Source organism: Bubalus kerabau, chromosome 18 (assembly GCF_029407905.1).
Source record: "Bubalus kerabau isolate K-KA32 ecotype Philippines breed swamp buffalo chromosome 18, PCC_UOA_SB_1v2, whole genome shotgun sequence".
Classification (NCBI taxonomy): Eukaryota; Metazoa; Chordata; class Mammalia; order Artiodactyla; family Bovidae; genus Bubalus; species Bubalus kerabau.
Genome location: NC_073641.1, coordinates 22,323,432 through 22,900,147, shown reverse-complemented (window position 1 = coordinate 22,900,147; position 576,716 = coordinate 22,323,432). Strand labels below are relative to the sequence as shown.

The 576,716-nt window shown below is 40.1% G+C and overlaps 3 protein-coding genes, 2 long non-coding RNA genes and 1 other non-coding gene across 13 annotated transcripts; 2 read left to right on the top strand and 4 right to left on the bottom strand.

Moving 5' to 3' along the window:
* Positions 1-107,983: 107,983 nt before the first annotated feature.
* Positions 107,984-108,087, bottom strand: LOC129633489 (U6 spliceosomal RNA). The gene has a single exon (XR_008705073.1). It is a non-coding gene; the product is annotated as a U6 spliceosomal RNA (small nuclear RNA).
* Positions 108,088-148,004: 39,917 nt separating this feature from the next.
* On the bottom strand, positions 148,005-154,029 carry PLK2 (polo like kinase 2). The gene is made up of 14 exons (XM_055554837.1): positions 153,616-154,029; positions 152,886-152,993; positions 152,626-152,742; positions 152,299-152,428; positions 151,981-152,068; positions 151,434-151,529; positions 151,127-151,325; positions 150,881-151,028; positions 150,440-150,537; positions 150,005-150,134; positions 149,537-149,777; positions 149,295-149,424; positions 148,930-149,040; positions 148,005-148,795 (listed from the first exon to the last, which is right to left on the bottom strand). Exons 1-14 carry the CDS (start codon positions 153,883-153,885, stop codon positions 148,604-148,606), a joined length of 2,058 nt encoding a protein of 685 aa, XP_055410812.1. The 5' UTR covers positions 153,886-154,029; the 3' UTR covers positions 148,005-148,603.
* A 39,820-nt stretch (positions 154,030-193,849) lies between these two features.
* GAPT (GRB2 binding adaptor protein, transmembrane) lies at positions 193,850-195,257 on the top strand. Its single transcript, XM_055554607.1, has one exon. The coding sequence runs from the start codon at positions 193,850-193,852 to the stop codon at positions 194,330-194,332; it is 483 nt and encodes a 160-aa protein (XP_055410582.1). The 3' UTR covers positions 194,333-195,257.
* Positions 195,258-263,646: 68,389 nt separating this feature from the next.
* On the top strand, positions 263,647-560,020 carry RAB3C (RAB3C, member RAS oncogene family). 8 transcript variants are annotated; one of them, XM_055555153.1, is made up of 5 exons: positions 263,647-263,668; positions 291,653-291,880; positions 411,198-411,316; positions 527,307-527,431; positions 559,138-560,020. In XM_055555153.1, the coding sequence occupies exons 2-5, from the start codon at positions 291,653-291,655 to the stop codon at positions 559,323-559,325; spliced, it is 660 nt and encodes a 219-aa protein (XP_055411128.1). In that variant the 5' UTR covers positions 263,647-263,668; the 3' UTR covers positions 559,326-560,020. The 8 variants fall into 8 exon arrangements, with proteins under 8 accessions (XP_055411128.1, XP_055411125.1, XP_055411129.1 ...); XM_055555150.1 differs by lacking the exon at positions 263,647-263,668 and adding an exon at positions 265,398-265,657; XM_055555154.1 differs by lacking the exons at positions 263,647-263,668; positions 559,138-560,020 and adding exons at positions 266,195-266,501; positions 533,833-534,131.
* On the bottom strand, positions 457,727-468,069 carry LOC129633269 (uncharacterized). The gene is made up of 5 exons (XR_008704989.1): positions 467,503-468,069; positions 462,933-463,082; positions 461,966-462,011; positions 458,263-458,459; positions 457,727-458,169 (listed from the first exon to the last, which is right to left on the bottom strand). It is a non-coding gene; the product is annotated as an uncharacterized LOC129633269 (long non-coding RNA).
* LOC129633268 (uncharacterized) lies at positions 559,118-576,232 on the bottom strand. Its single transcript, XR_008704988.1, has 2 exons — positions 575,975-576,232; positions 559,118-559,360 (listed from the first exon to the last, which is right to left on the bottom strand). It is a non-coding gene; the product is annotated as an uncharacterized LOC129633268 (long non-coding RNA).
* Between the last annotated feature and the right edge of the window lie 484 nt (positions 576,233-576,716).

Here is a 576,716-nt window from a genome sequence, read left to right as displayed (position 1 = left end):
TTGGAATGTAGATTAATAACCAAATTAAGGTGCACCTTGGGTTCCATCCCTGGGTTGAGACGATCCCCTTGAGAAGCGAATGGCTATTCACTCCAATATTCTTGCCTGGAGAGTTCCACAGGCAGAGGAGCAGGAGCTTGGTGGGCTACAGACCATGGGGCCTCAAGGAGTCAGACAAAACTGAAAGACTTTCACTTTCATAGTTTCACCTTTCAAGGTGCACCCCATGGGAAGGAAAACTATAAAGAGTATTTCATGAATTTGATCAATGACAATAACATAAGTTTATTTGAGAATATTCTTTTGCAATAATTACTAAAGCAGTCTTGTTGAGATTTTGACTTTGACCCAACACTTTGCGTATGTGAAATGGGCTTCCCTGTTGGCTCAGTGATAAAGAATCTGGTTCAATCCCTGGGTTGGAAAGATCCCCTGGAGAGGGAAATGGCAACTCACTCCAGTGTTCTTGCCTGGGAAATCCCATTGACAGAGGAGCCTGGCAGGCTATAGCCCACAGGGTCACAAAAGATTTGGACACAACTCAGCGACTAAACAACAACATACATGTGTTTAAGGATATTTACTGCAATATTTTGTGTAATAGCAAAAATTAAAAAAATATTCTTAATGCCTGTTAAAAGATGCCTGGTGAAACAAATCACTACATAGCTAAAAAAACAGGATACTATACAGTCATTTTTAAAAAGGGGAAGCTTAATATATATATACAAAAGTGGGTTTATATTCCTGATAAATATTGTTTTTAAAAGCAAATGGCAAAACAGTGTTTAAAGTATACTATGTTTTGCCTTTAAAAAAATGTTTATACTTGTATGTGTGTAGCTCATCCATGGAGATTCCTGTTCTAACAGCAATTCCTTGCCAGGTGAACTGCACAGTGGCTGGACTGGGGGTTGGGTACTTACTTTCTCTCCAAAATATCTGCACCTTTTGAATATTATAAGATGCACTTGCATTACCTGTTCAAAGACATAAATAAAAAATTATAAAAAGCCTTGACGGGAGAGTTAAGGATTTGTGCTTTTAAGGAGAGAGTTGGTGGAGGAAAGGACCAAAGGAAATGCCATTTTGAAAATTAACTGTCAAAGTAATCTTGTGTAAACAACATAAGATTCAGGAAAGATTGTCTTGCTTTGCCAAGTGCAGTTACTGATAAAATGTGCTGAGCATGAGTGTCCTTAAGAAACACTAGTTGGTGATAAACACATTTAATTGAAGGTGCAGGAAGAGAAAAAACAAACGTGGCCAGCTGAACAGACTCTCTCCATTGTCCATATTGCATCACATATTCTGGGCAGAACTGTCCACAAGGAAATCCCTCTAATGAAGCAAACACCACTCTGGGAACACGAGCAGGAAACGGGAGTGATAAATCAGAAAGGCAAAAGGAACATAATAGATGCTAGAAACAGCTAGAGGAAAGCAGGAGGATATCAAAGCGCTCAAAGAAGAACCAGAAAAACAAGACTGCTTAGATGACATCAGCGCAAAATAAATAAAACTCGGGACATACAAACAAAAGAAGCTCAAAGATGATTTGACAGCTCATCAATACTATGAATAGGGTAGTAATCTATCCATATTTATGGTTGGAAGATCAGCTATTATGGCACACATTGTCTTCAAGGGCAGATGCTTCCTTCCATACAAATTTTGGATTTTGATTTCTTAGCTGGGAAGTATTTGCTGAGCATCTGCTTTGCAAGGTACTGTGGGTGATTCGAAGATGCAGAAGATAAAGACATGCCATCTGAAGCTTGCAATCTACTTTCAAATGGAAAACTGTCAGGTGAAATCCTAAATTCAAAATTATTTTTTTAATTTTTGAGCTATTTTCTCTTAAACTTCTTTTGGAGTCTTCACTTACAAATAAGGGTTTCTACTGAAAGGTGCTTTCAGTTTCTTTCATCTATTCATGTGAGACATAACCAGGAAATCATTAACAATGTAAGTTTTCATAAAGATTCAGTCTACTCTCTTAAGGTGCCTTAGAGTTTATAGTCAATAATTTTGGGGGGATCTGGGATTTTGAAAAAGTTAGGTTGAGAAAGTTTCTATTCCAAGATATCAAAAACCAAGTATCTGTTGAATCAAAATATCTTTCCTTAACCCTAATCAAAATTCTTCCTACTGCAATTCTCTCTTACTTCTTTGGCTTCTATGTAACTTACCTCATTCTTTCATCCATGATATTCTTAACACAAATGAAATCAAACTCTTGATCTAAACAAAAGGAGCATCAATTCCCCAAACATCTGCCAACCATATGCATAACCTGAATAGATTTGCAAGACAAAACACAGGACACTGAAGTAAGTCTGAATCAGACTTACTCTGAATGCCAGAGAAAAAAACAATTAATATTTCTTAGTGCAAGTTGGTACCTAATATTGCGTTGGACATAAATAAACAACTTATTGTTTCTCTAAAATTCAGATGTAACTGTGTACTTCCATATTTTTTATTTGCTAAATCTGACAACCTTAAACTTGAGAACAACCTTAAAAAAAAGTTGACCATAAAATGAAATGGAAACCTGTGTGTACCTAATGGTTAGCACATTTGTGATTTAGAAATTTCAAATAACAAGTTGCTATTTAGCAGTTTACCATGTCAAAGATAAAGGTTACCATTTCTGGACTGTATGGGGCCTTTTCATTTATTTAACTATCTAGAGGCAATAGACAGAGTACCCTCTGGATGGAAAATCACTGTAAGTCACTGACTATTATGAGACTTTCAAAACAATTTACTGCTTGATTTTCCTTTATGTGCTTTCAGGATGGTGGGTGCTTTCCTAGTCATCTAATGCATTGATATCAGGGAGTGTTGCTCCACATATGACTGATGGCTTAACTTAGAAGGAAACTCTTATCAGATACTTAGTGACTCACTTTGACACCTCCCCAGGAAGTAGTTCCAAAATATCGGAATGTGCACTCTTCCAGACTAACGTAAGGCTTTTTTTCCAGAGCTATGTGAAATGATCAGTGGAAAAAATATTCTGTGTGGAAATGTGATAGGTGAAATATGAATATACTCTAACAAATAGGCAGAGAAGATAAAATATGGAAAGTAATAAAATCCATTAAAGACACATGTAAAAGGAAAACAAGTCTGAAAGAAGACAAATACTAACAGTGAGAAAATAATCATAACAAATTTTAAGGGATTTAAGCATGATTCGAAACTAGAAGTAAGGAGGTCTCAAAATACAGAAAAACAAACATGTTGACTACTTTGTGCAATGGTTAGAACAGGTATATAGACTGTCAGAGCTGATCAAAATAACAAGACACCTGTATGTTATCTACAAGAAACCCACTTTATATATAAAGATGCACATAGGTATACATATGTATACCTATGACTGGTTCATGTTGATGTTTGGCAGAAACCAACAAAATTCTGTAAAGTAATTATCCTTCAATTAAAAAATTAATAAAATTTTTTAAAAGATACACATAAGTTAAAAATAAATGGATGGAAATAGATATACGATGCTAACAATAATCAAAAGAAAGCAAGAGTAAGTATATTAATTTCAGAACTCACTTCAGAGCAAAGAAAGTTATCAGGGGTAAAGAGGGGCATTACATAATAGTAAAGGGTTCAATTCTCCAAGAAAACTGAACAATTTTTATTGTATGTAACAAAAAACAGAGCATCAAAACATGTGAGGCAAAAACTGATAGAACTATAAGGAGAAGTAGATTAATCCACTATTGTAGTTGGCGATTTCAACACCCCTCTATCAAAAATGTACAGATACAGCAGGCAGAAAATTATAAGGACATCATTGAACTGAATAATACTGACACTAACTAGGTGCTACTGACATCGATTAATTATTTCATGCAAGAGCAGAATATACATTCTTCTCAAGTTCACATGAATATTCACCCAAGATAGAATACATTTTGTGTCATAAAATACATTTTAACAAATTTAAAAGAATAGAAACCATACAATGTCTGTTCTCAGACCATAGTGGAATTAAACTAGATCAATAACAGCTGGAAAATTCACAAATATTTGGAGATTAAACAACACCCTTTAAAATAATAGGTCAAAGAAGAATTCTCAAGAGAAATTTTTAAATATTTTTAACTAAATGAAAATAAGGTATTATTTATTAAGATTTGTGAAATGCCGTGAAATATACAGAGGGACATTGATAATATTAAATGCATATGATAGAATAACATGTATGCATATGTTAGAAATGAAAAAAAAAGCTGTTTCTTTGAAAATATCCATGATTTTTATCAGCAATTTTGACAAGCTTATAGCCAAACTAAGAAAAAAAAAAGAAAGCAAACACAAATTACTAATATCAGAAATCAAAGAGGTTACTCAGCCATAAAAAAGGAACAAATTTGACTCAGTTGTAGTGAGGTGGATGAACCGAGAGCCTTCTTACTATAGAATGAAGTAAGTCAGAAAGAGACAGCAATATCATATATTAAATTAATATATATGGAATCCAGAGGAGGGACTGGCAAACCACAAGGAGGGAAAGTCTTAATGACTCAGATAACCACAATGGTGTGACCACTCACCTAGAGCCTGACATCCTGGAGTCCGAACTCAGGTGGGTCTTAGGGAGCATTACTAAAAACAAGGCTAGTGGAGGTGATGGAATTCCTGCTGAGCTATTTAAAATCCTAAGAGATGATGCTGCAAAAGTGCTGCCCTCCATATGTCAGCAAATTTAGAAAACTCAGCAGTGGCCACAGAACTGGAAAAGGTCAGTTTTCATTCCAATCCCAAAGAAGGGCAGTGCCAAAGAGTGTACGAATTACTGTAGAATTGCACTCATTTCATATGCTAGGTAGGTTACGCTCAAAATCCTTCAAGCTAGGCTTCAGCAGTACTTGAACTGAGAATTTCCAGGTGTACAAGTTAGACTTAGAAAAGGCAGAGGAACCAGAGATCAAATTGCTAACATTCATTGGATCATAGAGAAAGCAAAGGAATTCCAAAAAAAAATCTGCTTCATTGACTACGTGAAAGCCTTTGACTGTGTAGATCACAACAAACTGTGGAAAATTCTTAAAAGAGATAAGAATGCCAGACTACCTTATCTGCTTCCTGAGAAACCTGTATGCAGGTCAAGAAGCAAAAGTTAGAACCTTATCTATGGAACAATGGACTGGTTCAAAATTGGGAAAAGAGTATGACAAGGCTGTATATTGTCACTCTGTTTATTTCACTTCTATGCAGAGTATGTCATGCAAAATGTCAGGCTGGATGAATCACAAGATGGAATCAAGTTTGCTGGTAGAAATAGCAACAACTTCAGATATGCAGCTGATACCACTAATAGTAGAAACTGAAGAGAAACTAATGAGCCTCTTGATGAGAGTAAAAGAGGAGAATGAAAAAGCTGGATTAAAACTCAACATTCAAAAAACTATGATCATGGCATCCAGTCCCATCACTTCATGGCAAACAGATGGGGGAAAAGTGGAAGCAGTGACAAGATTTTCTTGGGCTCCAAAATCACTGCAGACCAAGACTGCAGCCATGAAATTAAAAGATGCTTGCTCCTTGGGAGGAAAGCTATGACAAACCTAGACAAGTGTATTAAAAAGCAAAGACATCACTTTGCTGACAAAGGTCTGTATCGTCAAAGTTATGGTTTTTCCAGTAGTCATGTATGGATGTAAGAGTTGGACTGCAAAGAAGGCTAAGCAATTAAGAATTGATGCCTTCAAATTGTGGTCCTGGAGAAGACTCTTGAGAGTCCATTGGACTGCACGGAATTAAACCAATCAATCCTAAAGGAAATCAACCCCAAATATTCATTGAAAGGACTGATACTGAAGCTAGAGTTCCAATAATTCGACCACCTGATGCAAAGAGCCAACTCACTGGAAAAGACCCTGATGCTGGGAAAGAGTGAAGGCAAAAGAAGAGGGCAGCAGAAGATGAGTTGGTAATATGGTATTACCAACTCGACGGACATGAATTTGAGCAAACTCCAGGAGATAGTGGAGGACAAGGAAGCCTGGCATGCTGCAGTCCATGGGGTGGCAAAGAGTCAGACACAACTTAGCGACTGAGCACCAACATGGAATCTAGAAACATGGTACTGATGAAACTATCTGCAGAGAAGGAATGGAGATGCCAATGTAGAGAATAGGCCTGTGGACACATCAGGGGAAGGAGAGGGTGGGATGAATTGAGAAAGTAACATCAACATATGTATCACTACCATGTGAAAATAGATATCTAGCTAGTCACGAAACTGCTATATAACACAGGGAGTCCAGCCTGGCTCTGATGACCATGATGGGTGGGATTTGGGTGGGGAATAGAGGGAGACTTATATATAGTTATGACTGATTTGCATTGTTGTATGGCAAAAACCAATACAATGTTATAAGGTGATTGTTCATCAATTAAAAAAAAAAAAGAGAGAACATCACTACAAATCCCATAGACATTAAGAAGATAAAAAGGAATTTTGTGAACAATTCTGTGCAGACTTAATAATCTAGATTAAGTTGACCAATTTCTTAAAATCGGCCAGTCAAAACACATGCAAGAAGAAATAGACATTTGATAGGCTGGTATCTATTAAAGAAATTGAATTGACAATTAATAACCTTCAAAAAAACACAAAGTACCAGGCCCATATTGATTCACTGGTGAATTCTATCAACATTTAAGGAAGAAATTATACCAGTTCTTTACTACGTCTTCCAGAATATAGAAGTAAAGGAAATAATATATCCTAATTCATTCTATGAGGCCAATTACCAGAGTATCAAGACCAGATAATGACATCACAAGAAAACAGACCAACATGTTTCATGAACACAGACGCAAAGGTTTTCAGTAATATATACTAGCAAATCAAACCCAACAATGTAGAAGAAGAATTATACATTTAACAGAAGGAAACTGAAAACTGTATGTTTGACTTACATTTTATCTTAGAGATTTATGTGTATTAGGTAAACAATCAACCAGAATATGTGTAAGTACAATTAACTGAATCTTTATGTTTGCTCGAATTAGCCTGTTTCAGTGCCCCAAGTCAGTGACTTATTTACAATCATAAAAAAAAAGGACCTGACTTTCTGTTTATTTTCCGATATAAACATTTCTAGACAGTGCATTTTTTCAGTATATTTATTACTCATAAGTACAACTCCAATGCTAAAAAATATCCTTATATCTAGAAGTTACAGTTATCATATTTATTGATGGAGAAAATGCAAATTGACAAAAATATTTTGCAGATCAGTAACTCTTATAAATAAAAGTTCTTAAAATTCAAATCAAATTTATATTCATCCAAAGTTTTTTTCTCCACTTTGTCTTCTTCAGCTCTTTCTTAAAATCTAGTCACTATGTTGTGTTCACAAATATTATCTAATTTATCTAATTTTCACAGTAATTCTATGTAGTTGACATCTTTGTTATTCCAAATATAATAAAAGTAGAAATTTAGAGAGACTAAGAGACTAAGTAATTTGCCCAAGTTCATGATGCATGCTGCTCTATTCTAAGCCCATATATTTAACAGTGTGCTCACAATATTTATGGATTTATTTTTAAATAATCTATGAGCCCTACCAAGTAGGGCACACGGTTTGAAAACAATTGTTTTAAGTCTGTGCTATCCAATATGGTAATCAACTGCCATGTGTGGCTATTTAAAATTACATAAAATTTAAAGTTTATTTCATTTGCATACTTCAAGTGCTCAGTAGTCCTAGGTATTCCTAGGTGGCTGCTGCTGCTGCTGCTGCTAAGTCGCTTCAGTCGTGTCCAACTCTGTGCGACCCCATAGACGGAAGCCCACCAGGCCCCGCCGTCCCTGGGATTCTCCAGGCAAGAACACTGGAGTGGGTTGCCATTTCCTCCTCCAATGCATGAAAGTGAAAAGTGAAAGTGAAGTTGCTCAGTCCTGTCCGACTCTTAGCGACCCCATGGACTGCAGCCTACCAGGCTCCTCCGTCCATGGGATTTTACATGGTTATCCAAACATGCACTTGGCTAACCCCTCTCTTCCCTGATGTCCCTTCCTGGGGAACACTATCTTTCCAGGCAAGAATTCCTAGGTGGCTAGTGGCTCCTATATTGCCCAGGGAAAATAGAGAACATTTACATCATTACAGAAGAGTCTATTGGACATTGTGGCTCTAAGTGATGGAGAACACCCATGTGTCTGGGTGACACGGTAAGTATGATTCCTCACCTGGAATTTCTTACTAACAAAGGATCTTGAAAATGATGGCTTTCCAATAGTTGATGACAGAATCAAAGGATTATTTGAGTTTATAAAACTTAGAGATACTTAATGATGATCAAGACAAGGTTTAAAGGATAATGATTGACTATGTTTTATAAGATTTATTCATATTTAGAAGCATTTAATTTTTAGAAGATGTAGACACTATTCCTAGAATTTTCCCTTTGCTTCACAACTTGGAGCCACTATCAACCACTGATCCAATAGTAGCCAGGAAAGAGCTGATACAAATATTTCAACAAAGGGAACCTAGACCAAAAGAATAACATTTTACCTGTCTCTGCTTCTTTTTCCTAGTATAGCTTCAAGAACAAGGGTTCATTTTCAAATATGTCCTAAATCACTGATTATAAAGGCAGATCAAGGAATAGATACAGGCTGTGATTTTTTTTTTAAAGTCTGTTTTGGCCAAGGACAGTAAGAAGTAGATTGGAGTGGATGAGGACATTTGCACACCATCGAATAACATACAAAATGAGCAATATTAACATGGAAGCTTTTCTTAACCCAGGACTCTGTTTAGAAATAGAAAACAGTTCCCCTTAAAACCTTTATCTGATGAAACTGAAAAGTTTCACGTATGGAAAAGGTCACATATGACAAAATTGCAGGCAACCTCTAGGAGTGGAGAGTGAACCCCAGAAAGATGACAGTCGGCAAGAAAACAAAACCTAAGGCCTGTTGAATTTTGCCAACAGTCAGGTGAGATGGACAAAGATCCTGAGCTCCAGAGGAAACAAAGCCCAGGACATCTTAATTGCACAGGACCTCCTTAAGCTGTGGCAAGACTCCTGACCCATGGGAACAATGATATAGTACCTGTATGTTGATTTAAGCTTCTAAGAAAAAAGAAAGTAGTATTTGCTCATCAAAACTAAAGTGAAAACAGTACAGAAAAAGAAAGGTGAAAAATTCCTCACCCCTAATCTTATTATTTTATGTGCCCACTCCTAAGTTTGTGTGTGGGTCTTAGACAAAGGTACATACATTCTCCTTTATTAAGGTGTGCAGTCCATGGGACAGGGATTGAGAAAGGGAGTGAAGCTGGGGAAGAGGGCTTTCTCACAGAAGGACATTATGTACTTGGGAGACGTAGCTAAGTGCTACTGATTTCTCATCTCTCAGGATCATTTTCTAAAAAGCCTTATAAAGTACATCTCAGGACGTCCATCCATCAGTACCTAGAATAGGAGATGGGTGAGGCTGAGAGGACCTGGATTCTTACAGCAGACATGTCTGATGAGGAATCCATCCTTACACTGTCTTCAGATTTTCAAACATGAATATTGCTCTTATTGGAAAGCTGAATTGATACTATGCATATTGTCTGGACTTTTCACTTATTATTTATGTTAATCTTTTTCTGCATACAGATCTATATCATTCTACAGGCTACAGAGTAAAGAGAGAAATTTTAGATTGGAGGATAATAAGTTTTAGAGGTTATGTTGTATTTTTTTCCTTTTTTCTTAGCTTTTTTGACAAGTAATGACATATTTTATTATCTCTATTAGGATATCATTTTACTTAAACCTAGGGAAACTTGGTATCATGTCACTGAACTTTTAATATTTATTCAACACTTTGCACTTAATTATTCAAAATATGACAAGCTGTGTTAATATATGTTTCTGATTTACCAGTATTTCTTCTGGTGTATTCCTGGGGAAAGGAAATTTAGATCTTTCAAATCAAAGAAGGATGGCTATGATCATCCTGGTGAAGTTAAGATAACCCTAAAGCTCTATTACAAAATTAATACCTAATAGTCTATCAATCTTGTCTTCTCAACTCTGTGTCAATGTTTCTCTCATTAGCCTTATTCTGCTCTGCTCTGACTAATGGCTAGAAAGGAGGGGGAAAAGTAAGGGAAGGAGCTGAAGGAAAGTTAGTTCCTTGACCATTATTAGATTAATCTAGTTGTACAAGAGCTAGATTTCCCTGTGAGTTTAGCTATTCATCTGAATGAGATAACTCAACTAGAGGATCAGTCTAAATTGCTTTATTAACACTCTGAATTTGACAGCTCCTTAGCAAAAACTCACCTGCCAATGTAAGTGACACAGAAGATGCAGGTTCAATCCCTGGATGGGGAAGACCCCCTCGAGAAGGAAATGGCATATCACTGCAGTATTCTTGCTTGGGAAATCCCATGAACAGAGGAGACCATGGGTTACAGTCCATGGAGTCACAGAGTTGAATGAGACTGAGCGCGCTCATGCACGCGCAGCAAAAATTTCCCTGCGCAACCTGCTCTGAACAAAGCGGACTCCAAGTCAAACTGAACCTGCTTCAAACCTTAGGAAGAGTGACAAAACAGCCCTATAGTCACTTCACACTGTTGTCTTAACAAAGAAAAGTTGTAAATAAAGCAAAGGGAAAAGAGGTTTTCCAGACAGATAACAAGATTGCCAAGAAATCACATGCTCTTCTGGCTTCTCCCTAGGGACACTGATCCTACCAGGAAGAAGTAAATTGGGAAGAAATACAGCATTCATTCTGTGAACATTTCTAAGCAGAAAAACAAATCATGAATTGCAGTATCATTTCCCCTTCTATCCTCACCAACGAGTAGAAAGAACTTCTCAACAAAAATATTAAAATTCATCTCTCAGGCGAACAGTGTGACCTTCATGAAATTTTTTCAGCACACCAGTCATTTCTCCCAGAATTATTGCCACTGCCTGTCAAGTGTTACAATTTTGAGGCAAGAGAGTTTAAGGGAAAGTTAAGAGAAAGATGTAAGACAAAAAAGATGGGTTAGGCAGTAAAAAGAGCAGAACGTCCTTGACTAGAAATCAATCTACTTCAGAAAATATTTAGGGGTGAGGGAGAGGTTATCTATACTATGTCTTCTTTGTTCTTACGTATAAGTTCATTCCATTTCACAGATAAACTTCTAGGAACAAAATATGTCTCATGATTTTATGGAGCATGTTCATATCTGGGTGTTAGATTTGCTGTGGCTGATCCCTTAAGATTATAGTTCTAACTGAAACGGTCTATATTCAGTATCATGGATGTCAGCTACATGCTGTATGTAAAAGGTAAAAACCAAATGTTTACACCTTTATTTGAGTTATAAAAAGAAATCAATTAAATCAGAGTAGTTCAATTTAGAACTGAATTGTGATAAAATTGTCAAAAAAAGCAACTATTTTATTATTCAGGTATATTTTAAAATGTATTTGATATCTTTAGCCTAGAAATGATAAAGGGTGTCTCAGAATTCGGGTTGTAAGATGTTCAGATCAAGAGCAGGAAAAAAATAAAAACAAGATGTACCTATGTTTCTGAGTCTGAAGTCCTATCTCAGAAATGAAATGAACAAAAATACTCTCTAATAAAAGAAGTGTGAAAATAGAAATTTCTTAAATTATAGAAGAAAATACTCCATTTGTCTCATTATTTGGGTTTCTTTAAGTTTCTTCTGTGTTCTACCAGTGAATATATACATATACTATATATATATGTATATGATATATAGATGTATGTATATATTTATGTGCATGTGTGTGAATATGCTATATGAAAAAAAATGTGGGAATTAAAGTTAGAAAATCTTGGCTTAAGTTCTAGCTAAGCTCTTACAAAAATTTTTTAACGATATTTCAGGTTCATATCCTCTCTAAGCCTCAGTTTCCTTAGCTGTAGAGTGGTAAAAATAGTCTTTTAGACTTTATCTTAGAGGGCTATTATAAGGATTAAGTACATAACACCCATACTAGTGGTGAAAAATTTGGTCTCTGAAGTCAGATTTAGGGACCTGATTTCAGCTTCTTTACTTACTACTGTGTAACTTGGGCAAGATATTTAACTTATCTCTGCCTCAATTTCCTCATCAAGATAAAAATAATGGCCATTTATAAATCACTGGGGGATTTAACTTTTTTAATATCCATATGGGCTTCCCTGGTGGCTCAACAGTAAAGAATCTGCCTGCAATGCAGGAGACACGGTTCAGTTCCTGGATCAGAAGATCCCCTGGAGAAGGAAATGGCAATCCATTCCAATATTCTTGCCTGGGAAATCCCATGGACAGAGGAGCCTGGTGGGTTGCAATCCTTGGGGTCACAAAAGAGTCAGACACGACTTAGTAACTAAACAACACCAGTATCAACAGTATCTATGCATATTTAGGATGATGCCTTGTACATAGTAAGAATTCAATCACCAACTCAATGGACATGAGTATGAGCAAGTTCTGGGAGTTAGTGATGGACAGAGAAGCCTGGCGTGCTGCAGTCCATGAGGTCGCAAGAAGTCAGACACAATTGAACAATTGAAATCACCATTATTATGTAAGAGCAAATAGTGATATGCCCAATAGGAAGTATGTACACATTGATTTGTTAATAACCCCATTTGGGTTTTTATTTAATGAATATACTTTCCTTTTTCTTTGTCAGGAATCAATGATATATTTGGGGAAGCGTTAGTGTTATTTGCTCAGTTGGTCTGACTCTTTTGGGACCCCATGGACTGTAGACCACCAGGCTCCTCTGTCCATGGGATTCTCCAGGCAAGAATACTGGAGTGGGTTGCCATTTCCTTCTCCAGGGGATCTTCCCAACCCAGGGATCAAACCCGGTTTTCCCACATTGCAGGGTGGATTCCGCATATTATTTTTCCATCTGTGATTCTTACTCCTGGCTCTCTCTGCCATCTATTCTCAATAGAATGCAAATCAAGACAACAGTTTGAAATCAATTTGAGTTCAGCAAACTAGAAAACCACATTACCCAAATCAATGAAGATTAATGAAATAATCTTTCTTTACTTCTCCTTCTGTAGAAAATATACAGTTTTTATTGATTTCTCATTTTCTTAACTTATATGTAGACTTAGCTTGTGGATTTTCTTCATTAAATTATGTTACAAATGTCATTGAAGACAGAGGAAGCCTTAAAAAAGGGAAAGAAAGAAGGTTGTGAAGCTTTAAAAATCCACTTGCCCCACATTCAAATTCAGCACAACAAATATCTCAGGACCTACCACGCTCCTTCTGCTGAGGTTGGCAATTTAAATTATCTCCTTTAAATTACAGAACACCCTGCATATTTAGTAGGGAAATCAAGTGACTTGTCCAGCATCACCCACCTACCTGGTAACTGGCAAAGTTTAGTATCTTCATTTGCCATAGTCAATTCCTATCTTTCCTCTACTTCATAACAGACACAAAAATACCTGCCCTTTGAAGCCTTGGGATAATTTTGAGAATACTATTACTATTATTTGATCATATTAATAAATATAAAAATTATGTTATAGACCACAAGGTACCATAAACAAAATGATAATATAATAGAGAACTACAAAGACCTATAAAGCATTTTTCTTTTTTGAAAACTTGTTATAATAATTATAGGAAATAAACCAGATAGTAACTGAACTTTGGGAATAATTTTTAAAATGGATATTGTTGTTAGATGAATATATTCTTAGCTACAGATTATTTGAATACAAATGATTTTAGAAAGAATTTTATTCTCTAAAATCAGATAGTATATTTTCTTTGTGTCATATTCAACAGAATCTTTCAGATGATATGTTTTCCATGCCTCTCAATAAAAACGTTTGTTTTTCTAATTTTACTATAACTATACTGGAATAGACTATAAGGAGAGGGGAAAATAATTCATGGTAATAGCTCTCTACAAAACGCGAGCCCATTTATCTCCCGAGTCATAATGAGCTGGTTTGAGAAAGGCCTTTGAACTTGCTTCTGGCAAGTGGAAACATTAACAGGCTGGTTTCAAGAAGAGCTTTTGAATTTCTGGCAAGTGGAAACATCAGTCCCAACAAGTCATCAGAAAAGCTCAGGTCAAAAGTGCAGCTGCAGAGAAGTATTTCCATCCATGTTTCAGAAAGATCAACCTATCGGCATGAGCTATCACGTTTGTGCATATTTTAGCCAATTTTCAAGAAGGCTTCATATCCAAGAATGGATAAAGATGACTCCAGTATTGCTCAAGGCAATATTTTTCAAACTGCAGCTGGCAACCCATTTGTGGTCATGAAAGCAATTTATGGGTCTTAACCAGCATTTTAAAATAATGACACCAAATAAATATAAAATGTCAGCGAGCATCTAGTATTAAAGACAAATATTATTTGTAAAACTTCTGTTCCAGGTGTGTGCTTTTGCTTGATCCCAATGGAGAAGGTATTTCTTTTTGTGAGCAGTAGTTGAAAAGGCAGAGAAGCGTTGGTCTGGGGTTGTGAGTTCTAACTAGATTCCAATAAAGATGAAAAGAGAAAGAGCCTTGAGTCTGAAGCTGGAGCCAGAGAAACTTTGCAGAATTTCAGTACATCTAGCCCCTTGTTCTCCAAATCAGGATAACATATTAGGGGAAAATGGTGAGATGGATCAGTTTTTCTATGTCACTTGCCTTAAGCAGAAGAATTCTAGTAGCTTTAAGATCGTTTCTTCTGTTCCTGACGTTAGGACCAAAGTAATGTTTTTTTCCCTCTAACAAGCCAATGGGGGCTTGAAAATTGCAGTGAGACAAGGCATGCATCAACCTGCCACTTTAGCTTTCACCTTCAGAACCTACTGCAAGAGATTTAGTATTCTGATAGACCAGAGAGGCTTGCATTGTCTTGCAGCTTATATTTTAAGCTTCTAGGAAAATTCCATGAAAGTTATCAACACTTGCCTTAGCTCTAAGTACTTCTCATGAAATGAGAATTACTTGACATTAATGATCGTTAATCATGTCAAACACTTGAACTTCTTAAGGTGGAGGAAAGCTTGAAATATGGGCTTAAAGAAACCCATTTAAGATAACTTCACATTAGTTTACTTTTAAACTTCTCTAAAGGAAATGAATATTGGCTGGCTGATGACAGCTAACACTCAGTTTTTATAAAGACTATAAAATATGCATGGGTTAATTTGTATACAGCTGGCACATAGCAATTTTTGTTTTTTTAATTTTAATTTTATTGGAGTTTGATTTATACAGTTCAGTTCAGTTCAGTTGCTCAGAGGTGTCCGACTCTTTGAGACCCCATGAATCGCAGCATGCCAGGCCCCCCTGTCCATCATCAACTCCCGGAGTTCACCCAGACTCACGTCCATTGAGTCGGTGATGCCATCCAGCCGTCTCATCCTCTGTCATCCCCTTCTCCTCCTGCCCCCAATCCCTCCCAGCATCAGAGTCTTTTCCAATGAGTCAACTCTTTGCATGAGGTGGCCAAAGTACTGGAGTTTCAGCTTTAGCATCATTCCTTCCAAAGAGATCCCAGGGCTGATCTCCTTCAGAATGGACTGGTTGGATCTCCTTGCAGTCCAAGGGACTCTCGAGAGTCTTCTCCAACACCACAGTCCAAAGCATAAATTCTTCGGGGCTCAGCCTTCTTCACAGTCCAATTCTGACATCCATACATGACCACTTGAAAAACCATAGCCTTGACTAGACGAACCTTTGTTGGCAAAGTAATGTTTCTGCTTTTGAATATGCTATCTAGGTTGGTCTTTTAATTTCATGGCTGCAGTCACCATCTGCGGTGATTTTGGAGCCCAAAAAAATAAAGTCTGACCCTGTTTCCACTGTTTCTCCATCTATTTCCCATGAAGTGATGGGACCAGATGCCATGATCTTCGTTTTCTGAATGTTGAGCTTTAAGCCAACTTTTTCACTCTCCACTTTCACTTTCATCAAGAGGCTTTTGAGTTCCTCTTCACTTTCTGCCATAAGGGTGGTGTCATCTGCATATCTGAGGTTATTGATATTTCTCCTGGCAATCTTGATTCCAGCTTGTGCTTCTTCCAGTCCAGCGTTTCTTATGATATACTCTGCATATAAGTTAAATAAGCAGGGTGACAATATACAGCCTTGACGAACTCCTTTTCCTATTTGGAACCAGTCTGTTGTTCCATGTCCAGTTCTAACTGTTGCTTCCTGACCTGCATACAAATTTCTCAAGAGGCAGATCAGGTGGTCTGGTATTCCCATCTCTTTCAGAATTTTCCACAGTTTATTGTGATCCACACAGTCAAAGACTTTGGCATAGTCAACAAAGCAGAAATAGATGTTTTTCTGGAACTCTCTTGCTTTTTCCATGATCCAGTGGATGTTGGCAATTTGATCTCTGGTTCCTCTGCCTTTTCTAAAACCAGCTTGAACATTAGGAAGTTCATGGTTCACATATTGCTGAAGCCTGGCTTGGAGAATTTTGAGCATTACTTTACTAGCATGTGAGATGAGTGCAATTGCGCGGTAGTTTGAGCATTCTTTGGCATTGCCTTTCTTTGGGATTGGCATGAAAACTGACCTTTTCCAGTCCTGTGGCCACTGCTGAGTTTTCCAAATTTGCTGGCCTATTGAGTGCAGCACTTTCACAGCATCATCTTTCAGGATTTGGAATAGCTCAACTGGAATTCCATCACCTCCACTAGCTTTGTTCGTAGTGATGCTTTCTAAGGCCCACTTGACTTCACATTCCAGGATGTCTGGCTCCAGGTCAGTGATCACACCATCGTCATTATCTGGGTCGTGAAGATCTTTTTTGTACAGTTCTTCTGTGTATTCTTGCCGCCTCTTCTTAATATCTTCTGAATTCTGTTAGGTCCGTACCATTTCTGTCCTTTATCGAGCTCATCTTTGTATGAAATGTTCCCTTGGTATCTTTAATTTTCTTGAAGAGATCCCTAGTCTTTCCCATTCTGTTGTTTTCCTCTATTTCTTTGCATTGATTGCTGAAGAAGGCTTTCTTATCTCTTCTTGCTATTCTTTGGAACTCTGCATTCAGATGTGTATATCTTTCCTTTTCTCCTTTGCTTTTCACTTCTTTTCACAGCTATTTGTAAGGCCTCCCCAGACAGCCATTCTGCTTTTTTGCATTTCTTTTCCATGGGGATGGTCTTGATCCCTGTCTCCTGTACAATGTCATGAACCTCTGTCCATAGTTCATCAGGCACTCTATCTATCAGATCTAGGCCCTTAAATCTATTTCTCACTTCCACTGTATAATCATAAGGGATTTGATTTAGGTCATACCTGAATGGTCTAGTGGTTTTCCCTACTTTCTTCAATTTAAGTCTGAATTTGGTGACAAGGAGTTCATGGTCTGAGCCACAGTCAGCTCCTGGTCTTATTTTTGCTGATTGTATAGAACTTCTCCATCTTTGGCTACAAAGAATATAATCAATCTGATTCCAGTGTTGACCATCTGGTGATGTCCATGTATAGAGTCTTCTCTTGTATTGTTGGAAGAGGGTGTTTGTTATGACCAGTGCATTTTCTTGGCAAAACTCTATTAGTCTGCCCTGCTTCATTCCGTATTCCAAGGCCAAATTTGCCTGTTACTCCAGGTGTTTCTTGACTTCCTACTTTTGCATTCCAGTCCCCTATAATGAAAAGGACATCTTTTTTGGGTGTTAGTTCTAAAAGGTCTTGTAGGTCTTCATAGAACCATTCAACTTCAGCTTCTTCAGCATTACTGGTTGGGGCATAAACTTGGATTACTGTGATATTGAATGGTTTGCCTTGGAAACGAACAGAGATCATTCTGTCATTTTTGAGATTGTGTTAGGGGTGTACAGTATTGTGTTAGGGGTGTACAGCAAAATGATTCAATTATACATATTCATATAATTGCTATTTTTTAGATTCATTTCTCATTTAAGTTATCCCAGAATATTGAATGGGGCTTCCCTCATAGTTCAGGTAGTAAAGAAACCACCTGCAATGCAGGAGACCCCGGTTCAATTCCTGGTTGGGAATATCCCCTGGAGAAGGGATAGGCTACCCACTCCAGTATTCTTGCCTAGAGAATCCCCAAGGACAGAGGAGCCTGGCGGGCTACACTCCATAGTGTCGCAAAGAGTCGGACACAAATGAGCGACTAAGCGCACAGCACAGAATATTGATCATAGTTCCCAGTAGTTATACAGTAGATCCTTGTTGGTTATCTAGCTTATATATAGTAATATATGTATGTGAATCCCAAGCTCCTGATTTATCTCTCCCCACACTGTTAACCCTTTGATAACCGTGAGTTTATTTTCAGTATCTGTAAGTCTGTTTCTGTTTTGCAAATATGCTCATGTGTTTAATCTTTTTTTAATCAGATCCCACATATTAATCAGATCCGCATATGATATTTGTGAGAGCATATGGCATTTACTTTTCTCTGGCTGACTTACTATGATAATCTTTAGGTCCATCCACGTTGCTACAGTGGTATCATTTCATTCTTTTTAATGGCTAATACCCACTATATGCATGTACATTTTCTTTATCCATTCCTCTATTGATGGACATTTAGTTTGCTTCCATGTCTTGGCTATTGTAAGCAGTGACAAGTGGCAATTTAAATTTTTGTCTAAATATGATTGAAATACTTCAAAAGATATAATTATTCTAGAGCAGTACTGTCCAACACAACTTTCTGTGATAATGGAAAAGTTTTGTACTTGTGTTGTCCAAATGGTAGCCACTAGCCACACACAGCTTTTTTGGGTATTTTAAAAGTGGCCAATGTAACAAAGAAAATGAATTTTTTATTTTATTTCATTTTGATTAATTTAAATAGAAATTTAAAAAGCTACATACGACTAGTCACTAAGACACTGGCCGGCACAGTTCTGAAATCTTTAATCTCTGTAATTCAAACCAAATGAAGCACCCACTTTTCTATTAATGACCTAAAATTAAATCACATAAGAGTCATTTTTTTGTCCTATCTTGTTATGTACTCTTTTCAAGTTTTCTCTCTTATTCTCATCTTTTCAAGTTGTCTCTCTTATTCTCATCTCTTAATAATGTTTTACACAGAGTAGGAGGTTCTCAATAAATGTTAGCTGTTGATGCTATTATAACTAATATACTACCTACCTAATGACCTTAAGTTAATTCTTAAAAACTTAAGATTATTAGAATATTTTGAGGATCTGTTGTGATGGATTCAAATACATAGGCATTATTTTGAGCAATGCTTTTCAGACTGCAGATTGAAATCCATTAGTGGCTCATGGAAGTAATTTAGTGATATACAAGCATTGTTACATGAATTCTATTTTTGTCAGTAAGAATTATAATCAAAACCTGTTTAACTAAATATATCTAAAGTAATTTACGGTAGGTACCAAATAGATACGTTGTTTTTAATTTACTTGGGCAACTCCCTTTACCTCTCTGGCCCAAGCGCATTTATTTATTAAATGGGGACTGGACTAGACCTACCGGTATCACAGGCAAAAGGCCTAGAGGATTCTGAGGGCAACTGAAAGAATGAAGCAGGCTGAGTGTAAGACGAAAAGGTACAGAGGAAGCTGTCAAACTGGACACTTTATGTCCCACCCAGAAAAAATAAATGAACTCAGCTCCAGCCAATGCAATTCATCCTGATGCAAATTCAGACCCTGTGTTCCTAAATGCTTTAAATTTCCAATATAAACCAACAATTTAGATTTTATGAGTGTTGAAACCAAATTCATTAGAAAATAATGTGAGTCAAGTGAATTTTAAGATATGTAAATCACATTTCAATAAAACTCTTAAAATAAAGCGTGAGCCTGAGGGTCATCAGTTTGCAATTTCTGGACTATTTTGATTTTTAAGGTTCTTTTTAGTGCTGTTACTCTAGCCTTTCTTTCTCCTACATCTGTCTAGAAGTTTTTAGCATTTGGATCTGGGGAAGAAGTATGCTTTCAGAAGTGACTTCTCTGAGGAAAAACACTATAATCGAATAACAAGTCCATGCTTTCAGGCCTAGGCTAAAAGACTTTAGGTAAACTAATTGACAAATAAGAAGTGTACGTCCAGCAAAGGAAAAAGACTGAAGTAAGAAGCCAATAACATTTTTAAAATACAAGAGTGAGGCAAGAAAAAAAAATCCAGATGACGTGCCATAGAGAAGAGGCAACGCCGGAAGTCCTCTGCTGACTCTACAGTCCCTCAGTGTTTCTGAAGGATATTTGCGTATTTCAGAAATCTTCTTTTGAAAATACCAAATGCATGTTAATTTACATTTATCTGGAAATAGATTGTATTCCACATATGCTAAGTCATGAAGAGTGGGTAATTACAGTTGTAATAATCAACTTCTAAGAAGGTGAGGCTACAAACCAGCTAAAATGGGGTTTTTAACACAATCCTAAGACACTTGTTACTTTAGACTTACTTCAAGTGCCCCAAACATATGTGCAACAATTACATCTGGAAATCCAAGCCAGAAACGGGAACACAGAATCAAAGTTGTTGGAAGCTGAAAGACACTACATGTCATCTATATCCATTCTAGATGTACATTTGTCAATCCTTTTCACACCAGTTCGAGCCCAATGAATTTAGTGAAAAGTATGCAATTCACAAAACAAAGGAAAATGAAGTCATCTTTTGAAGAAAATAATCAGAATATTAACTAGAGTTGTGGAGAATTCATCATAACCAACACCTGTATGACTTATCTTTATTGACTGTTCTTCTGATTGAAACTTAAGTTCAATTCTGTTTTTCTTTTCAATGTCATCCCAGCTATGCTTCATCTTTATAAGCATAGATGAACTGTTTGATCTTTGGAAAATTCTAGAAATAAAGTTGTCATTATTTCCCAGTCTGTAAAAAGTTAAAAGAGTATAAAAGAAACAATATCTTGTTTAAAGACAGAAAGCCGTTAGTGTCAGAATCAAAAAATCTTAGAGCTAAATATGCCAAGATTAAAGCTTATGGAAACAGAGCAAAAAAGATGGCTCAAATTTTCTATTTAGCTCAATTTTCAGTTATTAATTCAATTCTGTATTTAATTTTCAACTAGATGCCCTGCAAACTTGTAGGTATTGCTGAAAAACAATAGGGACAAAAACATGACTTTTACCTTCTCGAGTATTATCTTTTTATCTCACTAAGAAGTTTGAATTTATACACAGGCAGGGAAATACACCAAAGTAGGGTGAGGATGGACAATGGGAGCTTTAGAAGGCCAGACAACACACCTGGGCTAGGTCTGGAAAAAGGTAGAGAGCTCATCTTGCAAACCTCAGGAGGTCTAATTCCTTAGAAGGACAGGAAACGCAGGGGCAACAGATGGAGCTTTGCATAAAGCTATGGGCCCAGAACTGGAACTTAGGTTCTGGATCTCTGCCCTGTAATCCATATAACTCCTATGCTTGAACCTGTATGATTAACTAAATCATATTTTAGTTAATGTTTCTCCATGTCCTAGCTAATCTTTGAGACCTATAAAGTACAATATCATACCCATCTTATTCACAGGATTTAGTGATTCACAACAGAAACGTTTACCACATCTTTTTCAAAGAAAGGAAAAGGTTTAAAAAGTGTAAACTCCTCTCCTTATAAACAGCTATTGTGTGCTCTCTATTAGCCAGACATTCTGTGCTGGGTACTAAAGACAGAGCTAGGTGCTCAGCCAAGACCCTGTCCCTACCCTCAGAAAGCTGGTCATCAGAGGGAAGAAATGCCTTGTGTCATCAAATTGTATGATATCATGAATTCAAAGATAGAAAAATAATTTAAATATCACTGAAAAAGAAAGCATGACTTTTAACTGAACAGTATAGCCGTGCCTTAAAGAAGGTATTCTCGCCTTATAAATTACTGTTACCAGCTTAGTTTGTTCTTGAATTTTCTTCCTTGTAATCTGAGGCTTGCAGCCATTCCCCTGCCTTTGGCTATGGTTTCCAGCATGGGAGAAAGGCAAACTCTTCTCCATACCTCACTTCAACGAACTCGTAACACAGCCTCATCAACTTGTGAAAGTGAAAGTGAAGTCGCTCAGTTGTGTCCGACTCTTTGTGACCCCGTGGACTGTAGCCCACCAGGCTCCTCCGTCCATGGGATTCTCCAGGGAAAAATATTTGGGTGGGTTGCCATTTCCTTCTCCACGGGAACTTCCCAAGCCAGGAATCGAAACTGGGTCTCCCACATTGCAAGCAGATGCTTTAACCGCTGAGCTACCAGAGAAGCTCCATTTCTTACATCCCTTAAAGTAATGCTTGATCCCCTCTAAAAGGCAAATTCTGATTCAAGAAGTCTAGGGTGGGGCCCGAGAGTCTGCGTTCCTCACGAGCATTCAGGGCTGATGCGCTGCTGTCTATGGACTACATGCTGCAGGAGCAAGGCCATAGAAGCCATCAGTGGTTGCTTTGCAAGAATAGAGAACACTGTGATTATTCCTCATATAATGAATAAAGGCTTCACTAAAACCAAATTATACTCCGCTGGTCTGCATAAACAACTTTTATTTCAATTATGATCATGGTCCTCCGTTCAAGAGCAATGACGGGACATCACTGATTTTAAGACATATCAGTGATGTTAAAATGTACCTATTAGAACTGAAATACAGTATTAATAAATCAATCATTGAATTGTCATAAATGACAAGTATGTGCTGGGGGCAAGTTATCAGATAATCACAGCACAGGCTAAGAAGACCACATCAGACCTGCACAGGGTACTATGAATGCTCACAAATGGGACACCTAACCCAGTCTTATGGGTGGGAACTTGGTAATAGTGGGAGGAGAAAATGGCTTTGTTGCTGGGAAAAAAAAACACAATAAGCATTATTCACCACTGACCCCAAGACTTAAGTGGTTAGCTTTGGGGTCATATATGAACCTAACCCTGAGGAATGTTTTTAACCCTCCTGTCTGTCTTTACTGGTTGGCCTAAGTGAAAATTCAGAAGCACGTTTTTCAACAGGTATCCTTATTTTTCCATGAAAGCAGTGCTGACATAATTTAGAATGCTACAAACAGGTCTAGACATAACAATCACCATGGTCCAGGAAACTAGGACATAACTGCTTTAAAATTATATAAAGGTTTAACAATTTCCCCAGGATAAAGTTTGGCATGACAAAATATGCCAACAGTGATCAGTTACTGATGTTCTACTTAGGTGCTAATCAAGAGTTGCTCTGTGGCCTCCAGAAATATCTTGCAGTCGCCAATCCAACTTTTTCAAAGAAGCTGAATTTGTATTTTCTATTTGAGAGCTATCTGTAAGTGACAGATTTCAAAACTTAAGAAACTGAAGTAGAATTGAATGAAGAATGCATCATTGGCTTTGAACCTATGAAGTTAAGAAACATTCATACAAATAAAGGCAACCTACTTTTGAAACAAATTTTCCTTTTTAGGTCTGTAAGTATACAAATATGTGTGTACGTATTTATATATATGTATGTCTATCACCTTTAGTAACTATGTTTTTAAGACTATCCTAACATCTTACACATCACTTTCAGTTATCTTAAACAGTTTGTAGTGAAAATCATCAATCACAATTTAATAAAAGTTATTCTAATTCACCTTACCTTTCCAACAAAAGATAGTTTGCATAATAATTTCCATCTCTTAAAATATTGATACGTTAAAATTATAGCATATGCATTGGCAAAGAAGTTTGTAAAGTGAACCACAAGAGACCAAAATAGAAAAAAAGATTAGTGGCCATTTTTTAAAGTAAGAAGAATGTCCAAATTAGAACTTTATGTGTGCTTTAAAAAGAAAAGAGGAAGGCCTAAAATGTGATTCTTATGGATTTTCTATGGGTTCTCATTAATAGCAAATGCTATGACTGTATATATCTTTTTAATAAAAGGCAGGGGTAATTAGTGGTCTAGTTACTACTGTCAGTTTCTGGTAAGAGGTGTGGCTACCTGCTTTAATTCTCCAGGTAAAAATTACTCATTTCCTCTGACATTTTCAAACGTTCTTCTAAACTTCAGGTAACATACTCTGTTGCTGCAGTAACATCTCCAAAAGCGTCAAAAGACAATGATTCAAGGGAATTCAACACCATCTTCGATTTGCAATGACCTGGAGCTATTGTTCTCCAAGTCTGCCAAGGCTCCACTTTTGAAAGCATCTATGTGAGGTTGCCAACCAGCAGCCCTTTAAAATGCATTAAATAATCATTCATCTTCCTTAATGGCCCAGCTCTAGATCTTTGCTGCCTACTGAGATCAGAAAGTACTGTAGCTGTATAAATTGTGAATTATGTTGGAGGCCACTGTTCTTCAGCTATGCCCTATCTTTTGTCAACAAGTTCAATGAAGTGGTAAGTAGAAAAGAAGCCTAGAAAATAGTGAATAAAAGAAAAGAAAAGCCAAACTGGCTTTTTATTTGACAGAATTTCTCTTCTTTGTGGTGTTAAACCTCACAAAAATGTTAAAATAGAACTTTGAAAGTACTCTCAGTTTGCATTATCCTTTGAATGTACTCCTGAATTCCTACCAGAAAGACATAGTTTGGGAGCTGTTTTGTCATTTTCAGCAAAAAGCCATATAAAGACTGCACGTTAGCCTGAGGGTTTTTTCCCTCCTATTTTACTAAATTTTCTTCCTATTCTTTTATATATCAGTAACTGAATTTGAGGTGATAATAGTTCTGACTTCAAAGTGTAATGATTTTCAGAATCAAAATGATACCTCCATGAGGATGAGAGCAATGGAATTCTCAGGATTAAGTTTGAAAATAATTGAAATAGGAATAAGTGCATTTTCCCCCATTGGTTTTCAGGATTCTTTCTTGGAATATAATTATGCTTTGACTGGGTAAACTTTGTCCCTGAACAATAATTGAAATCAACCCTTTGGGCTCTCCCTGTGTGAAGCTAACTGAGATTTCATGGTAACAGCTTCATAGTTCATTCAGGTGTCAAGCATTATGCTTGGTTAGGGATACAAAGATCAAATGTACTCTTCCTCCAAGAGCTCACAGTCTACTGGGCAAACAAATAGGTAATCAATGTCAATGTGGTATGATGGCAATAATTGACAGGATGCCAAAGCAGCAATATAAATAAATAAACCGACACTGGGTTTTGGTCTGAATGGTTCATAGTAACTGGAGAGGCAGGGGAGAAAAGCAGCAGGCTAAAACATGAACTTGGAGAGGGAAGCAAGTTCAAGATCATGAATCATTTTGGGTGCCATGTTAGGGATATATCAAAGAAACTGAACTTTGGCTTCTTTAGGACAAGTTTTAACAGTCCTGACACAAATTATCTGATAAAACATGTAACTTGTCTGGATTCGACATTCTTGAAGCCTACAAAAACATATACATATGAGATTACTCCTGTATTCCTTTTTACGCACTTGTGTGCTTGCCCTTAGTTGCTCAGTCGTGCCCGACTCTTTGGTACCCCATGGCCTGTAGCCCACCAGGCTCCTCTGTCCATGGGGATTCTCCAGGAAGAATACTGGAGTGGGTTGCCATGCCCTCCTTCAAGGGCTCTTCCCAACCCAGGGACTGAACCCAGGTCTCCTGCATTGCAGGAAGATTCTTGACTGTCTGAGCCACCAGGTAAGCCCATGAATGCTGAAGTGAGTAGCCTATCCTTTCTCCAGGGGATCTTCCCATCTCAGGAGTAAAACTGGGGTCTCCTGCATTGTAGGAGGATTCTTTACCAGCTGAGCTACCAAGGAAGCTCCCTTCTTATGCATACTAAGAACATAAAACCCCAAACTTCATGGTCCAGATGAATCAAATATCTTTCCACCTCTACCCAAAATAAAAATTACTCACTCCAGTGGTCAGACAGATGTAATGTCAGGAAAAGACACAAGCGGATGCACAGGAAAGCGATATGGTGGTAATTGAGGACAGATTAAACCCCAAATTAAAACCTTCAAATTGTGAAATAGTTCAAAGATAGATTCTCTGGAGATGCAGCATGGTATCTATAGATAACAATGCTGGACAATATATTTGAAAAGTGCAAAGAGAGTACATCTTAAAAGTTCTCATTACAAGAAAAAAAAATTGTGCAATTTTATGTGATGATAGATGTTAATTACTTACTGTGGTAATAACTTCACGGTGTATACAAATATCAAATAATTATTTTATAACCTGAAACTAATATAATATTAAATGTCAAGTATATTTCAATAAGATAAATAATTATAAGTTAATTAATTAAATAAAAAATCCCAGGAGGCTGGGGAGATCTCTAGGTTGAAGGATGATGAGGAGAAACAGGAAATAAGAAATGGACAAAAGGAAATTCCTTGAGATTCAGGATAAACTGGAAGAAAAGGAAGGAGCAATGATTTTTTTAAAAAAAAAAAAAAAGGCCAAGCTTTTGGTGATGAATAATTATAAACTCCGTGGGATAGATAGAAGAAACTTGCAGAGAAAATTGAAATCCCATGGCAACAGTGTTTGGGTTATAGTTTAAGTACCTTGGACAGTTTTTCCCCCTCCTCCTCTTTACATTTTCCTCTTTTGCTTTGACATAAACGAACATCATATTTCAATGACTTCCTTGCTTGGTCTTTCTCTAATTCCATGAGATTTTTTTTTTTTTTTGATGTTTAATTACAAGCACTATAAACTTCATCTTTAGGCCATGTTCCTGTTTAAAGTAGAAATTTTGGTAGAAACTTCTGTTTCTACCTTATTCTACCTTCTATCCTCACTACCACCTTGGGCCCATGTGGTCTTTCCCAAGACTAGTATATAGGACAATATAATACAATGGTTAATAGCATGGTTTCTGAAAGCAAACTATTCATACATTCATGTGATTCCCAAGGCTGCTGCTGCACTCTGTATTTTCTTGGGGAAAATATTTAACTGCCCCGTGGTATTTTCCAATATATATTTTTAAAAGATGGTAACCCCGGCCTTAAGAGACTGACCCAAATGCCCAGGGGCCTATGACTGAGGAAGAGATGGCTGGAGCTGAAATGTAGACATTGCAACTAAAAGGGCAGGTCAAGAGCATACATCACAGCAACATTGGCCCTGATATTCCTGGGCTACTATGCCAGCCCTAGATTACCTATCTTCATATTGCTTAATGTGGGAGAGGAAAAAAATCTGTCTTATTTAAGCTACCTTACTTAAATTTTTTTGTTACATGCAGCTAAACTTGACCCTTAACTGATAAAATAGTGTATCCAAGTCAAGTGAAGTCACTCAGTTGTGTCCGACTCTTTGTGACCCCATGGACTGTAGCCTACCAGGCTCCTCTGTCCATGGGATTTTCCAGGCAAGAATACTGGAATGGGTTGCCATTTCCTTCTCCAGGAGATCTTCCCAAACCAGCGATCGAACCTGGGTCTCCTGCATTGTACGCAGACACTTTTACCATCTGAGCCACCAGGGAAGTTCACCAAAGTCAAAGTCCATCTCAAATTCAAATCTTTTAAAAGGTCCTCTCTCCAACTCTCTTTTCAGTTGAGTCAGCACCTCTCTCTCCTTCCTTTGAATTCTTACATTATTCATTTTATGCTTACCTCTAATTTGCAATTTAAACATTGTTTATCCCTTGTTACATTCATCATGGATTTCTCTGACAGGATTATAAACTATATGAGGGACCATATTCCATTTGCCTATGGGGTCCACAGTATATTGTGCTAGAGATAGTTGTGGACTGCCTGATATAAAGCATGTACTTTTTTTTAGATTATGTAGTTTATTTTTTAATACCTATTTTATATTGAAGTATATCTGATTAACAAAGATGTGTTAGTTACAGGCATACAGCAAAGTGATTCAGTTATACCATACAAGCATCCATTCTTTTTCAAATTTGAAGTATATATTTTTAAAAAATAAGATGTTATTTTCTCTAAATAAAAGTTTTCATGATCTGAAAGATATAGGCAAACTGAATTATGTAATTAATGTAAGGCACAGACATCTAAGAGTTTTAGGCTGAGTTAGTAGGCTATTTTTGCTGTTTTGTATTTTTTAAAAGACCACATACATAGGCATTTCATCATTTGCTTGCTAAGAATAAATAATGACTGAATTTATGTTTTGTTTCCCAAAGCACAGCATGGCATATTGTTTTACCCCATAGTAGCATGAAATAAGTTTGACATAAAATGAAGATTCCTTTTGGTACAGGTAGATTGAATGGATCCTTCCTATTTGATAGGTGGACTCCTATGTCCTTCAGCCATAAGAATTTTTATTAAAGTTAGTTTTGAAAACATATTTGGGGAATTTGCCTGGGTATTTTTTTCTTGCCTTTTATTTTTATGAAGTCAACAAAGCTCCCACAAGAGCTCTGTTGGCATGGAATCTGGCACTTCATCCAATAAGATAATAGATTTCTCAATTATTGCAGACAGCCTGATGCCATTCATGATGCCATGACAATGTACCCCTTTGTAAACAAGGATGAATTATTTTCCTCTAAGTAGCAGTGGAAGATAGAATACTAAAGTTGTAAGAGATATCAAGAAATCACTGATTCATTCACCAGTACTCCGCCAAATGATGCTTTAAAGCCCTTGGACCTTAAATAATCTCTAACTTACCATCCAGCACTGTCTGAACCTTGGCATCTCTAATTTCTAATTCCAAACATTTACTTATGGAAGGGCCATTGCAGCTCTTCATGTATGATGCATTTTCCATCCTATTATCTCCCCAGTACCTTCATGTATATGGATTGTGATAGGGTAGGTTAAGCTATAATTAATAGAATCACAAATGTACATTGACTCAAACACAATGAAAGCTTGTTTCTTATTTACTTAATAGTTCAAATCAGGTGCTCCTTACCATGAGGTAATTCCATGCCATGTGGGGACTCATATACCCAGGCTCCTTTTGTATTGTGGCTCCATCATCTTCACCATGTGTCTCCCAAAGTTTTCCTAGGGGAGGGAACAAGGAAGGAAAGTAGCGGAGGGAAGTCAGAGTTTATTATTCAAATCATTCAAAATAAGGAAATATAGGGAAGAGAGGGCATATGGGAGATTTTAATAGACCATGCCTGGCAATGACCACCTGACTTGTTCTTAAGCATATGGCCACTTTTATGAGTAAGGGGGAGAAGGCAATGGCAGCCCACTCCAGTACAATTGCCTGGAAAATCCCATGGATGGAGGAGCCTGGTAGGCTGCAGTCCATGAGGTCGCTAAGAGTCGGACACGACTGAACGACTTCACTTTCACTTTTCACTTTCATGCATTGGAGAAGGAAATGGCAACCCACTCCAGTGTTCTTGCCTGGAGAATCCCAGGGACAGGGAAGCCTGGTGGGCTACCGTCTATGGGGTTGCACAGAGTCAGACACGACTGAAGCAACTTAGCAGCAGCAGCCCCATGAGTGAGGGAACCTGAGATACAGAGTTAGGTATCTCCAGGATAAAACCAAAATGGATTTTGGTGAAAACTAACAGTTTCTGTTATATGGATTCTGCTTTCCCATGGCACCAAAATATCAATTTGTTTATTCAGTGTGTTTATGGGTTCCCTTCCCACTATTGCTTACAATCTAGTTGGGAAGAGGCATACGAATTATATAGTCACACAAATGCTTGGAGTAAAAGGACCAAGTGTATGAGAGTACACCACAGGATACCCTACCTAGAGTGAGGGATCAGATGAAGTATCTCTGAGGAAGGGATGCTTCAGCTGTCATCTGAAGAATGAATACACTTTGAGTATCATATCCTGTCGTCTGTCCTGAAACAGTTTTTTCTTCCTTTCTTTTATAGAAATATAGAAATATCAAAGAAAGACATGATTAATTATCAAAGAAGGGATGATTAATTAGATGAAATGGCACATATTTCTATCCCCCATTACATGGATCTCCATTCTATGGCTTTATAACAGGTAACCGGTGTGTATACATATCTGGTACCCTGCCTCATGTTTCAACCAGTGGCCATGACCAATGATCCAGCAGGGAGTTCAAGCTCTTTTGAGTTTAAGAGTTGGGGGTCAGATTACCTCAACTGATGACCATTACTAGTGAAATTCAGAAGAACGTAAGGAAGCATTGGAAGATCTTATAAGCAGTTTAGCCAAGCTTTAGAGAAAATGGGAAAATCATGTAGAACACAACAGAATCCCTAGTCTGCCTTTCGCATGATTCTTCCTTCCTTAGATTTCTGTCTCTGTTTCTACTCAAGCTGCCCGCTGCCAGCTGTCTCCCCTTTTCTCTACTCCATGCTTCTTTCTTATCTGAGGCTTTTTCTCCCACTTGGTTTCTGATTGCCACTTTCTTTATGCCTCTTGGCTTTTGGGTTATTTCCGTATCCATGACTTCTGATCCTTCTGTTCCCACAGTCTTCTTGGATGTTGTATATTCATTGTCCTCAGAGGAGGAAAGTATAAGAAACATTAGACATTGTTCCCTAGCCAGCTCATAGGTGCCATCCTAGGCTCAGGAACAGGCCTCAAATAGAATCAGTTGTGTGTGGCCAGATGCAAAGTGGGTCTTGGCTCCTGACACAAGCATGAGGCCTCATTTTTATTCACGGCCACAATGGACCAGATTTATTCTCCTGCCTAAAATAAGTTTTGTTTTGTTTTTTTTAATAAGCACAACATATGAAATAATAATGTCCAGACATTAGATTATCAGCTGGTAAAAGACAGTGAATCCTTATGGAGGGGGAACAAATCAGAGGAGCCCTACAATTGACCCAGTTTATCATCTGGAGAGAGTTACCAGGGCACAGCTGAGTCAGGAGATCCCAGGCAGAGCTCAGTGGACTTTCCTTGTTGGGGACATGGAGCTGGGAGTCTGGTAAATCCAGACTGAAGAGCTGATCATTTCAGGTTTGATGTTTCTTTACAGAGGGATGTTTATTTATGAGATAATTATCATAAGGAATCCAAGTGACATTGCAAACCAAACAAAATCAAAAGTAGTTTTTTAAAATAGCTTCATTCCACATCTTTTCTCCTCTCTGCTTACCCTCACCCCCCTTTCGCACAAGCCTCAGTTCCGTTAAGTCTTTACCTGCATTTTATAGCTATTCCCATGTCTCTCTTCTCCAGCAGTGCCCTTTCTCTAAAATAAGTATTTCCCAATTAAAATTCCACTTTCTGCCTATCTTAATGGACTGATATGTCCATCGTTCTCCATCCCATTTTCCTATCTTTCAGTTCAGTTCAGTTCAGTCGCTCAGTCGTGTCTGACTCTTTGCGACCCCATGAATCACAGTACGCCAGGCCTCCCTGTCCATCACCAACTCCCAGAGTCCACTCAAACTCATGTCCATCAAGTCGGTGATGCCATCCAGCCATCTCATCCTCTGTCATCCCCTTCTCCTCCTGCCCCCAATCCCTCCCAGCATCCGAGTCTTTTCTAATGAGTCAACTCTTCGCATGAGGTGGCCAAAGTATTGGAGTTACAGCTTTAGCATCAGTCCTTCCAAAGAACACCCAGGACTGATCTCCTTTAGAATGGACTGGTTGGATCTCCTTGCAGTCTAAGGGACTAAGCACATATAATTATGAAAAATATTATTTAATTATGCATATTTTAAAATTGCCCATTAATTTAGGAATCCTTTCTGGCCTGTTGAATTCTGTTCCTCTGGGGCCTAACATAATGTGAATGCAAAAAAAAAAAAAAATCATGGGTGGAGGGAAGAAGAGAAAGAGTTCCCTATGGCATAGCAAGTAACTGGCATTTTAAACCCCCTGGGCGTGTTTGAGCTTTAAAATGCCAAGTTAACTTTAAAAAATCTGGACTTGCTAAGATTTTCAAGGAACATAAAGGCTTGTCCCAATGGGCTCTTGTTCTCAGAACCATAAAGAGAAGTGCCAGTTACAAACGATGGCCAATTTCTAAAAGAAGTTATTTCTTCCTGATAGTTCTCATTTTTCCAGTATTAAAATCTCCTCTGACTAAGGAAATTTGTCTCCTAAGAACATGAAAATTGGTTGTATTTGTCTTACTGCTCCAACAGTTGAAATAAAGAGAATGACTGATTCAGTTGGCAGAGATCCCTGAAACACTGCAGATCTTAGGGACTGTACCAAAGTTGGAGCAAGGAGCAGGACAGGAAGGAAGAAAAGGCTGGCAATTTCAAGTTTCAGGAGTAAGAATTAAAGTGTGCATGCTAAATCGTTTGTCATGTCCAACTCTTTGCAACCCTACGAACCACAGCCTGCCAGACTCCTCTGTCCATGGGATTCTCCAGGTAAGAATACTAGAGTGGGTTGCCATGCCCTCCTCCCGGTGATCTTCACAAGACAGGGATCAAACCTGCTTCTCCTACGTTTCCGGTGTTGGCAGATGGGTTTTTTGCCACTCGCACCACCAGAGAAGCCCAAGAATTAAAGGTTAAAACCCTAAGTTTCTTCAGTCCCTTCAGGTGGGAAGCAGACTGGGAGCTATAAAGCTTACAAGGCCTTTGATAAAACTCAGAGTGTTTTTAATTTCCCTGCCTCTGTGTCCAGTTTGTTATCCATAGAATTTTTGACACAAGTTTTAACAGTGGAAAGAATATGTTTGCTTATCTTGATGACGCAAGGAAGGGGCACCTGGGGGCGTCTGTCCCACTGTGCATAAGTGCTGGTGTGGAGAAAGGGGCAGAGATAGAAATTCCAAGTGCTCACATGTTAGAAGCAACTGGCAAGAGAAAAGAAACATCAGAGAGATACATTCTTAAGAGAGGACTTGGACTGAGCTCCAGGAAGACCTGAGAGGGACTTCTTGATTTGTTTTTTAGTGGTTCTCACCCCCTCTTCCAACCCAACACAGGGTCTGGGAGAAGGGTGCAGCCAGTGTGACCTCCAGCCCCTAGGTTGCTTGTATAAGTGCAGATGCCTGGCACTATACAAGACTAAATATCCTATAATCTCTAAGGGACATGCCTAGGAATCTGAATTTTGAATATATGAACCAGTGATCCTGATGCTCACTAGAAAACAAAAGGAATTGACCAATTATCCAGAAAACTACATGCCTGGCACCGTTAGCATCTGTGTTATTGATAGCAGTGACAATTTCAGGGAGGAAATAGGAGCTTAGAAACTAATTTTACATGGTGTGAATCCCCCTAGCCTATTGGGTCATTGCAGTGGACAAGTGAGAGGATTTTTTTTTTTCCAGGTTCATCCAGAAATTATTCTAGAACAGAAATCCTACCCTGGATAAATCTCAAGAGACTCTAGAAACTGAGGTGAAGAAGGGGCTTCCCATTTGGCCCTCTCAAATACGGGAAGAATGAACAAGAAGCCAGTTCTCTGAAAGTAAAACTTGATCACTGCACCAAGACCTCTGATGCTACTTAATGCTGTGTGTGCTTGTTTGCAGCTGGTTTCATACCTGGCCCCTGAGCCCTTGCACAGGCTCCAAGAATAATCACTTTCTGCCAGCTGTAGTTCGTGGGGCCTAGGACAGCTTGTTGTGCTTTTGCTCTTTCTTCTCTAATTGAAAGACTGGAGAGACTACAAATGAGATTCATTTCCTTTATAATTTACCTAACACATTCCAATTCCAAGTGCCACTCTCCAGTGGTGGCAGGAACCAGCTTGTCAGTTCTGAGATTTCTCTGTGAGCGTCTCTTTGTTTTTAACTAGCAGAGTGGAGACCTGGGAGCAGAGGAAGAATCTAGCAACTGCTAAGAGACCAGCCAATCTGTTGCTACACATGTCACCTTTATAGTCTTTTTAATCTTCCACAGGTTCTTAAAGAAGCTTTTCAAGTTATAATCATTGTGCTATGCTTGCATGCCTACATTTTAAACAAATTTTGTAAAAGACCTTTCTTCTGGCAAGGTATGATATATTATTTACAGATTTTCTAAAACATGCACCAACTTTTGAGGGTAGTGATAGGAAGTTATGTCTTATTTCAGAGAGACAGAGAGAGACTGACCCTATCAAACACTGACAAGGATATGGAGCAAGTTATTATTATTTTTTTTAAGTTGCATCTCAGTTGTATCTTTAGCTTCAGAGAAAAACAATGAAACCCTTGTTGTATGTTGCCATCTCATTTAGCAAAAGGATTTAAACCAAAGCAAACAAAACTAAAGTAAGATCTCTCTGTACTTTTTACCTTAAGAACTAAAGAATTGGGTATATTATCCACTTAAGCCTGGTGTAAATGCCAAGGGTTGTAGACTATGCTTTCTGGAAGAAACTTACGTGACTATAGACATTTTTCTTATCTTCAGATTACTCAAGACTAAAGTGATCACTGAGAACCAAAAAGCTTAAATTGCTTCCCCAGGATGTCATCATCATTTAGTGGCCAAGCTAGGACCAGAGCCCAGATTCTCTGAAGATTTATCTATTGTACTCTGTTTGCTCAAAATTAAACTATACATACAAAGCCCTCCCCCTGAGAGGTGGCACAGTACCAAACAAGGAGGGAGCATTTGGGAGCCTGCTGTACCTGAGCACAGATCCCGACTCTGTTTGTAAGATCTTGGGAAAGTTATTTAAACTGTCTGAGCCCCAGTCTCCGAAGTTGAAAATGAGGATAACATTTGTGTCCATAGTGGTTTGTTCAACAAATATTTGAGCAGCTCCTTGGCGCTCATCACTCTTTTAAGGCACTGGGAATACAGCAATGAACAAAATGAGAACTCCTGCCATCATGGGGTTTGTATCCCAGTGAACACACTGCTGCTGCTGCTGCTAAGTCACTTCAGTTGTGCCCGACTCTGTGTGACTCCATAGACGGCAGCCTACCAGGCTCCTCTGTCCCTGGGATTCTCCAGGCAAGAACACTGGAGTGGGTTGCCATTTCCTTCTCCAATGCATGAAAGTGAAAAGTGAAAGTGAAATCACCCAGTCATGTCCGACTCTTCGCGACACCATGGACTGCAGCCTACCAGGCTCCTCCGTCCGTGGGATTTTCCAGGCAGTGAGCACACAGGGATAATAAATAAATAAATGGTAAATATATAGTATGTTGGGTACTACAGAGAAAAATGGAGAATGGGAGTAGTATTACCAGCTCGAAGAGATGGGGCAGATGGGTTTGTATTTAAGTAAGGTAACCTAGGAAGGCATTTGGAGAAGGAAATGGCAACCCACTCCAGTGTTCTTGCCTGGAGAATCTCAGGACGGGGGAGCCTGGTGGGCTGCCGTCTATGGGGTCGCACAGAGTCAGACACGACTGAAGTGACTTAGCAGCAGTAGCAGCAGGAAGGCATTACTGATAAAAGGATAGTTGAACAGATATGTGAAGAAAGTGAGGGGTAAGAACATTTCAGAAAAATAGCAAGCCAAACCCCCTTGAAGGAAAACATACTCAGTGTGTTGGAATAACAGCTCAGGGGTGATGTGGCTGGAGAGAAGTAAACCAGACTCAAAGCAGGAGAGTGAGATTGGGCCCAGGGAGGGGACCCAGGGGGATATCCTCTAAGATTTGTAACCACTGAAAACACGTTAGCTTCTTCTTAAATGAGAAGCTATGGCAATGCTTTGGGCAGAGGAGGGCCATATTTTAAAAGGATGACTCTGGCTGTCATGTTGGAATAAAGTATAAAGGCAGTAAGAGTGGAAGTTAGAAAGCCAGTTAAGATGATTTTGCAATAACCTAGGAGAGATGATCATTAAAACAAGCCAGATATATGATTTGAAGAAATACTCAACGAGTTTTGCTGAGAGATTGGATTATAGACTCTCCCTGGTAGCTCAGACAGTAAAGAATCTGCCTGCGATATGGGAGATCCAGGTTTGATCCCTGGGTCAGGAAGATCCCCTGGAGAAGGGAATGGCAACCTGTTCCATATTCTTGCCTGGAGAATTTCATGGACAGAGGATCCTGGCAGGCTATCTAGTCCATGGGGTCCACCAGCCGAGCAACTAGCACATTCCCTTTCACTGAAAGAAAGAAAAAAAATCAAACATGAATTCAAATTCTTTGTTCACATTACTAGAAGGATAAAAAAAAAAAAAAAAAAACCTTGGGAGGCTGGGTGTAAAGAGAAGATGGACTTAAGACATGTTAATTTTGAGATGGCAATTGGCCACATGGAGGTAGAGTTCAGGATAGAGGCTCTACACTGGAAAGTCATCAGGCTATAGATGATATTGAAGGCCATGAGACTGACTGAACGCCTTCTGGGAGGGAGTATAACTAGGCTGAATCAGTGCCAGTAGGAAGGGAGTAAGTCAGCTGTGTCCAGTGTTGGTGAGAGCTCAAATAAGACGAGACCTAGCAAATAATCATTGAGTTTAGCTAAATGGAGGCAATGGTGGACTGATGGATGCAAAGGACTACATGGCGTGTGCTCAAAGGATAAGGATAAACATTAGGGGAAAACTAACAAATTAATAGCAAAATGAGAAAAATGGACATAAAAAAGCTCACAGAAAAAGAAGTGTATGTAGTGAACAAAATACAAAGCAGAGAAAATATGTTCAACTTCACTCACAGTAAGAGAAGTACAAAATAAAACCATATTCAGATACCATTTATCAGTTTAGTGAAATTCTAAAAATTTAAAACCAAAAGCTCTGCTGCAAAGCTATGGAGAAACAGACATATATATATATATATATATATATATGAAAGTCTCTCAGCCCTGTCCAAGTCTTTGTGACCTCATGGACTATAGCCTGCCAGACTTCTCTGTTCACAGAATTCTCCAGACAAGAATGGAATGAGTAGCCATTCCTATATATATATATGGACATAAATATATATGTCCAAATTTATATATATAAAAGTATATATATATATTTATAGTGTGTGTGTTTATTTACTTATTTATTTATTCTCACCTTTTTAACCTCGAAATCTCAATCTATAAATCTATCTCAAGCATAGGAATATGCTTGAGGACTCTACCTCAAACATAATCTGACAAAAGGAGGAAATGATAGATGCATAAGATGTTTTCATTGCAGCAATACTTGAAAAAGCCAAGACTGGAAAGAATCTAAGTGCTCATGAACAATGGCTGGAATGCTGTGTGTGTGTCTTCAGTCACTCAGTCATGTCTGACTCTTTGTGGCCCCATGAACTGCCACCAGGCTGGAGAGCTATGCAGGTATAAAAAGGAGTGAGAAAGATCTCTGTCTACTAAGGGAGATCTCCAGGATGCAGTGTTCAGTTAATAAGCAACATGTGAAAGAGTGTTATACTGTAGTCTGTCATGTAATACTACTTGTGGAAGAGGTAAGATAATGCTTATAATTTAAAAAGAGTAACAACAGAAAACAAAAATAAAACTATAAAATAGTTACCTATAGCTAGAGGAAGGAAATACCATACAAGAGACAGGATCCTAGTTAGACTTACATGAATGTGCCCTGTACAATTTCAAATTTATGCATAATTTTGATTTTGAACCATTTAAATGTTTTACATAACTATAAACTAAAAATTCAAAAGAAGTTAAATGAAATGAAATTTAAATGAAATATTAATATAATATAATAAATAAAAAGAATCATAAGAAAAGAAATTTAGATTAAAACAATTTTACCAAATAATGCAGGGGGTGAGGGGGGAAGAGCCCAAATTCATATTAAGATCTCACACAGACAATTCTTTCAAGTGACTTTTAAATGTAATGTTCAGAGAACATCATTAGTGTATCTCTAGTAAAATACATTTTAAGAGCAAAATGGATAAGGATAAGAGGCTTATGGAAACATCCTCATGGGAGAGACTGACTGAGGTTCCCCCTCAGAACTGGGTCTTGTTCTGATGGGCAGGGCTATGCTCAGTAAATCTTTAACCCAATTTTCTATTGCTGGGAGGGGCTGTGTTCCCTCTCTGTTGCTTGACCTGAGGCCAAACTATGGTGAAGGTTATGGTATGAAGGTTACGAAGATAATGGTGACCTCCTTCAAAAGGTCCCTTGCACTGCCACACTCACTGCCACCAACCCTGCAGCATGCCACCACCAAGGAATGCCCCTGCTGGAGACTCCTGGACACTCATGGGCAAGTCTGGGCCAGTCTCTTGTGGGGTCACTGCTCCTTTCTCCTGGGTCCTGGTGCACACGAGGTTTTGTTTGTGCCCTCTAAGAATCTGTTCCCCCAGTCCTATGTAAATTCTGATGGCTTTATGTGGGGTTAATGGTGACCTCCTCTAAGAGGGCTTATGCCATACCCAGCTCTGGTGCACCCAGAGCCCCTGTCCCTACAGCAGGCCACTGCTGACACACACCTCTGCAGGAGACACTCAAACACTCAAAAGCAGGTCTGGCTCAGTCTCTGTGGGTTCTCCTGGTGCACACAAGAGTTGGTTTGAGCCTTCCAAGCATCACTGGCAAGTATGGGGTTTGATTCTAAACATGATTTCACCCCCCGTACTGTCTACTGGGGCTTCTCCTTTGCCCTTGGAAGTGGGATAATTTTTTTGGTGGGATCCAACATTCTCCTGTTGATGGTTGTTCAGAAGCAAGTAGTAATTTTGGAGCTCTCAGAGGAGAAGATGAGCGCATGTCCTTCTACTCCACCATCTTGGATCTCTCTGCGCATAAGAACAAGACCCAGTTTTCTCCTAGTCAGTCTCTCCCATCAGGAAGCTTATATAAGCCTGTTATCCTTATCTATCAGAGGGCAGACATAATGAAAACCACAATCACAGAAAACTAATCAAACTGATCACATGGACCAGAGCCTTGTCTAATTCAATGAAACTATGAGCCATGCCATGTAGGGCCACCCAAGATGGATGGGTCATGGTGGAGAGTTCTGAGAAAACGTGGTCCATTGGAGAAGGGAATGGCAAACCACTTCAGTATTTTTGCCTTGAGAACCCCATGAACAGTATGAAAAGGCAAAAAGATGGGACACTGAAAGATGAACTCTCCAGGTCAGCAGGTGGCCAATATGCTACTGGAGAAGAGTGGAGAAATAACTCCACAAAGAATGAAGAGATGGAGCCTAAGTGAAAACAACACCCAGTTGTGAATGTGACTAGTGATGGAAGTAAAGTATGATGCTGTAAAGACCAATATTGCATAGGAACCTGGAATGTTAGGGCCATGCATCAAGGGAAATTGGAAGTGGTCAAACAGGAGATGGCAAGAGTGAACATCAACATTTTAGGAATCAGTGAACTAAAATGGACTGGAATGGGTGAATTTAACGCAGATGACCATTATATCTACTACTGTGGGCAAGAATCCCTTAGAACAAATGGAGTAGCCCTCAGAGTCAACAGAGGAGTCCAAAATGCACTACTCAGATGCAATCTCAAAAATGACAGAATGATCTCTGTTTATTTCCAAGGCAAACCATTCACTATCAGAGTAATCCAAGCCTATGCCCCAACCAGTAATGCTGAAGAAGCTGAAGTTGAATGGTTCTATGAAGACAGACAAGACCTTCTAGAACTAAGACCCAAAAAAGATGTCCTTTTCATTATAGGGGACTGGAAAGCAAAAGCAGGAAGTCAAGAGATACCTGAAGTAACAGGCAAATTTGGCCTTGGAGTACAAAATGAAACAGGGCAAAGGCTAACAGAGTTTTGCCAAGCGAACACACTGGTCATAGCAAACACCCTCTTCCAACAACACAAGAGAAGACTCTACACATGGACATCACCAAATGGTCAACACCGAAATCAGATTGATTATATTCTTTGCAGCCAAAGATGGAGAAGCTCTATACAGTCAGCAAAAACAACAGTGGGACATGACTGGGGCTCAGATCATGAACTCCTTATTGTCACATTCAGACTTAAATTGAAGAAAGTAGGGAAAACCACTAGACCATTCAGGTATAACCTAAATCAAATCCCTTATGATTATACAGTAGAAGTGATAAACAGATTCAAGAGATCATATCAGATAGAGAGAGTGCCTCAAGAACTATGGATGAGGGTTCATGACATTGTACAGGAGAAAGTGATCAAGACCATCCCCAAGAAAAAGAAATGAAAAAAGGCAAAGTGGTTGTCTGAGGAGGCCTTACAAATAGCTGAGAAAAGAAAAGAAGCTAATTGTAAAGGAGAAAATGAAAGATATACCCATTTGAATGCAGAGTTCCAAAGAAAAGCAAGGAGATAAGAAAACCTTCCTCAGTGATCAATGCAAAGAAATAGAGGAAAACAATAGAATGGGAAAGACTAGAGATCTCTTCAAGAAAATTAGAGATACCAAGGGAACATTTCATGCAAAGATGGGCACAATAAAGGACAGAAATGGTGTGGACCTAATAGAAGCAGAAGATATTAAGAAGAGGTGACAAGAATACACAGGAGAATTATTCCAAAAAGATCTTCATGACACAGATAATGATGACAATGTGATCACTCACCTAGAGCCAGATATCCTGGAATGCGAAGTTAAGTGAGCCTTAGGAACCATCACTATGAAAAAGCTAGTGGAGGCGATGGAATTCCAGTTGAGCTATTTCAAATCCTAAAAGATGATGCTGTGGAAATGCTGCACTCAATATGCCAGCAAATTTGGAAAACACAGCAGAGGGCACAGGACTGGAAGGTCAGTTTTCATGTCAACCCCAAAGAAAGGCAATCCAAAGAATGTTCAAACTACCGCACAATTACATTCATCTCACATGCTAGCAAAGTAATGCTCAAAATTCTCCAAGCTGGACTTCAACAGTACATGAACCGTAACTTCCAGATATTTGAATTGGATTTAGAAAAGGCAGAGGATCCAAAGATCAAATTGCCAACATCCATTGGATCATCAAAAAAGCAAGAGAATTCCAGAAAAACATCTATTTCTGCTTTATTGACTATGCTAAAGCCTTTGACTCTGTGGATCACAACAAACTGTGGAAAATTCTTCAAGAGATGGAAATACCAGACAACCTAATCTGCCTCCTGAGAAATCTGTATGCAGGTCAAGAAGCAACAGTTAGAACTGAACATGGAACAACACACTGGTTCCAAATAGGGAAAGGAGTATGTCAAGGCTGTATATTGTCACCCTGCTTATTTAACTTTTATACAGAGTACATCATGAGAAATGCTGGGCTATATGAAGCACAAGCTGGAATCAAGATTGCCGGGAGAAATGTCAATAACCTCAGTTACTCAGATGACACCACCCTTCTGGCAGAAAGTGAAGAAGAACTAAAGAGCCTCTTGATGAAAGTGAAAGAGGAGAGTGAAAAAGTTGGCTTAAATCTCAACATTCAGAACACTAAAATTGTGGCATCTGGTCCCATCACTTCATGGCAAATAGATGGAGAAACAGTGGAAACAGTGAGAGACTATTTCTTTGGGCTCCAAAATCACTGCAGATGGTGTCCGTTGCCATGAAATTAAAAGATGCTTGCTCCTTGGAAGATAAACTATGACCAACCTAGACAGCATATCAAAAAGCAGAGACATTACTTTTCCAACAAAGGTCCACCAATCCAAGCTATAGTTTTTCCAGTAGTCATGTATGGATGTGAGAACTGGACCATAAGGAAACCTGAGGGCCAAAGAATTGATGCTTTTGAACTGTGGTGTTAGAGAAGACTCTTGAGAGTCCCTTGGACTGCAAGAAGATCCAATCAGTCAATCCTAAAGAAAATCAGTCCTCAATATTCACTGGAAGGACTGATGCTGAAGCTGAAGAATTAACTCATTGGAAAAGACCCTGATGCTGAGAAAGATTGAAGGAGGGAGGAGAAGGTGATGACAGAGGATGAGATGATTGGTTGGCAATACCGACTCGATGGAGATGAGTTTGAGTAAACTCTGGGAGTTGGTGATGGACAGGGAAACCTGGCGTAGTGCAGTGCATGGGGTTGCAAAGAGTCAGACATGACTGAGCAACTGAACTGAACTGAACAGCAAAATGAGTGACAGATAAAACTTAAATTGCATTCATTTGTATTAATGTTGGTTTACTATTTTCTATTAATTATTTATATTTTTATTTTGAAAGTATTTATATTCTGTCTTTGAAATAAAAATTATATATTGTGAGATAAAATAAATAGGTCAATATTACTACTAGGAATCAACATTTTTCAATTTAAGAGAAATGGGATACAAATAAAAAGTCAAAGAAGCCAATTAAAAGTCTGTAATCTTACATTTGAATTTGTAAAAACAGTATGGACTCATGATATAATTTTTTCCTCCTTAAACACCAACAACAAAAACACATTTCCTAGCTTTGTTCACTATAGAAGCCTAGAAGTTATTACACACTAGTAGTAATTAGTACCCCTAGTCACCAAAGGGGTACTAATTACTACTAGTGTCTCATAACTTCTAGGCACCAAATCAGAGAAGGCGATGGCACCCCACTCCAGTACTCTTGCCTGGAAAATCCCATGGACGGAAAAGCCTGGTAGGCTGCAGTCCATGGGGTTGCTAAGAGTCTGGCATGACTGAGCGACTTCACTTTTACTTTTCACTTTCATGCATTGGCGAAGGAAATGGCAACCCACTCGTGTTCTTGCCTGGAGAATCCCAGGGACAGAGGAGCCTGGTGGGCTGCCGTCTATGGGGTCACACAGAGTCGGACACGACTGCAGCGACTTAGCAGCAGCAGCAGCAGTCACCAAATTGTGGTTCTCAAGGTACCATTTTCCATGAAAGAACCAAGCTCATTATAGAAAAGGCTCATTTCAAATCCGAGGCAGGAAATACATGAAGTGAGCCAAAAACATCTTCAGATCAGATCAGATCAGATCAGTCGCTCAGTCATGTCCGACTCTTTGCAACCCCATGAATCGCAGCACGCCAGGCCTCCCTGTCCGTCACCGACTCCCGGAGTTCACCCAGACTCACGTCCATCGAGTCAGTGATGCCATCCAGCCATCTCATCCTCTGTCGTCCCCTTCTCCTCCTGCCCCCAATCCCTCCCAGCATCAGAGTCTTTTCCAATGAGTCAACTCTTCGCATGAGGTGGCCAAAGTACTCGAGTTTCAGCTTTAGCATCATTCCTTCCAAAGAACACCCAGGACTGACCTACTTTGGAATGGACTGGTTGGATCTCCTTGCAGTCCAAGGGACTCTCAAGAGTCTTCTCCAACACCACAGTCCAAAAGCATCAATTCTTTGGCCCTCAGCCTTTCTTCACAGTCCAACTCTCACATCCATACGTGACCACAGGAAAAACCACAGCCTTGACTAGAGGGACCTTTGTTGGCAAAGTAACGCTTCTGCTTTTGAATATGCTATCTAGGTTGGTCATAACTTTCCTTCCAAGGAGTAAGCGTCTTTTAATTTCATGGCTGCAGTCACCATCTGCAGTGATTTTGGAGCCCAGAAAGATAAAGTCTGACACTGTTTCCACTGTTTCCCCATTTATTTCCCATGAAGTGATGGGACCAGATGCCATGATCTTCGTTTTCTGAATGTTGAACTTTAAGCCAACTTTTTCACTCTCCACTTTCACTTTCATCAAGAGGCTTTTGAGTTCCTCTTCACTTTCTGCCATAAGGGTGGTGTCATCTGCATATCTGAGGTTATTGATATTTCTCCCGGCAATCTTGATTCCAGCTTGTGCTTCTTCCAGTCCAGCATTTCTCATGATGTACTCTGCATATAAGTTATATAAACAGGGTGACAATATACAGCCTTGACGTACTCCTTTTCCTATTTGGAACCAGTCTGTTGTTCCATGTCCAGTTCTAACTGTTGCTTCCTGACCTGCATACAGATTTCTCAAGAGGCAGATCAGGTGGTCTGGTATTCTCATCTCTTTCAGAATTTTCCACAGTTTATTGTGATTCACACAGTCAAAGACTTTGGCATAGTCAATAAAGCAGAAATAGATGTTTTTCTGGAACTCTCTTGCTTTTTCCATGATCCAGCGGAAGTTGGCAATTTGATCTCTGGTTCCTCTGCCTTTTCTAAAACCAGCTTGAACATCAGGAAGTTCAGAGTTAACATATTGCTGAAGCCTGGCTTGGAGAATTTTGAGCATTACTTTACTAGCGTGTGAGATGAGTGCAATTGTGCGGTAGTTTGAGCATTCTTTGGCATTGCCTTTCTTTGGGATTGGAATGAAAACTGACCTTTTCCAGTCCTGTGGCCACTGCCGAGTTTTCCAAATTTGCTGGCATATTGAGTGCAGCACTTTCACAGCATCATCTTTCAGGATTTGAAATAGCTCAACTGGAATTCCATCACCTCCACTAGCTTTGTTCGTAGTGATGCTTTCTAAGGCCCACTTGACTTCACATTCCAGGATGTCTGGCTCCAGGTCAGTGATCACACCATCGTCATTATCTGGGTCGTGAAGATCTTTTTTGTACAGTTCTTCTGTGTATTCTTGCCATCTCTTCTTAATATCTTCTGCTTCTGTTAGGTCCATACCATTTCTGTCCTTTATCGAGCTCATCTTTGCATGAAATGTTCCTTTGGTATCTCTGATTTTCTTGAAGAGATCCCTAGTCTATCCCATTCTGTTGTTTTCCTCTATTTCTTTGCATTGATCGCTGAAGAAGGCTTTCTTATCTCTTCTTGCTATTCTTTGGAACTCTGCATTCAGATGCTTATATCTTTCCTTTCCTCCTTTGCTTTTCACTTCTCTTCTTTTCACAGCTATTTGTAAGGCCTCCCCAGACAGCCATTTTGCTTTTTTGCATTTCTTTTCCATGGGAATGGTCTTGATCCCTGTCTCCTGTACAATGTCACGAACTTTAAAAAAAAAAAAAAAAAACTCGAAAAAAGTAATGGATTATTATCAAAAGAACATAGGAGCCACGTTGAAAGGGCTCTCACTGTGGACGAAAGAGGGACAATATTAAAATCAAAAAGAATAGCAGCTGCAATAGATGGAAAACCATGTAATATATAAACATCTTTAGATTTATAATATAGTTAAGAAAGAGAATACAAACTGGAGAGAAACTGGAAACAATAAAAATACACAGTCCCTTGAAGAGAAACCCTGTCATTGCTGGAGGGGGAGTGTGGAGTAAAAAGAAGTTTGTTTTCTTGTTTTGTTTGTTTCCATACAGGAGATGTTACAGTATGCTTTATGTGTGCTGACAGTGATCCAGTGGAGAAGGGGAAGTCGATGATGCAGGACAGAGGAAGAGCAATGAATTATTGGAACAATTCCCAAGAGTAGGTGAGAGGTAATGGGCCTAGTACACAAAGAGAAGAGCTGGCCTAACTCAGAGCATGGCAGTGCATCCAGGGGAACAGGAGTGAAAGACGAGTGTGTGGACCACAGGCAAGTATTTGGTAGATGGATTGGAAAAGATGTGGATGGTCTCTTCTGAGTTCTTCATTTTTTCTCAGATAAATACAAATGAGAAGGAAGATAGGGAAGAGGTATTGGGAGTTTGATTAAAAAGCACAGATTTGCGGTATTAATAGTTGTGCAGAGAGAGTAGGCAGAGGGCAAGGACTGAAGAAATGCACAGAATTGCCAGGCAGCATCAAAATCCCATTGGGAATGATTGCTTGTGAGTCTGGAAACAACTCAAGCAAAAGAGCTGTGTGCTTTTTCTGACACCATGAAGCCACTGCACAGGCAGGTGATGCACCAAGGAAGCGATGAGCTGTGCTTAGCCAACGTTTTGTGAGGGTTAATTGAGATTTAATGTGTAAAATAATGCATGCATCAGGTAATTTCACACTTAATAATTTATTTTTCCTTCAATTTCATTCTCTAGGAAATACAAAAGGGTAAGGAAAAAGGAAATATTTGACATAACAAAAACATAAAATATTTAGGAATGCATTTAGAAAAGGATGTGCATAAAAAACCGAATAATTTTGTTGAGGGATACAAAAGAAGACACAAATACTGTGATATCAATACTTTCCAAGTTAATTCATGAATTTAAAGCTAAACCAATAGAAATTCAACCAGGGCATTTTAGAACTCTAGAAAATTCTACAGTTAATTTGGGAAAATACATATGTAAGGATGTGATAAAAAAAAAATAGCTAGCTTTGTTGAGACTTTTCATGAGGACTTACTGTATATTGGTGAGGATAATGGCCTCTAAACAGGCCAGGTAAATTCTGGATCCCAAATCGCTCACTACTGAGCCTATGGCTTCAACTGCCTCATCTATAAACAGGTGTTTTATTTGTACCATCTATTAGAGTTGCAAAGACCTTAGAATAATGCTTGGCTCATAGTAACAATGATAGGTAACATTAGCTGGGTGTTTATTATGCATGAGGCATTGTTCTAATTACTTTCTATTTATTTATTTTTCTTCATAGCAACCCTTCAAGGAGTACATGCACCAAGAGGTTAAAGGAATCTGCCTAAGTCCACAAGGCTAATCAGTATGCATAAAGACTGAATACTTAGCCATGACACTGGGCTGTATCAAATAATAACATGTGAAAGAAAAACCAAAAAAAAGAAGAAACTCATCTTAATATTGTAAGATAACAGATGTTGAAATGATACAGCATCACTACCAAAGTTGATCTGTATGACCATATAGAAAATCCAGAAATGTCCTTAATCATACATAGTAGTTATATAATATACATCAGATGAAGCCAATTTTTATAGAACATTTATCTAAATTCATTCAGCAAAATAACACTACATGAATGCATTTCTTTTCTAAATCAGCACTGATCTAGATATTCTAGGTTAAAGAGGCTGAATTTGATTAGCCCAAGCATTGGCCTATCTTTTTGAATCTTTAATATATAGACTTAACAAAATCAGTCTTCTAGGGCTGCCTTAATAAAGTACCACAAACTGGGTAGCTTTGGTAACTGAAATTTATTGTCTCATGGCTTAGAGGACAGATGTTCAAGCTCAAGGTGTCACCAGGGTAGTCCCTTTCTGAGAGCTGGGAGGGAAGGACTGCTCTTGGCCCCTCTCCTTGGCTTGTAGACAGAAGTCTTCTCTCTGTCTCTTCCCTTCACCTTCCCTCTATGCACACCTGTGTTCAGATTTCCCCTCTTCTGAAAACACCAGTCAGATTGGACTAAGGTCCTTCCTAATGACCTTGTTTTAAAGTAATAGCCTCTATAAAAATCTTATCACCATATAAGACTACATTCTTAGGTACTGAGGGTTAGAACTCCAACACATCTATTTTTTTTTTTTTAGAGTAACATAATTCAGCACATAACACTTAATATTTGAGTATAAATCACAATAGTAGCCACAGACCCTTAAAAAACATCATCCTGTTGGCCTCACTGATGTTTTTCTTAAGCAGGTCCATGTCAACTAACCCTGTGCTTCTAATCTTTTTCGAGGATTAGTTAAGGTGTATTTAAAGCCTCAGCACAAAACATTCTTCTGGAGGATGTCAAAGATTCCCTCACTCATTTTGCATGAAGACAAAACACATTTCTTGGGCCTGGTCCAATATTTCTGGCAGTCATATAGAAACAACCTTGGTATTTCAAAAATTCCGTAGCATGAAACAAGTCCAGCAGTCAAGCATACAACACACTCCTTGACAACAACATGGAAATCACCGTGGGGAAACGAGCACTTTACACGCAAGGCAGAAGGAAATGGGTTAGAGGAACAAAGACTGGGTGTGGGCAAGAATGAGTGGAAATCTGAAGGGGAGGTGAAATCTCCATCCCATAATCACAAGATGCCTGGTCACAGGGCAGGAGGCTCTTTTGTCACACCCCCAACCCTAAACAACACCACTCCTCAACCTACACTTAGTGGATTACCAACTGGGGCTTGCAAAGCCTTCCCTTGACGTTCACAGATACTCATCTCTTTATCACCCCATTTATAGAAATGGGGGCTCATCTGCTCCCTCTACTGTTTTATTTTGTTTATCAGCAAGCACTCACATGACTCGCATTGTTATCTCCCAAATATATCTTGAAATCATCCATTTCTCTGCATCTTCGCTGTTGTCATGTTTAGCTAAACCACTATAAACTCTTGCCTAGGCACTCTATGTCCTCCTGCGTCTGGCTTCACTCTAGCCCCAGGCTAATTTATTACCCAGGAAGCAGCCTCTCAATTGTTTGCAATGCTCCACTGAGCTTTTAGATAAAAGCCATTGTACTTCTCAGCCCTGTACCACCTGGTCCTGCCTTCCTTCATTTCCTTCCACTCTCTCTTGCTTACAATATCCAGCCTCTCTGCCCTCCTTTTAGTTTCTCTGAATATTCCAGCTACTTTCTGTCTTCAGGGTCAAAATACATTATTTTCCCTCTTTTTGAAATAGCTGATATTCAACCAGCATACTCTCATACACTTGCATTGGTCATGAAAGCAGGGAAATACCTTGCTACCCCCTTAGGAAGTGATAGTACCCTATGTCCCTACCCACTCCCACATTCATCCATCCAGCCCCTTTCCTGGAATGCCCTAGATCTCCACACTCCTAAAGACGTAATGCCTGACTCTATGCGAGGCCTGTAAACCCTACATTGGTCAGGATTCAACCAGAGAAACAAAGCCAGCAGGAGACGTATAATAAGGGATTTATAGCGAGGATCTGTGTTATGCACTTGTGGGGTCTGGCAAGATAAACCACAAATCTGTAGGGCAGGAAGGGCAAACTAGAAGGGTCGGAAGGAACTGAAGCTGCAGTCCATAGCAGAACTTTTCTTTCGAGAAGCTTCAGTTCTGCTCTTAAGGCCTTTTGGCTGATTGAATCAAACTCACTAAGATTGTATAGGATATCTCCTTTACTCAAAATCAACTGATCATGAATGTTAATTACCTCTGCAAAACACCTTCACAGCAACACCTAAATTAGTGTTTGCATAACTGGGGACTATTTTTTAGTCAGACTAGCTACACTGACTATCACAGACGTTGTTTCAGCACTGTGGTCACTGGTTGTCTACCCTACTAGTAAGCAGTTCAATATTTTTATTATTATTCAGGTATGCTGCTGCTGCTGCTAAGTCGCTTCAGTCATGTCCGACTCTGTGCAACCCCATAGACGGCAGCCCACCAGGCTCCCCCGTCCCTGGGATTCCCCAGGCAAGAACACTGGAGTGGGTTGCCATTTCCTTCTCCAATGCATGAAAGTGAAAAGTCAAAGTGAAGTCACTCAGTCGTATCAGACTCTTCCCGACCCCATGGGCTGCAGCCCACCAGGCTCCTCCACCCATGGAATTCTCCAGGCAAGAGAACTGGAGTGGGGTGCCATTCCTTCTCCGATCATCCAGGTATACTGACACATAAAACTGACATCTGACCATCAGAGATACCATTCCAGCACTGTGGTTGCCGGTGATCTATTCTGCTAGTAGTTCAGTATTTTTAGTAGCATCCCTTCCTGAACTCTCTGTTCCTCTTCTCCCTTGTGCTATAGACGGTGGGCTGGCTCCTCGTCTCCTTTCCCCCCTTCAGGACCCCTCTGAAATATCACCTCCCCACAGAGAGCTCTCCTCACCACCCTCTCGGAGCAGGTGCCCCCTCAGAGGGACCTGCCCTCCATTCTTTCTCCACACCCTATTCTTTCTCTTCACTGCACTTACCACAAGTTATTAATTTATGAGTTTTATTTGTTTGTTGACTGATTTTGTCTATCATGCCCATAAAACTGTGGGTCCGATGAGTCCTGAGGCTTTCATTTGTACAGCACTGCATACTGAGTTAACTGCCATGACAGACACATAACAGGAGCTCAATTCATATTTGTCAAATGAGTAAACGTCATCAGAGGTTACTATCATGCAGCTGAAATGAAAAGATCCAACTTGCTATACACTTCAGTTCAGTTCAATTGCTCAGTCATGTCTGACTCTTTGTGACCCCATGGACTGCAGCACACCAGGCCTCCCTGTCCATCACCAACTCCTGGAGTCCACCCAAACTCATGTCCATTGAGTCAGTGATGCCATCCAACCATCTCATCTCATCATCTGATGAGATGTCCCCTTCTCCTCCTGCCCTCAATCTTTGCCAGTATCAGAGTCTTTTCAAATGAGTCAGCCCATTGCATCAGGTGGCCAAAGTATTGGAGTTTCAGCTTCAACATCAGTCCTTCCAATGAATACTCAGGACTGATCTTGTTTAGGATGGACTGGTTGGATCTCCTTACAGTCCAAGGGACTTTCAAAAGTCTTCTCCAACACCACAGTGCAAAAGCATCAATTCTTCGGCACTCAGCTTTCTTTATAGTCCAACTCTCATGTCCATACATGAAGACTGGAAAAACCATAGCCTTGACTAGACGGACCTTTGTTGGCAATGTCTTTGCTTTTCAATATGCTGTCTAGGTTGGTCATAACTTTCCTTCCAAGGAGTAAGCATCTTTTAACTTCTTAGCTACACTTACACACACCTTATTTACTTTGTCCTGAAGCCCCCTTCCATGTGTAGAGCCCAAGTTAATCAGGAGTCATCGTTCTGGCACAAGCAGAGATTCCATGTGAACAAATTGATGGAGAACTGCTTTTAGAGAAACCCTAGACCTGAAATGATCTTTCCTATGATCTACAAGGTGAATTCCTTCCACCTTTAAATCTTATTTTTATTCAGATATACAACCCCCAGTCTTATCCTTGATGTCTGACCCAGATCATCTCCCACTGGAATAAGAGGCATGTGTTGGAATCGCTGATATGATATGAAATACTTGTCAGGAAGTGTAGACACAACTCATGAATGAATGCTGGGGAGGTGGCTCTCTTTATAAGCAGGCTCTGAAATAGGATGTGATCAAATCAAAGGCACAAATACAGAGCCTCACTAATTAATATGTGTTTGCCAAGATCACCCTTCACCACCACTTCTAATGTAGGAAGCACTCGGGGATATCCAAACTGCTCAAAAAGCCATTAATGCCCTCACAGACCACCATTTCTAATCTTTTTCTTCTTTTCTAATTCAATAGCACATTTAAGAGGTGTCTGCTTTTAACTTCCTTGTTCTGTGTCTTAGATATTTGGGCAGCAATCTCGCCTATATCCCTGGATTTCCCCATAGGTTGAATACAGATTTTATGTCATTTCTTGATGAAGTGGATATTTTTCTCCTACTCACTTGCTAACAAATACATATGTTCTTGAGTCACCAGTGCAAACGCCTTCAAGAGATTTGTGCATTTGATAGTCTTTGCACTATTCTCACTTCCTAGGATAAAATAAGAAGGTGATTAGATATTGTCTGAAAAGAGACTTATATATGGGGCAAAACCAGATAAATTAAGAATGTGCTAAAACTATTTATATCAGTGGAAGAATTGTATGGCTCTGTTAAAGACAAAATGATGTCTAGATCAAGGAATGGAGAATGCAGTTCAGAGTGACATACTATTCTACAGATGACCTGAAATAAGCCTTAATGGAAACAAGCCTTTTGCTTAATGTAAAAACATCCATGCAAAATTCCTTCATATTCCTAATTGTGGCCAGTCACCCTTACTGATCTGTTTACACCGCTATTAGAATGTAAAATGTTAGAATATGACATGACCAAGGTCAATTAGAGAAGTATTACATCTATTCTGCGCCCAAGACAAAATGGTGGTTGCTGCTGCCACTAAGTCAACTTCAGTTGTGCCCGACTCTGTGTGACCCCATAGACGGCAGCCCACCAGACTCCCCCGTCCCTGGGATTCTCCAGGCAAGAGCACTGGAGTGGGTTGCCATTTCCTTCTCCAATGCATGAAAGTGAAAAGTGAAAGTGAAGTCGCTCAGTCATGTCCGACTCCTAGCGACCCCATGGACTGCAGCCTACCAGGCTCCTCCGTCCATGGGATTTTCCAGGCAAGAGTACTGGAGTGGGGTGCCATTGCCTTCTCCGAAATGGTGGTTGGTGAAGTTTTAATATGGGGCCTCGACTTCAGTTCAAATATGGACTATTCCCTCAGTATAAGATAATTTTGTCTTCCCCTCAGGAACTAAATCTTCCTTGCTTTTTCCCTTCAAGATATAACTGAAATCCTGTCTAGTCCCTCCCATAATCAAGTTTCCATTCTTTGAATTCCTACAGCACAATTGTCTCGCATTATGTCAACTTGTCCTTTGTTTTTCATTATAGACTGTTTTTCTCATTCCAAAACTAAATTATGAATTCCTGAAGGGCACAGTACTGTTTTCTGTATCTTGACTTCCTTATACTCCACCACACATGCATTTTGTCAACACCCAGTGAACCAATAGGGAGGTTGTGGCAGAGACTACTAGCTTGTTCGTTCAAATTTGCTTTCTCTTCTTTCTAGACAAATAGCTAGATTTCATATCCTAGCCTCCTCAGCAGGGAAATCAAGCCCCATAACAGGCTGTGCAACACTCGGACTGGCTCCTTTTACACCTCTTATGTTGCCCTTTCCATGCTTCTTTCTCCTTTTCCTGGCAAGAAGGAGTCTTTGTGTGCATGCTAAGTCACCTCAATTGTGTCTGACTCTTTGCAATGCTATGGACTGTAGCCTGCCAGGCTCCTCTGTCCATGGGATTGTCCAGGCAAGAATAACTAGAGTGGGTTGCCATTTCCTCCTCCAGGGAATCTTCCTGACACAGAGATTGAACCTGCATCTTCTGCACTGGCAGATGGGTTTTTGTTTTTTTTTTAACCATTAGCACTACCTGGGAAGCCCAAGAAGGAGTTCTTAGGGATGACAAAACCACAAGATGGAAGGAGCTTAGGTCCTGAAATCATGTTGTTGAGAAAGCTGCCCACAGACCAGGAACATCTGCCTTGGACTATTACGAAAGCATAAGACAAACGTCAGTTGTTTTTGAGCTGTCACGTATCGGTGGTTCTACTTGTTACAGCAGCTAGCAGTCATTCTATGACATCCAGTAATTCTAGTAGAAAGAGCTTGAGCTGGGTTTAATACTTAGCTCTGCCACAATAACCAAAAAATGTGATCTAAGGCAAGTTACTTAATTTCTCTGAGGCTCAACTTCCTCGTCTGTAAAATGGAGATAATTATAGCAACTGCCTCCATCATTTTTTTGTAAGAATAAGTGCATGACTGCAACCAGGCACTCAGTGACTACCAGTTCAGTACTACTCACGTGTGTGTTTAGAATTAGTTCTTGACAAGCAGAAGTTATATTCCGAGAGAGCCCAGAAAAATGGCATTGAAAAAATTCATTTTTACGCCCTAACTACAACAGTTGTAGTAGAAATTTTTTGAATATGGGAAATAAGCTTATGAGAGGAGGTAGCGGTCAACAGGAGGTGTTTAAAGAGCAGAGACAAGCTAAAGAAGATTTTAAAAAAGAATATTTCATAATATTCTTTGAACTTTTAGAACTTCTGCCCTGGCAAGGATTTAAGATTTTAGATTAGAGTATGTAAGGACTTTGTATTAGGCTGGTGTGTGTGTAAACAGATAATTAGTGATAGACAATTGTGCTGCTATGTAGGCCAAAGGTACTTCCCTTTCCAGGCTGGGCTATTCAGTACTTAAGGGTTGGTTTGATCTTCCAGGGGGTATTGATGATTAAATGACAAGTTGTTCACCTAGTCACTGGTGGCAAATAGAGCAAGGCTGGGTAAAGTTACAATATTTGTTTGATTTAGTGAAGTTAAATTTAGGTGGAAGAATGAAATAATCATTATCTTTCCTACTGAGTCCCATATACTCCTAAGAGTTCTCAACACACAGCAGGTCTCATGCAGTACAATAAGCAAGACTGAATAAAACAAAACTTAATTAGGCTGAATAAAGCTTTGACATCTGCTTTTAGAAAATCATAGATTTCTTGCATTAACACATTTATCCCTATTTAGTTGACATTCTGTCTTCATGTTTAAAGTTTGAACATATAATTTATTATTATCTCTTAAATCTATTCATTTTCAGGAGATTTTACATTTTTCAAAGATGGAGGTAGAGGAGTGGAAGTCTGCCATAATTTGTCCTAAGAAGAAGGTTGAGTACCTAAATAAAATTTAAAATGATTTGAAGTCATGCCATCCTCTGCTATAATCTTCTATCAAGAAGGTCACAGAGATTTGGCTTTATTTAATTTTTTATGTAAGGAAAAAGTATCATAACAGATTTATATAAGGACCAACTTTCTGAATCCATCACCCAAATCTGGAAGCCAGGCAATAATAGATTTTTTAAATGTATATAATATAGATGGATATTTATTGCAAAATTGTTTGTAGTTACAAAAGGAAATAAAACAAAACAAAAAACATCTAATGTCTATGAATAGGGAAGTGGTTGAATAAATTATACACACATATTTGTAAAAACAAACAAAACTAAAATCCAAAAAAATACAAAGCAAACTCCCTATATTTGTGAATATACATTCTAATGTCTTATGTATTATTTTATGTAGTAGTTTAATCAGTAAGTGTGTCCAACTCTTGCAACCCGACACCATGGACTGTGGCCCACCAGGCTCCTCTATCCATGATTTCCCAGGCAAGAATACTGGAGTTGGTTGCCATTTCCTTCTCCAGGGAATCTTCCCAACCCAGGGATCAAACCCAGGTCTCCTGCACTGCTGGAAGTCTCCTAAATTACAGGCAGATTTTTTACCAACTGAGCCACCTAGAGAAAGTTATAGAAAATAAATGCAAATCCTTTTATGTTGTGGGAAATAAAGCCCACCAGCCCAAACCCAAGGAATAGACTTGGGGACAAACCAGGTGTAGCAAGAAGTGAGGCCTTAATGACTGATGGTCTTGCAAGAGCTGGTGTCTGGTGGGCAGGCACACTCAGCGTCATTACAATGGGTTTTTTATCCTCTCCGCAGGCAAGTTCCTCCCCAGTTCCTCACTGGCTGAGTACTACAGGGTTAATAATCTTTCCAGAATGTCACCTGGATTTATTAACCTTGCCATGCACTTCTTCCCGGTCTTATGTTTTGAATTCACCAATAGAATGAGCCCATGAAAAAGTCCTAGGCATTCCACTCTCCCTTTGTTTAGATTTTCCAGGCAAGTATCCTAAGGGCTATTTCTTCAGCAGGCTGTCACTCTGGGCTAGCTGTCCTTGAAAATGGACCGCATTAAATTTTTATTTCTTATAATGTGATTACTCAAGGATGTAGATAATAAGAGTTTGTGACTGTGTGCTAGCTTTGTGTGTGGAGCTCAATATTGTTGAACAGGTACAATAGAAAGGTATTAATGTTGCCGTTTTAAATAATGGATAACTCTTTAAAAGGATTTAAATATGAAAGGCATTCTTGAAATGTGGAAGGATATGTGAGTATCCAGAGAAACAGGTATTTTTACACTTTATAGAATTTTCTAAGCTTTGGTATTCTATCTTGTGTCTCAAGTCCCAGAAGCTACAAAAACTTCATGTAATTGACATTCTGTCAAAAACAAGCAATACTAGGGATAGTCATAAAAGCAACAGATAGCTCCATTTCAAAAGTAATATGAAACAGAGTGGATTACAACGTTGGATTTTTTTTTTTTAATGGCTTAAAACAAGCTTATCTTAAATAAAGAGACTAAATAAATCTTTTAATTATTATTAAGAAAAAGTATTCCACATTCCATTAAATAAAAAGAAAGGAAGAAAGGGAGTGAGGAGAGACAGAAAGAAAGGCAGAATAAAAATGAAACAAAGAGCAGAAGGAAGGAAGAAAGACAGGGAGATAGAAAAAAAGAAAAAGGTAAAATCAACAAATATAGATAACTCAATTTCCATTTCTACTGCTGGTGATTGTGGGAGGTTTTAAGGCATGAGGATGAAAAGCAAAAGAGAAGCAGACGTGGTGATAGCTGCTGACTGTTCCAGAGCATCATCAAAGGCAGAGTGTATGTAGGAAAAGGATGTTAGTCTGAAAGGAATTTGAGGACTTGCCTATTTCCCATTTCTTCATCAAAGCATGATAAATTTCATTGGTACTAGAGCTCTAGAATTGCAGTGGCCCTGCAGTTGGGTTGGTCCTACTCCCACCTCCATTACAGATGTGGCCACAGCCCAGGGGCACTGTGCATGTGTTTGCAGTATACTGTCAGCTACAGTGGAAAATTACACCCAGCCATAGACTGGCCCAGGCACCATGTGAGTTCATGAGCTGACTATGGGTGTCTCACTCATGGCATTCCTCATCACTCCTAATGGCTGAGCAGCCACCAATTGGAACAAGGTGCATAAAACAGGATCCCTCCCCAACACTGAAGTGAGGAATGGAATATAACCTGGGTCAAGAAGCAAAGTTTAAAGTGTGTCAGAAATGGAAACAAGAGGAGGGATAACAAGTGAATCACAAAGGGAAGGGATAGTTGTCCTGACTAATCAAAACAGTCTGAGAAGTAGAAAAAAATACAAAGTATGAATGGTTTACATTGAGGGAATGACTTTAAGGAAGCCAGACATTTCAGAAGGAAAGATGAATGATTAAAATCAGAAAGGATTATGAGTTTATCCCTGCACTTGAGAAGTGCATTTTAAGTCAGGGAGAAGACTATCCATCCAAACGTAAGACGTCAAGAATTTCTATTAACTTCTCATGTCTCAGTACAGGAGGGATGGCTGTGTTAGGCTAAAGGCTTCTCAGGAAAACAAGCTGGCAAAATATCATGTCCCATGGAGTTTTTAAATTTCCTCTCCAAATCTCATGCATTTGTTTGGGGCCAATTCCAAGCTTTTGTTTTCAAACAATGCTCTATTCTAAAGTTCTTCTGAGGAGAATACTGCCTCCAGGATGAGCTGAAATGACACCAAGTGGGACCCCAGAAGCCTTCCCTGGAGTCTTGCAGAGTGAGACAACTCTGATCCATCAATTTTCTGGGCTTCTTTCTGACAACACAGCCTGTGTGGGGAAGCCAGAGGCCGAGTAACTCAGCCAGCCCAGTCTATAGGAAGGCTGGTTTCCATCGGAGTGGCAGCTAGACTGTGTGACCCTTTCGTCTTCTCCAGTTCACTGAAGTGAAGCCTTCTGAGAAAGCCTAGAAGAGAGCTGCCATTTTGACTCAGGCAATTTTTTTAATGTTTTCTCATCATGTGAGGATCTTTCACCTGTCCCCTTCAGCTTTCTGTTTGGATTGCTCATTCATACAGATGATAAAATACAGTTCTTTAACTTGTCTAGTTAGGACCCAATGAAAATAGGGACGCAATTTTAAGGAAAAGATGGCATAAAAATAATGACCACATTGTCCTATATTAACTAAGAGTATATATCTAAATTCTAATGTATTTGAGTACAAAAATTATCCCCAGGAGACACTCTGAAGCAAGAGAGAAATGTAGGCAAACAAAGAGGAAGCAGAGATGCAAGGGGAAAAAAAATCAATAGGTATGATTCTCACATCCCTTGCTATCGGTATATTTTCCATTTTGTCTTCTGCTAACTGAAGTTCTTATTAATTTTTCTTAAGAAAACTTTTTTGTATGAATGTTCTTAACTGTCCTGCAAGGGAAGGCAAAGAAATATGAAGAGCTACTGTTGTAGCCACGCCTCCCAGGAAACAAACTCACTCAGAAGGAAAATGCAGATAGCAGAGTGCAGTTTATTACAGCGGCGGGCCCGACGCAGAATCTTCTCTTAGCCAAGGACCCCGGCCAGTTTTTGCCCCACTCCAGTACTCTTGCCTGGAAAATCCCATGGGCAGAGGAGCCTGGAAGGCTGCAGTCCGTGGGGTCGCAAGGAGTCGGACACGACTGAGCGACTTCCCTTTCACTTTTCACTTTCATGCATTGGAGAAGGAAATGGCAACCCACTCCAGTGTTCTTGCCTGGAGAATCCCAGGGATGGCGGAGCCTGGTGGGCTGCCGTCTATGGGGTCGCACAGTTGAACACGACTTAACAGTAGTATATACCCTAAGTGTAAGTGCCCAAACCCACCTCCTCAAATTCCCTGAAACTAGTCTGAACAAAAGAAAAAGAAAGATACAATTAAAGTTAACCCGTGATTCATATGCCTTAAGCCTAGGTAATTAACAGTGGAGAATTATCAATAGGCTTGTGGTCATACCCCAATAAGCATAATAGAATGTATGATTCTGTTGGATTACACAGATAATTAGTGTATTCTTTTAGGCAATGGAGAGCCCTGGGGCTCTTCCTTCCGGGGGCCTGGTTTTGCAGTTGGTATGTCGTTTCCATAGATACTGGGCATATAGCTCAAAGTCCACAGCCCGGCCCAAGATGGAGTCCTGCTTCAAGATAGAGCCTGTTCTGTTTCCTCCCTCACTACTTTCAATTAAATTTCTTTAAATCAAAATATTAAATGCATGACATATAAAAATATTTAAAACATCTAACAATGATTATAATGATTATAAATGATATATGATAAATGATTATAATGATTATAAAAATCTTTAGCACAATTAGAAGAAAGAAGAAAATTCACTTCATTGCTTTCCCTTGCAAATCCAGCTGATCTGTCCAAGATCTCTTACTCAGATCTGAAAATGACACAGTCTCCAAATTTGCAAATTAATATTCTTTCTACTGAGCTTTCCTGATGGCTCAGAGGTTAAGAATCCACCTGCAATACAGAAGACACAGGAGACATGGGTTTGATCCCTGAGTTAGGAAAATCCCACAGAGGAGGAAATGGCAACCCACTCCAGTATTCTTGCCCAGAAAATTGCATGGACAGAGGAGCGCAGTCCACAGAGTCACAAAGAGTCTGACACGACTGAGCATGAGCACAATTCTTTCTACTTAGCAGTGTGGTCTCAGGAACAGTTTATTGAACTTTTTCTTAATTCAGTTTCCTGAGCTATGATATGGGCAGCATAATGATATCTAACTCACAAGGATGTTATAAATAAATAGATAAACAAATAGATAAATTTATATACTTAAATTGTTTAAAAAAGCAACTGCCACATAGAATTCTGTAGACATTAGCTATTATTACTTACCACCTTGCCTGAGGCTGAAACTCCAATACTTTGGCCACCTCATGTGAAGAGTTGACTCATTGGAAAAGACCCTGATGCTGGGAGGGATTGGGGGCAGGAGGAGAAGGGGACAACAGAGGATGAGATGGCTGGATGGCATCACCGACTTGATGCACATGAGTCTGGGTGAACTCCGGTGTTGGTGATGGACAGGGAGGCCTGGTGTGCTGCGATTCATGGGGTCGCAAAGAGTTAGACATGACTAAGCAACTGAACTGAACTGAACTGACTGACCTTGCCTTTCAATTAATTTTCTTTTTAAAACACCCTTCAAGTTATTGTCTTTGAGTGTTTAGTTGCTAGGTAGTGGTGAATCTTGGATGAAATGGAAAATCTTTTCTTGTTCCTTTTCTTTCATATCCCCCCAAAATGACTTTGCAGAACATCTTCCCTCTTCAAGCCCATATTACTTCATGGATAATCAATACAATTGGTGATGATGAAGTAGACAAAATATATGGAAGAAGGAATATGATTTCTATGTCCCAAATCAGACACCTAGGCCAGGGTGTGCCATTCACTGCCATTGTAATTATCATGACAAACTGATCAGGAATAAATTGAGCTGACAAATTGAACTAGGGAAAAATACACACCCATTAGTCATGCATCACTTCAAATGCCAGCTCCCCAGTGAAGTCTCCAGTCCCACCCATCAGAATCTATTGCTCCCTGATCGATCATCCAGTACCACTTTGCTTGTACTTCACTTTTGTCATCAACCATATCGAGACCATGCATCATTCTTCCACTGCACTAGACTGCAAGCTCCTTGAAAGTGGAATCTATGTATAATTCATCTTTCTGTCCAAAATCTTTTTTCACTACCTCACAATAGTGATAGGTGCGCAGTTAATGTCTATGGAGTCAAATTCACAGACCTCACTTAGAGGTTGCTTATAAGCTTTCTTAAAATATTATATTAAGCATGGGTCATGCATCTAAAATTCTAAGTTCACAATGATTGTGTGAAATGCTATCACTATTTTCATTTATGGGTGAGAAAAACTGAGGCTCAGAGAGGTTAAGGGATTTCCTCAAGGTTACTCTGAGTAGTACAAACAGAATGTAAACCCTGGTTCTATTGGACACTGCTCTTTGGTAAGAAGAAATTAAGAATCAAACACTTATTTTTATTAGTGGATCTCACTAATTCCTTCTGAAACAGGGTCTGACTTTAGGAATGCACTCTCTTTAGGGCAATTATTCTGTAATATTTTACCACAAGGTAACCCTGAGTGTCTTACATGAATAACACTGAGATGGGTAAAACTGCCAGTACCATCACCCTCTGGCCAGTAATGAAAACCCCAGCATATCAGCCCTTTGAAAAGTTCTTGTGGACAGACATGATTCCAGGGATTGGTCTGGCTTTGTTTTGTTGCTGTCAATTACTTGCTCCTTCATCTGTTGATACACCTTATGTAGGCTATCACAACAATGCCCATACCAGTAAAACTTGTCTGCACACACTCATGCATGCTCATGGGGCTGGCTTCCAGCTACTTCATCTCAGAACTGCAAAATGAACCAACTCTTTTCCAGCTGGAAAACCAACCAGCATAATGCATTAGTATTCAACACAAGCCTGTTAAATTCCACTGTGACCTTTCAAAGTCTATAATTTGAAAAGCATACTGAGTTTTTTAAATATGTTGCTTCCTCTCTTTTTTCTAATCATACCATTTTTTAGTGATTCTTTCTTTTAAATCTTTTAACCATTTTATAAGCTTCTGTTTGATTATCCTTTGCAAATTCTCTGCAATATCTAACTTACGTCACTTTCTCATACTGAAAAGAGTGATGATCATTTTAATCATGCATGTGTTGGGAGCCAATAGATTAACTACATGTTAGTGCACAAATCAAAGCACAGAGTATAGTGTTGGAGTAAGTGTTTTAATTATGATTTTGTCTAATAATGTGATGGTACCAGCTAACACAGCCAGCTACAACTTTCTTTTCTTCTCTAAATGCTCTGGCTACCCACAAAAAAACAAAGGCATCTTGAAACATACAGGATGTTAAAAAGAGGCTTTTTAAAACTAATAAAGCCTAAAACATTTCCTACTTTGGGTTTAGAATCAGTGTGAAATTAAGATAATCATGCCAAGAGAGCACCAGAAGCTACCCTGGGGGAAAATGTAAGATGATATCCATTCAAAGCAATGGAGGAAGTAGAAGCCATTCAATATAAAACCCAGCACACTCCCATTTAAACAAAAGGCAGGTTCTGGGTGGACAAGTGCAGAGCAGCAGGATGAGTGTCTTAGCATCCAGACACTCCCCCAGCTCACCCCACCCCAAAGCAGCCTGCCCCAGGCTTCCAGTATTACTCCTCGCTGCAGAAAAGTAGGCCCTGCATTCTCACTCCTCTTTCTCAGTGAGCTCCTTCAGCTCCATCTCCTCACCAACACTTCTATCCCACGCTGTGAGCTTCTCTCTGTTAGGGGCAGGGCATGTTCATTTGCAGCACCACAGTGATGTGGCCTGTCCAGTGACTACCAGAGAAGCCAGTAGATGCCTCCCTGGGGACCAGCCTTCCCAAAAAGGCTATTTCGTAGACCTTCCAACCCCAGTGGAGTGAGAGCTTCACGTGGATGAGACCTTCCAAGGGAAAAGCATCAAAGGCATTTCCTTTTCCTCCTCCTCCTGTTCTCATCAGCGTATGTCATGTCTAGGTTTAATTTGGGGAAAGGAACAAAGCAAGGAAGGGAGGAAACAGAAAAAAACATGAACAGAGTGACCGAGACTACAAAAGCACCTGCCTGCAGGCAGTGGTCTGCCAACTCAGAAAACACATCTGGTGCTGGTCTTTCATCTGCAGTAAATCTCTAAAAATAAACTAAAAAGGTCTTCTTTCCTGAAGTTTCTATAGACTTCGATATCAAGATTCACTAGATCCTGGAAGTGAAGTGTGAGAGCTGTGAATAGCACAGCCCAAAACAGCAGGCAGGGCCAAAGCAAATCAAGTCAGGTCTTGGATTCCAATTACCATTTTCCCCTCAGGTTTTAACTGGCACATCACTCCTCAGGGGTCGTTATCTTCATCTGTAAAAGCAGAAGTGGCAAATGCATTCCACAGGCGTGGGGATATGGTGCGGTTCGTTGTAGCATCAACAAGAATCCCGTGAAGAATGCATGTATCTGGATGGACATCCAGTCAGTGACAGACAGCTCTGGTGAGTGCTGTGTGCAAATGGTGCACACAGCACTTTTCCAACTGCTAAGACTTTCAGCCTCTAAAGTGTTTTTAAAGAATGATAAGCGAGACTGCTCGAAGCTGGGACGTGTGTGTGTGCATGTTTTTATGACTCCACACAATTCTGGGCGTTTCATAAGCTTTTGTTCATATGGTGAACTTAAATTACACCATTAAGGACCCGCATCAAACTGACCCTCCACCTCTTCCATCGTTCAGGGGGCTGTTTTTGCTCTGTCTCTGACCAGCCCATCACTCTATGTTGAGCCCTCTCTCTGTCTAGTGAACTCTAGCCTCACAGGAGGAGGGCCTTTATTTCAGTTCTATTTAATCTTCCATTTTTATTTCATTTTTAGATACAAAGATTTTGCTGTGTTCATTCCTATTCAGACACACCCACTCTTCAGCTTGACCTGTGTACCCAACCTCCCTGAGATGCCATCTAGCTTCTGAATCTACAGGCAGCCTCAAGGTTGCTCTTGTTGAGACACGCGACAGGCTAAGACACTACAACTGTCATGGGACATCTTTATCCTATGGTGTCTGTTCTTGGCACATTTGGACCTGATATATTTGAGTACATTCTTAATATACAGGAGCATATATGTTCCAGATGATAGATGTCATGCAATCACTCAGAGACAGTTGATTTTTAAATAGGTGGCCACATTTTTTTGGCAATGCTGAGTTGCCGCCTCTTAAAACATCCAGTAAATAGTAGCGGAGCATGAACAAGGCAGAGTATTCTGCAGTAATAGGCTCTGCAGCATGAAGAAGACTCATTAGAAATAGAAATGTGGGGGAGTGCCTCCTTGTCCTCGCTGTCCCTCACTGTCCTTCCCAGCAGGTGCTACCTCCTACTCAGCTGCAAACAAGAAGCTCCCACTAGTTCTCCAGCAGCAACTCTGTTGTCATAATCACCAAGCGAGGTTTGAAGCCAAGCAGCCCAAATGCCATTCTAAGTTTGTAAAATACGCAAAGATACATCGATACAGCAGGTGGAGGGTAAGCCTGCAGAACGCAACACACAGGCTCTGCAAACAGGGAGGATGCTCTCGGCATAACTCTTAAAAAAGGATTTGCAGAGTCTCTTAAAGATAATGAGAAGCAAATTGATATCATCATTTGGGAGAAGAAAGGGTGATGATCCTGAGCAGATCTAGCCATCCTCTTCATCAGGTCATGAGGCCCCACCACATGCTTCACACTATCCCTAGATCCATGTGTCATTACTGTTTGTAGTTCATATGTTATCCATTGTTGCTGTTGTTAATATACCATTTTAAAACTGATTTGACTACCTTACAAAGTCATAACCATATAGTCCAGCTTCTTAAAAGTAAAATGTGTAATCACCTGAAATTATTCCATGTTCTAAAAAGCAGGATAAAAACAACCAAAGTATAAGTGAAGGCTTATTTTGTTATCTTGTCTATTTTGTCACTATGAAAATTCTAGCCATTTGGTTGTTTCACTGGCTTTTATTTCCTATGCAAAGCTAACCAGACAAATACACGACCATAGTTTCCTGCTTTATGGGCATATTTTGTGAACATTTTAAGATTTTTTTTGAAATCAGGTATTCACTGCATAATTAAATGAAAAGCCACTTGCCAGCCCCTAGAAGCATAATTTATGCTTTGTGATAACTACCTGAACATGTGCAAACTTAATTATGTAAAAAGGTACCTGCCCGTGTAAAATCACCTCTATTGAGATATTTGTAGTAATACTTAACAATTGTAGTACTACCTGTGAATAAATTTCAATCAAAATTATTCACCAATTGCCATTTGAAATACCTTAAAAATTATTCCAGCAGAGAAATGAGAAGTTATTAAGTGCAGAAGGTTGTCATCTGTCAGGCCATTTGGAAGAAGGCAGTGGAACCACCGATCAGTCACATCAGAGCACAAGATCTCCAAAGCTTGGCAAAGTTGACATGACATGACCCACTCAAATTCTAGTTAGGATTATTGCCAGGGGAATGATCAATGCCAAATGGCTTCTAGCTAACATTAGAGAGAAACTGTCAAATTCCAAATTAAGTCAGTGAAACAGCTCCAACCCACCAAGTAGCCAATGAGTTTAACAAAATAGAAAAAGCCGGTAAAAACACATGTATATTTAAGCACTCACAGTAAAGTCCTAATGCTGCTAAGAATTTCATTATCATAGGGTATAATAGGTGTAGAGTAAGTTTTATAGGTGTTTTAAAATCAGTGATACATCTTAAAGTCCTGTGAAAAGAAAAAGGAGAAAGGAATGGGAGAATTCACTCATAACACCATGGTTGATGTTGGTGAAAATGACAAGATTATAATCTCACTTTTCTTTTGGTGTTAAAGATGAACTAGTGATATGTTCTTTGAACCATGAGAGAGAATCTATTTCTTCAGCCCCATCTTTCAAAATTCAGCTTTCTCCGTTAAGCTAACTGAAATCAAATGCTAGCAGAGACCTTTCTTATACCTCCAGAGATCTCCCATGATCTGGGAGGTCAGCCAACTTCCTACAGGTTCTACTTCTTTCTGGCTTTCATTCTTTCTTGGACCAAACAACTAGGACAATTCATAGGCATAGATTTCATTTAAAAAAACACTCTGTACCTTTGTTGAGGAGAAGATGCAGTTCTCTGTCATACCCTTCATTTAAAATACATGTCTGGAGTCCAGTCCCTTGCTCCCAGGCCCTCTGCCCATATGTAAGATGACCTATAGTTTCAATTTGCCTGGGGCCATCTCACTGCGTGTTTGTTGTCAAAGTATTCCTTCTCCTTGACCATTTTCCCAGACAAAAGTTTCCTAATACCATAATTATGTGCATGCTGCGTGCTAAGTCACTTCAGTTGTATCCGACTCTTTGTGGTCCTGTGAACTGTAGCCCGCCAGGCTCCTCTGTCCATGGGATTCTCCAGGCAAGAATACTGGAGTGGGTTGCCATGCCCTCCTCCAGGGGATCTTCCTGACCCAAGGATCGAACCCGCATATCTTAGGTCTCCTGCATTGGCAAGCGAGTTCTTTACCACCTGCACCACCTGGGAAGCCCCCATAATAAATTATATGATCACTCTATTCATATATAATATGCTAAATATAAAGAATTAAAAATTAATTTCAAGAAGGTACACTTCAATTCACTCTAATTCCTTATATGCAGAGTTGACCAACTGCCCAGAGAAAAATCTTAGATACAAATCTTGCACATCAACACTACTTTCAAAGTAAAGAACATGAAACAGTTTAATAGCTCCAAAGCCTGGTCAAACTGTGGAGGATGGAGTATATGTTGTTGGATATTACATGGAATTTAGTTGAGTAGATAAGGTAGATTATCATCGGCCACTATCCAGGTGTTCTTTCCTCCTAACACGTAAAGGTCATGACTTCAGCCTGACTGGGTGAGTATAAAACCAAGAATGCACAGCCCACAAGAAGATTGAAGGTGGTATGATCCAGACTCACTCATTCCTTTAGATGACGCATGCATTGTTAAAAAAGGGCAGCAATAGAGTGCAAATCTGTCATATTTCTGCCTAAGGGTACTGAACAGTAATGTAAGGCCCAAATACCTTCACCATGCATTCTTGGAAAAGACGGCATGCCTTCTTCTACTGGGAAATATTAAAATGAAATGCTCTCCTATTAACAGCCATATCAGCAAGATATCTTGTACAGTGATTTATTTTGAAATAGAAACTCCTATCTAGAATGGCTATACTGAGTGGAGTATAGAAAAACTAATCTAGGTTTCTCTATTGGAAAGAGAGAGAAAAAGTCCTCACATCATTCCAGGAATCTCATTCACCTTAGTGATACCATCACTGGACTGGGCTATCACTTTTCTTAACACAAAATTAAATTTCAAAACTATATTTCTATCTTTTGCTACTAAGGTAATTTCATTTGCATGCACTTGCTCTTTTCTATTGCTAGAGCTTTATTATAATATTAACTAGACTGGATGATTTTTCTAGAATTTCTCTTCTACTTTTACCCCATCACCAGCTATGATAACTAGAACTTGAAAGTTTTATGCCAACAGCGAATTTTAGACAAGCCAATTTCATTTGGGTAGCTGATGTTTAATAAAGAAGGAAAATAGATTCAGCACTCTCTTGCCTTCCCCCTAGAGAAAAATCTTGAGTTGCAAATGGGGCCAAATCTCCCCACCTCCTCCCTCCTCTTTTATCAGAGCATAATCTTTCAGACTGGCTTTTACATTCCGGCCAGATCAAGACATGGCTCTTTGTAAGTAAGAATGGAAGAAGCAGAAAGGACAAGATGGGTAATTCTGCTTTAACACATCTCAGAATCTTGGGCCTCTCCCTTCCCCACACAACCTCAAGTAACCCCACCCTCCACATCCACCCTGGCTTGGCACTGTTAATGCCTGTGGGATTTTCCATTCCCTAAGTGACGAAGCAGAACTATTAGATATTCACTAATGCCCTTGTAGCCTGAAGGGGCTTAAGAATCCAAGAAGGGACAGTATAAAGAGTTCTTTTGCCTGTGTACTGAGAGGCTATTTCATAGAAGCATAGACATTAAATGCTCTTAAAGGGCTTTTAAAACCAGGATTCTAGCTAGGAAGTTTGCTGTAAACTTTCCTTTCTCCTCTTTCATCTTAAATAAGCATGCAAGATGGAAAGCCCTCCATAATCGCTCAAGAGCATTTCAATTTGGAGAGGCATTGACTCTCAAATTTTCTATATAGTGAGTTTTCTTTCTGTTGGGTATATAACTATGCAAGATAGTTTTTATAATGTTCTAATTTATAAATCTGGAAGAATTTTTTTAAGATAGCTGCAGATTTGAAGATTAGAACCAGCATATGCAGAACTAAACATATTCCTTACGTCTGATTTGTACAATAGGCCAAGTCCATCCTGAATATGTTCCCTGCCCATAATAACAAAGAACTTAGTCAGTTTGAGCTGTGATAGAACAGTGATAGGTTTTATCCTGTATTGCTTCTACATAGGAGAACAGAGTCCATTTTCCCAGGTGAGATGAAACAAGAACAGAGAAATACAAAAAAAGACAACAAATCATAAATGTTGGCAAGGATGTGGGGAAAAGGGAAGCCTAGTTCACTGTTGATAAGAAGGTAAATTAGTGTAGCCACTATGGAAAATAGTATGGAGGTCTCAAAAAACTAAAAATAGAACTACCATATGATCCAGCAACTCCACTCTTAGGTATAAGTCTAAAAGAAGATAAAAACACAAATTTGAAAAAATGCACCCCAATGTTCATATATTCATAGCAGCATTATTTACAATAGGCAAAATGTGTGAATATATATATACATATATATATATATATGTATATATATATAATAGTAGTATTGAATAGAATACTACTACTCAGTTATAATGAAATTTTGGCATTTGCAACAACATGGATGGACCTGGAGAGTATTAGGCTTAGTGAAGTAAGTCAAACAGAGAAAAACAAATATTATATGTTTTCACTTATATGTGGAATCTGAAAAATAAAACGAATGTATATTAACAAACCAGAAACAGACACACAGAGAACAAACTAGTAGTTTCCAGGGGGAAGAGGGTTGGGGGATAGGCAAGATAAAGAAAAGAGATTGAGGTATGAACTGCTAGGTATGAAATCAATTAGATACAAGGATGTAATATACAGCTCAGGGAATACAGACAGTATTTTATAACAACTTTAAATAAAGTAACCTATAAAAATATTGAATCAATATGTTGTACACCTGAAACTAATATAACATTGTAAATCAACTATACTTCAGTTAAAAGAAACATATTATCCACCAACTGCACTCCTAGGTATAAACCCCAAAGAACTGAAAACAGGTGTTCAGACAAAACTTGTACACAAATGTTCATAGCAGTACTGTTCACAATAGCCAAAAGAACAACTCAAAAGATTAAAAAAGAAGAAGAAGAAAAGAAAGAGATACAATGGCAAAGGAATTCCTCCTTTGAGGGGAGTTATTCCAGATGTACCACATTCCTTGGCCTAGACCAGTGGAAGGTGTTAGGAATGCTTCCTAGAGTATATACACAAACTGAACTAAATTCCTTTAACAATGAGCTTCACCTATCAAAAAAGCAAAATGCCATATTTTGAACCCTTAGAAAAATTCAGATCCTATCCAAATTGAATGTGTAATTAGCAGGTGTAGTCCTCCTAGAATCTAACATTTTTCTTCTCGGAAAAAAATATTGGTACTTCCCTGGTGGTACAGTGGGTAAGAATACGCCTGCCAATGCAGGGGACATGTTTGATCCCTGGTCCAGAAAGACAGATCCCTGGTCCACATGACACGAAACAGCTAAGTCTGTGTACCACAACTACTGAGCCTGTGCTCTAGAGCCCATAAGCCACAACTACCGAGCCTGTGTGCTGCAACGACTGAAGCCTGTGTGCCTTAGGACCTGCGCTACACGACAAGAGAAGCCACCGCAATGAGAAGCCTGAGCACCCCATCTAGTAGTCCCCCCTCTCCACAACTAAAAGCCTGCATGCAGCAACAAAGACCCAGCATAGCCAAAAATAAAATTAAATATATATATATATATATATATATATATATATCAGACTCAGTCATCAAACTGAGTTTTTTTTAAGTATTATATAAATAATATATAAAATCAAGCTGATCTAGATTTTTTTCTTAAAATTTTTTTTGCAAACTTGGGTTTACTGAATTGTCATAACCTAAACAGACCTTATAAATGATTCTTATAATTAAGAATCACTTTAAAAAATGTTAGCATTATAGTTTTGAAATGGCTAAAAACACACTTTTTGGTTAAATAGATCCTTCCTTTTCCCTTAAACATTAGCTCAGCTTATTTGATGTAGCAAATATTCTGAACTGGAGTTTATCAACATCAGCTTTAGTGAGTTGTTTTATTGGACCTGTACATTGTAGAATATTCAGCAGCATCCCTCACTTCTACCCATGAGACGCCAATAGCACAAGGCCCTCCTGCCCACCCAGTTGTGAAAATCAAAAATCACCAGTCAGAAAGGCCATCATTAAAAAGTCTGTGTGTGTTTTAGTTGCTCAGTTGTGTCTGACTCTTTACAACCCCATGGACTGTAGTCTGACAGGCTCCTCTGTCCATGGAATTCTCCAGGCAAGAATACTAGAGTGGGTTGCCATTCCCTTCTCCAAGGCATCTTCCCAAATCAGGGATTGAACCTGGGTCTCCTGTATTGCAGGCATATCCTTTACCTTCTGAGCCACCAGGGAAGCCCCAAATACTGGACAGAGTACTGTTGGTGGGGATAAAAATTGGTGCAGCCACTATGGAAAACAGTATGGAGGTTTGTTAAAAACCTAAATGTAGAGTTACCTTATGATCCTGCAATCTGACTCCAGGGCATATATATGGAGAAAACTAGAATTCAAAGATACATGTACCCTTATGTTCATTGAAGCACTATTTATAACCAAGACATAAAAGCAACCTAACTGTTTGACAGATGAATAGATAAAGAAGATGTGGTATATAAATATACAATGGAATATTACTCAGCCATAAAAATGAATGAAATAAGGCCACTTGCAGCAACATGGATGGACATAGAGGTTATCATACTAAGTGAAGTACGTCAGACAGAACAAGACAAATACCATACGATACCACTTACATATGGAATCTAACATATGATACATATGAACTTATATACAAAACAGAAATAGACTCACAGACATAGAAAACAAACTTATGGTTACCAAAGGGGAAAGGGATGCATTCAGAGTTTGAGTTTAACAAACACACACTACGATATATAAAATAGATAATCAACAAAAACATACTGTATAGCACAGGGAACTATACTCAATATCTTATAATAACCTATAATGGAAAAGAATCTGAAAATAGAATTTATATAATGTATATATATATATATATATACACACACACATATATATTATCACTAAATCAGTCTATATGTCTGAAACTAGCACAGCATCATAAATTAACTATACTTCAATACTCATGCTAGCAAGGTAATGCTCAAAATCCTTCAAACTAGACTTCAACAGTATGAAAGGAGAACTTTCAGATGTACAAGCTGGATTTAGAAAAGGCAGAGGAACCAGAGATCAAATTGCCAACATCTGTTGGATCATATAAAAAGTAATTCCCAAAAAAACATCTGCTTCATTGGTTACGCTAAAGCTTTTGACTGTGTGGATCACAACAAACTGTGGAAAATTCTTAAACAGATGGGAATAACAGACCACCTTACCTGCCTCTTGAGAAACCTGCATACACGTAAGGTAGCATGTAAGGTGGTCTGGATGCTGGGAAAGACTGAGGGCAGGAGGAGGAGGGGGTGACAGAGGATGAGATGGCTGGATGACATCATCAACTCAATGGACATGAGTTTGAGCAAGCTCCAGGAGATAGTGAAGGACAAGGAAGCCTGGCATACTGCAGTTCATGGGGTCGCATAGAGTCAGACACAACTTAGCAACTGAACAACCACAAGAGCAAAAAGTAAACAAAATAAAATCTTTTCAGACACAGTAAGTATGGTAATAATGGGCTGCAAGGGATATAATGAGAGCACAGAAGATGGACAAGGACAGACAAAATTTGGGGAATAGGATGTGCTTGGCCATAGACAAAGGGCCAACAGAGGGTGAGATGGTTGAATGGCATCACCAACTCGATGGACATGAGTTTGAGCAAGCTCCAGGAGACGGTGAAGGACAGGAAAGCCTGGCGTGCTGCAGTCCATGGGATTGCAAAGAGTCAGACATGACTGAGCGACTGAATAACAACAACAAGGGCATAGGGACAAGATATAGCATATTGTGGCTGATATCTAGAGGTTTGGGCCAGGAGTGATAAGAATTAGGGATGAAAGAGAGGGAGGCAACCAGATTATGCAAGGCCAACTTGTTTTATTTGCTCCTCGAGAACTGAATTTTCCTCACAGCCATTCCTTAGTCATGCCATTTAAAAAGCATCACATAAAATATTACTTTTAAATATTGACAACTGAATGCCAGCAGCATTTTTGCAGAAGATTAATTAAGTCATATTTATGGACAAAGTTTATTCCTTTAGGCCAAACCTGCATAACTGAATTATTTTCCCTAGTATTGGTAACGCATCGCTTTCTTTGAAATCTACTTGGAATACATCCATATCCTCACCTCATCATAAACCCTTGTCACAAATGTTTTTTTCTGAACAGGATTGGCATCTTTGTTGATTTCTAGCTTTGTTTGGTCTTATATTGAAATGCTTGGTCTTATATTGAAATGCCGGCTTTGTCTGAGCAGTGCTTGAGAGAAGCAGTTTATCCATCTGCATTCTATTTCAGGCAGAGCCATTGACTCAGGGAGTAAGACACTTGACCTACTTGTGACTCCCTTAAGCTCAGCAAGAGAGCAAAAGTTAGGTCTCTGATTCTATCATCAGCTCTGACACTTTCTGGCAAAAGGAAATTTAAATTTAAATAGAATGAGGCTTTAACATCATCATTTTGTTATCTTTTCTTGGGAGATTTAGTCCTGTGACAGTAATGGTAAAGAAAGTTAAGTTTTAAAATGTGCAATAAAGGAACAGAGTCTATGCGACTCCAACAATCTTCCTTTCACTTCACAAAATAATCAATCCTTGCTAGAACTGTGGTGTCTACTCTTGTTCTCCTCCTTTATTGAAGAATATGGGGAAACATCAGTTCCCACAAATACTTATTACAACCCCTCTGAGCTAAGCACTTGAATATGAAAACGACCTAATGGATAGAAAGTTGACTAAAAGTTAATATAGTGGAGGATACAGATAAAGACACAGATCATTCGAGTCCAGGTGATAAATGTGTGATTGGGTAAAACACAGAAAGAAATAGCTGGCCCATGAGATGTACACACTGCTATGTTTAAAATGGATAATCCACAAGCACCTACTTTGTAGCACAGGGAATGCTGCTCAATGTCATGTGGCAGCCTGGGTGGGAGGGAAGTTTGGGGGAGAATGGATACATGTATATGTATGGCTGAGTCCCTTTGCTATCCACCTGAAATTATCACATTGTTATTCAGCTATTCTCCAATATAAAATTAAAAGGTGTTTTTTTTTTTTTTAAATAAAGAAATAGCTGATCCAGTGGGAGAGGTCTGCAGTTAAGATTCTTTAGGGAAGAGACCCAAAGCATCCTAGAGGAAATATCCTGGGAGCTACCTCTGCAAAGGTGACAGGCAGTTAATTCGGTGAAGAAGAAGGGAAATTGCTCAGATGGAGAGAAAGCATGAGCAAAGAGACAGCAAGGAAGGTCTCAGGGCCTGTACAGAGGATGCAAGTCTGGGAATATACCCGGAAGATCCCTGGAAAGGATTGGAGGCTTTACCCGATAAGCACTAGGGAACTGCTGAAGGGTTTTAGGCTAGAACCTGATAAAGACAAATTGGTATTTTTGAGAAACTCCTATAATATCTGGGTAGAAAATGGGTTTAAAGTAATACAACTAGAGAGAGGTAAGGCAGCTAGTTATTGTTTGTTGCAGTTGTTCAGACAAGGAGTGACTTGGGTCAGTTCTTCAAAAGTGGCAGTGGGGATGGAGCAGAAACCTATAAGAAATGTGACTTGGTGTCTAGATGAACTTAAGATTTTAGAGACTGTTTTTAAAAGGAAATGAGGAAAGTAAAATTCTTAAAGATAAATTGAAGTGCTTATATTCATTAGACCTGAAAACAACAATCCACAACACTTGGTAAGCACTCAAGAAATTAACCAGGAGTTAAAATAAGGCAGTGGGGCTCCATTGTTGGAGGGGGGTTGGGTAGGGGGAAAAGATCAGGAAGTATAAAATTAAGATTTTTTTTTTTAGAAGAAGTAAAAAATATATTCAAAGTAAGTTCATACCATGTAAATACTCTATAAATATATGACATATAATATGAATATTATGTTACTAGAGTTAATTGTCAAAGAACTAACATGGAGCATGTGTGCAAAGCTTGCTTCTTTTAAAACTGTGTCTGTTAGGGAACTGTGCATAGAAAAGTACTTAGTGCATAATCATTGATAGAAGACCAAATGGAGGATAGAAAACAGGAAAGAGAAAAGCAGATCGGGGAGGTAAAAATATGCCCACAAGAAAACAGCCTGAATAATAATAGAAATGCTTGAAAAAAGATTTAAACAACGATTTCTCAATAGTGAGAATTATTAGACACCAAAAAATGGAAGTAACTTTAATAAAGTGGTCAAGAGCTAGGATACTGGAGTTCTGCTGCCTTGGTTCAGATCCTAACTCCCCAGGTTAACAGCTGCATGAACTTGAGCCATTTCCTTAACTACTCTGAGCCTCAGTATCCCCACATGTAAGCTAGTTATTAGGCTTGGTGGGGATTAAATATGTTTGCACATACAGAGTCCTTAGACTAGTACCTGATACAAGGTAAGCATCATTTCATATTGGCTCTTTATTACTATTATTGGAATTGAAATTCGTTGAAGATGGTGGTTGGAGAAGGCGATGGCACTCCACTCCAGTACTCTTGCCTGGAAAATCCCATGGGCAGAGGAGCCTGGTAGGCTGCAGTCCATGGGGCTGCAGACATGACTAAGCAACTTCACTTTCACTTTTCACTTACATGCATTGAAGAAGGAAACAGCAACCCACTCCAGTGTTCTTGCCTGGAGAATCCCAGGGACGGGGGAGCCTGGTGGGCTGCCGTCTATGGGGTCGCACCGAGTTGGACATGACTGAAGCAACTTAGCAGCAGCAGTAGCAGCAGAAGATGGTGGTACTTCTTGTTTATTGTTTGTTGGGGTCAATGGAGGGGGTGGGAACAGGTTCCAGTTTTTCTTTGGGACCAAGTCAGTGATTTTGAGGATCTTCTCATTCTAAGGAATTGATTTATAAGCAGTCATCTGACAGTCTTGCCTGTCACCACCAGTCAAAATTTGCATGCATTTTGAAATGACAGTCTATTTACCAGGAATATCCTGTGCTCACAGCCCAGGCCCATGAAGCAAGAAAGACTGCCTCTTCCTCCATAGGAAATCTACTTCCTTCCCAGTCATTTTGCAACTACAGCTACGGTACAGAGAAGGGTTGGGATCCATGATCTGTCGGTGCCCAGTTTTCTGAGAAGACAATGTGGTATTTCTCTAAACAATTAATCTAAATGCAATCATGGTAGATTTGTTAAATTGGATTTAGCCCAATTTAGCTCAGTATTAAGAAAAGATGATCATTTTTGGCAGCTGCAGACAAAGTACAAAATATTTAGGACATACAAGACTAATTTCAGTTCCATTGCATGGAATCTGCAAATTATCATTTGCCTTTGAAATGAGCTACTGGCTGAGCCCTAGAAATGACTGCCAGACACATGCAAAATGACCCAATTCAAAGGGATTATTTCTGCACCAAAAGATCTAAGGCATAAGTGTTTGCTTTAGTGACTATAATTGTCTTCAACAAAACAAAGACAGGGAAGAAATGCAGCCATTTTGCAGGGAAATTACGTTGTTTCATGGGCCTTTTAAAATATAGGAAAAAAACAGGAAAAATCACATTTCTAAACTGCAATTTGCCTTAGCTGGTGCATGCTTCAGTTAATGCAACTAGAGGAACTCCTTTGAAAACAGGTTTTAACGAAAAATCAACTGCTTATTTTGGCACCAGATGTCACCAAAGGTGCTGATTGAAGAAACTATTTTACCAATTGACTGCACTCTGCTCTTTTCCAAAGTACTGACCAATTGTGATGCTTTCAGCTTCTAAAAGCCAAAAGAGCTTCCTGTGCATGTGTGTGCTCACTCAGTTATATTCAACTCTATGTGCCCCCATGGACTGAAGCCCTGCTGCTGCTGCTAAGTCGCGTCAGTCGTCTCCGACCTGTGCGACCCCATAGACGGCAGCCCACCAGGCTCCCCCGTCCCTGGGATTCTCCAGGCAAGAACACTGGAGTGGGTTGCCATTTCCTTCTCCAATGCATAAAAGTGAAAAATGAAAGTGAAGTCGCTCAGTCGTGTCCGACTCTCAGCAACCCCATGGACTACAGCCCACCAGGCTCCTCCGTCCATGGGATTTTCCAGGCAAGAGTACTGGAGTGGGGTGCCATCGCCTTCTCCAGACTGAAGCCCTAGTTAACTATAAAATGTGATTTCCTTTTGCCTTGCACTAAAGCTTAAGGGTATGTGTGCACATGTGGTTTGATTTGTATTTGGTTTAAAATAACATCATGGAGGATACCCTCTTTTAATATAACTATCTTCTTTTTGATAAGGAGACTATTGCAGGGCAGAAAAAGAGAAACTCAGAAGTCTATGTGCTTGTCTATAAGCATTTGTGTGTGTGTATTGTTTGCTCCTAATAATATGTTAGGCACTCCCACAGACTATCACAACAAAGGCATTTTATACTGTTCAAATATCTCCCAGTGCTTATATTAGAATGCAGATTTTTTTTCAGCAAGCAACCACAAATTCCCCTTTACTAGCACTTATCTCTCTCCTTCAACTATTTGTCCACTTCACCTCTCTTTCACCAGTAGTCCTAGCTCCTTCTTCCTATTTGCACACATTTTTTCCACTATTCCTTAAACAGGTATGGTTGGAAAAGCATTTGCAAATTTTATATTATAAAGCCTTTCAAAGTTCTAGCAATCAAAATGCCCAATACTTCTCAGTGTTCTCAGAACTAATCCTGGTGCTCGAGGTGTTTACAGACTGGGGGTGGGGGGTGGTGGGGGGAGTGGAACATATGTTGAACCACAAAATCTGAGGGCTGAAAGAACCTGAGAAGCTCTCTGATCAGCATTGTTCCTCCGAGGAGGTATTCTCTCTGTGACATAGTGATAAACTATCCCGAGGCAGCCCAGGCTTCTGGGCTTCCTAGGATAGTGAATTCACTGCCATTGACAGATCCAGTTAGTACACTTTTCTCTCAAATAAAGAGATAAAATTTGATTTCTTATGCCTTTTCCTATTGGCCCTAATTATGCTAAATTGATTCTTCTTCCACATGTGAGCTTTTTCAGATATTGAAAATTTTCTATTATCAGAGATACATCTTGGGCTATTTCTTCTCACTTTGTATACTTTCCTTGAACAGTTTCATTTATCCTGTGACTTTATAGTTCTCAGTATCATGATGACTCCTATGTTTTTTTCCCAGCTTAGTTTTCTCTCTTGAGCCTCAGATCTGAGTTTCCATTTATTTCCTCTGTGTTGCACAAGTTTCCTTAAACTCAACTGCTTTCATGATCTCCCTTGGGTCCCAAACCCGTCTCCTTCTCCCAGGACCCCTGTGTGAGTGAATGTTACCTTCACGTACCTCAAACCTCACAGCCATCTTTGGTTCTCCATTCCCTCTCTTTCCCATGATAAAAACAGAAAGAGCCACTAAGGATTTTTAAATGTTCAAGAGACACAACAAAATAGATTTTTTAAAGAAAAAAAAAATCCATAGTAACATATCAAACAGATTAGAGATGTATGGATTTAATGTAAGGAGATCAGAAAGGAAGCAGGTTTTCAGGCAGTAACATACAGGTAAATGGATAAGTATGTAGACAAGAAATTTGGAAATTAAAACAGCAAGAGACAGAAGACATTACAAAGAAAGAAGCAATATGACAATCCATACATGGATAGAAAGTAATGGTTTCAACTAACTCTGATTGGAGTTCATAGTAGAGTGAAGAATCACCTACTTGAAATCATTAGCCATCTAAAATCTCTTTTCCTCTGTAAGGAACAGTCATTCACAATCAATAACTTTAAAATTCTCTTTCCAAACTCTGCTTCTAATTCTCCTAGGTATGGAAGATGTGAGAAACAGGAGTTATATTTTTGCCCAGTTTTGAGATCCACACCAGGTTATTTCCTGCAGTGAGTGACTGGGGAGAATCCCAGGCTAGTTTATGAGATATAAGCTTCAATGACACTAATACTTTACTTGAAAGATAATTCCATATGCAAATAATTTCCTTGGGTATGAAATTCTATCACAAATTTGAGCAGTAGCTTTCAAGAGACTGAACAAACAGGTGGAGTAATAGCGATGATGCCTAACATTAATATATGCACTTTAGGAGTTTTCACAGTGTTATATGAATGAGAAAACTAAGGGCTGAGAATATTTTGCAAGTTCAGAATAGTAGAGCTCAGTCTGGCTGTCAGCTGGTGCTGACAAGACAGGTACCCACTGGATATTTTAATTGTTGGTTGAGCCTGCGTGAGAAATAGGACCGTGAAATGTAGCTGAGACAAATTGGTGAAGACATTTTTTCCCTCTTTGATGAGCTGGGGTGTGGGTTATTCTAGTATTACAGGTCTCATTCCCTGAATCTTGAAAGTACAATGTAGAATAAAAATGATGCAACAATAGAGAACTCACAGAGGTCAAACCTATTGGACATTTCAGGATGCTACATCTGTATACTTTCAAGATAAATTATTTTAGCAACTAACTCTAACATAAAACCAAGGAAGGATCCAGAATTCAATCATCTGATTTTTATTGAGAATGTCCTATAAACCTATCATGAAGCTAAAGGCTCTGTGACATTTGAGTAGTGCTCCAAAAAACTTGCATGGGAATTATTTTCTTTGATCATCATGAAAATTCTACACATTAGTTAAAGCAAGTAATATTAGAAATCATACATGAATAAATTGAAGTTTGAAGAGCTCTATAACCTACCCAAGATTCCAGAATCAGTAAGGGGTTCTGGTTAATAAGGACTCCAGCTAGAATTCTGTGCTTTTCCCTGAAGAACATACTATCTCCCAAGGCAAGCCAAGATTAACCCTCAACGGAATAAATTCATATGTTAGCCTAGTTTTTAAGACTGAGACACAGGAGGAAGTAAGAAAGACAGAGGAAGACAGACACCATATAATGTTACATATGTGGAATCTAAAACATGCCACAAATGAACTTATTTACAAAATAGAAACTGACTCACAGACAAACGAAAAAACCTACGGGTACCAAAGGGAAAAGGGGGTGGGGTGGGAGATAAATTAGCAGTTTGGGATTAATAGAGACATACTACTACATATAAAACAGATAACCAATGAAGGACCTACTCTCATAGCACAGGGAACTATATTCAATATCTCATAATAACCTATAATGAAAAAAAATGAAAAATAATGTACATGCATTTATATGTATATATGTATAGAACTGAATCACTTTGCTGGACACCTAAGACTGACATAACATTGTAAATCAACTATCCTTCACAATAAAAATAAAAAAACAGAGGCACAAAAAAATAGAAGAAAAAGTTTAAAAAAATCAAGGTCAAATATTGTTGGCTAAGGGATCATTTTAATGTAGTGGTTCTAGCTCTGGTTTGGCTCCAAAGCCTACGTTATTTATTCTACAGCACTCTGATCACACCTAGAGTCATAACCTCCAGCCTTAGTTTATCTTATTCCCGTAACTCAACATTCAACCATATTTTAGTGTGCACATTCTCCCTGACAGACTCTGAGATCGTCACGGAAGCGGTGGCTAGGTGACTTGTCTAAGGGCACACAGCTGAACACGGCAGCACAGGGATTTGAAGCAAAGCTGACAGAATACAAAACCTGTACTCTTGGCTTCCTTGGTGGCTCAGATGGTAAGAATCTGCCTGCAATGCAAGAGACCTGAGTTTGATCCCTGGGACAGGAAGATCTCCTGGAGAAGGGAATGCCTACCCACTCCAGTATCCCTGCCTGGAGAATTCCCTGGACAGAGGAGCCTGGAGTGCTGCAGCCCACGGGGTTGCAAAGAATCAGACATGACTGAACAACTAACACTACTGTCTTTTATATGATAATCAATAACCAAGCAAGTGTGCATGTGATTTTTATATATACATAACAGAAGATGAAGGGCTATGACTTTTTTATTACTGATTCTTGTTTAAAAAAATAAATTAATCCCTACTGGCTTGAATAGTACAAACTGACTAAATATATTCAGCCAGCTTTAATTCTCAATTGATAAATGAACTCATATACAAATATATGATATCTCTTCTGCCTTTACCTTGTAAAGATTATACCCGCTGTTTGCCTGTGAAAACTTATTTTTAAAATACATTGAAAAGGTTATAGTGACTATCCATCTTAAGAAGTAATTGAAATTGAGCCAGTTTAGAAAGAGGAAAACCAAATAGAACAAAACACTAGAACAGGATAAAATAAATAAAAGCTAAGAAATTAAAAGTATATTTGTTCAGCTGTCTGTTTTAAACCTTGGGTAGGCACTTAACCAAATGTGGGTTTATTTTTCTCACTTTATAGAAGAGGTCTAGAAGTAGATGGTCAAAAGTTTTTACAGAGTTATGAAATTTCATCAGGCATTTCTTATCTTTCTTTTCTGTCATCCTCAGTGTGCAGATTTCGTCTTCATGTTCACAAGATAATTGCTGCATTCCTAGGCATCACATACACATTCCAGGCAAAGGGTAAAAGGCAAAAGTTAAGATGCCAAATTAACCTGTCCCTTTTAAAACACCCAAAAAATTCTTAGAAATTTTCTACTTCAGAACTATGTACCAAGAGTGTGCATGCGTGCATGCTCAGTCATGTCCAACCCTATGTGACTCCATGGACTGTAGCCTGCCAGTCTCCTCTTACCATGGAATTTTTCCAGGCAAGAATACTGGAGTGGATTGCCATTTCCTCCTCCAGGGGATCTTCCTGACTGAGGGATCGAACCCATGTCTCCTGCTTCTGTCTCTTTACCACTGAGCCACCTGGGGAGCCTGTGTACCCACAGCACCTCCCCTGATTGCAATACAAAGGAATTTAGGAAATTCAGTTGTGGTTTTGGTGAACAAAATTGGGAGCTATCATTTTGGAAGATAGAATGCATATGAAAGAGGCAAGCCTCATTAACTACCATGGAAAGACGTTAACAAAATTGTCATTATTCGCAGACAATGTTTGTGAAATAAAAAACTAAAATAACCTGTAGAGAAACCACTAGGACTAAAAATGCTATATGTATACAGTATATAGGGCTTCCCTGGTGGCTCAGATGGTAAAGCGTCTGCCTGCAGTGCAGGAGACCCAGGTTCCATCCCTGGGTTGGGAAGATCCCCTGGAAAAGGAAATGGCAACCCACTCCAGTACTCTTGCCTGGAAAATTCCATAGACTGAGGAGCCTGGTAGGCTATAGTCCATGGGGTCACAAAGAGTCAGACACAACTGAGTGACTTCACTTTCACTTATACAGTATATAATTTTTAATTCTTATATACCAATAATAAGTAGAAAATATATTTTAAAATATTTACAGTAATAACAAAAGTTATTTTATGCCAAGGAATAAATAAATCTAATAAAATATATAAGAGTTTATGAAAAAATATATCAAACTTTATTTAAAAACATAAACAGATACCTATATAAATTAAAAGCTGTATTGTGTTCATAAATGTAAAGATATTATCGACATAGTAATTCAAGTTTGTATTCATTCAAATCCAAGTTTGTCTGTAAAGTCAAGACACCAAGATAGTTTTGCAGAGCAGTGTTTTACAACACTGTCTTCTGCCAAAGCTAATAATAAAAGTCACAGTGAGTTGTATGATTCTTTTATTTTACAAATGTTACTAATTTTAATGGAGTCAATCATTATTCTTTTCATCTATGGTTTGTGATTTCTATATTTTTAGATATTTTCTTTCTTATCCTGAGATTATGGGGCTTCCCTGGTGGCTAGGTTGGTAAAAAATCCACCTGCAGTGCAGGAGACCCAGGTTCAATCCCTGGGTCAGGAAGATCCCCTGGAGAAGGAAATGGCAACACACTCCAGTATTCTTGCCTGGGAAATCCCAGGGACAGAGGAGCCTGGCAGGCTACAGCCCATGGGGTTACAAGAGTCAGACACAACTTAGTAACTAAAACACCACCATCTCTAGGTTATAAAGATAGTGCCCATGTGTCTTTTTTGAAGAAATTTCCTTTTTCCTTTTTCAATAGGTTATAAGATGGAATTCTACAGAGCACATTGATGGAAGACATCTGCTAAATGCTCTTCCAGACCTGATGAGTGGAAAGAAATACCTGTGTCAACAATCATGTGGGCCATCTGCTTAGCTGAGGCAGCCAGCATCAACCTCCACTAGAAGGACAGAACATCATGTTATGCTTTTGTCATTAGACACAGACAATTGTCGTAAGGAAACTTGGGTTCACACAGCCACGCTTTGGAAGCACCTCTGTTCTCCTCCAGCCCTCTCTTGCCTCTATTTTTGCCATGAGTATTCCTGAACTGGGACTGTGCTATATCAGTTTTCATTTTAATTTTTAACAAATATTTCCTTTCTCCTTAGACTCTACAAACAATGCCTTTTTAAATCCCTTAATGCTTCTCTCAGCTTCAATTTTAGTCTTCTTCTTAATTTTTTTTTTTTTTCTGAACAGCTGAAAGCCCCCTGCAGTGGAAGCATGGAGTCTTAACCATTGGACCATCAGGGAAATCCCTGAAACTATGTATTATAATTAATTATATTTATTTGCTTATTTGAGCCCTTAACTCTTCCATTCCTGACTGTTCCCAGTGCCTACTCACTCACATAGCTTCCTCCATCCTGGTCTTTCCAGGTCTCTCAGGCTCCACCTCTCTTGTCAAAATACACCAGACCTGTCCTTTATCCCTTGGTCTGATCACTTAACTAAGCTAGCCAGGTAAACCAATCTTCGGTGATGAATTGTGTGGGTAAAATAGACTTCTGTCTTACTCCTCCTTCTTGCCATGTTTGCATTTTAAGAGGAATTTTCATCAGTCCTGTCCACCAAAAAAAAAAAAAAAAGCACAATCATAAAGATGAGTGTTATGTTTTACTTGGCGGATAAAACTCAGGACTTAAACCTGAGATGCAGCATCTCAGATAACTCTAAAGGACCACTCCAAAGAGGCAAGGGGCACAGCCAGGATATACAGGAGTTTTTGTAACAAAGACCAAGATGGACGGAATATCAAAAGTTTACTGTTAATTAAAGAAAACCAGATATCTCAAGTTAAGGAATTTAGCACGTTTCTATGTATAGGAAGGTGCAAGAGTCTGGGCTCATTAAAATCACTCCTTTGATGTACACCTCAGCTATCTGGGGCCAGCATCCTGTGCTGCTCATCCTGGGTCCCCTCAAGGTGCACCATAGGGGTGTGACTGTGTGACTTGATGGCTGCAGCATCCTTCTTTTAACTGATATGGCAGACAGCATTTTTAGTTCAGTCCTAATGCAAAAAGCTAGCCTTCCTGTGGATTAGGAGGATAAACTGGCCCATTCAAAGGAGTTGTAGACAGTGCTGGGTGAATCTAAAGAGTGATTGTGCTTATTTCTGTGACTACTAGGCAAATGAGGGGACCAGTTGCTCAAACAGACTCATTTATGCCCCTGAAGTCTCTTCCATTAGACTCTATCTACTTTAAACACAGGTTGTTGGGGACACAAGGCACTGCCCTAACTGCAGGAAAAGTACAATGGTAGGAAAATAGAAACCAGGAGGGAAGATAGAACACGGGCGTATGCCCCAAGGACTTCCACAGAGGTCTGGGGAAGAAGTTTGAGATAAATGATCAGCATGGCTTTATGCTATGGATAACTATGGATATAAAAGATATCACCCAGCTGCACATGTGGCGTGAGAAGACAAGAGGTCTTGGGCTGAAATCCTGGGAAGTACAGATATGTGAGGATCAGGCCAGGGAAGAGTAGCCTGCAGAGGATGCATTCAGAGAGGTGGGAAGAGAACTGGGAATAATGCCACCACCATCCGCTACCATCTACTGGTATTTCTATGTGCTAGAACGTATGTTAATCTTTTCACATGTATTTTAATCCTAATCATCAAAACAACCTCATGTGGTAGAGATTATTATTATTATTATCTCGAAAGTATAGACAAGATTTAGAAAAGAGTAAGGAATGTGCCTCAGTCACAGCACTGGGAACAATCCTGTTGGAATTCTGTAGCAGATTAAACCATGGACCCCACTCCTGCATGATGCCCTGTGTCTACACCTTTCATCATGTGACTTTGGGGCCCCTCCTACTGGAGTCAGGGTGGACCCCCTACTCCTCACCCTTGGACTCAGCCATTTGTGTTTTATAATCAAAGGACAATGGGCAGAGATGAGAGTGTACCTGTTCCAACCTAGAACCTCGGAGGTGGGCCATGGTTCCACTTGCTCTTTGGGTTTCTGGCATCACTCCCAGCCTGCAGGTTTCCTTAGCTTGCTTCTAAGAATGATTATACAAGGAGCTTATCTGAGTTTATCTGAAGCTGGCTGGACCAGTAGCTTGAGGTACCCTCACCTAGCAAACCTAGTCTAGATCAGCAGACCCCCAGCTGATGCATAGACATAGGACCGAATCATCTGAGAGCCTCAGAGCCATCCCAGCTAATATGAGAAACAAACGCTTATTGTTGCAATTCATCAAGACTGTGTGGTTGTGTGTTACCCAGCATTATTTAAGAAAAGCTAACTGATGGAGAAATGAACCCTGGTAGATGATTCCAGAATTCTGTGTTCTTCTCTGACCTGAAAGATATCAGGAATATCAAACAAGTGGAGTTTGGGGGTTTTGTGGGTTTTTGTTTTTGTCTATGTGTATTTGGCCATACCACATGGGTTTGGGGACCACATTTCCCTGATCAGAGAACAAACCCAGGTTCCTGAAGTGAAAGTGCCAAGTCCTAAGCCCTGGACTGCCAGGGAATTCTCTGGAGGAGTTGAGTTTTAAGAAAGAAAGAGTACCCATGATGGCTAAATGCTGCAAGATTAAATAAGATAATTATGAAATGCATCATCTCAGAATATTTTCTCAGCAAGTAGGTTTGAATTGCAGTGTGGTACCTCAACAAACCACAAGTTGAGGTACCACAGAAGTTTAAAACAAGGACAGGGAGTGTGACAGACAAGCAGATGTCTCTAGAAAGAAAACTCCATTTATGGCTGTAAGCACAGGGTGCCTTTGGATGGCTGTAGATTCAGCTTTCACGCAGGAACACCTGGTAAAGAAGCCTGAGGGGAGGCAGCTAAGTAGCACCAGATGTGGAAATCAAGCCTGAGTTAATTTGCTCTACATGAATACTGCTGTCTAGAAAATCCACCTTTGGTAATGAGTAATCTATGACCAGTCAGCAGTTGAGAGCAAAGTACAAACTTCATCAGGCCATTTAGGTCTTACTATCATATTGTGTTCATATTAGACCATCATGCTCTTAAACATAATAATATAATGAAAGTTTTTAATTTATTATATATTTTAAAAACCTTTTGAATAAGATACTCACTAATATATTGCCAAAATAGGTATTTTCCTATTTGATCCAACAAGAATATATACCTGTTTGATCTTAGCCAAAGGCATTAGGCAAGATCATAGTGAAAAAGTTAAAAAAAAAAAAAAAAAAACAATAAAAACAGAGGAGTGGAAGATGTGTCAGGACACTTGGGCTTGAATGTTGGCCAGGTCACTACAAAGCACAGTCAACTGACCTTACTCTCTATAAGATATTAGATAAGACTATAGATATTTCATCTCTAAAACAGAAGAGACAACCATAGTTGTTGCTTCTGACTTGCATTACTGATGCAACAGGCTTTCAACTCTCAAATTAAATAAAGCTGGTAAATACAGCACTGAATTCTTTGGATCAAGTAAACTTCTTAGAAACTTTACTGGAAGAATGTAGGAATTCTTTAAAGACCATAATATGAGGAAATTTATAACCCCAAACAAGATTATAATATAAGGAAGCTTCTAACCAAAAAAAGACCAAAGAAAAAATCTTTAAAGTGGAAAAACTGTCATTGGCATTGGAACTAAGGAGCCATGACAACCCCTAACCACAAAATTTGAGGAATTTGGGTTTGATATAGTGGATTTGGAAAATCAAAGACTGACTCACAAATCTTCTTCCAAGAGAATGGAGCAACATTACAGAGAACAAGTAAAAGAAACCTGGGGATGGAAGCCCTGGCAGAATATTGCAGAAAGTCATACTTTGGAGGGCTTGGTGGAATCCTGGAGCCCACTGGACAATCATGCATCGCTTCTGTAGGGACCTCTGACAACCAGGGATTAGGAACACTCCGTGTCTCCAGGAACAGAGCTTTGAGAGAAAATGACAACTATACCCAACAGATGCTGTGGGGCTATTACAGATTTTCATAATCCAGCTTCTCAGTGGAGTCAGGAGTTGACTCCAACAGGGGACAGCACTTTCTGAAATGAAGAGGGATCCTCTAACCTGAAGAGGGGAAAGCTAGAGGTGTTACTGGACTGTGGAGAGATGGGGACCATTTCACCCAGAGCTGGTTGCATGTGAAGAGCAATCAAAAGTAGTCGTGCTGGAGAATAGCAAGGCCAGTGCTTTCCCAAGACGGAACTTCTTGTCAGTGAGCCAATTCTCCTGGACTTGGGAGGAACACTTTCAAAACTAGAGGCATCCCTAGTATAAATCAGAATGCTGCTTCTCAACTTTCACTTTTCACTCTCATGCACTGGAGAAGGAAATGGCAACCCACTCCAGTGTTCTTGCCTGGAGAATCCCAGGGACGGGGGAGCCTGGTGGGCTGCCATCTATGGGGTCACACAGAGTCGGACACGACTGAAGCGACTTAGCAGCAGCAGCAGCTTCTCAACTAGAAGCCTACTGCTCCATGAAGGAGACCCAGAAGGACATAGCCACACTTTGTATCTAGAGTGCAGGTTAGGCCAAGAGAAAGACAGAGCCAGGAGGCTGGCCCACAGTACAGTGGTACCAAAGAAGAAAGAAAACCACGCAGAGAAAAACTGCCCTCCTGCAACTAACTCTGTGCCCCGTGCCCACTCAGCTCCTCTGTGACGATAGACAACCAAGTTTGGAGATGTAATATAAAGAATTTTTTTCTTAATTTTCATTCAGAAATCCAGATTTTTTTTTTTAAAGACCTTAATCAGACCCGCACCCCCCCCCCCAAAAAAAAGGAAGAAAACTCCAAAAGAATTAGCACAGATAATTTTGGCCCATCTACCCAGACCAGACAAGTTTGTCCTCATTCAAGAATGGGAAACCAAAAAAATGAAAAATATCATTATCAAGTCTCTGAAGAGATTCTGCCAATATTAAAGGAGATAATATGGCATGAAAGGACCAGATAAAGAAGAAACTTCTGAAGATTTACTTCAGGAATAAGAATTAAATTTTTAGCTAGAAAATGCTTTGCCCCCTTCTAAAAGTTAAGAAAATATGGTACAATGTAAAGAAAATAATAAAACAAGGGCTTGAGATAAAATGATAGCTGGCCAAGCTAATGATAAGTTTTAAAGAGTAAAGTCATTGCAGATTAAAATAATATCAATAAAAAATACAATCTATGTTATATAAAATTGAATTTCTGATAAATATTGTTTTGAAAATAATCACTTAGGTTTCAGAGGGAAAAGGATAAAGATATAGAAACATCAAAGAGAAGATGATAAAAATATAGAACAAAGTAAGAACACAATATAAAAATTATTTTTCGTTTTAAAAATTAGGATAAATAACATGGAAATAACATCCACAACTATAGCAGAATCCCATCTCCCAATAGGAAGAAAGAAATTTTGGGTTGAAAAGACTCTTTATATCAGAAAAATTTAATAATAAACAACTGACATCTAAACACAGCCTAAAAAATTAATGACTTGATCCAACTAGAGAAAAAAGATTTGCCCAAACATCCAAATACTAAAAAAGGAAAACTAAGTATGAGCAAGGGGGAAAAAATCAGACATTTCAAATAGAACATGAAATATAAAACAATAACACAGATTCCCCAAATAATACCAATAGATGAATATTTAGCTTTGAGAAGAAAATATTAAGATCTGAAAGTCTTATATCCATTAAAGTTGCAATTCATATATGTAAACAACATTGAGACTTTTTAAACTTGCAAAGACTCCAAAGAATACTGCCAAAATTCAGCCTAAAAATGGATGAAATTAAGAATTCAGACAGGACATAGTTGATGAAAAACTAGTGGTGAGCACAGAAACCATGTAATTTACCTTAAAAAATATGTAGCTATGAAGCGAGTGTACACACGTATTTCTTTTGTAAACAAGGTGAATACTGTGAAATGTATAACAGTGTAACAATAATGAATTGGAACAAACATTCCAGAGTTTATAACAGCCAAAACTAGGAAGTGGGTATGTAAGGAAGAGATCAAGTTTCAATAAAGAACATTTCATTTCTGGTGTTGATGATCTGAGTCATTCTGATGAGTAGATTATATGGAAATTTTATTGTTCTTTGTAACTTTATTATCCTCACCAAAGAAAGAAAATAAAAGTATAAAGAAAAATAAGATTTCGATTTCAAGTTGCATGAAATTTTATTCTTGAAAAGTCTTCCAGAAGAAGTTTCTTCCAGATAAAGAATGAAATTTCATGTAACTTGAAACCAGTTTCTTGAGAGCCATGAATGAAGCATAATGTATGATTACTGTAAAAAGAGGAGCTTTGTTATCATTACCTTTCCTTTGTGAGACAAAAAAATTAAATGCTTATAAAGTTTTCTAATTTTTCTTCATGCAACTTGCTGAAAAGAGATTAATGTTAATTTAGCCAGCTAAAGGGGGGAAAAGAAAGCAGGAGTAATAAGATATAAAGTGTGTGCATGCCTTTAATAGAAATTTATCTTTAATCCTGCTCAAAAGTATCTTTCAGAATACCAGATAAAGCCCTCCCATTTGTACTGGCTTGTTATGAAACTGAGAAAAGGTGGCTATAAAATAAGAGGAATAACTCTTTGCAGTTTCAAGCTTTTATCTTTCAACTACAACATGTCAGGTAGCAGGCATAGTAGCGGAACACACAGCAATTCAAGAGATCACACAAACTCCAAATCATGTGATACTCCTCCATCCTTACCCCCAAACATATGCCTGAGACTGAGATTTAATCATTAGCGTTATAAAATATGTCCTGCAGTATCTTAAATGTTCCATAGGGCAGCCAGTCCTATTGCTCTGCTGCTGCTGTTGCTGCTAAGTCGCTTCAGTCGTGTCCGACTCTGTGCGACCCCATAGACGGCAGCCCACCAGGCTCCCCAGTCCCTGGGATTCTCCAGACAAGAACACTGGAATGGGTTGACATTTCCTTCTCCAGTGCATGAAAGTGAAAAGTGAAAGTGAAGTCCCTCAGTCGTGTCCGACTCCTAGCGACCCCATGGACTGCAGCCTACCAGGCTCCTCTGTCCATGGGATTTTCCAGGCAAGAGTACTGGAGTGGGCTGCCATGGCCTTCTCTGCCTATTGCTCTAGATATCGCTTCTATTAGAAGCGAACTTTTGCTAACAAGCAACCCTAACCAGAGATCAGAAGCAAAAAAACACCTATTCTGAGTAACAGGGGGAAGAACCAGAGAACAATAAACTCAGTACTTGAGGCTACCTACTGCTACTGCTAAGTCACTTCAGTCGTGTCTGACTCTGTGCGACCCCATAGACGGCAGCCCACCAGGCTCCCCTGTCCCTGGGATTCTCCAGGCAAGAACACTGGAGTGGGTTGCCATTTCCTTCTCCAATGCATGAAAGTGAAAAGTGAAAGTGAAGTCCCTCAGTCGTGTGTGACCAAGGCTACCTACAGGTGATGCTAAAAAAAAGAGAAGTGAATTGGGAGAGGAAATGGAGGAAAATGGTGACTTAGAGGATCACTTTCAAAATAATAATAGACTTGCATTAATAAAAAGAAAATGAAGCCAAGAAGTTGACTTGCCCAGGTTGACACAGTAAATGATGAATAGGATCTGAGTCCAAGTCTGATTCCTGGTACTTAGCCCTATAACCTACTACTTTCTGGATTTGCTAAAGATTGAAATTAAAAAAAAAAAAAAATCCAGGAAAGAGACAAATAATTTCTATATTTTGCTCATGTTTCTCAGGAAAAGAGAAATCCTTAAAATATGGATGTAAGGTTAATTTTTGACTGAGGTCCTTCAACGTGGAAATCATTTGTTTTAGACCCACTCTGAAATTTTAGAACCAGATGTTTGGCATGTTTAGTGTTTAACTATATTCACTCATCAAAACTATGCATACATCGTTAAGGGGCAGATTCTGTACTCACATAATAATATTAAAGCAGCAAGCCAGACCAAGTCATTCTTGACCCAAATTGTAGGAAATTTTAAAATTTTGTTTTAAGCAGCTTTATTCCGTTCAGTCACTCAGTTGTTTCCAACTCTTTGTGACCCCATGGACTGCAGCACACCAGGCTTCCCTGTCCATCACACAATCTCCCAGAGCTTACTCAAACTCATATCCATTGAGTTGGTGATGCCATGCAACCATCTCATCCTCTGTCATCCCTTTCTCCTCCTGCCTTCAATCTTTCCCAGCATCCAGGGTCTTTTCCAAGTCTTTTCCACCTGAGTCAGTTCTTCCCATCAGGTGGACAAAGTATTGGAGTTTCAGCTTCAGCATCAGTCCTTCCAATAAATATTCAGGACTGATTTATTAATAAAGCAACTTTACTATCTACTATATGAATCAAATTAACTATATTACCATGAACTCGCTACCTCATCTTATAATGCACAGACTGCTGAACCCTGATCTGCCTCCTAGGACTGACATGGCATCATTAGTTTCTTGTATCTGACTGAGTCTTGAGTCATATCCATTTTACTTCCATATATGTACATCCATATTCACATCCACATTCCTGTCTCCTGTAGGTTAGAGTAATAGCTTTCTAATTATTCTTCTTGTAATCACTCTTACATTATCTCATTCATATCAATGTCAAAGAAAGGTAACAGTTTTATAAAGAAAAATCTGATCATGTAACTTTCATGCTTTATGTGTATTAAAGCTCCTGGGTGGGGTGGGGGTGGGGTGGGGGGAACTGTTTGTTAACCACTCCTCACTGCCTGGCTCGGAGAAGGCAATGGCACCCCATTCCAGTACTCTTGCCAGGAAAATCCCATGGACAGAGGAGCCTAGAAGGCTGCAGTCCATGGGGTCGTTAAGGTCGGACATGACTGAGTGACTTCACTTTCACTTTTCACTTTCATGCATTGGAGAAGGAAATGGTAACCCACTCCGGTGTTCTTGCCTAGAGAATCCCAGGGATGGAGGAGCCTAGTGGGCTGCCGTCTATGGGGTCGCATAGAGTTGGACACGACTGAAGTGACTTAGCAGTAGCTTAGCAGCCTGGCTAACACTTAACTTTCAAATCTCAGATTTTCTCTAGGAAGACTTTCCTATACTCTAGCAGTGAATTTCTGCCACATATTTCCAGCTGCCTTCCACATTGACAGCTTTTATTTTTAATACATTGATTATTACCTGTTCAATGCTGGTCTTGCTTACTTTAGTAAGCTCCAAGAAGGCAAGAGTCTCTTTGGTCCTGTGTATTGCTCTGTTTTCCTCCTTTAAGAAAGTGTTTCCTACACAATATTTATTGTTTGATTGATTCACTTATAGGTATATCATCAATTTGTACAAGTCTGAGAATAGGCAGATGAATGTCTGTTAACTGGTATTTTCATTGAAAGACCAAAGGGGTCTTTGAGCTTTATTTTTAAGAGTCCTGGTCAGCATTGATTGTAGGCTAATGGGCACCAGGTGTCATAAAAATCAAGGCGTAAACAAATTTATACTCAAGAGCTGTTGAAATCCCAAGTTGCTACAGTTTTTTTCAAGGGGCTTTCAGCAACCTCAGGAAACTCTTACCTGTGCCAACCATTAGATTAAAAAAACTATTTCCAGAGTGCTAAGACTCTGCATGCTCTAACTGCTGCCAGGAATTGATCTTCCAACAGAACTATTTGTTCTGAAGAGAAGTATGGATTCTCTGACAGAAACTTAGACCAGATTCTGGAAAAACAAACAGTCATGAAGGTCATGGTCCCTACTTTCTCCATTCGGGTTGCTGAAATGCCAGTGTTTCAACAACAAGGTTTGTGAATTTGTAAATTTATCTGGCAAAAGCCATGCCACAATTTCCTTGAAAAACATGCCATTATACGGAAATTAGTGCTGAATATTCATTGGAAGGACTGATGCTGAAGCTGAAACTCCAACACTTTGGCCACCTGATGAGAAGAACTGCCTCATTTGAAAAGACCGTGATTCTGGGAAAGATTGAAGGCGGGAGGAAAAGGGGACAACAGAGGATGAGATGGTTGGATGGCATCACTTACTCAATGGACATGAATTTGAGTAAACTCCGGAAGTTGGTGATGGACAGGAAGGCCTGGCGTGCTGCAGTCCATGGGGTCACAAAGAGTTGGGTACAACTGAGCGACTGAACTGAACTGATACTATGAATAAGAAAAACCTGTCAGAATTCTCACATCCTTCTTAGGGAGGAATGAGACCTCCTTGGAAGAAGCACAGAATGGAATTATCTGTGTCCTGTGTTAGTCATTCAGTCATGTCCAACTCTTTTCAACCCATGGACTATATAGCCCACCAGGCTCCTCTGTCCATGGAATTCTCCAGGCAAGAATACTTGAGTGGATAGCCATTCCCTTCTCCAGAGGATCTTCCCGACCCAGGATCTTCCCAATCCAGGGAAACCAGGATCTCCTGAGTTGCAGGCAAATTCTTTACCATCTAAACCAGCAAGCCTATCCAGCCCTAGTTATCCATGGGATAGAGAAACTTTGATTCAGAAGATGTAGGACTATGGAAAGTCTGCCCATCCTTTTGGTGGTGGCTTCCTACTCTTCTAACCCTTTGGTACACTGCCTTAGTCCTTGCTCAGTGACCAGTTCATGAATCAAATTGATGAGCATGACCTAATCTTGCTGCAAACTCAGAGGTGGCTTCCTCCCTCCAGTTGCAAGTGGAATGTAGATTCTGGCCAGTGATCCCTAAGTTCTAACAAATTACTTATTGAACAAGTTTTATTTGCCAAGAGCTTGACAGGATCCCCAAGAAAACCTTAAGTCTCATAAGTTCATTGTGTCTCAGAAACAGTCCCAAGTGGTAGGATCCAGATGACAGAGGGCTTTAGAGAGAGAGCCAGGATTGACACCCAGGCCTCAGGACTCTGCCACATTACGGCTACCCTGGATGGTAGGGTAGCTTACCCTGGGTGTGGACCTCTGCTGTCAGCCTCTCATAGGTCCCTGGAGCAGGCAGCATTCTTAGGAAAGCCTTGGAGGACTGACAAGATTTATCACAAAGGTGGTGACCAGGGGGTAGAAGAGAGGACTCCTATATATCCCTCACTGAAGAAGGGAATGGACTTTCTCCCACTCGTGGTTGTAGAGCTTCCATAAGCCTTTCATGATTACTTGAATCCCAAGGACCAGAAACCACTTCCTTTCTCGGGCCGTCCTGAACTTCTCTGACTCTGACTGCAGGCTCCTCTTGTGGCATGGGCTCAAGGAGCCCCTTACCCATTTACCAGGTCACTGAGAACAGACTGCAGGTCGCAGATGGGTGTAATGTTTTCCCCAGTACATCTGAAGCCCTGACTTAGAAGAAACATGAAAAAGAAAAGCAGTGGCTTTCTTTCCCATAACCAGGATTCCTTCTCAAGAACTTCTCAAATTCTGAGAGTTGTGAATATAGGGCTTAATAATGCAGATACAGAGGCTATTTCATTCAAGTTCCTAGGAACTTCTTGGCAGGTAAAATGCCTTGTTTATCTGTGTGTTTCTTGCCATGCAACATGGTTATTATTGAGAAGTTTCAAACTGCATCAATAAACTCTTGTGTCAGCAAGTTCAAAGTTTTAGAATTTATGACATATAAAATGTATGAACAGATATATGGGGGAGAGGACGGGAAATGGGTTACGATTTGGGTTTGGTGCATTCCTCCTTTTTTCCCATCATTTTTCTCTCAAATGAATAAGACATGATGTGTAATGTGTGGGCTGCACTGGCACCTAAAGCATCCTTGCAAAGTCCTTCCCCGTCGCTTCCTCTTGGCTCACATGTAGTGGTCCTAGAACCAGCACCATTGTGTGTTTGGCAGAGTAAACCCCCCAGAATTACACTGCTGGTGGGGGAAGAGGCAGATATACGGATTCAACATGGAGGTGAAGAGGCAGGAGAGAACAGAAGCAACTGATAGAGATGTAGAAACTGTAGGAAAAGGGGAAAATCTGCAGAATATAAAGGTAGAATCTTCTGTTGTCAACTACATGTTAGAGAATTAGTAAAATCTATTTTATTAAGCTGTTTGTTTGACTTTATAGCAGAGTTGCCATAGAAAATAAACTCTTTATATGTGCTGAGTAATTAAAAGCACTTCTTGGTTCTTTACTTTTGTGCCAACCAGAGGGGTCGAAGTGACCCAGAGTTGCCCTGAATGAAAAGGAATAATAAGTTGGAAGTAAACATTCCAACTCTTATTAGACCACTAACCTGAATCCAATCCAAGATCAACAGACTCCCCCTAACTCGTGTCTAAGTTTTATTTCAAAATACTATTGCTTTACTAGTCCCTGTATTCAAGTCTTAGAGCAAATCTTAAGAAACTTAGTGATTTTATGTTCCTTTGTTATTAATTAAGTGGCAATTAGAAATATATGCAAACCTTGCTAACCACTCCTAAAGCTTAATTTTCCTCCAAAGAAAATGCATCATATAATAGAAAAATTAGTTTTATAAATCTTCTTTCCACAATCTAGAATCTTTTCCTTTCAACTCCCAATACTACTTATCTAACCCTATTAGGCTCCTTTTGAGATCTGTTTGTTCAGGATGAGAGAACATCATAGACCTAAGTCCACTAAACAGCATAACTGGGGAGAGTGGCATGTCTTTGGAAGACTCCCAGGTCTCCAAACAATGGGTTCAATGGATTTTTGTATGGTTTTGTACAACTCTGCATGAACAGAACCCAGGTTGTATACAGTATCAACACAATTTTTCTCTGCAAACATAAAAAATATACTTTGTACTGGAGGGTTGCCTTGGCTCTCTAAAATTGTGTCTTTTACAATGAGCATTGGCCGTCAATATAGAAGAAAAAATATTCTATGAGAACTGTAAAAACATCCCCACTATTCTACGAATAATTCCTTGGAGGAAGCCTTTGACAGGTAGTCCCCAAGCTGGGCATTCTTCTGGGCATGTGTCTACATTTGGTTGTTCTGGAGGGTACCATTATGAGGAAGTTTATCTCACTTCTTCAGCCACTGGGATGGCAGCTGGGTCAGTGACCCAGGCAGACACCTGAAGACTTCAGGACTGGTAGAAAAACTCTTCTCATGTATCTTTCAGGTACTAAGAAGAAATAAAGCTCGTCATAATTTTTGTGACTCTGGAGAATGACACTGATCAGTCTATATTGGTATCTAAATGTAACATTTAGAAATCACAAAGCTTTATAAGTCGTGAGTAGAGCTCACTGTAAAACTGTACCTGAGTAAGAAGACATGCCAGGACATGAATCCTTGTGAAATGATTCAAATATCTTAGTGCTCATATCTCAAGTGGAAAGGATGTGTGTACCATGGATACAACTCTACTTTATAAATATATGGATGTAGAGTGTTTAAAAAACATGTTTTGTGAAAAGAAAAATACACCAAACTGAAGCTTTTAAGTCCATAAGCCTGGGAAATATTTCTCACTTTCTACTTGCCCCAGACTCCACGTCTCAAAAAAAGTCTGTATCAACTTGTGCTTTAATGGCATCAATATGTTTCTTATTTAACACATGTTCATCTTTAAAATTTTTTATTGGTCTGATATAAACCACTAATTGAACTTGATGTTCAACTTGAAAAATTTAAGATAATGTGAATCTGACAAAGAGAGGGCTCTGCTACTCAAAAAACCTGAGGGCTGGGTTACAAATGTCAAATCCATAAAACTAGGCAGTGTGTGAGTTTTTGTGGCATGTATTCTTTTGTGCGTCTTTCATCTAAGGATGTCTCAAAGACAACACTATTCACATGAAAGTACCTGCAATTATTGTTGGATTGCAAATATGTGGCTGCCTGGGTTTGGCATGAGAAAGTGCAAATACAGTATGATTCATCACATTAGAAAATGTCACATTTTACTTTCCTTTGTTTCGTTTCTAATTACTTGAACAGGTTTGAATAATTCATTTGCTGGGGAAAATAAGGTTTCACATGTCCTGTCATTTTGACTGAGAGAACAAACTATCTGCCAACTAGAAATACCAAAGCCCCACCCAAAGGTAATCATCACTTTGTAGCTTGACACAATGTTTTACTGGAAAGATGATTATCTCCTTCAGGGAATGGCCTTTTAGAAATGTGAATTCCATATGGTTTCATGAACAGACGTCCAACCGTTTCAGTAGCACAGAATTTGGAGGATGTCAGGTAGGACTGTTAAACCCAGGGCATATTGAAGAGGGGAAAAAACGGGCATTTCTATCTAGCTTGGCAAGTCTAATTGTTGGTGAAAACTTGTGATCAAATTATAATGGGGGAAAACTGTCATGGAGATAGTTCCTCCAGTCCATACAAAACACAAACTTGGGAAAACAGCTTTTGAAAGCTTTTAGGAATGACAAGTTTTCTGGGGGCTGGTTTCTTTGAAGCAAGAGAGGGGAAGCTGTCTTAGGATCCTCATGGACTGACTTTGGCAAGGATAGGAGCCCTCACTTGCCAGGGAGCTTCATCTTTGCCTGCCTGAACAGGCAATCGCTGACTTGAGTGAGGAAATAAGAGAATGCCTACAGCCGGGAAAGAACCAGCTCTTCCGTCTTTTTCCCTTCTTCCTCTATTTCCCTCCCCGCTCCTTTCTCTTCTTTCTCTGCTGCCAAGAAAAGCCATGTGCAAGAGGCAAGAATAAAATAACTCAGCAACTGAGGTGAGATTGGCAGTTGCGAGTGTGAAAATATCAGGAAAAAAAAACTATATGATGCTACTGTCCTGGAATCTTGCAATTTCCCCTTCTACAGAAAGATTCAAGATAAAACATCTTTGCTTTAACCCCTGAATAAAGAAGATAATTGCTATACTATGCAAAGTACCCAAACCCACCAACGGACCCTCTCCTGAATGGATCCCAAGAGGAGAATTTTTGTGTGAGGTTAGAACAGAGGTTTGCACCTGTTAACCCTTCTCTTTGAGCTTAGCCTAGGCGATGGAAACCTAAATCTCAATTTCAGAAGTTTCAGTCTTCACTTTGCCTCTGCTCTTTTGACATACTCTTGTGTTATTTTTGTTATGGTTTCTTAAGACTTCCTAAGCGTTGACAGTGGACCTAGCACTCCCCAGAGTTCCTCCCCAGAGTTCCTCTGCCTTTCGCCAGCTGATGTGTTCATGCATCATTGGAACACAGTTTGAAAACCTGGTCTCTGCTCTACCATACCAAAGTGGTATGACTTGGGTATATTCTTTTGCCTCTTTGGGATCAGCCACTTATACAGCATAAAAGAGTTTCTTAGATATTCAGCTCCAACTCTGTGATTCCATGACAAGTAAGTGATTTTGAAAATCCATTTGAAAATCAAATAATTCTGCTGGACTTCATTGGAGGAAGGTCTCATCAGAGGCAAATTTGTGAAGCTAAGAGAGACAAAAAACGATTATGTGAATGGCTTAACCTCCATATGTACTAAGCAATGGAAGCAGGAATTGATGCCAGATCTGTTTCATTATCTAGATTTTGTGTTTTCATCTAACCAATATTCTTGGAGTCAAAGGAACCTCAAAGGAACTTCCTAATGAAGAATCTATGGAAAGCAAATGGCCTACTCAATCTAACTGAAGAGTACAACCATGCTTTGCAGCTGAGCTTTGCGAGAATATGGTGGAAACTGGGACTCCTATGTTTGCTACGTAAACTGAATCATTGGAAAAATGTCTTCGTCAAGCTACGTCTAAGAATTCACTTTGCCGACCACCAATCCCTGTTGTTGTTATTTTTTCCCCCAAATCTCATCTGAACTACAAGGCTAGGGAAGAGTTTATTACCTTATTTCCTGTTGCCCTTTCCAATCAGCAAAAATCTTGGAACATTAGGCGTAGCCTACTTTCTCCAACATTGTTTCAGGTTGATTCCTAATGGTTGCCTTTCCATTTGCAAGTGTACCCCATGTCACCCCAGGTGTAAACACCTAAAAACTCTTATGCTAATAATATTTTTAACATTAGAGTCATTTTAAATGCTTTAGAGAATTTCACTATATAGGAGAGTCTCTACTGAAAAATGTTTCCCAAGAAGGTTATGGTTTTCCTGGTTCATCAATTTTGCCAATTTAGATTTTCATATGTTATGTCTAGTTTAAAGGGAATCACAAATATTTTGAGAAAGTGTCTACACATACTCTAGATCTTATTGTAACGATGACTTTGAGATACATAGTTTTTTATATTAAATCAGAAATGTTTCTTCAGTAAATAATGTATGCGAAAGATTTCCTTAGTCTTGCCTTTCTCTCCTCTTAGGAAGAAAGGTAGGATGATTGGCAGTGTAACTATAGACACTTTGCAAGACTAAAAGGGATTACTCAGTGTGGTATCAGCACATGACGGGGAGCTCAGGATTGGAAAGTGGGGCTGTGGCTGGAAAATGGAAGGTTGGTAAATGGGGAGGGTTGGAAGGATGTTTCTGGTAGGGAATCAGGTGAATACCAGGGTGCATCTGGGATGATGGTTATATACAAGGCTGGAAACATGCTTTTCCCATCCAAAAACATAACCACCATCTTTCCTATTAGTGTATTTCCATTAAAGAAAGGATGTCCTTTCTATCAATGAAAGGATGTTCTTCCAACCACCCAGGCTTGCAACCTCTGAGTCATCTTGAATTAGTGATGCATAGAATTCTAGAGTTGGCTAAAATCTTCAAGGATACCTAATCTAATTCATTTACTTTTCAGACAAGGACATGCAGTTGAAAGACCCTTGTCTTCTGCAAGTTCACACTATAAGCAAGAACCAGACCTAACATCCTAAATCCCCATCCAGTGTCCCTTCCATGGCTCCACCTGCTTATTCCCTTTCCTTCAACTTTTATTCAGCCAGATGTCAAATTCCACTAATTCTTTTGAAATGTCCTTATATTTACTCTTTTCCTTGACCACAAACCTAGTCTAGCCTCTACTTAGAATGACTTCCTAAAACACTCCATGCCCCTCTCTGCTCAAGTCTATTGTGCTCACCATGCTGCTGCTGCTGCCGCTAAGTCGCTTCAGTCGTGTCCGACTCTGTGCGACCCCATAGACAGCAGCCCACTAGGCTCCTCTGTCTCTGGGATTCTCCAGGCAAGAATACTGGAGTGGGTTGCCATTTCCTTCTCCAATGCATGAAAGCGAAAAATGAAAGGGAAGTCGCTCAGTAGTGTCCGACTCTTAGCGACCCCATGGACTGCAGCCTACCAGGCTCCTCTGTCCATGGGATTTTCCAGGCAAGAGTACTGGAGTGGGATGCCATAGTTATCCTAATTGTCCTCAGACGGTCGTTTTATCATGTTTCTCAAGAAACCCCTTGCTAAAGTCTGACAATATGGGAGAATAAAAAATGATTAGGTTTTGGAACCAGCTAAATTTGAGTTCAAATCTCTGAGTTACCCCTAGACTCATAAGTTACTTTGCCTCCCTCAAATTCATTTTTCTCATCAGCAAAATGTGAATTGCACTTATAAGTAAAAACACTCAAAACAGTGTTTATGGTGAGAATGGAATGAACTCATGTATATTTAATTGCCCAGCAAATAAAACATGTACCAGAAATGTAAATTCTCTTTCTAAAATTCACACCATTTGCAATGTCTCCCACCTACCAATCTTCCAATTGTGCCAATTGGTAGGTAGATTCTTCCAAGAATCTTCCAATCTCCGCTGTCCCACAAGACAAGTTCTTCACCCCAGCAGCTTGGTCTGGCTCCTGAACACATTGCACTGTCTCAGCTTCTGGAGGTAATCCCACTCCCTGGAGATGTTTGTCCCCTTGCTTGTTTGTACAAACCTTTCTGATCTACCCCAGTCTATGTCACCTCAGTTCATACTTCCACCTCCAAGAGGGAAAAGAGGTATTCCAACAGAGCATGTGAGTCTGAAGTCTATCTCTGAACTCCCAAGCAGACATCTCTCCTGAGGGATCACAAGTTCTCCTGGATGGCACTTGTCACCCCTCATGTTTGCTGCCTTGCTCCAACAGTCACATCCCCAACCGATTCACTCCCCCTGTGTGGCACGGTGTGGCCCTGGGACTGCCCACCTGACATTATTCTATTTCCAGCATGGTTCTCAGCACGACTTCCCTGTTCTGCCCTCGTTCACCATGCTACCTGATGACACAAAATAACCCTTGGAAACTCTGGAGTCCGTGAATGACTTAAGGATCTAACTTACTTGCACTCCTCAGATCTTCATATCAGGTCTGAGTCCATCAGTGTATCTAAAGGGAAAGAGGGCTCCATGGGACACAACCCTGAGTAACGTGTGAACAGCATCTCACCACCCTCTTTCTGAGACTTTTAGTGAGTGTTGTCACATCTCTTTATTAGTCTCGCTTTCCCAGTTTGTCACAAGCACGCCTCCCTCCCTCTCAGGGTTGTAGATGCTGGGCCTGAACTGGAAGTCACTTCCAGGGGTCCTGGGAAGTGTCTCATACAAATAAATACCATACGTTCTGAGCTGATGGAAGACACTTTTCGTCTCCTGCAGGCTAAGTTCTCAGCTGGGTTAGGGCACTCTCAGGAAGGTAGGAAGTGCCCTTTGCCTGCCCTCTCCACCTCTTCCTGATCAGGTGAGTGACTTCACGATGTTTCCAATAATAGGTCTCAAAGCAAAGAACTCTCATTCTCATGATCAAGTGAGTTAATCCACATAAAGTGCTTTATACCATGTGTTGATGTGTAGGCTGCATCATGAACAAGAGTCTTGCTGAGGCAGAAAGTGGAGGCTAAAATCCAGCCCACACTCCATTTTCTAGGCCTTGGCTGCCCAAAGGTAGGCAGCACCCTTTTTAACCTGTACAAAGGGACCATTGCTTATTAAACCCTGAGCCCACCAGATTGAGGGAAGAAGGAGGGGAGGCCGAGGGGAGGGATTGTTTCTGAGTTATGTGAAGACTCTGTATGGACCAGTGCAGGCCATGTGAGGGCATGCCACAACTTTGATAAATCCTGGCTCTTACAGCTTTTATGACTGAGCGCCAGTAGTGACTACCTTAAAGAGAGACTGTCTCAGAACCAATTACTGAGATACCAAGGATTAGGGCTTTAAGTTGACGGCCACAACCAGCACACAACCGAAGAAAATGCATTGTAATCTAACCAAACATCCTCTCACTGAGCTTCTGTTTATTGTCCGTAAACTAGCCAGAAATAATTTCTGGATATAGTTGGCCTTTTTCTTTGAAAATAGGAATATTCCTTTAAGAGAGAAGCCACCACATATTTTCATTTCGAAGTATGATGCCTCTGACCTATTCTTCTGGATTAGAGATTGGCTCATGTTATCCCGTAGACTTCTTGTTCAAATAACAATCAGGCATAGAACACATTTATTTTAGGCAAATGTGAGAGATAGAGCAGTGTTTTATTCAGAAAGGAGCAAGAAAAAGAAGTAGTTTTCTTCCCATTGTAAATACTGTACAATGAAATTCTCAGACATGACATCATCAGTTTCTGGTTTCACAATGAGGAATCTTAGTCCATAGAGCTGATCAGGGGAGAATGAGAAGCAGACGCAAGCAATTTCAGAGAATGTGACTTTTTAGCATTTCTAAACTCTGTTAGAAAGTATCCACTTGAAATAAACTCTCCAGGAATAATAGAATTTTTCATGAAAACAAAAGGGTGAATAAAGTGGTAGGTTTAAGAAAAGCAAGTTTTCAAAGAGTTACCTAATTTAGAATATGTGATTATAATAAAAACATGGAAAACTATATTCTCATGCAAGACTTTGTTTTGGCTTCAAGGAGGATTAAAGTCATCAAACTGGTTTAAATAAAATGTCTAAAGCCTATTGTTTATCACCCTTTCTAGATAAATGGTACCACTTTCAAAGTAGCTGAAGAAAAAAAATACAAATATTGAGTTTCAAAAAGTGGTATATTCAGGGTAATATAGGCATTCAGAGTTAAGGGCTTGAAGACACGTTGTTAAGAGACTGCAAAGCTGCTATTCAAGGACAGATGATGGAGAAACACCAAGGAACGGAGATTTTCCGTTACGGTTTACTGTTCACAGCACTTACATGACTTAAGAAAAAATATGGATTTCCCACCACCACTCTAAGTGCATGTCATTTATGAAGAAAACATATCAAAGTAGACACACGCTTTTTAGAAAAATGTTAATGTCAAGAGTATAACATCTTCCATGTTCAACCTAAAATATTGCTAAATGTTGATGCTTCTTGCATGGGGTTTAACTATTGGCCATTTTTATAGGAGTATCACAGAAAGCTCATAATTACATCACATTCAGGAAAAGACAGTTATTTATCTTATGAAAAACACAGAGGAGAAAGCATCTATATCAATAATACATAGGTAATTAAAATATTCATGAGTAAAATATACACAACCAAATAAGTTATATAGAAATAAAGAGAAATAGTTCAGTTCAGTTGCTCAGTTGTGTCCAACTCCTTGCGACCCCATGAACTGCAGCACACCAGGCCTCCCTGTCCATCACCAACTCCCAGAGTCCACCCAAACTCATGTCCATTGTGTTGGTGATGCCATCCAACCATCTCATCCTCCGTTGTCCCCTTCTCCTCCTGCCCTCAATCTTTCCCAGCATCAGGGTCTTTTCAAATGAGTCAGCTCGCTGCATCATGTGGCCAAAGTATTGGAGTTTCAGCTTCAACATCAGTCCTTCCAATGAACACCCAGGACTGATCTCCTTTAGGATGGACTGGTTGGATCTCCTTGCAGTCCAAGGGACTCTCAAGAGTCTTCTCCAACACCACAGTTCAAAAGCATCAATTCTTTGGTGCTCAGCTCTAACCCATACATGACTACTGGAAAAACCATAGCCTTGACTAGATGGACCTTTGTTGGCAATGTCTTTGCTTTTTAATATGCTGTCTAGGTTGGTCATAACTTTCCTTTCAAGGAGCAAGTATTTTTTAATTTCATGGCTGCAATCACCATCCACAGTGATTTTGGAGCCCAGAAAAATGAAGTCTGACACTGTTTCCACTGTTTCCCCATCTATTTGCCATGAAGTGATGGGACCGGATGCCATGATCTTTGTTTTCTGAATGTTGAGCTTTAAGCCAACTTTTTCACTCTCCTCTTTCACTTTCATCAAGAGGCTCTTTAGTTCTTAGCATAGCCAAATTAACATATGAAGTAGACCCTCAATCTCATCCATTCAAAAGATGTTAAGATCTAAAGACTATTTTTTTTCCTGTGAAATGATTTCAAACTTTTTTTTAACTTGGTGTATGTGAAAGTGTAGAAAATAGCATAAACACATAAACCTACATATACGCTGCTAATGGGATTAAATGTCAGTACTATCAAACTCCAAGAGATGGTGAAGGACAGAGAAGCATGGCATTCTCCCCATGGGGTTGCAAAGAGTTGTACATGACTGAGTGACTGAACAACAACAGCTATCCTGTAGGAGGGCTACTTGGCAGTAAATAAAAACTGTCAATATTTGATCCAGAAGGTTTATTCCTAGTAATTTGTTCTAAGAAAGTATTCCCATATAACAAAGGAAAAAGTTTCATATAAGGTTGTTCATATTTGTTATAATGGCCAAATATTAAAAGCAACTGAAACATCTATCTGTAGTGAGCTTTAAAACATAGTTTGATTACTCAGCTGTAAAAAAATAATGAAATGCCATTTGCAGTTATGTGGATAGAGTATCATACCATGCAAAGTATGTCAGAAAGAGAAAGACAAATACCGTATGATATTGTATATATGTGGAACCTAAAATATGCCACAAATGAACAAAACAGAAATAGACTCACAGACAGAGTGCACAGACTGTGGTTACCAAGGAGTCAGGGAGGGTTGAATTGGGAGTAAAGGATTAATAGATGCAAACTATTATATATAGAATGGATAACTAGCAAGGTCCTACTATATAGCTAGCACAGGGAACTATATTCAATGTCTTATAATAAACTATAATGAAAAAGAAAAGAAAAAAGACTGGTAATATGATGCAATACTATACTGCCACTAAAAAATCATGTTTTAAAGACTATTTGACACAGCAGAACAGAGAATTGTTCACTTTATAATGTGAAAAACCAGCAAGATACAAAACTCAGTATACATCAAGATTTCAAATAGGTGAATGTGTATGTAATATATGTTTCTGTCTTTATGTATATCTAGGAGATAACACTACTACATGTTAACACTCCTCGTAGTAGAATTAAACTTATTTTATTTTTTTCTAAATGGAGAAAATGTGTAACCGGCCTGTACGTCAATTGAAATATTACAAAATATCCCTCGCTCTGCAGTGAATGAATTAGCAAACATGTCAATTTGTTTGACCTGTTAAAATATATTCAACAGTTGAGCTGAGGAAACATAGTAACAGTAACTCTACCCTGCTTGAATGGGTTTGAAGCACATCTGTGACCTAATAAACAAATAAGGTGTGGTGGGAACCAAAGTGGAAAATCAGGATCCCGGGCACCACCTCACGGCATGCTCTCTGTAATGGGACACGCTAAGCCAATCTCAGCCAGAAAGCATTAAAAACTAGGAGAGACTAACCCTGACTAAGAAGAATGTGAATGTCTCACCACAGAGTCAGAAGCAGAAAATGAGGAGTCCTGTTCTCTGACTCCACGTGGAAAAGAGAGCCATTTCTTTTTGCTCCTTTGAACACAAGACATCCTGTACATCTGTCACAAGTGCATTTGGCTTCAAGCCACAGAAACTCCAAGTAAGCAATGGATTAAACAATTTAAGGGATTTTCCTTCTCCTTGTGTCCAACTGCCCATGATGGAGTAGCTCCATAATGTTATCAGGTACCGGGCTGCTTCTACTCTCCGATTCAGTCATTTTAGTCGGTGGGCCTTACCCTCATGCTTGTTACACTGTGGTGGCAAGATGGTGCTGTCCAAGCAGAAAGGGTACAGAGGAATAAGAGAAAAGCAAAAATTCATGCTAAGGAAGCTGTCACCTTAAAAATCTTTCTTGCCCAGAAACTTCCACTCATGTCTCATTGGCCAGGATGATGCTCATGACCACTTCTTGCAGCATGGGAGGCTGGAAATAAACTTTTTTTTACCTGAGCACATTATTTCCCCTTGCTGAATAATAAGAAGAAGTGTGGGAAATGGACAGGTGGCAATCACTGTCTTCCACACTCTGGTACCCAACAGTCTGTGGCATCCACTACCAAAAGCTGACAGTTTGTATGGGCCAAGAGGTGGCCTCAGGTCTATGTAACCAATTCCCCACAAGCTTTCTTGATGGAGGCTGCTACATCTATTACCTTTACAACTTCATAGTACAAGAGCATAAAATCTCCAGCTGCAAACTTGGAAAGCAAGGGAGAAAAGAATAAGTCAAAAGAATATTTCTATCCTCAATCACAGTCACTGTTAGTTCTACCCATGATCCCCTCCCTTCTTTCTTGCTCATAAGTGAATCTCCGTTTGGCTTGTCAGCAATGTGCCAAGTTGCATGTTAGGGGCTGGTAAATTATAGCCTCCCATCAAATCAGTTCTGCTGCCAGTTTTATAAATAAAGTTTTATTGGAACACAAACAAACCCATTCATTTACACATTGTCTATGGGCCAGTTTTATACTGTGGAAGCCACACAACTGAGAAGCTGCTACAGAGACCATCTGGATTGCAAAATTTAATTACCTACTATGTGGCCCTTTAAAGGAAAAGGTTGGCAGACCCCTGTCCTAGATAATTACCCATGATTGGACTGACCCAGCTAAGACATGGTTCTTCATTCTCCCACCCTCCCAGACACCTGCGCTGACCATAGAACCATATAACTGGATAACTGCCGGGACGCTTCTGGGTAAGTTTTTAATTTCCTTGAATAAAAGGATAGTCATAGCCAATCCATCCTCCTCCCTCCTTCTTCCTGCCTTGAATTGGGATACAAAAGTTGAAACTGCAGCAAACAACTTGGGAACATTAGGAGAAAAGCCAAAAAAATCCTAAGGCTCTTAAAACTGACACCTTTAATCCATGATATCCATGCTAAGAACAACCTACCTCCAGACTTCTTATGTGAGCGTAATAGTGTGTGTGTGTGTATGTGTGTGTGTGCTCAGTTATGTTCAACTCTTTGCGACCCCGTGGACTATAGCCCACCAGGCTCCTCTCCATGGAATTTTCCAGGCAAGAATACTGGAGTGGGTTGCGAGGGGATCTTCCTGATCCAGGGGTCAAACCCACATCTCCTATGTCTCCTGCACTGGCAGGCAGATTCTTTACCACTGAGCCACCTGGGAAGCCTGAGCATAATATTATGTGAGCTTGTTTATTTAAGCACTGTTATTGGACTTCCTGGTTTTCATTACAGCTGAATACTGTATATAGCTTAACAATATAGCTTATGTCCAAGAGGGCCTTTCTGATAACTCCCAACTATGCCCTTAGAAGAGAACATAGCTCAGCACATATTATACAATACTGTGTGGTTATTTAAAGGGCTGCCCACATTTTTATTTTTAACCATGAATTTCAGGTTATTATAGAATAAAGTACAGTGTAGTAGTTTAAGAACAAAGGATTGGGGCTCTGCTTGAGTTGAACACTCTGGCTGTAATGCTTACTATTATATGACTTCAGATAAGTTATTTGATTTATCTAGAAATGCCCTTATGTGAAAAATTGAAAAAAAAATACTTCTATCTCATACAGCTTTTGTGAGGATTAAATTAAATTATGAATATATGGCACTTGGTCTGCTCATGCTCAATAAATGATTAAAATAATTGAAATATGATTTATAAACTAATTTTAATAGTTATCCCTATTCTTTAGCCCCTAAAGAAAACAAAGTATTTAAGAAATTACAGGAAGGGAATTCCTTGGTGCAGTGGTTAGAATTCTATGCTCCCACTACAGTGGGCATGGGTTCGAACCCTAGTCAGGAAATAAGATCCTTCATCCATGCAACCAAAAAGAAATAAAGAAAAAGGAATTACAGGAATCCCTTCAATATTAAACACAGAATAAAAATAATCAGTTTTAACTTTCTATGAAAGAAAAGGTATTTTTTAAAAACCTTTGCATTTGGAAAACTTATCTCTTGAAATTCTACCTCCTCTAAACTTTACTCACCTGGAAAACTGATTGTGCTTCTCTCAACTTGAAGATATATCTTTATCTCCTCACATTTCCATTTATCTATTTCTGCCTCTTTATCTGCACCTTCAGATATGTTACTCAGTAATAAATCATTAAGTCAACAATATTCATTGAGCATCTGTTATGTTCAGCAAAATTAGAAACATTTTCATTCTTCTGTGAGATAGAAGCCAGCATTCCACAGGTAATTCTTCTGTCAATACAAATCTGCAATCTGACAGCTGACACTCTGAGAGTCTGAAAATTCTAAGGCTAGATATTTTTGTAATATATGATTTTGTGGAATTTTTGAATGGCAATACATTGTATATTCCTTACTACATATAATCCATCAAAGGTCTGGGACATCACCTTATAATTACCATATTACTGCAATTAGATATAGTAATACTTACTCAGAGAAGAATGAATAAATACTAAAAACAGACTCTTACAATTTATGTCAACTTCTACTGCCAAATAATTTAGGCCAAGTGAGGTTTTGTCACAAAACAAGTTATTTAGATCTTTTTATTTTTTCAGGTTTTTTCAATTTCAAAATTGGAGAAAAAGACTTGTACCACGCATTTCAATAAGATATAATACAGTCTTGACAGATGAGCAATTCAAGAATGACTTTTCTCTCAATAACATTTTTTGGGGTATATAATTCAGTAATGTTTAATATATTGACAAATTCATAAATTTCTGAATCTATAACATTTCCCTTATCTGCGCACATTTCTTCATACTATTTTTTATAAATTTTATTGGAATATAGTTGTTTTACAATGTTATGTTAGTTTCTACTGTACAGCAAAGTGAATCAGCCATAGGTATACATATATCCCCTCTCTTTTGCATCTCCTTCCCATTTAGGTCACCACAGAGCACTGAGTGGAGTTCCCTATGATAAACAGTATGTTTTCATTAGTTATCTGTTTTATGCACAGTATCAATAGTGTATGTATGTCAATCCCAATCTAATTCGTCCTTCCACTCCCTTTCCCCCTTGGTATTCATACATTTGTTCACGTCTGTGTCTCTGTTTCTGCTTTGCAAATAATATTATCTATACCATTTTTCTAGATTCCACATACAAGCAATTTACATATTTGTTTTTCTCACTCTGACTTACTTCACTCTGTATGACAGTCTCTAAATCTTTCCATGTCTGCAAATGGCACAATTTCATTCCTTTTATGGCTGAGTAATATTCCATTGTATATATGTATCATATCTTCTTTATCCATTCCTCTATTGATGGATATTTAAGTTTTTTCCATGTCCTGACTATTGTAAATAGTGCTGCAATGAACATTAGTATGCATGTGTCTTTTTGAATTATGGCTTTCTCTGGGTATATATCCAGTACTGGGATTTCTGGGTCATACGGTAGCTTTGTCTTTAGTTTTTTAAAGAACCTCCATACTGTTTTCCATAGTGGCTATATCAATTTACATGCCCAACAGTGTAAGAGGGTTCCCTTTTCTCCACATTTTCTCCAGAATTTGTTGTTTGTGAATTTTTTTGATGATGGTCATTCTGACCAGTGTGAGATGATGCCTCATTTTAGTTTTGATTTGTATTTTTCTAATAATTAGTGATGTTGAGTGTATTTTCATGTGTTTGTTGGCTATCTGTGTGTCTTCTTTGGAGAAATGTCTATTTAGGTCTTCCACTCATTTTTTTTATTGAGTTGTTTGTTTTATTGGTATTGAGCTACATAAGCTGCTGGTATATTTTGAAGATTAATCCTTTGTCAGTTGCTATATTTGCAAATATTTTCTCCCATTCTTTTGAGGGATGTCTTTTCATCTTGTTGATGGTTTCCTTTGCTATACAAAAGCTTTTAAGTTTAATTAGGCCTCATTCATTTATTTTTTGCTTTTATTTTCATTTCTCTAGGAGGTAGGTCAAAAAGGTCTTGCTGTGATTAATGTCAAAGAGTGTTCTGCCTATGTTTTCCTCTAAGAGTTTTATAAAGTATGGAATGCTTCATGAATCTGCGTGTCATCCTTCACAGGGGCCATGCTAATCTTCTTTGTATGATTCCAACTTTAGTATATGCCCTGCTGAAGTGAGCACTCAATAAGGTTTTGATTATATGAACTAAGCCAGTGGCTCAATGGTAAAGAATCCACCTGCCAATGCTGGAGTCATGGGAGACACAGGTTCAATCCTTGGGTTGGGAAGATCCTCTGGAAGAGGATATGACAACCCACTCCAGTATTCTTGCCTTGAAAATTTCATGGACTGAGGAGCCTGGGAGACTACAGTTCAAGGGATCACAGAGAGTTGGACATAACTTAGCGACTGAGCACACCCACACAAGCCCAGGACAAACATGTTCTCAGACTCCTTTTTGTAAACTATATAGAAGAATCTCAGATAGAAAGATCCTCAAAACGCTATTCAATATCCTGCTCCCTGACCCTAAATTGCAGCTTTGGATAGTCCCAACTCCCACAGTTTAGAAGGAAATCTTGTGCTCTTCTAGGAGGAGAGTGTATAAACGAACATGACAAAGATGATAGTCCTATATTTTGGAAGAAGTCAAAGAAATATTTTTTCTTTCTTCTTTTTGATTTTGAAAACTGTGGCCTGTGTGAGCCAGAACAGGAGGTCCTGTCCCTTCATCACTTTCACCTTTTCTCTTTGGAAATATGAGATGCTTGTCCAATGCCCAGAAAACCTGAAAAGAACCAGTTTCAAACATTTCTTCCCCCTCACCTAGTTTGATTTTCAATTTAGCTTTAAACTTGGAAACAAATCTATCTTTGGAAGCCATGGACTAAGCAGAAGAGCTCTGAAGAACTCTTAAGCTCAACAGCATAGAACTATGAGCAGAATGTTACTGTTAATATCAATTATTACAGCTTGCAAGGTAAACAAGTTTAATAATGAATTCCTCCAGGCTAGAGTCAAAGCCAAAATAACAGACATTTTGGAAAATTTTCAAGCTCACATAGTGGCCCTAATCTACAAAATTTATTAAAAAGTCTGTCATGTAATTTAGAACCCACTACTAGTAACCTATTTTGCACAAATATTTTCCCAGGTGGTGAGTGTATACCGATGCCTCTATTCATTGCCTTGACCTTGACTCTTGACCTTGAATCTTAATTCACTTCCTTTGGGGGCAAGGGCAAATTCTCATTCTAATGGTGACAGCTCAAAGATACAGCTTATATTTGTGGCACCTTTGTGCAAATTTCAAAAGGCTGCTAACTCTGGGAGGACAAATGAGAGCAGAGCTGAGGGCTCTGATATATCACTGTTGCCAATGGCTCTGCAAGCAGTGTGCAAGCACAATATGCTATGTGGGGCCAGTGTGGCTTTTGTTAGAGAGACAGAAAATTTGCTGAGGCTGAACCCTTCATCGTTGAATCAAGCTTTTAAAATCATTCATCACAATTTTTGTGTTTCCTGAGTTTTAGGGCCCTGAAGCAAAGCATTTGTTCTCCTGCTTAAGTTACTAGTCCTAGAATCACTCCAGGCTCCCCACTCTGCTTCCTCCCACTGTCATCACTGATTTGGGCCTCCTAATTGGAAGTGGTCAAACAAGAGATGGCAAGAGTGAATGTCGACATTCTAAGAATCAGCGAACTAAAATGGACTGGAATGGGTGAATTTAACTCAGATGACCATTATATCTACTACTGCGGGCAGGAATCCCTCAGAAGAAATGGAGTAGCCATCATGGTCAACAAAAGAGTCCGAAATGCAGTGCTTGGATGCAATCTCAACAAATGACAGAATGATCTCTGTTCATTTCCAAGGCAAACCATTCAATATCACAGTAATCCAAGTCTATGCCCCAACCAGTAATGCTGAAGAAGCTGAAGTTGAACAGTTCTATGAAGACCTGCAAGACCTTTTAGAACTAAGACCCAAAAAAGATGTCCTTTTCACTATAGGGGACTGGAATGCAAAAATAGGAAGTCAAGAAACACCTGAAGTAACAGGCAAATTTGGCCTTGGGATACGGAATGAAGCAGGGCAAAGACTAATAGAGTTTTGCCAAGAAAAAGCACTGGTCATAACAAACACCCTCTTCCAACAACACAAGAGAAGACTCTATACATGGACATCTCCAGATGGTCAACACCGAAATCAGATTGATTATATTCTTTGCAGCCAAAGATGGAGAAGCTCTATACAGTCAGCAAAAATAAGACCAGGAGCTAACTATGGCTCAGATCATCAACTCCTTATTGTTGTCCTAAATTCAGACTTAAATTGAAGAAAGTAGGGAAAACCACTAGACCATTCAGGTATGACCTAAATCAAATCCCTTATGATTATACAGTGGAAGTGAGAAATAGATTTAAGGGCCTAGATCTGATAGATAGAGTGCCTGATGAACTATGGAATGAGGTTCGTGACACTGTACAGGAGACAGGGATCAAGACCATCTCCAGGGAAAAGAAATGCAAAAAAGCAAAATGGCTGTCTGGGGAGGCCTTACAAATAGCTGTGAAGAGAAGCAAAATGCAAAGGAGAAAAGGAAAGATATAAACATTTGAATGCAGAGTTCCAAAGAATAGCAAGAAGAGATAAGAAAGCCTTCTTCAGCGATCAATGCAAAGAAATAGAGGAAAACAACAGAATGGTAAAGACTAGAGATCTCTTCAAGAAAATTAGAGATACCACGGGAACATTTCATGCAAAGATGGGCTCGATAAAGGACAGAAATGGTATGGACCTAACAGAAGCAGAAGATATTAAGAAGAGATGGCAAGAATACACAGAAGAATTGTACAAAAAAGATCTTCATGACCCAGATAATCACGATGGTGTGATCACTGACCTGGAGCCAGACATCCTGGAATGTGAAGGCAAGTGGGCCTTAGAAAACATCACTATGAACAAATCTAGTGGAGGTGATGGAATTCCAGTTGAGCTATTTCAAATCCTGAAAGATGATGCTGTGAAAGTGCTGCACTCAACATGCCAGCAAATTTGGAAAACTCAGCAGTGGTCACAGGACTGGAAAAGGTCAGTTTTCATTCCAATCCCAAAGAAAGGCAATGCCAAAGAATGCTCAAACTACCGCACAATTGCACTCATCTTACATGCTAGTAAAGTAATGCTCAAAATTCTCCAAGCCAGGCTTCAGCAATACGTGAACCATGAACTTCCTGATGTTCAAGCTGGTTTTAGAAAAGGCAGAGGAACCAGAGATCAAATTGCCAACTTCCGCAGGATCATGGAAAAAGCAAGAGAGTTCCAGAAAAACATCTATTTTTGCTTTATTGACTATGCCAAAGTCTTTGTGTGAATCACAATAAACTGTGGAAAATTCTGAAAGAGATGAGAATACCAGACCACCTGACCTGCCTCTTGAGAAATCTGTATGCAGGTCAGGAAGCAACAGTTAGAACTGGACATGGAACAACAGACTGGTTCCAAATAGGAAAAGGAGTTCGTCAAGGCTGTATATTGTCACCCTGTTTATATAACTTATATGCAGAGTACATCATGAGAAATGCTGGACTGGAAGAAGCACAAGCTGGAATCAAGATTGCCGGGAGAAATATCAATAACCTCAGATATGCAGATGACACCACCTTTATGGCAGAAAGTGAAGAGGAACTCAAAAGCCTCTTGATGAAAGTGAAACTGGAGAGTGAAAAAGTTGGCTTAAAGCTCAACATTCAGAAAACGAAGATCATGGCATCTGGTCCCATCACTTCATGGGAAATAGATGGGGAAACAGTGGAAACAGTGTCAGACTTTATCTTTCTGGGCTCCAAAATCACTGCAGATGGTGACTGCAGCCATGAAATTAAAAGACGCTTACTCCTTGGAAGGAAAGTTATGACCAACCTAGATAGCATATTCAAAAGCAGAGGCGTTACTTTGCCAACAAAGGTCCCTCTAGTCAAGGCTGTGGTTTTTCCTGTGGTCATGTATGGATGTGAGAGTTGGACTGTGAAGAAGGCTGAGGGCCAAAGAATTGATGCTTTTGAACTGTGGTGTTGGAGAAGACTCTTGAGAGTCCCTTGGACTGCAAGGAGATCCAACCAGTCCATTCCAAAGTAGGTCAGTCCTGGGTGTTCTTTGGAAGGAATGATGCTGAAGCTGAAACTCCAGTACTTTGGCCACCTCATGCAAAGAGTTGACTCATTGGAAAAGACTCTGATGCTGAGAGGAATTGGGGGCAGGAGGAGAAGGGGATGACAGAGGATGAGATGGCTGGATGGCATCACTGACTCGATGGACGTGAGTCTGGGTGAACTCCGGGAGTTGGTGATGGACAGGGAGCCCTGGCGTGCTGCGATTCATGGGGTCGCAAAGAGTCGGACAAGACTGAGTGACTGAGCGACTGAACTGACTGAACTGATGCTTGTCAGCTTTTTTGCATGTCAAGATCCACCCTCCACCCTTCTCTGGCCTGTCCTGGGCTCCTAAGGTCTGACATTCACTGATTGTGACACTCAGATCCCTTTGTCCTCTGGTTGGGTTTGACCAGTGTTGATGAGAAGTTCAGTTCAGTTCAGTTCAGTTGCTCAATCATGTCTGACTCTTTGCGACCACATGGACTACAGCACGCCAAGCCTCCCTGTTGATGAGAAGGCTGCAGGCAAAAGAGAGATAAAGCTATTGATTCTCAAGTTCAAGCCCCACCCCCACTCCACTCCCCAGGCTTGGTAGGCTTCTGGCACTGCCTTAGGATCTCACAGTTTGAACTCTGAGGCCGCCCCACCTCCAGCCACACCTCCAGCTCTTGGGTTCCACAAACCCTGCTCCCTCATGGTGTTCCACTGTTGCCAGTTCTGAGAGCTTTGCCATCTGTTGCTTCTTCCCCTAAAGTAGCCCACACCCTGCAAAGGTTAGAGTCCACTCACAACAATCCCTGCAGTTGGCCCTGTAAGTGCATGCTCTCTGCCACTTCTGTCACCAGGAACTGTCACATTAGCCTCACTCTTTTCTTCACTGCTGCTGCTCATCCTTTCTCTTCTAATGTCCCTGTCCTGGTCTCCCTCTTTGACCCTCTTCATATTGCCAGCAGAGAGATCTGATCAAGTCACTCTTCTCAAACCAGACAGAACCCAGCCCTGCATACAAACCACTACACTGCACCTCTACCTCCCTCCCAACCCTTATCTCTGAGCAGCAGCCACACCCAACAGCTTATAGAACCAACACTCACTGCTCCCCTCACCTCCGCTTCTGCACTTCAGCTGCTCCTTCTACCTCAAACCTCTTTATCTCAGTCACGCTCCCTACTGAATGCCTACTAAATATTTGGTAACAAAATCAACTATTATTTTTTCCATAGCTTTGCTGAATTCTCAGCTTCTCCCTTTTTCTTACTTTCTTGCCCATCCCACCTTACTGCCCATATCTTGAGAGACTGTGATAACTCTATCCAAACACCTATAAGATTTTATTATATTTATTTGTTCACTTGTCATTTTTTCTCCTTTTAGCCCCTTGAAAAGTCAGGTCCCAAAATTCAGCCAATGAAGGCAAAATGGAGGCATTTAGTACATTGAAAGAAAAGAAGAAAAATAAGAGGAGAAGGAAGAAAGGCAGACTATGGAAAGGAATTGTCCTGTTCAGGTTGCAAAGTATCATATAAGGTTTTCATGTGTTGCATGAAGGCAGAGTGAGTTGCATTTCTTACCTCTGAGTTTGGGGATGACCACTAGATCTGTGCAAAGATTTTGATAGTACTAAAGGATGAGTGCAAATATTCTTTTCTTATCATGAAATTTTAAAATGAAATATTCTAAAAGTGAAATAATGCTAGAGTTTAAAAAAAAACAAATTCAGAAGGAAATAAAGGACTGTTTATTTAATTTGAAAAAATAAATAGGACATGTTCCAAATAAAAATCAGGGTATCTGCATTTAACTGCTTTTTGGTGGCCAGCTTTTATTATTGCCGTATCAAAATGAATTCAAGATGCATCGGGTAGGTATTGGCATTATTGAAAATATGCCATAGAATTTAGTTGAAAAAAATGAAAGTTTGAATTTAAAGATCACATTTTAAAAGGAAAACCCTGTTTACTCAACTGTTATTTCCTATGTGTATATTCTAGATGGTAGTTGGAGCTTAGAGCCTAGTAAAAAAAAAAGACTTCAACCAAATGTTACTTAATATTTGTATGTCTGTTATTTACTATATGCCAAGCACTCCTCTAAGAAATTTACAAAGTTTATTTTATTTAATCCTCTTAACAAATCCATACAAAAAATTTACTATAACTCCTATATTTTCTTATATTATACAACTGAGGTATAGGAGTTAAGAAAGGTTTCTGTGAGTCACACAGGAAGGAAGTAGCAGAACCAGGATTTAAAGCCAGGCAGTCTGGTCAAAGAATTTGTGCTTGTAAATACCTTGCTATGTTTACCATCTATGCAGGAAATGATCATTTACAAAGAAAAAAATGTATTTTGGTGTTCATTACAAGCCTAAGTCAAAAGTATAGAATAAATTCATTCTTTTTCAAGATTCAAGACCTAATTAAAACTATATCATCATCATATGTCCTCTCTGAGCTCTTTTTGAGCCATCTGTTGAAGCAACATTTTCTGATTGTCTGGTATATACTAAACACTGTACTGAATGGTAGGCTTCCCTGGTGGTTCAGATGGTAAAAAAAAAAAAAAATCTGCCTGCAATGTGGGAGACTTGGGTTCAATCCCTGGGTTGGGAAGATCCACTGAGGAGGGCATGGCAACCCACTCCAGTATTCTTGCCTGGAGAATCCCATGGACAGAGGAGCTTGGCGGGCTACAGTCCATGGGGTCGCAAGAAGTCGGACATCACTGAGTGACCGAGTACAGCATACTGGATAATGGAAACACAGAGAAAAGACAGTCATTACCTTAAAAATATACAGGGAGGTGGGGAATTTGGGGGTGAGGGAATAATGCTATACAACAGTCAACTGTTAACATGCCAATGCATATCTGCTTCTTCTTAGGCTTTAAATTTCTTTTTCACTAGGACCCTAACTTGCTCTCAGTGGCTTTGCTGACAATATGGAGGAAATAAGAGAGTGGGAACAGACTGTTGCTGTAAAACATAATCAGTTCTGTCCTGGCATGTATACTACCAGTTAAAAAGGCAGAGAAGTGGGACATGAGCCCAGTGGGATGGGTCAGGAAGAGCTATGAAAAGCAAGTAAGGATTAAAATGGTCTTAAAAGAATAAGTAAAATCACTTAAGGGGGAAGTGGGAAACCAAAATTGTTTTTGGATTTGGTCTAAACATACACCATCTGATCTGTTAGCCTACCTGGTAGATTCAGACATCATATTAATACTAAATGAAGATATAACCATGATTTTCATGTATTATTCTTTGAGATGACCACTTTTGAGAGACTACTTCACCAGAGGTGATGTACAGTAGTGGTTGAAAGTTTTTATTTTAGATTCATATAAATGAGGGTTTGAGTCTCTCTCTCTCATTTTTTTTTTTTTGGCTGTATGACTAAAAATAAAGTTAATTTTGCTTTTTTGAGATTCTTATCTGTTCAAAATTAAATACAACAGTTGTATGTGCTTTATAAGTGTTTCATGCCATAATGCAAGCAAAATATTTACTGCATCTATAGGGTACTTGATAAATATGCTCATTTGGATATTTATCAAAGGTCAAAGTTTTCAAAGATCCTTAGTTACCACACGAATCTGTTTCATTAATGAAAGAATTAGAGTCTTAAGACCATACTGCTAAATATTATAAAAACCCCATTCCCCCATTGGGTTTTTTAAATATTTAATATGTTCTAATCATAAATATATTTTTACCTTTCTGTTTGAACTTGACTATCTCCTCTTTGAGGCTTTTGCTTTTCTTTTGTGATAATGGAGCTTAGGTCCTAACTATCAAGAAATAGTCCCCCCCATATCAGAATGTGATCTTGGCCAGTTTCTACAAACAAAGTAAAGCTCAATTTCTGCCCTGATGCCTGTGGACCTTAAAGCTTACCTATACTAAATGAATTAATATTCATATAAATAAATATAACTCAAATCCAAAAAAAATTAGACTTGGTAAAATTCAAAGCATAACAAAGAAATTGTTGTTTTGAAGCACTTTAATATTTGGCCATGCTGTCAATATATTAATGAAGAATGTAATATCTTTATCAGGATCCTTTCTTCCATGATGATAATGAAGATGATGTTCATTCACTCACTCTGTACAAATTCTCATGATAATTTGTTAAGCTTGTTCTGAGGGTAGCAGCATTGAAGGCTGGCAAAGAAAATTTAGAATGTGTGTAAAACTCCAGCAGCTGAATAGAGGTTTATATGTTATCTCTATATTAATACATGCCTTATTAATTCAAGTTTCACTTTGCAGGTGAAATGTATTTTAGCATATTAAATTAACAAGAGATATGAAAAAAATTTTTTTCATATGTTTTTGTCTCCATCTCACACTTAGATCCTAGTTCTAACTCCAGATTATCAATTCTGATCTAAAAGACCTAAGAAAGGAAGATTTTTGCATTATTTTGGTCAGTCAACAAGCTAATACTCAGTTCAATAGCTGTATTTTCAAAAATCGAAGTTAAATTGCTTTACCTACCTATCTTGCTTTCTAATGAGCCTTGCAATGACTTTCAATATAGCATGTTTTGCAACAGTGTATTTTCATTCATTTCAAGCACAATCTTTCAATTTGTATTAGTACATGAAAATAAATTTATGATTTATTTGATATTCTTAATTTATAAAAGTTAAACATTTTGATTTATAAGAATTACGATTAAAATAAATTTTTATTATAATGATAACTTGTGGGATTCACTCTCACAGCTATAGTACCTTTTAAAGTTGATAAAGACTTCTCTTCTTTAGTTGCCAATCATGGAAAGGGACAAAGTTGTAAAAATGTCCACTAATTTTGAAGAAGAGAGAGCTAAATCATACATTGAAATAAGTTAAAAATTATGAGAAGAAAATTTTGTTAATCTCCCTTGATTCCCCCTAGTATTCTGTCTTGATGAAATAACTAACAGAGGACCATAACTTACCATTTGAATCATAATGAAACTGCTCTTATTTCTTAAGATATTCTATCATTTTCTCTTTTTAAAGTAATAGTTAATTTTTATTACAAATTCAAGGTAAACATCTTTGGACAGTTTTAAATGAAAACAGAGGATAGATTGTTTGGACTGACTTCTAAATTAATGTCTCTAATAAAATGTCCCACAAATTAAGTGATTTCCTTCTGAGATGATGTAAGCTGTCATTTTGGGTGACAGTCACATGAATTCTATTTTCCATATGAGAATGGGGTGCTAGACTCATAGTGTCCAGGCTGGGTCATCTAGAGAGGGAAATACTGTATTCAGAGTGATCAGGAAGCTGCCTCAAAGGATGTCAGTTAAAGATGACAATAATGTGTAAAGGAACTGCTAGAGAATGGTGCCCAAAGTATTGAAGTTGTCACTGTGGGATTTCACAGGCTGATGATGTTGTTTTGCTATGTCATCCACTGTTACCACATTCTCTTTCAGTATGCCATAGTGACTTTTACTATAATTAATTAATAAGGATATCTAGTATTAGGTTAAAATTTTCCTTCCTAGTCCTGTAGAAACACTTATTGTCAGAAAACTCAAGCTGTAAAGCATACCTTAAAAGTAGCACCCACTGAACACAGCAAGTTATTTCTCTACTTCCTAATGTACGAGTGTGTCGATTGACAAGCTGATTTCTGGGTTATGAAGTGTGAGCAGAAACGACATGTACCATTTAGAGGTTAAAAAGTGTAAGATACAGGTACACCCTTTCTGTCTCTTTCATCATTTGTCAAGAACAAAGACTAGGGTAAATCCACAAAGTGAAAGAAGTCTGGGTTCCTGAATTGAACTTCTACCCAATAGGAAAAACAGAATTAGAAATTTTATCTTAAGCATCAGGGAAAACCATTGGAGGGTCTTATACAGGGAAATTCTGTAATCTCTTTGGTAGAGGGTGGATTGTAAGAAGAGGTGGCAGCCAGTCTCCAAAAAGACCCCTAATGTTCCCCACCTCATGGAATTCACACCTTTGTCTATTCCCTTCCCACATGGTTCCAGGATCGATCACTATGGCCAGTGGAGGTAAGCAGAAGTGATGGCCTGCCATGTCCAAGATTTGGTACTAAAGACACTGTGGTTTCTATCTTGGTGTCTCTGTCTGTCTCTAAGATTACTCATTCTGGAGGAAGCCAGGTGCTATGTTACATGTAGCTCTGTGGAGAGACTCACATCGTGAGGAGCAACCACATGAGTGAACTTGAAAGTTAGCTTCCTCTAGCCCCACCCAGAGAAGTTTTCAAATGAATGAACTGCTGGTGAACAGCATGAGTGACCCTCAACCAAAATTACCTACCTAAACCTCTCCTGGATTCCTGACCCACATGGACTGTGTGATTGATATAATAAATGTTTGTCATCTTAAACTGCTTAGTTTCAGAGAATTTTGGTACACAACAATAAAATAACTACTATAAGAGACCCATCACTTCATGGCAAATAGATGAGGAAACAGTGGAAACAGTGGCTGACTTTATTTTGGGGGGCTCCAAAATCACTGCAGATGGTGATTGCAACCATGAAATTAAAAGACGCTTACTCCTTGGAAGGAAAGTTATGACCAATGTAGACAGCATATTAAAAGCAGAGACATTACTTTGTCAACAAAGGTCCATCTAGTCAAGGCTATGGTTTTTCCAGTGGTCATGTATGGATGTGAGAGTTGGACTATAAAGAAAGCTAAGTGCCAAAGAATTGGTGCTTTTGAACTGTGGTGTTGGAAAAGACTCTTGAGAGTCCCTTGGACTGCAAGGAGATCCAACCAGTCCATCCTAAAGGAGATCAGTCCTGAGTGTTCATTGGAAGGACTGATGTTGAAGCTGAAACTCCATTACTTTGGCCACCTGATGCAAAGAACTGACTCATTTGAAACGACCCTGATGCTGGGAAAGATTGAGGTAGGAGGAGAAGGGGACGACAGAGGATGAGATGGTTGGATGGCATCACTGACTCAATGGACATGGGTTTGGCAATGGACATGGGTTTGGGTGAACTCTGGGAGTTGGTGATGGACAGGGAGGCCTGGCATGCTGTGGTTCATGGGGTCACAGAGAGTCTGGCACAACTGAGTGACTGAACTGATAAGAGATAAGAATATAAACAGGATGAGTAGACATGAGCCTATTGCAGTGATACAGGAAAGAGATGGCTGTAATATTAACAGATATGGGGATAAATAAGAAGATTGTGTATTTTGAGGGAGATAGTGGGGAGGACCTGACCAGATACAGTGGAAGACCCTAGAAAATAATCCTCTCAGTACAAGATATTGATATGATCTGAGTGTTGAGAAAGTAGACTGAGGATTCCCCGAAGTTATAGTAGTAAATTTTGTGATACCATGACTGCACTTGAGTGCTTCCCTCAAAATCCACATGTTTTGGCATGCTATTTGGAGATGGGGCCTTTGGGAGGCAATTAGGTCATAAGGATGGAGTCTTCATGATGGGATCAGTGCTCTCATGAGAAGAGACACAAGTCAGTCAGTCAGTCAGTTCAGTCACTCAGTCATGTCCGACTCTTTGTGAGCCCATGAATCGCAGCACGCCAGGCCTCCCTGTCCATCACCAACTCCTGGGGTTCACTCAGACTCACGTCCATCGAGTCAGTGATGCCATCCAGCCATCTCATCCTCTGTCGTCCCCTTCTCCTCCTGCCCTCAAACCCTCCCAGCATCAGAGTCTTTCTCAGTAGACAAGGGTTTGTTGTTTTGTTTTATACCAGTGTAGCCTTGTCTGCTCCAGAAAGCAAGGATTCATTAATATAGCTCCCGGAAGGATGACAGGCAACTTATAGCTTGGTGATGAGAAGGATCACATAGAAATAAGAATGAAGGAGTTGAGTAAATTGCATTGAGAATGAATTGAGTAAGAAAATGCTGGAAATATTACCTAAATAGATATACAAGTATACTTTTAAACAAACCCATGAAATTCACTTAACAAATATTAATTTAGCTCCTACAATGTATCAACCACTCTACCAGGTACAGGAATCCAGTGGTGGACAAAAAATAAATAAATGTAACAAAAAAGCATTCAGTGTACCATCCTTACAAAGAAGTGGAAGAGTCAGGCAATTACATGAACAATCATATAAACAGAAGTAAAACAGATATAAAATTACAACTTTGCCTAATGATGTATTAGTTATCTCCAAACTTTTTGGCAATGGGGACCTATTTTGTGATGATCTATTTTTCTACGGACCAAGGGTGGAGTGTCATTTTGGGGATGATTCAAGTACCTTACATTTATTGTGGACTTTACTTCTAACACTACTACTTATCTAATAGGATCAATAGGAGGATTGATAGTACCTAATAGTATCTAATAGGATCAGTAGTACCTAATAGGAGGTACCGGTCTGAAGCCAGGATTTTGGGGACCCCTGCTCTAGATGATATAATGGACAGATATAAGATATCATGAGTCTAAAACAGGAAGATTAGATTTGATAAGGGAGGTTAGGAAAGGTTTACCTGGAGAAGTGTTGATTAAGGTAAGATCTGAAAAAGAGGAACAGTTAACTAGATGGAAGATGGTAGAAGTTGAGGGCATATCAAGGAAAATGGAATGGCTTGTGCAAAGGCCCAGTGGCGGAAAGAAAGGTGAAAAAATATGAAACACTGACCTGAAGCCAGAAGGCTTGTACCCAGCAGAGAAGGGCAAGAGGGAATAAGGGATGGCAAAGCAGCTCAGAGCTATGCCCTGCAGAGCCTTACGATTCATCTTAGGAAGCTTTGTTCGCAAGTTTGCAATGGGAAACAATTAAAGAATTTTAAGTCTAGAGAGGGAAGAGGAAGGTAACATGATTAGCTTGCCTTTGGAGGGAGTGTAAGTCTGACCACAAAGTAAAGAAGCGGTTGGAAAGTGGGGGGCAGAATGGAGCAGAGCAGATCAATGATTGAGAGATGATTATAATATGCTATGGTACGCATGGAAAGACGTGGACAGATCTTTTTGGTAAAATATTGACAATTTGGTGAGTGAGAGAGGGAGGTGTCTATAATAATTGTGAGCTTTCAGACCCACACAACTGTTTGGATAGGTGAAAGTAAGGGTTAATCACTGAGAAACGGAATACTGAAATAAGTTTAGGAATTAAGCCCAAAGATTGAAAGTTCGATTTTGGGAATGCTGAGTTTAATCTAGTTTGAGGCTTCCAAGATGACTTTAAGCAGTGGAGCTCAGAAGAGAGATCAGAGCTAGAAATCACTACTGTGAGTTATCTGCAAAGATGTCAGAATTGAAGCAGGAGGGGAGAAAAGGAAACTTGGGACTGTGCCTTAAAGAATTCCAGCATTTAAAGAGAGACAATTCCAGTAAGGAAGACTGAAAGAAAGTAGCCAGGGAGATAGTGGAGAACCAGACTTGTGCTGGGTTTAGGAAGCCAAGGAGAAAGACCATTTCCAGGATAGAGTTGTCGTTGAGTCAACCACAAGTGAGAGATCAAATAAAAAGAGAATATGAAGAATAGAGGGCTTCCCCGGTGGCTCAGTGATAAAGAATCTGCCTGCCAATGCAGGAGACACAAAAGATGTGGGTTCAATCCCTGGTCAGGAAGATCCCCTGAAGAAGGAAATGGCAACCCACTCCAGTATTCTTGCATGGAAAATTCCATGGACAAAGGAGCCTGGTGGGCTACAGTCCATGGGATCACAAAGAGTCAGACATGATTGAGCATACATGCACACACATACACCAACAGCAAGAACACAGCTGAACACTGCAATGATCACCTCAGTCCTCACAATGAACCCCTGCATTTCCCTCATCTTACAGAGGTGGCTCAGACGGTAAAGCGTCTGCCTACAATGTAGGAGACCTGGGTTCGATCCCTGGGTTGGGAAGATCCTCTGGAGAAGGAAATGGCAACCCACTCCAGTACTCTTGCCTGGAAAATCCCATGGACGGAGGAGCCTGGTAGGCTACAGTCTATAGGGTTGCAAAGAGTCGGACACGACTGAGCAACTTCACAGAGACAGAAACTGAGGTTATGAAAGGAATACTCCTGCTTCAGGATGAACAGAAAGGATTTTTCACCACTATGAGCTAGTATCCATATTCCTCCCACACCAGATCATGCTGCCCACACACAATTTTAAGGCTGCATGAGAGAATATGATGTCCCTTCAATCACCATATTTACCTGGCTGTGGAAACCTTAAATTCTTTTATATGAGGGATTCATGTGCATTCTAAATTAGATTAAAGAATACATTTGAGTGAAAATGTAAACTATTGATTTTTTTTCCCCCTAGGAGCAGATTATAAAAGGTAGATAAAACCTCACCAGACATCTGAGAGGGATGGGACATGAAATAAGGGAAGAAAAGAGTATCCAAAGGACCTAAGGGTACCAAAGGTGTCTTCCTAATTTTGGCCACAAACTGAACACAGTTGAAGGCAGAGTCATTGGGTCGTTGATGGAATATTCCTTCCACCTGGCACAACTAACAAGTTATTACTAATAATGTATCCCCTGACACAGTCCCTGAAGTAATTTTTCTCCATTTCAGAAGCAGCAACTTTAATCAGGAAATAATAAGGACCCTTATATAAGCTGCCTTTGAAAGAGTGTAAGTTATCCAGATAGAATGGCCCAGTGTATAATCCACTGATGAATTCTTAACTACATTGATTTTTGCCAAGGTCATGATAAAAAATAAAATTAAAAGATCAGAATAAGTTCATAATCACAAAATGTCAGTTCTAGCTAGTGTCTTTCTCAGAATTTCCCAAAAAGAAACTCTATAAATAGTCATCCTCTACCCAGCAGAATTTGATTTGGAAATTAACAGCTGCCTCAGTGAAAAATTTTAGCCCCACAGGAAAAGAAAAAAGTTTATTAGGGAAGCAGCTGCTAATTGCACTGTATTTCTCAGATGTGTGACTGCTTCTGAACCGCAATACATTGTTTGTTCCTACATACAGCACAGTTATTCCAAAAGTAGAACATTGCATCCTTAAAGTGACTTCAATATAAGTCATCAGTAAAACTATAAGACCAGATACCTGATTCAATGACATGTCTTCACGACTCTCAGCTTATTCTATGAGTTAGTCTGAACTCAGTTCTTTACTTTCATGCAGCTTTGCCTGCATATAGAATGAGATATGGAGGCTGAAGGAGACCAGAGCACATCCTAAGCCATGACAGGTGTCTGGGAAGGCAACAGTTGGAAAGCCATTGCAAAGATGCTATCCAACCTCTGTAGAGAATTCAACACTTGTTTCAAATCTTCTGGTTTTATTGAAACATTGTAAGTACTTTTAGAAGATATTAAATAGATCACTCAGTTTTTCTTTACTTGAATGATCCTTCCTTCTCTCTCTGTTCCTTAGATTCCGGAGTTTGATCCATTGTAGATCTCCATGAATATCAAACAATAAAGGACTAAAAAATGGAAATAGGATATGTTAATACATTCCCTTATTTAATAAATATGTAGTGGGAATCTGTTATGTGACAGAAGTTGTTTTAAATTTCCAGAAGTCCATATCTAGTAAGAGATGTAATCCACATTCATAAATGGCTACAATATAAGGCCATATGTAAGAAGTTCCTCCAAAATATAGCTATAAAGAAGTTCAATACTAGTGTGAAGTGGCTGGGATGATGATCAAAGTGTTTAAGAGAAGTATAATGCCTGTTGCTATCATCAACTTAGAACACCTTCTATTCTCGTCAGTCTTTCTTCTGCATCTTAGGGGCTAGAAGACTGAGAGCTGCATTTCCACTCTTCACTTGCTAGTTATAGTTTGGGTAAGATTTTGCCCATGATAGGCACTTACAAAAAAATGTGGATGTAAAAGTAAAATATAAATGCCATATTATAGTTCCTTTGACAATAGCAAGTCAATGTATGAACTATAGCATAGTTGAGGGGGTTTTTTTTAGTAGCTTTTGGCATTTTCCTAAGAATTACCTATGTTCATGATCCAAGCAGCTGTGAATCTTAATGGTAATTTCCTGTGATTGTTTGAACTTCTCAATTCTATGAACATTACCAGCAAAGAACTAACAGTAGCCTTCCTGACTTTTGTTTCCTGTAGTTCTTCAAGCACTTGCATCCTTACATTAAATCCTTGCCTATATACACTTCCTACATATGGCACTCTAGCTGAACCTATAGCAGTCAGTAGGGTTTGGTACTGGTGGTAGGTGACAGGTCATTAGGAGACAGGATTGTCCAGGGATCACGATGAGCACAAGTACATCATCTTCTCATCATTAGCATCAGCTTCATCATTACCAGTATTCATAGATGCTTCCTATGTGCCAGGTACTGTTCGAGGCACATATTTACTCACTGAATCCTTAAAATGACTAGCATGCGTGCTATTATTGTAAAACTGAGAAAATGAGTACCAAGAGGGGGTTAACAAAAAAAGTGCATAAGGTCATCACGTTTGGATAATGAAAGGCACGCATTAAAAATAATTGAAAATACAACCAGAGAGATTGAGCCAAAGATCAGTGAGTGGTCTCAAATATTATAAAATACTAGTTTTATTTAAATATTTTATTTAAAAATATTGACAAACTTACAGGAAGTTGCCAAAAAGCAACAGAGAGATCCTATACACCCTTCTCCCAATTTCCCCCAAATGATTACATATTTCATAATTATAGCACAATATCAAAATCAGGACATTGACATTGTTACTGTTAACTAGGCGGCATCTTATTCAGATTTAGCGTATGCATGTGTGTTACATACAATGTGATCGAATAAATTACTGTTTTTAAGCTCAAAAACTTGACTTCACAATTTTAATACATTGTAATTTTTTTTCAAGACAGACAGGCTTTGCTTGATATGCACTCAGAATGAGAGAACAGTAGACTCAGACTGCCTTAACAGAAACACTGTGCCCAGCCCGCCGGTGGTAAGAGTTCCACTAGTGTACATGGCTTAGACCCACCTCGCTGTGTTCACCCACACCCAAAGAGACAAGAGGACAGGAGGACTTCCAGAGAAAGGAAAATGGATGTGGAAGGGTTGATCAAGGGTCTGAAATCCCTGCCATAAAAAGAAAGGTTGTGAGAACTGGCACTGTTTATCCATGAGAAGAGATGATCTAAGAGCATGTAATGTCAAGTTGCCCATGCAGCCTTGTGTCTCATTTTTTCACATAACAGTTAAGCTTAGCACCCATTGATGCAGGAACATCCATACTTTCCCACTTGGAAAGCCTTATTCTCAGAAAGATTTTTATGAGTCTTAGTCATTCTTTCTTGAATGTATATGTGTATACACACACACACACACACACACACACACATACCTTTACCAAATGCTCCACAAAATTTAGCCTGTGCTATGTTGTACTTAATCACTCAGTCATGTTTGACACTTCGCAACGCCAAACTGGACTGTAGCCCACCAGGCTTCTCTATCCGTGGGATTCTCCAGGCAAGAGTACTGAAGTGGGTAGCCATACCCTTCTCCAGGGGATCTTTTCAACCCAGGGATGGAACCCGGGTCTCCTGCATTGCAGGCAGATTCTCTGTTATCTGAGCCAGCAGGGAAGCCCTAATTTAGCCTAGTGATTCACAAGGTGTGATCCAGGGTCAGCAGCCTCAGTGCTTTTGCCAGCTTATTAGAAATGTAACATCTTGAGCCCCAACTCAGACACTGAATCAGAAATTCTGGGGGTGAAATCCATATTGAAACTAGCCATCAAGTAAACATGTGCACGAAGATTCCAGATCTATGAAGTAGCCTTAACTACCTGGTATGTTGTTGTACTGAATTTGGATATTCTCATTTTCCAACTACTGTTCTGTGAGGGAAGGTTCTGTCTTTTCCTGTGTCTCTCCAATTGTGCGCAGAACAGAGCTAAGCACTTAACTGATGGATATAGAAGGCTTATTCTATTGTGTTTGGAAAATTGTGTCTGTTCCAACATATATCTGGCATTGGTTTCTATCCTTGAATTATAACTTTCTCTGACTTGCTAAGATTTGATGTAGTTCACTGTTAAAGCCAAGATGATTAAAACTATAATATTCATCAGCAATTGTCAGTGTTACTAGTGCATTTTTGGCACCAAATTGATAGCATAAACTTTCCCTTAAAGCAGTCCTAACATATAGATTTGGCATCTGTACATACATTTGGCTGATTAACAGTGATAAGACCACAGCTAAGAGAAAACTAATGCGCCCTTACCGTGAAAGCTCCGTTAGCTGGCTTCCAGGTCAAACCCCTGGTCAGAGAGTGTGGATTTTGTCCTTTTATCCTGGATTATGCTGTACTAGTGGCAAAGAACCTGCATACCAATGTGGGAGACACAGAAACACAGGTTCGATCCCTGGGTTAGGAAAGTCCTCTGGAGAAGGAAATGGCTACCCACTCCATTATTCATGCCTGGGAAATCCCATGGACAGAGGAGCCTGGTGGGCTACAGTCTATGGGGTCACAAAGAGTTGCGCACACACACACACAAGACATCCTGTTCTCTGAGAACACTGGAGCTAACTGTTCTACCATTTCCACAGAAGCATCACATAATCAAGAAGTAAATATTTCTAAGTGACAGAAGACATGGCTTCTGTTCTTTAACACTTATTTTTAGGAACATCAGAGGGCTTCTGAGGTTAGCTCCAAGGTAAGTCTGCTGCCTCTTATCTCTCTCCTGAATCCACTTGCTACATGCAGTGAGGGGCAGGAATCCAGACAGGAAGATTTTTTTGAGTCTGATTTCAGGTTTCCACTTTGCCCACAAAGATTGTATACTCAAAGCTATGTTTTTCCAGTAGTCATGTACGGATGTAAGAGCTGGACTACAAAGAAGGCTGAATGCTGAAGAATGGATGCTTTCTAATTGTGGTGCTAGAGAAGACTCTCCAGAGGCCCTTGGGCAGCAAGGAGATCAAACCAGTCAATCCTAAAAGAAATCAACTTTGAATATGCATTGGAAGGACTGATGCTGAAGCTGAAGTTTTGGCCACCTGATACAAAAAGCTGACTCATTGGAAAAGACCCTGATGCTGGGAAAGATTGAAGGCAAGAGAAAGGGGCAACAGACGAAGAGATGGTTGGATGGCATCATCAACTCAATGGACATGAGTTTGAACAAACTCCAGGAGTTAGTGAAGGACAAGAAGGCCTGGCGTGCTGCAGTTCATGGGGTCACAAACAGTCAGACACAACTTAGCGACTGAATAACAGCAGTTAGCTTTCCTAAAGGAGTTCCTGGACTTCTTCACTGGCTGAAGGGACAAGGGCTATGGTTCTCAAGCTTTTGTATATCTGAGAATCCCCTCGGAACATGTTTAAAATGTACCTGGGTCCCTCTGGTGAAATTCTGATTTATTGGTCTGAAGTTTTTAGCAAGTGCTCATAGAGACTCCAATTTATGATGTCTGTAGATTACACTTAAAGTATGAGAACAGCCCTACTTAGAGTATTTAGCATAAACTGATACCCCAGGGAGGGGCACAAAGCAGAGCTCTGATCACCACCTCTTTGCAGTCAGTTATTAGAAATGCAGTAGCCAGAGAGCATATGCTGCATCATCACATATGTGAATACTTATCACTCAAATATTATTTGTTCATTCAACAAACATTAACATGTATACTGATAACATGTCTAAGTCCTATGCTAAGCACTGGGGATACTTGGGGAACAAGACAGTCAGTTTGAAAAAAGCCTAAGGCGGATTCTACAATACGAAAGAAAAGCATTCAGATAACACAATTACGAAAAAATGCCTTGAGCCAAAACATATTTATTAAGCATCTCTTATATAGATACTAAAATCCCTAGAACCACAGCCTGTAGATCTTCCACTTATCAGTTTTGTAATGTTGGAAATTACTCTCTCTGTCCCTCAGTTTATTCAGCTGGAAAAGCAGTTCAGTTGCATCTTTTGATCATTGTGAGAATTACATCAATTAATACACATTAAGTACTCAGAGTAAAACTTGACACTTGATAGCCCTTAATAAATGTTATTACTATTGTCACTGTTATTACCTAAAGAACTACCATCTCACCCATGTGAGGCTCTGCAGGAATATGATCAGAAATCAGAATCTCATTACTTCCTAAAATGGCCCTTCAGATTTCTGAAGAGCTCTACTTACTGAAAAGCTCTGCTGTATGCTGAGCCAAAGTATGCTTTCCTAGAATTTCCATCTACTGGACACTCTTCTTTCTATTATCATACTGTATAAAAAGATTGCTTCTCTTCTACATGAAATTCCTTCATATATGCAGATTACTACCATTTCTTCTCTCAGACTTCTCTTTCTGCTTGGTCAGCAGTTCCTCCAATGACATAATAAGAGCAGTAACACCAGTCTCATATTTTATGAAACTCTGTTACATATCTTATGTGAGCATCTCAGCATACAGAATAAATATTACCATCATCACCATTTTATAGGTCAATACATTCAGGCTTGCAGAAGCAATTGATTCATGTGTGATCACAGCTAGTAGGTGGTGAAACTGGGAATTAAAGGATGCCTCTTAAAAAGAAGATGTCCAAGCCTCTCTTCTACACCACATCTATTTTTAATGCCATACTTTAAGTATAATACTTCAATTGCACACTAGATTCTCCCGTGTCTTCAAGTGCATCTTTTTATTACCATAACTTGAGGTTATTACCAGTCAGAATTCAGCCAAGAGAAACCTCTCTACAACTTGTAAACCTAGGGAACGAAAATAGAAGGAATGGGTTTCACATGTGATAGACGAATTGTGAGGCCAAAGAGAGGATACGAAGGCATGCAAGGGATTAGCCAAAGCAGGAAGAATCACCACCCCCAGAAATGGCATCCAGAGCCAGGTCTGCACGATAGAAGCTGGTAATTAAGACCAACTATGATTTGCGAGAATGAGAGCCACAGGACACTGGGGAAAGGGAAAAAGAAATACTCTTGCTCATCTCTTGTCATCCTCCAGCTGTCAGCCAAGGCCCAGCATCAGCTGAAAGTAACCAGAAACTAGAGTCCAGGGGAGCTTGGGAAATACAGACCCTATTTACAGAGCACAGGTGGGGAAGAGTGAGGTCTGAGAACAACCTGGCTATTAGAGGCATACATCATATTTCTAACTCATTTTGAGCTTACTGTCAGGTTAAAACCAGGTCATTTTCCACATAAGCTCTTAGTAAACTAGTTCTTTTTTCTTTGTATTTGGCAATTGGTTTTTTAAGTAAGGTCTTTACTTTTGCTTCATATCATCTTTTGACTTTTGGTCAGCTTTTTAGATGCTCTAAATCTTTCATCTCTAGCCTTGTATAATCTATAAATCAATAAATACGGTTTATTAGCTATATGAAATTATTATTAAATACTCTGAATGTGGGATAAGGCTTGAGATCAACAACTAAGAAGGACCAGGGTAGGGTAGGTGAGGTACCCACCTTGGGCACAAAATTGGGGTGGGGGAATGCAAAAAAACTCAGTAATAAATATAGTATTATAATGCATAATTTTTTTAAATCAAAATTAATGCAAAATTCCAGGGTAAATACCAAATATCAAAATCATAAAGACAGAATCCACAGTGAATAACATTTACCAATTTCTCAGCCACATTTAAATTCTCTGTTTTATACTCTAACCTATCCTTTTCATCTATTACTGAGGGATAAAATAAAGCACCCTGTTAAATATCTATCAAATGCTTTGATACATTATGTTCTCAAATCTGGAACACTAATTTAATGATAGTGTAGAGAAAGAGAAAAATTCAAGATCAGAGCTGAAGCTCATATAAATTGATGGAACATCACTCTCTAAAGTCATCTTACAGTAAATGTATTCCCAATTTGACATCACTTCGTACCAAATTCTCAAAATGTGGCCACTCCAATGCTACCTGACAAGAGAGAAAATGGATGTGGTAAGAGGCTATGGTCTAACTGATCGCAGTTAAACTAATTTGCAACCTCTACAAAATGTGTGTTCTTGTGAATGTGCTGTGCAGCTTCCCAGGAAGTAAATGGAGACTTTGTCAGCAAAATTATGTTACTTTTGTAGTAAATCCAATTCTGAATTTAGACAAAACAGCTAGTAAAATGTCACTCATGGAAAATAAATCACAGCAGCCCCTTCCGTTTTGCATTATTACACAGATCTGATTTCTTGCTAGATCAAATCACGTCTTCTGAGCAAAATCTCTTCTCTATAGGTGTGTAGATTGGAGCATACAATTTTGAAGAGGCCCTCTAATTTAAAAAACATACTCCATTTTGTAAAATAAAAACTGGCTATTTGATAAATAGTCCAGAATGAAAGTGATAGTCAATTTCCCCAGTATAGATTTTATAAAAGAAGTCTGAATATAAAGTAATTTTTATTTATAAAATGTCTCATTTACAAAAACTGATGTCTTAGGAAGAAGAGCAGTCAGGTTTGGGGGGATTTTTGTTTTTTTACTAAAAAAGACAAATATCAAGAAACCAGCCAGAAAAGAAAAGTCACTTAGCAGTACATCTCCAATAGGAAGCCTAACTTTTGGTACTTGCTTAAGAGGCATTTGTCTATAAATAAGCCCAAGAGTCTTGATAAGCTTGAGAATTTTAGAGAAATGATTCAGAAATGCTAATATGAATGCTAAAACCTCAAATCCATAAATGTCTTCTGTTAATAGTTTAAAATTAATTGCCTTCTGAAAATAGCATCATTGCTTTTCAAAAAAGTTGTACACAGAGAATGGCAAATCCCCACAATGAACATCATAGTGCGTTCAGAGATATGAGCGAGTGGTGAGAAAATCTGAACAACATGATTGACGCGTAAGGATGAGATATTTTGGGCTTTTAATCTTAGAGATGTTAAATACCCACTTTAGAACAAGAAGAGCAGCCTGACTCAGCTAATCTAAGTACACTTTTTTTTTTCCTTCTTAATCGAAGAATAATTGCTTTACAATATTGTGTTGGTTTCTGCCATACATCAACATGAATCAGCCATAGGTACACATAAGTCCCCTCCCTGTTGAACTTCCCTCCCACCTCCCACCCCATCCCAGCCCTCTAGGTTGTCACAGAACACCAGTTTGAGCTCCCTGAGTCATACAGTAAATTCCCATTGGCTATCTGTTTTACATATGATAATGTATATGTTTCCATACTACTCTCTCCATTTGTCCCACCCTCTCCTAAGGACACTTTTTAATCACTCTGTTAAAACCACCCACAAACAAGAGACAGCTCTTCCTCATTCACATCCTAAGTAAAGTAAGTAAGTAAGTAAAGTCACTTAGTCGTGTCCAACTCTTTGCGACCCCATGGACTGTAGCCTACCATGCTCCTCCATCCATGGGATTTTCCAGGCAAGAGTACTGGAGTGGGGTGCCATTTCCTTCTCCAGAGGATCTTCCCAACTCAGGGATCGAACCTGGGTCTCCCGCATTGTAGGCAGACGCTTTACCGTCTGAGCCACCAGGAAAGTCTCATTCACATCCTAATAACTTCTCAAATCCCTTTAAATTTGTAAAACTGACAATCAGCTCTAATAAAATACAATCAGCATAATACCCTATGGCTTGATATTCAAATGCTGAATTTGACTATTTAAGTGATGTGGATTTCTGAAGCTCAATGCTTAAAAGACAATTTAAATATTAAGACTTGATAATTTAGATGCATGGATTGCACCTCCAGTGATAATCCAGGGTCACTCATTTGCACTTGCTCTTTGTGACCCCATGGACTGTAACCCACCAGACTCCTCTACTGATGGAATTCTCCAGGCAAGAACACTGGAGTGGATTGCCATTTCCTTCTCCAGGGATCTTCCAGACCCAGGGATCGACCCCAGGTTTCCAGCATTGCAGGTAGATTCTTTACCATCTGAGCCACTGAGTAGGAAATGGCTACCTACTCCAATATTCTTGCCTGGAGAATTCCGTGGACAGGAGATCCTGGTGGGCCATAGTCCATGGAGTCGCAAAAGTTTGACATGATTGAGCAACTAACACACACACAAATAGTACATTGCACCTAATACCCGCAGAAAAAAATAAAATAATGTAAAACCTATGTCATATTATCAAGAGTGTGCTGTTATTTTGACAATGATCTAATATTTTGGTAGCTTTTAAATAATATTTCTTTAGTTGCTACTTGAATGCTATCTATTTTGGATACATTGCACAGTTTTTGATTTGGCAATATTATTCCCATTAGTCAATCTTCTTAACTATTTTCAGGACCATCTTTAAATCTTATTAGATTCAGTATAAGTAATATTAGATTTCATCCTTTCTCCTCAAAACTGTAACTTTCAACAAGTAAATATCAGGAATTGTTTTACAGCTAATGACTTGATATCTTAAAATCCTCAAACCACCACTGTAACAAAAGATGGAAAAAATATACAATATACTGAGTTTTGACATTAGTAAATACCATGTGAGGGCTTGAGTGGATTCAGATGAAGGGAAGAATAGATGTTGTACAAATTTATTTGTAGCAACCTGATTCTATGTGGTATTTTTTATGCAAAAGAGGTCAACAAAACCCCTAACAACCCCCTCAGTTCAGCTTTCACATCGTGATCATAAACCAGTTCTTGACTGTAAGATTTTCAATCATTTATGGATAGAACAAAATTTATATTAGCATATTCATCATTATACTTTGAAATAAGTTTTGGCATTCACCACTCATGAATAAAAGAATGTTATGGAATGAAATCCTCTGAGGCAATTAGCATAACATAAGAGTTTAGTTCTTCAACCAAAACCTTCCACTACTAAGGGCCTTTTTGGAAATTGAACTTAATGCTTCAAAGTACCTATGTGAAAAGAAGATGAAATTTAATTTTTGAAGCTTGTTTTCTTTAATTTTATAGGTTTCCCCTAGAGATGACACATCAGATACAATTCACAAAATATAAAATAGCTTTCTGTTTTACTTATACTAGTAAAAATGTCTAGATTCTCATTCTGATTGCAACATGGACCAGGAATCTAACCTAACTTCAGTGTATGGTAATTTCCCATTTCTTGTGATGTTAATTTAATGGAAATGCTTTATTTTAGGAATAAAACAGGGTCCTCAATGCTGTACTTACCATTTATCATTATTATTTATAGGACATTTTGCTTTTCAGAGTATTTTGATGAGGTTCATTAGTTATATCTCATTATATCTCTTAGAATGTATGATTAACTCTCATTTGACACATAAAGAAAATCACAAATAGAGACATTAAAGCTACAGTTTACACTAAACCAAAAATATTCATTTCATTCCATTAGTGCAGTTAATCCAGTCATGGAGGAAAAAATAGGAGCTCAATCAAGATATCTGGCACTATCTGGACAATAAAGAAAATCAAACAAAAATAAATACACACATCTGTGGAGATGTCCTAAATGAAATTGTTACCCAGCATGCAAATCTGTTACATAACTAGCTTCTACTCGCTCTACAAATTAACTTAGGGAGATGAGATGAGAAGATGAGTTTTTTCCTCCTGAAGATATAAATAATTCCCATTCTATGCATACCAAAATCTCCTATAAAGTTTTTTCTGTGCTTATTTAAGATCAGTTTATCTTACTTTTTCATAGTAAGAATTAGATTTTCTGAAACTTTGAATATTTTGGGAAAAAAGTGGTATCTGATATTTATTGAGCCTTGACTCTGTTCTGGCCACTTATGTAGATTATTTTAACAGTCCTCGGAAGGTTCGTATTCCTAGAACATAGATTTTATGCCTAATTTACAGTGGATAAGATAAGAGTCAGCCAGAGAAGTCAAGGAAATTACCCAAAATCACAAAACTATTTTTAATAGAGCTGGAACTTGGACTCAGGTACGACCTTAGAACTTGCATGCTTTGCCATTTCATCAGTGGAGAGAAAAGAAATCCAGGGGCTCAACATAGCATCTATCACTATGATTTGTCCTCACTCTTAACTCCATAGACCCATAATTTGGTCCCAGGTAAAGGAGGCATGGTGAGTATAAGCTGAAATCATTGTTTTCACTAAAATCTCACAAAACAGGAATATTTTGATACTCACAGGACAGAGTTCCACACGAAATGGGGGAAGGGTGGGCTTTTCTACCCCTTCTGCACACAATATGCCATGTGCTTCATGCCTTCAGCCATTGACATTCCTAGAACCTGTGTTCTCATTTTGGCACCTGGAAGGTTTTAGCAGAAGAGCAGGATGTTCCTTACAATGGTACCTAGTAGCACTTGTGATTGGTGTTGACTGGGTGGGCTTTGTGGAAGCCTATGCATCTCTTACAGGGGCTAGACGATCAGAAGGAACAAACACGGCCTGTAAGTAGAGCAGGACCCAAAGAATGCCAATGAGATAGCACCTGCACACACCCTAAATAAAAAGTTAGAAAAGTGTTTTACTCAAAGTCAAAGGTTCTGCAATAACAGGGGGAGTGAGACCCCAGAAAACCTACATCATAACTGCTCATCTCATGCCGTTTTCCACCTGCCCGTCCCTCCGAGTCTCTCAAGGCTGGGACAGCCTAAGAAAACACAAACTGTGAATTTAATCCCTTGACAATGTCCTTTGTACACTAACTCTCCAACAAATAGTGTTTTAAACGTGTCTCATCCACTTTTGATGTCTTTGATTCTCACGTTTTCATTATACACGGGCTCACTGTTCATTATCAGTAGTATGTCACACTGTGATTAGCAAGACCTGAGTTTATCTCCTTAATACAGCATATAATTGTCTCTGACCAAAAAAGTAAGTTGACATTGTAATTACATTCAAAGTTAATACATAGGTTTAGGACATAATCCAAGGAAAACAGGTCAACACACAGTAGCCATGTATGTGTCAGAACAGGGCTAGACAGGGCTGTTACCCAAGCCTAATCACTGGTTTTTGTTTGCTTGCTTTATTTCATGCTTCTGACATTTATAAGGATCAATAGATAAGTAATCTTTTTTTGTTGCTTTTCATGGCTGTGACCATTCCCAGCGATTTCTAATAGAAAGAGGAAAATGCAGGTATGGGGGACTTTCCTGGTGGTAATGTGGTTTATAATCCACCTTGCAATGCAGGGGACACAGGCTTAATCCCCAGTTGGAGCAACTAAGCCCGTGTGCTACAACTAATGGGTCCACGTGCCACAACGAAAAATCCCGCATGACGGAACTGAGACCTGACACAGCCAAGTAAATAAATACATATTTAAAAAAGAAATAAAATACAAGTATGGTCTAAAAGATTTTATATTCAAGGCCAAAATGGTGGACAGACTGTGGCAGGATATTCTGAAGAGAATGATTATAGAATACACGCACACATGCATATGAGGGTCTGGTTACCACCATCCCTGATAATCTTCAAAGCATGGAAGGGCTACCCAAATCTGCAGATGCTCAAGTGTCCTATAAAATGGCAATCTATGGTTGGTTGAATCCACAGACGTGAAACCTGCAGATACAAAAGGCCGGCTGTATACCTCTCTTAGAAGAGAGACAGGCAGCTCAATGCTAGCAGCATTAGAGTGGCATGCTTGGTAGACAGTTGAAACAAAAAGAGCAAAATAATTTTTAAAAAAAGAGAGAGAGAGCCTTCTAAGTTTCCAGGAAAGGTTAGGTTAAAACCTAAAGATCAGAAGTCCCCTAACTGGTGTAGCTTCTCTGGAGGCTCAGCGGTAAAGAATCTGCCTGAGATGCAGGAGACTAGGGTTCAATCACTGGGTCAAGAAGATCCCCTGGAGAAGGAAATGGCCACCACTCAAGTATTCTTGCCTAGAAAGTCCCATAGATGGAGGAACCTGGCAGGCTACAGTCCATAATGTCACCAAATAGTCACACACGACTGAGTGACTAAACAACAACAGATGTGGCAGTCAGGATCTGGGATTCACTTTAGTTACACACTGGCTATTCAAGGGCTTCCCTGGGATTTGGCACATGAGATGAAGAATGACCCAGCCACTAATAGAAGAAGCATGAAACTTGGGCCCCTCATAACTGCACATGGAAGTCCTCACGGTATCCTCCCTAGATCCCTTCATAGAAGAGCTTCTGCCTATCATGGCTTAGCTCATGGTACCCATGATGCATGCTTGCATGCTGAGTTGCTTCAGTTTCTTTGCGACCCTATGGACTGTGACCTGCCTGGCTCCTGTATCCATGGAATTCTCTAGGCAAGAATACTGCAGTCAGTATAGAAACTGACTCCAGGGTATCCTGGAGCCCTCCTCCAGGGTATCTTCCCAATCCAGGGACTGAACACACATCTCTTACGTGTCATGCATTGACTGGTGGTTCTTTACCACTAGCACCATCTGGGAAGCCTGATACCCATAATAACCATTAGTAATAATACCTCATCTTGGTAGAGAGCACCCTGCATCCTACTTTAGTACATTTTATCCCTGCTATTCCTTGTGATTCTCACAATAGTTCTGATGTACAGTCAGTTTGGATTAACGTTAGTTTGGATTTGCAGCTGAGAACAGACTCAGGGAAGGACTTGCTCCAGGTCCAACAGCTTGTGAGTGGCAATGCCAGTGTTCCTGATGACAAGCCACTTCCCCTGTCTCAGCCAAGTGCTGCCTCTCCAGCTCTGGTCAAGCTTCCGAAAAAAAGTGAGCTCCAAAGCTGCTGGGAAGAATCATCTTTAAGTTTTGCTTCTCCCAGTGGATTCAGGAGCAGTATGGTCTCTCTACAGTGTTGGATGAAGTGAACAAAGAGATGAACTTTATTTGCACTCTCTGTCTTCAGGTTCTATTTACCACTGACTCTGCAACAACGAACAAATTAACTTCTCTGATGATTGATTTCTCTGTCTTTAAAATGGCAAAAGTAATATTTGTCACCCACTGACATTTCTAGAATTAAGGAACCAATGGTTCTAAAATACAGTGAAAGAGATTATTTCAAAACGATGCTCTAGAAATAGAAATAAGAATTTTGATTCAATACATTTAAATGTGATTTTTAAACAGAAATTATTGTTTTACCAAAGAGTCTTGCCACATTGAACTCATCAAAATTTGTATTATTATTATTATTACAATTTGTTTCTTATTCACATTAATTGCCTAGGCAGTAAATGGACTTTCGAGTTTTACAGATTTTGCCATTTTATGGTCCACTGCTGAAGACCAACATTTCATTATCTTATAGCCTCCACCTGAGACTTCATTTCACTCAGTTTGTTTTTTAGCTGTCCATGAGCAATAACATGCTTTTAAAGCGCTGGCTCAGAAAAAAGTATAAGATGATGAATCAGGTTTTACTTCAACACTAAAAGTACCATTTTGCACCATAACCTAGCAATGACACAAGAGTGTTGCTGGCCCTGGTGGCCTGTCGAGCACAGTGACAGCTTTCATTAGTCAGGCCGGCATGCCTCCCACTCAGGGAAACTAAAGGATGTGTAATATCTCTGAGAAGAGCTGGGGTATAGCAACCAGACACATGAAATCTTCCTAATGAATGATGCTAACAGCCCAGAGTCACTGGGGATAAAACCATTAAGCCAGAGAGACATCTATGGCTTGCAAATTGGATATGGTGTGTTTATTCTTGAGAAGCCATTTTTAGACGAGAAGTACAAACGTTTACACTGGATCAGGTTGTCTGAGGCGCCTGAACTAACCAAAAGCTTTCCATAAAGGTGCTATCGGTTGTCAAAGTTGACCTTGAAATAATATAGAATCATTTTTCTGAGAGATTCCATCACAAATCAGTATTTTCATGAATGATATCCTACAATATTGACTATTTCATAAGAACTAATTTTTTCTCTAAATTGGGTTAGTGTCACTTAGCATTTCTATCTTTCTCTTGTTTTCAGGAAGACAATGAATTAATACACTGCAAAAAGCCTTCTAAAAAAATAAATACTTGTCTTTAAACTCCAGGAATTGGTGATGGACAGGGAGGCCTGGCGTGTTGTGGTTCACGGGGTCACAACCCCACAAACTGAACTGAGAGACATGTCTTTTAAACATCTAGGTGCTTCACTTAGTCCTATTAAACAGGATCTACCACTAAGAAAACAAAGGAAATCAAATAAAAAAACCAAGTTGGTTTATTTCTCAAAAGGTTTTGTTTTCTTAAACACAGGGAATCCTAGCTCAAAGTAAACTGCCTGTAATGCAGGAGAGACCTGGGTTCGATCCCTGGGTCAGGAAGATCCCCTGGAGGAGGGAATGGCAGCCCACTCCAATATTCTTGCCTGGAGAATTCCAAGGACAGAGGAGCCTGGCGGGCTGCAGTGTATGGGGTCACAAAGAGTTGAAAACAACTGAGCAACTAACACTTTCACTAGCTCAAAGTGCTCAAAAATGTTCATTTTCCTCATGACATCTGCATTCAATTTTGGACACTTTGGTTAGCCTTGTGCATTTCATGTTGTTTTGCTTTAATCTCTAAAGTGACCCGTGCTTTTCCATTAACCTGTCAGGAGACTAGCCATTCACTCATCTCACACCCACTCAAAACAAGCACACAATGTCTGGAAAACAATCCGCACTAACTTCAACAGTGTCCATAGATTGGAATATGAGCAATCATTGAAATCCTGTCTACTTTATTGACCTAAAATTCCTCAAATTGAGAAGAAACTTGTGCCTATAGATGCTTATTACGCTTTAATGTCTGACTGGTACTGTGGCAAGGGCACTAGCTAAATAACATTAATCCATCTAACGCTTTTTCTGTAAACCTTCATAGAGCTTCACTGGAAAAAAGTCATCTAAATACATAGAGAAATTAACACCATGTCTGTGTAACTGAAATAAATGATACTTTGAAAAAATGTTACTTTGGCCGTTTTGGTGTTGAACTATTACAGTTAAAGAACAAGGACTCAAGTCAACTTTCTTTACAGGAATTTGAAATATTGTGATGTGACCTGTAATATCTGTATTTTTCAAAACACAGATTTTTATATTTTTCACTAAAATATTGATATAACCCAAAGATTTTTCTAAATGCTTCTTTTGACTGTTAATTCTTAAAATCTTTACATAATGAAATAAAAGTTTCATTTTTGTTGTTGCTATGACTCTCAAGCTTAATTCCTATTTTTGTTCTTCTATTAAAGTAAAAGGATAGCTTCAAGAAACTGTATTATGTCAGTCTTATACCATGAATGCTAAGAGAAAAGCTAATTAGAATCTGGGAAACCATGATGAAAAATTAAAATTGCTATGCAGTCCATTCAGTGTAGCATTTATGTCACTAAAGCAAACCAGCTGCTATATGCCTGATATAAAGTGTATTCTTAGTTTTAATTCTTAGCCCATAAAATGTACCAATATAAGTGCAATTCTAAATGCATCACTAAATTGACAATGTTACTAAGTTCAAGGTGAAATTGTTTTGATGTATTTAGGGACTCGGAAGAACATTATTTTACAACTTCCTTTCCTAGATAAATAATTACGACATCTTAATATGTTTAGTTGGTATCAACAGTTCAGCTAATATTGACCAAAGAAGCTGAGGTGTCTGTATTTAAACTCTTATTTCCATAAGAGCTTCACCACACTTCACAGAATAAGTATTTTAAAATTGATGAGATCTATTACTCTCAAAGTACATTTCAAATTCATTCATTTTTCCAGACAAATTATTTTTCCAGTCATATCCACCTGAATTGAAGGAAATCACTTTTATTTGGAACAAGGACTCCATATTTCTATTGCAGTTGTTCTACTTTAAAGCCAGGGTGAAATCACATCACTGTTTAATACCACCGTATGCCTCCTAGTTGAAATGACAAGCAATTGATTATGAGTCTGTAAAAGATAAGTCATTAGAGAAACCATATCTTTTCCAAATATGTTTCGTTCCTTCTCATTTACCAGATGGTACCTGTGTCATTGACTGTCATTAATATTTTTTACCTTCATTGTCATAGTGGTCTTAATAAGCAGGTAAAGTTAAAAAGAAAAAGCATGTGATATGTAGCAGGATTTATATAAATTTGTGCAGCCTGGATTCAGTTTTTCTGCTGCTCTACTTAATGAGGCATAAAAATAAGGTTACAGACACCAACAATATCAAAAAACCCTAACCTATCTTCCATAGGAAAAGGAATGGGAATTAAAGGTGCAGTAACATGAGAATAGCAGGTTTCAAATCATATAGTGGACATGGAAGGACCTTCTTCATTTGGATTGGAACTATAAAATTATGTTTCTGGAGCAGCGTGAGATTTATTCAGTTAGGTTTCCTGATAAAGCAGAACTGAGTTTCTATATCCCTTCTGAACATATATCTCCTTTCCTTATTACTTATTACTTATTTCCTTATTATACTATTAAAATAAGTCAATTAAATCTTGCCCTCTATAATGATCTCACAATTAAGTTTAATTAATAAATCTTACTCTAATACATTCAGTATGATAAGTCCAAATGCTTTGTTCGGTAGCTTCTTCACAGGAGGTGGCATAAGGAGGAAGATGCTTTACATCTTTTACAACCGTTGCTATTCAGTGTAAAGAATTACCAGCATGTTCTCTTCCAAAACCAAAATGTCTTTTGCAAATCATAGTGAACATGGACTAAAAATTTATTGTAAAGAAATAGAAATGGGCAAAAGTCAACTGTAGGGCTCTCCTTATTATCTAGGAACGGGAAGTCTACATTGCAAAATTGACATCGTTACCCAGCCATCTGCTTGATACGTAGGCCATGAGTTCCTCCCTCCAGAGGAAAAATTTTCTTATTAAGTAAGACTGTGTCTAAGACATCTGTGATACAGAGGTGATGCTAAATTCTCCATTCACCTAAATACTGTCCTACCGCCTTTAAGATCTGGGCTTCCATCCCAATCTGACAGGTTCAAGATCTTTAAAAAGTAAATTTCAGTTACCAAACATAATTACTGCATACATTGGCAAACAAAGAACATTGCTTTTATTCTTAAAAGTTAATTCAAAAAAAAAAAAAAGAGAGAGAGTGTGTACCGGGGAAAAAAGTCTGGGGAAACCTTCATACTCTATTCTTCTCTGGAGATTCACAATGCAAGATACAGCACATTCAAGTTCTTGAGACGTTTTGATCTAAAGAAATGTTTACATTTATTTAATCCCTATTTCCCAAAATAATTTCCCAGGGAATACATTTTTCAGGGAATCTTCATGATATTGAAAGAATATAGTATTCCTTAGAACACAGTAGAGGAATATATATATATATATATATATATTTTTTTTTTTTTTGGAAGATAGTTGAGAAGGGACTATAAGAAGAAAAAGCAACAAAGGAGGGCTTAACAGTATGGGAAATGGTTTATGTGACTGGACTTCAGTCTTGTTGGCTATCAGAAATTAAATTGCTCTCACTTTGAGGGCATCCTTGATTCTTAGGAGCATGATGAATGAAGCAATTAATCATTGAAAAGCTCTAATAATATTTAGTTAGGCATAAGACATCCTCTTTACTGAAGTGTATGTCACATATGTGCATACCCTTATTTGTGCGTGTGCTCAGTCCCATCTGGCTCTTTGTGACCCCAGGGATTGCAGCTAGAGGGTACAGGCTCCTCTGTTCATGAGATTTTCCAGGCAAGAATACGAGTGGGTTGCCATGCTCTCCTCCAGGGAAATCTTCCCAACCCAGCAATCAAACCCATGTCTCCTGCATCTCCTGCATTGGTAGGTCAATTCTTTACCACTGAGCCACCCTGGGAAGCCCTGCTCTTATTTACTCTTCAGTAAATGATGTCAATATAAAACAAAAGGAATATGCATAAAGACAATATTGAACGAGGAGAAAATTTCCTTTGCTTTCTTATTTTTTTTGAATGAAAAGAAATGGATTTTGTTGTAGATCAAAAATGGTCAAATATCAACAATAAAATATTTCTCAAGCTAATAGATTCCAATATAATTTTTATTATTACTGTGTTTTATAGCAGAGGAAAATAAGAATCAAGCAGTGTCATGTTGCTTACACTCATCAAGTCATTGACCAGTTTTGTCAAGCTTGGTATAGCTGATTAAAATTCCAAACTTTTCCTATTACATCATATATGTTTATAATTTGTTCAATTTTGGTTTTGTTTTATCACAAATGTTTCTTATTTGAGAAACTGGCTTTTTGTCACAAGTTTTGTATCATAAACAAAAAATATAACTTACAGTTAACCTCAAAGAAAACATGTAATTTCTTACACACGAGGACTTGGAAAACATATTAGCTTTCATACTTACATTCAACTCAGTTTAGTTTCACTGCCATTTATGAATGCATGTGTAGTCCATTTGCAAAAATATTCTTTAATTCAGTTTAAAATTTTTTACGGCGTGTTCAACATGATCCCAACTTTAAAGGTCATTTTGCTGCCATTGATTCCGAAATGGTACCAAAGAAAGGCAGTGCTGATTTTATCTCCTGTAGGTCCACTGCCTGGTTTCTTGCAGTACTAACTAATTTGCTACAGGCCTAAAAAAAGAGAATTTGTTCTAACTTGCATGGTTGGGTTAAAATATCTAATCAGTCAGTATTTCAGAGCCGATATATTGCACTAAATTTATTATTTTCACCTTAACTTGGTAGTGAAGTTATTGTACCTCAATCATTAAAATCAATTTTGCTTTATATATAATTGTATTATAAAGCTAATTCCAGGGGCAAGATCTATTATATTCAATTGAATTCCAAACATTGATGAACCATGGTATTAAATTCCAACACTGCATATGGGAGTTTAACTTTTTAGTTTGAATTCACTAATATAATTAAATTGTGGCAATTCAAACAAAGAGATACTTTCCATTACTAAAGTTAATAAGGCATAAAGAAGTGCTAGAAGAAATCACAAATCTAAGCATATATAGGTTGGAATCTCTTGCAAGTCAAGGAAAAACAAAATGGAATCTGTGGGTTTCTGTTTGTAAAAGAGTTTTTTCCAAGACTTAAAAATATATACTGACTATCATGCACGGAATTGCTGTAAGATACCAACTGATTTATCTATATACCTTATGAAAATCTATCTTACTCAGTTTTAGTCACATTTGTTTTCATTAGAATAACATCTCTGTAGTGGAAAAAAAAGTTTGATGCTTCAAATTACAGAGGTCTAAAGCAAGAATGCAATGGCACCCTACTCCAGTACTCTTGACTGGAAACTCCCATGGACAGAGGAGCCTGGTAGGCTGCAGTCCACGGCGTCGAGAAGAGTCGGACACGACTGAGCGACTTCACTTTCACTTTTCACTTTCATGCATTGGAGAAGAAAATGGCAACCCACTCCAGTGTTCTTGCCTGGAGAATCCCAGGAATGGGGGAGCCTGGTGGGCTGCCGTCTATGGGGTCGCACAGAGTTGAACACGACTGAAGCGACTTAGCAGCAGCAGCAGCAGCAAAGCAAGAATGACTCCAGTTTTAAGGTTCCTCACTCCATCTTGTTCCTCCTCTAATCTTCCCCTGCCTAGTGAACTAGAGCTTAGAACTAGTGAACTAGAAGTGAACATCCTTCTGCCTAGTGAACTGGAGCTCTTAAGCACTCTTGTTACTTTGGGATTTAGGAGGAAGAGAGGATAGAGGGGGTACAAAACTAATGGAAGAGAAAAGTTAGGAAAGAAGGAAGGTATCTGCCTGTTAAAAAAGCTCAGATTCATCCCTGCCCTTTCCTTGCTTCATTTTAAAACAGAAGAATGACTCCTACAGCTATATTCCCCAGGATTCTTTTTCCTGACATCCAATATACTTGGTCACTGGTAGATTGCAAGGCAAAAGGAGGAAAGAATCCAGAATATTTTCAGTTCAGTTCAGTCACTCAGTCATGTCCGACTCTTTGCGACCCCATGAATTGCAGCACACCAGGCCACCCTGTCCATCACCATCTCCTGGAGTTCACTCAAACTCATATCCATTGAGTCAGTGATGCCATCCAGCCATCTCATCCTCTGTCATCCCCTTCTCCTCCTGCCCGCAATCCCTCCCAGCATCAGAGTCTTTTCCAATGAGTCAACTCTTCGCATGAGGTGGCCAAAGTACTGGAATTTCAGCTTTAGCATCATTCCTTCCAAAGAACACCCACGACTGATATCCTTTAGAATGGACTGGTTGGATCTCCTCGCAGTCCAAGGGACTGTCAAGAGTCTTCTCCAGAATATTTTACCCCCTTTCTAAACCAGATGTGTACAGGGATTATTTCAAGCCGTATCTACATTAGCTTTCAAATTCCTGGTAGACTCTGATCGCCATAATTCTACCATAATTCTGCCAGGGACCACCCCCCCCACACACACACACCTGCCCAGTTCTGAAGCATTCTGGATCTCTCCAGCTAAAGGAGCAGCAATGGCTTCCTGCTGCTGCTACACTCTTGTTTCCCTCACTACCTCCCATTTCATTTCTGAGCTCTTCCATCATCTGTACAACCAGTAGCCTCCAATAAATCCCTTCTCTCTGAAAGTCAAAAATGAATTTTGTATCCATAACTGGACCATGACTGTTACAGAAAGGAAGGTTGGGAGGGACAGAATGAGTCAGTTGTTTTCTTTTCTAGGTAACTATGGTTACTGTCATGATGGATATAGAAGGAGGCAGGGGGAACAGAGAAAGAAAAGGAGCAAATATTTATTGAGCACTGTTGGTGAGTAAATGTTCTATTATCATTTAACCTTTGCATGTGAAGAAACTGAAACATAGAGAGGTTAGGTGTTTACGAAGATCATATTGCTAAGACAAGGTTGAACAAGAATTTGAACTTAGAACCCATTCCACACTTTCTCCAAACGTACTCAGTAAGTGTACTTACTGGAGTACACTTCCTCCCTAGAAAGCATTAAGGTTATATTCAATAACAGTTCTTGATATGGGGGAGGAGTGTTTTTTTTTTTTGACTACATTTTTTATTACTTTTATAAGGTACAAGTGTCAAATAACTCAAAATCTGAGTTACTGCCATGGTCATACCACACTTACCTGAAGTTTGCTATTACTTGGCACAAAAACTAAAGTTTTACATCTTTCACATTCTTCCTCAAGCTCCACATTCAATAAAGTGCCAAATCGTATTGAAATCAACTTTCTAAGTCCCTCCCAAATCTACTGTCATTTATTCATTCAATATTGGATTGCCAGATGCCACAGTAGGGGGATACAAAAATGAACTAGATGAGTCAAAGGAGATACTGTCTGACTCTTTATATGCTCCTTTCCATAAAGTTCTTTCTCACCTGGATCAGAACAGTAATATCTTTATTGTTTGGGTCATATTTCTCTTCTTTCCCACCCATCTTGCTTATGCCCCTAGAATGAATTTTATTAAACTGAAATACTAGGTCACTTGGGCTTCCCAAGTGGTGCCAGTGGTAAATAACCCACCTGCCAACACAGAGACATGAGAGATGGGTTCGATCCCTGGGTCAGGAAGACCTCCTGGAGGAGAGCATGGCAACTCACTCCAGTATTCTTGGCTAGAGAATCCCATGGACAGAGGAGCCTGGCAGGCTACAGTCCATAAGGTTTCACAGAGTTGGACATGACTGAAGCGACTTAGACACATGCATATACTAGGTCACTTGCTTCCTTAAAGTCTTAGAGGAATTACATGTAGCTTTTGATGCAGCCTTGTGACGGCACATGGGGTACATCAGGTCTGTTTCTTCCAGCCTTTACCTATGATACTTACCCATTTCTCATATGAACTCTTTCACCCTTGGGCATCTATACATGTTATCCCCACTGCTTGTAATACCCTTCCCCATCTCATACCTTTATACAACCCTCATTCATCTTTCAAAACCCAATAAAAAAGAATTTCCTTCTCTGAAATCTATTCTCCGAGTCCACCCTATGCCTACGGCTGATGCCCCATGATTCCTGTTCTTGGTTCCCACGACACCAGTGCATACTTTCATCATCATATCACAGCACTTATCAGACTGCCAGGTAAACGCACTGTCTCCTCCACTCTGCTGTGACTTCCTCAAGGGCAGGGAGAGGCTTGGGCTCACTTGGCATCTCCAGTGCCAGGCTGAGGATTTGGCAGACAGCAGATCCTCAGTAGCACAGTGGTAAAGCCTCCACCTGCCAGTGCAGCAGATGAGAGAGATGAGGGTTCAATCCCTGGTCAGGAAGATCCCCCTGGAGTAGGAAATGGCAACCCACTCCAGTATTCTGGCCTGAAAAAGTCCAAGGACAGAGCCTGGCAGGTTACATTTGATGGGGTTGCAAAGAGTCAGACATGACTGAGTGACGGAACATGCACAGATCCTCAGTACATACAAGAATGGAGACGTACACAATTTTGAAATGGTAATGTGCAATCTAACTGTATAAAATTCAAAATGAAAGCACGCTTTTTACTGTTTGAAATTCCTATTTTTATATCTCTGCTCACAGATAATAATAGATTCTACTTTTCCACACCCAGTTATTAGTGTAATTATCCAGTTTTATTCAGCTATTACTATTTTCTTCAGCTATTACCATTTAACAAAGTCTGAAGTTGTACACCTGGTCAGAGAACTCCAGTCAGCAGGAGTTAATCTAGTAACTGTGAAATATCCATAAACAGTTCTCTAGATTTGACATTTATTAATGAAGTATGTAAGGTGCAGTTTGTAATAATTTCAGAAAAATTTTGGTAGTTTTTCTGTTTAGTGCATCATCTCTGCACTATTCTGTAGAGGAGCCCTGTGCAAATAGAGCTTAATACATCGGAGAGTGCTGCTTTTCTCAGGACAATATCTTCTTTATAGTAGGATTACAATTGAACAAAAAAGTATTTGCACTTTATACAGGTCACTGTAAGTTCAAAGTAAACAGGATGAGCAGCTTCTTACACCTGTCAGAGATCCCATTGGAAAAGAAAAGCATCTCAGATTTACCTCTTGGATAATTTGATAGTTTAAAGATGGGCTTAAAACCATAGCTCAGTACTCATACCATCCCTCAACCTCCATGCACCAGAAGGAAAATAAAATTACTTATTTAAAAAGTACTTCTCACTTCTGGTGGCAATAGAAGTGTTTATGATGGTTTGAACTGAGCTATACATTTAGGTCGGAGAAGGCAACGGCACCCCACTCCAGTACTCTTGCCTGGAAAATCCCATGGACAGAGGAGCCTGGTAGGCTGCAGTCCATGGGGTCGTGAAGAGTGGGACATGACTGAGCGACTTCACTTTCACTTTTCACTGTCATGCACTGGAGGAGGAAATGGCAACCCACTCCAGTGTTCTTGCCTGGAGAATCCCAGGGACAGTGGAGCCTGGTGGGCTGCTGTCTATGGGGTCGCACAGAGTCGGACACGACTGAAGTGACTTAGCAGCAGCAGCAGCAGCATACATTTAGGTGGTGCAAGTATTAAAGAGTTTTGCCCATATTAAGATAAACTTCTGGCACTTCCTGGTGGCCCAGTGGTTAAGATTACGCCTTGCGATGCAGGGGACACAGATTTGACCCCTGGTTGGGCAACTAAAGATCCCACGTGCCACAGAGGAACTAAACGTGTGTGCCGCAACTACTGAGCCCGTGGCACAACTAGAGAGCCCGTGCGCCACAGTGAAAGATCCCTCATGACACGAGGATCCTGCACGCTGCAACTAAGACCACACACAGCCAAATAAATAAATACATTTTTTTGAAAAAAAGATAAAACTTCCTTAAACTATTGACCCTTAATAACACAGGTCTATTTATACAAGATTACGCTAGCCTTCAACCCCAAGCTAAACAAGTTTTGGGGAAATACTTCAGAGAGAAATTGCTTTTGCATAATAGGAGGCCTTTATTTTGGTTGTGATAAGAGTGATATTTTTGTTATACTCTTCTCAAGCCAGATCTACTCAGAGAGTATAGGACTTCATTTCAGGTATTAAATAAAGACTGACTTCCTAGAAACTATTACTGCGATAATTCAAGTTCTTTCTAGCCTGCTTCTACACTCAATGTCATGCCAAAGGGTGCCAAGAATCCATGATCAAAGAATGCAGCGATGCGGTGGTGGTGCCACAGCAAAGACAGGAGACCACTGTTCTGCTTTTTCATCCTCTTTATTGCCAACAGTTTAAAACGGTCAACATAAAAAAAAAAATCGATAATAAATACTGCTCTTTGGGCTGTAATAAATAAAAAGTTTATTAACAAGGAATGCACTTTTCCAGCCACAAGTGTCTTCAAAAATTAACAAAACAAAAAAAATATATATATATGGCCATAGTTCACAGTTAAGCAGCCAAAAGCTGCTCCAATTATAGCCTTTAAACAACATGGGAGCGTCCTCCCTTTCCCTCCCCTTCAGGAAGTATATTCACAGCTCCAAGTCCTCTGTCCGAAGCACTCTCCACAGAGAGAAGTTAAGAGTCAATGCACCTTTCTGCAAAATTGTCTGAAAAGCCTTTAGAAACAGGTACGTCAAGGAAAACTGCATTCGGGTTCATTCTCAGCTCGTCCAAAGTTCAGGACTGTGTACCTCAGACTGGTCTGGTTCCACCAGGTCCAGTGGGCCACAGAGAAATTGTTTTCGTACCACCACCTGTCCATCTTCTTCAACGTGCTGTAGACCATTCTACTGACTTCCGTGTAGATCTCACAGTGGAAAAGAGGAGTCCCATAGGGTCCGTTCAAGAAATCTTAGTTACACCTCTGTAAGAGCATGTTCAGAGCGTATTCCATTCGATTTTTTAATTCTAACGAACAGCCAGACATCAGCAGAGTTGTCAGTCTAAAAGTTGTAGATATCCTGTCCTCATTGATGTAGGTGAGAAGGTATTCTTCATTTTGGCTACAGATGATTATTTTTGTATGATCATGGTAGAAATTCACCTTTAAAAAGTAGACATAGATATTGAGCATCTCTAAATAGTCAAGATATGAAGAGTTTTCTCAATAATTGAACTAGCTATGTAAAAATCATTTCTTAGGACCTAAACATGCACTTTCTTAAAGGGTTCATTTACCTGAAAGGTGCCATCATTGAAGAGCATCATTAAGGCCTTATCAGATTTTAGCCATTGAAGGAGGTAGAGCCGAGGTCTTCGAACATCAGTAACACTAGGCAGGTCTCCACCCTGAGAGAGATTGGGAGAGTTAGTGCCTAGGAAGACTTCACAGTGTGTGCACTCAGTTCTTCTAGCAAACACCTCTCAACCGTAAGCAAGGGCCAGAATGGCCTGGAGGTTCCTGGCCCACCACCCAGAGATCCTGAGTCATAGACAGGACGGAACATGAGATGCTGCACTTCTAAAAGCGTTGAGGCTCCACAGATGCTACTGCTCCGTGGACCACACTTCAAACATCACTTCTTGAAAGCCAGGGGACTTACATCCATGAGGTTCTCCTCCATGTAATGAGAGAAGTATTTCAGCACCGTCACTTGACTAATGAATTGTTCAGGGGCATCTGTGGCTTGGAAAACAGAGCACTGGCCAAGCTCCGCGTAATAGTGAACTGTTCTAAAGAACAGGGAGAAAAGAAACAGAAACAGGAAAAGTCAGTCACTGTTTTCTGATTTCCTTAGGGCAAAACTGAAGAACTGACAGGGCTTCCTTAACTGGACACACTTACTTTTTGTCTGGAAGGAGGCTCATGTGAGCACCGTTGTTGAAAAGGACTCCTACGGTGTGGTCTGAGAGCTGGTACCCAAAGCCATATTTGTTAGAGTAGTCGACCCACTTGGTGACCCACTGAAAGGAAGTGCTCAGCTGCTCTTTGGGGATGCAGTCAGCTTCTGGCATGTTTTCGAGACATCCTCGAAGGACTCTTGCCACCGTGTCTGCGACACTTCCCATGGTACTGTCCTCAAGGCCTAAAAAGTCAGAGAAAGTTATAAAATCATTACCAACAAAACCTCAGGCTGTGGTAAGTGCTGGTCTCCCTCCACTAATTCTAAGGATGGAAGACTCAGAATTGCTCCAATCCTCTCAGTTGCTTCTTCTATGTTAAATCAGGCCAAAAACCAAGCTGACTTCAGTTGCTTAGTGTTGAACACTGGCGTTTAGAGTGTCACTATTTAAAATGTGATTGACAACTTACATTCACTGCTACTGCTGCAGCTGCCAAGAGTTCCTCTGACTATCATCCGAATAGCATCTCCAATCTGCTGCTTGTTTTCCACTGCGGGTGTTCCAGATCTGGCAACTGTAGTGGTAGGTGGCTGGAGTTCCTAGAAGAGAGAGGAGCCAGATGATAGTCAAACATTTAAAATTCATCTAAAGTTGAGAATTCTAGTTTAAGATGAGATTATAGCAATTACTAGGAAAGCTTATCACAAAGCAATGGACACAAGCCCAGTAAAAGATATTTCTGATAACTCAACTGCATGCATTGTTAAACTAAGAGATAAAATCTTTCCTTTTAAAGGCTTGGGGAAAAAAAACTTAAGTAAATATATCATGATCCAAGTGATAATTAACAAAGAATGGAAATGATATAAAGTGTTTATAACTACTTTATTCTTCTCTAGCATACCTCATCTGTCCTGTGTTTGCTGGGTTGCTGAGTTATCGAAGTCTTTTTCAAATCATGCCTAAGCTTGTAAATTTCTTCATCTTCTTTAGATACTTTATCTGTAAATCAAGAAAAAGGATTATGAGCATTATTCTATCCAAACAAGATAGAAACAGAGTAAGTCATATTTCCTCCTTTTGCGTTAATAACCAACTTAAGAGCATTCAAGGCAAAACCAACAGTTTTATCTTTGCCATCAGCTCCAATTATCCAAGAAGCACACTTTAATGCATCTGAAACAAAACTATCAACTACAGTTTGCAATTTAGATTTATTATGCTACCAAAAGTTCAACAGTTTACTAACATACGGGCCAAATTATGTTAATATGAAAGCCTCTTTCAACTAACTTATCAATTTCATATATATTATATTGGATACAGAAAAAGTCTTATAACTTACTGTGTGTGTCAATATATCTTGCTTTGTCTTTTTTGCCACCAAAAAGAGCAGCAGCTGCCTTCTTAAAGAAATTCTTAGCTGGGCTTGACAAGTGGAAATCTGGAACTGTGTGACAACAGCTAGAAGAGAGTCTATCTGGAGTGAAGCCCTGTGAAGCATAAGAAAAGTCTTTCAGTAACCTGCTAGGAAATTAGGATCAAGAGCATGTAATAAAAAGATGCAAAAAAAAAAAAAAAATCCACCAACCTGCAAAAAGAAATCATGTCGAATGATGTCATCCAAACTGGGACGATCTTCTGGATTTTTGGACAACATGCTAGCTATTAAGTGCTTAGCAGGAGCCAGCAATGAAGAGGGCATTGTATACCTTGCTTCTCTTATACATCTGTAAGTTTCTTTCAGATTTGTAGTTTCAAATGGAGGTCTTCCTAGTAACATTGTATACCTGTATACAAAGAAACACTTCTTTAGGAATCATCATAAAGCAATTCTTTTCCAGTGCTAAAATCTACATTTAAATTTGATTTTTTATTATTTTGGTGCATTTACTTACATTACACAGCCTAAGGCCCAAATGTCTGATTCACAGCCATGTCCTTGTTTGTTGAGGACTTCAGGAGAAAGATAATTTGGGGTACCACATATCGTCCTGGGAAAACAAAATACGAAGATTTCACTAGGAACTCTCCTCTTGTTTAAACTTAGTTCTCTGGGTAAGCTATGCTGAATTTCTATTTGGGAACATTTGACTTTTGGCATATGAACAATTGACATTTCACCAAGTGACTTGGTAATTTTTTTAAGTGCATGTACAATTGTTTTCAGCCACATGACAAAGTGCTTTAAGCCAACTGAGACCAGGTACAACAGGACATTTTTATACATTTCAGGCAAATAAAAGATTTGTTTCATAATCAACTTATGGCCGAAGATACTCTGCCTAGGCCATAGTGGCACTGAGTAAGTGTTTCCTTCAATTAACATTGTAGCAGTTTACAGATTTTAATATCAACTAACCTCTGAAACATTAATTGGAAGATAAAAAGGGCATGTTTGGTCTCCACAAAACCCTAGTTAAGATGTATCCTTCTGAATCTTACCTTCTCCTGTGTTCCAAGGGTTCCAGCCTGGCTGCCAAACCAAAGTCCCCAACTTTTAGTTCCATGGCTTCATTAATAAAAAAGTTCCCTGGATGACAAAATAAAAAAGTCTGAATCCTCTTGAAAAAATATTCTAACCAAGTACACACACATCCATCCACTCGAGAGGCAGGCAGCCAGCTGCTTAACAGGCGAGCCATCATTCAGAAGCAACACTGCATTGGCTAGATCCCAACTAAGAACATTAACTATGTAAGAAAAGGGAAAGAGAGCGTGCACCTCTGACACAAAAGTCAGGGTTTGGAGTGAAAGGCTCACCTAGTTTGAGATCTCTATGCAAGATTTCTTGTTCGTGAAGGTACTTTAGTCCAGACACGATCTGCCTGAGGTAATATCGGACTTCTGGCTCTGTCAACACCTTCCTTGCTTTCAAGATATGAGCCATGGACTGGGAGGAGGAGAAGGAAAAAAGAGAATCTGTCAAACAAAGTTGCCAGCATCAGTAGTTTCCTTATGCAGGATGAGCAATGAAAGGTAATGCTGCCATATTACAATTATGTCCAAATCAAATTCCCAGATAAAGTGCAATTTGAATGCCAGGTCAGAGTGCGGGAAGTACATGCACTCAGATGAGCAAAGACTTACCCTTCTACTGCAATATTCCAAAAGAATGTAAATGTTTTCTTTGTCCTCGAAGTAGTGGTAAAACTGCACGACGTGCTTGTGATGAAGAATTCTGTGAAGCTCTATTTCCTTGTCAATCTAAAAGGAAAAGCAAGATCAGTCTTATTAGCCTCCTTCACCTCTGCAAAGCCAGCTGCTTACACATGCAGAAGACATGTTCCTAACAGGGAAGGGCCATCTCTGCACACAAAGAAAATATTTTACTCAACAGTCATACACACCTTTTCCCTTTGATGAGGTTTGGCTACTCTGCTGTGAGGAATAATTTTTGCAGCGTAGACTTTGTTGTTAGTCAAATCTGTCATCTCGTAGCATTTTGCAAAGCCACCCTGAAAGGAAACAAAGCCGAGAGGGAATTGAGTATGGCAGGAACATGGACGGCAGATTTTTTTTAATAAATAAACAAGAAAGATAAGCAAAAATATGAGGAAGGGTGGACAGAGGGACGCGGTCTACTTTTTTAAAAGCTCCTTCACGAAGGGAAAGCACTCCTAACAACAGTTAAGTGAAAACGGTGCCCCTTCTCCTTTTACAAAGAGGAGCTTTACGGAGCGGGGCTGAGGGTAGGGGAGATGAGAAATAGGGTCTGAAGAGACGTGTCAAGAAAATTCTCTGGGGTGGGGGTGGGGAGGCATCTGGAGGGCTAGGTCTGGTGTAGAAAACCCTTGCTTCTGGCCTCAAGATCAATGTCTTTGGGCTCGTTGGGGAGGCAGACAGAGCCGCGGTCAAGGATGGAGAACGCGAACCCCACGCTGTCAGCGCACAAAAGCCAAAGGAGGGCAGGTGAGCACCCCCACGCCGCGCCGGGATCCGACTACCGAGATCTCGAGAAACGGCGGGGGAGCGGGGACTCCGGGTCCGGCCCGGCCCGGGGGTAGGGGGTGGAGAGTGGGGGAAACGCCCGGGCAGACCTCCCTCCCGCCTGGCAGCTGGGCGCCCGCCGCTCATCACCTTTCCCAGCACTTTGCCGCGGCAGTAGCGCTTCCCCGTCGTGGGGTCGACGATAATCCGCGAGATCTCGGCCCCCGAGTGCGAGTGGTGGTGATGATGGTGCGGGGCCGCCGGCTGCACCTGCGCCGGGGGCTGCGGCGGCTGCGGCTCCTCGGGGGGCGGCTGCGGCCGCTTCTTCTTCGAGTCCCCGCCGCAAGCCTTGCCCAGCGCCTGCTCGCACATCTTGGTGCTGGCGGCCGGCTGGTAGGTGATAGTCCGTAAGAGCTCCATGGTCGCCTCGTCGCCTAACACTACCGGCCACCACCTCCGAGGCGCGGACACACGACCGAGCCGGCCTCTGCCCTCGAGCTCCGCCCCGCCGAAAACCTCCCGCGCCCGACGCCTCGGTCCACTTGTGCGAGTGGGAACGCCGGGCGAAGTCTTATATATGGGCTGGGAGGGGGGCGGAGAATCGAAAAGGAACGCGACGTCATGGGCGACGCCCCGCCCACCGGCCTCCAGAGCGCGCGGGGCCAGGCGAGAGGTCGCTAAGGGCCGCTGGTTTCCGCTCGCGATCCGGGTGCGAAAGCGGGCGGTCTGGCCGCGGGGGAGGGCTCCCCGCGATGAGGAGGCGGACACAGGCGTCTGGCCGTCCTCGTGACCAGCACCCAGTTCTTGGAATGTTCCGAACTTCTAGGTTTGAAGTAGAAACCCGGGGGCCGACGAGTCGGCCCCGCCCCGTGGCCCGCGGTGCTGCGGTCATCGCAGGTTCCTTCTCCCGCAAAGCCCTTGCGGACCGCCCCGCAATCTGACGCCTCCGGTGTCATGGGGTGACTGTGGCCAGAGTCCACTGCACAGGCACGTGAGGCTTCCCCCGGGCCACCTGGGAGACCGGGCTGCCGCGGACCCCGCGCTTTTACCCTACCAGTTCCTGTCTAGAGGGTCCCTCCGAGGAGGCCGTGCCCCTGAAAGGCAGGGATTCCCGCAGCAGGGTCTTCCGAGCTCCCCGCTGCTTCTGAACGAGGCCGACTTCGGCTCAGGCCGGTCGGCTGACCATGGCCAAGTCCCACTTAGTGCTCATCACCCTAGATCAAGCCTTTATCTGAAGTCAGGCTCTTAACCTTGGAGAGGGAAGCAGTTGCCTGGGAAAGGTTTAGCCTTCAGGATGTCCGAAGACTGGGAGCAAAGGCGCCATCTCGTGGAATGTGCCAGAAGCGCAGTTAGCGGTTGGAGTGGGCCGCGGTATGGGCTTGCTTTGACAATCAGTGGTGTAATCCGGCTCCTGGTGCTGATTATGGTTTTACAATCGAAATCATCTATCTCTTCTTCCGAAGGGGTTATGCAGACTGCCTCATTAAGCCACGAGGCTGCTCTGGTGCTGAGAGAGGCAGTCTTAGGCCTTCCAAATGGAAGGAATTGGAGCATGAGGGAGGAACATAGCGTAGTGAGTTAAAACATGGCTTAGTTTCCTGTTCGCAGATTTTACAGTTCAGATTTGCTAACCTAGGAACACCATTCTTTCTTGCTCTAATGACGATAGTGTTTTTATGTGCAGGACACCATATTTAGTGTTTTCAAATGCCTTATTTAATTCTGCATCCGTTTTAAGTAGAAAATACTGTTATTCCCATTTTACAGATGACGAATCTGGGGTTTAAAGAATTTAAGTAACTTCTTATATAGTCTCTCTGTATAAATATTTAGTAGATCATCCAAGTTATGTTAATGAGCAGTAGGCAAATTTTTAAATCTAAAATAAGATATATTTCACAATATTTCAATAGTAATTTCCAGTTCTATATAGAACATCAGGTTAATAACCCCCTGCAAAGTATTTAGAAAAGGGTTGGCTCAAGTCCAGATACCATCAAGGAGTGTTCTTGCCTGGGAAATCCAGTGGATAGAGGAGCCTGCTGGGCTCTACAGTTCATGGGGTCGCAAAAGAGTTAGCAACAGGACTTAGCAACCAAAGCGACAACAACAATGCCTGTTATCAGTGACTTAGGTATGCATGGTTTCAAAGACTCTGTCTCAAGTACTTCCCACGTAATGTAGAAACGAGTGCCATTGGCATTACAAAGTAGAAAGAAAAAGTCTTCTATGACTCTTCCTTTTTGATTCTGTAAACAGGGCAAGCCCAGGCATGTTTCTTATAAAGTAAAAGTGAACTTTACCCCCAAATTGTCAGGGCTGGAATAAGGGGTGGACCTAGAGGTAGGCATGAAGACTTATGTAATCTTCCTCTTTAAAGTTAAATCTAGGGGTGACCTTTGCCCCCCAGATTTAGGCAGAGTTGTTTACTATCCTGTAGTAGGCTTGCTGGTTTAGAAATTACTACCTAAATTTCCAGAGCTAATTTTACACCACGTCTATTTTATCTGCTGATAATGAACTTTTAAATCTAATTTGTTTATGACTTTCTATGATAAAAGGACTGTGAAGAATAGTCATGATATTTTTATTATTATTTCCATTCTTTGATTATCATATATTATTGTATATCTCTTTACCAAATTTACTTAAGCATTTGATGTACTGTTGAACATGCCATAGGAAGTTCAGGTCTATCCTCCAAAACATTAGAGCACTTAATAAAATACTAACATGTATATGTGTTATTGAGTCTTCTGTGCAATTATGAAAAATCGGATTTTTTTTTTGGTTTCTAGTGCCATCATGTGGACAGAACTAAAATTGTTATTAGTAGAGCAGAAAAGGAAATAAATATACTTTCAAATGGAGATAAATCTTTAATTAAAAGATATTTTCCTGTAGTTCTCTCGATTTAATGTAAAGCAGTATCCTAATATTATTTTTAGTGAAACTTGACACACTGATTGCAAATTTTATATGAAACTGTAAGTGATCAAAAAGAGCAAAGTAACTTTACAGAAAAATTAGGAGAAGGAAGGTCTTTCCTCTGCCAGTCATCAAGACTGTAAGTTATTAATTTGCTCTATTAAGTTAGAGCAATGAAGAAAGTTTGGTCCTCTCACAGGGATAGACTAACCAGTGAAATAGTTTAAAGAGCCTAGAAATAAAGGCACATGTATATAGAATTGTATATGAGCCTAGAAATAGATGCACAAGTATATAGAATTGTGGTATATGAGCCTAGACATAGATGCGTGTGTATGGAGAGTTGTGGTCTATGGCAGAGGAAGCATGATAGGTTAGTGAGAAAAGGAGACTATCCAATAAATGGAAGTAGAAAATTGACTTTTCCATATTAAAAAAAAAAAATGAAGTCTGTATCTTACACTGTATTAGTTCCCTAGGGCTGCCTTGACAGAATACCACAGTCTGAATGCTCAATTTACAGAAATTACTTTCTCTTTCTGGAGGCTAGAAGTCCAGGATCAAGGTATTCCTCCTGGGGCCTCTCTCTTTGACTTGCAGTTGGCTGCCTTATCTTCTTGTCTTCATGTGATCATTCCTTTTTGAGCGAGCATCCCTGGTGTCCCCTTGTAAGTCCAAATTTCCTGTACAAGGACAGCAGTTAGACTGGATTGTACTGTGCTGTGCTTAGTCGCTCCGTCATGTCTAACTCTTTGTGACCCCATGGACTGTAGCCCGCCAGGCTCCTCTGTCCATGGGAATTCTCCAGGCAAGAATACTGGAGTTGATTTGCCATGCCCTCCTCCAGGGGATCTTCCCAATTCAGGGATGGAACCCAGGTCTCCCTTGCAGGCAGATTCTTTACCTTCTGAGCCATCAGGGAAGTCCAAGAATACTGGAATGGGTAGCCTATCCTTTCTCCAGGGGAATTTAAGGCCCACCCAAATGGCATCATTTAACCTTAATCACCTCTTTAAGGCCCTATCTCTAAATACAGTCACATTCTGAGGTACTGGGGGGCTAGGGATTTGATACATGAATTTTGAGGGGAAACCATTTTTAGCCCATAACATACACAATGTACAAAAAAAGTCTACTTCAGATGGAATAAAGACTTAAAGATTAAGAACAAAGCAAAATATCAGTAGGAAACAATAGGCAACCAATGTTCAGAACATAGGGTGGGGAAAGTTTTTTTATTGAGATAGAGTTGTAGAGTTGACATGTAATACCCTGGTGGCTCAGTGGTAAAAAATTCACCTGCTAATGCAGGAGACATGGGTTCAGTCCCTGGGTCGGGAAGATCCCCTGGAGAAGGGAATGGCACCCACTCCAGTATTCTTGCCTGGAGAATTCCATAGGCAGAGGACCCTGGCGGGCTACAGTCCATGAGGTCTCAAAAGAGTCAGACATGACTTAGCTATTAAATAACAAACTATTAGTTTTATGTGTATACTGTTATGATTTTATATCTATATATAGGTATATGTAGATATTAATAGAGGCTTCCCAGTTGGCTCAGTGGTAAAGAATCCACCTGCAAATGAAGGAGAGAAGAGTTTGATCCCTGGGTCAGGAAGCTCCCCTGGGGAGGAAATGACAACCAACTCCAGTATTCTTGCCTGGAAAATTCCATGGGCAGAGGAACCGGGTGGGCTACGGTTCATGGAGTCACAAAAGAGTTGGACACAACTGAGTGACTGAGCACACACACACACACACACATAGATATATATGGTGAAACAGCTAACACAATTTGTATCACCACACATAGTTACAATATTTTTTCCTTGTGTTGTTACTGAGTCTGAGATAAGGAGGCTCTGATCACCACAGGCATGCTCAATCATTCAGGAGCTCTGCTCAATGCAGGACTACAGGCCAACAAATCCAAGAGACGAGGTGTTCAGGCAAAGAATACAACTTTATTTGGAAACCTGGCTAACTGAGAAGATGGCAGACTAATGTCTCGAAATAGCCATCTTGTTGAGGTCTGGATGCCAGGTTCTGTTATAGAACCAGAGAGAGAAGCTGCGAGGAACTTAAGTCAAAAGGCAAAGAGAGAGAGGAAATGAAAAAGTTAAAAGGGCCGTCAGTCTTGGAAAACATCTCCAGAAATGGCCAGCATCAGGGAAAAGAAAGAAGTGTTAGTTACTCAGTCATGTCCAATTCTTTGTGACCCCATGGGCTATGGACCCCAGGGACTGTACCCCTCTAGGCTCCTTTGTCCATGGAATTCTCCAGGTAAGAATACTGGAGTGCATAGCTATTCCCTTCTCCAGGGGATCTTCCTGACCTAGGGGTCACACCCAAGTCTTCTGCACTGTGGGCAAATTCTTTATCCTCTGAGTCACCAAGGAAGCATCAGGGAAGGGATGTGTTAATCTCTTCTTTCTTGCAGCCATTCACAGGTGGGCAGGGTCAGATTATCTCTCTGTGAGCTGAACAGAGGCTCTTTAACAGTCAGGCATAGGAGCAGGGTCCTCTGAGGTAGGCCATTATGTATGATTATAATAACAACATCAATGAAAAACAAGTCAAAGAAACATTTCCAACACGGAGTCAGAGTTGGTTCTTCTCTGCAACTGTATGATAGTAAATTTTAAGACCTACTCTCTCAACAGGGCTTCCCTGATGGCTCAGCAGTAAAAAATTCACCTCCAGTGCAGGAGACGCAAGAGATGCTGGTTCAATCCCTGGGTCAGGAAGATCCCCTGGAGGAGGAAATGACAATCCACTCCTATATTCTTGCTGGGAAAATCTCATGGACCAGAGGAGGTCACAAAGAATCTGAATATATGATACCATATAGTTAACTCAGGTCTTCCCTGGTGGCTCAGTGGTCAAGAATCTGTCAGCCAGTTCAGGAGACATGGGTTCAATCCTTGGGTAGGGAAGATCCCCTGGAGAAGGAAATGGCAACCCACTCTAGTATTCTTGCCTGGGAAATCCCATGGGCAGAGGAGTCTGGTGGACTAGAGTCCATGAAGTTGCAAAGAGACAAGACACAACTTAGCAACTACACAGCAACAACAGAGTTAACTAGAGTCACCATGCTTTACATCCCCAGGACTTATTTATTTTATAATAGGGAGTTTGTGCCTTTTGACCTCCTTTACCCATTTTGCCTACCTTCCCTGCCTTCTGTTAACCAATGATCTATTCTCTTTGAGCTCTGAATATGAGTTCAATTTTATCTTTAAATTTCACATATAAATGAGAATATTCATTGTCTTTCTTTTATTCATTTAACATAAATAGCTCAAGGTCCATCCATCTTATTGTAAATGGCAGGACTTCCTTCTGTTGTATGGCTAAATCATATTCCAGTATGTGTGTGTATATCTAATGTATTCTTTATCCATTCATCCATTAATGGATAGTTTTGTTTCTATACCTTGATGGCCTTTAAAAATGCTGCAGTGAACTTGGGAATATTGTTATTTCTTCAAGATTATGATTTCATTTCCTTTGATTATATACCCAGAAATGGGCCTGCTGGGTCATATGGTAATCCTATTTTTAATTTTTTGAGGCGTCTCCATTTTGTTTTCCATAGTGGTTGTACTGATTTATATTCCCACCAATATTGTATAAAGGTTCCCTTTTCTCCACATCCACCCCAACACTTGCTCTTTCTTATCTCCTTAATGATAACCATTCTAAAGAGGTATGAGATGATATCTCATTGTAGTTTGGATTTGGCTTTCCTTGATGATTAATGATGTTGAGCATCTTTTCATTTACTTACTGGCCTTTTGTAGGTCTTCTTTGGAAATATCCATTCAAGTCTTCTGCCCATTTTTTTAAATTGAAATATACTTGATTTACAATGTTGTATTAGTTTTTAGTATAAAGCAAAGTGATCGGATATATATATATGTGTATATACATTCTTTTTCATATTATTTTCCACTGTGCTTTACTAGAGGATGCTGAATATAGTTCCCTGTGCTATATGGTAGAACCTTGTTGTTTATCTATTTTGTATATAGTAGTTTGTATCTCCTCACCCCAAACTCCTGATTTATTCCCTGCCCTCCCACCCATTTCCGCTTTATTGTTGCTTTCCAGTCTCTTAAGTCATGTCCAACTCTCTGTTACCCCATAGACTGCAGCATGTCAGGCTTCCCTGTAAATTTGTTTTCTATGTCTGTATGTTTCTGTTTTGTATATAAGTTTCTTTGTATCATATGTTAGATTCCACATATATGTGATATCATATGATATTTGTCTTTGACTTATTTTACTTCATGATAATCCCTAGGTCCATCTGTGTTGCTACAGATGGCATTATTTCACTCTTTTTTGTTGCTGAGTAGGATTCCATCATGGACGTGTGCCACATCCTTTTTATTTATCATCTCTCTATGGACTTTTAGGTTGCTCCCATGTCTTAGCTATTGTCAGTAATACCACTGTGAACACTGGGTTGCATGTATCTGTTCAAATTAGATTTCTCCAGATATATGCCCAGGAATGGGATTGCTGGATCATATATCTTCTACCCATTTTTAATCATATTACTTAGCTCTTTACAGTTGAGGTAAAGAGGTAAGTAACTCCTTATTAGATACCTGATTTGAAAATATTTTCTCTCATTATGTAGGTTTTCTTTTCATTTTGTGGATGATTTCCTTTGTTGTGCAAACACTTTCTTTGATGTAGTTCCCCTTGTCTGATTCTCGCTTGTATTGCCTTTTGCTTTCAAATCCAAGATATCGTAGCCAAGACTAATGTAAAGGACTTTATCCCATGTTTTCTTCTAGTTTTGTGGTTTCAAATAGTTAATCTATTTTGAGTTGACTTTTGTGTGTGGCATAAAGATAATGGTCCAGTTTCATTCTTTTGATGTGACTATCTAGATTTCCCAGCACCATTTATTGAAGAGACTATCCTTTATATATGTCCAAAAATATATTATGGGAAAAGAACAGTCTGTTCAATAAAGGCAAAGATTTTTCAATGTGCAAATCCCATTAACCATAAAACAAGAAATGGATAAATTTGGCTAAATTAAAATTAAGAAATTTGATTCATCAAAAGACACCTTAAAGTAAAAAGACAAGCTATAAGTTGGTAGAAAGATTTGTATACATATAACTAAAAGAAATAGAAAGGACTCCTACATATTGGCAAGAAAAATGACCCAATATACATAAAAATAAGTAAATGATATAAAGTATTTAATAGCAAAGGAGCTACTTATAGCCAATAAATAAGGTGAGTTTCTCAAAGTCAGTAATAATTAGGGAAAGATAAATCAAGACCATTTAAGCTCATTCAACAGGAAAAGGTTAGGAAGCCTAAACATATCAAGTGTTGGAAAAAAAGTATATCAGCAATTTGTATGTACAATTTTGCTAAGAGTGTGAGTTGATCATTCTTACACCCTACAACCCATCAAGAGAAATACTTGCACATACGTACCAGGAGACACATATACAAGCAATGTCATGGCAGTGCTTTCAGTGATTGAAAAAAGAAAAAAACCCACATAAACCAAATGCCCATAAGATAGAAGAAGGGGTAAATAAATAGTGGTGGTTGTTGTTCAGTCACTCAGTCGTGTTCAACTCTTTGCGATCCCATGAATTGCAGCACGCCAGACTTCCCTGTCCTTCACTATCTCCCAGGGTTTGCTCAAACTCATGTCCATTGAGTCAGTGATGCCGCCCAACCATCTCATCCTCTGTTGCCTCCTTCTCCTCTTGCCTCAGTCTTTCCCAGCATCAGGGTCTTTTCCAGTGAGTTGGCTCTTCCCATCAGGTTACCAGAGTATTGGAGTTTCAGCTTCAGCACCAGTCCTTCCAATGAAAAGGATTGAGAAAAGAAAAAAAAAAACCCATATAAACCAAATGCCCATAAGATAGGAGAAGAGATAAATAAATGGTGGTATGTATACATAATGGGATATTATATGAAAATCAATGAATTAACATATCTACATCAGTATGAATAAATCTTAATGTTTACTTTTTTAAATGCAAATTAAAGATTATTCTTTTATAAAATGCAAGAACTAAATCTATTTTGTTTATGGATACATTTTTATTAATTTAAAGCACTATTTAAAAAAACATGGAAATGATAAACGGTACATTTAGGACAATAGTTATTTTACCTTGTGTGAGTGAGGCCAGGGATATAAAAGAAGGAAAGAACATGCAAATCTTTACTGTCAGTGATCAGCTCCTGGATTGGATTATGGGAACACTCAAACGAGACGTGTGCCTGGAGACACCAAGGATATGTCATGAGCCAAGGACTATGGTTAGTCCAGCTGTGAGTACCTTAAATCCAGGTTTTAAAAAAAGAAGTACACAGTTCTGACCAGTATATTGACCAGTATAATGAGGGAAGTGAAACAATAAGAAGAACATTTTTATATATGTGTGCATTGCTAGGAGACTGCAGGGGCTAGGCTAGCCATGTTACATCACTGAAATAGTCTGAGCACCGAGGAAGGTGAAAAGAGCCAGACCTCATTTTACGTTCATCACAATAGATCTACTTGGTTGGATATTTAAATTTAAGTTCTAACTCTTTGAAAATGAACTTAACATTAAAGGTTAATTTTAGGATTTAAATTAAATATGAGTATGTTAAATATCTTTTAAGTTTGACAGACTAGCATTTTGTAAGTGAATGAAACTATGGCAAATCCTGCCAGTAATCTTTGATGAAGATTTATATTATACATTTATCACAATAGTTGACCGAACTTTTATTCATTCTTCTGTCTGTTTACCTGTCTACCTAACCATCTGTTTCCTGGACTTGATAATAACAGTGTTTAAGAGCAACTCTCCTTTCCAACTTCATTCACTGTTGCACAAACTGAAATTACTGATTTCTACAGTGGATTTAGATCTCCCTCTACTGGTGCAAAAAGATAATGCCAATCAATGCTGTGCTGCTGCTGCTGCTGCTGCTAAGTCGCTTCAGTCGTGTCCAACTCTGTGCGATCCCAGAGACGGCAGCCCACCAGGCTCCCCCGTCCCTGGGATTCTCCAGGCAAGAACACTGGAGTGGGTTGCCATTTCCTTCTCCAAGGCATGAAAGTGAAAAGTGAAAGTGAAGTTGCTCAGTCGTGTCTGACTCTTAGCGACCCCATGGACTGCAGCCTACCAGGCTCCTCTGTCCATGGGATTTTCCAGGCAAGAGTACTGTCCTTAGTCATACTCACCATTCCATTGCCTTATGTAGCATCAGCATAAAAAGTAAGCTCACTTTTGAATCTGTCTTAAAGGACACAGCTATTTTCTAAAGTCAAATTATCTAAATTTTTATAAATAAAAAAATACGAGCATATAGTACAAAAACAAGGTAAAGATTTTTATTAATACTTTTCCTCACTCTTATAAATAAAAACCTTTGTCTCATTGACATCTAAAAAAATTTTTTTTTCAAGAACATCTTTCTCTCTTTGTGAATCCTTACAGGTTACTTATCCTCTACACATGTACCTTCAAATTTCTTGTTCATTTAGGAGCCTTTTCTTTTTTTCTTCTTCCAGTTTTGCTGAGAAATAATCAACATATAGCACTGTTTAGGTTTGGAGCTTCCAGAGTGACTCAGATGATAAAGAATCTGCATGTAATCAAACCCGGGTTTGATCCCTGGGTTGGGAAGATCCCCTGGAGAAGCACATGGCAATCCACTCCAGTATTCTTGCCTGGAGAATCCCACAGGGAGAGGAGCCTGGTGGGCTGCAGTCCACAGCATCACAGAGTCGGACACAACTGAAGTGACTTAGCACACAGCACACACTTAAAAGTTAATATATACCCCATAATAATTTGATGTACATATAACATGAAATGATTATTGTAGTAAGTTTAATGAACTTTTATCATCTCATATAGATACAAAATTAAAGAAATAGAAAAAAAAGATTTTTTCCTTATGTTAAGAACTCAGGATTTACTTGTTTGTTTTTTTCTCAAACTGTGAACTTTTATTTTGTATTGCTGCTGCTCCTGCTGCTGCTGCTAAGTTGCTTCAGTCGTGTCTGAGTCTGTGCAACCCCGTAGACGTCAGCCCACCAGGCTCTGCCGTCCCTGGGATTCTCCAGGCAAGAACACTGGAGTAGGCTGCCATTTCCTTCTCCAATGCATGAAAGTGAAAAGTCAAAGTGAAGTCCTCAGTCGTGTCTGACTCCTCATGACCCCATGGGCCTCAGTCTACCAGGCTCCTCCATCCATGGGATTTTCCAGGCAAGAGTACTGGAGTGGGGTGCCATTGCCTTCTCCGATTTTGTATTGGGCTATAGCCAATTAACAATCCTGTGGTAGTTTCAGATGAACAGCTAAGCGACTCAGCCATACATATACATGTATCCATTCTCCCCAAACCCCCCTCCCATCCAGGCTGAGCAGAGTTCCATGTGCTATATGATAGGTAAGTCCTTGTTGGTTATCCGTTTTGAATATAGCAATGTGTACATGGCCTCCTCAAAGTCCCTAACTTACTCTTCTTAACAACTTTGTATATAACATATAACTAGTACAACTCATTCCTAGCACTTATTTATCTTGTAACTGGAAGTTTGTACTTTTGATTGTCTTCATCCAGTTCCCCTTCCCCCCATTCCCTACCTCTGATAACCACAAATTTGAACTCTTTTTTTCCTATGAGTTTTTTGTTTATTTTTGAAGTATAATTGACCGTCAGTACTATGACAGTATTGAGGTAACTCCTGAACGGTATAGTGACAGAGGGACCCATTTTACTAGACAAATTGTTAAGGAAGTTTGTAAAATTTGGCCGATTATGCAACATTTCCATTGTGCCTATCATCCCCCAGTCTTCTGGGTTAGTGGAAAGGACAAATGGGACAATTGAAACTCAGTTGATTAAAGTTACAGACGCTTATTCCTTACCGTGGCCTAAGGCCATTCCATTGGTTTTCTTCAACCTCAGATCCACTCCTTTGGCAAACATCATTTGTCTCTGAGATTATTACAGGGAGACCAGTGAGAATGGATGAAAGACTATGATCATATTACTTAAGGGATATATATTATTGTAAGGGTTTAATCAAATTGTTGAGGAATTATTCTAAATATTTTCTGAAGCTTATCACAGTTATCTATCCTCAAAGTCTCATGACTTACAACCAGGAGATTATGTATATTGGAAACTGCTGCTGCTGCTAAGTCGCTTCAGTCGTGTCCGACTCTGTGCGACCCCAGAGACGGCAGCCCACCAGGCTCCCCTGTCCCTGGAATTCTCCAGGCAAGAACACTGGAGTGGGTTGCCATTTCCTTTTCCAATGCATGAAAGTGAAAAGTGAAAGTGAAGTCGCTCAGTCGTGTCCGACTCCTAGCAACCCCATGGACTGCAGCCTACCAGGCTCCTCCGTCCATGGGATTTTCCAGGCAAGAGTACTGGAGTAGGGTGCCATTGCCTTCTCCAGTATATTGGAAAAGACATCATTTAAAGGACTCCCTCCAACCTAAATGGAAGGGCCCTTGTCAGATTCTTTTGACTAGTTCATGCACAGCAAAATTGAAGGGAATTGACTCTTGGATTCCTGAAAGTGAAACTGTTAGTTGCTCAATTGTGTCTGACTCTCTATGACCTCATGGATTGTAGCCTGCCAGGCTCCTCTGTCATGGAATTCTCCAGGCAAGAACACTGGAGAGGGTTGGCATTCCCTTCTCTAGGAGATCTTCCTAACTGAGGGAACAAACCCAGATCTCCTGCATTGCAGGCAGATTCTTTACCATCTGAGCCAAGAGCTCCTGTACCAGCCTGGTCTACAGACAGAACTGCTGACCTCAAACTCACCTTAAAGCAAGGCTCTGATAATACGGGAACAGCAACAGCAGGATGAGAAGATGGCTTCGGAAGTAAACAACTGTCCCAGGATGCTGGACCTGACCCGTGTGGCTGTTCATAACATTTTCTTCATTTCTTGAGCTCTTACACAGGAATCAAATGTTTTTCTATCATGAGCACAATCTTATGTAAATTTCAGAAATCAGTCAAATTGTTGGGTTTGTAGTCAGTTACCTGCATCTAATACTTCTCATTTACCCTGGAAGGTTTCTCTTCTCCAAGGCTCCAATTGAATGGCTCTTAGAAAGTTTATTTTAGAAGAAAGGAATTATAGTTCTGTCTGGGCTACTACTGATATCACTAGATGGAACCCACTCACTTGGGCAATCAAACATACTTATTGTGACCCTGGGCATAAATATGAATTTTTCCCTTAAGGTTACTCAAATTTAATCAGAGCAACAAGCAAAATTACAGTTTAAAACCATTATAACCTCTAGACTATTAGGAGGGACGCTTCCTCAGTTATGGGATGCATTTATCTGTCTAACACCAGTCTGTGGTTGTCTAAGCCTAAAAGGCTCCTCCACCATGCTGGGATCAATTAAATCATACCAAAGATAACTAGCCTAATAGCACTGGAAAATGCCAATGGCACCCCACTCCAGTACTCTTGCCTGGAAAATCCCATGGATGGAGGAGCCTGGTAGGCTGCAGTCCATGGGTTTGCGAAGAGTCGGACACGACTGAGTGACTTCACTTTCACTTTTCACTTTCATGCACTGGAGAAGGAAATGGCAACCCACTCCAGTGTTCTTGCCTGGAGAATCCCAGGGATGGGGGAGCCTGGTGGGCTGCCATCTATGGGGTCACACAGAGTCGGACATGACTGAAGCGACTTAGCAGCAGCCTTGTGAAAACTACCAATATACCATTTCTCTTAAAGACAGTGTTTGATATGAAACAGATTTGGTCAGATGTCCAGAAATACACTGGCTGCCACCTAACAGGAATCAATGGCTTTGTGGGTCCAGTCTATGGCCCTGGCTTCCACCAGGATGGCTAGGAAGGTGTACTTTAGGATTCCCTTGGGCTCAAGGCCAGTTACATACAAACTTAGATGTGCTTCCAGCAAATTTACCATCAATATGAGCCCGATGGACCAGGACATCTGTATTTCACTGGTATTGTCACTTAGCAGCTGTTTTTTCACCTTTGGTAGGATTGGAAAATGTTATTTCTCACATTGAAGACTTAATAAAATTCACTCAAAGGGCATTAAGTGATAGCAACCAGGCTATTGGCCTACTAAATTATGAGGTCTCTATGAGAAGAGCTATCTTACAAAGTTGTTTGGCCCTTGATAGTCTTACATCATCTAAATGGGCATCTGTGCTATAATTCAAACCGAATGTTGTGTTTACACACCAGTTGAATCATCCAATGCAAAATATTTAATGACTCACATGAAAAATCAGATTCCTTCCTTAGATAACCCACTTCCTAGCCTTTGTGAAGTTTTAGAAAGATGGTTTGGTTCTGAAAGCTCATGGCCTAAATCTCTGTTTGTAATTTTAATCAGAATATTAGCAGTATTACTTGTAATCTGTTTATTTTATAAGATTGTTGTCTTTTGTAGTGCATGATGTATAACCAGGCCTCCAACCAAAATACTGATAGCTAAACATCTTTAAGAAATAGGGCACATTTATTACATAGAATAATTATCATAGTGTGATTCTAAGTATGGGAAGAGGCAAGAAGAGAAGCATTTCCCGGATCCTATTAGGTTAGAGCATAGAGGATCCAGAGAATTTTTTATTATTTATCAATGGGCCTAATCCAGAAATTAACACCTGGAGTGATTTGTTAATGACCTTCCCCTGATCTGGGATCTGGGATGTGACTTCCAGTACCGTGAGACAAAAAAAAGGGTCATGAAATGTCTCCAAAATATGGTCAGATTTATAACCATGGAGAGGGACTGTGAAATGAAAACATCTCCTGCCATATCAATAAACAAGAAATGTCACAGCCATCAGCGATTTCTGGCCTCCAAATGTGAATGAGAGCTCCCCAAACTGCAATCCACCAAATGCCTCCACCCCCACAGAGATTGCAGAGGTGCTTGGGTGGAGGGAATTCAAGAAGCAGCCATCTGGCACTCCTTCAGGTGAACAAGGAAACAGGATTTGGCCCCAGATAGCTGAGATGCATATGAAAGGAATGAATTCAGTGAGCCCAAAGGCTTACATTTCCCATACATAGAATGCCAACTTCCTTATATCTGATCTTCGATGTTCAGACTGCCTGCTCCCTTTGTTGCAAACTTGTGTATAGCCTGACTCCGCCTCCCATCTCCTTAGAGCAGTTTTCTTAGAGGTACTGAAATGCTGTCTCCTGGGCTTGGAGTCCTAAACATTCCCACCATATAAGATAACTCTACTTTCAGATCATGACTATATTTTTTAGTCAACAGAGCTATTATTACATGAACTCTTTCCTAAAACTCATTTGTCTGTCTGCAAATGCCCCATCTGCTTATTCTCGTTTCCCAATTCCTCTCTCACAATTGCCCTTCTTCCAGTTTACAACAGGAGAGCACACCTCTCATCTGTGCATCCATCCTTCCATGCCTCCATTCATCTATCCAGAATTGTACTCTTGTGCATTTCCTCCAGCTGTAAATGTTATTGAACCAGGTTCATTTGCTCGACACACTGAGATTTGTTGCAAATAATGGGTTTATTCATGAGGCAGCTAAATGAAAAGACAGGAGAACGAATCTCAGATTTGCCTCCCCAAAGGTAAGCAGATTGGGATATTTACAGGATAGAGAGGCAGAGTGGTCTTAGGTGTGGGGAAAGGAGATTGGATGTAGGGGAAAGGTGAGGTAATCAGTGTTCTGTGCAGACGTATCTGAGTTACATGCTACTGCATGGGATGCATGAACAGAAAATGGTGGCAATAGCATGATCTGAGGGTGGAGTTTTGGCCCTCTGACATTGAACGGTCATCTGTGGGACACTCATGCTGGCCCACTTGGAAGGTCAGTGGTCCCAACCAGCTTAACCACCTCAGACTTGAACTAGACAAAAGATTACTCCAAGTTCCTAACAAACAAGCAAGCATTACCATAGTGACCCATGTATCAGAAGTGTTACTTATGGAGGGCAGATAAAGGAGTCTTGGGATATATTGTCTAGGCTACCTGAAGTTTGGAGAGTATACAATTTGCAGGAACAATCAAAGGGAGCTTAGTCAGTGAAGACAGGTGACAGGGTTATTGTTTATTAAGCAAGTTATAGTTTAAGGGATCTAACTGATGACTGACATCAGTTTCATAAACACCTCTGGAGCCCTGAGAATAAAGAGAATATTTGAGACTGCAGGGCTTCTGCAAGAAGCGTCCTTCAAGTGGCAAACCTGTGGCAAGGCTCATGCCTCATCACTTCTTTTCGTTTCTTTTTCCTTTTTTACTTCTTTCTTTCCCTTGCCAAAGATCTAGAATTTAGAAGCAGGATCGTTGACACAGAGATAGGTTTTAACACATTTATTTGAATTAGAACACGAAGTCAGTTTTCTGATGGATCGGTTTGGCAGTGAAGGCTGTGTTTGCCAATTTAATTATATAGTGGGAGTTTTCCATAAACTGAAGATGCAACTTGTAGTTTTGTCAAAAGTGCATTAAAGGCACACATACAATATTCAATGTGTCACATATTCCTTCTGACCCTTAATCTTATGAAAACCTTTACATATCAACTTTAAGATGTGTGAGGTGGTACATAATTTCTACCGTTATTTTATTCGGGAAGCTGAAACTCCAGTACTTTGGCCACCTCATGAGAAGAGTTGACTCATTGGAAAACACTCTGATGCTGGGAGAGATTGGGGGCAGGAGGAGAAGGGGATGACAGAGGATGAGATGGCTGGATGGCATCACTGCCTCGATAGATGTGAGTTTGAGTGAACTCTGGGAGTTGGTGATGGACTGGGAGGCCTGGCGTTCTGCGATTCATGGGGTTGCAAAGAGTCAGACACGACTGAGCGACTGAACTGAACTGAACTGAACTGAACAGGGACCAAAGTTTCTGCAGTCCTGTGAGTTAGAAGACCTGAGGAGACAGAAAAGGACCAGAAAAAGTCAGGGGCAAGGAACAGAACCAGAAGAGAAGGCAGAAGAGACTGCAGTCCAGGAGGTAAGTATGATGGCAAAAAAGAGGGGTAATGAGAAGTGCTAAACACTGCAGAAGAGTCAAGGAGAATAATCAGTTCAGCTGATATAGAATAATCAGCTTTAGCATCATTCCGTCCAAAGAAATCCCAGGGCTGATCTCCTTCAGAATGGACTGGTTGGATCTCCTTGCAGTCCAAGGGACTCTCAAGAGTCTTCTCCAACACCACAGTTCCAAAGCATCAATTCTTCAGTACTCAGCTTTCTTCACAGTCCCACTCTCACATCCATACATGACCACTGGAAAAACCATAGCCTTGACTAGATGGACCTTTGTTGGCAAAATAATGTCTCTGCTTTTGAATATACTACCTAGGTTGGTCATAACTTTCCTTCCAAGGAGTAAGCATCTTTTAATTTCATGGCTGCAATCACCATCTGCAGTGATTTTGGAGCCCAGAAAAATAAAATCTGACACTGTTTCCACTGTTTCCCCATCTATTTCCCATGAAGTGATGGGACCAGATGCCATGATCTTTGTTTTCTGAATGTTGAGCTTTAAGCCAACTTTTTCACTCTCCACTTTCACTTTCATCAAGAGGCTTTTTAGTTCCTCTTCACTTTCTGCCACGAGGGTGGTGTCATCTGCATATCTGAGGTTATTGATATTTCTCCCGGCAATCTTGATTCCAGCTTGTGCTTCTTCCAGCCCAGCGTTTCTCATGATGTACTCTGCATAGAAGTTAAATAAGCAGGGTGACAATATACAGCCTTGACGTACTCCTTTTCCTATTTGGAGCCAGTCTGTTGTTACATGTCCAGTTCGAACTGTTGCTTCCTGACCCGCATATAGGTTTCTCAAGAGGCAGATCAGGTGGTCTGGTATTCCCATCTCTTTCAGAATTTTCCACAGTTTATTGTGATCCACACAGTCAAAGGCTTTGGGATAGTCAATAAAGCAGAAATAGATGTTTTCCTGGAACTCTCTTGTTTTTTTTGATGATCCAGAGGATGTTGCCAATTTGATCTCTGGTTTCTCTGCCTTTTCTAAAACCAGCTTGAACATCTGGAAGTTCACAGTTCACGTATTGCTGTAGCCTGGCTTGGAGAATTTTGAGCATTACTTTACTAGCGTGTGAGATGAATGCAATTGTGTGGTAGTTTGAGCATTCTTTGGCATTGCCTTTCTTTGGGACTGGAATGAAAACTGACCTTTTCCAGTGCTGTGGCCACTGCTGAGTTGTCCAAATTTGCTGGCATATTGAGTGCAGCACTTTCACAGCATCATCTTTCAGGATTTGAAATAGCTCAACTGGAATTCCATCACCTCCGCTAGCTTTGTTCGTAGTGATGCTTTCTAAAGCCCACTTGACTTCACATTCCAGGATGTCTGGCTCTAGGTGAGTGATCACACCATTGTGATTATCTTGGTCGTGAAGATCTTTTTTGTACAGTTCTTCTGTGTATTCTTGCCACCTCTTCTTAATATCTTCTGCTTCTGTTAGGTCCATACCATTTCTGTCCTTTGTCGAATAATAACTAGAGAATAATAACTAGATACAAATCTTTGTGAATGCGGTTTCTGTAGGTAGGGTAGAGGTAATAGTCTGCTTAGATCATTCAAAAAGTTGGGCAGTGATAGCGAGGAAAATGGAATACTATTTTTAATACTATTTGCCAGGTGATTGGGGCTAAAATGTCTTTTGTTAATTGAAAGAGTAACTCACGATGTTGGACAGTGAGGGCAGAGCAGGGGGATAGGGAGAGGATCTTGTCCTCAGGAGAAGGAAGGCGGCTCTTCATCTAAAACTGGCAGGAGTGAGCAGAGAGCTGTGGAGACACCTGGAGAGGAGGGAAGTAGCCAGAGCCTCCAGCTCCAGGAGATGGTCTCAGTAGAGTTGATAGAGAGTGAGATCCTGGGCTGAGTAGCCATCGGAGTCAAGAGCAGAGAAATCCAATGACTGCTTAAAAGTTATGCTAAAAAATCTGTGAGAGAGAAGTAGGAGAGAGAACACTTTAGGACTGTGGCGCATTGTAATTTTCTTATTAGTTTTAAAGTGTAGTTTTATCAATACAGTCCCTTTAAGGCTTCTATAGTTTTCAAATTTCCTACAATGAACAAAGAATAAAGGAAAAATTTTTTTTCAATATTAGGGATTAAAAAATAAAATCGAACAAGCTGCAGGTAAACAATGTTATCAGCGTCTATCAAGCTAAAAGGCTACTGCACAGCAAAGGCAATCATCAACAAAATGAAAAGGCGACATACGGAATGGGAGATAATATTCACCAAGCATTTTCCTGATGATGCATTGGTGTTCAAGATACACAGGGAGCTTATACAACTCAATAACTAATAATAATAACCAAATTAAAAATGCACAAGAAACTTGAATAGACATTTTTCCAAAGACATACAAATAGCCAAGAGGTACATGAAAATGTGCCAAATATCACTAAAACTCGGGGAAATGCAAGTCAAAGCCACAGTGAGATACCACCTTACACCTGTTGGGTGTCTATTATGAAAAAGAAAAGAGATACCAAAAGCCGGCAAGATATGGGGAAAAAAAAGGAAATCTTTGTATACTGTTGGTGGAAATAGAAACTGGTACAGTCACTGTGGAAAATAGTACGAAGGTTTTAAAAATAGAACTACCACGTGATCGAGCAATTCCACTTCTGGGTATATATCCAAAGGAAATGAAATCATAATCTCAAAGAGATGTCTGTATTCCCATGTTCACTACAGCATTATTCATGATCGCCCATGTACGGGAAAAAGCCAAGTGTCTGTCAATGATGAAGGCAGAAAATGTGATGTATGTAGGCAATAGAATACTATGCAAATGCCTTAAAATAAAAAAAGAAAATCCTGCTATTCCTGACAACATGGATGAACCTGGAGGGCATTATGCTAATTAAAATGTCAGACAGACAAAGAAAAATATTATGTGACATCACTTATATATGAAATCTAACAAACACATCAAACTCACAGAAACAGAGTTCAGTAGTGATTGCCTGAGAATGAGGGTGGTGGGGGAAATGAGAAGAGATTGATCGAAGAGTTTGACTTTCATACATAAGATGAAGAAGGGCTGAAGGTCTAATGCATAGTGTGGTGACCATAGTTGGCGATACAGTACTGTATAATTGAAATTTTCTAAGAGTATAAACCTTGTGTTCTCACCAAGAAAAAAAGGTAAATATGTGAGTGATAAATTTGTTAACTCAGTTGAAGAATCCTTTCACACTGTCTACATATAGCAAAGCATCACACTATGTGCTTTAAATGTATTATAAGATGTCAGTTGCACCTCAACAAAGCTAAAAACAAAATTTAAACAATGTCTTCAGCAAACTCCCTTCATCTGGTAATACTGTAACACAAAGGAGGAGTCATTGCATTTATGTGGAGTAGTGCAGTGTTACTGAGTTTGTTTTGTCCCTCTGAGGAGGCTTATAAAGATGTCTTCTGAGATAGTAGATGAGCACTTTGGAATAGTCTACACACAGCTGAACCGACCAGCCAAAACAGTCAGCCACTCTACCTGCTCAAATTTTGCTGGCTCTAAGTATGATGGTTTCTAATGATCAGTTTGCCTAGAAGTCATGTTTATAACAAAGATAGTGATAGCGTTGCATGTATTCAGGAATTGGATGTAAGGGGGAAAAAAAATGTTTCTTGCCAAACCCAGATTTTTGGCCAGTAGAGGGCAGTCATCTCTAGGTTTTTGGTTCTATAGCATTTGTTTCTGGAGCACATGGGTCTTAACCTCTAATATTTTTTCCTAATGGTGATACGGGTATCAAAGGTAGATAAAGCTAGAAACTGTGCTGTGCGTAGTTGCTCAGTCATGTCCGACTCTTTGCAACCCCGTGGACTGTAGCCTGCCAGGCTCCTCTGTCCATGGGATTCTCCAGGCAAAAATACTGGAGTGGGTTGCCATGCCCTTCTCCAGGGGATCTTCCCCACCCAGGGATTGAACCTAGTTCTCCCATATTGCAGGCGAGACATTAGGTAAGGACAGATTATAATCAGTAATCTACTACTTCGGTAAGGAAAGGAGTTCAGAATGAACTGAACTCAATTTTGATTTGAACAGAGATAACTGGGTGTTTTGGAGAAGGAAATGGCAACCCATTCCAGTATTCTTGCCTGGAGAATCCCATGGAAGAGGAGCCTGGCAGGCTACAGTCCCTGGGGTCGCAAGAGTCGGACACGACTTAGCGACTAAACCACCACCAACAACAACTGGGTGTTTTAAAGGGAGAAGAAGAATGGAAGTGTTGTAAGCAGAGGCTTAGCCAAGTCAGAAAGGTGAAAGCTTACACACAGCAGGAAGGGATGGAGGGCAGGTCCACAGGAAACCCTTATCAAAATTAGGCACCTACCCTCCCACAGAGACTGGGAGATGGACTCTACCTTCAAGTGTTGGCTGGAACAAAGAATACTTTTGGCAGCAATGATGTTCTCAAGCAGGTACTTTAAGGGGCTTTGAGGATCATCCTAGGGGTTCAGTCTTGAGTTACTAGAAGCTATGTTGGTGTCTGTTCAGGTCTTCGTGGGCCTTCTTGAGAAAGAACTTGAGAGGAGCCTGGCTAGGGTTTGGTCAAAGAGACACTCTTCGTCACAGTGTTAATACTAGTTTTATTTACAAAAATATAATTCCACTGCCTCTTTCTACCAGTCGGACTATGTTGGTACTTCTCAACTTATTGAATATAATTCTGCTTTGGAGCGCCTTAAGATTTCAAAAGAATTTGGGAGACAACTTGAGAAATAGTTCTCTCTGTGCTGAGAGAACTCTCAAGAACTCTTTTTTCCTTTAAAGAATCTTCAAGAAAAGGAAGGGTCACTTGTGTTTCTCCCACCCAGTAGCCATTCCCCTTCTAGACAAAACTCCCAACTATGCAGCCAGAGAAGTGATTAGCCTCATTTATCAGCTCGGGTGGGGTGGGATGGAGGGGTGGGCAGGCAAGCCTGGCCTAACCCAGCAGAGCATCATATACCTTCAGTCAAAGAGTTCTTCTAAGAACTGGCTTGAAACCTGGCTTAGACAAGTGGTCAATTCTGGGATTTCTGGGCCTATTGAGAAGTCAGGCACTCTTGCCACTAAGCTACCAGCTGTAAATATGGCAAGTTTGGGGTTTCAGGAGATTCCATCTGGCAGGGACCTTAAGAGGGAAAGGGGTGGGGGCGGGTGGCAACCAAGAGAAGGAAGGGCCAGAGCTGATGACATTTCTTGAGCTGCTGGATCCAGCCACTTCATATTGTTTTAACTTTGTTTGTTTTGATTTATTTTGAAGTATTTCAAATATCCAAGAAGGTATGAACATTATTATAATGAGCATCCATGTACTCATCAGGCAGTTTGAGAAATAAAAGATTACCCGTGAAATGGAACTCAAGGATTTTCGGTTATATATACATAGTATAAGTCAGTTTGAGTTGAGGCTATGTTTCTTACAGTAGGAGAGTTCCAACACATATCCAATAAAGTATGTCCCAAGAGGGTCTAAGAACATAGTATATAAACAAATACAAAAATACAAATAAATGCACAGTGCATCAGTCACAGTTTTAGTTGCAAGTAATGAATCCTATTGAAGCTGATCTTTAACCTTTTTGAAAAATGAAGAGTTTATTTTTTGTAAAATAACCTCAGATATGCAGATGACACCACCCTTATGGCAGAAAGTGAAGAGGAACTCAAAAGCCTCTTGATGAAAGTGAAAGTGCAGAGTGAAAAAGTTGGCTTAAAGCTCAACATTCAGAAAACGAAGATCATGGCATCTGGTCCCATCACTTCATGGCAAATAGATGGGGAAACAGTGTCAGACTTTATTTTTCTGGGCTCCAAAATCACTGCAGATGGTGACTGCAGCCATGAAATTAGAAGACGCTTACTCCTTGGAAGAAAAGTTAGGACCAACCTAGATAGCATATTGAAAAGCAGAGACTACTTTGCCAACAAAAGTCCGTCTAGTCAAGGCTATGGTTTTTCCAGTGGTCATGTATGAATGTGAGAGTTGGACTGTGAAAAAAGCTGAACACTGAAGAATTGATGCTTTTGAACTGTGGTGTTGGAGAAGACTCTTGAGAGTCCCTTGGACTGCAAGGAGATCCAATCAGTCCATTCTGAAGATCAGCCCTGGGATTTCTTTGGAAGGAATGATGCTAAAGCTGAAACTCCAGTACTTTGGCCACCTCATGTGAAGAGTTGACTCATTGGAAAACACTCTGATGCTGGGAGGAATTGGGGGCAGGAGGAGAAGGGGATGACAGAGGATGAGATGGCTGGATGGCATCACTGACTCGATGGACGTGAGTCTGAGTGAACTCCGGGAGTTGGTGATGGACAGGGAGGCCTGGCGTGCTGTGATTCATGGGGTCACAAAGAGTCGGACACGACTGAGTGACTGAACTGAACTGAAGGTTCACATCAAAATTGAGGGACAAGTATAGAGATTTCCCATACACTCCCTGCCCCAACACATGCAGGGCCTCCCCAGTGATCAACACCCCCTACCAGAGCTGTACATTTGTTACAATTGACCTACACTGACACACTGTAATCCCCCAAAGCCCACAGTTTATATTATGGTTCAGTCTTGGTGTTGTGCAGTGTATGAGCTGGATAAATGTCTAATGTCATTTATCCATCATTAGGGTATCATAAAGAGTGTTCTCACTGCCCTAAACATCCCCTGGTTCTGCCTATACATGTCCTCCCCCTTCCCCCATCACAAGCCACCACCCGGTCTTTTTACTGTCTCCATAGTTTTACCTTTTCTAGAATGTCATTTGGCTGGAATCATACAGTATGTAGTCTTTTCAGATTGGCCTCTTTCACTAAGTGAGAATTTTGAGCATTGCTTTACTAGCGTGTGAGATGAGTGCAATTGTGTGGTAGTTTGAGCATTCTTTGGCATTCCCTTTCTTTGGGATTGGAATGAAAACTGACCTTTTCCAGTCCTGTGGCCACTGCTGAGTTGTCCAAATTTGCTGACATATTGAGTGCAGCACTTTCACAGCATCATCTTTTAGGATTTGAAATAGCTCAACTGGAATTCCATCACCTCCTCTAGCTTTGTTCATAGTGATGCTTCCTAAGGCCCACTTGACTTCACATTCCAGGATGTCTGGCTCTAGGTGAGTGATCACACCATCGTGATTATCTGGGTCATGAAGATCTGTTTTTGTATAGCTCTTCTTTGTACTCTTGCCACCTCTTCTTAATATCTTCTGCTTCTGTTAGGTGCATACCATTTCTGTCCTTTATTGAGCCCATCTTTGCATGAAATGTTCCCTTGGTATCTCTGATTTTTTTGAAGAGATTTCTAGACTTTCCCATTCCATTGTTTTCCTCTATTTCTTTACATTGATTGCTGAGGAAGGCTTTCTTATCTCTCCTTGCTATTCTTTGGAACTCTGCATTCAAATGCAAGGAGATCCAACCAGTGCATACTAAAGGAGATCAGTCCTGGGTGTTCATTTAAAGGACTGATGTTGAAGCTGAAACTCTAATACTTTGGCCACCTGATGCGAAGAGCTGACACATTTGAAAAGACCCTGATGCTGGGGAAGATTGAGGGTGGGAGGAGAAGGGGACAACAGAAGATGATGTGGTTGGATGACATCACCGACTCAATGGACATGAGTTTGGGTAAACTCTGGAAGTTGGTGAAGGACAGGGAGGCCTGGTGTGCTGCGGTTCCTGGGGTCGAAAAGAGTCGGACACGACTGAGTGACTGAACTGAACTGAACTGAGTGAGAAGCACTAGTTTTCCATCATGTCTTTTCATGGATTGATAGCACATTTCTTCTTAGCACCAAATAGTATTCCACTGTCTAGATATTTGTTTATCTATTCAGCTACTAAAAGACATCTTGGTTACTTCCAAGTTTTTCTTTTACAGATGCTTGTGTATTCTTTAAACTTTTTTTTACTGAATGAAAGATTCTATAAACTCTATGCTGCTACTGCTAAGTCGCTTCAGTCATGTCTGACTCTGTGCCACCCCATAGACGGCAGCCCACCAGGATCCCCGTCCCTGAGATTCTCCAGGCAAGAACACTGGAGTGGGTTGTCATTTCCTTCTCCAATGCATGAAAGTGAAAAGTGAAAGTGAAGTTGCTCAGTCGTGTCCGACTCCTAACGATCCCATGGACTGCAGCCCACCAGGCTCCTCCGTCCATGGGATTTTCAAGGCAAGAGTACTGGAGTGGGGTGCCATTTCCTTCTCCATAAACTTTATAGAGCTTCACAATTTTCAAAAGTTCCATACACACGATTTCATATAATCCCATGATAACCTTTCCCACCTGCCCTTGTATTGCCCCTTCTTCCCACTTCCCTCTGGTAACCACTAGTTTGTTCTTTATGTCTCTAAGTCTGTGTCTTTTTTTACTTGTTTGATTTTATTAATCAATTTCCTATATTTTTTTAGATTCCAGATATGTGATATCATACATATTTATCTTTGTCTGGCTTACATAGCATAACGCCCTCCAAGTCCATCTAAGCTTGTGTGCTCAGTCATTTCAGTCATTTCTGACTCTCTGCAACCCCATGGACGGTAGCCCACCAGGCTCCTCTGTCCATGGGATTCTCCAGGCAAGAATATTGGAGAGGGTTGCCATCCCCTTCTCCAAGGGATCTTCCCAACCCAGGAAGTGAACCCAAGTGTCTTGTTTCCTGCACTGGCAGGTGGGTTCTTTACCTCTAGCACCACCTGGGAAGCCCTTGCTGCAAATGGTAAAATTTTGGTTCTTTTTATGGCTGAGTAATATTCCACTGTATATATGTACCACCTCTTCTTTATCTGTTCATCTGTTAATGGACACTAGGCTGTTTCCATGTCTCGGCAAGGGTAAATAATGCTGCTATGAACTTTGGAGTGCATGTATCTTTTTGAATTAGTGTTTTTGGTTTTTTGGATATATAGTTTTTTGAGAAATCTCCATACTGTTTTTCATGGTGGCAATACAAATTTACATTCCTATAGCCAAATAAAGCTGCTGTAAACATCCTTGTGTCGGTTTCTGTGTGAGCATAAGTTTTTAACTCCTTTGGGTGAATGCTAAGGAGTGTGATTGTATGGTAAGAGTATGTTCAGTTTTGTAAGAAACAGCCATGATTTGTACCCTTTGAGATCCAACCAGTCCATTCTGAAGGAGATCAGCCCTAGGATTTCTTTGGAAGGAATTATGCTAAAGCTGAAACTCCAGTACTTTGGCCACCTCATGTGAAGAGTTGACTCACTAGAAAAGAATCTGATGCTAGGAGGGATTGGGGGCAGGAGGAAAAGGGGACGATGGAGGATGAGATAGCTGGATGGCATCACCGACTCGATGGACGTGAGTTTGAGTGAACTCCGGGAGTTGGTGATGGACAGGGAGGCCTGGTGTGCTGCCGTTCATGGGGTTGCAAAGAGTCGGACACAACTGAGTGACTGAACTGAACTGAACTGAACTGAAACCTAAGGACAGAAGGTCTTTAAGCCTGGCCCTGATACTTGCCTGCACTTGGCTTATCTTGACAATATGCTGCCAGGATACTTGAAATCCCTTTTTACCCCCACAGAAATGCTTTTCTCTGACCTACCCCTAAAGGCCATACTCAACAGCAGAATATACAAAGCACCCTTTGTCTCCAACCTTGTCTCCACTAGACATCCATATCTAGTACTTACTAGAGTCCTACCACCTGACTGATGATAAACTACATTTTCATGGTACTTTCTGGACCTGTCCAGAGACACTCCACCAGAAGGGGCTTTGTACAAACTCAGGGAGGCCAAGATGGCCAGTGATCTTGTGGCTCAACACAGCTTCTCTGCTGTGGAGAGCCTCATCTAACAGTGGAGATCTTGCCATGTCTACATGAGCTGAGTCTGTGCTTGCTCTGCAGTTTTCCAAGCTATTTAGGGACATATACATAAGTAGTGAAACTATAAAGAAAAGCAAGGAATGATTAACAGAAAAAACCTGGATTGCTGTTACTCTGGAGATGAGAGAAGACAATGTCATGGGATGAGCAAAATGGGGGCTTCCAAGACAGTGGTGATTTTTCAGTTTCTTCACCAGAGTATTGATACACTGATGTGACATTGTGCTAAGGGAACAGCTAATGCGGGGCCTAAAGACAAGAACAAACTGAATACAGTGGAAGGTTCAAGAGACAGCAAATGTGTGTAGTTTAGTGAAGGAGGGAAGAGGCAAGGGCCAGCTTATGAAAATCCTTATCAGTAAGAGCTGGGGTTTAGTTCCAAGAGGTTGGAGCTAATTGTGAGGTGATTTCTATCACTCTCCATGATAGTAATGAGCGTCACCAGTCTCAAGCCCCATTTTGAGTCTGTCACTCCCCTTCTGTGAATTGTACAGAAGAAAGATTCTAAACCATGAGCTTCCTGATCTTAAACGTCAGTCTGTTGTTTTTAATACCTCCTTTATCACTTACTAAGCTCCTTTATCACTTACATGAGATTTCCTGGTGGCTCAGCTGGTAAAGAATCCACCTGCAAAGCAGGAGACCTGGGCTCGATCCCTGGGTTGGGAAGATCCCCTGGAGAAGGGAAAGGCAACCCACTCCAGTATTCTGGTCTGGAGAATTCCATGGACTGTATAGTCGGTGGGGTTGCAAAGAGTCGGACACGACTGAGTGACTTTCACTTTCACTTACTAAAACCCCTCAGACTTCATTAAAACCCAGACAAGAGCTTTGCCCCAGCCAAACCTTCCAAACCCCCTGCAATCAGGGTCACCATCTTTAACTCAAGCCAAATTGTTACCAAGTCCAAGTTCACTCTGCTCACCTTCTCGATAGGCCAATAAATCCAAGGGACAAAGTGCTGAGGTAAGAAAAGCCAGCTCACGGAGAAGATGGCAGGCTAGCGCCTCAATATAGCCATATTGTCGGGGCCTGGATGCAGATTCTTTTATGGATCAGAGATGGGGGAGGAGAGGAAACAAAGTAAAGAGGTCATTTGTATGTGTTAGTCACTCAGTCATGTCTGACTTTTTGTGACCCCATGGACTGCAACCCTCCAGGCTCCTCTGTCCATGGGATTTTCCAGGCAAGAATACTGGAATGGGTTGCCATTTCCTTCTCCAGGGGATCGAACACCAGGTCTCCTGCATTGTAGGCAGATTCTTTACCATATGAGCCATTTAATTCTTGCAAGTGTCTCCTAGATTGGCAAACCTCAGGCAGGGGGCTGTGTTAGTTTCACTTCCCTACAGCCCATCACGGGTGGTCAGGGTCAGGCTATCTCCCTGTGGGCCACACAAAGGCACCCTAGCCCAAAAGTCCAGGTGGAGGGGGCCAGGCAGGGCTCTCTGAGGCAGGCCATTATGTTTGCCTATAATACCAAAAGCAGCAAAATAAGAATTAAAGTCACAGAAGCAGATCCAGTATGGATTCAAAATTTACCCTTATGGTCATGAAATGTTCTGGAATAGATAAAGATTCAACTGTACACCGTCTGAAATAAAGCTTAATCTGGGATATCACAGGCATTTGTTTACAGGAAGAGAAGGAGTTCAGTTTAGTTCAGTCACTCAGTCATGTCCGACTCTGCGACCTCATGGACTGCAGCACGCCAGGCTTCCCTGAGAAGGAGGGCACTTCATAAATCCCATAGAGGTTAGAAATACTTGCCCTGGATCCAGGTCACATGGTATGAGTCTGAATTCAAGCTCTGGAAATACATGGCCTTGGATAAAGGCCTCAGCTTCTTCATCTTCAAACTAGCAAATAATGCCCATCCCTATTCTTGTAGAAATTAAAGAAGAAAATCCACATAAAGGGATGGGAGAGTGGTCTAATACATGTTCATATGTGCAATCAATTTGTATGTATTATTAGTGCCATGTTAGCCAGCTTGAAAATTCAAAGAGGTTTTTAATCACAAATTTTTTGTGGTAAACTTGGAGCACTTTGCAGATTTGTTTTTACAACACTGCATTCCAAGTTTTTTCTTTATAGTGAAGAAAACTAGAGCTCAGTGGTTCTCAAGGTCATGCAGCACAGAGCCATAGAATCTTAGTTCAAAAGAAGCCCGACTGTTCAGTTGGCTTGCTGGGCCTTTAAATATCTGAGGACCTTTTGAAAACTACTAATCCTCAAGTTATACACTTGGAAATTTTGCTCTAATTTTTGTGCCCTGGAATGCAAGCATCAGTATTTTTAAAAGCTCCTTAATGAGGTGCCAATGAATACTAGAGTTAACAACCATTAACCCATTTAATTCCATTTTATAGATAAGATGAGGTTCTCTGTGATTGACTGGTTCAAGCTAGTTAATGTTAGCATAGACTCTGAGGACAAGAAAGGGGAAGGGCTTCAAATTCTGATAAACCAATAAAAAGAACATATCACGGTGAGATATGTTCCTTAAGAATTAACATGCATGACTTTAGCCTGGTCTACTAAGGAGAAGCCACTGGTCTACAAGAAAACATAAAAAATGGGTTTCAGAGACTCCAATTCACTGGGGCATAACACCAGCTTATCTGAGACCACTGATGATTTATACCTCACACACCAAACGACCTCCTGTTCTGGGTGAATGTTCACCAGTATCTACCTGAAGATAAATTGGCTTCCAGAGTTGTTTCCCACAAGGGGAGAAAAGAGGCCCTCATTATCAGGACCCTTTCAGACGGGTTCCTGCTCCATCCTCGGTTAGTGTCACACACTCTGAGTACCATCTCAGTTTGGGGGGAAAAGTGACTCTAAAGCAGCTACTCTTCTCTCCCGACTCCCCAGTTTTGTGGTCAGAATCAGGGTATAACTCAGATCGCTTGGTCTTCAAGCAAAGGGCTGAGAATATGCTTTCCCCTGATGAGTGAGTCTCCCCTGGTACCCCACTCCCATGCCAGGTTTGAAAAGGTAATAGTGATTAACCCTATTCATGGGAGAAATGTGTCTGCTATCCAGGAGTTCTCACACCCAGCCTAACTACAGTGTAAAGTTTTAAAATCTGTCCAGTTATTTTTAAGTAATGATGTGTTATGCTATGCCTTACAACATTTGCTGAAGAAGTTGGCAGAATCAGCCAGTGACTGATTTGGCATCTATTATTAATCCTAGTTTATAGTACTCTTCTCCTCAAATGAACAACAGCAACAGAAATCTGTTGAAATAGTTAATCCATTATCTGACTTGTGAAATTATATACACATTCTAAGATGGTGTATCTACCATTGGACTGCTAAATGATACAGCTTTCAATTTTGTTCATGAAGTAAAATGTTTTCAATTTTTTTCAGCTTTCCCAATGCCTATTTATTTTCATCTGAAGGAATTAAATAGGGCAAACAGTGGGGCAAGGAGAAGTGTTGTTCAAGTGAAGTTGAAGCAAACTTCAGGTCTTGTTATCTGATATGTGTTAGCAATTAGGAAAGACTTATGATGAAAAAAGGGACTTGGAGTAAAAGGAAGTATATACCAATCATGAGAACCACTTTGAAATACTCTCTTCTGAATGTGATGACCATTTTTATACCATTCATTTGTAATTAGTAGAATTTGAAGGAATCTTAGGGATTACTGAATCCATTGATGTCTTGTGGATGAAGAAAGCAAGATGGAGAACTGCATTACTTGCCCAAGATCCCAGAATTATTCCTTTTAGGTAAAATTGCTTTATACTTGTGATTTTATTTTTTAATCTTTTTTTTATTTTAAATTAATTAATTTATTTTAATTGGAGGCTAATTACTTTACAATATTGTAGTGTATACCTATGATTTTAGACTGAATATAATTTCTCAGTAACACATCCCTTAAGTACGTCAAGGTGTGCCAATGAAAGACCATATACATAATCCCAGAAAGTAGAAATTCCCTGCTTTGACTAGGTGGAAGCTCAAGGTTCATTAATAACTTCTATCCTTCTTACCACCAGTTTTTACCAACCCCCAGGCTCAGGAAGCTCCAGCTAAACTTATAATTATTCCAGCTCAAAGTCTGCCTATAATTTAGCAAAGTTTCTCCCTCAAATTAGTAGACCAGTTTACCAAAGAAGATGAATGAATAAAAATCTGAACAAATAAAAATCGTATCTAGTTATCTCAATTTTTCATGACTTTTCAGTTTAGTTCAGTTCAGTTCAGTCGCTCAGTTGTGTCTGACTCTTTGCAACCCCATGAATCGCAGCACGCCAGGCCTCCCTGTCCATCACCAACTCCCGGAGTTCACTCAGACTCATGTCCATCGAGTCAGTGATGCCATCCAGCCATCTCATCCTCTGACGTCCCCTTCTCCTCCTGCCCCCAATCTCTCCAAGCATCAGAGTCTTTTCCAATGAGTCAACTCTTCGCATGAGATGGTCAAAGTACTGGAGTTTCAGCTTTAGCATCAGTCCTTCCAGTGAACACCCAGGACTGATCTCCTTTAGAATGGACTGATTGGATCTCCTTGCAGTCCAAGGGATTCTCAAGAGTCTTCTCCAATACCACAGTTCAAAAGCATCAATTCTTTGGCGCTCAGCTTTCTTCACAGTCCAACTCTAACATCCATACATGACCACAGGAAAAACCATAGCCTTGACTAGACAGACCTTTGTTGGCAAAGTAATGCCTGACTTACTATTCATCTCTAATTTCCTTTTTGTAATTAAGACACAATAACACAGTGTGCATGAATCTGAAATGGATAGCTTGATAAATGGTTACATATAGGTATGTCTTTGTGGCCACCACAAAGATTAAGATAGAGCACATTTTCTAGCATCTGAGAGGACTCCCTTATGTGCCTCCCAGTCTATAGTAATCATCACTCTTTCAACTTTACCATTAAATGTTTGTGGAAAGCTTTCCATGATTTTGGGAGTGGAATCACACAACATGCCTGCATCCTTTGTGCATAGCTTCTTTAATTCTATATTGTTTGTGAGATTCATCCATGTTTTTGTTCTTACTGTTGTGTAGTACTCCATTGTGTGGATTTAGTGTGCTCCATTTACCCACTGTACTGTTGATGGACATTTGGAATATTTCTAGAGATTTGGGGTATTATGGAGAAAGCAGTCATCATCAGAAACGGCCTTCATTTCTGTCGAGTATTTATGTAGGAGTACAATTCCTAGGTCTTTTTACTTTTTCTTTCAGTGTCTTCTTTTTCAGCCTTTGACCGTCAAAGGAATCATAACAATATATGTCTCTTTAGTCCTGACAAGCAGATGTCATAGCTAAAAATGATCCACCAGTAGAGTTAACATCTTTCATAGTTTGCTACTTTTTGCATCCCTGATGGATTTTGTTGTCTCATTTTGTTATCTCTTTCTGTCATATATCTTCTGACACTATAAGGAGGAAAAAATGGATACTCTTGAAGGGGACATCTAGGGACTTTCCTTTTCCTATTCCTCATGAAAATAATGTGGCATAGAAGAAAATTACTGGGTCAGATTCAAGAGACTTTTTATATCTGGGCTAGATTTCTACTTTCTTGGCTGAAGGGTTTGGAGTAAATCATATCACTTCTCTTACCCTCAGAGGGTTCAATTTTATCAATGGTTCCCAAACGTGGCCACAAAGCAAAACCATCTAAGGACATCTCAGTGTTGCTTTTTGTTCTGAAAGTGGTACAAGATCAAGTAGTATAAAAGACTGTGAAATTAAAAGTAAAAATTCTTCCCCCACAGTCTGTGCAATTCCTTATTCCTCTAACTCAGAAATTCCTTTATATTATTCTTAACTTTTAGAATGAAGATCCCTGGGCCCTATCCCAGAATAATGAGCCAGAATCCCTAGGGTCCTAGGAATGTGTAATTTTTTTAAAGCTTCATAAGTAATCTTGATAGACTTTCAGGTTTGGGAATGAATTCCTCAACTAAATGATATCTCGGATCCATTTCAGAAAGTCCATTCCCACCCCCTCAAAATTCTGTATTCAATAATTTAGGTTTGCCTGCTGCTAACAGGATCGACACTCAGTTCAGTTCAGCTCAGTCGCTCAGTCGTGTCCGACTCTTTGCGACCTTAAAAGAATCACAGCATGCCAGGCTTCCTTGTCCTTCACCATCGCCCAGAGATTGTTCAAACTCATGTCCATTGAGTTGGTGATGCCATCCAACCATCTTATCATGTGTTGTCCCCTCCTCCTCCCGCCTTCAATCTTTCCCAGCATCAGGGACTTTTCCAATGAGTTGGTTCTTTGCATCAGGTGGCCAAAGTATTGGAGTTTCAGCCTCAACATCAGTCCTTCCAATGAACACCCAGGACTGATCTCCTTTTGGATAGACTGGTTGGATCTCCTTGCAGTCCAAGGGACTCTCAAGAGTCTTCTCCAACACCACAGTTCAAAAGCATCAATTCTTCGGTGCTCAGCCTTCTTCACAGTCCAACTCTCACATCCATAGATGACCACGGGAAAAACCATAGCCTTGACTAGACGGACCTTTGTGACCCTAAGCATAGCTAAAGCAACAGTGGTTCTATTTTGACTTCCTCTTATTCATGACTTCTCTCCTTACCTTCAACTGCTCGATTTCCTCATTTTAAAGTTTTCTTAACTCCTTGGTCCCCACAGTGAAACTTTATGAGTTGACTCATTCCATTAAAGTTCTAGTTGCTTTGTGGCTAATCCCATAAACCAATCAGTATTAATGAATTTGCTAGCTAATAAGTGTATTATTACCATTCCCATGCAACATAATGCCTTATGCTAAAATGTATGTTTCCATAATGCCTTTAACCAGTAGCATGGAGTTCAAGGGCTCCTTACAGAGAATGTCCAAGAAAATGTTTTTTAGCCAAGCGTGTCTTCAAATAAAATCCACGTACACAAACATTTGTCCATGTCTATTGTCACTGATACTACTCAGTTTAAGCACCTGAAAAAGCACATGGTTAAAATAAGTAGATATTAACTACACAAAAGAAATGGCTAGGAATTTAAATCACAGTTTATTGGTTGTTAATCACCAAGTAATAGAAGAAAATATATTTGGATAAACTATTTAGTCCAAGTTACACTAGAGAACAAATTACTTACCAGGCCCTCTGCCACCCAAACCACATGATAGAAAGAAAAGCAGGAAAAGAAAACCTAACCATAACCACTGTGATTAAAAAGGGAACTGTTGTCTACAGACATACCACCCTGAATGCACCCAACCACATCTACAAAGGGAACTAAGAAGAGAATAAAATACATCCTGCTAGGCAAAAGATAGGAAAGTAGGAAAACAGAACTCAAAACATAATATCTGATTCATACAAATGATTCTACAATAATTCTATTTTGACAAAATATGTATATAGCATCTTTTCTTATAGATTCAAAGAATGGTTGTATCTATTACTTAAAAATCCTCTCTGGAGAAAAAGCCAGGCAGTATCCCTTCATTTTATTTATCTTTCAAAAAACTAAAGTGATAAATGGTAAAGCAACTTTCCATAAGTTCAAAAGATGAAATCTAGATGGATATCCAGTTTTCCTGAGTTCTAGAGTAGACTGTGTAATTTTACATAAATATTATCTTTGTTACGTTGCTTGCAGATTGTGTGCGTGTGTGTGTGTGTTTCTGTTTGTATTATTACGTGGCAGGGTAGCTAAAGGTAAAATACAGGCCTAAAGACTGAACTGACATTTAAAGCTTCACAACTTTATACCTCCTGCACTCTGGGATCATTGCCTAGAACACTGCTGTTCCGCCTTTGATTATGTCCTTCATGTCCTGTGAGGCCTTGCTCATGTCTTCCTTTCCCTGGCAGTTTTGAGCTGGATGTCTCTTTTTCTTGTCCCCACTGCCTGTGTGTAGCAGTGTCTCTCTTAGCTCCTATTGTCTTGATCTGAAGAGATCTGCAGATATGCCTTTTCACTAGGCTTTAGGTGCTGCAAGGGAGTGTGTTCCTTATTGCACCCACATTGCTCAGCATAATGCCTGGCACAATGTCAATGTCCAGTCAATACTGATCGTCTTGCTCTTCAAATGTCCAATTGGTATTTCAGTAACTAAATCTTCTTTTAAACCACTTTACTTAAAAGGCAAAATTTCCATTACTTTATCATCATGTCTGTCTAATTCAGCATTTCCCATATTGATATTCCAAAGAGTTGTCCTCTGAGAGGTGCTGTTAAATAAGTGTTATGTGATGAAAACTTGTGGTTCGGCCTAGCGAGACAGCTCGAATCCTGGCATTAGCACACAGGTGCTGGAGGGAGACTGCCAGCCCGCACAGAGGGAGTGATTAGCTCTCCACTCTTCCTTCATTCCCTCCTCTGTAAGAGAGGACAAATAGAGTCCTCTCCCATCAAGTTGTTTTCAGGATTTACTGTGGAGCATAAGAAGGTTTAGAATACCTAAGTGCTCAGAGAATGTTGGCTACTATAATTAAAGAAAGTTAAGCAGTTTTTCTCTCATATTTGGTTGGTTTTGTTTGCTCACAGCCTTCAGGATGCTGAGGTGCCTGTGAGTCTCCAGGTGAGCAGTCTTTCTCAAATTTACTTGGTGAAACACTTCTAGAAGATCCCAGAAGCAATGCACTTCGGAATATACTTTAGGAAATCCTGTCTTATCAGTTTAAAAGAATATTAGCATATTCTGAACTGAAATTGCGAGATGGTTTGACAAGTGCTGATGTAACCTGGGGCACTGGGAGATAGTATTGGGAGCAAGGACTGTGCTAGTATACAAGCAGATTAATCAACAAGACCTGTGCGTTACCATATTTTAAAATATTTCTTTGTAAAAACTTTAAAATGCAAGTAAAAAAAACAATCAGAATGCTGATTCTCAAGTGAGGACTGCCTGAAGATTACATACAGTGTAAAACTTTTAAAAAGTTATAAATATTAAAAGGTAAAATGCACAATTTTAATGGGTTGAATAGTGATTCCCACCGGAGAAGGCAATGGCAACCCACTCCAGTACTCTTGCCTGGAGAATCCCATGGACTGAGGAGTCTGGTAGGCTGTAGTCCATGGGGTTGCACAGAGTTGGACACAACTGAGCGACTTCACTTTCACTTTTCACTTTCATGCATTGGAGAAGGAAATGGCAACCCACTCCAGTATTCTTGCCTGGAGAATCCCAGGGACAGGGGAGCCTGTTGGGCTGCTGTCTATGGGGTCACACAGAGTTGGACATGACTGATGCCACTTAGCAGCAGCAGTGTTCCCACCGCGCCCGCGACCCCATCCCCCCCACAAAAGCCATCTAAATCCTAATTCCTGGAGGCTGTGAACAGGACCTTATTTAGAAGTAGGATCTTTCCAGGTTAAGTAAATGAAAGGTCCGAGAAAAGATCATCCTGGATTATCTGGGTGGTCCTGCATCTATATGATAACAGCGACCTTATAAAAGGTACACAGAAGGAAAAGACAAGTGGAGAAGCCATGAGACAACAGAGCAGAGGTGGGGGTGTTGTGTCTACAAAGCAAGGAACACCAGGGAGCACCCAAAGCCAGGAGAGAGGCTGGATGGATTCTCCCCTGGAGCGTCCAGAAGAACGGCCCTGCCCACCCCTTGAATTTGGACTCCTGGCCTCCACAATGGGAGAGAATACATTTCTGATGTTTAAAAAAGAATAATAAGTAAAAATAAAGTGAAGACTGTAAATATTGTCCAAATAAAAAACCACCTAGGCTTCATGCATCAGTTTCTGATACAGTTGGAGAATTACTACTAGGTAAAGATGAAGGGCTGGACTTCCTTATTCAAAAACTCATACAATTTTTCTCAGTTCTTATGTATATGATAAGAACTTCCTCTTGAGCCAGGAAACTTTGCAAGTATGAAATCATCTGAAAGGCGGGGTAAAGAAGGAAGTAACTGACCTACTTGAGGAGTGAAAAGAGGAACAAGTTCTAAACCAAAGCGGGTTTGAAACATAACCAAAAGGACAAAAGAAAGCTTGGCATACAAATCTCAAGGTAAGTAAGAACCTGCTTTAAGGTATTTGGGTAATGAAAACTATAAAATAATAGTTCATTTTAAATAATCATGGCTTTTTATCTTATCAAACACAGTGTGTGTAGCATTAGGTGCCCATATGTTGAAAACCCAGTTTACAGCCTGTGAGGTCAATGCTTCCTTACTAGTGGAGAGGCTCACAAGCACAAGGGTGTGCTTTGCTGTTGCCTTGTTTTCAAACAGAAGGGCACTATCTGACTAAAATTTCAGAAGTTTGTCAACAATTTGTGATTTTAAGACAAATGGATAATGGTTGGGTATACCTATTGGAATTGTCTTCCTAAACTGAAAGTCTTCTTTCAAATTGGGCAGAGTGAAACTTACAAGTTACCTGTGAAGGACTCTTATTTAACATATGGCTCCCATTCTAGTCCACTCCAGTACTCTTGCCTGGAGAATACCATGGACGGAGAAGCCTGGTAGGCTATAGTCCACGGGGTCGCAGAGTCAGACACGACTGAGCGACTTCACCTTCACCCTCCCATTCTAATAGGTCTTTGTTTCTGTCTTACAGGGCTTTTCCTATTATTTTGAAGAAAGGGAACAGATACATTTACTTTCCTGTAAGATATCTCCTTGTCTTTATCTCAGTAAACACTTCTTTGATAAACAGTTTTAATTTTGGGAACGTACTCAAATGTCTACTCTACACAGAATGACATAGATGGTTAAAAGTAAATTCTCCTCTTGGAAATCCAGAGAGCGATATATTATCTTATCCTCAAAGGGCATTAGGTAAGCCTTCCTGCTTCTGTTGCAATCATAGCACTTTTTAAAAAGCTGATTAGTTTCAATCAATATTTGAAATTTAGTTCAAATATGCTGGCAAACATTTACTTAAATGGGTTATTAATTGCCAAATTAATAACCCATTAATTTGCCAAAACACAAAGCACTGTGTCTGGCCTTAGAAAGGAGGGAACCTACAAAAGTTCCAAAGAGATTAAAAGATGTTGCAGTCTGACGTGTTTGTCCCTATAGTTTTATCAAAGAAATATTATAAATCAGCTGCATCTCATATTTAATTTAGTGTTTTATGTGAAATGCCAGATTGAAAATTTGCACATTTGATGTATTCTAACCTTGAACAAATTTAGAAGTGTTCACTGCTGTACGTGAGTACTCACTGAGAGCAGGGCACAACCTCAGGGCTTCTTTCTTTCTTGTCTATCACTACTGTTTTTATCCTAATGCAGGTTGTCGTATTCATTAGCAAGTATTTAACAAACCAGCTATTCTGTGTCTAGTACTGCTGCTGGTGATATAAAGATAAATAAGATACAATTCCAAACCCCAAGAACCTCAGAGCTAATCATCTATAAAAATTTAGTAATGGATGATGTGCTTGACAGACATGTATAGAAGCCTGGGTGGGAGTAATATTTAGGGGAAAATTTTACTTGAATCCAGATTTAATCACTTCTTAGTCGTTAAAGAAGTTACATAACTTTTTAATCCTCTGGTTTCTCATGTATAAAATAAGGATAGCAGTAGTATCTACTTCCCATGACAGCTGTGCATGGTAGGGTTAAATGAGATAATCCATGTAACAGTGTTTAAAAGCTGACCCCAAGTAACTAAATACTACTAATGGACATTCAGTAGATGATGATCATCATCTCATAAGCACTGTGAAATTGAATGACTATAGTTATCAATGCTGTAGTATCTATTTGAAAGGTGCTAAAAGAGTAGATCATTAAGGTTCTCATCATAAGAAAAAAAAATGTTTAACTGAGCTGATGGATGTTAACTAAATTTAGTGTGGTAAATAGTTCACAGTGCATGCAAATATCATATCATCATGTTGTATACCTTAAACTGATACAGTGTGGTATATCAATTATATATCTCAAAAAAAACTGGAAGAAAACAACAATGATGAAAACAATGTTGGAATTAAGTATTTCTGTGTCTAGTCTAAAAACATACAGCAGTAATGTTTTATTGATAAAATCACAGTAGAACATTCAGAGTAGTTGAATACTTCCAGTTTCTCTCCCCTCTGCCATTTTAAAGCATCAACAGGTAAAGCTATAAAATTATCTTAATTAAATGAAAGTTATTTATTGGAAGTTATGATTAGACTAGTGATAGGAAGACTCTCAAATTCCATTTTAAATATTTTGGTTATAGGTATTTCATTTTTACATCAAAGGACTCTTTTCTTAAGTACACACTGTACCCTTTACATGACATGTCTTGCATTTTAAACTATCAGCTTAAACAGATGCTTAGATTTGGAGTCCTATGTTTATTTAATCATTTATTCAATAAATATTGACTGAGTGTCTTTTCTGTGCTAGGTGTTAAACATATTCTCTAGGGATATACAGAGGAAAAGACCTGATCTCTCTCCACCATATAATCAGATAGGAAGACACAATTTCGTGTAATTTAAGTTGTCATGCTATAATAGAGAAAGTGAAAGTCGCTCAGTCGCATCTGACTCTTTGCGACCCCATGGACTATATAGTCCATGAAATTCTCCAGGCCAGAATACTGGAGTGGGTAACCTTTCCCTTCTCCAGGGGATCTTCCCAACCCAGGGATTGAACCCAGGTCTTCCACATTGCAGGCGGATTCTTTACCAGCTGAGCCACAAGGGAAGCCCCTATAATAGAGAACTGACTCTTTAATATGGAATACAAAGAAAGGTGTGGTTAAGAAACAGACATGGTCTCTGACCACTAGGAAGAGGGGCAGGCAAGGCTTCACAGAGGAGGTGATGGGGATAGAAAGGATTGTCCATCTGAACTCTTGTCCCTTTCCTCCTGTTGTGTTCAAAGCATTATCTTTCTCTTGAAGACGATTAGCCTTATTGTCAAAAACCATGTTGAAATCTAAGTGATAAAACCACTCACACTTCAGCAGACATGTTATTTTAACTAACTCTCCCACCTGCTCTCACCAGTGAGGACTGCATTCTATGTTAAAGTAAAAACTAACTGAATACAATAGCTAGTACTGCCTTCTATATTAAAGCAAAAACCCAGTGCTGCAACTAGTACTAGATTCTCTCTTGAAAGAAGAGTTTACTAAATGCCAGTGCTTAATGTAGTGGTAGAAATTGGCATTTTTTTTTATTATGCTATGTATTAAATATGCAATTAAAATGTTTTTAATTTATAGCAGGCACCTGGATGGCAGATCGTTCAACCTTCCCTTTCTTGAGTCTTCTACTCTGTTATTATTTTCCACTCATTTGTGCTTAATTTTGTGATTCATTGATAGCAAAGGAAGCGGAGTTGGATAAAAATCCCTTCTGACACAGTACAATTATACCATAACAATTGTGTAATCATCAGATGCAACGAGAGCCAGCTTCCAAAATCAAGGTTACTCAATCTCTCCTCTGACACCAAGATTTTGCCATATAATGTCCTTTCATATCTGAAATACCAAAACAAGCTTCAGAAATTACTTTCAAACCATACTTTATGAGAAATTACAGTGGCTTGTACCTGTGAATTCATTAAGGGCTTCACCATAGTAACAAACGACATTGTTCGTGCAGAGATGCTGAAAATCTGTGGAAATACTTCAGTGGCCGTGTCTATAGGAATTTCCCTTCTTTTACTGTTGGTGATCTGTGGAATCGGGTGTGTTTGGCATTGGAAACACAAGAATACCATGCAATTTACCTTACCAAAGTTTTTGCAAAGGAGGAGAAGCAGGAGAAAAGAAGATTGTACTAAAACATTCTTCTTGAGTCCCCAGTTTATCAGCCCAAGGCATAAAATCTCAGTTCAAACTCAAGACCGCCATTCTGCTGGGAAGGACACTAACATCCATGACAACTATGAAAATGTGAAAGTGTGTCCTCCCAAAGCTAAAGGAGAAACGGACAAGAAACTGTATGAAAATACTTGGCAGACCAATGCTGAGGAGCATATCTACGGAAATGAGACACAGTGTGACTATTATAATAACTTCGAGAAGCCTAGTACTTCTGAAGCCCCTCAAGAGGAAGACATATATATTCTTCCAGATTCATATTAATTTTGCAAATGTGTGTTTAGTTATTGGAGGGTAAATATTTGCTGAGGCTTTATTGTACTGATACCATCAAGTTCTTCTGTTGAAACTTGATGATCTCCTTTATTGCCACCCTTCTGAATCCTGTGTATATCACTGTGGACTAATTCTAGATATCCTCGCCATCCTTCTTGCCCTGGATTAATTCTGAATTGTGTTTCATTGATTCTTCCTTCTGAGCATTACTTGCTATCTTTTTCTTCTTTTTCTATCTGGACCACTTTTCTGGCTCGGGATTGTCACCGTCTGCTCACTAGTCTTTCTGGCTTGAGTTCCTACATACTCAGTGATGCCGCATAACTGCAGAATCCTTGAGACGCTGCCAGATTCGTCTTCAGAAAACATTCCCAGTAGCCACATCACTCCTCTGCATAAAACCTCTTACTGTCTCCTCTTTGCAAAAGACATACTACTCAGAATTCTAACTCCAGAATTTTACACAGTTCAAATTTACTTTTCCAATGATTTATGTTAATCTCTCACTTCTCTGTGTTCATCAAAACCTGCCAAACCCACCTCTCCTCCTCAGCTTTCCTTGTCTGCCCCCTCTTAAGCCTGCCTCAGACCATAACTTCTTCCATCTGAGTGTTTGAATCATTCCAAACCCACGTATACCCTTTTTCTTTTCCTGGTGTCCTCTAGATTTTGCTGTCTGTTCAGTTCTTTGGGCATTTAAACATATGAGTGTTTGCAATGGCATTTTATTATTTAGTGTCATGTGAAAATGTCCTAAATCCCATACTAAATAGTAAGGAACTGCCTCATATTCATATTTTAGCCCCAATGTCTATAGACTGCCATATGAGGCACTCAGTATTGTTCAGTTGACAAGAATTTAATTGTACTCTTCGCTAAGTACTTTTGAAAACAATCTAATAAATCCATCCATCCAAGGAATATTTATTGAGTACCTTCTATTTACTTCTTAGCGTGCTGTACACATGGACGGGGTAAAACAGTGAAAAGAAAGACATGGGTCCTGAGCACACACTGCCTAGTGTGAAAGAAAAGACAATCAACAACTACTATGCTCTTTATTAAGCTATGATACTTCTTAAACCCACCGTTGTATATGCTGCTCTAAATTGCTCAGGCTGGAACTCTGCAAACTACCTTTTTTCTTTGCCAGGTGTACCCACTTTAGGATCTCTCAACAGGGGAAGGCTGGCAGGCAATAAACAGGAAGCAAAGGGGGCCTGCCCCTTCTTGTTCTCCCTGTTGTCCTGAGATGTACTCTTTTCATTTAATTTACTCCAGCATCACTGGTGGTTCACAGTTTCCAGTTTCTTCCAGCACTCCTTAGAAGCAACTTCTTTGCACCTTGTCAGAGACGCCAGCACCACCAAGCAGCACCCTTCCCTTAGTATCTGAGAACCAGCTCTTCCAGCCCGCCTCCAAGCTCCCAAGGGACCAGCAGGAACCAAACGGCACCTACAGCTCCTGGTCCCAGTCCCCCTCCAAGTTTCTGATGATCCCCAGTCTTAGGTGTGGTGGCTATTTCCTGCATTCACTATCTCTCTGGTACCTCAATGGCCTCTTTCTGTCTTTTCAGTCTATCGATACTTTTTTTTGTTTGTTTTTTAATTAATGCTGTACATTCAGTTCTCCATTTTAAAACAAACTGGTATGGTTTCTGTTTCCCAAAGTGGACCCTGTTACAACTAAAAGTGATACGTAGGTATTCTGAAGGAAAAAAAGCATTCTGTGTTTGAGAACAATGGCATTTGGTAGGGAAAAGGATTAGAATTTTAATCAGATTACCAAAGGAGGCCTGTCTAAAGGGACACTTAAGCTGAGACCTGAGGGTGAAAGGGGCTCTCCATGTAGATGTGGTGTGACAGGGATGGGACCAGCACGTGGAAAGAGTCTGAGGCATGACAGAAGCTATGGCACTCGGGGAATTTAAGGATAGCCATGGTGGCTGGAGCTTAGGGAGGACTGAAGTGACATCTGGTAGGTCAGCAAAGGAGGAAACAGCAGACAATGCAAATTCTCGTTGGTCTTGCTAAGTGGCTCCGGCTCTAATATGGTGGCAAATGGAATCTAACAGTTTTAAGCAAACGAGTGACATAACATTACATTTTTTAAAGAGCTGCGGGGTTAAGAAATAATTGGGAAAGCTCAGGATGGAAGTGGAAGATTATCATTCACTAACTACTCACTGATGAAAATCTGTAAAGGTTTTCATGGCAAAAAATCATGGGAAGGTTTGAAATGGCTCCTAGGCACTTTCCAGAGGAGAACGGGATTTATGTTGATCTTGAGGATTTCTGTTGGTCCTGGAGCAGATGGTCATTTTGAAGTCTCAAACAGGAAGTTCTTGCTAGAATAACCTATATCCATGCCTACCTAGTACTCCATCATAGTAGCTGAAAATAACCTGACAGAAACACCACCAGAGAGTATCTCTGTCCTGGTAGGATCCTGGGCATCAGGCTGGAATGAGCAAGGGAGTTGATCCAGAAGAGCTAGATGGTATTACGTAAGGGGACGAGTCTCACCATCAAAGTGACCAGCCACAGAAGGGTACCGGAGAAGCTGCTCTAAGAGTTTGGTCTGAACAGTAAACAGGAGGTAATAAAGCAAGGTTTTTCAACGAACTAAGCAAGGGCCTGTTTTCTGTGGCGATCAATAGTGGGTTGAAGTATATCACTGCTATATTATTACCATTATGATGAAGTGTAAGTCAGACCAAAGTGAAATATTGCAAGTTGCAGGCTGAGCACAAGGTCCAAGAGCCAAGTGCTCATGGTTGGCAGAGGTTGGCCGTGAGGTCCTACAGAGATGGCCTACCAGTCCCAGAGTGTGAACTTGCCACATTTCACAGCAAAGCCGCAGTCCTTACATCTGATGCTCCTGTGTATTCTTCCCCCACCCCCACATCCCCAACATCCTTCCTCTCTGCCTCTTGTGGTACCTGTGGTTACTTTTGCTAATAATATAACTCAGGTGCAAACTGCTGCTGTCAATTTGACTTAGGCTAACTTTGTTTTCTGTCTCTCAAGGACGATTTTCACTTTTTAGATTTTAAGAAGGCAGAGAAATATTGTAAGAGAGAATGCAGATAGGAAAAAGAAATTTGAAAGGGGGGGGTGGGGAAGAAGGAAGAGGAGGAGGAGAAGTGAGGCAGGAGGGAATGAGAGGAGGAGAGAGAGAAGCAAGAATAGGAAATAGGAGAGGGGACAGAGAATGGAGAGTATGGTGAAAAGAGAAGTTGAATGATGATTTCCTTGACTTCTTCTGTCATCCTCCCCAGAGTACCCCCCACCCCCACCCCCCCACACACAAGAATTCCTAGTAAGGTAAGTAGATATGAAAAAAAGGAAGAAGTTGTCTGCCTTTACTGCCCTTCTAACCTTGTTGAATGTCGGTAACAATTGGCTACTAGGAAACACCCTGGTGGGCTTCCCTGGTGGCTCAATGGTAAAGAATTTGCCTGCCAATGCAGGGGACCCAGGTTTGATCCCTGGGTCAGGAAGGTCGCCTGGAGAAGAAAATGGTAACCCACGCCAGTATTCTTGTTGGGGAAATCTCATGGACAGAGGAGCCTGGCAGGCTACCGTCCATGGGGTTGAAAAAGAGTCAGACATGACTGAGTGAACAACATACATGCACATGCTGGTAATTAATTGCACACACCCTTGGTGTGGAAGTGTGCTTATGTGATCACTAGCCTTCTTGCCAGCCCTCCAAACTTAGGGGAGGACTGAATTTAGGGACATTACTTTCTCAGCTCTGAATGCTCTTCCTTAAGCTATTCACACTGTGAACTCCCCACTTCATTTAACTCTGATCAAAAGATGCCTACTCAGAGCTGACCCCCAGTCTGAAATGGCCCCCCTACCATGGATCTCAGACCCTTTACCTTCAGATGCCTTACAGCACTTATCGCTGCCTGACGAGTGTTTATGTGTATGCGTATACTCCGTTCCCTTTACCTAGAATGTAAGCTTCGTGAAGGCAGAAACATTTTCTGTCTTACTCTCTGCTTGGTCCTCAGTACTTGCTTATAGCATGTACTCAATTATGCTTGCTAACCAAATCATTAGGATATACTAAGCCAGATTTTAATATAAATTCAGTGCCATGAGACTTCTTTGCCATTTCAGTACAGGTGAGCTTGGTCCCTGTGATGGCAGGTATCTGGGCCAGGTGGTGCCATCCAGATAGAAGGGGTGGAGCAGAGGGGCCCTTGAGCCAGTGGGGAGACTGGACTTTGGGCTCTACGGAGGAAAGGGAAAAGAAGGGACCACCATCTGACCGTCTTTCCACATTTTTGACTGCTATTCTCAGCCCCAGTAACCAGCTGGAGTTTTACAATTCGAGGAGTGGTCAGTCAGTCACTGCCTTTTAGGGCTTCCATTGTGTTATCCCTTGCAGCATGTTCCCTGTCTCCCCTTCCTAGTTCTTTTGCAAGTCCTTTCCTGTTTTATGCCCTTGCAGGAGAGTGGTTCTCCATGAGGCTTTCCTTGCCTCCCCATTCCTTCTCACACTCCTTCCCCAGATGACCTAGACATTTATGCCTGAACTCTCCTGCCCCAGTGTCCTTTGGAAGCATTTGATTCACATAGCTCACCATCTCATGCTTATTTCTGTGCAGTATCCTTCAGATATCTGAAATTTAACATGGGCCAAGCTGATGGCGAGGTGTCAAGCTTTGGGTGTCAGAAGTAGAAATGGAATTAATGATGGGATAAGAGAAGGCTCAGAGATACAGGGATGGTATCCATTGCACAGGTTGCTTGCTAATAATTTCAAAAGTTGGCAGTTCAGAACATCCCAGGGTCAAAAACATCAGCCTCAAAATATCATGGTGTCAGTATACCGTGTATTGAGCAGCTGCCTCTTGAACATCAGTGCCTGGCTCAAAGTTTGTCCCTGTGATCCCCATCACTAAACTCAGGTGGTGTCACATTTAGAAAACAGTATGTCTTTCCTGCTCTTCCCCTGACTGCTGAGTGAGGAGCTCTGAAATGTAACACTGTGTTATAGTAGCAAAACGGGGTCCAGGGCTTGCAAGGCATCAGGCACTTAGTAGAATCGTCTGATGGCTATAAGTGTATGGCTCAGTGCTAAGTTGCTTCAGTCGTGTCCAATTCTTTGGGATCCCATGGACGGTAGCCCACCAGGTTCCTCTGTCCATGGGATTCTTCAGGAAAGAATACTGGAGTGGATTGCCATGCCCTCATCCAGGGGATCTTCCCAACCCCGGGATCAAACCCACGTCCCTTTTAAGTCTCCTGCATTGGCAGCCAGGCTCTTTAGCACTAGTGCCACCTTGGGAAAGAGCTGCTTACTTCATTTACTTTAGCATTTTTGGTTATTATTTTTAAGTGTTTTTAGGATTAACTACATTGAGCTGGACCTAAAAAGCAGTGGTCAAGGGACTAAATCATGAAAAAAAAACCCCACAGACCAGGGATTTTAGGATTTTTCCACTTTGAATGAATATCCCTGTGAAGGATAGGAAAAATGCAAATATATCTTGAATAAGAGCACCTTCTGGTAGATTCTTACAGTTGGATAGACAGGAAGTTGCAGAACACCAAAGTCATGACATTCATAACAAAAGACTTTAATGACCTTGTAAGATAAAGTGATTTCAGTCATGTAACAAGTATTTGTGAAGTGCCTGTGGTGTAGCAAACACTGAAAGAGTGCTGGGAATTCAGCAGTGGGGTTGGTGGATGGAGGGTATAGAGACAGACCCTGCCTCTGCATTTGGTGAGCTCACACAGTTTTAAGGAGTTCCGATATTTCTGCAGGCTATTAGAATGTATTGAGATATGGTATGATAGGGAAGCATGCAGTGTAATGGAAGACTCACCAGGCTTAGGGTTAAGAAAGGTTTCCTGTGGAAAGTGACTCCTAAACCGAGACCTGGAGGACAATTACGAGATAACCAGGCAAGGAAGCTGAGGGAATGATGTTCTAAAAACAGAATATAGCATGTGTACAGGAGGTGTTCAAGAAGTAAAAGAACATAAATACCCCTGAAGTTAGATGAGAAGGGCAGGAGCAAGGTGATACCTACAAGCAAAGGTCAGCTGATGCCGGGCTTTGTAAGACAAGCTGAGGAATTTGGACTTTATCCTAACAAAACGGATATCAGAATAGGGTCTTAGGTCATGATATCAGAATAGGGTCTTAGAAGGCAGAAATGACATTGATTTTTCCCCCAAAACCATAGGGTATTCCAAATATATAATATCCCAGCTGCAGCAGAATATGGGAAGCGAGATTCTGAGGTTCAGGATATAGGACTTGATTCTAACAAGCATGTGTCCATGCGTTTTTATAAAATAAGCAGTGCGCTCCAGTGTTTTATTAAGGCTCCCATAGCTTTTAATTTAAATTCAGCTCCTGTAGCTTTGCAGTTTGAGATTCTCCCAACTGAAATGGGAATTAAGCAAATGAGAGAGGCTCAAACAAAAGGAAGCACAGAAGATGGTAAATTGCCAGATGCAATCAAGGCTGATGAAGGTGTGACTGCAGCTATTGACCTATGCTGTTGCCATGGAAACAAAAGCTCTGTGGACCTGGAGTGCTTTTCCTTTTTTAAGGAAAAAAGGAATAGTGGCTTTAGTGAACAGTTAAGAGTGAAAATTATGGAAGTTGGATCACCTAGTGCCACGTGTATTCTAATTTTTTGTTGATAACAGAGACAACAGCTAGCGGGGTCTGAGGTGAGCTCCCCAGAAGCCCAGAAGCTATCAAAGGCATAAGGTTGAGGCTTGATGAAAGGCAGAGTTTAGCCGTTGCCTTAGGCCCTCTTCCCCAGCTCCACTCCATACTAGACTGACCTATTAATTGTGATATTGAGAATTTAGGAGGAAGAATATAATTAACTAGGCTTTATCTATTAATGTGATATTTTAAAACAGTAGATTAGACGATTGGAGACTCATCAAATAAATACATAGAAATGTACATTTTATTTTCCTTCTTAGGTGTTTCTGAGAAGACTGTAGTCCAGATTCTATTCCTAGTAATGGAGTGGCTTCTAAGCACCAAACACCATGATAAGGCTGTATGTGAATTCTTTCTTAGTTCAAAACAATTCTATTGCATTAGTACTATTGTTATCCCCATTTTACTGATAAGATTGAGACTTTGAGAAGTTAAATCTGACCAGAGATCTTAGTGTCAAAAAAAAAAAAAAAAAAAAAAGGAGGCAGAATTTGAACCCAGTCATTCTGATGAGAGATTTGCTCAGGTTATTTTGTCACAGTATTATTAGTTAATGAAATCTTCTATCTTAACATTATGGAATTTCAGACCTAGAAAATAGCTTGGAAATTATCTAGACTGACTTCCTCAACTTGCAGATGAAAACAACAAGTCCCATAAAGTTTACTTGACTTCCCTAGAGTAACACAGTGATTCATAATTAGCCAGGATCGGAACTCAAGACTTTTCAACATATCTTGCTGCCTTTCTTATTGACTGAAAATAGAAAGGCTTCGCTTGTTTCGTTTCTTAATCCAAGTCTTCTTCATAGCATCCTTTTGAGTCTCATTTCCTGAGGCCTTTCTTTTCTCTATTCTGTTTTAGTGGGGCCTTCTCTGCATCTAGAAATGATGTTGATTTTTCTAAATGTTAAGCAAACATAGTCCTAAGAGAGCAGAGTATACAGATTTCTTAATGCATGTGGCTCTTGTGTGGCCACAGCTAAGTAATGAAGGCCATCAATCAGGAGAGGAGCGGTGCACGACACGTCCTCTTCTGGTCATTGTTTCTTAAAATGTACTCTTCCGTCATCTTGTCTCATCGGGCAGAATTTGTCTAGGCTATATACAGTTTTAACTCAATTATCTGATAAGAGAGACACATGACCAACAGAAGAGGTGCATTCAGGGTGAGTGGAAGGGGGAGGAAGTGGGGAGACATCTGTGACGACTGCATTTCAAGGAGAGGCTAAAGAGCACATTTGAAGGAGCAGCTAATGACAAAGTAAATATCCTATCTGGGCTGGCATGGCAAGGGCCTAGAAGCTATTTTCAGTCTGTTTGTTTCAGAAGATCAAGGAGAATATTGTGAAATTCCTGAGCAAGGAAAAACTTGATGTTACATTTAAGGGAGAATCTCCTCCATTTAAAAGCAAAAGATAAAAAAGCAAGAGCAAAGCAATAATTACTCCTGAGTTTGTGAGATCAGCTAGATAAATCTTAAAGCAAAAGTTTGAGAGAGGACTAGAAAAGCACATGGGAGGTGGGACATTTATAAAAAGGAAGAATGAAAAGATGCACAAAAAAGGAACCCTTGAGAGACTTATCTAATGTCCTTGATGGTAATCAAAAGAGAAAGTTCTGTCTAAAGTTGAAAACTAGACATCTACAAGGGCTAGATAGAGACATACAGTCAGGAATTAGGCCACTGAAAGGCAGTGCCAGCTGAGTCTCATATGTGAACCAAGTGAAAGGGCTGCCTGCGTGTCTTAATTTTTCAGATCCTCTGCAGAACAAACAATAATCAAATAAATGTGTCCCTTAATTCTAAGTCAAGATGTAGTTCTTTGCTTCTACTATTTCTACTGCATCACACAGATCTGTAGAAATTATTTAATTTTACTGTTTTGTAAAAGTCCTTTCTAATGAAGTATTTTGTAGTCCAAGGATATAGTAGTAAAGGAAAGCAGAGAGGAAGTGGGACCCTTGTCATTTAAGAATGATTTTCATTTCCTCTTTTAATTAACTGTGTTGCTTAATATAGCAGTACCTTCTCATCCACATGTGTTGAAAAAGCTGTGAGACTCAATTTAACATGCATCTCCTCGATTGCAGTTAGGAAAAAAAAAAAAAGCTGTAGTAAAGAGTGTATATTTTTAACATGTGGAGGACATGTTAAACATTTTGCCCTTTTTCCAAAGCCCAGGTTAAATTCCAGGTCACATACAAAGTCTTCTTTACTTCCAGCAGTCCAAAATTATCTACCTTGTGCTGACTTTCTTCTTCTATCCATCCATCCATCCATCCATCCATCCAATAAATAGTTATTGAGGGTCATCAGCTGTTAGTCATTGTAATAGGCACTCAACGGTGAATAAAAACATACAGTGCCAACAGCCTAGATGAAATACCAAAAAAAAAAAAAAATCCTTTACAAATAAAAGCATAATTCTAATTACATAACTTATATAAATGCTATGAAGGAAAGAAACATGGTGATATTAAAGCTTGTAATAGAAGAATTTGATTTATTTAAGCAGTCAGACCAGGCTCCTTACACTGGAATACTAAAGATTCACCTAGATAGAAAACGGGAATTAATGACCGCCTTTCTACAGAAGAGGCCCGTTATTGTAGAACATTATCATTGCATTGGCTTGTTTGTGTAAAAGAAAGGGCAAAATCTCCAGTTTCTCTGAAGGGCTTGTTGTTAAACTGCTATTAAAACTAATTAGGAAGAAACACAAAAATATTGGTTGAGAAAATTTCATACAGATTAGCTTTCTACATGGGTCTGGCATGAACTAAAGTATTTCTAGGCAGTGTAATATAGTGGAAAAATAAACACTAACAAATATACTAAACCTATATTAGTACCACAGTTCTAATAAATATTAGCTATGTGGCTTTGCAAAAGTTATTTATCCACTCTGAGTCAAGAAAACATCCACAGCTAACAAGTGGTACTAATAAGAATCCTGTGATACTGTGAAAACTCAGTCATATGTGAAATGCCTCAGATATTAAGATTACTCAATGCCTGAGATGCATAAAAAACATTAATCTGCTGTATAACTTGTCTCAGTTATATTACCTACATATTGTTGTTGGACTTTTCACCATTAAGGAGTACCTTTGATGATTTTCTTCTTCAGAGACTTTGTACTTTGACATATTTTGATCAATAAAATAAACTTCATTTTTTATATAGTCATTCATTTTGAAAATTTCAACAATCATGCACTTGTAACTACCACTCAGAATTTCTGATCAGCGTGATTGCAATTGAATTTATATATTTAAAAAAAAACTTCTTGTGCCATTTCCACTTTTTAAATTAAAAATAGTTACCCGTATGTGAACATTGAGACAGCTCTTTCCAATTTCTTTCCAGGAAAATAAAATATGGGGCAAGATTGATGAACCAAAGGCAAGGTTGAAGGAGGCTGGGCTGGAGATGTGTGAGATCTGTGCTCCTCCCGCCAACTCTAAGGGTCCTAGCTGAACTCTGATGCAGTAGAACAATATTAGCTAAATTCCTAATTTCAGTATGTGTCAATTAAAAATTGTACTGATTCTACTGTGAAGTCATTGACTCACATGCTTTGGTATGATTTCATTATCACAGTGAGCTCTAATCTTTGGAAAGTTGTCACAATTATTTTGATGAGTTCAAAATGTATTAAGAGTTGCTGAGTCCGTTACATGGCTTAAGAGTAAACAACAAATATTTTCAATTCTCTAACTAGTCTGAACTCTTGAGCAGTTCGGAAATCATTTTGAGCTTCCAGCAGCTATCCCACAGCTTCAGGTGTGTGATTAGAGTTAGCACCAATGACATCTATCCTGTGTATTAGCAGCTCAACTTGCTTACAACCTGTGTATTCTAGAGGTTGCTAAGGTTCTGTGTTTTTCTTCAACACTAGCTGATTGTTGTAGTCAGTGACATGGTTATCCAGTTTTTGAAGGGCTAGTTAGGAAATACTTTCATTCAGCTGAGACATAAATGATCGTCCTTACTGGCAAAGCTCTGTTAGGATCTAAACAATAACTGTAGGGCACCCTTTTAGAGAAGATTCTTGAAACCTAGACGTCCCCTTTTGTAGCCAGCAATCCAGAAACAAAAAGTTTACATTTTTGACTTCGAACTAACATTGGGACGTTTGGTTGCAGTTCAAACGTGACTTCTTCCAGAGTCCCGTGTGGGTGACTGTAAAGTTCAAGAGGGAGGAAAATTGGAAGGACTTGGCCTAGGGGATTCCCAGTGCTTTGTGGAATCTGCCTTGGGGAAAACAGTGTCAGTAACTGGGCTCAGAAGGACGAGCCTTCCTGTAGTTTCTTGCTGCTCCGTGTTGATACAGGCACTTTCTGCAGAGACAGAGCAGCAGGTCTCATGTCTGCTGCCCAGTGCGTTCACAGAGCTTCCGCAGATCTTCATAAGCTCTTGACTGTCATGCCAGACTCTTCTTTCTACCTTATAAGCAGTACGGAGTTAGAGAAGGCTGGTTTCCAAGAGCCAAGGACACTGATCTGATGTAAGGTCCTCTGGCCTGCTTTCTTTATTTCTGTAATCTAGTACTTTTTCCTCCTGTGCTTGTTTAAATCTACAGGCTCCACCCATCCTGGGAACAAATAGGTCTGGTTTGCAATAAGCACCTTGCAGTGGTTCAGGTCAGCTGGCTCTTCATCTTAGTCTATGTGGACTCTGACCTGGCAGTGGGGGGCTCGCCTGGAGGTGCGGGAGCTGGCAGCATGCAGAGCCTCTGCAGAACTCCTCCTGTGTTTTCACAACTGCCTTGGCGATGCCATTTCTCCCACCATGACACTCTCCATCGAAGATTTCACATGTGGAAAGCCAGCAATCAGGCAGCACTGAGTTGTTTGTTTAGGTGGGTGGGTTGGGGGAGGCCAATGTTCATTACTGTTGTTTTTTGTTTTTTTTTTACACTAAGAAACATCAAAGAAAGCTGTGGAAAAGAACCAGCCCACTGAGAAAAGGATTAGCAGAGAGGGCTGTAGCATTAGAGCTACCTGGAGCACAGACTCTTGGGGTTTCTCTCCACTCTTAAAGCACAAACACTGATTTTTTTTTTCCCAAAGCCAACTCTGTCAGGAAAGGGCAGAAGCTGTTATGAGCAGCTTTTCTAGGTAAGCAAAAAGGATGCCTATCCTTCTCTTCCATTACTGGCTCATCTGTGGGACCAATTTGTAAGCAAGCGGTGGCCTGCACCTGTGGCCTTGAAGAAGCACATGTTCTCTACCCATCTTTCATCTGCCCTGTTCCACTTCCTCATCTGTTCCACAGCCTGGCCAGTGGCTCCCATAAAGCTTTATATAGCCCCTTGCTGGCACTTGGGGCCAAAGAGGGCATCTCCCCACTGGTCTGGCCTTTCTCATAAGCTAGGGCTCTCGTCCTCCAAGCCTTTCAGGATGAACTGAAGAACTGGGCAATTTAAACACATAGACTCCACCTGTCGCTCTCATCCATCTTCCAAAGGGGAGCTTCACGTCACCAGGGGGAAGAACCAAGACCTCCGCTTGCTTCCAAGGTGCTAGGGAAGGTTTCAAGGTCATTGATTTCATTCTCTCCAGTTTTACAGGCCAAGTTTCATGAGACTACTGATTTTTCTATTCTGTGGTTGATATCATGCCTGATACTTCTGTTTTATTCCTGATCCTTTCTACTATGCATTTTCCTTTTATCAGGTGTACAAAGTTAAATACTGTGTATTTATCACTGAAATGTACATGAACTTAAGAGCAAAATAAGCCTTCAGTGTTTTTCCACAAATGTTTAAGCTTCTCTGTAAACTTGAAAAAACAGCAAAATGGTGCAAAAAAATAAAAGTTGTTCAATTCAGTCTACATTTCTGTTCAAAGGTCATCAGCTTTCTGTACACCTACTGCCTCTCCCCAGCTGCCACACTTGATAAGCTTCCCTCCTTGGAGCACTGTGGAGTGCCTTGAGAAATTCTCCTGATGGATGCAGAAATATTACCTAGAGAGACAGTGTCGATAAAAGTTATATCTGCCCTCATTTGGGCCATGCCATGATGATATGAGTTTCCCTCTTTTCAATTACCATGATTGTTTATATGTCCTAGAATTATTTCCACCACACTGACTTGCTGGCTGAGTGTGTGCACTTGTCTAAGTCAGCATGATATAAGCGGTTGTTGCCCAGGTGGAGGTTATTTAAGCGTGTCCAAAGTCCCACTTACACATCCCTTCTGCCTGCCACAGAGTTTGAATCTCACACCAATACACAGTGCTTCTTTATTCTTTCATCTCTAAAATCCTTTGTGTAGATGTACAAAAATCTACAAAATCCTTACATGATGTGTTATTAAACCATTACCCACTTAGTGCTACCCACTTAATACTTCATGAATGAATGTTTCAGATAAGTGACAGGGATTTAGAGAAGAGCCACTGCACATCTGAGCAACTGATTAACTGCTTTCTTCTAAGACAAGTGATCATTTAGTGCAGAGGCTCTGGAATTCTGGGCTAGTTCAGGGGGAAGGTATAATGCAGTTTCAGATGACTTTTGGTAAAAAGATGCTATGAAGAAATAAGCCCTATGCTTCTATATTCCCGCCTTCTGATACCCAATCGTTCCTTTTAATTCTTGACCTTTATCACCATGACTGCTTAATTAAAAGCATCTTTACATCCCTGCAGGTATTAGCCCATGTAATACCTCAGCATAATGTTAAGCTGAGGATACCGATATGTGAAAGGCAAGACTCTACCCTTGAATAGTTTATAGTTTGCTTAACCTTATAACCATCCCACTGCCCTGAGCCATGAACTAATATTGCCTCTCTTTAATTTGCATTATTAGGCTGCAAACCTTTGGAATTCATGTCATTCTAGATAAACCATTCATTGCTTTAATTTTTAAAAATGTATTCATTTGCCAGGACCATTCTAGACCGTAGCTGCTGCTGCTGCTAAGTCACTTCAGTCACGTCTGACTCTGTGCGACCCCATAGACGGCAGCCCACCAGGCTCCCCCATCCCTGGGATTCTCCAGGCAAGAACACTGGAGTGGGTTCCCATTTCCTTCTCCAATGCATGAAAGTGAAACATGAAAGTGAAGTCACTCAGTCGTGTCCAACTCTTAGTGACCCCATGGACGTAGCCCACCAGGTTCCTCCATCCATGATCCCATGCCAGGCAACAGTACAGAGCGGGGTGCCATTTCCTTCTCCGTCTAGACTGTAGAGATGATGTCAAATAACTCACAGACTACTGTGAAAGCCACATAAATAAACCAACAGTTTTAGTACAATGTAATAAATTCTGTCTTTAGTAGAAGTTCAGGTTCATAGCTATGTGAGCAGAGATGAGGAAGTCTAATTCTGTTTGATAGGGTAAAGTGTGTCTTCAGAAAGAAATGGTGAACTGAGATGGGGGTGGGAGGTGGGCGGAGTGCAAGATTCAATTACCTTGGAAGTTCCAGGAAATATTAGATACAAAGTACATTTGACTTGATACAAGAGATAATCTGAGCATGGTCACTATGAGGACCCAGTAGGGCATCATGAGAAAACCAGAAGCATCATGATAACTTCTGGGCAAGTAGAGGTCAGAGGGAGTTTTAATGTTTGGAAAACACTAAAAATAGAGAAACTAATGGAGAGGTGGGAAGCTTGTAAAACATAAGTACACAATTTTTCTATTTTGTAGGAAATGTGTATGTGATTATATATAGGTATTTCAAATAGAGGGAATTTAATAAAGGAATTGGTTTCAAGGGTGTTACAGGACCTTGAGAACAAAAAGGAGTAAGTAATTCTATTCAAAAGATCAGTAACTGCAGGAATCCTTCCCTCCCCTACAGCAGCAAAATGGAACAGATTAGAGCTTACAGTTTCCACACCCCTGAGGCTGCTACTTAGGGATCAAGCTGTGAGAGCCAGGAGCCCAGGAAGGGAGGCTCATCAGCCATCACGGCAGAAAGTACCACCAGCAGGCAGAACTAAGAGCTTCTCCCTTCATCCCACCTTCCAACCTAAGAGCCAACTGACAAGGGAGCTCGGGAATTTAAGAAATATGGTGTGAGGGTCCCCATCTCCGGTGGTATAGAGGAGACAATGGAACAATGATTATGGAGTCGAGAGAGAACAGACACTGTCTAGCACTGCATGTCCTGACATAGAATCTGTTAAGAATCTTCCTCCGTGGCCCCTACCCTGAGTATTCCATTAACAAAGAACATGGGGGACACTCGTGTGCTTGTTATCATTTTCTTCAGCATTAGCTACATACATGGTCATGTCTACTCCTGGGAAATAGGGAATTATTGCAAGTATATGGGCTTCCCTGGTGGCTCAGAAGTTAAAGCGTCTGCCTGGAATGCGGGAGACCCGGGTTCGATCCCTGGGTCGGGAAGATCCCCTGGAGAGGGAAATGGCAACCCACTCCAGTACTCTTGCCTGGAGAATCCATGGAGGGAGGAGCCTGGTAAGCTACAGTCCATGGGGTCGCGAAGAGTCTGACACGACTGAGCGACTTCACTTCACTTCACTTCTAACTATATACTGGTAATAAATGAGAGAAAGTTGGAACTGTTAGGTAGGCAGAATAGGAAAAAGGAGTCCAGAATGGCAGTGGCTAAAATTTAAGGAAGGGAAAAGCCCACAAAAATAGAACAAAGGAAGGTCCGAGGACTGGAGTGAGGACCTCAGGTAGAACAAACTTCTAGCACTTCTAGCCAGAAGTGCTTTCTGGCGAGCCTAATTTACCTAGGGCAGGCCCAGGAGGAGGAGGAGAAAAGAAACATATAAGAAGAGGAGCCAAAGGGCTGGGGGTCTCTCTCTCTCTTCTCTTCGCATCTTTTGGGTCGGCATCCCCTCATGCCTCAAGGATGTATTTTCCTTTACTTTCTAAATAAAACCGAGCTGTAACATGGAGCTGTAATACTGGTCCATCTGAGAGCTGTAACACTGGTCCGTCGCTTCAAATTTTTGTTGTGACAAGACAGAACGGAGGAAATTACACGCTCCCCCAACAGAACAAGTAGGAGAGATACAGGTTTAGGAGAAAGCCTTTAAAAACAAGCTGAGTAGTAATTATCTAGAAAAATAATATTCTCCTATTCCCAACCTATTCTTTACCAACACAATCTTTTTTTAAAATCCCCTTATTTTATACATTTATGCTTCCTTTTTATTTTTTTAGGTCACCATGTCTGCTTCACTCCCACTAGTAAAAGATTTAAGAAGAAAATGAATTGTATTTTTCCAACCCAACAGTTTCTAATAATGAAATATGACAAAGCTAACTCTATTAAACAGCTATTCAGGTTGTCCAGATATGCTCTACTGCACATACTGGGGTAGGACAATAAGATATATCTCTTTCAAATGGAGATTAAATAGCTAAAGATAAGAGAACAATAACAACTGAAAAACTCAGTCGGAGAACAAAAATAGATACATAGCCAATGAGAGTAGATTGGATTTTCAATTTAATTTATGAAAGTGTTCTGTTTTTCATAAAAATAATTGCATTTGTTGATGTTTAAAAGATTAATATAGAAATGTAAAAGTTGAAGAAAAAACAATAAAAATACTTTATGCTTTTACTTTTCTATTTCCTCTGTGTAACATTTGATTTTTAAAGGCAGTACACACTAGTGGCCCACAAATATTCAATATTCTTAAGGATATTGCCTGGGCAGAGGAACCTGGTGGGCTACAGTCCATGGGATCACGAAGAGCTGGACACAACTGAGTGACTGAGCACAGTACATATCTTAAATGGTCCTGTACGTCACTTGGTTGAAAATTTAGACTGACAAATCAGAAGATGTCAAAACTTAAAGTAAAATTCTTATCAATTAATTTGTAAAGTGACAAAAGCAGCCTGTAACTACAACTTCGGGGGCAATTTGCATGTCATTGCTCTTAATGGACATATTTTTGGAGCAGTAAATATTACACCATAAAGCTCCTCTCTGACATGATTTCCACATAAAAGAATAAGGTCCCTAAGACCCTCTTCCTAGTTGTTTCCTCCTGGAATGCTGTTCCCCTAGATACCCATCTAGACAACTTTTTCACTTTATTCAAGACCAGTTGCCTCATTCACTTTATAATAGAAGTTAACACTTTCCTAACAGCAGAAGTTGTATGATATCAATTATCCAGAAAGGGCAATTTCAATAGACAATATTTTAAATGTAATGGGTCACAAAATTCAAAAGATATAAGAGGATGTAGTGAAGTTTTTCTTCTAACCCCATCTCATGCTCTCCACTTTCATCTCTTGACACCAGAAAAAGCAATGAGATCTAGGAATATAGTCTATACATAAATAGTGCATCTTGCCACAGGATGAAGCTCACAGATTCGTTCTCTGTTAATACAAATATGGAGAGTTGACATTCTTGCAGGACTCCTGTTGCTGAGATATTTTAATGGGCTATCTCACGTGAATAATTAAAGAAACTCTAAAGTACCAAGACATTACATTGTGATGTGAAGTGAGCATTGTTCTTTGGAGAGCAGCAACCAACTCCTCAATGTCTGAGAATACCTCATGGAAAAGAACATCCATTTGTATGTCTATTTTGTTTAAGGGCTGTGTTAGTAAAGATTTGTTGTCTGCAAACTGACCCAGGAAGGCAGGTAGTGTAGTTCAAAGCCCAAGAGCCAGGGACCTGATGGTATAGATTCCGGTCTAGATCTAAAGACTTGAGAACTGGAGTGCTGAGGATAGAGCCATGTTCAATTGAAGTCATGAGGAAGAGAAGACTGGAATCCAACCTCCTTCTGCCCTTTGTTCCATTCAGACCCTCCGAGGATTCAGCCATACCCACCCAAGCTGGGGAGGGCCATCTGCTTTATTCAGCCTACCAATTCAAATGCTAATACATTTGGAAATGTCTTATAGACATACAGAATAATGTTTAACCAGCCATATGGGCATCCTATGTTTCAGTCAAGTTGACACATAAAATTAACCATCACAATGGCAAATTTATTACATTTATTAAACATTTAATAAATTTTTGAAAATAATTTTCATAAATATTTAAATGTAAATAACAAATGAACAAGACCCAGTTATCCCCCTAAGTCAGTCTCTCTCATCAGGAAGCTTTCATAACACTCTTATCCTTCTCTGTCAGAGGGCAAACAGACTGAAAGCCACAATCACAGAAAACTAACCAATCTAATCACATGGACCACAGCCTTGTCTAACTCAATGAAACTATGAGCCATGCCTTGTAGGTCCACCCAAGACGGATGGATCATGGTGGAGAGTTCTGACAAAATGTGGCCCACTGGAGAAGGGAATGGCAAACCACTTCAGTATTCCTGCCTTGAGAACCCCATGAACAGTATGAAAAGGCAAAAAGATAGGACACTGAAAGATGAACTCCCCAGGGTGGTAGGTGCCCAATATGTTACTGGAGATCAGTGGAGAAATAACTCAGAAAGAATGAAGAGATGGAGCCAAAGAAAAACCAACACACAGCTGTGGATGTGACTGGTGATGGAAGCAAGGTCCTATGCTGTAAAGAGCAATATTGTATAGGAACCTGGAATGTTAGGTCCATGAATCAAGGAAAATTGGAAGTGATCAAATGGGAGATGGCAACAGTGAATGTCAACATTTTAGGAATCAGTGAACTAAAATGGACAGGATTGGGTGAATTTAACTCAGATGACCATTATATCTACTACTGTGGGCAAGAATCCTTTGGAAGAAATGGAGTAGCCCTCACAGTCAACAAAAGAATCCTAAATGCAGTACTTGGGTGGAATCTCAAAAATGACAGAATGATCTCTGTTCATTTCCAAGGCAAACCATTCAATATCACAGTAATCTAAGTCTATACCCCAACCAGTAATGCTGAAGAAGCTGAAGGTGAATGATTCTATGAAGAACCCCAGGACCTTTTAGAATTAATGCCCCAAAAAGATGTCCTTTTCATTATCAGGGATTGGACTGCAAAAATAGGAATTCAAGAAACACCTGGAGTAACAGGCAAATTTGGCCTTGGAGTACAGAATGAAGCAGGGCAAAGGCTAATAGAGTTCTGCCAAGAGAAGGCACTGGTCATAGCAAACACCCTCTGCCAACAATACAAGAGAAGACGCTACACATGGACATAACCAGATGGTCAACACCAAAATCAGATTGATTATATTCTTTGAAGCCAAAGATAGAGAAGCTCTATACAGTCAGCAAAAACAAGATCAGGAGCTGACTGTGGCTCAAATCAAATCTTCTTAAGGCCAAATTCAGACTTAATTTGAAGAAAGCAGGGAAAACCACTAGACCATTCAGGTATGACCTAAATCAAATCCCTTACGATTTTACAGTGGAAGTAAGAAATAGATTTAAGGGACTAGATCTGATAGACAGAGTGCCTGATGAACTATGAATGGAGGTACGTGACATTGTGTAGGAGACAGGGAGCAAGAGCATCCCCAAGAAAAAGAAATGCAAAAATGCAAAATGGCTGTCTGAGGAGGCCTTACAAATAGCTGTGAAAAGAAGAGAAGCCAAAAGCAAAGGAGAAAAGGAAAGCTATGCCCATTTGAATGCAGAGTTCCAAAGAATAGCAAGGGGAGATGAGAAAGCCTTACTCAATAATCAGTGCAAAGAAATAGAAGAAAACAATAGAATGGGAAAGACTAGAAATATCTTAAAAAAAAATTAGAGATACCAAGGGAACATTTCACGCAAAGCCCTTTATTGATGGGCTCAATAAGGATAGAAATTGTATGGAACTAACAGAAGCAGAAGATATTAAGAGGTGGCAAGAATACACAGAAGAACTATACAAAAAAGATCTTCATGACCCAGATAATCACGATGATGTGCTCATTCACCTAGATCGAGACATCCTGGAATAGAAAGTCAAGTGGGCCTTAGGAAGCATCACTATGAACAAAGCTAGTGGAGGTGATGGACTTCCAGTTGAGCTATTTCAAACCCTAAAAGATAATGCTGTGACAGTGCCGCACTCAGTATGCCAGCAAATTTGGAAAACTCAGCAGTGGCCACAGGACTGGAAAAGGTCAGTTTTCATTCCAATCCCTAAGAAAGGCAATGCCAAAGAATACTCAAACTACCAAACTACCACACAATTGCATTCATCTCACACGCTAGCAAAGTAATACTCATAATTCTCCAAGCCAGGCTTCAGCAATACGTGAACCATAAACTTCCAGATGTTCAGGCTGGTTTTAGAAAAGGCAGAGGAACCAGAGATCAAATTGCCAACATCTGCTGGATCATGGAAAAAGCAAGAGCATTCCAGAAAAACATCTATTTCTGCTTTATTGACTATGCCAAGGCTTTGACTGTGTGGATCACAATAAACTGTGGAAAATTCTTCAAGAGATGGGAATACCAGACCACCTGACCTGCCACTTGAGAAATCTGTATGCAGGTCAGGAAGCAACAGTTAGAACTGGACATGGAACAACAGACTTGTTCCAAATAGGAAAAGGAGTACATCAAGGCTGTATATTGTCACCCTGCTTATTTAACTTATATACAGAGTACATCATGAGAAACGCTGGGCTCGATGAAGCACAAGCTGGAATCAAGATTGCCGGGAGAAATATCAATAACCTCAGATATGCAGATGACACCACCCTTATGGCAGAAAGTGAAGAAGAACCAGAGAGCCTCTTGATGAAAGTGAAAGAGGAGAGTGAAAAAGTTGGCTTAAAGCTCAACATTCAGAAAACAAAGATTATGGCATCCAGTCCCATCACTTCACGGCAAATAGATGGGAAAACAGTGGAAACAGTGTCAGACTTTATCTTTCTGGGCTCCAAAATCACTGCAGATGGTGACTGCAGCCATGACATTAGAAGATGCTTACTCCTTGGGAGGAAAACTTATGACCAACCTAGACAGCATATTAAAAAGCAGAGACATTACTTTGCCAACAAAGGTCTGTCTGGTCAATGCTATGGTTTTCCCAGTAGTCATGTATGGATGTAATCGCTAGAGCATAAAGAAGGCTGAATGCCAAAGAATTGATGCTTTTGAACTGTGGTGTTGGAGAAGACTCTTGAGAGTCCCTTGGACTGCAAGGAGATCCAACCAGTCCATCCTAAAGGAAATCAGTCCTGAATATTCATTGGAAGGACTGATACTGAAGCTGAAACTCCAATACTTTGGCCACCTGATGCGAAGAGCTGACTCATTTGAAAAGACCCTGATGCTGGGTAAGATAGAAGGCGGGAGGAGAAGGGGATGACACAGGATAAGATGGTTGGATGGTGTCACCAACTCAATGGACATGAGTTTGAGTAATCTCCGGGAGTTGGTGATGGACAGGGAAGCCTGGCATGCTGCAGTCCATGGGGTTGCAATGATTCGGACATGACTGAGGGACTGAACTGAACACATGAATAAATAAAGCATCCTTTCCATTTAAATGGGTATTATCAAATTACTTTGACCATTTTTAATACTTGAAACCCCTAAGAAGACAAAACTTACTTACATACAAACTCAGCAAATTTATTATTCTAACTCTTAAAACTATTCTACAGATTGAATAACATGAATGTAATTCATTCCTTTGTTTCATACTAACAGATGCAATAGAAAAATAATACCTTTTCAGACCAGCCAAGGATTTTTGTTATCAACGGATGGTACAAGGAATTTCTGTTTTTCCCAAAATGAGTTTTCTTTTCAGGAATTCATTTTATTTGTTATTTCAATGGCTCTAAATCCTCACTTCTTGTGTGGATATTATTACTGTCATTATTTTGTCTCCTGTTGTCTTACCCCAGACATAATATCCTTCTTGAATAATCACTTAGCCAGCATTTCATAACCCACTGTCTTGTCATTATGATATACTGACCTAGTTTGTTAGCAATATTACAAGCTGATATATTCCTTGGTAGAATTTTATTATTATCAGTAGTGCTATATAGAAGCTTCCTTCACCTTCTAGGCAACAAGGGATTGAGGGGGATGACTGTCGCTGTGCTCCAGATCTGGGCTCTGGGGCCACCTAACTGGACAGACCAGCATCTCTCCATGCTCCTCCAGCTGCGGAGATGGACCAGCCCATCTGGGCCAAGCCGTGGGAGAGGGTCTTCAGTGCCTGGATAGCCTGTGGCTTGGCGGTCTGGTCTATTCCTGTGCTGCCCTTAGGAGCATTCATTTCTCCCTCAGTCCCCCAGTTACGCACAGAGTATCTTTTTAAGGGCTTCCCTGGTGGCTCAGAAAGTAAAGAATCTCCCTGCAATGCGGGTTCCATCCCTGGGTCGGGAAGATCCCCTGGAGAAGGGAATGGCAACCCACTCCAGTGTTCTTGCCTGGAGAATTTCATGGAACAGAGGAGCTGGGCAGACTACAGTCTGTGGGGTTACAAAGAGTCAGACATGACTGAGCAACTAATACACACAGTTAGCTCTCCTCATGAAGAACACTGGCTTATTATTTATTTTCCCGCAACAATGGTGCACTCCTTCTCTACTTATGTCTCTGGTTATTGATGCTGAACACTTGTTGAACTCCCTTTTCACTTGATTTTTTAGCTTTGATCATCTGTTAATGTTTATTCCTTCCTAGTTTTGATGTAGACTCCTTTTCCCCCCTAGACTTTCTCCATGCTTCTCTCTTTAGTCTTTCCATTATATAAGGATGGGAGCAAATATTTGTCTTTTCTTTATAAACAGACATATAGCAGATATATAAAAATATAAGAAACTGAGCATTTTATATATTGCTACCTTTTCTGTATCTGTTAAAATTATCAAACCCAAGTTTGTGTGCCCGACTCACAGTGAGGCCAAACAAACCAAAACACTGGAGTTTGGAACAAGGGCCAAGCAAGGAGTAGGGTGGCTCATGTTTAAAAGACCTGAGCTCACCTGTGGATTTCAGGGAAGCATTTTTTAAAAGGCAACATAAGAAAGAGAGTCACAAGATACATGATCATCTCATTCATAATTTTCTACCGGTTGATTGTGAAGCACATTGGAAGATGGTATCACAGGTGTTAACATCATCAATGCTCAGCCTTCGGTCAGTCTGGGACCATGTGCTCATGGTTTTCATGAAGTTAGATTCTCCCATCTGGTGGGATTTTAATTTCTACAAAACAACTCAGCAATGTGCATCAGACACTGTTGCTCATGTTCTTTAGGGAGGAACTAGAGATTCTGTGACTGCTATATGACTCTCTTGGATCCAGTGTTTAAATTGTTATCAGTTTTCCTGGCCCAATTGTTATTTTTTTATAACTGCATTCTCACATTCTTCTAATCATTAGCTTTTGAGCTAGCTGTTTGTGACTCAGGGGAATCCTGGGAGCCTCAGCTTTTCTATAAACATGAGGAAGGTGGAGGACATGTGGGTGTCTGTCCTGGGAAAGCCCCATAAGTTCCTACTCAGTTAAAAAAAATCATTATAAATTTAAATACATTTACCTTGCTTTTGCTCTGTATTTTTAAAATAATGTTTACACAAACTGTTCTCTTTGGAATGGCATGAGGAACTCACTGAATTTCACAGCAAACCTTATTCAAATTAACACAAAAATAGTAATATTATTGTTGTTCAGTCATTCAGTGGTGTCTGGCTCTTTGCGACCCCATGGACTGCAGCACGCCAGGCTTCCTTGTCCTTCACCATCGCCCAGAGACTGTTCAAACTCATGTCCATTGAGTTGGTGATGCCATCCAACCATCTTATCCTCTGTTGTCCCCTCCTCCTCCTGCCTTCAATCTTTCCCAGCATCAGGGTCTTTTCCAACGAGTTGGTTCTTCATATCAGGTGGCCAAAGTATTGGAGTGTCAACTTGAGCATCAGTCCTTCCAATGAATATTCAGGACTGATTTCCTTTCGGATGGAATGGTTGGATCTCCTTGCAGGCCAAGAGACTCTCAAGAGTCTTCTCCAACTCCACAGTTCAAAAGCATCAATTCTTTGGCCCTCAGCCTTCTTTATGGTCCAACTCTCATATCCATACATGACTACTGGAAAAACCATAGCTTTGACCATTTGAACCTTTGTCAGCAAAGTTATGTCTCCCCTTTTTTAATATGCTGTCTATGTTTGTCATAGCTTTTCTCCCAAGGAGCAAGCATCTTTTAATTTCATGGCTGCAGTCACAATCTTCAGTGATTTTGGAGCCCAAGAAAATAAAGTCTGTCACTATTTCCCTTGTTTCCCCATCTATTTGCTATGAAGTGATCACATGCCATGATCTTCTTTTTTTGTATGCTGAGTTTTGAGTCAAATTTTTCACTCTCCTCTTTCACCTTCATCAAGAGGCACTTCAGTTCCTCTTTGCTTTCTTCCGGAAGGGTGGTGTCATCTGCATGTCTGAGGTTATTGATATCCCCCCCAGAAATCTTGATTCCAGCTTGTGCTTCGTCCAACTTGGCATTTCACACAATGTATTCTGCATATAAGTTAAATAAGCAGGGTGACAATATACAGCCTTGACACACTCCTTTCCCAATTTGGAGCCAGTCTATTGTTCCATGTCCAGTTCTAACTGTTGCTTCTTGACCTGCATACAGGTTTTGCAGAAGGCAGGTAAGGTGGTCTGTTATTTCTATCTCTTTAAGAATTTTCTACAGTTTGTTGTGATCCACAGTCAAAGGCTTTAGCATAGTCAATGAAGCAGAAGTAGATGTTCTTCTGGAATTCTCTTGCTTTTTCAATGATCCAATGGATGTTGGCAATTATCCAATAATATTATTATTATACTATTATTATTTTTGTGGTGGTGGTTATGGTTTAAAGTTCAAATTATAAGCACTTAGATGTTTTTGTGCATATTCTTTATCCTTTTGCCATTGCCCCTTTTTTCCATTGCCCCTTTTTGATAAGAATTAGACACATTCTGATATTTCTCTTCCTTAACACATGTGATCTATTATTTACTGTAATACTCCTCATCTTTTAGTTGAGAATAGTATTAAAATAATATACCTGTGTTCTTGGACTGCACAAGATGTTTGCTGATGAGCTTTTGATCCATTTTCTTTACTGACAGATAAAATATAAGTGTATATGTGTGTGTGTATGTATACATTCATATATTTACATATATGTATTTCTTTTTATATTGAAATACAGTTGACATACAATACTATGTTTTAGGTATACTACCTAGTGATTTGACATTTGTATATATTATGAAATGAACACCATGATTAATTTATTGACTAACTTTCCCCATACAAAGTTCTTTCTATGTTATTGAATATATATATTTCTTTTTAAAGCATAAGTTTACACTGATTTTTCTAACTGAAATATATCAAGTTTCATCAACAACTAAGACTTTCTTCTACATGAACAGAGAGGACATTGTCATGTTCCCACTTGATAGGTATTTCATTTGAAATACATTAAATGAAATGTATTTCATTTCATTACTAGAGATGAAAATGCTTAACTAATGATGATACTGAGTAGTTTACAATATCTGCAAATGACGGTCTAACCTTAATCCTGCCAGCAATTCAGTTTTTGAATCTGATGACTGCATTTACAGAATGAGTTTTACCAGAGTCTTAATTCCAACATCAGGTACTCCATGTGGGAACCATCCAGGCAGTTATGCAGGGCCTCATGCTTAGAATGGCCCCACACTTGGTTTAATGCTGTGCTGTTGCTTAAGATTCTCAATCATTGGGAACTATCTTGTGGTACAGTGGTTAGGGCTCCATGTTTTTACTCCTGATGGCACAGGTTCGATCGCCTTCCCAGGGAACTAAGATCCCCACGAGGCACTTGACAAAAAAAATAATAAAATACTTAAAGATCTCAACCATTTTTGAACAAGAGTGTTTGCATTTTCATTTTGCTCTGTGTGTGCATGTGTGCTCAGTCACTTAGTTGTATACAAGACAGCAAAGTGGCTTCTTTGGCTGTTTGGCAGTCGGATGGGGGATAGGAGGGGGACCAGGCCATGTGTCTCTCATAGAGTAGTCTATTTCGAATCTGGATCAGTTCAGTTCAGTTCAATAGCTCAGTCGTGTCTGACTCTTTGTGACCCCATGGACTGCAGCTAGCCAGGCTTCCCTGTCCAACACCAACTCCCAGAGTTTACTCAAACTCATGTCCATCGAGTCAGTGATGCCATCCACCATCTCATCCTCTGTCGTCCCCTTCTCCTCCTGCCTTCAATCTTTCTCAGCATCAGGGTCTTTTCTAATGAGTCATTTCTTTGCATGAGGTGGCCAAAGTATTGGAGCTTCAGATTCAGCATCAGTCCTTCCAATGAATATTCAGGATTGATTTCCTTTAGGATGGACTGGTTGGATCTTCTTGCTGTCCAAGGGACTCTCAAGAGTCTTCTCCAATACAACAGTTCAAAAGCATCAGTTCTTCAGTGCTCAGCTTTCTTTGAAGTTCAACTCTCACATCCATACATGACTACTGGAAAAAACCATAGTTTTGACTAAACAGACCTTTGTTGGCAAAGTAATGTCTCTGCTTTTTAATATGCTGTCTAGGTTAGTCATAACTTTTCTTCCAAGGAGCAAGCATCTTTTAATTTCATGGCTGCAGTCACCATCTGCAGTGATTTTGGAGCCCCCCAAAATAAGGTCTGTCACTGTTTCCATTGTTTCCCCATCTATCTGCTATAAAGTGTTGGGACTGGATGCCATGATCTTAGTTTTCTGAATGTTGAGTTTTAAGCCAACTTTTTCACTCTCCTCTTTCACTTTTATCAAGAGGCTCTTTTGTTCTTCTTCGTTTTCTGCCATAAGGGTGGTGTCATCTGCATGTCTGAGGTTATTGATATTTCTCCTGGCAGTCTTGATCCCAGCTTGTACTTCATCCAGCCCAGCATTTCGCATGATGTACTCTGCATATAAGTTAAATAAGCAGGGTGACAATATACAGCCGTGACGTACTCCTTTCCTGATTTGGAACCGGTTTGTTGGTCCATGTCCAGTTCTAACTGTTGCTTCTTGAGCTGCATACAGATTTCTCAAGAGACAAGTCAGGTGGTCTGGTATTCCCATCTCTTTCAGCATTTTCCACAGTTTATTGTGATCCACCCAGTCAAAGACTTTGGCGTAGTCAATAAAGCGGAAATAGATGTTTTTCTGGAATGCTCTTGCTTTTTCCATGATCCAGCGGATGTTGGCAATTTGATCTCTGGTTCCTCTGCCTTTTCTAGAACCAGCCTGAACATCTGGAAGTTTACAGTTCACATATTGCTGAAGCATGGCTTGGAGAATTATGAGCATTACTTTGCTAGCGTGTGAGATGAGTGCAATTGTGCGGTCGTTTGAGCATTCTTTGGCATTGCCTTTCTTTGGGATTGGGATGAAAACTGACCTTTTCCAGTGCTGTGGCCACTGCTGAGTTTTCCAAATTTGCTGGCATCTTGAGTGCAGCACTTTCACAGCATCATCTTTTAGGGTTTGAAATAGCTCAACTGGAAGTCCATCACCTCCACTAGTTTTGTTTGTAGTGATGCTTCTTAAGGCCCACTTGACTTCACATTCCAGGATGTCTGGCTCTAGGTCAGTGATCACACCATCGTGGTTATCTGGGTCATGAATATCTTTTTGTACAGTTCTTCTGTGTATTCTTGCCACCTCTTCTTAATATCTCCTGCTTCTGTTAGGTCAATGCCAATTCTGTCCTTTATTGTGCCTATCTTTGCATGAAATGTACCCTTGGTATCTCTAATTTTCTTGAAGAGGTCTCTAGCCTGTCCCCTTCTATTGTTTTCCTCTATTTTTTTGCACTGAGCACTGAGAAAGGCTTTCTTATCTCTCCTTACTATTCTTTGGAACCCTACATTCAAATGGGTCTATCTTTCCGTTTCTCCTTTGCCTTTCATTTCTGTTCTTTTCTCAGCTATTTGTAAGGCCTCCTCAGACAGCTGTTTTGCCTTTTTCAATTTCTTTTTCTTGGGGGTGGTTTTGATCACTGCCTCCTGTACAATGTCATGAACCTCCATCCAAAGTTCTTCAGGCACTCTGTCTATCAGATCTAATCCCTTGAATCTATTTGTATACATGACAGCTTTTCTGGGTTCTAAGAGAAAGAGCAGAAACATGCAAAGCCTCTTGAGACCTAGATTGGAACTGGCATACCATCCTTCCCATTGCTTTATATTGACAGAAGACATCATGATTCAGATTGAAGAGGTGGAGAAATAAACTCCACTTCTTGATGAGAAGGGCACAGTCACATTTCAAAAGCACTCAGATACAGGAAAGTGTGGAGAATGTGGCCACTGTTACAACCTGCCACCCACAGCCCAGCATTGCTCAATGCTGTACCACTATAAAGGTTCTGAGTTCCCTTGAGTGCCTGCCTCTAGTGCTCTTGACCAGAATGCCTACCACCTCCCTCGCTTCAAGGGATCTATCAACTTCACAGGGCCCTTCTCCAGTCCTCAATCATAGTACTTCTGTTAATTAATTTTCTCTTTGAGTGTGTGTAGAAAAGAGTCATACTGTCTGACTCTTTGCAACCCCATGGACAGTAGCCCACTAGACTTCTCTGTCCATGGGATTTTCCAGGCAAGAATACTGGAGAGGGTTGCCATTTCCTGCTCCAACGGCTCTTCCCGACTCATGGAATTGCATCCCCAATCCTGATCATACTCTATGAGCTATTAGATTAGAATTTAAGGTCTTTATTCCTTTGCCTTTTTATTCATCTGAAGGAAGGGACAGATTTTTAACATGTGCCCTTCCAATGAATAGCAAATTATATTAAATCCAAGAGACTCACCATTTCCCCCATGAGACTCAACTCCTAGGCAGAAGGTCTTATCTCAGACAGAGGAAAATCAGCCTAAATATTTGGCCACGAAAAGTCCCCAGGAGACTTAAAACTACAAATTTCTGGGAAGCTCTGCAAACTGAATCCAAACCTTTATAGAAAGCAATAGAGAAATTTGCATTTTTATAAATCTCTAGACTTTTTAACCAGTTGCCAGTGAGTATGGAAGCAAGAGGATTCATTACATTAGGCTGCTGAAATGCACAATGTGAGAGGCTTCTGTTACTTGCTTCCTGCTGGGTATTAATCTGATATGGTTTCTGCCTGTTTCCAGTTCATCAGCAGGGTACCCACCAGGAGGGAACTAATGGCTACTACTTACAACTGCTATGGATGTGAGATCTCTTAGCTCTTATCATGTTGGCTAACACTTTCAAGAAAACATTGGCAGGATAAGTCCTTTCTTTTTTCTTTTTTTAAAATGTAATTTATTGAAGTATAGTTGATTTACAGTGTTGTGTTAATTTCTGCTACACAAAAATGTGGTTCGGTTATATGTATATGCATACATTCTTTTTCAGTCCTTTCTAATTTCTAAATTTTACCTCTCTCCCCACTTGTCTATTTCCTGTGGTAACTATGTATGTTCATTTTGTTATAACTTACTCCCCTTTCTCTTTCCTGAGTGTGATCTTAATAACAGCTGTTATTTTCTTCTGCTCAGCCTTGCCCCTTTGCAGAAAAGAGAGAAAAGAAAACAGGAGCAAAGCAGAAGCAAAAGTACCATCTAAACCTATAGACACCTGAGGGGAGTTATGGGGCTATCTTAGCATTTGCTCTGCATAATCATCACACAAGAGGTGGATTCTTTCCCCCCGCACACTTTTCTTAAGGTATACAATGTAGAGCTTGTGAGTTCTTCAAGGAATCAGGACCTTAGACAGATGACCAGAAAGGAAGTATTGACTCCTTGCTGTTGTTCTGTTGTTCAGTCATCTCCGACTCTTTGTGACCCCACAGACTGCAGCACGCCAGGCTTCCCTGTCCTTCACCATCTCCTGGAGCTTGCTCAAACTCATGTTCATTGAGTCAGTGATGCCATCCTACCATCTCATCCTCTGTCATCCCCTTCCCCTTCTGCCTTCAATTTTTCCAAGCATCAGGGTCTTTTCTCATGAGTCAGCTCTTTGCATCAGGTGGCCACAGTATTGGAGCTTCAGCTTCAGCATCAGTCCTTCCAATGAATATTCAGGATTTATTTCCTTTAGGATTGACTGGTTTGATCTCCTTGAAGTCCAAGGGACTCACGAGTCTTCTCCAACACCACAGTTCAAAGACATCAATTCTTTGGCACTTAGCCTTCTTTATGGTCCAACTCTCATATCCATACATGACTACTGGAAAAACCATTGTTTTGACTAGATGGACCTTTATCAGCAAAGTAATGTCTCTGCTTTTTAATATACTGTCTAGGTTTGTCATAGCTTTTCTCCCAAAGAGCAAGCATCTTTTAATTTCATGGCTGCAGTCACCATCTTCAGTGATTTTGGAGCCCAAGAAAATAAAGTCTGTCATTGTTTTGATTTTTTCCCCATCTACTTGCCATGAAGTGATGGGACCAGTTGCCATGATAATTTTTTCAATGTTAAGTGTTCCTTCATCAAGAGGTTCTTTAGTTCCTCTTCATCATCATTCCCTGGTTCCTCTTCACTTTCTGCCATAACGGTGGTGTCATCTGCATGTCTGGGGTTATTGATATTTCTCCCAGCAATCTTAATTCCAGCCTGTGCTTCATCCAGCCTGGCATTTCTCCTGATGTACTCTGCATATAAGTTAAATAAGCAGGGTGACAACATATAGCCTTGACATACTCCTTTTCCAATTTTGAATCAGTTCATTGTTCCATGCCTGGTTTCTAACTGTTGCTTCTTGACCTGCATACAGGTTTCACAGGAAGCAGGTTAGATGGTCTGGTATTCCCTTCTCTTAAAGAATTTTCCACAGTTTCTTGTGATCCACACAGGCAAAGATTTTAGTGTAGTCAATGAAGCAGAAGTACACATTTCTCTGGAATTCTCTCTTTCTATGATCCAATGTATGTTGACAATTTGATCTCTTGTTCCTGTGCCTTTTCTAAATCCAGCTTGAACATCTAAGAGTTCTTTGTTCACATACTAGTGAAGCCTCGCTTGTAGAATTTCGGCCCTAAAGTACACAAATAAAACTATAAGATCAAAATTAGTCATTCATAACTAAATGTCTATTACATACTTAGCTGTTACCATTAATAATCTCAAAAACTCATTATATTTGAAAATAATGCATAGGTTAGCTCTTTCTTGCTTTGCAAGAATTCCTCAGTATACATGATAATTGCTGAGAATTATAGCCAATAGTTAATGAGCTGCATTATCCATAGCCAAATAATTTCAAAAACAAAGTTTAAAAGTTTATTACAATTTTTTAAGGAAAAAAATTGTTTAGGAACATAGGAACCAACTTAGAGAGCTCTAAGTAGCCAAAACTGAAATAATTTGAGCAATAAATAGTATTCAGTTATAACCTAAAGTACAAAATAAACATCTGTGAATTCATACTGACATAAGTAATTGAATTAAGAAATTAAAATATATTTAATTTGGAGTGTGGGTAATTTTTAAATGTTTAGAATAGTATAGGGACAGTATCAAACTTAAGGATGTCAAAAGTTCTCTGAGATCTTAACATTAAAAAAAATAAGATCATGGTACCTGGTCACATCACTGCATGGCAAATAGATAGGGAAACAATAGAAACAGTGAAAGACTTTGTTTTCTTCAGCTCCAAAATCACTGTGGATAGTGACTGCAGCCATAAAATTAAAAGACACTTGCTTCTTGGAAGAAAAGCTATGGCAGTCCTAGACAGTGTATTAAAAAAGCAGAGACATCACTTTCGAACAAAGGTCCATCTAGTCAAAACTATGTTTTTTCCAGTAGTCATGTATGGATGTGAGTGTTGGACTATAAAGAAGGCTGATGAGCACTGAAGAATTGATGCTTTTGAACTGTGGTGATGAAGAAGACTCTTGAGAGTCCCTTGGACTGCAAGGAGATCAAACCAGTTAATCCTCAAGGAAATCAACCCTGAATATTCATTGGAAGGACTGATGCTGAAGCTGAAGCTCAAATACTTTGGCACCTGATTGGAAGAGACCCTGATGCTTGGAAAAATTGAAGGCAGGAGGAGAAGGGGATGACAGAGGATGAGATGGTTGGGTGGCATCACCAACTAATGGACATGGGTTTGAGCAAGCTCCAGGAGATGGTGAAAGACAGGGAAGCCTGGCGCACTGCAGTCCATGGGGTTGCAAAGAGTTGAACACAACTTAGTGACTTAACAACAACAAGGGACACCATCAAACTTAAGGATACCAAAGTCCTTTGAGGTCTTAAGACATCCCCACTAATCTGCCATTAGGTTTATGGCAGATTATCCATTCTGTAATAATAGTTTGGAAATTCAGATAATAGTGGACCTAGAAGCTGTTACCACAACGTGCTGTGCCATAGTGCTGGCGGTGGTTTACACGCTAGGTCATATCTGACTCGTGTGACCCCATGGACTGGAGCCTGCCAGGCTTCTCTGTCCATGAGATTCTCCACACAAGAATACTGGAGTGGGTTGCTATTTCCTTCTCCAGAGGATCTTTGTGACCCAGGAATCGAACACCAGTCTCCTGCAGTGCAGGCAGATTCTTTACTGACTGAGCTGCAAGGGAAGCCTGCTGTATTATAGTGGTAAATTTCAAATGTTTTGCTAAAGCAAAATCTTTTGCAGCACCCCAATATTAAAAATATGTAAATAAAGACAGGCAGATAAATAAATAGCAAGATTCCTCAGCCCCTTACCCACCCAGCAGCCCTAGGCAATTCTGCAGAATTCTGATTATCTATGGAACACACTTTGTAATTTTTTTATACATTGGAAAAAGCTAAGTCTTTGAAGGCAGACCATAGAGTTAGAGAAAATAATTGGAGTATAACTGTCTTATATAGGGCATGTATCCAGAATATATAAAGGACTCTTACAACTAAATAATAAGATACAAATCCCACTAATAAAAATGACAAAAGTGAGAAGAAACACTTTACTAGAAAAAATACATGAATGGCTAATAAGCATATGAAAAGTTTCTTAGTATTATTAATCACTTGGGAAATACAAAGTAAAGCAACAAATTATCACTACATGCCTACTAGAATGGATACAATATTAAGACTCAGCTAGGGTTGGGGGCTTCCCTGGTGGCTCAGTGGTAAAGAATCTGCCTGCAATGCTGGAGATGCATGTTCAATCCCTGGGTGGGGTAGATCCTCTGGAGGAGGGCATGGGAACCCACTGCAGTATTCTTGCTTGGAGAATCCCATGGACAGAGGCGCCTGTCAAACTACAGTCCATGTGGTCACAAAGAGTCAGATATGACTGAAGTGACATACCACACACACAGCAAGGATTGGGAGGCTGCAGAGTAACCAAAACTCTCATACATTGCAAGGATGCAAAATGGTACAGCTGCTGTTGAAAATACTTTGATTTCCTATAAAGAAAAACATCTATTTATTATAAGACTCAGCACCCCCTTCCTAGATATTTACATAAGATAACATAAAACTGTTGTTGTTCAGTTGCTAAGGCTTGTGTGATTCTTTCCATCCCCATGGACTGAGCACACCAGGCTTCCCTGTCTTTCACTATCTCCCAGAATTTACTCAAACTCATGAATGTTCACTGAGTTGATGATCCCATCCAACCATCTCTTCCTCTGTTGTCCCCTTCTCCCCATGCCCTCAATTGTACACAGCATCAGGGTCTTTTCCAGTGAGTTGGCTCTTCGCATCAGCTGGCCAAAGTATTGGAGCTTCAGTTTCAGCATCAGTCCTTCCAATGAATATTCAGGGTTGATTTCCTTTAGGATTGATTGCTTTGATCTCCTTTCAGTCCAAGGGACTCTCAAGTATCTTCTCCAGTATCACAATTCAAGAGTATCAATTCTTCGGCACTCAGCCTTATTTATGGTCCAGCTCTCACATAAAACATATGTCTGTACAAAGACCTATAGGTGAGTGTCTCGGTCCAGTTCAGTCACTCAGTTGTGTCTGACTCTTTGCAAGCCAATGGACAGCAGCACGCCAGGCCTCCCTGTCCATTACCAACTCCCGGAGTTCACTCAAACTCATGTCCATTGAGTCGTTGATGCCATCCAACCATCTCATCTTCTGTTGTCCCCTTCTCCTCCTGCCTTCAATTTTTCCCAGCATCAGGGTCTTTTCAAATGAGTCAGTTCTTCACATCAGATGGCCAAATTATTGAAGTTTCAGCTTCAGCATCAGTCCTTCCAGTGAATATTCAGAACTAATCTCCTTTAGGATGGACTGGTTGGATCTCCTTGCAGTCCAAGGGACTTTCAAGAGTCTTCTCCAACACCACAGTTCAAAAGCATCAATTCTTCAGTGCTCAGCTTTCTTTGAAGTTCAACTCTCACATCCATACACGACTACTGGAAAAAACCATAGCCTTTACTAGATGAACCTTTGTTGGCAAAGTAATGTCTCTGCTTTTTAATATGCTATCTAGGTTGGTCATAACTTTTCTTCCAAGGACTAAGCATTTTTTAATTTCAAGGCTGCAGTCACCATCTGTAGTGATTTTGGAGCCCCTTTATTTTGAAAATAAAGTCTGTCACTGTTTCTCCATCTATTTGCCATGAAGTGATGGGACCAGATGCCATGATCTTAGTTTTCTGAATGTTGTGTTTTAAGTCAACTTTTTCACTGCCCTCTTTCACTTTCATCAAGAGGCTCTTTAGTTCTTCTTCGTTTTCTGCCATAAGGGTGGTGTCATCTGCATGTCTGAGGTTATTGATATTTCTCCTGGCAGTCTTGATCCCAGCTTGTACTTCATCCAGCACAGCATTTCTCATGATGTACTCTGCATATAAGCTAAATAAGCAGGGTGACAATATACAGCCTTGACATACTGCTTTCCATATTTGGAACCAGTCTGCGTTCCATGTCCAGTTCTAATATTGCTTCCTGACCTGCATACAAATTTCTCAGGAGGCAGGTCAGGTGGTCTGGTATTCCCATCTCTTTAGGAATTTTCCACAGTTTGTGGTGATCCACACAGTTAAAGGCTTTGGCATAGTCAATAAAGCAGAAATAGATGTTTTTCTGAAAATCTTTTGCTTTTTTGATAATCCAACAAATGTTGGTCATTTGATCTCTGGTTCCTCTGCCTTTTCTAAATCCAACTTGAGCATCTGGAAGGTCGCAGTTCATGTACTGTTGAAGCCTGGGTTGGAGAATTTTGAGCATTAATACAGTAGTATAAAATTCGTATTTAAAAATTCTGTCACTAGTTTTATATTGCCACATTTCCATGGCTATCACAAAGTGAGCTGACATGTTAAGTGATAATGGATTTTTACCTACCACAACTCAGAATGTTTTCTCTTACACTTAAGATACCAAAAGCTTTAGGATAGTGTAAAACCCTCAGGAGGCAGTTTTCTAAAAGAAATTTTCAAAATTCTTACATAGTAGAAATGCTCCATTATAATCTCAAAATGGAATTGTTAAATCATATACTAAGCACTTAGTATATGATTCTGCTTTCTATGTCCTCTGCTAGAACCAGAAATGTTTTCACAGTTCCTTTGAGACAGATTCTTATAATTCTCCACACTACTTTTAAGTGAGAAGTGGCATAATGTCATTATGAAAGTTGTCTGTTTTTCTTAACTTGCCCACAATACATCTTACTAATGCTTTATTGACTATGCCAAAACCTTTGACTGTGTGGACCACAGTAAACTGTGGAAAATTCTGAAAGAGATGAGAATACCAGACCAGCTGACCTGCCTCTTGAGAAACCTATATGCAGGTCAGGAAGCAACAGTTAGAAATGGACATGGAACAACACACTGGTTCCAAATAAGAAAGGAGTACGTCAAGGCTGTATATTGTCACCCTGCTTATTTAACTTATATACAGAGTACATCATGAGAAACGCTGGGCTGGGTGAAGCACAAGCTGGAATCAAGATTGTGGGGAGAAATATCAATAACCTCAGATATGCAGATGACACCACCCTTATGGCAGAAAGTGAAGAGGAACTAAAAAGCCTCTTGATGAAAATGAAAGAGGAGAGTGAAAAAGTTGGCTTAAAGCTCAACATTCAGAAAACGAAGATCATGGCATCTGGTCCCATCACTTCATGGCAGATAGATGGGGAAACAGTGGAAACAGTGTCAGACTTTATTTTTGGGGGCTCCAAAATCACTGCAGATGGTGATTGCAGCCATGAAATTAAAAGACGCTTACTCCTTGGAAGGAAAGTTATGACCAACCTAGACAGCATATTCAAAAGCAGAGATATTACTTTGCCAAAAAAGGTCCGTCTAGTCAAGGCTATGCTTTTTCCAGTGGTCATGTATGGATGTGAGAGTTGGACTGTGAAGAAAGCTGAGCACCAAAGAATTGATGCTTTTGAACTGTGGTGTTGGAGAAGACTCTTGAGAGTCCATTGGACTGCAAGGAGATGCAACCAGTCCATCCTAAAGGAGATCAGTCCTGGGTGTTCATTAGAAGGACTGATGCTAAAGCTGAAACTCCAATACTTTGGCCACCTCATGTGAAGAGCTGACTCATTTGAAAAGACACTGATGCTGGGAGGGATTGGGGGCAGGAGGAAAAGGGGACGACAGAGGATGAGATGGCTGGATGGCATCACCGACTCGACGGACATGAGTTTGAGTGAACTCCAGGCATTGGTGATGGACAGGGAGGCCTGGCGTGCTGCGATTCATGGGGTCACAAAGAGTTGGACACGACTGAGCGACTGAACTGAACTGAATTTTACAACCCAGTGTTTGGCACATCTTCCTTCTTCTATGTGTTCTCCCTGATAACTTCATCCTATTAACACTTCTTATTTTATACTTAGAAGTTACCCAGAGTAGCTTTAAAGGTTGAAAACAGAAAGTGTGCTATTTTATCACTATAGTCAAATATCTTAGGCAAAACAAAATTTATATTCAGCATAGCTCACCTCTTCGCTCTTCTCTCCCTGACTTGGTGCCTTTTCCCATATCTTTTCCTCCTCTAACTCCTAGACCCCCGTGTGTCAACTTCTTCTATTCAAATTAATGTTTGCTTGTAACCCAAGAGAGAGAATTTGCATTTGAGAGGAACTGACATAACAAATTGTGGAATTTGAGCCTCTCTAGCAGGGTCGGGCACGACTGAGCGACTTCATTTTCACTTTTCACCTTCATACATTGGAGAAGGAAATGGCAACCCACTGGAGAATCCCAGGGACGGGGGAGCCTGATGGGCTGCCATCTATGGGGTCGCACAGAGTCGGACATGACTGAAGTGACTTAGCAGGAGCAGCAGCAGCAGCAAGTTAGGGCGGAGAGGGCGGAGAAAGCGATGGCACCCCACTCCAGTACTCTTGCCTGGAAAATCCCATGGATGGAGGAGCCTGGTAGGCTGCAGTCCATGGGGTCGCAAAGAGTCAGACACGACCGAGTGACTTCACTTTCACTTTTCACTTTCATGCATTGGAGAAGGAAACGGCAATCCACTCCAGTGTTCTTGCCTGGAGAATCCCAGGGATGGAGGAGCCTGGTGGGCTGCCGTCTCTGGGGTCGCACAGAGTTGGACACGACTGAAGTGACTTAGCAGCAGCAGCAGCAAGTTTGGGAGCTAACTGGGCATGAAGGGATAGAAAACACAAAAGATTTTTGGTTTTCTTCCCCCAATCAATGTGTAGATTATTAACTACATGGGTGCATTAGGCTGAGCTTAAACCTTGCCAGAATAGGCAATTCATTCAAAAGAATGAATTGAAGTTACCATTATAATGAAAATGTGGTTAGAATGCCCCATGTAAATATCTAATGTCAAATCCCACAATTGAATATATATATATATATAGTAAAAAAAAAAAAATCCTTCAAAAAAGTTGCAAGATGGGACCATGCTGTTATTCTGATTAGTTTCTTGTACATTTGTTTCACTTCTCAAAAGAAATTAAAACTCAGTAATTTACTCCCTACACCTGCCTCTGGTTACTCTCCCTTCTGCACTGAATACAGGGTTCCACTAGAACGAAATAACATATGCCTTCTCCCAGGTGCCTGTTCTAATTCACATTGCTTTTACTCATCTTTTAAGTTCATATCATCCACTAAAAAAAAAATCACACCAACCAACCCCTTTTGGTATAATGAGAGAAAATGGGTTTAATGGTTAAAAACTACATGCCCTTTCTTCCAGGTGTTAGCTCTCAGCCCCTGCCGCACCAGCATCTGTGTGTATTTCTTTGCACAGTGCACAAACTACAACCATCCACTGACCCCTAAGTTCCCCCCTTTTTTCCTCCTCTCTTTCCACTCCTCATTATTATCAAATGTACTTTTCAATCTTTACATTCTATTTTGTGACCATAATTACATGTGCTCAGTATATAGATTGACTATTAATATAAAACATTTACATTCAGTTCAGTTCAGTTCAGTTGCTCAGTCGTGTCCGACTCTTTGCGACCCCAGGAATCGCAGCACGCCAGACCTCCCTGTCCACCACCAACTCCTGGAGTTCACTCAAACTCATATATTAATCACTATAGACAAAAGTATGGTTACATTCCCTGTTTTGGGGCATAGTTCTTTGTTTTTCTAAAATTGCCATTTTCCTTTTTTATATTCTCTCTCTTGCCCTCCTCCTCATTTGGAACCCTCCATCCCTTACTTTAAGCTAGACTATTGGATCTTGGCACCTGCCATGTACAAGTGTTTTTCTAATTGTTTTCTTGGGTTGGAGCCATTATTTTCCTGTAAGCCATGTCTTTTTAAAAAATTTACTGTCTTGTTTCGCCAGGCTGGAACAGAGCCTCAAGTAACTACCTACCAGAGGGACAAAGTTTCACATTTTTTTCATATGTAAGTTATTTTCTCTTTGCCCTCAAACTTTTCACTGGTTAATTTGGCTTAGAACAGAATTTTAGCTTGAGCACTGTTCCTCTGAGAGTTTTAAGTCGTGGCTCCATCGTCTTCTAGCATGCAGTTTGGCAGATGAGACGTCTATTCTCAGTTTTCCTGTGTTTTGTCTGTTTTTCTTTTCCCGCCTTGTTCCATCAGCATACTTCTACTGCCAATAAAAATGTTTAGCATACTCCTTTTCTTTGTTGCTCCAGTTTCACAGGGATTGTTTAGATATTACTTTTTGAAATCAACTTCTATATTATTCTAATAACCTTTTTTTGGTATGAAATCTTGTGTCTCCTTTCAGCCTGGGTTACTTCCCTTTTAAAATGAATTTTAAAATGACTTCACCTCCATTTTCTCTGCTCTTTCTTCCTGAAACTACACTTGTCAGATATTAACTTGCTTGATTGTAGGCCTTCTTTTATCCTTACTGTCATATTTTAGACCCCTGTGTTTTAGATAGTATAATAGGTTATGGAACAAGACCGCAAGGATTTAAATCTCTCCTCTTTATTATCTGTGTGGCCCATAGGTTAAGACCTTTCTTGCTTACATTTCCTCATTTTTAGAATGGGCTAATAGCAGTCAGTGTTTACAATAGGGTTGTTCTGAAGACTAAATAAGTAATTCATTTAGCACAGTGTTTATCAGAATAAGCACTTAAAAAATACCAGCTATTGTTTTTTGGAGATAGTATACCATCACAGTGAAGTTCCCTGACTCTACAGCTAGACTAACTAGGTTTTAATCCTAGCTCATTAGCTAAGTGACCTTGACCAAGCTGCTTAATGTTTCTATACCTCAGCTGAAAAAGAGCATCATATTCTTACATACATAATGGGCTTGTTGTGTTCATTAAATTGCTTATACCAGTTACTGGCTATTTGGAAAATATTACTTATATGGAATAATTCTTTGGCTTAGTGTTTAAAACCTGATAACGATTTTTGTACTTTGTTAATTATATTTTAAATTTCCAAAACCTCTTTCATGTTTTCTCATCGTTTCTTTTTCATGGGATACTGTTCATGGTTTTAGGTATAATAATATCTTCTCAAATTTCTCTGAAGCTATTAATTTGACATTCTTTTTCCAGAACAATCAATTTCTGAGTGATTATCAAAATGTGTTTATTTTCTTTTGTTTTCCTTTAGAGGTCTTTCCTAAAAGTCTTGGTGAGAATTGTCAGTGGGTCGTTTTGTATTTTAGAACATGATCATATAAAGGCTATCCTCGGTCTCTGTGAACCAGAGTGGTACATTTTAGTGTACACTGTGACTTCAGAAGGAGTAGGCAAGAAGCTAGGCTTTATGTTGAATGGCCCCCAAAATCAGGTATTCTGTTTTCAGACCTTTCATTAACACCCTGTGTTCATTCCCTCCATCAGGCCTTGACTCTGCAACTTCGCCCAGCTTCCACTGGGCAGGCTGTTTGTGTCTTTGGTGGCAGCACAGAAGGCATGAGTTCCAGGTTCCAGTTTCCTCCCACTCAACCTATATGGTCAACATCATCTTTGTCTTATTGCTTTCCAGAGACTTATTGAAATCTCTTTTCAACTTATAGTCCCTCTCCCATTCTATCTGCTGTTATGCATGAATACAGTTTTAAATTCCCTTTAAACTGATTTAATGGGGACTTAGGAAAGGAGATAAATACAGATATCCAGTCAATGGGGTCGCACAGAGTCGGACACGACTGAAGTGGCTTAGCAGCAGCAGCAGCAGCTGGAGAAGTATTTTAAAAGGATCCTGTGGTTTACCTTAGCTCATTTTGACACACGTTTAAAGATTAATCTCACATTGTTCTCAAGTACAAAGTATGATGCATAAAAGAGGAATATTAAACTATAAAGGCATTTGTCCTGAGTTTGTAAATACTAAGGATTACAGAACACTGCCCCCCACTGCCTGTTAATAGCTGTAGTATATACCTTCTGGGTCTCAGGAAGCTCTTCCTTAGTGACTTCACACCTTGTTCAGTCTCCTTTGGATTACTGTAGTATTCCCAAGAATGCATAATTTGGTGGATTTTGGTAATATGAACATTTTTATTGTCAACCAACGTTCCTTCTCTTCCCTCCCCAAAGCCCTATGTAAACTCTTGCTGTGGGTTACAAAGAATTTTCTGGGAGCATTTCAGACAGTCTGGTACAGAGCTAGCCCTCAGACATTCACTTGATATCTTAAATTTTATTTTCTTATTGAAAAAAAGTATTTTGGAGGTTTTCTGTGCGTGATACATGGGAGATGGTGTTGGAGGATGTTTCCTTTCATTGTGTTGTTTGTTCTATAGGATTCTTGTTAGTCCAGGCCCACTAAGCTCTTATCAGCTTTTCTCGCCTGAGCACCTATCAGCAGAATGCATTTACAGTCCCACTTACTGTTTTGAATGGGAAAAGGAGTCAGAGAGTGTCACACAGCAGAAAGCTTGGATGTACTTTGCTGCTCCCACCAAAGGCTGTGTTCATTGCTGCCTGTTTTCTTAGGGGCTCTCTCAGCATGGGGGAGTGGGTTGGGGAGAGGTAAGAAGAATGTATAATCAAATGTACTAAAAAGCTTTTTCATATACCTACTCAACATTTTCAGTTGGACATGAGAGTATAGTAGAATTATATTTCTTGGTACAATGTACACTGACTTATTTTTATCAGGGAGCTGCCTATGGTACTAACTCAATGACATACAAATAAAATCAAGAATGACCCATCTCTCTCTTTTTCTATTATAGACTCCACTCATCTTTTCGTCACTCTAAAATTCCCTGTCACTAAAAGAGAGCAGCCTCAGCACTGTTGTATTTTACATTCTGGGCATAAAACACTTTAGATGACATAATAATTGTTCCTTTTTTTCCCCTGATGAGTCCAACAGCCACTAGAGGCCCTCCAAGTCTAGAACTCAACAATGAACTGGAATGCTAAACAGCTATCAGCAGCTCTGTCAGCCCACAGGTAACTGTGGGGGTGATAAATCATTCTAAAAGCACTTATCTGCCCATCCTGTCCACAGGGGCACATTAAATGCCTACAATCTATTACACAGCCTAGGTGGGTTTCTTTTCCAGGAGTACTGTCTAAAACCAACAATCATTTCTGGGTTTTGCTTTTTATTACTTTCCAGAAATATTTTTCTCAATATTCTTCTGCTTCAAAACAAATTCTCAAAGCTTGTATTTATGAGATAGTCCAGGACAGAATTCAATATTTTGTCTTATTCTCCACATGGGTTCCAATAATAGAGGGGGACAGAATTTCATATGCTTTATCCTTCCACGGTGGGGAGTCAACCAACCAGATGAGTATGCCAGTACTGTGTAACTGAGCCAGAGAAATACCTTTAACCCAGATCATCCAAGCCAGGAATAAGAAGGGATAAAGACCTCCCTACTATCTACCACTTCAACACTGAGTATTTATAATGACAATTCACTCTTCACTAAAATCCTTCCCATCTCCAGAATGGCCCAGAGCAGACAGATCTCTCAGCAGGTAGTCAACTTCCCTTTTAACCCTTCTGCATCATGACACCATATTATCCTTCTTGAATCAGCATTTTATCACATCACTACTCTGCATCTTCCCCCACCAGTACTTAGATGACTCCTACATTGCCGTTTAAATAAGTCCAATCTTTACCATCTTATTCAAGATTTCCTATTATTTTCCCTTCCAGTATATTTTCCACTTCTTTTCTTTTCATTATCTTTTTATACAAAAGCACATCTTTGCAAATGCTCTTGAAATTCTCTAACAGAAGGCAATTCTGCAATGAACACTCAAGTCAGTTATAAGAAGTTCAGTACTAACCAATTCCCATGTGTGAAAATAAGCCTGAGCCAAAAAGGGACATTGGGGTGGTTCCATTCTTAACCTACTTCCCTAATGAGGCTCTAAAAACCCCAGACATGGAAAATTAACTTGCCTTCTAGGAAATGGGTTGCCATATTTAGGTAAGGTTATTCATCCTTTGAGGATACCCTAGAGTTCCCACAAGTCTGGAAACATTTAATCTGGTCTATCATAGTGGAACTGAAGCATATAGCATGCAAATTTTAATGTTGAAAAATTCCATTATCAGCAACTTATTTTAGCATTCCTAAAAGAGCATATAATTTTAAGTATCTTAAGAAAGGAAAACATGGTAGACAACATCCCTTTGCCATTAATTAGAGATACTGAGCCTGTGACTAAACATATTACTCATGCTGTGTTTCAGATTTGCCCAACTAGCTAAGTCACTTAAAAGAATAATGAATTCAGAGTTCAGGGAAAAAGGTTTTAGATTTTTTTTCATCATTTCAGTCTGGTTCATAAAAATATCATAATATTAAAATTCTGATCTCAACCAAATGATCTTTTTATTTCATCTTAGTGAAATAATATGAAGTGCCTGGTTTAGCTTCTTTTCTTAAATCTTCTTCTGGAATGATGCTTTCTAAGTTCAAAGGGTAGCAGTTGTTTTCAGGATTTTGACCTTTATTTGCATAGAGTCAATCTAGATATTTTGGCTTCCTAAGTCTTAAAGAAAGGATCTTTCACATTAACTTAGATAAATGTGTGTGTAATTGATTCCTTGTACCTTGGCACCATAGAACATTGACCACTTACTTGCCTTCTAAGAATCCTCATTTTTATTCTAAAAGTCAAGGATTAAAATGAGCTATTCTCTACCACATTCAGACATAGTGATCATAACAGGATATAGTAGTTTGTATTTTCACAACCCTTGAAGCTGCAAATTGAAGGGAGCAGAATATGCCATCCCAAAATGTGCCCCTTTGGCATACGGATTGTTTTGAGAAACTGCACACACAGGAGAAGCTCTGAAAGCAGAGTAGAGATTATCCTTTTTCTCAGGGAAATCTTTAATTATAATGAAAATTTATATCAGAAAGGAGGTCTGTACCAGGGAGAGAGCTATTAACAGAGATAACTTTTTAACCTAAGAGATTTATCCATATGCCAGGGCAACCTTTGTTTATCAAATATTTTCTCCTTTCTGCTTCCCTGTAAATTGCTCTCCTCCAGTTCTCCTACATTTTCCTTTTGTCTTTACCTGAAGATGGTATCTATGGTGGCTTGGGACATATCAGGGGGTTACTCATTTTTCCTGGGTATCTCATGAGTATGTGAGGTATACATGTTATTAAACTTCTGTTTGTTGTTCTCTTGTTAATCTTTTATTGCAGGGAGTTTCAGCCAAGAACTCAGAAGGGTAGAAGGAAATTTCTTTTTCCTCCTCTCCAACATTTAATAACCACCGAAAGAAACCCAATAAACAAAATTTATAATGATTAACACTAGCTGCTGCTTTTATGAAGTGGTTGATGTTGTTGCTGGGAAACTAAATGGAAAGAAACTAGAGAAAACCAAAGCTTTTACATTTACAGATTTAGCATATGTGGAGGTAAGATTTGTTTCAAGGATTTGATTCTTTTTAGCTTGATTTAATTTGGCTGGTTGTGAGACAAGGTATCTGGATACTCACTTTTAATAATCATATCAACATTTAGTGGCACTTTGGTGATGATTTATACTTGAAGCTTATTATCTGAGAAATTATTTCTAGATCTAGCCTTAGAAAAAGCACATTCACACACACACACACACACACACTCACACACACACACTCACACAGAGTTCAGTTCAGTTCAGTCACTCAGTCGTGACTGACTCTTTGCGACCCCGTGAACCACAGCACACCAGGCCTCCATGTTCATCACCAACTGCCGGAGTCTACCCAAACCCATGTCCATTGAGTCGGTGATGCCATCCAACCATCTCATCCTTTGTCGTCCCCCTCTCCTCCTGCCCCAATCCTTTCCAGCATCAGGGTCTTTTCAAATGAGTCAGCTCTTCGCATCAGGTGGCCCAAGTATTGGAGTTTCAGCTTCAATGTCAGTCCTTCCAGTGAACACCTAGGACTGATCTCCTTTAGGATGGACAGGTTGGATCTCCTTGTAGTCCAAGAGACTCCCAAGAGTCTTCTCCTACACCACAGTTCAAAAGCATCAATTTTTTGACACTCAGCCTTCTTTATAATCCAACTCTCACATCCATACATGACTACTGAAAAAACCATAGCTTTGACTAAATGGACCTTTGTTAACAAAGCAATGTCTCGGCTTTTTAATATGCTGTCTAGGTTGGTTATAACTTTCCTTCCAAGGAGTAAGCGTCTTTGAATTTCATGGCTGCAATAACCATCTGCAGTGATTTTGGAGCCCCCCAAAATAAAGGCAGCCACTTTTTCCACTGTTTCCCCATCTATTTGCCATGAAGTAATGGGATCGGATGCCATCTTAGTTTTCTGAATGTTAAGCTTTAAGCCAACTTTTTCACTCTCCTCTTTCACTTTCATCAAGAGGCTTTTTAGTTCCTCTTCACTTTCTGCCATAAGGGTGGTGTCATCTGCATATCTGAGGTTATTGATATTTCTCCCAGCAATCTTGATTCCAGCTTGTGCTTCCTCCAGCCCAGCATTTCTCATGATGTACTCTGCATATAAGTTAAATAAGCAGGATGACAATATACAGCCTTGACGTACTCTCTTTCCTATTTAGAACCAGTCTGTTGTTCCATGTCCAGTTCTAACTATTGCTTCCTGACCTGCATACAGGTTTCTCAAAGATCTAAAATATGTTCAGTTCAGTTCAGTTCAGTCGCTCAGTCGTGTCCGACTCTTTGCGACCCCATGAATCGCAGCACGCCAGGCCTCCCTGTCCATCACCAACTCCCGGAGTTCATTCAAACTCATGTGCATTGAGTCAGTGATGCCATCCAGCCATCTCATCCTCTGTCGTCCCCTTCTCCTCCTGCCCCCAATCCCTCCCAGCATCAGAGTCTTTTCCAATGAGTCAACTCTTCTCATGAGGTGGCCAAAGTACTGGAGTTTCAGCTTTAGCATCATTCCTTCCAAAGAAATCCCAGGGCTGATCTCCTTCAGAATGGACTGGTTGGATCTCCTTGCAGTCCAAGGGACTCTCAAGAGTCTTCTCCAACACCACAGCTCAAAAGCATCAATTCTTCGCTGCTCAGCTTTCTTCACAGTCCAACTCTCACATCCATACATGACCACTGGAAAAACCATAGCCTTGACTAGACAGACCTTTGTTGGCAAAGTAATGTCTCTGCTTTTGAATATGCTATCTAGGTTGGTCATAACTTTCCTTCCAAGGAGTAAGCATCTTTTAATTTCATGGCTGCAATCACCATCTGCAGTAAAATATGTAACATTTGCCAGAAAGCAGGACTCTTAACTCAGTAAAATGTGAGCTTCAAACACTGGGTACTCAACATGAAAAGACCTCAGTACTAAATCTGATATACATTTATAAATCAAATGAACCCCTGAGGTAGACAAATAATTTATGTAAAAATTTTGGTTTCGCCTACAAAAACCAAATTTTGATTTTGCCTATTTCACTATTTCTTTAGTCTTGATAACTCAAATGCTTTATTATTTAGTGAAGTTCATCGTGAATTTATCACCTGATTAGCTAAAATTCACAGGTGTCATAGATTATATTTAATTGCAAGCTGCTTTGTGTCAGAAGCTTTCTACCTGCCCAACACATACACCTTTCCCCAGCTCCTCCTCTAGAGCACGGAGGCTAAATTAAAATCACCTGGAAATTGTTCACTTAAAAGTGGTTAAAATTATAATTTTCTGTTTCATATATTTCAGTAAAATAGTACTTCAGTCTTTAAGATCACCTGGGGTACATTAAAACAAATGATAGAGAAGATAAACAAAACCCCAGCCCCACCCCAGATGTTGGGCTTTAATTGTTTCTGTTTGTAAGGCACCAGTATTTACTAAGTCCCACACAGATGGTTCTGATTTGCCTCCAAGATTACCAGTCTCTGATCCAGATGATTCCTTTCTCTGCCAGCCCCTATCCCTGGGGGTTGTCCTGCACACTGATGTGCTATCAGTGCCTGAAATACTGCTTCACTACTCCACTCCTCTGTTCCAGTTCCTCACTTGCTCCCCAATACTGAGACATTTCCAACTCTTTAAACTATAAGTTCTCTAAATGGGAAAGATTCCATTGTGCAAAGCAGTCAATGCTCAGTATTAATTTTAATGCTGGGGAATTATTTTAAAGATTAAAAGACTGACACAGAACATGATACATGAGTCTGGTACTTAGCTTATAAAATATGTAGTTACTCATTGAGATTAAAAATATTTTGCTTGGTGGACCATGTCTAGAGAACTGATACTCCAGCATCGGGGCTTCATTTTTGTGGGTTAGGGAAGTGGCTCATTTTTAAATGCATATCTGTAAGAAGGAGGTCTGATGTGGGATTGCCTTTCCTTTCTAATTGGACTTCTAACTCAAAGGAAAATTTGGTGGGGAATTGGTAAAGACACCCTGAGAACACCAGGCATCTTCAGAGTTTCCAAGAATGAGAAGGCTATTGTAAGGGATGGAGTGAGAATGCTGGAAAGCAACTCTCTACTTAGCCATTTTCCTGCAATAGTTCTGCTGTAAGGGGTGTGTGGGGGGGTATGTGTGTGTGCACATGCACGCCCATGTGCACTTGTGAAATATGCACAATAAAGTGGGAAAATATCATTTTAATCATAACTGGCTTCAGAGATTAAATAGGGTCACTAAAATAGCGGCAAGCCTTTACTTCAAATTTCAAAAAGCAAGTAGCGAGGGAAAACTTGTTCAATTAAATATTAAAAAGTACTCTAAAGTTACAAAAGCTAAACCATCATGAGATATTGTAACATCAGAATACACAGAAAGATAAAAGAATGAAGAAAAATTCAGTAAACAGACACATCTATGTATATATGTACACATATACAGTACTAAGTACACAGTAGAGATGGTATAAATTTATGAAACCATCAAAGAATAAAATTGTTGTTGTTTAGTCACTAAGTTGTGTCCAACTCTTTTGCGACCCCATGGACTGTAGCCCACCAGGCTCCTCTGTCCCTGGGATTTCCCAGGCAAGAATTCTGAAGTGGGTTGCCATTTCCTTTTCTAGGGAAACTCCCCGACCCGAGGATGGAACCCACATCTCCTGCATTGGCAGGCAGATTATTTGCCACTGAGCTACCTGGGAAGCCCAAAACAATAAATAATGTACATTAAGTACAATAATGTGATGTACTCATTGGCACAGAAAGAAAGTTATACAAAACAAGGTAGATTGATAATTCTTGAAAAACTCAATCAAAAAATGAGTTTCTCTCAAGGTAGTACTTTGTGGGTATTTTTTAATTTTCTCCTTTTATTTATCTGAATTTTTAAAAATCTAAGTTATATAACTGTGTAAAAATGGTTTATCATTTTAAGAAGGCTAAAACCAAAAAGGTTTTCTTTTTATATCAGAAGCTTATAACTCAGTGATAATTTATTCTGATACCATTTTATAATTACAGCAGGGTTTGCAGGAGCTTTGATTGCTTATAAAAATAGCAGCCCAAGGAATATAGAGCAACATCAGAAAAAAACCAGTTTCCTAAAATCTCAGTGGAAGATTATGTAAATAAAGTAAATATTAAATTTATAGAATAATATGAACAAAGAAATTATCTTCCAGCTGAGTGAATAGAGTAGGTGAAAGTTACAAACCTTTTATTGAGGCATGGGAACTATAAACTAGGTTGGGAGGACTGGTTTTATCAATATTTCAAGTCTAAAGAAGTAAGAATAAAGGGAAAATAAAATCATTTTTTTGTCTGTAGGTCTCTCTTTGCCCTTTTCCAGAGACAATCCAGGAAAGAGTGAAAATGTGCATAGAATGACACGGAGGGTGGCGGTAAGATATCGACAGGAGTGACACGACCTGGAAGCCCACACAGGGACTGAGGCAGCAATATTTCCCAGCAAGCCTCTGCTGCTATTGCTAAGGGAACTGTGTAAATCAGATAAATGCCAAACTCGTAATTTACCCAGACACAGCTTTTACACCAGCTAGGTCAATCCAATTATCTCAGAGCAGGGACAATGGGAAGAGTGTATGAGGACATATTAGGCACTTTCCACTGGTAAAAGAGATGAAGAGATACAGGAACTCTACACTACCAACCACAGGGTGCCTTTGTAACTTACAGCTCAACACAGCTTCAAGCTCCCGTCCTGCAGGCCCAAACTCATCTTCCCAGGACCCTGGGACCACTCTCCTCTTGGAGCAAAAGTAACCTTTCCAGTAAGTTTTGTACCTGTTACATCTTTACTCAAGGACCCTTTCGTGACTTGAAATGGCTCCAGGCAACACTTATTAAGAGTTCGCAATATGCCAGGCACTGTTCTTCATCATTTGTAATTATTACTTTATCTAATGCTCATAACCTAAGTTGGTACTGCTATCATTTCCACTTCACATATAAGGAAACACAGGCACAGAAATATTAGGTAACTTGATCAAGATCACAGTTAACCAATAGCAGAGGAGGGATACAAAAAAACCTTCTCTTAAAAAAATCTTTTTATTGTGGTATAATGATTTGCAATTTTAAAATTTTATGCTCCATTTATAATTATTACAACATATTGGCTATATTCCGCATGTTTTACAATGTCCTTATTGTAGCTTATTTTATACCTCATAATTTTTTCCTCTTAATTCCCTACCCTCATATCGCCACTCCCCACTTTCCTTTGCCAACTGGTAGCCACCAGTGTGTTCTCTATATCTCTTAGTTTGCTTCTTTTTTGTTTTATTCACTAGTTTGTTGTATTTTTTAGATTCCACATATAAGTGATATCATATAATATTTGTCTTTCTCTGTTTGACTCATTTCACTTTCACATAGCATAATGCCCTCCAAGTTCATCCATGTTGCTGTAAATGGCAGAATTTTATTTTTTATTGCCAAGTAATATTCCATTGTGTACATATGTGTGTGTGTATGTACATATATGTGTGTGTGTGTGTGTGTGTGTGTGTGTATATCTTCTTTATCCATTCATCTGTTGATGGACACTTAGGTTGCTTCCATATCTTGGCAAGTATAAACAATGCTGGTGTGAACATTAAGGTACATGTATATTTTCAAGTTAGTTTTTCTTTTTTTTTTTCAGATATATACCCAGAAGTGGAATTGCTGGATCATATGGTAGCTCTATTTTTGGTTTTCTGAGAAACCGCCATACTGTTTTCCATGGTGGCTCCAGCAATTTACACTCCTACCAACAGTGTATTCCATTTCTCCACATTCTTGTCAATATTTTTGTGGAGAAAACCTTCTCTTTTAACCACCACAATGTATTGTGAGAGAAATCATTATCTTAGCATGAGTTTATTGCTACTCACAAGGCTCTAGCACAAAATAGAATCAAATAAGTATCTTAAAATCTGACCAAATAGAACAGTCGTTTGCCTCCCTTAGGGTAGAGATAGAGATGAATAGGAAGAGAAAGCAAAAAAGAATTGAGCAAGAATCAAGAGAGAAATCTTGAGCAATCAAAAGCAAGTCTCACAGTGGATAAACAAACTGTGATACATCCATACTGTAGAATATTGTTGTTGTTCAGTCGCTAAGTCATGTCTGACTCTTTGCCACCCCATAGCCTATAGCACGCCAGGCTCCCCGTCCTTCACTATCTCCTGGAGTTTGCTCACATCTATTGAGTTGGTGATGCTATTCAACCATCTCATCCTCTGTCACCCCCTTCTCCTCTTGCCCTCAATCTTTGCTAGCGTCAGGGTCTTTTACAAGGAGTCAGCTCTTTGCATCAGGTGGCCAAAGTATTGGAGCTTCACTTTCAGCAAGAATATTGCTGTAGTATATTCAGTTCAGTTCAGTTCAGTCTCTCAGTCATGTCCAACTCTTTGCGACCCCCATGGACTCGGCATACCAACTCCCGAAACTTGCTCAAACTCATATGCATCAAATCAGTGACGCCATCTAACCACCTCACCCTCTGATGTCCCCTTCTCCTCCCACCTTCAATCTTTCCCAGCATCAGAGTCTTTTCCAAGGAGTCAGTTCTTTACATCAGGTGGCCAAAGTATCGGACCTTCAGCTTCAGCATCCAATGAATATTGGATTCAGTCCTTCCAATGAATATTCAGGACTGATTTCTTGTAGGATGGACTGGTTTGATCTACTTGCAATCCAAGGGACTCTCAAGAGTCTTCTCCACCACCACAGCTCAAAAGCATCAATTCTTCAGCACTCAGATTTCTTTATAGTTGAACTCTCACATTCATACATGACTACTGGAAAACCCATAGCATTGACTGGACAGATCTTTGTTGGCAAAGTAATGTCTCTGCTTTTTAATATGCTGTCTATGGTCATAACTTTTCTTCCAAGAAGGAAGCTAGTATATTACTCAGCAAGAAAAAGGGAGCAACATGGGTGACTTTCAAGAGCATTATGCCAAGTGATAGAACCAGACACAAAAGAGTCTGAAATCTTCAGTTTATATGACATTCTGCATGATTTGGCATGGGAAGCAGATCACACTGGTTTCCTAGATTTGAAATGGGGGAGGGCTGACTATAAAAGTATATGGACAAGATGTTTGAGTAGTGAGCCGCTGCATGCATTTATCAGGACTCTCATAAGCATACCCTTAAAAAGGTGAATTTTGCTGTATCTAAACTATACTTTAATTTTTAAAAGAATATAGGACTCAGAACAACTTCAAAATCTGTCTTAAAAAAATCCTAGCTGGTTAATTTTGTATTTTTTAATGACACATCTTCACTGAGCAGCTGCTGTGCACATACAGTTAATAGGGTTAAGAGAGAATCAAACAATAATACACAGTCCTGGCTGCAGGAAGTTCAAAGCCTGTCACATTTGATCATGTGAATTGATTCTCTCCAAAGAAATCTGAGGGACCATAAATACAGCACAAAGTGTGCGATTTTTCCCTTCAAAGGTACCAAAAAACCCCCAAAGATTTTAATGAGTATGAAATATAAATATTGTAATAGTGCTGATGTACTTAGTACAAAGTGGAATATTTCAGATATACCCCAGAGGTGCCCTTACTGAACAAATTGTTCATGCATCTATTCATTTTACAAATATTTATTTAGGTATTGAGATGTAGTGGCTAGTTTTGTTTGTCAACTTGGCTAGGTTATAGTCCCTAGTAGTTCAATCAAACACTGATCTCAGTGTTGCTGTGAAGATATTTTGTAGATATGTATATTAAAGATATAATTAGTTGACTTTAAGTAAGGGAGATTATCTTAGATAATCCGAATGAGCTGGGTTTGATTCAAACAGCTGACAGACCTTATGAGCAGAGCCGAGAAATTCCTGAAGAAGCGATTCTGCCTGTGGACAGCGGCTTCAACTCATTATAAAGAGTTCCAGCAAGTTCTACACATTTCAGATGTGTCTAGCCAGCTTCCACAATCACATAGGTCAATTCCTTGCAAACAAACAAACAAACAAAGAAACTCTTGATTTATCTCTCCTATTGATTCTGTGATTCTGGTTGAATCTTAACATGCTCAAGGAGAGAGGAATTGAAGAGATAGACACAAATATGGTCCTAACCAGCTATGTGGTTTAGTGGAGATGACATGGGAGTAATCTGGTGATTACAATGAAAATTTTTGATGATAGAAGTACAGGAAATATATTGGGTGATACCTAGCCTAGACTTCAGAGTGGAATGGGTAAGGAATGATTTGTAGATGATGAAAAGTTTAACTTGAGGGTTAAAAACTTGACTAGGAATTTAGGGTATGTGTGTGTTTTTTATAGGGAGGATGGTGATAAAGCATTCTAAGCAGAAGACCTAGCCTGTGCTAAAGACTAGAGGCAAGATGGAGCATGGCACAATGGAAGAATGAAAGAGACTCTGCAAACCTGATGTCCAGAGTGTGGAGGTGAGAGAGGAAAGTTGAGGGAATAAGCAGCAGCTAGACCATGCAAACCTGTGAGTCATGTTAAGTTTCTGGGCACAGGAAAGACATTAGAGAGTTTTAACCAATGTTGGATTTCAGGAAGATTTTTCAGGATATGATGAGAATAGATTGGGGGAAAATGGAGGTCAGAGACTAGAATCAAAAATTCAAATGTCTGATGAAGATGACCTAATGGGGACAGAGGCAGTGGAAATGGAGAGAAGGATTTAATTGGAGTGAAGTTTAGATAGTAGAAAGGACAATACTTGCTGACTGATTCAATTTGAAGAATGATGAGGATTGAAAAGTTAGTATTAAGCCAAGATTTCTGACCTGAGCAGCTAAGTGGACAGTGGAACCACTTGCAAAGACAGGGAACACTGAGGAAGGTGCTGATGCGGAGCAGGGAAGGACCCTTTTGGACCTGCTGTGACTGGGATACTTTTGAACATTCAGGTGGAGAGACATAGTAGGCAGTCTAAAGGGCAGGAGAAAACTGGGCTCGAAATATGGATCTAGGAGCATCATTAAATTGATGCAGATTGAAGCCATAGGTGTGACTAAGCTTACCTAGGAAGGTAGTAGATACAAGGCAGGAGAGAGACCAAGTTATAACCCAGAGTAACACTAACATATCCAATGGGGAAAGAGGAGAGTCTTCAAAATAGCAGACACCCATTTTTATATCACGTTAAAATATGAAGTATCACGACATTTCATGGTTTTTCTTATCACAGTTCATATGTGGTTGTGAAAAGCAGTTGGGATCCAAAGATATCAAGACATATTTCAGTTGTAGATGTGCTTTCTGCCTATACTAATGTGGTCTGGCTAGCACATGGCTTGTTGTTTGAAAAGCTTTTTCACAGGCACACATCCTATTATTTAATCCTGAAAAAAATTCCTCTGAGGTACCTATTAACATTATTCCTATTTTATTGACAAGGACATATAGGCTCAGTTCAATAATTTGTTCAGGCTGACTCAAGTCCATACTAGTGCCTCTGACCATCAAGCCCATCAGTATACCACTTTACAGTGGACATAACGTTAAAAAACAGCCCTGCATCTCTTATACTACAGATAGGGAAATAAAGGCTTACGGGAGCCAAGAGGCTAATTAATGTTTCTTTCTCTGGGGAAGGGAGTAATGAACTTGCATTCAGATATTTTAATACCATAAAACCAGTTTTCAATGCCTGTTGATTCATAAAATGATAATAACTTAGAAAATCTTTATGGCCCATAAACTAGTGAAATGTTTGTTTCTTCATACTGGTTTGTCTGAGTATGGAATTGGGCCTCTGATTATCCACAATGAACCTCATGATTTTTCTAGGAACTTGCTATAGTTTTGCTAGAAGTTACATAGTTCTTTCTGAAAACAAAGAAATAAATGTGAACCCTAGTGATTACTTCTCTGTTTTAGTTTCAGGTTCTCCTGGTGCCATAAAGTAAAATTGAAATATGGGCATATTATTTTGCAACCTTTAAGTTTCTACAAATACTAAATTTTGTCTTCAGGATTATAGCCATCGTTACAAGGGAATTAATGAGAAATAACAGTATATGTCAGTGGTCAACACAACAATACTGAAACATGCAATTTCTTCTGTATAAATTTATAAACCATTATTGGAAGAATCCACCTGTAAATATTTCCTTAATCTACTCTCAGCCGTGGAAATATATAACATAATTAAAAACAGCATATCTTCCACCTAAATGAATGTCTTGAGAATTAAGGAGTTAATATGAAAGTGATTTGTAAATGGCAGATACTCTGTGAAAAATGGGGGTATTCTTATTATTTTATTAATGATAGTAATGAGAATCTATTTCAGTTGGGTAGGGTCATAAGCAATATTTTATTTTTCAACCAGATGAATTCAAACATTTAGAAGATTTCAGCATCAACAAAACAATATGCAGATTTAGGATTGGATATAGAAGGCTGATGTTAGTAGGGAAAAAGCCTCAGAGTCTTGGTGAATGTTCATGGAATGTTCATGTACCTTTTTAATGGTACATTTATTTCTACAAGGTTTTAACTGCTTGGTTCCCATAGTAACTCAAGTGCTAGAGTGATGACTCAGGGAATGACCTTGTACTTCCTGGGATAGCTATTAAGCCCAGATAAATCATTGCTGCTTTTGCAAAACTGTCTTCCAGTCTAGGGTCTTCCATTTGCTTGACATGTACTTTAGGTAATTCACTTTACCTTTGGTTTTGTTTCCTCATCTATGAAGTAAGAATCATAATCCTAATGCTTATATCACATTTGGTACAAAGATATAAGACATTATTACTTTGCTAATTTATTTTTTCTTCTAAAGTTTTATGATGTCATAACTCTTACTTTAAAAGGACTGGAACTGCTGCCATAGAATTTAAAAAGGAAAGGTATTTTATTTGGACTTAAGAAATGTAATGTGAAAAAGGAACACACACATTCTGCATATAATCTTATGAACCTAAAGAATCTCAGAAAATATTAATTTTGTAAAAAATAAATGCATGCTTTCCTCCTTTAAAATTTATATCCAACATTATGCTTATATTATCATTATCTTTTCATTGATAATTTTCTTAACTCAAAATTTGTTCTGTGGAAGTTAGGATGAAGATTCTTGGGCAGGAAAATTCTGCAAGACTTGATTCTGAATATGCACCAAAAGGGACGATTGACAATTTGTATGCTAGTATAGGAGTGATTTTTTTTTTTTTAACTAAAGAAGCTCAAATTCTGTAGTTACAGAGCCAAACACCAAAGCTACCTCTTTGATGTTATAGGAAATTACTCAAGAACTTCAAAAATTATCCTGCAGACCATTTCTCCTTATAAAGGGATGGGGCTCTCTGTTCACTCATATTAAATACCTGTGACATAGTGGATAAGCATGAAGCTGTAGGGTCATACCTCTTCAATGGGAATGCTTACATTTTTACTCCAAAAAGCAAACTTCTTAAACTTCCCATGCTTCAGTTAATTTTCTCATCTATAAACAAGGATCATCATACTTATCGTGTAGGTTTTATGTGAGGAAAAAATGATAAAATAGCATATATAAAAAGCTTAGTAAATTCTCATGGAAGCCAGCTGTGAAATTTACTATTGGACATTTGCCTCAAAAGAATGGCTTCAGTTCAGATCAGTTCAGTCACTCAGTTGTGTCCGACTCTTTGTGAACCCATGGACTGCAGCACGCCAGGCCTCCCTGTCCATCATCAACTCCCAGAGTTTACTCAAACTCATGTCCATTGAGTTGGTGATGCCATCCAACCATCTCATCCTCTGTCATCCCCTTCTCCTCCCACCTGCAATCTTTCCCAGCATAAGGGTCTTTTCCAAGGATTCAGCTCTTCATATCAGGTGTCCAGAGTATTGGAGTTCCAGCTTCATCAGTCCTTCCAATGAATATTCAGGACTGATTTCCTTTAGGATGGACTGGTTGGATCTCCTTGCAGTCCAAGGGACTCTCAAGAGTCTTCTCTAACAGTTCAAAAGCATCACAGTTCAAAAGCATCAATTCTTCAGTGCTCAGCTTTCTTCACAGTCCAACTGTCACATCCATACATGATCACTGGAAAAACCATAGCCTTGACTAGACGGACCTTTGTTGACAAAGTAATGTCTCTGCTTTTTAATATGCTGTCTAGGTTGGTCTTAACGTTTCTTCCAAGGAGCAAGCATCTTTTAATTTCATGGCTGCAGTCACCATCCACAGTGATTTTGGAGCTCCCAAAAATAAAGTTTGTCACTGTTTCCACTGTTTCCCCATCTATTTGCCATGAAGTGATGGGACTGGATGCTATGATCTTAATTTTCTGAATGTTGAGTTTTAAATCAACTTTTTCACTCTCCTCTTTTGCTTTTATCAAGAGGCTCTTTAGTTCTTCTTCACTTTCTGCCATAAGGGTGGTGTCATCTGCATATCTGAGGTTATTGATATTTCTCCTGGCAATCTTGATTCCAGCTTGTGCTTCATCCAGTTCAGCATTTCTCCTGATGTACTCTGCATATAAGTTAAATAAGCAGGGTGACAATATACAGCCTTGATGTACTCCTTTCCATATTTGGAACCAGTCTTTTGTTCCATGTCCAGTTATGACTGTTGCTTCCTCACCTGCATACAGATTTCTCAAGACACAGGTCAGGTGGTCTGGTATTTTCGTCTCTTTAAGAATTTCCCACAGTTTGTTGTGGAATGACTTAGAGTTGCCTTTTGTCTGATTTGTGCTTGTGATCCATAAGAATAAAACAACAAATAGGCCAGTGATGTAAGCCACAATCATTCATATGCACATAAAACTCCTAGGAGACAAAACTTTTTCTTGTGTATTCAGAGAACTGCTGTTACAGGAAACCACTTGAGTTGCAGGAGGTAAACTTTAAATCATTTCTTGGATTCCAAGCTAATGAAAGAGCTGAGATGCTGCTACTCTCCTGGCTTCCAGTCTTAGACTCAAGAGTACTTCCAACTTTATAGTGTATTCCATCCACTTCATTTCCTGAATAAGAAAATCAATTTCTCAAAACCTTGTATCATCTTTAACCTTGTTCTATTACCCACCAACCTCTTTCTCTATAGGCAAAAGCGAGGAACCCAATCACGTAATCATGGAGTGAATTGAACTACAGTTTGATTCACTAGGGCTCAGTTCAAATAGTGTTAAGGTGGCTGGGTGTGAATGTTCCAACCCAGTATCTCCTCTGAGGAATGAAAGTAATTTCTCCCTCAAGTAGCTTTTGAGAGCTAAAAACAACAAATCAACATCCACAAAAATACTTCCTATAAATCCACCTGTAATGAAATATCTAAAGGAAAAATTCCCTCGTTGGAAGTTCTTACAGTCAGTTATATCACGAGGCCCAACTGCAGACTTGGAGACAACCAATTACTGTGGCAGGCTTTCCAGGTGGTGCTAGTGGTAAAGAACCTGCCTGCGCATGCAGAAGACATAAGAGACACAGGTTCGAGCCCTGGGCTTGGGAGATCCTCTGGCAGAAGGTGTGGCAACCCACTCCAGTATTCTTGCCTGGAGAATCCCATGGACAGAGGAGCCTGGGCAGGCTACAGTCCATACGGTCACAAAGAGCTGGATGCGACTAAAGTGACTTAGTATGCACGCAGGCATGCAGTCACTGTGGTATGCTAAAAGCAACTTAACGGAGGAGCTGAAGAATTCTCAGTCTCTTAACTGGCTATTCTTCACAGAGTGAGAGCTTTTCTACTAAGACATAATGTTCCATTAGTGAAAAGATGAAAAAGCAAGATCAGAAATTACATTTTTCAGCACTAACATAACCTTTGCTAGGATTTATAGGCATAGCACGGGGCATAAAAGAAGCTGCTTCTTACCGGCTTTTCATTTCCCACTAGCATGGGACCAACTCACCTCAGTTTGCTAGGACTTTTGAGGATTTAGCACTGAAAATCCTATATCCCAACAAAGCCCTCATCCTGGACAAACCAAAATGGTTGGTCACCATATATCCCAAAACAAATTAGTCCTACACTTAGCCACATCTACAGGGCAATTTTCCAGGCTCCAAAAAAGGCCTTCAACAACAACAACAAAAACCATCTTCATCAGCTTAAAATGCAGCATTTGAGAAAAACAGAATCATAGGGCTTCCCTGGTGGCTCAACAGTAAAGAATCTGCCTGCCAATGCAGGAGATACAGGTTTGTGGGTTTGGTCCCTGGGTATGGAAGACCCCTGGAGAAGGAAAATGCAACCCACTCCTGTATTGCTTGGAAAAGCCCATGGACAGAGGAGCCTGGTGGGCTACAGTCCATGGGGTCTCAAGGAGTCAGACATGACTTAGCAACTAAAGAACAATAACAAAGTACAATATATTTGTAAAATACTTACTATCCTCCCTAGGCCTTATTGGTAATACACAGTCACTCATACATTGTATAGAAACAAGGAGATAGTCCCAGAAATCTTGCCATTTACTGTGAGGAGAGATCATAGGATAATCCATCTCAGTACACCTCAAAAAGCGCTATGATGTCTCTGAACACTTTAAGAGCATAGAACATATATACCTGGAGCCTGGAAAAATCAAGGGGAGCTTCCTAGATAGTGAGAGCTGAGATCTTTTCTTTTAATTGAAAAACATTTTTAATACAATTTTAAGGTTTACTTTCCATTTATATTTATTACAAAATATTGGCTATATTCCCCCTTATACCCACTAGTTTGTGCCTATTCACAGGTGTGAGGTGATATCTCATTGTAGTTTTGATTTGTATTTCCCTGATGATTAGCAGTGTGGAGCCTCTTTTCATATGCCTGTTGACCATCTGCTTTTCCTCTTTGGAAAAACATATATGCAGCTCTTCTGCTCATTTTTTAATTGGGTTGATTTTTTTTGATGCTGGGTTGTATGAGTTGTTTATATATATTTCATATTAATCCCTTATTGGTCATATCGTTTGCAAATATTTTCTCCCATTTGGTAGGTTGTCTTTTTGCTTTCTGGATGGTTTTCTTTGCTGTGCAAAAGCTTTTAAGTTTAATTAGGTCCCATTTGTTCATTTTTGCTTTTATTTCCTTTACTTTAGGAGAGGGATACCCCAAAATATTGCTGTGATTTATGTCAAAGAGCATTCTGCCTATATTTTCCTCTAGTTTTATAGTATCTGGTCTTTGACCCATTTAGGTCTGTAATCTATTTTGAATTTATTTTTGTATGTGGTGTTAGAGAATATTCTAATCTCATTCTTTTACATGTAGCTGTCCAGTTTTCCCATCAGCAATTGTTGAAGAGACTGTCTTTTCTCCATTATATACCCTTGCCTCCTTTATCATAGATTAATTGACCATAAGTATGTGGGTTTATTTCTGGACTTTCTATTCTCTTCCATTGATCTATTATGTCTATTTTTGTGCCATAAGCTGAGCCCTTAAACACATGTTTAACTTAGTGCTACTGCTGCTGCTGCTGCTAAGTTGCTTCAGTCGTGTCCAACTCTGTGCGACCCCATAGATGGCAGCCCACCAGGCTCCCCCGTCCCTGGGATTCTCCAGGCAAGAACACTGGAGTGGGTTGCCATTTCCTTCTCCAATGCATGAAAGTGAAAAGTGAAAGTGAAGTCGCTCAGTCGTGTCTGACCCTTCACGACCCCATGGACTGCAGCCTACCAGGCTCCTCTGCCCATGGGATTTGCCAGGCAAAAGTACTGGAGTGGGGTAACTTAGTGCTAGAAATCACTAAACAAAGCTTTATGTTGAGAAAGGACAGACAGGTTTTCCTGAATACCATGCAACTGAAAACAGCTGACATTGCTGGGAAAGGAGCAGCTCCCAACTGCGAAGAGGGGGGATGAGGATGGAAAAGATCTGGGAAGGCCCCAGAGGGGCAGAGTGTGTTCCTCCAGAGCCAACTGCTTCCCTTTATCACGTTTGCTTTCATTTCATGTAGGAAAAGCCTAGTCCCTGAACAATTTCCCCTCTCCAGCACGCAAGGTTCCCCTCTAAAGACCCCAAATGTCCTTGCCATATGTATCTATTAAACCTTGTTCATCTTTTCAGGTTCCTCTGAACATGTCCCTTTGCATCAAGGCTTTCTCAGTCTTTGCTGATTCCCTCCAAGCTTCATCCTCCTAGGCCTCTAATCCTTTACTGCATGTGCTGTACACGTATGAGCTTCATTATACTTGACTTCCAGTATTTTACATTTTTTTATTGTTCACATTTGTCAGTCATATCCTCTGCAGTGTCAAAAACACTTAGGGTGCATACTGGGCAATCCATAAATATTTGTTGACTTGAGTAAAAAATCATTAACAGAATTGTTCATATTCAGTTCAGTGAAGTTCAGTCACTCAGTCACGTCCGACTCTTTGCAACCCCATGAACCGCATCATGCCAGGGCTTCCTATCCATCACCAACTCTGGGAGTTTACCCAAACTCATGTCCATTGAGTCGGTGATGCCATCCAACCTTCTCATCCTCTGTCATTCCTTTCTCCTTCTGACCTCAATCTTCCCCAGCATCAGGGTATTTTCCAGTGAGTCAGCTGGCCCAAGTATTGGAGTTTCAGCTTCAACATCAGTCCTTCCAATGAACACCCAGGACTGATCTCCTTTAGGATGGACTGGTTGGATCTCCTTGCAGTCCAAGGGGCTCTCAAGAGTCTTCTCCAATACCACAGTTCAAAAGCATCAATTCTTCAGCACTCAGCTTTCTTTATAGTCCAACTCTCACATCCATACATGATCACTGGAAAAACCATAACCTTTACTAGACGGACCTTTGTTGACAAAGTAATGTCTCTCCTTTTTAATATGCTATCTAGGTTGGTCATAACTTTCCTTCCAAGGAGTAAGCATCTTTTAATTTCATGGCTGCAATCACCATCTGCAGTGATTTTGGAGCACCAAAAAATAAAGTCTGCCACTGTTTCCACTGTTTCCCCATCTATTTGCCGTGAAGTGATGGGACAGGATGCCATGATCTTAGTATTCTGAATGTTAAGCTTTAAGCCAACTTTTTCACTCTCCTCTTTCACTTTCATCAAGAGGCTTTTGAGTTCCTCTTCACTTTCTGCCATAAGGGTGGTGTCATCTGCATATCTGAGCTTATTGATATTTCTCCCGACAATCTTGATTCCAGCTTGTGCTTCTTCCAGCCCCGCGTTTCTCATGATGTACTCTGCATATAAGTTAAATAAGCAGGGTGATGATATACAGCCTTGACGTACTCCTTTTCCTATTTGGAACCAGTCTTTGGTTCCATGTCCAGTTCTAACTGTTGCTTCCTGACCTGCATACAGGTTTCTCAAGAGGCAGGTCAGGTGGTCTGGTATTCCCATCTCCTTCAGAATTTTCCACAGTTTATTGTGATTCACACAAAGGCTTTGGCATAGTCAGTAAAGCAGAAATAGATGTTTTTCTGATATAATGACTGCAAAGAGAACTTTGAGAGATCTGAGTTTAAATTTTGTTTTGCCTCTGTGACCTACAGAAGTTATTATTTGACTCTCAATTTGCTCATCTTTAAAATGGGACACTATGGCGGATACCCCTAGTTTACCCTCCTTTTCCACTCCACTCTACCATTCTTGACCCTGTTCTGTGTCTTAGGAGGCTGAATACAGGGACTGCATCCACAGACTCCATGGCTCATGATTCTGGCTGGGTTTACCCAGTGGGGAGCTGGCAGGAAACACAGGCTGGCAGGTTGGTTGCTTCCTTCCAAAGCAGCTCCATCTTCCACAGCAGTCTCTCCTCTCTTCCTGGACATCGGCTATCCAGCTGTAACTCCTCCTTGGTTCTCTGTTGCTTCTCATTGCAGGATATACTACTCTCTCTTGTTAGTTTCCACTATTACTGCCCATGGCTCTGTAAATAGCCCCTTTATTAAATTTTCTACCAATTACCCAGTTTGACTGTGCAATCTTTTCCTGTTTATACAGACAACAATCATATTTGCCCTTTGCTAATGTAAACATTAAGTTAAACTATGTCAAGTGTCTAGCACAGTTCCTAGTATAAAGTAAGTCTTAGTAAATATGACAGTCTGACTCTCCTTTTCTGTCCTATACTCTTTGGCCTTTTTAAAGACAAGGTACTAGTTTGGCTGGTATGGAATCTTTGCTTAATCTGATTTTTAATAGTTTGATAACCTTCTCCTCAAAGAAGTCTTTGTTGCTATAAAGAAAAAAACTACTGTTTACATGAGGGTCATTAGCAAGAAAATGCATCTTTCAATGAGTCATGGCAATCTAAAGAACAATGTACTTCAACTGTGAGTGCCTCAACCAGAGTTAAATATGTGCTTTCAAGAACACATACATCCTCAGACTATGAAAGAGCACAAAGATCAGATAGAAGAAAAAGATTTTATTTGGCACAGATAATACTTTCATGGACAAAATCTTGCTTACAAAAATTTGTTTTAGAGGTGATCAATAATATTTCTAGCTCAAGTTTCCTATAGATTCTGTGGCCAGAAGAGTAACTGAGAATTAAATAAACTTGAATTAAATGACAGAATAGCTGTTAGGAAATGATCAAGTCTTCCTTTCCTCCATAAGATGATGACAGAAGGATAAAAGGTCTCCTTTCCTTGTAGTAAGGTGACTGGACCTGTGAGTTCTTCTATCCAGGAATCCTTGCCTTCCTTACCTCCTGGGGGTTGTTAACAGTCAGAGATGTAATCAGTTGTTGTAGGTATACTGGGAGGAATTTCTGAACACATCTTTGTTATTAAAGGCTTGAAAGTAAGTGTTAGTTGCTAGCCATGCCCAACTCTTTGTTACCCCATGGACTGTAGCCCAACAGGCTCCTCTGTCCATGGAATTCTCCAGGCAAGAATACTGGAGTGGTTGCATTTTCTTCTTCAGGAGAATCTTCCCGACCCAGGGATCAAATCTGGGTCTCCTGAACTGCAGACAGATTCTTTACTATCTGAGCCACCAGGGAAGACCAGAGGTTTGGTTCCATGTAAATAATCAAGCAGGGGCTTCCCAGGTGGTGCAGTTGAAAACAATCTGCCTGCTAATCCAGGAGACACGAGAGATGCGGGTTCAATCCCTGGGTCAGGAAGATCCCCTGGAGGAGGGCACAGCAACCCACTCTAGTATTCTTGCCTGGGAAATCTGTGGACAGAGGAGCCTGGTTGGCTACAGTTCATGTAGTCCCAAAGACTCAGACACGACTTAGTGACAAAGCACACTCACACACAAAGAGAAAATTAATCAGCAGAAGCACTGTGATTGAGGATTAAAGAAAGGCCCTGTGAAACTGATTGATCCCTGAAGCCATGCCTACCATGGTAGGCATTCTGGTCAAGAGCAGTGGAGGCTGGTGCTCACCGGAACTCAGAGCCATTGTAGTGGTAGAGCACTGATGCCATGCTGGGCTGTGGGTGGCAGGTTGTAGCGGTGGCCACGTTCTCCACACCTTCCTGTATCTGAGTCCTTTTGAAATGTGACTGTGCAGCCCTTCTCATCAAGAAGTGAAGTTTATTTCTCCACCTCTTCAATCTGAGCTGAATTGTGATGTCTTCTGGTCAATATAAAGCAATATAAAGCAGTGGGAGGGATGGTATGCCGGTTTCAATCTAGGTCTTAAGAGGCTCTGTGTGTTTCTGCTCTTTCTCTTAGAACCTGGAAAATCTGTCATGTATGCAGGTTCGAAACAGCCTACTCTATGAGAGACACATGGCCTGGTCCCCTTCCCATCCCCCATCTGAGAGCCAAACAACCCAAGAAGCCGCTTTGCTGACTCATAGCTCACCACAGATGTTATGTGTGAACCCAAGAAAAACAAAGACTACTCAACAAAGCCCAGTCCCAACTGTCAACCCACAGAACTAGGAACTCATCATGCTTAAATCACTAACTTTTTAGGTTGTTTATTACACAGCAGAGCTAACTGGTTCACTACGCACCTTTGACCTTAGGGTTTTGATCAGGATCTCTATGGCCTAGCTTGGCATGGGAGAATGGTGCTACCTGCCTACAAAAGGGCCATGTTGACCTTAAAAAAATTCAGCATCAGTGACCAATGAAGATGTCTAGCACCTACTATTTTGATATCCTTTCTGTCCTTCAGGGTTCTTGTATAATCAAAGGAGGGAGAAAGGGGAAACCCTTGCCTCTATTTCTGTCAGATCAATTGATATTGAATTTTATAACCATCTTAATATGTGGGGACTCAGGTCAAACTTAATTTTAATTAGAAAAATAATAAAACTTGGTTCTGTAGCTTAGGTCATATTTTTAAAATAAGAAAATTTTAAATATTTAATAGTCCCTTATTTGAAACCAAAATCTGTGGCTCAGATGGTAAAAGTGTTTGCCTACAATGTGGGAGACCCGGGTTCAATCCCTGGGATGGGAAGATCCCCTGGAGAAGTAAGAGGCAGCCCACTCCAGTATTCTTGCCTGGAGAATCCCATGGACAGAGGAGCCTGGTGGGCTACAGTCCATGGGGTCTGAAAGAGTCTGACAGGACTGAGCAACTTCATTTTCACTTTCACTTTCACTTTCATGCTTCAGCTCTCCATAGATTTTATATCCTGTTTCTCAATCAGTATAGGAGAGAGAACTATTGATCACATAACTTTATGGAGGAGGTTTTTGAATTCTGATTTAATGTGTGGTAAATTTAAATAACATATGATTTTTGAGCAAAAATTTGGTCAAGTTGGGCTTCCCTGGTGGCTCAGAGGGTAAAGCATCTGACTGCAATGTGGGAGACCCAGGTTCGATCCATGGGTCAGGGAGATCCCCTGGAAAAGACAATGGCAACCCACTCCAGTACTCTTGCCTGGAGAATCCCATGGATTGAGGAGCCTGGTAGGCTACCATCCATGGAGTCACAAAGAGTCGGACACGACTGAGTGACTTCACTTTCTTTCTTTCTTTTGGTCAAGTTATGAGATAGCAAATCAGCGTTCAAGTCCATAGTAGTGACTGTTGAAATGTGTATTTGCAAAGAACTCTGGTCTTAATGGGGCTTTCCTGGTAGCTCAGCTGGTAAAGAATCCACCTGCAATGCAGGAGATCCCAGTTTAATTCCTGGGTTGGGAAGATCCCCTGGAGAATGGATAGGCTACCCACTCCAGTATTTTTGGGCTTTCCTGGTGGCTCAGATGGTAAAGAATGCGCTCCCAACGTGGGAGACGTGGGTTTGAGTCCTGGGTAGCTTCCCTGGTGGCTCAGGCAGTAAAGAGTCTGCTTGCAATGTGGGAGACCCAGGTTCAATTTCTGGGGTTTGGAAGATCCCCTGGAGAAGGAAATGGCAACCCACTCCAGTATTCTTGCCTGGAAAATTCCATGGACAGAGAAGCCTGGTGGGCTACAGTCTGTGGGGTTACAAAGGGTCGGACATGACTGAGTAACTAACACTTTTCCTGGCTCTGTTATTAATTAGTGTAATGCTACATGAGTCATTACTCATATTTGAGCCTTTATCTGCAAACTCAAAAAAAAAAAAAAAAAAAAAGACCTAAATAAGCTTTAAGTTCCTTTGAACTTCTACTAGTCTTTGTCTCTCCTTCTATGTTTACAATTGGATACCTTCTTATTCAGAGGCCTAATTTACTTCTCCATAGAATATCCTTGAACTGATTACTCTTTCCTATAAATCTTTAAAGCAGTTACTAATGATAAGAGTGGGGCAGACAGCTATTCAGGTCCTGCTTTGTGTTATCTCTGCCCCTGAGGTCTTGTTATCTGTTACCTGTTTATTTGATCTTCTGAACTAGTTTGAAGCCCCCTTGAGGATGAGGATGGTGTCTTATACTTTTTTGACCCTCCATTTTAAATTATAGTATGTCAACCTAAAAATAACCCTATAAAATTATTGCTACACATAAAATTGATTATACTAATAAACTGTGACATACTTTCAAAATATCCTTTTTATCCAATATTAGTTAACACCCCTTTAAGGGCATCGGATGACATATGGTACTTCAGGCAGGTCATTTCACATTTTTGAGATCTAATTTATAATGCATTAGATGGGAAGATTCAGTTAGATCATCTGTAAGAGCCCTTCTTTGTGTACTGGTCTGTCATTTTTTTAAGGGCTATGGAAGTTCAGGACATAGATATTTGTCATGAGGCTCATTCTTCTTAGCTAGACTTGGTTCTGAGATATATGCTTAGCTTAGAGCCTTGGATGGGCACTCAGCTATTGGAGGAATGCAGGCTGTCTGTCACAGGTGCTCTGGCTGGGTGCCCACAGCATGCTCTTCCATCGCCACCCCCAACCTCCCCCCCACACACCAAAACACACACAGCATACTCCACACGTTGCAAATCTACTAAGAGATGCTGCTTAGCTTAGGGCCACCCTCTGTTCTCAGAGTTAGTATGTTAGATTGACTCTTTTTTGACCAGTTAAGAGCCTAGAGGTAGCAAACTTCATATCTAAACTCCAGATAGTTAAGTTGGGTCTTGGTTATAAAACTGTTTTCAAATTTTGTAATGACTTTACAAGATAATTGTTTTAAAAAGATAATGATATCTATCTCTTTGGAAGTAAGCCATGGGCTATGATAACTGTAGGTCACATAGTCTTTTCACAAGATTACCAATTTGAAACTTGTAGCTAAATAAGAACCTTGTGTAAAATGTGGGGATTGTTGTTTAGAATTCTTCTGTTTTTCTCATAATTTGCATAATTATGATCTGTTTATTCTAAAATTATCTTCTGTGAGTTGGAAATAGAACATGTACACTTCACCAATGATCTGAAATTTATAAGAAGCTCCTTCATAATATTTCTAGTGCACCAAATAAATCAGTATCTGAAAATGTTGGTGAAGTGAAGCGACGTGAAGTGAAGCCGCTCAGTCGTGTCTGACTCTTTGCGACCCCATGGACTGTGGCCTACCAGGCTCCTCTGTCCCTGGGATTCTCCAGGCAGGAATACTGGAGTGGGTTGCCATTTCCTTCTCCAGGAGATCTTCCCAACCCACGGATCGAACCTGGGTCTCCCATATTGCAGGCAGACGCTTTACCATCTGAGCCACCAGGGAAGTCCTGAAAATGTTGGTAGTTTTCAAATTTAAAACTGTTATATGAAAAAATATAAGTAACCCAGTAATTCCATGACAGGACTATATGTAGTATCTGTTTTTCCAAGCAAGGTCAATAACAGCAACAAAGTCCAGTAAAACTTCTCTGTAATACATTTTAAACATATCATCTTGAAGCAATATTACCTTTTGTGAGTTAGACTATGGGCAAGAATCTGGGCTTTAGAAACAGATAATTCTAAGCTTAAAATCCTAGCCTAACATCTTGCTAGATAGGTGTCCCTAACCAAATACTTAAACTTTCTATTCTTTTTCTTCTTTGTAAAATAAGGTAATAATGCTACCTTGCAATATTATTGAGGATTAGATAGAATAATATAGACAGAGTGCCTTCCACAGAGGAGTATTGAAGAAAATGATCTATCATGAATAATATCACATTTATGCTATAGAAAGAAAGCATCAATTTTTTTTTTTTCATTTAGTTGGAGTGAATTTATTTTTTACAAAGCACTTGACTTGTTTTGATTAGGTGTGGGTGGAGACATGGTGAGCAATAATGAGTTAAAATGATTTTTCCTTTTAATTAAAAAGAAATCAATAACATCTCGGGGATACTCAATTTCTTCCAAAGGGAACATGAGACAATCAATAACAATTCTTGATACAGACGCTACACAAAGTTGAAATCAAAGCCTGATTTAACACAGATAGTCAGACAAAGGTAACAGGGCTCAGTCCAGAATGCCTCCTGCTTGTTTGGAAATGATCCCCAAACACCTAGGATTAGACATCCAGCAACATCCATGCACTGTGGATTTGAGTAAGGCTTGCATGGGGGCGTAAGTGAATCCCCGGGGTTACGCTTATCTCTTATATCAAACCTCAGTCATTTTATTTTTCAGCGTAAGTCCTTACAGAGAGATGGTAACAGTGCTAGAAACAAAGTATTTAATGCTATTTTTCACTTAACCAACATCATCATTAATAATTAATAATTAATTACCCTGGTTCTTGGCTCTGTTTTGGCCAAATAAATTATACCTACTTAACTCACTGAGAGCTTTCCAGGTGGCTCAGTGGTAAAGAGTCCATTTGCCAGTGCAGGAGACGTAGGTTTGCTCCCTGGGTTACGAAGATTCCCCTGGAGGGGGAAATGGTAACCCACTCCAGTTTTCTTGCCTGGAAAACCCCATGGATAGAGGAACCTGGTGGGTTACAGTCCATGGGGTCACAATGAGTCGGATATGACTTAGCAACTGAGTACACACATATTTAACTCTACTTGACAGAACCTTACTGGAGCTGATGTAGACAGGGACTGATAACAAACAAAGTGAATAATAGATAAACCAAATAAATTAAAAAAAATGAATACTTGTAAATAACAAATAAACATAGGATTGCTAAAAGCCAATCAATAATGAATCATGATGTTGGACAATGAAAAGAAAACTAAATCCAAAGACAAAAACCGAAGAGTTCTCATCTCAGCTATCTCTCTCATCTCTGAGATTCTGGGTAAGTCATGCTTTCTGGACCTTAGGACCTTTGAGCCTGCTCTACTTTCTAATGGGGGACATGCTTAATCTACATACTTTGTGACATTCACTGGTGGCCCCTTTGCCTTCACTTAGCTCTCTTTAAAAATTTATTTATTTTAATTGGAGGCTAATTACTTTACAATATTGTAGTGGTTTTTGCCATACATTGCTGTGAATCAGCCAGGGGTGTACATGTGTCCCCCATCCTGAACCCATCTCCCACCTCCCACCTCCCACACTTAACTCTGTTTTGCCTTTACTTAACTCTACTTTGCCTTTTAAGTCTGTTAAACCCCAGATTCATATGGAACTGTAGAAGGCTTCCCTCTTTCCTTATTTCCTCAACAAGAGTCAGACTTTTCTAACTTTTGGGTAATTCCTTGATTCTAAGGCTTTTTGATGGCTGTTAAATTAGAGAGATCCCTGGGAGTGGATGAATTTTAAAATTATTAGACATTTACATTTCAGTAAAATTGCAAAGAGAAAAAGCAGCAAGATTTATCTTATAGTCTTTCCAGGTGGTACTAGTGGTAAAGAACCACCTGCCAAAAGAGATGCAGTTGGATCCCTGGATTGGGAAGATCCCCTGGAGGAGGGCATGGCAACCCACTCCAGTATTCTTGGCTGGAGAATCCCATGGACAGAGGAGCCTGGTGGGCAAACAGTCCATAGGGTCCCAAAGAGTCAAACACAACTGAAGCAATTTAGTACAGCATGCATGCCCTGTAATAGAGATTACCAGCTGTCTGTCAGTCCTTATTCTTTCCCAGCGGTCTTCCCTTGTGGCTCACCTGGTAAAGAACTGCCTGCAATGCAGGAGACCCCAGTTTGATTCCTGGGTTGGGAAGATCCCCTGGAAAAGGGATAAGCTACCCATTCCGGTTCTTCCCCAGTAGCCATTTTATAAAACTCCTGATTTTCAGCTGGGCACAGTTCACCCAGAAGAGGGATTACATTTCCCAGTCTCCCTTGCAAGTATGTATGATCACAAGATGAACTTCTAGGCATTGTAATATAAGAGCAGTGGTGTATTTAAAGGGATACTGGGATGCATCATTTTCATCATCATTTCTTCCTTCTTGCCAGCTAGACTGTGAATGGAAGAGCTGGAGCTCCAGCGGTCATCTTGGGAATAAAACTCATAGATGGTGACCGATAAAGTGCTTTTTCGACTTTAGGGAGATAACTGAGGTCCTGTCCATTTTTGTTTCTTTAGTTTATCACTGGCTAGCTTTTTCTCACTCTCTTAACCCACTTAAATAACCAACCAAGGCAGGAGAAACAAAACAGAACTAAGATCCCCTTAACCTTTCACAACTCTCTTTTTTTTTTGCAATTCAATTTTCAGGGGTTCTTGGTTTACTCAAACAATAATAAACCCATAAGGTTTCAACATTTGTAATATTTTAACATGTTCTGTAGTATCAGACCCTGAATTCTGAGAGTTTCAGAAGGTGATCATGATAGTACAAAAGATACAGGAAATTCTTTTGAAGAAAGACAAGCTCTAAGTGGCTCTGCAAATTCTTATCATTAAATGTCAATAACTATTTGCAGAAGGCTTATGTCTAATAAGCAACTGAGAAATATATTGATATTGGTTTTTACCTTTTAATTTTATTTGTTATTAGTTAATTTAAATGAAATTGCTCTAACCTTCACATAACCTCAACTGTGAGGGGAGCTGTGCTTCAACTGTGTTTTCTGAGTAGTTATAAAAACTATTTACCTAGGTGATACCTTACATTTTCATTGATTGCAAGAATTGAAAACAGGTCTTAGATTTCTTTCTTTTTTTTTTTTTTTTTAAAGGCAAAACAAAAAGCACAATCTAAAATTAATAAAACATTTAAAACATGGTAGTTTCCCAGTACATTGTTATTGCAATATTGAGTCAGTCTATGAAGTTTTGAGATTTATACTTTTGAAAAATTCTTACATATAAAAGATTTTAAGGCAGTATTTCTCAAATAATGGCAAAGGAGCACTGCATCAGAATCTCTAGGGTGTTTGTTGAAAATGCTAATTTTCAGACTCCTCGGTCACATCTAGTGAATCAGAATCTCTCCGCATGCCTTGAGAATACGAATTTTAGCACCTTCAAGAGATTTTCAAGCACATTTGAGAACCTCTGTTCTACTGCTTTGTCTAGTGCAATGAAGTTTCAAGCTGTTTTTGCTGTTGTTACTTCCATATTTCTGTCAGTATCAAGTTCATTCCTTTTCCATTCTGCCTCCAGTAAGTATTTTGACCACAAAGTGAAAGGCAAGAATCACTACTGCACTGATTAACATTCACTCTCGGGGAAAAGGGAGTTTTTAGATGGGTGCAGAGAATATGGATAGTCACACATATTTGTCAGTTGAGGGGAAGGTAAGTGTAATACAAGTACATTTCCCAAGATTTCAAAACCATTTTTGAACCAGCCAGGGAGGAGTATGATTGTAATGTAAGGAATGACTCTCTGTTGAAAGGACAGGATAGCTTAATAGAGGTCTCCTATCTTGTTCTGTGACGGTGTTTCTGGGCTCTGGTGATGAATGTGTTCATTTTATGTGACTTGCTTTGGGTAAATAACCCAGTCCCGTATCAGCTCTCCAGCCTTGGGCCGGCAGCAGTTGTGTGTGCGCACTAATGACGGCGGAAGGTGCCCGGGGGAGGGCCTGGGGAGGGGCTGCCCAGTGCGATCGTTCCCCTGGCACTTCCTAAGACTCCCAGTTCTTTCTCTGCAGCCGGTACTTGAAGACTCCGAGCTTTCCCCTCGGAGGAAAAAAACCCGTCTATCTAAATCAGCTGTACTCTACTCTCTTCCCTCGTTTCTCCCTCCGCCGGGCACCACCCCCACCCCTTCCATTGTGTAGTGCGTCTAGCTCGGCTTCCTGCGTGAGACCTTAACCTCACTTGGAGCAGGAGGGATTACTGAGAATTTCGGAACCTTGAGTTGCAATGGAGCTGTACGGAAAGGTAAGCAGAAGGGAGCTCCTCCACCTGCTCCGCGTGAAATCTCGCTTTCATGGACTTTGTGTGTGTGTGTGTGTGTGTGTGTGTGTGTGTGTGTGTGTGTGTGTGTGTATACTCGCGCGCGTGGGCGCCTTCTCAGTGCAACTGTGTGAGTAAACCTCTTTCTTTATGTGTGTACCATTCATTGTCGTTCTCCCCCGCGTTTGCTGAATGAGATTGTAAAACCACCCTACTCTGCCTATGGAGATGTACAAACTTTCCCGATTGGGAATGGGGAGGTGTAGGGCGGAGAGTTCCAGAACACAGTGCAGGTTTCGTTTAGATTGTAAATTAGCACAGGGTAGTGCGTTTCCTAACCAGGAAAATCACAATTTAGCTTCGGAAGCCGATAGGTAGCAAAGAAAAATCTCCAGCTGAGATGAATGAACTGAGGTCACTTTCGCCTGCACCTTGCGAGGAAATAGCCCGGAAGGCTGAGAGCACTAACAACCAGGAGCTAGTCCAAAAAAGAAGGGAGGCTCCGCGGCCGAGTCCGACTGGAGAAGCAGCCGGTTTTAATGCTGGCTTGCCGGGAAATGTAGTTTACTGCTCACCGGTTTGCGGGGAAGCTCAGCTAGGCTAGACTACAACTCCCAGGAGCACGCGGGGCTCCGGGCCAGTACGCGTGTGCGGCGCCAGGAAGGGACAGCTCCGGTGCTGATGCTGGAGCCGGTTAGCGAACCCCGAGTGCAGGGTGGAGCGTGAAGCGCGCGGGCTGTGCACGCTTGACCGGGCGCCCGAGCCAGCACTGTGTTAGCCAGGGAGAAAGGACACTTTGCGAACAATGAGACACGAAGCTCCCATGCAGGTGGGTCTGTATAGAAAGTGTGGCCTCGGGAGGAATTGAGAGAGACGCTTTCTCCCTCGCTCCAAGTACAAACTGCGCCCGATCTAAGGGAAGGTCTTAGGCAGCCATCCGCCGGGACGCGGTTCAGACTTGGTCCTGGGGACAGAACCCCGCTCTGCGGGGCTGTGATTGGGGCTGTTTTGAGGAGGGATAGGAGTATACATTATCTTCCCGGGCTCCACAAGGAGGATAAGAGTGTCTAGAACGTCAACCCGGGCAAACAAAAGTCAGAGGAACATGCCATCTCGTATTGGTATTGATTGTTCCTCCTGTCTTGCCTGGTTCGTGATCACGGTGCAGACACACCAGGTCTGGTGTTGCGAGCTGTCTACTGGAGTCGCTATAGAGCAAATTCCGCTTAATTAAGAGCTCTCTAAGAAAGGAGAAACCAATGTTAGAGTCCCCAAAGTCCCTTTCTTCAATTAGGGTTCTAGTAATAATCAGCAAACACTTCAGGGCTTCACTCTTCCCAGAAGTATGCAAGCCCTTTATCTGTGTCCACACTGGTTTACTCCTGCGTTTCAGAGACTCTCCTCCAAGCTTTCCTGACTACTGTGCCCATTTGTTTTCCGTTCCGATTCCTGTTTAAGTCACGTTCTTATGTTTGCTTCCTTTGACTCCCTGCAAAGGTGCCTCTGCCTAAGCATCTTGCTTAAGTTCTGTTTTTAAGTAAAGATGAGTGATGCTTTCTCGTTTGTATGTACAATCAGTTATTACTAAACATCAGCCTGTGTTCATTATCAAGGAGAGTGATCCCATTGCGTAACAGAAAGGCACTTTATGAATGAATTGAGAGGAAATGGAACACACCGTTTGGAACGTGTTGTCTCTCTTGAGAACCCACCCCTGCTGCCAAATCCAGCAACATAAATGTTTGACTTTAATTTGAATGTAAAGGTTTTTCCAACTGTTTTTTCCTCAAAAAATCAAGGGCTTTAAACGTATGCGTCAATTTACTTTTCATTTATGGTGTGGGTTATGTATGGCTTCTCAGGTGGCTCTAGTGGTAAAGAACGAGTCTGCCAATGCAGGAGATGTAAGAGACGAGGGTTTGATCCCTGAGTCGAGAAGATCCCCTGGAGGAGGGTATGGCAACCCACTCTAATATTCATTCATGGGTTATGTATATTAAGAGATGTGTTGACTGTTCAGTGAAAAAAATTTAACTGTTTGTTGAAGCATTATATTAATGAAAGCTCTCAAATTGCCTTATGAGTTACTGAAAACTTGGTTTGTTCCAGAGAACAGTTGCCCTGCTGTGTATCTTCTAATACCTGTCTTTGTGACTTAGTTCTTCATTATAGACCTGATGTGAAAAGAATCTGGACAGACAATAAAGGTACAGGCTGTTGTAATCAAGATGTATTGGCTTATGATAATTTCCCATTACTGGAGTTACTGCCAGGAGCCAACTGGCTACATTAATCATATTTGATTACAAGTAAACATTGACAGTAGACTTTAAAAGTAGATTGTTAGTATTTAACATTAACCCCATATATGCACTGAAGTCTTTATGTTAAAATAAATTACTAACAAATTGATCACAGTGCATCTTGATTTTTATTTTCTTACAGGTATTGCTTAGACTGTTCAGAAGGGTCATCAAAATATTACAGAACTACATGAAATTAGTGCCCTAAGAAATATTTTAAATCAATTCATATCAACTTTGTAGTAGGCACTGCAATTCTAAAGTTTAGTCAGAACTTTAATGAATAATTAGTATAAAAACAGGTAACAAAATTAATTTGCTTCTGCAGTTATTTTCATATTTGGGATGTATTTTATTCATTGAACTTGGTTTTTTTAATTTAAAAATTTTAATGCCCAAATGCTGTCTTGAATAACATGTACATTTAAAAAAATAAAAAACTTTTTTCTGTAGTATATTTAAAGCACATTTATTGATTCAGTTTACCAAGTAAATTGTTGTGGTGGCCAACTCTCAATTACTGTCAGGTTTTCAAAAATATATGATAAGAAGAATAAAAACTATAAACATGCTTTATATATAGGGCAGATATTGTCTTAGCACTTGTACTTGTGAATCATAATCACATTCCAGATGACTTTGATATATGAAAATATAATCAGATGAATAATTGACATTTTTTCCCTTTAAAGACCAAACCATATCATTAAAATGCTAATTTACTTTTTATATATTCTTAAATCAAAGAACCCTTTAAAATTGTTCAAAATATTTTAAAAAAGTATTTATTGTGCCTTTGTACATAGCTTGGTGCTCTGTTCAGTATAGTTGTCTTTGATATATGCAAATTTTCTGAAGAACATTTCTTTTTGAGTTGATGCAAAATGCAGGATAATAGCAGTAATAGTCTTTGCTGTCTGTATTTCCAACTAAATAACCAGGAATAGCATTTGGTAAGTGTTCCAAATGATGGATTACAGTTTTAATGCAGGAGATGGTCATTTTGTGCTTTTTCCTTTAGTGCCTCCATAAATCCTGAGGACCAAATGAAATGGGGAATAGCAGCGCTCATGACTTAAGGGCAACACTTTCATGAACAAATTATCATTTGATTCAGGAGCCTGATTGAACAGATTCCAGTTTATCTAGTGCTTTGTCTGTGCCAAGCACTGTGCTTTGCAGTCAGATCTATGTGTGTGCATGTGTGTGTGTGTGTGTGTGTGTGAGTGAGTGAGAAATATAAAACAGTCCTAGAGGTCACCATTACCTTAATTACAGGCAGATAACTAGAGCTTTATATGATTAAACAACTTGACCAACACGGTAAATTCAAAATTCTGCTAGATCTCTAGGAAGCCTATGTTGTTTCCGCTATTATTTTGGGTTCCTTAAGAAGACACAAAAAGGTGATATAAAGAATGAGTGCCATGTTGATTTTCATTTGGATCAGAAAAAGGAAAATTGTCTCTTCTGTTTATAAAATTATCTTATATAAACTAAATCAAATATTTGAGAAGGGTCACTGTTTTAAAAATGGCTAGCTCTTGGTCTTCCTGGTTTGAATTTCTTGTAGCTTTACTTACACTCTCCAAGGACCAAAGTGGAGTTCATTGTCTGTGCTTAAATGCTTCATCTTCAGTTTTGTCATCCACAAGCTTTCTTCACATAAGTACCAAAGTACAGAGAGCCCTCTAACTACTTAGGAAACTTCAAAGAAAAACAACTACTCAAAGCATGGAGCGGTATGCCAAAAAAGGTTGTTTGCCTAAAAATGAGGAGGATTGAAGAAAGAGTATGCTGAAAGTGTAGAAAGTGTAGGCTGAAAATGAAGTTGAGGTGGAAAGCACAATAGATGTTAAATACAGCCATGCCATGTAACAACAACAACAAAAAACTTACAAAGAAACAAGACCTAAGTAACATTGTTCATTTGTCTGTGAGAAGTCCACGGGCAATCTTGCATTTTATTACTGTTGAATTTCTACCATCCAACTTCAATTATGATCCCTTTATCTTTACATAACAAATGGAAGTTTAGTCCTCATCCCTTACAGAGACGGAGAAAAGCCCTAGTTAACATTGGAGAAACAAGAACTTCTTTCTTGCTCAATTTGAGCAAATTCCTGAAGTATCCACCTTTCTTCTGTAAGGGAAAGTGGAGGGTAGAGAGGGAAATTGCCATAAAAGCAAATTTCTATGGTGTAAGAATGATTTTCCATTTTCAGTTTAAAGAGTTGTGGAATCATTACATGGCATAACCGCAATTTCCCCCTGCCATTTTAAGCTTATATTGGAACTGCAAATTCCTTTCTTGACCATCATATTCCATATGCTAAAAATTGAGTTTTCCTGGGAATTTATGAGGAGTTGCACCGCCTAAAAAAGATGTTGTATTGGTTAAAGGTCATCCAACAGTTTTCTACATTTATCATTCACTAATAAGCTCCAGAGCTTCTAGGGGAGCCCTCTTAATAGATCATAGATTTTTACCATGTATACTATGACCTGTGAAGATGAAATATTTTAGATTTATTTGGAATTATGTAAATTTTTAACATTTTTCATTTGTTTATTTATAGTTTTTGAGATACTTCTATACATTGAGATGCATGAATATTAAGTGAATAATTTGATGATTCTTAATAAGTAGATATACCTATGTAATACATACCTATAAAGATATAGAACATTTCCATTCAACCCAACAAGTTCCTTTATTTTACTTTCTTTTTCCGGTTAATCTACCGATATAGTAAGATCATCATAAATTAGTCCTGTTTATTCTAGAACTCTAGATAGTTCTGTAAAACATACAAAATGAACATATTGCAGAATATATAGAGTGTACTCTTAAGTCTAGCTTATTTTGCTCATTATAATGTGTATGGAATTCATTCATGTTGTTGCATGTGTCAATAATTCATTTTGTTTTATTGACACATTATACTGGTGTATCAATCTGCCTTACTTTTAAAATCTATTCTTCTGTTGATAGATTTTGAGGTAATTTCATTAGGGGCTACTATAATAAAGGTTATAAATGTTATCATATTGGTCTTTTTATAGTAATATGTTTTTATTTCTCTTGGGTAGACACCTAAAAGTAGAATTGCTGAGGTGAAGGATAAGTCTTTGTTTAACTTTGTAGGAAACAGTCAAGTCTCTAGCTAGAATGGTAGTACCATTTCATATGCTCACCAACAGTGTGTGAACATTCTAGTGGGTTCACATCCTCAACAGTGTCTGGTGTCAGTGGCCTTTTAAATCAAGGCCACTTTAATTGGTGGTTATGGTGTCTCATTGTGATTTGTATTTCTGATGACTGTGATTTTTAGCATATTTATATGTTTACTGACCATTTGCCTATCTTCCTTTATGTAGTGTCTGCTTAGCCTTTTATCCATTATTGGGGTTGTCTTTTTATTATTTAGTTGTAGGAGATCTTTATATAGTTTTTTTTTAATCTGTTTGTTTATATATTTATTTATATAGCTTTGAAACTAGTTCCTCAAATGTATTAAAATATTCTCTGCCAGTCTGTGCCTTAAATACTCATATCTTATGAGTGTCTTTTGATGAGAATTTTTATTTTAATGAAGTTTAGGTTATTAATTTTAGGTGGTGTCTATATCTGGATTCTGTACTTTCTTTGATTTATTTCTCTAAACTGTGTCCTGAGACCTTACTACATTTATTTGTTATTTCTAGTGCTCAGTCACTCAGTTATGTCCGACTCTTTGCGGCCCCATGGACTATAGCCCGCCAGGCTCCTCTATCCATGAAATTTTCTGGGCAAGAGTACTGGGGTGGTTGCCACTTCCTACTCCTGGGAATCTTCTCAACTCAGGGATCTAACCCAAGTCTCTTGCATCTCCTGCACTGACAGGCAGATTCTTTAGCACCATCAATTGAAATCCTTAAATTCCTTAAGAATTTCTCCATAAGTGATTGTATGATTTGCAAATAGAGGCAGTTCTTTCTTTCCAAAGACCTTTTTTTTTCCCCCCTCACTATTTCTTATTCAACAGGATAGGATAGCTAGTGCAGTGTTGAGATGTGATGAGCAGGAATTCTTATCTTATTCCCAGGCTTGGGGAGAAGCCATCTTTCACCATTAAGTATGAAGTTAGCTGTAATTGTTTTGTTGGTGGTGGTGGTATAGATATCTTATCATACAGAAGTTTCTTTTGAGTCCTAGCTTGCTGAGAGTATTTGTTTTCAATACAAGTGGGTGCTGAATTTTATCAAATCCTTCTTCTACATCTATTGCCATGATCACATGGTTTATCTCCTTTATTCTGTTGGATTATACTGATTGATTTTTAGTTAATCTGATGTTATTTAGATAAAGCCGGTTAGTTATCATATATTCTCTGGATGCAATTTGTTATTTGTTGTAGATTTTTGCCTTTAAATTCAAAATGGATATTAATATATGATTTTCTTTTAATGCCTTTATGAGGTTATAATATAGAAGTTATGCAGACCTTATAAAACAAGTGAGAAGTGTTTGGGAATTTGCTGTTTCAATGATTTTGTTCTGTAAGATTGATATATTTTATTCCTTAAAGTGTTTGGTAGAGTTTATCACTGAAGCTATTGGAGCCTGGAGTTTTCTTTGTGGACCTTTTTTTTTTTTTAAACAAACGACACTTTTTTGATATACAAATATCTCTATCATCCAACTACCTACACTCTCATCTCCCTATCTCCCTTTAGCAGAATAGCCTTCTCCATACCCCATGCTGAGATGTCTGTGGCCTAATCTCTGGAACATACCAGTAAATTATGTTACATAACGCAAGAGCCTTTGCAAATATAAGTCATGCTATGTATTTTAAAATAAGATTGACCTGATTCTCAGGTGGGTCCAATCTAATTACCTGAGCCAATAAAAGCAGAGAATTTTCTCTTGCTGGAGTCAGAGAGATGTGGCAGAAGGGGAAGTCACAAGTTTGAAGCATGAGGATTGTTGGCTTAAAGATAAAGAAGGCTATATATCAAGGAAATAGGGACCTCAGTCCTGTAACCACAAGCAACTGAATTCTGCCAACAACTTGTAAAAACTTGGAAGTGGAATCTTCCCCCAGAACAGTCAGGTAGGAACCAGCCCAGCTGACACATTGATTTTCATCTTGTAAGGCCTTAGCGGTATGAGCAGAGGACCTAGCTAAATTACCCTGTGTCCAGATTTCTGACTTGTTAAGTAGTGATTGAGCATTGTCTTAAACATTCAGTATCACTGCAGGAGAAAAGTATTTATGTCTATATAACATTTTCTATTTCATCTTGGGTTGGTTTTGGTTAATTGTGTTTTTCACCTAATTTTTCAAATTTACTGACATAAAATTGTTCAAAATATTTTACTATCTTTCAATTTCTCTAGATCTGTAATGATATCCCCTCTTTGATAATATAAATTCTCTTTCTCCCTACCTCCCTTTTACCAGTCTTACTAGATATTTATCAATATTATTAATGTCTTCAAATGACCAACTTTTCCCTGTGTTAACTTTTTTGTTATTTATTTTTTATTTTATTGACTTGGGATTTAAAAAAACAACTATGTTCTTTATACTAACTTTAATAGAACCATTTTGTTTATTAGGCTTCTTAAAGTAGAAATTTAGATCACTGAGTTTAAATGTTTCTTTTTAAGAATAAGCCTGGTATTTACAATGATAAATCTCTAACAACAACTTTAGTAGTTGACTCGCACAGATTTCTGAGTGTAGTATTTGCATCATATTTTATTTTAAACTATTTGCTTCTTGTGATGTTCTTCTTAATCAATGGGTTTAGAGATATATTGTTTAATTTTCCAAATACCTGCATCTTTTCCAGATAGTTTACCAACATTGATGTCTAATTAAATCCTCCTGCTACCAGAGAACATATTCTTTAAGATTTCAGTCTTTGGAAAAAAATTTAGGCTTGTTTTTAGGCTAGTGTGTGGTCTAACTTCATGAGCATTCCATGTGCTCTGTGAATGCTCCATGCAACAGTTGTGAAGTGTAGTGGTACTGTGTTGTGTTGGAATATCATGGTATTGTATGGTGTTGCTGAGATCATCTCTAACCTTACTATTTTTTGTCTAGTTATTCTATCAATTACTGAAAAAAAGATTTTAAAATCTCCAATTATAGTAGTCAGTCTTACAGGTTTTTTTAGTCCTTTCAGTGTAGCTTTATATATTTTGAACTTCTTTTATTAAGTGCACTGCTGCTGCCCCTAAGTCGCTTCAGTCATGTCCGACTCTGTGCAACCCCATAGACGGCAGCCCACCAGGCTCCCCCGTCCCTGGGATTCTCCAGGCAAGAACGCTGGAGTGGGTTGCCATTTCCTTCTCCAATGCATGAAAGTGAAAAGTGAAAGTGAAAAGTGAAAGTGAAGTCGCTCAGTCGTGTCCGACTCTTAGCGACCCCATGGACTGCAGCCCACCCAGGCTCCTCCATCCATGGGATTTTCCAGGCAAGAGTACTGGAGTGGGGTGCCACACACACATATGTAATTGTTGTGTCTTTCTGAAAAAATTTCCTGTTTTGTTATGAAATCTCCCTTTATATTTTTAGCAATGCTCCTTGTCTTAAAGTGTACATTAATACACTCTTTCTTCATAGTATCTCATGCATACACTCATACACACACATATTTATGCCTGTGTGTGTGTGTGTATAATATGTATATAGTCCTATTTTTACTTTCAACTTATATGTGACTTTATATTTAAAGTGTGAATCTTATGGTCTGAGTATAACTGGGCCTTGCAGTTTATCCAGTCTAGAAAGTATCCTTTAGCTGGGATTTTTACCCATTCTCATATGTTGCATTTATCAATATGATTGATAACCAGCATTTAAAACCAGCATTTTGCTCTTTGTTTTGGGGTCAGCTTAGGGGTTTGAATTAGCTTCTGAGATATGTAAATTTATACTTTTAACCAAATTTGAAAGATATTTAGCTATATGTCTTCAAATGTTTTTCCATCTCATTATCTCCTTTTTTCTTCTGAGACTCCAATTACATGTATGTTAGACTTCAGATATTGTTCTACAGATCACTAGGCTTTGCTTTATGTTTTTCTTTTTTTCTTTCTCTTTGTCAGTTGTATGATTTCTGTTAATTTATCTTCAAGTCATTGACTCTTTGCTACCATCTGCAGCCTTTTGTTAAACCCATTGAGGAAATGTTTATTTCAGTTACTGTGTTTTTCCTTTCGGGCTCCATGTTGACTTCTTTTACATTAGAAATATGTTATATTGCCAAGTGAAGATAGATAACACTCTCTAGGGAAGAGAGATTTGAGTATTGGAAGAGCCTGTAGTAGGGTTAATTTACAGTATTGTATAGAACCAAGAAAGCACAGTGAGCCTGTTATAGAAAAAGTGATAAATATAAATAATATTAGTGCTTTGATTATTCCTTATAGATTTCTGGGGGAAATATTTATGTTCACATTTTAATTTTTATCATTTAATATTTCTATGATTGTTTTTGTGATACTGTGTTTTTCTTTGTGTTTTTCAAATAGGAGTGTGGGCTTCAAGACACTTTCAAAAATTTGAACAAGGTGCAAAATTATAAAAATAAAGCATTTCAATAATTGCCTCCCTTTGTCAACTAATATATTCCTTAACGGCTTTAACTCTGAAGAAACATCAATACCAACATGTTTCAGATTGGTCTGAAGCATTATGTCAGTCTTACGGGGGTCATGAACTATTCTTCTGTCCACTAAACGGTGAAACCATAAGAGTCAATGTCCTAGGTCTTCAGTTGCCTTGTTATTGTTCAGTTGTTAAGTTGTGTCCAACTCTTTGTGACCCCACGGACTATGGCATGCCAGGCTCCTCTGTCCTCCACTTTCTCCCAGAGTTTGCTCAAATTCACGTCCATTGAGTTGGTGATGCTATCTAACCATCTCATCCTCTGCTGCCCCCTTCTCCTTTTGCCTTCAATCTTTCCCAGCATCAGGGTCTTTTCCAAAGTGTTGCCTCTCTGCATCAGGTGACCAAAGTATTGGAGCTTCAGCTTCAGCGTCAGTCCTTCCAGTGAATGTTCAGGGTTGATTTCCTTTAGAACTGACTGGTTTGATCTCCTTGCAGCCCAAGGGACTCTCAAGAGTCTTCTCTAGCACCACAGTTTGAAAGCATCAGTTCTCTGGTGCTCAGCCTTCTTTATGGTCCAACTCTCACATCCATAGTGATGTCTCTGATTTTTAACATGCTGTCTAGGTTTGTCATAGCTTTCCTTCCAAGGAACAAGTGTCTTTTAACTTCATGGCTGCAGTCACTGTTTGCAGTGATTTTAAAGCCCAAGAAAATGAAACCTGTCACTGTTTCCACTTTTTCCCCTTCTATTTGCCATGAAGTGATGGAACCAGATGTCATGATCTTAGTTTTTCGAATGTTGAGTTTCAAGCCAGCTTTTTCACTCTCCTCTTTTACCTTCATCAGGAGGCTCTGTAGTTCCTCTTCACTTTCTGCCATTAGAATGGTATTATCTGTGTATCTAAGGTTGTTATTTTTCTGGCTTTCCTAGTTGCCTGCTGCTGCTTCTGTAAGTTGCTTCAGTCGTGTCCGACTCGGAGTTGTAAAAGGACAGGGTCAGTAGTTCCCTGATGAACTCTTCAGTAAGCTGATTGGATTGAGTGCAGCATTAGGAATTTCGCTCTGGCAAACCTAAAAGAGCCTCATTTTGTGCCCACTTGGCCTCCTGAGAAAAGCCTGAAAGCATGGTCACTTTGCCCCTACACTCTCAGCTGTTCATGGTCTGGGAACCCAAATCAGAAGGTAACTTGAAGAGGTGATCCTCCTCATAGTCTGCCTGCTTTTAGTTTAATTACTTGTTATTTGTTGGGAGCGATTCAGATGCACGTCTGAGTCTCATCAACTAGAAACTCGTGGTAGCCAACAGGATGAATGCCTCCTGCTAAAATAGCCACAGCTTGAGGACCATTAAAGAGCTTGAGGAAAGACCATGGTAAGTACCAATTAGCAAAATATGACCCCACGTGACCCTTATCTATGATGTTTGCAGTTAAAGGCAGTTTTCCTTTGAATGTTTGATTCACAGAACACCTGTCGGTGGTAGGGCTGATGAAAGGCAACAATGGAACCGCAGCACACCTGTGTGTGTGAGCCTTCTTTAGTGAGTGCGCTTGGGCAGGCTGGGCCTTTGTAGTCAATAATAGTATCAGTGGCTTTAGAATGAAAAGCCCAGATGATTGTAAGTATAAAGGTGGCTCTGTCCGTTATTCCCATTGCACAGTCTGGAAACACAACCTTGTAGACTGCTAACCCAGTTTCCTCGAGAATGGTCCAGATAGCCCCATTGTCTCATAAATGTGTGGGTCATGGGGTTTGTCCCCCTATCCATGACTGGAAGGGAAATGTCCAGATTTTGAAGGAAGCTATAGCAAATCCCTGGAGGCATTTTTCAAGGGCTTAAGTATTTAAAACTAATATGAAACATCTGTAAAATGTTTAAAAAACATTAAATGAAGTGAAATGTTTAATGATGAAATTTGCGGTGGGAGGGGGGAAGCACATGTTAATATTAAAAGTTAGTTTTTATTTTCCCCATTGGAGATTTGTAGAGTATTTTACTAGGTGTTTTTATGAGAGTTTTCTTTTTACCATATAGTACATATGTGGTAAAAAGAAATGTCTACTGCTAACATTTGTCTACTCTTTTACATATGTCTGTTGTTTAGCCTTTTTCTTCTTCTCAGGAAGAGGTATTCTTTATTTTGTGGTTTCAGTTTAGACACTGGCCTCCTCTAGCTGTTGGATCTCTTTTTATGGAATGGAGGGAAGTAAAATCTAATTGTGGGTTATTTTTAAAAATGACTGATGAGGGAAGTCCAGGCCATGTTCCACAGAGCCTTATGTGCGCTGAGAACAGGATTGCTGCCTCTTCCTAGGTGGTGCCTTCTCTGAGTCTGACAGAGAGCTTTTGGTGAGTTGTATCACTGATCCTCAGAAGATTCTGACTCCTACCAGGGCAGAGTTAATTTTAACAACGTTTCTCAGAATTCAGCTTTTCTGGGCAGGCTGGGCATTCTAGGGTATAGACTTGCTGTGCCAAGTCAACATTCTGGCGAGATCTGCTGTCCCCATCAGTGAAAGAGATGACTGGTGAAGACGGCAGCTGATAGAGAGCTCTAGGGTCCCCATGGATCCAGGACTCAGTGTCAGATTGCTCAGTCTCCTCGTACATACATCCTGAGGTCTTGACAGTGGGCACCTGCCCTGGCTTCCCTGCCAACACTTGTTAATCCAATAAATTCTAAACCTGACTGATCCAGAGAATCACATGGGGAGCTTTAACAATTTAGATCCTGGCCCCACCTTGAATATTCTAATTTTGCAGAATTCAGGAGGAGTTTCCCAGGTTTGTAAATCTTGGATGTAGTGAAGATTCAGTTTTGTATTCCTAAGTAAAAACATATCCAGCTCTAGAGAGCAGGTATGTGTGTGTGTGTGTGTGTGTGTTAGTTACTCTGTTGTGTCTGACTCTTTGCAGCCCCACGGACTGTAGCTCAGCAGGCTTCTCTATTAATGGGATTCTCCAGGCAAGAATACTGGAGTGGGTTGCCATTTCTTAACTCTAGGGCATCTTCCCAGCCTTTTACCTGCTGCATTGGCAGGTGGGTTCTTTACCACCTGAGCTATCAAGGAAGCCCGAGAGCAGGTATATGAGAACACAATGTCTGGTATTTCTTGCTACCAAGAAATAATGAGAAGGCATATATATTTTATCCATATCTATGAGAAAGTTTTAAAGGATTTTTTACATTTTGTTGCTAAGAGAAAGGCTCTTTCGTTTTTATAAATTGACATCTACATTTAGGAAGTGTGAATGTCAAGAATGTTTGATGACTTTTTTATATTTTAGACTTAATTTTGTTTTAAAAGAGCTGTATATGGAGAAGATGTTGCTAGGCTTTGCAGGGTCCTGGATTTTCAACCAGTCCTCCTGACTGCACCACCTAGAAACATCTAGTGTGATCTACCATCCCAGCTTGCAGATTTTAACACTGAAAGTTCTGCTGTGTACCATGAAACACCTCAGTTTTGGGCAAACAAGAAAGTTGGTGACTCTAGCCACACCCTAGGAACAAGACACTTGGTGTCTTTAATCCTAAGGCCATTCCAGACTTGCCTGGGCTCTGGTGGATTTCCATAGCAGGCCTAAGATTCCCCTTTCTCCAGTCATGCACTTCCAGATCCCAAACTTTTGTTGACCTTTCTGTGCTACTTCTCTTTGTCTATCTGGAATTTTACTTTTGTGGATACCCTTTGCATTATTTTAGAAAGGTGTTAGCAAATGATGGAAATAACCATCCTGTATGCAAGATATTGTTTATTTATTGTGGGCTTTAAAATTTTTGTTTCTGTTGAGATAGAATTGAAATATATTGATAACATTGTATAGCTTTAAGGTTACACCAATTTGACTTGATATGCTTGTGTGTTACAGTACAGTCCCCACGGTCCTGTTAGCTGATACCTCTACATAGCGTATAATTATCATTTCTTGTGCATGGAGGGAACAGTAAGTTCTAGTCTCATAGAGACTTTGAAGTCTATCATGCAGTATTGTTGTCTATAATGTTATTGTGGACTTTGGTTTATCAAATTGCACATCAGAGATTAGGTGAAACTGTACCTAAAACCTATTCCAAGGCCCCAGAAGAAGAGAACTTCCCCCTAACTACTAGGAGTTAGTTCCTAGAGCCCCCTTTCTTTTTAAAATCTATTAAACTATAGTTGATTGACAATATTATGTTAATTTCTGTTGAACAGCAAAGTGATTTAATTTTATATATATATATATATATATATATAATGCACACGTTCTTTTCCATATTCTTTTCCATTTTGGCTTTATCATAAGATATTGAGTATAGTTCCTGGTGCTATACATAGGACCTTGTTCTCTATTTCTGTAAGTCTGTTTCATAGATAAATTTGTGTCATATTTTAGATTCTACATGTAAGTAATATCATATGGTATTTATCTTTCTGATTTACCTCATTTAGATCGATAATCTCTAGGTCCATCCATGTTGCTGCAAATGGCATTTCATCCCTTTTTATAGCTGAGTAATATTCCATTGTGTATATGTACCACATCTTCTTTATTCATCTGTTGATGGACACTTAAGTTGTTTCCATGTCTTGGTTATTTTGAATAGTGCTGCTATGAGCATAGGGGTACAGGTATCTTTTTGAATTATAGCTTTGTCTGTATATATGCTTGGGAGTGGGATTACTGGATCATATGGCAACTCTAGTTTTAGTTTCTTGAGAAACCTCCATACTGCATCAGTTTACATTCCCACCAATGGTGTTCCCTTTTTTCCCACACCCTCTCCTCATTGTAAGTTTTGATTTTCATTTCTCTACTAATTAGTGATGTTGGGCATCTTTTTATGTGCTTGTTGGCCACCTATATGCTGGAGCTCCCTTTCCGATGTTTTTTTTTTCTTTCTTTCTTTTTTTTTTTTTTACCATTTGCTACTTGGATTCTGGGCTTCCCTGGTGGCTCAGATGGTAAAGAATCTGCCTGCAGTGCAGGAGACCCAGATTTGATCCGTGGGTCAGGAAGAGCCCCTGAAGAAGGGAATAGCTACCCACTCCAGTATTTTTGCCTGGAGAATTCTATGGACAGAGGAGCCCAGAGGGCTGCATAGTCCATGGGGTCAAAAAGAGTTGGACATGACTGGACAACTATCATTTTCACTTTATTTGGATCCTGCCCGCTTATTAGCCCACTTTCAATTTCCACAAAAGTATGCACACCCAAGGGTTTTGTGAATTTAGTTAAAAAGAAAAACTCTCCAAAATTATTGGGTGGCAGGCAGTGTCATAGGACAGGTCACATGACCACTGGCCACACTGCCCTCCCCACAGTCTCTCCAGACTACAGGACACTTCTATCTGCACACAGGTACGCAGAGTGTCAGCTTCTATCACGGAAAGTGTTTTGATGACTGCTCTTTGTTCCATGCCATAATATTAAAATGAGAGAGTAAAAAAAAAGAATGTTACAAGAAACAGAAAAAAAATAATAATAAAATAAAATAAAATGAGAGAGTAAACATAAGGTGTTTATTTTGCTAATTATTAAGCTGTACAGAGTTGGGGTGTTGGGTATCAAAGTCCCTTGCACTCTAAAGTTAGGAAATGAGAGGGATTATATCCTATAAAATCAACCATTTCCATTTCAGAGAGCAGCAAGAGTAAGAATTGGGAGAAGGTGAGTGGCTTCTATATCATTTCAATATAACAAGAGGAGTAAGAAAGATGATTATGGATGTTCTATTCAAGGACTTTACACATGCCAACACTTTTACTTTGATGATTTCACTATCATTCCTATTTTCTAGATGAGGAAATTGTAGCTTATGATTGTTAAAACAAAAACCTTGCCCAAGTTTGTACAAGTAGCAGACCTAGGATTCCTTCTCAGGCAATCTGACCCAAGAGCATGTGCTCTTTACCTATATCCACATCACACCAAGAATGTGGAATGCTCTTTTTCACATATGTGTCTGCTGCACATAATTTCAGAGCTGGTAGTAAAGAAGTACAATAGTGTTTCTCTTTTTGTGCTTTGATTATAAAGCTTGGGTTACCAGCAGCTAGGTGCTCCCCAGCTCCCTGCTGCTGCTGCTCCTAAGTCACTTCAGTTGTGTCCGACTCTGTATGACCCCGTAAACGGCAGCCCACCAGGCTCCCCCGTCCCTGGGATTCTCCAGGCAAGAACACTGGAGTGGGTTGCCATTTCCTTCTCCAGTGCATGAAAGTGAAAATTGAAAGTGAAGTCACTCAGTCATGTTCGACTCTAGCGACCCCGTGGACTGCAGCCCACCAGGCTCCTCCGTCCATGGGATTCTCTAGGCTCCCTAGGGCTGCACTAATGCCCTCTGGCTTCAGCATCCATGAGGATGTGCAGGAGTTACTGGGCTGGGCTCTGCTTCATTGCACCTGTCAGCACTGAATCACTGGAGTGGAGCTCTCCCAGCCACCATGGTTCCCTTCACAGGAGATCATGCTCACAGTCTTCTCTCTGTGATCTGAGCATCCCCTTCTCCCTCTGCTTCACAGCCCTCTGCAGGCTCTCCCCCACCAGGAACCCTCTGTAACACACCAGGAATCAGGAGTGAACTACAGCTTGGGCTGAGAACACTGGTTCTCTGTGTTTGATACTAATAGGAACCATTTTTACAGGTTTTGATACAACTTCATTTCCTTTTTCTTGACACTGTGGTAACAAACATCTATAGATTTCAAAGGAGGTATGAAAAGTGTTACAATACATTTAAAAATACATCAAGTTTAGCTCTTGCCTCTCTTCAACAGAGGAATGGATTTTTTTCCCTAGAAGTGGGAAAAAGAAGGACCCATACCTCTTTCAATATTCTCTGTGATTGAAACTTGTTGGTTTGATGAAGAGAAGAGTGAAATAGCTGAGCCTGCATGTCTGTAATTCTTTTTTTTTTTTTTTAATTTTGGAGTATAGTTGATTTACAATGTTATGTTAATTTCAGGTATACAGCATAGTGATTCAGTTATATGTATATTCATTCTTTTTCAGATTCTTTTTCCATTTAGGTTTTGCAGAATATTTAGTAGAGTTCTCTGTGTTATACAGTACATTATAACCCATTTGCTCCAGGTCATGAAGGTTCAGTCAGTACACGGAGAAATCAGGATATCCTGTTGAAAAACAGGGACCCCCTTCTACTTCAGCTCTTTTCGGATACCCTTAATTTTGTCTTTAAAATGGGGATAATGGCTTCAAGTTTCCTGCTCAGTATAGAGGGAGCTTGGAAGTGGTCACTCCTATCCTCATATAAGAGAAAAGCTGAACAAACTGAAAATTAACAACTCTTCTTAGATACATCGGAGAATTGAGGTCACAGGGGAAAATGCTGCCACCAGACTGGGGAGAATCACAGTTTACTGGAATAGAAGCCTCCATGGGGATCAGTACTACGGGAGGAAAACCTAAATGTAATTGATGAAGAAAATGTAGCCTGTAGTTGATGAATTACTAGAGGTGCCATGTGGACAAGTCTAAGAAATAAAAACTCCAGGGGGCCTCACAAAGTTTTGAATTTTACCTTCAAGAGCTCTGCTAAACTCTCATAGTTAAGTTTGGGGAAAAAAATTCCCTTATGCTTCTATCAGGGGCTGAGGAAAGGTGGCCTTTCTGAAATACACTCAGGACATTCAGTTCCTCTAACACGGGGGTACTAACAGGTAGATATTGATATCTGGGGGCAGTGAAAGGATGAGATGTGATAATATGTGTAAAGCACATAGTACAGTGTCTGTAAGAGCTGGTACAGTTATTTTACCATTTTCCTGTGCATCCGCTATGTGTTATCCACATGTACTAAAGAACCTATGCATGGAATAGAGATCCAGATACAGTCTGCAAGAATGTCTGTGAAACTGAGCTTGAGGAATATCCTTAAAACTTAGAGCAACTTGCATCTTGGAAGTGTAACTATAATTTGGTGTACCATTATTTACATTCCCCAGGAGTCCCATGAAAGAGTAATTCATTCCCTTCCAACACAAAGAAAAGAGACAATTTCCCAATGCTACTTTACTTCCTAGGTCCTTTACTTCAGAAACCAGGGTTAGAAAAACCACTATTTACCCTCTAGTGTCCTGGCAACTTCCAGTTCCCTGGACAGCATCTTTTCAGAGCAGTGGTGATGGGTCTGCAGTGACACGGATAGTGTTTATTGCTTCTCAACTGGCTCTCGCCAGAGCAAACAGTAGCAGACACACAGAGAAATTGTTGGCTGGAGACTGCAAAGAACATCACAGTTACAATCCATTCTAAAGAGACAAACACAGAGGCAGGCAAACCAAGCACATAGGAGCCCTTCGCCAGGAGAAACCACCAGGGGCCAGGTGACAGGTGTTTGAAAATCCTGTGTTTTAATATTTTCCCTCTTGGCTTTTTAAAATTTAGTCTTACCTTTGGAAATCTCAGAAATAATTCCTTTTATTACCCTTTTCTTTTCCCTCAGGTAACAACTGAGATTTGAAACTAATTTATGTATTTCCATGCTTCTCATATATAAGGCCCATCCTTACTTTTACTCTTCCAGTTTCAAAGAATTGCATTTCATTTTCTGGATAATTTACCCTCATTCTTCTTCCCATTGACCTTCAGGCTGTTACCAGTAGTAGTTGATGGAACATAGTACATTTAAAATGACTTCTTTCTGTTTTTCTCATCAGATGCACAAAATGGCTTAGTGTAGTTTAGTTTCTTAAGCACCCAAGGGAATTCCTGCGGGTAATTTGGCTTTCTTATTTATTTGGAAGAGCTAACGTTCAACAATTCTGAAGTAGACTGTGGTTGCCTGTGTTCGTCAAAGGTAATCTGCTTGGTCCCTGGTCAGTAGGACTTCTGGGGAAACTATAATTGAAATTAAAAATGACACATCAATTAAATCTATGGTCTGTTCACTTGCTATTGAACCAAGGGGCACCCAGAGGGCCAGCACAGTGACTTTGCAAGGCGCTAACTCCCAGAGGTTAAAAATTTGCTTCAAACTTGCCAAGGTCCTTAAGGACATATTGTAGAGGTCTCATTCATAAATTTATATATTCAGCAGGGTAAAAAAAATTCATTGTTATTTGTCTACCACCTTATTAGCATTTTGATTAGCATCTTAAGGGAGTATATATAAAATGCATACTGATTGAACTTAGGAATGACATAGATCTGGAAGGGATAACTAATATTTTTGATGAAAGGACATAAAGTTATCAGAACAGAACAGAATTGGAAATCGAAACAAGCAAAAGGAAGTGTAATAGAACACATATAAAGGTTGACACTTTCATTAAAAAGTACATTACCAAGGCATAGGATCAGGATAGGGGAGACCCATGTTTTTAACAGTGAATGTGAAAAAAGGTGCTGAACATTTGAGAATTACTTTATGGTTAAGTCAAGTGTGATAGGACATAAGAATATTATTATACTCTGCACTGACCCGATAAATGTCTGGAATATTGTGACCAGTTGTAGGAGCCATGCGTGGGATTTTGACATTTGCAGAGATGTCAGCTTTAACCTAGATATGTGGGCTGTTTTGAGCACGTCCCATGTGGAACAGAGGGGCTAAAGAAGCTGAGATTATCCAGTCAGGAGGAGAGGGTGCTTATGGAGCTGTGATTCTGACATCTGAAGTTTTTTCAGAGGGTAAATGAGTCAACTCTCTTTGATTCGTAAGGCAGAACACATGAACAGAAGCCAAAAGGAAGTAGATTTTAACTCAAATTTATGGAAGAAAATTTTAACAATTGTAGTTGCTCATCAATGAAGTAGGCTGTTTCACAGCCCAGCGAACTTTCTGTCACTTGATGGGGAGGGCTAGGCTAGAATATCAGCATCATGCCAGCAAGAGGGAGACTGTGATAACTGGAAGAAGGACAACCCTCAAGAGTCTTTCCCACTCTCTGATTCTTTTAGTTAATATAAGATTAATACAATTAAAAGGCTTTTCTCACATCTATCTTTTATAAAATCCAGTTCGCTCTCTGGGACTTCCTTCATGCCCACTCATGTTTTCTTATTTTCCCATGAACATCTCAGAAACGTTCACATGAGCATATTTAAAAGTGTAGGCGAGCTTACATAGTGACTGTCTGTCCCTTTGACACTCATATGCTGTCAGATTGCTTCATTTTTTATTGGGATATAGTCGATTTACAATGTTACGTTGCTTTCAGGTGTACAGCACGATGAGTCAGTTATACATATATCCACTCTCTTAGGCTTTTTTCCCCATACAGGTCATTACAGAGTATTGAGTTGAGATCCCTGTGCTATACAGTAGGTCTTTATTAGTTACCTGCTTTGTACTAGTGTGTATATGTCAATCCCAATCATCCAATTTATCCCTCTCCCCCTTTCCTTCCTGGTAACTGTACGATTGTTTTCTACATTTGTGACTGTTTCTGTTTTGTAAATAAAAATTGCTTCATTTCTATCCTCAGCAAGATTAGGGCAGTCTACTCCCTTCTATACCCCAGGATTTGTTTCACTATTCTAAAGTTTAATGAAACACGTATGCATTAGGAATGCACATCTTTGCGACTCACTGTGAATCTTATGGGGCTTCCCTGGTGACGCAGATGATAAAGAATCTCCTGCAATGCAGGAGACCAGGGTTTGATCCCTGGAGAAGGGAAGATTCCCTGGGAAAGGGAATGGCAACCCCCTCCAGTATTCTTGCCTGGAGAATTCTATGGCCAGAGTAGCCTGGTGAGCTACAGTTCATGGGGTCTCAAAGAGTTGGATGAATCCTATTGGGGATATAAATCAGGAAATAGTTTAAAGAAACCACATACCGTCTTCAAGGTTAGCAGGTTGACAGACTCTTCTGATTAATCCTTTGGAGGATCTAGATCCACGTATCCACCAGCCTCATCCTCGCTCATCCTCTGTACTCCTGCCACCTTATCTGCTGCCACTGCAACTGGTATAATCAGCCTTTAAAATTGAACATCTTCTATTTCTTATGCTGGAGAAAATTCCAGTATGGTTTTCTCTGTGTAAATCTCTACAGTTACATTTAAAAAGTGTATATCATGATGATGCCTATATTTCTGTAGGTTTTGGAGTTGGTCTAATTTTGGACTAGGACTTGGGATTGATCAGCTTTCTTTATCACATTTTCTTTTTTTTTTAAATTAATTTAAAGTCTTATTGAAATAGAGTTGATTTACAATGTTGTGTTAGTTTCAAGCATACAGCAAAGTGATTCAGTTACATGCACACATTCTAAGTTGCTAAGTTGTGTCCGATTCTTTGTGACCCTGTAGACTGCAGCACACCAGACTTTTCTTTAACTATCTCCTGGAGTTTGTTCAAACTCATGTCCATTGAGTCTGCGATGCCATCCAACCATTTCATCCTCTGTTGTCCCTTTCTCCTCTTGCCCTCACTCTTTCCCAGCCTTGGGATCTTTTCCAGTGAATTGGCTCTTTTCATCATGTGGCCAAAGTATTGGAGCTTCAGCTTCAACATCAGACCTTCCAATGAATATTCAGTGTTGATTTTCTTTAGAATTGACTGGTTTGATTTTCTTGCTGTCCAAGGGACTTTCAAGAGTCTTCTCTAGCACTGCAGTTCATAAACATCAATTCTTCTTTCAAGGCAGCCTAGAAATCCACAGAAATCAGTTAGAATCCCACCTCAGGGTATTGGTAGGTAGGTAATCAGGCTGAGAAAATGAGCAGGTCTAGGATACTCATAGAGTTGTTTTCCGACTATGGCTTAACTGAACATGCTTAATTCAGAACCTAGTCTCTGGGCTAGTTCACATAAAAGATGGTAAAAAGATCTTCTTAACAAAGACCAGTTGCAGGCCTGGTGAAGCTTAGCACCTCCATAAGGGGGGAGTCTTAATTGGTGAAAGGCTTATGTCTGGAGGAATAGGAGTGTCAAGCAAAACAGTTACCTGGCTTTCTGGGGTGTCAAAATTTGTCAGAGCAAGACATCATTGTTCAAACCAATAGTCAAGAATTATAATCCTATTTTTGTTCTTGGCAGACTGCTTGTGTTGGGGGAAGTTTACCTTAGCATGTAGATTCCTGGGTCAGAAAGGAAAATGATGATACATGCCTGTTTTACTGGCCCAGTTTTTCCCACTGGTAAACAATCATTACAGTCGTATTTACTGAAGACATCTGTGTGGTTCCCTGGACGTAAAATAGAAAAATGCTTAAGCTTATATTTATTAAGAAAGTGTGAAATGCAATCAGAATGTTTACTGTCCTTAAATTTAATAATATATACAGATTTTCTTTTTGCCTTTATTCTTGCTCATATGGTTGTGTTCTCCTACTGGCAGTATTTCTAAAAAGGAAATACATTATTGCACCATCTCTCCTTTTCTCTTTCCCTCAGTTGTTTTACATATCTCTGATTTCAGCAGCCAATGTGGTCTTAGATGAGACTGAGCACTATATATTGTTTCTAGTGTTCAACTGTCTTCTGGGGCTTTTCTCTTTCAGTTCAGTTCAGTCGCTCAGTCATGTCCAACTCTGCGACCCCGTGGACTGCAGGACACCAGGCTTCCCTGTCTACAACAACTCCCGGAGATTACTCAAACTCATGTCCATTGAGTCGGTGATGCAATCCAACCATCTCATCCCCTGTCATCCCGTTCTCCTCCTGCCCTCAATCTTTCCCAGCATCAGGGTCTTTTCAAATGAGTCAGTTCTTCACATCAGGTGGCCAAAGTATTGGAGTTTCAACTTCAGCATCAGTCCTTCCAATGAATATTCAGGACTGATTTCCTTTAGGATGGACTGGTTGGATCTCCTTGCAGTCCAAGGGGCCCTCAAAAGTCTTCTGTAACACTACAGTTCAAAAGGATCATTTCTCAGTGCTCAGCTTTCTTTATAGTCCAACTCTCACATCCATATATGACTACTGGAAAAACCATAGCTTTGACTAGATGAACCTTTGTTGGCAAAGTAATGTCTCTGCTTTTTAATATGCTGTCTAGATTGGTCATAACTTTTCTTCCAAGGAGCAAGCGTCTTTTAATTTCATGGCTGTAGTCACCATCTGCAGTGATTTTGGAACCCCCCAAAATAAAGCCCGTCACTGTTTCCATTGCTTCCCCATCTATTTGCGGTGAAGTGATGGGACCAGATGCCATGATCTTCGTTTTCTGAATGTTGAGTTTTAAGTCAACTTTTTCACTCTCCTCTTTCACTTTCATCAGGAGGCTCTTTAGTTCTCCTTAGCTTTCTGCCATAGGGGTGGTGTCATCTGCATGTCTGAGGTTATTGATATTTCTCCTGGCAATCATGATTCCAGCCTGTGCTTCCTCTAGCCCAGTGTTTCTCATGATGTACTTTGCATGTAAGTTAAATAAGCAGGGTGACAATATACAGCCTTGACGTACTCCTTTACCTATTTGGAACCAGTCTGTTGTTCCATGTCCAGTTCTAACTGTTGCTTCCTGACCTGCATACAAATTTCTCAAAAGGCAGGTCAGGTTGTCTGGTATTTCCATCTCTTTCAGAATTTTCCACAGTTTATTGTGATCCACACAGTCAAAGGCTTTGGCATAGTCAATAAAGCCAAAGTATATGTTTTTCTTGAACTCTCATGCTTTTTTGATGATCCAGTGGATGTTGGCAATTTGATTTCTGGTTCCTCTGCCTTTTCTAAATCCAGCTTGTACATCTGGAAGTTCACGATTCATGTACTGTTGAAGCCTGGCTTGGAGAATTTTGAGCATTATTGTGCTAGGGTGTGAGATGAGTGCAGTTGTGCGCTAGTTTGAGCATTCTTTGGCATTGCCTTTCTTTGGGATTGGAATGAAAACTGACCTTTTCCAGTCCTGTGGCCACTGCTGAGTTTTCCAAATTTGCTGGCATATTGAGTGCAGCACTTTCACAGCATCATCTTTTAGAATTTGAAATAGCTCAACTGGAATTCCATCACCTCCCCTAGCTTTGTTCATAGTGAGGCTTCCTAAGGCTCATTTGACTTCGAATTACAGGATGTCTGGTTCTAAATAGTGATCACACCAACATGGTTATCTGGGTCATGAAGATCTTTTTTGTATAGTTCTTCTGTGTACTTTTGCCACCTCTTTGCCATCCCCCTAATAGAGAGATGGGATTTCCCTGGTAGCTCAGTTGGTAGAGAATCTGCCTGCAATGCAGGAGAACCAGGTTCAATCCCCAGGTTAGGAAGATCTGCTGGAGAAGGAAATGGCAACCCATTCCAGTATTCTTGCCTGGAAAATTCTATGGACCCAGGAGCCTGGTGGGCTGCAGTCCATGGTGTCACAAGAGTTGGACACGACTTAGCAACTAAACCACCACCAATAGAAGGATATACTTATTAATCAGATTTTATAAGGAATGAAAAAAGACTGTCTAGCTACAGACTTTTGGAGAAGGCAATGGCACCCCACTCCAGTACTCTTGCCTGGAAAATCCCATGGATGGAGGAGCCTGGAAGGCTGTAGTCCATGGGGTCACTGAGGGTCGGACACGACTGAGTGACTTCACTTTCACTCTTCACTTTCATGCATTGGAGAAGGAAATGGCAACCCACTCCGGTGTTCTTGCCTGGAGAATCCCAGGGACTGGGAAGCCTGGTGGGCTGCCGTCTGTGGGGTTGCACAGAGTCAGACACAACTGAAGCAACTTAGCAGCAGTAGCAGCAGCAGCCAAAGACTTTAGACAGACAATAGAACTTTCTGCAGTTATGAGAGTGCCCTGGACCTGCACTATCCAGTGTTTTAGCCACTGACCTCAAGTAGCTCTTGTACATTTGAAAAGTGGCTAATGTGAATGAGGAACTGAATTTTTAATTTTATTTAGTTTAAATATAAACAGGCATATGTGACTAGTAGTTACTGTATTAACGAGCACAGCAAACAAAGAATTCATAGCATCAGCAAAGATAATCGGGTAAATGCACTGATCAGTGGGATTCACCCTTCTAACTGCCTCATTTCTATATGGAGCCAGATGTCACTTAGTGTAATGCAGCAGAATTTTTGATAGATGTTAAAATTGTCATCAAAAAAAGGTGAGGGAAAATCCACCCAGAGGATTTTTAATTATTATAGAGATTATTCTTTATTCTATGCTGGTTTCTTTATACATCTGTCATACAGATTTACCATCGGTTATTTTCACAAGTGTTTCAGGTTGGATGGAACTTTTTTTTTCCATTTCATGGAAGAGAGGAAACTGAGGTACACTGATTTAAAATAAAAAAAAAAAAAACTCAATATTCCAGAGCCAGTAAGTGGTGGAAGCAAGGTTTGAACCAGGTAGTGTTCTCCATGAATGCATCTGCAACAAATCTTTCCCACATTGTCTTTAGAGCATATGTGCATATTTCCTTAGTTCTCTTTGGGAACTGGGCTGGGAGGTGTTAAGAACATGAGCCCTGGCACCACACTGGTTGATTTGAATCCTGCCTCTACTACTTACAAAGTGTGTGAAATTGAGCAAATTACTTAGTATCTCTGAGCCTCAACTGTCTCCTCTTAATACGTAAATAAATGTACCCACTTACAGGGTTGTGATGAGGGTTAACAGTTCCTGGCACATTGTTCGAACCATATGTATTTGTCATTATCATTATTTTTTATTTGAAAGAGATTGATCATGTATGTAAAGATGTTGACTTAAAGTGATATCGATAGATGAAATAGAGATAGGCTTTGGCTATGCTTCCCTAGAAAATAAGAGAGACCCTAATAATTCAGATAACTCAGGAAAAAGCGCCCTGCTGTTCAGCCACTTTGGTGTTGCTGTCACTGGAATTACAAAGTTCCAGAATCTGCATGCCCTCATAGCTTCGCTTTTCATGTTACATCTCCTTTGGTGTCTTTGATTTGTTCTGAATGCTGAGCAGTGACAAACACTAACACAGCTGGAAAGAGCCGTAAGATTTGCTTTTCTGTCTTTCAGCAGGGAATTATTGCCATGGATACCAGCATCAGAGGAAGGCCGGGGAGCTCTCTCAACTTGTCTCCTAAGTGGTCTGACATCTGTTTCTGGCAAGGCCAATAATGAACGTGCTGCTAGCTTCATAGCAAATGGAAGACTCATCCACACCTCTTTTGTTTTTTTCCCCACAGATGGCCTCTGCCCAAGATGCCAGGTATGGCCAGAAAGACTCCTCTGATCAGAACTTTGACTACATGTTCAAACTGCTCATCATTGGCAATAGCAGCGTGGGGAAGACATCTTTTCTCTTCCGTTACGCAGATGACTCCTTTACATCTGCGTTCGTCAGCACAGTTGGGATCGATTTCAAAGTCAAAACTGTATTCAAAAATGAAAAGAGAATTAAGCTTCAGATTTGGGTAAGTGACTTTGAACCAACAGCATCCTTCAGCCTAGGACGTGGACCATGTATGTGTGTGAGGCAAATGCTTTCTGCCTTGTTCTGATCCCACGGGGGTCCGTCAGCCTCCCTTGCCAGGTTCTTTGCCATAGCACATTCTAGGTCAGAGGCCAAGAGAGTGATGCCTCTCTAAGGTGTGGAGACTGAATTAGACCTTGTTGTCACTTGATGCTTCTTAAGACTCTTTAGAAGAAAGAAAATCCAAATGTCTGTCTGTGTGGTAAGGAGCACTCAGTAGAAAGTCTGGTGCTGTCTTGTACGGTCTGTGTGACCTGGAGCACGTCTCTGAGACCTTCTCCGCCACTTTTCTAATCCACAAAATAGGCAAACTGAAACTAGCCTTTTCAGCTCACAGGAAGCGGCCTGCCCTGGTCATTTTAAAGCATAATATAGAGAAAGCTTAGGTTTAGTCCCTTCATAATGCTCCAGCTAAATTTTGTAAAGTGTCTATTTAATCTCCTCAGACCTTGTGTTTTCAGCGCCAAGAGTTATGTTTACCACACAGTCCAACATGGCAAGACACATGAAATAAAGTATTTATTTTAAATAGGGTTTTTCCCTAAGGAGAAGGTTCTTCAATAAGTTTTGAGACCGTGTGCCTGGCTTTCTGCCTCTCCTCACCCCCTGTAGAAGATCAGAGATTCCTTAACTAAATTGTTGTGATAACTGAGGAGAATAGCAAGCGAGAAACAGAAGAAAAAGTACATATGGGTAGCAGGTTTGGAATAAATAAGAGATTAAGTAACAAAAAAATTGACTATACCAATAGAGTTATGTAGTATTTTTTGTACATCATGTAATGTATGGGCACCATGGTAGAATGCTTTTACTGTGAGTTTTGGTCCCCTTTCTCTGTTCTTTTGTACATCTGCCACTCAGATGGATTTGAACTATAGATGGATGTTTCCCAAGAGTTTAGCTTTCTGTCTTCTTCTGAGACAATTCCAACACCTACTAACATTTGTTGCTGCTGCCAGGGTTGATTTGTAGGACTGATGATAAGCTCGCCTCCTCAAATATGGAAAGCTGAAAGGAAGACAAATCTTGGAGTAAAGCATTTAAATTTTTTTTAAAAGGAAAGATCCCTTAAGATATCCATATATAATAAATATAGCAGATGTCCTTTCATATCTTAAAGCTCTTAGGAATAAAATTCAAAGGTGCAGGTATACATACAGGTAGATATCCTCTTAGGCAGCTTATAGTAGATTGTTAGTTTTTTACTTATTCTTATTATGGAGTTTTCAAAGTCTAATTAGAACTCAGAAAAGAACTTGGAAAAATAGACCCAGTTCCATTTGCTCTACTGGTTCCCAAAGATATTTTTGTAGGTGGATCCCTCTTTAGAAGCATGCAGCCCTGGTTGTGGAGACGGAAAGAACTGTGTTTACTGCTTCACATTCTCTTCCTTTTGAGCTTTAAGCTACCGATTATTATGTGGAGATAACTTTCAGATCCAGGCCTAAGAAAGGTCTCTTTGTTTTCATGGACTTTGGTGAATTGAAAATTAATTTGGTAACTACACATCTCTTACCTTTGTGACCGTGTTCTTTCTGCTAATACGGAAGAACTGTCATTTCTCTGGCTGCAGCTCCTGCCATTAATTTTAGGAATGTTTAAAGGCAGTTGTTGTGATTGTTTAGGTAAAACACCAACATGGTGTATAAGTGCAATCCTATAATTTCTAGCAGTTTCTCAATTTAGGTTCTTGAAAGAATTGCTCTGTAGAGATGTAAAGTCATGTGTCCTTAATATAAAACAGATATCCTTCAAATAATATATTTTTGAGAATTATAATCTCATACTTACAAAAATATTTCAAAACCCTCAGTGATAGTACCAGGCCAGAGCTCACTCCTGTACACTGAAGTTCAGTTGCATCTGTTCAGGTCTTCTGCATGGAAGTTGCTCTTTTCTGAGCCTTGCAAAGCCCAGTTTGGCTCTCTGAACTGCTTCTACTCTGATAACCTCCTCGTGCTTCTCAGTTTCCATTAACTTCACTAAAAAGCCCCTGACATAAAAATATGTTCAAATTTGTCTCTACTCATCCATAATCCAGGCTTCCTCAGTGGCTCAGCGCTAAAGAATCTGCCTGCACAGGAAACGCGGGTTTGATTGCTGGATCAGGAAGATCCCCTGGAGAAGGGCATGGCAACCCACTCCAGTGTTCTTGCCTGGAGAATCCCCATGGACAAAGAGGCCTGGTGGGCTACAGTTCATGGGGTTACAAAGAGTCAGACACGATTGAAGCAACTTCTGTGTACACATGCATCCATAATCCACCATTTCCCCCAAACTTCTAATTCTCTTCATAGCCCAGTCCAGCCTGGGACCTCATTCTCCATTCTGTGGACACCCACACTCCCTTCAGGGATAAACCACCCAGGAACCCTTCACCTAGCTCTCTCCTGTCACAGTGGTAGTCTGATGGCCACTATTTTCTTTGTGATCAAAACAATCTTATTTCTTCCTCTTAGGGACACTGGGAACTCTTAACGTGCCCATGATTCTGGGGGTGTGAAAATAGATTTGACACTACCTTATTCCAACTGGTCTACTAGATTGTGAACCACTCAAAAGCAAAGATTTTGGCTCATTGAACCTATAGTATAGTTGGGAAAAGAAATGAATACTCATAGAGTAATTGTATGTCTATAAGCAAATATCAAGCTGTGTAAATATTATATGTGGCTAGCATTTATTGAACATATACCTATGCCTTATATCTAATTCCCACAACAACCAAACTCTCTACTATTACTCCTATTTTATACAAGAAACCTAAAGGTTTTTGTTATTGTTCACTTGCTAAGTCATGTCTGACAAATTGAATAGCTTGTCCAAGATCATAGATGTCAAGGGGTTGATTCCAGGCTAGGTCTATCAAATTCTAATGCTTTGGTTTGTTCCTCTTCACCATGTTGCCCTAATTAAGACACGTTCTCAAAACAGGTGATAGAATCTTAGACAATGTATCCTGGGATGCTGAAGAACATGTTTTTGAAAGAGTTTGACCATCTCAATGACTTTAGTCATGCAGAGGGAGAAAGGATAAAGAGTAACAGGCTAGCTTGCTTAAATCTAAACATTCCAATAGTAATTCTAGGGGTTCTTGCTTTGTTATAACTATCAGTTCAATTCAGTTCAGTCGCTCAGTCATGTCCGACTCTTTGCAACCCCATGAATCACAGCACACCAGGCCTCCCTGTCCATAACCAACTCCTGGAATTCACTCAGACTCATATAACTATAATGGGAAATAATTAGTTGTATACAGTTTTTTTTTATTTATTTGTGACTGTATCTGGCATTGATGGTTTGCTATTTTATATGCTAGTAGTCAAACGTGATCTGTTTTCCCCAGCTAATAGTATTTTTATGCACTTGTATTAATATGTAACAAATTCATTAGTGAGTTAGTTAGTTCAGTGGCTCAGTCGTGTCTGACTCTTTGTGACCCCATGAATCGCAGCACGCCAGGCCTCCCTGTCCATCACCAACTCCCAGAGTTCACTCAAACTCACGTCCATCGAGTCGGTGATGCCATCCAGCCATCTCATCCTCTGTCGTCCCCTTCTCTTCCTGCCCCCAATTCCTCCCAACATCAGGGTCTTTTCCAATGAGTCAACTCTTCGTATGAAGTGGCCAAAGTATTGGAGTTTCAGCCTCAGCATCAGTCCTTCCAATGAACAGCCAGGACTGGTCTCCTTTAGAATGGACTGGTTGGATCTCCTTGCAGTTCAAGGGACTCGCAAGATTCATTAAGGTGTCCACAACTATCTTAGCCTGTACTGTGTATAATCTGTTTCTACTTGCAACATTTCTGGAACCAAATGTGGGAGTTTTCCAAACCAAGGAATTCTTCATTTCTATGCAGATACTAATGAGATGTCCTGTAATTTAATACAATGTTGACACTAATTACCCAGAGTTAGCACAGATCCCCAGAGAAGGCAATGGCACCCCACTCTAGTACTCTTGCCTGGAAAACCCCATGGATGGAGGAGCCTGGTAGGCTATAGTCCATGGGGTCACTAAGAGTCGGACACGACTGAGCAACCTCACTTTCACTTTTCACTTGCATGCGTTGGAGAAGGAAATGGCACCCCCCTCCAGTGTTCTTGCCTGGAGAATCGCAGGGACGAAGGAGCCTGGTGGGCTGCGTCTATGGGGTCGCACAGAGTCGGACACGACTGAAGCGACTTAGCAGCAGCAGCAGCAGCACAGAGATCCCACAAGTAAAGGAATCAGTTCCACAAATCTATCCCTTCTCCTCCCATCCCCCACTTCAGACACCCGTCACAAATCTGGGCCCCTGTGCTTTTGACCTACAGGCTATAAATTGACAGGTCCACAACCCCACCCCTCAGGGCTGATAAGTTGCTAGAACAGCTCACAGAATTCAGGAAAAGTTTACTTACTGTTACCAATTTATTATAAAGGACACAACTCAGGAACAACCAGATAGAAGAGAAGCATAGCGCAAATTTTTGTGGGGGAGGGTGGGTGCAGCATCCTGCAGTCTCTGGTGTGTCGCCCTCCCAGTGCCTTAATACATTCACCGACACCAAAGCTCTCTAAACCTCATCCTTTTGGATTTTTATGGAGCTCCCTTTACATAGGCATGACAGATGCAATCCTTGGTCATTGGTGATTAATTCAGTCTTCAGCCTGTCTCCCCTCCCAGAGGTCAGGGTTGGGGCTGAAAGTTTCAACTTTTTGATCACATAGTTTGTTCTTCTGACAGTCAACCCCTATTCTTTTTATTTTTTATTTTATATTGGAATATAGTTAATTTACAATGTTGTAATAAGCCCCCATTTTGAAGCTATGTAGGTGTAAACCAGGAGTCACCTCATTAGCATGAACTCTTGGGTGGCTGGAAGGGGCTTATTATGAATAATAAAAGATGCTCCTTTCATTCCCATCACTTAGAAAATTCTAAGGATTATGGAAGCTCTGTGTCAGGAACCAGGAAGAAGACCAAATATGTGTTTCTTGTTCTATTACACTATCATAGCCTATTATATATTTCAAAGGAAGAGAACCAAAATTGTTTCATAGCGATAAAAATCATCATGGATTAGTCCAGTTCATTATTATCTCTACCAAGAAAAGCTATAGATATTCATGTAATTCTGATCACTCTAAACTGTCCACAAATAGAACTGTTCCCAGGTTAGGAAATGAAGATATATGGAGAGGTGAAGTGATTTGACTTTACCTTACAGTTAGTGCCAGAGCAGAGTCTAAAATCCAGGTCTTTTTCTAGCTAAGCCAATCTGGTTGCTATTTCACACACCAAGTAAGTGCTGTGTTATGACGATTGTGATACATCTTATACCTGGTTTCCAGGGTTGCCATTAGGCAAAGGAATGTCAAACTTGAGGCTAGAGTATCTCCACAATGTCAGCAGGAGAGAATCTGGATGGTAAGACTGCCCAGTTTTTTATTTGTTGCTGTTCAGTCACTAAATTGTGTCCAACTCTTTGTGACCCCATGGACTGCAGCATGCCAGGCTTTCCTGTCCTCCATTATCTCCCGGAGTTTGCTCAGACTCATGTCCATAGAGTCAGCAATGTATTCCAACCATTTCATCCCCTGTCACCCCCTTTTCCTCCTCCCTTCAATCTTTCCCAGCATCAGGGTCTTTTCCAATGTGTTGGCTCTTCGCATCAGGTGGCAAAGTATTGGAGCTTCAGCTTCAACATCAGTCACTCCAATGAATATTCAGGGTTGATTTCCTTTAGGATTGAGTGGTTTGATCTCCTTGCTGTTCAAGGGACCCTCAAGAGTCTTCTCCAGCACCACAGTTCAAAAGCATCAATTCTTTGACGCTCAGCCCTCTTTATGGTCCATCTCTCACATCCATCCATATGTGACTACTGGAAAAACCTTTGTTGGCAAAGTGAAGTCTCTGCTTTTTAATATGTTGTCTAGGTTAAACATAGCTTTTCTCCAAAGAAGCAAGAGTCTTTTAATTTCATGAGTAGGTTTTTTTGTATGTGCAGTGGGGTGGGGTGAGGTGGGGTGGGGGGATTCTGAAACCACAGACTAGATTATTGGATTTGTAATGATCCACATTTAAAGAACACATTTTAACAGCTACTAGAAACATTGACATTTCTTTCTGGATGTATTACACCTCCTGTTTGTGGAAGTTGATTACTGCCTTGGAATAAACTTGTTTACAGACATACCATGGTTCATTTGTACTAGATTACATTCCTTTAGTATCTTTATGAATCCCTCTGTCCTTCACTATGTTAACATTTCTTGTTGCATTTTAATTTATTATCATTTCTGTGATTCTCAAGTCAAACTTTTTCAAAATTTTTGAGACTTCAAGTATTAGAGCTGGTTCTTTTATTTTGTGTGTTTATTTAATTCTATGAAGAATATATTGGAGAACAATTGTGTATCGGTTTTTTTCTTTAAATACAGTAAAATATTTCACAGCTGGAGTCTATAATATTTTGCTTTTAAGTTTTAAGTAGTTTAGCTTCAGGAAAAGCTTTGTAGAGTGGATTTCCTCCCAGTGAGAAGATTGAAAAATAATACAACACCCATTATTAAGAATATCTTAGTATTGTATTTATTTTCAGTGTCTGTATTATTAGTGTATGAACTTCGAAGTCTATAGCAATCTACAAAATAAAGAATACTGGTAATTCTTGAAACTAGACTATGTAGATAACTGGGTTTAAATTTGTGGCTCCCCTGAATAAAAGGCAAGTTCCTTTACTGAAAGAAAGCACTTCTCCTTAAGTTAGGTCTGCATTGTTCAAGTCCAGAAATCAAGGTTGATTCCAACTAGTCAAAGACTTGACTTGAAAAATTGGAGGATGTAGGTTTAAAGTGGGCAGGGGGCAGGTAGACAAAGGGGATAGCTGTTTCCTTATTAATTAGAACTGGCGTTTTATCATTTGCATTCTCTTTTTCCTACCCTCAACCTCACCACTCCTTATCCTTTCTGTCCCTCTTTCCCCGTTCCCCGTCTTCTTCCCTCCTTCATTTCTGAGCTCTGGCCAGCCTGAGTTAGTAAGAAAGTCATCCTCATGGTGATCGGAGGCCTGCCTCATGCAGATGTACATGTTATGCACTGGAAAAGGGCACCAACCAGGGTTCAAGTGCGACTGCGCTCCAGCCAGAGTGCCACATGCTGAGCTGAGCTCAGCTCCAGGAAGGGGTGCCTTTTCCTTTTCATGAAAATGGAATCTGCTCATCAAGCATGCGCTGCTGATCTATATGCAATGAAAGGGAATTCTGATTTCCATCCAGCAACCATATATGTAGGCGGTGTCTCTATCAAAATCTAATGCAGGAGATGGATGAGTAAACTGAGAAGATATAAACCCTGCTTCCCCAGCTCAGTCCTGGAGGAAGATGGTATATTAAAAGACAGGTTTTATTGTTATTTAGATGTGTTGAGGCCCACAGATCAGGAAACAACTGCCATTGAAATAGTAGTTTGTTATGCTCCAAGATTTTAAGAGAAGGACACATGGGCTTGCGGAGGAAGGCCCTTGGGAGCGAGGAGGAGTCCCTGAGTGGGTCAGGAGGCAGAAGGGAATGGGAGGACAGCCTGTATTGTGGTTTCTGTATAAAGCATGTAAGCAGGCTGAGGACTGGTTAGTTTGAATTCCTACAGCAGGCTCTGGGGCTTAGTGGCTTTCCTAAGTCATCAGATGCCTGTTTGGCTCTGGAGTGATTAGGCCAGGGGGATAGTAGCCCAGTGTGAGAACCCAGGACTGGGGTGTTTGCCCTGTGAGCTCTGTATTGATGGTTTGCATTGAAAAGTGAGTTCCAGTGAGTTGTTTACTGTCTCTCAGAGTTAACTAACTGAGCAGGGCAGTCCCTCCAGGATTCACAAGCCCCAGCTGTCAAAGCATCTGAATACAGAAAGAAAAGTGAATGTGAAAGTTGCTCAGTCTTGTCTGACTCTTTGCGGCCCCATGGGCTATACAGTCCATGGAATTCTCTAGGCCAGAATACTGGAATGGGTAGCCTTTACCTTCTCCAGGGGATCGTCCTAACCCAGGGATTGGACCCAGGGTTCAATTTTGCAGGTGGATTCTTTACCAGCTGAGCCACAAGGGAAGTAAAAGACATGCTTAATACAGCAGACAGGTTCCTAGAGCCCCAGGGGTGGCTTTATGTCATTAATTCCACTCTGACAAATGCTTGTGGTTTCAACCATTCTCACTACAGACTCAGTGCATTTTTGGTTCTCAAAATTTAGAGACTTCAAGAGTTGGGGTCAGGAAAAGATCTTTAAGATTTTCCCGAAAATTTGATGATACAACTGATAAGAGCATCACTTTAATGAACCCAGTGTGGACCCACAAAGTAAGCACTTTGTGTGCATTTTAGAAAGTATTTTTTGCCAAACCCCATGAAGGAATGTGGTTATTCCTGTTAGCCGTGTTTAATAGATGAAGAAAATAGAGGGGAAAAAGTGGAAACAATGACAGATTTTATTTTCTTGGGCTCCAAAATCATTGCAGACAGTGACTACAGCCATGAAATTAAAAGATGCTTGCTCCTTGGAAGAAGAGCTATGACAAATCTAGACAACATATTAAAAAGCAGAGACATTACTTTGCTGATAAAGGTCTGTATAGTCAAAGCTATGGTTTTTACAGTAATTGTGTATGGATGTGAGAGTTGGACCATAATGAAGGCTGAGTGCCAAAGAATTGATGGTTTAGAAGACTCTTGAGAGTCCCTTGAACAGCAAGGAGATACAACCAGTCAATCCTAAAGGAAATCAACCCTGAATATAAACTGATGCTGAAGCCAAAGCTATAATATTTTGGCCACCTGATGCGATAGGCAGACTCATTGGAAAAGATCCTGATGCTGGGAAAGATTGAGGGCAGGAGAAGAAGAAGATGATAGAGGTTGAGATGGTTGGATGGCATCACTGACTCAATGGACATGAATTTGTGGAAACTCTGGGAGTTGGTGAAGGACAGGGAAGCCTAGCGTGCTGCAGTCCATGGGGTTGCAAAGAGTTGGACACAACTTAGCCACCGAACTGAACTGATCCTAGAGAATGTTCCAAATGGATCTGAGAATGTATATTCTGCTGCTTTTGGATTGAATGCTCTATAAATATCAATTAAGTCCATCTGACTTAATATTTATAGAGCTTTAGATCAACCTGATCTAATGCTCTATAAACAACAGATAGGTCCATCTAATTCCTTAATGATTTTCTGTCTTGATGGCTTGTCCATTGATGTAAGTGGAATGTTAGAATCCCCCACAATTATTTTGTTACTGTCGATTTTTCCTTTTATGACTGTTAGTATTTGCCATATGTATTGAGCTGCTCTTATGCTGGGTGCATATATATTTACAATTGTTGTATCTTCCTTGATTGATCCCTTGATCATTATGGAGTGTTCTTCTTGTCTCTTTTAACAACCTTTATTTTAAAGCCTATTTTGTCTGATATGAGTGTCACTTCTTCAGCTTTCTTTTGATTTCCATTTGCATGGAATACCTTTTCATCCTCACACTTTCAATCTGTATGCATCCCTAGATCTGAAGTGGGTCTCTTGTAAACAGTATGTATTAATGTATGGATCTTATTTTTGTGTTCATTTTAGCCAGTCTGTGTCTTTTAGTTGAGGCATTTAATCCATTTACATTTAAGGTAATTAATGATATGTATATTCTTATTGCTGTTTTGGATTTGTTTTGTAGGTCTTTTTTCTTCCCTTCCTCTTTTGTTCTCTTCTCTTGTGATTAGATGACTAGATTGCTTTGCTTTTTTGTGTCTTTTATAGACTTACAGTTTGTGGTAACCATGAGGATTTGATATAGCAGACTGTATCTGTATAAGATTGTTTTAAATTACTGATCTTTTAATTTCCAAAGCATTTACTACAGTCTGCATTTGTACTCTTGTCTTCTTATGATCATTGGTTTTGGTATCATATTTCTGTGTTGATGATTTCCTACCTTTACTGTATATTTGCCTTTATTGGCCAGCCTTCCCATTTGTAATTTTTTTGTTTTCTACTTGTGTCTTTTTCTTTTCTGCCTAGAGAAGTTCCTTTAGCATTTTTTGTAAAGCTGTTTTGGTAGTGCTGAAATCTCTTAGCTTTTGTTTGTCTGTAAAGCTTTTGATTTCTCCATCAAGTCTGAATGAGAGCCTTGTTAGGTAGAGTATTCTTCATTGTAGGTCTTCCCCTTTCATCACTTTATATATATCATGCCACTTCCTTCTGACCTGTAGAGTTTTTGCTGAAAAATTAACTGATAACCTTATGGGGACTTGTTGTTTTTTCCCTTGTGGCTTTTAATATTTTCTCTTTGTTTTTATCTTTTCACAGTTTGATTAATATGTGTCTCAGCATGTTCCTCCCTGGGTTTATCCTATATGGGGAATATCCTGGACTTGAGTGAACGTTTCCTTTCCCATGTGAGGGAAGTTTTTGCACCATTCTCTCTTCAAATATTTTATCAAGCCCATTATTTTCTTCTTTTGTGACCCCTATTCAGAATGTTTGCATGTTTAATGTTGTCCCAGAGGTCTCTTAAACTGTCCTTTTTTCTTTACATTATTTTTCCTTTATTCTGTACTGTGCCATTGAGTTTTACCATTCTGCTTCATTTACTCTGTTGATTCCTTCTAGTATACTTTTCATTTCAGTCATTGTTCATCTGTTTATTCTTTATATCATCTAGCGCTTCTTTAATATAATTTTGTTTATTTACTTATTTTTGGCTGTGCTGGATCTTTATTCTTGTGTGGGCCTTTCCCTAGTTGTGGAGACCAGGGCTACTCTTCATTGTAGTACATAGGCTTCTTATTGCGGTGGCTTCTCTTGTTGTGGAGCATGGACTCTAAGGCGTGTGGACTTCCGTAACTGCCCTCACTTGGGCTTAGTAGTTGCAGCTCCCAGCTCTAGAGCACAGGCTCAATAGTTGTGGCACATGGGCTTAGTAGCTCTGCGGCATGTGAGACCAGAGATCGAACTTGTGTTCTGCACTGTCAGGTGGATTCTTTACCACTGAGCCACTAGGGAAACCCCTCATCTAGCTCTTTGTTAAATATTTCTTGTATCTTCTTGGTCTCTGTCTCCCCTCTTTTTCCAGGATATGGATCATCTTTACTATCATTATACTAAATATTTTACTGGGTATATTGCTTGTCTCCACTTCACTTAGTTGTTGTTTTGGATTTTTATCTTGTTCCTTCATCTGGAACACATTTCTCTGTTGTCTCATTTTGTCTAACTTTCTGCACTTGTGGTCTCCTTCCACAGACTGCAGAATCGTAGCTCCTCTTGCTTCTTGTGTCTGACTCTTGACCCTGATGGGTGAAGTTGATCCTGAGGCTTGTGCAGGCTTCATGGTAGGAGGTACTGGTGCCTGCCCCCTGGTGTGTGGAGCTGGGTCTTGTCTCTCTGGTGGGCAGAGCTGTTGCAGGAAAGGGGACCCCTTCCAGGGCCCAAAACTGGGCTCTTGTCTAACACTTGGAAAAGAATTGTCTGAGGAGACACATGCTGACAAACCAAGAGATTTTATTGGGAAAGGGCACCCGGATGGAGAGCAGTAGGGTAAGGGAACCCATGGTGATGGGATTAGTTTCCAGGTGGTCTTTGGCCAATCATTCTAATTCAGAGTCTTTCCTGGTGGCGCACACATCACTCAGCCAAGGTGGAGGCTAGCGAGAGGGATTCTGGGAAGTGGACAGACACGCAGTGTCTCCTTTCGACCTTTCCTGAACTCTTCCTGTCGGTAGAGGCTTATTAGTTCCGTATTCCTTATCAGGATCTCCTGTTATAAAACAACTCATGTGGATGGTTACTATGGTGCCTGGCCAGGGTGGACGGTGTCAATCAGTGTGCTTCCCCTAACAGAGACATGTCAAGAAGTGTGTTTAGTTGTGACTGGGGGCTCAGGAAGGTTTTAGGCAGCTTGTCTGCTTATTAGTAGGGCTTTGTTCCTTCCTTGCTGGTTATTTGCCCTGAAGGGTCCTGGCACTAGTGCTTACAGGCTGTGGGTAGTGCCAGGCATTTGTGTCAAAATGGCAGCCTCCAGTATGCCAATGAGTACTTCCGGGCACCTCCGCCACCAGTGTTCCTGTCCCCATAGTGAGTCACACCTGCACCTGTCTCACCAGCAAGCCCTCCAAGACCTACAGGTCAGTCTGGCCCAGGATCCTATGATATCACTGCTCTTTTTCTGGGTTCCAGTGCACACGATACTTTGTGTGTACCCTCTAGATGTGAAGTTTCTGTTTCACCCAGTCCTGTGGGGTTCATGCGATCAATCCTGATTGGCCTTCACAGCCAGGTTCTCTGGGGGCTATTCCTTCTGATGCCATGCACCTCCCCCCCCCCGCCTCACCAGGCTGAAGAGCCACGTGTGGGGCTCAGAACTCTCACTTCTGTGGGAGAAACTGTGTGATTAACTGTTTTCCAGTTTGTAGGTCACCCATCTAGTGGGTATGGGATTTGATTTTATTGTGCTCCTTTTTTCATCCTGTTGTGGCTGCTTCTTTGCTTTTGGGTGGAGAATATTTCTTCTGATAGGTTTCAGTCTTTTTTGTTGACACAGTTCAGCAAGCAGTTAGTCCTGATCTTGGTGGTTTTGTTAGAGGAGGTGAGCTCAAGTCCTTCTACTTCACCATCTTCTCTCCAACTCCCTCTAATCTTACATATATTAATCTCTAGCATGTACCTTTTCCACAATAAGTAATTGCTCTATATCTTTCTATACTCCCTTCTTACCTGTTCCAAGAAATTATTTATAGTTAGAGAAAGGAATCAGTTATTTATTTGAAACTTACTGTCTTCCAGCATGAGCAGGTTGTGCTTTATCTGTTTTGTGCTTAAAACACATAGATCTGCATAGTAGGAGGGACTGGAACACATTCCATTCACTTCTCGCACATTTCTGGAATGCCTATTTCCACTGCTGGGGAGTGTGCATAAAAAATAGGGTGTTTGGAAGGAAGCATCTGAGTTTATGGAACAAATACCTGCAGGAAAAGAATTATGACTACGGTCTTTGCATTTGATGCTCGCCTAGCCTAGTCACCCTGACCATTGATTTCAGGATGGTGTTCAACCCTCTAATCTGTGGCTAAGGAACCAACATTTTTTCCCTGGGTGAATTCCTTAAGAGAACTGCAGAAGCCAGTGACAGCTGCCAAGGCCATTCCTGGTGCTGTCATTTGTATGCTCTTTTCCCCCTGTCACGTTTCTTCTAACTTAGCATCTGCTTTTCCTGGGATATTGAGAAAGGCAAGATTTAGTTTCACCCCTGAGAAGAAGCTGATACTGTGAGTGAAATGTCAAGATGCATGAAAACATTCACTCTTTCAGACAGCCAGAAGCAGTGACTCCCCCATCCTGCTGTGTATAAACGTCTCTTCTCAGTATTGACAAAATACAAAGGATGGTACAGACTTTGTTCCTGGACTAGCAGAGCTTACCACCCATGCAGGAAAACAGGAAAACAAATATGGAAGAAAAGATCACCCCATGGATCACTAAGTGTGTGCCACCAAGGGGCAGGGAGTTTGTGATTCAAATACGGACCCTGCTCTCACTAGCTACGTGACCTCAAGCACTAACTTCCCTGTGCCAACATTTACTTGTTTGTGAAATGAGAGAAAATAACCCCTACGTCTTAGTTGCTAATATTTGCTATAATAAATACTTATACCCAGCTCAATACTAGGTGCAAAACTGACAATAAATGTTAGTTTTCTTTTGTAAATAGTGTACCAACCTTCAGACTTTTGTATCCAGTCTAGTAATTTAATCAAACCAAATATTTGTTGGATGCCTACTGTGTGCCAAGCACTGTACTAGTTGGTGGGGGTACAGTAGTGAAGGATGCACAGAGTTGGCCATTAGGAGGCAACCGTCTAATGAGATGATAGATGTAAGAAGACAGATTTCACCTCCTGTGATAAATTCTCAGGAGGCAGGGGCACAGGGCTGCCAGGAAAGATGCCTAACTTGGTCTTGAGGACTCTGGGAAGGTTTCCCGAGAACATCTATATATCTAAGCTAAGAACTGACAAATGAAAAGCAATTGTTCATTCATTAATTCACTAGATTGACATTTATGGAGTTTTTACTATGTGCCAGACACAGTGAAGGAATTTGAGGTTGAAAGTAAAATAAAAAAAATTATAGGTTATGATAGTCCTATGGAGGAATAATCAGAACAATCTGATAAATGCAAAACAGTATCAGAAGAAGGATGGAATATTTGCTGTTCTTAGCTTTGGTTCACAGATAGGTAAACTGAAGCATGAGAGTGGATAACTTGACCAAGGTCAAATAGCTAACGAGTGGTTAGCAGATCTGAGTGTGTTGCTTACAATCTCTTTGTAAAGATTTAATAACATATTTATGAAGTTCTTAGCATAGTGCCAACACATAGCATGTCATTTTTCTTTCTCTGTCTCCTGCATTTTACCGATGTTGACCTTACCTACCTACCTAATGCCACACTTTCTAGAACTGTGCGGGGGGCCATAAATCACCATTTCTAATGTAGGCAGATATTTATATGAAGAGCTTTATTTTGGTATCTTGACATGGTAATGAAATATACAGGCACACTGACAAGATGAAATGTCTTCTGGACACCTGGGTTCCTCTCTGTAGCCACTGGTAAATGTTTATCTGCCCAAGTGTAGTCAGCTGTGTTGTTGAGATGTTTCTTGGTGTTTTGAAGCCATCTGTGCATTTAGACTGAGCCATCAACTGTACAGGAAAGGCAAGCCCACAAGCCTATTTATTAAATGCTCATAAAATTGATGTCCTGCCCTGTAACAAAACAATTATAAATCATTAGATCCATGGAGAGCTGTTATTAAAATACTGGGATATAATTTCCTTAGGAAATTATACCGGTAATACCGGCAGCCTCTGATCTAAGATGTGGACTGTGTCTGTGTCACCAAGTCACTCATTTTTCCTGTTGATTTGTTTGAAGTGATACTGAACTGACCAGTTGTTCTGATATTATATAAACACAGCTTAAATCTGAGTACAAATGAAGCATTTAATTGCTTTGCATTTTTTCTCAAGTAAGATTTAAGAGAAAACTGCAGCATTTCTCCAGCTAGATAGTTCTTATTTTCAGCGTTATGATTTTTTTTTCCTCCTGCTTTTGCTCTAAAAACATGAATTTACTAGTCCTGAGCATAGCCACTATGACAACTCAACCAGCAAGATAAAAGAAATAGCAAGTGTGAGCATCAGTTGACAGAAAAATGACTTTACTCAACCCATTGATGGATACAGAGAAGTAAAAGGCAAGGTTTCCATGTTCAAGAAGTTTCCAGTCTTTGAAAACAACTAAATCAATCCTAGAACATCTGTAAAGTATCAGGTGCAAAACCATGGAGTATAAACTAAAAGTAGAAGGGAGACATAAAATTTTTTTAAATTGAAGGAGTGAAAGTATCAACAGGGTTTGAGAGAGAAATGCACTGGATAATTTAGGAGATTTAAGATTTTTACTAAAGTATGTACAGAGTTTGGGGACGCAAGAAGGGGGAGGTGCAGACTCAGAGTTCTTGCCACCCTTGGAGTGAAGGGAATGAGGACCAGGAGAGAGCTGTAGCTGTAGCTCTGGGAGTGGGTGGAGGAGGGGCTGTGTTCTTCTAAAAGACCAAGGCTTCTGCCTGTCAATGACTCTGCAGAGAAGGGGCCAAGGGAAGAAATGTCCAGATGTCTCAGTCCTATTGACCCCTGACCTTTTACCTGTGCTGCTTATTGGCTTAGCCTACCATCAAGGGAACTCTGTTTTAGCGATTCATAAAAATTAGCTCCCTGGACCACAGAGCAGGATGGAATTGGGTAAAGAGGGGATCTGGAAAGGTGAAGGCATATATTCTGCACAATGAAGAAGGTAGTGTCTTATATTTCTATATAAAACCTTTCAGTTATCAAATAAAAAGGCAGACAGCCCAAATAAACATTTTAGAGAACTTGAATCATAGATATTATATGGCATATGCTTCTTATATTCATACCCATGAGAATTTGAATAATATGGAACATTTCACAACTTTTGTTTTGCCTTGACTGACCACATGGTCCTCCCTAACTGTATCAATGGGCAGTTTCTAAATAATTCTATCAAACACTCAAGATACTGCTAATGAGTTAGCACTATAAGTACATATATGGCCATTAAGGTCTGCTTCTTTAAAAGATAAATTAATTTTCACTCAAATATGAGTGAATGTCTGCATAGAAAGTAAAAATACCAGTGAAACTTTTATCTAATCTCTGAAAAGATGAGGGGAAAATATGGCAGTTCTCTGTCAGTTGCCCATTTGTATTTATTTATTATTCTGACCTAAATGAAGAGGTAAACTAATGCAAACTCCATTGTTCAAAAGTGAGTTTATGAAGGAATAACAGAGGAATTACACTTTGGGACATGTAAACTCTAGCACATCACAGGCTGCTTTGAGGCACTGGGTGGGTTTCTTTATGGGTAGGGAAGGTCAAGCTGGAGGGGTTCAGTTAGAGCCTGTTGAAATAAAAAACAAATGAAGGTCAACTTTGAAAATTCCCTTAGCAGTCAAAATCAATCCAGCCATACAGTCAAAACTCAATTCAGCTTATTTTGTGAGACCAACCCATATCTTGTTCATGTGTCTGGAAACTATGAACAAAACTTTCCAGGGTTGATATGCGGCAGCCCTTAACCAATTCATTATCATTTAAGAAAATTTCAATATTATCATTTACCAGAAATCAGCCTCTCAGCCCTTAAGGTTTGTTTTCCTGAGGACACATGCATAAAATTTTTCATTTTATGCCTTTTGGTTTCATTTTAGATTGAAAATTTTCATTTTTCACAATTATTAATATTATTTAGGTCTCGGAAGGCCAAATGTCTGGACATCAGTGATGGGGGGTTTGTGTGGTATAACCCCACTAGGCTGGATGGTGTGGAGTGAACAGCCAGATAACCAGGTAGTCGCCCTGTTTTAGTCAAACAAGCCCCAGGATGGCTTTGTCTTAAATGACCAGATGATTATGAATGATCACTCTGTACTGTATGAAATGCTAGACTCTGGAGGTGAGGGAGCCAAGAGTTTTTAAGCTTCCTGTCTTCTGATGACTTACCGGATAATGGTACAGAAACAAGTGTGGAAGTAAAGGAAGAACAACTAAATGAGAAAAGCAAAGGCTCTTTATGCTGAACTTGATGTAGCTGAGGAGCCAGCCACTATTAACTTGTATTCTGGCAGAGACTGAAAGGCTGAAAGAGGAGTGGAAAAGCCTTCTAGGAGAGAAAAAGGAAGGCATCAGGTGATCTCCTGAGTGAAAGTTCTTGGCAGGGGAAGTTGTAGGTGGGATAACTAGGGGAACAGCTTCTTTCTGATTGGCTAGGCATGCATAGTTAGCTGTTTCTGATTGACCCTAAGTTGGAAGTGGGGACAAAATTTAGAAGAAGCTTTCAGTTATTAATAAGTCCTGACTCTTTTGAATCCGTTGTTTATAAAACTTTTTATTTATTAATAGCTTCTTGGATCATCACTAGAGATAGCAATCTAGTTTCCTGCAAGTCTAATAGCAGGCTGGCATCCTGGATTGTTTATTGGAGATAAGTGGGCTGGTTTCCTGGCAGGTTGCTACAGGTTGTGGGTCAAAGTTTTATTTTTATATATGGTCTGCCCATTGTCCATTTCTATACTCAGTCTCACGAGTAGCCAATCATAAGGCCAGATTTAATAAGAGGAGCAAGAGAGCATGAGGAGAAATAATGAGCTTTGGTGTCTGATGATTTGATTCTAGGCAAATTATTTACTTTCCTATGTCTTGGTTTCATTTTCTATAAAATAAGGATAAAAATATTTGCGTTATAGGGTGGTTTTGAAGAATAATGTATTATGTATAATATGTCTTATATAGTGTTCTCTTAATTTGAGGGCCCATTTGTATCTTTGAAAATTATTGAAGACCCCAAAGAACTTGTGTATATGTGGGTTTTATCTATTGATAATTTACTGTACCAGAAGTGAAAACTGGAAAAATTTACTAGTTTATTTAAAATAACAATAATAAACACATTGCATGCAAAAATAAATTATATACTTTTGATGAAAAGGACTACATTTTGAAAAACAAAAAAATAGTGAGAAGAGTAATATTGTTTTGTATTTCTGCAAATCTGTTTAATGTCTGACTTCATAGAGGACAGCTGGATTCTGATATCTGCTTCCTCATTCAGTCTTTTGCTATGTCACATGTCATGTAACCTGTTACCTCTGGAAATCTCCATTGAACACTCATGAAAGAATGAGAATGAAAAGGACATATAATAGTTTAGTATTATTTTAAAGTAATTTTTAACTCAGAGATCTTCTGAAGGGACTTGGGGGCCCCCAGGCCATAATTTGAGTACAGCTGCTTTAGTTCTCAAATAAATTATTAATATCATTCAAAAACTATGGCATTGTTGACACATATTTTAAAGGGTACACCTTTATAGAGAGGTACTGGGCTTCCCAGGTGGTGCTAGTGATAAAGAACCCACCTGCAATGCAGGAGACATAAAAGATGAGGGTTTGAACCCTGGGTCAGGAAGATCCCCTGGAGGAGGGCGTGACAACCCACTCCAGTATTCTTGTCTGGAGAATCACCATGGACAGAGGAGCCTGGTGGGCTATAGTCCATAGGGTCGCAAAGAAATTGGACACAACTGATGCAGCTTAGCACATGGCACACAGCACATGGCACTGCCTTCTACTCCCATTTGCTGTTAGATAAAATAAAGAGATCTTCTTTTGCAGAAGACAAGTTTAAAGCTTAAAGCAAAGAGTGCAAGCCTTTGCAGACAAAGGCTGAACTAGAAGGAAGTTATTTTTCAGTAATATCTGAATGAGAGAAGGAGTAAATGAAAGCACAAACCGACGTCTTTCACACCTAGCTATTTATGGCAATATCAAGAGCAAAATACTGGAAAGTAAGTCCCGCTCAAATCAAACTCACTGGAGCAAGAACTTCGCCCCCATTCTGGGAAGGGAGGCAGGTGACAAGTGTGGCAAATTCTCTCCCAACTCCTACTTAATTTACTAACTGTACTACTAAATAGAGAGGCCTTTTTTCTCAGAGGCATAATTCTCAGAGGGAGCATTGCTGGTGAAAGAAGCCTCCTGGATTTTGGAATCCTAATCTTTTCAAAGTTATCAGAGGCTAAATATTAATTTACACTAAATTATGCATAACTGATAGACTCATATCTGAAATATCCTAAGGATATTAACTTATTAACCAAAGAAACTTACAGCAGTGGGTGTCACGTAGGGCCACCTTCCCTGGCCTCCTCAACTTGTACCACTTGTGTGAAAGGCTGACCCAAACTCTTAAGGTACATCATTGCCCTTATATGGTAGTTGAGGAAGGTAATGTGCAGATATAAATCATTTCATTTTATTTTAGCTAGTAGATCCATCCTCCTCTTTTAAGAAATGACTTCTTTTTCCCTTCAGATTTTGCAAAGCAATTAACCTCTGGGTCAAAATTAGCTCAGATTTCATCTCTACTCTTTAATTCTCCACAAATTTATAGTCAGTTGGAAACAAGAAAGTGAAAATTGAAAGTGTTTTTCTATTTTGCTCTATGGCATGCTTCTGTGAATGCTGTAGCAAAGTCTGTAGGTCTGGTTCTGAGAGTAAAATTCTAAATTAAGTTTTGTAGTAACATATTAATAGATGTCAAGGGCTGAAACTGGATGGAAGAACCGAGGTCTCTTACTCAGGGACTGGTGAAAATCAAGACCTTCTTATACATTTTTGCCTAGCATTGTTGATAGTACCTACTCAGTTCAGTTCAGTCGCTCAGTCGTGTCCAACTCTTTGCGACCCCATGAATTGCAGCACGCCAGGCCTCCCTGTCCATCACCAACTCCTGGAGTTCACCCAAACTCATGTCCATTGAGTCAGTGATGCCATCCAGCCATCTCATCCTCTGTCATCCCCTTCTCCTCCTGCCCCCAATCCCTCCCAGCATCAGAGTCTTTTCCAATGAGTCAACTCTTCGCATGAGGTGGCCAAAGTACTGGAGTTTCAGCTTTAGTATCATTCCTTCCAAAGAACACCTAGGACTGATCTCCTTTAGAATGGACTGGTTGTATCTCCTTGCAGTCCAAGGGACTCTCAAGAGTCTTCTCCAACACCACAGTTCAAAAGCATCAATTCTTTGGCACTCAGCTTTCTTCACAGTCCAACTCTCACATCCATACATGACCACTGGAAAAACCATAGCTTTGACTAGACGGACCTTTGTTGGCAAAGTAATGTCTCTGCTTTGACAACATAAAGGCATCTATAGTTGAGAGGCTCTCAAATTTGCAGATGGGTTAATCTCAGAATATTATAGAAAAACACATATGAAAGTAAACAGAGAAGGCTGTATAAAGCAGGGGCCTGGTGTTTTTGAGCACCATTATTACCCAGAGGAGTGTCTAGTCAATGATTTTAGCCCAGGAACCACAGTCTCTCCAGAGACATAGTCCTCAAAGGCTTGCCCTTGTCAGAATTCTTTGCAGAATTTGTTGAAAATGTAGGTTCTGAGCCCACTGAATCAGAATCACTCTGAGAGACAGCCAGGGAATCTGGATTTCTAACAAGCTTCTCAGATGAGTCTGATGCAATAAAGTTTGATAACTGCTTCTCTAAGGAACAGATTCCACTCAAGTGGACTAACTCCTGTCACATTGTGTCTGCTCGTGCAGAATGGGAGGTAGGTCTATGTTAGTCTGCTGAGATCAAGGATAGATCCAGGGAGGGGTAAACTTAGATACTCAGGTCTGATCTTCTGATTTCTGGAGCAGAACAGCCTTAGGTTGACTCAGATGTGGCTTTCTGCTGGAGGCCTATACTTTGGAGTGGCTAGAAACAGGGGATGTTGGTGCCTGGAAGAATATCATCACAGCTTCAGGGTCTCCAATATACTCTACCTGACAATGAGTTTACCTGCTTATTCATCCTCTTTTCTTTCCCTGTCTGCCTGTCATCCTTTCTACAGTTCAGGATTAAATATAGTCCCACTCCCCACTGGTTGTTAACTTTGCTCCTCATTCCTTTCTTTCCCTGCTATTTGATGCATCCTTAGAGACCGAGGGTTAAACATACTCTTTCTCTATTCTCCATTAGCTCATTTTTTGGGGTTTGTTTTATTCTGTGTTTCAGAATATACTGTGAATTAAAATGGAAAGGTTCCCATTGAGATCCCATTCTCTTATCTCAAAGAGAGGTTTGTTTCCTCAAACTCTATCATTCGCCACAGTGATTGTTAAATATTTTTAGGATATAGAGTCATTTTTTAAAGGCTGGAATGTGCAGAATCCTAGAGACTGGAGGAAACTGACCTGTTTTAAGCAAGTGGGACACCCAGAGTCCATCTCTTCAACTTCCTAACCCCTACTGAGATGAAGGCAGGGAGAATGAAACCTGAAAAACCACTACTCCATGTATCTTTTAGAATGGGGGTCTGGGGAAGACAAAGATACATCTCTCACTGACTCTGTCAATGAGGTATGCCCCCTGGGATGTGGCAGCTCTTACGAAACGAGTCCAGGGGCTCTGTAAACTAGGTGATGGGAAGGAAAGTGGAAGGGAGAGCACTGGCATAGGCCATCTCACCCCAGGGGGTTCTTCCAGGATCCTGATCTTTTCATCTGTATATTTGAATGATGAAGACTCAGGAGTGCAAGGGAAAGTATTTGGTAGATACTTTTTCCAAATGTGGAACAAATCAAGATAAGAGCAAGAGATAAAACTTTCTGTTAAAAGTCATATTAGTAACTGATACTTACCCGAACAATCTGTCATTTAGTTTGTTTTACTTTCTTTCCCTAAATTATGAGCTTCTCTGAGCATAATAGACCATGAATTATTCAACTCAGGAGTCTCAGCGCCCATGATGGCTGGCACACGGGAGACATCAGCACACATGTTGAGTACATGAATGAGTGTGGTTATGTCTTATCAGAGTCCTGATCATGCTCATTTACTCTATGGATATTTGATTGTCAAGTCTATTTGGTTGTACTCCTAATTTTATCCACCTATTTCCAGTTCTCATAATCTCATAATGTCTTCCCTCCATTGTTTCAGTATTACACAGAGAAAGCAGATCTGCTGCAAGAGCCTCTGCTTCTCAGGAGCCAGGGAAGCAGTCTGGTTAGGGGAACAGGCCCTGATGGCAAACTGGTAAATCCTGAGTCATGGCTTCCTAGCCTCTCTCGGGCCCAGTTACTGCATCTGTAAAATGGGCACAGTTAGGATATCTATCTCATAATATGTTTATCAATAATAAGAAATGTGTACTATATCACTTAACATAGCACCTTATAGATAGTAACTCAGTAAAGGTTAGTTCTTATCACTCTTCATTATTTGGACCCAGTAAAAAGGTCAACATCCAGTCTCAGAAAGGTGTGCATTGTTATTCTGAGACTTTCCCCTGTTGATATAAGATAAAGAAGTGAGACTGCCCCACTGTTACCTCTGAGGAGTGTGTCTCTCTGACCCCTTGAGGAGCACTGCGCATTCTCTAATATGCCAGGGCACCCACAAATTGCATGAACCCCAGGTCTTACAAAACTTGGGTTTACCCCTTTTTAGACTTCCTTCCCATGGCAGTGGGTAGAAACTCGAGCTTCGTAACAATATATTAGAGGTTGTTGATCGTCACTGCAGATGGAAAAGTTATTTAAGACCAAGACTTGTAGCTAAACTGAAGTATCAGGGATAAAGATAGGAAAGAACAGCATTTATACAAAAGAGCAACACTTTTTGGTAAAAGTACATTGATGAATTCAGTTCTATTTGGGTACCCACAGTAAGGGGGACAGTTTATATGAGCGCTCCGAGAGGTGACAAGGAAATTTGTTGTCTCTACGTTTATGAGTTGAAGGGAGGAGCCATCTGAGCCATCTCTCCTGGAGACATAACCCTGGAATACTGGTATGTGTGTGAAGGTGATCAATTTTCTCTAGTTTTCCTAAGGACAGAGGAGGAAGTGTGGTATGAAAATGACCAGATGACCAGCTTATGGTCAAATGCATAAGAAAGAACATCTTGTTTTGTCAAACATGGGATCAGTTATATGGGGTGCTTGCAATCCATCCTTAACAGAAGCTTTCCAAATGAATACATCTTAATCTAGGTGCAACAGTTCAAGGAAAGCCTTTTAAAGGTTGCTCCTGCCTCCAAGAAAATACTTTTTTAAAAAAAGCTATATCATCTAGCATGCAAAACAGATCTCTGTGTTTGATGGGGATGGTTTCTAGAGAATTGGCTATTTTCTTAGTCAGGCACTGAATTGTCATCCTAGGAATCAAAATCAGACTAATTGCATCTGAACCTGTCATCCTCCGTATCTTGACTGGTACTCTCAGGACCAGGGTTTGCACATCCTCAGATTCTCCCTGACTTCCTACCCGAGCCCCTGAGGCTGCACGCTAGAACATACTGTATCTCTTCTTTCCTTACACAGAAAGGAAAATGAAATAACTCTTCTGTTACAGTTTAGAAGATGCATGGCCACAACAGCTCAGCTACCAGGGGACTCGGGAGCATGCATGTCACTAGATGGTGGACAGCTCATGGGGTTTGGTAATGGAAATAGCAGGAAATCATAGGAGAGGACATGTGTTACATTTGTGTTAACATGTTATTTAATTCTGATTATCTAATTTATAGTTCATTTGGGGAATGGATTAAAAGAAGACATTGAGAGTATCTGAGTATATGGAAAAGAAAATGTAAAAAAGAAAAAGTGGAGAATATAGCATTATATTAATTATCTGTTAGACTTCTTGCTCCTGTAACTCTCAAACCTGCAGACTCAGGACCTGAAATAATTACTTATTATTTTGGCTCTACCCCTACTTTGAGAGCAGTCCTCCTTGGATGAAGGGAATATATAAAATCCAAACATACTCATTTACCTGCTCAGTTTCAAATAGATCATCTACCTGGTCTTCCTGGCATCCTGATTTCCTAGGGACTGAAATTTTCTGGATTCTTTTATCCTCCATTTCAGTTCTCTTATAGATGGTTCCTACCTAGATCTCCTTCCTTAATACCATAATCCTTTTAGAAACTGCTCTCCTGCCTGTATATAGTTTGATTTCTGCACAGGTGAACTTTTAACCATCACTTTGCTCTTGCACTCCTGTCCCTTTCTTTTCTTTTGCCTCACTTTATTGATCTCTCTGCACTCATGTTCTTCAGTTTTATGATTTGACTCCCCATGTTCCTGTCCGCAGTTTGGACTCCACGTTCAGAAAATGCTTCCTTCAGCCTATTTTCAATTAAGATTGTTTTGTCAGTCACTTCTAACTGAGGCAAGATCAAATAAAGAGGGAAAAAATGTGCCAGACCAGGATGCAAAATTATTCACTCACAAGTGGTGAGTCTAATCTTCAGTGTCCTCTCCTTTGCAAGTCCCAGGGGAACGTTGTTGCCATTAGAATTTAAAAAAAAGGCATATGAGAATTTCAGCCTTGGCCAGAAGATACTGAAGGACAGGGAAGTCTGGTGTGCTGCAGTCCATGGGGTCACAAAGAGTTGAATATGACTTAGTGACCAAACAACATTTTCAATATATCAACATATTGTACATGCTTTTCTTAATGTTATGCCTTTGTGTAACTTTTGTTAATTAATACACAACCTTAAAATGTTTGAAAAATTAATAAGGGGCATATGGAAATCAGAAATCTGATTAAGAAAAAAATTTTGGGTTAGGGTTAGGTTACATCAGGTTACTTTTCTTTGTCAAATTTACAATTATTGGGAAGTACCCGTGGAAGAGACTTGGACAGGTGGATAAAGCGTTATTATTTAATTTTTCTTATTCCAAATAATTTTTTTTTCATTTTTACTTCCTAGCTTGAATGGATTTAAAATTTTTGTTTCTAGTTCCCCACTATATTTTAAAAGTAATTTATGTTTTATTGAACGATAATTGCTTTACAGAATTTTGCTGTTCTCTGTCAAACCTCAACATGAATCAATGTTTTCTTGTATATAGAAGTATCATAGTTGGAAAACCAAAACATTTAATGATCTTTTAAAAGTCTTTCTTATTTTTATGACTCAACAAGGAAAGCAAAACCAATTTAAAATACCCAAGCTACATTCTGTAATTCTGTATCTGCTTTTCTGTCTCTTCATTTGTACTTCTCTCTTCCTCTTTCTTTTTTCTCTTGCTGTCACTCTCTCTCTAAATCACTAGACAATTAATTATCTTTTTATATTATGGTGCTAGAATTAGAAAAAAATCTAGGCTGTCTCTCCCTGATGCCTCCAAATTCTTTTTGGAACTTTCCTATAAAAGGATTTAACAGAAGAAAAATAGATTTACAGTAACTTTAAATTTTGGATATACTATTAATATATTTCTTTAGAAGATAAAAATTTCAAAAAGAAAAGGAAGGAAGACAGAAAAAGTAGTTGGAGTCACCCACACAAGGCTTAGTCATAATTAATTTTAACACTGAAATTACATTTTTGAAAATTAGTCTTGATTAGTATTTTAAAGCCAAAGATGAAGAAGCTCTATACAGTCAGCAAAAACAAGACCGGGATCAGACTGTGGCTCAGATCATGAACTCCTTATTGCCAAATTCAGACTTAAATTGAAGAAAATGGGGGAAACCACTAGACCATTCAGGTTTGACCTAAATCAAATCCCTTATGATTATCCAGTGGAAGTGAGAAATACATTTAAGGGACTAGATCTGATAGACAGAGTGCCTGATGAACTATGGACAGAGGTTCGTGACATTGTATAGGAGACAGGGATCAAGACCATACCCAAGAAAAAGAAATGCAAAAAAGCAAAATGGCTGTCTGAGAAGGCCTTACAAATAGCTGTGAAAAGAAGAGAAGTGAAAAGCAAAGGAGAAAAGGAAAGATATTCCCATTTGAATGCAGAGTTCCAAAGAATAGCAAGGAGAGATAAGAAAGCCTTCCTCAGTGATCAATGCAAAGAAATAGAGGAAAAGAATAGAATGGGAAAGACTAGCAATCTCTTCAAAAAAAATTAGAGATACCAAGGGAACATTTCATGCAAAGATGGGCTCAATAAAGGACAGAAGTGGTATGGATCTAACAGAAACAGAAGATATTAAGAAGAGGTGGCAAGAATACACAGAAGACCTGTACAAAAAAGATCTTCACGACCCAGATAATCACGATGATGTGATCATTCACCTAGAGCCAGACATCCTGGAATGTGAAGTCAAGTGGGCCTTAGGAACCATCACTACGAACAAAGCTAGTGGAGGTGATAGACTTCCAGTTGAACTATTTCAAACCCTAGAAGATGATGCTATGAAAGTGCTGCACTAAATATGTCAGCAAATTTGGAAAACTCAGCGGTGGCCACAGGACTGGAAAAGGTCAGTTTTCATTCCAATCCCAAAGAAAGGCAATGCCAAAGAATGCTCAAACTACCACACAATTGCACTCATCTCACACGCTACTAAAGTAATGCTCAAAATTCTCCAAGCCAGGCTTCAGTAATACGTGAACCGTGAACTTCCAGATGTACAAGCTGGTTTTAGAAAAGGCAGAGGAACCAGAGATCAAATTGCCAACATCCTCTGGATCATGGAAAAAGCAAGAGCATTCCAGAAAAACACCTATTTCTGCTTTATTGATTATGCCAAAGCCTTTGACTGTTTGGATCACAATAAACTGTGGAAAATTCTGAAAGAGGTGGGAATACCAGACCACCTGACATGCCTCTTGACCTATATGCAGGTCAGGAAGCAACAGTTAGAACAGTACATGGAACAACAGACTGGTTCCAAATAGAAAAAGGAGATGGTCACTAGGTCTTGACAATTTTAACTTTTAACTTCTGAAACGATGAATGTCTAATTGTTACTACTCAAAGGTAGCTATTATTAGTTTGGTGTATAACTCCATTTTTTTTGTATATGTATAGTCCATATTTCACTTTTCACTTTCATCCATTGGAGAAGGAAATGGCAACCCTCTCCAGTGTTCTTGCCTGGAGAATCCCGGGGATGGGGGAGCCTGGTGGGCTGCTGTCTATGGGGTCGCACAGAGTCGGACACAACTGAAGCGACTTAGCAGCATAGTCCATATTTAAAAAGCAAAATACATGCTATGTCACCAACTGTGTTTTCACTTCTATGTTGTGACCCTTTTCTAAAATTTTTAAATATACTTTGAAAGCCTGATTTTAAGTAGTAACATAAGAAAATTTTATTTTTCCAATCCTTTATTTCTAGTGTTATTTTTTCCTTGATTTTTCTTTTTAGCCATTGTAAATGATGGGAATTTGCATTGATACCTCTTTACTGAGTTTACCTCTTGACGTGGTCAGTAAATCATAGGAAATTGAATTTTTCATTTTTAAATCTGTATTGCCAAATTGATGTAACAGAAATTCTCTGATTCTACACTCTGGATAACAGGACACAAGATGCCCATTTTATAGAACCCACTAATAAATAGCATGGTTATTGTTTTGATTGAAAATTTTACATTTATTATGTTTTCACTTTCATCTCTTGGAGTGTCGTTTTCAAATGCTTCCTTGCCATTTGTATTTTTCTTATATTAAGTTACTAACTTTTCAGCTATTTATCTTTATTCTTATGACACTTTTTGGTCTGAACGTGGACTTGTTTTTCTTGCAAATAAGTTTTTTTTTTTTTCCTTTCCATAATTGTTTGCCTTTAGTTTTGTGGATGGCATGTTTGAGGCATACCTTTTTTTTTCCCTCTCATTTTTATGGAGCCACATCTATTAATTAGTTCCCTTAACATGAGTGTTTCAAAAGACAAGCCATACTAATGTCAAAATCATTATGAAATCTTAAATATATCCTTCTGGTGAAATTAAAATCCATTTTACAACTCAACAAGATGTGTTAAAGTCTTTAAGTATAATAGAAACTTCAACAAAGCCTAAGAACTTATAGAGTGATAATGTCAGAATAGACACAATGTTCAGAATTGAATATAGCAGGAAGCAGGTGAGTATGTCACCTGGGGCATGAGATTTGCACGCACCTTTAAAAGGAAGAATAAGGGAACACTCTTAGAAGCTCTCCATGCAGTTGACATCATCATTCTAAACTGATCCTTCCTTATTCAGAGGATGTGAATAGCAGATGCTGTTAGACCCGTGCCCCCGCGCCCACCACCGTCTCCTTGGCCTGACTGATTTTCAGCTGTAGCGGGCAGATCTGTGTGTGCTTGGTGCTTCACTTCAAGCCTGTAGTGCTTGCCTTTTTGCTTTCTGCCCCAGGGCTTCCTCTTACAGCACAACTCACTAGGTCCAAACTTGCATGCAAAGCCAGGAGTGCAAGGTTGTAATCACCCTCCAACCCCACAACAGCCCTCAGTTGATAGAGACCAGAGCTAGGGAAATGACTGTTCCAGCCTGTTGTTTTTTAGATTGACAATTCTAAAAAGCTTTCTGTATGTTTTTTGAAGTTTGAAACAGTATTGACAGCCCCATACTTATCCCAATGATCCTGATAATAATAATATTCTTACATCATCTTTTTCTCCTTTCCTGTCTCATTCTCCCTATTCACTCCTGTTTCCTAGTATCACCTCCAAATAAACCACCAGCTCCACGTTCTCTCAGGCTCTGCCTTTGGAAGAACTCAAGCTTCAACAATGTCTTATTAACACATACATGTTAATTGCACTTGGATGAAAGAGAATTCTCAAAGATCCTTTCAGTCCTCAAGGATCTACTTGATCTACTTTGTAATTGTAAAGACATTTCTCTTCCTTCCCCCACCAATGTTTGCCATCAGGGATTCCTATCTCTGTGTCCCCAGGTTAGGTCAAACAATCAGTGATCTTTAAAGGTATTAGAGAAGTTATTGCATAAATGTAATCTACTGTACGTATCAGTTCAGTCTCTCAGTTGTGTCTGACTCTTTGCAACCCCATGAATCACAGCACGCGAGGCCTCCCTGTCCATCACAACTCCCAGAGTTTACCCAAATTCGTGTCCATCGAGTCAGTGATGCCATCCAGCCATCTCATCCTCTGTTGTCCCCTTCTCCTCCTGCCCCCAATCCCTCCCAGCAGCAGAGTCTTTTCCAATGAGTCAACTCTTCTCATGAGGTGGCCAAAGTATTGGAGTTTCAGCTTTAGCATCAGTCCTTCCAAAGAAATCCCAGGGCTGATCTCCTTGCAGTCCAAGGGACTCTCAAGAGTCTTCTCCAACACCACAGTTCAAAAGCATCAGTTCTTCGGTGCTCAGCTTTATTCACAGTCCAACTCTCACATCCATACATGACCACTGGAAAAACCATAGCCTTGACTAGACGGACCTTTGTTGGCAAAGTAATGTCTCTGCTTTTGAATATGCTATCTAGGTTGGTCATAACTTTCCTTCCAAGGAGTAAGCATCTTTGAATTTCATGGCTGCAGTCACCATCTGCAGTGATTTTGTAGCCTCAAAAAATAAAGTCTGACACTGTTTCCACTGTTTCCCCATCTATCTGCCATGAAGTGATGGGACCAGATGCCATGATCTTAGTTTTCTGAATGTTGAGCTTTAAGCCAACTTTTTCACTCTTCTCTTTCACTTTCATCAAGAGGCTTTTGAGTTCCTCTTCACTTTCTGCCATGAGGGTGGTGTCATCTGCATATCTGAGGTTATTGATATTTTTCCTGGCAATCTTGATTCCAGCTTGTGCTTCATCCAGCCCAGCGTTTCTCATGATGTACTCTGCATATAAGTTAAATAAGCAGGGTAACAATATACAGCCTTGACGTACTCCTTTTCCTATTTGGAACCAGTCTGTTGTTCCATGTCCAGTTCTAACTGTTGCTTCCTGACCTGCATATAGGTTTCTCAAGAAGCAGGTCAGGTGGTCTGGTATTCCCATCTCTTTCAGAATTTTCCACAGTTTATTGTAATCCAAACAGTCAAAGGCTTTGGCATAGTCAATAAAGCAGAAATAGATGTTTTTCTGGAACTCTCTTGCTTTTTCCATGATCCAGCGGATGTTGGCAATTTGATCTCTGGTTCCTCTGCCTTTTCTAAAACCAGCTTGTACATCTGGAAGTCCACAGTTCACATATTGCTGAAGCCTGGCTTGGAGAATTTTGAACATTACTTTAGTAGCGTGTGAGATGAGTGCAATTGTGTGGTAGTTTGAGCATTCTTTGGCATTGCCTTTCTTTGGGATTGGAATGAAAACTGACCTTTTCCAGTCCTGTGGCCACTGCTGAGTTTTCCAAATTTGCTGGCATATTGAGTGCAGCACTTTCACAGCATCATCTTTTAGGGTTTGAAATAGCTCAACTGGAATTCCATCACCTCCACTAGCTTTGTTCATAGTGATGCTTCCTAAGGCCCACTTGACTTCACATTCCAGGATGTCTGGCTCTAGGTGAGTGATCACACCATCGTGATTATCTGGGTCGTGAAGATCTTTTTTGTACAGGTCTTCTGTGTATTCTTGCCACCTCTTCTTAATATCATCTTCTGCTTCTGTTATGTCCATACAAAAGAAGAGAAGTGAAAAGCAAAGGAGAAAAGGAAAGATATAAGCATCTGAATGCAGAGTTCCAAAGAATAGCAAGGAGAGATAAGAAAACCTTCCTCAGTGATCAATGCAAAGAAATAGAGGAAAACAACAGAGTGGGAAAGACTAGAGATCTCTTCAAGAAAATTAGAGATACCAAGGGAACATTTCATGCAAAGATGGGCTCAATAAAGGACAGAAATGGTATGGACCTAACTGTATGTATAGGTGGAGTGTTAAAATCCCCTCCTGTTTTGCATTCTTTTTGCAAGACACCTTCTATTTCTAGTGTCTTTGTGAAGTGTGGTTGATTTCTAAGCTAAGAATGTGTCCAGAGGAGGGAAAGGAGAGAAGCTTCTGATTTCTTTCCTGGATTCAAACTCTTTCCTGTCTCTTGGAAAGAATGGAGCTTCTAGTTGTTGACAGTGAATTTGTCTGCCTGCCCAGGAGCTATTTTGTACCAATGTACATCTCTGCCAGGAAGATGAATATCAGGAGTCAATGTGCAGACATCAGAACTTCCAAAGTAGGATAATCATCACCCCTCTCCTCTCCAATGCTATGCATTTAAAATTACCTCTAGGGAGAGTGAAGAAGGGAGGATTCAGGCTGACTATGAAATTACTCGACCACATTATTTATATTTGGATAAACATTTATCCCACAAATGCCAGGAAGGTTGGCAATCAACACTGTGGAAAGAGCTCCATTAAAATTTATGAGCCAACCTACCATGAGGAAGTAATTATAAATAATAATTACTGTGATGCTCAGTGCTGTTATTATTTGGAGCTACCCTGCTTCAGGTGGGATAGAAGATGCAGCTGAAATATATGACTCTAAAAATACCCTCATTAGCGTGGTCTAAGAATTCCTGAAATGGAAGAACAGAATAAAATAGCAGATGGTTTTCAGGGATGGTTTTGTCAGAGTGGTGGTTTAAACGCTAAGTCCTGTCTGACTCTTGCGACCCCATGGACTGTAGCCCGCCAGGCTCCTCTGTCTATGGGATTTCCCAGGCAAGAATACTGGAGTGGGTTGTCATGCCCTCCTCCAGGGGATCTTCCCAACCCAGGGATCGAACCCCTGTCTCCTGCATTGCAGGCAGATTCTTTACTGACTAAGCTATGAGAGAAGCCCATTGTCAGAGCCGCTGTGCTCTTCTGTAGAATGCTAGCTGCACTTACCATTATTAAATGAGAACAGCAATTCTTCAGCTATAAAACTAGGAATCAGGTGTGATTATTGTAATTTACTAACTTTCCAAGTGTGTAACAGGGAAGCTTCCAACAAATAAGTTTAGTTGAGTTACATTGTTCATATTCTTCATTAAGGTTTTAAGACTAAGGAAATAAATCTTTTCATCAAATTTTTCCTTGGATTGTGGTTGATCCCATCGGATCAAGCATCCTAGAGTCATGTGAGTGAATAAATTGCTTTTGCTGTTTTTGATCTCCCCTGAAGGTGGCTGTTGATACCTGTAATCAACTTCATATAAGGGAATGAAGCCTGCTTTGTCAGATTTTTATCAGAGCAAGGTTAATTGGGTGAGCAGGACATGAGTTGACCCTCGAGCTAATAGAGGCAGTGGATGCTGCTGGAACAGCTGTGCTCAGTGGTCAATGGGACAGAGAACTGGAGTGCTGCTTTCGTACTGTCATATCTCTCAAACCTTCCCATGTCCTCACTCTCTTATCTGAGATTATAGATGAATGAGCCCTGCCAATCATAGTGCAAGCAAGCCCAAGGGAAGAAAATGTCATTAAGACAGACAGAAACCCATCTGGATATTAAAAAAGAAGAGATTGTGGGACTGTGTCCTAATTGATCTCCACCTTAATGTCAGCATCTGTTATTCTTAGACCCCCCAGGTAGACTAAAAACACCAATAACCTTATCATATTTTATCTCAACAATTATAAAACTAGTCCCATACATTTACCTTCTATACAATCTGTCTTTAAAATGTGTTGTTCATACTTCCAGATGTTAATTTTTACATCATCATTTGGAATTTAGGATATAGTCTCCTATTTAAAAATGTTACAGAAATGGTTAGTTTCCTGGTAGAGGTACAACATGTATATAATTCCTAAGGTAGCAAAAAAATAGTTGCAATAAAGTGGCCTTTAGAACTGTGTCAAAGGAAGAACTTTAGACTTGGGTCTGAGAAGATTAGAAGCCTATTTAGCTTTTGAGGAAATTATATTGCCATAGAAACCAGGGCTCTGGCAGAAATAAGCCTGTGACTTTTCTTTTTAACAATGCTTGATACTAATAGAAAGTGGGTTGCAAAAACTACGTGTTTCCCAAGGAAGGCATCCCTGTCCACTGCCAACATCAGATGAGACCGTGGAGGAGCAAGGACAGAGGGTCCCAGGGTGTGGAGTCAGGACCCAAAGGGAACAGTGAGGAAGATGTTACTTCCAGAGACTTGGCAGGAGACACACCTACTTATTACAAACACTGTCTTCAAATTGGTGTAGATTGGATTGGCCAAATAGTTTGTTCAGGCTTTTCAGTAAGATGTTACAAAAAAATCCAAATGAACTTTTTGTCCAACCCAATATTTTTAATCTACATTTCCTTGACTAGAGTTAGCCAAGTGGCCACATGTAACTGCAAAAGGCTAAGGGATAGAGACTAGCTGTGCATTTAGAAGGAAACCACACAGATTTTAGTGAACTGTTAATAGACTGACCACAACCGTGCTTCACCCTCTCCGCTCATTTTCTTCCTGAACTCACTGCCCTTGCTGCCATCTCCCCTCCCCAGCCAGCCCTCTTGAAAGCCCCCTCTTCCTGAGTTGCAGTCACTCTTCATGTCCATTCAGCTTGGCTTCTATCCTAAGGGTGGAAATTGTATCCTAAGTATCAAATACAAAGGCCTATTTCTAGGCCTTATGCTGTCAATACTCAGCCACTCTTTCCCTGGATCTTCCTTGGAGTCTATGGTATCAGCCCCTCTTGGCTCTCCTTTCATTTCTGTGACCACTTACTCTAGTTTTCTTTATTTGTTGTTCCTTTTTGCTCTTCCCATAAATGTTGACACTTCCTAGATTTTTTTATTTTTTTCAACTCCACTTATTCCTAGATTTTTTCTTTAATTTTTTTCAGCTCTGCTCAGTCACCCTAGATGATCCATTTAACCTGTTTACAGGGCTTCTCTGGTAGTTCAAATGGTAAAGAGTCTGCCTACAATGCAGGAGACCCAGATTCAATCCCTGGGTCAGGAAGATCCCCTGGAGAAGGAAATGGCAACTCACTCCAGTATTCTTGCCTGGGAAATCCCATGGACAGAGGAGCCTGGCAGGCTGCAGTCCATAGGGTTGCAAAGATTCGGACACGACTGACTAATACTTTCACTTTCACATATCTCCAAATATCTGCTCTTGACCTCTATACCATGCATGAGACTCACTAGACAATTCCACTTCTCAAACAGTCAAGCATGATAATCTAAAACAGAACTCCGGTTCCTTAAAAACTGCTTCTCCCTGCTTTTTGGGGTCCTCAGATGTCATAATGATGACTAATGTGGAGTGACTATCTTAAACCTATCATACCAGCTCTGGGTGAGGCATCTGACACTTATATGTCACTGTTCCTATTAGGGGAGGCACACTGATTGAAACCGCCCACCCTGGCCAGGCACCATAGTAACCATTTGCATGAGTTGTTTTATGACAGGAAATCCTGGTAAGGAGTACGGAACTAATAAGCCACCACCAACCAGAAGAGTCTGGGAAAGGTCGAAAGGAGACACCGCGTGTCCGTCCACTTCCCAGAATCCCTCTCCCTAGCATGCATCTTGGCTGAGCGATGCGTGTGCCACCAGGAAAGACTCTGAATTAGAATGATTGGCCAAAGACCACCCAGAAACTAATCCCATCACCATAAAACCCAAGACTGCAAGCCACATGGCAGAGCAGTTCTTCTGGGTTCCCTTACCCTACTGCTCTCCACCCAGGTGCCCTTTCCCAATAAAATCTCTTGCTTTGTCAGACAATTCATTCCCGAGTATTAGACAAGAGCCCAGTTTTGGGCCCTGGAAGGGGTCCCACTTCCTGCAACATTCCCATAAGGGACAACTGAAGCTCAGCGAAGTCAAGTAATTCCCTTGTCATCCAACAAGGTAGTGGCAAAGCTAGGATTTGAATCTAATTTATAGATCTCACACTGTTATCTATTAGACTACTACCTGACTCAATTTCTCATAAAATGATTAATAAGATCTTTTTATCTATATATTACTTCATAAAGGTCAATAATTTGTGGGAAAGAAAAAGTGTGCTTTGTCAGTTTAAACACTTTTGATAGAGATGAAAATTGATGCTAATTGTCTCAATTTTGTAATCTGAATCCAGTTAGCTCTATAACTTGGTAACATTGTGGTCAACTTCACTTGGATTCCAATTTTTATAAATAATTAAACATAATAACAATTCTTGAAGATATGTAGAAAGAGAAAAAAGGAGTTATTCTTTACTTGGGTTCCAAAAAATAGCTGTAAATGTCACCGGTAGCAGAATAGCTGGACATGCCTAAAAATAATCTGGCTAACTGTTATTGATCCATTGTGTCACTTACCCAAAATTCACTGAAAAGGATTATTTCCATACTGAACTAATATTGAGGGTCTTAAAGGACAATGCTCTTAGAGCTGTTGCAACTTTAATTATCTGCTAATATACTTGACCACCTCTCCCATATTTGAGAAATCTAAGGTTACAGCATGACAGGTAGCAGATTCTCAGTGGAATGCAATTGGTAATTAGCTATTCAGACCAATTATTGGCAAATGTGCCACATTTTCATTTTGGAAGTTTAAGCAAATTGCCCTCTGTTGAAAACATACATTAAGATGTCTGATTTGGCATCCAGGTTGATACATGATTGAAAGTAATCATTTTCTACCTTTCAAGCCATCATTAGTGACCTTCTAAATTCCCTATCGTAAATTGCCTGTTTCTGTAACTGTGCCTTTGTGTGGCCACGTCCAATTAATTGCAATACCACTCCTGAAAAGGGTTCCTGCCTCAATCGCCATAAAATAGTTCATTAGCTTCTCAGGGATTTTACTTCAATACTATATTTAGTTTGCACTCCCTGGGATGTTGCAAACAGAAGAGTGAGTTCCCTGGGGGAAAAGCAGCAGGGGTTAGAAGAACAATCAAGAAGTAAATATCTGGCTTTAAAAATGGCCTGCGTTGTAAAGAACAAAGCAATACAAAGATGCTAGTAAATCAACAGCACTGCTTTTCTAATGGGCTTTTTTTTACATGAATTATCTTGGGCAAGTCAGATTTCAGCTTTCTCTGATCGGAAAAATATATGGAGAGGCTCAGGGAGAAATATCTGTTTTTATTGTTGTTGTAATGCTCAAAATTTTATTGAGGCCTGGTATTGTACCCTTGGAGGTACAATGTGGTTGGTGACTAGACTTAATAACTGCATTAAATGGGCAAGTAGACTGAGTGTGAGAAGTGCAGTAAACAGAAGTCACGATTGTGAGAGCAGCAGCTAACGTGGAGAGACAATCAGTGGGCCAGGTGTCCAGACAGATGGGATGCCCAGCCTTGGACCTGCCAAGTGCAACCTTGGGTGAATTACGTCAATTCTCTGGGCCTTTGTCTCATCTTTCATTGAACTAGGACCTGAAGCTAAGATTTCTCAGGTCCATTTGGCTCTAGTATTCTGTGGGCTTCCCAGGTGGTATTAGTGGTAAAGAACCCTCCTGCCAATGCAGGAGATGCAGGAGAGACAGGTTCAATCCCTGGATTAGGGATATTCCTTGGAGGAGGAAATGACAACCCACTCCAGTATCCTTGCCTCTAGAATTCCATGGACAGAGGAGCCTGGTGGGGTACAGTCCATGGAGTCACAGTCAGACACAACTAAGTGCATGCACACACACACATACACACACACACACACACATTTGATGGTTTAGTAATGGCACAAGCCAAACAGTTCACTGAGTTTGGAATCAACATTAGGTTGCCATCCAAGGCACCCCATTGAGCATATGGCATGGTTTAATGATAACAGAAGTAGCTCATGGAAGCATGTGTTAGGCTAGCCCAGGCACAGGGTACTCCCAGGAACCCTATGAGTAGGCATATTTTTGCCCCATTTTGTAAAGGGGAAGCTAAGGTACAGAGGAGTTATATATTATGGGCACAGGGATGGACAGCTCCCAGCTGAGAAGTGACAGAGCCAGGATATGAACCTAGGAAGCCTGTACTTTTAATTACCACTTTTCCCACAAATAAACCATTGGTGAGGTACATGCCAGAAATTCTGCAACATAAATAACATAAACGATCTTCTTTCCTGTCTGAGTTTTGGAAAGATGGAGGAAAAAAGACAAAATAGTTAACAGACGGAAGAAATTTAAAACTCACCTTTATTAATTATAAGGCAGATATTGGAGAAAGTGGCTTAGATTTGACAGCCTCAGAGTTAGACATTCACAGAAGGTAATGGTCCACCTTGACCTCTCCCTGAGGAACAAGCAGAGAGTGATCAGCCTTCCGTAGGAAGGTTTTTCACTCGTTTGCTTTTGTTTTCCCCAGACCCACTAATTGGATGAGTCACCCTGAGCAGAGTTGAGTGAAGGAAAGAGAGAGGCCAAGGGTGTTCCATTCACTGACCTTCCCGCAGGTGAAAGGAAAAATGAGAAAGGGAGAAGAAATGTTTCTGTCCTAACCATTTCTCCTGGTTCTTCGTTTATAATTTAGCTTCTCGTTTTCATGCTATTTCTGGTGTTAAAATTGTTTAAGGGGTTTGATCAGAATGGAAAGGGATTGTCATAACCAGCACTCTCTGGGCTGCCATCGTCGCAGGCTTCTGTTCTCTGTGTCTTGTCACATTTGCAGATGGGCCTGGGCAAGATGGGAAAGGCTGCTCAGGAGGGCCCAGTGATGAAAGCCTGATCCTTAAACATGGCATTTACAGAGCACAAATGAACGGCTGATTTGGCTCTTTGTTAGTTAACAATCAAACTGAGTGGTTCGAGAATCAATTAATAGTAATAAGAAAGTGATTTGTGATCAAAAGCCGTTGTCATTTTGGGAACATTATTTCCAAGACAGTGTTAAAGGCAGGAGAGGCATTAGGGAAGGGAAAAGACACATGACGTGGAGGAAGCCTCTCGCATCTGGCTGCAAGGCTGTCAACAGACACATAGAACCACTTGGGCCTGAGTGAGATGTAGCAGGTCTCCCTCCGCAAAGTTCATTAACCTGCAGCATGTCAGCAAGTGCCACAGGCTGACTATAATGCCGTGGAATACAAATTGAGAGATCACTGGGTTCTAATTTTCTGTTTTATCTCTCCTAAATGAATATGCAGAGCGTATAATCTCATGACCAATCATGTCTCACATCTAATAGAGAAAATATGCTTCAGATTTACAGATGCATGAAATACAGCTAACTGGAAATAAGGAGGAAGAAACATAGCACCATTTCTCTTTGAGTAGGATAACTGAGTCCTTTAAAGGCAACAGAAAAGTAAAGACACACCATTCTTCCATTCACCCACCCACCCATCTATCTAGTCTATAAACATGTAACGAGCACCCACTCACTCTTTGAAGGTGCTGTGTACAGAGGAAGACATAGATCTGTCTTCTTCAAGCAGACAAGAGTGAAAATACAGGTCAGGGTTATTAGTGTGATTTGTGACAAGTATTAAACAGCAGGTGTGGTGGGAGCAGAGAAAATGAGAACCTCAGGAATGTTTTCTGGAATAAGAATTGGCCATCTCTCTGAGCCTTGAAATCAGGGAGGAGTTAATCTGTGAGTACAGGGGTTGGGGAGGAGGACATTTGGGGCAGAGGGAACAGAATGAAGCCAAATTGGGCCTGGGGCCTCAGGTAGCAAATGCTGTGGACACCCCTGGTCAGGCGGGGCCTGAGGTGAGGATCTCAGTCTTCTCTGCTCCAGGAGAGGAGGGTGATTCCAGAAAGGAACTTTGTGTATCTTCACTTTGCCTGTTGTGATGTGGGCGGGTCAGTAGCTAGTGTCTGCAGCCTAAGGGGCATTCTACCAGCACAGAATCTCATGAAGGACCCTTTATTATTGGCTTTATGAGAAAGATGAGGCCTGATGATTTTTCTCTTGGTGGTAGGCTTGATTCTTTGGGGCTGTTTGCTTTGAGTTATGGGTAGCCTCTGGGGGTACCACTCATGCTCATCCCAGGGCGGGGTTGGGACCTCCTCTGTTCTAGCACCTTCTCTCATTGTAGCTATCATGTTATGTTGTCACTGACACTTAGAAATGGCTTCTGCCTCCATTTCTTACGGTCAGCGGGCAATTTGTTAGATACCTTTTCACCCTTAACACCTGGCTGAGCCTGACACATGTTAGCTCTCCCTAAAGGCTCTTTAAAAGAATGAACCTATGACTATATGTGTTAGCTCTTCTGATGAGTTTTAAGGAAAGCTGTTAGATATGAGGTTTCCTTGGGAAAACCCTGTCAATAGGGCAAGCTTCACAGCAATCACCCAGATAGCAAAGCAGAGGCGATGGTCTCTTCAGGGTGACTGGCAGATTTCCAGGTCTGCCACGAGCTGAAAGGGAGAGGCAAGAGTGGACCTTTCGCTGGTGGACACCAGCCTGGCGCACTGGGTGGGGAGCTCTGTAAGTGGAGCACAGGGCACGCCGTGAAAAGAGAAGGCAGCACAATCAGTTTTGCCAGCTTCTCAGTTTTGCCTCCAGCCTGCAGAGGTTGTCCCCCCAGCACTCGTGGGGACAGGGAAGGTCAGCTCCATGCATCACCAGCCTGATTTTAGTGGGTTCATTAAATGGTGAGCCCAGTGATCACTCATGGGTGACATATTCAATTAGGAGTCACACAAATAATTTTCCTCAAGCTGCCCCTTGGCACCCTCTGCTGTATCATTTCAAAGTGTCAGGGAGTCAGCTTCGGAAAAGGATGATCACACTCTGTATTGCTCACCTCCTATTGCAGGCTGTGATTATTGTCTGTCTAGATCCACCCAGAAGTATCGAGATATAAAGGAGGAGCATGCTATACTTGATTCAGTGTTCCTCTTTAGAAGCTGGAATGAATGAATGCTAAGTCGCTTCAGTTGTGTTCAACTCTTTGTGACCCCATGGACTGTAGCCCTCCAGGCTCCTCTGTCCATGGAATTCTCCAAGCAAGAATACTGGAGTGGGTTGCCATTTCCTGACCCAGGAATTGAACCTACGTCTCTTACGTCTTATGCATTGGCAAGTGAGCTTTTTACCACTGGTGCCACCTTAGATGCTGGATCTCAAGTCAAATTCAGATCTTCTATTTGGAAGAGCTATTGGATAAGGCACTGAAGTCAGTTAAAAGGGAAGTCAGGACTCGGATGAGAAAAACCTCTAAAACCAGCTTTTTAGCCAATATGATACTTCAGTTATTTTCTGATCAACAGAATAATAACTTGCTTATCCAAAACTTTGAGTTATTGCTTTAGCTGACAATTTATGACTCACAGGAGTATCTGAGAGTGGATGGTAGTATGTTGAGTCCAGGAGAAGCAAATACCATAGGATTTTTTTAATGGCACAGTGAAATTAAAGATCATTCTAACCCTGAAGTTTAATGATGCTCACAGCCTCACAGGTCCCTGAGTTGACTAAAAAGGTCACATTCCTTTGATATTGAGTGCATTTCAGCATGTTGACACTACCTCGTGCTCTCTTTATGGTCACTGTATGAGGCTGAATAAATGTTATCTAAGTTTTGCAGATGAAAAACAACTGGAGAGTCAAAATTAATAGGTGCCACAGTAAGGGAGAACACCACAAACCTTCAATTATGAAAGTCAGAGTTTTCATTTAAGTTTGGATATAAAATAGTTCTCTGGATATGAGCTGATCACCTCTTCCCAGGGCCTCACAGCTTTCTCTTTGGAAAATGAGAAGCCAAAACTGAAAAGTCAACAAAGTCCTTCAAATAAATAAGGATTAAAGGTTCATGGAGAATTCTGCATCATAAAGTTAATTAGCAGAAGACCCCCAAGTTCAGTCCATAATTGCTTTCTAATTTGCTTTTCCTCAGCACATCGCCTTTCTAGTAGCAATGATTTGATACACTTATTCAAAAAGCACTCATTGGATGTATCCTCTTTGCTCCTCCTGTGGGTCCAGAGTTGAATGAGGCTTTCCCCTGAACATCTCCCCTTAGAGAGATCAGTTTACAGTGTAATTGTGTAGGTTTGGGGTTTACAAAATGGGCTTTTCAATGTAAAATGGGAATCTCTATAGGTTTTTTTTGGGAGAGGGGCACTTTCCTGGTGGCTCAAATGGTGAAAGATCCACCTGCAATGTGGGAGACTTGAGCTCAATCCCTGGTTGGGAAGATCCGTTAGAGAAGGGAGCAGCTACTCACTCCAGTATTCTTGCCTGGAGAATTCCATGGACAGAAGAGCCTGGCAGGCTACAGTTGTGGGGTTGCAAGGAGTTGGACACGACTGAGTGACCTTCACTTTGACATCCACCATCATCTTTTTTATAGGTTTTTTTTTAATGTAAAAGAAACATAAAAATTCATGCTTCAAAATGTAAGAAAAACAGAAAACAAAACAAAAACCTTTCTTATTTCTTGGAAAGATATTATCATCAGTTCCGTTCAGTCGCTCAGTCGTGTCCGACTCTTTGCGACCCCATGAATCACAGCATGCCAGGCCTCCCTGTCCATCACCAACTCCCGGAGTTCACTCAGACTCACGTCCATCGAGTCAGTAATGCCATCCAGCCATCTCATCCTCTGTCGTCCCCTTCTCCTCCTGCTCCCAATCCCTCCCAGCATCAGAGTCTTTTCCAATGAGTCAACTCTTCTCATGAGGTGGCCAAAGTACTGGAGTTTCAGCTTCAGCATCATTCCCTCCAAAGAAATCCCAGGGCTGATCTCCTTTAGAATGGACTGGTTGGATCTCCTTGAAGTCCAAGGGACTCTCAAGACTCTTCTCCAACACCACAGTTCAAAAGCATCAATTCTTCGGCGCTCAGCCTTCTTCACAGTCCAACTCTCACATCCATACATGACCACAGGAAAAACCATAGCTTTGACTAGACAGACCTTTGTTGGCAAAGTAATGTCTCTGCTTTTGAATATGCTATCTAGGTTGGTCATAACTTTCCTTCTAAGGAGTAAACGTCTTTGAATTTCATGGCTGCAGTCACCATCTGCAGTGATTTTGGAGCCCCCCAAAAAAAGTCTGACACTGTTTCCACTGTTTCCCCATCTATTTCCCATGAAGTGATGGGACCAGATGCCATGATCTTTGTTTTCTGAATGTGTAGCTTTAAGCCAAGCTTTTCACTCTCCTCTTTCACTTTCATCAAGAGGCTTTTGAGTTCCTCTTCACTTTCTGCCATAAGGGTGGTGTCATCTGCATATCTGAGGTTATTGATATTTCTCCCGGCAATCTTGATTCCAGCTTGTGTTTCTTCCAGTCCAGTGTTTCTCATGATGTACTCTGCATAGAAGTTAAATAAGCAGGGTGACAATATACAGCCTTGACGTACTCCTTTTCCTATTTGGAACCAGTCTGTTGTTCCATGTCCAGTTCTAACTGTTGCTTCCTGACCTGCATACAGATTTCTCAAGAGGCAGGTCAGGTGGTCTGGTATTCCCATCTCTTTCAGAATTTTCCACAGTTTATTGGGATCCACACAGTCAAAGGCTTTGGCATAGTCAATAAAGCAGAAATAAATGTTTTTCTGGAACTCTTTTGCTTTTTCCATGATCCAGCGGATGTTGGCAATTTGATCTCTGGTTCCTCTGCCTTTTCTAAAACCAGCTTGAACATCTGGATCATAAGAGACAGAAATTTATTTATTGTAATTGAAGTATAGTTAATTACAGTGTCATGTTAGCTTCAGGTATATAGCAGAAGTTGTATATATATGTGTGTGTGTGTATGTAAATAATATATGTGTGTATATGTATATATTAATATATGTGTGTATATATGTGTGTATGTGTATATATAAAAAATTTTTTTTCAGATTCTTTTCCTATATAGATTATTATAAAATACTGAGTATAGCTCACTGTTGCTATGCAGTAGGCCCTTGTTGCTTATCTATTTTATATATTGTAGTGTGTATACGTTACTCCTCCTAATTTATCCCTCCCTCCTTCCCCTTTGGTAACCAGTGAAACTTATCTTTTTAAGTTATTGCCCCAAAGCCTTTGTAGAATGCTCTGCTGCTGCAGCTGCTGCTAAGTCACTTCAGTTGTGTCTGACTCTGTGTGACCCCATAGACGGCAGCCCACCAGGCTCATCTGTCCCTGGAATTCTCCAGGCAAGAGTACTGGAGTGGGTTGCCATTCCCTTCTCCAGGGGATCTCCCATACCCTGGAATCAAACCTGGGTCTTCCATACTGCAGTCAGATTCTTTACCATCTGAGCCACCAGGGAAACCCAGCTCTGATTGATGGTATCCAGTCCATATTGGTTATTAACTAATTTTCAAGTCATACTTGCAATTGAAGTATCTTTCCAAGCCCTGTTTTCCAAATTCACTGCCTCTAACTTGCTTTTTGTTGTCACTGGCCTCCAGTTTCAGATTTCATCCTCTCTTTGGGAGTGTCTTTGGATTTGATGATTGGTACCGTCCTTGAATTCCCCATCTTCCCTTCCATCCTGACTTCACAGCCACAGTCCAGACCCACCTTATTCATGCCATTCCCCTCCTGAGTGTCCTAAGCACCAAGTGGGGAGTCTGACATCCCAAGGCACTCAGAGTCTTTATAATCTCCTGGGCTTTCTGGACCTGTCACTATCACTCTCCACCATGCCTGATATAGGCTACTGGCCTCTGCTTCCTGAATGTCTCTCCCTTAGCCTCCCTTCAGTGAAGAGGTATTTCCAAACCCTCCTCATCAAAATCTGCCTGGCCAGTATTTCTTTTTTCAGGGAACTCTGAACTCCATTAGCCAAAATAATGAACATCTCTGCTGAAATGTTTTAATGGTCTGCCCATCCCAGACAGTGCATTTCCCTGACAGCTGGAGACAGCTGAAGATAAAACCTTAGCCCCAAAAGCAGCGCACTCTGGTTCTTTCAGACACTACAGTGGCATCAAACTACGCTCTTCCTCCCCTGTCTCTGACAGCCCCTGATTTCTTTCCTGCATTCCTGATTCCCTGACTTTCTGTTCATAACTGACAATTTATATGCAAATAATTTTCAGTATCTGACCATTATAAACTGAAAAAATTGCATAATCTCCTTCGTGGAACCCTAATTACATGCATTTAAAACATTCAACTCATGTAGCCAGCAACATTTTAAATGAACAAATATAAAGTACTGGCTTTGCACCAGTTCACATTTTCTTAAATGTGATATAAGGATTTCTAACTTTGATCTGTTTCAAATTTAAGATGCAAGATCCATCTTGTGCTAGTGATTTAAAAAGGATGATTCTTGCTAAATTCTTAGTAATATCAGCTAACAGAACAGAGATCAGAGTCTGGGAAGAATAGAGAGGAAGCAAAACAGAAACATGGTGGGAGAACAAGAGTGAGTGAATGGGGAGAAAAGACCGGTACAGCTAGACAGCAGAAGAGCAGTCAGTAAAAGTTAAGAGAAGCAGATTGTAAGCTCTGGGTTTTGAATGAAGAATGGAGAGATAATGAAGGATGGATTTAGCAAGTAATATAGTATAGCAAGTCTAGTTAGGAGAAACCCTGGGGGTTTCTGATACACGTGATAATTGGCATATGTGTGCTGAACATGATCTGCATTCACATAACTGCATGCAAGCTCAATCATGTCCAACTCTTTGCAACCCTATGGACTGTAGCCTACCAGGCTCCTCTGTCCATGACATTTTCCAGGCAAGTGTAGTGGAATGGGTTGCCATTTCATTCTCCAGGGGATCTTCCAAACCCAGGGATCGAATCCACATCTCTTGCATCTCCTGCATTGGCAGGCAAATGAGCCACCTGGGAAGCCCTATTATCAGCTTTCATAATTAAGATTGTAAATTGTAACTAGGGATGCTACTCCTGGAAAAAGAAATATGGTCACATTTGTTCAGCCTCCATGTATTATCATCTCTGAGTTTCGTGTAGCTGTGTTTCTGCAGGCAGGGCTTCCCTAGTGGCTCAGATGTTAAAGAATCTGCCTGCAATGCAGGAGACCCAGCTTCAATCCCTGGGTTGAGAAGATACCTTAAAGAAGGGAATGGCTACCCACTCCAGTATTCTTGCCTGGAGAATTCCATGGACTGAGGAGCCTGGTCGGCTACAGTCTATGGGGGTTGCAAAGAGTCAGATATGACTGGGTAACTAACGCTTTCACTTTCACTTTCTCTAGGTGGTTTTCAGGACAGGTGTTTAAGACCACGATTCCCTTATGAATTACTGAGAATGGCTGGGAACTCCCTGAGACCCATTTTGAATATCACTTCCACAGCATTCTTTTATCTTCTGATCTGGGAAAGACTAATATTGAAGACAGAGAAAAAGGGAAAACTCAGAACTGAAATAGAGAACAGCTTTGACTGTTTAGATTAAGCAGGATTACCCATAATCCGGAGGGATCACTTTTTCTGAGCCTAAATTAAATTGGGCATTTGGTTCCACAGGAACTAGGTAATGTCTTTGCTTTGTAGCTTGCATCAAAATTCAGTCTGTAATATGTCACTGACATGGGGATGTTAAACTTAGGCAAATCAGACCATATTTAAAACCAGATTATTTCCTGTCACCGAGTAATCTTTAGGATCAGCCATAGAAGGAAATGGCAACCCACTCCAGTACTCTTGCCTGGAAAATCCCATGGATGGAAGAGCCTAATAGGCTACAGTCTGTGGGGTCGAAAATTGGACACGACTGAGCGACTTCACCTTATAGTAGCAGCAACCTCAACACTCTGATATAGACTATGTCACATCATAGAGTTTTGAATTTCAAATGTTGGCCTTTACTAGCTCTGATCTTGTACCATTGATCACTTTCTTAATTATGACTAACACTGACTGTGTTTTTCTAGATTCCTATTTATTTTGCATGTTTTCTGTCACCATTAAATTAATCAATAGATGAGTAATTCTTAGATCAACAGATCAGTAATTCTTTAGATCAGTTATCTTCAAAGTGACAGGTGGTGGGAGATGGTAGAGGTGGTATTCACACCAGGAGGTGTACAAGATTATACATTAGCAGTAAGTATTAGAAAATGTATTTTTGCCTTTAAAATTTAATTAATGTTTGTGTTTCCATATATTTAATATTACATTGGTATAATAGTACATGTTATATACTATGTTATACATGTTACTATATGTGTTTGTATGTGTGTAAAACAACAAAACTATAGAATTTTTATTTTAATCCCAGGGTATTTTTTAAATTATTCATGCATTCTATAAACAATTTTTAGCATTTATTTTGTGCTCTGCACTACCCTCAGCACTGAGGATACAACTGTAAACAAAGTGAACACAAATCCTCCATTCAACGTTTACCGTCTACTTGGAATAGTAATTCTCAGGGTGATGAATATAAGCTTACAATAGAGGAACTTGGCTTAGTCTAGGGGTGGATGTTATCAAGAAAGCCTTCAGATTTATTCTTTTATAGTTTTCCTTGGAAATCAAAATATATTTTATAATATTCTCTAATGAATTGCCCCATAAAGCAGTTTCCACAATCACTTTATATTCCCTAAAACAAGGGAAAGTGATTTTTTTTCTCATAAAACTTAATTTTTTATATAGTTATATATATATATTTTCTACATTGTTTACTATACAGGTGGAATCTCTATTATTGAGCTGTTGAGTTGGAAGCAGTTTCATATCTAAGGTTAAGCATGGCCCAGAAGTACATATTCCATTGGGAAATAACAGGAGAGATGCAGCCAATGACTTGCATTCCCAAACCTCTGGTACTGGCCTGTGCGCACGGGTGTGTGCATGCACACACACACACACACATACACACACACACATACACAGAGCTATAAAAGGAATAGTGAGGGTTTTTTCCTTGATAAAGAAGAAAAACAAAGAGAAAATGTAAGACAAATTTGTTAAAATTTATTAAAACTTTTGAAATATTAACATCTGAGTCAGATAAAAAACTAAAATTTTAAATGAAAGCAACTTTTAATAAAACACAGGTCCTTCAAAAATCAGGTAACCTTTAGTTTAAAACTAATAAAATTAAAGTAAATAAAATTAACTAATAAAATTAACTCTAATAAAATTAGAGTTATTAAGCATTACCTTGTGCCTAAAATATGGTTACTTATATTTCTTTGTATCAGTCATAAACAGATAAATTGAGTCATAATTATCTTAAATGAGTTATTTCATTTGTATGGCAAGCCAGAGGATGAGTTGAGAATGAAATATAATAAATGATAAATAAATCTTCACCATTTTCTGAACACTAGTTCACATACATTCCCTCTTATGTACACGTAAATTATATTCTCTTTTTAAAAAATTGGAATAATAGTTTCTGTTTATTTTTCTTTTTCAGTACTTTCTTTACTGTTTCCTGTGTTTATTATTCCATAAAGCTTAATTTTGCTTTAAATAGCTATATTATTTTATAATTATTATAAATGTTTATTATAAACAGTTGAATCAATACAAATAGTCAAAAAACAATATAAATAGTCATATCCCTTGCCTATGAGAACATAATTATTACTATTTTATAGCATATTCTTCTAAACCTCTCCCTGTACACTTTTAAATTTGTAGAGATAGGTAAACAATCTTCTGTAAACAGCATCATATTATACATTACTCTTTAGTCTGCCATCATACTTAATATTTCATGGGCATAAACCAATTCATATATAAAAGATTTTAATTGTTTGTCATGCTTTGCTATTTTCCCCAATATCTCCTTTATCATTTAGTTTTCCATAAATAATTAATATGTTTAGAAAGTACTAAACTTCTGTGTCTCCTTTTGGTAATTTTACTTTTGCTTTTTACATTTAAATCTTTGATCCATATAAAAACTATTCTGGGAAAGGATATAGGGATTCAGGTTTATTTTTTTTTTTTCAAAGATACTAGCTTGTCCAAGTCCATTGAGTGAATAACCATTTCTCCCCAATTGTTTTGGAATGCCATCTTTGCTTTTCCATTATCTTATTTGATGAGGTTTCTACACAAAGCTTCTGTTGTTCTGTTTAATCCTGTGCCAGTACATTGGTTTTAATTACTCTGGCTTTATAATACATTTTAATATCTGAAAGCATACTTTCTTGCCCTGTACTCTTGTTAGAAATTTTCCTTTATTATTATTCCAGATACACTTTGGAAAAATTCTGATAACTTATAAAATAGTATTGGCTCTTATTTTGGTCATATTAAATTATGGATGGATTTTGGGAGAATTGATAGTTTCATGTTATTGCATTCTTACACCAAAGAAAGTGTTGATTCTTCATTTATCCAGTTTTCACATTGCACTCTTCAGTACTGTTACATGATATTCCCTATATAATATCTTCCTACTTCTCTTCAAATTTATTCCAAGATATTTCAAGATTTTTATTGTTAGAGTGAGTTGGAACTTTACTTTTTATTTTTTTAATTTCTGTTTCTTTAGAAAAGGTTTTGATTTTTTTGGTTTAGTTAAGGATCCTTTATTGTTTCAAAACAACTTTTCATTGAAGTACAGTTGATTTACAGTGTTATGTTAAAGTGTACAGCAAAGTGATTCAGTTAGATACATGTATGTGACACTGTAGTAAAGAATCTGCCTGCCAGTGCAGGAGACACAAGAGACACGGGTTTGATTCCAGTTGAGAAGATCCCTTGGAGTAGGAAATGGCATCCCACTCCAGTGTTCTTGCCTGGAAAATTCCATGGGCAGAGGAGCCTGGCAGGCTACAGTCCATCAGGCTGCAAAGAGTCAGATACGACTGAGCAACGAAGCACACGTGTATATATGCATACATATTCTTTTTCAGATTTCTTTACATTATACATTATACAAGTTATTGAATATAGTTCCCTGTTCCATATAGTAGGTCCTTGTTGTTTATTTGTTTTATATATTATAGTGTGTATCTCTTAATCCCAGACTCCTAATTTATCCCTCCTCCTCTTTTTCCCCTTTGATGATCATAAGGGGGGTTTTATGTCAGTCTATTTCTGTTTTGTAAATATCATGCGTATCACTTTTTAGATTCCACATTTAAGTGGTATTATATGATATTTGTCTTTTTCTGGTTTATTTCACTTAGTATCATAATCTCTTCTAAGGTTCTTTTTTTTGCTACTGTTACTTGAAATTGATATGGGCGAGCTTTTATGTAAATGTGGAAGAAAAATTGCAATCATTAGATGTTTTTAACATATTTTAAAAATAAGTGTACTTAAGTACCAAATGTATGAAAAAACCAGTTTCTCTAAAAAGTAAGTTAAGTTTTAAATATACATAAAATTATGAAACACCAGAATGAAAGAGTAATAGTATATGCATTTACAGTTTTACTGGTATATGGAGGAATATTGAATTTGGGGAAAATTTCTTGTTAACAAATCAATACCTCCCATGAAGCATAATCTTCAGCAGCCTGAAGGAATGAAGGGAAAATGAAGGGCAATGATTTGGGGAGTTGGCATGGGACCAGACTGTGAAAGATGGTCAGTTCAGCATCTGAAGGTAGAAACAACAGGTCCTGCTGACTGAATAAAGAGAGAATGAGAGTGAGAAAGAAAAACTGTTAAGACTTTGCTTGGGGAGGCTGGCAGGTGACCATGTCATGGGATGAAATAAATAAATAATACAGGAGATAACTGAGTTTTTTTTCATATAAATTTATTTATTTTAATTGGAGGTTAATTACTTTACAATATTGTATTGGTTTTGCCATACATCAACATGAATCTGCCACGGGTATACACTTGTTCCCCATCCTGAACCCCTCTCCCACCTCCCTCCCTGTACCATCCTTCTGGGTCATCCCAGTGCACCAGCCCCAAGCATCCTGTATCATGCATCGAACCTGGACTGTTGATTAGTTTCATATATGATATTATACATGTTTGATAACGGAGTTTTGCACAGGTCATGTTAACGAGGTGGTTGGTGATGATGTGGTTATAAGATGTTTCCTTGGTGAGGACGGTTGACACCCTTGACAGAGATGGGAACTGGTGACAGAGATTTGGACATCATTCACCTTTAAGTGGTAGTTGAAGTCACAGAAAGACAAACTTTATCCTAATTGAAAGAAAAATTATGATAGAGTTTTGTGCATATTAATTCCCATAGTCTTCAATTTACTTAATTTACGTAATCTTTTTAGGGTGCCCATTATTCATGCTATGCTAGCAACCTGAAGAACAGACGAAGCATTTTAGATGAAATGACTTGGGAATGAAACCCAAAGTATAAAAATTCATATTTTCTGACTTGCTATGTGTTCTGCATTTGCTTTTCTCTTTTTTTGCCCTGATTTTCCACTTGCTCTTTTTGTTAGATGAGCTGGCTTACTCAAAGTGTTTGATTTTAAAGCTTGGAGCAATTTAAGGTTTCCAAAGCATTCTTGGATCCATTGCTGGGCCATAATATATCATGTAGGTAATAAAGGATTGCTTGGAGAGTGCAATTTACCCGAAGGAAATAGTTTTTAACAACAGGTAATAAAAGGACTTTTCATGGTCAAAGATTTATGGATTCTTTCCAGGGAACACAGCAAGTTGGAATCTATTTTAAACTGAGAAATAAGTTTCCCAAAGAGTTTAATTTTATGTGATGAGATTCAAATCCAACTTTTCAAATCAGTTTTATGACAGTTATATATGTCTGATTATGCTGTTCTTAGTTATAATTTAACTGTTTTCAGTCATAGGAACAGTTTCTACTACAGAGAGTACTTATTTAATTAATTAGTATTCCAAATTTCAGGGTTCCCTGGTGGCTCAGACAGTAAAGAGTTTTCCTGCAATGCTGGAGACCTGGGTTTGATCCCTGGGTCAGGAAGATCCCCTGGAGAAGGAAATGGCAACCCACTCCAGTATTCTTGCCTGGAAAATCCCATGGACAGAGGAGCCTGGCAGGCCACAGTCCATGTGGTCGCAAAGAGGCAGACACGACTGAGCAACTTTCACATACATTCCAAATTTGAAATGAAATCTTCAACCTTAGATGAGAGAATGTTTTAGGAAATTCTCATTGTAATAAAAAACCATTAAAAGGCAAATGCATAAAAGAAACAACAGTGGAATCCCTTCCTGTCATGTTACTTCTATCTCTTCTAGTGTCGTTCAAAGTTGCATTTGGAAAAAATCTTTGAATTAAGTGTCTTTCCAAGAATGAGTAAGTTATTTTCATAGTAATGATTGAGATGCATTTGTTCTCTTGTACTTTCATTCCACAAATACTCCTTGAGTGTCTACTATGTCCCACTTGCTATCCCTGGGGATAGGGATACAAACACAAAGACCTCAGAGAATTGATGTTCTTGTGGGTGAGATAAATAATAATAAGTAATCAAGTATGTATTTATAGCAATATACATATATAATTTCAGGTAGTGATAAGCAAATTATGTATATATATATATGTATGTATATACAGTATATATAATATATAATAATATATATATTTGTGTTTGTATCCCTACCCCCAGGGATAGCATGTGGGACATAGTAGACACATACTATAAATTGGAGAAGGAAATGGCAACCCACTCCAGTACTCTTGCCTGGCAAATCCCATGGACGGAGGGGCCTGGTAGGCTGCAGTCCATGGGGTCGCTAGGAGTCGGACACGACTGAGCGACTTCACTTTCACTTTTCACTTTCATGCATTGGATAAGGAAATGGCAACCCACTCCAGTGTTCTTGCCTGGAGAATCCCAGGGACGGGGGAGCCTTGGTGGGCTGCCGTCTCTGGGGTCGCACAGAGTCGAACACGACTGAAGCGACTTAGCAGCAGCAGCAGCGTACTATAAATATATTTATAATTTCTTAAAAGGTAGATGTTATATGTGTATTAAAGTTAGTTTGTGAAAAGACTCATGGGAAAAAACTTTTTAAGCAAAGGGAGAGGCCACTAGAATGAAAGTTAGTTAACCCTATTCCAGAGTGATAGTTCTAGAACTAACTAGTGACAGAGCAGGTCACTGGGGTATCACTGAACACTTAAAAGTAGAGGGAAAAAAATATACAAGCAACTCCTACAGCTCAATTCCAGAAAAATAAATGACCCAATCAAAAAATGGGCCAAAGAATTAAACGACATTTCTCCAAAGAAGACATACAGATGGCTAACAAACACATGAAAAGATGCTCAACATCACTCATTATCAGAGAAATGCAAATCAAAACCACAGTGAGGTACCATTCACGCCAGTCAGAATGGCTGCAATCCAAAAGTCTACAAGCAATAAATGCTGGAGAGGATGTGGAGAAAAGGGAACCCTCTTACACTGTTGGTGGGAATGCAAACTAGTACAGCCACTATGGAGAACAGTGTGGAGATTCCTTAAAAAACTGGAAATAGACCTGCCTTATGATCCAGCAATCCCACTGCTGGGCATACACACTGAGGAAACCAGAATTGAAAGAGACACATGTACCCCAATGTTCATCGCAGCACTGTTTATGATAGCCAGGACATGGAAGCAACCTAGATGTCCATCAGCAGATGAATGGATAAGAAAGCTGTGGTACATATATACAATGGAGTATTACTCAGCCATTAAAAAGAATACATTTGAATCAGTTCTAATGAGGTGGATGAAACTGGAGCCTATTATACAAAGTAAGCCAGAAAGAAAAACACCAATACAGTATACTAACACATATATATCGAATTTAGAAAGATGGTAACAATAACCCTGTATACGAGACAGCAAAAGAGACACTGATGTATAGAACAGTCTTTTGGACTCTGTGGGAGAGGGAGAGGGTGGGATGATTTGGGAGAATGGCATTGAACTATGTATAATATCATATATGAAATGAGTCGCCAGTCCAGGTTCGATGCACGATACTGGATGCTTGGGGCTGGTGCACTGGGACGACCCAGAGGGATGGTATGGGGAGGGAGGAGGGAGGAGGGTTCAGGATGGGGAACACATGTATACCTGTGGCAGATTCATTTTGATATATGGCAAAACCAATACAATATTGTAAAGTTAAATAAAATAAAATTTAAAAAAAATAGAGGGAAAGAACAAGAAAGTTTGGGAAGAATAAGATCTGCTTTGTGTGTGTCCATTATGTTGCAGGTATAGTAATGGGCAATATACCTGTGTTGGTTTATTTAATCCTCCCAACAAAACTCTGTGAAATAGTACAATCTCCATCTTAATGAAGGACAAACTAAAACCAGAGAGGCCAAGTGACTTCCCCAAGGCCTACCAAGTAAGTAGTAAATAAATGTGAATTTGAGATTTAAACTCCATTTGCTTCTGTGTTCACCACAGTGAGCACTGGAGGAAAGGAGGATTGTAGTTTAGGAATGAGAACGTTATTTTAAAGATAAATAGATTATTTAGCAGCCTACTAAAAATTCTTCCATGGTTAATGCCTATATTAAACTCTCCCATATTGGTGGCATCACTTATTTCTTGCTGCCTAACAAACCATGGCTAAAGCTTAGTGACTTAAAACCACAGCAATGTATATAGCCTACTGTTCTCTGGGGCAACAGTTTGACTCAGCTGGGTGGCTGTTCTGCGGGTTGAGTCTCAATCAGCATCTGTGGTCAGCAGCAGAGTGGCTCTGCTTCTGAGAACTGACTGGCTATTTGCTGGTCAGTGGGGCAATGGGGCTGTTGGGTCACTCGTATCTCCTCATCCTGTAGGCTAGCTTGGGTTTGTTTACATGTTATCTTGCCATTTCACGAGAGGGAGGAAGCATGCAAGACCTCTTGACTCTAGACTCAGAACTGGCTTATGATTTCTTCAGTCATATCTGTTGGCCAAAGCAAGTCAGAACAGCCCAGGGGGCTTCCCTGGTGGTCCGGTGGTTAAGACTTCATCTTCTAATGCAGGGGGTGTGGGTCTGATCCCTGGTTGGGGGGCTAAGATCCCACACGCCTGGTGACCAAAATACCAAAAATGTGAAACAGAAGGAATATTGTAACAAAATTCAATAAAGACTTTAAAAATGGTCCACATCAAAAACTTGTTTAAAAGATGCTTTCTCTTAAAAATTAAAGAACAGCCCAAATTCAATGGAGAGGGAAAGTAGCTGGCATATTTTGACGGGAGAAGCTGCAAAGTTACATCATTAAGAGAGCATTCAGACAGGTAGGTTTAAAGAATTGTGGCTACTTTGCAATCTACCACATTAGACAAAAATGTGAGTTAATCCCATTGGAGAATAATTCTCAATATTGTTTTTTGAAGTCCACATACATGTATGTATTTATATGAATGTATTCATATACATAGGTATGTAAGTTATGTTTCTCAATAATGTACTTTTTATTTCAAATGAGTAAGTATACTGAATTGAAATTATGAATCTTCTTTTGAAAGGGATGCTGTCTGCATGTATTTTCTTTGGTTCCTTTTATGAATTTATGCCTGTCCCATGGTAGACTTTCAACAAATATTGGGTAAATAATCTTCAGGCTTTATGTAAACTTTTTCTTCCTTTAGTCTCAGAGAGAAGGAAGCAATCATCTATTCTTACATCACTCAGGTTTACCAGGGAGGGAGGTGACAGGACTTTTTTCCTAGGTAGCTGCTAGTTTATGCCTTCAGAGTCTATGGTGAGCTGGAACATTTAGTTGTACCATGGGTGCCCATGGTGGAGAACAGTTAGTCTACTATTTAAGATGGCAGAATCAAGCCTCATTTACCCAGCTGGCTTTTTTATAGGAAAACACACACACACACACACACACACAAAAGACTTTTAAAACTTGCCTATAATAGACTTTCAAACAAATAATAGAGTTAATACTTTCTCAAGGAGCTGAAAATTGGTTCTAATTCACTGGCCACTGATTTCATGATGATTATCTCTTTCCTTAAATTTGTAATGTTTCCCAAGGCCTTGGGATACAAAAAATAAAAATGAAACAAAAGTATAACATTCTGTTCCTATCTCTGCCAAGTAGACAAGTGTGAAACATATTATAAGGTTGCCTTAAACCCATAAGATTTTAGTAGTCCATTATGGAAATTCTAATTGTTATGCCTTGCCTACTTTGCCTGGGATTTGAGAAGTAAGAGATGATCTAGTCCCTGAGCCTGACTCTTACTAAGGGTACACTTATCCCTCCTCCCACTCACTTCCCACCCCACCCCATCCTATACAGAAACAACAATAAAATAAAGATGTAAATGAGTCTGCAAAGATACTTGCCTGTGTTTTCCTGGAGTTGGATCTGTGAATTCAAACCTCATTATATCACACCAATCAGATATAGGAAGGAGACTATGTTAGCCAGAATAGCTATGCTATTATAGACCAACCCTAATAGCATAATGATGATGTAATATAATTTTTTTTCTTGTGTTTTTTTTTTATTTCTTACATCTTGATCTGAAACAGGTTGGGTAGCTCTAATCTGTGGCTGTCCGTGAAGCACAAAGCCTAGGCTTCTTCCATCTTTTAAGTCTGCCATCTTGGGAATTTTTTTGTTTAACTTTAAGGAAAGAAGTGTTGGAGAAGACTCGTGAGAGTCCCTTGGACTTCAAGGAGATCAAACCAGTCAATCCTAAAGGAAATCAATCCTAAATATTCATTGGAAGGACTGATGCTGAAGCTGACAATCCAATACTTTGGCCACCTGATGTGAAGAACCAACTCATTGAAAAAGACCCTGATGCTGGGAAAGATTGAAGGCAGGAGAAGAAAGGGGAAACAGAGCAAGAGATGGTTGGATGACATCATCGACACAATGGACATGAATTTGAGCAAACTTGGGGAGGTGGTGAAGGACAGGAAGCTTGATGTGCTGTAGTCCATGGGGTTGCAGAGATTTGGACACAACTGAGTGACTGAACAACAAGGAAAGAAGAGAAGGCATATACCTTTTTTTTTTTTGAAAATAGAAAATATTTAATTTTTATTACTTTACACTTAAAACATAGAGTATGCTATAAAAATGTGGGAAAAAAATATAAAATTACAGAAGATACAAACCCAAAGACAGGACAAGGAAAGTATATTTCAGGTCGGGGAGCAGGTTGACGGTGTAGATTGCGAGCTGACAGTGATGGTGGTTACAGAGCTGGCTGGAAGGCCATACACTCTTACCTGTCATGTATAGGGCTCACTTCCCTCACATTCCACTGATAGGATGGAATCGTCTAGAATGGATGCTTGGAGTTGGGGAGTGTAGTGGAATACCAACAGCCTCTGATGCAGAGAGGTACTCAGAGAAACTTGATTACCGTGCACTAGCAACATTACACAGAGTCGGACACGACTGAAGTGACGCAGCAGCAGCAGCAGCAGCAGCAACATTAAGGAGAAGGCAATGGCACCCCACTCCAGTACTCTTGCCTGGAAAATCCCATGGACGGAGGAGCCTGGTGGGCTGCAGTCCATGGGGTCGCTAGGAGTCGGACACGACTGAGCGACTTCACTTTCACTTTTCACTTTCATGCATTGGAGAAGGAAATGGCAACCCACTCCAGTGTTCTTGCCTGGAGAATCCCAGGGACGGGGAGCCTGGTGGGCTGCTGTCTCTGGGGTCACACAGAGTCGGACACGACTGAAGCGACTTAGCAGAAGCAGCAGCAACATTAAAATATGATAATGCTCATGCCCCCCTAAAATTCATCTTTTATTTCAAGGTCCCATTAAAGTCTTAATTGTGAGTATTTTATTTCTCTCTTGAAATAAGAAATAGGATATTTGTTATCATATGAAAGAATAGAAGCTAAAACATACTTTAAAAGATAGTCATGTCTCGTGGGTTTTTCATTAGAATTTTGCTACCTGCAGCAAATATCATTATATTCAGAGAAATAAGCAAATTAAATGACTGTAAATGAATGCATGTGAATATCATTTGGAGTCCTATGTCCACCTTTTTTTTTCCTTGTCATGTTATTTCTAATACACATGCCCATGTTGATTAAGCATGTAAACTTTCCGTCCAGAGCAAAAACAGTTTGCAACAACTCCAAGAAATTGTTAATTTGTTTGAGCCAAATACGGCTGCTTAAAACTATCTTTGTGTATTTTTTTATTTTTAATATTTACCATTGTTTGCTTGTCTAAGCCACTGCAATAATTCAAGTTTTAGAGAACCATCTGAGCAAATAGGGCTGCAACTGGAGAAGCCCTAGATGAGACAGATTTAAGTTTTATTAAAGAAGTTTCATTTGGATATATTTAGTATACTTTTTTTATTGAGGTATAGTTGATTTATGATATTGTCAGTTTATGGGAGAGTAATTCAGTTATACTTACACACATATACATACATTTTGTTGTTGTTCAGTCATGTCTGACTCTTTGCAACCCCATGGACTGCAGCATGCCAGGCTTCCCTGTCCTTCACCATCTCCCGGAGTTTGCTCCAACTCATGTCCATCGAGTCCGTGATGCCATCCAACCATCTCATCCTCTGTCATCCTCTCCTCCTGCCTTCAATCTTTCCCAGAATCAGGGTCTTTTCCAATGAGTTGGCTCTTTGCATCAGGTGACCAAAATATTAGAGCTTCAGCTTCAGCATCAGTCTTCCAATGAATATTCAAGGTTGATTTCCTTTAGGATTGACTGGTTTGATCTCCTTGCTGTCCAAGGGGCTCTCAAGTCTTCTCCAACACCATAGTTCAAAAGCATCAATTCTTTGGCACTCAGCCTTCTTTATGGTCCAACTCTCACATCCATACATGACTACTGAAAAAACCATAGCCTTGACTATATGAACTTTTGTCAGCAAAGTAATATCTCTGCTTTTTAATGTGCTGTCTAGGTTTGTCATATCTTTTCTTCCAAGGAACAAGCATCTTTTAATTTCATGGCTGCAGTCACCATCTGCAGTGATTTTGGAGCCCAAGAAAATAAAGTCTCTCACTGTTTCCATTGTTTCCCCATCTGTTTGCCATGAAGTGATGGGACCGGATGCCATGATCTTAGTTTTTTGAATGTTGAGTTTAAACTGGCTTTTTCATTCCTCTTTCACCTTCATCAAGAGGCTCTTTAATTCCTCTTTACTTTCTACCATAAGGGTGGTGTCATCTGCCTGTCTGAGGTTATTGATATTTCTCCCAGCAATGTTGATTCCAGCTTGTGCTTCAACCTGGCATCTCGCATGATATACTCTGCCTATAAATTAAATAAGCAGGTTGACAATATACAGCCTTGACGTACTCATTTCCCAATTTCGAACCAGTCTGTTGCTCTAGGTCTGGTTCTAACTGTTTGGCCAAGAGAAGAAAAGTCTTAAAATTTCAAGTATCTTAATATGTTTACAAGAAGGAGTTATATTCCAAAAACCCCATCTGAGCAGTGAAAAAATAATAGATATTTTCCAACTGTAAATGTACCCAGTGAAACCTCTTAGGCTATGGTTCCTATAAAAAGATTTGTGAAAAGTGATGATTCAGAAGATTTTAAAAACTTATTTCCCTCGGAGGAGGTTAAACTTAATGTCAAGTGTTGAGTGAGGTTTGACTGTCCCATATATGTATATATACTATGTCTCATAGTAAGCTCTCAACAAATGTTGAGTGAATATATATATATAATTTTTTTCTTTTTCAGATTATTTTCTATTATAGGTTATTGCAAGATATTATGTTATACGGTAGGTCTTTGTTGTTTCTCTGTTTAATATAAAGTAGTGTATAGAGACCGGAGAAGGCAATGGCACCCCACTCCAGTACTCTTGCCTGGAAAATCCCATGGACAGAGGAGCCTGGTGGGCTGCAGTCCATGGGGTCGCTAAGACTCAGGCACGACTGAGAGACTTCGCTTTCACTTTTCACTTTCATGCATTGGAGAAGGAAATGGCAACCCACTTCAGTGTTCTTGCCTGGAGAATCCCAGGGACGGGGAAGCCTGGTGGGCTGCTGTCTCTGGGGTCACACAGAGTCGGACACGACTGAAGCGACTTAGCAGCAGCAGCAGCAGCAGTGTATAGAGACAGATCTAAGTTTAATCAAGCATGTGAGAGCTGTCTTTCAGTTGGTGACCTGATTGTACCCAGTGGGTGGCAAAGTTTGAACAGCCGGGGCGGTGACAAAGAGAAGTCTTTTAGAAGGTTAAAGGAAGGTTAGTTAAATCCATTAACTCTACTCTTTTAAGCTGCTAATTGCCAAAACTATGGGCCTTGTGTCATACCTCTTGTGACCTCAGCTTCCTCTGAATGGATAGTCATACCATAATAGCATGGATTCACCACAGAGGAAGAGATGGACAAAAGAGTAAAAGAAGAAAATGGGATAACAGTGGTAAAAGCAACAAGAAACCACAATATCAGTCCTTTTCTAGTGTGAGCAGGAAGAGATTTGGTGGGAAAGAGCCATCAAGGAGGAAATACTGAATCTCTGCCACTCTTCCTCGCCCAGGTCCAAAGCCCCTATTTGATGAAATTGCATCGGGTGAGGAAATCTTTGTTAGGAGCAGGGAAGGCCTCTAATGTTTAGTCTTGTACATTGGCACTTTATAAGAAGGCCTCTGGAGTCCTTGGGTCCTGCACTCTCATTCTCTTTTTCTGGGTGGGGAGGGAAAAGGACATTTTGCCCTTTTCTTGGAAGTCATTTGAGTCTGGATGAGGCAGAATAAAACCTAGGGCAGGGAAGCCAGTGCAGTCTGCTGCCAATTTGCCCAAGGCCAAAGGAGACAGGGAAGGAGCAAGAAATTTAGGAGAGTGTCTTTATTCAGTAATAAAGTCAATGATTGCAGAGTTCTCTTGTGCTGATTCTGCTCACAGAATGTGTTGAACTTGAATTAGACCTGTGGCAGCTTCAGAATTATCCTTTTCTTCCTTTGGTTGGGGGAGTGAAGGAAAAATATACAGTCATATATATATATATATATATATATATATATATATAGTTTATATCCATACTGATTATAGAGCACCAAGCCAGACACCTTGATTGTAATTCTCATAACAAACCCCTCAGAAAGGTATGAATAAGACCATTTCTCAGCTGAGAAAGCAGAAGTTAAGTAATTGGTCCAGTTGTCATATACCTCATTAAAAAAAGTTGGGATTCAAATCCAATAAACTAGATGAATCTCAAAAACATTGTGCAGAGGGGACAAAGCCAAATACAAAAGGAAACATACTGTATAGATCCATTTGTATGAAATCCCAGAACAGATGAATACTAAGCTACAGTGATAGAAATCAGATGAGGGTTTGCCTGGGTGAGAGGTGAGAGTGCCAGGCTTCAAAGTGGTGTTAGGTAATTTTCTTGGGATGATGAAGAACCTCTGTTTCTTCCTTCTGTCCTCCCTTTTGAAGATGCTCTATTTCTTGACCATGGCCATAGTTAAACAATAATATGTTTGTCAAAACTTGTTGAACTAGGGACTTCTCTGGTGGTCCAGTGGTTCAGGGGGTGTGGGTTTGATCCCTGGTCTGGAAATTAAACATGGCCAAAAAAAAAAAAATTAATGAACTCTACTCAAAAAGGGTGTATTTTACTGTATGTAAATTCTAACCTAATAAAATTGACTTTATTTTTTTTTTAATTTTATTTAATTTTTAAACCTCAAACACTGTATTAGTTTTGCCAAACATCAAAACGAATCTGCCACAGGTATACATGTGCTCCCCATCCTGAACCCTCCTCCCTCCTCCCTCCCCACACCATCCCTCTAGGTCGTCCCAGTGCACCAGCCCCAAGCATCCAGTATGTGCATCGAACCTGGGCTGGCAACTCATTTCATACATGATATTACACATGTTTCAATGCCATTCTCCCAAATCTTCCCACCCTCTCCCTCTCCCACAGAGTCCATAAGACTGTTCTATACATCAGTGTCTCTTTTGCTGTCTCGTACACAGGGTTATTGTTACCATCTTTCTAAATTCCATATATATACGTTAGTATACTGTATTGGTGTTTTTCTTTCTGGCTTACTTCACTCTGTATAATAGGCTCCAGTTTCATCCGCCTCATTAGAACTGACTCAAATGTGTTCTTTTTAATGGCTGGGAGGGGAGAATGAGCCTATCAGTGTAGCACACTCTTTCCTCAAGGAGGCACTGCCACAAAGAAAGAATTTTATGTGTCTGCAGAAGGTGGCTCAACTGGTAAGGAATCCTCCTGCAATGCGGGAGACCTGGGTTCGATGCCTGGGTTGGAAAGATCCCCTGGAGAAGGGAAAGGCTACCCATTCCAGTATTCTGGCCTAGAGAATTCCATGGGCTGAATAGTCCATGGAGTTGCAAAGACACGACTAAGCGACTTTCACTTTTCACAGAAGGGAGGATGGGAAAGAGAATATAAGAGTATAATCACTGGCTCTTAAAGAAACAGCTGTTTATGTTTCTTTATTACTTCAAATAGCACTTCTGCATTTTTCTAGTTAACAACTAGAGTGTTTCACTGTATTTAATGATACTTACCAAAAGTATGTCTGAAGCATGCATTCTTTTACTTAATTATTTTTCTTCAAGTTAAAATGAAACACATTTGGGGGAATTAAGATATTTAGATGATTGCTTTCATTTATCCTTATATCTGCAGACATTTTTTATGTAAAATGAGGCATTGTTGACTAATGCCTAGCTTGACTTCAATAGGAAATATGGGTTACAAAATTAATATTGGTTCCAATCAAAAGAATAATATTAGTAGGCTTACCCTTGGCACAGATACTCTGTCTTATAAACACATTTCACAAAACTAAGAAGTTTGAATAAAATCCCATTCTTATTTTTTGGAAAATTAATTTTGGGTTTCCCTGGTGGCTCAGACAGAAGAATCTGCCTGCAATATGGGAGACCTGAGTTTAGTCCTTGAGTTGGGAAGATCCCCTGGAGAAGAAAATGGCAACCTACTCCAGTATTCTTGCCTGGAGAATTCCATGGACAGAGGAACCTGGCAGGCTACAGTCCATGGGGTCTCAAAGAGTTGGACATGACTCAGCAACTAACACTTAATTTTTCAAAGAAATTAGTCACCTTTCTCCTAAGAACTTAAGTTTAAAATATTAAAATGTAACTCAATTTACCTAGGTGAAATAGAAAGGGAAGGATTAACCCAGATATAATTATAAACTAAAAGTAAATGTTGCTTGGGCAAAAGATCTGAACAGATATTTCATCAAGAATATGTTTAAATAGCTAATAGGAATATGAAAAATACTTAGTATCATTAATTATTAAGGCAGTTCAAACTGAAACCACAATGCCGTACCATGACATATTAGAATTATTATTAGAAAGCTAAAGTAAAAAATAATAAATAAACATAATGCAAAGAAGCTGACAATGCCAGGTGCTGGCAAGGTTGCTGAGCAACTGAACCTTTCATGTCATGATGGTGGGATGTGAATGGTACAACTCTTCTGGAAAACAGTTTGGCAGTCTTTTATAAAACTAAACATATGGCCCAGTAATAGAATTCCTGAGCATTTATCTCAAAGAAGCAAAAACTTATATTCACACAGGAAACTATACATACATGTTCAAAACAGCGTTATTCTAACAGGTAATGGCTAAACAAATTGTGGTTCATTCTTACCAAGGACGCTGCTGCTGCTGCTGTTAAGTCGCTTCAGTCATGTCCAACTCTGTGCGACCCCAGAGAAGGCAGCCCACCAGGCTCCCCCGTCCCTGGGATTCTCCAGGCAAGAACACTGGAGTGGGTTGCCATTTCCTTCTCCAATGCATGAAAGTGAAAATTGAAAGTGACGTCGCTCAGTCGTGTCCGACCCTTAGCGACCCCATGGCCTGCAGCCCACCAGACTCCTCCATCCACGGGATTTTCCAGGCAAGGGTACTGGAGTGGGGTGCCATTGCCTTCTCCAACCAAGGACACTACTCAGCAATAAAAAGGAATGAAGTATTGATACACACACTAATGTGGATGAATCTCCAAGGATTTATGCTAAGTGAAAAAGTCAATCCCCAAAGGTCATATACTGTGTGATTCCATTTATTCAACTTTCTTGAAATGACAAAATTATAGAAATGGAGTACAGATTAATGGTTGCTTCTTGTCTGGAGAATTCCATGGACAGAGGACCCTGGCGGGCTGAAGTCCATATGTTGTAAAGAGTTGGACACAACAGAGCGACCAATAACACTAGAGGCAGGGACATGGGAAGGTGTGGGAAGTGGACGTGACTAAAAAAGGGCAATAGGAGGCATCCTTGTGGTGCTGGAAATGTTCTGGGCTTGACTGTACCAATGTCAGCATCTTGGTTGTGATGCTGTCCTATGGTTTTTGTAAGATGTTATCATTGAGGAATACTGAGTAAAGAGTATAGCGGATCTATTTATATTGTTTCTTACAGGTGCGTGCGAATCTATAATTATTTCCAAGTAAAATTTTAATTTTTTAAAAGTGCATTAAATCTCGTACCTTCTTCAAAATCATTCATTAGCTTCCCATTACACTGAAAACCCCCAAATGCCTCAAAATTCCCCTCATATGATTTGTAGGATCTGGCCCCTGGCAGCCCCTCACAGGTCATTTCTTACCATTATTCCTCTCACCGACCTTGTACCCCACACTTTGTCCTTCCATTTCTCAAATACTCCATGACCGTTCCAACTTCAGGCCCTTTGCACTCCAGTCCTGGAACACTCTTCTCCTGGATGTTAGTATGACTTCCTCCCTCCCTCAGTACAGTTGCTCATAAGTCATGTGCTTAATCTCACTTGCTCACTTAATGCCATTTGGTCAGATATCATCTCCTGCAAGAGGACTTCTCTGACCACTCTGTCTAAAAGGGCACACAATCCATTCCCATATCATCTCTATTCTCTGATGCTGCTTAATTTCTCTTTCCAGTATTTATTCTTACCTGATACTAAAGTGTCATTTTTTTCACTTTTTTTTGGTGTAACATATACATAACATAAACTTTACCATTACAATTATTATTTTTACTTATTTACCACAATAAATAATAATTAAGTTCCATTAGAGTAGAGCCCACATCTTGTCTATAGCCACACCACCCTGAACATGCCTGATCTCGTCTGATCTCAGAAGCTAAGCAGGGTCAGGCCTGGTTAGTACTTGGATGGGAGCCCACATCTTTTCTTCTTCTGGGAAGAGACATGAAATCCCCTGGACCTAGAATAATTATTTGTTAAGTAAATAGTTATTAAATTAGTGACTGAGTGTACACAACCAAATTGGGAAAGCATCCATATCTCTATGAGAGTATTTACGGGTAAAACTTCACACAAAATTATAATATATTGTTTAGTCCTGCTAGGCTGGTAATGGGTATTAATGTTATGAGGGTAAGGACTACATCATGAGTGAGAAGAGATAAATAATACCCGAGAGCACTCCTATTCTACAGAAGATATTGGCATATGATCAAAGAAAAAGGTTTTTCAGTTGCACTCATCTTTCTACTTATTACTTTTACTGTGTCCTCTTGAGGGATTAGCTACTATGGGCCTCTTTGTTAGACCACACCAAAGCTTGGGCCTTGCTAGGAAACAAGATCCTCTTTATGATTGCTGAAGTATAATACCAGTGATGTCATGTTGAAGTAGTATAATAATTGGTCAATTAAATGCTCTTCAATCTATGAGCACTCATTTCATTGTCGGCATTTGATTAATTCCTTAATGGGCCATCATTGTGGAAAAATCATCTTCTGTATGCAAGTCCTGAACTGCCTCTCCTTGAGGTTATTCAAACTCTTTATTATTCATTTTGTATCTTCCTGGTATCGTCAAAGTGCCTTGCATCATATAGACTTTCCAGAAATGTATTTTAGAATAGAGAAATGAATAAACAAAGAGCATTTGATTCTATTTCAAGTGTTTAGAAATAGGAACGTTCCATAAGCCTGTTTCCTCTGAAACTCCATTAAGTCATGGCGTGCTGTGCTTGTGCTTTAGCTGCTAAGTCATGTCTGACTGTTCACAACCCCATAGACTGTAGCCTGCAGGCTCCTCTGTCCATGGAATTTTCTAGGTAAGAATACTGGAAGTGAAGTGAAGTCGCTCAGTCGTGTCCGACTCTTTGCGACCCCATGGACTGTAGCCTACAAGGCTCCTCTGTCCATGCAATTTTCCAGGCAAGAGTACAGGAGTGGGTTGCCATTTCCTTCTCCAGAATACTGGAGTGGCTGCCATTTCCTTCTCCAGGTGATCTTCCCAATCCAGGTATCAAACTTGCATCTCCTGTGTCTTCTACATTGCCAGGTGAATTCTTGACCACTGAGCCACCTGAGAAGCCATGGAATGCTTCTCTCCTGGAAATTCTTAAGTGAAGGAGTTAATGAGAAATCCACATGTCCACTGAGGGCCATGGAGGCCAATGCCCCTCACTAAATTCTTCAGTGACACAAAAAACCCTTTTTATTGCCTGCACTACAAACTCCTTTGGGTTTGCTGCAGTAGATTTTTATGAAGAGATGATGGCTGTACTCTATTTCAGTGCTTCTGGCAGGTTCCAACACACAGGTGTGAGAGAGTAAATCACTAACTAGGCAGCTATGTTTATTCGGGTAGGGACTGCATAGGGCAACATTAACTGTCCCTCAGGAAATCAGCACAGCCCAATATAATTGACTGCATTTTATTATGTTTGGAATGTTCCTGTTTCCCCCAGCCAGCTCTGCTGTAGCTGACTATAATTAAACCAAAAATATTCAAAGCATTTCCTGCTTGTAAATGGTAGTTGACAGAGAAGGCAAATAAGCTATTCTTCTGTCTGAGTAGATAACCTGAAGTGTGAACATCTCTATTTCTGCTAAGTGTTTAGGTTAGAGATATGCTGAAAACCACTAAGAAAACAAAGACAATTTTTCTCAAACTTGAGCATGAATAAGAATTATATGAAGAGTTTGTTAAAAGCACGAGGTTTCTGGGCCAATTATACTGCAATAAAGCTGGGGGGGGGGGGGCAGATTCTTAGGCCCTATGCCCAGAGATTCTGATGCCAGAAATTGCAATGCTAACAAGCTCCCGGGTGATACAGTCTGTACACCACACACTTTGGAGCACCCCATCAGGCCAGCCAGAGTTGGCTGTGCAACTAGAACTAGAGGTGAGAGCTGTTGGTAATCCGCTGGGCTGCAAGTTAGGTGCAAATCAGCTGGAGGCCTCAGACAAGGTAGGAGCAGAAAAGCCTGCACCTTCCCCAGGAAGAAACTGCAACATCTCTGAAGACAAATGATGAATAGGAAGCTAATTACGTAGGAACTGACTCACAGGATAATGGAGGTGATTCATGGAAAATGCTGCTGCAAAACTGAACAGAGACATGAAAACAAGTGGTGACGTGTGGGTGACCAAAGCCAAAGATTTCTTCTGATGCTTCTGAAACTTTGGGCATTTAGTCCTAAGGAGACAACCTATTGCCATAGAATTGGAAAACAAAATAGTATGATGCCTTTAGATACACTATATGGTGTGTCAATGCATTGTGGTAATAGCTGTGTCAGTTCAGTTCAGTTCAGTCGCTCAGTCGTGTCCGACTTTCTGCGACCCCATGGACTGTAGCACGACAGGCCTCCCTATCCATCACCAACTCCCAGAGTTTACACAAACTCATGTCCATTGAGTCGGTGATGCCATCCAACCATCTCATCCTCTGTCATCCCCTTCTCCTCCTGCCTTCAGTCTTTCCCAGCATCAGGACATTTTCAAATGAGTCAACTCTTCGCATAAGGTAGCCAAAGTATTGGAGTTTCCTTCCAATGAATATTCAGGACTGATTTCCTTTAGGATGGACTGGTTGGATCTCCTTGTAGTCCATGGGACTCTCAAGAGTCTTCTCCAACACCACAGTTCAAAAGCATCAATTCTTCAGTGCTTAGCTTTGTGTATAGTCTAATTCTCACATCCATGCATGACTACTGGAAAAACCATAATCTTGACTAGACGGACCTTTGTTGGTGAAGTAATGTCCCTGCTTTTTAATATGCTGTCTTGGTTGGTCATAACTTTCCTTCCAAGGAGTACGTGTCTTTTAATTTCACAACTGAAGTCACCATCTGCAGTGATTTTGGAGCCCCCAAAATAAAGTCTGCCACTGTTTCCACTGTTTCCCTATCTATTTGCCATGAAGTGATGGGACCGGATGCCATGATCTTAGTTTTCTGAATGTTGAGCTTTAAGCCAACTATTTCACTCTCCTCTTTCACTTTCATCAAGAGGCTCTTTAGTTCTTCGCTTTCTGCCATAAAGATGGTGTCATCTGCACATCTGAGGTTATTGATATTTCTCCTAGAAATCTTGATTCCAGCTTGTGCTTCATCCAGCCTGGCATTTCACATGATGTACTCTACATTTAAGTTAAATAAACATGGTGACATATACAGCTTTGACATACTCCTTTCCCTATTTGGAACCAGTCTGTTGTTCCATGTCCAGTTCTAACCTTTGCTTCCTGAACTCCATACAGATTTCTCAAGAGGCAGGTCAGGTAGTCTGGTATTCCCATCTCTTGAACAATTTCCCACAGTTTATTGTGATCCACACAGTCAAAGGCTTTGGCATAGTCAATAAGGCAGAAATAGATGTTTTCCTGGAACTCTCTTGTTTTTTCAATGATCCAGCGGATGTTGGCAATTTGATCTCTGGTTCCTCTGCCTTTTCTAAAACCAGCTTGTACATCTGGAAGTTCACGGTTCACATATTGCTAAAGCCTGGCTTGGAGAATTTTGAGCATTACTTTACTAGCATGTGGAGAAGGCAATGGCACCCCACTCCAGTCCTCTTGCCTGGAAACTCCCATGGACGGAGGAGCCTGGTAGGCTGCAGTCCATGGGGTCGTGAAGAGTCGGACACGACTGAGCGACTTCACTTTCACTTTTTCACTTTCCTGCATTGGAGAAGGAAATGGCAACCCACTCCAGTGTTCTTGCCTGGAGAATCCCAGGGACGGGGGAGCCTGGTGGGCTGCCATCTATGGGTCACACAGAGTCGGACACGACTGAAGTGACTTAGCTTACTAGCATGTGAGATGAGTGTAATTGTGCGGTAGTTTGAGCATTCTTTGGCATTGCCTTTCTTTGGGATTGGAATGAAAACTGACCTTTTCCAGTCCTGTGGCCACTGCTGAGTTTTCCAAATTTGCTGGCATATTGAATGCAGCACTTTCAGAGCATCATCTTTTAGGATTTGAAATAGCTCAACTGGAATTCCATCACCTCCACTCGCTTTGTTTGTAGTGATGCTTCCTAAGGCCCACTTGACGTCACATTCCAGGATGTCTGGCTCTAGGTGAGTGATCACACCATTGTGATTATTTGGGTCTTGAAGATCTTTTTTGTACAGTTCTTCTTTGTATTCTTGCCACCTCTTAATATCTTCTGCTTCCCTTAGGTCCATACTGTTTCTATCCTTTATTGAGCCCATCTTTGTATGAAATGTTCCCTTGGTATCTCTGATTTTCTTGAAGAGATCTCTAGTCTTTCTCATTCTATTATTGTCCTCTATTTCTTTGCACAGTTCACTGAGGAGGGTTATCTTCTCTCTCCCTGCTGTTCTTTGGAACTCTTCATTCAAATGAGTATATCTTTCCTTTTCTTCTTTGCTTTCACTTCTCTTCTTTTCACAGTTATTTGTGAGGCCTCCTCAGATAGCCATTTTGCTTTTTTGCCTTTCTTTTCCATGGGGATGGTCTTGATCCCTGTCTCCTGTACAATGTCGTAAACCTCTGTCCATAGTTCATCAGGCACTCTGTCTATCAAATCTAGTCCCCTAAATCTATTTCTCACTTCCACTGTATAATCATAAGGTACCTGAGTGGTCTAGTGGTTTTCCCTACTTTTTTTCATTTTAAGTCTGAATTTAGCAATAAGGAGTTCATGATCTGAGCCACAGTCAGTTCTCAGTCTTGTTTTTGCTGTCTGTATAGAGCTTCTCCATCTTTGGCTGCAAAGAATATAATCAATCTGATTTTGGTGTTGACCATCTGGTGATGTCCATGTGTAGAGTCTTCTCTTATATTGTTGGAAGAGGGTGTTTGCTATGACCAGTGCATTCTCTTGGCAAAACTCTGTTAGCCTTTACCCTGCTTCCTTTTGTACTCCAAGTCCAAATTTGCCTGTTACTCCAGGTGTTTCTTGACTTCTTACTTTTGCATTCCGTTCCCCTATAATGAAAAGGACATCTTTTTTTTGGTGTTATTTCTAGAAGGTCTTGTAGGTCTTCACAGAACCGCTCAACTTCAGCTTCTTCAGCATTACTGGTCTGGGCATAGACTTGGATTACTGTGATATTGAATGGTTTGCCTTGGAAATGAACAGAGATCATGCTGTCGTTTTTGAGATTGCATCCAAGTACTGCATTTAGGACTCTCTTGTTGACTATAATGGCTACTCCAGTTCTTCTAAGGGATTCTTGCCCACAATAGTAGATATAGTGGTCATCTGAGTTAAATTCAGCCATCCCAGTCCATTTTAGTTTACTGATTCCTAAAATGTCGACATTCACTCTTGCCATCTCCCATTTGACCACTTCCAATTTGCCTTGATTCATGGTTCCTATGCAATATTGCTCTTTATATTCCAGGTTCCTATGCAATATTGCTCTTTACAGAATAGGACCTTTCTTCCATCACCAGTCACACCCACAACTGTGTGTTGATTTTGCTTTGGCTCCGACTCTCCATTCTTTCTGGAATTTTTTTCTCCACTGATCTCCAGTAGCATATTGGGCACCTACCGCCCTGGGGAGTTCATCTTTCAGTGTCCTATCTTTTTGCTTTTTCATACTGTTCATGGGGTTCTTAAGGCAAGAATATTGAAGTTTGCCTTTCCCTTCTCCAATGGACCACATTTTGTCAGAACTCTCCACCATGACCCATCCGTCTTGGGTGGCCCTACATAGCATGGCTCATAGTTTCATTGAGTTAGGCTGTGGTCCATGCAATTAGATTGGTTAGTTTTCTGTGACTGTGGTTTTCAGTCTGTCTGCCCTCTGATATATAAAGATAAGATGCTTATGGAAGGCTCCTTATGGGAGAGACTGGTTGAGGGGGAAACTGGGTCGTGTACTAATGGGTGAGGCCATGCTCAGTAAATCTTTAATCCAATTTTCTGTTAATGGGTGGAGCTGTGTTCCCTCCCGGCTATTTACCTGGGGCAGGAGAAGGCAATGGAACCCCACTCCATTGCTCTTGCCTGGAGAATCCCATGGACAGAGGAGCCTGGTGCGCTGTGGTCCATAGTGTCTCTGCGAGTCGGACACGACTGAGCAACTTTACTTTCACGCATTGGAGAAGGAAATGGCAACCCACTCCAGTGTTCTTGCCTGGAGAATCCCAGGGATGGGGGAGCCTGGTGGGCTGCGGTCTATGGGGTCACACAGAGTCGGACACGACTGACGTGACTTAGCAAATTATGGTGGAGGTAGTGAAGATAATGGTGACCTCCTTCAAAAGATTCCATGCATGCACTGCTACACTTAGTGCCCCCAACCCTGCAGCAGGCCACCACTGACCCAGGCCTCTGCTGGAGACTCCTGGACACTCACAGGCAAGTCTGGGTCAATCTCTTTTAAGATGGAAAGATCTGGGACCCTGATGGAATCCTGGAGCTTCCTTATCAGCACTGGGCTATCTATCCCTGATTTTTACCCTGTAAGGAGAGGATTTCGTTAAGCAGCTGCTTTGGCGTATCTATTATATAGAGACAACACTCCTAACAGATGAAATGAGAATCATTTTTTGAGAATTTACTACATGCATAAGCCAGATACTTTCTAAGAATTTTGTATGTATTATATAATTTAATCTTCATGGCAGCCCCATGAGGTATATTGATGCATTTTACCAAAAGTTTCAAAGGAGAATCAGTAGCATTAAGGAAAAAAATGCATGCTTAATAACACCAGTGAAATCTACTTGGGTAAATGTGAGTCTTATTTATTTTAACCTGGCTTAACTCCTATGATAGTCTCCTGATACCTGCTTTATTGTGATATTCTCCTATGTATATTTGTGACATGTGATAATCACAAATATGATATATTTGTGATTTGTGATAATCAATCTCTACCTCCCACTGGGCTCAAACCAGGTGAAACTTCTCTTAAGTGAAACAGTTTTGACTCTTGTACCATGGACATGGACTATAGAGTCTTTTGCTTGAGTAGAAATGGCCCCACTGTAGATACTGCCAGTATATAATATAAATTATCCATGCACATCCTGAAATTAATATTATATCCCAGTGGCACAGACATTTTATTAATTTTTTATTGCTGTTGCCTACCTTAAAATCCAGTCATGCTAAGTTGTGTTTCTTTCTTTCCTCTTTAGAGAAAAGTGATTAGAAAACTAAGTGGAACAAATTGATCTGAACCTCAGAGATAAAGGGAAAAATTAGCTTGTAAAGAAATGGTTCACACTGTCTAGAATTTATTTTGTAGCTTGGATATAGGGGTGGGAGGTTAGGAGCCTGGGAGACAAATTGAGAATCTAGTTTTAAATTAACTTTTGATATCAATCTGGAATTCTACTTAACCTAAAAATGACTGAAATTTCTTTGGCACTTGAGTATTCCACAAAATCAGTATTTAACTCAGTTGTTGGTTCTAATGAATCCCACAACCTTGTCCCCTATATGGAGAGGATGACACAAATTTAAAAATCATATCTTCTAAATCCACATGAAGTACCAAGTTATGACACACAAGCAGTGTCAAATCATCAGTTCAGTTCAGTTCAGTTGCTCAGTTGTGTCCAACTCTTTGTGACCCCACGGACTGCAGCACAGCAGGCTTCCCTGTCCACCACCAACTCCTGGAGCTTACTCAAACTCATGTCCATTGAGTCGGTGATGCCATCCAATCATCTCATCCTCTGTCGTCCCCTTCTACTCCGCCTTCAATGTTTCCAAGCATCAGGGTCTTTTCAAATGAGTCAGTTCTTTGCATCAGGTGGCCAAAGTGTTGGAGTTTCAGCTTCAGCATCAATCCTTCCAATAAAGACCTCAGGGTATCTAGTTTAATATACCCTTTCATAAATGAAAACACTGTACTGAGAAACAGGAATCATTGCTGCTAGTATCTAAATCAGAACTAGAATTAGAGGCTCCTAATTCTTAGTTTAAGGTTCTTTCTAGTCTCCCATGGCCTCCTGTGAAAGATTCCCCTAATAGTTTTTCACATTCTAAGTCCCAGTAGATGTGTGTATATTTTTAGCTATAGGCTCAAACAACTGATGACTTTCAAATGTGTCCTTTGTGTTGAAATCAAATCTCCATCCCCAGCATGGTGACATATGGTATCAATTCCCCTTGACAGAATTAGAGAAAATCCCACTCCTGGGGCACAACATTGTGTTCTAAGAGCCTGCTCCCCAGATCACAGCACACCACACCTAGAGGCTGCTAGAACGTGGGTGTCGGTAAAATCTGCATAGGGGGGTAGGCTCAGCTCATATCTAGTCTGCTTCCTAATAAGTTCCCTCAGCCCCAAATTTGTGGCACAAGTAATAGTGATGGTAATAAATTCAGGTTCCTGGCCAGCTCTGCCCTCGCTGGAGGCAGGAGGACCTCTGTGTTAGGTGCGCTGGCTCAGGAATCAGAATGTCTGGGTCACATGCCAGCTCATTTGATAATTGGTCCTTAAATTGATCTTGAGCAAGTCACTTGTCCTTGCTGTGCTTTGGTTTGCTCATTTACAAAATAGACCTAACAAAATTAACCCCACAGTGTTAAAAAGATCAAATGAATGAATTATGTAAGTGTGATCCCTGTTTGATCCTGCCCTAGAAGATGTCGTGATACTAAATAGTGGTCATATGGGCAAGACCAAGGTCAAGTCAACCAGAACCTCATCCTTCAGGTCTCATAAATATCAACTCTTCATATTTTTCCACTTAACCAATGCTTTTTCCATGTGACGATTTGGAGATTTCTGAAGAGTATTATCTCTTTTGGCCTTCGCCCTGTTCTGTTTTGAGAATTTGGAGAAGTGGTGACGTGCAGCCATTTATACCATCTGCATGAATGTTCCTCATTAATGCACACAACTAATCATTTTTTACCTCTCTCAGTATTCTCCATACTGGTTTGTTTATTTGTTTATTTATTTTGAGGAGGATAATGGGAGAATTATAAAATCTTTTGAGACTCTGATGGCAGTTACTATCTTCTCCTCTCCCAGCAGCTTTACTGCCACAGACATATCCAAACAACATACAATTTCAGAGGCCAGGACACCCCCTGGTACCTATTCATGACCCTTTGGGAAGGCCTGTGATAATGCCCCCTATTCTAAGCCTATATACAATCTTTAAAATAAAAATGTTCCCAAAGGATGGATTAAAAACATTTTCTAAAGCCTTGGCTCAGATATAATTTAAGGGAAAAAAATTGCTAAACAACAGAAGTGATTTGTTCTCAGCATCTATGGAAAAGACACATTTCTATTCCACTGTCTTTCCCTTTTTGGTGATTTTGGATTTCCTGGGCTGTGCTGAATGTGATAATGTTCTAAGTTAGCCAAATAACTCTTAAAGATCTGCCAAATTTCAAAGCAGAGTTATATAATTATTCATTTCCAACATCAGAAAAGTTAAGGAGCCCATAAAAATATGCCTAAAAATCTGGAAATGTTATCAAAGACACATTATGTATTTGTCACCTTAAAAATCTATATACTGTAGAAATGCAATTGTTTGTTTAAATTCTATGCCTGATGTGTAACTATGTGAAAGTAAGTTAAGCGGAAGCCTTATGCCTGCTTTGTGTGACAGCTGGGGCATTTTAATTTTGTTGGTTTCATGTACAATCTAGCCAACATCATGGTCAAAATCAGGTCTTGTCTCGTTTCCATTACTGACTCAGTCCAGCTTTGCCCTCAGTGATTCGCAGTGAATTCTGGCTGGCGTATCTACACAATCAATATGGAATGACATCTAACAAACTCATGCTTATACTTTGGCCACCATACATTTGCAGGAGGACTTCTGAACAGAGGAGAGCTCGACTCTTGTTTCTGTTTCAGCAAGTCGCAACCAAGTGTTTCCTCTACCAAGTGATTGAATCCCTTATCTCTCAGGTCTTTTTCAGTGCTCCTCCTCCTCTTCCTCCTGATTGATCGACAGTGGGCTGCTGCTGACTGACTGACTGCTGTTTCCTTTCCTGAAGATAATAATAATAATTACCAAAAGCCTGACACTGACTCATGCCAGGCACTATTCTTAATGCTTAAAAATTTAACTCTTACAACAGCCTTATATTTTAGGTACTCTTATCATCCCCCATTGATAGAGGAATATACTATGTATCAGGGAAGTTTAACTTGGTCAAGGTCACAGTTAACAAGTGGCAGCATGAACCAGCATGCCTGATGCCCTTGTGCACGTGTGTGCTTAGTCACTCAGTCATGTCTGACTCTTTGCAACCCCATGGACTGTAGCCTGCTAGGTTCCCCTGTCCATGGGGATTCTCCAGGAAAGAATACTTGAGTGGGTTGCCTTGCCCTCCTCCAGGGGATCTTCCCAACACAGAGATCAAACCCAGGTCTCCCACATTGCAGGCAGACTCATTACCATTTGAGCCACCAGGGAAGCCCCTGAATACTGGAGTAGGTAGCCTATCTCTTCTCTAGAGGACCTTCTCAACCCAATATTTGAACCAGAGTCTCCTGCACTGCAGGCAGATTCTTTACTAGGGAAGCCCATGTGATGACCTTACTGTTGGAATAAAGCAATAGAGTGTTTCTAGTTGGACTTTATAGAGTAACTTGGTTATTTCCCAGCATATTTTCCTGGGCTTTTGACATTTAACCAAAATTTGCATACTTTGGTTCTACACCCCTAAAACAGTTGACATAACTTATTCTCTTCTCAAGCACATTCACTTTTCATGAACCTCTTTACCTTTCTTCATATCAGCACTTTGACTGTGAACATGAGATCACTAACTGGATACAGTTTCAAAATAAAACGTGATTTACCCTGAAGAATTTTGTTTGTAGTCTGTGTGACTCAAAATTAATTGAGGTTTCACTTTTCATCTGCTACTATGTGTGCTGATATCCACAATCTTTGTAAGATTATTTCCGTAAGAAATAGACTGCTGCTGCTGCTTCATAGTTCAGTTATGTCCAACTCTCAGTGGCCCCATGGACTGTAGCCCACCAGGCTCCTCTGTTCATGGAATTTTCCAGACAAGAATACTGGAGCGGGTTGCTGTTTCCTACTCCAGGGGATCTTTCCAACACAGGGACTGAACCTGCGTCTTGTGTTTCCTTCATTGGCATGTGGATTCCTTACCACTAGTGCCGCCTGGAAAGTGGGCTTCTTAGTGAAATACAGCTATTTTTAGAAATACTGAGAACATACTATTTTCACCTTGAGAAAGGCTGAGAAATTAAGTGAAATTATAATACATTAAGGCATGACATGATACAAATAAAGGTTGTAGAAATAATGTTTATGTTAACTAGGAATTGTTTACATACTCACCAGCGGCTCATTACTCATCTTTTCAGCTTGGTATATGATTAGTGGTACCATAATACCAGAACTTCACCGTGAAGATACTTTTAATATGTGTTGCTATAGAGCTTTCAGATGAGGCTGCAAATTAAAATGAAATGTATTAAAAGGACAATGTGCCGTTGTTTTCAGGATAATGGGACAGAGTGAAAACAGCATTTGGATGAGGAGTCAGGAGTCCTGTGTTCTCTAAGTTGTACCTTTAATTTGCCAAGTTACTTCTTGAGTCACAGTTTCCTCACCTGTCAAACAGGATATTGGAATGGATGGTTCTCAAAGGTCATGTCCATCTCCAATGTTGCATGGTCTTGAGACTGAAAACGTGTAAGGAATCAAACTCTGGGAAACATGATCCTGTTGTATATCATTCTTTTTTCTTCTTGCAGAACTTATGTTTTATCCTGTAGCTTTCTTATTAGTTGATGTATGCTCTGAGAATATACAACTCACTTAGTTTCTGGTAAAGCCCTATTTTCTCTTATCTCTCACTGGACACATTTACATGATAGTAAAAGATCTAACTATATCTATAATGATTGTTTTATGTTGGACTCCACTCCCATTCAGTTATTCAGTTCTAAACTTTTTTATTCTAAATAATATCACTAAGAATTTTTCAAGAATGTATAATGTGTTAGTGTGTATGTGATAAGTTGCTTCAGTCATGTCTGACTCTGTGTGACTCCATGGACTGGACTCTATGGACTGCCAGGCTTTTCTCTTCATGGGATTCTCCAGGCAGGAATACTGGAGTGGGTTGCCACACCTTCCCCCGTGTCTCCTGCATTGGCAGGCAGGTTCTAACACTAATACCACTTGGGAAGCCCCATTATGTGTTAGTACTTAATTTTGGTTAAACATATTAGGTTCTTGGAGTTGGGTTACTTGAGGTGAGGAGAAGTTTGGAGTCAGCAAGATTACTTTTAAGAGTATTTTCTTGAATAAACAAACCTAGACAGCCTATTAAAAAGCAGAGACATTACTCTGCCAACAGAGGTCCATATAGTCAAAGCTATGGTTTTTCCAATGGTCATATGTGGATGTGAGAGTTGAACCATTAAGAAGGCTGAACGCCAAAGAATTGATGCTTTTGAACTGTGGCGTTGGAGAAGATGCTTGACGGTCCCTTGGACAGCAAGGAGATCGATCCAGTAAATCCTAAAGAAAATCAACCCTGAATATTCATTGGAAGGACTGGTGATGAAATTGAAGCTCCGGCCACCTGATGCAAAGAGCCGACTCATTGAAAAAGACTCTCATACTGGGAAAAATTGAGGGCAAGAGGAGAAGGGGATGACAGAGGATGAAATGGTTGGATGTCATCACTGACTCAATGGACATGAGTTTGAGCAAGCTCCAGGAGTTGGTGAAGGACAGGGAAGCCTGGCGTGCTGCAGTCCATGGGGTCACAGAGTCAGACATAACTGAGCCACTACAACAAAGTGCTTTACACTGAGAAAACTATTTAGTGAATAGACTGGACTTGATAGAACCTACAGTCCCCTTAACACATGTTCTGAGCCTTTCCCTGTCCTGTGGAATATTTTGTATGGAATTATTTATGGAATATTCCATAAATTCTCTCATTAGTATTAGGTATTAGAGTAGTATCATTTTCTTTTTTTTTTATTTAACACAACATATCACTATTTCAAACTGTAACTAGTATTAAATATTAATGAGACAGCTCATGCTGTCTTTTTTTTTTAATTGTGTTTTTTCTTTTAATTTAATTTTATTTTTAAACTTTACAATATTGTATTAGTTTTGCCAAACATTGAAATGAATCCACCACAGGTATACCCGTGCTCCCCATCCTGAACCCTCCTCCCTCCTCCCTCCCCATACCCTCCCTCTGGGTCGTCCCAGTGCGCCAGCCCCAAGCATCCAGTATCGTGCATCGAACCTGGACTGGTGACTCGTTTCATACATGATATTATACATGTTTCAATGCCATTCTCCCAAATCTCCCCACCCTCTCCCAGTAGTATCACTTTCAAGTATTGGAAAGTCCAACCTGATCTTGAACAAAACATTCATCCAGGTTAGAGTTTCTCCATCCGTCAAGGCTTGTCCAGTTTGGAAGTTAGTACCGGGGAAGTGCATTTGGTTCCTTTCTTCTCAACAAACTGGTTATGTGTGTATTATCTCCCATTAATACATATGTATTAATCCCCTAAAATAGTTCTATTTTCATTTTATATAGATTAAAACTAAAAAAAAAAAGAAAAAAGTACGTTTCAGAGGGATTTGCCCAGGGATGTTTTATTTTAAAGCAGATTCTTCTCACTGTACTATGTTGACTCTTATACATACATGGTTGGAGTGTGTGGTGGGAAGAAGACTTTGGATTGAAATTTCTTATATTTCCAAACCAAGATGATCAATGATTTTTAATTATGTTCAGATACTTTTTGTTTATTTGTTTTGGTGATATCCAAGGCATACTACAAGCTGATTGTGTCTATAACTCAGAGAAATTCACTGTTAATGCAACAAGTGGTCATAACTCCTTCCATAAAACCTAGATACTCTCTCCAGCACTGGCAAATACACATAATAATTGATTATATACTTAATAAATATATAATCAAAGAAATATATACTGTATATAGAAATTATTTTCTAGACAAAAATGACATAGGTCAATGAATTATTAACGTGTATTTAGTGGATTAAAGAACTGGTGCACTGGGACGACCCAGAGGGATGGAATGGGGAGGGAGGAGGGAGGAGGGTTCAGGATGGGGAACACATGTATACCTGTGGCGGATTCATTTTGATATTTGGCAAAACTAATACAGTTATGTAAAGTTTAAAAATAAAATAAAATTAAAAAAAAAATAAAGAATAAAAAAAAAAAAGAACAGGTCAGTGACAGTACAAATTGCAGAATAGGCAATAAATTAGTAATTTTAAAAAGATGCAAAGTGTTGGTATTTTTCCAGAATAAAGTCTCACTCATAATAAATATTTGAAAGAATCTAGACAGAGAATTTTGAAACAGTATCTTAGGATCAGAATTGAGTTTATTCCATGGATGTGATGTATTATCAGAGAGAACAATGAGTACATTTATTCTGTGTGAATCACTCCTGTGAATATTAAGTTTAGACCTCAGGACATCATTTTTCTCATTCTCCAGGAAGCAACGTTAGAACTTGGTCTGTTGCTTTGTCTCTTTAAAACATATGTTTTAAAACACATAAAACATATGTGTTTTTCAGTAAATATGGTGAGTCCTAGATTTTTGATTGACTGTTCTATAAGGAATCTATCTGCTGGTTAGAGAGTCGTTCTTTTTCTTATACAAGAGAAAGCAGTGGGAAATGGTGCCTAATGCCAAGAAATCATGTTTTCTCCTTAATCTATGTGAAAAGTATATGGATGGCAGTCAAAAAGATCTACCAGACTATAAATGGAGATGGTACAGGAGCTTGTATCGTCAATGTAATGCAATATTTAATACTGTAATTCAGTGTCCCATAGTGTGACGTTCAACACACATGTTATGATGCTTTATACTGAATAATGTATTGTATTTTAAATGCATAGAAATCTTTTCTATAGGTTACAATGTGTTAGAAAATGTGAAAGTATGTTAAAAACCTAAGACACCAAAGGAGGTAAAGATATGAAGTATTGGTTTGACCCAAAAATTCATTCTGGTTTTCCGTAAGATGTTAAAGTTGTTATGACTTTTTTTGTTTGTCTTTGGAAATTTGATCTCTCTTTTAAAGTTAGGGTAAGTATTGAGATGACATATCTGAATAAAAAAATAAACCTTTCCCAACCTGAACTCTAACTCTCTTGGATCACATGGTAAACAACCAAGGCACCGTGACTTTCTGAACTTCCCTTTATTTTGCAGGGGCTCAGAAGATTTCTCTGAGTGCATTCCTCAGGCCTAATGGTGAATCTAACACCTTTGGGATGATATTGAGGTTTTCAAGTTGAGTTCCCAGCCCTCAGGCCTCCCGGGTGGTTCAGTGGTAAAGAATCCACCTGACAAACAGGAGATGTGGGTTTGATCCCTGGGTTGGGAAGATACACTGGAGAAGGAAACAGCAGCCTACTCCAGTATTCTTGCTTGGTAAATCCCATGGACAGAAGAGCCTGGTGGGCTACAGGCCATGGACTCGCAAAGAGTCAGACACAACTTAGTGACTAAACAACAACAACAACCCCAGACTCTAACAACCATTTCTTGTGCGTGTCTATCATTTGGAGTAGCTTTCTCATGTCCACCCAACCAAGGTTTCCTTCAACCCAAAGCTATCTTAAACTCGGTATGTTTTTTCAGACTTCTCCATGAAAATGACTTTGTGTACATCTTATACCCCATTCTTGAAGAGTCTAACTAGACTAGTATAACTAAACATATCCCATTCATTTAGGCTCTTTGAGACTAAAGTTTAGATGACATTGAATATCTCTTAAAAAGAGAAACATTTTTTTCCTCAAAATCTAACTTTCTTCAACTTTGTCAATACCACCTTGGCTATACCCTTACTTAACTACCATCTCTGTAATCACAATTTTCATTAAACGCTTTTAAGCTTCCTTTTGTCAGATACATTATAAACTTTCCATATCCCGCAATTTAAGTTTTCTGTTTCTTTCTCCCATCTGCTGTTTAAATTTTCTTTTCTGCAGAAAGCCTTGCAAGTGCTGCGTCTCCACACATGGCAGGCATTCAAGCTCAGCAAATAGGAGTCACAGTTACCCTGAAATGGAAAGGAAATGTGCTTTCCAGCACCCATCAGCATCTTCTCCCAGAGGCCATTTGTCTTATCTGCCTATTTTTTCTCAGCCTTTAAACAAATGACTACCAAAAGAAAATATCAAAACCCAAATCAGTAGCACTTACCACCAGTGTTACACAGATCACTGGATTTGCTCATATAAAGTTTAGGATTCCTGTTAAAAAAATGCCTCATGGTGATCTGAGATGAAGGTATCTTCTAAGCTCTCAGTCATCCTTATTCAGCCTTCTAGTTTCCTACTTTGGTGGCCCCTCTGCTGGCATTCACTTTCTCCTCCCAGTGGTTTTTCTTGGACTAGATTCCTTTCATTCAGCTTAAACATTGCTGTTTTACCAGTTCCCATTTGGCCCAAGGGATTGGCCCTACATCCACACCTTTTCCTGGCATAGCTTGGCTCTTTGCTCTGCCAGGCACCTTGGTCCCATCAGTCATTTGCCTTTAGGGTCATTTCAAAGAAAAATTCCCTGTGTTCCCCAAGCCCTAGAAGACCCAGGTTGCTCTTCCTTAGGTATTTTCTGAAGCCTCTCTCATTCCAGCTATGTCAGGGACCAAGGAAATTCCATAGCACTCTGACAACCTTCTCTTTGACTTCTAAAGAACCCTATATTCTCTCTCAGCCCTTGCTTATATAGACTGTTGGGAAGGATGGACTAATCTTGTCAGTCCCTTTTTAGATCCTGCATTGACTGATTATTTTCCTCAGCTTTAGGCCCTCAGTTGAAATTCCAGAACAGGAAGTTTTTTCCTTTATATTCTGGTTTGGGTTTTGGTGGCCTCCCTAGTGGCTTTCTCCTCCCTACTCCAGTACTCTTGCCTGGAAAATCCCATGGACGGAGGAGCCTGGTGGGCTGCAGTCCATGGGGTCGCTAAGAGTTGGACACAACTGAGCAACTTTCCTTTCACTTTTCACTTTCATGCATTGGAGAAGGAAATGGCAACCCACTCCAGTGTTCTTGCCTGGAGAATCCCAGGGACGGGGGAGCCTGGTGGGCTTCCGTCTATGGGGTCGCACAGAGTCGGACACGACTGAAGCAACTTAGCAGCAGCAGCAGCTAGTGGCATAGATGATAAAAAATTTGCCTGCAATGCAGGTGACTCAGGTTCAATCCCTGGGTTGGGAAGATCCCCTGGAGAAGAAAATGGCAACCCATTCCAGTATTCTTGCCTGGAGAAGTCCATGGACAGAGGAGCCTGGAGGGCTATAGTCCATGGGGTTGCAAAGAGTCGGGCGTGCCTGTGTGATTAAAACTTAACACTGGTTTGTTTTGTTTTTCTTTGCCATACAGTTTTTTAAAAAGTATCCACTTAATATTATCAATGATTTTTAAGGCTTTTTGTTTTTATATTTCCTTAGAGTGACTTTTACCATTCTCTATTAGTGTTACTAAATCAGGTCCGGCTGCTTTCCATTTAAAAATCAACATTCAAGAGAGGCAACATTGTTAGAAAAGAAAATACCATTTAATCAAAATGTTGGCCATCTGAGGAGATGGTAGACTCTGTCCTCCAAAAACCACCTCCAAAAGTTTGCCAATAAAGTTTTTAAAGGGAAAAAGGAAAGTAATCTCAGTTAATCATTGAGATGGAGGTTGGGGGAAGAGTCATCTCCAGCCCCTGCTGTGTGTGGGCTTGTGTGCAGGCTTGTTGACTTCTTGCGATTTTTCTTTAGATGCTATCTTGTTCACACTGTTTTGTTTGAAAGATTACTGAAGAGGAAGCAAGGAAAGAGAGCTGGTCATCTGTTAATCACATATTCATTTTTACTTATTTGATTTATGGGATAAACCAACAGATTATGCAGATGTCATGTGATCAAAAGATTTGAAAGGTGTGCTGGGACGGATATGAGTAGAGCATAGGGTGCTTGGTTTAGGTTAGTGACAAGACAAAAGGGGCCTCCTTCAGGGAGCTCCTTCCTGCCAAAAGCTACTTACAAATCCCTTGTTGTCTGGATATCATTCCATTTTGATGAAGGTTCATCTTCTGTAACTTCTTTTTGCTGACATAGGGCACTATATTCTACGAGTGAAAGGTGTCAACATGGATCTGTAGCCATCTCTTTGTTGATAGTTATAGTTGTCTATTTACGTATACAGGCAGAGTAAGCTGCAATTATTTTGATGTCCACAAAGATATTGCATATTATAAGCAGTAGTGTTAATCCCCTTCTCTTAAGGCCAGTTCTTGGAGTCGTGTTAGCCATAGAACTGCTCAAGATGGAGCAGTTCATGTCATGGCTGCAGTCTGGTCATTATGCAGATAGTCTTTTCCACTGGCGGCAGTTATGGTATCAGTAAAATGACTCAGAATGTGCGTCAGACACTAAGTTTATGACTCTATTGTCCTAATCATTAATTGCTTGCTTCAGCTCTTTTGTGACTCAGGAAGGCCTGGGAGACTTTAGCTTTTCCATAAACAAGAGGCAGGAGGCGTGGAAGAGCCTTTGTACTGGGTGAGGAGGAGGTGCAGGGTTTTGCTCGGTTGCAGTAGTTTACCAGGAGTGCCATAACAAATGTCCACAAACTGAGTGGTTTGAACAGCAGAAACGTATCGTCTCACAGTTCTGGAGCCCAGAAGTCCAAAATCCAGGTGTCAGCAGGGTTCTGCCCTCTCTGAAGGTGCTAGGGAAGAATCTCTTCCATGCCTCTGTCCTAGCTTCTGGGAGTTCATTGGATTATGGCAGCACACCTCCAGTCTTCTCATGGCATTCTCCCTGTGTGCCTTCTATTTCCAAAATTCTCTTGTAAGGATACCAGTCATACTGGACTAGGGGCCAATCCTACTCTAGTATGACCTCATCCTAGCTTAACTGATTATATGTGTGAAGACTTTATTTCCAAATCAGGTCACATTGTGAGGTACTGGGGGTTAGAACTTCAGCATATGAATTTGAAGGGGGCCATAATTCTACCCATAATATGCTCTAATACTTATTAAAGCTATCCTGACTGTCCTGTAGAGCTTTCAGATGGCCGGCAAACCAGACTGATAGTTTTGTTTGTCTGTTGTTTGTTTTGTTTTTGTTTTCCCCATCTTTGGTCTACCTTGAATTTATTTTGGTATAAAGAGTAAGATAGGGGTAAAGATATGCCTTGGTATTTTACTGAAGAGTTAGTGCATATTAAAGTGTTTTATCCATTATATTATCCTCTTCATAACCTGGCAAAGTGTTTGAATCATAACCAGATTCTCAATAAATGTCTTTTAGATTAAATCAAATCATCAACCAGACAACTGAATTGTTAATTTCCTGACTAGATGATAGCATATCTAACTGTTTGATTTCAGATTGTGAATAACTCCTAGAGAAATGACAATGTCTATAGACAAGGCTTTGGAGAAGGCAATGGCACCCCACTCCAGTACTCTTGCCTGGAAAATCCCATGGACAGAGGAGCCTGGTGGGCTGCAGTCCATGGGGTCGCTAAGAGTCAGACACGACTGAGCGACTTCACTTTCACTTTTCACTTTCATGCACTGGAGAAGGAAATGGCAACCCACTCCAGTGTTCTTGCCTGGAGAATCCCAGGGATGGGGGAGCCTGGTGGGCTTCCGTCTATGGGGTCACACAGAGTCGGACACGACTGAACTGACTTAGCAGCAGCAGCAGCAGCATAGACATGGCTTATAGCGCTGATCCAAAGGATATTGGGTTAAAGGAAGCACTAACATTTTCTACTAATTTAAGGAAATAAACAGTGTTTCTGTGACGTATCTTTTCAGTAGACTAGAGGACAGGGTGATGAGCTAGAACTGCAGACTGATCTATAAAACAGATGTCCTCTGCTTTTACTGGTTTACATGAAGGTGGCAGGTAGATGATTCGAGGTGTGTGTATGTGTGTGTGTGTATTCAGTGTACGTATGTAGGGGTGTGGACAGTAAGGAAATAGGCTAAGAAGCAGCCGTGTAAGCTCTTGAAAATACTTATAAACATTTTAGAGCAATGATAAAAATGATCATTAATCCATTCTAAATTTTAAAGCTTAGATAATCCTAATCAGTTCAGTCGCTCAGTCGTGTCCTACTCTTTGCAACCCCATGGACTGTTGCACGCCAGGCCTCCCTGTCCATCACCAACTCCCAGAGTTTACTCAAACCCATGTCCATCGAGTCAGTGATGCCATCCAACCATCTCATCCTCTGTCGTCCCCTTCTCCTCCTGCCCCCAATCCCTCCCAGCATCAGGGTCTTTTCCAGTGAGTCAGTTCTTCACATCAGGTGGCCAGAGTATTGGAGCTTCAGCTTCGGCGTCAGTTCTTCCAGTGAATATTCAGGACTGATTTCCTTTAAGATTGGTTGGATCTCCTTGCAATTCAAGGGACTCTCAAGAGTCTTCTCCAACACCACAGTTCAAAAACATCAATTCTTTGGTGCTCCTCTTTCTTTATAGTCCAACTCTCACATCCATACATGACTATTGGAAAAACCATAGCTTTTACTAGACAGACCTTTGTCAGCTAATCCTAATATATGGTGCTCAATTCATAAGTATTTTTCATATTAGACATGATAGTTATAGAAAGTATTGAAAACTAAGTTTCGATAGCTAGTAATGAAACTTACATGGGTCATATTTGATATTTGATAACAGAAGACATACTTGGAATGTTATACTGCAAATAGCCTAAATTCATACAGTGTAGTGTGTATTCATGTTCAAAGTGATTGTGCATGTGTGTGTGCTAAGTTGCCTCAGTTGTGTCCAACTCTTTGCAACCCTATGGACTGTAGCCCACCAGGCTCCTCTGTCCATGGGATTCTCCAGGTAGGAATACTGAGTAGGTTGCCATGCCCTCCTCCAGGGGATGTTCCCAACCTAGGAACCCACATCTCTTAGGTCTCTTCCATTGGCAAGTGGTTTCTTTACCATTAGCGTCACCTGGGACAGTTACTAATTTGTAATTTGAAGAAGTATATGGAGTCAACCAGATTATTGATTAGCTTCTTTAAGTAAAGATGCTTCCTGGTATAAGGAGATAAGTCATGGACTGTTAGGAAATAATTAGGGGGGAAAGAAATTATTGTCAATACATCATCTCTCAGTAAAACAATATTTTTTTGCTTTTTTGTATTTTAAGTCTTCCCTGCATGTCTCAGAAAAGAACATTAATGTATTAACTTTTAGAAAAAAAAATACTTATTATATGACTAGCAAAAAATTTTCCCTAACTTTGCCTAAGAGATTTATTTTAAACTGAGTAAAAATCTAAATGCAGCACTTTTCTATTTTAACAATAATGAAACTGAAGTCATTCCAATTCCAATGGGATCATGATTTTTCAAAAAAAGCTTAGAACAATATGAATAATGCTAAGCCTCTTTATCATTGACTTAAAGGGATTATTCTGATAAAAACAAAAATCTTTTGCCATCTGTGCTAGATGTGGGTATACATAGAAAAACCCCCATATAACCAGAGAGAGGCTATTTTGTATTTAAAGAAGACTTTTTTGTCGGCTTAGGGAAAGTTATCATTTTATATTCTGGCTAATATGTGCTTCCTGACTCCATGATGGTTATGTGTGGTGTCTGTCATACTCTTCCACCCCCGTCCGCAGTCATCCAAGCCAGAACAAGGAGACATGTTGGCTGCTGTGTGTAAGGAGGGATGGTGTGGGATGAACGAAGGAGGAAACAGAGTGCAGGATAGGTGGTACAACCGAGGGAGGCACCCTACCAACAGTAGGGGTGCTGTGAGTGTGGTGGTGGGCTGTGGCTTGCTTTCTGTATGGCTGTCATCCGTTCATTGGTTGCTGTGAGTCTCATCTCAACAGTTTGAAATAGATACTCCATGTAGCCCCCTTTATCTCTCAGATGCTAGATGTCTCTTACTCTTAACAGGATCCGCCATGAAAGGAGAATCTTTGTCTTGATTGAGTACACAATACTTGGAGCATTGACATCTCAATATTTAGGGCAGACCTCTCTGTTACACACTCAGTCTGTGTTCTCATGGAGACCATGCTAGTTATCCTGTCAAGACCTTCCACCTAGCAGTGTTTCCACCTGGAACGACACGTGCTATTCCTGATAGTCTCATAGCCTTCTTTCCTCTGACCAAGGGCAGCTTTTCCAGTTAAAATTTTCACTGTCTTCTTAAAAAGAATGGCTTCAGGGATCTTAACTGTATTTGAAAGCTTTTAAATTCAAATTAAGCTCTGTACTGCTGTTCCTTGGCTTAAAAACCAGAATGAGAACCAGCAAATCCAAATGTGAATTAGTCAGCAAACTCACACAGCCTTTTCTTTGCTCAGTGAAATAAGCAGAAGTAATGTTTTCTTCTGAGGCCATGGAAAGCAAACACATCCTTTAGGAAACGGAGTGTTTGATTTCCAGTAAGAAATGTGTGCTGAGCTCAGGCTTTTAGAGGTTGAGTTTGTCAGTATATTTTGTGCCATTTTTGCTTATTTTTTTGAAATTTAACATTCCTTCATCTGAATATTTTAAATGCCTGATGGCCATAATCTTATATACTGAAATAAACAGGGGAATTAACTTTCTTTACAAGGCATAGGGAAATGGGGCACTAATTTATAGCAAATAAAAGAATCAAAAAGCAAAGGAGTTCTATAGTTTATGAATGAGAGGTTCAGAAACTGCCCATTTAGAGAAAATTAAGCACCTCAAAACAAACTAGCAATTTAGCTGCATGTTAAGTGGACCACTGAAACTTCCCTCAATGTCATAGAACCTAAAAAAATCGGTAATTTTTCCAGGCTGTCTAACCAAAGAGAAAAACTTATAATGCCCAGAAACCAGATCAGTAATGATTCAGAAGGATCACACTTTTTAAATGAAGCATTATTGAAGTGAATTGTGAAAAGAAATTGACCTGGATGCTTGTATATTGTACACCACCCCCGCCCCCCAACACACACACACATAGTGCCAAGCCACTAATTAGGAAATAAAATCAGAATTATTCCCTGTATTAGTTTCCTATTGCTGCTCTAACAAATTTCCACAGTGTTATGCTTCTCCTTGCCTGGAGAGATGGTTTATCTAACTTGCTCGCCTCTGATTTCCTTGACCTCTGTATCACCTTCACCTTTCATTCTAGGTCATTAGGTCAGTTGATTACTCTTAGGATCCACATCCTGGGCATCTCTTTTGAATTCTTGAAGTCTGACCTTCCTCTCTGACTAAAACCATTTATTCACCCAGTTTTCTCACACAGGAGTTCCACTGTATATATAATAAAGAAGCTGGGGTTTTAGGATAATTTGTTAAACAGTAGAGAATACAGAGAAGTATAGGAAAGGAGACTTCTGGTTAAACAGAAAAGTTTGAACACAATTATTTCTCTCTGCTCTCTAAATCCCCAATAAATTGACAGAGATAAAGAGAGCAGGAGATTATGTCTGATTTGTGTTGTTGTATGGCAGAAGCCAACACAACATTGTAAAACTTGAAAAAAAAAAAAGCAGGAAAGGAGAGCATAAATATTGCTCACCATTTTGGAATAAGATAAGCCATTAGAAAGGGGAATTGACTTACCAAGTGGTAAGAGCTGAATTTCAGGTGCAAGGAAAAGATAGAGCCATCCTGCTTATTTCTACTTAAGTAATTATTCCTAACCCCTTATTCACTAGGATTTTTATCTGAACATGGTATATGCAGGGGAAACTGAACCAATTTTTTGTATAATTGAACAGAAAAAAAATGATGGTGCCCAGATCCTCCAAAGTTATTTATCTAGTCTATGTAAATTACATATGTAATTGTGTGAAAGTGAAAGTCGCTCAGTTGTGTCTGACTCTTTGTGACCCCATGAACTATACAGTCCATGGAATTCTCCAGGCCAGAATACTGGAGTGGGTAGCCATTCCCTTCTCCAGGGGCTCTTCCCAGCCCAGGGACTGAACCCAGGTCTCTCACATTTCAGGTAGATTCTTTACCAGCTGAGCCACCAGGGAAGCCCATGTAATTGTGTGGTGGTTTAGATGCTAGGTCGTGTCCGACTCTTGCAACCCCTTGGACTGTAGCCTTCCAGGTTCCTCTGTCCATAGGATTCTCCAGGGGGAACTGGAGTGGGTTGCCATTTCCATCTCCAGAGGATCTTCCCAACCCAGGGATTGTTCTGCATCTCTCTGATTCTTGTTCGCTTCTGCTCTCTTTCACACACACACGTGTAAGCATGCACACAAATACAAGTTTAATTCTTAGGACCAGCTCTCTTATCATATATGGAGGAGAGGAAAGATTCTTATCAGTGCTTTTAATTTTGAAATAAATTTATGCATAATGGGGTCAACTCTTGACCCATCCAGTTATCCAGTCCAATGACTCCTAAAACAGTCAATTGTAGAAGAGTAGAAGCTTTAACTTATTTAGCACTATCTCCCCCAACAACACTACTGATTTTAACTTATGCCCAATAACTCTAAAAATAGGGTTAAAAAATTAGTTTTAAATATCCAAGTTATTTCAACCAGGGACCTACAGCTCTACAACTCCTTTCCTTTGCTAACAACTTCAACCACCCAACTCCCTGATGACTAATAATGCCAATATAGTCATCTTTGTTTTCTTTCATAGTTTATTGAGAACAGGATCATTCTGTCAGCCTTCATGAGTTGAAGCCCCTCTAGAAATGATTGCAGTTTTTTATCCACCCACTAGATACCAAAATAACCTGCTGTCTTTGCAAAATGTGTAGTCACTCCCCAAATCATATCTTATGCCAAGTTTTAGGAGAGAGGGAACCATGCCAGAATTCATTTTAAAATCAAATTCTATTTTCTGTTTTTAGTGCTGGTGCATGGTAGACAGCTGGAGGGTAGTTTCATTTAAGTTGGTTTCTTCCTTGACACGCTTTCTTTTCAGATATGAATTAGCTGCTGCTGCTGCTGCTGCTGCTAAGTCGCTTCAGTCATGTCCAAGCCTGTGCGTCCCCTTAGACAGCAGCCCACCAGGCTCCCCCGTCCCTGGGATTCTCCAGGCAAGAACACTGCAGTGGGTTGCCATTTCCTTTTCCAATGAATGAAAGTGAAAAGTGAAAGTGAAGTCACTCAGTCATGTCTGACTCTTCACAACCCCATGGACTGCAGCCTACCAGGCTCCTCCATCCATGGGATTTTCCAGGCAAGAATACTGGAGTGGGTATGAATTAGCTAGAACCATACTAAAATGAACTTAACTAATTCTATACTAAAACAACACCAATAGTAATTGCAAATAAATAAAACTCAGTAAACATTTCAGTAATAATAGGCTTGGGGCAGCAGTTAACATTTTTTCCTGCCTTTAGGAAACACTAATTGTATGAATGTTAGAGAGCTCTACCTAATAAATTGTGGTTTATATAAATGTGCCATAAATTAAGATATGGAGCAAAAAATAAGAAATCCCAATCTAGCTAGAAACAATAAGGCACATATTACATTTAGTATAATTAGTTGTGTCCGACTCTTTGTGACCCCATGGACTGTAGCCTATCAGGCTCCTCTGTCTATGGGATTTTCCAGGCAAGAGTGCTGGAGTGGATTGCCATTTCCTTCTCCAGGGGATCTTCCCAACCCAGGAATCTAACCTGGGTCTCCCGCATTGCAGGCAGAAGCTATACTCTCTGAGCCACTTTTGTGACCCCTTAGTATAATGAGCCAGAGAAGGCAATGGCACCCCACTCCAGCACTCTTGCCTGGAAAATCCCATGGACAGAGGAGCCTGGTGGGCTGCAGTCCATGGGGTCGCTAAGAGTCGGACATGACTGAGCGACTTCACTTTCGCTTTTCATTTTCATGCATTGGAGAAGGCAATGGCACCCCACTCCAGTGTTCTTGCCTGGAAAATCCCATGGACGGAGGAGCCTGGTGGGCTGCTGTCTATGGGGTCGCACAGAGTTGGACACGACTGAAGCAACTTAGCAGCAGCAGCAGCAGCAGCAGTATAATAAGCCTAATCCAAATATTAGTGCAACTGATTCTTCATATAAGATAAATTCAAAATATACTTAAGAAAGAACATTGGCTGGGGATTTAGATATACTGGTATCCTTTCTAATCACTACTATACTGTTTTGCATCCTTCAGTTTATGAAGTCTTAGGCTTTTACTATTGAAAACATTTCTGATCTAAGTCCCTGAATAGAATTGCTAGGGTTCTGTTTGGATGATAATCTGTGTTTATTTCACCTTTCCTCACTGATTAACCATCTCTGACACTTCGATTGAATACGATATTCCCAACACATCAACTGATTTAATTAATTCTTGCAAATGTTTTGTAAAGGCCAGAATGCTTGTTTCTATAGAAATGCCTCAAGTCCTTTTTCTTGGTGCCAAGAGCTATAGATTTTTTAATAACCTGTTTGTTATCTCGTAGAAACTAGAATTTCTAGCCATGACTTGCCAAGCATTCTCATACTTTCTGCAGGGTTCTCATAAGAAAGGAAGTTCATAAAAAATGTTATCAATTTTGTTGACTTTTCCTCATTTACTTTTCCCTCTTTTTAACATAAGATGCCCCTCATAGCTCTGAGGGGCTTCCCTGGTAGCTCAGATGGTAAAGAATCTGCCTACAATGCAGGAGACCTGGGCTTGATTCCTGGGTTGGGAAGATCCCCTGCAGAAGGAAATGGCAACCCACTCTAGCATTCTTGCCTGGAGAATCACATAGACAGAGGATCCTGGCAGACTACGGTCCATGGGGTCTCAAGGAGCGGACACGACTCAGTGACTAACACACACACATCTGAGACTGGCTGGCTGAAGGGTTTTTACCCAAATGCATATTCTTTATGGCAGCCATGTGTTCCATGAAACAACACTATTTCTATTGCTTTTCTCTTTAAGGTACATGGAAGGATTTCCAAGACCCAGAATAAGTCAAGAGCAACCTTAAATTGCAGGCTTCAGTATTTGGCAATGGGTTTACCTCTCTCAGGTCTATAGGAATGGTCTTATTTGATTATATTCAGGATGGACTCTATTCCGTTTTTAAAGGCAACCTTTTATGCCACTAAATTACAAAGCCCTTAACTAACATACTGCTCTTTACACAAGGTTGTAGCTCTGCAACTATCATAAGAACATGTCGATGCTAGTCTTCTCAAGCCACAGCTTCAATAAAGAAATCAAGAAACCTTTAGGTACTCTAACATTTTGCAGTCTGTTTAAATTTCTTTGGATGTTTTATTGATATTTCTGTGGCCTTTGATTCTGTACATACGAATTTGTTATAGCTTAAGCTCTCTAAACAAAACGTGCATCTTTGCTTATTAAGGATGATAATACTATTCAGAAAATCAGTAGAAATGGTCTCTTGATAGATCCAGTAATGATTTCAGTGAAGTCAAACATGAATTTGATTTGGCTTTACCTCTTTTGTAATTTTTACATTAATAATTTGTTAGTACACCTTGTGGAGTTGGACATATACCCTCTACAACAGGGAATAGAGACAGCTGACCTTTGGTGACCTTTTTCTGTGTGCCAGGCATTCTGCTAAGTACTGTATGTAGTTTATTCTCATTTAATCCCCACAGAAGCTCTATGACACTGATGCTATTTTTATTCTCACTTTTTACAAATGAGGAAACAGAAGCCCAGAAAAATTGAAGTAATGTATCCAAGGTAACATGGCTTCTATGCGATTAGAATGGAATTCAAGTTTAGCAGGTCTGACTCCAAAACATGAATCCCCAGCCATTATTATATGCTACCTCTCATATGAAGATAATATTATTTTCTTAACACACATTTGCTGTGAACAACTTACCCTGCTCTCTAGTGCCAATATAACGTTTCATAACAGACATCTAAAACTAAACATAATTTTGGCAGTCAGTTCCTATAATTTAACCAGCTTTGGGTTGAGATCCAGTAGCAATTTAAATCTTTCAATTATATAGATATCTATTTTATAATCCATTAATTTAGAGAGCACTCCATGAAGTAGGGCTTTTTAGAGATGTTTTGTTAAAGGAAAAAAATGGCCCAGATGAATTTCTGGTTTTGTGGTTATATCTGTTCTACAATTTGTATTGTGTGAGCAGTTAAAATCAATATAGCCAAGTAGCCTCATGATAAAGACAGGCTTTGATCACCCATTTATCTGTGTGATGCAGCAGATGCAAAATTATTTCTTAAGAAAAATCATATTCTTCCCTTGGCATACCCTAAATGGAATAGAAATGGCCTGTATTAAAACTGTTGCTCTTAGCAGCCTCTTCAGCTTCAGGATGCATTTCTTCTATTTCTTTCACATGACTATTAAAGTATATTGCTTAGTGTTTAAATGATATTGTAGACTAGCTGCACTCCAGATTCTTATCTAATTCTCTGTCACTCAGTATAAATCGAAAGCTCAGTTGTATAGAGCAACATTTAGGGAGGATATTGTAAAGATTATATAGTCTACCTGTTCCTCTATAACGCTTTGCAGTCTATTCCTTGAGTTATGCATACTAGAGAAAAGGATGTTTGTGCATTCATCCAAACTGCCTCTTCCTCTTTGAATGACTTTCCTAAATTTACATATTTTTCAAGAAGAGGAAGATAGATTACTCGGAAGCAACAGAGAAAACACTATAGCTCTATGTATGACCCACTCCTCTGCATGAAAATATATACTTCTAGTTAAGTAATTTTATACTCATTTGGGTTAGTCTCAACTTTTTTTTTTTTAAAGAATTATTTCTTAAAGACTGAAACAATAGCAACTGAATACACTCCTGTTTCAGTTCTCTGTTGTATGTGTGTGTTAGTTGCTTACTTGTGTCCCTTTCTTTGTAGCTCACCAGGCTCCTCTGTCCATGGGATTCTCCAGGCAACAATAGTGGAGTGGATTGCTATTCCCTTCTCCAGGGGATCTTCCCAACCCAGGGATTGAACCTGGGTCTCCCACATTCTCAGGCAGATTCTTTACTGTCTGAGCCACCAGGGAAGCCTTCAGTTCTCTGTTGCTATGTAGCAAAGAAGACCACAACTAACTAGTTAAAATATCTTATTATTTCTCATGATTTCGTGGGTCAGACATCCAGGCGGTACACAGGGTGGTTGGCTTATTTCTCCATATGATGTCTGTCGAACTGGACTGTCCAAAATGACTTCTGTGCTCACATCCCTGATTCCTCAGCTAAGTGGGTAAGGACTCCTGGGGTTGGCAGAAGTGATTCCCCTGGGGCCCCTAGTTTGGAGATGCAGTTTTCTCTGCTGGCTGGTTCCTTAGGTTTTCTCCATGAAGCCTTTGGGTCTTTTCTTCTCTCTGAGTTCTTTCCATGTGGTCTCTCTGACAGGGCAGCCCTGCATCATACATAGCAGCTTAGGGCTACCCAACGCATCAACATTGAAGCCGCTAGACCTGCTTACTGCTTAGGCTCAGAAATGGCACAAGCCTATCTTGCTGCATTTCTCATTAAAGCAAGTCATAGGACCAGGCATGTGTAATGGACTATATAGAAAGGCATGAATACCAGTGTTACTGACGAGGCTTTCCAGGTGGTACTAGTGGTAAAGAACCCACCTGCCAATGCAGGAAACATAAGATCCCTTCCCTGGGTTGGAAAGATCCCTGGAGGAGGTCATGGCAACCCACCCCAGTATTCTTGCCTGGAGAATCCCATGGACAGAGGAGCCTTTCGGGCTACAGTCCATACAGTCTCAAAGAGTCGGCCATGACTGAGGCGAGTTAACATGCATACACGCAATATTACTGACTACTACAATTCCTAGGTTATAAAACAGTGATGGGAGGGGATGGATAAGATTTGTAATAACTAATGAACTCAGTTACATTTCAGAATTGTAGCAACTGATCATGAGATAAGAGGCCATTATTAAAGATAATTTGCAGAAGTAGATATCCATGTGAAACAAGTTGTTCTTAACCCATTTTTGTATCTAGCTTATTAATAATAGACCTATATTTAATTCATGAAGAACTCACAAATTATGGTTCATATAATTTTCACTAAAAAAACTTAACCTAAAATCTTTTGAAAGCTGCCTGGATATTCTCGTGGAAAGTCTATAAGTTAGTTGTTGTTGTCATTCAGTTGCGCAGTCATGTCTGACTCTTTGTGACTCCATGGATTGCAGCATGCCAGGCCTCTCTGTCCCTCACAATCTCCCAAAGTTTGCCCAAGTTCATGTCCATTGCATCAGTGATGCCATCCAGCCATCTCATCCTCTGATGCCTTCTTCTCCTCCTGCCCTCAGTCTTTCCCAGCATTAAGGACTTTTCCAATGAGTCAGCCTACTCACATCAGATGACCAAAATACTGGAGTTTCAGCTCCAGCATCAGTCCTTCCAAAGAGTATTCAGGGTTGATTTCCCTTAAGATTGACTGGTTTGATCTCTTTGCTGTCCAGGACTCTCAGGAGTCTTCTCCAGCACCATAGTTCAAAGGCATCAATTCTTTGGTGCTCCACCTTCTTTACGGTCCAGCTTTCACAACTGTGCTCTGGGAAAATCATAGCCTTGACTGTACCGACCTTTGTCAGCAGAGTAATGTCTCTGCTTTCCACCATATTGTTTAGGTTTGTCATAGATTTCCTGCCAAGAAGCAAACGTCTTTTAAGGAGACAAAATGCTTTGTGCTGTGGCGTGCTTAACTTGTATGGTAAGTTTTGATGAATGTCATTTTGTGTGCAATTTTAAAACCAAAGTCTCTGATTAAAAGTCATGCTATCTTGTAGGATTAAGGTAGAGCCTGAAAACCACTCTGGCAGATAATAAAGTTTATTATTAGTATTATTATTTTAAAGAATATTAGAGAAAAGAGAGAACTCATAGTGTATGAAGTAGTTATGAACCTAATGAAAAACTTTTCATGGCATCAAAGAAGTATGCGCTTGGAAAAATCCAGTGTATGGTCCAGATAGAGACAATGAAAACAGAGGAATCGTTAGAGGTAAAGTACTTTTACATGCAATTCCCACTTTTGAATATTAGTTGTCTGGCATAATTTACTTCATACAAGTGGCCACAATTATTTGACAGTCATAGAGGCCCACTTAACTTGGTCATTTCTACATAACTTTGGAAGAAATAGTGTGAGTCTACTCAACAAGCAAAAGTAAACCTACACAACTCACTTTATTGATGAAAGTGAAAAAGTGAAATTGTTAGTCGCTCAGTCATGTCCAACTCTTTGCGACCCCATGGACTGTAGCCTGCCAGGCTCCTCTATACATGGAATTTTCCAGGCAAGAATACTGGAGTGAGTAGCCATTGCCTTCTCCAAGGGATATTCCCCAACCCAGGGATCAAACCTGGATCTCCTGCATTGCAAGTAGAGTATCATCTGAGCCGCCAGGGAAGCCCACTTGGTTGATAAAGATGAAAAACTAGCTGTGGAAACATAGATAAAAGAGCAAGGTGGTGAATTCCCTGTTGCTGGGATTGTAAGGGTAGACAGTGTCAGAGACTTATCAAGAAGCAGCAGCATTCACACTGAACTTTGGAGCATGGACAAAATTCTAGAGGAATGCTGTTATTGACTGCAAAGTCACATCCAGGATGTGGCAGCTCTCAACCTACTAAACTATTTTGTTCTTCCTCCTCCATATTCCATAAAGACCCTATGTATTTTCAGGAATAGGAAAAACATTAAAAAGTTATGGTCTCGAGCATCTGCATTTCCCTCCTGCACTATGTTGATCCCCATTGGTGGAGTTAACATAAGGGAGTCATGATGGAAGGCTAGCATGGAGTGATTGATCCAGCACTTAGGAAATCAGCTGTGTCCCAGGCAGGAAAATACCTCAGATGTCTAAAGCATATCTGTGATGCTTGGCCATTCTATTTTTAAGAGATTATCAAGTTTTAATATTTTATAAGTTCTCTTGAGATACACATCTAGTAATTCTTGAACTTGTACAATCAACTGATTTCTCACATACAAATGGTATATATGTTGAGAATCTGTTATGTACTAAACACTGGATTTTTAGATTTGAAAAACCCAGTCCTTGCTCTGGGCAACTTGTGGTGGTGGTTAATATAAGCATGAGACTAAGTGAAGTCTTTTCATAAATGGCATGTATATGTCTGTTCCATAAGTCAAATTATAGTGTATTTTTCTATTTTCTGAGTAAATTTAGTATATTTTTGATTCATATATCTTTCAATACATGGCTATTCTTCTTTAGTATTTTATATATATGTCATATATATGAACATATATTTTAAATACAATTTAAAAATTATGAAAATAGAATCAGAGCTGAAGGAGCAAAAATTAATTTATATTTTCTAATATTATTTTTATATTTGTTTTGATTCTTTTCCTAAACTATCTTTATACTAGAATTACAGGTCATCAAACTTGTACTAATCCCCTTTATCGTGTCTGTGGAAAGAAAGAAAGTGGGCAACACTTGGATATTATGGCCTGAATGGACAGAGAAGCACAAATATCACAATCTCTGTAGTGAGACAGCTCTTGTGGTTCCTGGACTGATCCGTCTATGTGACGAAGCAGCTCCTGTATAGAATATTCATATACTCCTTATGTAAGCTTTCTTGTGAAGGATTCTGGTTGGAAGGAATTCTGGAAGGAATGAAGGAGAGAGGAGAAGGAAAGAAAATAGAAGGAGTGGTTAAGAAACAGTTTACATAGGTTCTTATTGATCATCTAAAGAGTTTAGATTGTATTTCAAGTTTAACGGGAAGGCAGTGAAGGGCTTTACATTTTAGAAGATTGTCTGCTGTGGGTGAATGTTTAAATGTGATAGGTTCTACTGGTTTTTTTTTTAATAAATGGACTAAGGTTTCTTCCTCCAAACAGAGAAGAGTTTTAACAACCAGAGAGTATTAGGGGCATATAGACAGGGCATCTGCTTGGTGAGTATTGGTAAAGCACAGGAAATAAAAAGCCAAGGGGAAAAAAAAATGAAGAAGAAAGAAAGAGATGTTTGTCTGTGTTTTCTGTCTCCAGAAGCTCAGTATTAATGTAGATGTCAGAGGGAAACTAGCCAAAACACTTTCATAGGCTTTCAATACACTGATTAAAAGGTCTAGCTGGAAAGGGAAAATATGGATAATTACCACACATAATGGACTGAGAAGCTTTGACTGGCATTCTGGAGGAGCTGTCTTGGTACAAAATGTCTTCTCAGGCAACAGATTCTAATGTGCAGGGATTATGACTTATGCTTCATTCATTGTGCATTGTGCCTGGAACACAGACACTCAGCAAACTAATCATGTTTGATCTCAAAATGTATATACATATGTATAGTATATATATATATTCCATAATATAGTTTTAGACTAGATTTTATCTGTTTTCTGCTCACCTATCATGTCACTGAAAAAGTACATCAGATAAATTCCATTTATACCATGATTTGATTAGTGTGTGAAACTGGTCTTCTTGTTCTTTAATCATAAATGAATCATTCTACCCTTCTTTTCACAAAATGTGATTGTGTTCTGAAGATTGATGGATCCAGGCACATTTTGGACTGGGGGAATCACAGTCTAGACTTCAGCTAAAGCAATAAAGTGATGCTTTTTGCTTTTTCTTCAAGGTCAGAACACTCAAGGACGAGTAGACCTGCTACACAATAATCATTTATTTAGACTCGTGTATTATAGCTGACATGAAAATAGTTCCCAATTGTTGGATGCTTTGAAACTCAAAGTATGTGTAGTACAGAAAGAAGTGAGAGAGTAATATTGTGTATATAATTTAGATATAGCCCCAAACATAGACATTTGCCTTTTTATTGCAGTGTTTTATAAACTCAAAGTTTAGTGAGTAGAATATTCATATTCAACGTGTGTTTAAATATTTTCGGTAATACATTTGTCACAAAAAATGAATTATGTACCACTTACCAGAAATAAAAATATATATTTTCTCATAAGAAAATAATATGCAGAGATAAAGACTAGTCTGATCTCATCCTTGGAAATGAATAGCACACACATTCCATCTCCTCTCCTCTTGCTCCTCTTTCTTCTCCCTTCGTCTGTCTTCCTCCTTCCTTCTTTCTCCTTTTCTTTCTAAAGTAAAATTGTAAAAGATAAAATAGCTTTTGTAGAAAAATTTAAAATACAGAGGAATAAACAGAAAATAGATAACTGCTAATACTTACACATTTTTAATTAATCTTTTTTGATATCTAGACTTATATGTCTTATTAAACAAAACTAAAATTCTACTATAGAATTTTGTAACCTGCTAAGAATAGATTTGACTTTGACCTGGATAGTAAGTATGGTTAGAACTTTTTGGCAGAAAAATCCAGGACAGCTCTGTGTTGGGTTAGCTAATACTCAGCATATATGGTAATTAAAGGTGACTTCCACGAGGAGGAAAATTGCAAAGAACTTTTAATAAAAGAAGAAAGGGATAATTCAGAAAGTGCATGTGCCAGCCAAATCTGAATTATGCTGATGAATAACATCAAATTTATTTTTTATAATCCTACTTCTTGAGGGTAGAAGAAGGTTTTATTTGGAATGATTGTGTCTTAGTATCCTGTTGAAGCAGTTTTCTCCAGGCATTAAGCCAGGAATTGAACAAATTTCTTTATTTCTTTCAAGCTACTAGTTTAATCTCAAAGTGGGGTCCACAGAGCATCTGCATCAGAATTTCCTGGAGGGTCATTCATAGTACAGATGTCCATACACACGCCTGTCCTCCCGAATCAGTCTTTAGTGATAGGGCCCAGGAATTGCTACTTCAACAAGTTTTGTCATATACCAAAGTTTGAGAATCACTGTACTGAAATTAATAAAACTCTTAAAAAAAAAATCAATGTCCTAAGCAGCTTTTTAGGGGCCCTACATTTCATTCTCCTATGAAACAAAAGTGTGTAAAGTGAAAGACAATCAGTCGTGTCCAACTGTTTGCGACTCCATGGACTATATAATCCATGGAATTCTCCAGGCCAGAACACTGGAGTGGGTAGCCTTTCCCTTATTCAGGGGATCTTCTCAACCCAGGGATTGAACCCAGGTCTCCTGCGTTGCAGACAGATTCTTTACCAGCTGGGCCACAAGCGAAGAAATAAGTTCCTTTAAAAGGATTTAACCTTAGGAGTCTTTAGGATTGAGAGACCTTAGAAAGTATGTGTTCAGTAATTCAATCATATTCCTTTACAAATGAGGAAACTAAAAGTTGAAGTGACCTTCCTGAAGGCTCAGAGCTGGTTTGTGGGAGAGCCGAGCCTGTTACCCAGAAAGAACCTCTGACTCCAGCTCTGAAGCTCTTTCCTTATGCAGATTGGAGTGTACTTTACTGTAGCTCCTGGGCCACTACTTCCTCATGGCAAATGCCATTTTAATCCTTGCTTATTTACTTTTCTAATGACAAATTCTGAAACCCAATTTCTTTATAAAGACACATTTTGGTGTTTAAAGAGAAACATGCCTGGCTTTAATGTAATTATGAAAACTGCAGAGCCATGAAATCCCCTTTGTTAACTGCATACTGCATGTAATCTGTGGTCCATAATTCTTAAGTTTGCCTGCTGGTGTACTCAGATAAGAGGAAGCAGAGAGACTCTAAATTAAAGAATTCTGATAAAATAAACTGTATAGATATCTCTATTTCCAGAACAGGAAAAAAATGTTCCTTGTTTAGTGAGGTGAAAAGTAATCGAAATAGCTGAAAATAAGCTCAAGCACAGAATTCTTGAAAGCACTGAGAACCTTATAAGATATACAGAAACAATGCTATATAGATATTGTATGGTATCACTTATATGTGGAGTCTAGAAAAGCCAAATTCATAGAAACATGGAATTAAATGCTAGCTACCAGGGACTTGGAGGTGGGAGAATTGGAAAGATGTTGTCTAAGGGTATAAACTGGCAGCTGGTGGATAAATAGGTCCCAGAGATCTAAGTCACAGTATCACGATGCTAGACAACAGTATTTGTGGTAAACATTAAACTTGCCAAGAGACTAGATGAAAAACCAAAAACTAAAAACAAAAATGCCACACAAATGGTCTATGCTGAATGTTTTTGGTGCTGAAATTCTCTTCCATTTCAAAACTGCAAACACGGGGAAGTATGATGAACGATAAAATGACTTTTATTTTGTCAGAATTATTTTGGTTGCCAGCTTTTCAGAAGTCAAAAGGGGAGCTAGCTGTTTATCTTTTTCATTGCTATACCTTCAGTCACTCTCCAACTGGATATTTAGCTCCAGTTGGGGTTAGGAGAGGTGGTCCCCTTGCTCAACAATGGGACAACTGATTTGTTGGACAGTGTTGTGCTCACCATTAATCAACACCATAAGAAACCTATGTTACCAAATCAGAGAGGATTTCAAGCAAGTAGCTAACTGCATTTCCCTTTGCTTCATTTCATGGATGGTAGGTTCAAAGTGAGTGACAATACACTGTTATATTCAGAACCAAGTTCATCAAAGCAAATGAGAACTTAATTTATTGTTTCTGACCATCACTATAATCCTTTGCTTTTCCCCTCAGCCTTCAATAATGATTTTCTAAACGTCTGGTTATTTATGACATCATATTATATGTTAGATATTTCTTAAGGAAATCTCTGCTCTTAAAGTACTTTTAAATGAACAACAGATTAATGAAATAATTGTACATCACATAGAGTATTTTTAAGTTCTCATTTTGAAAGTAAGCAAAGCAACCTTGGCCTTTAGGAATAAAATAGCTTCTCACAAGTGAATTTTATTTCAGCAGATAGAGATAAGGGGCTAGTATTCCTAGTGACTCAGTGGTAAAGAATCAGCCTGTCAGTACAGGAGATGCAGGTTCCATCCCAGGTTTGGGAAGATCCCGTGGAGAAGGAAGTGGCAACCCACTCCAGTATCCTTGCCTGGAAAATCCCATGGACAGAGGAACCTGGTGGGCTACAGTCCATGGGGTTGCATAGGAGTCAGACAGGACTTAGCGACTAAACAACAACAAAAAGATACAGATAAGTGATTGGTCCAAATGTGAACGAGTCTTCTGTCTAATGGCCAGAAGTCTTGCAATATCACTGTTAGAGGGAATTACTGGTAATCTACAAGGAAATTGCCTTCTTTTATAAATTCTTAAAGTTTTTGATGATGTGCTTGATCTTGTGGCATTTGGATATTTTATTTATTAGGAAAGGAGGCAAGAGGCACTCAAATTCAAAACCAAGATAAAACCAATGTGTGTTTCAATGAATATTATATAGTTAAAGAGAAACCTTCTTTTGGAGGGAGTGTAAGTCTCCTGGAACTGGGTTTATGGTGTAGAACTACATGATGATACCCAAGCTTGCTCTTAAAAGGACTCTGCATAAAATGACTTGTTCTTATGCATTTCTGTTCCCCTCTCTCCACTTGCTCTGATTCCCTCTATCTATCCTCCCTCTCTTCCTCTCTGAAAAGAGGCCCTCTGGTTCCTAACCTAATTGAACTTGTTTCTGGAAGTGGAGCAAATTAAATTTTACATGTTAATGTGCTTATGCCTGAAGTATCCATCTTCATATGATTGGGAGATTAGGGCTGCATTTGATTTTATGTTGACCAGCCCGACTCCTCTTATTTTCACGTTGCCCCATGGCTTTGTAGTTCATTTAATCATTGGAGAGACTGGATATTACATTGTTGGTGCCTCCAATGTAAAACTGTGATTTTAGAACTCATGATGTTTCTCTGATGATTTAGGGGATAGTTGAGGTCAATTTAAAAAAAAATACATGTGAAAGTAATCTAGTGCCAGTAGCCACTGAGTGATCTAGTAATAAGTATAAAGGAAATACCAAAACTGGAAACTTTTTTTTTTTTGCCTAAGGAGTAGCTTATTATGGCCACATTGGATGGTAAGCTTTACTCTGTCACTAATTAAGAGGAGAAATCAGTCAGTGTCAGCTACAAGTTGTGCGACAATGATCTTGGAAAGAGAGTTTGGATACCTTCCAGATAAACATAGTTTTCACCTTGAGGATGCTTTTACCATCCTAAATTTATATCTTTATTTACAGATAAATGGCCATTCTTTCATACTCACTGAAATTTGTATGATAGGAAAAGCAGAAAATCAGTAAACAAAAAGATTTATTAGGTGAAAAAATAGGTTTTTAATATAATGAGGACGTAACTATTTATTGGGTTTTAGAACTTCTCTGCTAAGGAGTTTCCACCTACAGCTAAAATAAGATACATCCAAAATCTGAGCTCCTTGTCTTTCCACAGATGTTTAGTAACATCTTTACTTATTTGTTGCTATCAAAATCATGAACCTTCCAATACCCAGTTTCCACAACTTGGACACCATCTGTCATTCTCCTTTTAGAATCTCGTTCTGTAGTCTAACGCCTTATAGAGTGCATGACTCTCTTCTGCAGGATCCTTAACTTTGCTCACCCAGCCTATGCTCAAACATGTCCTGTGATGAAATGCTTACCAATTCATGAGGCAACCCCTTTCTTTTTTAGTAGTAACTTTCTCTATTTTGACCAAAATCTGTACATCTCCAATCATTTGGAACATTGAGTCAAAGAGTATTCATATTTTTTAAAAAACCAGCTTGGATAAAGGTCCAAGCAGCATTTCAGTCATTATTTGTTTGCTTTTCTTTCTATGGCAGTTTCCAATTTTTATTGGCTTGTCTCTATTTGCTTTTTAAATTGCCTTGGACACTTTATATTGAAGTAGGTATTTCGACAGAAAGAAATTTTAAAGCTCAGAGATTTTTGCCTGTCCACCTCAAACAAATTGGAAGACTATATCAGTTATTTATTTCGTTTCCACTTGAGAAAAAAAAAAGATCATATTTTAGCAAAGAATGACAATGTGTTAGACATCTTTACTTCCTGGTCACTCACCACTTTATTTAAATAAGAAGGACCAACAGTGGTTTGTAGTCAGATCTTTGAAAAACATTGACATCCAAAATTAGATCTATCATACCAATAATCACATATATATAATATTTTATACATACAGTATATGGCATATGCATTATTTATATATTCTACAATGACTTAAAAAACTGAAACTGTAAGGATGAAAAATATTGATATATAAAACATTTCACGTAAGAAAGAAAAATTTTTAAATGAAAGAGTATTTGGAAGTTACAATAACCACCATGTATTGTTCACTTCCTAGTCTGATCTCCTATGCTAAACAAATTGCCTGAGATAGCTCATTTAATCTTCATAACAGACTTGAGAGGTAATCTATCATGATCCCATTTTACAGTTGAGGAAACTGACAAGAGATGAGAGATGAGCTGAGCTGATTTTTCTAAAGTCACACAGCGAGTATGTGATGGAGCCACAGTGTGAGCCCTGGTCACCTAACCCCAGAGTCACAGGATTCAGTATTAGTCAAACCACCAGCATCAGAATGACCAAGTGTGCCCTGGGAGTAGTGCCCCTGCCCAGATTCCACCATCAAATTGACCAAAGGAGAACCGGAGTGTGGCACTGTGTCAAATGACCAAATGCCAGTTTTTAAATAAATAGGCCAATGAGAAGGAATAGGTCTTCTAAAATTTCCCTGAAGGTGAGAGGTAACTCTCCATCGTATTTGTCCCTCAAGCCAACACTCAGCATCAGAATTTGTTGCTGGTTCCAAAAGGGGAGATACTCAGCCCCATGCGGTCAAGTTCCTTAGCAGTAGCTTAGAGTTGTCTCTGGGTACCAAGCATCATTCATTTGTCTTTTTATGAAGGATGATGGACCTGCGCAAATTCAGCCTTACACCCTTGCCCATCCGCCTGCCTCTCATCTTTGTGAAATAACGCGCCAGGTTGAGCATGTAATCGAGCAGAATGAAGACACACAGAGATCAGACCTTGACCTTATTAGCACAGCATGATCCTCAGGCCTGGCATCCTCCAGCTGGGTGGTACCCAGCTGGAGAAGTTTCTGTCTTTCCTGTAGGAGAAGGATCAGTGGATGCCAGTGCATCTGCTCTCTGACTCTGCTATCAAGTTATTCAAGCAGTAGAGTCTGTTGACATGGTAAGAAAAATATACTTGTCAGGCACACAAGTTGTAAAAGAACTTTCTGCATCAAAAGTAGAAATTTGAATTATAGTTGGAATACGAATGCTTTTTCAGGCTTCTCATGCCAGCAGCCATGTTGTTAGTAAAATTTGAATCTGGGGAAAATGCTGTTATGGGCTGCCAGATTGTTTGGCAAATGATTTAGGTCTATTTGATCTATTTGTAACACAGTGATTTTGGTAACTTTTTACTAAGAAAAAACTAAATGTTGCTTTATGCATGGGTTTTATTTCTTGTCAATAATGATTTTCTTCATCCTAGCTTATTTTGCTTCTTAAATGTAAAGTGCTAACATTTGACTGTTTTCTGTACTATGCAGTATAAATCTGCCTATCTGTGTCCTCATTCATACAGTTCAGTACAGGTCCTATTTTATTTGCTCTGAAAATAATGTGGTTGATTTATTTGTACGGACTCCTAGAAATGTGCTTTTTCTGACTTAGTAGAAGATTTCACCCCTAAATAGCACTCAGGTTGAATAAACTCTATAGATCTTATTCTAGGTTTAGATTGTATCATGTTTTAATATAAATTTGGCCTCTCTTTTAGATTTTTCTTTTAGCTCTGTGGTCAGGTTTTATCCCTTTCAAAAGCAGCATCCTTAATAACAGCGTTAAAGGGGCTTGGAGTGTCCCCAGAGCTCTCTCCTCTCCTGACTGGCCCCTCTAACTCCCCAGTGGACACTGTACAACTCACAGCCCAGCCCTTAAGACAGGATATCTGCCTTTCCAGCTTTCCCAATCCCTATAGTCAGTGTCCAGGCCCCATTTCCCACCCCCCACCATTAAGTCCAGTTCTGTCTTGAATGAAGATTTATAAAAGAATAACCACTTCCCATGCTCTATCACAAAGACTTTTAAACACTCAAAGTTCGTAGGAAGTCACACATCAGACTCCTGAGGCTTAATAAAGCTCCTTCAGTTGCTCCCCATGGGCACATCTCTCTTTAACCCTGTAATCGTCTTTGTAGCTGGCCTCTGACCTCTGCCTCCGATTTTATTTCCTACAATTATGAAGCCAAGCCCCAGACTCAGCTGTATGTGGGTGTCTGTTCAGAACTGAACAGAAAGGAGAAAATTGCTTAAATAGCAATGAAGCTACTTTTTGATGGTTTCATCATAACCAAAAATGTAGGCAAAAAGCCAGGGTTTGTTATCTACTTAGCTATGTAACCTGCAAGGCTTATTTGCAGTTTCCATTCATCTTAGGAGACCCTTATAAAATCTGATAGCTTTATGCCTTATAAAATTTGATACTATATAATCTCACACAGGAAGGTGAGGTCACAAGGCCACACATGAAAATGCCCCATCCCAGGCAATGAGCTTAATATTTTCTAGACTTAACAACTATCAAAATAATACTCAACCACTCAAGATTGCCTTGATGTTTAGATGTTTCATTTGGATATAATATCATTTCATTATGTATTTTAAATTATTTAAGATGAAGGTTATATATAAAGAAAAAATATATTAGACCCACTTCAGAAGGAGAAATACTACTTTTGATAGTAGAACTGCTTCTGGTCAAGTCAAGAAGCCTTTCCGAAGTATGCGTCTCCCTGGCCTTCCAGTGCACCTTCCAGAGCCAGTCACTTTATCCTCTGGTTGCCCAGGCCTGTTGCACAGCCAGGTGCCTGCTGTGAGCTTTCTCTCTCTGGACTCAGAGCACGTAGTAAGATGCTCCAGCAACTCCCATTTCTCTAGCATCTGGTTTCTGCATTTTCATTTCCCCGTGTCTCCTATGTATTTTTTGAGACTTATTTGTTGGACGTAGTACTTATCGTTCAATGAGTTTTATTAACCACAGTGAGCAGTAGTTTGAAATGTGGGAGTCCCTCTTCTAACCTTGAACCACCATTGTTATTCATTAGGCCTTTGGTCTCAAAGCAGGTCAAAACATTCATAGAAAGTACAACTGTGCAGATCTTAAAGAGATCCGTAAGCATAATCAAGTAATTGTCATGATAATTTAATTGTGTATTTCACCTTTGAATTCCATTCCTTTTTTATGTAAAGAAGTGTAGAAAGAGAAAATTAGGGTATGTACATTCTGAGTGATTCTGAAGGACAACTACCTTTATTTTCTCTCTGCTCTGGGAGATGGGAAAAATAAGGAACAATGTTCTACTGAGGAATCCAGTTGCATTTAAACAAACACTTTCTAATGGAATTTAACATGCCTCAACTCTTTACTATCCTTAACAGGTTCAATAATAATGATGTTACCTATAGCATTATACAGCTTACAGAGAATGTTTGTCATTTGCAGCTTGCAACTCAACTCAATATTAGTTACTGATTTCATTTTAGAAATTGGGAAGCTGATTCTCAGAGAGATTAGGTGATCTTTCTTTCTTTAAAAAAAAAAACTTTTTTATTTTGTATTGGAATATACCGAATTAACAGCACTGTGACAGTTTTAGGTGAACAGCAAAGGAACTCAGCCATACATGTACAAGTGTGCATTTGCCCCCAAACTCCCCTCCCATCCAGGCTGTCATATAACACTGAGCAGAGGTCCATGTGCTGTAGCAGATCCTTGTTGGTTATCCATTTTAAATATAGCAGTATATACAAACTCCCTAACTATCCCTTTCCTCCATCCTTCCCCATCTCAGCAATTTATGGCAACTATAAGTTCATTCTCTAAGTCTGTTTCTATTTTGTGAGTAAATTCATTTGTATCATTTCTTTTTAGATTCCACATATAAGGGATGTTTTACAGTATATCCCCTTCTCTGTCTGACTTACTTTACTCAGTATGATATTCTCTTGTGACATCCATGATTAAGTGATATTTCTCAAGTCTCTCAGCAGGTGAGTCTCAGAGCCAGGGTAGGAACCCAGGTGTTCTAACACCAAAACCTTATTCTTTCCTCTACATATTGCTGCTTCTTGAAAAAGAGAAAAGAAAAAAGTTCCCACTTATTGAGTACCCATTATGTGCAAGAAACCTTACATGTGTTTATTCAATCCTTACAACAACCATGAAAAGGTATATAGGTAGATAATATTATCCACATTTTTGCTCAAAAATGAAAATTCAGAGAGGTTTATTTACTTAGTCCACCTGTTACTGAGTCATAGGTTACATTTTCTTTCTTCCATGCTCTAGAAGAAATAGATCTGTTCTCAGTCTCCCAAACCAGATACTATAGTTTAAAGGGGCGTAGGGAATCATATTCTCCATTTGCAGTGCCTGGTAAATTTTCAGATGCCAAACAAAAGCCTTGTGAAATACATAACAACAGACATTGTTTCAATCACTTCAGGGAGATTGAGGTAGGTACAAATAAAGAATAAACAGCAATGCCACTCTCTTCCCTCCATGTCACTTCTGTGGTCTTTCCATGATCCCCGCTGTGGTTGAGTCTGCTAACCACCTTTCCTCTGCCCTTCAAAACCTACCCATCCCTGAGGACCTGCCTTACTTTTTCCTGGAGTCATTTCCAGCACATTTCGGTCTATCCCTTCTTTGATTCCTCTAGCACATATTGTACACATCATACGATAAACACTGCTAATATGGCCAGGGCTCAGATCACTTTATGTGCTTTATTTTGCCAGTTTGTGGGAAATGTAATTTTTTTGATTTAGAGATTATATCACATGTGTGCATATTTTATATTTTTCTCAGTACCCAGCACAGTGTTAGGAATATAGATTTACACTGTTGGAATAGTTTTTAGTAAGAAGTTAACCCAGACAGAATATTGATTTGTTAAGACAACCTGACTTTTTCCTTGTATAAATCTTGACCACCAAATGTAAATTTCACCTAGGCACTAAATTGCCTAGGCTAAGTTAAGAGGAAGTTTTAGTCTTTGGTTAAGACAGTCTAGAAGAATAAGAAGAACAGCTATTTGATAAGACTTTTTAAAAAAGATATACTTGAATTCTACCGAAGATAAACACAAGATCAAGAGGACAAGCATGTGGAGGCACGAACACACAAGAAGACACAGAAGTCAGAAAACCATAGGAAGAAGTTGAGAAACTTGGTCAAATTCTGATACAAAGGGAACAAAAGGAAGAATAAATACATATGATAGTGTAAAGACAAAATTGGAAAGGGATGATGGGGTCAAATGAAAAAGAGCCTAAGGAATTTGGGCTTCATCCTTAGGGTTAAAGGAAGACGTAGGATGGTTTAGTACAGAGAATAAACAGAAGTACTTAGGGTGGTAGGTGGGGAGTGAGCTCAAACATGAGTTCCTTAGGGAATGGGCAACATCAGGAAGGAGAGAAGGGCAGATGAGCATGTAAGAGAGGCAGCTGCTACCAGCTTCAGGCTCAGTGGCCATACAGCAATTTGTTACCAGCTTTTTGCATTTTTCAAAAGAAATTGGAAGTCTAGGCTTTTGTGTAAAAACCTCCACATTTTTAAATGTTGGCTTGAAAGTTTTTAATGACTGTGTTAATCAAATGAAACACTTCAGTGAGTCAGATGCCAGCCTATGATCTTGACCTGCAATGAGTGACACATCCCTTCCTCAGCACAGGTAGCAAAAGAAAGCTGATTAGAGAAAAAAATGAGCTGAATGGCTAATGCGAAGATATAAGAGAACAGAGGCCTCAGGAGGCACAGAAACACTCCTCCTCCCGAGGCAGACTCATGCAGCAGCCGTATTTTATACCCAGTTCTGCTTTCATTTTAAAACTAACAAGTTTTACAGCGTATGACTCAGCTGACCTTTAGAACTGTTTCAGACCTTTCTTCAAACTCCTAAGAACTGACAGCAACCATGTCAGAAACTATGAACTTGTTTTATTGATCCAGACATGGTTTCAAATATGAATTAAATTGAAAAAGTTCTAGAAGACTTTTGGGTCAATAAGTTCATTATTTAAGTGTTCACCGATCTACCACAGGGCATACCCTGGGATATTCCTGGCCAGCCCAGGCTGTGGGGTCACCCTATTTATTTGATGTCTAATAGTTTATCTAATTGTAAGTCCAAAGTAAAGGGGGTGGGGGAAGAATGGGAGAAAAGCAGTTTGAATAGATAGTGACTGGATTTTTTATCTAAAATTTTGAAATACAAGAATTCTCACAATAGGGGATCACAGTGAACCTGAAGCAACATAGATAAAAGAATTGTAAGTGTAGCCACATCATGGAAAATTCCAAAGATGAAGGAAACTCTTACAGCTTCAGAGAAGAGAGTTTACCTAAAATAGAACAATGATTAGAGTGATAGCATATTTTTAAATGTCAACTGAAGTCAATAAACCTTAGCATAATGCCATAAAGAACAAATAAAGTATAACTAGAATTTATACCCAGTAATATGTATTTTTTGAACATTATTCATGAATAATTTCAATAAATACATATTCAGACATGCAGGAAGAGAATATTTACTACCAAAAGACCTTTACTGAGATTTCTGGAGTGCATTTCAGAAATATGAAAGGATAGTTTCAGTAAGAAAAAAATTGTGAGCAGGGAAACTGGAAAATAAGGATAAATATAAGTAAATAATGTCTATGTAAAACATAATAAAGTCTAATATAGGGAGTAAAAAGTCAAGATATAATTAGAACATGGACCACTGTACATATTATTATGTACAATGGGAAAGAATGAATGGCATTATTCTAAATACTTGAATTTGGGGAAATAAATATGTAATTAATTTTTTTGAACATATATTTTGAAATTTGAGAAAATCACTTCATATAACAGGTATAACCTCCAAACTAATAAAGAGAAGAATAAAATTAGGAAAAAAATGAAAAGCATTCAACCAAAGAAAAAGCAGGAAATGAACAGAAATATAGGAAAATCAACACAAATATCATAAAATAAGATAGGAAACATCTATGCAAATATTTTGGGCTTCCCTCATAGCTCAGTCAGTAAAGAATCTGTCTGTGATGCGGGAGACTGGGTCCAAATTCTGGGTTGGGAAGATATCCTGGAGAAGGAAATGGCAACCCACTCCAGTATTCTTGCCTGGAGAATCCCAGGGACAGAGGAGCCTGGCAGACTACAGTCCATGGGGTCACAGGAGTCAGACATGACATAGCAACTAAGCCACCACCACCATGCAAAGATGTTGGTAACTAGAGTAAATATTAATAGACAGATTTCACCAGTAAAACGATACTGATGCACTAGACCAAAAATCCTGTTAGAGGGGAAAATGTATTTAAAGACATTCTGTGACTTGAGAGCTGAAACAAGACTTAGAAATTTACTTTCTCATTTACAAATGAGGACATCAGAGCCCAGAGAGGCAAGTGAGATGACCAGGTTCACACAAGTGCCAAATATTCAGCCAAAAGCTGACTCCCAATAGGATACTCTGCTAAACTATAGTTGTTGGTTTTTTTTTTTCCTCCAACAAAAATGTATTTAGTATTTATAGACCAAATTCTGAGGAGAATATCTGTGAGTTTGATGTTGTGATTAAAAGATTTAAAATGCTAGTGACATAATAAATTTAAGAGAATTGCACTGACTTTTTTGAGCAAGATAAATTTGAGCTATCTCTGTGTTACAATGATGGAAATGTCATTCTGGGGAGCAAGAGTGTGGTCAAGGTTTCCAGGGGAGGTAGAGCTATTTATAGATTACCTTTGAAACTGTGAAGATAGTATGGTACAGGATGATGAGAGAGAATGAAGATCATAAGCCTGTGTAAAACCTTCAAGAGGTGGACAGAAAAAGGAGCTTGCAAAGATAAACTTAAGAAGAAAATTCACAGACTAAAGAAAAAGGAGAAAAACATGCCCTGAAAGAGTGGATGTGGACTAGACACAGCACAATTGCTTGAAGAATGAATGGAGTTTGAAAATATGAAGCTGACAAAGATTGAAAGCACATACATGGAACAAGTGTTAAAAATCCAAGTGATAATATCAAACATAGACCTAGAGTGAAAAAATATAATGTAAATTCTTCAGTCTCCAGCCTGATATTCAGAAAGAGGACTAGATTTGTGTGAGAAGAGCTGGACTTTCATGTAACCTGTTATTTTCTACTGCTTTGACTTGGAACCAGTGCCTAACCTCTTTTGGCCAGGGAGGGCGGGGGGAGTTGAAAGAATTTTATGGTAAACACATGTTCATCACTTACATTGTACAATTAACCTAGATTCTACCATTTTACTTTATCACATGTTGATCCATCCCTCTATCCATTCATTTATCCATCTTATTTTCATTAATGTATTTCATAGTTAGTTGCAGACATAATTATACTTCATTCCTAAACACTTCAACATAAGACTGAGTTTTATTCAAAAAACTAGCTCTCCCTTAAAGTTCAGATGTTATTGATAGTAAAATTATGAACTATAATGACCTCCTACATGTTTTATAACTTTACATAATTATCTGATCAAGATTCTTGAACAAACATTTACAATTTGGTGGGCAATAAAACAATTTGAAAGCAGCATTTTTGTATGATTGATAGGAAAACCATAGAACCTGTGCCTAACCTCTTTATTTCTCAGTTCCGTCATCTATAAAATAGTCTCCTCTGAGAAAACAATTAATTGGAATGATATTTGGGAATGTGCTTTGAAATGTGTAAAACATTTCTTAAGTCCATATGCTTCATGTTGTTATATTTCATTGCTACGTAGTTTGGTGAAGAGTCTAAACCTGCTGGTGTTAAATACCATGCACTGGTATTATTTTTATAGAAACCCTGTTTTCAGTGATACTCTGTCCAATGTCCTGTGCTTATCCCTAAACCACAATTTGAACAGATCCCATTTCTAGTCTTTCTCCTTTTATTTAAAAAAGAAAAAAAAAAAGCTCAGGCAGGGCACAGATAAGATTTTTAGGGCACTGGAACTACTCCGTGTGTTTCTATAATGGTGGGTAAATGTCATCATAAAATGGTCCAAACCATGGAATGTACACCATGGAGAGCGAACCCCCGTGTAAACTAGGGACTGTGAGTGGTGATGATGTGTCGATGAGGGTGTAACATCATCAGCTATAACACATGCGCTGCTCTGGTGAGGATGGGGGTGTGGATAATTGGAGAGCAGGCTATGCACTTGTGGGGCAGAGGGTATATGGGAAATCTTTGTGCTTTTTGTTCAATTTTGCTGTGACCCTAAATCTATTCTGAAAAATACATAGTCTATTTTAAAACCTCAGCATTTTTGATCCTAGTTTAAAATCCTCTTGTCATATCCAATTTAACACTCATATTCTTCCCTCAAATCTGGCTATATTCCCAGAGATTGGTAGTGTAATAGGAAGAGAGATTTGAGTCACCCTTTCACCTCTTCTGTTCTTCCTTTTTTCCTAGTTCTTACTCTTGAGGGACCAGCGAAGGGCTGGGAAACGTAAGGCAGATGACTGCCGGAACTAGTTGTGAGTTACAGTGCCCTCTCGGCTTCTCCAGCTAAGCCCATGTAACCTTCCGTGTGGCACGTATCTGAACGCTGGCTCCCTCACGCGGGAGGTTCAGGGAGCCTTGCACGGCTCTCCCACTGCTCAGTGCCATGACAAGAAAGGTTGGTTCAGGTTCTTTCCCTTTTAACATTCATTCAGCCCCTCCTGCCTCTGGTAGTAATCCTCCTCGCCTCCCGCACCTCATCCAGGAGACAGCCTTCTCAGAGGTGGGTTCATGGCAAGATGTCTCAAGAGCAGCTGCCTGCCCTGGTGTTTACCGATCCATGGGGAACTCACGTAACCTGCGGCAAGTCAGACTTCTCTACTGCCTCCCCTCCACCACCCTGCCTCTCTCTTCCGTTCTCAAATACCTAAGGTCAGCAGTTCCATTTTCTGAGCAGACATCCATCCATCCATCCATCCATCCATCCAACTGGCACATGTGCGGGTGAAACCTCCATCCCTTTGTAAGGAATATGGTTGGAGGCTTTTTTTTAATTTTAAATTAATTTTAGTTTGTTAATTTATTTTTTAATTGGGGGAAAATTGCTTTACAATGTTGTGTTAGTTTCTGCCATACAACTCAAATCAGTCATATATATATACACACACACACACACACATATATGTATGTGTATATATACACACACACACACACCTTTAGTTCCCAATTTTAGGCCAACACTAAGAATCCCACTCAAAAGCCTATTATCTTTTAAAACATAGACCACTTGATCTGATGGGAAGCATTTGAATTGCATTCTGTGAAGAAAAACAATCACTAATTTTGATGAAGAGCTCTGAGCTGCCTGCATTTAAATGTTTATGTCCTAGGTTTTGACAAAGTTGAACATAATCAAAATCCTACTGGGAAGAAGACTGTCAGAAAGATTAATTAGAAAGAAAGCAAAAATGGTGCCTTTCTCTGCCTTTGTGTTACTCATCCTTAGATAACAAGCTCTTAAAATGAATGAAGATGTCTTTACATGGTTTTGATTATAAATTTTATAAAGGTCTTGAAAAGAGTTCATCTGAGCATTGAAATAGCATTTTCTGAAAAGTGTCTCCAACTTTTCATGAGCAGAAACACACAATTGGCAGATGTGTTTTGGTCTCACTGACAATAGAGTCTAATGCCCCCTATAAAAGAGCTATATACAACTGTTCCTCTCTTCCAGAAAAGATGGATTGCCATGGCAACACTGCCAAGAAATAATAGGTCAAGTTTTATCCTTGTGCCTCAGGCTTGTTTTATTAGGTTTTACTTGGAAGTGGATGCCATTGTAAAATGAAGGATTGGGTGTTTCAAAGTTAAACATCATGCCAAGAAAATCTGATCGATAAAATTGGCTGGTGTGAAGAGGATGGATAAAGGACAATAGGTAGGAAGAACCTCTACATTGATCAAAGAATTATTTAGAGGCCAGCTTATTAGAACCCTCTTCTAAAATGTGGGCTTGATTTACAGATGCTTGTATAACTAAGTGTGTGAAAATGAATTCATAGTGACTGTAAAAGATCAGTAGGGAAAAATGGTTTGTAAATTTCATCTTTATGGAAGATTACCTGTGGTAAGGAAAAAGTTCTTATTCCAAAAATAAATGTGCAGCAAGAGAGCATAAAATATTTAAGCTCTCTGTTTTGCTTACTATTTTCATCAGAGTGTGTTCCGTGCTGCTTTATGCCTGCCTATTTATGGAAATGAAAAAAATAAATACAAGTGGGAGGGAAGTAATAGCACATAAAAGAAATACATGATAATCAACATTTTGTTATTTCTGTTGTTTCGGAAGGTAGTGTCTCAGTATATGTTATGACTTTAGGTTTTTCTGTAACAGCACTTCAGTCATATGGGGATAAAATTCCAGCATGAAGCAGTATATAATATGTATCACTTCAAGGAATGGTGCTCTGTCCTTCTAATAACAATATATGAATGTATTCCTATATAGTAGGATCTACTTTTTTAAAGCAATAAGACATATCAACTCAGCTTTTTGGAGTAGAATTAGTTTTCATAAGTGGAATATAGTTATGCATTTTGGCATAACATCTCCATGAGACTATTTTAGGGTTCTCCAATAGACCATTGTTAACCTTCTGTATTTTCTCTCCTGTAAAGTAGTAAAGGGGTATGTGGATAGCTGTGAAATTTATATTGCCTTTGCCCTGATCATGCAGATTGCAAACTGGCGTCAGTGACTGCATTAGTTTCCTAGGGCTGCCATAATGAAGTACTACAAACCGGGTGGCTTAAAACAACAGGAATTTATTGCCTCACAGTTCTGGAGGCTAGAAGTCCTAAATTAAGGTGTCACAAGGCTATGCTCTCTCTCAGGCTCCAGAGGGAGAATTCATTTCATGCCTCTCTCCTAGCTTCTCGTGCTTCCCAGCAATCTTTGATGTTTCTTGGCTTGTTGTTACATCACTCCAGTCTCTGCTACTGGCTTCAAATGCCCTTCTGTGTCTCTGTTTTCTTTTCACCAGCCACAGGATTAGAATCCATCATAATCCACGATGAACTCCTCAGAACTAGATTACATCTGCCAAGATCCTACTTCTAAATAAGATCCCATTCACAGGTTCTAGGGGTAGGAATTCACATATCTTCTCGGAGGAACACAATACAACCCACAACTGTGACTCTGAATTGGAGATGGTCTCAATTACAATTTTAAATTGCTATGCTGTCTGGTACTTTAGAAATGATATATATTCTAATATTTTATAGACATGTAAGGAATAGGATATCCTGATTAATGAAGTGCTTTTAAAGTGTAGAATTGTTAAATATATAAAAATATGTCTAGAATAGATAAATTTAATAAGCATTATCATAGTTTGTAACTGGTAATAGGTATTCACTTATTGTTTATTTAATCAATCAATCAACCAATCATCATTAATATTAAATTATATTGAGAATAATTTAATCTTCCTTTGATAATTCAAAATAATTCCTGCAAGTAAAAAGGTAGCAAGGTCCAAGGTAAAGGATCACTACTTGCTTGAATGCTAAATGACTGAATGTTTATTCTGTTTCACATATTTGTATCTATTCGGAAGTTCACTAGATAAAATGTGTTTTATGTCTTATGTTTCAATGTTCTCATCCTACTGTACATTGCTACTGATTTCCTCTTTGGATTATTACATATTATTTCCTTTGGTTAACACCAGTGTGTTCTCATTTGATTTCTCCACCTATAAAATGACCTACTTTACTATGTATCAGGATTATCTGTCCTTCAATCCATTTTTCTTTGTCTAGACACTCAATAAAAAGTATTTTGATGGTAGTGATATTATTTGAGTTATGTTTCTTTACTAATGGTTACTTCCATTTTATGTTTAATTCAATACAGAGAGAAATAACCACCAAAACAAGAAAGTGAGTTACAATATAACCCAGATCTTACAAATGAAAGCTATTTCCTCAGTCTAAAACTGCACATTATCTCTGTGTGACTTCAAAAGTGATTGAGAATACACTACGTGCAGTTAAAAAAAGAAAATGTTTCACCAGAGAAAGAAAACATAAGGCAAGAACAGACAAAAATGCCAAAATTCAGAACTGAAGCATGCTCCTAGCTACTACTGATCAAACTGCTAATGTTTTCCATTTTAGAGCTCTTTTCTTGACAGGTATTCAAGTATTTGCTAATCAAACTTGTCATTAAAGCCAACAATTCCTAAGAGCATGATTGAGAAATCAAAATATTTAAGCCAGCTAGAATGATTTTATTTTTCCTTAAAAGAGAGAAAAATGAAAGCTAATTCTCTTGGAAGAAAGTTTTGATTTTTCAATCATATTTTTATCCCTCATTTTTTTGTGCAAAAGATTTCCAGTTGTGATTTTTCAATCAGCAGAAGCCTACAGTTGTAGAAAACCAGCAGGTGCCTCCAGTTATTAGAATCAAGTGGGAAGAGGAACAAGGCAAAACCAGGGTTTAGAGCCCTTTTGCTGAGCAGATTGAGAAGAGGTACCGTTTTAGTTCCCTTTCAAGATTCTCACATTTAATTACATCAGTGGCACTTGACATTATAAATGTTATTTTCTTTCCAGTATAACCTTCTATCATTATTAGTAAATGTCAGATGTAATGAGGTGTTTTTTTTTTCTGACTCCTTTTTCTTCCTAATATAGTGGGAGAGAAAGTGCTAATGAGTTTGGAATCCTAAAATTGTTTTCAATGCTCAAAACCAATGCAGAGCCAATTTAGTGTCTGTTTATTAGCTTAGTTTTACTCTTTATTTTCTTTGTATCTGGAAAGGAAATTTCCTCTTTGTATTTCTTACTACATGTCCTTTACTTGGTGCAATTTCTTATTCTCCTTGAGAGCTTTTAGGTGACAACTACCTCAAATTCAATTGTGTTTCTGGGTTCAAGTCAGAATCCTGTGGAAGATCCTGTCCCTTGCTGTGACTTACCTGCTGTCTGAAAGCTCCTGTTTTTTTTTTCTTGAAAGCTGTTTTTGTCCCCCTCTATTTTTAAATTTTGATACATAATGGCTGTCTGACCTGGTGGTTTCCTGTAACATCTCAATCATAATATAACACAACCTTGATTTCTGCTCCCTTGAAGATGAAACACACTCAAAGTGGGAAGTTGATGTGTTTTGTAACACTAGACCTGGTTTCTTTATAAAATTAGCATCTTATGAAAAGGGAAGCCATCACGGAAGGAGGTCAAGTAGAAAGAGATAATGTCATAGTTTTTCAACACAGCATCATTCAGTGCCTGTGTTGAAGACACGCTTGACAGGAAGGGTCTGGGTCACCTTTTAGCAGTGGCTCAGGCATATTGGCTGTTTTCTCCTATGAGAAATTAGGGGAAAGCTGTCTATTGTCTAGAAAAAGCAGCAGAAAGGGGTCCCCAACCGATGATAAGGCTACTCAGTCAATTTTACCAAGAGATAACGAAAGCTATTTAAAGTTACTTCACAGTAGGGAAAAAAAAAGTAATTTTATAGATAATGTATTCTGAAAAATTATGAACCCAAGACAAAAGTGCCCAAGTTTTAAAATAGGATGACTAGTTGTAAGGGGTTGTGTCTCCCAGAGAGCTAAAATATATTACACAATCTCTGATTATACTTTGCTTTTTAAACACCATTTCATTTCATTGTCTAACTTTCCTCTTTATTTAACAATTGGATATACTGTTAATGGAATTAGAGCCAATGAATATCCAAGAATATCCAAATAAGCTCAAGACTGGATACTTTCTGTCTGATAAATTTGTATATTTGTCCCAATTACATGGAGTTTTTGATATCCAAGGTTATCGCTAACATCTACACATTTATATTTATAAAATGCTAAGCAAAGTACAGAAAAATAATCAAATATTATCTGATTCACATCATTTCAATTTTATTTTTAAGAGTTGTTTTCTATATTCAAGAAATGGTCAGATTTTCATGTGGTGAAATCTAGACTTTCTGTTTTCTGCCAATTCTGAAATGTTTGTTCTGAAAGACCTTCCTTGTTTGTTTTGCTTCATTTTTGCTACTTTGAGTACCGTAATCTTTTTCATCTTACCTTTGGAAACGTAGTTCAATAACATTAGCTAATAAATACCTCTAATCAGCCCAGTCTTATCCCTGCTCCACAAGTCGAGTATACTTGTTTCTGACTTCATGCACAGTCATACCCTTTGCTAATTTTCAAGCTTTATTTCACACCCCCACATTCTCCTGAAATCATTTGCTGATTTCCTCAGCCTCTTTAGTCACCCTTCTCTGAATTTTCAGAGGCTAAATAGAATAAATCACACAAATTAGGAGAAAATTGTGAGCAGTCTTGAATTTCCTGCTGTTAGTTTGAGGTGTCGTGTATGCTGTTAGTTTGAGGTGCATCTGAGTGGGAGGGGGCCATGGGCAAGGAACGGCATGTCCAGTGAGAATCTGTTTGAGACCCAGGAGATATACATTTCATTTCGATGTGAAAGGAACCTCTTCTTGTATCATCTAACATGTTAGCTTTCCCTTCAGGGCTTGGAACTGGGATTCATTTTGTTTACAAAGGAGGCATCTCTGGGAGAAGGGAGGAAAGAGGACCCAGACTGAAGTTAGAAAGAAGGTAACATTTCTGTCCAAAATGCTAAGCACCGAGAATACTAGGACAGAGAAATCAGAGCCCAATCTCCTGGGAAAGTGGCGAAGAGGGAAACCAAGGACCTCTGGGTTATAAGTGATATCCCAAATCCTAAGAAGACAAAGGGCAAGACAGTTTTTCTTCAGCTACACTGTGCAGTGTCCATGACATATACAGGTCATTTCAGGGATGCCTCTAATTCTCAGTTTTCCCTGCTGCATGTGGCTCTTTTGCAGGTTCTGAACACCTGCATTTGTAAGCTGCCATGTGCCATCCTGTGTTAGATTTAACCTTCCCAAACTTCAGGAATAACAGCCAGTTCCTGCTGTTTATTGGCCACTTTTGTGTGTCAGGCTCTATGAAGCACTTCCAATACATTATATCATGTCACCCTAACAAGCATGCTAGACTTTAGGGGGTTCAAGTTAATAGAGGTTCAGTGGTTTGTGCATGTCCCCCTGGTTCTCTAATGGGAGACTGGGCACTCCTCATATGTCCAACTCAAACACTCATACAAAGCAGGTATTTTTATTCTCATTGTTTTACCGTTGAATAAACTGAAACTACACTGCAAGTTTTTAAATGCAAACACTTTTTCATAAATTTCTTTTTTCCCTCCACAGAGGCTTGCACTTAGCAGATAGACAGTAAATTCATAATGATGGAGTTAATGTACTCCCCTGGTTTTAAATTATACAAAAAGCCACAGATTTTGATATGTATGAACTATCTTCTTGTTTTCTATAGTTAGGTGCTGCTTAATGGGAATGAACAAATGTAGAAGGTACTCTGAGCTAGCCCTTTACCCCCAAAAAAGATTTTCTCATAATATTGCAGAGCTGCCCTATGAAAATGATTAGGAAAATCAAGACTGAAAAACATATACAGCTAGACATTGCAAGTACAATGTAAACTCTCTGTTATGACAATTTGGGGAATAATTAATCACTCCTCAAAAGATGTATTGCTTCAGCTTTTGAGAGATTGTTGTTTTTATTTTGTAGGACACAGCAGGCCAGGAAAGATACAGGACTATCACCACAGCCTATTATCGCGGGGCCATGGGCTTTATTTTAATGTATGACATCACAAATGAAGAATCCTTCAATGCAGTACAGGACTGGTAAGTAACAGCAAAAGTTCCCATTACTAATAATGATGATTTTCTTTTTTCATTCAACTCTTTCTCTCTCCTCAAACCAGTGACCACACCACAATATAATATGTATATTTTTTATGTACTATGATCTCAGTTGTGTTTCAGAAAGCCGATAAGGGCTAGCTATGCTCAGACTCATTATGGGAGTATTGATAAAAAGTCATTTTGGTGATTTTGCTCTGTTTTGTTCACTCCAGCACTTTGCATCCTGTTGTCTTTAGTTCCATGGGGACAAGTACATTGCTTTCAATTTTTCGAAGCACAGATAATGAAAAATTTGAAAGTATACTGGTCTAAACTAGGGATCTGGAAACCATGAGCCATGGGCCAAATCTGGCCTATGCAGCACAACGGGCTCACCACTTGTTTTATAAGTAAAGTTTTGTTAGCAGGGCTCCCTGGTGGTGCAGTGGCTAGGACTCTACACTCTCAATGCAGGGGCCCCAGGTTCTGTCCCTGGTCAGGGAACTAGAGCCCATGTGCTGCAGCTCAGGGTTTGCATGCCACGACTAAAGACTCCATGATGAAGATGGAAGATCTTGTGCCACAAGTAGGACCCAGTGCAGTCAAATAAACAAATAAATATTAAATTTTTTTTTTTATTAAAACACAACCAGGCTCAGTTACTTATTGTCTATGGCCGCTTTCATGTACAACAACAGAGTTAGGTAGCTGCCACAGAGACCGTATAGCCCACAAGCCTAAAACATTTTCTCTCTGGCTGTTTACAGTAGAAGTTTGCTGACTCCTTATCTGGATTTGTTAGTTAGTTTTACGTTTTTCTTCGAACTGAAAATTTTCAAAGGACTAGGATGAAGAAAAAGATAAAACCGAAACCTTTCTTTACTCCCAGTTACATCAAACCATGGGACAACACCTGTGATAAATGTGATTTTCAGGGCGGTCGGGGGGAGGGCTCAACAGACTCCACATTTTAACATACATAGTCACATCCTGTCTTATTGAAGGAAAAACTACCAATATACAGGTAAAATAAATGACATTTTTTTCTATTTTAATGACAGTATTATCCAAAATGATTTATTTTTTTTTGATTTATTTTTTTTTAATTTAAATTTTATTTTATTTTTAAACTTTACATAAGTGTATTAGTTTGTGTATCAGCCCAGTGAAGGTCATGCTCAGCCACTCGGTCATGTCCCACTCTTTGCAACCTCATGATCTGTAGCCCGCCAGGTTCCTCTGTCTATGGAATTTTCCCAGCAAGAATACTGGAGCGGGTTGCCATTTCCGCCTCCAGGGGATCTTCCCAACCCAGGGATCGAACCCATGTCTCCTGTATCTCTACATTGGCAGGTGTATTCTTTACGACTGAGCCCTTGGGAAGCCCTCAGTGAAGGTCAGATGCTATTAAAAATTTAATTTGCTTTAAATTGCTTTTTAAAATTCATATTGCTTATCTGAGAAAGCACCTACATCCTTCTTATTTCCACACATATACACTTAAAATACAAAAAATAATACTAATACCACTAACAATGGTAATTCAAAAGACAAGCTTAGGACCTCTATGAAAAAGTACTTATCTTCACTAAAGGGCATAGAAGAAGGCTTAAGTATCCCCCTCTTTTTAGTAGACTGAATATTATAAAAAATGCCAGTTGTTCACAAATAAATTCATGAACACAAGGCAATCCCAATCAAATCCCAGGAGGTTTGGTACAAAATGGAATGAAACAGAGAGTCCAGGTATAGACACAAAGCCAATTGGGATTTACTCTATGATAAAAGTAGCATTTCAAATTAGTAACAGAATGGGTGGTTCAGTTAATACTGTGGAGCTACCCAGTGCCACCCATAGCTCTGGCACACATACTGCTGTACAAAATGGTCATTCTAACTTTGACTGTTTCCTCTCAGGACATGATAAGTCCCAGGAGTGTTCATGAATTAGATTTCAGATATCAGGGTTCTTAAATCGATTTGTACCCGTACTTGTGGCCCATTTTTCCAATGACTGCTGAGAAGAGATGGATCTATTGAGTTCTGTGAAACCACATGATAACAGTGTAGGAGCCATCCCAGCAGTACTCCCAACTCTTGCATTAGAAACACTGTGGAAAAGTACATCTTCCCCATGCCCCCCTCCATGCCTTGCCTCTGCAGCCCTGCCCAGCTCCCTCCCCTGTCAATTCTTCTACTTCTCCAGTTCTCTAACTATTTGGCTCTGTTGACCCACTCTTTCCTTTGAAGCTCTGTTTCCTGTCCTCTTAGAAGCACATTTCCCAGATTAATCTTATCTCTCTCTGACTGCTCCTCTTTCTACTTCCTAGCTTTCACTTCCTGCCTCACCCAGCCAAGGATAAGCATCCTCTCCTGGCTTTTTTCCTGGGCTTATTCTGTTTCCTTGGGCATCTTATCCATTCACACACATCATCATCACTTATATCAGATGATTCCCAACTTTAAATATCAGGCCCCAGTCTGTCTTCTGAAGTGCAGTGTTCCCATTTCCTGCTATCTCCTTCTAGCATCTCAGAATCACTTGTCTTCACCTGAAACTGCTCACCTTCCTGGCTTCAGTTTTTGCTGTTCATTGAGGTGACAATGCTTTGCCACCCAGATTCCACCTCGAATCCAACTCTAACTTCTGTCCATCCCAATCTGGGGCCTGATCTTGCATATTAACCTTTTCCCGAATATCCTTTGAATCTGTTCCTGCCTGACAAACCACATGACCATCAGGACTTCTGATCTTTGCTTCTTCATTCATAATATCCTTCTAACCGATCTGCCTCCCCTTAGATTTCTTCCCATTCCAATCCATCCTATCTCAGTGCTGCTATAAAAGTTTCCTAAAAGAAAGTGATCCTAAAGATCATGGAAGACCCCTGCTCAATAGCCATGACTCACTATCACCTCCTTAATTAATTAAAACTTCCTCAGACTGACTTTCAGACACAGAACATCATGGAGCCCATATTTTTTTACAGTCTCATCTCTCACTATTCAAAAGCTGAACTTAACCTTTCGCTGTTTGGGGAACTGAGCCTAAACTTTCTAACCTTTGTGGTTTTTTGTTTGCTGGTGCCCTCTGTTATGCATTTCTTTTTCACAACCTCCTACTCTACCTCCCCTAGATATACATATCTGTCAAAATGCAACAAAGCTTATCCATAAATCAGCCCTACTTAACTCATGTTGTCATCCACAGTTGTATGATCATGGTTTATTAGGCATCTTTCATTCATTCAACGGGTATTGAGCGCCTACTCTGACAGTCAATCTGCCAGATGTTGTAGTTAGTTGTTGTTGTTGTTGAGCCGCTCAGTTGTGTCTGACTCTTTGTGACCCCGTGGACTGCAGTAAGCCAGGCTTCCCTGTCCTTCATTATCTACTGGAGCTTGCTCATTCATGTCCATTGAGTCGGTGATGCCATACAAGAATCTCATCCTCTGTCATCTCCTTCTCCTCCTGCCTTCAATCTTTCCCAGCATCAGGGTCTTTTCTAATGAGTCAGCTGTTCATATATGGTGGCCAAAGTATTGGAGCTTCAGTATCAGTCCTTCCAATGAATATTCAGGGTTGATTTTCTTTAGGATTGACTGGTGTGATCTCCTTGCTGTCCAAGGGACTCTCAAGAGTCTTCTCCAACACCACAGTTCAAAAGCATCAATTCTTTGGCGCTCAGCCTTCTTTATGGTTCAGCTCTCACATCCATACATGACTACTGGAAAAACCACAGCTTTGGCTAGAGGGACCTTTGTTGCCAAAGTAATGTCTCTGCTTTCTAATATGCTATGTTTGTCATAACTTTTCTTCCAAGGAGCAAGCATCTTTTAATTTCATGCCTGCAGGCACCATCTTCAGTAATTCTGGAGCCCAAGAAAATAAAGTCTCACACTGTTTCTGTTGTTTACTCATCTAATTGCTGTGAAGTAATAGGACTGGATGCCATGATCTTCATTTTTTTAATGTTAAATTTTAACCCAGCTTTTTCACTCTCTTCTTTCACCTTGGTCAAGAGGCTCTTTAGTTCCTCTTCGCTTTTTGCTGTAAGGGTGTGTAATTTGCATATCTGAGGTTATTGATATTTCTCCCAGCAATCTTGATTCCAGCTTCTGCTTCATCTAGCCTGGCATTTCGAATGATATACTCTTCATTTACATTAAAGAAGCAGGGTAACAATATACAGGCTTGACATACTCCTTTCCCAATTTGGAACCAGTTCATTGTTCCATGTCTGGTTCTAACTTGCTTCTTGACCTGCATACAGATTTTTCAGGAGGCAGGTAAGGTGGTCTGGTATTCCCATCTCTTAAAGAATTTTCCAGTTTGTTGTGTTCCATACAAAGGCTTTAGGGTAGCCAATGAAGCAGAATTAGATGTTTTTCTGAATTATCTTGCTTTTCCTATGATCCAACAGATGTTGGCAATTTCATCTCTGGTTCTTCTACCTTTTCTAAATCTAGCTTGTACATCTGGAAGTTCTTGGTTCACGTACTTTTGAAGCCTTGCTTAGAGAATTTTGAGCATTACTTGGCTAGAGTATGAGATGAGTGCAATTGTGCAGTAGTTAAACATTCTTTGGCATTGCCTTTCTTTGGACTGGAATAAAAACTGACCTTTTCCAGTCCTGTGGCCACTGTTGAGTTTTCCAAATTTGCTGGTATATTGAATGCAACACTTTCACAGCATCGTCTTTTAGAACTGTAGTTAGTATCTATGCCAGTATTTACTATCCCAGTTAATGGAGCCACCAGAACCCAGTTGCCTGTGATTGAAATCTGAGTTCTCAGTTTGATTTTTCTCTCTTTACCTGTTACATTGTACCACAGCCTTGTCTAACTCAATGAAATTATGAGCCATGCCATGTAGGGCCACCCAAGACAGACAAGTCATGGTGGTGAGTTCTGACAAAATGTGGTCCACTGGAGAAGGGAATGGCAAACCACTTCAATATTCTTGGATAAGAACCCCATTAGCAGTATGAAAAGGCAAAAAGATATGACACAGAAAGACAAACTCCCCAGGTTCACATCCACAACACATCCAATTGTGGATGTGACTGGTGATAGAAGTGAAGTCCCATGCTGTGAAGAACAATATTGCATAGGAACCTGGAATGTTAGGTCCATGACTGAGGTAAATAGGAAATGGTCAAACAGGAGACAACAAGAGTGAACATCGACATTTTAGGAATCATTCAAATGGACTGGAATGGGCAAGTTTAATTCAGATAACCACTGTATCTACTACTGTGGGCAAGAATTCCTTAAGAAGAAATGAAGTAGCCATCATAGTCAACAAAAGAGTCCCAAATGCAGCTCTTGTGTACAATCTCAAAAATGACAGAATGATCTCTGTTCATTTCCAAGGCAAACCATTCAGTATCACAGTAATCCAAGTCTATGCCCCAAACAATAATGCTGAAGAAGCTGAAGTTGAACAGTTCTATGAAGACCTACAAGACCTTCTAGAACCAATACCCCCAAAAGATGTCCTTTTCATTATAGGGGACTGGAATGCAAAAGCAGGAAGTCAAGAAATACCTGAAGTAACAGGCAAATTTGACCTTGGAGTACAAAATGAAGCAGGGAAAAGGCTAACAGAGTTTTGCCAAGAGAACGCACTGGTCATAGTAAACACCCTCTTCCAACAACACAAGAGAAGGCTCTATACATGGACATCACCAAATGGTCAACACCGAAATCAGATTGATTATATTCTTTACAGCCAAAGATGGAGAAGCTCTATACAGTCAGCAAAAACAAGACTGGGAGCTGACTGTGGCTCAGATCATGAACTCCTTATTGCCAAATTCAGACTTCAGTTGAAGAAAGTAGGGAAAACGACTGGACCATTCAGGTATGACCTAAATCAAATCCCTTACGACTATACAATGGAAGTGACAAATAGATTCAAGGGATTAGATCTGATAGAATGTCTGAAGAACTATGGACGGAGGTTTGTGACATTGTACAGGAGGCAGTGATCAAGACCATCCCCAAGAATAAGAAACTCCAAAAGGCAAAATAGTTATCTGAGGAAGCCTTACAAATAGCTGAAAAAAGAAGAAAAGCTAAAGGCAAAGAGGAAAAGGAAAGATATACAGATTTGAATGCAGTTTCAAAGAATAGCAAGGAGAGATAACAAAGCCTTCCTCAGTGATCAATAGAAATAGATCAAAGAAATAGAGGAAAACAATAGAATGGGGAAGACTAGAGATCTCTTCAATAGAATTAGATACCAAAGGAACATTGCATGCAAAGATGGGCACAATAAAGGACAGAAATGGTTTGGACCCAACAGAAGCAGAAGATATTAAGAAGGTAGTAAGTATACACACGGAGAAGGCAATGGCAACCCACTCCAATACTCTTGCCTGGAAAATCCCATGGACAGAGGAGCCTGGTAGGCTGCAGTCCGTGGGGTCGCTAAGAGTCGGACATGACTGAAGCAACTTAGCAGCAGCAGCAGCAAGAATACACTAAAGAACTATACAGAAAAGATCTTCATGACCCAGATAACCACAATGGTGTGATCACTCACCTAGAGCCAGACATCCTGGAATGTGAAGTCAAGTGGGCCTTAGGAAGCATCACTACAAACAAAGCGAGTGGAGGTGATGGAATTCCAGTTGAGCTATTTCAAATCCTAAAAGATGATGCTGTTAAAGTATCAGTCAATATACCAGCAAATTTTGAAAACTCAGCAGTGGCTACAGGACTGCAAAAGGTCAGTTTTCATTGCAATACCAAAGGAAGGCAATGCCAAAGAATGTTCAAACTACTGCACAATTACACTCATCTCACATGCTAGCAAAGTAGTGCTCAAAATTCTCCAAGCCATGCTTCAACAGTACATGAACTGTGAACTTCCAGATGTACAAGCTGGATTTAGAAAAGGCAGAGGAACCAGACATCAAATTGTGAACATCCGTTGGATCATTGAAAAAGCAAAAGAGTTCCAGAAAGACATCTATTTCTGCTTTATTGACTACGCCAAAGCCTTTGACTGTGTGGATCACAACAAACTGTGGAAAATTCTTCAAGAGATGGAAATACCAGACCACCTTACTTGCCTCCTGAAAAATCTGTATGCAGGTCAAGAAGCAACAGTTAAAACCGGACATGGAACAACAGACTGGTTCCAAATAGGAAAAGGAGTATGTCAAGGCTGTATATTGACACCCTGCTTATTTAACTTAGAGACAGAGTACATCATGCAAAATGCCAGGCTGGATGAAGCACAAGCTGGAATCAAGATTTCTGGGAGAAATATCAATAACCTCAGATAGGCAGATGACACCACCCTTATGGTAGAAAGTGAAGAAGAAATAAAGAACCTCTTGATGAAGGTGAAAGAGGAGAGTGAAAAAATTGGCTTAAAATTCAACATTCAGAAAACGAAGATCATGGCATCCGGTCCCATCACTTCATGACAGATAGATAGAAAAACAATGGAAACAGTGAGAGACTCTATTTTCTTGGGCTCCAAAATCACTGTAGATGGTGAGTGCAGCCATGAAATTAAAAGACGCTTGCTCCTTGGAAGAAAAGCTATGACAAATGTGGACAGCATATTAAAAAGCAAAGACATTACTTTGCCAGCAAAGGTCCATCTAGTCAAAGCTATGGTTTTTCCAGTAGTCATGTATGGATGTGAGAGTTGGACTATAAACAAGGCTGAGCATGGAAGAATTGATGCTTTCAAACTGCAGTATTGGAGAAGACTCTTGAGAGTCCCTTGAACTGCAGGGAAATCCAACCAGTCAATCCTAAAGGAAATCAGTCCTGAATGTTCATTAGAAGGACTGATGCTGAAGCTGAAACTCCAATAGTTTGGCCACCTGATGCAAAGATCCAGTTCACTGGAAAAGATGCTGGTGCTGGGAAAGATTAAAGGCAGGAGGAGAAGGGGACAACAGAGGATGAGAATGTTGGCTGGCATATCTGACTCGATGGACATGAGTTTGAGCAAGCTCTGGGAGCTAGTGATGGACAGGGAAGCCTGGTGTGCTGCATGGGGTCACAAAAAGTTAGACACTAATGAACTGAACTGAACCTGTTATATCCTGCTGCTGCTGCTAAGTCGCTTCAGTCTTGTCCGACTCTGTGTGACCCCATAGACGGCAGCCCACCAGGCTCCCCCGTCCCTGGGATTCTCCAGGCAAGAACACTGGAGTGGGTTGCCATTTCCTTCTCCAATGCATGAAAGTGAAAAGTGAAAGGGAAGTTGCTCAGTCGTGTCCGACTCCTAGCGCCCCCATGGACTGCACCCCACCAGGCTCCTCCACCCCTGGGATTTTCCAGGCAAGAGTACTGGAGTGGGGTGCCATTGCCTTCTCCTACTCACTACCAATCCAGTAGTTTTGACTTTTTGAATGCCTTTGTCCCTCTGGCCACTGTCTAAATTCAGACGGTCGTGAGCTATTTAGGAACCTTAGCTCTCAGCACTTTAGCAGTTTTCTACCTTGTGTGCTTACCAGCAAGCCCCACCCTCTCCAGTTCATCCATTATATTGTTATCAGAGCTAAGTCACGTATCTCTCGTCTGAAAAATAAAGCCTTAAATAATGTCTTATTTCTCATAGTGGAGATTCTGGGGGCCCATCTGAATCATTGTCAAGATTTGACAGCATACAGAAGCCCAGGCTCCACTGTATACAAACTAAACCAAATTTGCAGTGATAAATATTACATATGTATGTGTGACAGCTCCATCAGTGATTCTGAGGCCCATTTCTTATTAAGAGCATTGATTTAAAATGAAGTCCACAGCTTCTAACATGGTAGACAGTGTAGCCACCGTACCCATTCCATTCACATCATCCCTTACCACTCTCTTCCATCGTTCCTAGATTTCAACCAGATGGAACTTTTCTCATTTACAAATGTGTCATTTTTTCAATAACTCTATTCCTCTGCTTGGAATGTCTTCTCTTCTATCTTTCTAAATTCTTCTTTTCTTTTCAAGGCCATCTCAAACATCAACTTGTCCATGAAGCTTTTGAAGATATTGCTGCCCTGGTTCCCACCCACCCCAATTTCCATTCCCAGTGGACAATGCTCCTCACTCCCATAGTTCTGCATCCATGCTACCCTAGTACTTTCTGCAGACACATAAAAAACCTGCTGCTGCTGCTGCTGAGTCGCTTCAGTCATGTCCGACTCTGTGCGACCCCGTAGAGGGCAGCCCACCAGGCTCCCCCGTCCCTGGGATTCTCCAGGCAAGAACACTGGAGTGGGTTGCCATTTCCTTCTCCAATGCATGAAAGTGAAAAGTGAAAGTGAAGTCGCTCAGTCGTGTCCGATTCTTCGCGACGCCATGGACTGCAGCCTACCAGGCTCCTCCGTCTGTGGGATTTTCCAGGCAAGAGTACTGGAGTGGGGTGCCATTGCCTTCTCCAATAAAAAACCTTGCTTACTCTTTATATTTATATTATATTTTGTCTTCTGTATCTCAGTGTAAGTTCATTCATCTTTTTTCTCTAGTACTGACTACTGTACAATTTTATTAAAACTTTTTTCTAAATTTTTATTTTTTTATTTTTTAATATTTATAGAATTTTAATATGCTTTCTAGAGAATTACCACATTATTCATCTGAAATTAGGTTGTCTTTATGAATTACCAACTTGGTTATAAACATCCTCAGGACAAAACCCATTTAACCCGGTAATTCTGTGTATAAGTAATATAACACTGTTTACAAATGATGTTAACTGCATATAATTGGCCTGAGATCCTCCAGTCACCAGTGGTTGTAGATCTTCTTAGATGAGCTTTTAACTATGGTTTCTAAAGTTTAAGTTTTAAAGTTAATGACTATCACAATAAGTTTAGTGATTCATCATCTTGTATAGATACCAAATTAAATAGAAAAAATATTTTTTCCTTGTAATGAGAACTTTTAGGATTTACTCTCTTAACACAACTGATAAATATAATTACTACTGTTAGATATTATGTATGAAAGTTGTGTTAAGAGAGTAAATTTTTATTTTTATTGTGGTAAAATATACAGAACTTAAAATTTACAACCTTAATCATTTTTAAGTACACAGTTCAGTGGTATTAAATACATTGTTGTTGATGTGCAATCATCGCTACAGCCCATCTCCACATCTCTTCATCTTGCAAAACTGAAACTGTGTCAATTTAATAATAACGTCCCGTTCTCCTTTATCCCCAACCCCTGAACCATTATTTTATTTTCTATGTCTATGAATATGAGTACTATATTCATACTTCAGGGAAAAAAACCTGTTTGGGAAAAAAAATCCAACTCAGCAATACAAACTTGCTTACATATACAGTATTATCCAGCAGGAGTGGGGAAGGAGACATTTGCTGATATTCCACAATGGTTTTCTACAACACAAAATGAGGTATTCCTGAAAAAGAAGTACAAAGAAACAGATTCTTTAAATTACTATTCTCCAACTGCTAATCTTAAGGTTAGAAAAAACAGAAAAAAGAATATATGGCTAAATGAAAAATTAATTGTACTTTATTTGCAACTAAAGCTTCAAATACTCTTCCTAACAAAATGTACTTTTATTATATAGGAAAAAAAAGAAAATGCTTGTTGGCTGTGATCTCAGTAAAATCCTTAAACTATCTGTAGGAATATTTAGATTAAGTGAAAAATGTCTTAAAATTTAACTATACACAAATTCTAGTCAGTTAAGAAGACAAGTATAAAATTTAGAGAGACCAGCAGAAAACTAACAAATCATTTTGAGAAAATAGAAGCTATCCGTTTTTTTAAAACACATTAGACTGTATTTTGAATTTTTGATTGGGATGTTATTAGAGGAATTTGGAAGGACTGATGTTGAAGCTGAAACTCCAATACTTTGACTACCTGATGTGAAGAGCTGACGTGTTTGATACTGGGAAAGTTTGAGGGCAGGAGGAGAAGGTGACAACAGAGGGTGAGATGGTTGGATGGCATTACTGACTCAATGGACATGAGTTTGAGTGAACTCCGGGAGTTGGTGATGAACAGGAAGGCCTGGCGTGCTGCGGTTCATGGGTCGCAGAGAGTCGAACACGACCGAGCAACTGAACTCAACTGAAATAAAAATACTCTCTTTAATTTAGTCAGATTCCCAAGTTCTATAAAGTTAACACAAAATGAAGCTCACTGTGATCTTATTTATAAGTTTATCTTGAGTCTACAAATTTTCAAAAAGGATGTGATGAAGTAAACACAAATGATGCATACAATATGGTTAATAAAATAGTAGAGACTGACTCCCAAGAATCTGGGGGGATGTTTGTTTTAGGCCTAGTTTCCTAGAAACAGGGTGGGAAAGGAATAAATGCTAATACTTTATTGGGAACTAGAATATTAGGGAAGCAAGAGAGAGAGAAAAAAGAGAAGAAAGGGACGTGTGGCATGGAAAAGGGGGAACAAACACTAGGGGGCGTCTGGCAAGAACCCGTCACCACTTGGTATCAGGTGCAACTGGCCCTTGATCTCAGAGGCACTTCTTCAGAAACTGTCAGGTAAACGAAAGAAGAGTTTCCCCATGAGCCCTTGTCTTGTATTGGTCAGAGGTTGTTTCTGGGACTTTAATGCCTCCACATTTCTATGTTACACATCCAAGGATGACTCATTTCAGTGGCAACAGGGCAACTTCAGTGTGGGAGGCAGAACTGTGTGGCGTTAGCCTGAGGTAGCTGCTTTGGGTCATGCCTGTGTCATGTTGATAACAGAGATGATAGTTGAGCAGAGCCTTTGCAGGAATGAATGAGTGGCTGGCCAGTAGCCCTTCAGTCAGGGAGAATTTGAGGGGGCACATGAGGTTGAGGTCATCTGACAGAGAATTTAAAAGCCTATGGAAACTTAAAGGGCAAAATGGCTCTCGTGTTGAAAATTTAGTTCTGAGGGTCTTTTAAACCAAAGTGAAAACCATGGCTGCAAAAAAAAATATTAAACATGATATACTATACAGCTCTCATTATAGGAAAGGGTAAAAATTACTATAGGAATCCATGAGGGCAAAGAAAATTTTTCACTAAATTCTGCTAGACATGTCTTTAATTTGGGGGCACATTGGCTTTATGTCAATACTGACTTTCATATCTAGTACTAAAAAGACCTCATGAGACTCCTTTTTTTATAGTGCCTTCAAAACATACGAGACGAACATTAGAGCATGTTTGGTGAAGGCCCCATGGGAGGTTGGGAAAATGTGATCCAAACACATATAGATTTCTTGTGGTCTCAAAGGATCCAATAATCGAATGGTAACCACTCAAAGGAGTGCATGGATTCTGTGCTCCCTAGACTCTCCTCCCTCAATTCCTTTTTTCTGCACTATATCTCAGATAGAAGGCAGTTTGAGCTTATGTGCTAATACTTGGAAAACCAGATGCTGACCTTCTATTATTATGCTTGTTAAAGTCTTTCTGGTTTTTGAACTTCTTTCAGTTCCTTGATCTTCTTGTACTTCTGGGTTTCTCTTCCTCTGAGCCTTTGTATATGCCCTGCCTCCTACAAGAAACCACATCCCTCCAGCCTCTACGCAGATCAAGCTAATTTCCTTTCATCCTTTAGATCTCAGCTTGACCATCTTTTTCATAAATTTTTTTCTAATGCGGGATTTGTTTGCTCCTGTAGTAGGCTCTTGAAACACCACCCCTGCCAAGTTGCTGTTCAGTCACTAAGCTGTGTCTGCTGCTTTGTGACCCCATGGACTGCATGCAGCACTCCAGGCTTCCCTGTTCTTCACCATCTCCTGGAGTTTTCTCAAACTCATGTCCATTGAGTTGATAATGCCATCCAACCATCTCAGCACTGTTATATCTTATAACATATTGTAAACCCCTGTTTAGTTTTATGTTTTCCTGCTGGGTTCCAAGTTCCTGGAAGACAAAGTCTGTGCCTTTTCTCTTTTTTACCTTTATATCCCAGTGCCTACCTGAATGCTTGGCACTGAGTAGCTGCTCAAGAATTATTTAAGGTGAGTGAAACCTGCATAGGAAGTGTACATCCAGTAAGGTTATCTGAACTGATTGGCATATTTTATAGAAAGGCACAGGAAAGTGAGATGGCTGTAAACAGTCAGATTGGATGCTGGAACAACGCTTACAGTGTTCTTCAGCTTTGTCCAGGTAGAGAAACAATGTGTCATCATGGTCAGTAACTAGACTCATTTGCCAAATCTCCATTTGTTCCAACCTGCTGTTTGTTAAGGAGATAGCTGTGTGGAGTTTAAAGTCAAGAGCAGCAATTTAGCTCCATAATTTTAAGGAAATAGAGGTTACTTCTTTTTGGGAAAAAGAGTATTCTGTGCTTTGAATCTTTCAGTGGGCTTTGATTTAAGAAATAAATGAATGATTTATTAGAAAAACAAGCCCCAAATAAATTTAGATAGTTCTAGGAACAGAAGATCAGCGTTGAAAACTTCACTGCCTTTGAAATGTTTCTCAGAGGGGTTGTGGACAAGAGAATTTCCTGGATCTCAGGTGGAACGTGATCCTGGGTATATGGAATTTGAATCTGTTGTCCAGGCTCTTCCTGAATATCTAGCACTAAGGCTCAAATATCTGTACACACTGCAGGGCATTTTAGCTTGATTTAAAATCCTCCCCATTCCTGACTTTAAATGCACCTCTGTTCTAAGTATGGCATGGCCACAGGCTGCTGTATTTCCTGCAAGAGATTGTCATTTGGCTTATCTCCCTCCACCTTACTTATTTACATTCTGCTTTTTATGACACAATAAGAAACTATAAATATACATTTTTTAAGGCAGGAAATCTGGTGAGCAGATTGATAATTTTTAAAAACCACCAGACTAAAGATAAAAGTCTGACACCATCATCCCACCAGTTTTAAATAATTCATTTCCATGACATTCAAGGTCCCACTGCAGATGTGCTAGAATGAATGACATTTCACCTTCATATATTTTCTTCCTCTGCAATTTTCCTTCTCTATCTTCTTCTCCAAAAATATATAAAGGTCTTAAATTAAGGTGACCTCAGGTTAAATCTGAAATAATTTTAGCCAGATAATAACAATTAATAAGATATGATGCACAATTGCTAAGCCTTTTTTGGAGCTTCTTAATCTTGTTCAAGGGTCGTCTCAACTGTAAGGTCGATTCTGAGATAGCTTGGAGGGGACAGTGGTGGGATTAGAGCTCAGGCGTCTGACCCCTGAGTTTTACCACCATCTCATGCTGCGCATCTAAGAGTCTCTCCTCTCCCTGGATCTTAATGACTACATTTCTTACTTCAGCTCTGATCTAATCATGAAACAGTATTCTTATACACATCACCAACGTAAGTTCAAGTTAGTATTTAGAAGATATATGGCTCCTAATCCACAGCTGCTTTCAAAAAAACTCTATTGTCTTTTCTGTCTCCATCTTTCCAGTTTATCAGGCCAAACACATTGGAGTGAATCCTAATGTCTCATTTTCTCAGACCCCACATCCAGTCCTTTAAAAAAATACTGTTATATCTTGGCTCTAATTTCAAAATACAGTCTCCTCTTATTCTTTGAGGTAGTTATACTCTGTAAAGTTATCAAAAGTACTGAGTTAGTGAGTACAGAATCATTGCCCCATTGATGAGGTACGGGGTTACTTTCCTGCAAGCTTCTATCCACAATATTTTTGCCAGCCGATCATATATACCTTATGTTAGGTGTGTTTCTGCTTCAGGACACCATATTTAATACATATTGTTGATTCCTGACATTGAACTTATGGCCAACAGCAACATAACTCATGCACACATGAAACTCCAACACAGGTAATTCCTCCATAAGGCACATCACTGCCTTCTTGCACTTGGAAACAAGACAGAACCTCACCATTATGCTTGGAGGTCATTCTGAACAGCAAAATCATCAATTAAAAGAATGGGGAGAGTATGGTCTAAATGTATTGTGAGAGTGAGAGCTGAAATAAGAAGGCAGACCATGGCCTTGCCTTCTTCACCTCAGCTGGGAGTATGTTTTCAGGCCATTCAGGTTTTTCACCACCTTGCTCATGATTGCACATGTCTGTGAAAGTGTTGTATTTATTTTCAGATTAAAAATAAACTAGTAAATTCAAAAATATGGAATCCATGAATAATAATCAATCACATATTCAAAATCCTACCACCTCCCTCCCTGACTGTTGTTTCCACTGTTCATTAGTTTGCTAGGGCTGCTGAAACAAAGTGCCACAGACCGGGTGCTTAAAACACAGAGGTGTATTATCTCAGTTCTGGGGCTGGAAGTCCCAGATTGAGGTGTCAGCTGGGTTGGCTCTTTCTGAGGCCTCCTAGAGAGAACCTCTTCCATGCTTCTCTCCCTTCTGGTAGCCTTGGTCATTCCTTAGCCTGCAGACGGCATTCTCCCTGTTTTCATATCATCTTCCCTTTGTATGTGCGTCCCTCTGTGCACAGACTGGATCAGGGCCTACCCTAACAACCTCAGCTTAATCTGATCATCTGTAAAACCTTGTTTTCAGGTGCGATCTTGTCACTCCTCTGCTCCAAATATTCACAGCATCCCACCTCCCCTGGTTTAAAGCCAGAGCCCTTTCAAGAGCCTGCCAGACCCTCCCAATGTACCTGCTGCCTCTCTGACCACACCTCTCCTGCTCCCCCTCTCTCACAGCCCAGTCTGGCCACACCAGCCTCTTTGCCATTCCTAGAACACACCAGACCTGCTTCTACCTCAGGGCATCTGCTCCTGTTATTCCCACTGCCTGGAAGTCTCTTCCCAGATATCCTTGTGGTTCTCCCCTCACCACCTTCCATTCTACCCTGTAATGTCACCTGCTCAGCAAGACCTGCCACCCCCACGCTATGTTATATTGTAACTCTCTTTAGCACTTCCTGTCCCCATTTTTGGCTTCATATTTCCATAACATCTACCACCCTCTTATGTATTTTCTAATTGACTTATGTACCATGTCTGTTCTCCCCAACAAGCATGCCTCACAGAATAGCTAATCTCTGTCCCTTTTATGCAATATTATGTCTAAGTGCCTAGAATAGTCCCTGGCACTATACTAAATGTTCAACAAATATTTGTTGAATTAATGAATGTATGAACAACAGAAAGAGAGGTATACAAGACTAGACCTTACTCGGTGTCTTCATCGTCTAGCAGCCTCAGGCATATATCAATTATGTGTCCTACAAAAAGTTGATAATCAAGGGCTAGAACAGTATCAGAACATTTTGAAGAAAATAACTCAGTGCTCTCAGTTCAATTTTGTAGGGAGGTACTGCCTATCTCGCCAAAATTTTGACTCTATATAGTAAGACCTTCCAAATTCTCAGTAAGATGAAGTTGACTGTAGGTGGAATTGATGAAAAGAAATAAAAATGTGTCCCATCTTTCATATTGGGCAAAACGACTTGAAGTTACTGCTCGGTTCCTATAGCATATTCCACCCCTAAAATGGTCTTTTATTTTTATTTTTGAGGGGAGCATGTATGTGAGGAATACCATTAGTCCAATAAATGCACAACACATATTTGGGGGCACCTTAAAAGGACCAGAAATATCATCTAACCCAGTGAGAAATATTTGCTCATCTCTTATGGCCTCAAAGTTCCATCAACCAACTTTCTGTCTCTGGATTTTTTTTTTTAATTTCTTTGTTTTTTTCCATTTATTTTTTCCTTTGCTGGACTTGGTTCTGGCCCAATATTAGCTGCATGAAGAATGCAGACATGTTAAAAAAAAATGTGAAGCCTTGAATTAAAGATGTCTTAATTAAGTACTTAAGGTTACTCAATATCTGGCTAGACCTATGAGGACAAACCTGGGCTTATATTCTAGTTACAGAGAATCTTGTGTGTGTGTATATGCGTGTGTGTGTGTGTGTGCATGTGTGATCCAGGAAATAGCATAAGGCTTGAAGATTGAAGCATGAAGCTCATATTAATGGTTAATGTGCTGATAATGTGCAGAGAAGGAGCTAGGGGAATTGAGATGCTGGTCCTGTCTGACTTTGCGTCTTGTCACCTAACCTCACCTATACTCGGAGGTGGTAATTACAATTCCATAAATATTGACACTAAAGTCAAGGCTAGAAGCTGAATTCTTGTCCCTGCAGCCTTACCTCAGGCAACCTATATAGGGCATATAAAGATTAAATAAAAGACTTGGTCTCTTGGATAAAAGGTATTATACAAATATGATTGCAGTTTGTTCTGCTTCACTTACAGTCTGAAAATAGACTCCTTGGCAGCTCCTTATGTTCGGTTGTGTGACACAATATTTATCGCAAATGCCATTATTTCCTCACAGGATTTCCTTGGTTTCTAGCTATTTTATTTTACCTCCTTTGCTCTGAGGTTAGTTGCCTGTCTTTGGGAGTGGATTTGTCTGGAAGGACCTGTCATGTAACTCTTCAGAGAGGAGATTGTGATAAGAGCTCATTTTCTAGTTCTAGATGTTTAGCTTGGTTCCTGGTAGTATTGTTAATGAAAAAAGAAAATTGTGGGATTGTGGATGATCCTGTTTAGAAACGAATGGAAACTCGAGTAGTTTACTTGAACTTTACTAGTATCTTCAGGTCTGTCATGAACGTAATCTCCATCAGATCTGCTTTCCAGTCTCAATGAATATTTAGAATATTTTGTACTTAATGTACATACTGTTGGTCTTTCTTCTCTGCTTGCCCAATTAGCAAAAATATGCACTCAGCCATCGCCCTGTGAAGTGAGTAGGAAGACCAAATCTCAATCTAAACAGATACAACTCCATCCTCACTTCTGACCAACAGGCTGCAGATTCAGAGTTTCCCATCACTACTTTTAGGTTTGATAACTCTCTAGAATGACACAGAATTCAGGAAAGTGCTATACTTATAATTATAGTTTTATTATAATAAAAGGATGCAAATCAGAACCAGCCAAAGAGAGAGATGCTAGAGCAAGATCTGGGAGGGTTCCAAATGCAAAGCTTCTGTTGTCCTCAAGGACATATCACACTTTTCCCCTTGTCATTTCTTCACACTCTTGCCTTGTTGGCTTCCCAAATTTTATTATTCACATCAGTTTCATTGCCACTGAAGCAAAACGTGGTGATAAGGCCAGTATGACAGGGTCATGTTTATAGAGCGCTCATCAAAATGCCCATGTCAAAGTGTCAAAACATTCTTCCTCTTATGAGCAAAGAGTAGAACAACAAATATTTTTACCTCCCATTTTATTCCTAACTCCATTTTTGATCAAACCCCTTTCTTCAGTTTGTACCTTTTCTAAACCCCAGTGGGCTTGATCCTGATCATTACATTTTTGAAAGCTTTGTTACCTGACATGCAAGGAGTTAAGTATAGTAAAATCTAGCTGGGGCCCCACTGACCCAGCACTTCCTGGATGCATATCAGATATTTAAACAACATGAGGGAAAAAGGCTGCTCTGCTACAGTTGAAATTATTTCCTTATCTTTTTGTTTTTAATAAGCTGTGAACTTTAAATATGAATATTAACATGGTAATTTATGTAAATCTTTGCTTTCATAGTTTATATTCTGGAAATGAGTCTTTTCTGACTTGCTTGAGCACAAAATTTTATATCCTATGACCTATGATATGTATTGAATAATACCAAGGATGGCTTAGTTTATATCACTAGATAGAACAGCTAATTTTAGGAGAAATTTCCTTAAACTGAGAGGAAAAGTTTCCTTTAAAAAAAAAAATCCCTCAGTTTAAAACCAACAGAAATAGGGAGCTGGGAGGAAATGAGAAAAGGCAGAAAGAAAGGAGCAGAATTACTGGATAAAGGTTCATTTTGAAAAGGGCAAGAGGCACCAAGCTGAGAATTCTGCGGCTGGTGAGGGGAGCTGTGAAGGCTTTGCAGACCATTGATTGAAGTCCCCTGCGTCAGAGTTAGACAAATCCAACAAACCAGAGACTGTATAACCTTGGAGACATGACGGTACTAAACCTTGTTCAGCCTTAGGTACTATCTTTAAAAAAGAGAAAGAATTCCTAACTTACAAGGGAACTATGAGAAACAGAGGAGAAAACCCAATGTACTCGGCATGTTGTAGACAGGAAATGACTGTATCTTGCCCTGGATCTATGTCAGACAGTAGGTCTCAATCTGGATTTTTGTATTAGAATCTCTTGGACATCTTTCCAAGACACAATTGTCCTTCAGCATCCGGTGGAAAATGATTCCAGAACAAAATCCATGGATGCTCAAGTCCTTTATATAAAATAGCTTGTTGTTGTTCAGTTGCTAAGTCCTGTCCAACACTTTGCAGCCCCATGGACTGCAGCACACCAGGCTTCTTTGTCCTTCACTATCTCCCAGAGTTTGCTCTCTCACTATCTCCCAGGCTCAAGTCCATTGAGTCAGTGATGCTATCTAACCATGTCATCCTCTGCTGCCCCCTTCTCCTCCTGCCCTCAGTCTTTCCCAGTAGCAGGGTCTTTTCCAATGAATCAGCTCTTTTCATTAGGCGGCCAAAGTATTGGAACTTTAGCTTCAGCATCAGTCCTTTCAATGAATATTCAGGGTTGATTTCCTTTAGGAGTGACTGGTTGGATCTCCTTGCAGTCCAAGGGACTCTCAAGATTCTTCTCCAGCAATGGAATGGCTAACCACTCCAATATTCTTGCTCTTGAGAACCCTATGAACACTATGAAAAGGCAAAAAGATATAAAATGGCATAGTATTTGCCTATAAGCTATGCACATCCTCCCATTTACTTTAAACCATCTCTAGATTACCTATAATGCCTAATACAATGTAAATACTAGTTACCATGTGGAAAAATTCAAATTTTGCATTTTGGAACTTTCTGGAAATTCTTTTTCTAATATTCTCAAACCATGGTTGGTTGAATCAAAGAATGCAGAACCCACCTGTACAGAGGACCAACTGTACTGAGCTCTGTACTAATTCAATCAGAATCTGTGCCATGGTGACCCTAGCATCAGAATTTTTAAAGTCACCCCATTGTAAAGTTACATTAAAAGATGACTGCTTTCCCTAAGGAAATTCTAAATCACATATTATTGAAACTAGGTTCATGTATTAATAACATTCTGGGGAAATACATAAACAATCTTATATATATGTGTATATATATAAGCTTCTTCGCCTTTTGTATATATGGATTTTGCAGAATGATTTTTAATGCCTCTACATCTACAACCCACCTCATTGATATTGACAACTCAATCTCATGTATTTCCATGGGGACTGGAATTTAATGCCACATTGTTTGCCAAGTGGCTTTTTTCTTTTCCTGAAATTCTGTGGTTCACATAGAGACTGCACAGCATGGAGTCTAGGCATAGATCAGGAATTCAAATCAAAGTGTTTGGACCTCAAGATAGGATTCATGTCACAAGCCTGGGTCCAATCAGCAAGGGCGGAAACTGCAGCCAAATCAGCTGTTCTCCAACTCAGGTGCTCTTTCTAGACTTCTTCCCAGGGTGAGAAACATAAGTTTGAACCCATGGGTTCAATCAAGTGGTTTCCCCTGGCATCACAGATGCAGTGATGAGCAGTGATTCCCACCAACGACTTACCATCAGTGCTGCCTCTGCCAAAGTTCCCAGGATGCCATTGACTATATTATTTATGGAAGTGGCTAATGATGGATTGATATGGAAAAGGCTTCTGTAATCCTGGGGTTCGTAGATCATCAAGCGTGCAGTGTCCCATGGTTTGTGAACCATGGATGGCATGTCCATCTGGCTCTGGCTGGGACAGGACTTTGAACATCAGGAGCAGCAGCAAACCCTGGGAATTGATTTGAAATGAAGTAACTAATGCAAGTTGTGCCTTCTCGTGGTTTCATTGTTCTTTCTGATGAGGTGACTGCATAGAGAAGTGATGAGGCTGGGTCTCTGAACTGCAGAGGTTCCTGAATTGGCAGGATAGGAAGATGATCACACTTGTGGTTTTCCAAACATCACATATGTGTGTATTTACATGTATATATATAAATTTATTTTATACACATATATATTTAAAACCTGGATATGAAGACCACAGTGGACTTCCCAGGTGGCGCTAGTGGTAAAGAAACCACTTGCCAATGCAGGAGATGTAACAGAATGGGCTCCATGCCTGGGTCAGGAAGATCCCCTGGAGGAGGGCATGGCAATCCACTCTAGTATTCATGCCTAGGGAATCCCATGGACAGAAGAGCCTGGTGGGCTACAGTCCATAGAGTTGCAAAGAGTCGGGCATGACTAAGCGACTTAGCCTGCACGCATACATGAAGCCCACAGTAGAGGGCCACACAGACCCTATATGTTGGCCACACAGACCAACGTTTGTTTTTTTGAGGGGGAAGGGTTATTTGGTTTGATTTTTTGATTGTACAGTTGAGAGGTTTTTGCATGGCAGTTGCCACTAATCCACCAGGCCACGACTGCAGAATCCACTTTTGTCTTGAAGGTAGCCTTTTTGCTCAGTCTCTCTGCTCTGGCCTCCCCTGTTCCCTTCCATGTGGCCAGGACTTTTATGCAGCCACCCTCTGATTTCTGAAGCCCCAGTTCTCCGATGCATGAGGTGTCATAACCGCATGAACCTTCCTGCACTGAGCACACCAGCCCGCGGGCCACACTCACATGTGCAGCGCGCTGCTCCTTCTGTTGTTCCATAGACCAGAACGAGGGCTCCTGTCCTGATGCGGACCTCTGGACTCCTCCTCTTCTAAAGTCCACCTTGAATATCCCCCTCCTTGATATTGGGCTGCTGCAAACGTAATTGTGGTGCCGGATCGTGAATTTTAAATCATTGTAACTAGGCTCAAGCACATCTTTATTAATTAAAATAAGGACAGTTACAATCAACACATTTTTGCCAATGAGAGTAAGTTTGTTTATTCCCTATAGTGTAAAAATCTGTGCTTTGGGATAAGACAAATGCATGGAAAGTGTTTTCTGCCTCCTGCTGGTTGTGGAAGCATTTTCCCTGTAAAACGTCAAGATGCTTGAAGAAGTGATAATAGGTTCCTGAGAGGTCAGGTGAATATGGTGGATGAGGCAAACTTCAGAGCCCAATTTGGTCAACTTGTGAAGTATTGGGTGTACTACATGCAGTCAGGCGTTGTTATGAAGAAAAATTGGGCCCTTTCTGCTGACCAATGCCAGCTGCAGGCATTGCATTTTTCAGTGCATCTCATTGATTTGCTGAGCATACTTCTCAGATGTAATGGTTTTGCCGGGGTTCAGAAAGCTGACGTGATTCAGATGAGCAGCAGACCACCAGTAACCATGACTTTTTGGGGTGCAAATTTGGCTTTGGGAAATGCTTTGAAGTTTCTTCTCAGTCCAGCCACTGAGCTGGTCTTTGCCGGTTGTCATATAGCATCCACTTTTTGTCACACATCACAATTCAATGGAGAAATGGTTCATTGTTGTTGGGTAGAATAAGAGAAGATGACACTTCAAAACAGCAGGGTTTTTTATTTGCAGTCAGCTCATGAGGCGCTCAGTTATCGAGTTTTTCACCTTTCCAATTTGCTTCAAATGCCAATGACTATAGAATGGTTGACGTTGAGTTCTTTGCCAATGTCTCATGTAGTTGTAAGAGGATTAGCTGTGGTGACCACTCTCATTTGGTCATTGTCAAGTTCCAACAACCAGTCACTACACTCCTCATCTTCAAGGCTCTCATCTCCTTTGCAAAACTTCTTGAACCACCACTCTATTATACATTTGTTAGCAGTTCCTGGGCCAAATGCATTGTTGGTATTGAGAGTTGTCTCTGCTGCTTTAAAACCCCTTTTTAACTCAAATAAGAAAATCACTAGGATTTGACAGTAAAGAATTCGGCTGCAATGCAGGACACCTGGGTTCAATCCCTGGGCCAGGAAGATCCGCTGCAAAAGGAAACAGCAACTAGCTCAGTTGGTAAAGCATCCACCTGTGATGCAAGTGGTCCCGGTTCAATTCCTGGGTCGAGAAGATACCCTGGAGAAGGGATTGGCTACCCACTCCATTATTCTTGGGCTTCCCTTGTGGCTCAGCTGGTAAAGAATCCACCTGCAATGTGGGAGACCTGGGTTCAATCCCTGGGTTGAGAAGATCCCCTGGAGAAGGGATAAGGCTACCCACTCCAGTATTCTGGGCTGGAGAATTCCATGGACTAAGTCCATGGGGTTGCAAAGAGTCATACACGACTGAGTGACTTTCACTTTCACAGTGTTCTTGCCTGGAGAATTCTATGGACAAAGGAGCCTGGTAGGCTACAGTCCATGAGGTCACATAGAGTCGGACACGACTGAGCACACATACATAGCATCATTTCCATAGTCTAAAATACATATAAAAATACACAGCAAATAATAAGTCATTAGCAAAAAAACATAGAGTGAGAAATGTACATTAAAATGATGTATAACATAACCACACTTTTTAAAGAACATATTCTAATATCAAATGGCAAAGTTCAACAATGCAAAAACCGCAATTACTTTTGCACCAACCTAATAATATGGTACTGTCCTGAGGCCTACCTGACACCAGCCATAGGGCAGGAATTCATTAGGTGTTAGTTCTCTTCCCTTCCTCCTGATCAGGATCAGTTTCTCAGGGGCTCCCCGTGCACTGTCCCTTACAGATCTCACTAGCACTTAGTTCATCCTGCCTTGTATGTTCATCACTTACCTGTTTGTTTGCTCCACTATGCTATGAAGTTCTTGACATTTGAATATGAATTACATTACCCAAGCATCTCAAAAAACCTTATACTTAGCAGGTACTCAATTCATATGCAATTGATGAGTGAATGAATGAGAAAACAAATGCCCAGGCCCACCCTTTACCTACACAATTCCCCTTCCACAGGGTTTTTCGCTGTCTAAACAACTCCTATTTGGCGATTGCTTTTATGCTTTCCAGGGACAAAAATGATTAAAGCAACTTACAGAATGTGTATAAATTGATCATCGATTTCCTAGTGTAGATAGGAACATTTGCCCTTTAAAAGGAGAGTTTTATATCCCTAAACTGATCCCCAACTTGTAAAGGGTTTGTTATGAATATAAATAGGAGGGTCTTTCTGTTCCTTGCTGAGGTTAGGGAAAAACAGAAAAACAAACAAAGCATTCTAAGCCGTCACCATTCTCCCTGTAACTAGTGTGTCAGAGAATCAATACAAGGAGTCAGCATCATTCTCTGGTATTCTCAAGCAATACCAAAAACCCCTTCTATCCGCCATTTCAAAAAGCTCCTGGATCTGTGGGACTTAAAGAAAACAAAGACATCACAAAGGGGAGAGAAGATGGGTTATATGCTGAATATTCAAAGTGGGCATCAGGAAGCAGCTAACTTCCTGAGCATCAGAGTCATTGCACATATATGCACACACATCGCCATCCCTGAGCTATTTCAAGAGGAACAGCATGTTGGAGCTTGAGCTTAACATTAAGGACTTTGATTTATGACTTCTCATTAGCAGCCCCTACACACCAATGTGATTCAGCTCCATCTTGCATAATAATGAACTCATCCATAAAGTGTACGTTTGACAGCTGGAATGAAAAGCCATACTTGTTTCATGTTCCTTCCACAGCTGCGGAGGGAATGTACACAATTTCTCTGAAATCAAGAATCTCATGTAGATCTTCGCTCCCCCAAAAAAGATATTTCAAGTGTGTTTACAGATTCTGAAAAGATTCTAAAACTGTAGTACTCTGCAAATATAAAGATATTTATTATTTAATAATTGCTGCTGATATTTATGTCATTGATTTCTGTTTCTAGATCAGGAAATGGCTTCATTTGTTCTTTGAGCTTGATTCTTAATTTGTCCATCTGGACACATGTACAAAAGCTAGCAGAAGGACAATGGAAGCTAAAACTGAAGCAGTGGGCTTTAAGATTCTCAGTTATTCTGACAGAATTGTCCAGTCCTCTCATTTCCCTAAGAAATTAGGACATACAATAAGTAGATACAGCTTTTGTTGATCCAGAATGTACAATGAAACTCTGTATATTCTTTCTAACATTATTTCTGATCAAATCTATTTTTAATGATATTTTTAGGCAACAATAGGCATGTGTCAATATTATGATAACATTTGAACTATCCTTACTAGAACTTTTAATAGGGTTGCCAGATATAGCAACCAATACAACATTGTAAGTAAAAAATAAATAAATAAATAATAAAAAAATAATAATAAACTGAAAAAAATTGAATTTCAGAAAAATGATGCACAAATTTAATGTAAGTATTCCTATGCTATATTTGAGACATACTAAGAAAATGTTTATTATTTGAAATTTACACCTAACTGGAAATCCTCTATTTCATCAGGTAACCCTATTCTTAGGGATTTATAGACAACCTGAGTAGATAGAAAAAATTTTAAAACACATTCTAGCATTTTTCTATTAAACTTCCCTTTCACTGCTTCCTGCCATCTGCCTTTCCCATTTTTTCTGGAGGTCACAGCTGGTAACCAAAAGCATGTTATTATTTAGTCAAAATATTTATTATGTCTGAGCTTCCAAAGGCTGAGGTGAGAAATGTTCACAGAGAAAACAGCATAATGTGTGTTGATTGGTACCCATTCCATGGCACCCAGCCAACCATATTTCCATGTTATTTTGTATATATATTTGTATCATTTCATTGTTTAAATATTCTTGTTGTTCATCACTAGAATTATAAAATCCTTTAGCTTGGGACAACATAAAGTCAAATTCTTTCAGTCTAACAATATTCAACACCAAGTCATTTACTTTGTGATACTCAAGAAATATTTTAGATCACAGCAAATATTACTGTGTGTGTGTGTGTGTGCACATATGTACATGTGTGCACGCATGCTCAATCACTCAGTCATGTCCTACTTTATGACCCCCATGGACTTCAGCCCGCCAGGTTCCTCTGTCCATGGAATTTTCCAGGTAAGAATACTGGAGTGGGTTGCCATGGCCTTCTCCAGGGGATTTTCCCCACCCAGGGACTGAACCCACGTCTCCTGCATCACTTGCATTGGCAGGCAGATTCTTTACCACTGAGCCACCTGGGAAGCCCCAAGTATTACAATGAAGCCCTTAAAAAAAACTTCTAGAGCTTAAATGGCTCCAAATAAGATTTGATAGTGACTTTGACCATCCCTCCTCCTTATTAAATAAACCCTTTCATTCTTTCAACGTATTTAAATAATACACTTAGAATCATATTTGTGAACAACAACAAAAAAAGAGCTTTTACTGTTACTGTATGGCCATAACTGTTACTATATGGCCATAAGGATACGACCTTATGAATGAATGACAGATGGAACAACAATAATAAAACATATATTAAAAAGGTAGAGAACTTTCCCCTACCTTTGCTATCTCTGCCCTCACTCTCATTACTATAGTGGAGATGAGGAAATTCTTTAACAGGCACATAGGCTATTTGACAATATTTAGAAAGAATTTCATGGGAATATAGTCTGGTGGGCTATAGTCCCTAGGGTCACAAAGAGTCAGACAAGACTGAAGCCACTTAGTATTCATTTAGCATTCAGACAGAATGCTGGGAAAACACGAAGAATAAGAAAGATAATTGACCCTTTTAAGCATTGAAATCTGCACAGATTTTTGTCATTGTCTATCCTTGACATTATAATTACCTGCTTTAAGTCTTTCTTTCCCTAGGCTAATCATTCCTGTCAGGTGATAAGAACCTTGCCTCCTTTTAAAGCTGAAATTATGTAGCATAGTGCCTGGTTCTTGGTGTGTCCAGTGGTTGTTTCAACAAATCTGAGAATCACTGCTGTAAAGTAGGACGTATTTGCAGTGAGGGAGTTAAGTAAAACTCAACATTCTGATCTGGGGAAGAATCCTACCTCTAACTCTGTTGGCTTTCTTGTAGCCCAAATCTTGTATTTCTCAAAGATTTACAAGTCCTCTGTGTGTGTGTGTGTGTGTGTGTGTGTGTTTCTTTCGGAAGTTAAATGTACATAGATAAAGATACACACACACACACACACACACACCCCTGAGAAAAGGGAAGCTAAAGGCAAAGGAGGAAAGGAAAGATATAAGCATCTGAATGCAGAGTTCCAAAGAATAGCAAGGAGAGATAAGAAAGCCTTCTTCATTGATCAATGCAAAGACATAGAGGAAAACAGTAGAATGGGAAAGACTACAGATCTCTTCAAGAAAATTACAGATACAATCCTGCAAAGATGGCCACAATAAAGGACAGAAATGGCATGGACCTAACAGAAGCAGAAGATATTAAGAAGAGGTGGCAAGAATACACAGAAGAACTGTACAAAAAAGATGTTCACGACCCAGATAATCATGACGGTGTGATCAATCACCTTGCGCCAGACATCCTGGAATGTGAAGTCAAGTGGGCCTTAGAAAGCATCACTACAAACAAAGCTAGTGGAGGTGATGGACTTCCAGTTGAGCTATTTCAAATCCTGAAAGATGATGCTGTGAAAGTGCTGCACTCAATATGCCAGCAAATTTGGAAAACTCAGCAGTGGCCACAGGACTGGAAAAGGTCAGTTTTCATTCCAATACCAAAGAAAGGCAATGCCAAAGAATGCTCAAACTATGGCACAATTACACTCATCTCACACACTAGCAAAGTAATGCTCAAAATTCTCCAAGCCAGCCTTCAACAGTACATGAACTGTGAACTTCCAGATGTTCAAGCTGGATTTAGAAAAGGCAGAGGAACCAGAGATCAAATTGCCAACATCCGTTGGATCATCGAAAAAGCAAGAGAATAACAGAAAAACATCTACTTCTGCTTTATTGATTATGCTAAAGCCTTTGACTGTGTAGATCACAATAAACTGTGGAAAATTCTTAAACAGATGGGAATCAGACCACCTGACCTGCCTCTTGAGAAATCTGTATGCAGGTCAGGAAGCAACAGTTAGAACTGGACATGGAACAACAGACTGGTTCCAAATAGGAAAAAGAGTACGTCAAGGCTGTATATTGTCACCCTGCTTATTTAACTTATATGCAGAGTACATCATGCAAAATTCCAGGCTGGATGAAGTACAAGCTGGAATCAAGATTTCTGGGAAAAATATCAATTACCTCAGATATGCAGATGATACTACCTTTATGGCAGAAAGTGAAGAAGAACTAGATAGCCTCTTGATGAAAGAGAAAGAGGAGAGTGAAAAAGTTGGCTTAAAACTCAACATTCAAAAAAGGAAGATCATGGCTTCTGGTCCCATCACTTCATGACAAATAGATGGGGAAACAATGGAAACAGTGAGAGACTTTATTTTCTTGGGCTCCAAAATCAATGCAGATGGTGAATGTAGCCATGAAATTAAAAGACGCTTGCTCCTTGGAAGAAAAGCTATGACCAACCTGAACAGCATATTAAAAAGCAGAGATATTACTTTGCCAACAAAGGTCCATCTAGTCAAAACTATGGTTTTTCCAGTTGTGAGATGTGAGAGTTGGACTATAAAGAAAGCTGAGCACCGAAGAATTGATGCTTTTGAACTATGGTGTTGGAGAAGACTCTTGAGAGTCCCTTGGACTGCAAGGAGTTCGAACCAGTCCATCCTAAAGGAGATCAATCCTGGATATTCATTGTAAGGACTGATGCTGAAGCTGAAACTCTAATACTTTGGCCACCTGATGGGAAGAACTGATTCACTGGAAAAGACACTGATGATGAGAAAGTTGGAAGGCAGGAGGAGAAGGGGATGACAGAGGATGAGATGGTTGGATGGCATCACCGACTCGATGGACATGAGTTTGAGGAAGCTCTGGGAGATGTTGATGGACAGGGAAGCCTGGCATGCTGCAGTCCATGGGGTGGCAAAGAGTCAAACATGAGTGCGACTGAACCGAATATATATATATATATATATATATATATATATATATATATATATATACACACACACACACACACACACACACACACATATGTGTAATTGTATATGTAGATATCCATTTACAAAGTATTTGAAGAAGATGTTGGAAGTCTTTATAAGGGATAGATAGCTAACTTTCCATCAGGTTTATTTGTGATAATCTGTAGCACCACTTACTGTGAAGAAAGCGCAGTCAGAGACTACATTTCCCAGCTTTCCTTGCTCCTGGGTGAGCCATGTGATTAGTTCTCACCAACAGAATGCCAGTCAAGGTAATGTCTGCCACTACCAGATCATAGTGATGTGAATTTACTTTCTCCATCCCTGTTATCCTCTTCTAATGGGCTCCATGCAGAATCTTAGAATTCAGGAGGTGAAGAGAGTAGAGCCAGAAGATGGAAGGAGAGTGGGTTTCTAGAAACCTCTTTTCAGTGGAAAGAGAGCTCCCCTCCACCCGCTGAATCAGGAACATGTATATGTATGTACACAAGGAATAAACTTCCTTCATTTTTGAGTTATAGGTGTGCTTGCTCCAGAAAATAGCCTCATAACCAACATAATTTATTAGGGCTTCCCAGGTGGCACTAGTAGTAAAGAACCCACCTGCCAATGCAGGAGACCTAAGAGACACACATTCAGTTCCTGGGGTCAGAAGATCCCCTGGAGAAGGAAATGGCACCCCACTCCAGTATTCTTGCCTGGAAAATCCCACGGACCGAGGGGCCTGGTGGGCTATAGTCCATAGGCTCACAAAGAGTTGGACATGACTGAAGTGACTTGGCACAGTAGGATTTTACTTAACACTTATTCAGATGCTTTTTATTGTATTCTGTCCTCTCCAGAGGTGGTTGTTGAAACTATATATTCTTATAGTTTGCCCTTCCCCATCATTCCTTCCTAGTGCTTAGAAAATCCCAGTATCAAAGAATTAGGATTCTTAAAGAATTCCAAAGTGATTTGTTTTGTGTGAATTTTCTTTTCACTTAACAAACATTAATCTAGCACATTATATGGAACATGCGTCCTGCTCAGCCTTGGGAGTAAAAAGACACCAATTAACTGATGAATTAGCTAAAAGAAAAAGACATATACAAGATAAATTACAAGGGAATAAAATTTAAAGAAAAATGTACAGCATTATAAGTAGTCTCTGGGATCCAGTGGAGCTACTTGGAGTAAAAGAGGCTTCACAGAGAAGGTGACATTGAAATTAGGTGTTGGAGGTTGAATATGATTTCTATCAAAAGATATGAGTCACTGTTTACATCTTTTAAACATTTGTACAATGAAAAGAGGATGTTGCTTTTTATAAAACTGTATTGGTTTATCATATCAAAGTTGGTCATATTCATCAGGACTAACTATCCCTTTTTCTTACTTTTAGCCTTTTACTGAACAGAGTTTTTCATTATTAACTTTGCCATTAGTGATTTGTCATTCTGTGTCAATTACCACCATCTCAATCACAAATTTTTAAGCTTGAGGGTTTTTAAAAGTCAAATTCCTTAGTCCTTCTGGGATTTATGGTTGTATACCATAACAACTTATTTTTTATTATTAACCTAGTTTTATTAATTATCATTTGCTCATATTTTATCTCCCATGGTATTGTGATTTATTTTTCAAGTACTTATTTATTTATTTGGGTCTTAGTTGCAGCACACAGGATCTTTGATCTGCATTGTGGCATGCGGGATCTATAGTCATGGCATTTGGGATCTAGTTCCCTGGCCAGGGATCAGCCCTAGCCCCTTACATTGGTCGTGTACAGTTTTAGTGACTGGATCACTAAGGAAGTCCCAGTATTGTAATTTATTAAACTTGTAGGCTTAGCTGCATTCCAAGCATCTGTATTCTGTTCCATGACTCTAGTCTTCTATTTTTAACTTGTATCACACAATGTTATCCCCTGGTGCTTTATGATCAGTTTTATGTATGATAGAGCAAGCTCCTCAGTGTCAGCCTTCTGTTTTTCTTCTCAGCTTTATACAGTTTTCACTCTGGCAAGGGACTGATTTCCAAAGGCCAGAAGATTGAAAACTGATAGAATGAACAAGAATAGAAAGATTTAGGAAAAAAAGGAAACAGTAAGCTATACAGTTGGTGCTTCTTACTTCTTGTTACTGTGAATGCTTCAAAGAAAGACATTTCCTTATAATTTGTAACTCTATTTCAGATATTGGAAAATAGATGCATTATACATATTTGAATCATTGCTTGGCCTTGAGTCCTTTCTTTAAATGTCAGTAACTCGATTCAAGGATGAGCTGGTGAAAAGTTGTATTCAGCAATTATTTGTAGTGGATACAAAGACTCAAGAAATGTTTCTTAGAAAACATTGAAAATTTTAGGTTATAAAGACTTTGAAAAAGAAAAGAGAAATTAGGTCTCTGACTCTCGAAAACAATCAGCTGGGTGTCAGATTTCATTCTGGGTTCTTTTAATATATATGGAAATTATTTCCTCAGTCAGTAGTGTCTTCATAATCAGATTGTGAAACTTTCACTTTTTACCTTGTGCAGCTCATTATAACTCATGGTTTCATTTTTAAAACCAAAATTTAAAACTAGGTTATATTTGGAAACAGTGCTTTGCTTATAAAAATAAAAACTGGTGCCATCACATATAGATCTTGACCAGCATCATGTTTTCAGGTCCACTAAAAGGTCATAGTTGAGACAGGAAGCCTAAGATAGAATTGAGGAGTGTCTATTTTGTTCACCACCATATCTCCAGTTGCCAGACAGTTCCTGAAGACACATAGTAGGCACTCGATAAACATTTTTTGAATGGCTCTTGGTATCAAACATGAGTTGAGTTCAGTTCAGTTGTTCAGTCCTGTCCGACTCTGTGACCCCATGGACTGCAGCACGACGGGCCTCCCTGTCCATCACCAAGTCCCAGAGTTTACTCAAACTCATGTCCATTGAGTCAGTGATGCTATCCAACAATGTCGTCCCCTTCTCCTCCTGCCCTCAATCTTTCCCATCATCAGTGTCTTTTCCAATGGGTCAGTTCTTCCCATCAGGTAGCCAAAATACTGGAGTTTCAGCTTCAGCATCAGTCCTTCCAATGAATACTCAGGACTGATATCCTTTAGGATGGACTGGTTGGATTGTCCTTGCAGTCCAAGTGACTCTCAAGAGCCTTCTCCAACACCACAGTTCAAAAGCATCATTTCTTCGACACTCAGCTTTCTTTATAGTCCAACTCTCACATCCATACATGACTATCGGAAAAACCGTAGCTTTGACTAGATGGACCTTTGTTGGCAAAGCAAACATGAATTACAACCAGCAAAATAGCTCACTGAAGGAGTAGTTATAGAGCTAAGTCAGGGAGGCTGAGAGGAGGTCAGGGAGGCTGAGAGGAGGTCAGGGAGCAGAACACAAGATAGACTAAGGCAAAAGGTTTGAACAGGAGCCATAAATGGGGGTTTATGAGGAAGAGGAGAGAGACTTTCTGGCATTACATATAGTATATGAATGAAGAGCTTATTTGACTCACTTGACTTGTATTTGTGAAATATTTAATTGTTTCTCAGAATGCTGAATTAAACATGCTATTTACATATTTTTAAATAGAACTGTGTACTAATGATTTAAATGTAGGTCAGAGGTGTAATTATTGATTTTCCTTAATTCGAAGCCTCTTGAACATTGCCATTTTAGCTACACTTCAAAACAAAGTAGCAGAGTTAAGCATAATAAATTGTGAAAGTAAATGTGGAAATCGGCTTGCAGGCTCAGTATAATTACTTTGATTTCTGACTCAGGGAAATGTTAAGTGTATTTAGAACTCTAGACTTTTCCTAAATTGGTAATAAAATTAATTCAAAGTTTGAAGGAAAAAAAAACCCACTTTAACTCAGACTAGGGCTTGAAAGTGAAATTCAAGATAACTCCATACTGAAATCACCTCTTTAGCCTACTTAATAACTTTCTATTTCCCTTATTCTGTAAATATTTAGCAACAAATCTGTCAACTTAGCAGTATCCCTAGCAGAAGAAATAATGACCCCGTTCACAGAATACTACTGCTATAACTTAATAGAACTGCAATTCAGTTCTAAGAAAAGACCTTGGTATCAGCCCCCAGTGATCCATAAAGATCTGTGATCTAAGAAAAGATCTGTGATTGTCTTGGATAAAAAGGGTTCAGAATCACAGTGCAGGAAACTCATTGAATCAACTGCAGGGGAAAAAAAGATGTTTGCAAAGGAAGAGACATGTAGTCTATGCTGAACATTTGCATATGTTCATCTTAAACCCTTAATCCTCAAGGTTTTCTGAGGTACCAGCAGTGATTCCAATCAATGAGAATTCTCAATAGTTATCTCTTTTGGTTGATTCCAAATGGGAACTGATTGCTGATGGACTTTCTCCAGCTATTTAGTGAAGTGAAAAAAGAAAGAGATATTACAGCTTTGGGGAAAAGTATAAGCACTGAAATTCCCCTTACTCGATTTTGCTCAACTTTATTCGTCCGCAACTACCTAAAATGCAGATTTATTCATCAATTTAAAATATAGTATGTTACTTGAATAATGTAATCATATACCAGCTTCTCAAAAGATTAAATTATGGAAATTCACTCCCAATCTGAAAATAGTTGTTGATGACTTAACTCCATGTAAGGAATGAGGCTAAATGCCTCATGTCAGTTGAGATGAGAGAGCCATTATTTTAGGATCCCAGGCAGGGTCAGGTTTAACTTGAACCTTAAAGAGTGAAAAGGGATCATTAAAAAAAAAATGACATTCCTATTAGAAAAATGGTTAATAGGGTGTTTTGAGCCTGCTTAAACTTCCTCCAAGATTCATAAATATTCATTGAATCAATTAGTTATTTGAAGCCTGATGTTTTGCTGCTGAAGGAAAATAATTATCTGCTAAGGTGGGTGTCCTGTCTGAAGCCTGAATTTATTTTAAAATGTGTGAAGGAAAGTAGTGGGGACTTTCATTTTGATCTCTGTAGAGGCATCTTTTTTTTTTTTTTTTTTTATATTTGAATAGAAAATTTATTATTTTCATTTTCCAAGTGTTTTCTTTTTCTATCAGGGGGAAAAAAAAAGAAATCTTAAGGACAGTTGTCACTTGCTGCCAAATCGAGGGTAGTTTTTCTCTGGTGGTTTAGTCTTTTAAGTTGTGTCTGACTCTTCTAACCCCATGGACTGTAGCCTGCCAGGCTCCTCTGTCCATGGGATTCTCCAGGCAAGAATACTGGAGTGGGTTGCCATTTCCTTCTCCTGAAGCCTGAATTTATTTTAAAATGTGTGAAGGAAAGTAGTGGGGACTATCATTTTGATCTCTGTAGAGGCATCTTTTAACTGAACTATAGAATTAACTTTTTCTGACTCAAAAGAAGCAAGATTTTTTTTTTTAAGGAAAGAGATCTCACATGCTTTTCCTGATTCCTGAATCATGGATTTTAAGCAGCCATTTCTTAAAAATAGTGTTCTCATCCATTTATAAATAGAGTAAACCCTCTACTACCCATTATCTAGTTTTCCAGAACCTCTAGCTTTCCTGAAATTATTCAGATCCAGAAATAATCCTATACCTCCAACTCTCCCCCGCACCTCCAGTTGCTTTTAAGGCAGGAAGGGGACTTCTGAGCATCTGGAAGGGGCAGCATTTGGGAGAACTGAGGCTGAGCAGAGAGATGCTATGAGGGTTAGTTTAGTGTCTGGTGTACCCGGGCAGAGAAGCAAAAGGCCGAGGCCACTGACTGACCCTGTACCGAGAAGGCATCAAGACCAGAAGCAGGGCGGGGAGTGATAAGAGACAAGGACTGAAGAAACAGAATGAAGAAGAGCAGTGGTGATGGTCGGTCATGGATGCACCGGTCATCATGGGGCTGATGGACAGATGGATGCCGGGGAAGGGAGCACAGACTACTCCCCAGACTGTAGCCCTTTACATGTTTCAGCATTGAAAGGTTTTATTTTCTTTGTTCAAGAGAGGGGAAGAATAATTGCTAGCCAACACCAGTGGGCCAAAATGTGTCAGATGCTGGATTCCAGCTGTCTGGGGAGGGAGGGGGAGGGCTAGAGGTTGGGGGAGGGGGTATGTAGAACTGGGACAAGTAGATTCTTCCATCTGAGAGAGGAAATCATGTGCAAGCTATTTGGGGAAGCCTTCCATCATGAAAGATTAAAAGCTGGCATCTACAGGGTTAATTCTCATCTCTGTGCTATGCCGAGTGAAATGTACAATATACTCTATTTCTCCCTGGCTGGGACTTGGACTTAACAACACAATTATTATACTGTCCATGTTATTAACAAAGATCTCGTAGAAACATGCTAAATAATTTATGTAAGCAAAGCAATTTAACAATTGTGATCTAGATAACACTGTCAGGGAGGCAAGCTTTTTATTATAGGACTAAGTCTTATGTCTTATTATGATTTCTGGTTCAGCCTTTCCCAACTCAGGTGCCTTCCACATGGCATATGTTAGAAAAATGCTTGCCGAAGTGAAAAGAGGTCAGGGTCAGGGTCACATTCAGCCAATCTAGTCAGGAGATACAAAGCAGAGAGAATCTTTGTCTGGAGTCGGGGGGGGGGTGTCTGGCAACATACACTACCCCCTCCCCAACACACTGATGGTGGTAATTACCCCAGGCCAAGGATAAACAGGACAAATGTTCATACAACTGTGCCAGCCTCAAGGAGAGACAGCAGCAGAGGAACCAGAAATATTATTGTTTATATCATGTTGAATGCATTAACACTGTATTCCTTCTTGAAAGACAAGCAACTAAAGCACAAAATCCAGAATAAGAAATGACATACATTCTATGTAATATTTGTTACACTGAGCCCTGCCTGTGGCCACCTCCATCTTGGGTCACCCAGCATCATCCAGCATGCTAAATCTAAATCTGCTTGTGTGTTTTCTTGGCATTTCCCTCTGTTGCTCTCTCTCCGCGCCTCACACTCTCTCTCGCTCCTACATAAATCAATAAAACCTTTTTTGTCAGCCCAAGTTAAATTCCAAGCAACATGGGCAGGGAAACCAAAAAAAAGAAGAAAAAAAAAAGTGATAAAAAAATCAGATTGGCTTCAACATACTGAATATAAGACATAAAATTGGAGCTGAGACAGCTGACATGTTATTGACTGGAAATCATTCTCTGATCACTTATACAACAACCCCCACCCCCAAATGGCAGCCACACAAGGCTGTGACAAAGAGGGCTGTATTCCTGAGGATAACAGAAGGGCACAGGAGAATAATTTGCAGAGCAACTGAGAGACAGTGCTGGTTTCTAACTTATTATTCCAGGGCCATGCCTTTTGATGTCCTGATTTAATGTGGTTGTAAGCCTGAACTAATCTGACATAATAAAAACTTAATTGGCTACTTCCAATTAACATTTCCCTTTAATCTGGCTATTTGTTTTCCTCTAACATAGATTGCTGTTCCTCGGGGCAGGATACACTCTGTGTGTTGTGCATGGTGAAATGATGTTCGTGTTTAGGGTACAGTTATGAACTGTAAGTCACTCCGAGTAATTGCGTGTCTGACCACTGAAGTGGCCGTATCTCCTGGGCTGCTGCCAGGCCAGACGGCACTGGATGTCAGGATTGAGAGCAGACAGGGTGGGCGGGAGGAGCTGGGGGCATCTGGATAATGCGGTGTTTGGGGAGGGGAATGCCTACTGCCAGGGCTCCTGCTTCTCCTCGGTGATGCTTCTGTCAGGCAGGGGAGGCTTCCAGACTGAAAATTCCCAGTGGGCAAGCATTTTGGAACCCAAAGAACTGCTGAGTATGGGGACTTCTGAGTAGTGTGCATTAGTATGCAAACTTTCCATTATAGCTGATTTTATTATACTTTCCTTTTTGAAGTTAAACCATTTCTAGCATGCAAAATAAGGTTTATGAATTTATCATTCAGATTAATGTGGTATTCATCAACCCATGAAATATTAAAACCTATACAAGTAGTTAATGAAATAATTTTTATTTTTTGTAATTATTGATACATTTTGATACATTTTTACCTCTTTTATTTTTTAGCTTTTTGTTTGGAAATAATTTCAATCATGGATAATTTGTAAATATAAAAATAGTACAAAGAACACCCATACACTCATATACCCTTAACCTAGAATCACTTGTTAACATTTTACATGGTTGGCTCTGTGATTTGTATGCACTCTTTCTCTCTCTGGCTCTTCCTCTCCATATGCATTATGTACATTTTATTATACATATAATTTTATTCTAGAGGAACTGGAGGTATGTTACATATTTCATGGCCCTTTACCCCAAACATCAGTGTACATGTTTCCTAAAACCATAAACACATTTAACATTGATAGAATTCTCTCATCTAGCCTATCTTTTTAGTTTTTATCAGTTGATCCCACCAGGGGTCCCCAAGCTCTGGGATCTAATGCCTGGTGATCTGAGGTGGAGCTGCTGTAAAAACAACAGAAATGAAGTACACAATGAACACAGTGCCCTTGAATCATCCCCAAACCTCGCTGCTCCTGGTCTGCGGAAAAATTGTCTTCCATGAAACCAGTCCTTGGTGCCAAAAAGGTTAGGGTCCACTGCTTTATAACATTCTCCGCTCCGGCAGAAGATCCGGTCTAGGGGCAGGGAGCACATTTGTTTGCCACGTGTCTTTAACCTCTTTCAACATGGCTAAGTTCTGCAGCCTTTCTTTGTCTTTTCTAATATTGATGTTTTGGAGATACCAGAGTATCGCCACCTCTCCCCATTTTGAAATAGCACATCCCTCACTTGCCTGATAGCCCCTCGTGATCACGCTCAGGTTAAATGTTCTTGTCTGGAACACTGCACAGGTGATGTTGTGTCCCTCTCAGGCTATCACATCTGGAGGGACACCAAGTGCATCTGTCCCTCTATGGTGATGTTGACTCTAATCAGCCAGTCGAGTGTTTTTTGATTTCTCCACTAGATAATTACTGTTTAATTTTCTCCCCCATAACTAATAAGCTGTCTGTTGGGAGGCACTTTAAAGCCATGCTAATAGCTAATTCCTCATCAAGATTTCCCTCTAGGTTTAGCATCCATTGATGCCTCTTGCCTGATCCAATCTTTAATAAAATATGTACAAAATTAAGATTTTCCAATTTCAGCACTTCTTCCACATCTGCCACCAGCTCTCAATATTCTACTTGAAGCAAAATTCTCCCATTTATTTATTTATGTATCTGTTTATCATCAGTATGGACCTATGAATTCCAGTTTTCCCAATGGTTTATAAACTGGAAATAGAATTTTAATTGAATGGTTTATTTACTCATTTATTCAGTGATTATTTATTGAGTGTCTATAGTAGGCAAGGCACTCTGATACATTGTGGTGATGCAACTGGGAGCAAAACATAGATGCAACCATACTTCCCCATTTTTTTACAGATATATTGTGCCTGTAAGTATATCCAGAAGTTTGAAGACAGCTACAGTCTAGAATGACTTGTCTATCAAACACCGACATGTTGAGAACTGTCCTAGATCTTGAGGGTACTGAGTCCCTACCCTCAGGGAGTCAAAGGAGGAGATATCAACAAATAAGTACATAATAAGTAAGGTATCAAAAGAGTTACTGGTTCTGAAAAAGGCTGTGAGAGAAAAAAGAAAACAGAAAAACAGGAGCTAGGATAGAGGATGATTCCCAAGGTAACACAGAGGCTGCTGCTGCTGCTGCTGCTGCTGCTAAGTCGCTTCAGTCGTGTCCGACTCTGTGCGACCCCAGAGACGACAGCCCACCAGGCTCCCCCGTCCCTGGGATTCTCCAGGCAAGAACACTGGAACGGGTTGCCATTTCCTTCTCCAATGCATGAAAGTGAAAAGTGAAAGTCAAGTCGCTCAGTCGTGTCTGACTCTTAGTGACCCCATGGACTGCAGCCGACCAGCTCCTCCATCCATGGGATTTTCCAGGCAAGAGTACTGGAGTGGGTTGCCATTGCCTTCTCCAAACACAGAGGCTAGCCATGATTAAATAGAATGGTAGGAGGACAGCTTCATAATGGTTTCTCATGAATGTTTGAGTGGTGTTTCTCTGGGCGGATGTTCAGTGCATTTTTCTCTTCTTTTTCTCTTCTTTTGCTTTTCCATGATCTTCTAGCTTATTTGCAGCAGCCTCCCAAGGAGGACTGGAGCATACTTCTACTGTAGCACCCTTTGTAGGTGCAGCCTTTCGATTAGAAATTTCCCAACTGTGACTGCACATCAGTAATTTTATACCACAACACAAAAAACGACCAAATAGTGTGGTACATAGATACAATGGAATATTACTCAGCCATAAAAATAATGAACCTGGGTCATTTGTAGTGATGCAGATGGACCTAGAGCCTGTCATACAGAGTGAAGTAAGTCGGAAAGAGAAATATCATCTATTAACACATATATATGGAATCCAGAAAAGTGGTACAGATGAATCTACTTGCAAGGCAGGAATTACGATGCAGATGTAGATAACGGACATGTGAATACAATGGGGGGCTGGGGGGTGGGACCAATTGGGAAAGTAGTATTGACATATATACTATACAGCACCATGTGTAGGATAGCTAGCTAGCAGGAAGCCGCTGGAGGGCAGGGAGTTCAGCTCAGTGCTCTGCAAAGACCTAGAGGGTGAGAAGGGGCAGGGGAAGGTGTAAGGGAGGTTCTAGAAGAAGGGAATATATGGAAATATACACACATAGCTGATTCACTTTGTTGTACAGCAGAAGCTAACACAGCATTGTAAGCAATTATACTCCAATAAAAAGAAAATGAACACATAGCCAAACCAAGAGAGTTTACACAAAATAATACCACCTACAGCAAACATTTAACAGACATTTAGTAAGAATGCACTATGTGCCAGGTCACAGAAAACAATGATGGACAAAACAGTGCCTCTTCTCAGGGGAATGAAGATTCCAATGAAGGATACAAACAAGTAAGTAGGCAAGGTTCTATGACAGGTGTAACCACAGCGCTAAGCACGGGGCCCCGGGGGAGGTTATGCAAGAGAATTCCAGCCCAGACATGGTGGGGGCAGGGCAAGTAGGCAGGAAGTGAAGCCCATATTTAATGGTACAAGTTAGCCAGAGACCACCAGCTATTCCCTGCATCCAGGTGGCATGGGTAGCATTGCCATGACACATCAGACACCCCGATTCCCTAGTTCCCCCCTACACGCCCAGTGCCTGGCACATGGTAGATACTCAGTAACTATTTTGCTAAGAGGCAGTGCGTACATGCATGAGAGAGAGTTTGTCCTCAGAAGTAAAGATAACCTTGATAAAATTCAACATAAATTTCCTTATAATATTTAGCATATTTGATTCTACTTTCTGTACTGTCAACTTGACACTTGCTGTAGCTACATATTGAAGAGGAGGATAGAACAGTCGTAGAGCCTGCTGCTATTAAACTATTTCTGCTGATGCCTGTAAATAGATGGGTTGTAAAACACATTATTTATACCTGGAAGAACTGACTTCACTCATCCATTTAATTTTTCCAATTAACTGAAAGCCAGGTGACTTGGCTTTGGTCCGCCCTTTGTGGTCAAAATTTAGCATCACAGTCCTGATTAATTAGTGATAAGTCATTTAGCTTAAAAGAGCATAAAGTACATGATGGCAAATTTAGATGATGAAAATTAGGCCACAGAGTAGCAATGCATTCAAGCGCTGCTCTTTGTTATTAAAAGTATCACTGCTAGAGTGGAACTAATAGAAGCTGCATGGGGAATCCAAGGCAAGGGTTCCTGACCTAGACCAGAGACCTAGCCCATCCTGACTCCCAGCCCCCGACCCTTTACTTGGGACATGCCCACTCAGCTTCCTTGCCACTCTCTTTGCTGTGAGGAATGTGCATCTTTATGAGTAGGATAAAGGGCATCGTTATCAAGATAAATGCACAGTGGACTTGTGTGTCAATAAGATGTTGGTGTTTATTTGTATGAAAAATTTAGCTTGTCATCCACCATGACTATATGGAAAAGTCATGAAACTTTTGGTTTATAACCTCCTCAGTATAACAATAGGGGTTGAAAGTGCGAGTCCTGAAGTTAGACGCTTGGATTTAGTTCCCAGTGCCACTACTTAACGCTTTGCATCAGATTCCTCATTGTAAAATGGGAATTTCAAAAGTACCTACGTTACAAGGTTATTGTAAGAATGAAACGGTCACTATATGTAAAGCACCTCGGCACAGTGACCCACTGATGCTCTCTAAGGCTCCTTTCAGAAATTTTGAGTGTCAAGAATGGGGTGCCAGAAGCCTAGACTTAGCACTCCTGCTGGGATGTGAGCAATTATTAACCAAGAAATTTGCCTGTTTCCCCTTCTTGTATGGTGTTCAGGATATTGTATAACTGGTTAATATTCACAGGAAATAATCTGTTATTGACAAAATATACTTGAGAGCCCATCATGGACCTAGCTCTGTGCTAGATGCCATGGCTCATCCAAGTACAGCTTGATTCTGCCCTCAAGGAGCTTGCAATTTAGTTACCAGAGACATGGAAAGGACACGTGTCTACCACCACCAGTACAACAGGCCCAGTACTTAGTACCACAGGCAGGGGAGACTGTCAGTGAAGAGTCTTTAGAGAGATGAGTATTACTTATATATCTTAATTTTCCAAAGAAAAACATTATGTATGCATTTACAGAGCAGTTTATATAACAATGTGAGTTACATGATCCCATTCTCCCCCTCTCCTCTCTCTTTCGCACATATGCACACACACACACACACGGCAAGAACACATTTAGAAGGATACACACCAAACTGCTAATTGTGAACATCTCTGACAAAGGGAGTGGGTCTGAGAGCAGAGGTTACGTTCTGCTTTATTTCTTATATGTTGATTGAATACTTAAATGTTTATTATTTTTAATCAGAAAAAAAGTGTAATATTTTCTTTTAGTAAAAATATATCAAAGTTAAGTCCCTGAAAAAGTTCCATTTATCTCTCACAGTCATGATTTTAACTTGATAGTCATACAACTTGTTCTTCCATTACAAATGAAAATTATGCAATTCATTAATGTAGGTATTTGCAATACTCACAAACACTGTTTGTCATTTTGGAATGATAAACAGCTTAAATCCATATACTACTTGTGCTAAAAAAAAAAAAAATTTCAGGATCTTGTTTGATAAAGAATTTAAACTGTTTCCAAGATAACCAATCATATCTCTAGAAAGATTAACCAAGCTTGTACCTCCTTCTTCATTTTGAATGCTCAGCTCTTGTCATTTCTTCATGGAAACCTGAAACTTTGACCCACCTACCCACACACACACATATAGACACACACACAACTTCACATTTTACTTGCTTTCCATCAAGGACAAAAGGTACAACAAAACTAAATATACACCTATTGATCTTTGAACTGTTTACTGCAGGCAGCTGTTTCATGATCTTTTCTGTCTTTATATATCATAAGCGATGACAACCAAATGTTATGTGATTGTTCACAGAAGAAGCATATTAATTTTGTATGAATTCCCAGGTAACTGTTCTTAAATTTATGACCTTTCTTCTTGCTTTTCTCCTGCATAGATATTGTACCCCAAGAATATGGCAATAATATCCAGTAAAATATTAAATTTACAGTTTAATTCTCTTTACCAGAACTTTCCGGTAGCCACATAACTAATTTTTAATTCCCTCTCAGTCACTTTTTAATAGCAAAAAGAACTATGTAAAATTAATTTTTAAAGTCTTATATTTAATGCAAGTTATCTAAGATATTACCATTTCAACATGTAAACAATATCAAGATTATGATTGAGATATTTTACACTTTTTTTGTATGAAATCTCCAAACTCCAGTGTTCATTTCCATGTACAGTACATCTCAGTTTGGCGACTGGGAAACCCCAGTCGCCTTTTGTGGCTGAAGGCTCCCATATCAAACAGCTGAGATCAAGACAGTGGCTGTTACTTTCTTAAACCTGCTGTTATCACTTTATTCTTGGCAGATTTAAAGGTACAAGATATTTCATAAGGTTTCTTTCCTTCCTAAAATTTAGTTCATAATTGTGTCAAATTGCCTTCCTTAATGGAAAATATTTTATTTTTACTTTTCATCACTATTTATTTATCCTTTTGATGGATTTTTCCTACCAATAACTAGCCTTCTAAGGAAACTACAATATAAATACTTCTTATTTAGTACCTGTTAAATGATTTTCAGCAAAAGGTATAGTCTTGACTTTTAGACAGATGTAAAGTGAATGCATTCTGAAAAAGTTATTTTACTCATATGAGCGAAGTAAGCAGGTGTTATAACTGTTTCAAAGGAAAAGTCAGAAAAGCATGAATTTATATGGAGGTAAACAATGGTGAGATGAGTTGCAAAAGGGAACATAGCTGTTTGTCCCACAAGAGGGAAGAGGTCAGTTAAATCACTACCAGGTAGGACTGAGCTCACAGTCAGATACTTACATTTACAAAGAGTTGCAAATTAGCTCAAAGACATTGAGAAGAACTAGAATCGGATAACCCAAAAGGGTATACTGTAGATAATGCAGAGTTATCCATTAAAACACAAAATGGATTTTACAAATCAAATTAGTAAATCTTGATATATTATTGGGTTGGCCAAAAAATTCATCTGGGTTTTTCTGTAACATGTTACAGAAATGAACATTTTGGCCAACCCAATACTTTTGTTGACTATATGTTGCTGAAATGTGGTTATAACATATCATGAATATACAGAATATACCTCCAATGACAACAGTCTATCAGCATTAACTACATTTTATGTCTGTTCTCATTAAATTATATTTATTCAGTTATTCTTACTTAAAGTTTGAAGCACATTAAAAGTTTGTATGCTGCTGCTGCTACTGCTGCTAAGTCACTTCAGTCGTGTCCGACTCTGTGCGACCCCATAGACGGCAGCCCACCAAGGCTCCCCCGTCCCTGGGATTCTCCAGGCAAGAACACTGGAGTGGGTTGCCATTTCCTTCTCCAGTGCATGAAAGTGAAAAGTGAAAGTGAAGTCGCTCAGTCGTGTCTGACTCTTCGCGACCTCATGGACTGCAGCCTACCAGGCTCTTCTGTCCATGGGATTTTCCAGGCAAGAGTACTGGAGTGGGTTGCCATTGCCGTCTCCAAAAGTTTGTGTATCTACATCTAATTTGCTATCTGTTGTTCAGTGGCTAAGTCTTGTCAGACTCTTTGCAACTAATTATGGAAACTAAGATACATTTTAAAAATTAAATTGGCTCATTATCTCCTCTTGTCTCTAGGTTTACCATCTGCTTCTATAAAACCTTTTATTATAACTGATAAAAGGTTGATATTTTAACTAAGCTGAGGTTGGCTTCCTCTGTATTTGGAACAACTTGTGTTAAGAAACTAAAGAGTTGGTGGGGGGTGGGATGGGGAATAACAAGGAGAAAACAGATAAAATGGTAGACCCAGAGAACCCACATTATAAATATTATGACTAAAACGTATCTGTACTTAGGCCTTTGAATCTGATAATCCATTTAAGGCTACCTTGGCATCAAGCCCCAGTTCTGCTTTATTGTAAACTTAGGCAAGTCTGAAAGATTATGCTTCATTTTTCTCTTTGATGAATCATAGAGTGATATTAGATGCTTGTTAACCACCTCCAGCAATATGATTCTTTGAAAGGAAGATCTCTAAAAGTGCATTTTCACCAAAGCACCTCCCCCATAGGTATTAAAACAATGGGAAACAGAATCTGGCCCCATACTGAAACCAGCCTTCCAGCACTAGATAAGTAGGTTTGGCTCTTTCCAAGCAGTCTCCCTGCCCTCCTGGTGGTGTCATCCAACCCATATGATGAGAGTTTGCAGGCTGTTGCAAAGGAACAGATGACCAAGCTTTTGCACATTCTGCGGGATTATCGCTCTGTTTCAGCTTTTACTGAAGAAGTTCCCATCTCTCAAGTTCATAAGATAGACATTGAATAAAAATTTGCGTTCCTATGATTTAGAAATGAAAGCACAATGATTTAGAGAAGCGGGAAAAGAAATACAGCAGAACGAATATGCCAATGCAGGGAGAAATGGCTGGTGGCATCCTAACAGGACATATGGGAGTGTCGGGAAATTCCTGTGGGACAGGGTGACAGAGCAGAAGAACAAGGGATGGGAAGTCAGGAGCTGCAGGGGCTGCACCCAGCTCTGCTAATTCTTACTCATCCTCAGGGAGCCTTGCCAAGCTTATCCCAGGTGTGGTCATGTTCCTCTAATTGGATAAGCTTTTATTTTTAATTAATTCTTTTAAAAGTAAGAAAAAATAGCATTGGGGAGTATTAAAATAAATCAGCTTTTTTTTTTGGCAAGCATCAAACTTTTAGATCCCTTGGTAGAACCCAGCTCATAAATGTGTAATGTAGTGTGTGCATCCTCAGTTGCTCAGTCACGTCTGACTCTTTGATCCCATGGACTGCAGCCCACCAGGCTCCTCTGTCCATGGGATTCTCCAAGCATGAATACTGGAATTGGTTGCCATTTCCTTCTCCAGGGGATCTTCCCAACCCAGGGATTGAACCAGCTCCCCCTGTATTGCAGGCAGATTTTTTTTTTTAAATATCATCTGAGCCACTAGAAAAGCCCTAAATGTGTACTGTATAGATATAGAAAAGAAGTGTCAAACTTCAGAAAAGAGGAAAGTCCCCTTCAGTTTCTCCTTCAGCCTGAGGACCAGGACTCTCCCCTCTGTGTAAATTTACAAAGGCCTAGCTTCCTGAAGATGTCTCTGGATCTAACCTCCATCCCGTGTGGCCATGGTCAAGGTCTGTAGGTCAGAATGCAGGGCGGTATGTGCAGCCGGGCCATGACATTTAGAAAGCAGCTGCTGTGTACCTATGTTGGGGGCTTTCAGAGTGAATATTTCCATGGAGTGGTTTTATCAACTATTTCTCTTTTCAACACTTCCTATTATCTGTTATGACCTTTTTCCTAATAGAAAGAAGTGTTAAGGAGAACACTGGCCTTAAGAATTTCTTTTTCCAATGCATATCATAGCTACTATTTTCAAGCACTAACTTTTTTGGATAAAATATACTTTTGAAATACTGTATTTCGAAATTCAGTTGACTCTCTTCAAAACTGTCAAGAAAACCAACTTTTAAAAGTGAAAAAAAAAAGATAATCTGTTTTTAAAAATGACAGATTATGTACTGTTTGGGGGAAGTAAAGTTAATAGTGAACAGACCCCTAACTTGCTAGGCACAGTAAATGCATTCAGCCAGCACCTTCTGCTCCTACAGTGGGATCAGGCCCAGAGACTGCCTTTGGAGGCCTGGACTATTAGACTATCACTGGCTTTTCCATCTCCACCTCCCTCAGCTAACGTTTTCCTTCCACTTGCTTTACTGCAGATCAAAGAAGAAATGGTCGTGTAAAAGTTCCCTACCATAAGGCTGTCTTTCTTTCCTCTTTTTAGTTGGATTGTCTATTTAGAAAGAGAGCACATATTCATTTTGGAAAGTGTAAATAATTCATCATCATGGATAAAGAAGAAAGCACAGATGCTTGTAATCTTACCTCCATTGATATTTCTTGAAAAAAATTCCATGCTTCTCTTTTTAGAGAGCTGTATAATTTAATGTGAATGGAATGATACTGAACATATTATTTTGCAACCTGATATTATTATTATTCAAAAATACACTGTGGGGATCTTTCCATGCCAATCTTTCTTAATTGACATCATCCTTTTCATGGTCATACAATATTTCACTCTGTGATACATCAGCTAGCATTGATCTAATCAGCCACTTACGGATGAACATGACAGCAAAAGATGAAACTGAAATAAAGTGCATAAATAAGACTGTAGGTCCAAGGCAAGAGTCCAGAGACAAAGCTATCCAATAGTGCCAGATGGAACTATGCGAAGATTAATGCCAAATCCAAGGCAGCAAATGATCAACTGAGGAGATGGAATATCCAGATGTTCTGGCAGTGTTAGAAGAAGGGGTTGTTGTTATTATGAACGTGATGCCAGAGCTCCTCTATGAACCAGAAATTATTTGTGGGGTTCAGAGTCTAGGAAGTAAACATAGCTCAGCTTAAGATATAGTCAGAGCCTTCAGACTAGATAATGGCTTAGTGCAAAGGTACAAAGGCAATAAGACATACCTGTTAGGCTGTACACACTAGTGCAGGCTATGATGTACAAGTTGATATCCAGCCAGGAGACACAGGCAGGAGCTGATTCCCAACATCCAGGTGAGGGGCCTAGGTTCCACAGGGTGTGAGGAAGAGGTAGGGAGTAGACTTCAGAGGACTGAGGACAGCATCTCTGAATCTGATGCATGAACATAGGACCACAAAACCTGGGAGGAGACACAGGACAGGAGCTTTCAGAACTTTGCCCTGGAAATCCAACAAGTGCTCTGGATTTCAGAGAAAGCTAAACACTGCTGATGCTGCTGGCTGAAGAGAAAGCCAGGTTATCTGTGATGTCTTCACAACAGACCAACACTTTGTAAAGAAGGTATGCAGTTTTCTAGTGAATAGAAGAGCTGCAGGCAGCCAGATCTCAGAAGTCAGGCCAAAGTAGCTCGCTAATTCTCAGCTAAGAAAGGTGGGCTGAGCCTTTGCCAAGCCATCTAGCTTTATCCGGTTCTACAGTTCTAGTGGGCACCCAGCCAGCAGATCCTTAGCTTTATTCTACATGCTTTTTTTTTCATTCATTCATTCTTTCAATAAATATTTATTGAGCACCTGCTGTGTGTCAGACACTCTGCTCTGTGCTGCAAACAGATAAATAAAATATAGCCCTTGCTCATTTCAAAGAAAAAGAGAAATCATACTATACTACAACTGTGAGAGAGAGTCTATAGAGAAGTTTGAGTTGAAAGAGGAATATTTTTATGCAGAAAAAGACGCATCACTTTACAAATCAATAGGAGACTTGGGGTGGGAGAGATAAGCATTGGGCTAATATTTCAAATAGTACTTCTTATGAACTCAGTGGCTTCAAGGCACCAAATTAGTTAAGGTCATATTCATACTCACCAAATATTTATTAATCACCTACTATTTGCCAGACATTATTCCAGGCCCTGGGGATACAGTAGAAAGAAGAGAGACACTGAAATTTATGGCCTGGTGGTAAGGGAAGAAAATAAACAAGAAAAATACCAGTGACAAGGGCTATGCAGAGAATTAAGTTATAATAATGTGAGAGGCTGCTTTAGCCTCAGTGGTCAGGCATGCCTCTTTGAAGAACTGATTTTGAAGCTGAACTCTGAATGGAAAGAAGGATTAGTGCAAAACCTCCAAGCCTGAAATGTATGCAATAAGCCTGTAGGAACAGCAAGAAGAGGCTGTGACTGGAGTAGAGGGGTAAGGGGCAGGGTGGCAGGGGGAGAGGTCATTGTGGAGGCAGCAACCGGTCATGCACATGACTTTGAGGCCTGTAGGACATGGGGAAGAGTTATGGACTGAGCAGGCAGCACGCCCAGTTACCTAGGTACTCAAAAAAAAAAAAAAAAAAGGAAGATTCTTGATCTGGGTACTTCTTGCCCTGTAACATTGATGGCACCACTGAGTAAATTCCATTTTGTCAGAATCTGATTTTAGGAATGCATTTACTGCATTTTCATACCTTAGGATCTAGTCATTCATTTCACATAAAATTTGTAAGTGCCTACTAGGTGGAGAAGTAGCAGTCAAGGGGAGGTGTGAATGACAAGAAGCTGACCACGTGAAGACTGTCTAGGGCTGGAGGAGCTTTCCAGGCAAAGGAGGGAACAGCAAGTGGGAGAACTGCAGCCAGGAGCCTGCTGAGTCCAGAAGGGACTAGAAGGCCTGGGTGGCTGGGGCCCAGAGGGCAAGAGCAAGAGTGTTAGAGGTACAGCATCTGGTTCAGAGGGCTTCTTAGGCCGTGGCTCTTCTGTGTGTTACAAGAGGCTGAGGTAGTGTCCTAATGCTTGCATTTTGATAAGATCCCTCCCACTGCCATGTAGAGCTTAGAGTGTGGGAGCCCAAGAAAGGAAACCCAGAGACCCCTGAAGAGGCTGAGACCACAGTCTGTGTAAGATGTGATGTCCACACGGGCTAAGCAATGGCCTTGGGGGAAGGGACAGCAAGCAGATTTAGAACAGATTCTGAAATGAACCAGGCAGGATATCACGATGACAGAATAGAGCAAGAGGAACCATGAGTGGCTCCTGAGTTTGGATCCTGAGCTCCAGGGCAGATGATGGTGGCAGTAAGTTGGGGGGTAGACTTCAAGAGGTCGGCTTTGGGCAGCAGTGAGAATCAGAAGAGGGTTGAGGTAGCAGTGTATGGGATATATTTTTGATTGCTCATATTTGCAATTTCCACCAGACATCCAAGCAGCAGTGTTGAATTGGCAGTTAGATATTTGAGTGTGGGGCTTAGGAGAGAGGTCAGGGTTAGAGATGTATGCAAGGGATCACCAGCATTAAAACCCTGAAGCTTGTGCACACTGGTCCTTCCTAGCACAGACTCAAGAGAGGGTGCTGAACACACCCTGCTCTCTTCCTCATGCTCTTCTCTGGGAAAGTAAATGACATTGGGAAACAATCTGCTTTAAAAAATCAAGAGGATCCAAGGGACTTCTTGGTGATCCAGGGGTTAGGACTGTGCCTTCCAACACAGGGAGCGCAGGTTCAATCCCTGGTTGGGGAGCTAAGTTCCCATATGCCTCACGGGCCAAAAAACCAGAACATGAACAATAGATGCAACATTGTAACAAATTCAATGAAGACTTTTAAAATGGTCTACATTTTTAAAATGTTAAAAAATAATAAATGAATAAAGACAATCCAGACAGCCACATTTTCAGCAACAACCAAAAAGAGGCATTGTCAGAGTTCGATGTGACTTGAGAAAGCTTCTGAAATTCTGACCTAATCTTCCAGTGCATAATTTTATTAGATATGGACCTTTTATTTCTTTCTGCTTTTATGAACTGCCTCTTCAGTCATATGAGGATGTAGCTGAGGATCCTCATATATAACTTGTGCCAAGAGGTGAAATAGTTTATGCATGTTTCTTTGAGAGAAATTTAATCATCTGCATGATTCTTCAAGATATGAATTTACAGTTAATATTCTCCACCAAGGAATATTAGTAATATAAAGTATTTTGATCAGATTATTTCTGATAAAATAAGAAAGTCTGAAGGGTGTTAATGAAAAACAGTAGCTAAATCACACATAAAATGTGCTTATACCTTAAAATCACATTCTGTGAAAACAAGAATAGGCACATCTAGCTTTTAGAAAAATACAATGTATGGACAACAATGCTGCTATTCATTATGTAATGATAATTGTAATTATCTCTGCTAGGTTGTTTCTATGTAATTTAATTATTCACTCTAACACAGAATAATATTATTAAAGAATAAAGATGGTAATTTTTAATATGTTCTGCCCCGGGGTGAGCGTAGGATGTTTAATTAATGAACCACCCTTTCTGATACCTTATGGATGACTCATTGATAAGATGTGTGCAATATAGCAGGCTGTTAGGTGTTCTCCCCTGCTAATGGATTATTCAAATCATTTTCTCAACCAGAGTGGAAAAAAAGTCACTGTCTGTAACCCAGAAATGATATTGGCAAAGAAGCTGAATAATCAGCAAAACAGCTTGGAATAGTGTTCGTTCTGGACGACTGACAAAATACAAAGAGAAAAAAAAAAAAAATCTTCTTTCGGGCTTGATGCAAGGCTGAATCCAGTTCAGATTTTCTTGAAAGTGGCCTACTTCTTTGCCTCAGATGTTTCATATTTTTGAATGTTTCTAAAAGATAAAGTTCCCCGAACCTATTATAAGAAGAAGTCTTTAGTAAAAGGCATCTTACCAGTATTACCGTTTTCCTTCTTTCAAGACCATGGATCTTTTCAAACCTTTAGCAGAAAGAAGTAAAATTAGAAAAGCTGCCACAAATTTTATCCTACTCCACAGCCTACCCCAAACGTGGGTTTATAACTAATATTTGTTATGATTAACCATAATAATTTTTTGACCTTTATGTCATTTATATAAAATTAATATGAGGTGGTTAAAGTTTGGGAATAGATTGGATTCTGAAAGACACACACACATGTATGCTCAAACACACAAAAGCCTACGTGTCTCAGGATAATGAATACATCCACATTTTTAATTAAAGAAGAATGACCCTAAATATTTAATAAATACTCTAAGTGCTTTATAAAACACTAAAAATGTTTTGCTGCATATGTCATCTGGCCTCTATAGCAATGAAAATGTTTCACTATTATAGGATCTGACCATATAGGGGCCAGACTTCCAAGTTTGGTATGAACAGCTCCTGCTTTAACAGGAACAATTAGGCAACGTGCACATGTCTTCATAAGGACCAAGATCATGGGTAAGCTACTAAAAAAAATCACTCAGCACTTGTTTTTTGGAAAAAAGCATAATGTTAGATACTGGCTAAGTAATTATGTTGAAGTATGAATATATATTTAATAATTTATATAAGTGTAGATATACATATGTAATTGGTCCTGCTTTAAAAGAGATTCCAATCTGTCAAGGGAGAAATAAATATTTAACTAAATGCTAGTGATTTAAATGAGATAAATTTCTCAAAACTCTTGGTTTTATTACATAATCTGTCAGAATCGTAGGCTTATTATTCTTTAATAAATGTAAGGAGAAGTGAAAATGCAAAAAGCTCCTTCTTTTGGTTGCTAAAAAATATACAAATATTTATATCTTTTAAAAACATTATGTGTGTGTGTGTGTGTTAGTTGCTCAGTTGTGTCTGACTCTTTGTGATCCCATGGACTGTAGCTCACCAGGCTCCTCTGTCCATGAAATTCTCCAGGCAAAAATACTGGAGTAGGTTGCCATTCCCTTCTCTGGGGGATCTTCCCAACCCAGGGATCAAACCTGGGTCTCCTCCATTCCAGGCAGATTCTGTACCATCTGAGCCACCAAGGAAGCCCCTTTAAAAAACATTTAGCAACAACTTTATAGACAAGGAAACAATTAGACAGTCAGCATTTCAGAAGTTAAAAGTTAAAATTGTCAAGATCTAGTGACCATCTCTGGAGTCCAGGTGTCCTCAGTAATTATTTTTATAAATAACATTTTCAAGGACAGGTTTTCAAGTAGCAGAAATCAGAAAAGAATGGTGTAGTTACAGAAGTCTCCACAGTAAGCCAGAGTTCAAGACTGATACTCTTGTGGCTGTTCTCAAGTTCAGAATTCTTTTTTTTTTTTAATTTAATTTTTATTATATATTGGAGTATAATTGATGTACAATACTGTATTAGTTTCAGGTGTACAGCAAAGTGACCCAGTTATTCACACACATATACCCATTCTTTTGCAGATTCTTTTCCCATAAAGGTTGTAACAGAATTCTGTATAGAGTTCCCTGCATTATACATTAGGTCCTTGTTGATTATCTATTCTATATGTAGTATTGTGTGTATGTTAATCCCAACTCCTAATTTATCCCTCCTCCCCAACTTTCCCCTTTGGTTTCGCCTTTGGAAACCGAAAGTTTGTTTTTGAACAAATTCTTTTTTATTAAGCAAGATAGTTATGATTAACCATAATAATTTTTTGACCTTTATGTCATTTATATAAAATTAATATGAGGTGGTTAAGGTTTGGGAATAGATTGGATTCTGAAAGACACACACACATGTATGCTCAAACACACAAAAGCCTACGTTATGTAAATGTGTCTAAATATCTGTGTCGGCAAGGGAAATGGAAGCATCTCTTTTTCCTGAGATTCTTTTTACTAGAAGATGTTAATGGAGGAATTGGGCTCTCAAGGCTAATCACTAAAATCTTATTTGTTAGCATCAAGAGAAAAGCGAAGCTTTAAGAAACTCAAATTTGTAATATGAAACTAGCAATCATGGAATACTACTTAAATAGCAGAGATATGTGATGGACTTTGGTAACACCTAATAAACAGCACCTCCTGGAATTCACACCCTGACATGGTTCCCTCACAATGATTCTAGGTTTGGCCATGTTGACCACGTTGGGTAACAGAACGTTAGTAAGCATGATGTGAGCTGAGGTTTGGTAAGTGCAGCTTTGAATGACATGATCAGGAAAACTCACAGTTTTTATTTAACAAAAGGGAATTAGTGACGGTTTTTAAACAAAAGGGTTGACAGATTCAAAGTAGTGCTTCAAGAATAAGATTTGATTGTGGTGTGTAAACTAGAGTCACAGGGAGAAGCTTGGGTGGTGATCAGGGTAGAGAGAACACTTGAAAGATTATCGTTCTCTAAGTTGGCCTCTGCATTAGAATAGAAAAGCAGACAATCAACGCTGAGATTTCTATTTATTAATAAAGGCCCACAAGAAGGGACTAAAGCACCATGGTGATGCAGTAGCTTTCTTTAACCACTAGGGGCAGGGGTGGACAATTCTAGCCAAGTCCCTCCAGAATGTTCTCCAGGATCCATTCATCCTTTCATGGTCATGAAAACAAAGACAGCAACAAGGCAAGCTCATGGCATTTGTCTTTTGGTTTTATCTCGTTTCCTGGCATCCCATGAAGGCGCACTCCAACTCATTCCAAGGACTCCAGAAATTTCTAAGTAATCTGGATGGCTCACTTCCAACATAATGATCTAAATTTGCATTCCCCTGATTTTCAGAATTCACAGCTCAAAAATCCTAAGTTGCTCAAACTTTACAAATAAGGCAAAGAAGTCATAGTTAATAGCATATAGAAAGCCATAAAAAGACAGTAAAGAAGTAAAATATTTTTAAATGACAGTAAAATGATGATGCATTCACATGACCATGAAGCCAAGAGTGAGAGTGTCAAGACCCAGGTAGGAAGGAGGCGCAGCCAGCAGAAGAAAGCACTGGATGCTTTGCACCTGACTTCCGGAAGTTACACAAAGAGGTCCTCCCGAGAGAGCAGCAGATTCATACTGTGCATCTGGGAAAGTGCGTCATCATAAAGATTTCAGATAAAGTCCTAAGAGGGACAGGCCAACAGTGGGATGCACCATCCTCCTCAGGGTGAACGGAATTTTGTAAACAGTCAAAGTGGAGAGGTGAAGGCAAGGTGAGCCTGGGACCAGGAGACTAGCTAGCTATAGGTGTGGCCCAGAATAGAGCACATACTAGTGCTAATTAGTGGCCACAATTACAGCACATGGAGGCTTGTATTCAGGAAGATGTTGGAGTCTTGTGTTGGCCAAAAAAGTTCGTTCAGGTTTTTCTGTAAGGTCTTATGGAAAAATCCGAACGCACTTTTGGCCAACCCAATAGAAGCATAACCTTGGGAACTCACATAGGGGACTCTCCTAAGTGGACTTGGAATCAGATGAGAGTCATCCTGCCTCAAAAGACTGAAGCTGCCTATTTCAGAAGCTGAATAAGTGAGGACTAACCAGAGTAGGCCAGAAGTGTCTGTCAAAGCATCATAGAATGGAAGCCAGATAGGTACCCCTTTTGGATAAGTCATGGGGAGGGATGAGAGAAGAGCCCCCAGGAATATTTATCAGCGATTTTGTTACTCAGTTTGTGGAGTAATCCATGCTGGGTACACTTGATTGAGGCCAGTGCTGACTCCTGGGGGGAGAGGGCACAGCTGTCAATCAGTGCCATTCTTCCAAATCAGGTGAGCAGCCCCCGGGGTGACAGTGGGAAGTCAGGGCTACAGACTGACTGGCTGATTCCCCCACTCTCCAGTCCTCCCACGACACCCCCTCCTAGCAATCCCCAGGACCAATTTATTCCAACCATCTGCTTTTCTCCGCTTCTGTTCCCAGGCTGCAAATGATGCTGGAGAAATCAGATACCTGTGCCAGTTGGCACCAGGACAACCTCAGCTGGGCCCTCCATACTACTCAGCAATCCTTTCACGTGTCCTAAATACTTTCTATTTACAGTGCCTGAAGCAGCTGTTCCAAAGCCTTTTATTTTCCTCAAAATCCCTCTCTCTCTTCCTTTTCCTCATTCTCAGCTACTGACCCTGCTTCTACCTCACAGAGAAAATAGAGGGCATCATCTCTGCTCCCCTAGTCCCTAAGATAGTACCCCAAACACTGTGTGTGTGGGTGTGTGAGTCAGACTCAATTGTGTCTGACTCTTTGTGACCCCGTGGACTGTAACCTACCAGGCTCTTCTGTCCATAGGGATTCTCCAGGCAAGAATACAGGAGTAGGGTGCCATGCCCTCCTCCAGGGGATCTTCCCAACCCAGGGATCAAACCCAGATCTCCTGCATTTCAGGCAGATTCTTTACCATCTCAGCCGCCAATGAAGCCCCCAAACATAGAAGGGGTGCAATAAATGAATGAGTGAATTTATGATGAATGATAATTGGACATGTCAGTTTCTCTTCCTTCCTAGCCATGTATCAGGACCTATTCTTGCTTCCATCATGCCTACATAAGAGAGAAAATTCTGTTTTTAAGGCCAGTCCCTCCAGTGAGGCTCCCAGTTCTGTCTGCCCCCATCTCTCCCAGGATTCAGCTGCAGTGCTGATGTCCCCCACCTTCTGTGTCTCTTTCCATCCTCTACACCTCAGCCCCCACACATGGACTGAAGGCTGTGGCTCAGTGTCATCCAGCAGCTATGTGCTGAGCACCTATTGCATGTAAGGCACTGCCCTTAGCGCTAGAGAGAGAGTGGTGGGCAAGGAAACAGAAAATAATCTCCTGCCCTTTAACGGAGGGAAGGCAGATCACATCCTAATGAAGGAAACAAGTTATAAATAGATGTGTACAAACGCCTTAGGGGAAAAATATGCAGGAATGGGGCAGAGAGTACTAGGGCAGGAGTGGAGATGATCCTTTATGGAGCCATCAGTAATGGGGGACACTGAGCTAAGATCTGAAGGCAGTGAAGGAGTAAGCCATGTGGAAAATCGGCATTCGAAACAGAGGGCACGCCCGGTGAAGGACCAGGGCCAGGGTGGGTGTGTCCTTAGTGCAAGTCGGGAGTGACTCAGAAGATGGTGGCTGGAGCAGCGTGGGGAGGGGACTGGAACAGGATGGGAGGTCAAGGGGACCAGGCCCGCAGGGACTTGGGGGTGCACTGCGGGCCTGGACTCTGGGTAAACTCAGAAGCTCAGGGGAAGGTTTCAAATAGAGGAATGACACTAGCTGACATAGTTAAAGATTCCCTCTGGCTACAGTATTGCAAATTAAAGGGGCAGAAGGAGAAACAGGAAGCGTGGTGAGGTTCACCCTGGCCCACCGTCCTGTCCTATCTTCATTCACTCCTCTCGGCTTTAGGTTTCCACTGCCCTTCTGAAAATACCCGTGGCTAAGGTCACAGATAAGTGCCAAATGCCAGGCCCTGGAGCTTCTGCTACATGTCTGTGCTCCTTTATGAAACCTCAGGGCCAAAGCAAGCCCACCTGTGCTCTTACCTGTTGCAGGTGCTGCCCAGGCAGAAGACCCCTCCTGTCTGGTGCAGGGGAATCACAACAGCCCTTGAGGCTTGACTCTCTCTTCCCCATCTAACTTAGAGCATTGTTTGCAGAGCAAAATCCTGTGAAGGCTGACAGGTGATGGGAACTGAAAGGACCCCCCCACCCCCCGCAAGACGGCAGACTTCTCACCTCCCCAGAATCGGGGTCACATAGGCAGGTGGTTCAGAGCTGCCACACCTCAGTTTTCCTAAGAATCCCCTCATCTGAAGTTTTGTGTCAATTGTCAGCATTTTTAAATGTTGGTAATACACTTAAATTTTGAAAAACATTTTATGAACCAAACAAAATGTATTTATAAGTCATATGCAACCAGTCAGGCACCAGTTTGACCCTTAGAGGATTTTTTTTTTTTTGAAACCTAATAAGCTATAGTGCAGGAAATAAACAAAAAATGCCTCTTCCTTTCTCTCTCCACCCCACCACTCTTTTCCCAGACTCTTCTGATGAGCCCTCTGCTCTTTTCCACACCTTAATACTGGTGTTGCCCCCAGAGTTCTCCTTACGCTTCTCAAACTATATGCATCAAGACTGCTCCTTTATACTTCTTAGATTTCTAAGAATATCTATATGCCAGTGATTTCCATATTTAAGAAGGCTAACCTGAGCCTCTTGCTTAAGCTTGAAAACCATTCTTCTCCTGATCTTGAACACCTGGGTGCCCCTGAACTTCTCACATTCAACTAAGGTGAAATTAGGGCCACTGTGTTCCTCTCAATATTCTACCTTACACCATTCCCCCTTTCTTTCCTCTGTGTTCCTCAACGTAGTAGCACTACCCGCTGAAAGAGATAAACCACAAAATCTTAACGCCTTGCCACAGTAAGACTGGATTGCTTGCTCCCCAGCCCAGTGTGGGTCACCGTCCGCTGCAGCCCCGCAGGGGTGGGGTGGTGGGGAAGTCCTGCTCCAAGCACTGCTCAGGGCCAGCCTCCTTCCATCCTGTGATGTGGCATCTTCAACAGCTTGCCTGGAAGGTTACTGCAGATGGAGAAGAGACAGAATGCACAGACCTGGAAGTGGGATGTGCATCACCTCTGCCCACACTGCACTGTGCAGATATTTACCCCCAACTAATTGCAGAAGGTCTAGGCAGTGACGGAGAAGGCAATGGCACCCCACTCCAGTACTCTAGCCTGGAAAATCCCATGGATAGAGGAGCCTGGTGGGCTGCAATCCATGGGGTCGCTAAGAGTCGGACACGACTGAGCGACTTCACTTTCACTTTTCTCTTGCATGCATTGGAGAAGGAAATGGCAACCCACTCCAGTGTTCTTGCCTGGAGAATCCCAGGGACGGGGGAGCCTGGTGGGCTGCTGTCTATGGGGTCGCGCAGAGTCGGACACAACTGAAGTGACTTAGCAGCAGTAGCAGCAGCTAGGCAGTGAACTCAGCTGTGTGCCCTGGAAGAGGAGAAGGAAGAACATGGCACATTGCTGGGGCTCTCAGTCAGGCTACACAGGCCTCCAAGAGAGAAATGGGAGAATCAACGTCCATTTTGTGGGTTGAATCTTAGTAGTTCTGCCTCAGAAAATTCTCACCCCTTCTGCTCTTTTTAAGCCTCAACCTCATCACTTCTCACTGGAGCCTTTGACACGGCCCTTGTCCTTCACTGGCATACTATTGCTGCCATCAGGAGAAAAACCAGTCCTGCTCTGCCGCTGCTAAGTCGCTTCAGCCGTGTCTGACTCTGTGCGACCCCATAGACGGCAGCCCACCAGGCTCCCCCATCCCTGGGATTCTCCAGGCAAGAACACTGGAGTGGGTTGCCATTTCCTTCTCCAATGCATGAAAGTGAAAAGTGAAAGGGAAGTCACTCAGTCATGCTCTAGCTGATTTTAATCGACCTTCTTAGTTTCCTCCTTCAATCCTTTCTGCAACTCCCTCTATGCCCCGCACCAGAATTCCTTACTTTTTTCTTCAAATAGCTGCCCAGAGTTTGTGTGTGTGTGCGTGCCAGGGGTATTCCTTTGTTCTAGACTGTCCAGCCCTGCCTCCACCACCTCAAAAATCTTCTTTGAGCCTCAAAACCCATCTCGAATGTCACTTTTTCATAGAAACCTTCCCAAACCCCACAGTCAGAAATAATTTGTCTGTGTGTCCAAAACAATTCCTATTACAGTATAGCATTTTAGCACATTTACTTATAAATGTTTTTGTGTATCTCTGCTCCCATAAGACTGGGGATTTCTTGAGGAGGACTATGTTTTATGTATAATTCCTTTGGCTCTATTTGCCAACCCTAAATATTATTTAAAACTGGCACACACAAATGCTCAGCTGATGCTTGGTGAATAAATGAATTTTTTGGTAATTATACCATAATGCAAATTAGAACTCTACATTTTTAGACTAATCCAGTCTAGTACTTTTCTTCATTTCAGAGTTTTACTGTTTATGCTTGTAGGGAAAGGGAAAATTAGCCAAGATGGTGTGATCAGGCTCTCTCACCCCACAGCATCTCACTCTTGCCCCATGTTTTGTAAATAATGATTATGTAACATCTGAGATCACTTATAGAGCTGTGCATGCATGTCTCGAGGTATTCATCTGGACATGGGCTACTTTTGTTATATAAACTTCACCTGGAAAAGCCCTGGTGCTGGTGTGTGGTACGCCTGTATGAGCTTCACCATTTAAGCCCTGGCTGCTGCTGAGTTGGGGCTCTACACTAGAGCAGCATCGTGGTTATGTTGTATGAGATTATGTTAGGGCTACATCATGGTTATGTTGTGCCTGCTGCGTCAGCTGCTATGTCAGCCAGGAGCAAGGCTGTGTTATGGCCACCATGCCAGCCAGGGAGAATAAACATGTCTGCAGTTTCTAGGGCTCCTCGAGTCTCTGTCCAGCCTCTTAGCTCATGCCTTGCCTACCCTGGGTTCAGGGGACAGTGCAACAGTATGAACTATGTGAATAGCAAGACAGTGCTCTAGGAGCTATTAGCTATATAAATCTCATAGATTGTGTATGAAAACTTAGTAAAAGTAGCATCCTTCACCAGCTAAGTTAACAAATTTTTCTCTGAGGACTGTAGAGAATCCTATAGTGAATTTTTGGCTACATCTCAGCAAGAGGTAGGACCTTCTGGATCTCACCCTCTTCATCTAACTAGTTTTACAAATTGCAAATCCTAGACTCACTAAAGAGTAGGTAAAGGAGAACAGACATTTGATGGTTTTCTGAGAACTGGTTATTTCTTCCACTTCTACTTACTTAGAGTCATTTCCAATAAGAAAGTGAGTACAAGCAGGGCAAAGGTGGGAATCTCAATTAGTCCGTGGTACCTGACTTTAAAACTTGGATAAAGGCTACAATGGGTTTTGATACTACCTAGTAATTTCAGATGGCCTTGCCTTTCTTGTCTTATTTATCATGAATAAGTAGGAGTGAGTCATAAGGAGAGAGCCTCATTATTAAATGAGACATGCAGAGAACACTAACTTGCTTGCCCACATCTCTGCCTCTCATACCCAAGCTGAATGTCAAGGTAGTGAATTGAAATTATTCATACTCTTGGCCTCATCTATCACATCTACGTGAATGACTTCCAAATGTATATCTTGAGTTTAGATCTCTCCTCCAAGTTCCCTGGATCTGACTGACTCTGGGCATTTCCACTCAGATGACCCAGGAGACTCTAATTCAGCATGTCAAAAACTGAATTAATCACCCTCCCCCCACCAAGCCTACTGCAGTTCCTATCGTCTCTTGCTCAATTAACAATATCGTCATTCTCCCAGGCAGACAGGATTGAGAACACAAGGTCATCTTTGAGGGCTCATGCATTTCATCAACAGTCATTTCTTAGCCACATTCATTCTGTCTCTGCTCAACCATTATGATAAGGTCTCATTCTGTTCTTCCTAGTTTTGAATATAGGCAGCCCAGAGCCGAACACTCATAAATGTCAGGCTCACAAGGAAGAGGACAAGCCGGCGCTAACAGCAGGGTCACAAAGGCAGACTGACCACATCCAGGTCTCACTCTGGCACTTAATATCCGAATGACTGGAATATCAGGTCCAAGTCTTTACATGACAAAACCAGGAGGGTGCTCTTTTACTCAGAATTCTGTGACGTCAACAACTACAAAAAATGAACTTGTTGATTTGTCAGGAATGGACCCATGACAGATAGTTGGAAGGATAGTTATACAAATTTAAAAGGGTATTTTCAAGGAGCTGGAAATGAATCACTGGTAGATTGTGTGTGCTGGGCCATCCAGCTTCCTAATCATTACAATGAATTTTGTAGAGTTGAATGGCATGGAATATTTCAGTTCAGTTCGGTCACTCAGTCATGTCCGACTCTTTGCAACCCTATGAACTGCAGCACGCCAGACCTCCTTGTCCATCACCAACTCCTGGAGTCCACCCAAACCCATGTCCATTGAGTCGGTGATGCCATCCAACCATCTCATCCTCTGCCGTCCTCTTCTTCTCCTGCCTTCAATCTTTCCCAGCATCAGGGTCTTTTCAAATGAGTCAGCTCTTTGCATCAGGTGGCCAAAGTATTAGAGTTTCAGCTTCAACATCAGTCCTTCCAATGAACACCCAGGACTGAACTCCTTTAGGATGGACTGGTAGGATCTCCTTGCAGTCCAAGGGACTCCCAAGAGTCTTCTCCAACACCACATTTCAAAAGCATCAATTCTTCGGCACTCAGCTGTCTTTATAGTCCAACTCTCACATCTATATATGACCACTGGAAAAACCATAGCCTTGACTAGACGAACATTTGTTGCCAAAGTAATGTCTCTGCTTTTGAAAATGCTATCTAGGTTGGTCATAACTTTCCTTCCAAGGAGTAAACATCTTTTAATTTCATGGCTACAATCACCATCTGCAGTGATTTTAGAGCCCAGAAAAATAAAGTCTGACACTGTTTCCACTGTTTCCCCATCTATTTGCCATGAAGTGATGGGACTGGATGCCATGATCTTCATTTTCTGAATGTTGAGCTTTAAGCCAACTTCTTCACTCTCCTCTTTTACTTTCATCAAGATGCTCTTTAGTTCTTCTTCACTTTCTGCCATAAGGGTGGTGTCATCTGCATATCTGAGGTTATTGATATTTCTCCCAGCAATCTTGATTCCAGCTTGTGCTTCATCCAGCCCAGTGTTTCTCATGATGTACTCTGCATATAAGTTAAATAAGCAGGGTGACAATATACAGCCTTAGGAAACTTCAAATAGGTGCTTATGCACATTTCTTAAAGTGCATAGTACCAACAGGCCATGGGGAAAATGACTTGAACCTGGCCCACCGTCAGGATCAGGTCTAGAGAGATGCCTACCTGGTGACATTTGCACAGAGGAAGTGAGAACCTGTGGGGGAAAGGAGGACAACTCTAGGGACCCAGACGCGCTGGTGTGGGAACCTGCTCTCAAAGAGATAGTCACGAACCTTGGAAAGGTATTTCTTAACTGGTCTAAGGCAGGAGAGCTCTGAAGGGTGGGGAAACAGAGGAGGTCTGCAGTGTCACGGACATAGTAACGGCAGTAAACTGGGGGCAGTGAAGCAACGCTGGTCAGACAGTGAAGTGACGGGAAGGCCTGTGGATTCCTAACAGATGGGACTGTGGATCTGGAGGTGGCAGCTCTGATCAAATGAGACAGCCCACCTCTCCTAGCGGGAGACTGAATAACTTGGAGGGAGCTTCCAAATTTGGTTTCCAGAGAATCACAGCACTGGTATTAGGAAAGGTAATACATTTACACTCACTGAACTGAGAGACCTGGGTTTATGTATTGAAGTATAGCAAATTATTGTGAATGCACTTGGGTGCCAGTTTGTCTCTAAGTCCTTTTCTCTAGGAAAATAATGTTAGTCTGGTCTGCATCCTTCTTGGAACTTACATATAGTCTGTGTCGTCAAATTATCTTAAATCTGGATATCTTGTTTCTTACTCCAAGGTTGTTAGTAACTAGCTTTTGCTCTTTGCTTATATGCTTGCTCAGAGCATTATCTTTATGAACAGTAATTGTCAGTTGATTTTCAGTGAAATCTTTGCATCCTTCCAATATAATCTTCAGAATGCAGACAGTGTCTGTGTGATGCTCTCTGCCTCCTTAGCCAGATCCAGCCTGTGTCTGTTTCAGGTCTCTCTGGTGGCCCGTTGGAGCTGGTGTAATCAGTGTTCTGGAACCTCCTGGGGGTTTTAGGTGGAGCTTTTAAAACACTTCTTTGAAAGGCAGAATTGTTTGTTGTTTAATAACAGGGCTGAAAATAGGTACTCAATCCAAGGATATGTGACTGATGTGATATATCTAATGTTTTATTATTAATCATCTATCTCATAGTTTTCAACTATTTGCTGACTATAATTTAATTCAGATATTCATTTACCCCTAGAATTCCAGATGTATTTTTTTTTTCTAAATTACAGTCTAGCCTTACTTTGAACAGTAACTAAAACTATCCTTTCTCCAGTCAAAGAGAAACTTCTCTAAAAATCAATCCATCATAGGAATATTTCTAAAACCTCCAGGTAAGAGTACTCATAGTTACTCATCAAATTCACACTCAACCCCACAAAAGTGTGACCTTCTGGTATTTACTGTTAACATATATCCTTTTGGACAGGAGAATGGTCCTCTACTGAGTAGCTATGATTTGATTAAAACCAATACTTAAGTATCTTAGTTTATTTCTTTCTCCTGAAGTTGTTAAGAGTTGCCTAATTTGATCTCTGTATTTCTAGTCACTTCCTTTCTTAACCAGGGTTCTTAATCAGAGTATGATTTGAGAAACTATTTTCTCAGTTCTCCCAATCATGGCCCTTAACTAGTACCACTCTAAATACATAGGGAAGAAGTTACTTTGTTACATACTATAGAGGAAGCTGGTGGTCTACAGTCCAGGGGTTGCAAGGGGTCAGACTCTACTGAGCGACTAACACACACACACACACACACACACACACACACATATATATACACTTTTAAGACATCACAGCTCAATTTTGTTGCCAAAGAGGGGAGTGGAAACTCTCAATAGGTTAATCTTAAAAATCACTCTTCTGTTCATGTCATCACCCTTCTCAGAATCTTTGAGTGACTCTCTAGAACTATAAAATGAGGTTTGAATCCTTTAACATGTAGAGCCTCCTATAATCAGGACCCAGCCTACAGTCAGGCTTTAGCCTGACCACTGGCATCTCTCCAGTTTTTCAACCCATGTTGGGCCACACCAGAAAGTACTCTTCCAGCATTTCCCTCCATGCCTACCACCCTAGTCTCTATCCCCATTCACTTTTCAAGGCCAAGCTCAGATGTTACCTTCTACATGAAACCTTCCTGACTCTCACTTCTGGATGATCTCTACCAGATTTTACTTTTTTATTTTGTGGCACTTACTACTGTCCACCTTTTCTTTGAGTGCTTCTCCTGTCAACCCCTTTGGCCTGAAAGCTTCCCAAGGGAGGAACACTGCATCCTCTTTTCACCCCTTATGCTCATGACTAAGAGGTATAATGTCCATAAAGCTTCAGTAAAAACATGAGTGAATGAATGGGAACAGAAGTACTTTGCTGAGAGTACTTTGTTTAGAAACTGTCTGTGATGCAGGAGACGCGGGTAGATGCAGGTTCAGTCCCTAGGTCAGGAAGATCCCCTGCAGAAGAGAATGGCATCCCACTCCAGTATTCTTGCCTGGAAAATCCCATGAACAGAGGAGCCTGGAGGGCTACACTCCATGGGGTCACAAAGAGTCGGACGCAACTAACACTTTAAACATAATCTATTCCTTTGTAGTGACTGCTACCTATTACTTTATCTGAAATCAGCCCCGAATATGAAAACTAAGCTTCTTTTCTTAGTCAATCATCTCAACGATCATAACTTTTATTTATTTTTTTAAATTTTATTTTATTTTTAAACTTTAAAATATTGTATTAGTTTTGCCAAATATCGAAATGAATCCACCACAGGTATACATACATGTGTTCCCCATCCTGAACCCTCCTCCCTCCTCCCTCCCCATACCATCCCTCTGGGTTGTCCCAGTGCACCAGCCCCAAGCATCCAGTATCGTGCATCGAACCTGAAATTTGCATTTCTGAAGAATGTTATATCTGAGATTTCTAATGTACTATTGGAACGTAAGTCGTGCCACATATGGATCTGTCAGAATTTTACTAGCAATATCGTGTTATACCTAGAAGGCGTTCATGGCCTTCAGCACCTTAAGAGAATGTAGAGGGATAAGAATTATTTCTCCAGAGGCCAGGCTAAGACCACATTTGCCTTTTCACCTTTCAAGTTTACAGTGTGCAGGGATTGTTTTGTCTTCATTTTGTTTTACGGCAGCCTTTGATGTATCACGCCCTATATTGTTACTTACTTGAGTTCTTTAACTTGCTTCCCGGTAGGAGACTACCATGCAATTCCTCTTGATTTCCATAATGCTGCATATCCATGGCTATTCTTTGGGCTTCAGGAAGTTACTTTGTCATCAGTATAGGGCTGGCATTGTCAGAATTTAAGTTCTGACAGTTAATCCATCCTCTCTTTTTCAGAAACGAATATTTTTTTTGGCCTGTGCCCATGGTGTATCCCTACACAGGTAGCCTCTTCTTTATTAGTTTTCATAATTTATTGATTTTTATTTTTGGCTGTGTTGGATCTTAGTTGTGGCACTTAGTGCCCCATGGCAGGTGGGATCTTAGTTCCCTAACCAGGGATCGAACCCGCATCCCCTGCGTTGGAAGTTAGATTCTCAACCACAGGACCACCATTGAAGTCCCTGGAAACTAATTTTTTAAGAGCCCAATGCACATGCATATATGTAAACACAAATATCTCCCAAAGTGTACCTGCAATAGAGATAAGATTTTTTAAGAAATTGCCATATGACATGCTATCAGGAGAACTTTTCTCAGATTAAAAGTTATAAAATATCTTCACCTCCAACCTGGCAGTATAAAAAATAAATTAGTTTGGTGAAAAAATTCAAATTGACACTAAAATCTTTCAGAATAAAAAATATCTGAAATGCAGGAGTAAAGACAACATGTGTGAATCATTTAGAATGAAATATTTCCTCCGGTCCCCATTTCTCCAAAATGAATTTGTATTTCCTGCCAAAGGCACATAATCTTTATATTAGGATATTTCAGGTAAGTAATTTTGGGTTTTTACTGAAACTCATAGGAAACCATTGTTTGTGTTTTAAGTAGTTCTCCCACAAGTACTGAGAAAGCAGAGGTAAAGTGTTTCCCACAAGACACTTGCTTTGGGTGAAACACTTTTAAAGGGAGCGCTTTGGTGAGTCGGCTTGTTCCCTAGAAGGTCTGTCCTGTGGGTCTGTTTGGGCACAACCCTGGAAGTGACCTGGGGGATTCAATGTTGCAAAATTTCCCTTTCTTCTCTCCTCCCTCTCCTCCCTCTAACAACAATTCCCTGCAAGTTGCCAAAACAAAACAGGAACTTGGAGAAGTTATCGTTTTGGGCTTAAATTTTGGCTGAGTTCAGTCCTTTCACAGTAAGGACAGCACCTGTGTGTCACCTAAGAGTCTGGACATGGGAACTTGATTCTGCTGTGAGTGAGCAGTCTGTGGGCGAACATGTGAGGAAGCACTTTATCGGCACCCTTGGGATGTGCCTGGTTCTCATCACAAGTCAAGGGATGTGCAGGGTCCAGAAGGACAGGCAGGCCGTTCTTGATTGGGTGAAGGTCTGTCTTTCCCTCTCTCGTTTGAAAAAACCATCTGCAAAAATTAATGGGTGAGAAGGCTTCTCCCAACTCAAATATGAGGAATATGATATATAATTGTATTTTTACTGTAGAGAGACTGGCTTTACATGTATGACTGCTTTTCAGTAAAGAAAAAAAATGCGTTATAAGCCAACTAATAAATGATCTTAATCTTATTACCAGATATTTTAAATACATTCTTTAAGTAGAGAATGCTGGCAGTGAGGGAGTCAAAAAGAATAAAAACTGAGCGTAAAAGAGACCACCTGCCTTTGCCCTTCTTCCCCTACCTCATTAGCATGATGGAGAAGAGTCAGTGGGCCTTTAAGGACCATTAGGAAGCTTGCAGAGGCTGCATGGGATGCGGAGGAACATATTAAGAAATGTATCTCAGTTCTCAAGGAGAGCAGTTTATTGGTCTCGCCCAACATTCGAGGAGTGCCTCCCTGTGGAAATCAGGGGGAAGTAAAGGTGAAAAACTAGACCCGACTCTTTCTGCAGCAGCCTGAGTTGGTCTGGATTTTATATCTGTAGACAAGGATGGCCTATGTGCAGTTTGCCCAGGACTGTTTTAGTTTTTAAACTGGAAGTCTCGTGTCCCAGGAATTCCCATCAGTCCTGGTCTCTTGGGACAGGAGACTTTCTGTTTAAAAAGCACAACAGTCCTGGGCAAACTGGGACATAAGTCATCCTGAAAAACCACAATTTAGACTCTCTTCTTGGAGACTTAGACTTTAGTCTAGTCAATTTATTATTTTTTTTAATTTTATTTTATTTTTAAACTTTACATAATTGTATTAGTTTTGCCAAATATCAAAATGAATCCGCCACAGGTATACATGTGTTCCCCATCCTGAACCCTCCTCCCTCCCCATTCCATCCCTCTGGGTCGTCCCAGTGCACTAGCCCCAAGCATCCAGTATCGTGCATCGAACCTGGACTGGCAACTCGTTTCATACATGATATTTTACATGTTTCAATGCCATTCTAGACTTTCTCTCTTGAAAGTTTTCTAAGGCCCAGGTGCTCGAAGCTGGCTGCATACTGGAAACATCTGAGATGTCAGAGCCACTGGTGTCGGTGTCCTGCCCCCAGAGAATAGGCTTTCTGTGGTCTGGGATGCAGCCTGGCCTCTTTGATTTCCTAAAGCTCCGGTGTTTCTAACACATAAGGTCACTTTGGAAGCTCCAGCGCTAAATGATTTTGCCAAATCATTTGACCTCCCTGAGCTTCAGTTTTTCTTGTGGTAAAAACTTGCCCTACTTTTTTGCATTATTACTTTTACAGTAATACTCAAGTTTCCACAATTTGGAATGTTCTGAGCCAGTGCATAGAAATCACTGGGGATCTTGACGAAGGGCAGATTCTGATTCAGTAGGTATGGCAAGAGGCTGGAGAGTGCATTTCTAACGAGCCCCCAGGTGGTGCTGATGCTGCTGGTCCGCCAATCACGCTTTGCATAGCAGGATATGGAACATCAATGGGGGAAGAATTACTCCAAATAATTTTCTTTCCTGTGAAGATTAGTGGAAGTCATCAAGGTGCTCGTTACTAAGGGAAGCAGGAAGGGATGGATATATGCAAAAGGTGGCTACCATGGGTCAAAACTCAGGTATACACATTTGGGTATATGGTGGGTGGAATAATGCCCCCACCTCTAAGATGTCCACAGCCTAACCCCTGGGACCTGTGAGCATGTTATACTGTATGGAGAAGGCTGCAGATGGTATTAAGATAGATAATCAACTGACTTCAAGATAGGGAGAGGTACCTGTGATTATCCAGGTGGACCCAATATAATGCCAAGGGTCGTTGAAAGTGGGAGAAGACTGTAGGAGAAGGGTCAGTGTTGCGGAGCTGTGATGGGAGAAAGACTGGATCAGCCACTGCTGGCTTTGAATGTTGAAAGGAGGCTCTGCGCCAAGTCAAGTGGGAGCCTCCAGGTGCTGGGAAAAGGGCAGAGAGAGACAGAGAGCCTGGGAGCCTCCAGAAAAGAGCTCAGCCCTGAGGATGACACGCTGATTTCAGCCCACTGAGCCTTGAGGCCAACTTCTGACCTCAGAACTGTAAGATAATGAGCTCATTTCTTTTAAATCTCTTGTAATTTGTTTTGGCAGCCATTGAAAGCACTACAAGTATGACATTAATCCACAACTAGGGAAATAATCATAGTTCTATTTTTTATTAAGGCAGTTTCTGACTCTGCGGCCCTTTTCTCCCAGCCCTGAGCCTCAGCTCTCCCTGGGGTTTTCAGTCCCGCCCCTCCCCCCCACCTCAACCCTCGGGTTTGGCCGCAGTTCTGGAGTCCAGAGTTTAGAGCTGTGTTGAGAGAAGCAGGCTGGCTGGTCCTTCTTTTCCCCAATGGTCCGCTGGCAGGTGGAACCTTGGCAGGACAGCCTGTGGGGGCCCATCCGGGAGCAGCACTTCACCACGGGTTCTCTGTGGGTCGGGCATCTCCCCGAGGTGCAGAGGAAGGGTGTGCTCCTTTCTCTCCACCCCTCTGCCTCGCCCCCAGCTCTGGAGAATCTAAGCTTTTCTCCTTCCATGCTTCTTCAAGGTACTCTCTGTATCTTTTGTTGTAGTTTAGTTGCTAAGTCATGTCCGACGCTTTACAGCCTCACGGACTGTAGCCCGCCAGGCTCCTCTGTCCATAGGATTTCCCAGGCAAGAATACTGGTGTGGATTGCCATTTCCTTCTCCAGGGGGTCTTCCAGACCCAGGGATCGAACCTATGTCTCCTGATTGGCAGATTCTTTACTCCTGAGCCACCGGGGAAGCCCCTGTACATCTCCGTGAAGTCCCTAATTTTCCCAGAGGTTTGGGCTTTGGAAAAACAAGAGTTCAGAAAAAAACTGAGCAGGTTATTTCTAGTTTCTGCAAGACCACATGGAGTCTCCCCTGAGGCTCTGCACCCCAGCTGGCTCACGGCACAGGGGACTGAGCCCATCCAGGAAGAAAAGAACATGAGTTCATTTGTCAAAATATTAACCATCTACTTCTGTGTGACACAAAAACAGAGTGAGGATTATTGCCGGGTTCCCCTCCCCTCTCCCCAGCAGAGGAAAGACCCTCGCAGCTGTAAACTTGTGACATCTGCCAAGCACAGACAGAGGTGGGAAAGGATGGGGCGTTCTGAGGGTGTTAGAGGCCAGCTGAGAGGAAGTAAAGAAACCCAAGGGGCAGCTTAGAGATAAAGCAGCAAGCACCAGAAAGGTCCGTGCATCCTTTCAAGATCTGAGGTTCCAGAACTTCAGATCCAATGTTCCAAGCCCTCAGGAGTGACATGAATGGCCACTACGGGCAGCCCGCTCACCCCCAGGACGTGTCCGGAGTGGACCTGAGCTCTCCAGGCCTGTGGGTGTCCTGAGCCCTGGGGCTCAGAGTTAAAAACCTTCCCCTGTGCACAGCAGTCAGGATGATGTGAGCATCATTTCTGAACTTTACAACTTGAGTTCTTTACAGTTTCCACACCAAAGAAATAGCCTCTATGTAAATTGCCAGGGTTTTCTGTACAGCTTTAAGTTATTACAGGGCCTCTGTAGGTGATAATCTAGTAGGTTATAATAAAACCCAGTTTTATCAGGAGACTGAGACCTGGGGATTGCCTCAAAATCCCTTGAGAAAGAAGGACGGAAAAAAATGATAATGGTGATTAATTTGGGAGTACAGTTGAGAGTAATTTGGTTTTTTTCTTCTATGTTTATCTGTATTTCCTAGAAGAATGTTTGGTATAACTTATTAAAATAAACTTTTGGGGTTTGTGTTTTTTTTTGTTTGTTTTTGTTTTTTTTAATTAAGCAGCATTCTGGAGTGTTCAAACTCCTTAGCTGGTGCAGGAAAGTGTTGAGAAGCGGCAGAGGCTGCACGAGTGATCACTCTCTGGTGGTGGGGCCAGGACCGCTCTGCGGCAGGTGGGGTGTATGGTAGGACTGGGGGCTCCCGAGTGCGCCCTGAAAGAGTGTGGCCCTCTTGCATCTTACTGACTGTGAACCTCCTAAAGAACGAGACAATGGTGTCTTGATACCCTCCGTTGTGGCTCTGACCTTGGACCTGCCCCTGTCTGGAAGTCACCAGGTTTCTGTTGATATAAATTGCAAACAGAGACCTGAATGCAAAGCCAAGGGTGTTGATCAGTTGATACATGTCCCTTTGTATCCATAGGGCTTCCCTTGTGGCTCAGCTAGTAAAGAATCTGCCTGCAATGTGGGAGAGCTGGGTTCGATCCCTGGGTTAGGAAGATCCCCTGGGGAAGGGAACGGCTACCCACTTCAATATTCTGGCCCGGAGAATTCCATGGACTATACTGTCCGTGGGGTCGCAAAGAGTCAGACACAACTGAGTGACTTTCACTTGTATCCATATGCTACTGCTGCTGCTGCTAAGTCACTTCAGTCGTGTCTGACTCTGTGCAACCCCATAGATGGCAGCCCACCAGGCTCCCCTGTCCCTGGGATTCTCCAGGCAAGAACACTGGAGTGGGTTACCATTTCCTTCTCCAGTGCATGAAAGTGAAAAGTGAAAGTGAAGTCGCTCAGTCGTGTCCGATTCCTAGTGACCCCAGGGACTGTAGCCTACCAAGCTCCTCTGTCTATGGGATTTTCCAGGCAAGAGTACTGGAGTGGGTTACCACTGCCTTCTCCGTATCCATATGGGGGCAAAACAAATAGAAAAAAACCTGAACTAATTAGATTTGACTAAGCAAGTAAAAGGTTAGGGTGGCTCTGGAGAGTAGAGGCCCTTGGTAGGGGAATGGGGAGGCTTCTGTGGTGGGGAAGGACAGTTCACAGCAGGTGGGGTGGACAGGAAAGGGGGTGCTGCTCCTGCCTCAAGTCCCTCCCCCCACTGCCTGCAGCCCCCAGAGGAGTGGGGAGGGAGGTGCCGGACAGAGAAAGAGGCCATGTAGGTGGTCGCACTCTGGAAGGGCCTGTGAGGGTAGCTGGTGAAGAGCCTAGAGAGGGTTTTCCAGGGGCCTTACCCCCAGCCACACCCTTAAGAGCCTCAAGCCCTGCATCTCCCCCTCCCTCCCTAGAGGCAGCTCCCCGGTTTTCCACCTGCGCCTATGGAAACAATAAAGCCTCTCACACAGGTGTGACCCGGGCCGAGTGGGTGGGACCTGCCACCACTCTGACGCTGAATAAGCTGGTGCCTTTCGGTAAATCTTGATTCCCCAGGGGCAGACATACCCTCCTAAGATGGAGAGTGCGGTAGACTGCAGGGATGACAGTTCAGGAAAACCTATTTCCCCGAATCTGGGACTCCCAGGGGGACATCTGCCACTCTCACTGGGCTGGGACTAGAAGTGCCCTCAGAGACTATAATGTGTATATATGCACACTGTAATCTAATGTGTATTAGATTATAACTAATAATCACAGTTACAGTAAGTCTAGTGACATCGGACAGTTGATATGATGACCCCACTTGCATGCGAAGATGGTCAAGGGTTCTGTGGGTGGCCAGGTGGAGGTGCCGCCCTTGCTCTTCAGGTGATGAGGACCATCAGGACCATCAGAGCCTGTGCCTGGAAGTTCTCGTTGTGCAAACCCTTTGCTAGGATGCTAAACGCTCTCCTTGACAGTGGTCAGTCAGGGACTCCAGGCCATAGAGGGATCAAGCCTTTTCCTTTCTGCACAAGAAAAGGTGGTATAGATAAATCTCCAGGTAAAGAGAAGAAGGCAAGTGAAATGCAGGTCAGGGAGGAGAGAGCCAGAGAGTGAGAGCCCCTCTCACCTGCCTTCTACCAGGCCCCATGCCACCCAGATCCCTGTTTATTTCTTCATCCAGCCTGCCTTTAGCAGTCGGCCGGAAAGCTTTGAACTTAACTGATGTACATAAAGCAAGCTGTTCATTTAATCTGCACATTTAATTCAGCCGCTCTGTGTGCTGCTCCAGGCTGGCTCCTTGCCATATAAGGCATTCACGGGCGCTTTCTGCAGCACCCCTGCCTCTGTCTTGAACAGCAGCCAAAGATGGCTTTGTGCTTGATGCATGTGCTGTAGGCCGGCAGTCTCGTGCACCGCCACCATCTCGCCTGCCAGGTAGGTCCTGTGTGGCCCACTTCTGTTTCTCCTGCAAATGCTGAATTCTAGTGTTTCAGTCTTTTTGAGGTGAATGAATGGAAAGGAAATCAGTTTTACTTTTGCTTGTTGATCAGATTATATCAGGAACAAATGCATGTGTGTGTCTATAATTGCCTGGTTGTGAAAACATTGCTGGACTTGGCTTTAGTGTCTTAAGACAGATTTGATAAAAGTTTTAAGCGTCTTTTCAGTGAAATGTGCATTCTAAATGTATTAATAAGGTACCTGGGGTTGGACAGTGCGCAATAGGCAAAGGAGGGATATTTTTTCCTATATAGTGTTCTCCTCTAAATATTATGAAAATCTGTGTATCATTAGAATTGTATTGAAATGTGCCAAGAGATTAAATAGATGGTTGCATTTTGGTATTATCCCAAATAAGCAATATTTGCTATAGAAATCTCACATTTGGGGATAATGGCATGTAAATGTGTCCTATTCCCATTTCCCTAAGTGGTTTCCATGGTTTAATGACTGTCAGATTTGTGAAATATCTGCAAAACCAGATGATGCCACCGGTGTGACGGGGAGAGTTGGGAGATTAAAAAAAAAAAAAGGCTAGCTTTAGAACCCTTGCTAAGGACCAGGGATGCAGGCACAGAGGGGTAGGGTGGGGTATATAAGTGTGGTCTGGGGAAACAAACAGTAAGAAAAGGCATGAGAGAAAATGTGCAGTGTAAGTACAAAACCGGGGTGCAGGGAAAATGAAATTGAGTGACGAGCCAGGCCTCGGTGGAGGGAGAAAAGCAAGGAACCACTGTATTACTTGGTCAGGCCTTATCACCACTGCTCTGCTGTGAGCACCAGCTGCCTCATTTAGGATCTGTTCTCACAACATTAACCAAGGTGAACCTATTACAGAGCCCTGACAGTGAATGACAAGGGCTTGAGATAACAGTGAGTAGACAGGAAGGACGGCTGCAGACCTCACACCAGATGCGCTGAAGACTGTGACCTGCAGAACGACAGAAATCCGCTCCTGTCCTTGTGCAGACGAGCTGTGCACCTTCTTTCAGCTGTCATCAGTCTATCGGACAGCTGCCTTTTGTTTGGTTTCACTTTTGAATTCTCGTTGGTTACCTACGGGATTCTGAAAGTTAATAATTACAAGAAAGAAAAATTAAGGCTCAAGAAAGTGAAGTGTCTCAGTCAGGGCCAGCAGACTAACAAGTGGAGAAAGCAGAGTTTGGATCAAATCAACTAACCAGGGAAAGTTCATGTTCTTTGCTCTTTGATGCAGCCTCTCCATTTAATTTCCAAATGGTACAGAAAAATAGTAAGTGGGAAAAGGGATCTACAAATAAAACCATTTTCTTGGGAAAATTGGAACTACACCTTAAGTCTATACAAGTGTTTTGGTATTTGTTGCCTGAATTTTCCAGTGGTTCAAATGGATTGAAATATTAGCCAGACACACAGGGGCATTGTTTCATATTGTTGGTTATACATTGTTCTAACTTGGCTGCTGCTAAGTCGCTTCAGTCGTGTCTGACTCTGTGCGATCCCATAGATGGCATCCCACCAGGCTCCCCCGTCCCTGGGATTCTCCAGGCAAGAACACTGGAGTGGGTTGCCATTTCCTTCTCCAGTGCATGAAAGTGAAAAGTGAAAGTGAAGTCGCTCAGTCGTGGCCGACTCTTAGCGACCCCATGGACTGCAGCCTACCAGGCTCCTCCGTCCATGGGATTTTCTAGGCAAGAGTACTGGAGTGGGGTGCCATTGCCTTCTCCAGTTCTAACCTGGAGAGCTTTATAAATACTGATGCCTGGTTCCCACTCCTAGAGATTCTGATTCAATTGTTCTGAAATGCAGTCTGGGTATCATGGGTTTTAAAGTACATAGCCAAATAGTTCTTTCCCTCTTAGACTTCTCCTGAAATCTAGACCTGTTCATGCAACTGATCCTTAGCTATCTTTGCTTCAGTATCCCACAGGCATCTGTGTCCTTTCACTTAAACCTGGCTATCCTCTTCCTCCATTGTTTAAAAAAGAAGAAAACACTAGTTATAGTATTGAGTAGAACAGACCTCTTATTCTAAGTGACTCCTATCTTTAGGTAAATATAATCCTGAGATTAAAATAGACATGGCAGACCAGTGATTGGCTGCTGTATAAATTTATAGTGCTATATAAATTTATAGTGCTTCCATGGAATTTAAAAGTCTAGCAAATTCAAGCGCTGACTACTGGAGTTGTCATGGTTCCCTCCTGAACGCTGAAGAATAATGCTCAAATGTTTTATATCAAAGTAAATTGCAACAAATCCATGGGGTTTATTGTCTGTAAGAAAGAGTCACCTGTCAGATTTCAAGTGGCCAGGGGAATTTGGTCAGCTAGCCTTTTTACCATGGGCTCACCCTGGAATCAAAGGTTGGGATTCCCTGGTGGCTCAGATGCATTGCATCTGCCCGCAGTGCGGGAGACCTGGGTTTGATCCCTGGATCAGGAAGATCCCCTGGAGAAGGAAATGGCAACCCACTTCAGTACTCTTGCCTAGAAAATTCCATTGACGGAGGAGCCTGGTGGGCTACAGTCCATGGGGTCGCAAAGAGTCGGACACGACTGAGCGACTTCACTTTCTTTTCTTTCACCCTGGAATCAAGGGAGACTTGGTCCACTCAAACCACATGGGCCTCACAGAGCAAGAGGGGTGAATCCCCAGGGGAAAAAGTGGGTCTTGTTAAAAGAAGAGGCATCAGAAGTTGGGCTGGACATAGAAATCCCCAATACAGTCTCTGCAGGAGCAAAAAGAAAGACATTTTATTTATCTGGGAGAAAGAAGGAAGTTGAAAGAGAAGGTACAATAGGGGATAAATCTGGGAAGAAGGGCAGAGTAGGAAGAGATATAGAGATAGAAAAGAAATCTGAAGTACTGCCAATGATAATAGTTTTATTGATAGAATTTATGTTCCTCAATATCCCAATATTGTGAATTTAAGAAGTCACTTAATTATCTGTTTAAATCAAATGTTTAGGCTCCTTAAAGATTTTGTTTGTAAGGAAAAAGACCATGTCAATCAGGTACTCAGAAGTTACTATGTAGTCTTTTAAAGTGAGAACCTCCTAAATTTGAAGGCTTTTCTTTACAGGAGACAAATACTTTTATGAAACTATAGAGTGAGGACTCACTAGGCTTAAACTATATAAAATGGGTGAGCTGCTTTTACTAGATAATAAACTTTTCCAGCACAGAGACCATCCCAGTCCTGTAAATTCTTTTGTATCTTTTTCTAATTAGAAAATCAGAATGAAAATAAATATTCACCACATTCTGTTTACCAAAGAGCTCGGCCTATCTTGCTATTTTGCTGCTGCTGTTGTTCAGTCGCTCAGTTGTGTTCAACTCTTTGCAACCCCATGGACTGCAGCACACCAGGCTTCCCTGTCCTTCACCATCTCCCGGAGCTTGCTCAAATTCACGTCCATTGAGTCAGTGACACCATCCAACCATCTCATCCTCTGTCATCCCCTCCTCCTCCTGCCTTTAATCCTTCCCGGCATCAGGGTCTTTTCCAGTAACTTGGCTCTTCGCATTAGGTGGCCAAAGTATTAGAGTTTCAGCTTCAGCATCAATCCTTCCAAAGAATGTTCAGTGTTGATTTCCTTTATGATTAACTGCTTTGATCTCCATATAATGAAAAGATTGGCAGTGATACATAGAAGCAGTATGATGTCAGAGGAAACTTTTCCTTTCTGCCAAGGGCCTTCTGTGTAACTTTAGGTGAGCCATTCAAGGGACTTATTTCTGAAACGGCAATGATATTGGCTGGTCGTAATAACAGCTGATCATAAGATTGTTTTAAACATCAGCTGGAGTTAAGTAAATGAAATAGCTTTGTAAACAGCAAGTACCACACACCTGTAAGATGGTAGTGGTGTGCGTTTTTTATTTTGGTAAGAAAGGATCTGGAGGGAAGCAGCAACATGCCTAGAATATTTGACACCAGAGCAGATCCATCACCTTGTTCTCAGACCCACAGTCAATCCATTGTCTTCAGCCTTCAGAACCCTGCTGGTACAACACCAAAAGAGACTGCTTTTCGAGTTCAGTTATAGGAAAGTTTTCTCTTGTGTTTTCTACTATAAATACTTATATTAGAGAATTACTGATTTCATCTTTGTCATGTTTTGCTTGGGCAGATGGAATTCAGAATACCTATACTCATGTGCCTTTACTCCTCTACTACCAGCCCAGCCTCTCTGCCCTCCCCACCCCTTCTCCCTAACACTGTCCCCTCTTTCTCTCACATATACACACATGTGTAACACTAAAGTATACATCTGCTGCTGAGTTGCTTCGGTCGTGTCCAACTCTGTGTGACCCCATAGACGGCAGCCCACCAGGCTCCTCTGTCCCTGGGATTCTCCAGGCAAGAACACTGGAGTGGGTTGCCGTTTCCTTCTCCAAAAGTATAGAGGAGCTTTTTTAAAAGTCCAGTTTCCAGGCCTCACCTCTGGAGAACCTGATTCAGTATGTCTGGGAGGAGGCCCCGGAACTACAGATCTTCAAAGCATCCCATGTGTTTTTGGTGGGCACTCAGTGAGGGAACCCCTTACCGGTGACTGGATTTGTATTTTTCTGTGTTCATAATATTCTACATTTCACTATGGTCCTGATTTTCCATTTCTGTTTTGCCATTTTATTGTCTATATCCTTCTTTCATCTTAGAGATCATCTCAATATAGAAAAGGAATTTAATTATTTAAAAATGGAAGAAATCTTTGCTTTTTCCCCTTCACTGAACTCTTACAATTATGCATGCAGAATGCAAAGGTGCAGGTTTGAAGGGTCATAAATCAGCTTCAAGTTTCTCAGCAGGATGTATATTAAAATGTATGACCTTTGTTCTTAAGAGTAGATCACTAAAGAACTTTTCATACCATGAAGCACAGTGAAAAGCATAGGTAATATATTACTTGAGTCTCCCTCAAAAATGTATAAAATTATTTTATCTATTTAATACCGAGGTTTTTTCTTTTTTGGTCCTTTGGATAAAATTCACAATTGCAAAAGAAAGAAAAAAAATAGGCAAATACAACAAAACATAGAAGCTTCTGAGAAACATGGTAACTTATTCCTTGGTTTTTATACTTATAGGATTATATGAAACAGAAAAAAAGCAATATTAGAAGCAATGACTTCCAATGGTTTCTCAACTGAGGAGCATGAAATAACATTGCTCAGGCTGTCTTATTGTTTATGCTTTTAAAAATTCTTTTGCCTGAGACTTTATGTTGAATGCCCATCAGTGTGAATATTAACTGATCAATTCAGTTTTTTATAAATGAATCATCAGTTTTAATTAGTTGATGTAAACAAGCATTGATAAAGTATTCCAGACAGAACTAAATAATGCATCAATTTTTATAAATCTCTTGTGAAAGGGATATTCTCCCCAGATGAGGGGAGTGAGGCTCAGGGAAGTTTAGTCATTTTCTCAAATTATTTATCTAGTAAATGACAGAGCTGAATATCTCCCTAATCCTTGCTCTGTGCATCCAATGGACTTTGTCCCTTCAGAGCTCTGGCCACACCCAACCTACCCACACTGGTCTGCTGAGTATCTGTCAACCTGAAATTTTTTTTAACTATCATATCTTAAAAATGCCACATCACATTAGGCTGCTCAGGTGTGTCCAACTCTTTTGCAACCCCGTGAACTGGACCCCACCAGGCTTCTCTGTCCATGGGATTTCCCAGGCAAGAATACTGGAGTGGGGTGCCATTTCCTACTCCTGGAGATCTTCCTGACCCAGGGATTGAACTTGCATCTCCTATACTGGCAGGCAGATTCTTTACTGCTGAACTACCTGAAAAGCCTGAAAAATGTATGTTCAACATTATTTAAGGTAAAAGATCAGAAAGCCTTGTGAAATGATTGAGGAAAGTGAGAGTTAAGAGAGAAAGATTCAGAGGAGAGAAAGTGGATGCAGTCTTTTCTAGCTCATGAAGCCTCCATTCCCTGCTGCTGGGGGTTGTCATCAGAGAACTGCACCCTCAGCAGGGACTGAGGCAGCCTTGGGAGTAAAAGAAAAAGCAAGCAAGAAGGTAGACTAGAAATGAGGGTATAAGATATACGGGAAGGAAAAAGCAGGGAGAGGGAAAAAAAAAAAAAAAGAGGAAGACTATGAAGATGGGAGGATCTTACAACAGAACAAACCATAGTTAAGCATAACAGTACATCAGTTCACTCCTCCAAGTGTTTGACTGCCTTCTCTTTACAATTCCTAGGACAACTGCAGATGAGTAGCTCCAGTAAAATCACACCCCTCAGACCTGTATCTCCACTGGTCAGGTTCACTTACGTAATGTGTTTGCCCAGCAGATGGCCTTTCCTGTGAATCTGAGATGATTACAAGGAAAGAAATATAAGTTCAATAGGGTCCAGGAACCCCAAAGCCTTCTCTATTAGTTCTTAGTGTTTGCTCCAAGTAGCATAAATACCTTAAGGCAACTCCTCATCTATGTAATTAAAAACTTTCTGGGTGTCCAGGTGTAAGCAATGCAGCGTTGCAGCAAACAGTGTCAGGTCTCAGGCCTGTCTCACCACCGCTTATCAGATACCCACTGTGGTCCAAATATGTACCAAAAGTTTGATACTTTTGTTCTAACCATCACAACTCTTCATTAGATTGTAACATGTTAAATGTTAAAAAGACAAAATGATTGTCTGAGGACACCTTACAAATAGGTGAGAAAGATGAGAAGCTAAAGGCAAAGGAGAAAAGGAAAGATATTTGCATTTAAATGCAGAGTTCCAAAGAATACCAAGGAGAGATAAGAAAGCCTTCTTCAGTGATCAGTGCAAAGAAATAGAGGAAAATAATAGAATGAGAAAGACTACAGATCTCTTCAAGAACATTAGAGATACCAAGGGAACATTTCATGCAAAGATGGGAACAATAAAGAACAGAAATGGTATGGACCTAACAGAAACAGAAGATGTTAAGAGGTGGCAAGAATACACAGAAGAACTGTACAAAAAAGATCTTCACGACCCAGATAATCATGACAGTGTGATCACTCACCTAGAGCCAGACATCCTGGCATGTGAAGTCAAGTGGGCCTTAGGAATTATTACCATGTACAAAGCTAGTGGAGGTGATGGAATTCCAGTTGAGCTATTTCAAACCCTAAAAGATGATGCTGTGAAGGTCCTGCACTCAGTCTGCCACCAAATTTTGAAAACTCAGCAGTGGCCACAGGACTGGAAAAGGTCAGTTTTCCTTCCAATCCCAAAGAAAGGCAATGCCAAAGAATGTTCAAACTACCACACAATTACACTGCTTTCACACTCTAGCAAAGTAATGCTCAAAATTCTCCAAGCCATGCTTCAAAGTACATGAACCGTGAACTTCCAAATGTTCAAGCTGGATTTAGAAAAGGCAGAGGAACCAGAGATCAAATTGCCAACATCTGCTGGATCATTGAAAAAGCAAGAGAATACCATAAAAACATCTACTTCTGGTTTATTGACTACACCAAAGCCTTTGACTGTGTAGATCAGAAGAAACTGGAAAAGTCTATGGATCACAAGCACAAATCATACAAAGGCAACTCTAAGTCATTCTAAGTCATTCCACAACAAACTGGAAAAGTCTTAGATGGGAATACTAGACCACCTCACCTGCCTCTTGAGAAATCTGTATGGAGGCCAGGAAGCAGCAGTTAGAACTGCACATGGAACAACAGACTGGTTCCAAATAGGGAAAGGAGTACATCAAGGCTATATATTGTCATCCTGCTTATTTAACTTATATGCAGAGTACATCATGAGACACACGAAACTGGATGAAGCACAAGCTGGAATCAAGACTGCTGGGAGAAATATCAATAACCTCAGATATGCAGATGACACCACCTTTATGGCAGAAAGTGAAGAACTGAAGAGCCTCCTGATGAAAGTGAAAGAGGAGAGTGAAAAAGTTGGCTTAAAGCTCAACATTGAGAAAACTAAGATCATGGCATCCAGTCCCATCACTTCATGGCAAATAGATAGGGAAACAATGGAAACAGTGAGAGACTTTGTTCTTTTGGGCTCCAAAATCACTGCAGATGGTGAGAGCAGCCACGAAATTAAAAGATGCTTGCTCCTTGGAAGAAAAGCTATGACCAACCTAGACAGTGTATTCTAAAAAGCAAAGACATTACTTTGCCAACAAAGGTCTAGTCAAAGCTGTGGTTTTTCCAGTAGTCATGTATGGATGTGACAGCTGGACTATAAAGAAGGCTGAGCACCAAAGAATCGATGCTTTTGAACTGTGGTGTTGGAGAAGACTCTTCAGAGTCCCTTGGACTGCAAGGAGATCCAACCAGTCAATCCTAAAGGAAATCAGTTCTGACTATTCATTGGGATGGAGAAGGCAATGGCACCCCACTCCAGTACTCTTGCCTGGAAAATCCCATGGACGAAGGAGCCTGGTAGGCTGCAGTCCGTGGGGTCGCTAAGAGTCAGACACGACTGAGCTTCACTTTCACTTTTCTCTTTCATGCATTGGAGAAGGAAATGACAACCCACTCCAGTATTCTTGCCTGGAGAATCCCAGGGACGGGTTCGGGGGAGCCTGGTGGGCTGCTGTCTATGGGGTCGCACAGACACGGACACGACTGAAGCGACTTAGCATAGCATAGCATAGCATTCATTGGGAGGACTGATGCTGAAGCTGAAACTCCCAGTACTTTGCCACCTGATGTGAAGAACTGACTCATTGGAAAAGACCCTGATGCTGGGAAAGATTGAAGATGGGAGCAAAGGGGACGACAGAGGATGAGATGGTTGGATGGCATCACTGATTTGACAGACGTGAGTTTGAGTAAGCTCTGGGAGTTGGTGATGGACAGGGAAGCCTGGCTTGCTGCAGTCCATGGGGTCACAAAGAGTTGGACATGACTGAGCAACTGAACTGAACATGTTAAATTTAAAATAATCCCTGTGGGGAATTCCCTGGTTATCCAGTTGTTAGGACTTGGCACTTTTATGGCTGAGGATCTGAGTTTGATTCCTTAGTGGGGAACTAAGATCCCACAAGCTCGAAGGCATGACCAAAAACTAAATAAATAAAGTAATCTCTCAGTTCAGTTGCTCAGTCGTGTCCGACTCTTTGCGACCCCATGAATCGCAGCATGCCAGGCCTCACTGTCAATCACTAACTTCTGGAGTTCACCCAGACTCACGTCCATCAAGTCAGTGATGCCATCCAGCCATCTCATCCTCTGTCATCCCCTTCTCCTCCTGCCCCCAATCCCTCCCAGCATCAGAGTCTTTTCCAATGAGTCAACTCTTCAATGAGGTGGCCAAAGTACTGGAGTTTCAGCTTTAGCATCATTCCTTCCAAAGAAATCCCAGGGCTGATCTCCTTCAGAATGGACTGGTTGGATCTCCTTGCAGTCCAACGGACTCGCAAGAGTCCTCTCCAACACCACAGTTCAAAATAATCAATTCTTCGTGTTCAGCCTTCCTCACAGTCCAACTCTCGCATCCATACTTGACCACTGGAAAAACCATAGCCTTGACTAGACGAACCTTTGTTGGCAAAGTAATGTCTCTGCTTCTGAATATGCTATCTAGGTTGGTCATAAATTTCCTTCCAAGGACTAAGCGTCTTTTAATTTCATGGCTGCACTCACCATCTGCAGTGATTTTGGAGCCCAGAAAAATAAAGTCTGACACTGTTTCCACTGTTTCCCCATCTACTTCCCATAAAGTGATGGGACCAGATGCCATGATCTTCGTTTTCTGAATGTTGAGCTTTAAGCCAACTTTTTCACTCTCCACTTTCACTTTCATCAAGAGGCTTTTGAGTTCCTCTTCACTTTCTGCCATAAGGGTGATGTCATCTGCATATCTGAGGTTATTGATATTTCTCTTGGCAATCTTGATTCCAGCTTGTGTTTCTTCCAGCCCAGTGTTTCTCATGATGTACTCTGCATATAAGTTAAATAAGCAGGGTGACAATATATAGCCTTGATGTACTCCTTTTCCTATTTGGAACCAGTCTGTTGTTCCATGTCCAGTTCTAACTGTTGCTTCCTGACCTGCATACAAATTTCTCAAGTGGCAGATCAGGTGGTCTGGTATTCCTATCTCTTTCAGAATTTTCCACAGTTTATTGTGATCCACACAGTCAAAGACTTTGGCATAGTCAATAAAGCAGAAATAGATGTTTTTCTGGAACTCTCTTGCTTTTTCCATGATCCAGAGGATGTTGGCAATCTGATCTCTGGTTCCTCTGCCTTTTCTAAAGCCAGCTTGAACATCAGGAAGTTCACGGTTCACATATTGCTGAAGCCTGGCTTGGAGAGTTTTGAGCATTACTTTACTAGTGTGTGAGATGAGTGCAATTGTGTGGTAGTTTGAGCATTCTTTGGCATTGCCTTTCTTTGGGATTGGAATGAAAACTGACCTTTTCCGGTCCTGTGGCCACCGCTGAGTTTTCCAAATTTGCTGGCATATTGAGTGCAGTACTTTCATAGCATCATCTTTCAGGATTTGAAACAGCTCAACTGGAATTCCATCACCTCCACTAGCTTTGTTCCTAGTGATGCTTTCTAAGGCCCACTTGACTTCACATTCCAGGATGTCTGGTTCCAGGTCAGTGATCACACCATCGTGATTATCTGGGTCATGAAGATCCTTTTTGTACAGTTCTTCTGTGTATTCTTGCCATCTCTTCTTAATATCTTCTGCTTCTGTTAGGTCCATACCATTTCTGTCCTTTATCGAGCCCATCTTTGCATGAAATGTTCCTTTGGTATCTCTAATTTTCTTGAAGAGATCTCTAGTCTTTCCCATTCTGTTGTTTTCCTCTATTTCTTTGCACAGATCGCTGAAGAAGGCTTTCTTATCTCTTCTTGCTATTCTTTGGAACTCTGCATTCAGATATTTATATCTTTCCTTTTCTCCTTTGCTTTTCACTTCGCTTCTCTTCACAGCTATTTGTAAGGCCTCCCCAGACAGCCATTTTGCTTTTTTGCATTTCTTTTCCATGGGGATGGTCTTGATTGATCCCTGTCTCCTGTACAATGTCACGAACCTCATTCCATAGCTCATCAGGCACTCTATCTATCAGATCTAGGCCCTTAAATCTATTTCTCACTTCCACTGTATAATCATAAGGGATTTGATTTAGGTCATACCTGAATGGTCTAGTGGTTTTCCCTACTTTCTTCAATTTAACTCTGAATTTGGCATTAAGGAGTTCATGGTCTGAGCCACAGTCAGCTCCTGGTCTTGTTTTTGCTGACTGTATAGAGCTTCTCCATCTTTGGCTGCAAAGAATATAAATAATCTGATTTCGGTGTTGACCATCTGGTGATGTCCATGTATAGAGTCTTCTCTTGTGTTGTTGGAAGACAGTGTTTGTTATGACCAGTGCGTTTTCTTGGCAAAACTCTATTAGTCTTTGCCCTGCTTCATTCCATATTCCAAGGCCAAATTTGCCTGTTACTCCAGGTGTTTCTTGACTTCCTACTTTTGCATTCCAGTCCCCTATAATGAAAAGGATATCTTTTTTGGGTGTTAGTTCTAAAAGGTCTTGTAGGTCTTCATAGAACCATTCAACTTCAGCTTCTTCAGCATTACTGGTTGGGGCATAGACTTGGATTACTGTGATATTGAATGGTTTGCCTTGGAAACAAACAGAGATCATTCTGTCATTTTTGACATTCCATCCAAGTACTGCATTTCAGACTCTTCTGTTGACCATGATGGCTACTCCATTTCTTTTGAGGGATTCCTGCCCACAGTAGTAGATATAATGGTCATCTGAGTTAAATTCACCCATTCCAGTCCATTTTAATTTGCTGATTCCTAGAATGTCGACATTCACTCTTGCCATCTCTTGTTTGACCACTTCCAGTTTGCCTTGATTCATGGACCTGACATTCCAGGTTCCTATGCAATATTGCTCTTTACAGCATCGGACCTTGCTTCTATCACCAGTCACATCCACAGCTGGGTATTCTTTTTGCTTTGACTCCATCCCTTCATTCTTTCTGGAGTTATTTCTCTACTGATCTCCAGTAGCATATTGGGCACCTACTGACCTGGGGAGTTCCTCTTTCAGTATCCTATCATTTTGCCTTTTCATACTGTTCATGGGGTTCTCAAGGCAAAAATACTGAAGTGGTTTGGCATTCCCTTCTCCAGTGGACCACATTCTGTCAGACCTCTCCACCATGACCCGCCCATCTTGGGTTGCCCCACGGGCATGGCTTAGTTTCATTGAGTTAGACAAGGCTGTGGTCCTAGTGTGATTAGATTGACTAGTTTTCTGTGAGTATGGTTTCAGTGTGTCCACCCTCTGATGCCCTCTTGCAACACCTACCGTCTTACTTGGGTTTCTCTTACCTTGGTCATGGGGTATCTCTTCACGGCTGCTCCAGCAAAGCGCAGCCGCTGCTCCTTACCTTGGACGAGGGGTATCTCCTCACCACCGCCCTTCCTGACCTTCAACGTGGGATAGCTCCTCTAGGCCCTCCTGCACCCGCACAGCCACGGTTCCTTGGACATGGGGTTGCTCCTCTCAGCCACCGCCCCTGGCCTTGGGCTTGGGGTCATGGGATAGCTCCTCCTGGCCACAGCCCCTGGCCTTGGGCTTGGGGGCATGGGGTAGCTCCTCCTGGTCGCCGCCCCTGACCTCGGACGCGGGTAACTCCTCTCGTCACCGCGCCTGACCTCGGACGCGGGGTAGCTCCTCTCAGCCATTCCTGTGCCGTCGCAGCCTGGCACTCTAGGCTGCTGCCCCTGACCTCGGACGTGGGGTCACTCCTCTTGGCCGCTGCTCTTCGGGCATGGGGTCCTCCCGGCTTCTGCCCCTGACCTCGGACGTGGGGTAGCTCCTCTCGGCCGCACTTTATGTGCCGGTCGCAGCCGTCTGCGTTGGGGAGCTCTTTATAGAACAATGTCCGTTAACAGAACAAAAAACGGGACTGGAAAATTCGCTATTTTTTAACCATGAATGGAATAACTGATTGAAGCAAGTCATCAATGGATGCTAAAAGATAAAGTGGATAGAATATGCACAGTCTCAAAACATCATGCCCCGGTTAGTTATTAATTATAGAGAGCTAAAAGATCCCTTTACAATAGTAAAACTTGGTGATACATGAACCACATGAACAAAGTTAAATCACCAGTAATGGGACAAGCTGGTATTATGTGCCTTGTGTTGGTTTGTAATGGGAAGTGTTCTCACTGAAACGTTTAGCCTGAATATAGCCATGAGGAAACAGACAAATTCAGATTTAGGGACATTTTACAAGTGTCCACAAACGGCCTGAATTCTTCAAAACTATCAATGCCATGAAAAAACAAAGGAAAGTGATCTAAACTAAAACAGACTGCAGAGACGACAACTAAATGAAGTGTGTGGTCTTTGGTTATCCTGGATGGATAAAAACCAGGTACAAAGTTATTACTGCAATTACTGGGGAAATCTGAAGGTAGTCTGCATTTTAGATAATAACAATAACATTGGGGCAGATTTCTTGGTTGGCTTGGAGCTGTGGTTAGGGAGGAAACTGTCTTCTAGTCTTAGAAATCTGTGAAGTATTTAAGTACCATCAAGTTTGCAATTTACTTTCGAACAGTTCAAAAACAACTAAAGTGTTACACGGAAAGAAACTGAATGTGACAGAATGTCAAGAATTCATGAACTTTTGTGAAAATGAGACATATGATAGCTTCAAACTGTCTGTAGGCTTGAACTTTTTAAAACAGAATTGGGAGAACACACAGTAGTATTGATCCTACTTTCTCAAGAATGGAAACTTAGGTTGAGGTCACCCAGCCAGTATGTGCTAGAGCTTATATTCAAACCCAGGACTTTCTGACTCTACAAGCTCTTCAGGAATATATTTTGGCCCTGGGATAGTCAGTGTGACCACAATCAGTGTGAGATGGTCTTGAAAAAGAATGTCATGTATTTCCGTCAGTTTCTCAGACCAGAAGAGAGAGGGGTCTCTCCTGAGAGCTGAGGACCTGGGTTTGGTGTACAAGTCTGCCGCTGCCCTCCTTCCCCAGCCCCTTATGAAACAGGCAGGCTTTTCCTTCTCCTACGAAATTTACAGACAGTGCTTTTGGATTCACTTGACATCAGTTATTAAGGCCCAACGCAAACCCTTGTGGAATGCTGAGATCTAAATTAACTGACTTTTCATCATCTCAGAACACAAAACCTAGTAGACAGCAGAAGACAGCTCTAAAGAGGTCAGCATAGTACCCGTTCTCGTGGACTTATTTCCCACTGATGACATCTGAATGAAGGAAGGGTGCAGGCGAGGGCTTCTCTTCAAATCCATTGACCCCCTTCTTCAAAGAATTTATCAACTATTTATGAAAACTATGATCTGCTCTATCTGGTGTGTATGAGGTGATTAATCATGCAATAATGTATTCAATTGAATTTGAAAATACCCATCTCTGGTAATGTCTACTTCATGTTCATGAATTTAGATAAATCGGCTCAGGCTCCGTGGTGGATGGTGTTTGGCAGTTTAAATTTTTTTTTAATACCTTGTTATTAAAGGTATTAAATACCTTTAGGTATGTTGCTCCTTGATAACGTATTTTTATAGTAGGTAAATAAGTCCTGATTAAATGTCTTCAGTTACTATAACTAGGTAAAAAGGAAGCTCATTCCTTGGTGGCTTGTGGGCAGTAGCCCCACTTCTCCCTTATGTGGGTTTTATCCTACATCTAGCTTTTGGACTTTGTGAATTGCTGACAGGAGCAGATCTTTTTTTGGAGAGTGTGCTGTGCAGAGAGGAGGGAAAAGCTCACAGTAGGTTAGTGGTATCATTAGCAATTTGTTCTTTAAGAGCAGGAAAATATAATCCAAGGGTTTGAAGCTATTCTATATAGGTTGGCACTTCCCTCTCACTAGGAAATGCTTATTTTCTCTGCTCCTAAAAATGGGTGTTTTTTAATGTTTAAATAAATCCCTGCAGTGTCTTTGTATAATGAAAGAGCTGTGCTTCAGTGCCTCCTGTGGGGAATGAGTCAGAGTCCAGCCTGCGCTGTGTTTCAGCTGCCACACGTGGAGGGGAAGAGCAGGGGAAATCACATTTTGCAGGGGACCTTTCACAGTTTTTGAATGGAATTTCTTAGTAAGTTTGAGGGAAAAACAATAAAGAGAATGTGGGAGACTGGATCCTTAAATACTAACTTAGTAGCTCTGAGAGACTTTTGATCAAGCCTTTCATCCTCTTGTGTAACTCAATGCCACTAAATAATTTTTCAGGCTGTCTGTAGTCATTTCTAGTGAAAATATGGCTTTACCACATGAATTCAGAGTCACTTCCCTCCCACCGGGAATAACTGCCATTTTGGTCACAGTCAATGTATTTAAGAGCCTAAATACATCTACCCTGGGTACATTCCTGAGGGCCCCTGGTGGCTCAGACGGTAAAGAATCTGCCTGCAATGCCGGAAACCCAGGTTTGACCCCTGGGTTTCTAAGATCCCCTGGAGAAGGAAATGGCAACCCACTCCAGTATTCCTGCCTAGAGAATTCTGTGGACAGAAGAGCCTAGCAGACTACAGTCCATGGGGTCACAAAGAGTCAGACATGATTGAGTGACTAACACACACACTTGAGGTGGGTACATACCTGAGGGTCCAGGTAGATAAAAGAATATCAACAGGGCTGCAAAAGCCCCTGCAGAGGCTTGGGACTATGGCACCCCCTTGAGGAATATGGTTGTATGTCCCTTGGCCACAGGACTCACTACTCACACTGTACTTTTCCTCTCTAGGACTCTAAAGGGTTTCTAGCAAAGAAATATACAAGCCCATGTTTGAAATAAGCAGCAGGAGTAGGGCCACATGTCTCAATTAGAGTTGCAGGATCAGTTCTGTAGATCTGGGCAAGGTCGAGATTGCATGAAACCGTGAAAAGGGTAAAAATCAGAGCAACATGCAGAATTCCATCATGGTGGAATCTAGGAAACTGGTGGTGCTGCATGAGAGAGTAGCCTGTGAGGTTCCCATCTGACACAAGAGCCAATGGGAACCAAGAACATGTGAGTGTCAGGGGCTAGGTTAAATTTCAGATCCTTCAGATACAGGCAACCATTAAAGATTGAATTCCTCCAAGTTTGGTATACAAAACTCCTGACGTTCTTTCTCATTGGGTTACAGCATAGCATCATCTCTTAGCAGAGATAATTATGGAAGTTAAAAAATTGTTAATATCTCAGTCCCAGAACCTTTCTGGTATCATCTCTTTTTCTGGACAGAGGTCAACCCTCTGGAGATGTAATGAGACCAGCAGTTCCTAGGATTTCCAGTGCTTTGCATAAAGTTGACTTTTTAAATGGTATGATATGACAATTTGTTGTAATGCATGGACCACTTCATGGGAGTCTGCAAAAACTGGCTAGGGATTAAATCCCAGGTGGCATTAGTGGTAAAGAACCCACCTACCAACGCAGGAGATGTAAGAGATGCAGGTTTGATCCCTGGGTCAGGAAGATGTCCTGAAGAAGGAAATAGCAACCTACTCCAGTATTCTTGCCTGGAGAATCCCATGGACAGAGGAGCCTGGTGGGCTACAGTCCACAGCATCGCAAAGAGCTGGACACTGAAGCAACTTTGCATGCGCCATAGAAAATCTGCTCCTTACCGAAACCTGCAAAGTTGAATGGCCTTTGTGCTCTCTCGACTTTCTAGCTGTCACACCCTTAGTGATGATTATTGGAGTCTTGCAACAGCGAAGCAAGTATGGAGCTGCATTCTTTTCCATCCTCCATAAAACTATGCACAAGGTTTTGGGATGTTTGGAAATTTACCTGTTGAGTGAAGCATTAAATACAGTGTTTCTCTATGAATCGTTAAACGTATATAACAAGTTCAGTTCAGTCGCTCAGTCGTGTCCAACTGTTTGTGACCCCATGAATTGCAGCACGCCAGGCCTCCCTGTCCATCACCAACTCCCGGAGTTCACTCAAACTCACATCCATCGAGTCAGTGATACCATCCAGCCATCTCATCCTCTGTTGTCCCCTTCTCCTCCTGCTCCCAATCCCTCCCAGCATCAGAGTCTTTTACAGTGAGTCAACTCTTCGCATGAGGTGGCCAAAGTACTGCAGTTTCAGCTTTAGCATCACTCCTTCCAAAGAACACCCAGGACTGATCTCCTTCAGAATGGACTGGTTGGATCTCCTTGCAGTCCAAGGGACTCTCAAGAGTCTTCTCCAACACCACAGTTCAAAATCATCAATTCTTTGGCACTCAGCTTTCTTCACAGTCTAACTCTCACATCCATACATGACTACTGGAAAAACCATAGCCTTGACCAGACGGACCTTTGTTGGCAAAGTAATGTCTCTGCTTTTGAATATGCTATCTAGATTGATCATAACTTTCTTTCCAGGAGTAAGTGTTTTTTAATTTCATGGCTGCACTCACCATTTGCAGTGATTTTGGAGCCCAGAAAAATAAAGGCTGACACTGTTTCCACTGTTTCCCCATCTATTTCCCATAAAGTGATGGGACCAGATGCCATGATCTTCATTTTCTGAATGTTGAGCTTTAAGCCAACTTTTTCACTCTCCACTTTCACTTTCATCAAGAGGCTTTTTAGTTCCTCTTCACTTTCTGCCATAAGGGTGGTGTCATCTGCAATATCTGAGGTTATTGATATTTCTGCCAGCAACCTTGATTCCAGCTTGTGCTTTTTCCAGCCCAGTGTTTCTCATGATGTATTCTACATATAAGTTAAATAAGCAGGGTGACAATATACAGCCTTGACGTACTCCTTTTCCTATTTGGAACCAGTCTGTTGTTCCATGTCCAGTTCTAACTGTTGCTTCCTGACCTGCATATAGGTTTCTCAAGAGGCAGGTCAGGTGGTCTGGTATTCCCATCTCTTTCAGAATTTTCCAGTTTATTGTGATCCACACAGTCAAAAGCTTTGGCATAGTCAATAAAGCAGAAATAGATCTTTTTCTGGAACTCTCTTGCTTTTTCGATGATCCAGCAGATGTTGGCAATTTGATCTCTGGTTCCGCTGCCTTTTCTAAAACCAGCTTGAACATCTGGAAGTTCACGGTTCATGTACTGCTGAAGCCTGGCTTGGAGAATTTTGAGCATTACTTTACTAGTGTGTGAGATGAGTGCAATTGTGTGATAGTTTGAGCATTCTTTGGCATTGCCTTTCTTTGGGATTGGAATGAAGAAATATAAATTTGAAAGAAAGATTTTTTTAAAATCAGGTATGAAAAATACCTTGTTTTTGAAAGTAAAAATTGCATTTAGTTACAGTAAATCAATCTGACTTATCCACACTCAAAATGTCCTTTCACTCATCATATGACTCAATTTTTTAAAATGGGCAAAAGATGTGGATACTTCTGAAAAGAAGACATGTAATTAGCCAACAGGTATATGAAAAGGTGCTCAAATTCACTAATTATAAGAGAAATGCAAATAAAAACAATGAGATCTCTCCTCAGACTTGTTAGAAAGTCATTTATCAGAAAGGTGAAAGATAACAAATATTGGTAAGAATGAGGAGAAAAGGGAACTCTCAGATACTGTTGGTGGGTATAAAAGTTGGTATGGCCATTATGAAAAATATTATGGAGGTTCTACAAAAAATGAAAAATAAAACTACTATATGATCCAGCTATCTCTCTCCTGGTCATATATGCAAAGAAAATGAAAACGCTCTCTTAAGGAGGGATCTACAAGCCCATGTTTATTATAGCATTATTCACAACAGCCAAGATATGGAGACAGTCTAGAAGTCCATTGATGGATGAAAGGATAAAGAAAATGTGATGTATCTACACGTATCTTATGCACATATACCATGGAATATTATTCATAAAAGAAGGAAATTCTGCCATTCGTGACATGGATGAACTTGGAGGACATTATGCTAAGTGGAATAAGCCATATACAGAAAGCCAAATCTGGCATGAACTTATCTACATCTAGAATCTAAATAGGCAAACTGATAGAAATAGAAGACTGGTTGTTACTGGGGGCAGGAGGGATGGAAGACATGTTGGTCAAGTGATACAAAGTTTCAGTTATACAACATGAATAATTTCTAGAGATCCACTGTACAACAATGTAACTATGGTTAACATTGCTTGCTAGAAATTTGCTAAGAGGATTGATCTAAAATTCTCATATCAAAAAAGAAAAATTGAAAATAGTAACTATGTGAGGTGATGGATATATTAATTAGCTTTGATACATATATCAAATCACCAAGTTGTATGCCTTAAATATATACAATTTTAAATTGTCACTTCAATGAAGTAAGTATATAAATTACCTTACATCAAATCACCAAGGACAAGATGGTTGGATGGCATCACTGACTCAATGAACATAAGTTTGAGCAAACTCCAGGAGATGGTGAAGGACAAGGAAGCTTGGTGTGCTGTAGTCCATGGGGTCACAAAGAGTCACACGACTGAGTGGCTGAACAATAGATGGGCTTCCCAGTTGGTACCAGTGGTAAAGAGCTTGCCTGATGATGCAGGAGACTTTAGAGACACAGGCTGAATCCTTGGGTCAGGAAGATCCCCTGAAGGAGGGAATGGCACCCTACTCCAATATTCTTTCTGGAGAATCTCATGGACAGAGGAGCCTGGTGGGCTACAGTCCACAGTGTCGCAAAGAGTGGGACCGCAGTGACTTAGCACCGCACAGCACATAGACACATTAAAGGCAATTAGCTTATACAAATATGGAGATGAAGTCCGATGATGTACCATCTGCAAGCTGGAGACTCAGGAAAGTCAGTGGTGTCGTTTTGAAGCCTGAAAGATAGGGAGCCGATGGTGGAGAGTTCAGCTTGGGTTTGAAGGCTGGAAACAAGAGGGCTGAGGGCAAGAGAAGATCAGTGCCGCAGCTTACAGTCAGGCAGACAATAAATCCAACCTTTCTCTGCCCTTTTGTTCTGATCATGCCTTCCTTGTATTGGTTGATGCCCACTGTTGGCGAAGGTGCTGTGCTTTACTCAGTCCACTGACTCAAATGCAAATCTCTCCTAGAAACACCCAAAAATAATGTCTAACCAGCTGTTGGGCATCCTTTGGTCCCGTCAAGTTGCCTCATAAAATTAACCACCACAGTTGTATAGCCATAGCTAGCTATGAGGAGGCTGGCAGATCATGTCTCCAGCAGGTATCCCTGTTCCCAGAAGGAAACTGATTCAGAAGTGACAATCAGCGATGTACTGCCTGACTGGCACTTCTCACTGTTAAGGTTGTTATCTTCCATAACCATGCCTTGTTTCTAAGAGGATGGTGTTAATATATAATTGAGCTATCCGAGGAAGAAAATCAAATAGATTTTTGTCAACTAAATAGACTTATGTGACAATAAAGTCTTATTACCATGTTGAAGTGTCAACTCTTTCATATACAGTTTCCTGGGATTAACTGCCTGCTCAGACCAGTCACCAACTTGGCACCTTGGTTGCCCTCTACCTCTTAGTATTGGGTTGGGCTTCTCATACCAGAAGCATTAGGCAGAAGAGCTCCATTTCTGGTAAAAGTTGTAAATGAAAGACAGGTTTCCTGATTAGGCTGAAGGATTGGGTCTTTGGTTTCTCTGAGATCATGTATGCCTTTCTATTTCAAAGGCTGTCACAAGTCAAAGGTGACCTTTGGTCTCCTAGAATCAGTGTACTGCCACCGAGGTGCACAGGACTTACTAGATAAACCTTTGCAGTTCACCAGCAGAAGCAAATTAATTGTCTTGCAAAAGCAACTTTGTACATGTGTGCTAAGTTGCTTCAGTCATGTCCAATTCTTTGCGACCCTGTGGACTGTAGCCTGCCAGGCTCCTCTGTCCATGGGATTCTCCAGGCAAGAATACTGGAGTGGTTGCCATGCCCTCCTCCAGGGGATCTTCCTGACCCAAGAATTGAACTTGCATCTCTTATGTCTCCTGCACTGACAGGTGTGGGTTCTTTACCACTAGTGCCACCTGGGAAGCCCCCCAAAATAAGGACAGATTTGGATCATCTATGTCAGCCCGTTTTCTCATGGCCAGCTGGCCTTCTGCAAATAATCCAAAACTCTCTGCAGCACAGTCTCAGCTGGGGTGATGTATTATGCAGATTAAAGACATAAATCCTCTGGAGAAGACAGACCAGGAAGATAAAAAAGGTGTTCATAATAATAAGCTTTAAAGGAACTCATCCTGTTCTCTGGGCTTTGTAAAGACATGAAATTTGTATACACTTTGGGGATCTTTAGCTAATTGTTCTTTCTCTAAATCCAGTTGTCTGACAGTGAATTTCTTCAATAGAAATTATTTGTGACGAGTCTTAACACAACCAACATTTTTTTCCTTTCATTTTTCAGAAAGCTGGGGAAAAAGCAATTGACCTACCATTTTCTTGTCTTCCTCTGCACTAAAGTACTAAGAGCTCCATGGATTTTAACTGGAGGTTTTAATCAGAATTTTTCCTTTCTTGTGTGCTTTTTAAACTCCCGTTCCTCCCCCAGGCCTCTGATCTCACAGAGCCCTCAGGAATTGCTGCTTTTCCATCCAGATTTCTTCCTCCTCAGGCAAACTCCCAACTAGGGAAAGGGTATGAGCAAGGGATCCGGGGCTGCATGCAGATCATGTGGCTTCGCAGTTGCTCTTCTCCCCAAAGAGGCATCTGTCTCATTTAGCGCCACTGCTAGGACATCTCGAGCACTGGGTTTGCAATAAAGACAAATTTAGGATAGAACAGTATTCTAAAGCTGGTTTGGCCTAAATGCCACAGGAGGAAAAAACCAAAATCACTGTACACAGTGGTGTGTGTGTGTGTGCATGTGTGTGTGCGTGTGTTGCATATACCAGAAAAGTGCTAGCAGTGTTTCTTCAGAGTTCAGTGTGAACACACACACACTCAGTTAAACCAACATCCCTTTCTTGCAGAAGATACGAAAAGGAACACCTGCCTACCATATGTAAGCTATGACTTCCCTACTAAAAGATTTTCCATTAAGATAGGTTTTTCAGATTTTGGTGCTCATAAAGTCCTAAAGATAGTGGTTTTGTCATTTCCCTACTTTCATTGAGAACATCCATGGACTGCACTGGATGTTTTATATGATTTTTATATCCCAGAGACAGTAATAATAAAAGCCAACATTGAGGAGGCACAAAGGTATGCTTTCATTCTTTAGGATTTATTTAGATATTGAGATTCAGTTTCAGAACTAGAGTGGTCCATTTTATCCAAACTGCAATCATTGATTTAATCATCTACTAAGTATATATTGGGCACTCCTTATATATGTATTGGGTTCCATACACTGCAGAATACAAAGCAGTCTACAGTTCTGTTTTCAAGAATCCTGCCCCATAACTCAGAAGATAAATACTCATGTATAATGCTTTTACAGCAACACAAAATAATATCGTATGGAATTAAAAGCCAAATGAGAAGTATAAATATCAAGTACTATAATGACTTGATAATGACTTAATAATGAAAATAGGAAAAATAGCTTGAAGGTAGAATTTGTCCTGGAGTTGAAAAATGGACAGACTTTGAGTATGTTGAAAGGAAAGAGATGGTATTCTAGGCAGTGAAAGTGAAAGTTGCTCAGTCATGTTCTACTCTTTGAGACCCCATGGACTGTAGCTCACCAGGCTCCTCTGTCCATGGAATTCTCCAGGCCAGAATACTGGAGCGGGTAGCCTTTTTCCTTCTCCAGGGGATCTTCCCAACCCAGGGATCGAACCCAGCTTTCCCACATTGCGGGCAGATTCTTTACCAGCTGAGCCTCCAGGGAAGCCCAAGAATACTGGAGAGGGTAGCCTATCCCTTCTCCAGCAGATCTTCCCAACCGAGGAATCAAATCAGGGTCTCTTGCAAGGCAGGCAGATGATTCTAGGCAGAGAATGTAAAAAAATGTGCTTAGATGATGAGTTGGGTTTGTTTGAAGAAGTGTGGGTAACTCATGAGAACAGAGAAGTAGCAAGAAATATTCCTAGAAAGATATTGTGAGTGTTCAGCCTGGATAGGCAAAGGTGTGGAGGGGAGACACGGAGTGTTGCAAAGCCCATCACCCCCTAGAACGATTCTACCATGCAAGAATGTGGAAGAGGGTCTGGTGAGGGTGGAGGTGGAGGTTAGTTATGAATCCATAACTAACAAATAGTATAATGGGGAGAAGGAAAAGGTATCTGGGGAGAGAGAGGAAATACCTAATCTTCTGCACCAAATGTCAGCCTAGAAGTGAAGGATGCCAAGTCTGGAGCCTAACCCCCAGGTTTGTTTCCCTACACCTCCATTTACTAGCTATGCAGTTCTAGGCAACAACCTGCAAATCCTTCTGCCTCATTTTCCTCATCTGTAAAATGGGGATAACATCAGTCCCATCTCGTGGGGTTGTTTTAGGTATTAAATGAGATGGAATATGTAAAATCCTCTTAAAAACTCCCAGCACATTGTAACTGCTCAATAAATGCTAGCTGCTGTTATTGTAGAAAGAAAACACAGGCAACCATTGCCTTGGTTTTAGAGGAGGGAGAGGATGAAAAGATTTGAGTGTGAATCTGATTGTCTTGGATATGTTTAGTGATGGAAGGATACTAAAAACTCTGGTCAACCACAGGAAGGAGACTGAAAGCTTAAATCTATTCTAACTAGTCATAGAATCTTGTGGTCCCATGAAAACAGGGCTAGCATATGTTGTTGAATAAGCAAAAGGCCACCCCCCTGAAAAGACTCATTCTACTTAGAAAGACTACTCTCTCTGGTTTTCTTTTCACTTTTCCAATAAAGCAAGAGCTATAAGCATCCAGGTGTTGCTTGCTTGTGCGTCTTCAAAGCAACCTAAGTATTAATAGCTTGAATCCGTTTTACTTGACTCTTCTGACTTCATAAAACACAAGTTCCCTAGGTAAGTGATTATTTAGGAAAGTAGATCACTTGGACTATTAAAGCAGGGTTTCTCCACCGTGACACTGTTGACAGTTTGTGCAGGTAATTCTGTAGAGAAGGGGGCTGGTGTCCTGTGCACCGTGTGATATTTAGCAATGTCTCTGGCCTCTGTTCACTAGATGCCGGTAGCACTTCCTTCCTCCAGTCATGACAATAAAAGAATGCGCCCGGACAGTGCTGAACATCACTGAGGGGACAAAATCACCCCAATCAAGAAGCACTGTTAGACTCATTGGATGGAAACCCATTGCTTGTGTTTTGCAAACAGAATACCTTTGGCTCATGTCCATTCAAACCAAGGCTTTCATCTCAGTGGATTCACTGGGAAGAAATTAACCACTTCAGTGGTTGGCGGGTGGTGGGGTGAAGAGGCAGCAACAGAGATGAAGAAATTAAAGATACATAGATGGCTTAGCAAGATCCAAATAGTATTAATAGCATCTGCCAACTAAGCAGAAGGGCCTGGTAGTGATGTTATCACTTTGCTTCATGCAGAATGGGAAAATAAAGTACTTGCTGTTAGAGTAGACACTTTTAGAAGGATTACTTTGGTTTTTATCTCAAATTTTCCTAGGTAACAAGACCATGAATCTACCAGATGTGTTCTGCTGCTCACTTTCTCTGGCATGATAGGCTTAGGAAGGCAGCATGTCAGGCCAGAAGGTTTGTCTGGATGGTCCTGCGGTTGAGAAACAAGCCTTCTGCCAGTGACCTGTCTCATCCTAGAAAGCTCACAGCCACATACTTGGCACTGACTTTCAAATTTCAATTCAGTTTGGGGCAAATATGAATTGGGGGAGTTTTCTATAGTGTCTGGGTTTCTTATATTGCTCATCTCTATCACTAATTTTGAAAAATGCTAAGATTCAAGGGTCATATATTGGGTAGGCCAAAAAGTTTGTTCTGGTTTTTCTATAAACTATTACTCAAAAACTCGAATGAACTTTTTGGCCAATTCAATATTTCTAACATTTAAATTTATGTTTCTCCTAAGCTTTTTTTTTTCTGATAAAAAGATCTTCCAAAACTAGAAACTTCTCTTCCTTTTATCAAGGTTCTGCCTCTAAGGAAACTTCAGGCACAAATTCTTCAGTGATATTTTAAAGTCAGAAGTTCCTTTTTCAAGGAGAGACTTAGTTCTCAAGGGATACCATTCTTTTCTTATCTGAAAAGAAACAATTTGGGGTTCAAGTTAAATAGTGTCAAACGCAACCAAAATCATTCCACCCAGTGGAATTTAATATTCCTTTCCATTCATACACCATGTTCCAGTGACACTGAGTTATTAATATTCCCTAGGCACATCACATGGAGAAGACAATGGCACCCCACTCCAGTGCTCTTGCCTGGAAAATCCCATGGACAAAGGAGCCTGGTAGGCTGCAGTCCATGGGGTCACTGGGAGTCGGACACGACTGAGCAACTTCGCTTTCACTTTCATGCATTGGAGAAGGAAATGGCAATCCACTCCAGTGTTCTCGCCTAGAGAATCCCAGGGACGGGGGAGCCTGGTGGTCTGCCGTCTATGGGGTCGCACAGAGTCGGACACGACTAAAGCGACTTAGCAGCAGCAGCAGCAGCAGGCACATCACATGGGGCTTCCATTTGGCGCTAGTGGTAAAGAACCCACCTGCCAATGCAGAGACTTAAGAGACGAGGGTTTGATCCCTGGGTTGGAAAGATCCCCTGGAGGAGGCCATGGCAACCAACTCCAGTACTCTTGCCTCGAGAATCCCATGGACAGAGGAATCTGGCGGGCTACAGTCCATGAGGTCACAAAGAGTCAGATACGACTGAAGTAAGTGACTTAGCACAGCACAGCAGCACACCACATACTTCCATTTTGCTGAACTTTTGCCCTTACTATTCTTTACCCCAGAATGCCTTTTGCTAGAGAACTTGGCAACATTATCTTATGAAGGATGGAGGAAAGTCATGACCACTAAATATGGTATCTGGAACTGCAGAGGTTTGCTCTTGCAGATAGAATTTTTATGAACCTGACTGCTGGGATGCCGAGTCCAGAAAGCAGAAGAATTAATGATATTGCTAATACTAAAGGAAACTCTATTACCCTCTATGGTTATGGCTAGCATATGGCTATGATATTTTAAAACATCTTCATAGTCCAAATAAAAGCAGACCACAAGTGTGAACAAATAGAAAGTCCATCATAAAGCAAAAAATAATTCAGTGAGCAACATACTTTTTAAAACATTGGGTTTAAGTCTGAATCAAATACAAATTAAATGTGAATAGAAACTCTTCAAAGTAATTTCATTATTCATTTCACTGTAAATTGCTTAATTGCATTACAAGTCAAATTAAAACTCAAAAAGAACTTTCCAGCCACTTACTTTGCCACCTATCAGCATAAAATTTGCCTCATGGGTTTACTTATCAGATCAACCTAAAATAATGAGGAGAGAGGAGAGGAATACTTCAGTCAACAGATTTAAAGTGTTAGCTTTATTTCCTGAGACAAAGATCTAATTTTCTTGTCTTTAATTTCACCTTTCAGCTTGTTTTTTTTCTTGTTTTTTTTTTTTTTCCTCCTATGGAGTCAGGCAAGAATATTTTTTCTTGCAGTAGCTTTCCTCTGTGCACTGGGACGTCAAATTCTCAAGATATACCATATCATGTTTTTTTATTTTACATTTTTTCCCCCAGAAGCCAGCCAAAGTTATTCCAAATAGCTCAGTGAATACTAGGGTTTTAGAATTTTGACTAAATGGTTTTTTTTTTTTTAACATATATGTAGCCTGTATTTGTCTACATTTACAGTTATTTCTTCTTATAGATAATTTTATTTTTCTCTTCTTTTTTATTTTACTGGATCAAGGCCACTGCATAGTAACTAAAACCTAGCAGGTAGCCTTCAGGATTCTCACAACTACAGCATATATCCATTAAGCCCAACTTGATCTTTCAGGAGTTGATCAATTGCGATGGGAGAACCTCGTTTATCCTTTTTATTTACTGTTCTTCCTTTCCGAAGTGTGTGTGGAAGGAAGCCTCCATAATAGTTGGAGAAATAAAGTAGCCTAGACTTTTGAGCTACAAAATAGTTTCCTGTTTTGTTTCCTGAATGAAAAACTATTACATATTAACATAGTGTGTCAGTGAGGATCCAGCCCAGAAAACAGATGTTGGCCAGGTCAATAGGGAAAATCTAATCCGAGGTACCTAGGGGCAATGAGGCTATGCAGAGATTGTCAGCCACTGAGTTTTGAGGGGGTGTTTCTAAAGCCCACAGACTGGGGGCACCACCTACCAAGAGCTAGAACTCTCCATAGAGCCACCACCTCTTTTAATAAGGCTGTTCAGAGAGAAGATGCGGAGCCTGAGCTCTGCCCTCCTCCCTCTCCAGTCCCCTGTACACATCGCCCAATGGAAACTCAAGGGTTTCATTGGAGCAACATGCACAACACAGCACAGGAAGGGCGAGAAACAGAGCAGAGAACAAATGGGCAAATGGTGATGCATCTGGAAAGTTTGTTGTTGTTTAGTCGCCAAGTTGTATCTGACTCTTTGTATCTGACCCTGTGGACTGCAGCCCACCAGGCTCCTCTGTCCATGGAATGTACTGGACAAGAAAAATAAAGTGCTTCTGTTGGTACAGAGGTCCTCTTTGTTGTACTTCCTCTCTGTGTGTATTAATTTGTTGTTTGGTTTGCATTTGGTTCTTCTCCAGAAGTCTGGTGATACTGGGCAATTTCCTCTAAAGCAAGAGTAGAGGGCAGATGTCTCATTCAAGAACACAGGCTACTATGCATGTGCCATGTCTTCTTTTAGTTGATATATTGCTCTTACACATCAGTTGAGCTTGTCCTTCTCACTTGCCTGGATGGTTTACTTCTAGAATTTGCCCCCATGAAACTAATGCCTCCAAGGGCTGTGTGGACATGCATTATTCTGATCCTACAAAGGCACAATGAGACCAGGGACTGCATCTGAGCTGAGCATAGGTTCTGTGAACTATACCACTTGACTGTTCTTTATGCCAGAATGCCTTCTGCTAGAGAAGGGCTGTGTTTCGTAGGCACAGCCTGCAGCTGGACTCTGCCTTGTTTGAAGTGGCATCTGAAAGACTGAACAGCAATTACTCCCTGCAGCCCAGGGCAGATGATGACTGCGGGGCTTGGCCTTTTCATATTTTCTGGTTTCCTGAGGCCAGAGTTCTCACCAATGGTAAAACCTCTTTGCTCTGGTTCATCTGAAAAACATGTCATTTCAAAGGTGAGAAGGAAAAAGAGAGGTGATTTTATACTGATTTTTATGGCAAACAATAGAACAATGCTTTAGAAATGTTGAATGGGAGAGAGTAAAAGGCAGATGGGTTCAAGAGCGTAGACAGTTCCTGGCTTTCTGTTTTATGAGAACCCAAGGCCTAGGGAGGGCTTCCCCAATGGCTCAGTGGGTATAGAATCTGCCTGCAGTGCAGGAGACACAGGAGACGTGGGTTCAATCCCTGGGTTGGGAAGATCCCCTGGAGGAGAAAAAAAGGCAAGCCACTCCAGTATTCTTGCCTGGAGAATCCCATGACAGAGAAGCCTCACAGGCTACAGTCCATGGGGTCACAAAGAGTCGGACACAACTGAGCAGGAGCAGGGAAGGCCTGGGGAGGGGAACAAAACCCCCAGTTAAGTCCATTCCTTGGCCTTGTGGATGTTCTTTGTTCAGTTCTATCATTTTCTTTTCCTCCTCACTGCCTTTCCCTCTCCCCAGGACAGGAAGCTCTCTGGGATGGCCCTTGCCCACACCCCCTGCCATCTCTCATGGACAGTAGGGTAGTCTAAACTGAACTCATATGAGTGAACCGCTGATGTCAGGTCCAAGGGCCAATCCCCAGATCACCCTCCCCTCACTGCCCCATGCCTCCCCACCACCACTGCCCACATGGGAACCCCCAGCCCAGCCTTAGCTTCTCGGGCCCCTCTGAAAGCCTCCTCCAGCTCTTCATCCCAGAGACCCCAAGCCCATTCTAGTACCATGATTCTCTGCCTCAGTCCAGGCATTTCTCGGACATGGAGATTACATCTTAGGAATACTTAAAGATCCATGGTAATCCTTGAAAGGGCCCACGTGCTCACTCTTATCCTGCACCTGCCCCCTGCCTCCCCATTCCATCATCTGACATGCTGCTGGAACAATCACCAGACTTCCCACTGGAAGGGCCCCCACTTACCCTGCCCATTTGATCATTAACTTTTCAAACCAGACTTTTCTCTCTAGTGAACGTAGCAGCTGAGGATGGTGACCAAGTCCTACTTCTTTCTCTCCCTCACTGCGGTGCTGCTCAAAGTGTGGTCAGAAAACCCCAGGATCAGCGCCACCTCAGTGCTTGTTAGAAATGCGGAGTCTCAGGTCCTGCCTCAGCCCTTCTAAATCAGAGTATCAGGGGGTAGAACTCAGAAGGTGGTTGCAAACCTTCCAGGTGATTCTGATGCCTGCTAAGGTTCAAAAAGCGACACCCTGTGTTGTAGACACTAGTGTCCTGTGTACGGTAGTTGTTGAGTAAACACCTGTAACTGAAGGATATTTGCAAGATCACAGTGTGGGGTCACACCACAGCTTCCTGAGAGCAGAGCCCAGGTCTGTCTTTATTGCTGTGCCCTCAGCATCTCACAGAGAAGGCGATGGCACCCCACTCCAGTACTCTTGCCTGGAAAATCCCATGGACGGAGGAGCCTGGTAGGCTGCAGTCCATGCGGTCACTAGGAGTCGGACACGACTGAGCAACTTCACTTTCACTTTTCACTTTCATGCATTGGAGAAGTAAATGGCAACCCACTCCAGTGTTCTTGCCTGGAGAATCCCAGGGACGGGGGAGCCTGGTGGGCTGCCGTCTCTGGGGTCGCACAGAGTCGGACACGACTGAAGCGACTTAGCAGCAGCAGCAGCAGCATCTCAAGTAATGCCTGACAGTGTCTCCCATTTTAACTTTTTAAAAGGTTACAAAACAGCAAAGAAAATTACAATGAGGCTTGTTTCGAGAATGAGTTTGAGATAACACATCAATGCCATGTAGATAGTAAGTACTTTTTTGCTGGTGGTGATAATACCTTCCATTGATAGAGCAGTCTGTGGTTTTCAAGACTCCTTCAGGACATTTTCTCATTGGTCTTCTTGAAAATCTAGAGAAAGCATTAGTAGGCTTTGTTCTGCCCTCTCAGCAGAGATTCTGGAAAGCTGAGAGATTAGTTCTTAGTTCTCAGAATTGAGTACAAAAAGAGAGCCCAGGACTTTGAGCTCCTACTCCAGTGGAAAAGGTTTGCTGTTCAATTGTGTTATATTAGCTGAGGGTCTTGGTAACTTAGCCTCAATAAGTGTTCATTTTACAATTTCTTCATCTGCAAAATGAGAAAAAAAAATACTATCTGCCTTGCAGTGTTGTAAGTATTAAATAATAAATGTGAAACATTTAGCACACTAATATAATATGGTTATATTAATAAATTGTTTTATGTTTAAATATTATTTGCATTATTTATTTTTTATTATACCACCAGAGTGACCAGTACTTCACTTGTGGGATAGCAAGGGCCAGGACCTTCCCCACCCCAGAGGGTGTTACTTGCTAATTTAAGGCAACATTTAAGGCATTTAGTCTGACTTACACAACTGGGAATGTTTCCCACTGCTGACGGCCCTCCCTTGGGTCTCCTGCTGATTCCTGTGGTCACTAAACCTAATAACCCATCAGGATGCTTGAGTGTCTGCTGCAGTCACCATGGTGATTCCCATTCTCAAGTACAGGTTGCTAATCATTCCAAACACATGCCTTCCTTCCCTCAGTTGATAAGCTGTCATGGTTAACCTTTTATTTGTTTAATATATTCCTCTATTCTGTGATTTCATTTATCTCATAATTATTAAGTATAGAGAACCTGAAGGGATGTTTTGCCAAATCTTATACTTCTCCATATTCCCCTACTGCTTCCTACAAATGTTATTGTTTTATATGTACCAGGAAAAAGGTTGGAATGCACTTGTGTGTATGTGCTTGTTGTGTGTGAAACATATTTTTTAAATTATAGTATTTCTTAGTTTCCAGTGGACAGGAAAGTGATTCAGTTAAACATATATTCATTCTTTTTCAGGCTTTTCTCCTCATATAGGTTGTAGTTGAGTTCGCTGTGCTGTACAGTAGGTCCTCGTTGGTTATCTATTTTATATATAGTAGCATGTGTATGTTAATCCCAAATTCCTGATTCATCCCTCACCCCCGCAATTCGCCTTTGGCACCCATAGTTTGTTTGCTATATCTGTGTGTCTATTTCTGTTTTGAAATCAATTCATTTGTATCATGTTTTTTTTTTTTTTAAAAATTACAGTCCACATACAAATGGTAACATATGATATACTCCTTTGAAGTATTTTGGTTCCTTGGGAGACATATTATTTCTTCTTTTTAAAAGTGATCAAGTGTTTAGCCTATGAGCCTCTTCCTAATCAGTAGAATGCAGTCACTGCTTTTCCCTGTGGAAGTGGACAGCATGTTGTAGAAGAGGAGGCATGGAGAGTCTTGGCATGCAGACTCTCATCAGCCCCCTCGTAACTGCTTCATCCCCATTAGGATGTCACTCCACGTCTCGAGTCTCAGCCTTGTCATCTATCAAATGAAGGAGCTGGACTAGGGCCCTCCAAGGCAACCACTCCATGGTGCTGAAGTGCTAAGTTACTCCCTGAGCATCCTCATCCTGACTCTTGGTGTAGAGCAGAAAGGACACCATGATTTCTGCAGGCTGGAATGAACAGCTATCACACAGATGACTGTGGAGGGGCTGACACTTGCTTTCCGTTCCACAGTCAGGATGGCACAGACCGTGGAAGAACTCTGCCAGCACTGAGTCCTGGAAGGGATGGGGGGCAGGGGACACTGGCATCACATAGAGTGGTGATTCTCCTCCTGTGCTGTTTTTATTCTGTGCTGATATTCTGAACTTACTGGATTTCTTAGGCATTTTTGCCACATTCGGTCTATCATTCACTCATTCATTTGACCATGGATTTACAGTTACTGTCTGAGACCTCTCTATGTGCCACACATTTTCCTGAATGCTCAGTGGTGAACAGAACAGTCAGGGACCCTGCCCATTGTGGTCTAGGAGGGATACAGGCAAGGAGAAGGTCCTAGTGAGTGAGAAATAGGGGGTGGGGTCCCCGTGTGACGGGCGCCTAATCCAGAGAGGCTGTGTGCTGAGACAAGATGGAAGAGGACGACAGAGCCTGACACAGGGGCTGTAAGTGTGTTTTAGACAGCGGCACGTGTGATAGCAACAGGTGGATTTCTTGCAAAAATAAGGAAGCTTAAATTCTATGGTGTGCCAGTAAACAGATTCTTAGAAAAAAGTAAAAGCAAAAACTAAGAAAAACTTCTGATTTAATTCACCAATTTCCATGGTATAAATGCACCCATCATAGTCATTGTCAGAGGTAAGGTTTAAAAACCAACCCACAGAAGTTCTAGATATTTCATAATCAGCACTTACAAGCCAGTACTGCCAACTCCAGAACCTTGCCAGAAGCTTTGGCCCCTTACCTGGACAAGCGTCTTCCAAGCGTCTTAGTTGGGGTTCCTCCCGAAGCAGGCTTGGAGAGGGGAATTTGTATACAATAGTTTTTTTACTCAGAAAGTGTAAGAAACAGTACTTTCTTAGTGGGAAAGTGAGCTGGGGATGGGAAGGCCACCAGTAAATGGTGTTTCTACCATTATGCTTGAAAATCTGGGAATTGGTGTGGCAGCAGCCTGAGGAGCAAGGGACGCGCACTAGTTAGACACCAGTTCCTGTCTGTCACTTGGCTGAGGCCTGTTCCTGGGGCGTGCTCTTTCTCTGTTACATCTGACTTTCCCTGGCGGGCAGAGTGGTCTTCCCTTGCTTCAGAGAAGATTTTAAAGCAAAGAGCTGCAGACACTGGCAGTTGGAAGTGAGCTAGCAAGCAAAGAAGTGGCAAGGCCTGGGGAATATGAGCAGAGAACCAACAGCATCTGCTACAGATTGCCCTGTACCTAAATCTGTAATTCTTGCTTTTTCTTTTCCACTATGGCTTACCCATATTCACAGAATATTGAATACATTTCCATGTGCTCCACAGTAGGACCTGCTATCTATCCATTCTACATGTAATAGTTTGTATCTGCTAATCCCAAACTCCCAGCCCTTCCCTTCCCCACTTCACTCCCCCTTGGCAACCGTAAGTCTGTTCTCTAAATCTGTGGGTCTGATTCTGTTTCATAAATAATGTCATTTGTGTAACATTTTAGATTCTACATATAAATGTAGATAATTGTATCTACATTATAAATGTAGATAAATGGTATCATGAGGTATTTTGTCTTTCTCTTTCTGGCTTCTCTTGGTATGATAATCTCTAGGTCCATCCATGTTGCTGCAAATGGCATTATTTTGTTCCTTTTATGGCTGAGTAGTATTCCATTCCATCCATTCATCTGACAATGGACATTTAGGTGTTTCCACGCCTTAGCTATTGTAAATAGTGCTGCTGTGAACATAATGATGCATGTACTTTTTCGAGTTACAGTTTTGTCAGGGTATTGCTGGATCATATGGCAAATCTATTTTTAGTTTTTTGAGGAATATCCATACTATTATCCATAGTGGCTGCATCAATTTACATTCCCACCAACGGTGTGAACAGTTTTCCTTTTCTCCACACCCTCTCTAGCATTTGCTATTTACAGACTTTTTAAAGATGGTCATTCTGACCATCCATATTTCTAATTTGCATTTTTCCCCTTAAATCGGACCTCACATTTTTATTAGTTTTAGGCCTTGCAAAATCTAGAGCCATCCATAGTGATAGCTCCTACTTGTTGGAAACTGTAGCATGTTTGAAAATTTCAAAGAAATTAATAAGGCTGTATCAAAGTTGGGACGAGGGTAGGGAGCAAAAGATGGACTTGGAAAGGAATGATGGGCTCTTCTAGGTTTGGCTGAAATATGCTGATCTCTGTGGAACTCAGCTGGGCTGCTCCTGGCTTCTCCCTCCTGTGACAGGCTAGCAGAGAAGCCCCCTTCCTAGGATGGGTTCCTGCCACAATGAAGAGCAAGAATACAAGTTCAGTACAGTTCAGTCGCTCAGTCGTCTCCGACTCTTTGCGACCCCATGAATCGAAGCACGACAGGCCTCCCTGTCCATCACCAACTCCCAGAGTTCACTCAGACTCACGTCCATCGAGTCAGTGATGCCATCCACCATCTCATCCTCTGTCGTCCCCTTCTCCTCCTGCCCCCAATCCCTCCCAGCATCAGTCTTTTCCAATGAGTCAACTCTTCACATCAGTTGGCCAAAGTACTGGAGTTTCAGCTTTAGCATCATTCCTTCCACAGAAATCCCAGGGCTGATCTCCTTCAGAATGGACTGGTTGGATCTCCTTGCAGTCCAAGGGACTCTCAAGAGTCTTCTCCAACACCACAGTTCAAAAGCATCAATTCTTCGGCGCTCAGCCTTCTTCACAGTCCAACTCTCACATCCACACATGACCACAGGAAAAACCATAGCCTTGACTAGACGAACCTTTGTTGGCAAAGTAATGTCTCTGCTTTTGAAAATGCTATCTAGGTTGGTCATAACTTTCCTTCCAAGAAGTAAGCGTCTTTTAATTTCATGGCTGCACTCACCATCTGCAGTGATTTTGGAGCCCAGAAGAATAAAGTCTGACACTGTTTCAACTGTTTCCCCATCTATTTCCCATGAAGTGATGGGACCGGATGCCATGATCTTCTTTTTCTGAATGTTGAGCTTTAAGCCAACTTTTTCACTCTCCACTTTCACTTTCATCAAGAGGCATTTGAGTTCCTCTTAACTTTCTGCCATAAGGGTGGTGTCATCTGCATATCTGAGGTTATTGATATTTCTCCTGGCAATCTTGATTCCAGCTTGTGTTTCTTCCAGTCCAGCGTTTCTCATGATGTACTCTGCATAGAAGTTAAATAAGCAGGGTGACAATATACAGCCTTGACGTACTCCTTTTCCTATTTGGAACCAGTCTGTTGTTCCATATCCAGTTCTAAGTGTTGCTTCCTGACCTGCATACAGATTTCTCAAGAGGCAGATCAGGTGGTCTGGTATTCCCATCTCTTTCAGAATTTTCCATAGTTGATTGTGATCCACACAGTCAAAGGCTTTGGCAGTCAATAAAGCAGAAGTAGATGTTTTTCTGGAACTCGCTTGCTTTTTCGATGATCCAGCGGATGTTGGCAATTTGATCTCTGGTTCCTCTGCCTTTTCTAAAGCCAGCTTGAACATCAGGAAGTTCACGGTTCACGTATTGCTGAAGCCTGGCTTGGAGAATTTTGAGCATTACTTTACTAGCGTGTGAAATGAGTGTGGTTGTGCGGTAGTTTGAGCATTCTTTGGCATTGCCTTTCTTTGGCATTGGAATGAAAACTGACCTTTTCCAGTCCTGTGGCCACTGCTGAGTTTTCCAAATTTGCTGGCGTATTGAGTGCAGCCCTTTCACAGCATCATCTTTCAGGATTTGAAACAGCTCAACTGGAATTCCGTCACCTCCACTAGCTTTGTTCCTAGTGATGCTTTCTAAGGCCCACTTGACTTCACATTCCAGGATGTCTGGCTCTAGGTGAGTGATCACACCATCGTGATTATCTGGGTCGTAAGGATATTTTTGTATAGTTCTTCTGTGTATTCTTGCCATCTCTTCTTAATATCTTCTGCTTCTGTTAGGTCCATACCATTTCTGTCCTTTATCGAGCCCGTCTTTGCATGAAATGTTCCCTTGGTATCTCTAATTTTCTTGAAGAGATCTCTAGTCTTTCCCATTCTGTTGTTTTCCTCTATTTCTTTGCACAGATCGCTGAAGAAGGCTTTCTTATCTCTTCTTGCTATTCTTTGGAACTCTGCATTCAGATGTTTATATCTTTCCTTTTCTCCTTTGCTTTTCACTTCTCTTCTCTTCACAGCTATTTGTAAGGCCTCCCCAGACAGCCATTTTGCTTTTTTGCATTTCTTTTCCATGGGGATGGTCTTGATCCCTGTCTCCTGTACAATGTCACGAACCTCATTCCATAGTTCATCAGGCACTCTATCTATCAGATCTGGGCCCTTAAATCTATTTCTCACTTCCACTGTATAATCATAAGGGATTTGATTTAGGTCATACCTGAATGATCTAGTGGTTTTCCCTACTTTCTTCAATTTAACTCTGAATTTGGCAATAAGGAGTTCATGGTCTGAGCCACAGTCAGCTCCTGGTCTTGTTTTTGCTGACTGTATAGAGCTTCTCCATCTTTGGCTGCAAAGAATATAATCAATCTGATTTCGGTGTTGACCATCTGGTGATGTCCATGTATAGAGTCTTCTCTTGTGTTGTTGGAAGAGGGTGTTTGTTATGACCAGTGCATTTTCTTGGCAAAACTCTATTAGTCTTTGCCCTGCTTCATTCCGTATTCCAAGGCCAAATTTGCCTGTTACTGCAGGTGTTTCTTGACTTCCTACTTTTGCATTCCAGTCCCCTATAATGAAAAGGACATCTTTTTTGGGTGTTAGTTCTAAAAGGTCTTGTAGGTCTTCATAGAACTGTTCAACTTCAGTTTCTTCAGCGTTACTGGTTGGGGTATAGACTTGGATTACTGTGATATTGAATGGTTTGCCTTGGAAACAAACAGAGATCATTCCGTCGTTTTTGAGATTGCATCCAAGTACTGCATTTCGGACTCTTCTGTTGACCATGATGGCTACTCCATTTCTTTTGAGGGATTCCTGCCCACAGTAGTAGATATAATGGTCATCTGAGTTAAATTCACCCATTCCAGTCCATTTTAGTTTGCTGATTCCTAGAATGTCGACATTCACTCTTGCCATGTCGTGTTTGACCACTTCCAGTTTGCCTTGATTCATGGACCTGACATTCCAGGTTCCTATGCAATATTGCTCTTTACAGCATCGGACCTTGCTTCTATCACCAGTTACATCCACAGCTGGGTATTCTTTTTGCTTTGACTCCATCCCTTCATTCTTTCTGGAGTTATTTCTCCACTGATCTCCAGTAGCATATTAGGCACCTATGACCTGGGGAGTTCCTCTTTCAGTATCCTATCATTTTGCCTTTTCATACTGTTCATGGGGTTCTCAAGGCAAGAATACTGAAGTGGTTTGCTATTCCCTTCTCCAGTGGACCACACTCTGTCAAGAATACAAGAGGGCTGATGAAACTCACAAGGCCTCTGTGCCTCTTGCTCACCAGTGGCTCACATCAAATCTCCTCATATTCCATTGACCAAAGCAATGTGCTTGGCCCAGTCCAAAGCCAGGGAGGTGCAGGGAAAAAGAACCTACCTCCAAGGAAGGAGGTCATGACTCAGTGAGTTCAGTACTACAGTGTACTCTAGGATTTTCACCAAGATGTTAGTGGTGATTATCTGGGGGTAGTGAGATTTCTGATAATTTTTATTTTTGCTTTAGCTTTTTCTCTTATTAGAATATTTAATGAGAATATAGCAATCTTATCAAAAACTATAAACCCATTTCTTTATAAAAATATTGGAGAAAATTTATTTGAAGGTGCTTTTTTAGCATTTACTTTTATAACTCCTTAAAGGAGTTAATGTACATATGCAAAGCCTGACTTGACTTCTTAAACTACCACTTAACTTTTACAGCATACATAAATCATTAAGTTTTATCATGTTCCTGTTTTTGTTTCCTTACTGCCACTTACTCATTTTAAAATTTATTTTGTATATACCTTGTATTGCTGTATGTACCTCTGTAAACCACCTGCAAACACTTTAGGTATTAGATGGGAAGTAAAGAAACAGATTATTTTAAAAACTAAAGCAGGTATGGGAGGAGAGCCATACAGTCATACACAGAAATCACCTGGAGAGATTATTTTTTAAATGCCTATGACAATGTCCCTAAAGGTTCTGATTTAATTGTTCCAGGTTGAAGTAATTTTTAACAGCTCTCCAAGGTTGAGAATAAGTGGATAAATAAGTGATTAAGTTAGTGGGAATGTAACAGAAGGGACAATTCTATGTGATGAGCAGTAGCAGACTGGGAAATTCCATAACAATTTGAAGTCTGCTGAGATGTGGAAGGCTGAGGCTCCTAAATGTTGAGGAGAATAAGGGAAATGAATGCTGAGGGGAACTCTGAGCTGCCAGAATGAAGGACAGGGCTGCTGTTAAGGTCTGGCTGAGATTCACTGCGAGGAAAGAGCTGAACATGTTCTCAGACCCTACGCGATAACTGCTTTTTGGATTACTGAGGCACATTCTGTGGAGTGTTTTTCAGAACATTATGACTAATAAGAGTCTCTTCTTTATGAAAACAGATTGAACTCATAGGAAATTATTTATACACGCAGAACAAAGGAGATGAAATAGAGATATTATAGGAATTTGGTTTCTTTGTTTATAACTCTCCTAAATTATTTTATTCTGTGCAGCGTTCAGTCATTTATGTGTAAAATATGAAAATCTCATCTCCCTCTGCCTGATAATATAAAACAAAAGGAAAAAAACCCCAAATCCTCTTTTTCTACATATATATAGAGAAAACATATAAAAATAAGACAATATATAGAGAGGGGTTATTGTTTTGTTTTTAACTTAAAGATAGATAACAGATTTTTTTTTTTAATATAGTAACCATCATCTGGTTACTGGTAAGGTCTGAGTTAATTGCCATTTGTCAGGTAACCATGGTGACCAGCATATTGCTTTTGAGTCCATTAATCTTGCTGAGATTAACAGTAAACCCCAAAGGATCTTTTGCAGCGATTCAGAAATAAATCATCTTTTCACATGTATATTATTTTGTGACAGCCACTTTCTTTAAAACTGTCTCTCTAATAGACAAGGAAATAAGACAGTCCCTAATGAGGTGATAAAAACCCATTCCCAAATAAGAAATTTTGCAAAATACAGTAAATGACTGAAAAAGTAGATACACAGAAATTTCACATGAAAGAATAATTCACTAAATAGACATGTGTCATGCTCCTAACAGACACACCAAAAAAGACTGTTTACTGCCAGTTAGAAATGTATTTGTCTAGGACCTCAGCCTCAAGATACGAACTGGAGACAAGATTTGAGATGAGGAAAGACAAGACAACTTTTCTTCAATTAAGAAAAGTCAAATTATTGTTTAGATGATAGAAATTATAAGGGATGAGTTGAGGTGGATTTAGAAAGAAAAAGAACTGACTGCCCAAGCTGGGACTAACAGTGTTTTATATTTGTAAAAAGACGTTTGCAACTTAGAAAGTAGAGCATGATCCTACCTCAACCACATTTGTCTTACAACAGCCCCAGAAAGTAAATGCAAAATGTGGTAGCCTCATTTTATAGGTGAAGATGCTGAAGCTAAAGAATACAGTGTGACTTTCCTATATCCACTTAGTATTAGTGCCTTCTTTTAAATAAACTGAATAAACTGTTAGGATTCTGAGTTGGAAGGCATGGGGACTGGATTATCATCCCCACATTCTTCTGACCTTAATTCATATTATTCTCTAGATGAAATACAGCTCTGGGGCTTTCTCAGCTCATGGGGTTTATATTTTCTCATCTCCATGTTTTCCTGAGCTAAAGGAATGATACAAGCTCTTATTTCAACCTAGGTCTTCATAAAAGAAATACTGAGAAAACAACAGTGCGTTACAGAATGTAAGACGCAGAACTATTCATATTTTAACACATCTGAAATCGGGATGTGTCTTGTAATTAATGGCTTATTATAATTGCTGATGCTTTATGAAAAATAGATTCCACTGCCTACACGTGTGCTAACTTGGTCATAGTTGTGTATATTGCCAACTGAGTGGTGGGATTATTAGGACGTGGGTAGAAAGTTATTGTGTATGAAAGAAGGGGTATCAGTTTTATACTAGGAATGCAAATACTCACTTTGGAGTAATGACTATCATTTCATATTTTCCTGTAAAGCAACAATCTAGTGCTCTACAGGTCTTAAGGGAAGATACCCACAAGCAAAAGGATATGTTGACCTTTCTTATTAAACAGTCATGGGATGGTCATCTCTCATAAACAAAGTATCATGAACAAAGCAACTAAAGATAGAAAAATTTACTAAATCCCTCAGAATACATGAAAAAAATTTTCAAAGTAACAAGACGCTGATGTGAGTGACAAGTTTGTCTAGCAGGACTATTATTAAAGCATTGTATCATAGTTTCATTGGCTGCTTCTTTTTGTTCTGGGCCATTCATTAAATAATGTTTATCTTATAATCCATGCTGCTTAGATTCTATGATATGTGGTAGTTTATGAATCAGTCAGTATGGTTCTGATCCCCTGTAGCTGGTGACTGGACTTTGCCTAAAGCTACTCTGTGGGCTGGAGTAAGCACAAGCTGGAATCAGGATTGCCATGGGAGAAATATCAGTAACCTCAGATAAGCAGATGACACCACCCTTATGGCAGAAAGCGAAGAACTACATAGCCTCTTGATGAAAGTGAAAGAGGAGAGTGAGAAAGTTGGCTTAAAGCTCAACATTCAGAAAAAGAAGATCATGGCATCCGGTCCCACGACTTCATGGCAAATAGATGGGGAAACAGTGGAAACAGTGTCAGACTTTATTTTTTTGGGCTCCAAAATCACTGCAGATGGTGACTGCAGCCATGAAACTAAAAGACACTTACTCCTTGGCAGGAAAGTTATGACCAACCTAGACAGCATATTAAAAAGCAGAGGCATTACTTTGCCAACAAAGGTCTGTCTAGTCAAGGCTATGGTTTTTCCAGTGGTCATGTATGGATGTGAGAGTTGGACTGTGAAGAAAGCTAAGCACCGAAGAATTGATGTTTTTGAACTGTGGTGTTGGGGAAGACTCTTGCGAGTCCCTTGGACTGCAAAGAGATCCAACCAGTCCATCCTAAAGGAGATCAGTCCCAAGTGTTCATTGGAAGGACGATGCTGAAGCTGAAACTCCAATACTTTGGCCACCTGATGCAAACTGATTCATTGGAAAAGACCCTGATGCTGGGCAAGATTAAAGGCAGGAGGAGAAGGGGACGACAGAGAATGAGATGGTTGGATGGCATTACCGACTCGATGGACATGAGTTTGGGTAGACTCCAGGAGTTGGTGATGGGCAGGGAGGCCTGGCGTGCTGCAGTCCATGCAGTCACAAAGAGTTGGACACTGAGCAACTGAACTGAACTGAACCCTGTTGATGGTGGGCATTGTCAGGAAGTCCAAACTAGTCAGAAACAAATCTTACTCGACTAAACAGCTCTGATGGCAAATTAATGTTTTGTTCACCTCAGCACAGATAGCCCAGACCATAATTATTACTTGATTAAAAAGAGAAATGGTCTCCAATGGCTCTTTAAGCTTTTAAGATAATGGTTCTGTAGAATTCCTTGGTAATTATAGAAAATGTTTATTTTAAATTATTTCCTTGTCAATTTAAGACATTGCAGAGGTTACAGTGAAGTATTTCTCATATAAGAACAAACAGAAAGGGGTATGTTTGATGTAATCATGGCCTCCCCAAATTATACACACACACATATATATATACTATATATATATAGTATAAACAGGGAATATTGTGCATGAATAGATGTATAGTCTATCACTGTGGCATCCTAAGACCTCCATGAGTTATTATGTTAGCAGAACTACAGACATATTTAATGGGAAAAGCAAGCATTCCATAACTTGGTCAAGTGAAAGAAAGTGAAGTCACTCAGTCGTGTGCAACTCTTTGCGACCCCATGGACTGTAGCCTACCAGGCTCCTCTGTCCATGGGATTTTTCAGGCAAGAACACTGGAGTGGGTTGCCATTTCCTTCTCCAGGGGATCTTCCCGACCCGGGGATCGAACCCAGGTCTCCTGCATTGTAGGGAGACACTTTTGCCATCTGAGCCACAAGGGAAGTTTTTTGTTTGTTTGTTTTTTTAACCTGGTTAAACAGTAAAAATCAGCTCGTGTCTTTTGTTTTTTTAACCTTCACAAAAGTGCACCCCTATCCCGGGCTGAATTTTTTCAGGCAAGCCTTCGCCCTTGGTAAATTCAGCAGGCTGTGCCATTTACACACCAGCCCCCACCCCTTCTGCAAGTAGGACATTCTCCTGAGACTGCTCTCCTTAACCTCATTCTGTGTATTTTATTTCTAGCTGTGTGCCAAGATAAGAACTTTCCCCATTAACAGAGGGGCTCTCAACCTAGGCCCTTTCTAGGCATAGGCCAAGCCTTGGCTAATAAGAACTATATGAGCAAAGGGATAATTTTTCTTTTTTTTAATTACCTAAAGAAATGTGATTAGAGTTCCTTTCAAAGAACCTTTGAAATTTCTTTGTACAGTTATGTTACCACTTGAGATTTAAGATGTGTCCAGGTATAAAATATTTTTTACACCTTAATTTACTCTTAATTCATTTTTCATATACTCCACACTTATATAAGATGAGGTAAGTGAAAAAGTTTAGGTTTTGAATGTCTGCGTTTATTTTCCCAGTTGATAGATACATGTTGAATGTCACTGTTGCTAGAGGAATATATTATTAACTTAGGTGTCAGAATCAGAAATTAAAAATCCCTGGATTTTTCTGATAAAATATGTTGCACCTTGAGATGCTCACATGGAACCAAAGGTATCTTTCACCAGATATTTTAATCTCATTTGAAAACTTGTACTTGGTTCAGGGAAGTACTCTGAAATCAGACCCTGTCTGCCTCTTCGCTCTCTCCTTTCTTCTTGGAAGGGAGAAATAGTGATGACATCTCCTTGAAAGCTCTCCTGCTACAGTTTCAAGCTATTGGCTTTCGTTCTCTCTTCAAGTTGAGAACAGCTCACCACTATTTTCTATTTTAAAATCCTGAAGGATTTGACAGTTGCTAGTAAGAACACACCAAGCTTCTCTTTTTGACACTTTACAAATCCCTTCATTAAACTTTCAACATTTTTTTAGGTTTTCGATCTCTCTCTTGACCACCCACTGGGTGATGTGTCTTTCCCACCTATCTTGAATTGTTATCAAATAAGAACGTGGCCAATAAAAAGGGAGGATTAAAGAACATGGCTTCCTTTCAGCTTCTGTTCTGAAATGACAGCAAATACACCAGAACTTAACTTCTCAGACTTTTAATGAGTAGTACTGATGTGCGTTTAAGAACTATGCTGCCTGGGTTTGATTTCCATATTTACCACTTTACTAGCTGAGTTGTCTTGAGCAAATTTTTTAACCTCTCTATACCTCATTTTCCTCAACTATAAACTGGAGATCATAATGGTATCTCCATTGAGTTACTCTAAGGATTAAGTTAACATTCATAAAGAGTTTGAAACAGTACCTGTAACTATTAACTATTATAATTATCATCTAAGTATGGAACTCCAAAGTTGGTTATGAGCCTTATGATCCGTACTGGAAGCTTATTCTGAATTCTAGCCATCCTGTTTATGGTAACTTAAAACACTAGCTCATTGTATTGTAATTGTGATATTAACAAACCTGGCATTTTTCTCTGAAAAATGTAAGGCATGAGAATATTAATTCTTATAATCTGTTTTTTTTAATATTATAATTGGCCCCATATTTCCTAACCGAATTGTCTTAGCTCTTTAAGTTGTGATTGTAACATGGTAAAATGAGGTTTTCCTGTGATGGACTGTAGTGACCAGCCACCTCAGGTTTCTTGGAAGTAAAGGGTTTCTTGGGACAAAGGACTTTTACTGCTAAAACTGGGAACATCTTGGGCAAACTGGGATGGTTGGCCACTCATTCCATTATAAAAGTACTGTGGAATGTGGAGTAGAAGAGAAGGAAGAAGCAGTAGTAATATTAACCTCATCAAATCCAGAAGAATTCTCAGTACACCACCATAGGTCCCCTGATTTTTGACTCATGTGATCCCAAATGAGTATCTGAAGGGTAGACTTGCACTGAACTAATTAATTCTAAATGTCAGGCATTTGGGCTTCATCTTTTGCTGTTACCATCATCTGTGGGATATATTTCTTCTCCTTCATTTTATGCTGTTACACTTTCCTCTGACCAGTTTTTTGCCTTTTCTTTTTTCCTTTTTAGGTCAACTCAAATCAAAACATACTCGTGGGATAATGCCCAGGTTATCCTGGTTGGGAATAAATGTGACATGGAAGATGAGCGAGTCATCTCAACCGAGAGGGGCCAGCATTTAGGAGAACAGCTTGGTAAGAAACACATTATTAAATTAACATTAAAAGAACATGTTAATCACTTGTAACACAGAACAGAGTCCCAGCTAATTGCTAAGATGAATTAAATGAAAAGACTGTCAACCCGACAGTGGAAGCCAACACAGTATCTGTTAGGAGTACGTGGATTTTCTCCCCCTTTCTGTGGCATCCTTAGAATACAAGCACAATTACAGAAGCAAAATAGACAGCCAGCATTTGGATCTAGAACATGGTGTTCCGACTCTCATTGCATAAAACAGGATATGCCTTGTTTGCTATTTCTTTGGGGCTTTTCCTCTACATACAACGCTTTACACTGAGAGCACATTATTATTCAACGTGATTGTTGTTTTCAAGTTTCCATTGGAGGAGGGCGGATAACAGGCACAGAATAGGTTGCATTCGGTTTTGGTTCTAAGTACACTGGTGGCCATCTGTGTCACAGTTACAGACCTCTTTGAGGCTCAATGTCCTCGTCTTTTAAGAATGAGCATCGTGACTCATGCCTACTTTATTAAGTCTTTGTAGATAAAAGCGACTGAGATGAGAGAGACGGAAAAACTTGAGAAATGGAAAAGCCAATTCAAATGTAAAAGACTTTAGGGAAAAAATGTTGGAGTCAGTAGGGTAGAATTTTGGTACAAAGGAGGGGATCATGACTGAGTTTTTAAAAAATAATTTTTATTGCAGTATAGTTGATTTACAATGTTGTGTTAGTTTCAGGTGTATAGCAAAGTGAGTCAGTTACACACACACACTCACACTCACACTCTCCCTCCCTAGAGGTTTCTGTAACTGTCCTCATTTCTTTTCATTCTTTTGTCTCTATTCTGCTCTGTGGCAGTGAGTCCACCATTCTGTCTTCCAGCTCACTTACCGTTCTTCTGCCTCAGTTATTCTATTGATTCTTTCTAGGGTAATTTTTAAGTTATTATGTTGTTCACCTCTGTTTGTTCTTTAAATCTTCTCTTTTTAAAACATTTCTGGTATCTTCTTGGCCTGTGCCTCCATTCTTTTTCTCAGATTTTGAATCATATTTACCATTATTACTCTGAATTATTTTTCAGGTAGATTGCTATCTTCTCTTCCTTTGGTTGTTATTTTGGGTTTTAATTTTTGTTGCTTCATCTGCACACATTTCTCTGTTTTCTGTGTTTCTGTCTTTCTGTGTTTGTGGTTTCCTTTCCACAGACTGCAGGATCACAATTCCTCTTGCTTCTGGTGTCTGGCCCCTGGCAGATGAGGGGTTGGTCCTGGGGCTGGTCCTGGGGTGAGGTAGGTGTCCTGGTGGGAGGGACTGGCACCTGCCCCCGGTGAGTGGAGCTAGGTCTTGTTCCTCTGTGGGGGAAGGGGGTATCAGGGGGTGTGATTTGAGATGGCTGTGAGCTCAGTGCAACTTTTAGGCAGCCTGTCTCCTGATGGGTAACACTATGTTCCTATCTACTTTATTGGGCTTGAGTCTTTCCAGCACTGGGGGCTGTAGGTTGCTGGGTTGGGCTGGGTCTTGGTGCAAAAATTGGGACCTTCTCGAGAGCTCACACTGATCAGTATTCCCTGGGGTCTCCAGTTCCAGTCTCCTTGCCCCCACAGTAAGCTACAGCCGACCCTCACCTCCCAGGAGACCCTCCAGGACCCCTAGGTAGGTCTCATCCAGGTTACTATGTACGCACTTCTTTTTGCTGGTCCCAGTGAATGAGACCTTGTGTGTGCCCTCTAAGAGTGGACTCCATTTTCCTCAGCCCTATGGAGCTCCTGCACTCACCTCTGCTCGTCTCCAAGGTTAAATGCTCTGGGGGTTCTTCTTTCAAATGACAGACCCTCAGATTGTGTCTTGGAGGGCTGTTTTTATGTAGGGACATTTCTGTGTAGCCTGTGTGGGGTTTTTTTTCCTGGTGCTAAGGCTGCTTTTAGTATAGATGTCTGCCACCTCTTCTTCAGTGTATGCTGTCCATTATCCCCTTGATAGGGGGTATGATGGATGTTGCGGTGACCAGAGCCTGCACTGGATATTGTTCTATGGTTGTACAGGATCTGCTCCCTAGTTCTTGGAGTAGCAGCTCCCAAATCTGTTTCTTGGCTGTGTTTCTGATCTGTGATGTGAGTTAGGTGAGGTTGGAGCACTCCTGCTGGGACAGAAGCCACTGAGTGTTCCTCCTCTTGAGCTGCTCACGTGCAGGTGTGCTCCTGTGTCACTTTTCATCTGTTGTGCAGGCTCTCAGATTGTACTGTTATTGATAGCGCTCTCATTCCCACCTTCACTATCTGTATGCCGGCAGTTGGCCCTGGTGTTTCTTGCGTGCATGCTAAGTCACTTCAGTCATGTCCAACTCTTTGCAACCCCTTGGACTGTAGCCCACCAGGCTCCTCTTGTCCATGGGCTTCTCCAGGCAAGAACACTGTAGTGGGTTGCAACTTCCTTCTCCAGGGGATCTTCCCAATCCAGGGATCGAATACATGTCTCTTGTACTGCAAGTGGATTCTTTACTCACTGAGCCACCTGGATATTTCTTGAGCATTGTTTTCACCAAGCCAGCAGCATAGATCCCCTGAAGTCAGGTCCCAGGATTGCAGTAATCATAGATCTGGACTCACTATGGGTGCTAAGGGGGCAGCTCAGACTTTGGCCTGGTCCAACATCCATATGTACATGCCTGTAAAGTCCACAGCTGCTAAAGCTAGACCTGTCTCAGCTGCAGGAGCATTCATTGTCCATTCAGACATTCTGCAGGTGCTGAGTGTACAAAGCCAGTTGCTGGGCTGTAAATCCATTGTTTGTGTAGCCGTGAGGAAAGATTTCATCTCTTCTTCCTTAGTTGCATGGCTCCTGGGGCTCAGCTGTGTGTATGGGAGCCACCTATAAGCATCTGCTCCTGAGTCTGGCCCACAGCACACAAGCCCGCCTTGTAGGGTTGGGGAAGGGGTGTGGAGGAGGTCATGGCTGGGGGTGACTCTGGCAGGGGCCACTGCATAAGAGGAGAGGCTTCAATGGCCATGACTGATTTATTAAGTCAAGGCTTTTTTTTTTTTTTTTTTTTTACTGAGCACGTGCTATATATCCTGCACCATGCCAGACATTATAAGGGATACGGAAAAACTATGATCCACAGTTCAAGTTCACAGGCTCCAGTTGCTTTCAGTCAAGTGGGGAGACAGAAATATACACAAGAGAGCAGGAATTATAAACAACAATAAAATAGGATAATGAGGATATGATAAGCTGGAGGTGCATGCTAAGAGGAAAGCAACAGAGGGAATGAGGCAGACACAGGTTGTCGGCAGGAGGTGTGGGAATGAAGTGGGATGGGAGATGGATAAAGAGCAATGCAGAGGGAACAGAGAGAGAATATATGGAAATGAGCAGAACAGCCAGGAAGAGGTGAGTGATGAAAGGAACTAGCAATCGTATGGTTAAATGAAAAGATAAGTTTCGAATGGTTCCAAAAGGAGAGTAGAATATGAAAGCCATTAAGAGGAGAAGAAACATTATGAATAAAGGGCACAGTGGAGTAAGGATCCTGAGAGGTACACTGGGAGGACAATGAGTGAAAAAGTTGGAACCCAGCATAATGTTATGGAAGTACAGTGGATTTGGGGGACAATTCCAGCCTTTGAGTAAAGGAGTTGGAATTTTTTCTTTTTTTTTTTTTGTATACAAAAGAGATCACTGAGGAATTCTCAGCAAGGACGAGTCTGGCTTTCTAACCTTTCTGGTCAGAACCAGAAATGTATCCAATCTAGCAATCCAGTGCATACCTACATAAGAAGAGAATGAAATGAAAGTTTCACAATACACATTTACCCTTATTAGATGATATTTGTTCTGATGCTATCCTCTTTTCTATTATTTTTCATCTTTTTTCTTTTCATGTTTCAACTCACTAAATATATGCTAGGATCCACTAACGTGCCTCAACCCACTAAAATTTGAAAAACACTGTTCTGAAGGAGGCACTTTGGGATTAATCTGTGGGGAGTGGGTAGCACAGATTAGAGAAGCAGAGATCTTCTCAATGGGTCACTCTGTTACTTGGCATCTCATAAATGAACTATGCACAGTCCAGTCTGAGAGACTGATCATTTCCTTATGAGATTAGTGAGCTCATTAGACTAAAGGCTATCACCCAATGACCATAAGAACCCTCCTACTAAGTTCTTGCAGCTGCTATGAGAAGGTCATACAGCTGATGTCTGGTGTATGTGGCTACCCTTGATCTTTTATTTCATTCGTAGGGCTTCTCTCTATTCCATAAACTTAACAATGTTTTCCACTCAAAAGTCTGAAAAACTTGGCAATCTTTTCTTAGTCGTCTTAGCACCTCAGAAAGCTAGGAATAGAGAATAATAGATTCCCTGAGAGAGAAAGAAAGGAAATCTGGGAGAGATTGGCAGGGTAGCTTCCTGAGACCATCCCTCCCTCCTTGTGTTTTCTTGACAAGTCAAGCATATGCCACGTGGGGGAAGAAGCTGCTACACAGATGTAAATGACTTCTATACATAAACCTGAAAACTGTTTGATTCAAAGAAACGAAGAATGGGAGCCATTCTTGGGAGCCAAGAATTAAGTGACATTGGGACAAAAGAGGCAGGTAATGGGCTACTTTTTTTTTTTTTTTTTTACCACTGTAATATTAATAAATTACTTGGGTGTTGAGAAGGTCATGTTATGGAAGGGAATTAAAATGGTGAGAACACATCAAGAAGGCAACTTTCCTTGGAATTCTGCTGACTGACACAAACACAAACCCTTTTCATGTGGTACACAGAGGTAGGAAATTTCCTGCAATTATGAGGCAGAAATGTTTTATGTACCCATGCAAGTTCTTCCAATGATTTCTGATTGATTTTTTTGCTCTGTATTCAATAAACCCCAGCAGTTGTCTTAGCAACCAGCACTTAGGCATTTGTAGAGAGTCATTTACCTTCTTTAATGTGTTTTTTTCCTTCTCATGACTAAATACATTTCTATAAATGATCATGAAAGATCATTTATAAGGGAAAAACCTAAGCTTAAAGATTTTGAAGGTCTTAGCTTTATTTTATTTTTAATTACTGGTAAAATTACATTGTCCAGAATAGCATCACACACAAAGGTTGGGTACTGTTTTTTAAATGTCATTACCACATCTTAGCAGATGGCTCAAAACAAAACAAAAATAAGAGTTTTATTGACCTAGTTACAATTAATTCTCCATTGTGGATGGTTACATCCATGTAACATTTGTTTCTCCTAATGAAGTTACTTAATGGAACTGAGCTATAGGTGAGGTCTTTAAAACTCATATGGCAGCCTCCCTTGATTATTCAGTTTAGTTTACCAAATATTTACAATGCATCAGGTGCCTGGAAATACAGTGATAACACTACCTTTTGAGAACAACCATTGTAGTGCCTGAGTTAGACTATACAAACGATGAACATTTTTTAGGTCTTCCCTTTCCTGGTTTTGTTTCATTTGGCCTGCTGGGCACCTCCTTCTTGAACTCTGCCATCTTCACTTCTATATCATATCATGGTGTGCTCTCTCCAGCCATATCTTGGCTGTTCCTAGGGAGACTTCTCTTTCTCCCTCTTGCACTTTGTCTTTCTATCCTTGGACCACCACTCTTCTCTCTCTGCACCCTCCCTCAGATACTCCCAACCACTTCCGAGGCATGAACTCTGTCTATAAACCAATGACAGCCAATCCTGTCTTAACCCTGACCCTTTCACCTGAGTTTCCATCTACTCTACCTACCTGCCAGCTTCACATGTTCCAATTTAGGATGGTCCTCTATATCACCTGCAACTGCATCCTGTGGGATTCTTTTTCAAGTACATATCTGTCAACCGTAACCCAGGCATGCTGCATCAAAGTTTCTGAAGCCCAGGAATCTTCATGTTTAAAACACACCCTTCTGCCTTTTCTATGACCCTAAATTTTTAGAACACTGGCTTAAATTGCTGGGAATGTTTGGAGAATGCAGGGAATTGCTCCAGAGCTAAATATTATCCTATAGCTAGTATCATTCTTCCTGTATGTGTTTTTGACATCTCCGATAGATGCATGTACCTATAACAATATATGGAAATGTTTTGGATTTTTATTTTTATCCAAATACAAATTTATAGTATAGCAATAATCTCTATATATTAACATATACAATCTTATAATTTGTTTTCAATGTAAAAATGTTGAATTAGGAAGGATAGGAGAAATAATTAAAGATATCAGTATCAGTTCAGTCACTCAGTCATGTCCGACTCTTTGCAACCCCATGGACTGCAGCACGCCAGGCTTCCCCATCCATCACCAACTCCCGGAGTTTACTCAAACTCATGTCCATCAAGTTGGTGATGCCATCCAACCATCTCATCCTCTGTTGTCCCCTTCTCCTCCCACCTTCAATCTTTCCCAGCATCAGGATCTTTTCCAAGGAGTCAGTTCTTCGCATCAGGTGGCCAAAGTACTGGAGTTACAGCTTCAGCATCAGTCCTTCCAATGAATATTCAGGACTGATTTCCTTTAGGATGGACTGGTTGGATATCCTTGCAGTCCAAGGGACTTTCAAGAGTCTTCTCCAACACCACAGTTCCAAAAGCATGGACCTTTGTTGGTAAAGTAATGTCTCTGCTTTTTAATATGCTATCTAGGTTGGTCATAGCTTCTCTTCCAAAGACCAAGCATCTTTTAATTTCATGGCTGCAATAACTATCTGCAGTGATTTTGGAGCCCCCCAAAATAAAGTCTCTCACTGTTTCCATTGTTTCCCCATCTATTTGCCATGAAGTGATGGGACCGGATATAACTGGGAATAAGAACAAAGAAATTTTGGGAGGAGAATGGATTTGCATTGCCTTGAAATTTTAGAAGAATACTTGACACATTTTTACAAGCTCTGAATGGGCAGAAAGTGCAGAAACTCTGAGGTCTTCTAAAAAATGAAGTCAGAGAAACAAAAACTGCAAACAAACTAATTGCTTTTGGAGAGAAGTGATTTTTTAAATAACTAATTTATAAGGATACAATTTTGTGTTTTTAATTTGCATTCATACTTCTTCCCAAAGCAAATAATATATATATATATATATATATATATATATATATATATATATATCTCCTATTACTCTCCATTCAAATAATTGTCATGATATCATGTGCCTATATTACTAAATTCCAACCCCATCTTCTCCATCCTTCCTCCTTGTCCAGCACAGGGGCCCTATGAGGATCTCTGACAACTATAAAATATTCTTATACTTCGCCATCTTTCCAGCCTGTAAAATGTGGCTCCCCTTCTTTTCACCTCTAATTATTGTTTTGATTATTCATCTTCAAATGTTTATTAAACACCTATAATGATATCAAAGAGTCATGATATATCATCCTCCTTGTGGAGCTTAATGTGTGGTCTGCATATCAAAAATATAATAAAGTATCATGAATATACAAATTAAACAGGGCTGGAATACATTAAAATGTGTATAACTTGAAGGATGAAGAAGGGACATGCAGATCTATAATACAAGTAAATAGTTCCTTCTGTTTTAGGAATATGAAGACTCCCAAAAAGGCACATTCTTATGTCTATAAACTCTGAAACATTGATTCAATAAAAACTGGCTTAGTTAAGCAATTCTCCAAGGGAATAATCTCTTGAAGTAGAAAAAGGTAAATTAAAGACAAATCGGAAAGGATTCCTTAATTTAACAAGGAATATATTAAAAGAACTGATTGTATCTGGAGGAGGGAGGTGGTACAGACAGGATATAGAGTTGCTTCCCTGAAAGTCTAGATAAACCAAGTGAGGCAGATGCACCACATCTAATAGAGTCTGAATTCTTTTGGGGACATTTCTGTCCTGTCAAGAATAAGAGTTTGGACATGTTGGCTATGAGGCTCCATATGACTTGATATCACTTTTAGAGACATGGTAAAACTAGGGTAGATGCAAACCAGATCTTCAACAAATGCTAAAGGATCTTCTCTAGACAGGAAGTACAGAAAAGGTTTATAAACTTGAAACCAAAACAACAAAGTAAATTGCAATGGGATCATATTTACCAATAATTACTTAAATGTAAATGGGTTGAATGCCCCAACCAAAAGACAAAGACTGGCTGAATGGATACAAAAACAAGACCCCTATATATGCCGTCTACAAGAGACTCATCTCAAACCAAGGGACACATATAGACTGAAAGTGAAGGGCTGGAAAAAGATATTTCATGCAAATGGAGACCAAAAGAAAGCAGGAGTAGCAATACTCATATCAGATAAAATAGACTTTGAAATAAAGGCCGTGAAAAGAGACAAAGAAGGACATTACATAATGATCAAAGATCAATCCAAGAAGAAGATATAATAATTATAAATATATATGCACCCAACATAGGAGCACCCCAATATGTAAGGCAAATGCTAACAGGTATGAAAGGGGAAATTAACAGTAACACAATAATAGTGGGAGACTTTAATACCCCACTCACACCTATGGATAGATAAACTAAACAGAAAATTAGCAAGGAAACACAAACTTTGAATGATACAATGGACCAGTTAGACATAATTGATATCTATCAGACATTTCACCCAAAAACAATGAATTTCACCTTTTTCTCAAGTGCACACGGAACCTTCTCCAGGATAGATCACATCCTGGGCCATAAATCTAGCCTTGGTTAATGCAAAAAAATTGAAATCATTTCAAGCATCTTTTCTGATCACAGTGTGATAAGATTAAATGTCAACTACAGGAAAAAGACTATTAAAAATACAAGCATATGGAGGCTAAACAAGACGCTTCTGAATAACCAACAAATCACAGAAGAAATCAAAATATGCATAGAAACAAATGAAAATGAAAACACAACAACCCAAAACCTATGGGATTCAGTAAAAGCAGTGCACAGGTTAGGGGGTCTGGTATTCCCATCTCCTTCAGAATTTCCCACAGTTGATTGTGATCCACACAGTCAAAGGCTTTGGCATAGTCAATAAAGCAGAAATAGATCTTTTTCTGGAACTCTCTTGCTTTTTCCATGATCCAGAGGATGTTGGCAATTTGATCTCTGGTTCCTCTGCCTTTTCTAAAACCAGCTTGAACATCAGGAAGTTCACAGTTCACATATTGCTGAAGCCTGGCTTGGAGAATTTTGAGCCTTACTTTACTAGTGTGTGAGATGAGGGCAATTGTGCGGTAGTTTGAGCATTCTTTGGCATTGCCTTTCTTTGGGATTGGAATGAAAACTGACCTTTTCCAGTCCTGTGGCCACTGCTGAGTTTTCCAAATTTGCTGGCATATTGAGTGCAACACTTTCACAGCATCATCTTCCAGGATTTGAAATGACTCAACTGGAATTCCATCACCTCCACTAGCTTTGTTTGCAGTGATGCTTTCTAAGGCCCACTTGCCTTCACATTCCAGGATGTCTGGCTCTAGGTCAGTGATCACACCATTGTGATTATCTTGATCGTGAAGATCTTTTTTGTACAGTTCTTCTGTGTATTCTTGCCACCTCTTCTTAATATCTTCTGTTTCTGTTAGGTCCATACCATTTCTGTCCTTTATCAAGCCCATCTTTGCATGAAATGTTCCCTTGGTATCTCACAATAAACTGTGGAAAATTCTGAAAGATATGGGAATAGCAGACCACCTGACCTGCCTCTTGAGAAACCTATATGCAGGTCAGGAAGCAACAGTCAGAACTAGACATGGAACAACAGACTGATTCCAAATAGGAAAAGGAGTATTTCCAGGCTGTATATTGTCACCCTGCTTATTTAACTTCTATTCAGAGTACATCATGAGAAACGCTGGGCTGGAAGAAGCTCAAGCTGGAATCAAGATTGCCAGGAGAAATATCAATATCCTCAGATATGCAGGTGACTCCACCCTTATGGCAGAAAGTGAAGAGGAACTAAAAAGCCTCTTGATGAAAGTAAAAGAGGAGAGTGAAAAAGTTGGCTTAAAGCTTAACATTCAGAAAACTAAGATCATGGCATCTGGTCCCATCAGTTCATGGCAAATAGATGGGGAAACAGTGGCAGCCTTTATTTTTTGAGCTCCAAAATCATTGCAGATGGGGATTGCAGCCATGAAATTAAAAGACACTTGCTCCTTGGAAGGAAAGTTATGACCAATGTAGATAGCATATTCAAAAGCAGAGACATTACTTTGCCAGCAAAGTTCCATCTAGTAAAAGCTATGGTTTTTCCAGTGGTCATGTATGGATGTGAGAGTTGGACTGTGAAGAAAGCTGAGCACCAAATAATGGATGCTTTTGAACTGTGGTGTTGGAGAAGACTCTTGAGAGTCCCTTGGACTGCAAGGAGATCCAACCAGTCCATTCTAAAGGAGATCAGTCCTGGGTGTTCTTTGGAAGGACTGATGCTAAAGCTGAAACTCCAATACTTTGGCCACCTCATGCAAAGAGCTGACTCATTGGAAAAGACTCTGATGCTGGGAGGGATTGGGGGCAGGAGGAGAAGGGGACAACAGAGGATGAGATGGCTGGATGGCATCACCGACTCGACGGACATGAGTTTGAGTGAACTCCGGGAGTTGGTGATGGACAGGGAGGCCTGGCGTGCTGCAATTCATGGGGTCGCAGAGTCGGACACGGCTGAGCAACTGAACTGAACTGATGGAGACCTTATCTTTGACAAAGGAGGCAAGAATATACAATGGAGAAAAGACAATCTCTTTAACAGTGGTGCTGGGAAAACTGGTCAACCACCTGCAAGAGAATGAAACGAGAACACTTTCTAACACTATACACAAGAATAAACTCAAAATAGATTAAAGATCTAAATATAAGACTAGGAACTATAAAACTCCTAGAGGAAAACAGGCAAAACACTCTCTGACATAAATCACAGCAGGATCCTCTATGACCCACCTCCCAGAGTAATGGAAATAAAAGCAAAAATGAACAAATGAGACCTAATTAAATTTAAAAGCTTTTGCACAACAAAGGAAACTATAAGCAAGGTGAAAAAAACAGCATTCAGAATGGGAGAAAATAATAGTAAACGAAGCAACTGACAAAGAATTAATCTCAAAAATATACAAGTAGCTCATGCAGCTCAATACCAGAAAAATAAGCAACCCAATCAAAAATCGGCCAAAGAACTAAACAGACATTTCTCCAAAGACAAAGAAATGGCTAACAAACACATGAAAAGATGCTCAACATCACTCATCAGATAAATGCAAATCAAAACCACAATGAGGTACCATCTCACACTGTTCAGAATGGCTGCTATCAAAAAGTACAAACAATAAGTGCTGGAGAGGGTGGGGATAAAAGGGAATCCTCTTACACTGTTGGTGGGAATGCAAACTAGTACAGCTACTATGGAGAGCAGTGTGGAGACTCCTTAAAAAACTGGGAATAGAACTGCCATGTGACCCAGCAATCCCACTGCTCGGCATACACACTGAGGAACCAGAATTGAAAGAGACATGTGTACCCCAATGTTCATTGCAGCACTGTTTATAATAGCCAGGACATGGAAGAAAGCAACCTAGATGTCCACTGGCAGACAAATGGATAAGAAAGCTGTTGTATACACAACAGAGTATTACTCAGCTATTAAAAAGAATGCATTTGAATCAGTTCTAATGAGGTGGATGAAACTGGAGTCTATTATACAGAGTGAAGTAAGTCAGAAATAAAAACACCAATATAGTATATTAACACATATAAATGGAATTTAGAAAGATGGTAATGATGACCCTATATGAAAGACTGCAAAAGAGACAAAGATATAAAGAACAGACTCTGTGGGAGAAGGTGAGGGTGGGATGATTTGAGAGAATAGCAATGAAACATGTATATTACCGTATGTGAAACAGATCACCAGTGCAAGTTCGATGCATAAAACAGGGCACTCAAAGCCAGTGCACTGGGACAACCCTGAGGGAGAGGATGGGGAGGGAAGTGGGGGAGCGGGGTTCAGGATGGGGGACACATGTACACCCATGGCTGATTCATTTGTCAATGTTTGGCAAAAACCACTACAATATTGTAAAGTAATTAGCCTCCAATTAAAATAAATAAATTAATTAAAAAAAAAAAAAAACTAAGGTGGATGGGATATCATTGTAACCAAGCCAAGAAAGTCTACCTCCTGAGATTTTAATGCCCATGCTGCTGACTTCTGCTGAGACTGAATGACTTCAGGGTTATCTAATTTAGGAACTCTGATTTTAGGATTCTCCAACTGGTTCCTGTTGAGTCTTTGGACTTCCTGGGTGGTGCTAGTGGTAAAGACCCCGCCTGCCAACGCAGGAGACATAAGAGATTCAGGCTCGATCCCTGGGTCGGGAAGATCCCCTGGAGGAGGGCGCAGAAACCCACTCCAGTATTCTTGCCTGGAGAATCCCATGGACAGAGGGCCTTGGAGAGCTGTATAGCCCATGGGGTCACAAAGAGTTGGACATGACTGAAGCGACTTAGCACACACGCACCCACCTCTTGGCTTTCCTTGCCAGCCCAGGTAAGAGAGAACAAGGCAGTAACTTCACTGAACTTTGAATCCATGCAGACTGACCCTAAGCAGCCAGATTCTCTTTATGCATTTTCCATTGAAGAGAATTAGAATAGCACCAGCACACCTTCCTGACCGCTAAGCTCCACCTGAGTCATATTCTTGGAACAATATGGAGATACAGATAAGGTCTTAACTGAATTTATTTTTCTGTTTTACAATCCAGGCAGGAATCTGGGTCTATTTAACTGGTAATCCTATTTAAACTCTGTTCATGAACTCCATAGTCTTCCAGCGATACAGTGAAAGATGCCAGAAAATGACTAGATCGTTGTTAAAGGATAAATTCTTTCAAATACAATCTTGCCCAAGTATTGATACATAATATCTCTTTTCAAAAAATGCCCAGCTTTATGGAATGTCCTCCAACCAATAAACTGAAAACTCCTTAACTACTCATTCTGTACTTTATAAGAAACCTCTGGAAATTCTTGATGACTCATTCTATGGGCCTTGAAAATTACACTGAGACAATTACCACTAAGCCACACATCAACTTCTTAGTATTTTTTAGGGTATCATTTTAGGGAATCTGTTAGAAAGACTATTTAAGGTAGTTCCTGTCTAAATAATGAAAGACTAAGGTATTAGAGAGCATGCTGTCTTCCTTCTTTGTTGCACTGAGAGAGCCACATTAGACTGCTCTGAGACTAGGAATAACAGATGAATAACTCAAGTCACAGGCTTCAAAACATTGAAGGGGTCTCACTGTCTCAGAAAATTCAAATCAGGCAGGGGCAAGGCAAGGAGAGGAGGAAAAACTAGAAGGAAGACTGGATCTAGAGAAGGGCTTCTCAAAAACACCAGTGCACAAGCTGCACTTCAAGCCAATTAAATTGGGATCTGATGGGACGCAGTCAACAGTATGGTTTAAAAGTTTTTATTGAAGTAAACTGACATGTAATATCACAAGTATATAACATAATGAGTCAGTATTTGCCTATTGAAAAATGTTCACCACAGTATGTTTAATATCCATCACCACATATAATGACAATTTTTTCTTGTGATGAGAACTTAAAGATTTATTTTCTTAGCAACTTTCAAATATACAATAGAGTATTATTAACTACAGAGCAACAGGGAGGCCTGGTATGCTTCAGTTCATGGGGTTATGGAGAACTGGACATGACTGGGCAACTGAACAACGACGATGCTATACATTCAGTTCAGTTCAGTCGCTCAGTCGTGTCCGACTCTTTGCGACCCCATGAATCGCAACACGCCAGGCCTCCCTGTCCATCACCAACTCCCGGAGTTCACCCAAACTCATGTCCATCAAGTCACTGATGCCATCCAGCCATCTCATCCTCTGTCGTCCCCTCCCCCTCTTGCCCCCAATCCCTCCCAGCATCAGAGTCTTTTCCAATGAGTCAACTCTTCGCATGAGGTGGCCAAAGTACTGGAGTTTCAGCTTTAGCATCATTCCTTCCAAAGAAATCCCAGGGCTGATCTCCTTCAGAATGGACTGGTTGGATCTCCTTGCAGTCCAAGGGACTCTCAAGAGTCTTCTCCAACACCACAGTTCAAAGGCATCAATTCTTCGGCGCTCAGCCTTCTTCACAGTCCAACTCTCACATCCATACATGACCACAGGAGAAACCATAGCCTTGACTAGATGAACCTTTGTTGGCAATATGCATTACATCTCCGTAATTTATTCTGTAAGTGGAAGTTAGTGCCCTTTAACCCCATCATCCATTTCTCCTGCCCCCTCCAAGCCTCCACCTCTGATCACCACCAATCTGTCCTCTATATCTATGAGCCACATTTTATTTTGGGGGGGTTTTGCAGAGGAGGGGTGGTGGTTTGCTATTTTTTTGTTTGAGATTCTACATGTAAGTGAGATCATATGATATTTATCTTTGTTTGACTTACTTCACTTAGCATAATGCCTTCCAAGTCCATCCATGTTGTTGCAAATGGCAAGATTTCATTCTTTATTATGGTTTAATAGTAGTCCATTTATAAATATGTACCACATCTTCTTTGTACATTCATCCAATGTTGTGTATTTATGTTTCCATATCTTGGTTATTGTAAATAATAATGATGCTATTAACACAGAGATTGATATATGTTTTAAAATTAGTGCTTCCCATGAAAAGATGCTCAACATCACTCATTATCAGAGAAATGCAAATCAAAACCACTATGAGGTACCATTTCACGCCAGTCAGAATGGCTGCGATCCAAAAGTCTACAAGCAATAAATGCTGGAGAGGGTGTGGAGAAAAGGGAACCCTCTTCCACTGTTGGTAGGAATGCAAACTAGTATAGCCACTATGGAGAACAGTGTGGAGATTCCTTAAAAATCTGGAAATAGACCTGCCTTATGACCCAGCAATTCCACTGCTGGGCATACACACTGAGGAAACCAGAATTGAAAGAGACACGTGTACCCCAATGTTCATCGCAGCACTGTTTATAAGAGCCAGGACATGGAAGCAACCTAGATGTCCATCAGCAGATGAATGGATAAGAAAGCCGTGGTACATATACACAATGGAGCATTACTCAGCCATTAAAAAGAATACATTTGAATCAGTTCTAATGAGGTGGATGAAACTGGAGCCTATTATACAAAGTAAGCCAGAAAGAAAAACACCAATACAGTATACTAACGCATATATATGGAATTTAGAAAGATGGTAACAATAACCATGTATACGAGACAGCAAAAGAGACACTGATGTATAGAACAGTCTTTTGGACTCTGTGGGAGAGGGAGAGGGTGGGATGATTTGGAAGAATGGCATTGAAACATGTATAATATCATATATGAAACGAGTCGCCAGTCCAGGTTCGCTGCACGATACTGGATGCTTGGGGCTAGTGCACTGGGACGACCCAGAGGGATGGTGTGGGGAGGGAGGAGGGAGGAGGGTGCAGGATGGGGAACACATGTATACCTGTGGTGGATTCATGTTGATATATGGCAAAACCAATACAATATTGTAAAGTTAAAAAATAAAATAAAAATTTAAAAAAATGCATAAAAAATTAGCATTTCCATTTTCTTCTTATAAATACCCAGAAGTAGAGATGCTGGATCATGTGATAGTTCTATTTTTAATTTTTTGAGGAACCTCCAAACTGTTTTTTATAGTGGCTGCAAAATTTGCATTCCTACCGATAATGCGCAGAGTTCCCTTTCCTCTACATTTTTGCCATCACTTGTTATTTCATGATTTTTGTTATGATAGCCATTCTAACAGGTGTGAAACCATGTCTCGCTATGGTTTGGATTTGCATTTCCCTGAGGAGTAATGCTGGGCATTGTTTCATGTGGATGTTGGCCATCTGTATGTCTTCTTTGGAAAACTGTATATTCAGAAGTAAAACTGTTTCCTTTTCATTTTGTTGATGGTTTCCTTTGTTGCACAGAAGCTTTTGTTTGATGTAGTCTCATTTGTTTCATTTTGCTTTCATTGCCTTAGCTTTTGGAGTTAGATCCAAAAATTCATCACCAAGACCAATGTCAAGGAGCTTACTGACTGTTTTCTTCTAGAAGTTTTATGGTTTCAGGTCTTTAATCCATTGTGAGTGAATTTTTATGTAAAGTGTAAAATAAGTTTCCAGTTTTATTCTTTTGCATGTGGCTTCCAGTGCTATTTATTGAAAGGACTGTCCTTTCCTCACCATATATTCTTGGCTCCTTTATTGTAAACTAATTAACCAAATATACATAGGTTCATTGCTGGATTATCTGCTGTCTCACTGAGCTAAATTAATTTTTTCTATTGTTTTCCTGTTCTCTATTTCATTTCTTCTCTAATCTGTTACTTCTTTCCTTCTGCTAACTTTGTAGTTGATTTGTTCCTCATTTTCTAGTTTTTTAAGGTACAGAGTTACGGTTTTTTGTTTCTTAATGTTCCTTTCATGTTTCTTAATGTAAGTATTTATTTCTATGAACTTCCTCTTTAGAACTATCTTTGCTGCATCCCATAAGTTTTGGTAAGTAGTGTTTCCCTTTAAATTTGTCTCAAGATGTTTTATTTCCCCTTTAATTTTCTTCTTTGATTCATTTATTGTTGAAGTAGTATTTAATTTCCATGCATGCATGAATTTTCCATCTTTCCTCTTGTTGATTTCTAGTTTCATTTACCATTGTGGTCCAAGGACATACTTAGTATGATTTTAATCTTGAATTTTCTAAGATTTGTTTTGTGGCCCATCATATGATTGATCCTATAACATATTCCATGTACACTTGAAAGTATACAGTTGACCCTTGAATGACATAAACTGCATCAGACCATTTATATGTGAAACTTTTTAATAAATATGTTGAAAAAATTTTTGGAGAATTTCAGTAATGTGAAAAAACTCATGGACAAACCACATAGCCTAGAAATACTGAAAACATATTTTTTAAAGTCAGTTATGTCATAAATGCGTAAGATATATGTAAATACTAGTCTATCATTACATAAGTATATGTGTGTGTGTTAGTTGCTCAGTTGTGTCCCACTCTTTTGTGACCCCATGGACTGTAGCCCACCAGGCTCCTCTGTCCATGGGATTCTCTAGGCATGAATATGGAGTGGGTTGTCATTTTCTTCTCCAAGGGATCTGCCCAACCCAGGGATCAAACCTGGGTCTCCTGAATTGTAGGCAGATTCTTTACTGTCTGAGCCACCAGGGAAAACCAACATAGGCACAGGGTGATATTCAATATAAGATTCATAATGTCTTTGTTTTCTTCCTGTTTATAACTTTGCTTTCAAAGTATTACATAACGACACAATATGCTACTTACTCTCATAAATGGAGAAACTAAGTAGGATTTTAAAAGTGTAACAATATTTCCAGTACTCTATCATGAGTATGACTATAATATTGTATGCCATAAACATTTTGTGAGTGTGAAATTCTTGGTGGACAGTTTTTTTTCTTTCAGTATTTTTTTTTTTTTTTGCAGGAGTAGAAAGGAGTGGCTCTATTACCTTGCCAGGCAAAGGGTGCCACAGTAGGTTAATGCTTGCAAGACTGTACCCCACTTTCTGGAAATTAGGAAGGGGTCATACAGTTTCAGGCTAGAAAATGGGGCTGTACATAAGGATGGAGCTGAGGCAGTCTTGCATTCGTCTTCCCTCCTGGAGACACGGAGATTGTTAAGGCTGGCGTCAGGTCGTTCTGAAACGGGTTCTGGTTGTACTCAAGGTTGTCACTCTGAGACCTTCTTTCTGCGTGGAGAACGCTCATAAAGGGGAGGAGCGTTAGGGGTGTTGTCCTGGAGAAGTAAACATTAGGTGCCTGATATAACCTTGGCTAGAAGGCAATCATTTTCAGCATGCAGTTAAGCAAGAAAGACAGGGCAGGAGTTAAAAGCCATCTGTAGGAGCCCTGGTGAATGAGTGGAAAGAGTAACGACTCTTTCAGTATTTTGAATATATCATCTAATTGACTCCTGGACTGACAAGTTTCTGTTGAGAAATCCACCAGTAGTTTTATGGGTGTTCCCTTGTGCCTTTCTTTTCCCTTGCTGCTTTCATAATTCTTTATCTGTGACATTTGACAATTTAATTAAAATGTGTCTGATATAGCCCTTTTTGGGCTTATCCACTAAGGGTACTGTAGGATTCATGGATCTGGATGTCCATTTCTTTCCCCAGATTTGGGAAGTTTTCTGTCATTATTGCTTTAAATATATTTTCTTCTCCTTTCTCTTTCCATAATGTGGATATTGTTTCTTTTTTATCCTGTTAAGTCCCACAGACTTCCTTTGCTCTTTTTCATTGTTTTTCCCTTTGGCTCCTCTGTCTGGATAATTGTAAATGTTCTGAATTCTACACTATTGATTCTTCCTTTTGTGTGGTTGAGTCTGCTTTTGAGTCTTTATTGAATTCTTTAGTTCATGATATTGTTCTGCTCTAGGATATGTTTTTTTGAGGTTTATAATTTTTGTTGAACTTCACATATTGTTCATGCATTGTTTTCTGAATTTTGTTTAGCTATTTGTTCCTGTAGTTCACCAAACTTCTTTAAGAAGTCTGTTCTAATTTGTCTGACAGTTCATAGATTTACATTTCTTAGGTGTCAGTTATTTGAGACTTACTAATTTCCTTTAGACTGCAAGGAGATCCAACCAGTCCATTCTGAATTTGGAAGGAATGATGCTAAAGCTGAAACTCCAGTACTTTGGCCACCTCATGTGAAGCGTTGACTCATTGGAAAAGACTCTGATGCTGGGAGAGATTGGGGGCAGGAGAAGGGGACAACAGAGGATGAGATGGCTGGATGGCATCACTGACTCGATGGTCGTGAGTCTGAGTGAGCTCCGGGAGTTGGTGATGGACAGGGAGGCCTGGCGTGTTGCGATTCATGGGGTCACAAAGAGTGGGACATGACTGAGCAACTGAACTGAACCGAACTGAATTTCCTTTGGTGGTATTGTGTGTACCTGATTTTTCATGATTTTTAATTCTTTACATCACTATCTGCACATTTGAGTGAACAGTTTCCTCATGTAAAATTTCTAGGTTCTCTCTGGCAGAAGAGTTCACCAGTCAGCTCAGTTTGGGTTTCTGGGCGTCTGTTGGCAGCACCGTTGGTGTGAAGCCTCTGCGCACACTCTGAGGTTGGGGTGGGTGTGTGCCGCAGGCTGAGAATAGTCGGACTGGACTGCTGGCTTGTTTCCCTGCCCAAGCAGGACTACAGCGCGCGCTCTGTATTTCCCTGGGTTCTCTGACCGTGCTTATTACACAGTTGTCTTGGGCACTGTGCTCAGCAGTAGATGGTGCTATGAATTAACTTCCCTGGCACGGTGGGGCAGCAGGACATACCCAAGGGGTGGTACGGCTTATTGTTTAGAAACCTGAGTCTGTCCAGACGGTACACTGAATTCCCTGGCCAAATGGGGCCACTTGATTTTACTCTCTGACGTCAGGAAAAGCCTATCTATGGGCTATGCGCTCTGTTCAAGTGCCACTGTGAGCAGGACTTTTATACAGGCTACACAGCTCCCCTGTGCTCTGGTTAGGTACCCTGCTCAGGTGGGCTGAAGGCAACATTCAGCAATGGGTAGGGCTATGAATTGGTTTCCCTCCCCTGATGAAAAAGGAGAATTGGATCCAAGTCTGGTCTTATCTCAAGCCAACCCACATCCCAGTTTCCCAAGCTATACAGGACCATGACTGGCTTTGCTCTGGGGAAAATCAATTCTGCTGTCATACTCTCTACTCAGGTGTTGTTGGGCTATGCAGCTTCTGGGTATTCTGGCCAGCCTTTCTGACTTGGCAGTACTGGGAGCTACATTCAGGAGTGAGCCAGGCTGCGACTCAGCTCTCATGCCTGGGTGGGGGAATGCCAGGTTACAGAACAAGAAGGCTCTTTGAAGACCTGCATCAGGCAGAACCATTCCCTGGTCAGACTGCACCACCATCTTGGCTCCACAGATGAGCAAAGCCACTGGTTGGGACTGCTACTTGGGTGCTTCAGGTAGGAACTCAGTCTGTCAAGATCCATGTGCTTGTTGCTGTAAGCCTCTCCTTGCTTCTCCATCACCATCAGATTCCCGGTGGTCAAGCCTTGCAGATTTCCTCGCCATCCCTTGTGGGATGAGTCTGTAATGGAGGCTCCCAAGAAGCAATCCGCATATGGGGGAAGCGGTATATTTACCCCAGGCTCTCTCGTCCCACTGGAGGAAGTGCTGCTCTCGGTGTGGCGCCGTGCCAGCCTGGCAGGAGCAGCATGGTCGGTGTGGAGCCGCTCCTCTTGCCCTGCTGACGCAGCCTGTGCTGGCTCTCTGGGCTGCAGGGGTGCTCCCGCCTCCCACATGTTCTAGGACTTTTCTCAGTGGTGTTTTGTCACATGGCTGGTTGTCAGTTGCTCTCCTTGTAAAGGAATGAAGTCAGGAATGACCTATGTCGTCATCTTGGTGATACCACTCCAGAAATCTAGATTTTTAAAGGTCAGCTCAAAACAAAATGTTAAAAGTCTGCACACCAGATATCACATACAGAAGTCTCTGTCTTGAAGAGTAGGTTAGATTGGGAAGAGGGGAAAGGATGAGGGACAGTGACTCAAGGAGATGACTCACATGGGCAAAACTGCAAAGGGCTTACGTTGAGTCTCTTCAGCAGATGGGGAACGGACAAGTGGGGCTGAGTGCAGGGTGCTGGGGGTGTTTTGACTGAGAATGATGAACCACGGCATGGGCAGCTGCTACATCAGCAAACTCAGATACTTCTTTCCCTCTCTGTTGTTGTGCTGAGCCTTTCCCACATATGAAGTGTGTTAAGCTAATGTCTGGGGAGAGAAGGACCAGGAGGGAACCTCTACATTGAGTGGGATTTGTCAAAGGCACAGAATGATCCTTGCATAGTTTCAGCATACTAATAAAACAGGAGAAAAGCTAACATCCAGTTAGGCCTGGCTAAGGGCTAGCATACTTGACCTTTTATTTTAGTAAAACAAACCTTTGGCTGAACTCCTATTCTCCAGCTTTGGTCTGCTTTCTGTGGAGCCTTCTTCAGGTAAGTGGGTCAAAATCCTTATCAATTCCTCTAAAGTCTGTCTCCAAGCTGGGGCCCAGCAGGGAATGAGCTAATATTGTAGCTTGGCCTGCTGCTCAGCAGTCTCAAGTTCTGGCCCAAATGTCACCCTCCTGGCAATAGAATGACCTTTCCTTGCTGCTCTGGTTCATTCAATTCCACAGGAAGGGGAAGACACTGAAACTGCAACTAGAATCTGGAAACAGAAAGTCTTCTCATTTAGGAGTTTGGAAATAGAAACCTATGGACAGATCACAGATTTTTAACAATGAGAGATGAAAAGGATTTACTGCACTATGATTTTTATGGAATGAAAGAACAGTTGCAATTTTTTTTTTCTCTCAAACTGAAGTTGGAAATAGTCATAGTGCCCCAAATGGTGTTGAGGTTTTTCCTAGGGGTGAAAAAAGAAAACAATTCCCCAGAATATCTTACGGAAACAAATAGTATTTCACACCATGGCATAGCCATTGATGCATGGGAATAAGTCATTGCCTATAAGAGTATTTTAAATGCATTAAATAAAAGGCTGAGAAGGTGGTAGTTAAGTGCTCAGTATTTGAATATTTGAATTGTGATTATTACCACTAATAATTACAAGGGGAACAAGTCTCTTAGGAGTGCTGGGACATTTCAGTACTCTTAAGGTGCCAACGGGGAGCCTGCCTGGCACCCACCACTTTGATGAGTAGTATGCTTTCGGCCTAAAGCTGCCTTGTGTGGGTATCAGTACCAGACTTCCCTGGAACCTGGCACTCACGGGACCTTCAGGGAGCCAGGTAGAGCAGTGCCAGCAGCCAAGCTGAGTGTGCTTCGTGTTCCTCATGTTCACCAGGACGTATTCAGACGTCCTGTACCATAAGCTCTGTCGTCTCCACTGAGGCTAGAGCAAAAACAGTGACAAATACCTGTTTGAAAGGTTTGTGTTGAGCAAGAGATGATATTTTCTGATTTACAGAATCCTCCTCTATGAGTGGAATGGTTTCCCCAGTAGGGCCTGGAGATTCCTTCTGGAGCGATCTCTTATGGAAAACATTCTCATTCATTTAAAATAGTGATTCTTCATCCATATGTATACATATATACTCCATTTTTGGGATTTCCTCCCCATTTAGGTCACCACTTCCCTAGTGGCTCAGACAGTAAAAGAATCTGCCTATAGTGTGGGAGACTTGGGTTCGATCCTGGGTGGGGAAGATCCCTTGGAGAAGGAAATAGCTACCCACTCCGGTATTCTTGCCTGGAGAATCCCATGGACAGAGGAGCCTGGAGGGCTACAGTCCATATGGTTGCAAAGAGTCAGACAGGACTGAGCGACTAACAGTTTCACGCTTCTCACTTTCGCTGGGAGCACTAAGCAGAGTTCCCTGAGCTATGCAGTAGATTCTTATTAGTTATCTGTTTCACACATAGTGCCAATGGTGTGCACATGTCAGCCCTAATGTCCCAGTTCATCCCACCGTCTTCCCACCTTGGTGTCTATACATTTGTTCTCTATGTCTGTGTCTCTGTTTGTAAATAAGATCATCTGTGCCAAATGGATAAAACAGTGATAAATATATCATACAGCTCAGTGATGTAATGCACATACAATGCATTTCACCCATTTACACTGTTCAGTTCAGTGGTTCTTGGTATATTCACAGAGCTGTGCAACCTTTAACACAATCAATTTTCATCACCCCAGGAAGAAACCCCATGCTCATTAGTATTCACTCCCTATTTCTCCTGACTATAGTTTTGCCTCTTTTGGACACTACATATAAATGGAATCATATAATATGTAGTCCTTTTGTCTGACTTATTTTACTTAGCATAATATTTTCAAGGTTTATCTATATTTTAGCCTGTATCAGTACATTTTATGGCTGAAAGGTATTCCATTATATGCATTTTCCACATATTATTTATGCACTCATCAGTTGACGGACACTCAGGCTGTTTTCACTATTTTATTTTAACTATTGCTATTCTAAATACAGCTGTGCAAAATTTTTGTGGACATGTTTTCACTTCTCATGCTAATGTACCTAGAAGTGGAATTGTAGGTTATACAGTAGGTATGTTGAACCATTTGAGAAACTGTCAGAATGTTTTCCAAAGAGGCTGCATCATTTTACACTCCCATCAACAGTGTATAAGGATAGTGAATCTTTTATAAAATATTTGTACTCTATGACCTCCATTTTGCCTATCCCCCAACCCTGCCTCTGGCAACCACTAATCTGTTCTCTGTATCTTTGAGCTTAACCTTTTTTTATTATACATATACATTAGATCATAGTATTTGTCTTTCCCTGTTTGACTTACTTCACTTGGCATAATGCCTTCAAAGTCTATCCATGTTGTTGCAAATTGCAAGATTTCATTTTTATATGACTAAATATTCTGTGTTTGCATATACATATACACATATATACACACATATATATCACATTTTAAAAATTCACCCAATCTGTGTACTCTTAGGCCATTTCCATGTCTTCAGTTCAGTCGCTCAGTCATGTCCAACTCTTTGTGACCCCATGGACTGCAGCACGCCAGGCCTCTCTGTCCATCACCAACTCCTGGAGTTTACTCAAACTCATGTCCATCAAGCCAGTGATGCCATCCAACCATTTCATCCTCTGTCGTCCCCGTCTCCTCCTGCCCTCAATCTTTCCCAGCATCAGGGTCTTTTCCAATGAATCAGTTCTTTGCATCACTTGGCCAAAGTATTGGGGTTTCAGCTTCAACATCAGTCCTTCCAATGAACACCCAGGACTGATCTCCTTGCAGTCCAAGGGACTCTCAAGAGTCTTCTCCAACACCACAATTCAAAAGCTTCAATTCTTCAGCACTCAGCCTTCTTTATGGTCCAACTCTCACATCCATACATGACTACGGGAAAAACCATAGCCTTAACTAGACAGACCTTTGTTGGCAAAGTAATGTCTCTGCTTTTTAATATGCTGTCTAGGTTGGTCATAACTTTTCTTCTAAGGAGTAAGCATCTTTTAATTTCATGGCTGCAATCACCATCTGCAGTGATTTGGAAACCCGAAAAAATAAAGTCAGCCACAGTTTCCACTGTTTCCCCATCTATTTGCCATGAAATGATGGGACCGGATGTCATGATCTTTGTTTTCTGAATGTTGAGCTTTAAGCCAACCTTTTCACTCTCCTCTTTCACTTTCATCAAGAGGCTCTTTAGTTCTTGTTCGCTTCCTGCCATAAGGGTGGTGTTATCTGCATATCTGAAGTTATTGATATTTCTCCTGGCAATCTTCCATGTCTTAGCTATTATAAATAATGGCTGTGATAAACATGAGGGTGCACATGTGTTTTCCAGTTATTGTTTGTTTTCTTCAGATAAATAACCTGATGTGGAACTGCTGGATCATACAGAACTTCTATTTTCAATTTTTGGAGGAACTCCATTCTGTTTTCCACAGTGGCTATAGCAACTTATTCCCATCAATAGTATACTAGCATGCCCTTTTCTCCACTTTCTCACTAACATGTATTATTTCTTATGTTTTTGACACAATCATCCTGACAGGTGTGAGGTGATGTCTCATTGTGGTTTTGATTTTCACTTCCCTGAGATTTAGTGATGCTGAGATTTTTTTTTTTTTTTTTGCTATCAATAATATATAGGTTGCCTTTTCATTTTGTTGATAGTTTCCTAGAAGCTTTTTAGTTTGATGCAGTCCCACTTGTTTATTTTTGCTTTTGCTGCCTCTGCTTTTAGAGTCAGATGTAAAATACCATCACAAAAATTAATATTAAGGAGTTTACAGCTCATATTTTCTTCTAGGAGTTTTCTAGTTTTAGGTCTTACATTCAAATCTTTTATCCAATTTGAGTTAATCGTTGTGTATGAGGTAAGCTAGTGGTCTGGTCTTACTCTCTTCCATGTAATTGTCCAGCTTTTTCAGTAGCACTTATTAAACAGACTGTCCTTTCCTCATTATATATTTTTGGCTTCTTTGTTGTAAATTATTCAACCACACATACATGGCTTTATTCCTGAGCTTTCTTTTCCACTGATCAGTGTGTCTACTTTTATCTCACAAAAGAGTGTTTTGATTACTATATGTGCTTAGTTGCTCAGTCATGTCTAACTCTTTGTGACCCTAAAGGGCTGCAGCTCCTCTGCCCATGGGATTTTTCAGGCAAGAATACTTGAATGGATTGCCATTTCCTTCTCCAGGGGATCTTCCCAACCTAGGGAAGATCTTCTCGGGGGATCTTCCCAACCTAGGAACCGAACTGGGTCTCCTGCATTGCAGGCAGATTCTTTACCACTGAGCTGTCAGGAAAGCTCCCTTTGATTACTGTAGCTTTGTAATATATTACTAGTTTGAAATCAGGTAGTATGTTGCCTTTAGCTTTGTTCTTGCTTAAGACTGCTTTGGCTATTTCGGGGAATGTTTTGTAATTTTATGTAAAATTTAGGATTGCTTTTTCTATTTCTGTGAAAAGTGCCATTGGAATTTTGATAGGGATTTTCACCAGGTCTGTAGATTCCTTTGGGCAGTACGGACATTTTAACAATATTCTTCCAATCTATGAAGATCTTTCCATTTATTTGTATCTTTAGCTTTTTCCCATTGGTGTCTTACAGTTTTTTCCATTGGTGTCTTGCAGATAAGTACACCTATCTTTCACCATCTTGGTTGAATTTATTCCTAGGCATTTTATTCTTTTTTAATATAATTGTAACTGGGATTTAAAATTTTTTTTTCTGATAATGTTATTAATGAATAGAAAACAAAACAGATTTTTATATACTGATTTTGTATCCTGAAACTTTACTGCATTTCTTTATTCTACAGTTTTGTGATAGAGTCTTTAAGGTTTTCTGTATTTAGTATGTCATCTGCAAGTAGTTACAGTTTTACTCCTTTGCCAATTTGGATGTCTTTTATTTCCTTTTCTTTCCTGATTTCTCTGGCTAAAACTTCCACTACCATGCAGAAACAAAGTGGCAAGAGATGGTATTTCTGTCTTGTTCCCAATCTTGAGGGAAAACTTTCAGCTTTTCACCACTGAGTATGATGTTAGCTATGGGGTGGGCATATATTGCCTTTATTATGTTGAAGTACAGTCCTTCTATATCCACTTTGTGAGTTTTATCATAAATGGATATTGAATTATGTTAAATGCTTTTTCTGAACCTATTAAGATGATCATGATTTTTATCCTTCATTTTGTTCATATGTATATTCTGTTGACTGATAGCAGATGTTGAATCATCCTTGCATCCCTGGAATATATCCCACTTGATCATGGCATATAATTCTGAACTTGGTTTGCTAATATTTTGTTGAGGATGTTTTACATCTATTCTTTAGAGATACTGGCCTGTAATTTTCTTGTTGTATCTTTGTCTCATTTTGGTATCTGGGTAATACTGACCTCATAAAATGAAGCATTAAAAATGGTAGTATTAATTATTCTTTAAGCATTTGATAGAATTCACTAGTGAAGCCATCTGATCCTGAGCTTTTGTTTGTTGAGAGGTTTTTGATGACTTATTCAATTTCCTTACTAGTATTTGTTCTGTTCAGACTGTTTCTTCATGATTGAGTCCTAGGAGATTGTATGTTTCTAGGAATTTATTCATTTCCTCTAGGTTGTCCAATTTGTTGGCATATAATTGTTCATGGAAGTCTCTTACAATCCTTTGGGTTTCTCTGCTACTGTCTTCTCTTTCATTTCTGGCTTGAGTCCTCTCTTTTTTTCTTGGAGAGTCTAGCTATAGGCTTGTCATTTTTGCTTATCTTTTCCAAGAATCAGCTCTTACTTTTTTGTTTGTTTCTATTTGATTTATTTCCACTCTGATCTTTGTCAATTCTTTCCTTCTGCTAACTTTGGGATGTGTTTGTTCTTTTCTAGTTTCCTGAGCTATTAAGATTATGATTCTTCTTGTATTCTTAGATTCTCAGACATTTATTGCTAAGAATTTTTTTTTTGGTAAAACATGGTAAGCTTTATGTTAAAGCATACAGTTTAGCATGTATCTACTTCGTTGTGCCACACATTGCCAGAGCTCATTTCCTTTTGCAAAAGTGAAACTCTATACCTGTTATGTGACATCTGTTTTTCTGCCCCCCCCCCCCCCCCAGCCTCTAGTCCTTCACTTTCAGTCCCTCTGAATCTGACTTCTTTGTATTTTTTTTGTCACTAGTTTATTATACATGGCATAATTTCAAGATTCACATATGTTGTAGCATGTGTCAGAATTTAAGACTTAACATTAGTCCAGTGTATGTATATACCACATTTTGTTTACTCATTCATCAGCTGATAAATTCTTGGGTTAGCTACCACCTTTTGGCTACTGTAAATGATGCTGTAATGAACATGGGTGTAGAGAGGCTAGTGAATCTTAACCTTTCATGTACACAAGAAACCACCTAAGGAGCCTTTTAAAATGCGTGCTTTAAGGTCCTTCTCCTTACAACTCCCGTTTAGTATGTCTGAGGTGAAGTTTAAAAGTTTTTAAGTACTTCAGGTGATTCTATTGTAGGTAGACCTCTAGTGGTACGAAATCAGGATAACATCCTTTGGACAGGAGAGTGAAAGCGGTTTGTACCACCTCTCTCTGCTTCCTTGCCCCGGCACAACATTAAATGCACCCAACATTTGCATTATAGAGGGCCCAGAAGGAGGAGAGAGAGAAAGGGCCTGAGAAAATATTCAAAGAGATTATGGCTGAAAACTTCCCTAATGAGGGAAAGGAAACAAAGAAAAGGAAAGTCACCCAAGTCCAGGAAGTACAAAGAGTCCCATACAAGATAAACCCAAGGAGGAACATGGTGAGACACATATTAATCAAACTGACAAAAATTAAATACAAAGAGAAAATATACAAGCAACATGGGAAAAGCAACAAATGATACACAAGGAAATCCTGGTAAGGTTATCTGCTGAGTTTATACAGCTCAATGTATGTACTCAACCACAGTGCAAGGCTCATCCCACTTGAGAACAGTGCTGTCTGTGCCAGAGAGGAATCAGAATGGATGATTAGTGTCTGTGGCTAACTGAAAGTGTTCACTGATTTGCTGATGAAAACATATGTGCTGCAATTATTAATACTGAATGATGTAGTCTGAGGGACAGATGTCCAAAGCTGTAGGCTTAACCAGGAACCTATTTATTGGGAGATCTCTGTCACCCTTCACAATCAGCTTGCAGTGTGACCTTGGGCTACTTATTTATCTGCTGAACCACTGTTCTACTTAATAAATGGGAAATGATCTTCAAAGTTTTTTTCCTAAGGATCACTGGCTGAAGTGCTGGCTCTCCAATTATTGTGCGTATGGATGGGGGGTTAAATATTTCTAAGAAAAAGGGCATGTTGCTATTGCTGAAGTTGAAAAGTGAAAGTGTTAGTTGCTCAGTCGTGTCCAACTCTTTGCGACCCCAAGGACTGTAGCCGCTAGGCTCCTCTGTCCATGGAATTCCACAGGCAAGATTACTGGAGTGAGAAGCCATTCCCTTCGCCAGGGATCTTCCTGACCCAGGGATCAAACCCAAGTGTCCTGCATTGCAGGCAGATTCCTCACCGTCTGAACCACCATAGTTGAAGTTAGTATAATACATTGAGAGGTAATGGCCGGAAAATCTAACAAGGATTCAGTGGAAAAATAAAGGCTGAAATGTTAAGGATTTAGTCCACAGGCTTTCAACACCAGGGACACACATAGGTGTGGGGTGTAGTCTAACACAAAGTTGCCTGGATGAAGATACTGATATTTTCCCTTGGAGGCAAAATTATTTATTGCACAGTAAACTTGCTTTGTTCCCAGGTGGCACAGTGGTAAAGAATCTGCCTGCCAATGCAGAAGATGCAAGAACAGTGGGTTCAATCCCTGTGTCAGGAAGAGCCCCTGGAGAAGGAAATGGCAGCCCACTCCAATATTCTTGCCAAAAAAAATCCCATGGACGGAGGAGCCTGGCAGGTTACATCCATGGAGGTGCCAGAGTCAGACAGGACCTAGCAGCTAAATGACAACACAGCTTTGCTCTGAATCCAAATAACTATATGTTAAAATAATGATGTTGATTTTTATCCTGAATATCTCATTTTATGACAAACAGCTCATGTGGTCAGTGAGAGGAGGCCTAATTTCCAGAACCTTTCACATATTTCTCTATAGACATACAGCTGTCCTGATGGCTACCTTGATGAACCTTAGGCAGCATAAAATACCAGAGTATCTTTGGGATCATTAAGAAAAGGTGTTTCACTTGGTTCACTGGGAGTGTTAAATCTAACTTTTTAAATTGATGAAAGTCTTATATCAGCACAGAACTTCCGATTCTACTGGAACCAAATGGTAGCCTCTGCAGAGTATCTGCAGGTGCTGGCGAATGTTCATGTATATTTAAATGCCCACTGTGCCATTACTGGCTGGTCAAGTAAATGTCTGAGCAAAGTATTCAGCCATTTTGTGCCTCCATTTATTTCCTTACTGATAATGTGGACAAACTACTGGCACCTGCCTCATAATTACATAATTATTATATAATTATAGCATTTTCTGGGTTTCTTGGCACTTTTACATATATTTTCTCAACTGAGCTTAATGAGAGACAAATGTCATAAATAAGGATCGTAAGAATAAAAACATGACTTTCTCATGATCATAAAGCCAGTAAATACTGCTCCTGTGGCCAAATCATCCTTTCACCATAGGATGTCCCTCCTCCAGCCACGCTGGATAAATGGAGGGCTAGTATAACGTGGTGCTCTGTTCCTGGGGCTCCAGGCGACAGTCCAGACACTGAGGGCGCTCTGGCTGCTGGGCTTGAGGGTCATTTTACTCACCTCAAGTTGTACACCAGCAGTAGCGTGCATCTCAAAGCCCAGATGAAAAGAATCACAGTTGGCAAAGGTTTTCGTGGATGACTGTTTTATAATAGCCACATCTTTTATGATACCCTTCAATTTCAGTGCTTTCTCCCAATCGTGCTAATAAATAAAAGACATGTCACAGAAGACAGAAAATTAAAACCTTTGGAGAAAAGAAATTCTGTACTTTGGAACAAATTACCCTCCTGTTAAAACTGAGAAAATCCCCACAAGGATGCAAATAGCTCTGACATCTAGGCACGTGAGGATCTAAGCAATCACTTTTTTTCCAAAATCTGGATCATACTGTTGGAAGGTGAATGAGCTAGCCCAATAGACTGCAAATGTTAGGGAAGAGAATTCTTGTTAAGCCAGATAGCATTTTCTGTAAAGAAATGCAGAATTTAAGAGAGCTACATAAACACTATCTGGAGAGACAAATGAAAGGGAAATAAAAGCCAAAGAGGGCTTGAAATGTTCACTTCTGTTTTATAAAACCTGTCTTAACTCTTGCTGTTCCTTCAGCTCAAATCCTGTGGTTACTCACATTTAACAACAGACTACACAGTAACTAGAGAAATTCAAGTTCAGACATAGTCATCGATCTTAACCAAATCAGAAATTCTCACAAAAATTCCTTGTTGTTGTGTATCTCTAATAGTGCTTAAGAAAATAAGTATTTCTAGGTTATAAGAGCAGTTTTGACACAGATGCAAAATATTAATCTGTTTTTTCTCATTTGGCTTCAGGAGCTGGGATGAAATCACATGATTTAATCACTCTGAATCCATGTGGTTCCTCGGAGATAGGGACAGATGTAACCAGAAGGATTTATAGGGTGTAAAATTCAGAATGGATTAGGAAAGCATTTCTGTGTTCAGCCCAATACATCCTAAATCAACATCCCTTGAATGGACCAGAGCAATCGCTGGCTGACCTAGTGGGGAGGTTGTCATGGCAACTGACTGGCAAGCTCAGCCAGTGGAATGTGGCTGCAAACAATGGAGTGATAAGATTGCCTTCAGAGCAGATTACTGAGGCTGCTTCTGCCCAGGTAGTGATGTATCAGTAGAAGCGTGAAACTCCCACTGCATTTTTGTACCATCTCGCACTTCTGGCAGCTCATTTGAATGTATCGTGTCCTTTCCCAGATGTTGATAAAAAACACTGCTGCTGACAGATAACAGCAGCTCTGGAAAACCAGCGTCAGTAGCTAGATGCAGTGGTATACAAAGCCCTGGAGTGCTGTTAGGTTAACAGCACTCAAATTTCCTAAAGGAGGTTGAAGCACACTTCAGGTAAATCCAGTGATTCTTTAGCGCCACCTTGTGTCCAGTGAAATACTGGACATTTACCAAAGGCCTACACTGTGGGAGTCCCTTTCACAGCAGAATAGGAACATGACATCGTCTAAGCCTCAAATTAATGAAAAAATGAAAATAACTTTGGTCGACTCCGAAATGAGGAAAGAAAGAAAAAAAAAAGCCAAATAACCCCAGTCTTAGAAAAGATTAGAAGAAGCTACATGGTGATCTGGGGGTGAGGGGAAGAGATGACATGGACTCTATGCTGAGGAGTCTTCATGTTACTATTACCAACTCTTGCCAAGGTATTTTTTTGTCTAGAGAAGAATAAGCTGCAACTGTCACTAATCCCACTTTGGACTGTTGTTCCCGGAGCGCAGTATGTTCACGTGACACCTCGTACTCTCTCTCACCCAAACCACATCCACCAGTCACGGCCAGCCTCCCATGACCACGTCCCATTTAATTTCAGCACGCGTAGGAAATGATCAAGCTGTGTTTCTGTGTGTTTCTTCCAGGATTTGAATTTTTTGAAACAAGTGCCAAGGATAACATTAATGTCAAGCAGACATTTGAGCGTCTCGTGGATATCATCTGTGACAAGATGTCTGAGAGCCTGGAGACAGATCCAGCCATCACTGCCGCAAAGCAGAACACAAGACTCAAGGAAACGCCTCCTCCGCCGCAGTCCAGCTGTGGCTGCTAGTGTCCCCGAACAGGCAGCTCCAGAGGGCTTGGTTGCTAAAAACAGCATTTATAAATGATTGATTAGCCTTCATTTATACTGCCTAATAACTATTTGAGGGAAATCTTTGCTGTCAGTGGCTCGAACATGCATTCAATTCTGGGGAGAGTCCCTGTGTTAATATGTGGCGAATATGTGATCTTAACTTTGTAAGGACTATCCATCTATAAACATCTGGTATTTGCATGTGATTTGTTATTGTCTTCTAGGCTCTTTTTGTTTCAGATTTCTTAGATTAAGCTACTGCTGGGACTTCTGATTATAATTTCATACAACTGACTTTTGTGCCATGGGTTCAAATTATGCGATTCACTTGTAGGTATGATAACCAAGAATTTGGTTGTGTGTGTGGTATGGGCAGGGGATGATCGTAGGATACCTTATTTGCTTTACTCTCAATTGAAAAAATCAAGTGGAAATATTACTCATGATTAGGGAGACTGCTGTGAGTCTGGTTGGTTTATGGTTCAGGTTTCTATCTTTCAATGTTATTAATAACTGAGAAGATCACTGACTATAAAGAAACAAAAATATTCTTCAAGGCCCTTGCAAATTTCCTAAGAGATGAATATTGACTTGACTGGAACTAGATTTCAACAGTTTTAGTTTGGATGTTTAAAAAAGGAATTCCTAACCTAGGACTGCTCCACCCAACATTCTAAATATTTGAGGGCACTGACAGACTGAAGTATCTGCTGAACGTGTTATATACCAAGCATCTTAATCCAGAATGATAAGTGTAGAATTCCAAGGCCTGAGTCTCCCCCATGGCATATATCACCACAACTTTCTGGAACCATCATCAACCCTTGGAACAGCGGTTAAGTGGAAGCTTGTTAGTCTCTCTCTTCCCATAGGATGTAGACTTGCTTCCCAAACCACTGCCTTCTGCTCACACCTTCCCAGGTTTTTTTTACCTGGTTAGAAGTCATTTAAGAAGTAGTATCTCCATGGTTCTCGGGTTGAAGAAAAGCAACTATCATCTCTAATCTTTTTAACTCCAAGTATTTATACTTTTAAGGTATATCCCATTCTGTAAGCCTTTAGCCACGCTTAAGGGACTCAGAGGCCACTCTTTGGAGCTGAGGATTACAGAAATATCTTAGGATGCCATAAGCAAATTGAAAAGAGACAGAAAATCATTTGAATACCCAGATTCTTTCTCCTAAATTTCTCAAGGACCTTATACAGTGAACAAGCAAACCAATCCCACCGGCGAGTCTAAATGAGCAAAAAAAAGAGATACAGTATCTGTATCACTACCCAGAATGGTTCACAGCTAGGACTTTAGAAGGGACACAATGGCATATTTGTAAGGACAGTTCCATTAGGTGAATGTTCCTCTCTTGTGATCATGTTAAACACTGTTTTCTCTTTTAAAAAATAGAGAAACTTCCCATAAAATGTTAAGTGCAAGATGTTTAAGCCAAGATATTTATAGGGAAAGATGCATATAGCTAAAGAGGTCTCTGGAGAATAAATGCCTGCAAGTCAGGGAAGTAGATCACATATATTACTAGTAAGTTAGAAGATGAAAATTACAGGAGAAAGCATTTGGGCTCTCTTAAGCATATCCACATTTTTATTATGTCTCATCTTCATAGCTTAAAATCTACTAATTGCAGAGTAAGTTTTCACTTTGGCACTCTGCAGGGTAGGCCTTAGTGAAGACAGGAAGACATTAATGGTTTATTAGACTTTAATAGGGCAAACCAGCTTCAAAAACCACAGAAATTAAACTGAAGGGAAGCGAGGGAAGGTGGGGGCCATCAAAGCAAATTTGTTTGCAACAGAAGCCTGTTTGCATGATATTGTAATATTTCTATAACCTAGACTAGAAAATGGCCATGTTAAATAGTACAGCTGTTAAGCTGACGTTTCCAGTTTAACACGAAGCAATAGAACCAGGAACACCTTCCCATCCCCTCTTAGCCCTGATCTCACATACATTCATACAGATGTCAAGGACCTAAATATACTAAATAGGATGTCCCAGATGGCTTTTGCAGAAGGCCCTTGATATGTGTAATATTGTAAAATGGAAAGCAAAATCAGAGGGTAGAAAATTGGAAAGAAAGTTGAGTTTTACCCTCTTGTAAACACTTTTCCCAAAAAGCTAATTCTATTAGAATTAATTGGCCCTAGAACCAGAAGACCTAACCCAAGTACCCACATACACAGTGTCAAACATACCAAAGTTGTGCTACTTTATGCCAGTCAGGTCCAGGTGTCAGTGCCGAGGAACGTTCAATAATTTCGATTTTCCAGACCTCAGTGGAAGCAGAGTCTTCCTAATTGATTTGAAAGTCAGTCTGAAGCTCTCACCCTGGTATGAATTTCACCAAGCCAGAAGCTTCCAGAAAGGGTTGAGCACCAATGCTCCTGCTATATAAAGCACATGGAAAGAGAGAAAAGTCTTCTATTCCTAATCTCATCAAGAGATCTTGGCTTTAAAATCAGATTTGGCAAAAAAGAACCAGTCCAGGATTAACTAAGTAAACTTCTATTGGCATCAAGCTATATTACTTATAACACTATAATTCCAAGGTTTTTCAGCCTTCTGGCCATCATGCATGTGAATGTATATAAACACACACATGCATACAATACCTCCCATATTCTCTCCATCTGCCAACAGCCTGAATAACCACAGATCATTTTTTACTAATTGCCTAACTAAATCTGTATTCAGAAGCACAAAGACATCTTACAGAGTGTTAGTGTGTAAATTGTAGACAACCATCTTTTAGCCTCAATGCAGTTCAATTAGTGTTTCCAGTATGAATTTGTCTTCCTCTGCCACTCATCACCCCATCTCTCTGATTACTTTTATAATCAAACCTTGATTGTTTTGAGCAGATATTTCCATGAGCTTTGGTTTGGGGACTTCCTTTCTTTTCTAAATGTAAATGAAAAATCGGACTGGAAATTATTTCCTCTGCATAGTCATTCATGGAGTAGATCTGCATTTCAGCTTCTGGGGATGTGAGTAGATATAGAAGGTACATGGAACTTTAGTCCTAGGATGGCAGTTTACAAGTTAGCATTGTATGTCTGGGCTCCTAAGAAGAACTGCTTTAAGTCAGTGAATTAATTCATTGTCACTGCCCTCCGTGAACAGCTTCCACTGCCTTGAACTTCTAACCTCCTCCTTAGGTTCACTTAAAATCATTACCCCCTGCTGCCTAATAAATAAGTGCCAAGATTTTTATTTGGAAAGGGAACTATGATGATGCCTTTGGCTACAGAGAAAGCTGCATCAGTGTTACATTAAATGTGAACTATAAATTCTATTAAAGTACAACCCCAATTATATGACATCTATATTCACAACAAATAAATATCTATTTCAGCTACTTAACTCTTATCCAGATTAATTATAGTTCTTTGGTTCAACACAGTGGTTATCCTTCAGGAACCAACTTAAACTTCCAATTTTAACTACGTCTATGCTGACAATACTTTCAGGGATGCAATGTTTTTTTTTTTTTTTTTTTTTTTTTTAAGTAAAACACACGTCTACTGTTAACTTCCATGAAACAACATTAATTTCAGAGCATGGTAGTTGGTCATCGGGGCTCATTGTGATGTATTTTATCTGATGTGTATCTTCGTGCTTGGTGAGGATGGCTGTACCATTCTTCAGTTGACCATGTGGCATTTGGGGGACTATACTGAAAATGTATCCAGACTCTCCCAAGCTATGCCAAGGCAGAGGTAGCAGCTGCACATGAAAAACTAATCTACTTCTTAAAGTCATGACTAAAACCCTTCCAAGCCAAAAAGTGTCTAATCATTTTCATATGCTATTGGAATGCTCCATCAGAAGTTTTAGTGGGGTATACTTGGGAGGTGGTCTGTCTTTCTGTCTGAAGAAGCCTGTCTTTCTAAATGACAGTGCGCATGACTGGTAGCTAGAACTCTTTGATCCTTCATGTGTGTGCTTACTCAGTGTGCTGGGTCGGGGTGCCGCGTGAGCAACCAGACCCACGTGGCCTTTCTAATCACCCCCTGGAAGTGCAGCCTCTCCAGCTCTGCTTGGCTTTGTCCATTTGAGTAAACTACCTGTGCTTTAGGGGTCTGCCAGTAAAGTGGTGAAGTCTCTGATGAGCTGAACCATTAGGGTCAGCTTTTTAGAGTCCTTTATATTTTAGGTAGCTTTTGATCAAAGCCAATCAAAGACGTAAACCTGTTTTATATTCTGAAACAAACTGGGAAAACCTGGATAAAAAATGAAGCTTATAACCAGGAAAAAAAAGTCTTGATTATCTCTACAGTGCACCTACAGCGTTCCAGATTCCAGAAACAGTGTCCTGTAGCGGGGCAAAAACATGTCTGGAGAATTTATTTAAAATATATCCACCTATTGTTACTTCATAAATAAATATTTCTGGTTTCTTAAAAATCTTTACAGGAATGCTTGACACGCTAATCAAATATTTCCCTTAAATGGATTAAGCTATTTACATTTGGGCCACAAGAGTATTGCGCCTCCCAGAACATACACACTCACACACACTTTTCTATGAAGGAGAAGTTCCATCTATGGTGCTTTCTCAGTGCCAGGGAAAAGGAAGCTTTACTATGCTCCAGCTGGAACTGGCATTTCCTTTTAAAAGGTCTACAAAATAGATTGTTCACACTGACTAGATTTGTGTGTCTGTGCACAGAACTAATTTCCATTAAAAGGAGAGGATAGAGAGGATATAGTTTGCAAACGTTCTAGGGAAAAGAAATTATTGCAATGTCTTTGTCAGAGTTTGAGTATTAAAATCAGATCATTGAGACAGTGGACAAATTGAGCTTTCTATTTACAGTTCTCTGTTCTAGTTCCTGATTTTTTATCGTTTTAATTTTTTCAAGCACTACCCCCACAGAATGACAGGACCAAAAACAGGAAATGAGACTTAAGTTTCACCGTTTACCTTCCATTGATACATTTACTGTAACTGTAACCAGTCATTACTTGCTGAAATGAGGATGGGGCATGGGAGGGGGTTACCTATGTATTTTGTTCACCTGTGTTCATACTTTCCTTCATTGTGGACAACTGAGAGTTGGCTGTGGCTTTATTTCTTAATGGAAATATTTCCATGTTTATGTTGTTTGGCACTAAAGGTTGCTTAGGTTCATGAACGCTGTTCTTAAAGATGCAGATGGTATGTGAGCCACAAACACCTGGCCTTTCAGGGACGTGAGCGAGCCTACATCTGTCTAGTGGTTCCATGCTCCTCATAAAAGTGAAGTCTGGGGGTTGTTTGCTGTCTTGGTATGATGGTTTTCCATACATTTTCTCATCATCCCTAGGATATGTGCTGAATGAAAACTTCCTGTTAATTCCTGTTAATATATTGTTAATGTCAGACGTGATGTGATACCATTGACCTGTCCAAATGTACAACTATTTAATGGTGTTTGTGGAACTGAAATGTCTTAAATGTTGCATGAAATATGTTGTAAAAAATAGATTTGTTTTCTATTTTTCAACACCTCAGAATTGAGGGTTCATGGGCCAATAAGTGCAATATTTAATGACTTACTCAGTGTATATAAACTAGTATGAAAGAGTGAATTATAATGAATGTGTGAGATGCTTTGATGGCTGTTTGACTTGCTCAAATTATTTCTTGTAGCTGTATTTGTCTAGTGGTGCAATTTATACAGTAAATACCTTATTGGTGTCATGTGAAACTCTTCTGTGCCTACTTCAAAGTATGTTTTATTCCTAATTAAGACCAAACATTTAGTATCTGCGAATATATGTCAATCTTGCCTTTTAGAATTGTGGGTTTTATTTTCAAGACAGAATGGCTGTTAGTTTATTTTAAATAGGTGTTCCCTTCTTTAGTTACAAATTCTCCTGAAGCTTTTTTTCTCCTGAAGCCTTTTATAAGAGGTTAACTTAGAAACCTAAGAAAAAAATATGCACATAAGTCATTTTTATTTTTCTCTGAAATGTTGATCCCATGTTCTGTCTACTAAGAATTTTCACTCATATTTGTGTGTATATTTTATTGTTAACCCTGTATTCTGTTTGCAAATTACACACTGTCAGTCCTGGGAACGCTAAGACATTGATTTTTTATGTTGTTGTTATATTCTCTTTCAATTCTCAATTGTCCACACTGATAATATAAAAGAAACAAGTCAAAACCCTTACATCATTTTGGTATATCATCATAAACTCATATATTCATCCTCAAACCCCCTTGATTAGTCTCATAATTTGTGGTCTACAACTTCACTGAGATGGAAAATCAAGAAGTTAGGCCTGGTTGCTGGACTACCAAAAACTGTGTTTATAAATACGAAGTTTCAAGTAGGACAATTATCTTAAACTCCTATTTGCCATTTCGATTTTTAAGGCAAAGCATTCATTTTAATATTGTGGTTTGCTTTTTCATTTAGTTAGAGTAAATCATAATACCCTTGGGAAGAAAAGTTACATTTTTCACTAAAAATGATGAAGGGCCGTTGGTTTTACGTGACCATGACCCTCGGTACATCATAGAAAGCCTTCAGCTCTCTCTATGGCAGTTGCCTGAAACTGACATGTGAAGATGTGCCAATCACATAAACTGTCTTTGGGCCACCACCAGTGATATGTGGCCCTATTTTACATGTGCTAGATAAAATCTTTCACACCCACTGACGAAACAGAGGTGGGTGGAACAGGGAGATTAGAGATGACTTTGTGCCAAATTAAAAAAAGAAAATGTAAGCAGGTAGCCAACATGAGAATGATAATTTAAGGATGTGTTTAAATGTTTACTTATCAACAGTTACCAAATAGCACTAGCTCAGTGCTGGGGGAATCAAACATGGAAGAGGTATGGCTCTGGCCCCTAATAAGCTTACTGACTGAAGCACAAGGAACAAAATGCCAACATATAATCTAAATGCTACATTATGTCAGGATCCAGGAACATGGAGAATGGGAGACCTATAAAAACAGGAGGAGTCAAGGGCTCCACTAAAGAGGTAAGACATGACAAGAGAATTAGAGGAGACTGTGCCAGGCAAACGAATGAGGAAGGTTGCAGTTTGCCCCCTGAATGGAAGGGTGACAGAGCTGGCAGCTAGAGATCATTGTTTTTCTCCAGAGAACCAGACTGGCCCTCAGAAACCCCACAGATTGCCCCAGTTTGGCTCTATGTTTTTGTCCCCATGAGAAAGATGAACTGTAGCATCATCATATTCCTTGGTGCTGCTGAGCAGCCCTAGACTCGTTCCAAAACACAGACTGATTTGAAGCTCATTAGAAGCACTGTTTTAGACATTTTGCCCAACCACCAAACACAAGACACTGTCGAGGCCAACGTCAACCAGGCAGATGTGTGCCCAGAGATTTTTCTGTGGTTCCATGTTTCCCGTAAAGAGAGTTGGGGAAGTGCATAGATGAAGACCTTCCTTTGTAACCAGGCACTTTTGGCTTCTCCTCAGTGACTGCACTGTGGAGCTCTTCTTGAGAAAAAATTAAGTAACAGCTTAATGCTTTCATATAGTGATCGTGATTTTATCTGAAAACTACTGCTGCACAGCAATTACTGTGACTCTTCATGTGTCCACAGGAGCTTCTGTCTGGGTTTAAAGCTATAAAGTGTATTCACATTGTGAAGTTTTAATTCTCTTTATTGAAATTAATTGTGTAAGAACTGTATGTGCTCTATTAGGTATTAAGTTTGTATGTGAATTCTGTATAGAAAGTGGTTTTTGTTCTTTGAGTTAATCTTGTTTTATTTTTTGGAGATTACAATAAATATCTAAGAGACTATATTCCTGAATTTCTCAGTCTTGGTCTGAGAACTTTTTTTCACCTCCCTTCAATTTGTATTATTTTTGATCCTAGGATGCCTATTTCCAATTTGGTCCCCTTCTCTTCTACAATCCTAGGTGCAGTACTGAGCTTGAACTAGAGACAAAGTGAATGTATTTTTATCAGGACGTGAGTTTGATCCCTGGTCGGGAAACTAAGACCCCACTTGCTGAGAGACAATTAAACCCACACGCTCTGGAGCCCACTCTACAACTAGAGAAGCCCGTGCACCACAACATAGAGCCCAATAAAGACCCAGCACAGCTTACATAAAAGTGGCTCAGCAGTGGTGACGAGTACAGGACACACAATTCAGAAGGTAGGTGATGCGGACCAATAAGATTTGAAGAGTGAGAACCAGAAACTGACGGATGCTGACATTCCTGGCTCAGCTGATTAAGTACATATGAGTCCACTAAGTACATATTAATCAGCTGATTAAGTACATATTAGTTCCATTACCTAAAAGACAAAGTATAGGTTCTGGTTCAAGATGGTGGCATAGAAGATCCTGAACTCACTTCATCCCATGAACATACTCAATCTGCAGCTACATATCGAAAACCTTCCTCTGGAAAAAACAGAAATTACCTGAGCAACCCTTACACATTGAGCAAATTAAAAGACAAAAAAGCAAAGCAGGTAAGAGAAGCTGAGACACAATCTCACCATAAACTCCATCCTGGATGTGATGTCCACGATCAGGAGGGAACTTCTCCCTGTGGAGCACAGGGTTTGAACCTCACATCAGGTACCCCAACTCATGAAATATGCATCTGAGATAAACCCCCAAACACCTAGCTTTTAAAGTCAACAGGGATCACATCCAAAAGACTCAAAGTGCATAGCAAACGAGAAAGAAAGTGAAGTCAAAAGTGAAGTCCCTCAGTTGTGTCTGACTCTTTGTGACCCCATGGATTGTAGCTTACCAGGCTTTTGTCTTTCCAGGCAAGAATTCTGGAGTAGGTTGCCATTTCCTTCTCCAGGGGATCTTCCTGACCCAGGGATCAAACCCAGGTCTCCAGCATTGCAGGAAAACTCTCTACTGTCTGAGCCACCAGGGAATCCCTTTAAAGTCAACGGGGATCACATCCATGAGACCCAAAGTGCATAGCAAATGATAAACAACCCATAAAGAATTTCTGGGCTCTGACTCACTCGCCTCAGAGACCAGCATGGAGGCAATCAACTGAGAGGAACCCACGCTCTTATCTGCTGAGAAGCAGATAAGCCTCTTCAGGTAAAGTGTTAGGCTGATGTTTAACACACATCAGGAGGCCTGACAAGGTACTCCCTGGGGACAGGCTGGCGGGCACCATCTCTGTGCTGGCTCTCTCCCATTCTCCAGCTCACCTTTATCTCTTAGAAAGGAGCTTTCTTTTACCCTTCTCTGGCACCCTGCTTTGCGCCACTGTGGCCCAGGTAACACCTCCAAAGCACCTGGCTCTGGTGGTCACTGGAGCTCAAGTTTGAGGGTCCTAAAATATAATGGAGAAAGAGTTCTTACATGGCTGCCACTCCCAGAGCACAGCAAGAGGCAACAGACTGAGGAACCCAGCATTTCTGTGAAAGCAGTCAACTAGCTTACCTTCAGGGCTACGGCCTGTGGGGCAGGTTCTAACTAATCAAACAGCTAAGAGCTCCATGAAATCTCCAGGAACCTAGAAGACAAGCTCCATCTCTGTGCTCTCCCTCTGCCACACCCCAAGAGGAGGGCTCTTTCATGTGTCTGATGTCCAGGTTTTATGTCTAGGGCCTTGGTTTCTGTGGTTTCCACCAGGGAAAGCCCCTTGATTGCCTAGCAATCAAACCAGCAGGGCTTGCTTCCCCGAGTTCCATGGGCTGGTGATAAACAGAGCAATGGTTCTTGGCAAGCTTCCACTTCCTGATGCACTGTGCAGACAGTGGACTGAAACGCCCCTCCCGTCTTTATGTAACAGACGTCTTTTGCTTTTTCTGGAGCTTCAGCCTGGGGAACAGGCTTCCAGTTTGTTGCATGTCTAAGGCCTAACGGAGGGGCTTTCCATGGACAGAAGCCACTGGACTCCATCTCTCGAGTCCAGCTCTCCTTTTGCCTTGCTCTAAGCCACTGATATCTTTTCTAAAGGACTCAACTAGCACCCCAATTTCTGCAACTGCCAGCCACAAGATGCCTTAATTGCATGGCTCTGTGGCCAGTGAAAGTTATGTGTACAGTCACATAAGACTATATATTTGTGTATTTTAAAAGTTGCTGCCTAAGGGTCTGACTTCTAATATGCTTCTGTACAGTCAAAGCTTGGTTTTTCCAGCGGTCATGTATGGATGTGAGATTTGGACCATGAAGAAGGCTGAGTGCTGAAGAAATGATGCTTCTGAAATGTGGTCCTGGAGATGACTCTTGAGAGTCCCTTGGACTGCAAGGAAATCAAACCAGTCAATCCTAAAGGAGATCAAGCCTGAGTATTCATTAGAAGAACAGATGCTGAAGCTCCAATACCTTGGCCACCTGATGCAAAGAGCCGGAAAAAAGACCCTGATGCTGGGAAAGATTGAGGGCAGGAGGCAAAGAGGGCAACTGAGGTTGGACGGCATCACTGATTCAACGGACATGAGTTTGAGCATATTCCAGGAGACAGTGAAGGACAGGGAAGCCTGGCATGCTGCAGTTCATAGCGTCTCAAAGAGTCAGACACAACAGTGAGTGAACAACAACAATACAAAATAAAATGTAAAATATGACATCAAGAACATAAAATGAAATGGGATAGATTAAAATGTAGAGCTTTAGATGCATTTGAACTTAAGTTGTTAAAAACTTGCTGTGCTGTGCTTAGTCGCTCAGTCATGTCTGACTCTTTGCAACCAGCCAGGCTCCTCTGTCCATTGGAATTTTCCAGGCAAGAATACTGGAATAGGTTGCCATGCCCTGCTCCAGGGGATCTTCCCAACCCAGGGATCGAACCGGCGTCTCTTAGGTCTCAAGCATTGGCAGGCTCTTTACCACTAGCACCACCTGGGAAGCCCAAAAATGAAAGTTGCTCAGTCATGTCCAACTCTTTGAGACCCCATGGACTATACAGTCCATGGAATTCTCTGGGCCAGAATACTGGAGTGGGTAGCCATTCCCTTCTCCAGGGGATCTTCCCAACCCAGGAATCAAGCCAGGGTCTCCTACATTGCAGGTGGATTCTTTACCAATTGAGCTATCAGGGAAGCCCATGTCCATGAGTAAACCTCTCTGGCCTTCAAAGCCAAATGCTCTGGGGCTCTCTTTCTAGTGCAGGACCTCCAGACTGGAGAGTCTGATATGGGGTTCAGACCTCTCACTCCTTTGGGAGAACCTCTGCAATTGTTTGTGAAACCTTCTACTCCAGGGATATGGGATTTGACTATACCACAATTCTGTCCCTCCTCATCTTATTTGTAGAAGATCTTTTCTTATAGGCTCTGGAATTCTTCATCAATGGTTGTTCTGCAAATAGTCGTGATTTGGGGGTGCCTGTGAGAGGAGGTGAGCTTAGGGTCTTTCTACTCCATCATCTTGCACAGTCTCCCCAGCTCTTGTAATTTCTTAAGTGATATTACCCTTATGCTCTCATCTCTTACTGAGATGAGCCTGAGTGGGCTTCTGGGTGGATGTTGGTCACCAGAAGGACCAAGCCAGGATTAGAAGTTTGGCATTTTCAGCCCCACTCCTCATCCTCCAGAGAGGGGAGGGGTAGTAGAAATGGAGTTAACAATTGCTCGGGCCTATGTGGGGAAGCCTCCATAAAATCCCACGAGTACAGAGTTTGGCAATCTTCCAGACTGGTGAACACATGGAGGTGCTAGGAGAGTGGCATGCCCAGAGAGGGCATGAAGCTCTGTATTCCTTCCCACAGACATTTTTTGACTCATGTCTTCCATCTGGATGTTCAACCACATCCTTCAACATATCCTGGTAAAAAGTAAAACATTTCCAAGTTCTGTAAGCCTCTCCAGCAAACTAATTAAACATGAGGAAGGGGTCATTGCAACTTCCAATCGACAGCCACTTTGTCAAAAGCCCAGGTGACAACCTGAGTTGGCAACTAGAGTCTAAAGTAGGGGGGAGGGGGGAGTCTTGTGGGACCGAGCCCTTAACTTATGGGACTTGATGCTATCCAGGTAGTTATCTAGACACCTAGTTGCAAATCTGGGCTTCACTGGTAGCTCAGCTGGTAAAGAATCCACCTGCAATGTGGAGGACTGGGTTGGATCCCTGGGTTGGGCAGATCCCCTGGAGAAGAGCATGACAACCCACTCTAGTATTCTTACCTGGAGAATCCCAAGGACAGAGGAATCTGGCAGGCTACAATCCATGAGGTCACAAAGAGTTGGACACAACTGAGCGACTAAGCACATAGGACACCTAGCTGCTGAAAATTACTTGGTGTGGGGAAAAACGTCCACACATTTGGTGACCAGAAGTGAAGCGTCTTTTATGAGAAGTAACAGAGATTCACAGGGAAGAACTCACAGTAGGGAAGAACTGAGATTTTTTCCTACAGTGGAAGGAGGAAAACTGAGTTTTTCTATAACATTGCCAAAGGAAATAAAAATAGGACGTTGAAGAGCTATACGCACTCCCATGCTTACTGCAGTATTAAAGCCAAGACATAGAAACTAGCTAAATATTCATGAATGGATAAAAAATATGTGGAATATTATTCACCCATAAGAAAGAAGGATATCCTGCCATTTGCAACAACATGGATAGACCTTGAGTGCATTATGCTAAGTGAGATAAGACAGATGGAGAAAGTCAAGTACTGTATAATAACACCTGTGTGAAGTATAAAAAAGTCAAACTCATAAAAGACAGTAAAATGATGGTTACCAGGGAATAGGGTAGGGGATATGACTGATGCTGTTTAAGTGTGTAAATATGCAATGACCAACCGAGCAAGGCATGCATGTTAAGTACTGAAGTAACATGCTATACACAAATTTATACAAGGTTGCATGTCAAATATACTCAATTAAACAATAGAGATAATAAGTAAAACTCTAGAGAGTAGAGAAAACAAAGTTCAGGAGAATATATCGAATCAGAAAAGTAGACGGGGAAGTAGGGTACACTACATTTATAGGCAACCAAGGAAGACAAGCTTACAAAGATGACTTAAAAAGGGAGCTGCTAAAGTGATGGATGGACATTTAAAAGTCTACAGACAACAAACGCCTGAGAGGACATAGAGAAAAAGGAACCCTTCTACATCGTTGGTGGGGATGTAAACTGGTATAACCACTGTGGAAAACAGTATGGAGGTTCCTCAAAAAATTAAAAATAGAATCAACATATGATCCAGCAATTCCACTCCTGGACATACATCCAGACAAAACTATAATTCAAAGAGATACATGCATCCCTATGTTCATAGCAGCACTGTTCACAATAGGCAAGACATGGAAAAGCCTAAATATCTATCAACAGATGAATGGATAAAGAAGATGTGGTACATGTATACAATGGAATACTACTCGGCCATTAAAAAGAACAAAATGCCATTTGCAGCAACATGGTTGCAACTAGAGATTATCATATTAAATGAAGTCAGCTAGACAAATACCATATGATAGCGCTTATAAGTGAAGTCTAAAATATGACACAAATGGACCTATCTGTGAAACAGAGACATATCAGGGACATAGAGAATAGACCGGCAGTTGCCAAATGGGTGGCAAGTGAGAGACAGCTGGATCCGGAGTTCAAGATTAGCACACGCAAACTGGTATATATAGAACGAATAAACAACAAGGTCCTACGGTATAGCACAGTATCCTGTGATAAGTCACACTGGAAGATATGAAAAAAGAATGTGTATGAATAACTGAGTCGCTTTTCAGTACAGCAGCAATTAACAGCATTGTAAATCAACTATTCTTCAGTTTTTTAAAAAAAAGAGATAAATGGAGAATGGGACGAGGGTGGGAGACAAGCTATGAGAGGAGTGAGTTCTGACACAGGAGTGGTCCACATTTTCAGATAATGTGGAGACAATTCAGGCTTCCAGGTCATCTGGACAGGACAGGTTTAGAATAGCAATGGAGGACAAAGTCTGCACTGGGCAGAGAATCAAAAGGTAATGGTGAAGATACTGTTCTTTCAGGTACTTTCTAAATACAAGAAAAGGCTATTAAGGACAGTCTAAAAAGGGTTTTATTTTGCCTTATTTCAAGAGGCTTACATATCATTCTATGTTAAAGAGAGCTGAATTAGAAAATATAAGCAAAAAATTGATACTCTTGCCATCCAAGTCTTATTCTCCCATTTGTACTCCTGCTTCTTTCTCTTCTGCTCCATCTCTCTGTGCTTTATTTTCTGCACAGCTATCTCAAACGGGTTGCTCTTGTCCTTTCCTAATATTTTTACTAATCTGTAGGGCACAGAGCTTCCAACAACTACTTATGATGAAATGAACAACAGCTATCTTTTTAAGGTCCATACTGAAACAGACGTTTAAAGTTCTTTTTCTTTTTTTAAATAATTTTCAAACTAACCAAGAAAAGCACAAGCTCATCTTAGCAGCGATGACTACATTGTTCATGTCAAAACAGCCAGCAGTCTTTTGTTTAAGCGGGTAACAAGCCCGACTGAGCTAAGGTTTTAAATTGCTGTGCCTCCACCAAATCACGAAACCATTTGCAAGAGAAGAGCAGGCAATTGTATTTCTGAAAAGTCGGCAGCTGCTCCTTTGTACTTTCTTGCTGGGATACACCAGGTGTGATGCACTCCCTGTGGCCGACATCACTTCAGGTCAAGTATAAATTAACATATCCGTTGGCATCTTTTTTGCTCTTGCCTCTGTTCATAGACTAGAAAAGGCAAAAGACAGGGGTAGGCTAATAGAGAACAAGTCAAAACTGAAAGGACATTTAAAAATAGAACTTTGGAAGGAGTGGTGTTGGTAATGGAAATTCTAGAAACTTAAACATTGACATCCACAAAAGACCATTTGTTAATACTTGAGCTGAAGGGCAGTCAGGTTTTACAATGGGAAGCAGAAGGGAAAGGATAATTTCTTACGGAGATTTGATAGTATGAGCAAGAAATCAAAAGCTGGTTAAAGAAAAAAGGGTCTTGAAAAATATATTAGATTCCCGGATGCCGCAATCCTACAGCGAAAACAGAAGCTTGCACAAAAATACTTAAGATTTTTATGTATTATCAAAAACTAAACGAGACCCTGAGATGACATGCAGAAAAATCTCCTTTTCCCTTTCTGTAGCTTAAAATACAGTTACTATTAACACATATACACAATTGCTGGTGCTCTCCTTGCCAATCCCCCGAGGTTACTGTGATTCCCTATACAAGACATTTCAATATATCTCTTACTGTCTGCTCTTAAATGGTAAAGACCTAGAAGATTTTCCTTGAATTGTCAGTAGAAAAGAAAAAAAATTCTTCCAAAGGCATTATAATATCAAAGAGTATAATAGCCTTTTAGAATTTTTTAAAAAATCATTTCCATTTGACCCCCAGGCCATCCTCATAAATACAATGATTTAATCTGAAAGAACACTTAGAGGTTAATTATTTAACATTAAGACCACCCTCAAGTCACTTCATGATCTGATCATTAAAACTGATGGCATTTTCAAGCTTTACGGTATTTTCAATATTCTGAGGCACTGTGTATTATTTTATCCATCTATGCCTGCAACAAATGTTATTTTTTTAAAAAAAGTCTTTATGCGTCAGGCACATGAGTTGAATTTCTTATTATCCTTAGATTCTTCAGCATGGGAACAGCAAGTTGGCTGGCAGACAGCTTGGTCCCTGTTGTAACAAGAATGATCCAACCAGAATCAATTCTGAAGGAAAGAGCCCAGAGAAGGGCTTTTCAACTTGGTTCATTAGCTCCATACTGACTAATTTAATCAGATTTTTCTGATGCTGAGACCCAAGGTCAAGCATTTTTTCAAAGGCTGTCAGGTGATTTTCATGTGGTCCAGTTTTGTGACGCACACACACAGAAAAAAACAACCAAAAAACTCAACAGTTTAACAGATAACAACAACAGATAACACAGTTATCAGATATCACACATATAACTGTTGAGTTATCACAACTCAACAGATAACACAGTTTCATACAGCTTTATCCAATTTGGACAGCTTCCCCCAATACAGAACAAAACAGTGCTTTCTTTGCCATCACAGGTTATCCCACTATTCAAAAGCCATTAAGGTTGCCCATTCACCTGTTCCTAGTCTTCATTCAACCACAAATTATTAAGTCCAGGAGTAGCAGCTGTTTTATTAAGATTAGTGTCAAAGTGTGAGCATGCAAACGGGGCCCTGGGCAGTGCTACTGAAGTCATGGCAACATCATGACAAGCAGTCCAGCAAACCCCCTAACAATGAATGGCCCCTGTGGAAGGAAGTCCCCCTTTATCTCCTTTTCTTTCAAGCCATTTCTAGTTGCGGCCCATGAAAATGAGCTTGCCCATTCCTCTTGCAATAGCACAGGGACAAGCACAATACCTTTGCCGTTGGCGGGACTGGCACAGGCAGCTCTTTATTCCCAGGTAAACTCCGGTGCTGCAGAATGTGCTCTTGATCTTCTGTAAGAAACTCATTCATTCTAACTGTGCACAGGTGTGACAGGATCCCAACTCCTGGTTGTGTATCATGCTTTGTTACAAGGCCATAACAACTTACAACCAACTTTGCAGCTTAAAACAAACAACCCAGATATTATTAATATTTCACAGTTCTGTAGGCAGAAGTCCTACTGGTCTCAGTAGCCTAAAAATTAATGTGTCAACAGAGACACATTCCTTACCGGAGGCTCTGGGGATGATCTGCGTCCATGCTCTTTTAGGCCGGCTGAATTCAGTTCCTAGTGGTTGTGGGATTGAGGTTCTTGGTTCCTTCTAGTTGTCACCCAAGACCACTCTTTGCTCCTAGAGCTTTTTCCATGCTCTGAATAAGCTCCTAGAAGCCTGTCTCCAGTCACTGCACATGACCTTTATGTCTTAGAGCCTGCACCTCAAACAAGGCTCACTCTTGAAATCTCTCTGACTTCCCTGTCACAACCCTTCACCCTCCTCTTATGCTTTTAAGGGATCACGTGATTACATTGGTCTCACCTGAACGAACTGGGATAATCTCCACTTTAGGATCGATAAGCTTAATTACACATGCAAACTCCCCTTTGCCCTGTAATGTAACCAGACTTCAAATTGCCAACATTTGCTGGATCACGGAGAAGGCAAGAGAGTCCCAGAAAAACATCTATTTCTGCATCATTGATTATGCTAAAGCCTTTGACTGTGTGGATCACAAGAAACTGTGCAAAATTCTTAAACAGATGGAATGCAGACCACCTTACCTGCCTCCTGAAAAACCTGTATGTAGGTAAAGAAGCAACAGTTAGAACTGATGATGGAACAACGGACTGGTTCCAAATTGAGAAAGGAGTATGACAAGGCTGTATATTGTCACCCTGCTTACTTATATGCAGAGCGCAGCATGCAGAATGCTGGGCTGGATGAATCACAAGCTGGCATCAAGACTGCCAGGAG

Excerpts from the sequence above, each read along its gene's own strand:
- PLK2 (XM_055554837.1), bottom strand. The coding sequence starts at position 153,885 with ATGGAGCTCTTACGGACTATCACCTACCAGCCGGCCGCCAGCACCAAG. Across the intron at positions 152,994-153,615 it reads GCGGCAAAGTGCTGGGAAAG|GGTGGCTTTGCAAAATGCTA; the intron begins GTGATGAGCGGC and ends GTTTCCTTTCAG. Across the intron at positions 151,530-151,980 it reads CCCTTGGAACACAGGAGAAG|GACGATATGTGGTACCCCAA; the intron begins GTAAGATTCAGA and ends TTGTTTTCCCAG.
- GAPT (XM_055554607.1), top strand. The coding sequence starts at position 193,850 with ATGCTGAAAATCTGTGGAAATACTTCAGTGGCCGTGTCTATAGGAATT.
- RAB3C (XM_055555149.1), top strand. The coding sequence starts at position 266,478 with ATGAGACACGAAGCTCCCATGCAG. Across the intron at positions 291,881-411,197 it reads GAATTAAGCTTCAGATTTGG|GACACAGCAGGCCAGGAAAG; the intron begins GTAAGTGACTTT and ends TTTATTTTGTAG. Across the intron at positions 527,432-559,137 it reads GCATTTAGGAGAACAGCTTG|GATTTGAATTTTTTGAAACA; the intron begins GTAAGAAACACA and ends TGTTTCTTCCAG.